Genomic DNA, 576716 nt, shown 5'->3' with positions numbered 1-576716 from the left:
GAGTGGGTAAATTCCAGATGTTCATTATCACTTATCCCCCATGTGCCTTGTTCCCAAGATGGATATTGCAAGGGTGGCAATAGAAAGAGGGAATAGAGCATGGACTGATCCATTTTCCATAAGATAGAGCTTCCTCACGGCTCCTTTTGCTCCTCTCTGAGGAGAATGGTGCTAGTTTCTCCCTCTTCTATCCTCCTGCCACCAAACCCAAACTCTTTTTGGCTTCTGGCAGGGGAGGGAAGGTGGGCAGGATGGGGGATAGGCCTGCCTCCATAGCATTTCTAATTTGGCTTTTCTCCCTGGGAGGTGGGACAGTAGTGAAAGCTTCCAGGTTTGAGGGCAGGAGGAAGGAGGACAGAGAAGGAAACCCCCTCTTTATGGGGCCAAAAATAGCATCAGAGATGAAGTTTCTCCTAGAATGGCACAACTGGCTCCAAAAAGTGCTAAAACTGTACGACAAACAAACTGTACGACTGCAAACATTGACAGTGTTGGAAATCCTTGCATAGTGGAGACTGGTAATCTGCTTTATAGTTCACTGTAAATTAGGGTGAAGTTACATGTTACACTTAGTCCATATTATATCTGTGAAATGTTAAGTAGTGTTAAAGTTTGAATGTGCAGTGAACAGTTTCAAATGAAAGGTTAATATTTATTCTCACCTGCACAACTCTGAATTGCCACTAGAGGGCTGGTAAACAGAGGAATAGCTAGGAGCCAAAACACCTGTTCTCTATTCCTGTTCTGTGGTGGAGGAAGCAGTGCATCCTGGGATGCTGGAGGACTTAAAATTGCTCATTTTATCCCAGTGGAGCAAACTGAAATTACCCTAACACAGCCTAGAGTTAACCCTCACCTGAAGTAATGCTCCAGGTAACTCTGAGATATTCAGAGGGTACTTAGCACAAGTTAATAAGCTTCAACATGCAGGTGTTCATATTTTAGTGTCCTTAGTATGGTCTAAGCATAATGTGTGACTTCACCCTTACAGGGTGCATATTCTTGGCCTGCAAGGGGTTAACAATTATTTATGAAGGGAGATCATGGATTACACCAGTCATTTCAAGAATGTGGGCTAGAGAACTATCCATCATATATGTGGGATGCTGCTGCTGCTAAAGCAGATTGAAGGCCAATTTGCAAGATGTTTGCATTGTTTGCTCAAGCAATTATTATAATCCACTTGCCTGCAAATGGGCTTTCTGTTGTTGTTATACCATTAACCTTAACAACGTCAACATGCTCCCAGTATGCAATTCAATTATATGACTGCACAGGGTAAGAGTGGAGAACATGTTTCAAGCAGAGGAAAGTGTTCACCGTTCATGCTTTATTGGTTCTGAGAAGAACAAATCCTGTAAATGCAGTCTGGATGCTTAGAGGTGACTGCTATGTCGTGATGAGAAACAGAACCACTTATTAATCTGTCACTGTCTAATTCTTTCAAGAATTCTGTCAGACTTGTGAATTCTGGCACAGTAAAAATGTGTATCTGTTTGCAGTGGCACATGCATAACATATGCAGTAGCACCAAGGAGTTGATTCATCACTCACTTCCATTGGTGTAATGCCATTAAGTTTATTGGGGATACTCCTGCTCTATATTAGTGAAAGTGAGAGAGAGAAATTGCCTTTGGGTTTGTAGGATCCTTGCTTTTCAAAATTCCATGAATGGTGAAATCGCTTTAGCGACCATACATCTTATTTTTTTCAGGCACTGAAATGCAAAGTAGAAGAAGATATAAAGAAAATACACTGGGCTCAATTCTCATTTATTTTAAAATCAATTTAAACCACACTGGCACTGCATAGGGTCTTTAAAATAAGCTTCAATGTAATACACTACAAGTGCTGGGTTAATGTACATAATGTAATTGTAATGTTTGTGTGTGGGGGTGTGTGTTATTTTCAGTGAGGTTATAGTCAGAAAAGTTTCTATGTTGAAATGACTATTATTTGAAACATTGTGATTTTTATTCATCATAAATGAGATGCTGAACTAGTTGGCTGCATCCAGACAAGTGAGCATGTGCCTGTTGTGGTGACTAAAAGCAGTTTAAGACACCACAAGAGGCACACTAAGAAAGAAAAAGTGTTCCCTGCATTGCATATTTGCCATGCGGGCTCTAAATTTGATACTGAGACATCCCAGTATCAAATAAACAAACAAAAAAAAAACCACGCACCAGAAAAAAGCAGCCCAGGGCATGCTCCTGGAGTATGCCCAGAAGCAATCAGCCACTGGGTCCTCCAAGGAGATGCTCTGGCACCCAGAGAGACTTCAGAGAGACTTTTTGAAAAAACGATTATTCTGGTAAACATTTTGCATAGTTAGAATTTGAAATCAGAACAATACATTTTTTATTTCCCCAAAGCAAATTATTTCAATTGAGCCAAAAAAATAAATATATTGGCTGTGGGGAGGGGGTGGAATTCTTTGTTTGCTATTGTTGTTTTTGTTTCATTTCAAAATGCAAATTCCCCAGAAAAAAAGAGAACCTGGTTCTCTCTCTCTCCTCTAATCATAGATTCATAGATTCTAGGGTTGGAAGAGACCTCAGCGGGCCATCTAGTTTGACCCCCTGCCCCTGGCAGGCAAAAAAAGGGTCACCAAACCTGGGATCCTGGGATCCCAGCCAGGTGCCTGTCCAGTTTCCTCTTGAAGACCCCCAGTACAGGGTGAGCACCACCTCCCTTGGAAGCCCATTCCAGATCCTGGTAACCCTGACCATGAAGAACTTTTTTCTAGTGTCCAGTCTAAACCTACTCTCCAAGAGCTTATGGCCATTGTTCCTTGTTGTTCCAGAGGGTGCACTGGTAAATAGATCATTGCCTACTTCATGTTGCTCTCCCCTTTATGAATTTGCACACCACCACAAGGTCTCTTCTCAGCCTTCTCTTGGAGAGGCTGAAGAGGTTAAGGTCCCTTAGCCTTTCCTCGTAGGACCTTCCCTGAAGGCCTCCAATCAGATAAGTGGCTCTTCTTTGGACCCTTTCCAGGTTGTCCGCATCCCACTTGAACTGTGGTGTCCAGAACTGGACACAGTACTCCAGCTGCAGCCTGACCAGTGCCGCGTAGAGAGGGAGAATTACCTCCCTGGACATGTTTGTGAAGCATCTGCAGATGCACGACAAGGTGTGATTGGCTCTGCTGACTACTTCATCACATTGACAACTCATGTTCATCCTGGAGTCAACAGTGATTCCAAGATCTCTTTCTGTCTCAGTGGTGCTGAGAAAGTCACCCCCCAGCCTATAGGTATGATGGCAGTTTTTTTCTCCCCAGATGCAGCACATTGCACTTGTCTTTATTGAATTGCATCCTGTTGCTCTCTGCTCACTTCCCCAACCTCCTGAGGTCAGCCTCAATCTGGTTCCTCCTCTCCACGGTGTTAACTCCACCCCATATTTTTGTGTCATCCGTGAATTTAGACAAGGTGCTTCCCACCCCCTTGTCCAGATCACTGTGAAGATGTTGAACAGCACCAGCCCCAGAACTGAGCCCCGAGGGACTCCACTGCACACATCTTTCCAGGCTGACACTGACCCCTCCACCATCCAATCAGGCAAAGCTGTTGTATAAGTGTTCCAGCTTATGGAGTTTCAGTTATGAATTGAGACATGCTGATTCTTATTTTTCCTAAGTGATCTGTTGAGCTAGTTGAGTTTAGCCACTAGCCCATACCTAATGTACACTCGTTAATCAGATCGAGCTAGCAAGTGGAATTATGGTACAGCAGCTCTTTATTTATTGGCTTTATCAATTTATGTGAAAATTAAAATCAATTGAACTTTAAACAAATGATTAAGGATGAAATTCTGTGCTGTGCTTGTAACAGCCTGGGGAAGGAGGGTGATAAAGATGACTTTAGACAGATTTTTGTTCTTTTCTGACTCTGGACCACTTTCAGAGGCAGAGAGGCATAATTTAGATATCCCAGGTTGAACTGCCTAATTTACAGTAGCCATCATGGGCTGTCCTATGAGAGGGACCACTGCTGGAATCTACACAGTAATATATGCTCCAAACTTGCCCTTTGCATGCCCCTATGTCATAGCTTGAGATGGGCTCCTTACATCTGTGTTTTGCATTGCCTGCAACAGGGGCACCCTCTCCCACTGGATTTAGGATTTCTGGACTATGTTATACCACCAACTTTTTTTATCTAATGTGGGCAACTAATATTTGAGGTGAGCTAAGGATTTTACCTTGACTTCCCTATGGCTGGATAGAGAGGCTTTCCAAATTTGAATCCATCACTTTACTCTCTCTAAAATATCCTAATAAAAATAGCTCTGAGAAGTATGAACTGCTCTCGCCCACATCAAATATCATATTAACCCTGAAGTCTAATGACAACAATTATAATGGTAACACTGCTGCTGGTCACCTTAACAGAAACATCCATGGACCTCTGAGGATGGTCTGAAGGCAAAGATCTGGGGTGGAATTTTGCCATGTTTCACCACGTTTTTGACATGTCTAATTTCCACATCCCTGTAAGTTTAAAAAAAAAAAGTTATATTTGGGAACATCAGATACAATGAACCCCACAGAAAAGTGTCACAGGAGGTCATGCATTCTGAAGAAACCTTTCCAAGAATAGTTAATTAAAAACAGATTCTTGTCCCACCTTCCATAAGGCTCCTGACAGAGGTTTACACGTGCCCTAAGCAAGTTGTCAGTGCCCAGCCATGTGAATAATAGATTTATTTTGTGGATGAGATTAGTTTTGAGATGAATACATTTAAAGGATTCAGCAAAGACAAAAGTTAATAGCATTCCCTCTCCTGTGGCAACTGGGCTGCGTATCAAGACAGTCTTCAGTGCTATTCATGCTTGATACAAAGATTTACCAAGCCCCCAGTTAGGTGAAGAATGAGTCTAACATCTCGACCTCCTGCACTGGTCTCAGAACTGGCGCAGGAATTAGTTCTGTCTCTTGCCTCTGTCTCGTCACTTTTTGTTTCTGTTTGCCCACTTCACTGTTTGTCCTTCAGTTCTTATTTATTATATGTTGCGCCACTGTTCTGGGCTTTGCTCCAGCTTATGTAAAAAAGCTAGACCCTGCTCAAAAGAACTTACAGCTGAAATAAAGACAAGATACTCCTGTTGGGCATGAAATACATGGAGATGAGGGAGCAAAGGTGGCAGCGAGAGAATCACAGGGTTTCACTGATTAGCGTCACAGGTTAACTACAGGGTTAATTTTCATGAATGTGTCATCAGGAATAAATGAGGAAGAGTTCTTAGTGCCCTTTTAACAGGCCCTGCACTCAGCACTATTTCCAGGCAATTGATCATGGGCCAGGGTAGGTCTTGAGAAAGTTGCTTCTCTATTTCTCATTTTACCTCCAAGAGACAGCATGATTGCTTTTGTGCTTCAGTGCTGTTGTTCTGTACAGCCCTGGTATGACTCAGCTGGATTTAACAACACCTGCAAAGCAAGTGAAACACTGCACCTGAGCTAAATGCCATGCTTCTTTGTCTTTAAATACAGCATGAGGACAGGTGGCTGGCCAGTCAGATTTGGATACAAATATGAAACTTTTAACTTTTTTTAGTGGTGTCAGGGGAATTAGTACAATGTCTGTCACCTAGCCCTACAATTCTTAATGATTTCAATAGGAACTGGGGAGCCAAACTCTCTGGTTGGCCCTGAAAGTCTCAGCCTGTAGTTAACAGCCAGGAGAGCCTGGCTGTAAGAAGGTATAAAATAGCTTGTTAGCAGTGGCTATGGTACTTGCAAAAGCCACAGGGCATTAGAAGAAACATTGTGCCAGAGTTTCCACAGCTGTAAATTAGCTTAGCTCTACCAAAGTCAAGGTTGCTATACTACTTTACACTAGCTAAAGACTTAGCTTTTCAGTTTGTAGCAAAGCAGTTTACTAGTTCCAGATGAAGGCAAGTGAAACCTTAATGAATATTGAACAAGATCCATAGCCAGAGGATTGTAATAAATGAAAATATGTGTTTAACAATCAATGCAGGCCTGTTAACCCTTGCCAGGACTAGTTTTTTTTTTTCTTCTTTGTTCAGTGTGATTACATCTGAATATGGTAACAAATGAATGATTATTAAATTTGCTAATCTCTGGTTGCAGCAATTTAAAGCAATTCCAACGATGTATCACACACACAGTCTGTCACATGGAAAAAAACTTTAATTCCTTGGTATTCTTATTTTAGGCTAAATTTGTTTACCTGTCTCTAAATGCAACACACAAGCTTTATTTAATGTGACGATAGCCACAAGCTAATCTGTAGGTGCAGATAAACACAGTTACTTTTTTTCATTTTTACTGTCAACACGTATCCGCTGACAGCTGACCCACCTGAAATGAATACCATACCATGTAAGTCCCAGTGAATTCCTGCAAAACTTTCAGAGCTCACTAGCTTATGCTCCTGCTGAAATTTCTGAAGAAAACTGGTGCTTTGTTTTAAACAATAATTAGCCTTAAAGTATTATTCTTGAGGGAGGAAGAAAGAAGCCTCATTGATCAGAATTGCATTCAGATTGTGGGCCACAACCACAAGCCATGTTTGATTTTTTTTTTCTTTCTTTCCAAGAAGTGATCCATGGCTAATGGAAAAGTCCAGGAGTGGTAAAATGTTCTTCTGTGGGCTGATGGAAACTGGTGGTAAAAGGAGATCAGCACCATATTATCTTCAGTATTTCTCTTGCATTATCATTTATTTTAGCCCTTTCTATGGCTGGACAGGAATTTGAAAACCCAAAGAACCCCAGACTAAGGTGAGTGCTTTGCTCATGGAGGCAACATTGCATACATGTATACATGCATGGTTTTCTTTCACCTCATAAAGGCAACAATGTTAAAAAATAGTTCTTCTATAGATCAATCTACCTGGGAATGTTTTAAATGTTTTTCCCCTGATATTTTTTTTAGAAGTTGCTGCTTTCTTTTCCCCTTGTATAGTTGCCTGAGGAAGAGGGGTTGGAATGGGAAAGGTGGCTCAGAAAAGCCCATGTGTTAAAACTCATGTATTCTTAGCTTCAGTAAGCTAAGATTGTGGATGACTGGTAAAGAAGTATCAACTTCTACCTCTTGGGTCCCGAGAGCCTCAGGAAGAGTCACCTTGACAAGAATATCCAGGAGGTTTGTGGTGCTCTGGAAGACTGCACAAGAATGCTATGTATCAAATGATGCCCTTAGACAACGCACAGCACATAGAGCTTGGGGGACTTGGCTGGGCACTGCTTTAAAAATGCCAAAAATATACCCAAGTGTTAACTTTTCTCTCCCTCCTCTTTTTTTCACTGTTCAGCTGCCATTTTGTGCCCAGCAAACTTAAAAATTCTGGATTGTGTGTAACTGTTATGCACAATTTTATTGTGAGTTGCATGTGAGGTACTTGCAATGACACAGTCCAGAATCAGAACTGTTTCTTCTTTGTTATTTTGCCCCCCCACCCCCCACTAGCTGCAGGGGTTGCTTAGATAAGGTAGTTGAGCTTTGTGCCTGTTCCATGTCTAAAACAGCAGGACCAATGCGTATTAAATCATGTCCCCCTGCTGACGTGTGTGCAGTGGTCCATATAGGGCACATCTACAAGTCACCATGCTTCAGTACTTCCTTTTGGAAGTACTACATCACAGTGCAATATGGGTGGTTACTGTGCAGTGCACAGTTAGATTTTGCCGCTATGTCGACATAGCAGCACACTATACCAGGGGAGTGCACCACTATGGCAGTGCAGCTGCCATCATGTGTAGACCCCCCAGATCAATACATTGCCATAGTGCACCATACAGCGATGTAGCGCATCACTATGTCACTGTAGGGTGATGTGTAGATGCTCCCATACTGAGTTTTATTACTGGTTACATGAAACAATAACTGGCTTTATGATGGCTCTGATTAGCCCATGATGAGGTGAAAATAGATTGCCATAACAAAAAGTTGATTAAGGCTAAAATCGGATCCAAATCCCCAAGGTCCATAAAACCCCGTTCTGGACAGTCTCAGCTCTCCTGTCTCTGGGTTCTTGTTTTTTTCCCCCACTCCTGCATTCCTACCCTTCCACCAGCGAGGCAGCATGGCTGTGGTAAGAGAATTAACAAACCGAACAGAGGCTTTTCCATTTCCTTCTACATGAGCTCCCTATCTCTTTTTGTCTGACTCATTGTTAAGACTGGGTCTTAGTTCTTGAATTCCAAGAAGCCTAACTTAATCCAGGCTTGTCTTGTAACACTTAAGGGCATGACCGTGTCCCAACCTTACCCTTAAGGAAATCACAGCACAAAGGGAAGTCTGAGGTCTTGACTGGGCATCGCTTTTAAAAACATAAGGACATTGCTCTCCCCACTTGCCTATTCTTAGCTACTACAGCTATCATTTTGAGGTATACAAACTTAAATTTGGGGTTGTTTTTAATCAGCATGCCTGATCTCGTTATGAGATAGGTGTAGGATTAACTTGTAATGATGCTGTCTGTACAGTACCAGTCATCTGACGTATTTTTGCTTGAGTGCTTTAAACACCGGGCTTTGGCTATTCTGGGACAGGCGATTTCCCAATATCTCCTTATGGTGTTCTTCCACTGTGTAAAAATAATGAAATAGTCATAGGAGCAGGAACTTTAAACCTCAGTCTTCCACATGCCAGATGAGTGCCCTAACCAGTGAACATGCACACTCTTTTTCTCCCCCCACCATTAATGTTTAATTATTTATGTAAATCTGAACAGCTACAACAGACACCCACCCCAGAAGCTAGTTAAACCCTAGTAAGAGCTGGTAACGGTCCTCATGACTAGGATGTTGGCCATTCAAGGATCTCTCTCAGGTTTTGACCAAAAATTCCACCATGAAGCTTGGGATTTTTTCCTGATGAAAGTTTTATCAAAAGTGGTAAATCCCCCTCAAAAGTTTTGTTTGCATAAATTTATATTTTCTGATGGAAAAACTATTTCATCCTAAAATTCCTGGTCACCTCTATGTATCTGTTTAATTATTTAGTAATATTCACTTTTGTAATCCTGAACTTAATGGATGAGGATTTGACAATACCTTGGATCACAAATTGACAGTCTTCTTAAATAATTTTCAAAGTAACTTTCCAGTTCAGTATATAAAGCTCAGCTGTGTCACATGAGTCTCTGAAAACTTCTTCTTGGTCTCTGTCCACTCTTACAGAGTAAATAACAAGTAGAATGGACAAGAAAATCTGCATTAAGATGAAATGTTGATTTTAAAAATAGGTGAAAACCTGTAAATCACTTCCATTCTGTGACCAGCTCTATTCAAGGGAAATTCAATGTAAAACACATGTGTGGTCCAGCATATGACTAAACTTGCAGTTTCTTGGTAACCTCATATGTGAGCAGAGCCATATTTTTTGTACTCTTGTGCTGGTACTGACATGTATACTTTAATAATTACGTAAGTGAAATATCTAAGAATAGCTTTTGTCATCTCTTCAGGACCTAAATGTTTAGTAAAGACCATTGAAATGTGTGAAAGGTACAGAACAAACGGGAAGTAAGAGGGAAGTTAATAGTGTTTAATTTGCCCAATGCTATTGGGATGTATAGTGATTGAAGCTATCATTTAAAGATGATCCCTAGCTAAGGAGACTGAGTTAGTAATTGGGAGACAGTCCCTCAGTTAAGTAGCTACTGAAGGCCTGCAGGGGTTTATCTACTGCTTAGGCATGAAGTGTATTAGTTCTTCTCATTGTTTATATGCCTGTATTAATTGAACCTGGTGATCACTACAGGATGTATTTAAACCATTAAAAATAAATGAAAATTAATGACTTGGCCTATATGGCCAGCTCATTAAAGCACTCTAATAACAGTTATAGCTACATAATAGCTCATAAGTACAGGTAATACTGTCTGGTGTGTAAGACATTACTAGCGAGAGGTGAACAATTGAAAGATTCAGAATTTGAGAGGGGAAAAATTATGTTTTTTGTTTGTTTGATGAAGGATTGAGAAGTTTGTTAAGCTTTGGGTTGGCTCACAAAGTTCTCCCAATATTTTACTGTTTCTTCTCCGCTTAAAATTTTTTTTTTTTTTTTTTTTTTTTACATTGTAGATGTATCAGTCTATTGTGAGTGTAAATACTGGGTTGTTCTTGAAATCAAAGCTCTGAAACAGAAAAAGAAGTCTGCAAGAAACCTGGCAATATATAATTGCCTTATGCCTCCTGTGTAATAGTCATAACAGAGGATGGACTGTGGTTTCTTGTCATGCTAACTGCTGTCAGAATCCCAAAGAATACAGAAGTATAGTCACATTGTAATGTATTTAGACACAGAGATGTGGCCTCGTATGTATCTTTGTGGGGACACTGATTTCCTTGTTTAGTGGATTCCTTGGTTCAAATTCAGAGCTATTGTGGTTGCAACTCCATTGAAAACATACCTACTTATACCAACATGGAATATCTTTTAGTGTCTACTGGCATTTTGGGGAAAGTGAACAAAAAAAAATTGTGTCAAAGTGATCTCTGATGTAACTCCACTTAAGAGAGTTGCCCCAGGAGAGAATATGGTCCATAAGGTATACTGTGTTTTGAGGAGAAATAAGATGACTGATGGTTGGAGAGCAGGTCATAGCTGATTGATAAGACAGGTTGATCTAGCCAAAGGACAGGCTTTTCCTCAGCACACCAGGAAGCCTAGGGCCTCCAATGGCAGGCTTAGTTGTCTGTACGCAAATGCCAGGAGCATGGGGAACAAGCAGGAGAAACTGGCCCTCCTGCTAACCAATAAGCAATGTGATCTCATAGGGATAACGGGGACCTGGTGGAACTCCACCTATGACTGGACCACAGGTATAGATGGCTATACCTTGCATAGGAGGGATCATGTTAGAGAGAAACTCCCCCACCCTTCTTCCCATCTGAAGGAACAGTACACCTTCCTAGAAGAGGAGATTGGCACTAAAGAAAGGTGACTTGAGACCCTCTGGGTCAAGACATGGGGAGAGCACGGAGAAGGGAATTTGACTCTAGGATTTTACTACAGACCTCTGAACCAAGAAACGGAGCTTGATCAGGAATTCTCTAGAGAACTGGCAGAGGCTGCATGCTCTTGGAACACGGTTGTCATGAGTGATTTCAACTACCCAGACATCTCGTGGGACGAGCATTCAGCAACATCTGATCATTTGCAAAGCTTCCTCACTTGCATCAAAGAGCTCTGTCTGACTGAAGAAGTCTAGAGGTTGACCAGGGTTAAGGCACTCTTGGATTGGGTTCTGGCCAAAGGGAACAATCTAGGGAGTAATCTGAGGATTAAAGGGAAACTAGGCAACAGTGACCATAAGATGATCACTTTCTCCATCCACCCTAAGTCAGGGAAATTGGTCAATAGGGTAGAAATCCTTGATTTTAGGAAAGCTGACTTCCACAAGCTTAGATTGGTTGGCAAGGCCCTGTGGGACCATGGTCTGATGAGGAAGGGGGTACAAGAAGAATGGTTGTTCCTCAGCAGTGATCCTAGGAGCACAAGGAAAGTCCATTCCCTTTCCTAAGAAAGGCAGTAAAAGGGCTGGGAGACCCCCTTGGCTCAATAGGGAAGCCATGGAGCTCCTGAAACTTAAAAAGAGAAACTTACAAGGGATGGAAGTCAGAAATAACCACCGAAGAGGAGTACTTAGCAATAGCCCACACCTGTAGGGAGTGGATCAGAAAAGCAAAGACAGAAACCAAATTCAAATTGGCAACCGGAATCAAGGACAATAAAAAGTCCTTCTTTAGAGATGTAGGAAGTACGAGAAAAAATAAGAGAAACATAGGGCCCCTGCTGAACAAAATGGGACAGCTGGTAACCAACACTCAGGAGAAAACCAAACTCCTAAACAAATACTTTGTATCAGTATTCCACCAGTCTAAGGGTTTTAGCCTGCTTGACAGGCTATAAGGTGATCAAGGTGGAGGTGATTGCCCTCTCGTACTTTGTGAAGATCTTGAGGGGGAACAACTAGAGAGGCTGGATATCTTCAAGTCGGCAGAACCGGATGAACTACTCCCAAGAGTGCTGAAAGAATTGAGCAACGTCATCGTGCGACCTATGGCAAAGCTATTTGAGGACTCATGGTGCTCAGGAGAATTCCCGGTAGACTGTAAGGGCATGTCCACACATGCACTTGCAGCAGATCAAATAGAAGCAGTGCAAATTTGAGCTGGGGCTTTTTGCCTCAGCACACGTGCTTGGACATGCGCTTAGTTGTGGAGCAAATTGTGCCACTTGGAGCAAAATAACCCTGCCTGGCTCCTCCCTGATTTGCAGCCAGGGGGAGCTAGAGCCCAGGGCCAGCACCTGTCCTGACTCCAGCAGTATAAAAAGCTGCCCTAGCAAGTAGCTCAGGGCTACTCTCAGGAGCTTCTGGGGCCCATCCAATTGGTACCTAGGGACACTACCCCTTGTGCCAGCTGGAAGGCTGAAGCAGCCCCAAGTTCCCTGCACCCTCTACAGCAGTCTGGCAGTGGGGCTGCTGCTTGGCTGTGACCTGCTGTGCACCCACCAGACGCAGATGGGGACTGCACAGCCAGTAGAGGCATCTGCCCCTCTGGGCCAGTTGCTAGTGGACTGTGGTTGTAGGGTTGGCCTCTGTGTGGCAACAGGGCAGGCCCTATGAAGAGAGGTTGCAGGACCTGAACCTGTTCAGTCTCCACAAGAGAAGGCTGAGAGGAGATCTGGTGGCCCTGTTCCCCCAAGCACTACCAGGAGTAACAAGGAATAACAGCCATAAGTTTGACGGAGCGTAGATTCAGGCTAGATATCAGGAGGCACTACTTCACAGTCAGGGCAGCCAGGAGCTGGAACCAACTTCCAAGGGAAGGGGTGCTCACTCCTACCCTGGGGGTCTTCAAAAGGAGGCTAGACAACCACTTAGCCAGGGTCATTTGACCCCAGTACTCTTTCCTGCAATGGCAGGGGTCGGACGTGATGATCTGCTCAGGTCCCTTCCGACCCTACCAACTATGAAACTACGTTCAGTCTGGAGAAAAGAAGATTTAGAGGGGCCTTGGTAACAGCCTGTAAGTACATAAGGGGCATACATCAGGGCCTGGGGGAGCATCTGTTTGCCAAGGCATCCCAGGGGAAGACAAGAAACAATGGATACAAACTACTTGAAGATTGCTTCAGATTGGACATAAGGAGAAACTTCTTTATGATTTGAGCGCCTAGGGTCTGGAACTGACTGCCCTCAGAGGTGGTACAATCACCTACCCTGGAGATCTTTAAAAAATTATTTGACTTGCACCTTGCTGGGGTCATCTTATCCCTGCAGTCTTTTCTGCCCAAGTGCAGGGGGGCTGGACCCAATGACCTCATGAAATCCCATCCAGCCCCTAAAATCTATGAATCTATGATGGGTGTTAAATCTACAGATAAAAATCATAGATTTTTAAGGCTAGTAGGGAAACTATTTTACCTGCTGTAACCTTCTGCATAACACAGACTTGAGAATTTCACCCAGTGACGTGCTAAGGAAAATGAGTTAGTTATTTGTTTCTTTATTATGAAGAAGACCCGGAAGGTGCATTTGTTAGCTTACTTAGGAAAGCTGTTTACTGACTGGTTTGGGGTTTTTTTTTGTTTTGTTTTGTTTTTTTACTTAGGGAAGACAAAACTGGACTTCCTTATCTTTGCAGAAGGTCTGCAAAGTACAAGATTTTTCAGTTCTTAATTGAAAGAGGAGTGCTGAATCTTTTAACAAATCTTTTCTCCCAACTGTTTGCCAGACTGAGAATACAAATCATTTCAGCCTTTCCATCCAAAGGGCTTTTACCCAAGATGAGTCTTGTCTCATCCACTAACAGCACTATCTGCTGATGTGACATTTTTATGTTGTCAGAGAATGGAACTTAACCCTTTCATGGTTGATTTGCTCTGTGATAGCCCAACATACCTAATTTGTAGTCCCTCCATCAATATACAGAAACCCTGTCAGCTAAAAAAGAGCCCCCTTCTTCTGTTTTGAAAAAAAGAGAGGGAAGCAAAAAGATTTTTTCATATTTTGGGAAGCTTTCAGAAACCACAGTATTGGGTCCCCTCTAAGGGTAGAAACAGATGTTGTGAAACCAAAGTGGGTCAGCTCTGGCAGCATGCGTCAACTGATTCACTTCATTGGGGAAAAAAATCACATCACCCATTGCCCCACACCAGGCAGGGGCCCAATGGGAAACACAGGGGAAAATGCTATCTATGCCTGGTTGGGGACCCATACTGATCTGCATGAAACACAGGCCCCAGTGTGGAGGCACAAGGCTCTGGGAATTCTTCAGTTCCTATGCCACCCTGTGCCTTCTTGCAAGGACCTGTGCCAACTTGTGCTTCATGTGGAAGCATGGGCCAGTGAGGGGTGGGGTGGAGGAACAGGTCAACACCAGAACCATGGAATTGCCACTGTCCCATGCCTTCATGCTGGGACCTGCACTGACCCATACCTCCATGGGAAGTGGAAACCCTGAATTTCCCCACTCCCACAGATACTTCCTTGGAGATCCAGGGGATGCATCTCGGTAAATGGGGAAAGCCAGGCAAGTGCCCAAGGGGTGTGAGAGGCCTGATTCTTCCTGGGGTGCCCCCTTATGCTCCCAGAGCAGGTGGCTAGAGAGCATAGGCAGCTCTGGGTTGCCCATGCTCTTGCCCTAAGCAAATAGACATCTGCCACAGTAAAGCAGAACAAATGCTTAGTAATTTCTGTCATGGCCACAAACTTTGGGCATTTGTAGTGCAACAAAACGTAGGGACATATGTTTGCTTTTACTTTGTGCCACCGTAAACATTTTTATAGTGGCACAAAAGCAACCAAAGAGGATGTCATTTTGCACCCTCAGATCCTTGGTAGAATACCAACAACAAGGAGCAGCCTAGCAAGAGCCAGGGCAGCAGGCAAGCTAAATTACCTCCAGCTGGTCCTGGTTACCTGAGTGGGCCTGGCTGCCCATATCCAAACTACCCCCAGGTAACGCCAGCTGCCTGAATGGACATGGCTCCTTAAGTACCCAAGCAGCTATTTAACAGAACAGATGATGAACTTTGGGCTTCTGATGCCATATTCTTAGTTTCCAGGTTCCTACTTCTTGATCCCTAGCTTCCTGGTTCTTGCCTGCTGATTCCTCGTTCCAGACCCCAACCTTGACCCCTTGTGCTCCAGACTCCAGTCTAGACCCCTGCTCTCTGACAGACAGCTTGTAGCTTAGCTTGACAGTTGTCTGCATCCCAGTCTCATCCAGCTAGGGAATCTGGTCTTGATTCTTGCCTCCTGTTTTCTACCCCTGCCTGACTCCCACCATCTCGTGGTTCTACCTAGGGTGACTGCTTCCTATATCCTGGTCACTTAAGGACCCTGACCTGATCTGCCTGTTCCTGATTCCTTGACTCGAATTGGTGCCCTTGACTGTGTCCAGATGAGCGTAGCCATGTGGTAGGTGGCACCGCAGACACATCTGTGGTGTCACATACCACATGTTCAGTTGTTTTCTGTGCTGCAAGGGAGCAGTCGGGGGAGGGGGGGGGAATTTTTTTGACCCCTGTGTATCCAGGGATCAAAAAAGCCCACACGAAGAGAAATGGACTGGCACATGCAGGGGAAACATGCACCCCTCAAAACTGGAGCCTGACTGGCTGGAGCCACGCTGCGGGTGCCAGGATCACTGCTGCTGCAGCCTGGGGAGGCACCCAGATCTTGGGGTGAGGCTGCTGGGGCCAGCCCAGTGCTGGCTCCAGCCTCCCGTATGCCACCTGGGGTAACCTGCTGCACTCTTGAGGGTGCGTGGCATAGACATTCCCCAGGGACAACTAGTGGTGGCACAAAGTGTGCCGTCACTAATTATCCCCATGGAACCAAATATCTACACTTGTATGGGCGCGGCCCTTGTGTCTGTGTCCTTGCCTGTTCCTGATCCCCTGGGCTGTAAGCCTGTAGAGTCAAAGCAGTGCCCACCTACATTCCAACTGTACCCCTCACATAGCGCAAGCCAAGGGGGTGGTAAACCATGCATCTGACAAGAGTCATCTTACAGCCTCTGCTCAGCTAGATGTTACCAAAGGGTTATCCTGTTGCTTGACCCAGTGGAGGGGTGTAGTGGAAGGGTGTTTCATCCACTTAGTGCTGATAGGTCAAAGGAAAAAACTCTGAGGACTAGCTTATGTTGGCTAAAGGGATTTCTTTGTTTTTCATCCTTCTTATGAGTTTTTGGTTTAACCTGTAAATTATAGCCTCTGGGGGCAGGGACCTGAAACCACCTCTGTGTGACATGAGTTCTTTCCTGAGCTGGTGAGAGAATCCACAGTTTATCATCCTAGTACACAAGGCTTATGAACAGGAGGGTAGAGTCAGCATTTTTGTGAAGGTTAGGAATTCTTACAATGTGAAAAAAGGCCTGTTCCTGTTATTGTGATACCTTAATGGGATCCATTTTACTCTCCAAGGTACCCAATACAAGGCAGGGTTGAGTTGCACCTTATAGATTAACTGAAGACTTATCCTTTGTGAGCACCCACAATATGACAGAACTAAATGCATGTTAGTGCAATTTCTCTCAGGAGTCACCTTGTTGTGACCTTTTACTTATAGAACAATATGGGGGGTCTCAAGTTAAAATTGCACTGAGGCAATGCTTTTGATTGAGCAAGACAATGAAGTATATCCACTAAGGCGCAAAATTATTTCTGCCCTGCACAATAAATAATAATCTAATACAGTGACAACCATAAATGGAGTGGAGCAGCATATCAGTGCAGCCCATAGCACAGTACTGCCCAGCCTCCCCTAGTAGCATTACTACAGCATTTTGCAACAGTCTGTACTTCCCAGTGGGCCTTTACTATTGTAAGATATCTATGTGGATTGTGAGTTTCCAAGAGGAAAATAGTGCTTTTGTTAAATTGTTGGCTGATTTGGTGTCTAATTTACATTAGGATATTCACTAGAACTTCAAGAGGAAACATCCTTGTTCTTGCTGGCTAGCTGTTGTAGATTTTGATGGATCATTCACTAGAAATGATCACATTTCTAATACAATATTTTTCTAGCTGCTAAGCCAAGTGCCAGTGAGGAACAGGATTTGTTCATAACCTTTTTGTGTCTCAGTTCCCCATTTGCAAAGCAAGAGGACATTGCCACTTTTCTTCCTCCCTCTGGTAAACTTGTATAAGCAAGGGTAGAATCAGGCCTGCTCTGTCTGCAAAGCCATGATACAATCCTGCAAACCTTGAGTTTTATGTTAGTCACTTGCATGCAGGGGTTGTAAGGTCCAGTCCTCAGCTTCAGTAATTTCATGCTTAACACAGCAGAGAGGGGATGGAGAAAAGGGGCTAGATCCTATTCCACCTAATAGGTGCTAAGGTGGAGTTAGGTCTTGAGGTGTGATCCTATTCCACTCTGCTAAATTCCCCAGAAAATAGTAAACCCAAAAAGTGGATGGGTCTTCCTCCTGCTCTTTGCTTTGTTTGGGCACATCTAAATGAAACATTTACTGCAGAGCTTCCTGATTCACAGCTGTTCCACAATAAAACATCACCATCTACACATACAACCTTATTAGGTTACAGTAGGCTAATAAATGCAGCCACAGGGTAGTCTTGCTAAACACAAGTACTATCTTGTAGTGGTGTTGTTTCATGTGCCCCATCACACGTGTAGACAGTGATGGGGCTGGCTGGGGCACGGGGGTGCTTCAGTGCAGGGTTAGTTAGCAGGCACTTGGGTGCACATTCAAATGGTGTGCCTGGGAGCAAAAAACTCCAGAGCATATTGATCCAGAGTTTATGTGTGAATTAATTGCATGTGTAGACATGCCCCATGACTCAGTCCAAAGAGTAAGATGATGGCATGCTACAAAAGGAGGTGTGCTAATGTTTTTTCAAGGGCATGAGGGGTGGAATAGGATCCCACACAAATGCCTAATAGATGGAATAAGATCTGACTCAAGGTGTCATCTTTCTGTTTCTCTGATTCCAAGTTGTCTGGGGGCCAGAAAGGACACGGATTTGACTTTTAACAGCTCCAGGTGGGGGGCTAGAAGCTGGGTGGTGGTGATCCCCTAGGCTGTGGTTGGCACTAGGTGTCCTTTCACACATTTTTTTAACCCTGGGTATGTCTCCTTTTTTGCCCCTGACACACCCTCTGTTCTGAGGGCACATCATCTTGGCACTTCTTCCTGAATGATCCCTTTTTGCTGATGATGTAGTTCAGTTGTTTCCCCTACTTTCACTTCTATCCACACAGAGAAAACCTTTCATCTGGAACTAATCGTGGTTTAAGGCCAGGCTAAATGGGTGTAGGCTTGAGCCTTGGTTTCACTCAGCCCAGACTAGCAGCTTATCTACTTTGCAGGGAGAACATGGGCTAATGAAGTCTGAATACTCTTAAGCTACGTCTATGGAGTAAATTTACAGTGCCTAGTCATGATACTTTCAAAGATGACCTGCTGCTGTGTGCATGTGGGCTACCAACTAAAATGAAAGCAGGGTAGCCATGTCCATTCTAATTAGCTTGGAGGTGTGTTAATTGGTGCTGCCAGGCAGCTGACTTAATTTGCCCAGTTGAAGCACTACACAAATGTAGCTACACTGATCCTGGTTTAGAAGGCAGCCTGTGTAGAGTAGCATTATGTGCTTGAGAGAATTGTTACATGCTGATTTCATCATGTAGGCATGGTTTCATATCTCCAATCCTATTCCATAATTCTACCTCGGGTATATGTTTAGGTCTAACTGCTCCCTTTAGCATGGCATTTGAACTCGGAGCTGCCTCCTCCATTTCTGTTGCACTTCCACAGCATTTGACTAGAGATCCATCCACTATGCAGGATGCCAGAATGACATAAGGTTGACACCAGTCTTCTGGTAAAATTGTGGCAATGGTAACCATAAGGCCCAAAGAGGAATGTACCAAAAATGACAGCTTTGTTTGAGGCAGAAATAGGGAAGCAAATAAGCCATTTGGGTGCCATGAATCATTTTGTGATGTGCAGACTGAATTCCTTAGTGTCTTTCTCACTAAAAGTCCATGCTGCCAAATGCTGTTTGCTTTTGCCTTCAGAGTGATCTGTATTAATAATGAATAACTCCACTTGGAAGTTATTTACATAAAGTATTGTCCTCATGTCACTGCCATAGGCAGCCGTTTCTTGCTAGGCAACAGATGGAGGACACGTGGTAAATTTAATTCAGTTTGGTCCAGTTTACTGCACTGCTAAGAACCATGGGATAACCCAGGATATGGGAGAGTACAGTCCCCTGTAAAGATAAAAATCATAGTTACTTAAATGACTCTGTAGACACTGAAGTGCAGGTAGGACCCTGTGCATTGTAACTACATGGAACATAGTTGGTATATGTTGGTGAGATCTAGGATATGCAGTTAGTCATGCAGCCTATATTAGCCAGGGGGTAAGGAGATGAAAGCATTTTAATGCAACATTATGCAGAAAAGAGAGAGCCCACTGCTCCTTGTTCTGTCATCTACCACCACTGAGAACACTCCAACCTCTTTGTAACCCCCCTTCAGGTAGTTGAAGGCTGCTATTAAGTTCCCCCCACCATCTTCTCTTCTGCAAACTAAATAAGCCCAGTTCCCCCAGCCTCTTTTTTCATAAATCACGTTCTCCAGTCCCCTAACCATTTTTGTTGCCCTCTGCTGGATTCTCTCCAGTTTGTAGTAGGGGGCCCAAAACTAGATGCAATACTCCAGATGTGGCCTCATCAGTGCTAAATAGAGGGGAAGAATCATTTCCCTTGGTCTGCTGGCAACAATCCTACTAGTGCAGCCCAGTATATTGTTAGCCTTCTTTACAACAAGGCCATACTTTTGGCGCATATTCAACTTATTGTCCATTGTAACCCCCAAGTCCTTTTTTGAAGAGCTGCTTCTTAGCTAGTCCCCAGCCTGTACTGGTGCATGGTATTTTTCTGTCTTAAGTGTAGGTCTTTGCACTTGTCTTGACTGAACTTCATGAGATTTCTTTCAGTCCAATTTTCTTTTGTTTAATTTGCTGTCTTAATTCTATACTTACCTATGTTTGCTAATGTTTATATCTGCTAAAAATGATCCAAATGCATATTTACAGAATTAAGGGTACTCCACGATTTCCTGGGGGACACTGGTAAAGTTTCTAATTTTTTGAAACATAGGTTGAAATGTAACTATAACTCTTTGATTCTTTAAATAGACTTGATGAAATGTTAACAGCCCTTCAGTATGATATCTATAACAAAGCTGAAGATAATAAGTGTAATTTGGCTGCAGCAAATCGCATTGTTGTGGAAATGTCTCTTAAATTAGTTCTGCTGTAGGCATGGTGCCCACAGTTTATTTAATCTTTTCAACCTTTTTTGGTAAATTAATATTTTGGACAATGATGAATATAAATAATTTATATCCCCAGCTTTCGTGTTGCACGCTCACTGCGCTGGATTTGCAAAGGCATCAAGCCAGGATCTAATTCCTGGCTTTATTAGGTTATGAAACAGAATCTGCACAGAAGATATAATGTCCTTAAGCTGTAACATCAGCAGCAACAGACAAACCTAATGCTGCTGGACCTAATGGAATTAGATCTCATGTATAGTTAATGAATGTAAATGTAACTTAATTTTTATAGCTACAGTCATAATACATTACATGTGACAAACATGCTACTGAAAATTATTCAAATATGTGATTCCTGCACCCTTTGTCCCATTTCAGCTCTGTAAAATGAATACTCCTAGGGGGGAAAAGATGGTAGAAACATGCCAGCAAGATTGCTGTATAATTTAAAGCCACCTGAGGTGCATCATTAAAATATGCACTAGGCAATTACAAAGATTGCATTTGTTTTTATTTTCCTCTGCTGATGTTCAACAAGAAGTAGTACAATAGTTAAGAGCCAGTGGCAGCCTTAGTAACAAGGAATTCCAGGTTTGGATTGGTACTGAGTTGCTTCTTGTAGAGAAACCACCAGTAATTCTACTTGGTGAAGTGTTGGATCTTCTGAAATATGTAAACAGCACTTCTAGTTTTGGTCCACCAGAGAGATAGGAGGGTCAAATTCAGCCCATGCATAAAAAGTGCAATTTATTTGGAGCTATTCCAGGGTTTGCCTTAGTAGTGGTTCAACAGTATTCCCTCTGCTCTCTTAATTAGCAGCTCATGGATTGTGAGAAGTCCCATTATTTTCATTTAGATGAAAGGAGGGAAAATGGCACTTCCTCCTTTCCATCAAGTAGACCTGAATAGGCCTTGAGTTAGTCTTGATCTAGTGAGTTGAGTGGAGAAGGCGCTTAATGATCCATTAACCACCCAAAGGTCCCAGAAAGTATAATTATTTATTTTAATTATTTTTTTTAAAGATATTCAAATGCTTAATTGTTAGACACTAGAAGGACATGAATAAGATGAACATGCAGAATGATTTCTATTAATAGCAGATGTCTTTTTCCGTGGAGATAGCTTTTTGCTGATTATAAATTAACCAATGGTTCATCTTGCATCTACTTAATGCCATGACCAAATACCTTTTGATAAGAAGAAATGCAATTTGTATAGCTACACTTCACATGAAGACAATAAGAAATCCTATTTTGGGCAGGGCAGTAAGAAAAACATCTAATACAATTTAATGGCCATGTAGATTAGCTTGAAGATTTATTAAAAGCAAGTGATGTTCAAGGTCAGTTTGTTTGTTTTTTTTTACAAGTTTATATTTGGGGTAAGTCTTGCCCTTCCCATTAATCAATGTAAGATGGATCTCCTCTATATACTGCCATAGAGTGTATTCACAAGATACCACCTGGCTAGACAGGCACTTATTCCAATAATGAGTTATTGCCCAGCTAAATCCCGCCATTCAGCAGAATTTCTCAATTTCTTTGTGTCCCAGCCATACCTGGAATGGGACGGAAGCCATGAATCACCTACTTATGGTATCAATTTGACCCATTATATAACCCTCTTCCAGAGGTTACTTCTTACAAGGTACTGCTAGCTTATTGTCAACTGCTTTCATAGATGCCAGGGTCAGAAGGGACCTCAACAGATCATCAGGTCTGACCCCCTGCCTAGGCAGGAAAGAGTGCTGGGGTCAGATGTCCCCAGCCAGATGCCTGTCTAGCCTTCTCTTAAAGAAGGCAGGGGAAAGCACCACCTCCCTTGGAAGCCCATTCCAAATTTTGGCCACACTTACCATGAAGTTTTTCCTGATATCTAGCCTAAATCTGCTCTGTCAGTTTGTGACCATTGTTCCTTGTTACCCCAAGAGTTTGTTACACCTGTTGAACAGAGCATCTCCGATCCCTTGCTGTGTCCCCCTAATGAATTTGTAGGTGGCCACAAGATCTCCACTCAGCCTTCTCTTGCAGAGGCTGAAGAGGTCCAGGTCCCTCCATCTCTCCTCACAGGGCTTGTCCTGTAAGCCCCTAACCATCCAAGTGGTCTTCCTCTGGACCCTCTCAAATCTGTCAACATCCTTCTTGAAGTACAGCACCCAAAACTGGGTGCAGTACTCCAACTGTAGCTTGACCAATGCCACATAGAGGGGAAGTATCACCTCTTTGGTTCTATTTGTCATGCATCTGCTGATGCATGATAAAGTAGTTAGCTTTGCTGATGCTTTCATCACACTGACAACTCATGTTCATCTTGGAGTCCACTATGACTATGGAGTCCCTTTCCGCTTCTGTGCTGCTGAGAGGGTCACTTCCCAGCCAGTAGGTGTGCTGGATATTTTTGCACCCTAGGTGCAGCACTCTAAACTTGTCCTTGTTGTACTGCATCCTATTGTGTACTGCTCACTTTTCTAACCTGTCCAGGTCTGCCTGCAATCATTCCCTATCCTCCGGAGTGTGCACTTCACCCCACAATTTAGTATTGTCCGCAAACTTGGACAGAGTACACTTCACACCCACATCCAAGTCACTAATGAAGATACTGAAGAGTACAAGTCCAAGGACCGAACCCTGCGGGACCCCACTACCTACATCTCTCCAGGCTGACACCGACCCGTCCACCACCACTCTCTGGGTGCGGCCACTAAGCCAACTTGCCACCCACCAGACTGTGTAAACATCCATGTCACAGCCTCTTAATTTATTTATGAGAATGGGATGAGATACCGTATCAAAGGCTTTGCTGAAATCCAAGAAAATGACATCCACCGCTACTTCTGTATCTAAGCATTTTGTGACCCTGTCATAAAATGAAACCATATTGGTCAGTCATAACCTACCTGCTACAAATCCATGCTGGTTTCCCTGCTGCCTTATTTTTCCTGCTGGACTCCCACAGATATGATCCTTCATACTCTTTTCAAAGACCTTTCCAAGGATGGAGGTGAGACTGACTGGCCTGTAATTACTCGGATCCTCCTTCCTCCCCTTCTTGAAAATAGGGACCACACTGGCCCTTTTCCAGTCCTCCAGGACCTGACCTAAACACTGCGAGCGCTCAAACAGCCATGCCAGTGGTTCTGCTATGACGCCAGCCAATTTCTTCAGTACTCTCAGATGAAGCTCATCCGGGCCTGCTGACTAGAACACATCCAGTCCATCCATTCATATGACTTTCCTGGAGGTACTGATAGTGTAGAAGTGTTCTGTGGGTAATCCAAAAGACTGTTAAGGCTGGTGCTGCATCCTGTGGCAAAAAGCAGGGACTTTCTCTAAGAAAGATGGATTCATAAGTGGTCAGGGCACTATATTCTTCCTATCAAGGAGAAGGTGGAAGTAAAAATTGGCCACCATAGTTAAAAATGTAATTCTTTACAAAATACCTAGGAAGGAGAGAAGTGCAAAATAAATTTGGGCTGTGCTATTTTTATTTTCTTTCAAACCACCATTTTATTGATGTAATGGAAAAAATAGCAAGGTGGCCAGTATTATTTAAACTTGAACAAGACTTCCAGGAAGCAACAAGTTTTCCAACAACTATGACTTGTAAAAGTACAATTAGTCTGTATAAGGTGCTTTCTTTCACTCAAATTTTATTTCTTTTTCTACTCATTTACAGAAAATCCAACATTGCTATGCAACTGCATAAATATTTGATACCTCTAACAGTATATGCAGCATACACTATACTTTTAACGCTTAGACAGAAGGTCCAAGCAAATTTATGTAACGCTTTTGTATATTATGTTGGAGAGTTCTGGTAATATGCTAAGGTCTCTTGAAACAGCAGTTTAAAGTAACAGTTCCACTTACACTGTTTCAAAAGGCAGAAATAAAATTTTACTGTTTAATAACTAAACAAAATAGGGACCCTGCTGCGTGATTCATGTTATTTGTTGAAATAGCATAAAAATCATCAACCTCTAACAGTCACTTTCATTATAAAATCCTATCCTTCAGGGAACTGCTCACATGAGAAGAAATCTTGTGTTTTGGAAATGTAATAAACTGAAGTAGTTCTGGGAATATTATAATCTAACCACCACTTGTGCTCTGAGCAAGAGCAGCATTCATCTTGGATTTAATTTATTTTGAGGAGAGCTGAACTATGATTATAGCTACTAGAAATACACACCACAGACATTCTGCCTTTTACATCTTTTCTTTAGTTTTCAGTGTTTTTTTGCTGTGAACTTTCACATTTTTTCATTAAAAAAAAAAAAATGTTGCTAGCCCTTCTGAATATGAAACAGTCAATGTCAGTATTTCCGAATCTGGGACAGATTAAATTGATTAAAATGGTAACTGTAAAGAACAAATTTTGCTGCCAAAATTGCATTCTAATTCTCATATCACTACTTTTTTTTATCACTAATCAGGATAAGTAGAGGTACTTATTTCTTTTGTAAAAAGGAAACTTTAATTTAAAAAAATCAGCCTGAAAATTTTTAGAAAATTGTTTCAACAGTACTGAACTATTTCATATGGGTTTGTCAAGCCTAAACATTCACTGAAATACTTCATTTTGACTTAGTCTGACATCAATGTGTGCTCATCTGACACATAACAGTGCCTCCAGGGACATGTATTGCCAGTCCTTCTGGCCCCCATTTTCCTCTTCAGGGAGAGTCTCCCTAAGTGGGCTGCATCTTCCATGTTGCACCACAGTGTAATGGGGCCTCTGCCCCATTACTGAGGGGGAGCCCAGGATCACTTGGCCAGCCCCAGGCTCTGGAACAGAGTTAGAATGGTGAAGGGACCTTAAATAAAATGCCCTGGGTGCAGGCAGTGATTGATAGGCCTGGGGTGGAAGTAGAGGGTCAGGCAACTCAGGGGGAGACTCATAAACCCAGGGCTTGACCCAGGGAAGGCAGTCTAGCCATCAGAGCTCCAGGAAGAGTTGGCTCCCCTGGGCTGCAAGCGAGCCAAAGGAAATCCTGCACCCTAAGCAGCAACAAATAAGTGCCTCAAGCCTTTGTGGCAGTGCTACTTCAGGTTGAGATTAACCCCAGAGGGGAACTTTTTGTTTTTGGGAGCAGACACTTAGGTCTTTAGTTTGTGTTTAAACTGGAGAACCAGCTGTGGCTGTAAGGGGAGGAGTGGAAGCCACAGGGGAGCTGCAGGGTATCCAACACAGGGCACTTCTAGGGTCTGAAGTCCGGTGGGCTGCGTGAAAGCAGAAGCCCAAACACTTCAGAAGGAGCACTGTTGCTTGTTGGAGGACTGAACACCTGGCAGCAAAGGCTGGCGGGGGGGGCAAGCCCAGAGCCCACAAAGGGCAATCTGGGTCTCAGGAGTCTGGGTCCTGGTACAGTAGACCTCAGATGGAAAAACCCAATTACAGTAAGGTGAGCCAAGGGCAGAAAGGCCTCAGTCCAGACAAGGACCTACCATCCCAAAACTCAATTCTGCCTTCTAGGCTAGGGACAGACATTATATATGAACCTGTTTAAGTGATCAGAAACTGGTTTCTGTAACAGAACAGATGTTCAGTGCACATAAACCAGTTTGAAAATGGCTGAAACCAGCTTGTGATGAACCTGGTTGAATGTAGTGTCAGACTTAACTGATTTGAGTCAAATTAGTTTATGCAATGTCTGTCCCAGACCCCTTTCTTGTTTAAGTTAAATCAGATTCTCCCAGCATGCTCTCTGGGTTTGGCAGGGCTCTCTGCTCCACAGCAGAGATGACCCCTCCCCTCTGCTCCCTGGCTGGAGCTCTGACAGAGACTTGCAGGCACAGCAGGGTCTACTGGCTTCCCTGTGCTCCCCTCCCCTGCAATCATCACTCACTGCTTAAGCAGAGATCCCTTCCTCCTCTCTCCCACAGCACAGACTGTAGCCAGCGTGTGGTATGCTAACCAATGCTGTGTAAGCGGACACTGTCCTATCTGCCTTAGGGCATTCTGGAGTTGATCAACAGCTCAGCTGGTAATGTCCCTACATTCCTTCCTTGGAAAAAATGGTTTAAGAAGAGCTTGAGAGCAAGGCTTTGCTTTCTTATGGGGTGTTAAATGCTGATAACAGGGCTGATAAATGCTCTGTTATAATGGGGGGGAGTCCCTAATCACAGTGTCCTGCTGGGGCCTGGCCACACCCCTCTCAGCTAAGCCCTGTGGAAGGGAAGGGAGGGCTGCTCTAGTGCACCCCCCCCCCCCCAGGTTTCTAGCCTGAGCCACTGCTGGCATGTGCCTGCATGTCTGGGATGTCTGTGCAGTTGCAAACTAATTTAGCCTAGCCAGGTTAGACTAACCTTCAAAGACTGAATCAATTCAGGCTTAGGCTTTTTGAATGTCTGTTCTTAGCCCTAGGGGCAGCCCCCCCTGTGAAATCATAATATCAAGGCATGGCAGAAGATGTAATAGAGTAGGCCAACCCTGAGAGGCCAGAGAAGGATAACAAGGTAAAGTCCGGGTAGCAGCCACAAGAGGAGATCTTGCTGGTCCAGCACTAAGCATGTTACACACAGCCACTGAATTGCCATAATGCAGTTCAACTAAAGAGGAAGCTGTGGTACATTTTGAAAAATACTATCTACTTGGTAAGCTTGTTCTGTAAAGGGGGTGGTGCTGCAGCAGAGTAGCTCATGTGGACACAGGTTTAATGTTGAACAGACCCAGAACAAATTTGGCTTGACAAACTCATATATCTGTTTGGGTCAATCTGACCTCAAAAAAAGGAAAGAAAAAAAAAGTCATTTAATTTTGCTTTTCAGAAGGAAGATTGAGAAAAAAGTTGACACAACTGATTTTTTTCACACAGGAAAGTACAATTTTTGTAGCTATGTAATTTTCCACTGGGGGGAAAAATTAATCAAAATTGCTGATCCGTTTTAACCACTACCTCTCTCTTAAGAGCAGTGACCACTTTAGAGGCAGAATATTATCTGTGTCAGTGAATGAATTCATTGGTACTTGAACTATTTATAGACCACGGTTTTACTCCATGTGAGTAATGGTGGCAGGAAATAGCCTATGTTTAGAAAAAATAATTGAGGTATTAATCTCAAAAAGAGCAAATATATTTAAATAATAAATATTTTGTAAACAAAAGTAAAATAAGGTCAGTCTGGCTTGTTGACCATCACAGCATTCTCTTTAAGCTAGTATAGTATACACAGCCATTTTGCAAAATAAGTATACTTATTTTTCTAGTTCTGTCATGTAAGGAATAAGTAAAGGTCTTTTTTTGTTTTGTGTATAATAGATTCAACAAATCTCACTAACTGACATTTTAAAGTAGTGTTTAATTGCTGCAAATGTCTCAATTTAACTTTCTGGTTTGCCTGCCAATTTTTATTTTTTTGTTATTCACAATTCCTGTTTTTTATTGTATGTTATGCTGAGACAAGTTGATGGCTTCCAGCAAGGGAGTTGTAGATGCAGTCACAAGGATCATTACATCCAGAAGTTGTACAAGGCTCAATAGAAAGACAAATCAGGTCCTTCATGAAGAAAAAAGAGCTGCAGTTATAGAGCTACCACCCAAGGCACTAGGCCACAAGCCAGATCCAAGCTAAATTGGGTGGGTTTCTCTAGATGAAAGGATATGGCTAAATAATTTGTTTACAGCCTTTGTATGAAAGAAGTAGCTAGCCAAGAGAAGGAGGTGAGTGTGACCTTGAAGGGAAACCAAGAGATATAGGTTTTTTTGAATACAGAGCTCACTGAAGTGGTAGACAGATTTCCAAACAAGGAAGCTGCCTACTGTTTATTTCTTCTCTGTTCAGCGAAATAGGAGTTTGTGTATCGTAGGATGTAAAACAGGCCAAAAGCAGTAAGAGTTAAAATCTGCAAGTCTACAGTTCTGTGGAAAGCAGCAGAGTGCATCAGAACATTTGGCATCTGGTAAAGAACATCCTGAGATCGACAGAATCAGTATGAGGTATGAGCTGCAATTGTAGATAAGAAAAGCATATAGGATGGTACAACCAAAATATGGTGCATATCTGGGAAGATATAGAGGAATTTAAATAAATGCATTAAATTTAGGGTGCGTGACATCCAACATGATAGATCATGTATGGGCAATGATGTGGGCTTGATATAAGCACTTCTAATGTATAAAAAGGGTACAACAGACATGCCCTTTGGATTTGTGTTTTTTAACTGTGCACTATTCCTTCCATCAGCCAGGTTATTAGCATGGCTGATAGTATGTATAAAGGCTATGTTAAATTTGTACTCACTGAATAGCTGCTGTGTGCTTATTCGAAACACACTGTAGTAGGACCTAACCAGTCCCTGGAAGCAACAACACACATATTTCTTTTAAATAAACAAGATTATACCCAGACTATAATTGATACACAAGTGACTTCTTATTCACATAGAAGTAACCTTGAATGTCCCTGAAATTTGACTAACTCACTTAGCCCAAAGGAGTATATTGTATTTACAGTGCAAGTTTTGAATATTTTATGTATTTATCTACTGTTTTTATACACACCCACACCTCCACACATGCATAACATATTTGCAAACATATGTATAAACAATGACTCCAAATACTTAGAGCAATGTATCCCAAATTTTTGATACCTGGGCCACATTTTTTTCTGGATGAAAATTGTCAGCTCTGCATGCTAGATGAACAGTGGAGGGTTTGTCTACAGGTTGGATCCAGCCCCTGATTCTAATCCCGGTGTAGTCAGGACCTGATCCTAGCTCTCGGGGACTGGAAATTCTGGACTTGTGGGGAGCTCTGTGGCCTGGATCCTGTACTGATAAAGTATCATTTTTGAAGCACACCCTTTGGAAATCACTGACTAAGGCTAAATACAGACAGTCAAAAAGCCCAAGGTTGAATCGATGCAGTCTTTGCAGGTTAGTCTGAAATGCAGAGATTAAACCAAGAAGCAAGTGAGAACAGACATTCACTTTTGATTCAGGAAATGCAGCCATATGCCTGCAGTGGCTCAGGTCAGAAGCTGGGGGGCGCCAGAGCATGTCTTCCAGCCTGCCAGCCACTGTCAAAGGAAAGGGACTGAAACTCCAAGGCTTTCAAGGCTTTTTCCCTCTCCTTGCTCCAGTGGAGGGGACATGGCCAAGCCCCTACCCTGGGCTAGCATGCTGGAGGGTGGGAGTTTAAATCTCCTCTCTGGCCCACAGTAGACTCCAGCCCAGGTCTGCCTGGGGTGAGGAGGATGTATAATGTCTGCCAGGCTTGTGCCCCCTTCCCTCTCTCCCTGCTCCCCACTTAAGGCTGCCAGGCTGAGGAGGGAGTAGCATTGAATTCATAAAAGCTTGAACAAGAAATCTTGAATCTTTCTCTGAAGTGGGCATGTATTGCACACAGAAATTTGGGACCTCAATCACACAACAAAGAACAACCAAAAATATTCACTGAAGCTAAAATACAGCCCAGTAGAGCGCACACAGCTTAGTTTAACTTAAAATAGAATGTAATAAAACAAGAGAAAGCCTTATGTAATCCTGAGGGTAAAGTGTTTACATATAGCCAAGTATTCAGAATGTCCTTCTTGGGGAATCAGGACGTGGTTTTATAGAATTCATACAGGTTAAAGCTAGAAGGGACCTTCCAAGATCATCAGGTCCAGCCCCCTGCCCAAGAAGCAAAGGAGATGTGCTCTAGGTGAGGCTTGACCTCATAACCTTGACATGGCTCTGCTGCATTTGGGGCTGCAATTACAACCAGCTATGCAACTGGAGCTCCTGTGTGGGTTTTAGGTGTTGGTGTGGAGATCCCACAGGCTGCATCTCTACTTGGGTTTTTTACAGGTGCACTTGCACCCCCTTCTCGCCCTTGGGTGCCTTGATGTTGTTAGTATGCTCATCACGTATAGGACCCTTGGCAGGACTCTCATTTATTCAGTGTCTTTTGTCTCTTAGGTATTCCAGTTTCCCACCTTTAACAGGTTCTGCTTTATAGTGTAAATGTAGTTCTCTGCTTTCTTTGGCCACACCAGCCCAAGCAGTTCCTCTCCTGTTCTCTTCACTCCATTTCCAGCACATATATTTGATGATTGTGGCAGGACTTTGCCCATAGGCAGAGGGAGAAAAAAAATTGGGGTGGGGGGGTGGGGGCTGAGTGCGTGTGTGCATGCATACACATACCCACCCTGCCTCAGGAAGAGTCCAGTGGCTCCTCCAGAGCCACGGCACTGTGGGTGGGCTGCAGCTGCACTCTGCCTGTTCCCCGCCTCCATGACTCACTGCAGCCTTTAAAAGTGGTGTGGCACCATGTGCATCCTGCCACTGAGTGGGCTGGGCAGTGAGGCACATGGCACCACTTTCAAAGGCTACAGCTAGGCGTGGAGGTGGGGAGCAGGCAGAATGCAACTATAGCCTGCCCTTACCCTGTGCAAAGATTGGGAGCCACGGCCACCCCCCACCCCACCTTGGCTACCCTGTGCCATGGCTCTGGAGAAGCCACCAGGCTTCAATTGTTCCACGACACAGCTGGGGCTGCATTCACCATGAATGGGGCCCCCACTGGGCCGGTTGTGGGACAATCTGAGCCCAGTGGCTCATCCAGGGGTGTGGTGTAGGAGAGCCAGGGGGAGGGGAATGTGTCCCCTTCCCTGGCTCCGACGCAGCAGTGGGAACTGCCCACCCACACCTTGGATGAGTCACCAGGCTCCCATTGGCCCATGACCTGTGAATGGGGCCCCAGCCAGGCTGGGTCATGGGGCAAACCCCACAGTGCAGCAGGGAGTGGAGCAGGGGTGAATAATTTGCCCCTGCCCCTACTCCACTCCCTCCTGCATTGTGGAGTCTTGATCTGCATCCCCCAAGACCAGGCAGTCAAAAGAAGCTTACCAGCATGCTGGGCCAGCTGTGATCCAGATGTACTCCTTCCCCCTGCTCCAGCAGCCTGCAGCTGGGCTGCCCTGGCATTTTGGGGGGGCAGAGGGGGGGCTGAGCCCTGTTAGCCCTTCCACCCTTTCTGTTGCCTATGCCTTTCTCAACACTTCCCAACTCTCAGTCTGGTCCTACAGTGCATGGCCCTGTGCTCACAGGTGGCAGGGGACCAGTCCCTCCAACCCCAGCTCCCCAGTCTCTTCCCCCTCCCCCATAGCCTGGGGGAGTTGAGGGGAATTACACCCTTTCCTTCTTCCCTTATCAACTGCTTGCCTGCCTCAGTCTCTGCCAGAGGTGGGAGGGGGTGAGGTCTGCTGGTCTCCTGTGGTTTTATAATATAAATGTAGTTCTCTGCTTTCTTTGGTCATACCAGCCCAAGCAGTCCCTCTCAGACTGTTGCCTGCCTGTGCCCTGCACCCTGCTCAAGCAGCACACTGAGCAGGGTAAGTTTGGATTAAAGCCTCTCCAAGACCCCAGACTCCAGCCAGGGTTTGTTTGGGGCGGGGGGGGTGGGGGGCAGTCCCTTTCAGGCTGTTGCCCCCCAAGCCCTGTCCCATGGCCCTGTTTCCTCCGCCCAGCAGGGAAAAGTCTGGCAGGGGCTGCTCTCCCCCTGCAGGCAGATCCAGCCCTCACTGCTCTGGCTAGGGAGTGGAGCAGCAGGGAAAACCCTGTTCTCTGGAGCAGACAGCCCAGCCCAGCCCAGCCCAGCCCAGAGCTGCAAAGCATGCTGTGATGCTGGGGGACTGATTAACTTGAACCAGGAAGGGGTTTGGGACAGAAGTTTCATAAACTGGTTTGTACTACATTCAACCCAGGCGTGGCTGGTAAATTCAGACTAGTGAGATGGTGGAGCACCCCACAAGAGCGGCAGTGGGGTTTGCAGCCAACTGGTGCGGGGTGAGGGGGAGGTTGCAGCCAGCTGGGAATGGCGGGGTGGGTTGCAGACTCCCCCTGGCTGCAAACTCCTCCCCCTTCCCCCCCATCCCTTGGCCAGCTGCAAACCGCACGCCCCCGCTCCCATGGGACGCTCCACTGCCCCACCAGTCTGAGTTCACCAGCCATGCTTGATTCAACCAGGTTTATCCTAAACCAGTTTCAGCCACTTTGAAACTGGTTTATGTGCACTGAACTTCTGTTACAGGTTTAAACCAGTTTCTGATCACTTAAACTGGTTTATGTGCAACTTCTGTCCCTAGAGTCCAAGTCTGAAAAAAATGTACAGACCAATTAATTCTGAATCAAGGTTTTGACTCTTCCCTTACTTATTATCATGTATTTTGTCATATGTTATATGAAGAATAGTATTGCTTGCAAATAAGAAACAGTCATTTCTACAAGGATAGAAATGTTTCTGAAATGAGAACAGACCTTCCTGTGACCCATGTTCCACAATTGGTTTTGTTCAGTTATGTTCCATATGGAGATGGATTTTAAAAGGAGTAGGTAAAACATTAAGGGACTGTCCATAAAGCACCTATTGTCATTGCATGGGTGCAGCATGAGGACAGGGTCATACCAGAGATATTACACAGCACAATATTCTATCTTGCAGAGCAAATAAAGCGGGGATAGGGCTTTTTGCAACAAATGTTTTCTGTTGTTCTCTAGATGTTGTAATTTGGATCACATGAAACTGATTTATGATTTTCTATGCTTCTATGAATCACATAAAATTAGGGCTGAAAGGCACCTCAGGAGGTCATCTATTCCAACCCTCTGCTCAAAGCAGGACCATCTGAACTACATAAACCCAGTTGAGGCTTTTCTAGCTGAGGCTTAAAAACCTCCAAGGATGGAGAGTCCACAACCTCTCTGGGGAACCTGTTCCAGTGTTTTACTGCCCTCCTAGTATGAAAATTCTTCCTAACATCTAACCTCAACTTCCCATACTGCAACTTGAGACCATTGCTTCTTGTTCTGCCATCTGCCACCACTGAGAACAGTCCAGCTCCATCCTCCTTTGAACCCCTGTTCAAGTAGTTGAAGGCTACTATTAAATCACCTCTCAGTCTTCTCTTCTCCAGGCTAAATACAGGCACTCCTCACTGAACGACCGAGTTCCATTCCTGCGACTAGGTCGTTAAGCGAATTGGTCGATAAGCGAGGAGCCACCCCTTGATACTGCGTGCCTTGGCTTGAGACGCCGCGCTGCCGTTTCCACAATACGTTTCGTACAATACCGACTGCTCGGAGAGCTGGTCGTAAGTCCGCGTGGTTGTTAAACAGGTAGGTCGTTAAGTGAGGAGTACCTGTAAAGCCCAGTTCCTTCAGTCTGTCCTCAGAACTCGTATGTAGAGTCAGCCTTAGAGAAAATGGTGCCTTGGGCTAACTTGTGTTTTGGCACTCTCTGTTGCCCCCCTCAGCACCACCCCAAGTCACTAGTGCTCTGTGTGTGGGATGTCTACGTGGGGTGTGTGCGAGAGGGGGTGAGGAGGCAGGGATGTGTGTGGGGGGGATGAGGTTTGTGGGTGTGGGGGGTGCATGCCTGAGTGTCACATGTGCCCCAGAAGCTATGGGTGGCAGGGAACCCCATGGGCCATCATGGAGCAGCGCGTATCAGCTCACCCAAGATGCTAGGTTGGTGCCAGGCTGCAGGGCTGACGAGTGGCAGAGGCTTGGCATGGGGTGGCAGGAAAGACAGGGCCACCCACACCAGAAGCTCAGCTCTAGCAGCAGGGCACTGCTGCTCAGACACCCATGCCCTTGCGCTCACCCTTGGCAGTGACAGTGGTGGTTCAGAGGGGCACAGCGGCTCAACCTCCAGCCCCAGGAGGTCAATGATGGCCAAGCCCTTGGCGTGCAAGCTGGGGCCTCCCAGTCATGCTGCCTTCTCACTGGGCAGTGCCATCTTGTCCTGGCCCTTGGTGCCTTCCTCGCTGCCTATAATAGAAATCTAGATGAACCCTCAATATGTATCACAGACACCAACAAGGGGAACATCAACCGACCAATGGTCAGCGTCGAAATGGTAAAAGAACACTTGGAGGGACTGGATGTGTTCAAATCAGCGGGACTGGAAGGACTCCACCCACAGGTAATGAAGGAATTAGTGAGTGTCATAGCTGAACCACTAGCAAGGATATATCAGCACTCATGGTGCTCGGGTCAGGTCCCAGCGGATTGGAAGAGGGCCAATGTGGTCCCAATCTTTAAGAAGGGGAGGAAGGAGGATCCAGGGAACTATAGACCAGTCAGCCATACCTCTATCCCAGGGAAAACCCTTGAAAAAATTATCAAGGGAAATATTTGTGGGAGCCCGCTGACTAATGTGATGTGGAGGGTAACCAACATGAGTTTATAGCAGGCAGGTCCTGCCTGACTAACCTAGTTTCTTTTTACGACAAGGCCACCAATTGTTTAGATGCAGGAGTCGAGGTGGATGTTATATATCTGGACTTCAAGAAGGCCTATGACATGGTATTCCATACCATCCTTATAAATAAACTGAGGAGATTTGCCTTGGATGATTATACAGTAGACTGGGTAGCAAACTGGCTCAGGGGTTGCACTCAGAGGGTGGTGGTGGATGGGTCAGTGTCAACTGGGAAAGAGATGTGCAGTGGAGTCCCTCAGGGCTCAGATCTGGGGCTGGTGCTGTTCAACATCTTCATCAGTGATCTGGACAACGGGGTGAGAAGCACCTTGTCTAAATTCATGGATGACACAAAAATATGGGGTGAAGCTAACACTGTGAAGAGGAGGAACCAGATCGAGGCTGACCTCAACAGTCTGGGGAAGTGAGCAGAGAGCAACAGGATGCAATTCAATAAGGACAAGTGCAAGGTGCTACATCAAGGGAGAAAAAACTGCCATCATACCTATAGGCTAGGGGATGACCTTCTCAGTAACCTTGAGGCAGAAAGAGATCTTGGAGTCACTGTTGACTCCAGGATGAACATGAGTCGTCAATGTGATGAAGTGGTCAGCAAAGCCTTGCACCTTGTCGTGCAACCATAGGTACTTCACAAACATGTCTATGGAGGTGATACTCCCTCTCTACGTAGCACTGATCAGGCCACAGCTGGAGTACTGTGTCCAGTTCTGGATGCCACAGTTCAAGTGGGATGCGAACAACCTGGAGTGGGTCCAAAGAAGAACCACTCATCTGATCGGAGGCCTGCAGGGAAGGCCCTACGAGGAAAGGCTAAGGGACCTTAACCTCTTCAGCTTCTCCAAGAGAAGGCTGAGAGGGGACCTTGTGGCAGCGTACAAATTCATAAGGGGAGAGCAGTATAAAGCAGGTGATGATCTGTTCACCACAGCACCCCCTGGAACAACTAGGAACAATGGCCATAAGCTGTTGGAGAGTAGGTTTAGACTGGACACTAGGAAAAAGTTCTTCACGGTCAGGGTTACCAGGATCTGGAATGGACTTCCAAGTGGTAGTGCTTGCCCCATCCTTGAGGGTCTTCATGAAGAGACTGGACAGGTACCTGGCTGGGATCACATGATCCCAGGTTTGGTGACCCTTTTCCTGCCTGTCATGGGCAGGGGGTTGGATTAGAAGGCCCACTGAGGTCCCTTCTGACCCTAGAATCTATGAATCTATGGATCATGCTCCCTGGCAGCACCCACCACTGCTGCTGCCTGGGGACTTTTTATCCTACTGCCCCAGCCGGCTAGCTCCAATTGTGTCTGGGAATGGCCAGGGCCCATTGGGATTAGTTGCCAGCAAAGTCTCCTGATGGCTTCTCACTGGCATGTGTGGTGTATATGTATGGTACCTGCCCAGCCACGGCACCCTGGGCAGTAATCGCCCATGCCTCCCACCCCTAAGGCCAGCTCTGGTCATGTGCCCCAGCCCACTAACCATTTTCATTGCCCTCTGCTGGACTCTCTCCAATTTGTCCACATCCTTTCTGTAGTGGGAGGCCCAAAACTGGACACAGTACTCCAGATGTGGCCTCACCGGTGCCTAATAGAAGGGAAGAATCACTTCCCTTGATCTGCTGGCAATGCTCCGACTGATGCAGCCAATTAGGCAGTTAGCCCTTTTTGCAGCAAGGGCACACGGTTGGCTGGTTGGTATTCAGCTCATTGTCTACTGTAACCCCCAGATTAACCTCAGTTGTTCCTCAGCACAATTTTGAATTGGAATGATTCAGTCTGTGCACAGATGATGAAATGTTAATAAATCAGGAATGTATATTACTGAGCTATTTTCTGTGAGATTAACTGATTATCTTTCTATCATTACTAGCTATATGCAAAAAAAGCTGATATCAGATAAACACTTACAGGAATGAAAGCTGTAAAGATAAGCAGCATAATACTAATATGTGCTAATCTACATGCTAAATCTGAATGTGTGGCCTTTTTCACAAGTAAGGCCAATGTTTTCAAACTGAGTACCCAATGTTATGTATTATTAATTCCTTATTAGTCAGCTATTTAAGTGCCTAACTTTAGGCCAAGACATTTCCAGAAGGCTGAGCTGGCAAAGTCTGAGTTATACTTTCCTGTATTTAGTACATTCTGTCCCTTCTCTCCAGCCATCTTGTCTCCCGATTGCTTACAAAACATGGGCTGCATAATGGAAACTGACTTATTAGCTGCTTTCCTACTTACCATGTGTGAAAATATTCTAATATCAGCAAAATTAGAGGGCAACTTGTAAGGGCATTCGGCAGTGTCAGTAATCTCTGTATCAGCTACTTGGGGTAGAGAGTTAAGAGAACAAATTGGGCAGGAAACTCTCCACATTAATCTTTTGTGGATCTAACACTGTTTTCCTATCCACCTACATGTGCCAAGCTAACTTGGGATTGGATGACCTTATAAACAGCTGTCATAAATAGTAGTAAAAAGCTGCTCCAACTTCTGCTGCCTAGGATACCAAGGTCAGGGTTTGTGTTTGTTTGCTGGATGATTTTTTGTTCTGTTCTTTTACACTAGTTTCTGTGCTTTTGCAGGAGGAATAAAAATCTGATTGCAATCTAATTTAGTCCAGGTCAGCAACATTCCTACTCATCCAGTCCAGGAATTTCCCTAGGAGTGTCTTCCAATGTTGCTGAATTTCTGGTGATTTAAATGCTGATAAATGACCACTCAAAATCAATTATGAACATGAAACAGCTGTTACTTGCAATATTATGCCGAATCTGTCTCTACTTTTGAAAGCAAAGGGCAAGTAGAATAAACCATTGTACCACTTAAGCCCTTTGAGAGAGAAAATGTCTACTCATCTTCTGAAAGATTAGACAGTAAACATGATTGTTTGTGACATCCTGCTCTGGTTTTATTCATCAGTTTGCATTCAGTAGCTCCATGTTGCAGTTTCAGGTTCACATACTTAAATACAAAATAAAATTCATTTAGATTTAATAATCTTTTAAATGGGGTTTGCAGCACCCACCTGCCATTTTATGTTTTATTGCAGGATTGAGTCGGTGCAGGATACAGATAGATGAACTGAGCTCTTCCTGCTATGTAAGAAATGTTCCCTGTTTTGAGGCAGGAAATGTTTTATTTCACGTGTAGCAGCATCTCATGGCATCATTACCAAGGAGTATGTAGCACAACCAGCCAACAGGACTTTGCCCTGTCAGTACAAAACAAGCACAAAGAGAGAATGTAAAAAATACCACCTATGTTAGAGAAGTCTTATTTGGAAGTGCTTATATCCATGAAATGCTGGTAAAAAAATGATTTGATAAAGATGCAAACCAATGGAGAACCAGCTCGTTAATGTTATATATTTCACAAGCTCTTTAAAATTGTCTCCAATTCTGTGCTCAGTTAAAAAATATTTTAGTGTATATTCCTAACTTCCTAAATCTGTCTCATTTGCCCATAAGTACAAGTTCTGAGCAGGTGACTAGTGATTTCTACAGATTGTGATTGCATTGACACAAAAGGTTGAATTCAGAATCCATTTACACCGCTGCTAATCAAGATTAACTCTAGTTAAAGTAATGAGATAACCCCTGTGTGAGAACAGGGTGAGTCGTAACATTGTTCACTGTTTATTAGATTTACTAATCCATCATAATTTTCTACATTTACCACTTTGCTTTCCATAGTAAAATAACTCCTCATTTCTGTAGAATGTCCTGTTTTGTGTGCATACACCATATTCATTTTTCCACTCAAAAAGTTTACATCTTTACATGGTGAATGTCAGCGTGTAATCTTGTCAGACTGTTTTCTCCAAAATAGGATGTATTTTCACCAGCACATTCAATACATTTTAAAGTAAAAATTAGAAAGAATATATAAAAAGTGGCAGTAATGGTTCTACTGAAATTCAAGGGGGGAAAGGAAGGAGATCTTAACCCACTTTTTTGCTGGAGGCTAACAAGTAAAAAAAAAATTTTGAGAATGGTAGCCCTTACTGTGATTGGCCTAATGACATCCACAAAATGTAACCAGACTCACACTTACAGAGCAGCTCCCATTGGAAACAAGGATGCCGTCTTTTTTTTCGTTGCACTGGTTGAAAGCTGGTGTAACTCTGAGTATGATGGACTTCTTCCTGATTAACACCAGTCTGAATAAAATCATGATCAAGCATAAATTGATCATCCTCTTAAGATCATCCTTTCCATTCTTCAATAAGCCAGCAGTCATTCATTTTGATGAAAGGCATCAGAGACTAGCCCCAGGTCCATTAAAAAAATACCCAAACAACCTTAAATTCTATTCTAGCAATGCTAAAATAGCAAACCATGTGATGAAGGAGATAGCAATTTTCAGTAAAGAACAAATTTTGGTTCCAATCAGTTTGTTAGTGTGCATGGGTAATACAATGCTAAAAAAAATGAGAAATATTTTTGCAATGCATTTTTTTTTCTAAATTATTGAGTCATGAAACAAATTTGAAGTAGGAAACCAACTGATATAATTTATGTTTGGGGTGTGAAGTTTCCACTCTTTTCTAATTGGTTAGTACCAAATGCTAACTTTTGGCTACCCTAGAGTGGGTTACAGACCCAAACATCGAATCAACTCTCTTGCTACTTCTTGCAGAGCACAGTCTGCTTCCAGCAGTAGCTAGATATTCCAAAGCATGGGAAATAATGTGACTGACCATAGGCCATAGGCTCTTCATACCCTTAAAGCAATGTATCAGAGACTCATGTTTGGCAAGATATTCACTTGATCTTTTCATAAATTTCACAAAGGTAGGGCCTCCTATTATGCAGATTCTGCCACACTGACCCTCTGCTGGTGGGACTGAAGGAACTAGTTTACTGTCTATTGTGGTTCAACCCTACCAGCCCAGATCCCTAACCTTTCCCATTTGACCTCCTACTGAAGCAGCACTTCTCTTTCTGCTATTTCATGACTGAAAAGTACTCCTTAACTATTTTATAATCCTGGCACTTCTCTTTGTCCTAGCTCCAATTGTCTTTACCCCCTCTGGAGTGCCAGTTCCTTCCAGTTTGGAGACAAGTCTGTTTTCAGATGGCTGAAATGGTATTCCTTCCCCTCAGACCATCTCCCTCATGCCAAATCCATCCATCCACATACTCCAATAGGCTTATCAAGTCTTATAGATCTTAAAATGTGCACATTGAGAGCTTTGAAATAGGAAGTATCAAGCCTGTTGTTATCAGACTCTATCTGTTGTCATTATTTGACCTTCCAGAACAGATTGTTCTGGATGACCTGCTGCAACACCTCTCTTATCTTCATGTTTGCCTTCATCATTGGATTTCAGGCATATCAGAATATCAACTTAAGTGGTATTTGGGAGCTTATGGACAATGCCTTAATAACCTAGGAGGTGGAATGAACCACAGAAGCACCTGAAGGAGTTGAAAAGAAGGTAGGAAATCAGCAGTTATCCTTGGGGAATTAAGAAAACCTTACAGGGCGAGAGTTGATCACTCTCCCATAGTCTCCCTGCCATCTTCCTCTTCAGCCTCCCAAAGGCATGTTGCATAAAAAGAACCACTTACTAAGTGAGGGAGGAGAAGACTTCATAAATAGAGAAGACTTCGTGGAAATTGTAAAAGTGGATGGGCAGTAGCAACCATGATATGATTGAATTCAGGATCCTGAGGAATGGAAGGATGGAGATCAGCAGAGTAAGGACCCTGGACTTCAGAAAAACAGACTTTGAGTTGATCAGGGAACTGATGGGCAGTATCACCAGGGAGGCCAGTCAGAGAGGGAAAGATGTCCAGGATAGCTGGTTGTATTTTAAAGAAACCTTCCTGAGGGTGCAGGAACGAAACATCCTGACGTGCAGGAAGAGTAGCAAGTATGGCAGAAGACCAGCTTGGCTTACTAGGGAACTCTTTAATGAGCTAAAACACAAAAAGGAAGCTTACAAAAGTGGAAACTTGGACAAATGATTAGGAAGGAGTATAAAAGCATTGCTCAGGCATGCAGGGATGAGATCAGAAAGGCCAAAGCGCAGAGTTGAGCTAGCAAGGAGCATGAAGGGTAACAAGAAGGGTTCTTACAAGTATATCAGCAGCAAAAGGAAGATCAAGGAAAGTGTGGGTTTCTTACTGAATGAGAGCGTCAACCTAGTGACAGATGGTGTGGACAAGGCTGAAGTGTTTATTGACTTTCTTACCTCAGTCTTCACAGGAAGGATCAGCTCTCAGACTACTGCACCGGGCAGCACAATTTGGGAAGAAGGTGAGCAGCCAACAGTGGTGAAAGAACAGGTTAGAGACTATTTAGAAAAGCTGGACATGGCTGTCCATGGGGTCCATGGATGTGATGCACTGGGAAGAGTGTTGAGGGAATTAGCTGATGTGATTGCAGAGCTGCTGGTCATTATCTTTTAAAACTTGTGGCAATTGAGAGAGGTCCTGGATGATTGGAGAAGGGAAAATATAGTGCCCATCTTTAAGAAAAGGAAGAAAGAGGATTCAGGGAACTACAGACCTCAGTCCCTGGAAAAATCATAGAGCAGGTCCTCAAGGAATACATTTCTAAGCACTTGGAGGAAAAGAAGATAATTAGGAGCAGTCAGCATGAATTCACCAAGGGCAAGTCCTACTTGACCAACCCAATTGCCTTCAATGAGATAACTTGCCTCTGTGGATGCAGGAAGAGCAGTGGATGTGATATATCTTGACTTTAGCAAGGCTTTTGATATGGTCTCCCACATTCTTTCAAGTAAGCTAAGGAAGTGAGGGTTAGATGAATGGACCATAAGGTAGATAGAAAACTGGCTGGATCATTGTGCTCAGAGGGTAGTAATCAATGGCTTGATGTCTAGTTGGCAGCTGGTATCAAGTGGAGTGTCCCAGGCCTTGGTCCAGGGCTGGTTTGGTACCATATCTTCATCAATGACCTGGAAGGTGGGATGGAGTGCACCACAGCAAGTCTGCAGATAACACCTAGCTGGTGGGAGGGAGCAGGGAGTAGTGGATAGGCTGGTGGGTTGGGCTAGGACTCAGAGACACCTTAAAAAATTAGAAGACTAGACTGAAAGCAATCTCATTAAGTTCAGTAAGGACAAGTACGAAGTCCTGCACTTAGGACACAACAATCGCCTACACCAGCATAAGCTGCTCTGCAGAAATGGACTTTGGGGTTACAGTTGGACAATGAGCCAACAGTGTGCCTTTGTTGCAAAGTAAGCTAATGGCATACAAGGCTGCATTAGTAGGAGTATTGCCAGCAGATCGAGAAAAGTGATTCTTCCCTTCTATTTGGTACTGGTGGGGCCACATCTGGGGCTACTGCTGTGTTCAGTTTTCAGCCCACCTCTCCCCCCCAACACAGAAAGGATGTAGACAAATTGGAGAGTTCAGTGGAAGTCAACAAAAATGGCTCAGGGGCTGGGGCACATGACTTCTGAGAAGAGGCTGAGGGGACTGGGGTTATTTAGTCTGGAGAAGAGGACCAAACTGACTAGCACCACAAATGAAAGGGACCTGGGGGTAACAATAGACCACAGTATGAATATGAGCTGGCAGTGCGATGCTGCAGCCAGTAGGGCAAATCAATCAGTGCATCTCCAGCAAACCAAGGAGGTGATTCTTCCGCTCTACTCAGCACTGGTGAGACCGCAGCTAGAGTACTGCGTCCTGTTCTGGGCACCACGCTTTAACAAGGACATGGACAAGCTTGAGAAAATCCACAGAAGAGCTACCCATATGATCAGAGACTTAAAAAGCAAGCCATATGGGGAAAGACTGAGGGACCTGGGACTCTTCAGCCTGAGGAAAAGAAGGCTGAGAGGGGACCTGGTAGCAGTTTACCACAACACTAGGGGAGAACATCAAGGGCTCAATGAGCAACTGTTCACCAGGACACCCAAGGGGAAAACCAGGACTATTGGCCACAAACTCCTGAAAGATCGATTCAGGCTCAACGTTAGGAAAAACTTCTTCATGGTCAAGGTGTCCAGACTGTGGAATAAGCTCCCTCCGGAGCTGGTGCAATCGCCTACCCTGGAAATCTGCAGGAGGAGACTGGACAGTCACCTAGCTGGGATCACCTAAGCCCAGTTATCTTTCCTGCTTGGTGTAGGGGGCTGGACCTGATGATCTTCCAAGGTCCCTTCTGGCCTTACGATCTATGAATCTATGAAGACTGAGGGGGGATTTAATAGCAGCCTTCAACTACCTGATGGGTGGTTCAAAAGAGGGTGGAGCTAGACTGTTTTCACTGGTGGCAGACGACAGAACAAGGAGCAGTGGTCTCAAGTTGCAGCAAGGGAAGTTTAGGTTACATATTAGGAAAAACTGTCTCATGAGGAGGGGAGTAAAGCACTGGAACAGGTTACCCAGAGATGTTAGAGAATTTCTATCCCTGAAGGTTTTAAGACCCATCTAAATAAAGCCTTGACTGGGAGGTTATAGCTGGGGGAAGGTCCTGCTTTGAGCAGAGGGTTGAACTATGTGACCTCCTGAGGCCCCATCCAACCTTCCTTTCTATGATTCCACAATTCTAAGATTGTATTCAAAGTATGTGGATAAAGTTCAGATACAGCCATTACTTTCTGAATGAAGCTATACCCTTCCCTAGCACTTGATTATGATGATAGCTTCCTCTGTTAGCACACAAATGCCTATCCATAGGTATATATTCTCCAGCTGTGATTTTTAACAATGTTAAAGACAGTTACATCCCCCAAGTTTTTCAGCCCACTGTTTTGAGTTTTGAGCAACCGGCTGTTGTTAACCAAAGACCAACTCTGATTGAATAGACTAGCATAAAACCAATGGACATCACACTGGCACATTTTTATTTGTCCTTTGTTTTGCAATGATATGCATTCTCAGCTGGGTGGGACTTCTTGTGCTCTTTCTATTTACTAGAAATATGCAATCAGATCTTTTCCCTACTGTTCTCAGTAGAAAGCACCTTGGAAATCCTGGGTATGCTGGGGAAGGAATGCCCCAATATATTATAAATGCTAGGGAATAGATCAAAGTTCTGGAGAAAACACAAGATCCAGCTCTATCACAGAGTTTGTGGAACATGGATCTTCTTCCACGTACCTGGGTTAAAATCAGGACCAAAAGTTGGTCTAGTGAGATCAAATCAAGATTTGTAAATAGCAAAATCTTCAAACAATCTAACCCACCTATTGTGTGGCTCAGCACTTGTCAAGTACTACCCTATTCTACAGGATACTAGTGTGTCATAATTTGTTTTAGGGCAAAGGAGTGGAAATGTTAAAAGAAAAATACATTAAGTAGCACTCAAAAATAATCTGATTTCAAAACAGCCTTAGTCAATATTACTTTGTCAACTATGTAAGGGTTCTTGTTACCTATGGGATATTAAACCATATGTTTCCCTCTGACAAGCCCAGGTCAGCTAAGGAAATCAAAGAGGAATTCAATAAGCTAAATTTTGGGAGGAAATGTCATGGCCATAAAAAAGAACTCACAGGAATACATTTCCTGCAAGGAACTCAGGCTGAGCTATAGGAAGAGACATTATTTATTAAGTGGACAGAAGGAGCAGTCAAAATGAGGCTGAAATGTAAAACCACAATACACTTTTATCTGCAGTATTGACGCAAAGCTTTCTATAGTAAACTGAAGGATTTAACAACTGTTTTATGCTAAATAAGAAAAAAACCTCACATTTTCTGATAAAAGGAAAATTTTCTTTAAAAAGTGAAAAAATTCATTTCATTTTTGGTATTCAAACAGAATAATATAAAGTGTTCACTATAATTCAATATTTTAATATAATGTAAGAATAAATAATAAAGTCAAAAAAATTTTTTTTTAAGTTTGGCATTATCAGAATTACATTTGACATGGATGGAACAAAACAAGTCAAAATTGTCTCAGCTTTCACCAATTGAAAATTTGGCTGAAATCATCACATTTTGACTAAGGGCAGAATCCCATTTCACTTTATGTGCCTAAATGGCAGTGCTAAGTGCCATTTTTGGCCATGTGTGAAAAGTTTGATTTTATCAGAGGTTGAAATCAAATCACCCTACACACCTGTGCACATACGTGCCAGCAGCAAAATGGAGAAGGAACAGGGAGGAAGACAAAGGATTGCCTGTTTTAGGTGAATAGCCTAGTCATGAGACCACTTGTCCAGGAAGCAAGAGACCCACAGTCTAGGCCCTGCTCTCCCAGAAGGGGTTTAAGCCTACATCTTCTGCTTCCCAGCACAGTGTTTTATTAACCAGACCACAGGTTAGGCATTACCCTGTCTCTTCAGCCATCCCCTTAAAGTTGAACCCGAGGCTCCTGCTCCCATGGTGACTGCCCTAACCAGTAGGGTACTAGGTAAAAACATAGCAGGATGCCCCTCCTCTTCCTCTGCCACCTAAAAGCCACTAGTCATGGAGTTTTGTGCAGGTACAGTTTGAGGATTACCAAAATTATGTGCATGCCTGGATGAGTGTATAGCGCCATATACCTGCCTGGCCAAAACACAACCCTACTGTTCATGTTTGTACGTTCAGAGGGTGGGACACTAGAGAGCTGAACAAGCTGGCTCTACAGAACCCATATTTATAGAACAGATAGCTTCTCGCTTTAGCTAAACTGAAATTAGTGTTTCAGTGTGATTCCTAGTGGATAAGTTGTTACCTGTGACACAGATCCACTATTATATTTGTAACCTTGCCAGAGAGTCTCTTTGAAGAGGCTGGGTGTTTGGGCATTGAAAAGGAGGTGGTTTCTAAGTCAGCGAGGTGGTCCATACAGAACAGAAGATCCATTGCTAGAATGGTATTCTGCAGATGGCAAGTGGAATTAATGGATTTAGGATAATTTAAGCCAGTTTACAGTCTTCTCCATATCTCTAGAGCTGTCAGTTTAGCACCTCTACCTGGCACTAAATTTGCTACGATAGACAACTGAAATCAGAATGCACATCATTATATATAAGATGGCCCTTTAGGGCTCTGTGGCAGGATGGCATTTGTCAGGCATCAGCAGAAACTCTGTCAGTGCTTAAAATCCCGAGTGACTGGCACTTTGGGAAAAACAAAACAAAAACATTGTCCAAGGCTTGGATGACGGAGTGCTCTGGCTATGCCATGGCCTTGGTATCTCATGTAGATAACCTAAACTTGTGCTTCTGCAAAATGGGACTAATGCCACTCACCTCTGTAAAAAGGACTTCAAGATCTTCAGATGAAAAATACTATTGGAATGAAAATTGTTATTAAGTTGATACAGGATGTTTGTTGCAACTTCTCAGCTAGCTGAACTGTGTCTTAGGTTAAAAACCTTTTAAAATTACTCTTTTTTAGGACTACGAGGAAACTGAAGACAGTGTCTTCTGGTAGTCAGTTTACAGTGTAACCCCATTGGAATGGTCTAATAATTGCTTATATTGCTGCCTAACCTTGCGATCCAGCCAGTGACAGAACTAAGGTTATGTTAGGGTAGAACAGAAGAAAATGATCTAATGGTTTTTCAGCCTTGACCGGACATCATGGGATTAGGAAATTTGATTTACACTGCACAACACAACAGTTCAAACTTCTCTGATCTCTGTGGTGAACTGGTATATAGCAACACTATGTCTTTTTTCCACTGAATCATTTCTGTCATAGGGTAACGTGTTTGGCTTCTTTGCTCTTCCATTATATCCCATTGTATTTTGTGATCAGAACTGGAAACATTTACCTACTCCCTCCACTAGCTGAGAATTAGATCAGTTTTAGCTAACCTTGTTATTCAGTAAAATATGACTAACTAGAGGACAATAAAAGTATGATCCATTCTTAGTCTTCATAGATGGGAATTACAGTGAAGCATCAACAGAGTTTGTACTTCCTTGCTTTGGCTTACAATTTACTGCTTTCCTTCAATGGTTACAATTAATAGAATGAAAACTGACAGTTTCTGTGACTTTAAATAGCAAACTTGATAGTTGCCTTTATATATCAGTGTCTCTTTCTGTATGCAAGGAAATCCTTAAGTGTGTAGAGCTACAAGTTTCCCTCTATTTATGCAGTAGATGCATTCCCAGGGAATGGCGCATAAATTGAATTCACATAAAGTGAACTCACTTTGCAATGAAACACATAGGAATGCATTCCCAGGGTAGTGAGAGAGGGAGGGAGTGAGGCTGGGGCTAGGGAAGGGGTGGGGAGAGGGGTGTGGCATAGCCCAGTGGCTGCAAGCAGGTGGCGTCTACCATTCCCAGGGCAGAAGCAGTGGCAGCACCAGGCTCTTCATGGTGCTTGGGGTAGGTGGCAATCCCACTCACCCCACTTCTCACCACTCTCCCCAATTCAGGGCCAGGCCCCACTCACCCACCCCTGAAGAGCCTGATGCCATTGCCAGCCTGAGGCTGCAGCAGCCAATGGCCCCAGCCTGCTCTTGTCTGGCTGCAGGCAGCTGCCCGCCCCTGCTGCAGCTGCTCTGGGAGTGGCCAATTCAAGCGGCCTGCAGCTGCTGGGCTGCACCATGCCCCAAACCCCCTGGGGCTCCACTTCCCCTGGAGCACCATGCCCCAAACCCCCTGGCATGGTGCAGCCCAGCAGCTGCAAGCAGGCAGCATCCACTGCTCCCAGGGCTGGGGCTGGTGGCCACTGCAGACTTGGGCCGGTGGTGGCACCAGGCTCTTCCCAGTGCTTGCGGTAGCCACAGAAATGGGAGAGGGGCTGCTGCCACCCCAAAATTCGCTGTAGTTCCCCGTGACCTGCCCTCCCAGTACTGCTGCTGAGCATCAGGTTTGAGCCTGCAGTGGCCACTGGCCCCACCCTGCTCTCATTTGGTTGCCTACCCATGCTGCAGCCCTGGGAGTGGCAGACGCTGCCTGCTTGTAGCTGCACCATGCTGGGGTGTTTGGGGCACAGCGCCTCAGGGGAAGCGGAGCCCTGGGAGATTTGATGCACGCAGCCCAGTGGCTGCAAGCAGGGCAGGCAGCAGCCTGCAGCTGGATGAGAGCAGGCTGGGGCCGGTGGTGGCACCAGGCTCTTCAGGGGTGGGTGAGTGGGGTCTGGCTCCACGGCCCTTTCCACTATCCTCACCCCTCCCCTCACCCCTTCCCTCTGCTCACAGACCTTTCCCCTCCCCTCACAAACTTATCTGCTTGGGGAAGGGCAGAGTGCACCTATGCAGATTGCGTAAGACTGTCCTATGCCGATCGCATATATGTGAATTTACCTTGCATATAATGAATTTCAGGTACAAAATGGTCATTGCATAAGACTAAATTCACATAAAACAAACCCGCATAAATTAAGGGAAACCTGTGTTCTTGTTTAATATACAGACCAAACTTAATTAGGAGACTGAACAATCTGACCATCAAAAATATTCCATAAAAGAATAAACAGAAAAGCATTTGTAAAACTCCCCTTGTCTCCAGTTGGACTGGTGATAGAAATTTATCTTTCTTTCTTGGGAAGAAATCCTTATGGGAAAGTCCTACAGAACGAATAGAGAAAAAGATAATGAAGTGTCTATAGAAATGGTAATATGGCTTTATAGAATATACTCCCCAAACCTATGGAACCTAATAGCATATGCTCTATGTCTCATTATTATTTTAACCCTCCTATGAAAGTCTACTCCAGGAATATCATTCTCTATTACATTTTATAAGAAGATTTAAAAATGATGGGAATTTTTTTTCTATGACAATTGCATAGTTTTTTGCTAGCCTCTTTTTGGCTCAGTTTCATCATCTGTAAGGTGGGGATAATGCTTCATAAAGCATTTTGTGAGCTGTGATGAAAAGAGCTATAGAAAAACTAGATAATATTATTGGTTTTGTTTTTGCTCTTTTTAACCTGACCGGGTAACTTATTTGGGAGTATTGTAGGTTGTTTCCATCAGGGGGAGAAATGTAGTCAGGCATTTCTTTGAATTCCTATTTATTTACAATGAATGTATGGAGCTTTGTTTCCCTGAATGTAGCATGACTTCAAAAATCACCATGCAACATCTCTGTGTACAGTTTCAAGACTTTTCCTGTTAGTATGCAAACCTTCTTTCTTTATCTTGGGGTCACTCTCCCAGTTTTTGCTCAGTCAGTGTTTGGTATTTCCTTGTTACCTTCTTTCTCAGCTTTCTCTGCTTCTTTCACAGACATGCACACCTTCATAAAGCCCAGAGTCAGTGAAACCCCTCTACCCACATGTATCTTATACATGCCTTTGTTTTGAAGGATGACCTGTATCTGTGTTTTGGGTGGAGGCTGGTATTGTTTTGTCCATAAAGTAGCTTACTTCTTTCTTAAAACATCTTAGATGCAGGGCATCAGATATGTCCAACCCATAACATTGTTTTAAGATGATAACTGTATTTATTGTACGAATTTCTACCATACTGCTGCTATAGTATCTGATCACTTAATTGCATATTTCATCTTCTATTAATATACACAGAAGCTATGAAGAAAGTATAATTAATATTTCCACAAAGAAAATGTTCCAATAGTTGTCATTCGAATAAGATAAATTGCTAACTATGAATAAATAATCTGGAGAATATTTTTTTTTCCCATTTGTGAATCAATCAGAATGTTTTTGCTATTCCTAAGTACTTACTGATTAACTTATGTCAGAAAATTTCAAGCTTGGTGTTGTTAAAACCTTATGCTTCATGAAGAGAGTGCTTCTCCAAGTTGCCTGGTATTGTTCCTCTCCCTATCTGGATGGCTGAACCTTGCTCAAGAGGAGAGTAAGGAAGATTAGGAGCATGATCCTTACGCTAGCATGTAAACTGTCAAGACAGAGGTTCTGGAGAGCTATGTTAATTTGCACCAGATGAGGGTCTGTTCCTTATCCTCTGTATTGACTAGGGACAGAAATTACACATAAACCAGTATAAGTGATTGGAAACTGGTTCAAATCTGTAACACAACACAAGTTCAGTATATGTAAACCGCTTTCAAAATGGCTGAAACTAGTTTAAGATAAACTTGGGTGGATGTAGGATCAGATATAACTAATTTAGGTTAAATCAGCTTATTGAACTTCTGTACAAGATCCCCTCCAGATTCAAGTTAACTCACAGTCCCCCAGCATCCCAAGATGCTTTGCACTGCCCTTGCAACCCCTCGGCCCTGGCAGGGTGGATAGGCTAGTCTTGGCTCAAGCTGTCTGCTCTAGCAAGCAGGGAGGCATACTCTAGCTCCCCCTAGCTTCTGGCCTGGGCCACTGCAGGCATGTGGCTGCCTTTCTGAAATCAAAGGCAAATGTCTATTCACTTGCTTATCAGTCAAATCTATGCAGCTTGAACTAACCTGCAAAAATTGAATCGATTCAGCCTTGGGCTTTTTGACTGTCTGTACTTAGCCACTGTGCATACCCTCATTTGCATGGGGCTCTCTGTTCTTGCATGGCCTATGGCAAATCCCTAAGCTTTCATGTTAACAAACTCTCATGTGAGCAAAAGCTTGTGAATTGCAGTTAACGAGGGGTACGAATATGGTCATGCCAAACAGCTGTTCAGAATTCAGATGAATGTTCATTAACACCATCGATGTGATTCTCTGTTGTTCCATGTTTTATGCAGTCAATTATGCCGAAGTAAAGTGGATGCATAACCCTAGCAAATCAGAATGCTTGTGTTTTACACCTACATTTCACTGATGTAAATGTCTTTGTAAGATATAGGCCAATGGAGTGTCAGGCACTGTGGCTGCAGTGTTTGAATAGCTGACACAGCTAATTTAGCTGATGTAGCTAATTCAGTCCTACCTGATCTAAACTTTTCTATTTAAAAATTCTATCAGGATTTCAAACACAACTAAAGCAAGTATGCTAATTTAGATTTATTTTTGTTGTCCAGCATAAAATTTCCTAGATCATAAACTATCTTCATTCAAGTGAAATGTATGGAAGAAGAAGAACACCCACATTTATTACAAAAAGTTGCTTAAGATGTCACTCTTATCTTGTTGTCATTGAAAACATTTATTTAATCATCATTCTGAAGGAGTGATTTTAAGTCAGCTGGAAAACAAGCAACATTTCACCTAAGAACGTTCATTCAGCCACAAGTCCTTCATTTTCCCTGTTTCTTACAGAGGTGAGTTTTCAGATGATCTGTACACAACATGGGCAAAAGAATAAGAGCACTTTGAAGGCTTCAGTGATGTAATTTGGGAGGGTTGGATTTAGTCGGCATGTCTTGAATCTCACTGTCATTAAGTGGTGATTGGTCCAGCGAGAGGCAGAAAGCTGGGAGCATATTACAGCATTCTGTTTAGTGTTGAAATTGCTGGTATGAATTCACTAACCCTCAAATTACTCACATCCAGGGACGAATAATTTACATGCTTTGTTTTCCACTCGGTACAGTTTCTTTCAGGCCCAAAGCATTGTGAGTTCTATCTATTCATGTGCCAATTCTAAAAGTGAGAAACTAACTGCAAATAATTCATCATATGTGGAAGAATTATATTGAGCCTTGAGCTGTCTAAGCTGAGTTTCTAATTTCTTCTGTATTTTGTCTTAGTCCTGTTTTTGGCAGAAGTGGTGATGCTTATGATCCACCTCGGTGACTTTGGAAGTATCCCAAGGTAGGTGGCTGAATTGCTCATCTTCATGAAAGTAGCTGAGTAGTCCTGATCCTCAAATTAAGCTGGCCATCTACTACGCTTCATGATGCTGTTAAGTAACAATAGAATGATAGCATTGTTTGTGAAAGAACAAAGCAAAACATTCATATGCCATGTGATAGACAACTATGTATGCTAGCTGGGTTGATCAAAAACATTTTAAAGGCGGAAGCCAATAGCAATCTCCCCTTTCCTTTCACTTGATACTAAATCCTTTCCTCCTTGATCTAAGCCACCTGCACCATTACAGAAAGAACATAGATTTAAATACTTACTGACTTTGACATGATTACAAGCAAGGAAATGGTCTAAGAAAGAAATAGTGTAAGAGAGATGTGGCCAACCTGCAGCACGGGTGTCACAAGGGGCAAGGGCAGCCTTTTTCACGTGGCATACAGCAGATTAAGGAAGGACAGGAAGCGCAGTATAAGATAGGGCAGAGAGCAGAAAGCAGAGCATCAGATCAGGCAGGGAGCACAGGGCAGGGAGTAGAAAGCTAAGCAGATTGAGTAATGGATCGGTTATATACTCAGGACTAATTGGGTAAGGGATCAGTTATAAACTTAGGATCAGTTATATACTCAGGTGCAGAGCTAATTTGTAGCATGCTTGCTAAAGAGGTTGGCCCCTGCTGGCCTAAGACATGACCTTCATTGAAAAGGCAATTGAGTCATTTTGGATGGTTCAGTGTATGAAAAGATCCATCATGTGCACAAAAGTGTTTGCTCTGCCCACTTTGGAATTCATAGTGTTGTCTACTCAATAAATCAAGTTAGAACAAAAATCAAGGCAAGGTGCACACTGGATCACTAGCATCATCTACATTTGTCATTGGTGTAATATCATTGGTATAATTAACACTTACATAAACATGCTTTTTTTGTTACATTTTAAATAGGTCACCTGAAAAATGACTGTGAGGCAGGTGGCAAACTGCACTGTGCTTTGTCATACCTTGTGTCTACCTTGTCATATATGGGATAGTGATAACTTGACATCCCACTCACCCTCCTTCGTTATTCTAGTCCATCTATAGGGTCTTAGCTCAAAACTGGAAGTTGTTTTGAGGAATGTATTTTGCTACAGGTTCATGCATCACCTATCACATTCAAGTCCTGATAGAGGCCTCTAGGTATTACCACAATATAAACATTAAATTTTAAATTTTAACTACTGTGGGCTGGATCCCATATCCTCTGTGTGAATTAAACTGTAATACATTTCAGTGGGAGGTTTGAGTACCCCAGAATCTAGCTTAGAGATCTAAATATTTTTCACTTTGTGTGTGTCTGATGGCTTAATTAAATGATGTTGTTAATTAGGTTCTAATAGCAGAGATTCTGTTGCAGATTCTTTTTTGTTGGTGGTCTTTGTAAGGCTTGCTTGTGCTGTGTGTAAAATAACATAGTTACAGGACTAGCTGTATCTCCCATCCCTGTAATGTCTCAGTAATGAGTGCACCTTCCTCAGGTTTCAGGCAATATGACTTGCCCTTTGCTGGACATTGTTTGCCATCCCTTAGCAGACATGCTATGCATGCTTCTCTTTACTGTCACAACAACTGCCCCAATATGCATTCTGATAAAGTGTCACTTTTTATTCCCTTGGACGTCCTTTGTCTGAGTTTCCAAGGTTTTCCATTTGTAAAGCCTGCAATTCCTTACCTCCTTTCCCAGTGAGTCAGTCCGGGATCTTCTGCAGTGATGGGAGGTAGGACCTCAAACCAAAATGGCTCCTGCAGTTGTTTATCATAGAGAAGTGGTTGTCTGAATCCTTTGTTCTCTTTCCTGCTTATGCACATTCCCCTGGTTTTGAATTCACACAACATTTTTCCATAAACCTCCTTACAACAATCAGAAAAACATAATATGTAAGAGGCAAGGATTTTGTGGGTGGTATCTTTTATTGAACCAACTTTATGGTTAGACAAGCTTTCAAACGCAATGTGTTGTGTTCCAAAGCTTGTCCTAAGTCTATGCCGAACACCCACAAAAAACATCTCACATATCTCTTGGATTACCATGGCTACATCTCTCCAGTGTTACCATGCACAACATGAAATAGTCAAAACTTGTTATAGAAGAGGATCCCTATATCTTCCCTAGCAGAGTTCGTTTTTCCATGTACTGGAGTCCCTGCTTTATTTCCATCTACCAAATGACACTGAAAGAAAGCTAAATCATATTGGTTATGGTTTTTCCACAGAAGCAATTTTTGTAGTTGCTCTAAGGATACGCTGTAGTCATGAATGGGAAGAGACAGTTTGTGCAACTGCTAAACAGAGGGGAGTCCTGTTCATTAGTATTAACTTAGCCAACACTATCTGGGCTTCTGCTGGAAACTAGTAATAGACTTCAGTGACGGTCGAATCAACTGGGGCGTAGGTATGGAGAGGCCAGAAGGCACAATTACTGCAGGCTGCCATTTCCTTGGGTTTCCATTTCCAAGCACAGCCTTGCCAAGTCATGGCCGTCACCACATGACACTGCCCCCTGCTGCCCTGAGCACTGTAGTGCTTCCCCCCATATCAGCATCCTCATCCTCATCCAGTGCATGAGTGCACTGACTTCACTGCAGCGGCACCCAGTCTCATCAGGAGGGGATCTGGCTCATTATGTCTGTGGGTAACTGAAGAGTGCGTATGAAGCAGGGGCACATAGATGCTTATACAGAGAGACCATGTGTTTCTCCCTATTCTATCCTGCCAGTGTTAGACCATCCAGAGTGGGCATTGCACCAGTGGAAAGACACACCAAACCCCTTATGCTCTGGGCATCCTGGCTGCAGCCTTCTGGCTGACAATGTGGTTTTGATGAAAAGAAGAGGTCCCAGCATGGCCAGCAATGGCAGGCACAATTTAACACAAAACATGAAGTCTACTTCACTTTCTTCTCTCTAAGAAACTTGTATTTTATTTAGAACTTCCTGTTTTTCTAAAGAAAATCTAGCTAGATAACCCAAAGTCCTGTCTTTGCACTCCCCCTGAACTGGAAAATTAGAAGAGGAGGATCTCTTGCTTGAAGAGGCACAGATCTACTAATATATCCTACACTTTATTCACAGCACGGTATGTTGTTACTTCATATTCAGTTGGAGAAGTTATTCTTCACTTCTCTTCTAAAGTGCCATTGTTTAGCAGTGCTGGTGCAGAATGGCTGTCACATTCCCCTGCAGAGGGGGCTGACCCATGCCTATATAATTAGATATAATCTGTCAGTGGAGCCTTCAGTATGAAAGGTACTCTGTAAAGGTAAATTATTATTATTATTATATGATTATTATTATATCATTACCTCATCCCTTTGAAATGAGCCTATTTTTCCCACTAAATATCAGAGTTTACTACCACACAAATGCCCTGGATTAGTCATTGCGTCTGCCATAATAGTATTGTATTCTATCTTCTGATAAGAAACCAATTACCAATGAAGTGTTCTCAGTCACCACTGACTCAGAAACAAGAATCCCAAGATAGGTTGTATTGTGTCATTGGGCTGCTTTAGTTTGTCCCTTTTTTATCGTTGGTTAAAAATTCTTATTTTTATGTGAGGCAAAGAGGGGTTGAAAGAGATGTACATTGCCAGAAGAACATCAAGAGTGTCCCCATGAGCAACTAAAATTGAAGGCAGAATTTCATGGAAACAGACTGATGACGAACAGCTCTTAGGGATATAAAGGTAGAGAACCTGTTCCCTCAGGATTCATACAGTCCTACTTTAAGGTCCTATTAAGTCCTACTGAGAAATGGCTCCAGATTTGAGGGGGGTAGGGGGGTGAAAGGTGTTGGAGGGGTGAGCAAAGGACAGAGGGCAAAGTGTCTCGAAGTAGCTGAACACACCTTCTCTTGAATTGCACTGAGCATGGTTTGGATATGGCTCTGTATTTTGGCCATTTTTTTCCTTAAATCTTTGTACTCTATGAGAGTCTAGTTATGCCTCTTAAGCTGAATGGGCAGACATACACAGGCATATATGGAGAAGAAGGTGAAAACGTTGAGTAGCATGGCAGAGGATGTGGGGCCACCATCCAGGGGCTCCCACAAAACTGGTGGGTGCTTGTTAGTTGCTGTATAGTGGTGTAACTGAGCACCTATGCTCTGTGACTTGCTAGAACTGCTTAACAATGTGACAATATGATTCAGTACTGGGGTGTTTGCGAGATTATAAATCAGTTCAGTCCAAGGAACTCAGTAAATGATAAATTTGCAAACCACCTCCTTATATCTTTTGGTATTTCTCTTGTTTTGGGGTATCCTCAAAGATCTCATCTCCACCTTTGTGCCCATATTTCAAGGCTGTGGCTAGTATTTGTAGCAGGACTACATTCATACTATGAGAGAACTTGCTCTTGTGAGGTCAGATCACTAACCTGATTTTTACAGACCAAAAAAGTTTGCTATTTGAGCTACTGAACATTTAGATCTTTACTCAAGAAGGACCTTGCACCGCTCTGATATCTGTGCGCCATTAGTAATTTGACTGTATTTTGCAGTTTGCTGTAGAAAGCAACAAATCTGAAACAAAAAGGGTCCGGCTTTGTTCTTTGGAGTAACTGGAGCAAAAGGGTTATCCATTTTTAACCACACTTCCAGTTGCATGCATGCATGCGCACACATTTGTGCGCGCATACACACATGCACGCCTTTCTCAAATTCCCCAAAGGTGAAAAAAGATAAATGCAGAGGAAAAGAAAGAGATGTTTTTTAAAGAGTGACATTAGGGAAAAAAAAAAAAACACTGAAGAAATAATTGCTTTTCCTACTGCTTTATCTGTGGATGCCCAGGGAAATTTATTCACATACTACTGAATATAACCATATCATCAGCCAAGAGAAACTAAAAGAGCTGTTGCTCATAACAGCTGGTTTTTTACAGCTGATCTTCTACCAATATACCCATGAGATTCTGCACTGACAGGTGGAAGCGGCATTTGCTAAACATTATTTTAAATGAAAACTCTAATGTATAACAGCTATTTTATTGCTTAATTGTTCATTGCTTTCCAGATCTCCCCTTGACTTAAAAAACAAGTATGCTTTTGAGGTCAATGCTTGCAAAACATCTGGTTGGACCATCTCTTGGTTTAACCATTATCAAGCCCTATAGTTTTTTTCTCCATCATTGATATTGATCCTGACCTACATTTGATCTGGTTAGAGTGCTGGCTTGTTCAGTGTTTTCATAAAGACCCAACATTCTTTTTATTAGCTCTGAAACAGATACTTGAATCTCATAAATAATCCTTTCATAACCTTTGGTTATTTCTTTTAGAATTTTCTCATGCATTAAACCTCTGAGATTCTGGCGCGCGCACACACACACAGAATTAAAAATTAAAACAACTAGTGCCAGAGATACAGTAGAGTGGTTAGTTGGTAGACTTGTTTTCATTAACTACTGTAATTCCAAAATGCAAATTAGATAGCCACAGAGGGGTCTATTAAAAGCACTGGTACATCTCCATTGATTAGTAATGCTTCTTACTTCCTTTTAAGAAACTACAAAGAAATTCCTTTAGAACTAATATATACAAAGAGCAGTGTGAAAGTAGGATCTATCCTGGGTTGACCCATGCTCAGAATCACAAAGGAAAGGTTAGGGCAAGGATAACTGCTGTCTCTGATCATGGGTGACTGGTGCCTCCCGAGTCTGGGGGGCACCAGAACACTGATGTGGTGGGGGGTGATCACTGACCGGAGGGAGGGGGGAGGAGCAGCCAATCTCTGACCAGGGTTCCCCCAGCAGCCAATCAACGGAAGTGCCGTTTTGCAGCTGGAGCTTCCAGGGGGTGCACAGCCAATCTCAGGGAGTGCACGTGCACCCGCATGCACCCCCTATGTGTCACCAGTGTCTCTGATCTTGGAGTTAAGCACAATCAATCTAGTGCCTAGCATAATTTAAAGCTACCTCAGGTTGCCTCTGTCCCCTGTGGATACTCCCAGTAGCTGGCCATGCTCAAAGCATAGGAAAACCCAAACTTTCTCTCTCATCCCCTAGTCACGTTCACTGCCTCAGCAACTTTGAGGGGTGATGCCACTGCAGCGAGGGGTTCTTCTGTGCAGGGGAAGTTTCCTACTGCAGAAGTTAAGCCAGTATTGAGCCACTAGAACAGTGATTCTCAACCACAGTGGTGCAGCACCCTGGGGTGCTTTAAGGTGCTTTCACAGGTGCCATGCAATGTTAGCACTGTTAGGGGTAGCACCATGATTCCTGAGATAAACCTGGAGATTTCATCTAGGAATCCCTTCAGGTTAAAAATGTTGTGACCTGTTGTACCATGTGAAGAACTGCTGCAGTACAGAAGAAAAACACCCACAAATCGCACACCGCTGGTTATGACGTATCGCCCCTCCCTTGAACCTGTACGGAAAATCCTCAAAAAATTGCAACCTATATTAGAAAGAGACCCTATTCTTAAAAAGATCTTCCCAGAGCCACTCATCCTAGCCTTCAGACAAGCACCAAACCTCGCCAACCTCATCACCAGAAGCAAACTTCCTCAACCCCAGAACACACCAAAAGGATCCAGACCGTGCCAGGACAAGAAATGCAAAACCTGCCAACACATCTCCACCACCCCCACAATTACTACACCCCACAACAGAGCCGTCAGCATCCCAGGATCTTACAGCTGCACCTCCAGAAATGTGATATACCTCATCCAATGCACCAAATGCCCTGATGGAAAATATGTAGGAGAGACCAAACAACAACTGCGCACCAGAATGAACGCACACCGGAAATCTATCAAAGACAGAAATACCCAATTACCGGTGGGGGCACATTTCTCACAGGAGGGCCACTCTCTCTCCAACCTCTCAGTCCTGATCCTCAAGGGAAACTTACACAACACTTCCCAGAGACGAGCCTATGAGCTCCATTTCATCAGCCTGCTGGATACTAGAGATCATGGACTAAACATAGACATTGGATTTTTGATACATTATAATCTGCCTGGCAACTGACTCCCCAGCCCAGCCCAGCCCAGCCCCTGGCTTGTTTACTTTTCATTCCATCCAGGAAGAGCACACACCAACTGCTGAAACTTCCTTAGCCTGACGAAGGGTTTTTGAACCCGAAAGCTTGCTTAATAACTATTCTCCAACCATTTAGGTTGGTCTAATAAAAGATATCAAATTCACCCAAGGAACCTTGCCTGCCTATGTCCTTAGACCAACACGGCTACAACCTAAACCCCTGTGACCTGTTGTAGGCTTTCTTAGTTCTCTGCAATGAAAGAATTGTTCTATTATTTTTCTGTAGTCAGAAAACGGAGTAAAAATGAAGAGCTGGCATTTTCCAAAGGGTGCCTTGAGTCTAATGATGGGTACCTTGGCCACGTCCACATGAGAGTGGATGTTTGGTTCCCCAGGGACAAGTAGACAAGTAGCAGCGGTGCAGCTCATACCACCACTACTTGTCCCCAGGGAACGCCTGTGTGAGGTGGGGTAGGAGAGGCTGGCCACAGCAACCTCACCTGGGATCCTGGAGGCCTCTCGGGGTGCAGCAGCATTGATTCTGCTGCACAGAGCCTGGTCAGCAGTTGCAGCATGACTCCAAGTGGCTCAGCAGCTGTTTTTGAGTGGTGTGCACTGCTTGTGCATGCACTACTCTGAATTTTTTTCATGCGGGTTTTTTTGACCCTTGGATATCCTGGATAACACAAATGACACATTTGTGTTAATATGACTTGACATAATTATTAAGCTTTATAGGTCTAATTTTTCCCCTCTCTATGCAGATATAACAGGTTTGGATAGTTTAAAGAAGCATCTGTAAACAAGGAGGCCTGTGTTACATAGGTGATAGCAATATCAAGCCTTTAGTACCAAATCCTGGCGCTGTTATTGCTGTTTTACTGTGTTCTAGTGCAGTGGTTCTCAAGCTTTTTAGACTCAAGTTACCCCTGCTAGACTCAAGGGCTGCATCCAGATGAGCAGGGCTGTGCATTATGTGGTGCCACAAACACATCTGCAGCACCACATACTGAACATTTAGATGTTTTCCGCACTGCGAGGGAGCGCTGCCCGTGCATGCGTTGCTCAGCTTTTTTTTCCACGGGATATTCAGGGGTAAAAAAAAACACAAAAAAAGGTGGAGCAGTGCATGAAATAACAGGGCCAGGATTTGGCACTAAAGGCTTGATATTGATATCACCTATGTAACATAGGCCTCCTTGATTATGGATGCTTTTTTAAATTATCCAAACCTGTTTGATGTATATAATGGAGAAGAAAATTGCATGATACCAAGCTGTCACATAAGATTCAAATGCTTTTTGCTTCTAGTTCTGCAAGAAAAACACATAGGGACAGCTTTTCCCAGAGTCCAGTTAATTCTGGTCTTACCTGGAGAAAGGCAGGTCCAAACTTATTTGAAAATGAAAATCAACAGTAAACCAAAAATCACCCAAGTGTTCACAAATTCAAAAGAAAAAGCTTGCTTTGAATTAGGGTTTAGATTAGTTCCTATTTCATTTCAATCATTTCACTCATCTCTTATGTTTTTCTCTGTTTTATTCTATCTGAGATGAAATACTACTATTTTTAATTCCTGTTGACCACCAGCAATGCACACAATGAATGAGTGAAGAAAAAGGCGGTCTTGTTTCTATTCTACATCAGAATGAAAACAAATGTCAAAACCTTACATTTTTTTCACAAAATGGTAATAGTGTGTCTTGGCTAGTTCTTCCTGACAGTCCCTTCTCCCTTTCTGTGTCTTTTAACAGGGAGAATAGTTTGAGAGCACAGAGAGTCATCCATCATATGACTCCCACTCTAATACACTTGGTATGTAGATGTGCCTGAAAGCACATAGATGTGCACTTTTGGCTGGCATAAACTTCTCTTATCCTTCTTATCTTCTTTATATTGTATGCCAGCATGCAAGATGATTCCTATGTTATTTTATCTGATGATGCCCACTCCCAGGACAAACTATAACCACTCAACCAGTCCTTCTAGTTTGACGTATTTTAAAGTGGACTCAAAATCCATGCTCAGGTCAATGGGAATTGAGAGTGCTTTGCACTTTGCAGGAGATACCAAATCCTACATTAGTGTGTGGGGCAGATGATTCTGCTAACTAGACACGTTCATCAAACTGCATTCATTCAAAGAGCTCCTAGTAACATCACTCTCAGCACAAAAGGGACATGGCATTTCCTGTTTTCTGCCCTGTTTTCCCCCTCCATATAGTAGGATGCAACATAGCATGAAATCATGCAAGACTTTGTACAGCTTGTGTCTAATATAGTCTCAAAGGAAAGTCATCGGACCCCATTGACCTCAGTTTTTTTAACAGTCCAGCAAAATCTGGTCCCATGCTGCCATACACTTGTGTGTTACCATGCATTTTATACATGATGCATCTGTTATGTCAGACATTTGCAACTTGATATATATGCATAGATAGGGGAAAATTAGACCTATAAAACTTAATAATTATGTAAAGTCATATTAACACAAATGTGTCATTTAAAGGTTTAGCTGCTGGTTGAAAGAGTCTTCATGCCACTGTATAAAGAAGTCAGGCAGTGCATTTAGAAGATTGAATTACATGTAGGTCTTAGAAATATAAAATTATTGGGGTGTTCCTCTTGAATTGTACCTATTTCTGTGAAAGAATATCACTCTTCAAGATCTGTTTTACTACCAAGTCCATTCCTGTATTCATATTAATCTGTTACAGTTAATTCTGTTTACTGGATCCTTATATTATTAATCATTGCATTTATTGATTTTATTTATACCTCTTTCAAGCCTCAAAGTACTTCATACAAACACAAGTGTGATCTTGCCAGCCACCAAAGAGAAGCTGCATCTGTGAAGATTTTTTACTTTTTTTGTCCCCTCAGCATTTTCAGTTTCCAGTAGCTTTTGACTAGTAAAATTAAGTCTGGCATATATGGCTTTTGAATAAAAAGTTGAGTTTTTCGATGGGCATTTTCATTAAAGATTCCCCCCCCTCCATTTTTGTCAAAAATGTTCAGGGGTTAGGGATGGGAGGGTAGCCATTTTCCAGTGAATTCTCTCAACAGGCAGCAAACACAAAGTAAAGAATAGGAATTTATCCAGTTACAGACAGCAGAGAATTTAGATAACTAGAATCTGTCAATAAAGCTCAGGCTAAGACTGAAAAAATCTTGTGGGGTTTCCAGTGGCACATAGCAAATCCTGGCCTTATGTCCATTCTAAAATGCACCATAGTAATGGGCTACTGAGCCCAAGCAGAAAAAGGAGTATAGAAGGGGATAATATTAGCAGTTTGAACTACAGACTCAGCTTCCTCTGCCATCATGATGTCTGTGGAGTTCCTCATCAAAGTAATAATTAAGTCAAATCTAGAACAACTAGATATAAACTATTGTGTGGGTGGCTACAGGAAGCTGGTGAAAAAAAATAATGCGACACATAAACATAGTTCATTATTGTCAGTCATTTATAATTGACTTCTTTATTTGTATTTACAATGAATTCATCTTAAACAATGGAAATACACTGGTTAGTAATTAGTCAATTTTATGTTCAGGCTTTCCTGAACTGAGACACTGCTGCACTGTTTCAGATGCAGATATTCTAGGAGTATCTCTCTCTTCCTTTCTTTAAAATATTTTCATTTGAATACAGAAGATCCCAAAAGCTTTCTACTGGTTTTTCTAAAAGTTTATTTTTGGAAAATCTAAATGTTGGGTCAGTGTCATTCTTTCAGTCTGAATGGCATTTTATACTTTATTACTTTTATGTTGTATTAGGGCATCTGCCATTACAGTAAAAAAAGATAAAATGAGTAAATGAGCATGTAAATATTTATCATGCTTATGCATAACCAAAATTAACTGCTCAGTTAAACCTGGGAATCTTTTATAGTAAAAAATGTAGCATCCTTTTTGCCATCCCCTCCATGATAAGGATATAAAGCAATTGACTTTAAATTTTACATAAAAACGGGTCCAGCAAAATTTGTCCCTCTTCCTTTTGTTGCCAAACTGAGGAAAAGGAACCCAGAGTAGGAATTACAAATCACACATGAATCCATTAATCAGCATGAAATAATTCTTTAATAAGAATAAACAGGGTAAATTATCCCTGTTTTAGAACTTGATCTTGCATAAGGCTCTAAGGAAGTTAGTCCTGTTCCATCAAAGCATTTAAACATATGGGACCAAAATGCCCAATACTTTGCCAGATTTAGCTTTTAGCTCCCAATTCCACCCCAGAAATTATGAATTGGTACTCTTCAGCATGCATTGTGAGTAATCCTACTGACTATGGTGGAGCTGGTCAGAGTATGTACATAGTTAAACCCCTGGGAAAACTTTGAAGGACAGGGGATTGTATTTGCATAGTGAGAAAAGTGTAACATAAATGCATGATTATGAAAAACAAAATCTTGGTTTCTAATTCCTTTCCAGCCACTGATTGATTGTGGTCTTGTGGAGAACATAACAGCTATAGTTCCAACTTCAGCCTCACCATTTTCTGTGTTTAGATACCACTGGTATAGGTTTTTCTAGGGTGCCTAAATTGGATGAATGGTTTAGACTGAAAACATTTTTAATTTCACTGAAGCTATGTCAGGGTATAGTGTAAATGTAATTGTTCTATTCCTTAGCTTCTTGAGAGTGTCTTCGGTTTCCCTTACAGCTCCTATAGTCTGCCTGTGTCTAATGTACTCTAGTCCCAGAATCTATCCCTCAGACTCAAGATGATGCAAGATGATGCAGAACTCAGGGGACAATTTTGATTGGCTCTTAAGTAATAGTCTTATGTTCTTTTTCTGATCCTCCTGCTGAATTTCTACAAGGTTTCCTCTACTGTCAAATTGCAAAGATGTTCCCAAGAGGCCCTAGTTAAGCAAGATACCAAATCAGGTATATAATTTAAAACTAATGAGATTATTCACAACCTGGAAATTAGGCATGTGCTTGAATACATTGCTGAATCAGAATCTAATCCACTGACAAATTGTACAAATGTACAGATGTATAAAGCACTCAAACCCAGAGACATTCTAGTTACCAAACACAGAAAAGTATTCTATCTGGACAGAATAACCTTAAAATGTTAAGGGATAAAACTGTTTTGTAGTGTTGCAGCTGATATTGGGAGATTTCCAGACATCCAAAGCCTTCCTGGTTGTTCTGTTGTGACATTCTTATTTTCACTGAAAATGAAAGTGGACATTATTATTGTTTTGTCAACCACTTTGGGAATTATTCAGCCACTTCAGGAATTAAGGCTAAAACAAAGACCCAGAAGATCATCCTCCTATTTTAATAGCCTTGATTTGTTTCTTTCTTTCCCCCTTAGTTTTATGTTTTTGTCTAAGTCCACAAATTCCATATGAGTGTATCATAAGGGGAGAAAAATCACTGTAGGAGTAAGAAAGTTAACATTTTTCCTCCTTACTGCTTTTTGCGTTCAATCTTTCCTGTTCTTAATGGTCTTGTTGTTCTCCCACAGTGTTATACATACTACATGGGCATATAATATCAAATACAGGAAAGTCAACTGCTCATTCAATGGCTTGATGAGCCTGAGCTGCAGAAATTGTCAGTAACTTGTATTCCTGAAAAGTGCATTAAAGAACAATTTGCTTTTCTGTGCCAAAAATATTATGTGCCATCTACATCCTAGAGCATCTTAGGGCTCTATATTACCATGGGAAACTGTGGGTGTATCTACATGTGCATTAATGCACACACAATTTAATCCTTCTGGGTGCCTATAGACATGCTACAGGGCTGCTCTGACACATTGTAATTACAGTGCATCAGAGCAGACTCAATTGAGTCTGCTGGAGTATGGTAATTACCACACTCCAGCCAGCCTCTGCATCTCATGTATTAGTGTCCCTGCACTTCAAAATGGTGGAGAGGGTGCTTGAACTAAAGCTCATTGAATGAACTTTAGTTTAAGTGCCCCCACTGCCATTTTGAAGTGTGGGGATGCTAATACAAGAGACGCTGCGGCACTTTAATTAAAGTAGCTCTGAGAGCCGTTCTAATTAAAGCACCCACGCCCAGAGCACATGTAAAAGTGCCCTCCAATGTGAGGTACTAAATTAATGCACATTAGGCCGTGCTAATGTACAGTAGTACATTTGCATGCCTTTTTAGTGATGCTTAGTTCACAGTAAACTATTTGACTGTGCATTAGCATAATGTCATGGTTTTTCATGTGACACTTTAATGCACAGTCAAATAGTCTACAGTACTTTAAAGCACACATGTAGATGTGCCCTGTGTGATTTAGTGGCTATGATATGGGACTCTGAATTATGAGACCTAGCTCTGACTGCCTAGCTGTAACACCCTAAGCAAAGTCACTTCATCTCTGTGACTGTTTCCTCTCCTACTCCTTGTCTATTTTAGATTCTGAGATCTTCTGGAATGGTGCTCTGCTTATGGAGGGCCTAGCATAACTGTGCGTTGATTTTGTTTGGGGGTCTCTGGGTGCTACCACAATATAAACAATAAAAATGATAAAGTAGCCAGAAAAAACTATAATACAAAGAAACACATTGTATAAATAAATGACTCTGTCATGGCATTGTCAAGAGCCTGAGATCATATCCATTCATTTGTTCCAGTTTCACTGTGCTTTCCCCTTTGCTCTGGCCCAGCTCTGTTAGTTGGCTTAGGGGGACAAGGAAGAGAGGAAATGGATCCAACATTCTGTCTACCCTCCTTTTTTGCATAATCAATAGGTAGGAGGGGAAATAGCACCCCCACAGACCAGCGATTCTCAGCCAAGGTGTCATGATACCCTGGGGTGCCACAAGAAGCTTTGAAGGGTACCACAGGAGGTGATAGAAGATAAGCAAAGTTTGAGGACATAAGTAGATGAGGACAGGCTCAGAATCTCCCTACTTGATCACTTCTCTGTCCCTACAGCCTGGTCTGTCTGAAAGGAAGAAAGTGCTATAATATAGTCATAGAAAATGAGGGTTGGAAGGGACCTCAAAAGGTCATCTAGTCTAACCCCCTGCTCAAAGCAGGACCAGCCCCCAGCTATATCATCCCAGCCAAGGCTTTGTCTAGTCAGATCTTAAAAACTTCCAAGGATGGAAATTCCACAACCTCTCTGGGTAACCTGTTCCAGTGATTTACTACCTTCCTGATAAGAAAGTTCTTCCTAATAGGTAACCTAAACTTCCCTTGCTGCAACTTGAAACCATTGCTCCTTGTTCTGTCTTCTGCTACCACTGAGAACAGTTTAGCTTCATCCTCTTTAATGGTTGAAGGCTGCTATTAATTCCCCCCAGTCTTCTCTTCTCCAAACTAAATAAGCCCAGTTCCCTCAGCCTGTTCTCAGAAGTTATGTGCCGCAGCCCCATAACTATTTTTGTTGACCTCTGCTGGACTCTCTCCAATTTTTCTGCATCCTTTCTGTAGTGGAGGACTGAAAACTAGAGACAGTACTCCAGATGTGGCCTCACCAGTGCTGAATAGAGGGGAAAAATCACTTCCCTTGATCTGCTGGCAGCACTCCTACTAATGCAGCTCAGTATGTCATTGACCTTCTTCACAACAGTGGCATACTGTTGGCTTGTATTCAGCTTGTTGTCCATCGTAATCCCTAGGTCCTTTTTACAGAGCTGCTGCTTAGCCAGTTGGTCTCCAACCTGTACAGGTACATGAGATTGTTCTGCCCTAAGTGCAGGAGTTTGTACATGTTTTTATTGAAATCATGAGATTTCTTTTGATCCAGTCCTCCAATTTGTCTAGGTCTCTCTGAGTCATAGCCCTATCCTCCAGTGTATTTACTATTCTCCACCACCACCTTGATGTCATCAACAAACTTGCTGAGTGTGCACTCCATCCCATCTTCCAGGTTGTTGATGAAGATATTGTACAAAAATCCTGGGGTACTTCACTTGATACTGACTGCCAACTAGACATTGAGCCTTGATTAGCACCCTTTGAGCCTGACAATCCAGCCAGTTTTCTATCCACCTTACAATAATTCATCCAACCTATACTTCCTTAGCTTGCTTGTGAGACTGTTGTTGGAGACTGTATCAAAAGCCTTGCTAAAGTCAAAGTATATCATGTTCACTGCTCTCCCCACATCTAGAGAGCCACTCGTGTTTTTTCCCTCCACAAAAATGTTTATGGCAGGATAATGGCAACGTCTGCTTGCAGCACCAGGATGTCATCCATTCACCTTTTCCATTGTGTGAACACATGGCCTGTGTGATGACTACAAAGAGAAAGCTAGGCCTTTCACCATAGTAAGCAATATGTCATGTTGCTGAATATGAATTTTTAGTAACTAAGTAGAAATCACACAATGAATCAAAAAATGATTGCCAAATGTCCTCATGTGAGCTGATGTCCTTGTTTTTAAGTCAGAAGGTAGGGTAGATACCCACTCTTATAGACTAACTAAATAAGAGAGAGAGAGAGAGCACAAGCTTTCCAGAACATAAATATATATCTATTAGGGTTGTGTGAAACAGCACCATTTTGTTTTGACTTCCATTTTGCCATTTTGATGGGACAGAGTTTCATTTCGAGTTCCATTTCGTTTTGTCTAAACTGTTTTGCTGTTTCAACACATTTCAATGTTTCACCCACAGGCTATAATGGGGAATCATGAAAATGCCTATAACTTTGTCATTCCTTGCTTGATTCAAATGAAAACAGCAGGGAGGGTAGCTCGTGATGTGGCCACAAAGCCTGTCAGGTTTCAAGGAGATAGGTGCAAGGGGTTCTGGGAAACTGCACCTCAAGCTGCTGACAAGCAAAACTCATGTCGTGTGTGTTAAGGAATAGCAGGGTGAAAACTGCTGGCATGGTAATCCCTGCTGAGGCCATGAAGTCTGCCAAATTTCAAAGAGATAGGTGCAGGGGTTTCTGGGAAACTGCACCTTGAACTGTTCAGAGCAAAATTTATGTCACTTCTAAGTGTGAAGGCACTCTCTCTCTCTCTCTCTCTCTTTCTCTGTGTATGTATACATATATATATACGTGTGTGTGTGTGTATGTTATTTAGTTAGGCCGTTAGGCCAAGTATAGACGCTATACTTTTACCAGTATAAGTGATACAAAACCAGTCTATACCCATAACAGAACAGCAGTTCAGCATACAAAGACTGGTACAAAAATGGCAGAACTCAGTCTAATGTTTGCCCCCACCAACAAAGGGCAAACTTGTGTTTTGTTTGCTACCGATCTAAACTATTCCACTTACATAAAACTGAATAACTTGAATTGATTCCATCTTGGTCCTTTTGAATGTCTGTACGCAGCCTAAAGGTGCATATCTACCTTGCCTTCTGACTGACTTCAGAGCAACATGGCTAACTACCTCTCCTTGCCTTTAAAAATAATGATTCTTATTTACAGCTACATCAATAATGAAGGTATATTTCCTGAAATTACATTATCATTATTTTATTATTTAAAAGAAGCTGAAGGGACAATTCTGGAGAGAAGTTATTTTCCTAAAGTGTTTTACTCAATCCACTGAGTGGAAAGTAAGAGTTGTTTTGCTAAAAGAATGCAAGTAATTGTCTAAAAGAGCAGGCAGAGTTCCTTGTCTCCTCTCCACTTCATCAAGTAGAATAATGTTTTGAACTTCAGATAAACATCTGGATTACTTCCCAGTTTCCTCATTAGGGTGAGTCTGATGACTTCTCATAATCAAATTAGATCATGAGCTTTTCATAACACATCCCCACTCCTTGCATTGATGATGGCACCAAACACACAAAGGATTCATTCCGCTATTAGATAAAAGCACCAAAAAAGCCCCCCTACAGTGCCTGATCTATACAGATGTTGCATGAGTGAGGTCCAACTAACAAGATGCCTCTTCTGGGCATGTGCTGGGCTTGGTGTGGGAACGTACTGAGTTTAAAGTAAAGCGCCATTTTTATGTATTTTTTTAACATCTGCAATCAGTCCAAATGTCAGGTAGGAACAGCATTTACTATGCTGACTAGCCCGGCATAGTAGTGTGTCAAAAGATAGAACCATATTTCAAATGGTGTAGCTCCACTGGGGCCAATGAAGATAGACTGGTTTAAAGAAAAATGTTTCACTTGGTTACCCAGTAGAGTCAGGCCATATTGTCAACCATTAATGTCTCTCTAATGAATGTCCATTTGGAATGGATAAACTGGCCAAAGATTTTTTGGTCCATTATCTGTTCTAAAAATCTTTAAGGAAACCAAAGATTCCTTTCAGAAGGAAAGATGGGTTGTAAACATGCAAGGTCATGGAAAGCCAAAATCCTAATTTGGGAAGGGAAAGATGTGGATGCTGGGAGCAACTATAAAGCCAAGATTTGGGTTCAGGTTTGGGACAATCTAATCCAGTGGGGATTGTGAGTGCATCTTTTTCCAGTCTTTCATATGAGGAAAGCAACACATAACTGTTCACCTTGGTGCAATTTACTTGCATATTTTATGAGTAGAAATCTTGATAGGGTATTCAAAGTGTTATGGAGCATATAATTGTGTTCAAATGATTTTCAAGAAAATTATGCTATTTTGGATTGTTATGCCAAACTGCCATTGCTTGCAATCTCCTTGGAAAACATACCGGCATTGTAAATTTTACAACAGATGGCATTGATCAGTTCTGCAATCTTTATTTTTAAAAAGCTCTTCCAGTAAGTTCTGAATGTAGATTGTGCACTTCTTTGTCTCTAATACTGAAATTTCTTATTCATAGAATAGACTTGGCACAGTGAACAGCAGGACTAACATTCACACCCTACCCTGACCAGTATTCCTCAAACTTGAGGTAACTGCTTTACGTGTGTGCAGAAAATTCATTCTCCTTGTCTGCTCAGTCTACAGCCTGTTTTGTCAGCCTGCCATCTGTGGATGGTAGCTTTTCCACTGTGGACTCTTATCTCCCTGGTGTTTCACTAGACCTAATGATTCATTCCATACAGTTTTTAAATGGCCATTGGATCAGTCATTATCATTACTGATAAGCATGGGTGACACTGAGGTGAAAAGTTCATTAGCCTGTAAACAAGTCACTAAGCCACCCACTCCTTTATATTTCTTCTTCTCTCATATACTTCATTTCCCCCTCTAAACATCACTAATGTGATGGAGCTACACAAGTGCTTTATCAGTAAGGCTTGCCAGGTCCTCATCCTGGGTCCACGGGTGTGCTGCACGCATGAGTCAGTGGTCTGTGGTGAATCACCACACTCACGTATTGGACTGTCCTTTAAGTCAATCTTATCAGTGTGGCATTCAAGCACTCAGCTCCAGAGCGAATCCTGTTTACTTTAATCTATAAATTGCAGGGGAGCTTATACCCAGGTGGATAGGGTGTTAGGTTGCTTATGAAGCACTTGAGACAAGAATCAGTCTCATCCCATTTTTTGTGGTGTTGCTCAAGTGTCCATAGGGTGCTGCTCTTGCCTCCACACTGTTGCAAATATACCCATGCCTCCTGTCTAAATGGGTTTCTCGACTTTAGTTGCTTATGGACTGGTTGCTCTAAAACTTCATGAAGCAGGTGCTTCTGGTTTTGTTGGGTGCACTGAGCAAGGCCAAGAGTTGCCTTCTCTTTTCTTAGCCTTAGCTGGGGAGGTAGTGTCTCTGGTAGTACTGACAGCATGTTGACAGGAGTATGTTACACACCCATTACTATACTCATTGCTGAGTTCAGGGCAACATCAACTTTGCTGATATGCTACTGCACTTCTATGCTTGACAGGAATATTCAGCAGGCGTGTATACTAGTGCAAGTGTTGATGTCCTTAGAGTGGTGAAATTGGCTCCCCAAGTTGTTCCTGCCAGTTGTCCTATAGCACCGATGTGAGAGTTGACCTTAGGTGTTTTCAGTAGGTTCTCTGTAAGTAAGGCTCCTATCCAGAGTTACTCCCAGGCACACTGGGTTATCTGAGAAAGGAAGTTCATTACCATTCAGGTCAGTCTTGATCTTCTTATGTGCCATAGGATTACAGAGGTGGAACTGTGATGCAATTGTTTTTGTTTGACTAAGCTTGAATGTCTATGGATGCAGGTAAGACGCTACTGTATTCACATCCTGAGACAAGTCAAAGGTGGACAGGGCCAAGTCATCTGCATAGGTGTACTTTTAGCTGTGGTGGGTGGAATGCCAGTTATATAGATGGTAAAAAGGGTGGGTGCTAGCACCTTGTGGTACCCCATTAGGCAGATGCTTGTATCTGGTTCTCTCGCCTCCACTGGTGGAGAGGATAAAGGATCTGTTTGATATTATATTAGTAATAAAGGCCACAATTCTCCTATCTGGAACCATCTTGAGTAGCTTGTACTCTAGTCCTTTCAGCCAGATGGTATCATATGCAGCTGTTACCTCTACCAACACAGTGCCTGCTTTTTCCCTTCTTTGAAAAGCATCTTCAATGTCTTGGGTAAGCCTTACTACTTGGTCATTGGTGCATCTATTTTTTTGGAACCCTGCCTGTTCTGGTGGTAACTGTGGATAAGTGTTGATCCACAGTTACCACCAAAACAGGCAGGGTTCTGCAAAGATAGATGCACCACTGACCAGGTAGTAAGGCTTCTGTACTTTGTCTGCCAGATACCTGACTGACTGAAGTGTGATGAGACACCTATTTAGTGTGTTGCCCTACTGGTTGTTTTCTGTTGTGGTGAAGGCATTGGACTGGGATTCAGGAGATATGAATTAATCCTTAGCTCTGCCATTGCCTTCCTGCCCCACCTAGACAAATCATTTACTTTCTCTGCATTTCGGCTCCTCACATTTCCTTACCTCACCATGGATGTTGTGAAGCTGAATTCATTAAGGCCTGTGAGATACTCAGATATGACCAAAGCCAGAGAAAATCCCATAAATGAACATGCCGACTAAGCACAATATGGACTTTCACCTTTATGCAAATCTGTTTTTTTTTATCTGAACTTAATACTTTGGCCAATTTGTCTTTATCTATGCAATTATGCTATGCAATATTCAAACCAGAATGAAAAAAGATAAATTCAAATAAGCCCCAGAATTAGATACTTGGCAATAAGAAAAGCCTAACTGAAACCTAATCTCCTTGGAAGGTAATGTATTGGCCATTTCCACTTTGGGAAGACATTGGGGAAGAGAAAGCTTTGAATGGAAATTTGTTCTAATATACATTCAAATGCAAAAGCAGCTTCTTAGTTTAGATTTATCTCAGATGAAATCCTACCTCCCCCCTGCAATGCAGAACCAGCTCTAGAGGCAACAAGTTACTCTCATATTGTATCCCTGAATTTCTTCATTTGTACCTTTTAAAGGTGCCACCGTCACAAAAAAATTCAACTCCTCCACAATGCAAAGGCCAAAATGTCCCTAGTACTTGCAGAACTTAGCATATTTCTCATGCTATTCTATTTCTGCACTTATAAAAGTTCATTCATGTTTTTAATTGCCCACTTAAGATTCATTGGCATGATTTGGTTTCAGATTTAACTAAATTGTAGTTAAAAAAAATATCTCCTGGATTTCTTTAAAAGCTTGGCTCCCATATAAGCACCCAGGTAAAATGTCCAGGATTACAGCTAGCTGTTAGAAGTCTTTTTGTTGTAGAATTTTCCCCAGGCTATGGCTACATTGCAAAAAAATAAACAAAGCATGAAACTCCCAAACTTGATATGAAAATCTTTTCAGTCTTCGTAGCTGACACATTTGATGGGTGCTGATTTGCATTTGAAACTGCATTTTTTTTCTCAGTGCCATTAAATTTGGTTGGCTGGATTGAGAGACCAAAGACTCTGGCAGCTCATATGATATTCCTAAAGGAAATTCTATTTTATTAAGCCTACTCAGATTGACTCACACCACTGGGAGTTAAACAATGGCACTTTTGGTCTGCCTTGCTCCTTGAACTTTATGGTCCCTCAGCTGAACTTGTCAGTAGAGGAAAGTTGAAAGAATGATGGAATTCACGGGAATTGCCACCAGGGATATAGAATGAATATTCGTAGCAGATGTCACTAAGGAAAAGGCTATCTAAATAGTGCCCAATAAAGGGCTGCATTGTCATGCTGCTGAAACCCAAATACTTACTGCATGTGTAAAGGAACTGTATTCATTTTTACTATGGAAGCATGATCCATGGAAACTAGCATAGTTGGTCAATCTGAGCTGAACAGGCCTCTTTTTCTTTTTCTCTTCCCTTTCATGCTTGTCCCGATGCCTGTCCCTCGCACAGCTTCTCTGGCTCTTCTTCCCTTGCTCAATGTAATCTGTTGTGCCATGTGCACAATGAAGAGCAACATGAAACATATTACATTTAATCTCTTTTCAGTAGAGCCAGAAATACATGAGGCACAGGAAAACTGCCCTGTACAATTTTTCCATACTGTGAACCTCCCCTGCCTGCAAAAAAACAGCAATAAGGGGGAAGGGAGAAGAGTGAGCATGAAATTTAACAGGTCACATGTGGGCAGGCACAAGGAAGCATATGTTGGAAATTGGAAAATAATAGGAAAATAATCTGTTAATAAATATAGGGCATTACAAAATTAATGAATCCTAGCACTGTTAAGAAGCTAAATGAATATAGGATCATAAGATTAATAAATGACTTGAGACATTTTGTCCTTCCCTCTGCTCAGGGAATGATCATCCTTGTCTAAACCATCTCAGAAAAGTTTGTCTAGCCTGCTCTTAAACGTTTTCATGACAGAGATCAGTGGTACTCTTGAGAACAGTGTACTCAACCTCCAGCCTACAGGCTGAACGCAGCCTGTAGGGCTGTGCCATCTGGCCCATGGGACTCCCCACAGATCTGGACATTTGGTGGTGGAGCAGGGGTGGCAGCATTAGTTGCTGCAGCCTCCAGAGCTGTAGAAATTTCATAGATTTCATAGAGTTCTAGGGTCGGAAGGGACCTTGTAGATCATCAAGTCCAACCCTATGCTCTAGGCAGGAAAGAGTGCTGGGGTCAAATAACCCCAGCTAGGTTAATGCTGCCACTCCTGCCCCGATGCCGAATTTCCATACCTGTGGGGAGCCCTGCAGACGAGATGACCGGGCCCTATGTTTTGGATTGTGTGAAGTTGCTCTGCAACCTGTTCTGGTGCATGGAGCCTGACTAGCATGCCAGATCACACCCATGAATGAACCCTGTGCTGGTTATTGCCTGTGGACTGACCCTGCCCATGGGATTTGGCCTGGGCCAGTTAGGCAGCCTGTAGGGCCACAAGGTTGGTCACGACTGTTCTAATGTTTCAGTGCTTAACCACCCTCATAGTTTGAAAATTCTTTCTAAAATCTAACTTAATATCCAACCGTGGATGTAATTTAAGCCCATGACTTATTGTTCTGTTCCTTTTGACACAACACAATTGATCACCACACCCTTTCTAATAAATCTTTGTGAATTTAAACACCGTTTGCAAATCCCCTAGAGTTCCTCCATTCTTTCCTTATATATCCTGTTTCATAGTACTTTAATTGTTCTTTTCTTTTACTCTCCTTCATATTCTTTCTAATTTCTCAACACTTTTCTTGACATGTGGTGTCCAAAATTGGACACAACACTCCCGCAGAAGTCTCACCAGTGCTGAAGAGAATAGAAGAATCACTACAGCTTATCCAGTTTTCTGTTTGTATTTGATTGTTCTTTCCAATGTTGAATTTCCAAGTCTAGAGAGAATTTGTGGATTTAGCTGGACAGGTCCTCGGCAGGGTGTGGTCAGGACCACCAGGGCTGAGATAGCACGTTGTAGTATAGACAAGCCCTAAATGTACACTTAAGTCTATCTTCCCAATCATTAACGAAGCTATTGAACAGTTCAAGACTCAAGATCCTCCTCCCAATTTGATACTGAGCCACTGATGATGACTCTTTGAGCACAGTTATCCAACCTGTTATGCCCACCCTCTCTCTAGCAATTTCATTTAGAACGTATGAATTTAGCTTACTTATAAGAGTTTTGTGGAAGACAGAATCAAAAATCTTACTTAAATCAAGGTATATTGCATATATTGTTCTGTCCCCACCCCCAATTCACAGGCCCATGCACTTGTCATAGAACAAAATAAGATTGATTAGGTATGATTTGCTTTTGACAAATCCATGTTGACTGTTCCCTATCACCTTGTTATCATTTCAGTGCTTACAAATTAATTGTTTGGTGATATGATCAAATATATTTCCAAATATCAAAATTAGACTGACTGGTCTGTAATTCCCTCTGTATTCCTTTCCCCCTTTTTTAAAGAGGAGCACTCTTTGCCCTTTTTCATTCTTCTGGAACCTTATCTTACCTTTATGAGTTCTCAGACGTGACAGTCAATGGCTCTGAAAGTGATTAAGCTAATTTGTTGTGTACTGTAGGATGAATCTCATTAGGTCCTGATGATTTGATAATATATTGCTTATTTTAGGCCTCTGGCAGACAGTCAAGTAAAAGCATGATGGGATCTGGTGCACAATGCCAACAACAGTGCCTCTTGCCATGAACTCCAAGCAGTTGATGCCTGACCCCACATTCAATTTAAGGCATGATGGGAACCAGCCACAAAGTTATTATACAAAAAATGTTATTCCTTGTTTTATTGCACCATTAATTGCATTAACGTGTAGAGAGGTTACTATTTAAGATGTGATTAAGAGGTCAATCCTGTCTTAAGTGCGACATCTGCCAAGGGCCTAAGTAATCACTACCTTGTTCTTTCTGTACTATAGGGTTAGTATCTATGCTTCATGTCCTTGATGCTACTGCACTTGTCATCCAACATATGATTTTTTATGTTAAGATGGAAATAAAGGTGAAAAATACTTCAGCTTTTTCTGCATTCAGCAAGTACCTACATTTTCTTTGGTTGTCTTCTTACTTCTAAACTTTTTATATAATGGGCTTTTGTTCTTTTATGTCTCTTGCTAGCTGTTTCTCAGTTTGTTCCTTGGATTTTTTGTTTTTGTCCCTGAATGCTAAAACCTGCATCCAAGTATCTCTTACCAACTTACAACTTCCTACCAATGCAGTTGCCGTGTGCAGGGTCCTCGATCTTCTTGTTAAGAACTTGTTTTCTTTTTCCCCCTTTACCCTGGGCCAAGATAGGCTGCATGACTATCTGCTTATCTTCAATTATGCCAACATATTCCAAGTATGTTCTATGAAGCCATCATGTGCAGGGTCCCATATCCTCTTTAATCCCTACAGACTCATGTAACTAACTACATTTTTTAAAATATTCACAAATAAAGTTTTAATACCTTGTGCTTATCCTTAGTAACATGGTCAAGTTTTCAGTTTAGGGTTCTTTCTTACAATGTAATCTTTATTAGGTTTCTTTTTCCAGAATCAATGGGTACAGACAGAAGTGCAGCTCCCCACTGTAACTGAGAGCACTTTGTATGAAGTGTTCTGGGTTACAATGATCCTCCAATCCCCCGGACCAAACAGAAGTTCATTGTTCCAGGGGGGAAGGGAATCTAGCTGCTGGCTGCTAGCCGGCAGCTGGTTTCCACCTAGCAACAGCCCCTCCTCTTTCCCAGCCTGTCCCTGTTTCAGAATAGGAGTGGGGAAAGGGAGCAAAGGGAGCTAGCTCATTCTAGGGGTTCCACAGCCAGCTCTGGAGGGTGGGGGCTCCAATTCACCTGCCTTACCCTTCAGCAGAGGTTGAAAACCCCCCAGACCTAAATCCCTCCACTCCCTTTTCCTGCTCCCATTCTGAAAACAGCGACAGGCTGACAGGAAGCACAGACCAAAGTTACAGAAGATGCTCTGTTTTGAAACATCTTCATCTGACCCCTCATAGATTCATAGATTGTAAGGGGCCAGAAGGGACCTCAGAAGATCATTGAGTCCAGCCCCCTGCGCCAACCTGGAAAGACAACTGGGTTCAGGTGACCACAGAAAGGTGATTGTCCAGTCTCCTCTTGAAGATTTCCAGGGCAGGCCATTGCATCACCTCTTGAAGGAGTTTATTCCACAGTCTGGACACCCTAGCTGTGAAGAAATTTTTCCTAATGTTGAGCCTGAAACAGTCTTCTAGGAGTTTGTGACCATTGCTCCTGGTTTTCCCCAAGGGTGCCATGGTGAACAGTTGTTCACCAAGCCCTTGATGTGCACCCCTGATGTAGCTGTAATCTGCTACCAAGTCCCCTCTCAGCCTTCTCTTTTTCAGGCTGAAGAGTCCCTGATCCCTCAGCCTTTCCTCATGTGGCTTGCCGCAGAAGTCTCTGATCATATGGGTGGCCCTTCTCTGGACTCTCTCAAGCTTTACCACGTCCTTGTTAAAGTGCAGCACCCAGAACTGGATGCAGTACTCCAGCTGTGGTCTCACCAATGCCAAGTAGAGTGGAAGAATCACTTCCTTGGTTTTGCTGGAGATGCATTGATTGATGCATGCCAGAGTACTACTATTTGCCCTGCTGGCTACAGTGTCACACTGCTGGCTCATATTCATGCTGTGGTCTATTATTACCCCCAGGTCCCTTTCATTTGCAGTGCTGGTCAGATTGGCATTGACAAGCCTGTAGGTGTGTAAAGTGCTCCACCTTATCCCCAGGTGGAGCACTTTACATTTCAGGACTCAGATTTTCACTCAATCAGCCATTTTTAATGCTGTCTGCAGCTGTGCACTTGTGCTTGGTCATGGCTATAAATTGCTTTCTGTGGGCAATTAAGTGAAAACTGTCACTTCTGTCTATGCCCAATAAGCTCACTAGTGATGTGATATACACTGTATGAAAGGATACCCCTGCATCAGAGCAATGTGTGTATTTTCCAGAATAAAGAATGCACACCTCAGCCTAAAATTTTTTCAACAAGGGACAAACCCATCTCCTCCTGCAGTGCAACTGAATCTAAGGCTCAGTTTGGCTGGTTGTAAAAAGAGGGAAGGGAGAGTTGAGATTCCTGGAACCTAATCTGACCCCAGAACATCTATGTAAACAAGGAGCAACTAGAAATCTAAGCACAGACCTTCAGGACATGATGTTTCTCCCACTCTAATTGGTGCGAATCAAAAGCAAATCAACAGTGTTACACTGCTATAGACCCAGTATGTCAGGAGAATGAACCCCTCTGTCAATAATTTTCCAATTTCCTCTCATAAGTCCCTTCAGCCAGCCTTTTCCAGTATTTTAGCAATATTCTCTACATTTCCTAGTGCCTCTTCTGTCCTATCTGGTAACAGGAGGTCGCTAGTTCTCCCTGGGCATATCCCCACATATAGGGGCATGTGGCTGCCATGGCAAAAATAGCAGTGAAACAAATTTGTGCCACTGCTTTTTGCTGCTGTGCATGCCACTGCACATGGGGTTGGTGTGGAGCAAATTGTTCGGAGTGAGGTAAGGGAGGCTGGGGCTGGCACCTATGTGGCTCTGGCTGGCCAGGTCCCATTTTTGTCTGTGCACGTTGCTTCTGTGTGGATCGTGCCACTTTTTTCAGTGGTGGTTTTTTTTTACACCAGGATCTCCCAGTGTCAAAAAACCCACCACACTGCAAATTACCAGCACAGTGTGCAGGTGCACATGTGCTGCGTGTGGTTTGCCACACCTCAAACTGCTTTGAGGCACCACAAACTGGGCATGCATGCTCATCTGGATGCGCCCCCAGTGCCTACCAAGACTCTTAACATTCTTTGTATGGCATTATTTGAAGAGCCTTCTGTGCCTTTCTGTGCTTCCAGCAGCCTTAGTGCCCCTTTCCCCTGTGCACTCAGGGAGAAGAGACTGTCAAATTCTGGCTTATAAGGAGAGGATTTCTTACATTCACTTACCCACTCTAAATTACTCTCAAGCAAGAGACTCTTTAAGTATTTTTATCCAAGTTGTCCTTTTGAACCTTGGTCTACTGGTTTGGAGCTTTCCTTTATAACCTGTTAATTGGCTGTTCTCCTGCTGGAATTTCCAAAACAAACAAGAAACAAAACATACACCCACCCATATATTCAGCCCTACCTAGTCACTACCGGCAATACACCTATGGGCACATCCAGACAAGCCCACATGTGCTTCTTGCGGCATCTCACACCCCTTTGATATGCTGCAAGAGGCAAGTGCAGGAATGAGAAAATGTTCCCCACACTGCAAGTTGGCAGCACAGGGGCAAAATTAGACCCCTGGATATCCAGGGCTAAAGAAACCCCACAGAAAAAAAAAGTGGGGCAGGGCCTGAGGCAACCAGAGGCTGGGTCCTTCATAGAGAAACTCTGGCTGCCAGAGTGTCTCTATGGTTAGCCCTCACCCTGGTGCTGAAGTATGCTGCCTGCCTGTACAGGGCAGGCAGCGTGCCAGCAGCAGGGCTCCAGTACCGGTAAGTAAGGGATCGGAGGGCTGGAGGAGGGGACCATGGGGTGACAGTAAACAGTATATTCATGTATTAGTGAATTCATGAAACCTGTATTTAGAGTTCACTTTAGTATTATGATAGCAACACAGGTAGTTTTCCAAATTGCTTTAACGCTGTAGATATATCAATAAAACATTGCCCAACTGATCGCTGTCTCTCTCTCTCTCACTCTCTCTTTCATTCTCCTACTTTATAGTGGTCTTTTGTTTTACTTGTGGAGGAAACATGGATTTAGAGATATTTTACAGTGACTTTGGGATTCTTTTATCAGGGATTTATCAGTTTTCCAATAGGGAACACCAGAATTCCTGCTAGGGAGGCCAGTAGCAGGACCCTGCCTGCTCAGAGCTGGCACCTTGGACCCAGCTGGCTATGGCTGACCTCCTGGCTAATTGGGGCCAGGAGGGCATACTTTGATAGTTCAAAGCAGGCCACCACGCCCGGAACATCTTCCGAGTGTTAGCTGCCCAGACATGGGGCACACATAGGAGTAGTGACACACAAAGGCCAACTCTTGCAGCCACAGCCCACTGGCAGTTGGCCCAGAGGGGCAGATGCCTCATCTGGGTCTGGCAGGTGTGTAGCAGGTCATAGCCAGGCAACAGCCCCCACTGCCAGACTGCTGCAGTGGGTAGAGGGTGCAGGGAACTCTCAGGGCTGCTTCAGCAGTCCAGCTGGCACAAGGGGTAGTGTCCCCAGGTACCAATTGGCTGGCTGGGCCGCAGAAGCTCCTGACAGTGAGTAGCCCTGAGCTACTTAGCATGGCAGATTTTTGTATGGCTGGGGCAAGGACAGGGCAGCTTTTTATATTGCTGGGGACAGCACAGGTGCTGGCCCTGGGCTCTAGCTCCCCTGGCTGCAGATCCAGGAGGAGCCAGGCAGGGTTATTTTGCCCCAAGTGGCACAATTTGCCCAACACCAAAGTGCATGTTTGGGCACGTGCGCTGAAGGAAAAAGCCGCGGCTCAAATTTGCACCGCTTCTATTTGAGCTGCTGCAAGTGCATGCGCTTGCATGTGTGGACGTCCCCATTGAGAACATATTGGATACCGAGTAGAACTGAGTTCGTAAATTATATTGCATAAGATAAAAAACAAAGTTACAAGTTCTTGTATGGGTTTTATTGAAGGAAATTATGTTCTTTAATTAAAGCTGCTGAAGTGACTTTTTTCAGAATATTTCATTCTTGATTTTTTTTTTCTTTTCCCAAGTGTTAGTTATATGGGTACTTTTAAATGCATGTGCCTCTGTCAACTTCAGGACAAAAGAGTCAATGTTCCCTGTCAAAAACTCAGAGGCACACGATAGAGAAGCTGAAGGATTTGACTCAGCTTTTAAGAGTTCAGTGAACAAGGATTGTTTAAACTAAAGGAACTACCAGACAGGAGGTACCAGATGTCCAGGCACCTGTGTCATCCCATGCCTTGCCTCAGCAGGTTTGCAGACTAAATACAGTTTCTACTAGTTGTTTTAACCTTTCTTTTCTTCTGAGCAATGCTCAAAATGCTCTTGTACCATCTATATTTTCTTTTCTCCCTGGTCTTCCCATTCATTTCAGTCTCTTCTGACTCATTCTATAATTTTTGCCATCCTTGATGAGAGCACCTACTCTGCTACAGACTCTGTCAGCCTGAACAGGCATCCTATATTTCTAGTTTAACTGATCTAGCATCTAAGTTTAGACCATTGTCTGTGGAGTGAATACTCCAGCACCAACATCCCCTTTTTAGACACAATGATCAGTCTCCAGAAGGGTAAAATACAGACCACAGTATACAAGAAACCCACAGACCAACATACATATCTGCACAGAACCAGCAATCACCCGAAACACACCAAAAAAGCTGTGATATACAGCCAAGCCCTCAGATACCACCGCATTTGTACTGAAGAGAACACCCGGGATTGCCACCTCACCAATCTTAAAAAGGCTTTCACCCAGCAAGGACACTCCTCCAGAGAGGTAGATCGCACATTTGAAAGAGCCACCTGGATACCACGTGAAGAACTGCTGCAGTACAGAAGAAAAACACCCACAAATCGCACACGGCTGGTTATGACGTATCGCCCCTCCCATGAACCTGTACGGAAAATCCTCAAAAAATTGCAACCTATATTAGAAAGAGACCCTATTCTTAAAAAGATCTTCCCAGAGCCACCCATCCTAGAAGCACCGAACCTCGCCAACCTCATCACCAGAAGCAAACTTCCTCAACCCCAGAACACACCAAAAGGATCCAGACCATGCCATAACAAGAAATGCAAAGCCTGCCAACACATCTCCACCACCCCCACAATTACTACACCCCACAACAGAGCCATCAGCATCCCAGGATCTTACAGCTGCACCTCCAGAAATGTGATATACCTCATCCAATGCACCAAATGCCCTGATGGAAGATATGTAGGAGAGACCAAACAACAACTGCGCACCAGAATGAACGCACACCGGAAGTCCATCAAAGACAGAAATACCTAATTACCGGTGGGGGCACATTTCTCACAGGAGGGCCACTCTCTCTCCAATCTCTCAGTCCTGATCCTCAAGGGAAACTTACACAACACTTCCCAGAAACGAGCCTATGAGCTCCATTTCATCAACCTCCTGGATACTAGAGATCATGGACTAAACATAGACATTGGATTTTTGATACATTACAATCTGCCTGGCAACTGACTCCCCAGCCCAGCCCAGCCCAGCCCCTGGCTTCTTTACTTTTCATCCCATCCAGGAAGAGCACACACCAACTGCTGAAACTTCCTTAGCCTGACGAAGGGTTTTTGAACCCAAAAGCTTGCTTAATAACTATTAACCATTTAGGTTGGTCTAATAAAAGATATCAAATTCACCCAAGGAACCTTGTCTGGAATAATCAAAGCACCTGACAGGATGTTGTAACTTATACCTGGCTACTCATGGTCCAGGTTGATTTTTGCCTCAGCCAGGGATCACCCAGCATAGAAGTATCCTAAGCACGCTTCCTTCTCTCCAATGATAACCCATATGGTGATGGCTGGGAATTGAGTGACATTAAATGCTACAGTGGTGGTCATACAGCTTGTGAGGATTCCTCTGCTCAGGATGAAGTCTCCAGTCTCCAGATTATCCAGGTTTATGGCCACTTTCTGCTGACAGCCAGCACAAAGTGGCCACTGAATCTCTAGCATGGGTCAATATTTCCTACATTTTTCTTTCCGTGTGGGGAACACAGCATTAAAATATGGCCTTTATTATGTGAGGCTTCTTTTGCTGGTGCTGCTTAATGACTATGCTGTGAAATTAGCCAAACCTATGAATTCCCTCTTTCTATACAACACTGAATTGTGAGAGAGGAAATAGATGGAGACACACGGGACCTGGGTTCAAGTCTAGTTCAGCCACAGAATTCCTGTGTGACTTTAGGTAAGTCACTTAATTTCCATGTCCTCCTGTTCTCCAGGTATAAAATAGAGATCATATCCATCTTCCTCACAGGGAAATTGTAAAGATACTCCAATACTATATAATAGTTGAGTATTTAACTTAGTGCTAATTACATGGCTTCTTAAGTGGGTTTTTTTGCAAGTTCCCTTCTCAACAAACTATATAGCTTAGTTTGGGTCCTTCCATAGTGTACTTTATCAGCGTTCCTGATTTCAAAATTAAGAAATGGAAGCATTTTTCTCAGAGAGAAAGCTTTCTTCCACTGCAAACTCATTTAAACTTAACTTCAGAGTCTGGACAGCTCATGTGTAAAGTCTGTTGGTCACAGCATCTCTTGGGGTTTGACTTAAGGCAAAATGTGCATGCAGGCTTTTAAGAGGCAAGTGTGCTGTTTAAATAAAAAGTGGCATTTTGGTGCCATTGGAGACTTAAAAAAATTATCCTAGTCTGAGTTTGACTGGGAGTAGATATCTTGCTGATGATTTCAGAAGAAGGAGGCCTACAAGCTCACTTTGAAGAGCAGCAGTGCCAGACAAAAAATAGCTTCTATAATGCCAAGGAAGGAACATTAATTTTGCAGCTCTCACATAGAAAGCAGTAGAACCCCGCTACTCCTCATGCCTGGGTGTAAAGTATATGGAAGTTCAATTGAGCCCTACTTTTGCTGTAGGAGGATGAGGAAACAGATGTTCTGCAGAGAAGAGATCCACACACACCACACCAGAGAAGTAGTTTGTATATGTTCCTCTTTCCACTACTCAGGGCCAGACTTTCCTGTGAACAAAATGGCCAGTTGTCCCAGGGAGCAGAACTGGAGGGGGTGTCTTTTCTATAGCTGATTAATGAGCAGCAGCTTCTGATTGGTCAGTGCAATTAGCTGTGCAAACATGGGGAAAAGGCTGGTAAAATCTATTTGGCTCAGGGTGGTAAAACAGCCTGCTTCCTCTTGCTTTCCATCTTTGCTCATGACTGCAGGACAGAACAGAGCAATATCCCTCTTCATCAATGTGTCCCTTCTGGGATGCCTTGTACGGCAAACGCCACTGTCAAGGACTGTATTTGTGGCTAGTTTTTTTCAGTGCAAGTTGGAAAGCCTCCTTGAAACCTCCTGTCCTTTTACACCAGGTCTTGATCCTGCAAAGTATTGGGCACTTGGCCTTTGACTTCAATGAGATAGTTTATGAACAGTCAAGTTTGTACTGCAGTGATTTACTGGAATGAGGCCAGCATTTCAGGACCAGGACAAACACAGTCCAGTCCACAGATTAAAGCCAGAGACTATGCAGGAATCAGGACCCAGGAAAACATAGACTACAGTTCAGGTAGAAGCTGGAGAGAAGGCAAGACCCTAGTGAGATCACTCAGAGCATGAAGGATACTCTTTGTAATACCCTTAAGTGGCCGAACCATTTCCTTTATGAAATAGATCAATCAGGGTCCTGCCAAACATTCAAAAATAAAGCTAGATAGAAGCCAGCTATCTTTAAGCACTAACTTTGTAGCTGGGTGGCTCTTTTTATAGCTATAGAGTCATTTTTATGGTGTAATAATTATTTTGTACATGTGACTGGTCTAAATTTATTGTGCGATTAACCAGGTAGTTGTGTGATAATTACTTTGCACTTGTGGTGGGTCTAAATTTATTGTGTATTTAACCAGTTACTTGCATAATATATGTAACATGTAACAGGGGCCTCAGAAGCAAGGGTCTGACAGCAAATAGACATGAGAGGCTGAGTTATCTTACCTGTGTGGGGGGAGGGGGAGAAGCCGTCACATGTTGTGCATCATCTCTTGCAGGATCAAGTCTCTTTTCTGCAATTTGCAGTAACTAAAGCTAGGTATTCTTTCCTCTTTGTTCAGTACAGATTTAATGATAAGTGTAGCAACACGTTTTCATATCACTACATCTTCATTATTTCAAGTGACTAAATCATAGCACTTCACCAAGAGCTAGAAACAACTCAAATTAACCTGTGAGAGCCAACATAAATAACTCAAGTAGATGCAGTTTCCTCTTCATTTTAAAATGTCATTGTAGCTTTGCTAATTGTCATCATTATGTCAATCATAATTGGTTTCCCAAGTGTTACCAATTTTGTACCAAGTGTCCTTTTGAAATACAAGTAGCTTGACCACTTCCACAGAGGAAATCTAGGTCTCAATTCATTCACAGTGTGTACAAAGAGGAAGGAGGAGTTGGTGTGTGGAGAAAAGTGAAAGGCATTGTGCAGAAACAAAAGTTATTTACAGTTTTACAATACATATGATGGTGTGACATTATTTGGACAGGTAAGAGACAGAAAGTCACACTGTAATGAGACAGAAACTTCCACATAGCCAGAATTTTACTTTAAAATGTACATTAGAAATAACGTAAGACAGAGGAAGCCATACTGTCAACAAAATTTGGGAGGCGTTGGCTATTGAAATATTAACCTTTCAAAAGCCTTAGAGAAGAGCAGATGGCTCTGATGTTTGCTGACCTATTTGTTGAATTTAAAGAAACCTTTCTGGCAGCCTGAGCCACACCACAACTCAGTTATTTGTTGTCCCTATTAGCCAAGAGATGATTACATGATTTTCAACCACTCAATAATACGAATAAAGGCTATGATGAATCATAATGTCTGTTGGTCAATATAGTGAGCACATCATGTTTTTTTATTTATCTAGCATTTGGCCTCCCAAATGTGGAAGGCAATACTCAATAAATGTAAATTAAAAATAAAAAAGGAAACTAAGCTGAGAACTGCTGTGGTAGTTTTGATGCAGCAAAAAATAGAGGGGGAACAGGAAATTAATGTTCTGTTGTGTTTAAAAATTTGAGAACTTGCTTCCCTTAACTTCCTCTCTCTGTCATTGTAATCAAATTCTATTACAAAGTTTTAAACCAATGCCCATTCAAGTTTATCGAAAGACTTGCTATGACTTAAAATTAATTTTTGATCAGGCTGTAAGAGTTTAGGGGACTGGGCCAGATGTCTGTTAGCACTTGGGTGGGTTTTTAATTCCAGATAAACAAAATTAAATAATATAATCAAACTAATAAAGAAATTAAATGAAAAATGGAGAGACAGAAAAAGGAGAACAGGAGAAAAAGAAAATGAACTTATGATAGCTGAAGTTTCCCAGATACACAACGGGCTAAATAGGATGAATATTTTCATCTGTGGTCTTACAAAGAATTCTTTGCAAAACCTGTAATTGAAACCAGTAAGGTCAGTTCAACCCAGGCTGTGCCCCCCAGCTAAGATGGCCAAATGTCTTGGAAAACCAGAAATGTCCGTGTTTTCAAATCCTGTCACTGTGAGTTTTCCACAAAGCAGCATTTTCTCCTAGTTACTTTATCCCTTTGCAGACTCTGCCACTTGAGTAGCTGCTGTTTAGTGAGCTGTTCAAATTGACATCAGCTGGCTGAGCACATACAACCTTCTACTGAAATGGCTCCTCCTGTGTCTGTTACTCCAGGTTTTTATCTTACGTCACATCTCCAGCAGAAGAAAGTGTATGTGGACTGGGGATACAGAAGGGAAAGCTGTCAATAGCTCTTGCTGTCCACTGGTTGGGGCCCAGATGTAGCTCCCAGAGTGATATAAAGGGACCTTAGTATAGTATAAGTAAGAATCAGATCAGAGGACTTCAAGATTTGACTCAAATCATTTCTATGTTAAACATTAACAAAATTAGAGTAACTAGGGGCACTTTTATAGCTAGCTAATTTCTGAAGCTGAACACTGACTAAATGTATGGCTTTTTATTGGAGTGTCAGACAGGAGCATCACAATACTAATCAGGGTGCTGGGCAAACAAGTCTCAGCAGAAAAACAAAACCTACTAAGCTGTTAGATGTCTCATGATAGATGAGTCAGAAACCCTGTTTCCATCAATATTGATACCAATTTAGCATAATGTGCAAAAAAGAAAACAGTGCTGTGGATTAGACAATGACATAGACAAGATAATTTGTGAAAAGACACCCATGACTGGTGGCATGGATAAAAGGCAAGCTACAGCAATTACAAAGCACCAGCAAGCCAAACATAGGGATAAAGGATATATATGGATCTCACAAACAACAGAGAATTCAACTTCCGGGTTATCCTCATTTCCAAAGGTTTTCATCATGCAGAAGCAAATGCTTCCTCCAAAAAGCTGCAGTTGATGGATCAGGGTACATTTTTTCTTGGTATCAACATAGCAGATAAATTTTTGGCTTTGGTAATCCTATATAGCATCACTACTTTGAATATCAAGGAGAAATAAATGTTTCATAGTAAAGCTTGGAAAGCAATGCTGTGCAGAAGTATGCAGCTATAGAAAGCAATAGAATTGGGATTCAGTGACAAGGCTATAGTGGGGAACTAGAGGAGAGGTGCATTTATTAAAGGGGGTTTCAAATTCAAAGCAATCCAACATAGTTATATTAATGTACTGCAAACTGCATCCTGACAGAGTAAAACTCACTCCAAGTGTAGTTGATTTATTTCAGGTCCCAACTAAAACTTAGGGTACATCTGCACCCTCGTGGCAATGTATGTCCTGGCCGTCTCCTCACCCACCTGCTCCCACACCTATGCTTTAAACCGAGAAATGTACAAGTGAAACTTTTCCAGACCTGCCCTCAGGACACCTATACACGAGCAGCAAGGCTGCTCGGATGCACTGCAATTGTAGTGCTTCAGAGCAGACTCGATTAATTGAGTCTGTTGCAATGTGGTAATTATCGTGCTCCAGCAGACTCCAGCATCTCATGTATCAGCATTCCTGCACTGAAAAATGGCAGTGGGGGCACTTTAACTAAAGCAGTGTACAACAAGCTTCAGTTAAAGCAACCCCACCGCCATTTTTCAGCATGGGGATGCCGATACACAAGATGCTTTGGGCACTTTAATTAGAGCGGCTCTTGGAGGCAATTTAATTAAAGCACCCCACCACCACTCTGAGAGCATGTGTATAAATTCCCAGTGCCTACTTGTAAGCACTAAAAAAGGATCTATAATTTTTGTCACTGAACTGTGTGCTTCCTCGTTTCAAGAGAAGTATTGGTGAGAGGGTTAAAAGAGGATCCAGTTCAGAGAAAAGCTGTAAGAATTATTAAGAAATTGGAAAATATGCTTTATCATGATAAACTTGAAGAATACAATCTATTTAGCTTATAAAAAAGGGATGACTTAATTATAACATGAAAGTGCCTGTGTTGAGAACAATGTTTGAAAATGGGCTCTAAAATACAATGTAATTCAGTGACTGCAAATGAAAACTAGAGAAAATTAATAGTAGAAACAAGGCAGAAATAGCCACTGAAATGTCTTACTAAGGACTGTGATGGATTCTCCATCAATGAGAATTTATACATCAAGATCCAGAGTTTTCCTAAAAGATATATTCTAGCTCTAGGGCAAGCAAAATACAGCCTGGAGGCTGGATATAGCATGCCAGATGATTGAATCTGGCTCATGAGTGCCCACTAATTAATTGTACTCTATCCAGCCTGCATGCTTTGCTCCCACCCTTGTGCATGGGAGGCCCCAGACCCAGCCCCAGCCCCAGCCAGCATGTACAGCTTCCAGGTGGGGCCACTGCTGCAACTGCTGAGGGACCTCATCAGCTTGCCTGGCCTCTAGTGGCTTCTCTTTGTGTCTCTAATGCAGCGCTCACTTTGGGCAGTAGGTAGGGTGCAGTAGGCAAGGGAAAGCTGTAGCTGGGCATGAGCCTGGAGTGTGGGGCTGGGGCTGGCAGAAGTGCAGAGCCTGGACCCTTTGTGGTGGCAGGAGCATGGAGCTTGGGTGGGCAGGGTGTGGGTGTGGGGTTGTGGGGTTTGAGGGAGGGTGGGGAGGTATGGGAAACACACCCCACCCCCACATGCTTTCTCCATGGTGCACAGCCCACACTGCTGGCATCAGCAGCAGCAGGTGGCAAGTCCCTGGGGGTACTCCTGGCCTGTGCAACCGCCTAGTGGTGTGCATCTCCATCTGGTTCTGGGAGCTGCATGTGACAGCAAGGAATGGAGACAGGCCAACTCATCTCTATTGCATGGGGCTCCCCGTATTTCGCTTGCAGGTCCTGGGACTTGTATGCCACAGGGCGATAGCCCCATGCAATGGAGCCGGCTGCCTTCTCCACTCCTTGCCACCATGTGCAGCTCCTCAGATGTTGCTGGGAAGCAGGCAGCAGGGCTCCATGCCACTTCCAGTGGAGTCTTGGGAACTGAATATGGCGGCGAGTAGTGGGGAAAGCAGCTGGCTTCTTCATGTGGGGCTTCCCCCGCATGGCATGCGAATCCTGGGAGCTGCACGTGAGCCAGGGGAAGCCCTGTGCAATAGAGGTGGGCTGGCCTGGCTCTGCTCCTTGTTGCCACCTGCAGCTCCTGGAATGGGCTGGAGCAGTGAGTCGCCGGGCAGCTGCACCTGCATGGCCCACGAACATCTCATGGGCCCATTGCCTGCACCATGGGGGCGGGCATGTGGGAGGATCCACACCCTCCCTCACACCCCACAAAGTCCACCCCCCCACATATACACACATCCACACACCCCAACATATCCTACGCTCCCCCCACACAGCTACACCCCCTCACAAACCGCACACACAGACCCACCCACACATCCACATGCCACCATACACACAAACATGCTCATCCCCAACCACATGCCACACAATATACAAGAATAAGACTCTATTTTTGAGCTATTATGCAATCACATCTATATACACTACATAAACACACAAATCAGGACATTTAAAAAAAATAAAATTAAAGTACATTATAGTAGATGCTTGATTTTCAGTATATAATTTGGATTTTTTCTGGTTCCAAGACAGCAATCCCTGCCCCAAAAGGAGTACTTCTGGGAGCAAGCGGATGGACTTTCAGTGTCAAAGGGCAGGGGTTAGGGGCAGGACTTCTGTCCCAAGATGGTGACCAGGGGGCAGGGCACCTGCCAGGGGGTGGGGCTACCTTTGCAGCCCTGGACAGCTCACCAAAACTCATTAAGTCGTCCTCCACCCAAAATAATTGCCCATCCTTGTTCTAGTTTAAACCAGAATTATTTCAGGAAAGTCCTGTGATATATGTCACAAAAAATGACAGACTAGCCCCTTCAGTGCATTACAGATACCATGCAAGTAATTGGTTAATTGTGCAATTACCTTGAGACCAGCTACGGGTCCAAAGTACTTGGAGCATGCCATAAAAAACTCTACCCAGCTATAAAGTTAGACTGAAATGTGTACTAACTTTATAGTTGGTTGCTATTTTGCTTTAATTTGCACATGTAGCATGTTCTTCCCTGTGACTGGGAGCCCCAGCAGCTGACAGGGATCCCTGCTATGAGAGTGCACCATGCCCAGCCAGGGCTGGGAGTCCTGCAACTGAGGGGACTCTTAACCCCAGCATCTGCTGACCCACAGTTGTGGGCTCTTGGCCCCAAGCAGCACAGCTCCTTGTGCCAGGACCTGGGTTGCTGCAGTGTGGGGCACTGCAACTGTCACAATCTCTCAGCCCTGGTGGTTTCACACACCCTCAAGGCTGGCAGACTGCAGCAGCTGTGATCTCCCAGGCCTGGGGTTGCATGGGCACCCCTGCAGGTGAGAGCCACTCAGCTGAGAGGTGTTCCTGCATGGGACTTGCTTCTTGTCTGGGCTCCCCCTGCACTGGCAATAAGGTGGGATGGGATCTAAATCACGATCCCATAATCAAGCCCCTTGCTATGTATATGTGGCATGGCAGGAAGCACCATTGTTGTTTACCTGCATGTGTAGAGAGGCCCTAGATGATCCTAGTGAGTCTGGCTTTTTGTAATCTAAGAATCCACGAAGAGTTTTCAAAATAAATCTTAAATTAAGGAGTCCTGAATAAAGATCTGTCTGTCTGTCCATTCTATTTATTGGGTTTTTTCCAGGTGGACTAGATTAGCATAGTTAACTTTCTGGAGTCTTTTCTTTTTCCTACACCAATAGTTCTCTGCCTATTATTTCTCATGCATTACTGAAAGATTTGACTCCTTCCTCTGACTGGCCCATGGTGCAAGCCTCCATTTCCTAAATGTTGCATTTTCAGACAAGGATTTCAGAGTATTTTCATTTGCTGCCTTTTGCTTTTAGGAGAAGCTCTCTAAAAACACCTGCCCTGCTATTATATTATTGTCTTACTGCAAAAGCTTTTGTTAATCTTTCTTTTGCTGTCGTGCCTAAAAAACCCAGACTTGACAACAGTTAGGTTGCTATCAGACCACTGATCAGTACTGATTTTATTGTTTCTTCTTGCTCCCCTGTCCATTGTCTGTTGTCTGATATGTAGGCTAAAAGATCTTTGGGGAAGGGACCATCTTTTTACCTGCATTTGTACAGCACTTAGTACAGTTGAGTCCTGGTCCATGACTAGAGGTCCTAGGTGCTACAGACAAACAATAGCAGTACAACATACTGTGCTCTTCAACAGTACCTTTCAACTTACAATGCCTTAAAAAGCATGGGGCTTGATTCATCCCATGGATTCAGTGTGTAAAACTTGCAATTCTCAGCTTGCCTGGTTGTAGTTGTACCCAAGAGGGATTCCCAAGGGGAGGCCCTGTGGTAGCACAGTTGTGCCCCTCCTATGGATAGCAGGATGGAAGCATGGGAGGTGGAAACTGCTTTATATTCTAGCTGGAGCTCACTAAAAGCCCTGCCAGTGGAGGTTGCCTGGGAGATGTTCTACATCAGTCCCTCTCCTGGATACTGTGGCATTATTCTCTCCTTGACTGACCCAGTCACTTTTTGGGCAGCACCAGCTTGCTCCAAGTTCCCTGACAGAGCAGGATGTTGCACTCCAGTTGCATTGCTGAGTTCTCTCTGTGGGTGAACTTTCTGCCATAGTGGTGCCCACTGCCAAGTTTCTGTCAGCAGAACTCATGAGGAGAATTGGGCCCATTAATTAAATCTCACTATCTGTGAGGTACATAAGGGATTAGAAGTTTCATTTCAACAGCCATTGAAATGCAGCCATTCAAGTGCACATTGTCACTAAACAACAGTTCAGGACAGGAAGTTCAGAAGCGTATTGAACCAGACTGAGACCATGGGGGATTTTTGGCAGATAAAATGTAATTTTCTGTGTTAGAATTTGGCTATTACGAACCCACCTCTTTCCAAAAAAATGCCATGACATGTAGCAACTGCAAGGCTTAAGCAGCTGGAGGCCTGATTTTCCATTGATTTGTACCTTGCATAGCCCTATCAGTGCAGAGGGAACTCAGGCAGTACCGGTGTTGTGATGGAGTGCAGTACTACCAATGATGTAAAGATGTGACAAATTCTGATTTCGTAGCACTGTACACTCACTGTATGACAAAATTAGCTGTATTCTAGAGGAATTCACCCTGGTGAGAGTAAAAGGCATTTGCTTCTGCTACCTTCTTTTGAGGGTGGTCCAATAAAAGATATCATGCTAAGAATTCCTTCCCTCTCAATTTCTGGACCACCATGGCTACAATGTCACTCTTACACTGCCTTGAGGTTTTTGTCAGAAGGTGACTTTTTTGTCCACTGGGAGCCCCAGAGGAAGGTAGCAAATGGAGGGTGCAGTGTATTGAATCAGAGCTCACCACTGTTGATCTAGACGGATTCTGCAGTCTTCACACCCTTTTCAGGCTCTATGGGAACCTTATTGACCCACTGTAGAGGGGAAGTTGCAGCTTTCTTCCAGTGCCAGAATTTCCCCTTCAGAAACCTTTCCTCTGTCAGGAGATCTGTGTCCTGAATTATGTCAGCATAATCTGGGGTGAATCCAGCATATTATCTGACATGCATGTCAGTCAAGAAACCCTATCATTACTTGTCAATAATAATGTATCAACGGGGAATGGTGCGGAACCAAAAAAAGGCTGTCTTCTTCCCCACACGAATTGAAGCCAAAATGGCTGTGAATGCTCACAGAAAGAGCATACCAGCATGGTTAGAGTAAAGATGATAATTGTATGTTGTCTAATCTTATCTGGATATGTCCCCTCTAGTGGTTTCCTGCTGGTAAACCGCAGAAAAGTGAGCCAGTAGTAAGTGAGCTAGAGGAAATGAGATGAAACATTGTATGCCCCTTTGGTTAATAGGAGGTTTGTTTCAAGGATATTGCTAATTAAAACAAACAGTGTTTTCCTCCATCTGGGTTTTCAAAATCAGTTTCAGGGGATGTGGGGGAAAAGCTGGTTGCACTGAGAGTTATTTGTAGTGTAAGAAAGCCATTTACATGAAATATTAGCGTTGCGGTAACCTTCATTTTTTATAGACTTTAATAGTGAAGTGTAAAGTAGATTGTTTTACAAATTATGATGAAAGTGGTTTCACTTGCACACAGTCCAAATAAAAAAAAAAACTTTAGACTGTTGGAATTGATCCTTCAGCCCTGACCTGGGGCACAAAACCTTCCATTCCCCAAGTTCACTTGAATATCGGCTACAGCCTTTTCATGCCAGTTGCATTCAAACCTAGGGCTACTGAACTTGCAGAATTACCATGTTTACCCAAATCCAAAATGACTTCAAATTCAAGACAACCCCTCAATAATTAGATTCTATACATTGAAAATTATAAATGTGTTATAATTTTCCATATTTAGAATCTAATTAGTGGAAGGTCATCTTAAATTCATCCCCCCACTGCTGTGGAGAAAGCAGTGGCAAGGAGCAAGGGGTCAGAACTCACCTCTTGCTCCCCTGTCACCTGCTGCCCTCCCCATGCCTATCCTCCCTTGCTCCCTGTCCCCTCTACCCCCTCCACTTTCCTTCTGCTACTGAGGCCTTGCCCCACCAGGGAGAAGTGGAAGCAGCACTTTGTTGGGCCAGGTCAGGGTTAAAGGTACTGGAGTCAGAGCAGAAGGTAAGGGTGGGAAGGGGAGTTGGTGGGGACAGGCTGGATGTTCTCCCATGTGATCCCTCACAGCCACACATATGGGTCTCCTCCATTGCCTCATCCCCATCCTGCGATCTTCCCCATGCTCTCCCAGCTGCATGCCGCCTCTGCTACCAATCCCAGTTTGAGGCAGGCAGCATCTCAGCTCTGGTTGAGACCAAAGATGAGCTGTCGCCTGCCTCAGGCCAATACTCAAATCCAAGGTGAGAGGCTTCCTTGCCCCTTCCCCCCATGCTGATTGAGGGAAAAAACTTGGTATTGGATTCTAGCAAAGACAGTTTTGATTCCTGTGGCTCCTCTCCTCGATCTCTGTCAATGTTACCTTGTACATTGGGTTGTGTTGGAGTGGCCCAAAGAGAGAATGACTGGTGGTGTATAGGAGATGTGAAAGCCACTGTGTTTGCATCTTCTCTGCCCAGAAGTCCCTCCACCCCACAATGGAGAGGTTCAGATTATGCATAGGGCCTTCTATGAGTCTTCTGTACTTTGGTGGATTTCACTTTCATTGAATGCATAAGAAAATATGGACCAATATTAGAGGAAATATATGTTGGGGTGTGACCTCTCTAAATAGTTCTGTAATCTTGTGGTTGATATTTATTTATTTAGCCATTTCACTTGGATACCCGTAGCATGGGGGGTCATTCTGACATCCACAGGCCTGATCATATGGCTTCACAGGCCAGATCTGATCCGCGGGCCATATGTTAGACACTCCTGCTTTAAATCAACCTGTATGGACTTTTTGAACCACCAGTAGGTTAGCAGTTTCTGAATCTGAGCTCCATATGTGAGTACTTGGGGAAGCATGTTGTGTTGGTGCTGATTTGAAAGTGAGGTGGGAGTGGAGATTTGAAGAGATGATACTACTTGGTTTTTATATATCCCAAGTGTTATGACAGGAGAGGCACCCTTCCTGGCAAAATTCTAGTAAAATGGATCCCATTGGGGTTGATTTGGAAGTCAAAGGAAACTCAACCCCCTCCCATTTAATTTTGTCCTTTTCCAGTTACACTTTCCATTTTTAGGTTTTTGCTAGGACAGGGCATTTTCACCCTCTTTCTCTTCCTCCTCCTTGAATGGATCCTTGTTAATGCAAGCAGCTCCTGTTTACTTCTTCTCACTCCTTTCCTTTGTTGTTGTTCTCTTGACTCCCTGAGGGCATACAGATGGTAGCCTGGCAGACAAATGAGGTGATACTACATGAGAGAGGGAGAGGGAGAGAAAAAAAGGGTTTCCAGCAAGAGTCCAGATCTCAGATTGTTGTGACACCACAGCATTTACTGTATGACAACAGCTGTTTATTGGACCTTGACAAGTTGCAGGTAATGTGTAATTTTAGGAAAACAGCCTAAGCACAGCCAGTATACTGTATGCATCTTGTCATACCTGCTAATATACCATGCTCCTGCCATTTATCACATTCAGTCAGCTAACAAATATTTTTACCTGGTTGCACTGCTATATTAGGTATGCTTTTTAAAGGCGAAACTTCCCTCACTTTCACAGTACTAGCACAAGGCCCAGGGACCTCTCAAATCAAATTAAAGCCTTATTAAATAGACTTGAAATGGCATATTGACCTTGTACTTCTTCTCTGCAGAGCTTGAAGGTGGGTGAGGGGGGAAGGATTCACTTAACTTTAAGTGCAGGAAGGAGTTAATAGTAAGGCCATAAGGTGCATACTTGCAAGGATTTCATAACATGGCTATGAGGGATATAGGAATGCCCCTGAACTTATAGGAAACCTAGAACTTTCAACCAATTTTCCTTAGCATATTGTTCCTTTGAGAAGATAGGTGAAACAGTAAATATTGTGGGAAAAATTGTTCCGTATCCAATAAGCTTTATGAAATACATCTTATAAAAAGAACCCACCAAGCAGATGTCAAATGCTGTTTTTAGCTTAGAGGATGTAACGGTGCTGTTTGTTATGATATGTCAGCATATCGCTATATCAGATCCAAAATATTTCACATGTAAAATAGCCAAGCTTGTAAAACAACAGTTCAGCAACACTGGGATGTAGTAGGCAGGGGGAAAAAAATAAAACCAGTCACAGTAGGATGAGTCATTTAGCTAGACCAGTTAAGCAAAACAAAGCTAGAGAAAACTTAAAATCCTATAGGGAGATTGCCTGAATACAGTACTGTATTTCTAATACAGCTCAGCAATTGGTAGAGGACACCTAGTGGAGGTTTGTAGAAACAGCACATTCTTGGTCAAGGCTTGTCTAAATAGAGCTGCTCTTAACTTTCCTTGCTCCACGCAGCAGTCAATATATATATATATATATATGTGTGTGTGTGTGTGTGTGTGTGAGAGAGAGACAAAGACAGAGACAGAGACAGATAAGGTTAGACATCCAATGAAACACATTGCACCAGCCCTAGTGGAGAATGCAACTCTGAGACCTTTTAGCCTCTTGTTCTCAGCCTGGCAAGATCGTGGGAAACAAATTCTTGGTCAAATTGTGCTGTAGCTTGAGAACAAAATTTGCCAGAGAGCATTTTTCATGACTTAGTATTAATGTACATTTGTCAACCTGGGAGCAGTAATGACGGGATGTCGAGAGCTTTCAGTCCTGAGACAAAACGACCAACAAGTGGTAAATCTGAGTGGGGGAGGGGGACGGGGAAGGGGAGCAAATAAGAGAAGGAAAGCTGGAAAGGGATTGAGGGAACTCCTTGAGGGGATATTAAGACGGACTGAAAAAAAGTCTTTTTTTGGTGCCATAACTTCCCCTTCGATCAGGAAACTGAGTGACAGCAAGAGCCACAAGGAACAAGAACTGAATAACTGTTATAAAGAGCTTAAAGTCTAGAGAGGCACTTGGTTTCCAGAGTGAGACTCAGAGGTATAAGTAGCCAAAACACTACAGTAATGAGACTATGGGCTAGAATGAAATTACAGCAAATGCTGCAGACTGAGCTTTGTCTTTCATTTAAATCTATCTTAATTCTCTGGGTTGAGAATTGTTTCTCTTGATGTGAGATTTCCTGGGTTAGCCAGGGTTTTAGAGGAATTATACTTCCAAGAAAGACAATGTTTATCAAATGGTCATAATGGAAAACCTTGTTGTTTCACTTGCTGGTTTTTTTATCTGAGTTTCTTTGTTCCTTTTTCTTGTTTTGATAGACAAACCTTCCGTTGCTTAAGCCGCAATAGTCACTTTGGCTAAAAATAATAATATTAAAAAAGGAATCCAAATACTAAGTAATTTATATACCATTTGTCAGTGCTTGGGAGTAAATCGTGCATGTGTGTTTTTCCCCTCTGTTCACATGCTTTCTGTGTTCAATCTACTGAATGAGAGGCTAGGGATATATTTCTGATATTAAAATAATCTAAAAGGGATGATGAAGGCTAGCAAACTGCAATATGAGCTACCATGTGTCTTTTGAATGATGGGAGTATGTGTGTTATTTTTTCTTCACTATTCCCTTTTGCTCTGTTCCTATAGGAAGGGTAGACAGTAAAGTGAACTTTACAAGACAGCAGGATACTTGTAAATGTTAACATGCTGCCTTCTTGCAAGGCCTGAGACTGGTACAACCAGAAAGTTACATACACGGAGACAGGAAAAAAGGTAGCACAGTGGGTTTGCTTTTGTGTGTTGGGGATTTTTTTGGTTGGTTGGTTGGTTGTTTTTTGTTTAAAAGATGTTGCAAGCCTCCTTGTTGTTTCAAGTGGCTGATGAGAAAATATCTTAGCAAGGATCTTGATGAAAGTTAACCTCATACTTATTTTGGAACCTCATCTTGGGAAGGTTGGCCTCATGATGGCATGTTTGGCATTTTGTCTTAACTGATCCTGATAATAAAAGTGGGGAAATTCAGGGTGGTGACCTTGTCAAAGCGAAAAACAGATGTTGATTGAATCAGCTATTACACCTGACTGATGCTTGTGGAGGTGGATGAAGTTTGGATGCATGGTAGTATTCGTGAAGCAAAAACACTTTCCTCTGCGCTCTTCAAAACAGAGGATAAAGACCATTTCAGGCCCCAACCAGGTGACAGTGTAAGAGTGACACATTCTGCACTTTGGGAGAACAGTTTTGCATGCATTTGTTATACTAGAAATAGCTTTATTGTTCTGAAAAAAAGGGTGCAAATCTAATATATGACATGGACTACAGACCAGCACCAAAAAGCAAAACATTTTCCAACAACACAGTCTGGGGTTGTCACAGCTCCTTACTCCCCACAAATGTCACTTCCACTTGCATATGCATGTCATTCATGGGTGCTTTTTTTTTTTAACTGAGTCTTTGAAGTACCACCAGTTCTTATTCCTGGCTATCTATAATTGCTGCTCTCCTGTGGGGCTCACAGAAGAAATGGGACTTTCCAAGGTATCTGAATGAGACCAGGGTGGGTATCTGGGACTGGAAGGTCATTCAGTGCCTTATGGCACAGAAAACTGGAATAGGAGGCCATGGCATGGATATGGGAGGAGGGTGGAAGGGACAAGAAGCAGCCACATAGGAGACCCGAGAGGTGGGCTTGGGCAGAGTTGTCCGGGGTCTTTAAGGAGAGGCCAATTGAGATTGCAGCATCAAGTGCCCAACAGATTCCCTTTGGCTTCTGGTGCAGGTACAAATCCTTGAAAATTAGGGTTAGAAAGGACCGCAGGAGCTCATCTAGTCCAACCCCCTGCTCAAAGCAGGACCATCCCCAGGTAGCTCACCCCAGCCAAGGCTTTGTCTAGCTGGGTCTTAAAAACCTCCAAGGATGGAGAGTCCACAACATCTCTGGGTAACCTGTTCCAGTGTTTTACTGCCCTCCTAGTGAGAAAATTTTTCCTAACATCTAACCTAAACTCCCCTTGCCACAACTGGAGACCATTGCTCCCTGTTCTGCCATCCACCACCACTGAGAACAGCCCAGCTCCATCCTCTTTCAAACCCCTCTTCATGGATTTGAAGGCTACTATTAAATTCCCCCCTCAGTCTCCTCTTTGGCAGACTAAATAAGCCCAGTTCCCTCAGCCTCTCCTCAGAAGCCCTGCCCCCAGCCCCCTCAACATATTCACTGCTCCCCCCCCCCCGGAGTCCTCCTGGGCCTTGCCCATCTACATCCCAGCACCCTCCTGCCTAGGTCCCCCCAACAAGACCCCCCCCCCCACATCATGCCACAAGGGCGGGGCCAGGGGCAGGTGGGCGTGGTTTCGCCGCTGGGAAGTGGCAGCGCTGGCGTCCAATGGCGAGTGAGGAAATTGCCGAGGGCGGGGAGAGAGTGTGGGGGCGGGGCCAGAGGGAGGGGCTGGAGCGCGCGTGTTGGGGAGACAGGCAGAGAGTGCGAGACAGAGGGCGAGTAAACGCGCGGCGGCAGGTCCCGCTGCCCCCTCCCTCCTGGCGCCGGGCAGCAGCGGGAGCAGCAGCGGGAGACGCGGGCCGGGGTGATGGGCGGCGCGCGGCAGGTAAAGTCCGCGGCGGCTCCGGCTGCGCCAGTGCGTGGGGAGCGGGTTGCACGGGTGGACCCCAGTGCATGGGGACTTGCAAAGGGAGAGCCGAGTGCATTGGGGAGGGGAGGAGTTGTAAGGGACGACCTTAGTGCGTGGGGGTTGCAGCGTCCCGGGCCGGGGGAACCTGTCTCGGCGGCGGGGGGCAGGTGGCAGCCGGCGCCCTGCGCGGGGATGCTTCTCTCGGCACGGCGGCGGGTGGGAGCCGGCGCGGGGTAGCACCTCCAGGTGCGCGGGCCGCTGGCGCCGCTCCGCCAACTTTCTGTCCTTCCCCGAGCAGGGCCGGGGCGGGGGTGCCGGGGGCTTCCCCGCGCCGCGGGGCTGGGGCCGGGGCTGCGAGGGGGCAGCGCGGTGCGGGAGCCCGGCAAAGTTGGGAGGAGGAGGAGGAGGAGGGGGATGGCTTATGTAAACCCCCCGCCCGCCTCTTTCTTCCCTCTTTTGTGTGCGCCTTCACTTCTGCAGCTCGTCGCTAGATGGCCGGCTTGGCCCAGGCATGGGCGCTGCCCGCGGGCTGCACGTCCTTGCCCGCCTCTGCCCCTCTCTTCTCCCCTCGCCGAGCTCCAGCTGCCTCCGCACGGGCCCGGCAGGACTTCCCAGCCGGCTCGGGAAGTCCTTTTTTTCACTTGTTGCTTGCCGCTTCCCGCTGCTTCTCTCTCTCCATCCTGGTGTCCTGCCTGCTCTGGCCAGTCTAGGGAGCCTGGCTTTTTTTCCTTTTTTTTTTTGAGTCTGCATCTCCAATTGCCGGGCAGCGTTTGGATAGAGAAACGTCTGTGGAGATCTGTGCAGACTCTAGAAATCCAAGGATGCCCTTCATGGCGAGCATTGTGGCAGTAAGGGAAGTTTGAGGTTGGATCTGAGGGGAAAAAAACTTTCTCATGAGGAGGGTGGTGAAGCACTGGAGCAGGTCACCTGGAGCAGCAGCTCTCAACCTTTTGTTTTTTCCCCCTGCCCACTTGTAAACATTGAGGGCCGGTCTCCCCCCAGTGCCCCTCACTCATGAAGGTCCCAGCCTGCCCTCCCCCCCAAGTAGCCCCTCTCAGGCTGGGACTCTTGCAGCATGCAAGGGCAGTGCTTCAGTTTCCCAAATATTTTTGTCCTCTAAAGGAGAATCCATTTTTTAAGTTTGTTCATGGCCCTTTCATATATTCTTAGAACCCATTTTTGGCTTGCACGGGTTGAGAAACTGACCCAGAGAGGCTGTGGAATCTCCATCCTTGGAGGTTTTTAAGACCAGGTAGACAAAGCCTTGGCTGGGATGATCTAGCTGGGAATGGTCCTGCTTGGAGCAGGGGTTGGGCTTAGATGACCTCAGAGGTCCCCTCCAACCCTCATTTTCTATGATTTTATGGTATAAGGACAGGTATCTTCCACTTGGAAACAATGCCATCGAAGTTACCCCTTTGTCTGATAGTTTGATGGTGTTTTTAAAAAAATCATGCTGTTTATTCATTTAACCTTTTTCTACAGCAGGGCATTGGCAGCTGTGGCTCCCTTGAGTTACCTGTGGCAGGTTAGGGCGTTGTTAGGTCTGTGTTGTGTCCAGGGTGATGGGAGTCTTATGCAGAGTTCAGATGATAGATGTTTTGGATAGGGATGATCCTGCCTCAGGCAGGGGGTTGGACTAGGTGCCATCTGGAGGTCCCTTCCAGCCCAACTTCTCTCTGATTCTGTCCTGAATTTCTGTTCCCCCCCAATCTTTTTTTTTATTAAGTGGTAGGGTGGGTTAAGAAACTGCTGTCATTATGCAGTTCAATATTAAAACCTGGTTTTGGTCAAAGGAAGATCATCCTCAGTTTTGTTTGGAATGAACAAGTGCGACATGATGTTTTCTCCAAAGACTGCTGGGTAGACAGATTTCAGCTTCAGATTCTTCTAACCGGGACCTCCTGAGCATATATTGATGACATTTCATAAAGGCTGGACATTGGGACCTTTGTCTGTGGCAGGTTAGGACATTGGGTCTGTTTTGTGTTGACAGTAGTCTTTTGTAGAGTTTATATTATGCATTGTATGTTCTTTAGCAATCCCTCATAGTCAGGGATGATGGTCTTCCATGATCGTTTTATCTCTGTGGTCGAAGATGGCTGATGGAGTTCATCCAGGATTGACAGACTAATGCAGCTCGTATATGTGTTTCCATGTGGGGTGGGTGGTACTGGATTTTTTTATTTGTCCATGACACATTGTTTCTGTTGGTCCTACTTTTCCGTTTCCTGTTGTCATGCAATTTCAAAGTACTGCGATCCCTGCAGCAGACTCATCCTCCATTTGGGGCAGTTCTGGGTGATTAGTCTCCCAGGAGTTGATGTTGATATTACATGGATTGTAGAGGATGGTTTAGATAGAGATGATCCTGCCTCAGGCAGGGGGTTGAACTAGATGCCCTCTGGCGGTCCCTTTTAGCCTAACTTAGCTCTGATTCTAAATTCTGCAGTTATTAGATTCGCGTTATACTTTTAGTTCTGTCATGACACTTTTCTGATTGAATTTAAGGCACAGAGCATCAGACTTGCTAGGCTGATCCTAGGCCCAGTCTTACTTTTTGTTTAATGTGCTCAAAACTTAGTGGCACGCAGGAATAGACCCCATATTTGCAGACTGTCTTTAGAAGATTTGGCTTTTAGAATCCCGCTTTGAAATGGGTTTTATTATTTATGCAAAAGATGTTTAAGTTGTCGAGGATTGTAATGCATTATGGATATTTGAACATCACTGAGGTTCCACAACAGTTGATTCATAATGTATGTAGTGTTCATATAAAACAAGATCACAGAAAGGTCTCTGAATCCATTGTCTTGGTTTTGCACAATCAGTACATTGTCTTTACAGTTCATGAGGCTCTTGGATATAATATGAAGGAATATCTACTTGTTAGGGTGGAACACCATTTAATCAGTGACATTTTGATCAATGATGGAGCACAGCATTCTCTTATACCCGAAGTATAACATAAAACCTAGAATTAAGCTTAAACAGAAACAGAATCCCTCATAACTGGTATTCACATACCACACCTATGTTAGGGTGTTTTTAAAATGTTTCTATCCAAGGAGAATCAGTATTTCAGTTTTGAGTCTGACAGCAAATAGGATGCAGATTCTTTTTTTGGCAGACATTAATTATTGATGTGTGCCATTCCCCAAGTGCATGAAGAAACACAGTTTTGAACGAGCAGAGCCAAAAGAGGAACTAAGCAGAACAATGGTCAAAACAGGCAAAATCATTTCTCTTTCCCTTATGGCTTGACATTTACAAGTGAGCTGAAGCAAGCCAGTTTTCAGTTTCAGCTTTGTAGTGGACACAGCAGTCAGTTATTGAACCCAGAATTTTAACGTGTAGAGTATCAGTTTGTTCTGCACAGGCAGTAAGTAAATCATTTTCATTTGTCCAGATCACCCTATATTGTTGTTTTTTGGTTTGTTTGTTTGTTTTTTGAGCTTGAAGCGTCTCACAGATGAACTGGTTTGGTAACAATGGGCAAGAGCTGCTGTGTAATTATTAGGGAGATACAAGATTCAACTTACAGATATTGCGGTTGTGGAAGGAGGGGTGGGGTTTTGGATTATCTGGTTTCTCACATTAGTCATCCATGACTCCCAACAGTAGCAATATCGACAGCTTGAATTGAAATCTTGCTTTGATGAATGCCGCTCTGAGTGCAATTTTTGCTTTGCAGTTTAAAATGCTTTACTATTCCTCTGTTGTTTATGCCTAGACCTGACAGGTGATTGGACAAATTAGATTGTGAATCTGGGAAGTAAAGAATATATGACTATCTTTGCATTGCATAGATTATAGTATTGGATTTATAGTCACAATCTGTAATATGATGGGTAGTTTAATATGTATTTGATTATTTAAAACTATGAATATTTGTAAGCTGAAGACAACTAAAATCTTATGTAAAATGGCTTTTTATTTTTTGCATAGAACCTTATCCTCTCACAATCTGAGTTGGCTGGGTAGTTGAAAGTTTAGGGATACCTGGTCTTTCTCCAACCTATTTATTCTGCCTGAATTTGTGGAAGGTACTAGGAGCCTTGTTATCTCAGGCTGTTCAAATGACTGCATGATGACACCTACTTTGTAGCTCTGATAAACAGAATAATTGTTCTGGTACTTGAAAAGGATGACTGAAATACTTACTGGTGTAAAAAAATCACATACATTATAAGTGTGATGATATCTACAGAGACCTGATGCATAATAACTATTTACACTCTAAAGAAATTATAGGAATTTAAAAGAAGTACCAGTCCCTCTCTTTTTTACTTGGTTTAATTTTATTGCAGTAATGTTAAAGAGTTGACCTGTCCTGACAAAAGTAAAATTGGTGAAAACTGGAGATATTGTTTTTGTTGCCTGTACTATAAAGGCCTCCGGTCAGTGCTTTTATAAAGCTATATGTAGGAAGAACTAAAAGAAGAGTTGGATGTTTCCAACTTGCAGGTCTTGGCTTCAGCTCAAAAAACTAGACCAGAATGTTGTAAGTTTTTAGTGTTGTGCTAAATTATTTATTAGAACCTAAGTAGAAATTTGGGCTTGGATCATGAAGATGTAATTATGTTCTACAAGTGGGTTGCTCTAGTTTCCCTAGTGTTTTGAAGTAAGCAGTTGACTTTTACAGAATTGAGGATTTCTTTTTTAAAATAAAGTTTCTAATACAGGTTTTAATTTTTCAAATTTGTAATGAATGTGAATATATGCTCTTATCTTCCTGAAGCTGTGGGCAGACTTCTTGGTGCTGCTTATACATGTTAAAAAGGAGTAACTGCAGTTTGAGAACAAGGCCATTTTTTTAATTTTACTGCTGATGTTGATGATTTTGTGGGCTTGTCAGATAATGAAACTGATATGAACTATGCTAACTTCACTTGAGCTGTTGGTAAAGGCTAGAAGAAGTACTGTGGGAAGGTCCTGTAGCTGTTCCTGAGAAGAATAAATAAAAGATGCTGAAAGAGACAGAGTGACTAAGGGGCAGGCCAAATGGAGGTGATTAAGTTGAGATACTTCTCCGTTGCCATCATAGGAGAGACTCTTGAGATTTCTGCCATATAGATTGACACTTTGGCTAAACTCTCAGAATTCTGAGTCAGTGATTTCTGTGGGGTTAGAATTTTGCTTTCATGCATCCTGAAGCTGATATGAAAGATTGAAGGGACCCTTATGTAGGCTTCAGGGCATCATCCTGGCAGGAATCCTCACTGTACTTTTCTTCCTCCTTAGCTTCCCCTAGGGAAACTGAGTTTTTAAACTGGGCAATGGTTGCAGACTTCATTTGTGTTGTATTGCTGCTCTGTCTTCTTTACTATCCTGGAGCCAAGGAAGATAGTAGGTGTCTGGTTTAAAATAAAAAATCCTAAATTACATGGGAAGGATTTGATGGGGTTTATAGTAGAGCACTCCCAATCCAGTTACAGCGACTAGAGGCATAAGTGTAAATTCATATTTCCATTTTCCAAATTACCTTCATTCCCTCAATCTTTCTTTATTTTACACTTCATCAAGTCTTTGATAAAGGTATGGAATTGATGTAATCTATTAATACAACTAACATCTAGACTTTACATTAATATTACAATAAAAGCCACTCTGAACATATGTCAAGGGATGGAATAACAGTATTAGATAAAAATCAGAATGTTTCTTTTGCCCAGTAAATGCTCTCAAGTTGTTCAGTTAATGTATTACTAGGCTGCTTGTTTCTGAGCAAGCATTGAGCCACTGTGGAACAGACTGCAGGGCCAAAGCTGACCTATCTCTGGAATTCCTTAATGATGGATTTACTTCATAGAAGATTTGCATTCAGCACAGTCAGGTCTCCAGATAAATTGTTACAGGATACGAAAGAAGAGTGGCAGAATAGAAACAAGGACAATATACAGCTCTTAATAGTCAGTAAAGATGCATGTTAAAATATTTATGGCATGTTTTTCCTCTCATAAGAATGAGTTAAAAGGGAGCTCTGCAATTAATACATAGAGTAGCTGGCAAAATTCTGTTACTGGAAAAGCAATGCGGCCTTTTCATTTTATATTCTATGGAGAGCCTTTGTGCAAGTGACAAGAGAGAAGTTAAATCTTTTTGTTTCTGAGCTCCAGAAGTTATGCCCCCTTTGGTTGTATTAATTTGTGGTTTCTAGTTAAGAGACCTAAAACTAGGAAATAGTTCATTCTGAAGTCGCCTTCAAGAGCAACTCTTTCCTCAGGCATGTTCATACATTCTGGGTACTGGAAGCAAATATTTAAAATGTTCTTAATTTGAAATGCTGTTTCAATACTAGCATGTCCCAGAGTAAATGAAAAACGTACATGTTTGGATACATGCATCTTGTTACGATTATTTTGCTTATTGCTGTGGCCAGCTGCTCTTGAAGAATTAGGAACACTTTAAGGTGAAGAGGTTATCCTTGCTGTTCTGGTGGAATAAAGTAGACCCAGTCATTGCTTTGTCAGGTTGTCAGGACAACAGCTTATTATTGTTCTGTCTGTTTTTTTTCCCCCTGCATCAGTGGAGGGAGCTGTTCGAAAGAGTGACTGGCTACCCTGCCACGTTGGGGCTGCAAAGATTGACATTTGTGATTTGGCTTACGTATATTGCTCTGGATTTGTCAAGTAAAAATTCCCGTTGATGATGAATACAAACCCACTCTGAGAATAATTGTTAGTTGAACAAATGCAGAATATCCTGTTATGTTTACGCATCTTTGCCCTATTTTTCTCAGTGGCACTTTCATTACATCTCTGTTTTCGTCCATTTTGAGGCTCAAAGCAAAATGTTTGAAATTTGACAGCGTGGAACTTGTGATATGGGTAGAGACAAGGCAGGAATTGGTTTAGGGGCTACATTGTGTCAGTTTGCGTAGTCTGACATTGGAGAGCTAACAAGTAAAACCACTAGGGATCCCCGCTCTCACTAGATTTATTTGGTCATGTCTGCCATGAAAAACATTTCATGGAGTGATTTGATGGAGTGTCTAGTGATAAGCTATTTGCTAATCTTATTAGTTTTGCCAGATGGAAATTGGATACTCTGTACTTCTAAAAGTCTGTATTCTCTGTAACATACTAAAAAGATAAGGAATGCCCATTATTATACCAGTCACTTGTGCACGAGAAACAAAATTTCTAAGAATGTAGCTATCTAATTGTGGTAAAAAATGTTAAATAATTATAACTATATTTATTTTAGTTTGTTGACATGCTCAGGAGAAGTCTGGAGGGGGAAGAGACTTTTTTTAAAAAAAGAAACAACATACGGGACTTGTTTTTATGGATATCAGTGCATCAAGAAACTGTCTTCTTTCTTGGTTTAGGAATTGCTTAGATTTATGTGTTGGGTGTATTTGTCAATTAGCAGTTGTTCAGGTACTAAAAATCTGTCCATGAGAACAATGCCCTACCGTTTCCAACTTCTTGCCAGACCAGCAATTTTTCACTCCTGCTTGCTTTCTACCTTGGGGTTTGTAATGTGTGCCTACTGCAGTTTTTCTCTTCTTGTATCTTTATTTAGCATTTGGCTGCTATTTTATATATTTTGGCATATCACAGTTTTGTAAATACTGCAAATGTCAGGCATTGTTTCAAAGTTGTGGATATACAGATATTAATTTGCACGCCCAAATGACCAGCTAGGTATCAAAGTCACCATTTGCTTGTGAAAATACTGTGGCTTTGTGTAAAATGCGTATTTGAATATACGATCTCCGTGTATCTTTGAAAAACATGCAGACTGACACTCCTCACAAATTCTTTCTTTTCTCTTTCCTTTGTAGACTGAATTCAACAATGTCAGCATTCCAGTTGATTCATTTCACTACATTCAGTGTCCCCGTAGGTCAGAAGTTGTCAAAATTTTTCACTGAGAGGACAAAGTTTAATAGAGATTCTCATGGATTGTTTCTTCCTCCTTATACAATTCTGTGAAACATGCAACTCTTGAGCCATGCAACTGCAGAACATTTCTTTTTGTGGTGGTGGGGTGGGGGGGGGGCAGCGATACTAGTCCCTTACGTGTACAAATAATATTAGTTTAAATGTGTTAAATCCTTTCCTATTTTTATATGCAATTTAGCAAGTAGTAGACTGCAGTATCTGTTTTGCATAGTAGCCAGTTCTCCCTAGACTACCACCATGTGGTTCACAGATTGGCATTGGTGACTGGAGCAGTCTGAGAACCTCTGCTAATCAGAAAAAAATATTAACAGGTCTCATAAGCAGAGCTTATTGTATCCATATAGTGTTTCAATCCTAATAATAATTTTAAGTTGGTGTTCAGTCTGTCTGTCTGTCTGTCTTTCAGAGCGCTCCATCAACATCTAATTTAAGCAAAGCTACATTGTTTGCAGTTAGCAGACTCTTACATTGAGGCATTAATGTTTCAAGATGGATCATTTCTTTCCAGGTTGACATTGATTAAAAAATACAATTTTTCATCTTGGGATTGTATAGATGATGAAAGTCGAATCTTCTTATTTTGTATACACTCTCCCCTTTTTCCTTCTTCTCAGAAAAGAAAAGCAATCTGGAGCCTTTGTAGTTTTGTGTAAAACTTGAATGTAGAAATGTCTTGCAGTTTGTGAGAATGATGGGCTTGGTATAGAATTGAGCAAGAATTTCAGTTGTTATTCAACTGTAGTATGCTTTTACTTCTTATCCATAGTAAAAAGATTTTTTTTTTGTTTTTGTTATGATGTTGACAAGAGTGATGAAATGTCTAAGATGATATTAATATAATATACTCTTCTTGTGTGCTGGGGTAGGTGGCAGGGCATTGAAGAGGTACTGGAGCCTATGCAGGGGAAAAAGAGCACAGCTATGTTGAGCCCCCAAGATTGGGGATGGGGAGCAAAAGCAAGTCACTTTTTTTCTGTTTCTAAAATGGGAGGTGACGGAGACATGAGTGTTATGGACTTGTGCTAAAGTTTGCCCCCAGTTGATTCTGGTATAAATGTTTACTTGTTCATTTTAGATTGGGGAGTCAAAAGCAGCCAGATTTGGTGCTAGCACATTATTCCCTTTTTGCCATTGACTAGAAATTGGTGTTCCTTATCTATACTGGGCTGATCGTGGAATTGGGAGGACTTTTGATTTTACATGTGCCTTGCTTAAATAAAACGATAGTATTCCACTAAAGGAATGCAGATACTTACAAGTTTAAAACTATAATTTGGGATTCAACAAAAGAATAAGCACTTAAAGAAAATAGCATCCTTTTAGGTTTTGTCCCAGATATAACTTACTCACCTTGTCACTGAATTTTAAAACATGAATAGCAATGTTCATGTTTGAGCATGTGAACATGCACTAAACTACTCAACTGGCTGTCTTCCAAAAGATTGTTTCAGTGTTAGAGTGAGCAGGACAATTTGAGTTTGAAGCTGGCTCTCAGCCAATCAAAGCAAGTGATGTAACTACTGATTCAGCTTCTTTGCCCTGACTACTAAATTTAGTACAATGAAGCCTTGGTAATCTATGCTTGATTTATCCATGTGGCTAGATAGATGAAATATTTTGGAGGCATTTGACAATCTATTTTGGAATCCAAATGTAAAGTCCTCGGGTCTGATTATCTAAAAATGATCGGTCTTCTATGTGTAGTCCAGGCGCGGATCCAGAAGGCTACAGAATAGGGATGTAAATATCATTAAAAAATTACCTGTTTAACCTCCTCAAATTATATTGGTTAGACAGTCCCACTGCAGAGGGGCAGGGTGGTGTGGGGAGCTGGAACCAAGGGTGATGTATGGGACTGCAGTGAGTTCTGCTGTCAGCTGGAACAAGTCTGTGGTCACAGTGGGCTTTGTGCGGTGAGTGTGCGGGAGTGGGCATGCAGCAGTGCCTGCAGCGACTGTGGGGCAGCGGGGTCCCCAGCTCCATGCTGCCCACTGTTGGGGAATGACTCTGGCAGGGGCTTCCTGGGAGGTGGTGTGATCCAGGCTGTAGCATTGTGTGATTTCTGCAGCAGGGAGAAAACTAGCTGTTAGCTGGGGGAGTGGGGTCGGGCAGAGCTGTGGCGGAGCCAACAGGGCTTAAATAGGAGTGAGCTCAGTGGCAGGGCTGCCATCACGTGCTTTAGGGGTGGGTTGCATGGAGCCAGGCACCCCCCATCACTCCCCATAGCATCCACAAGGTCTTCCATCTGCTGGGACAACTGTGTTATGTTATGCCCAGGTGTCTCCAGCCTGTGGGCACCCACAGCCTGAGGCAGCACTTCTGCCTGCTCACCCACCCCTGGACTTCCGCTTGGGAAGGACCCGTGGTGGCTCTCCCAGCCTGGGGGCATGTGGTGGATGGATGTGTAACACAGGATTGCACTTGAGGCATCCATCTGTGGGCTGAGTGCCCTTTGCATGGAGCCATGGCACTGGGGCAAGCCCTCAGCTCAGCGGGAGAAGTGCTGTATCTGCTGCTGGCTCTGTCTGCACGGGGAAGGGATCATGCTGCTCCCTTTCTGATCTGGGAGGTAAATGTTAAACAGTGTAAGTGTAATTACTGTTTAACCTTTTACATCCCTAGCATGGATGCACCCCACTTCCTGAACACTTGGCAGGGGCAGCAGTAAGGGACTTCTTTAAGCCCTCAAAGCAATTAAAATTCACTCTTCACTACTTCTTTCCTTTCCATGGTCAGAAGCCTGTCCCATTTCCATCCTCTTCCCCTCTCCTGCCCCTGCCACAGCAACCTGTCCCTGCTGTTTTGTGGGTGAGGGCAGCTCCAGAGCTGCTCCTGTTGGGCTGCCCAGGAGATGGGCTCAGCCCAGTCCAGCAGCAACAGAAGCAGCAGCAGGCGAGTTTCCCCTCCCTGCCTGGTCCCCCTGCGTATTCTCTGCCAACCCAGGAGCAGGTGTGGGGAAGGGAGAACCCACCCACCTGCTGTTGTATTCATGCTGTCCCCAAGGACACAACAGCGCCAGACCAGAGTAGGGGGGAGGGGGTGTACTTTTAAACAGGAAGGGGAAGGGGGGATTCTTACCTGCTTTGGCGACTTAAAAAATCCCCAGCTGTTGTTCCTGTGACTTGGTCTGCTTGCCTTTTGACGTGTGCGGATTGGGATTGTGGGTCAAAGTACAGTGTTTGTTTGGGAGGTTTTTGATAGCTGGTTCTATAAAGATCCTGAAAAACCCTCTAGCTTTAAAAGATAACTTTTAAAAGTACATTTTAAAATCTATGCAAATAGTGGTTGAACCTAAGTGAAAGGTGTGAGTATGCGCTTAGCATAGCATAACAAACACTTGGTTTGAGCCAGATGTGTATTAGATAAATGCACTTTTATCTCATAGAAGCAGGACAGAGAATGGGGAGAATTTTGTCTTTTAAGGTCATTTTAATCCTAGTGCTTCTCAACTGGTAGAGGAGGCTGGCTTATTGCTTCTTGAAGATTTATGCTTGCTGCAGGGAGTGGGAACCTTCTCTTTCCACCATTTGCCTGATGTTGTCTGAGATTTGGAGAATCTCAGGACCTGTCTACATGTTCATAAATATTATCATATTAAAGGCTGCAAATATGGATTTTTATTGCAAACCTGTCTCTTTGGGGTGCTGATGATATCAAGTTCTGGATTGGCAGCCTTAGGCCGAAATCCTGTTTAGTCCTAAATCAAGGACAGTACAGGAAACAATAATACATATAACGCTTGAGGAACTTGGGTCATTGAATCTTGCGCTCCCTGCCCCCCCCCCCCCCCTCCAAGCTATCACATTCAGGTCATTAATGCTTTTCATAAACTGCTTAAGCATTATCTTGAAACTAAGTTTTTTGTTGCTATTGCTCCTAGTGGAAGGCTTTCCAAGGACCTCCTTACTTTAATGAGTAGGAACATTATTTTAATTTCCAGCTTGAATTTGTTCTTGGTCAGTTTATACCTGTTTTTTTTGGTGCCAGAATTGACCATCACTTTAAATAGCAATTCTCCATCCAATGCTGATAAAAAGCAGTCCTATCCATCTTGCTCCTTATTTGCTAAGCCAAACAAGCCAAGCTGTCTCCTAACCATCCTCCTAGTCTGTCTCTACACCTTGAACCTTTCTCAAACATGGGTGACCAGACGTGCACATAGTATTCTAGGTAACACCTCACCAGTGACTAGTGCAATGGCATTAATATTCTCCTGTCACTTGGAAATGCCTTTCCTGAAACACCCTGGGACACGCTGTATTTTCCTTTTTCAGTGCTACATCACAATGTGGCTCACTGGCATCGTGCAATTTGAAAACTATACTTGTGTCTTTTTTTTTTTTTCTTTTGTCATTTCTGACCAGTAGGGTATAGTGAAAATTTGTACTAGTCCTTAGGTGTATGATATTTCACTTCATACTGTTATATTTCATTCTGCTTCTGTTACCCAAGTTTTTTAAGGTCTTCTGGTTCTTCCTTGGTATTGTAATGCTCCTCTGTATTGGTTATATCTCCCAACTTTGTGAATTCTGCATATGTCATTAGTGCACTCTTTCTAATGCCATGGTCATTAATGATCCTGGAAAAGTTCCACCACTAACCTCCTTCCATCCTGATTGTTCTACCCTTCAGCTAGTTCTTGGACTGATTCCTGTCTTCCCTAGGTAATTAATGAAAATATTAATAACTGTTAGTCCAAAGCCTGATCCTTGAGGAACTCCATTAGTAAATACCCTCCATCCCAGAAATTCCCCTCTTCTCTTTCACTGCAGTCCATTATCACCATATCCTTTTTAGTCAGTTCCTTTACAGTTTGTATTCTTTTACAGGTCACTTTACAATTCATATCTCTTCCTATTTAACTAACAGTTTCCAGTGTGGCATCATATCAAATGCTTTATTGCAATCTAGATTGGATCCTACTGCATTTTCTCTCTCTGTAGAGTCAATTATCTTGACAAAGCATCAGATTTGTCCAGTGTGATCCTCCTATGATAAATCTATCTTGCGTTCTTATACCATTTTTCATTTTTTTCTGATTTCTTTTTGTTGCCTTACTAATGTGTCTCAGTGTTGACTCAGATCATTTTAAAGGACAGAGGGCACTTTAGGACATAATGACTAGAGTCCTTTGGTACTTCTACCAAAGTGCCCCCACTGCAACAACATCCCAAAACTACCACAGATATTGTGATGTGTATGCATGTGTTGTTTTTTTGAGGGGGGCAGTGTTTATATAATAGGCAATTGAGATGTATATAAATTTAAATACAGACGAAGAATATAACTGCTTTTGCCCAGCGGTTCAAGTCTAGGCTAAACTACATCATTTAGAGGCAAAAACATTTCACTTCTTGCTCTGACAGTGTGATTACTTGTACATACATAAACTTAGAGTGTGAGAGAGTCTCCTTAATAGTGTGGTTCCCTAGATTTTGAATTTTGTTCTTAGGATGAAGCAGGTTACCCCTTAAGTAAATATCTAAAGGTAATAGGATGTTTATTTAGAGGCAGTTACTATAGTAAATAAAATAGGTTAACCTGAATTTATCTTATTTTACTATAAGAAGATTTCAGTTTGTGAACTGATTTGATTGTACCAACTCTTATGAGACACCATGAGAAGGAAAGTAAGTAATTGCATGGGAAAATGTTTATCTTCCAAAAAAAAAAAAAAAAGCTTAAATAATCCTTGATGTAGAATTGAATCCTTAACTGTTCTAGGGGAATGACCCAGTAATTCATGAGCAACTGCCTTTCTCTAGCTAATGTGGGACTTCCATATTTTTGTGAAAAGTCAAGTCAGTTGCTTGTTAAAACATTCCTTAAACATGCATGTATTAAATTTAGGATGTTGGAAAAATGAGTTAGGAAGTGAGAGCATTTATTTTGAAAGGACTTTTTATAAATGATAGAACAAGAAGATATGTCTTTGACTTTTTAATGGTCAGTCAGGTGGCATCATTCAAATTGTAATGTGATAGTTGATTCATGTACATTAAACATGATATTGTTAAACGTATATAGTTCTTTTCTTAAAAAAGACAAAATCAAAATAAAGCATTCACTACAAATGTGCCTTTTCTGGTCCAAGATGAATGGACCCCCCCCCCCCACCTTATTTTTCAGATGACTACAGTCAGATATCCTAATAATGAGACTTTGTTTGCAAAAAACTGATCTTTTTGTAAAATAGGGGGTACTCTGTTCTGAACATTAAGGCAGTGGGGATTAAGTGCTCTACGCTTCATGGATAGCAAGTTGCTAGCCATGCAAAATACAATGCAATCCTTCAGCCTGCTTGCTCACATTGACACTTTTCAGGAATTCAGTGGTTTATCTAAGATGAGGCTCTACAACCTGTGACTCATGGGCCAAATCTGCCTATGGAACCTTTGGATCCAGCCCATGGCGGTAGGCTATCGGCAGCATTCGGCAGAGAGGGACGCTGGTTCTGGGTGCTCTCTCCATACTGTTGTCGGAATGAACGCCAGCTGTGACAGGGTCCTAGCACCTGCCCATCTCATTCCTCTATCTGTAGGTAGAAAAGGTGGCCTATCCCTGGTCTAAGGTATCTTTTCTAAAAACACAAGGCTCAAGTCTCCACCCAAAAACCTTGGTCTTTAATGGGTGTTGGGAACTTTAAAGATCTAAAGCCCTTGACATCTTTCCACATGTTTCTTGCCCACTTGCAAGAGTATGAGAGTCTTGTGGATGGGGAACAGAATGCCTCTTATATGGTAGTAAACCTTTTGATCCTGGTCACTAAACTAAATATCGGTAGCAGTAGTCCCATGATATGAGGATGTCAGTCTTCCAGTAGATAGGGAAGTCCTTGGTGAATCTGGAGGTGATGGCAGAGGCCAATCTGAGATCTGTATGTTTGACTGCATATATGACAGTTCCAGAAAGAAGGAATCGGATCTCTTGGTAGAGATATGATAGCTTTTCTTAGACCAACTAGACAGTTGCAAAAAAATTCCTTTATTTGCAAGTTTTCAGGCACACGTACCCTTTCTCAGGCATGGGAGAGTACAAAGATTGTAAAATTTCTTCTGGGTGGAAATGACAATTCATATTTCACAGGAGACCTGAAGGAAGAAGTTTGTTGATGTAACCCTGTTCCCCACTAGTTCATCTGCAAATCCAGATGGTCTCAATGATGATCTAATAAGCAATAGTAAGAGCTTCCACTTTTTTCATGCTATCTACTTCCATCCACTTTATTAGGTCTTTGACTTCTGAAGGGCTCCAATCAATCTGGCTGTGTGTGGTTGGCTTCTCTGCTTTGCTGGTCCAGATTGGTGGTAACAAATGCCTCTGTTTTTCAAGTCCTTTTTACAAAGCTGGATCTGGGGTTCAGAATCAGAATTACAGTAGTGGAAAATACAGAGCAGAACCTTTTGGAACATCTTACCAGACTATAATCCAACAACTGTCTGGTCAAAGTGAGCTCCTTTCCCCAGGATGCCCCTGTCACACTTACATCCCCCCCCTTGGTGTAAATGCATGTAAATGTGTTTTATGATAGCTTTTCCCCACATTAAATAAAGCCCACATCACAAATACCACAGCAAACCAGTACTGGAATCTTTGGTGAATCGTGTAGGATAATTTTAATTTATATAAAATAGACAAAGTGACAAACTTAGCTGATTTTTGCCTACAGAGGGAGTAGGGATTTTACTTTCCTTTTGAGCCTTCTAGCTCTGAGACTTGCTTTTAATTATTTGCACTTTTCTATCATTAGTGAGAATTAATGTGGATGAGGAGGAGAGAATAGTTGATGCTTTTTTGTGGACATCTTAACTACCCCTTGCTAACACTACCCTACGATTGCATTAAACCCTTTCTTTTGGATCTGGGATATTACAGATAAAATGAATCAGAAACCTTAAGGGTCAGCAGGATGTTTTCTGTATCTTTCTGAATATATGTAATGATAATCTCTTTCTTTTTTTGGTGACTGGAAACATAAAGGGAAAGCTACACACAAATGTGTGTGTTGCTCACAAGTTTACCTTTTAAAATAAAATAATACAACCCTGAGCAGAGCAACTGATGCAACAATTTCAGTAGTTTTCTTTTTTAACTTAGGAGGCATATTGCTCTTAATTCATACCAGTCATTTAAAAAAAACAAATCCTGAGCACTGTACAATATGTAATTCACTTAATGAAAAATGAAAGTTGAAAACAGCATGGCTGTAGGTGAAAAGCTTTTCAGAAACCTCTGACTGCATGTCAGATGGAAGTGGGTAGCCACAGGTGGCAAACTTCCTGAAATAAGTCCTTTTAAAATATTTTATAAGTAAAATGTATCTAATTCTCTCCTAATCTGAATAGAATTGTTGAATGTTCCCCCCCACTGCTTATTATTTGTAGTCAGGTTACCTGTTTGTCTATTCTTGGTTTTTTGTTTTTTGTTTTGTTTTTTAAGCTTTCACGCTTCCAGGTCTCAACCATCTTTCCCTCGGGCCCTGGTTGTCTCCTTTTAAAAAACCTTATTAAGCTGAAGAAACAAAAATGTTTTTCTTTTGAGTCAGTTAACTCAGTCTGATAAAATTCAGTGTTCAACAGTGTAATTTGGACTTTTCAAATCATGACTGAAAGAATATTTTTTCCCTTCTTTCTTCCCTTCTGGATATAACTCTGAATTCCAGGCATGCTACAAAGCAGTCCAGCAGCACCTTGGATCAAGGCTATATTTGCTCTGCCTGGCCAAACTGTACTAGTCAAAGGGAACGGAGAACAAGGAAAAAAAACACATCAAGAATATGAGAATAGCTTTATCATATTGCTAGTAGCATGGGGAGGGAAAGGAATGAAGTTGGTAGTGGTTCAGAAACGAAAGAGAGAATTCTTTCTTAGCATAACTGATCTCTCTTCATTAATGACATACATACCCACTTGATGCAGCATCAGCATTGCATACGATTGCTTTATAACTAGTGCTTAGAATTCATTAATATGGGCATTTTGTCTGACTTACACAGTTCTGTGGGTGATCATGAAGTCTTGAAGCTTTTTCATTTGCTAGAAGCTTGTCTGATCCCTGAAACCTCTCCCGAGAAGGGGATATCTCAATTGAAATGGGGATTTTGAAAATGATGGTCTTCAGAGATTGCAGACTACTGTCATAATCCCCAGTCTCCTATTATTGCTGTGCCTCGCTTTTTTTTTTTAATAGCTTTTGCTAGCTGTAATAAGTTGATATCTGTTCAGGTCAGTGTTTTGTTTGCAACTTCCAAAAGAAGAAATGTTTTCCGTGTTTGTTTAGGGCTAGGTGATTACATTGTTTGCTGTGTTGAGATTTTTGTGATGAAACAAGGGGTGACTGGTGCCTCCTGAGTCTGGGGGGGGCACAGTTTGGGCAGGTCTGGTGGTGGGCCAGAAGTCCCATATCCACTCCTATACTTTTGTACTGCATCTTAGTGCCGCCTCCCTCCCCTCCCCACCCAAACATGCTGGTGGCCCGCGCGGCAAAAAAACTGCTCTGTGCTGAGTTGGGAGCCAATCTTAGGGGAGACACGTGCCCCCCTGTGTCCCCCCCTAACAGTCGCCTGTGGATGAAACCATTCTTATTTAAGAAAAAGTCTGTTTAGTTCCAGTGAAATTAACACACGATGTGAATCAACTTGAGTGACATGAAACAACATTGGTCATTAGCATTATAAGGACATGGTTTGAACTTGTGATGGTAATTATTTTAAATGTAGTAATAAATCTTGAAGAGGATTTATATGTGAATTAAAGGCAACATAGCGTAAAGGATGTGGCATTGTCATAAACCTTTTCTTTTCTTGTGAGCCTCCATAAGTTTCCCCATCAGCTACAAAGTGTCAGTCTGAATAAACCTTTGTAATATGCCAGTTAAACCTATTTACTCTCTTCTAGATTTGCTGGTACTTAAAGGATCAGAGCAAGCTCTGGGGGGAAAACACTCACCCCTTTTATTATGGTATAAAGTTCTTTATTATTAATTATTATTATTTTTTAAATTGTATTCACAGGTTTATCAATAACAAGTCTTTTATAAAGACCCCAGGCTATACATGTGTTTGGAGACAAAAGGACTGATGGACAACCATACAAATAAACTGGTAGAGGCACCACACTATCTTGCTTTAAGTAGAATGGGAAAACTTCCTGATTCAGGCCAGTCCAAGTTTTTGCTGCCAAACTGTTAAGTCTTATGTACCTTTTTGATTTCCTCTTAGAAAACTGATGTCATTGCATTTTCTCAGTACTCACGGTAAACAAACCAATCTAATACAGCCCCAAGACCCAGTCTGAGGCAGATTTCTTAGTGGGGAGCTTTCTTCTTCCACTTGCATTTCTTACCCACATTCAGAAGGAGTGGCCTTCTCTTTTTCTTTGCTCTGGGACTTATGCAAAGAGAAACGGATGAGAGTAGAGTTATCGAAGGCATTCCGTCTTCACACTTGCTCAGGCATGGAGAAATTAAATACAAATGAGGGGATCTGAGTATAGAAAAATACTGAATTACTGAGCCTATCAGAGTAATTAATCCCTTATGCTAAGGATGGCTTATACACCAGCAATGGATATCCTGATGGAGTACCTCAAGCAGTCAGATTTTCCTGGGAATACATTACTGTAAGCTTCATAGCTTAGTTGGTAGGGTGACTGGCAGTGAATTGGACGAATTTACGTTTGATCCCAAGGGAGGGAAGTAGGTTTCTACTTCTATTTAACCTCCTATCCAGTGGATATCAGGAGCTACTTGAGGCTAAAAAGTGGCCGAAGTGCCACATCACCTCCTCGTGCCAACGGTAAAGAGATAGTGGAGCCCTGCCTCTGTTGCCTCAGTGGGCCTGTAAACAGGGCACCTTTTTTTACATTGCCCTAAAGATTTACTGCTAGGCTTTATGATAAAAATACTAGTATGGAGTCTTTGGCCAGACCCAGACATGCAGGCATATGTGGTTTGTGGCACTGCAGACCACTTTGCAGTACCACAAACCACATCCCTTGCACATTAAACCATGTGCGGTGCTGCTAATTTGCAGTGCTGGGGCAAAATTTGATGCCGGGATTTTGCAGTAATAAAAAAATAGAAAAGGAAAAAAAAAAACAACGCATGCCAAAGTTGGGGACAGCGTGCATTGAGTTGGGGGAGTGGGCAGCCCTGGGCTCTGCTGTTTGCTGCTTCCCAGTGTCCATGTGCCTGAGCATGGGGGCTCTTCCTCACCTGTCTCGAGTCACACTGAACCCCAGCCAGCTGCTCTGTGGCTGACTGGGGCATAGAGTGCCTCAGTGTAGGGACCCCACAGTAGACCCCCTGTGCTGAGGCACATGGAGACGAGGGAACATCCAGCTCAGGGCTGCCTGCTCCCCTGTCTTGAGGCACACTGTGCTGGCCAGCTGGGGTGCAGGTTGCCTCAAATGCAGGGGCTCTGCAATATGTAGAGAAGGGAGCAGACACCTCTGGGATGCCTGTTCCCCTGTCTCCATGTGTTACTCCCCAGCTGGCTGGGGCATAGGGTGCCTCAGCACAGAGGCTTTCTGCTGACTAGTCCCTGCGGTGAGGCACCCTGTGGGCAGCGTGTGCACTGTGGCACAAAGTAGTGGCATAAATTTGTGCCGCTACTATTTGTGCTGGTGCAAACGCACGCCCCTGCTTGTGTAGATGCAGCCTTTGTCTGCTTCCAGGTGAGCGTGGGTGTGTGGTATGTGGCACAGCAGACCCATCTATGGCACCATACACTGCATAGTCAGGCATTCCCTGTTCTGCTACCTTGCAGCACAAGGGGTTTTTTGACTGGGAAATCCTAGGGTCAAAAAAACCCATGTGGATAAAAAGCAGGGTGGTGCATTTGGTGTAGTGCACACTACCCAAAACTGAAGCCTGGCTGGCTGGAGCCATACTTCAGCTGCTGGCCAGGCTCTCAGCTGCAGGTGTGCTGTGGCTGCAGCTTTCCCAGCCCCCAGGACTTGAGGTAAGGTTTGCTGGAGCCAGCACAGTTGCTCATCCCAGCCTTCCCTACCCCACCTGGGGTAACTTACTGCATGCCAGAGCACGTGTGGCACAGGCATTACCTGGGGACAAGTAGCAGCGGCACAAGATATGCCACTACTACTTGTCCCCAGGGAACCAAACGTCCGTGCTTGTCTGTATGTGGTCTTTGAGTTTTGTCAGTCAAACATTCCAGTTTGCTGCTACAGGAAAGTCGGTGTCAAATCTATCCTCAGCATGTAAGAGGGTGATAATTTTGAGTAGTAAAAAATCTAATCACGTGAGATATGGTAATTCAGATATAATTTTCAGCTCGTGCTCCGAGATACATGCTAGGTCAGGATAAAGTTCTTTCACCTACGCAACATTGTGGGCATGTTGAAGTATGGTCCTTTACTTGCTTTCTGATTCATTGGATATGGGTCATTGCTAGAAACAAACTGATGGATTCATGGTCTCGTATAATAAATCCTGTATAGTGATACTTGTCATGTAGCTGGTAAAAAAGGTAAATAAGTTTTACATTTTCAGTGTCAAGTGGAACCATATCCTTTGCACCATCTGTTATAAAGTACAACCTCTACAACTTTAAATAATTATAGACAAGTTGCTATTATGATACTGAAAGAAAAGTAAATGATGTTTCATCAGGATTTGTTCTTGTCTTTGACTTGCTTGTATTGCCTTGTGCTTTTGACTGCGGGGCTTTGAACAGGCTGTCTTATAGTGCTTTGAGAATGACATTTTGTAGTGTGAGGAAAATGAAGCTACAATTAATTAAAAATAAAAACCCAACAATTTATGGACAGTGTTAATCTGTCACAGGTTATTTTTAAGTAGAGCTGCATTTGTTTGATGTGCATAATGGATACTGTTCAAAATTAGAATGCAAGACTGTTAATGAATCATTCTTCCCCATGAACTGTGTCTCTCTATGGGATGCAGGCAAGGTCATATTTTGATATAACAGATTTTTCTCCAACTAGCTTAAATCTAAATATGACAAAGTCAGCGTGGTCGAAACACTCCTAACTTTTGAAATCAGTGGGACCTTTGAAGATCAGGCATGTCTGCACGTGTAGTATCAGATTGACTGATATATGTGTACACAACTTTTTTGTTTCAGAAAATAACCTGCTGTGTATGGTTACCAATGAATTTATGGCATTTTTTAATTAGCTGTTGAAAGGGCAGTTATAAGTATAGTAACGTTTTGCATAAGAAAATTGCATGGTTACATCTCGGCTTCAGCCTCCTAAAGGCAAAAACATCTTTTCCCCTTTCTGTACTTTGTTTAGGGCTGTTGCAGCTTGTCATTTTGTCATTTAGAAGTTACAGTTGCTAGCCTTCAAGCGTCATCTTGATACAGGATGTGTTACAGATGGGATGGGTTGATGCTGTTCATTTTCTGCCAATAACTGAAGGATTCATGAAACTTTCCCAGTGATAAGGACACAGCTGTTTGTGATAACTTCTCTGAGGAAGAGAGTATCTTTGGAGCTGTGATTTCGATTTGGGGCAGCACTAGCAGCTAAAGCAGCTGCAGATTTTCAGCTCCGTGCTGTGGCAGTTTGAGAGGGTTTTTTGCATTTCTTTTGTTGGCATGTAACAAAAGAGTAGCGTAGTGCTTGACCAGCTAGATCAAGAGCATTTACAGTCTAAAAACTTTTTACAATACAGATTTTTTTTCCTCTGCTAAAATTAAAATACAGCACTTCTGTTTTTCAGAACAGAGGCGCAGCTATTCCAGGAATGTAGAGAGTCTGTACTTCATGATTCACATACACTTTCAAATAATCCTTTCCTGCCTGTTTTTGTGCCACTAAGTTTCAACAGACTGAGAAAAATAAGTCAGCTCTAGGTCATGTGGCACAATTTTTTTTTCTTTTTTAAGCACTGTGCTCCCCACTGAGTATTTAGTGCATCACAAGCCTGGTAAATACAAAGAGAAACTTACCAAGACTGCTTTCTCTGCTTGGAGATGAATAGAAGCCCGATGGATTACAAATCCTTTTCTAACTTCTTCGTTAACTTTCTTCCAAATGAGAACTACAACATATAATAAACCTTAGTCCCAGTCCCCAGGTTTTGTGTCCATGTAGCTGACTTGTAGGCCAGTCTGGCTAATTTGTATGATTATTCCAAATACATTTCTGGCATACTGGAAGTGTAATACACTTGAGACTTGACCTTTGTTTGTCATCGTTTTCTCTTGGCACCTTCAGGCACAATTTACAGTCTTCTGATCAGAAGGTGGAGTCAAACAGACAGACATTTTTGTCATTGTCTACAAATGGAAACTGCAAAATTATCACTAGAGCTATTCTGCTTTCACCCAGTCCCAGATTCAAGCAGTGGCAAGTAATAAGAATCTCTTTGTCATATTTCACAGATCAGGGTGTCAAACTCATTCACCCCAGATCAGGTCCATGATCCCCTCTCATCCTCCCTGTCCCAGCATACAGAATCCAGCAGTTGTTCCACATTCATGAAGTGCAGATTCTGGAGCAGCTGGAATAGGCACCATGTGTGGTACAGTCCAGCCGGGGACACCTAGCATGGTGTCCACCCCAGCTGGACTGTATCACATGTGGCACCCACTCTGGGAATTATGCTGCACTTCCCGCCACATTCTCTGCTCTAGTCCATCTGGGACCCTTGCTGCACGTGGTGCTCAGAGGTGCAATATACAGCACAGGTCCTGGACTGGTTGGAGCGGGTGTCTTGTCTTGTTCAGTCCTGGAGTTGTTGAGGGTGGGCACTATGAACAGAGTGGGTCCTGCAGTGGATGCTGCGTGTGGCACAGTCCAGCTGTGGCAGACATCACGTGCAGTGTGACATCTACCCTGGAAGGTCTGGGATCTGTGCTACATGCCCATGGCTTCCCCGTGCTGCATGCAGCACTTGTTTCAGCTGCTCTGGTCCCCAAGGATTGCACCACATGCTTGCCTGTGGAGCGCAGTTGCGGAGTGACTGAAGTGGGTGTGGCGTGGGTCCCAGGCTCTGCCAATAGGACTGGTTTGGCATGTGCCGTGTCTCATGTGGGTCTTGTCTGATCCAGGGGCAGAATCTTGGGTCAGGTGGTGGGCTCCATATCTGTCCAGCCCAGCCCAGCCATGTGGGCCATATGTTTGACACCCTGTCATAGACTCTCTATGGCCAGGTACAGACATTCATTTTCTCCTGGGAGAGTTGCTACTGGATTCCCCCATCCCCGTGGCCTCTCTTGCTGGCCCTGGGCACGTGGAAGGAGTGGAGGGGGATGAGCTGGATTGCAAGGTGCTGGGCACACTGCTGAGAGCATGAAGGGCTGGCATAGGGGTTGCCTGGGGGTGAGGAAGGGCAGAGGAAGGCAGCAGCAGTGGCAGCCCCAGAGGAGCAGCCTCAGGTGCCACTGGAGTATCTGAGGCAGACTCAGAGTGCTGGACTAGGGAGGAGAGCATTTATCTCCTCCCATGGGGAATCTCACAGCACATTTCTGTTTCTTGTTTTGTGACATACATACCCTTTTGGAATCACTGCTTTAAACTGTATCTGGAATAATAATTAGATGTTCTCAGTACATTGAGAGAAACCCATGCCACTGTGCATCATTATAAAGGGCCTTGCCTCTTTTGGATAGCAAAAACTTCTTGGGAATGTCTGGGATAATTACTTACCGAGGGTGACATTTTCATTAGCAGTACCTTCATATATCACTCAAACACTGTAACAAACAGCCTGTACTTAAGTGGTGGTCCTGCACGAGTCAGTTGCAAACTATAGCCCAGTTTTGTATTGCCAGCCCTTTCTCTGTATGTACATGTGTGTTATTGCCCACGTGAAGGGAACAAAGGGACACTTTCTGTTGAAAAATGAGGTCATAGAGACAGACAGAAGAGTAGAAGAGTTATTTACAGAACTGAGCAGCCACCAGCTGAGGCTGCATATGCACATTCAAATAATCTGGGAGAATTCTCTGGGTAGAGACACTTACCCAGAGCCATGAGTACAGACATTTGAATGCTGAAGCCCTGAAGAACAGAGAGCTTGTACTTCTGACACTGTACGGCCAGAGGAGTACCCTATGCACTAGAGGTGTGTCATTACATTGACCCAATATTGGATTGGCACAGATATGAAGAAAATTGATTGCATCGGAAATTGGCCTGATTTAGCCGATAAATGCCCATGTGTGCATGCAGCCACAGCACAGCCTGCAGGCAGCAAGGAGCACAGCCTGGCAACTTGAACATCTGTGTGCAGCTGGTAAGTCTGTTGTGGTGGACAGGGATGGGGGAGGGAAGGGGTGCGGGGAGGGCAGATCAATGCCCCCTGCAGTGAGGGAGGGAGGGAGGGAGTGGGGCAGGTTGTCTTGGAGGTGGTGGGGAGGGGCATCTCCTGACAATGCGCGCACCCTGGGAGGGCACAAGGGGGGTGGTGTGTGACCCAGATCTGCTGGGGGAGGTGGGGGCTGCAGCTGCGGGTTGGGGCCAGGGCTGTGCTTAGCTCTTTCTGGCACATTGCAGGTAGGAGTTGGGCTGGGGCTGTGCTGGGGGGTGGGCAGCGGCGGTGGTGCTAGGAGGCGGGGCTATGGCAAAATTTGGTGTGGCTGCAGCCGCTCCCTGTAGCCCCCTTCCAGTGCTGCTGTTGCTTGCCCCGAGTGCAGCCTGGCGCAGCCCCTGCCGGGAAGAGCCTGGCACTGCCCCACCCTGCGCAGATTTGGGGGCACATGTCTGCCCCATGCCTTTCCAGGGTGTGTACAGGGGCAGGAGTTGCCTGCTATCCATCGCCCCCCGTATGAGCTGTGGCTCCGTCCTGTGCCGTGCCCCATCCCCACTCCCTTCCTTTCCACCACAACAGACTTACCAGCTGCACGCAGCTTTATCGGAAATCGGATCGGTATTGACTGATTATGTCTCCTTAAAAACCAGCTATCGGTATCAGCCTCCAAAATCTCTATTGGTGCACCCCTACTGTGCACATATCTCAGTGTGTTCTATGGTCTTCCTTTGTTGGCCTAGTGACAGTAGGCAGCAGTGATTGGATGACCCAGATTGTCCATGGTCAGTCTATATTTCCCTGTAGCGCACTATGGGGATTGGGAAGGAGGAGTGTTCTGGAGCAGCAGAGTCCAGTGAGTAACATAGTCTTCCTCGGGGGATGCGGGAGAAGCTGGAAGATTGTTCTCTTGTGTGAGAAGGCTTGACATGTATAGACATTTACTGTCTCAGGAGAAGCAGTGCCGGGAGTGATTTAACCCTGGTTGTTCCCAGGTTATTTTTGTCCTGGAGTGGCTATTTTTACTCTAGGAGAAAAAGCTTGATTTCTGTTTCTTTACCTTTTTTAATACGAATTTTGCTACTCCATGTGCCTCAGCATCAAAGGCTCCTACTACTGGGAAGTCTTCAGATGGTCATTGAATGTACACTCATTGTTTCTCTAGAGAGAGCAGTGACTCTCCCAGGAGAAACTGAATGTCTGCATGTGGCTTGAGTGAAAGATAAGAGAAACTTCATAAAGCAGAGAATCACATTATAGCCTGTTAGACATTAATAAATTATGGAGAGTGGGTGAAAAACCCAAATTGTTTGTATGGACATTTTTTACTAGAAACGAACTTGGAAAACCTTAAGCGAAGTGTAATTTGTGTTGGGGGTACTGACATGTGTAGATAAAATGGAGAAATGCCATCTGAATTCTTGCTGTGGGAGTTAGGTGACTGTTGCAGAGGTTATTGTGGTCAGACCACAAGATAGAGAAAACATCTGCATCAAAGCTTATTTTCCTTTTTCATTAGTTTTTTACTTTATTTTGGCAGCATCATCACATGGAGTCTTTCAGTGAAGATATGAGTGAGAAAGTGAAGCTAATTCTGTTTTTGCACCTTTTAATAAGAATGTTGCTACTCAGTGTGCCTCAGTACCAAAAGCTCCTACTACTGAGAAGTCTTCATATGGTCATTGAATTTAGTGATGGGGTGTTTTTTAATCAAATGTCTGATGCTTAAGAAAATTACTAAATTTTCTTAGCAAAACACATGGCCATTTCAGCAGTATGCCATAACATGTAGCTGAAAGTTCTTGCGCTACACTGTTTTCATAAATTCATGTCCAGTTTATGAAGTTCATAGTAGGAAATGGCTTGCAGGAAGTTTAATGATTTCAGAATCAGAAGATGTGGGAAATAGTTGACTTTTATTTCAGAGACTCCTCATGTGCCTCTTGTATCTGGATGGAATAATCATTACAAAGGGCTTACCAACTTCCTGGTAAAAACTCCCCCCCCTGCCAAGTGTCACTTATTCTAGTACATTAGTGAGTATCACCAGGCAGCTGACTGGTGACTAATGTAATCAATGATTTGGGTCTGTTGAAAGCTATTTGGATTGTGACTGACAGTATAGATGATAGGAAAGCTACTTGGATTTATTTAAACAAATATCTGTAACTTCTTATGTTATGGAGATACTGTTCCTTTGCTGTTGCTCTTTTGTGTTATTGAAGATCTGAAACCTTTCTCATGTGTCAAAAGCGAAAAGCATTGTCAAGACTTAGAAAACCCCCCCAAGTACCAGTTCTAGCATCATTTTGTGTAGCACTCAATTACATCCACACTAAATAAGTGTTGTCATGTTTAGAGGTATAATAAAAATGTAAGATCTTAATATATGCAAGTAAGCATTTCAGTCAGGTGCTGTTGCAGGGGTGTCTGAGTATCTTCTTCAGTAGATCCTCTCTGACACTGTAGATGACCTGTCTTTTGGATGTGGAACTCAAAATTCATTTCAGTGCTTGAATCTGTAGCTCAGTCTGTTCCCAGTATGAAAAATAGTACATCTACATATGCCTGATGGCAAGAATAATTTCCTGCATATTTAAAAAAAACCAAAAACTTATTTTGTAAGAATATTAAATAAAGTCCACTTACAAAATCTGAAGCAAAAAAGATAATAGACTGAATAACACCATGGGAAAGTCACGTGATTGCTCCCAAAAATAGTGCTGTTACCATTTTGATTCATGTTGTTAGGGTTAAGACTTTTCTGATGGCAACTTATGATCTTTGTAGTTGGTGTTGCGAATTTTAAAGAGCATGAAAACAAATTAATTTTGGCAGAATTTAAAAGGAAAAAGCATATTCATTTTTTTTTTTTTTTTAAACCAAACTATGTGGAGTGCAGTCATAGTAGTTGAATGAAAAGAGCTTTCAGTTTTATCATGGTGGAAAGGATTGAGTTCTCCTTGCACAGTAAAATAATGAGGTTATAGAATAAATTAAAAAAACAAACAAAAACCTCTTTCCTGTGACGGATACCATAGATTACTGAGAATTTAAAAAAAAAAAAAAGTACAAAGTAGACTTGTCTTTGCTTGAACAATGAAGGTAAATCAATCAGTTTTACTTTGCCAGTATTTAATCACTCTTGTTTTCATTCTCATGCATTTGCTTTATGCTGTGTTGTTGGCTTTGTAAGTAATACAGATGGATATTCAAATTTCCATTTGAATTAGGTAAACAGAAGCTGGTAATTTCGTTTGGTCTTTGGTTAATCTGTAGCCTAGTAAAGGTGTGATTTCTTTTTTTCGTGTGTGTGTGTGTGTGTGTGTGTGTGTGCATCTGCACCGCCTTAATTCAGGGAGTGGGGGTATGAAGTAGTAGACTTGTATAACCTGCATGGAAACTAATGCTAACAAGTTTTCCAGGGACCTGAGGTATGCATTTATGTTGCTGGCCATATATCAGTGCAGGCCTGTGTTGCTGGCCTGCGCTGATATATGCTGCCATTTCTTCAACTTTTTGTTACTCTTGCTAAAAGCACATTGGCTGTAATGAACATGTACTGTTAGTTTCAAAAGTGTTCTTTTGACTCTGCCTCTTGATACCATAATACGGGGTATCAAAAATATAGCCTTCAGGCTGGTTAGGGCCTGTGAAATGTAATTATTCAGCCCCTGGTGCTGCCCTGGGTCTGGAGTTGACCCCTACACTGCATGTGGCACCTCTTTCTGCTGGTCTGGGACCACCCAGTCTGGGGTGGGTGCCATGAGCAGCGTGGGTCTCAGACTGCCTGGAGAGAGTGCCATATGTGCTTAATCCATCATAGAAGCAGGGGGATGTGGCTCTGTAGCCCTTGTACTCTGTAGTCTGGTCCACAGGGCTGGCCATGTGCCATTTACCAGCCTACAGTGCCAGATGTTTGACACCCCTGCCATAATAGAGCGAAACTGTGCCTTGTAGCCAGTCTCTTAACACCTGCATGACAAGTGAATTACTCCCTAAACAAAAGCAAGAGACTATCCTTGTCTCCATACCATCTCCATGGTATAGGTCAGATTACCATGTATTAGACGACATCATATTCTCACTGGAATCAGTACCAATACTTGTATTGCCTTCTAATATGGGGCCAGGCTTTCTCCCCTGTTCTCTTTCTCTTCTGTGGGATGAAAAGTTATCATCCGTTTTTATCTATCGGACCACTCTGGGATAGTGGGACTCATCTGTCTTAGTTAGGCTAGGTATACTTAAGTGGGATACTGCCTGCACAAGTAATCTCTTACAAGCGTCTACCCTCCAGGTATAAAACAGATTAGTATCTTTACCTTGTCTGCTCAACACATCTTGGCTTCTGTCCCAGAATAACTGAAAACACCAGAGTTACAGCTTCACGTCCTATCCTTCTCATGGATAGGAAAAGTTGGGAACTCACTCAAGCAGCATCAAATTGTCTGAACTCACATGATTTAATAGATTGAAACATATAATATATGCAGAGGGTGTGTAGGGCTCACTGCACTAGATAATCTTTTCCAAGCACTTCCTACCTTTGTTGACCCTACTTTACCTCAGCAGTGCTAACATTGTTCAAACGCCATTGTGGCCACATTTACACATGCCCTTGAATGCAAATTAGCCTATTTTAATGTGCATTAAAACATGGCTGAAAAAAACCTGGGGCATTTATTTATACATATACTGTTTTTTAGTGATGCGCTGGAGATCCGCTGCTTTGGAGCAGACTCAATTAATTGAATCTGCTCTGCACGTGAGCTGAGGTGACCTGCACTATGCTGTGTGCAGTTGTATAAGTAGTGAAATGCATGTCAGCGTGCAGAAAATGGCGGTGGTGTGCTTTTGATTTAAAGCACCTCTGAGGGGTTTCTAGTTCTGAAGCGTGCCACTGCCATTTTTTTCAGTGCTGATGCTCCTTTCACCGCTTGTATAACTGCATGTCTCGCAGTGCCGGGAGACTTTTCAAAGCACCCTGTGCTTCAACGCATACATGTGTAAAAATGCCCAGGCTATTTAGTTAATGCACATTAAAATAGGCTAATGCACATTAAACGTCACTTTAAAACTGTGCTTTTTAGCTAATGTGCATTAAGACAAGCTGCTGTGCATTTTCCTAGTACCTGACAATGGAGGTATTAGATTTAATGCACTTTAACTACATTAATGCACATGTAGATGTGCCCTGTTAAACATGTTCTGAGGTTAGAAAAAGTGATACTTCAAAATGGTGATGGTAGCCAGAAGGTCTTCACCAGAGATGCCTGCCTGTATGACTAACTGCTTGTAGAGCTCAACCACTGCTAAGAATGGCTGGATGTTTTTTCAGAAGTTGCTAAAGCAAGATTTTGTTCTGTATGCGTTCTGTGTCTTGTTTCTCGATTGTGTCTTCTAGATCCCACTGGCAGCAGGCAGCTGAGATTTAATTGGCCATCTGACAGAGTTGAAGTAAATACTAGGATGGATATCCCAAGGAGTCAAACTTTTTCTTTTCTCTGATGCTCTTCTAATACCTAGAGTACTTCTCCCTGACCTCTACTGAATGTGTTCTGGGACGACTGGGGTGGGGGTTTAATAGTCAAGTAAAAGAAGACAATACTTTTGGAATACTTGGGTTTGTTTGCTGACTGGTAAGGTTTCTCACCCTCCAGTTGGAAGGTGCATAAGCTTATGGGGTCAGAAAATTTTTAATACTTCTCTTTATGTAAAGAGAACTGGAAAACTTCCTAGATGCCTGAGGAAGTATACTATATCTTCTTTGCACTTAAAACTGAAAGGGGTGGGGGGGGTAGCAGGTGTTTAATTTAATTTATCTCAAAACATTTGTGCTTGGAGTTCAAGTAGGTGTTAAAAAACAGAATTTTCAACAGTCTGACTTAAGTAACACAGAGAGAAAAATTTTGAATTTTTCCTTTTTAACAATGTCATGATTCTTGACTTCATGTATCTTAATGTCTTCAAGACTGTCAGACTGAATTTTTGAAAGAAAATAATTATTTTACTTAAAAGAATTTATGCCTTTACTATACATGAAAAAAGAAGCAAAACAAACAGGTACTATTATTTTTATTTCCTTTGCCTGTTACCATCTTAATTAGCCTTCATTTTGAATACCTTGTACTCTTGTTTAAATACATATTTTTTTAGTAGGTTATATTTCAGTTTTGAAGGTGTTTGAGCTTGGATTTTTTTTGTCAGGGACTCAAGTGGGAAAATTTTAGCACTAGCAATACATTTTAAAATTAGTTATAATATCATTAAATTTGAGAATTCGGGTGGGATGTAGTAGTCTTTTTCGGAGGTGTAGTACTGTGATATCATTCTTGGTGACCGTGTCTATGTGAGGCACTTTACAGCGCAGTAAACTAAGCTATCCACATATGCAGGTAGTAAATTTACTGCGCAGTAAAGCCAAATAGCATTAATTGCATGTGTAGATGCACCCACTGACTATCAGCTGGAAGCACTGAAGAGCTGCTGAGAAAGCACTTTAAATTAAGCTCCTGATAGAAAAGAAACACATTTCTGTTAGCAACATTTTTTTGGTACCTTAGAGGTATAAGGAAAAAAAAATAGGAAAATTTTGAAGTTCAAGGAAGAAGGTGCAAACTAAGATTGGCTTCTACTCTCAAAACTTTCCACTCGACTCTAAAGGACTTGCAGTGAAGATTCTAGGACATGCTATTACGTATCTGGTTGAGTGGGGCCTGGTTGTTGTAGAGAGTAATATTGGAACCCAACAGATGTGTCGGGGTTTCAGATTTTTAAGGCATAGATATCTTGATGGGATTATTAAGGGCAGTGATGAGAGGCTGAAACACCTTCATAGAGAGCAAAGGTATACATGGTCTGGAGAGTGAGTGATTTGAATAACTATCTGTTTAGTCAGTAGTGACTCTCTGGAATGACTGATGTTATCCTGATCTTCATTCTTCTCCATGAAGTCCTCTGTAGGTTACAGAAGACCGTTTTGGTGCCTTAATTCTGTTTTGTGACTTCTGAACATTATTTGTTAACAGTATTTTAACTCTTCCCTCCCACCCCCAATTAACTGAAGTTCATTTACAATCAGCTCAAAACTTAATGAGGCAATTTGTCTGGGAATAAAATAAACTATTGTTCTGAGAACTTGAGTCATAGACTGAAACATGGCAACACAATTGACTTGTAAAGTTAATCATTAGATTTTTTGACAGCAGTTCAGTTGATTTTACAACAGTATAAATATTCTCATGTTTAGGCTGACCATACAACCTCCTGCAGTTTGAGATTAGTCACAAAACTTCATGTAATGAAGTCCCTGTTGCCCTCAGCTGCATCAGTATTATTTGCCGTTGCTGTAATAAAGCAGAAAAAGTCAGTTTTCAGTAATTTGTTTGTCTGATAACATGTGTAATTATATTGAGGAGAATCACTTATTCAGGCCAATTCATTTAAAATAGTAATTGGTACCAATTAATGTATAAAAGTTCACTGTGATTTTTTTTTTTTTACTTCCAATTCGCATGGTGGAATAAACCCTTATTAAAGGACTAAAAAGTATTGTTAAATAGTCTTGCTAGTTTTAAAAGGGGGAATGCGTCAGTGATTTGTGTACCAGCATTGGGCTTGGGAGATGTGTTAAGAGTCCTGTTCCATAATGGACTTCCTGTGAGAACCTGTTTTGGTTCTTGGCTCCCACAGGTTTCTGTGGGAGTTTGGCACCTAAATAAATGTTTGATGCCTTTTGAGGCATGTTAACCTGCTGTGGGCACATCTACACATGCACTTTAACGCACAGTAGCTTATTTTCCTGTGGATTCAAGCAACATGGAAAATACTATGCTATTATGCTAATGCGCAATAAAATAGGCTACTGTGCAATTGTCACCTAAAAACTGTGCACATTTGTCATTGTGCATTAAGGTAGCCTCAATCACATTTGTTTGTTTAGTACCTCACATGGGAGGTACTAAATTTAACATGCGTTAGGAAAAGTACCTTAATGCACATGTAGATGTGCCCAGTGTTTCCATTTCCATTCACTAAGATGGGAATAATGGTACTCCCTATTATGCAGGGGCTTTGTGCAGATGGATAATGAAATGCTCAAGGTGTTACAGTCAGGGGAGCTAAGAAATTACTTGAGAGAGAGAATCTGTATTATGAATAATTGGATCTAAGGCTTTTGTCTCATCAAACACATTTTGTGTGTGTGTGTAATGTGTATATAATATATGTATATATTGTGTGTGTATATCGATATAGATATCGCTATAGATATGGTTTTTGCATGTGTAGCAATTTAGTAATCAGGCAAGTTTGTTTATTTTTATTTATTTATTTTTAAAATGCGAATAAGATTACAAAGCTTTTTACAAAGGAGTTTAGTATTATTATCGCCCAGATCTCCTATATGCAAAATTGAGGCATATAGGAGAAATGACTTGGCTGAGGTTCACTCAGATAGCCAACAGTAGTGTAGGGAATGGAACATAAGTCTCTTTTGAGTCCCAGGCAGTGAACAAGCTAGATAGCTATGCTACCCTCTTTTACATTTAAACCCTCTCTCTTATATCTCCTCTGTAATGCATTGGTCTGTATTGTTCTAACATGGTTTTAGGTAGTATGTATCCATATATTAAAACAAGTTAATATCAATGTCATATCTGTTGTAATGGTTGCAAGCGCTTAAACTTCAAATACAAGAATGTATGGATATTTTCTTGTGCAAATGAGTAAAGGTGTATACAAAGGAATAATTGGTTTTCTTTAATTCTGTTACCAATATAAAAAATAGGTACATAACTTCTTTCATGATAAGATGGAACAAGTTAAGAATATACTAAATGGCTGCTGTGAGTGTCTGTTTTTAAAGAAGGACAGGGTGAACGAAAGGTCTGATTTATAGTTTCCTCCTTAAACTCTGTGAATGACATAAAATTGAGAATTCATCAGTTTTATAGAGAGAAAATATGAGAAACAAGATATTTGATACTGGATGATAGGAGGCTTTCTCTCTCATAAAGATCAGACACTAGATGTATATACACTTCCTGAGTTTTCAAGGAAATGGGCATGTCAAGTTTTAAAGGATATTTTTAAAACTTATCAGATATTTTAAAGGCTATTTTAAAAGGTCATCAGATTTGGGGAAGGTCCTTAATTATTTAAAAAGTGAATAAACTCCATTGTTTGAAAATGGAGTGAAGGGTGAAATAAAAACTGAAATCTCCTGAGTTCAATTTTGAAACTTACCACTGTCTTCAGACACTTGGTGGAAGAGCATTTAGAAAAACAGTTTAAGGATGGCCACATATGAATGTTGCCAGGGAAGGCATTTAATGGTTGGTTAACCTGCAGCATTCTTTTGAAAAATTTGCACTGAGGAAGAAATAAGTAGGTAGCCCTGCTAGAAGGCAGGGTAGATTTGCGGCAGGGGGACCACATGTGTAGCAGTGGGCTCCGGACTAGGAGCAGTGGCCTCAAGCTTCAGCAGGGGAAATTTAAGTTGGAGATTAGGAGGAACGTTTGAGTCTGTGTGTGGTCAAGCATTGGAGCAGGATACCAAGAAATGTTGTGGAATCTCTATTCTGGAAACTTTTGGATAGATGCTTGACTGGGATGTTTTAGTTGGGGATAATCCTGCTCTGAGCAGGGGGGCAGGACTGGAAGACCCCCTGAGGTCCCTTCTAGTCCTAGTTTCCTATGATCCTGTATCAGTGATTCTTAGCCAGAGTACCATGGCATCCTGGGGTGATGGAGATCCTTTCAAAGGTGCCACAGGGTGTTACCCAATGTTAGCACCGTTAGGTGTACAACCAGGAATTAACAAGAGAAAACCAGAGATTTTCAAATAAGAATTCACAATGTAAAACCATTCTGACCTGTTGTTTTTTTCCCTGAGTTCTTTGCAACAGTAGAATTGCTCTTTTATCTTTTTGTAGTAAAAAATGGAGTGAAAACTAAGAGATGCTATTTTTCCAAGGAGTTCCTTCAGTCTATCAAGGGGTGCCCCAAGCTTAACGAGGGCTGCCTTGAGTTTATCATGGTGTGCCTTCAGTTTGCAAAGGTCGAGAACCACTGTCCTATATTGACAAAGAACATGTACATGGTACTGAAATATAAGACAAAAGAAATAATGGATAGCATGATTTCTATCTTCCCATCCTGAAACAAATGTTGGGCTTGTATAATAGGATTATGGACTATATTAGGCAATCATAACTATAGATGTCAGCTCTGCTGGAAATGCTTGCAAACTTACTGTTACAGTAGGGTCATCATGTATATGAACATTGCTGCCACTGTTCCTCCAACATCTAGGCCTTGTCCAAAATGTGCCATGTTTTCCTTTATGGCATTTTGTAAATCAAGTTCTTGCTTTCTGTCTTGGTATTTTAGACTCAGTTTCTAATAAATTGATATTTTGAGTATTATAATCATCTTCTCTTATCTGTTGTATTCACCCCTACTTCCTCTAATCCATACAGAATACAACTGTTAAAATAAGCTGTATTTTAATTTGATTGCTTTGGGTCACTTCAAACCAACTCTAAATCACTTCTGACTCCTGTTTTTATGGCTTGTGAAGATAAACTCCTTTGTTTTTGTTTGTCTCTGCAACCTACACATCAAGCTTATCATTGGTTGTCTCAGTGCTGTTTTTCCACTTCTCTTTCAGCTATATTCAGAGCTGATTTTGCTTCTCAGTCTTCTGAAGTAAATAGATCAATGTGTTTTCATGGAAGACTTAGAGGGGTTGTCAACTGGGGTTACTTGAGAAGGCCCTAGATGATGTGTACAGGCACTACCGCACACCATCCTGCGCTGCTGCCCGGTCAGATGCAGGAGATAGGGGGAAGCTCGCTTGGCGGCTGTGCCATACCGTGTCTGGCTGCTGGTGGTACACTGCTCCATGTCCAGCTGCCAGGGATACACTGATTGAAAAAGGTTGAAAACCCCTGACTTAAAAAATTTTAAGACCTTCTCTACTACTTGCCCTGTATTGGGTTGCAGCCTTACCTTGGCATTTATTTATAAGCATTGGGACGTTAACCTTAGTGCTGCTGTCCAAAATTTTTGTTTCTTTCCTTTTTTCCCTCTGGTAGTCAGCCTTTGTTAAAGAATGCTATGTTTGGTGTTAAATTAATACAACTTGCAGTCACCTTTTGAGATTTTTTTAAGATTAGGTACTAGATACAAGTCATAAATTACTTGCATGTGGAGAGAAGATAACACAGCTTTTAAATGACTTGTAATCTCATCAGGTCATTCAAAAATAAACACTTAAAGCTTTCTGTCACTTAAATGGTTGCATTTAATGAAAAACAGATGCATATCAACAGCATTCTGTCACACTCTGGGGAAGTAGCTGTCTATATAATAGGATCCATGGAACCACATTGTGTATATTTTAGGGAAGTAAACCAAAGCTCTTGGATCAGAGGCAATATCTTTTACTAGACCCTCTGAATTAGTAGCAAAAAAATTTCTTTTCTTTGCAAGCTTTCAGGCACCCTTCTTATACACTCTTCTTCAGGCTGAAGAGAATTCAAAGATTGTAAAAGTCCTCCTAGGTAAAAAAAAAATAAACTCCATTTTGCACTGGGGAGGTAGAGGCTGGAAGTGTATTCCTGCAGGTATCTGAGAGTCCTTTTGTGACAGTGTTGCTCTGTGATGGGCTTATTAGGCTGTCTTCTTCCCTAGATGTGTCCAATGTCAAAGACAGGCAGGGAGGTAAAAAAATAAAAAAAAATCCTCCTTTCTTGTTTAGCAAGGAAGTTTACTTTTCCAAACAGCTAAAATATGACATCTTCTATGTTTCAGGGATCTGTTTTGTAGCTGGGTTGATCTTTGAATTCTCTTCAACCTGAAGAAGGGTGTTTGTGTGCCCCAACGCTTGCAAAGAAAGGATTTTTTTTGCTACTGTTGGTTGGTCTAATAAAAGATAATACCTCTGACTCAAGAGCTTTGTACATCTCTCTTTCTCAGACCAACACGGCTACAAAATAGATCCTTCAAATGTACGCATGCATTTTACAAGAGTTGGAGTATCTGACACTTTCTAGATGCACCTAGACAGAGTCATTTTAGAGGCAGAATGGAGTGGAAGGAGAGGAAAAGGAGCAGAGAGAATGACAAATCTTAAAAAAGCATCTTCTTGCAGAATTATGATCAGTTGGAAAATTGTGAATACTGTTTATTCGATTAAAGGGCTGTCAATCAATAATAAGCCTATACAAATAACTGCCTTTCATGTTTTAATTTTTAGACTGAAATAAGAAGCAACTATTTCAGATGTGCTTAAATCAAACATGTCTCCATTGAAATTAAACAATCACCTCATGAAATTCCTGATTGCCTTCAAACTATCACAGTGAATGCTGCAGATCTGTGTAGACTGCCACAATTTCAGCTTGAACTTTAAAACATTTACAGTTTATATTATGCAAATTTCAAATCAAGTCAGCATGAATTCCCACAAACCATTTTTTCTTCAAGTCTGTGTCATTTTATAAAGAGCAGGGTATGACAAAATAGAAAAGTATGTTTATAAGAATTCACAATCAAGTAAGTAGGTCTGAATATCCTTGCAATTTCAACTGAACAATAAAGATCTGTCAGAAAACTTAACGTTATATAGCATGATGGGGTGATGTCTGCAGATAAGCAAAAATTTGTGAACTGAGCTTCTCTTTGTGTGGAGCTGTCACTGCTGCCACATAGCTGATAAAGATTCTTTTCAGCTGTCACTTTCAATACAAAAAAAAGAAGCAGCAGGGTTTGGACATTTTACTCCCAGTGTACTAATCTGATCTTACCTCACTAAAACTAAGTTTATGGTCTCCAAGGTCATCTATTGTTTTCTCTGGCACAATAGCAGGGTCTGGAATCCTGGCTTTTCTGTACACCACATAATCACGGCCACAAATAGGGATAGACTTTTAAGGCATCTCTTTGCATCCAGAGCAGAATGGTCTCGAATATTGGTTACTATCTTGGGGCACAAAGTTTGAGCAGTGCAATATACGCATAAAATTATTTTATCCTCGCAAAAGTCTGAAGTGTATTAAGTGGATAAATGTGTTTCTTATAATTTGTAGTTATCTCTATTTGTAGTTGTATATATTTGTAGTCACTTGTATATATTTGTAGTATAATTTGTTGTAGCGGTCTCCTGGAACCCTTTAAATATTATAAAACTAGAATGTCAGCAAGCATTTTAATTCTTTTGCTCTCAGTAGCTGGCATCACTGTAGGTATTCCAGTTTTAGATGCAGGGGTTTAGGGGCTTTTAAAAAAAAAAATTCCAGAAGTCTTATGACTGTCAGTCTTCTCTGAAATCATGCATGTTAAAGTAATACCAACTAGAAAACAAAGAAAATGGGCAATAGAATGTTTAGGACACCTGACTGTCAGCATTCGATATTCCTCAAACAGCTATAATGCAGTCTTCTCCCACACAGGGTTTTGTTTTGTTTTTTCAATAGAACACAATCCAAACCTGGTATTTCCTTGACAAGTCCATCTTGACACTTCTGCTGTTTTAAATGTTTAAGCTGTCTGAAGTAGAACTTCCCCATAGATTGTAAAAAAACAAATCTGGCTTGGATCAAAATCTTTTGATGTGGAGTCAAGGTGTGTATTTTGGGTTTGTGTACATGACTAAAATGTAGACTGAAAATTAGAAGGGTATAACTTCACACCAGACCACAACTAATTTCTGTTTTAAGGAGCCAACTTAAATTTTATGTGCAGAAAATTTCTTCTTCCTCTTTTTTTTTTTTTTTTTTAAAGCCTCTTTCAGTCTGCGTTGGAGAACTGTTTCTTTCAACTATTTCCTCCTTACTACATCCTCTTGTGCAACATATAGGGAAGTTTCTCTGTGGTCCCTGTGATCAGGTTTCTGAGGCCTGTTCAAAGTTTAAACTTTCTGTTGGTCTTTGGACTTTCAGGATGCAGGAAAATATGCTATATTCGAATATTGCATGCCCTAGAACGTGATGCAAATGTTTTTGAAAGGCAGAAAGGGGAAAAAAAATAGATCCTTTAGTAAATAACTGAGTAAAAGTAGCTAAGGAGAAGAGCCTACTCATTGTTTGCTCTCCGTGAGCTGCATTCAGATTTTACCTTTTGCTTCTAACTGGCAGAAACTATTCATGTAATGTGCATTACAATTTGCAGTAGCTGTTTGTTTTGGGGGCAAAAGTGCTTCTTCCTCTTTCTTCATCTTGTAAATGATGCTTAAGGATATGGATATGCTGCATAATTAGAAGAGAGCCAGGCCTCCTCTACAGAGGAAGGCAGAAACCCCCCGTATCTGTACCAGTCTGACCATGCGGTACAATTCCTTCCTGATCCCAAACATGGTGATTGGTCTGACCCTGAGGAGTGGGGTGAGAACCTCTAACAAGGAATCTCCAGGTTTTAGTCCCAGCAGGAGCACTGGCACTAGCCTTGGTTGTGGCTAATGACCAGTGCTTTGGAGTAAGATGATAACTTCTGAAACTGTACCAGCAGGAGGGGAAAAATCCTTCCTGTCCCCATGTGGCAACCAGCGAAGTCCAGAATCATAGGAGAAAAAAGACAAATACCCTCTATTCTGTTCTGCAACCTAGGAACAGCAAACATAACTGCACACATCACACCCTCTTACTGGAGAGTGTCTCCTTTCTGTATCCCCTCCATGAACTTATCCCAGCTGCTTTAAATCTTCTTTGGTAACTAAGCTGATTGTAGAACTCTGCTTCTTTCTGCTGCTGCTGAGTATATCCAGTATCTTTTGCTGGTCTCAAATATCCACCTGCTCTAGGCTGCATAATCTGTTGGGGAGGGAGGGGGAAGGAAGAGGTGCTCCTAAACTTCTAACTGTTGTTCTTTACAGAGCACTTCAAGCATAGCTATTCCTAAAGCATCCCAACCCAATTCTTATCCAACTTCTCCTTTGAAGGCCTCCAAGGATGTAGACTTGACAACTTCCTTGGACAGTCTATTCCACTGCCCAACGGTTCTAACAGTCAGGGTTTTTTTTTTTTCCTGGTATCTAATCTAAACCTACTTTTCTGCAACTTCAAGTTGTCGATCCATGTCCAGAAAAACAGAAAAAAGGTGTCCTCCTCTTTTTATAACAGTTCTTCAGATACTTGAAGCTATCATGTATTCTCTTATGTTTGGATTCAGCTGTGTACAGCTGGGGGTGCCAACATATTTTCCTCCTTAATTTGGGGGTTTTGTTCAAGCCCCCTTGTGAATGTCTCCTAAACTTGTCCCTATATGAGAGAATCTCAGACCAGATACATGGCACTTTGTATATACTTTTCAATGCGTTTTCCTTGGATTTGATATGTCAGAATGAATGCAGATTCAATGTACTTTACAGACTGGTTTAATGATATCATCTATTAAACCACCTTTAGAGCTGGCAGAGATATTAGATATTAGACAAGCTTTCAGGCACAATACTCTCTTTGTTAGGTTTGGGAAAGAAACAGATCCAGCCTAAGTTAAATACCAGTAAAAACTATTACTACTGGGGCTGTGCGAAGCTTCAGGTGGTGATTCGATTTGGAGGAGATTTGGCTCAATTTTTCAGTGGCCGAATCTCCAAATCGAATCGGGACCAATTTAAAAGGTCCAAATCAATTCAAAGCTTTCCATATCTTCGGAAAAATTTGGACAGCTTTGATTTGGGCAGTCCCCGGTGGTTGTAGTAGGGAGCTGCAGCCGACTCCAAGCTGTTAAGTACTAGGGGCAGGGGAAGGGGGGAGGGGACCATGGGGGACCCTGCCAGCCTGCCTGCCCCAACTCCTGACCCTTTAAAGAAAAGCGGTGCTCACTGGGTGCTGCCAGGCAGAGGGGCGATCTCTGCTGCCCCCCACTGTCCCATGCTGCATGGAGTGCTCTGAATGGGTGCCCCACCTGGGCCAGCTCTGGCTCTTTAAGAAAAAAAAAATGGGGAAAAGCCCCGGGACTCGCCACTCCTGGTGCAGCCTGGGGGCTCGTGCAGAGGCTCCCATGTGGTGTGGGGCAGCGGGGATCTCTCCCCTGTAGGAGCGGTGAATGCGGGGCTTTTCTCAGGTTTTTTTTCTTAAAGGGCCAGAACTGGCCTGGAGGGACAGGGGGCTTGTGCAGAGCCCCCCACGCAGCGTTGGGCAGTGGGGGGGCAGCGGGGATTGTCCCCCCACCCAGCAGCACCCAGTAAGCCAGGACTTTTTTTCTTTTTCCCAAAAAACTGGGGCAGACGTTACCGGACTGGGAGATTGGGCGGGGGATGGGCCTGGCTGATTTGGAGATTGGGCCGAATTGATTTGGGACAGTGATTCGAATCCCCGAATTGAATCGCTGTCCCCTGAATTGGCAGAATCTGAAGCGAATACTAGCCGCTTCGCACAGGCCTAATCACTGTTGTTTAACCACATAATTAAACTACAGTAAAAGATCTGTTATCCGGCATCCCCCAGGAACAGGGGATGCCGGATAACAAAATATGCTGGTTAATTGAGTGGCTGTGGCCACCGCTTTTCATGCTGCGTCTGGGGCGCCCCTCTGCCCCTCCCACTGTATTCCTGGGATAGGGAGGCGGGTCCCACACAGCCTCTCACAGCCTGTTATTCCCCAGGCTGTGTGGGCTCAGCAGCACAGGCTGCTTTGCCCCGAGCCATGGGGCCTTGGAGAAACTGGAAGTGCCACGGTGGGCACTTCTAGTTTCCCTTTATCTTACAAGCCGGCATGCCGGTTAGTGGAGCATGCCGACTTGTAAGATGCCAGAAAACAGAACTTTTACTGTAGTTTACTTGGTATGAGTACTCCTGTAAGTAACTTCTTTGTTTCACAGGTTTACTTCTTACTTCCCTTTCTAAGTGATCAATTTCATTTACCAAAATAGGTTTAAACAGTTAAACTTTTAGCTTCAGCTGTATCTGCTTTTTTTTCCTAGATGTGAGGAAGGGCATTTTATGCCTGAAAGCTTGTCCAACATATAAGAACTTTTTCAATGATAAAGGTTGGTCCAATTCAAGATACTATTTTAATTTTTAGAAAATCCTTCCTATTCCCAGATGGAGAGGTGGTTAGCCATGTTAATCTGAAGTCAGACAGAGAACACCAACTGAAAACCAGAGATCTATTGCAACACTGGAAAAAAATATAGAGAATACTATATGTTGGTGTATTTCTGTTGAGCATAACTTAACAAACAAAACATTGAGAAAAGAAGTTGCCAATTTTTTTTTCACTCTAACCTCATTAACCAACATAATGTTGATTTTATTTATTTATTTATTTATTTATTTCTTGAAGGACAGCTTTGAGTAAAGAGAGAATTTTGTATGTGAATGTATTCTTTCTAGTGTTAATTTAAAATTTTATTTTCAAGCTCAAAACAAGTTCAGAGCTGATTGGTATAATTTGTCTGATATGGTTAAGGTGATATGTGAATAGGTTTGTGAAATCCACCAGATCTTTAATAATTAGTGAGGTTGTATATTCAGATGATAAACTCCTCAGGGAAAGGGACCTTTTGTCTGAATCCATGCCCACTTCTGTGGCACAGTATTATTTCTAAATAGGTTACATACTGAAGTATGAGTGGTTTGCCTTCTGATAAACATGCATTTTTTTTCGTCTTGTGGGTGACCATTTTTTCCTATTTAGACATGTTGGATAACCATAAGTGTCTCAATTTAGGGACATCTGTTAAAATTGGCAGCAGGTGGTCTCTTCAAATACACAAGTCCAGATAATATCTCTTCTAAAGATGGAAAGAAAGTAATTGTATATGGCACATTGCAAAGTAAAATTGTCATCACTGCTAATTATTCACTGATTTAAATATGTGCTGTATCTATTTTATTTCAGACAGTAACCGTCTGTAAATGCCTGTGCTAAATACTCCTTTTGTATGTTATAAGTACACCAAACTAATCTTAGTAGTAGTAGTAGGAATTTTTGTTTTACAGTAGAATGTAAAATGCCTGTATATTTTTCCATTAATAGTTCACTTTCCCTGCCATGTTCAGCCATAGCATGCGCTTTCCGGGATACTTAGTTTAGTTGTTTAACTTAGAACTGTACTACAGGAATTTCCATCTTGTCATATGAAAATACACAAGCTATATAATGTTGAAGTATCTAATGGAAATCTTTGAGATAAAGTTGGATTTAAGAATTTGAAGCTGATATCAGACTACCAGGGACCTTTGTAAAAAAGAGCACATATGTAGCATTTGTTCATTAAGAAGAAAGAAGTTGAGGATGATTTTCCTTGGACAAAAAGCTGGGTTTAATTTCGAACTGTCCTATGACAGCAGTTTTTCTTAACCCATCCTGCCACTCAGTTTAAAAAAAAAAAAAAAGGAATGGGGGAATAGAAATTTAGGTCATAAAATCAGAGATGTAAGGCTGGGAGGGACTTCTAGAGGTCTAGTCCAGCCCCAACTGGAGGCAGGATATTCCTATCCAAACCAACCTATAGAATCCATAATCTAAGATTACTGTCAACGCTGACACAACACGGACCTAATGCTCTACCCTACAATGGACGAAGCAGGAAACCATGGCACCTTGATGAAATGTTGATAATATATGCTCAAGAAATCCTAGTATAGGGCCATGTGCCCCTGCTACAGAGGAAGACAAACCCCCCAACCATAGTCCATACCAATGTGACCATGGGGAAAATTCCTTCCTGACCCCAAATATGGAGATTGGGCTGACCCTGAGCAGAGGGGCAAGACCCTCTGGCCAGGAACCTCCAGCTTTAGTGCCAGCAGGAGCGTTGGGACCCCAGTCAAATATCCCAACCTTGCCTGTAGCAAATGCCCAGTGCCTTTGAGGAAGGCTTAAAAATACCATCCCATGTAGCAGGAAAGGTGGGGTGGGGGGCTGGACAACCAGCGAAGCCCTTAAGCATGGAAAATCTCCATAGAAGAACATAGGCATAGTCATAGGCGGTGGAAAGCTGGTGCTAATGGGGCTTGGTACACCCAAACATGGGCCAGCAGTGGCAGTGCAGAGGGCCACAGGGCAGCTGGGTTGTGAACTCTGAGTGGCTGCAGCAGGGAACATGCACAGGCAGGCATGCATCCTGCGCGCAACCAGGATCACAGCCTGGTGGCATGAGGAGCACTGACTGCCCACCGCAGCAGGCAAGTCTGTGAAGGGTGGGGGGCAAGGGGGAGTTGAGGTCCCCAGAGAGGGAGGGAGTGGGGCAGAGGCAGGGCCTGGGGTGAATGGGGGGACAGTTGGAGCCTAGGTAACTCATCCAGGGGTGTGGGGGTGCTTCCGCTGCTGCATGCACCCTGGGAGAGGCACAGGCGGCACATATCCCCCCGGATTTGTGCATGGGGTGGAGGCGGGCTGCTGTTGTGGGCTGCAGCTTGGCACCCTGCTGCCTTGGGAGCTATGCGACACCATGTGCCTGCCACTGCTGCGCTGTGCTGCGTCCCCTGCCTGCCTGCCCAGTGGTGGCAGACAGATGGCATTGCTCAGCTCCTATGACAGTGGCAACAGCAGGGTGCAAAGCTCTAGCCTGCAGTAGCAGCCCTCCTACGCCCCACGTACAACTCTGGGGGGGCATGTGCCTTCCCCCCCCCCCCCCCCCCCCCCCCCCGTGCTTCCCCCAAGTTGTGTGTGCAGCAGCAGGAGCTCCTTCATGCCCCTGGGCTCCAACTGTCCCATTACTTGCCCTGGGGCCTCATTCACCCCAGCCCCTGTCCCTGCCTTTCTGCCTCTGTCCCACTCCCTCCTGCATTGTGGGGGGCCTCAATTTGCCCCTTCCCTTCCACAGACTTACCTGCTGGGCAGTGTGTGTGTGTGTGTACACACAGCTCCCCCAAATAATACTTTCTCCCTCTGCTTATGGCCTTAGTTATGCCTAGATCATCCTTGATCAGTGACCATCTTGAACACCTCCATTGATGGAGAGTCCACAACTTGTCTAGGAGGTCTGTTCCACTGCCTCACTATTCTAACAGTGAAGAAGTTTTTCCAGATATCCAATCTAAACTTCCTTTTCTCCAACTTCAAGCCACTGGTCCATATTCTTCTCTCTGGAGCAAGAGAGAAAAGGTGTTTTCCCTCTTCTTTATGGCAGCCCTTCAAGTATTTGAAGACTTGTCATATTCTGTCTTAAGTATCTTTTTCAGCAGCTAAGCATGCCTAGCTCCTTCAAGTTCTCATCATATGACTTGCTTTCCAAACACTTGTTCATCTTTTGGACCCTCTATAACTTCTCCATATCCCTTTTAAAGTGAGGACCCCAGAACTCCACACACTACTCCAAATGAGGCTTGACCAGTACTGAGTAGAGAAGCACTATTGCCTCCTGTATCTTGCATCTAATGCTTCTGTTGATGCAGCCCAAAACTGCATTCATCACTTGTGCAGCTGCATCACACTGTAGATTCATATTGAGACTGTCATCTAGCAAGACTACCAGGTCCTTTTCTGTAAAGCTGCCATCCAGTCAGGTGTCGCCCATTTCATAATTGTTTTTGATTATTCATCCCAAGGTGTGTAGCATCTTGCATTTGTCTGCTTTGAACTTCATCCTGTTAGCTCTAGTCCAACTTCCCAGTCTGCTGAGATCCTTCTGAATTGCTCTGGCATCCTTTGCATTCTTCAACATCCTCCTTTGCATCCTTACAGTATTTCCCAGTTTCAGGTCCTCTGCAAACTTGCTCAAGAAGCTTTCTATGCCAGCATCCAAATCATTAATAAACACATTGGAAGCACTGGGCTGAGGTCAGACCCCTGAGGGACTCCACTGTAAACCTCCTGCCATTCTGAAATGGACTTGTTAATAATTACCTTTTGCTTGTGGCTGTTGAGCCAGTTATTTAACCACCTTGTAGTAGTTTTATGTAGCCCATATTTCTCCAATTTGTTTATGAGGGGGTCATGCATGCTCTTGTCAAAAGTATATCTGGACTTCAGAAAGACTGTAACTACAGCGTTCTCTTCATCCAGTCAAGTAGTTATTTTGTCAAAGAGGGAGATGAAGTTTGTTTGACACAATTTGTTTTTCATAAATCCATATTAGCTGCTTGTGATCAGCCGTTCCTCCTCCAGGTGCCTGCAAATATCCTTCTTTAGGATATGCTTCAGTAACTTCCCAGGTATTGAGGTGAGGCTAACCAGTTCATAGTTTCCCTGGTCCTCCTTTTTTTTTTTTTTTTTAAAGAGGGACACTAGATTGGCCCTTTTCCAGTCCTCTAGTACCTGGTTGTAATTATCAGTGGGGGAAAGGCCGACGTATCTGGAGACTGTGGAGGACCTAACATGTTGCACAGCATTTTGACTGCATTTTCATAAAAAATAGTGCCACATCATGCCTTTCTGCATATGCTCCATCATATCTGCTTGTTTCAATGACAAGAACCAGTTTTTACTACTAGTTGGTCCTACCAAGTACAAATTTGGGAGAGTAGATTACATTCTTATATTCCATAAGTATTTAAGAGAACTGTTAAGTAAGTGCAAATGGAACAGATTTGTTGTCATCCTCCTTCCCCTCTCCCCAAGTATTGCATACGTGCAACTTGACTGAAGAGCAGAATTTGAAGTTACTTATGCAGACATGCAGCAGGTCAAGAGTGAGACATTTCTGCAGGTCTGGTGGTGAAAGGAGTGTTGAAAAACACATGCAAAATATAATAACCATTCCCTTGGTATCCAGTAGGAAAAAATAATGCATAGATGAAGTATGCTAAGGAGCAAATGGCAATATCAAAATGTATATTGAACTGGATCTCACTGAAAGTTGCTTGTAGTATATAAATAGATATATGGATCCATCTATCTAATTTTGAATACAACCCAGAAATTGTGGCTAAGCAGTGGAGCTAAGTAAATGCAGCAACATTTGACTTTGGGTGTTTATGATAGTGTTTTCTCTGATTAAACATTTCTAAACTGGATGAAAAAGGAAGTGGCTTTTGAATTTAGTCAAGATAGTTCAGGATTAACCTTTTCATAGTTGCATGGAAAAGTAAGAAAGACAGACATGTACTTTCTGGTCTTAGCAAGTGGGAACACAATGTTTATTCTATCAAAACAAAATGGTTGTTGGTGGTCACACTCTTTTGCACCAGACTACTCCCATTTTTTTCATAAAACTGCCTGCCCATGCCTCCCCCAGGGGGTGAATGCAATGGTGGGGAGTCGCCCCCCTTTCCCCACTCCCTATTTCTCCTAGATGTGGCTTCATTCCAATTCTTGCCCTGGGTGGGCAGTGCCCCCAGCCGCTGCCCCAGCCACTGCTCTTGCCCCTACCCCACTCCCTCCCTTGCCATGGGGGGCCTCAATCTGCCCCCACCCCTACCCCTCCACAGTCTTACCTTCATGTAGCTGCTCTGCTTGCTGCCTGGCTGCGTTCCTGGACATGTACGCATGTGTGGCTGTGTGCATGTGCACGGCATCTGGGGGCCCCAGCCAGAAAGCATATTGTATTTATTGGTGACATTATTGGTTATATCAGCCATTAAAAGTTGATGGCCGATAATGTTAATTTTCCTTTTATCGGTGCCGATCCGATGTGGCACCAATATATCGGTGTACCTCTAACACATATGAAATGAGATATGGGAAACTTTTCTGCTTATCTCCATAGGTTAGCTCAGAGGTAGGGAATTATTTGGGCTGGAGGGCCACTTAAGGAGTTTTGGTGAGCTGTTGCAGGCTGGGTCAGCATCTCTCCCTCTCTGACCCTGGCCTGCAACAGCTCACCAAAACTCCTTAAGTGGCTTTGCCCCAGGCCACAGCCCCGTGCTGTCACTGCCTGGCAGTCCAGTCTCCCACACATCCCTGCAAGGTGCTTTGGTTCTGTGGGCAGGGATGTGTGGGGAGAAGCTTGTGGCTCTGCCCTGTGTCTCAGCTCTGCTCTGTCACCAGGCCGTGATCTCAGCACCAGTCCTGCCCACCCTTCCTGCTTCCAGACGCTGCTCCCTACCTGGCCCCATCCCATCTGCCTTGGCCATGTGGGTCCCAGGCTGATCTCCATGGCGACCCTGCCTGCTCCATCCGGTGCCCCCAGTGGTGGGTGCAGGGTGAATGGGCTGGGGTGCCGAGGCTGGCAGCAGCAATACTGCCAGCAGTAGCTGCAAGGAGCTGCTGCTGCCAGGGCTGTCAGGAAGTGGACTCCAGCCGCCATGCTGCCTCTGCCTAACAGTGCACCCAGGGACGCAGACTGGCTGCACATGCCACAGCCTGGGCTGCCCCTGCACCTGGGCTGGGTGGGGCCGAATGAAATCTCTCGGCGGGCTGGATCTGGCCCACAATGCTGTATTTCGCCCACCTCTGGGTTAGCTCTATAACTGCTGAATGAAGAAAGGGTTCATCAGTTGGTTATTTAGGCACACTGAAATGTTGAGTTATCCCTCCTCCTAAACTGAAACTATCAGGTTGGGAATAGGAATGTAGGAAAAAAAAGACAAAGTTTTTTTTGAAGAGGCTATTTTCATAAATTTAATTGCCAAATACAGAAAATGTCTCTTCTGTTCTTAAAGGATTTACAGAATAATGTACTATGAGTACATGGTCTTTCTTGTTCAACCTGTGTCCCTTTTTTTCAATTAAACTTCTCTAAACTTGCTGTGACTAGTAACTATATTTGGCAAACAGATATCAGAAGCAAATCCTACTTGCTAAGATATTCTCCAAAAATTTGGAGTACTTTTAAAATAAGTGTAAATACTTATTTCTCTGAAACCTAATCAAGGATCATTTCTATCAATAAGCTCAGGTCAATAAAATGCCTTGTGCCCCTCCCTTCCCCTAAAAAAAAAAAAGGCCATCTTTTGGGGGAGGAGGAAAAAACCCAAAATTTTCATGGCAAAAAAAAAAAAAAAAGCTGATAAAAGTTATAGTATTCATAGAGAACAGTTTTTTGCTATTGTATTCTAGTCTGTGTGTAGATAACTAGAATGCAGCACTATGAAGGTTGTTTTAAATGCACATTTAGTTCATAATTTGTGAATAACTTATTAACTCATCAGGATGAGGAAAGAATTTAGTATGACTTTCTATTTGGTATCTGGGGAAAAATAATACTAAAGAGAAGGTCACATGTAGGCATAGGATCATAGGAAAGAGGGGCTGGAAGGAACCACATGAGGTCACCTAGTCCAATCCTCTATCAAGCCAGGATCATCTCTGACTAAACCACCCCAGCCAAGTGTCTGTCCAACAAACTCTTGAAAATTTTCAATGGTTTACCACCCTCAGCCTGAACGTTCTCCTAACCTTCAACCTAAATTTCTTCTCCTGCAGTTTGAGAACATTGCTTCTGCCTGTGTGCTGCCCTGTGTCTCCCAAGAGAATATATACACATCCCTATGTTGCTAGGGGCAAATGATTTCTTGTTTAGATTAATAGAATTTATGCATGCATAAACTTATAATTAATGGAATAATCCCCTTCCCCCTCCTTTCTGTTTCCTTTCAGGATGCAGTAGCTACTTAGGATAGTATATTAAAGGTTGTTGATGAGTTGGTTACATTTTTTACACATTTCTATTTTAAATATGTAAAGTTAAGAGGGCCCTCTCTTGAGAGGAGGTCATGTTGGGAGCAGATATTGTTGTCCATTCCGATAACGGTTACTTGTTTTGACTGCATGGCTAAAATGTGTTGGTTTACCGGTTTTAGTAAGTAACGCATTTTTAATACAAAAATATTGGTAAACTTCTCTTGTTTAAGGCATAATTCATCAAAGCGTTTCTGGGGGTAAAAGGAACTTTTATATCAAGTTCTGATGCAACATTGGTGCGTGTTAAATTCTGTGTTTTATGTTAATATGCTCATGAGGATAAAATTTTTGAAGAGGAAAAAATATGATTGTGGTACAGAAATAACCTCCATGACAAAATACAGAATTGTAGGAAGCCTAAACTAGATGGTGGAAACTATTGCAACTGTCTTAATACTTCCTATGCTGACTTCTCTGAGTTGACTCTTGAGCAGTACTAAGAATTATTTTCTGTTGGTGTCAGCGTGCTGTTTGTAAGTGTTTGTTCCCTGTGTCAACTGCTTGCACTCATTCATTTTTAATTGGAAATATCAGGTACCACCTCTTCCTTTTGCTCTTTGTTCTTGCCACTAGCATCGCATTTTTTCACTCTCTTTGCTGTGAATACCATATGAAATTCTGCCTCATTTAGTAACTTTGATTCAAGATCTTCAATGCTATCTCGAAGACATTTATTAACATTTTCAGCAAACATACACCTTTACACCCTCACACATTTTTTTTCTCACTGCATTTAATTGATATTGGAAACACTGCAAGTCTTGCACTGCTCTGCATTTAGGTGTAGGTTGATTAGGAGCCCTCCCTTTTTTTTCCCTGAAGTGTGTTCCACTTTGCTTTTGATATTTCAGAGTTCATAATATTAGTCAGCTTCATTTCTGTTCCCCTTAAGCATTCTGCTCTTTCCTTTGTCTGCTGCTGTAGAGCACCATCAGACAGACAGGAGGTGGGAAGAATGCAGACACCCAGGACAGAAAATGTACATTTATTTGCCTTGGTGGAAGGCCCATGGATGAATTATGGTATCTCTCCATGCCTGGTCTGTGCAAGCCCTGATCTTTACGTCAGGGTATTTTGCTCCAGCTCTAAAGATATCTCTTGTATCCTTTACAAATGAGAGGTGCAGCAGTCAGGTAAAGGTGTGAGAGAGAGTTCTCTTATTTGAGTTTGTCAAATGTCCACTTACTGAAAATCCCAAACTTTATGCCCAACGGAACAAAACAGAACAGCTTATCATTATGGCATGAGCCAGGAATTGAACGCAAGTCTCTGGAGTTGCAGGTCGATGTTCTGTCTACTGGGACATCATTTCAGTCTTGACACTCGCGTTGGAGTGGAGGTCTCAGAAAAACAGGAAGCAGAAAAATTTTAGGTGGGGCTCGAGGGGGAGGACAAGAATCTGGATGACTTGGGTTGTGGGTGGGGGAGGGCAGGAGATATGATGCCTTATATTCAAGGAGCAGAGGGAAAATGACTTAGAGTCTGGCAGACAATCGCATTGTAGTGATTTAAAAAGGGGACAGGGACTTGCCATAGAGCACCAGATATACTAACCATCTGTCTCCCTGCTCTAGCCTAAGCTAAACCAGTTTACACCGGAGTGAAAGCTGCCCTAGTATAGCTATGGCTTTTTTCACAGGAAAAGAGCAGGCAGGTGGATGGGTGTTACTATGTATCATTGGTTTCCCTTTCCCCTTCCTTACTCAATTCGAGGGGTGGGAAGAGGGGGGTGAAGGCCTTGTTTGTTGGGGCCAGAGAGGAAATAATTTCAGGCTTTCTTTGCATTTGATTACTGTCTGGTTTGGAATGAAAACAGTAGATCGTAGAAGTGCTATAAAGGAAGAAAAAAATGACAGAATTTGGATGTGGTCCATATGTGAGATACAAGGAAGGAGGAAGAAATGAAAATAACTCGGGTTGTGTTTATGAATGGAGGTGGTGTGCTGTCCAGTTCCAGAAGATTTAGTAGTGAGGATTTTGGAGGAGGAGAGAAATTTTAGACCTAAATGATCAAAGTTTCCAGCAGTATGGTAAAGATGACCCATGTTGCTGTCATAGAAAAGTCTTGTCCAATAACTCTTTACTTTCCAAAGGTGACTTTAGTATGATGCATAGTTCTGAGGATAAAATTGCATATAACCTCTGGATCCAACTCTAATTCAGCTCAAGAAAATGGGTAACAAGCAAAAAGGTTATTTCTAGTTGAAATGTGCTAACGTTTTCCCAATAATGTAGGGCCATAGATTTTTATATCCATGACATAGGCAAGGACAAATATATCTGACTACGCACAAATAAGTTTACTGTTTGGATGAGAGGCAGCTTGTTCACATTGCTACTATTAGTGTTCACAAGATAGCTTTCCTGTCAGTAGAAATCCCACTCTCTATCAGTTTTACTATTTAGCAAGAGAACTTCATTTTCGGACACGCATAAAGGACTAAAGAATAATAGATAATTCAGCAGGTTATATAATGAACTGTATTCAGCAATCAGTTTGAGACTAGACTAAACAAAAGCTGAAAGGTTGTCAGTTTTTTCAGTGTATAACTACATGTATGCCATATAACTAATAATTTTTAATTAGCAAATTCTTGTTTTTATAGATAAGCAGGCCACAGTGATATGATTTGCTTGCCCCAGTCACTTGTCATGTAACATGTCAGTTCAGCTTTGCATGCATTTGTGTACTGGATTTATGTATTCTACTGGGGAAATGGCCATGGCAAATCAAGATCTGGTAACTCAGTTTGAATAGCAATAGGGGTTGATTTAAGTTGAGGAGACTGCTGTATGCAAGATGCATGCATTTGTATGTTGCATACATACATTAGGTCAAGTATGTTAGTAGGAAGTGAAATATGTACAGATGTATTGAAAATTCAAGGGAGAGATCACCTTACATGTTCAAAAGAAACTAATTTAGATTTTGGTATATAATATGCTTAAATATTAAGGGTGCACTGATACAGATTTTTTTTGGCTGATACCAATAGCCAGTTATTCACCAGGCACATTGCCCAATTCCAATCTGATAATTGATATACAGGAGCTCAGCCAGTGTGGCGAGCGGCTCCCAGGAGGCAAGTCTGTGGTGGAGGGAAGGGGTGTGGGTGGGACAAATCGAGGCCCCCATGGTGAGGGAGGGAGTGGGGCAGGGGCTAGAGCTGGGGATGGGGGCACTGCCCATCCAGGGCGGTGAATGGGCTCCTGGGGCAGGGAGCAGGATGGGGCTGTGGGTGGTTTGACCAGGGGATCTGCATCCCAGCACTTAAATGGTGGCAGGGGTGCTTGAATTAAAGCTCGTCAGGTGAGCTTTAGTTCAAGCACCGCTGCCACCATTTTTAAGCGCAGGGATATTTTTGGGAGCTGAGCCAAGCAGGGTGAGGACAGATGCAGATTGCCTGCTGTGGGCTTTCTGCCCTACTGTCTTTGCTGCTGGGAACCCATCTGGTGGCAGGATGCACAACTCACTGCCCCCAGAGCTGTAGGACAGGCAGGGGATGTGCACCCATCACACAGCTCCCAGGGCAAAGGCAGCAGAGTGGAAAGTCCTGAACCCACAGGAGGCAGGGTGCCTCTGCCCCGCACACACACATCTGGGGGGACAGATCCCCCCCCCCATGTCTCCCTTGGGAGTGTGTGCAGCGGCAGGAGGTGTCCCCTGCCTCAGCTCTGGGGTCCTATTCACTGTCCTGGCTGGGCAGCATCCCCTGACCCCAACTCCAGATCCAGCCCCTGCCCCGTTCCCTCCCACACCATGGGGGGCCTTGATCTGCCCCTTTTCATGCCCCTTCCCACCCTCATGCTCCTTTGCTTCCACAGACTTGCCTGCCTGGCTGTGCTTCTGGCCATGTGCATGCTGTGGCTATGCACATGCACGCAGTGTCTGGGGGCCCCAGTCAGAAGGTATATTTTATTTATCGGTACATTACTGGCTATACTGGCCAAAAAAGCTGATAGCCAATCATGTTAATTTTCCTTTTATCGGTGCCAATCTGATATGGCACCGATATATCGGTGTACTTCTATTAAATGATTATCTTGTTAAATGTTTTTTTGTAGTAGTGTTAACTTTCAAGGCATCTTTTTTAACATAAACTTAATAGATTTCATCATACAGTAGTTACTTTTGCCTTTTTCATTTTTTTTTTTTTTTTACGAACTTATGGAAATGTATTTTTCTTTTAATGATGGGCAGTAAAGAAATATGAGGCAACAATGGTGGTGATCTTAGATTTATGTTGTCTCTCTTACTGTGGTGTGGAGCTCAGTATATTTCAAACTCATAAACAAGTATACAGATGATGAGATGCGATGGGTAGTACTAACTTTTGAGGATGAGAGGCATCTGTTCCCTTCAGTGGTGCAAGGCAGGAAATAGAGAACAACCTCCACAAGAAAATTCTGACAGGAGTTTTAAATAGACATTGGAACTTTACAGATTGAAATTTAACTTAATTTTCTCCACTTCTCCCCCCTCCCCTGCTAGTTGCTTTGCCTTTTGAGTCTCAGTATCTCTCCCATTGGGCAAATAAAACTTTGACGTTAGTCATCTTGAACATAGTATGTTTGCTGTATATATACATTTGCTGTAAGTATGTGTGTTGCTAAACACCAAAGTATATCACTACTTCCTTAATTCTGTTCTGTTTCCATCTGTTCTTTGAAAAGAAAAGCAGCATGTTTTTTCTCCTGCAAAAAATAAAGAATTTAAAATACATGTCTTGTATACAACACCTGCACAGTTGGAAATGAAACTCAACTTTCTAGCTCTTACTGTTGTACCATGAGCCTCCTGTTGCCTTTCCTGCCTGTAAACAAAAGCAATCAGTTAAGAGAATGGGAAATAGATTGTTTACAGGATGTTTTCTGTATGAAAGGAAGGAAAAGTGCTTTTTACAGAGATCAGCCCATTGTGTCGGGGATGTTGCAAGTTGAAATGGAGTCTAGCTTTCCGAGGGGAAGTAAGCAACAAAATACATACAGTCATTTCAGCCATGACCTTGAGAGGTGCTGAGCTGCTCTCATCAGTTGCTGAAATCAGAGGCGTCATTGGATGTCAGTGTTTTTCAAGGGCAGTCCCCGAGTAATGCATTTTAAGTAACGTGATTAACAAACTTGATCAGAGGTAGACAGTACACCTTTAATTAAAGTTTCAAGGGTTTGCAGAATGTAAAAATATTAATCATACTTCATATGAAAGGAATATAATCTTGAAAATATGAAACTTAATTATTACTCCATAATGTTTTGCCAGGGCCAATTCCAGCTGGCAACCTTTGAATTTCAATCTTTTCTACACAAAAAAGTCCCCTCATCAGGTATTCCTGAAATAATGCTTTCAAATGTACGAAGTAAGCTTTCCTTAGGTTGGCATAATTTTTAAGATGTGATGCTTGTTAAAAATGAAAATGAAGTGGTTATTCCTTCATCAGTGAGTTTGTTGATGATGAGTAAATCCATGGGAGCCAGCCTTTCTGACAGGCTTGCCACATATTAGCCCCACATTCTTCCTGAGGGCCACTCTGATCCCTATCACTTACCCAATCTGCTGCTCAGCTTTCTGCTCCTGCATTCTGCTTCCTGCCTGAGCTGATGCTTTGCTTCCTGCTCTCTGCTCTACCTGCCAGTGTGTTGCCTTTCCCCTCCCCAGTCTGCTTCATGCCATGCATAGTGGCTGCCTATGCCATTTGTGGTGCCCATACCCCAGGTTGGCCACTCCCAAATTAAATCACGGTGCTTTATTTCCTGCACCCCCCCACCCTCACCTGTCAGGCATATCAAATTAATGCTTGTGATTTTTTCTTTCTCTCCCCTAATGTGTATAATTTTTCCTTCTCTCTCCTATGGCATCATCAATGCCATCAGCCATCATCAGTGGCAAAAGTTATTTTTCAGTTTCAAACCAAGATGCAGAATAGAATAACCTGGTTTTCTTGAACCTATCATGCTAGCTGGTGGTACAGATAACAGTATAGTATTTTCTTAATAAACTAAGAAGTTATGAGACAGTTGCAAGGAGTTGTTATACTGTGTAATATGCTAACATTTTTATTTAGATTTTTTTCCCCACAATAATTATGCTTGGCAGTAGAATCTTACTGTACCAGTTCTAGATGTATGCCCATTCTCCTACTTCATGTTTAAGGCATTTAATAGTTGTATATTAGTAAAAACATCAAAATATATAGTTTGAACCATAGCAAAGGAGGCACTAAGAATCAGCTTGTTTAAAATGCATTTAAAAGCCAGACATATTTTTTGTGTAAGGTTTCTGATGTATAAATTGGAGTATATTTTAAGAAACAATGTGTTCTGGTAAGGATGAGTATTTTTCTCCCACATGATGATTCTAGTACATTAGATGGAAATTCTAACTTCTGGGTGTTTATCCAATCTGCTGGCTGAGGAGTGAGTAGTAGGGGTTGTTGGAACCTGGAATTAAAGTGCTTTTGTTTCCTGGCCTCTTTGAAGCGACTCTGTTCTTTGCTGGTATGAAGAAGAGATGTTTCTTCACCTGATATTCATAAACTTTTCTGCTAACAATATGTTTTTTGGGGACAGAAATCTCCCTTCCTTTTCTCTTTGCTCTCTGTCTTGGTTCACCGTTAGACTGCCTTTACATTTAGAATCATGTTTACAGGGATATAGCAGAGACATGGAAACTAATCCTGAAGATTCTTTAGCGTCTGTCAGGGTGTCAGACTTGCCTGGGGCCCCAGGCTGATGCGGACCACAGGACTCCTTGTGAGCCAGATCTAGCCTGGGGTGTGAAGGTTGTCACAGTGGTCACTGTGGTGGTGTTGGCAAGGGGTCTGGCAGCAGCAAGGGATCCTTTAGGGCAAGTCTGTGAGCAGCAGCAGAGAGCTGTGCTTGCTGCCCATGGCCACACACCTCAACTTTCAGTACCCACTGGTAGCCTGTGGGCCATATGTTTGACAGCCCTGGAGTCTACCAACCAAACCATTTCCTTAGTAAGTTTTGCTCATTTTTCTTGGTCTTTGGAAACTTACCAGATTCTGCTCCCCTTCTGGATATATAGAAACGGTAGCATAACTATCACGGGCAGGGGTGAGTGGGGGAGAGGTGGAAAAATAACTCCCACTGCACCAGTGGCACAGGGGCAGCTGGAAGTTGCCACTGCCTCCATGTATCTTGGTTGTTCTGGGTACCCAGCTGCCTTACTCTGTTTCTGTATAGAAGCATGAAATAGTGTTTGCTTGTAGTTTGCTTTAGGTTCACCTAGTCCTTTTGTTGATCGGATGATGCTCACTGTGACTTTCCACTTTTTCAGAAGGGCCTCTAAGATTTCTTCAAAATACAAGCAGCTTTCCTGGACTCCTTCCCTCCTCAGACTGCTCTCCCAGTGATCCTGCCCATCAGTTCCCTGAGGGAGTCGAAGTCTGCTTTTCTTAAGTCCAAGGTCTTTACTCTGTTGCTTCCTTCCTTTCCTCAGGATCCTGAACTCTTATCATTTTGTGGTCACTGCTGCCCAAGTTGCCACCCACTACTACGTTCCCCACCAATTCTTTCCTGTTTGTGAGCAGCAGGTCAAGAAGAGCATGGTCCCTAATTGATCTCTCCAACACTTGCACAAGGAAGTTTTTCCCAATACTCTCCAAAAACTTCCTGGATTGCCTGTGTACTGCTGTATTGCCCCCCACTCCTGATATTCGGGTGATTGAAGAGAACCAAAACCTGTGATTGGGAAAATTCCACTAGCTATTTGAAGAAAGCCTTGTCCACCTTTTCCTTCTGGTCTGGTGGTCTGTAGCAGACACCCACCATGTTATCACCCTTGCTTCATAGATTTCATAGACATTAGGGCTGGAAGGGACTTTGTAAGATCATCCGGTCCAGCCCCCTGCCCAAGGGGCAGGAAGTCAGCTAGGGTCACAGGATTCCAGCAAGATAGAAATCCAAATGTGTCTTAAAGGTGGCCAGAATAGGTTCTTGCACCACCTCTGAGGGGAGTCAGTAAAGGAGTTTTTCCTTATGTCCAGCTCTCCCCTCTGACCCTAACCCAATGACTTTCAGCAGGCTTGTCTCCAATTTCATATTGGAGCTCTGAAAATCATACAGTTCTTTTACATACAGTGCAACCCCTCCTCTTTTTTTTTTTTTTCTGGAACAGTTTATATACCCATCCATGACAGTAATTGAGTCATGCAAGCTATCCTAACATGTCTCTCTTATTTCAGTCATGCCATAGTTCTGTGACTGTGCAAGGACTTGCAATTCTTCCTGCTTGTTTCCCAGGCTCTGCATCTGTGTACAGCACCTGAAGTAACTAGTTGATTGTTCTCCTTACTGAGGAAGAAGGAGAGGACCTCTCCTGTTGCCTGCTCCTGCTTGTGCTTCCCCCAGGTCATATACTTTCCTACTTACCTCAGGGCTTTGGTCTCTCTCTCCTGGTTTATCTAGTTTTAAATCCCTCCTCACTAGGTTAGGAAGGCTGCCTGTGAAGATCCTCTTCCATCTCTTCTTTAGGTGGGTCCCGTCTCCTCTTAGCAGCGCTTCTTGAAACAACATCCCGTAGTTGAAGAAGCCAAAGCCATTCTGGCGACACCATCTGCACAGCCATGCATTGATCTGCAGGCTGTGTCCACTCTTCTCCGGGCCCTTCCTTTTGACCAGAATGATTAAGAACACCACCTAAGCCCCTGTCTCCTTCAGTCTTGGACCCAGAGCTCTGTAGTCACTCTAGATCTGCTCAGGGTTACCCCTGGTGGTATCATTGGTGCCCACATGGGTGAGCAGCATGGGGTAGTAGTTAGAGGGCCAGATAATTCTTAGTAATCCTTCTGTGACATCTCGGTTCTGGGCAAGGATCCTGAGACAGCAGGTCTGGCCAGCAGATAAATGTCTCTACCCACTCCGTGGAAAGGAGTCTCCAAACATCACCACCCATTGCTTCATTTTGATGGCAGTGGTCTTGATCCTCCCAACCCTTGGGATGCTTGGCCTGGTCTCTTCCACCCATGGAACGTGCTCCTTCCCCTCTGTTGCTAGGGCTCCATATCTTTTCTCTAGGTGCAAACTGCAGCAGGTGGAGATGAGGACTTCCTCTTGCCCTGAAATGTTTCATGGTGTTTCTTTTAAGTTTAGATTGGTAACTTTAATGTGCGCAACCACATCTATTCCTGTTATTTTTTTTCCCCTTCATCTGCATTGATACAAACCTGCATATAAAACTTAATTTTTATGTTGGGAGCATAAAAAAGTGTCAGTTCTGCAGTGTAAGTCTGTTGACAAAGATATAAATTAGAATCCTGTAACTTTCTTGGAAGTATAGACTTTTGTAGTATGTATTCCTGTGTGGTGATGAACTACTTCGTAGGACTTCCTCATTTTAGTTCCTTTTTTTACAAAAAGATTCATTCTTGATTCTGTGGCCTAGTAATCTGTAGATTTGGTATTTCTACTTCAGTGTTTTAACAAGTCCCATTTTCTCTTTAGGAATTAGAGTTAAATGTTTAGGCGTTTTGTAGGCAGGAATAATTGACATGTTATATTAATTGTACCTAGGTATGTGCAGCCCTAAAATCATAAAGGGTTCAACACACCGATAGTACATGCAGACATAACACTTGATTGACCTAACTAGGATTAGGTCACTCTAAGTGCCAAATTGTACACACATTCAGGGTCTTTGGATAGGGTGAAAAATGTCCGGCCCAAACTAAATTAGTTCACCTGAGGAGGTGTGCTACATAGATTAGGCTAATCCGTGCCTGAATGTGTGCACATATTTGGAGCTTAGCCCCAGGGCTGGGAAAGCCCAGCTGCTTGCCCCAGCCCTGGGTCTCTGCTTTTTTTTACTTCCTCACCCTGACCAGGATATCTTTTAGGTCTCCAAGTTCTCTCCACCCCCAGCTGGATGACCCTCCCCACCTTGCAGACCAGCTAGCCCCTCCCTTGATCCTGCTGTCCATCCCCCAAACCCCGACTTAATCATATTTCTGGCATAGCTCCCAGCACCAGTGAATGTGTGCACAACTGGGGACCCAACCGACAGTCATGTTGCTTGAAGTAAGATGTGTGATCCTAGATCGGGTCCTGGGAACATCTGCATGTGAATGATTGGTCCTTAAGTAGTGCATAGTTTGAGTGCATAGCTTTTTGTTCTATATTGAAATAGTAATTTAAGGTTAATTTGTTTATGCCAGCTACTGATATAAATGATCTGGGCACCTTCATATAAAAAATAAAGGTTTCTCATTTTGACTTTCAGGCTTCTGTTCATTTTACCAGTATCAGAAAGCAGTGAGGTGAAAAGGCATCCTTTGGGAGCCCAGATAACCAAAGGTAAGCATGGATGTTACTGTGACGTACATAGATAAATGCTGTTGGATACTCTGGTTTAATTTTCAGATTGCTTTGAAAACTTTTCCACCACATCTGCCTGTGGTATTACTGTTCCCAGCAGTGACACCCTCAGACATTTCTTGGTTCTCCATGTGGGCTGCCCCAGGAAGCAGCAACAGTACTGTGAGAAGGGTAATTAGTGTGAGGATTGGCTAATTGGCATGGTCATGCAGCAATGCCTGCAGTACCACATAGAGGTGCCTGCACTGCTTCCAACACAGGAGGTAGCATGAAACAGCATGGCATGTTTGGCGGTGCTGCTGCCAGGTTCATTTAGTTTGTGGTCTAGACATGGCCTTTTTAATAATGATTTAATCTATATACAAAAACTGTAGGCACATGCAGAGCTCTGTTTGACTGTAGCAACAGTCAGTTGTGCTGACAAAAACCTTGAATGTACATATGGATATTTTTTTCAACTTGTGGCTTTAGTCTGCTAGTTTTGGAGAGGCTTGACCATTGGTCTAACTTTGATTTCCTAAGCAATAAATAGACATCTGCTTTGGGTTATAACATTTCCTGGTAAAAAATTCTGATTATTTTGTTATTCTGTCTAATAAATTGGACAACCGCAAAATTAAAATGATTGATTAATAGGTATGTTGTCACTAAAGTAAGTTAGGGAGAAATGGTTTTATCTTTGATTTGATTAGGAAAGGTCTAGTATACAGGCCTTTATCATACTCAGCACCAGGACTGTTTACAAACAAAAATGATTTTTTTTTGACGTCCCCAAATTATTACTTACTTATTGCCATTACAAAATCGAGCATGTGATAATGATTTTTCTAAAAGCCAGCCCTGCACTAGGATTTTGAAGATCAAGCTGGGTTGTTTTCTCTGAGGTATCACAGCTAGCAATGGCCTGGCTGATAGCCCTTGTGGTCATTGCTTTCTACAGGTGAATGAGAACTTGGTAAACAATCATGTTTGTGTTTGGGAAGTCCAAATCTTGTATTCATGTCAGTGTTGGTGGTATGTTACGAATAGGCCTAATAGCAGTGTTTAATTAAAAAAAACAAAAAACCCCCGCATTGTTCATTATTTAAATTAGGTAATAGAATATGAAAAATGCACAGGTTTTTGTAGAATAACTTGTGATATTGTTAATGTTTTTCTAACTGGCTCCTTTTTAAAGAACTTGTTTTTGTGTCCTGAATCATATGTATTCTTACAGGGGGAACAGGGACTGATAAATCTCTGCAATAACTCTCTTACATAGTTAAAGAAAGAGGCAACACTAAAGGACAACTTACGTTAAGCAACACTTCCTAGAAAAGTTTCTGAAAACTATACTCGGTCTTACTCATAGTTTAGCTCTGAGTTATTTTTCTGTGACTTAGTCCACCCCCTCCTGCAAGCTTATGTAAAAACAGGACATTTTGTGCGTTGTGGTTGATTCCTAAGGGAAAATGCCAAATATATTTTTGAGTCGCAGGAATAAATTATCACCCATAGGAATGATTTAACAGTAACAAGGGGTGAACACCTCAAATGTGGAAAATTTTTTCCAATCTTTCATTTATACTTGATGGTAGCATTGTAAGCAAAAGTTCCTGAGAGTCATATTTTCAGTGCACCACTAGTGCCATGGACTGAAAGCACACTATAAGGAATCAAAATACCAAGACCTTGCAACATCTGACCTGTCTGTCCTCATTCTCCTGCTACCTTTAAAGTTGGAAGCCTTCAATTTCTGATTAAAGGCATGTGGGATTAACTGAATTCAGTGAAATGCCGCAGCTGCCTTCCTGGACCTGCTTCTGGATATACAGGATGAAAAGGAGGATGTGTGATGGTGGCAGAAACCTCACCGTGCATGTACAACGAGCTCCCTGCCCTTGTCTGGCAGCCAAGACCAGAGTTCTTAGTGGCACACTGGCAGTGAAGTGGGGTGTGCACCCACCCTGGATCTTCTGTATCTGCCCAGTGTTTCTTTCATAGGAGCTCTTGATGTTTTCCTGATATGAGAAATCGAGTGTTTGCAAGGAAATGTTTCTTTGCTAAATTTAAAGGAACAAAAGTGGTAAAGAGCACATTTCATTTCCAAGCTTCGTTGAGAATGTGGCATTACAGACAAGAGGAGATAATAGATTTGGGGAAATAGAGCTATTCTGATGCTGTCCTTTTTACTTCTTAATTAGAATTTCTCATTTATTTTAAACTTCCTCCTTTTTCTTCCTTTTTTGCCTTTCATAGGATGTTGCTTAAAATATACATACGCTAAAGATGCAATAGCATTACAGTCTGACACCATTCCTAAATACTGTTTCCTTAAAACTGAACGTTACGCAAACTGAATTTTGGACGGTCTGTTTTTGTGGTTAGACACAAAAGAGCTAGCATCCCCAAGTAGAGTTATTTGGTGATTATAACCTAGGGTACAGGTAAAGCTTAGTGTGTATTGAAATCCACAGTTTGGCAATTTGCCTTCACTGAAGATTGTAAATGTGAGGTACAGGTATTCAAAGAGCCTGAGGCAGAATTGATCTAAGTTGTGCAGTTTTCTGTAAGCAACGTAGTTCAGATAGGTAGTGAACAGAACAGACATTCACCCTTTTATGGGTGGCAAATCTTAGACTGGGTTCTGCCATTTTTTAAACCAGTCTGTGCTTCTGTTTTGTTATAGGTCTAGACTGGTTTTGTGTGCCGAACTTCTGTTCAGTTGTAGGTCTGGACCAATTTCTGATCACTTATACCGGTAAAAGTATAATGTCTATACCTGGCCTGGATGATTATGGTACTGTTATGAGGCATGGTTGCCAAATCTCATAGTGCTGAGGAATGATGCATTCCTACTGTGCTGGCTAAGTCAAAAATCAAATAATATTTTTTGGTGACTTGGCAAACATTTAGGTTGGTTAAGAGACTGTTTCCTGGAAAAGACAGAACTGAAAATTGAAAGCAGGACCAATACTCTGAAAAACGGTGTTCTTTGTAAAGTTAATTAGGCTGCTTATGGAAATTTGTAGGGGCCTAGGGTTGCCAAAAAAAAAAAAAAGTCCCAGTATGTGCTGGAAAAGAAATGTAATGGTGATACAGTAACTTTCCTTTTGTGGCTCCTCACTGTGTATACTCCTTGATTTGGTCCAAAACCAGTGTAATGGATTGTTTTATAGCTTTAGCACAAAGCCCAAGTTAGGAAGTACTTCATGCTGGCTGAACACAGCATCTGATTACCATCTGGTCATCAAATGCTCCCTGCAGCACAATACAGAAATGACTGCTTTGTTAGGGAATGAACTCCCACTGTGTATATGTGTATGTGTGGGGTGGGATGGGATGGGAGGGTGGCAGTGGGGAAGAGATTAATTGGAAAAGATTTCTTTCTGGGAACGCATGGAGAACTTTAGACTTCAGTAGTATCCAAAGATTCAGGAAATATTTAATGGGATTTTAGATCATTTGCCTAAATTTTGTCCCTTTTCAAGCCCTTTAGATTCCTGAAGGTTTTGGTACAGTGCAGCAGAAAATAAATTACTTTGGTTTTTTTCTTCTATAGTTTCTTCTTTATTAAGATGATACATTTACAACCAAATTTTGGATTGTAACATCATTTCTGTTTGTCAGTTAAGACTGGATTTTTTGGGGATTTGGAGCGTTATTTCGGTAATAAAAAGTAGGGAGATGTTAAACTTCTATGTTTGTATAGAACTCACTTGAACAGCAACTGCATAAATGTTTTGAGTCCTCTGTAGATGAATGAAATCTGTAATGTGTGTAAACTTGAGGGGATGCCCACACTCTGTGTTGTATATACTTTGTTATATACAACTGGGTAGCTTTAGGACCTTAAATTTACAGGAAAAGTAATTTGAGAAAACAAAATAATAATAATTTTTGTAGGCCTTTTTATTTGGGTCAGTCTCTCAGGGTTTCCCTGTCTTTTCCTTAATACTGAAATATCTCAAAAGTCAAGTTTCTGTTATGGTTCTTCCTTATTTCCTTCATTTAGTTTTTGAAGTAACAGTCTGAGTTCCTCCTCTCATCCTTCTTTTGTGTGTATATTTTGTATTAAGGGGATACTTTTGACATGAAATCTAGTTAGGTAAAAAACAGAAATAGATCATGTCTAGATCAGGGATTCTAAAAGTTTTTATGCCCTGTCCCGGCAAACCGCATCCCAGGAGTCACAGCTGACTGTGGCTGGAATTTCCAGCCGAAAGGCAGGTAACCCTGCGCTGCTGTGGGTCCTGCAAAAAGAGCTGAGGCCTCTCTGCCTGGCTCTGGCAGGCTGCGGTTTGCCAGTCCGCGGCCACTTCTGGACCAGCAGCCCACTCCCTGTGGCCCAGCACTGGGCTGCAGCCTAGGGATTGAGAACCCCTGTTCTAGATGATGTACCTGCATATGTGTCATTCTGCCAGGTTTTGTATTGGTGCAATCATGTTTGCCTGAGTTTTATCCACATTTGCTTCTCATTGTTCTTCTGTAAATGCTTCCTCCTTTTTGGAGGCATGCACAAAGGAAATCGGAGTTCCCTCTGACTACACAATCTGAGGAAGAGGCTCTGTTAATTATTTTCTCTTTTTTGTCATAATATTACTTCGTATAATAATAACAGCTAAAAAAATGTGTTAGTCAAGTGCATATTTTTTAATCCACTTAACTCCTTGTGATCTTTTAAAATAGGCACACATTCCTCTCCCCTTTCGAACTGGGCTCTCTTCTACATACCCTTGACAATATAATCAAAGTTTTGCATTATTATATTTTCTAATCTCTCAGATATTCATAACAATTATGACTTTTCTCTTGGTAAGTGAATCTTATCCAACAGATTCACTTATCTGTTGGTGGTAAGTGAGAAATTACCACAGATGATTAGAATTTATTTTTGAAAGAAAAATTTAAGAAAGAAAATTAACTTTTTGTAAAATCAGAACTTTCTTTGTGTCCATGTATTATTTTTTTTTTCTGAATTATTTAAAGTTTTGTAAGGGCAATGAAAACTGAAGTATTTCCACTGGGGGAAATGGAGATGGTGAAATAATTATTGCAACTAAGCAGTATTAACTTACAAGTAGAAATATATTCTATCAAGCAATAGCCACATTAGTCATTTTATAACTATTGAATAAGTGAATAGGTTCCAGGCTGCAGAGCTCCAGACAGCTCAGTTAGGTAATAGATTCAGTAGAGTTGAGTGAGCTACAGCAGAGCTGAGGACGCTGCTAAAGGTAGCAATGAACAACACCTATGCCTGGTTGACAGCATCGCAGATCATGTGACTGGAAGGATGTGAGGCCTAGCTCCTAGGCTGTAGAGCTAATTTCTGGTCCAGATCCTGCAGGGGAGAGGAGTTCCCTGGAGGGCAAGACTAAGCTGCTGACTAGGAACCAGGCATTAAGGCAACCATGAGGGGGTCACTGGGAGAGCCAGCCAGTAGTAGCAGCAGTTTTGTTTGGGTTGTGCAAGTCTCCTAGATGGGGAGGGCTAGTTCTTTCATTTTGTAATGAAATACCTTGGTTTGGTAGCTAGTAAGGGAGTATGAAGGCTACTAAGGGTGTCCAGTGGGGCAGGTACTATGTAATGATCCTGGTCCCAGCTAGTCTCAATCAGGGCAAGTCATCCCCTGAACAATATCCCCCTGCAGCAATCCCAGAGCAGTGTCCTAGTGCCAGCTGGGCTGCATGGGGCAATTAGGGAAGCCCATCTCCTGAAGTCGCATGCAATAGGCCCCACATGCTTCAGCCCTTAAAAGCCAGGTCCAGAATCTTTGTCCAGTCAAACTGTTAGGCACTGGAGCATGGGTGGTCTTTCCTAATGGCTAGACACTTGAATCCTGGGTGCAGCCCATGTCAGTTCTAGAGGTCCAGAGGGATCTAGAGTCTGAGCTGGATTTGGAAGGCGTAGCCAAAATCAAGATAGGCTGGGGTCAGAAGCCAAGGCTGGAAAAGGGTTAAATGAGGGTTCACTGGGATCAGAAGCCAAAAGCAAGTGCCAAAGACTGAGTACAGGCCTGTGAAAGAGAGGCCTGAGTGCAAGGCTGGTGACTAAGAGCCCTAGCTAAAGTTGACAAACTAGGGTAGAGGTGGAGCATCAGATAAAGACTGCTAGAACTGAGGGAACAGGTGGGCAAAGGCCAATTTAAAATAGAGATGCTTTGCTCAAAAGTTGAGAGGGAGGATTGGGGCAGATAGGCCTCCTGATGATGAGCAGGGCAGAGGAAATTGTTTAAAGTGACTGAAGGCAGCCTCCCAAATCATAACAATAGCCACTGGGTAAAATGGTGCCCTGGGTGAACTTGTATTTTGGCATTATTTCTTTTGAGTTTAAGTATGTGGTAGTATTAGGAAAAGTTTCAGAACTAAAACCCTGTGGGGAGCTGCTTGGCTGGATTGGGAGACCTGCTTCCCTATGGTTTCACCCAGTGATGGCCAACTAGGGTAGGGGGAGAAGGATGGGGAGGTTTGTCTTTTACCAGCCCTGAGGTGAAGAAGATCGTGAGCAGCACCAGGTAGGCACCCATGATGATGAGCATCAGGAACACGAGGAGTGGGTGCAGTTGGCACGTGCAGTAGGAGGACTCACAGAGCTAGTCTCAGGCATGGGTTGGCAGGCATTGCTCACAACCTGCTTGTTCCACCCTGTCCAGCAGGTAGTGGTGCCTCCTTATCACTGAGCCCCACAGTTGACCAATTTCCATCCACCCTCTCCCCACCCCAAGTCAGTAGTGCTGCTAGAGGCAGGTGGGCAGGGGCAGTTCAGTGGGAAGGTAGAGGTAGGGTGAGTGGGTGTGTGGTGCCCTGGGCGGTCGTCCTTATCACCCACCTCTAAGACTGGCCCTAATGAGCCAACATCAATGGCAGCATGCTAGATGGGGGAAATGGAGATCTAGCTAAGAGGCTGGAGGGGGTAGAAGGTGGGGACTGACTGCCAGGGGACATTAGACGTGCCATTGTAGTGCTAACCCTGTTACAATGAGGTGTTAGAGTTAATAGGGGGTGAGCAGTAAGCTATCTTCATACCTAGCTAGGTACAAAGACCTGATCCTGTTAACTGTTAGTAAACAAGATTTTTAGAGAAGCTTACCAATATGTTTAGAGATCCTTGGAGGATGTGTGCGAATGGATACTAAGGGGTTCATAGTAGTACTATAAAATACTCATTTCCCCAAACAAATACCAAGGAAGCTATATTTATGTTGTATGTAGCCTACTTTCCTTTCTTGAGGGGCTGTTTCCATTAGTTTTGTGTTCAGTAGTTGTCCTGGCACTTATAGCAGCACCGAGAAGTCCACTGAAGTACAGTCATCACTGCAGAGAGGTAGTTTAGATGTAGAAATCGTTGGAAGAAACTATTCAAGACCAAATAAATGCAGCAGAAGGTAAGGAATAGGGGAATAAATTTACAAGAACCAGTGCAAATAATAATTGTAGAGTAGTATAGTAGCAGAGCAAAAAATTCATGTTCTTTTCAGCCTTTTGTTTTGTTTGGTTTTAAAGTACTTTTCCTGGTAGCCAAGTATCCGTAGTGCCTTCCTTGTAGATGTCAACAATTAGTCATTTTGTCTTTGAGGAGGAAGATGAGTTAAAATATAACTTGTATCAGTAGCAGCCTTGAGAATTGCCTGGAGATGAATGGCATGTAAACAAGTGGTTTTCAACAGGGTTGCCACAAGCTTCCCCCTCTTCCCCCCAGTCACTGCTGCAGGCGCTTCTTGGTGCAGCCCCAGACATGCCTCTCAGAAAATGGGGCGCTGCTAGTTTCTGAAAAGTTAGAGGGTGCTGTAAACCAAAGAAAAAGTTGCAACCCAGAGGTGCAGACTATGATTAACAAGAAAAAATGGAGGCAGGTACCAAGAAAAAAAATAGACAAAATCAGGCTGGACAAGTGGATCCAGTTTGTCTGTGATTTAAAAAAAAAAAGAAAAAAAATGTAATGTATTGCACGTCACATGAATGGCAACTATCACAATTAGTTACCTTAATGGAAGAAGACTTTCTGTTTTATGATGCTTCATTTAAGAACCAGTATCATCATCAGTAAAATATTTGGACTAAGAAATCTTTTATATCCTCCCATATCTAATTGAGAACTGGAGCATCAGTGCCTCATTGGAAGTTGCTTCTATTTGTCATGAGAAGAGTGGATGGGATATATATACTAGGAAAGAGAAGAATGCTATTAAATGGGAGAAACTTCTGGAAGAAAGTTGGAGAAACCGAAAAAAGTGCATAAAGCAGGTTGAAAATGAGGTGTAAGTGAGCAAAGACCACTTGAAAACAGTGCTGTAAAAGATTGTTGGTAGGAAAGAAAAATGGAACTGGATAGTAGCTGGAACAGGAAAGAATGTGGGGTATGGGGGAAACGAGACACCTGTTTCATATTGAAAAAAAATGCTGGCTTAAAAAACTTTCAATATACATTTCAATATAAGAACATCATCAATTTCAAGTACATCATCTTGATGTTTGTTAACTTGGAAGGAGCTATAGGTTTTCACACGTGGTCCAAGTATTTTTATTCTGGTTAGAAAATGTTTTTATCAGGTTAGTGGACAGGTAATTTTTTTGGATTTTTGGCTCATCTTAAACACCCTCGATTACAATTTTTCTCTGATTATCATGCTTAGAATAAATCAACTAACTGCACCAGAAGGCTCTGGAACACTTTAATTTTGCCTACAGAAACATCTGAGTGTTTGTCTTCAGTTTTATAGTCCTAAAATATTGATAATATGATACAGATGACCTTTTGTTATATTTGGTCTTTTCCTGGGAAGCCTGTTGCATACACTCCCTATCTAAAAAATGCAGACAGTTTAAAATAATCTCTTGGTGACTGACCTGGTCTGATTATTAACCCAGTGTACTCTGAGCCATATCTGTTTGCAACGGGGGGAGGATAAAGGGTGTCTGATTGCAGAAATAAGTCTTACAAGTACGTATCTATCCTTGTTCAGAGCTCTCTGGGACTAAGTACAGACATTCAAAAAGCTCAAGGTGGCATCTAAGTTATTCAGTTTTCTGTAAGTGGTGTAGTTTAGATTGGTAGTGAATGGAACACACATTTGTCCTTTTTTTTGGTGGGGGGGGGGGAAGGCAAATCTTAGACCAGGTTCTACCATTTTAAAATCAGTCTGTGTGTCAAACCTCTGTTTGGTTATGGGTATAGACTCATTTCCAATCACTTATATCAGTAAAAGTGTAATGTCTGTACCTGGCCGGAGTCAGTGCAGTGTGTATGTTACTTTCCAATGACTGGCTACCTGTACATGTGCTGGGGTGCATTTTAATTAGAGTGGTTCCCAAACAGCCACTCTAATTAAAATGGCTTGCTGCTACGTGTATTAAGCCCCCACACATTTCAAAATGGATGTTTGATGCTTTATATAAAGCTCATTCAACGAGGCTTAGATAAAGCACCCCCGCCGCCATTTTGAAATGTGTGGAGTCTTGATACATGTGACGATGAGGCAATGCTGGACCGTTTTAATTAAAGCGATTAATCAAGTCTGCTCTGCGCTGTTTTAATTAGAATGTGAGCAAGCATGTCTGTAGGCACCCAATAATGCTAAAAGCTTTATATCTGTTACAGGGGTATAAGATGTAGCTGTGTTGGTCTAAGGACGTAGGCAGACAAGGTTCCTTGGGTGAGTCTATCTTTTATTAGACCAACCCAAATAGTTGGAGAATAGTTATTAAGCAAGCTTTCGGGTTCAAAAACCCTTCGTCAGGCTAAGGAAGTTTCAGCAGTTGGTGTGTGCTCTTCTTGGATGGAATTATATCTGTTAGTTTCTTCTTTAACTAAAAAGCTTTTCTTTAACCCAAAAGCTTGCTTAACATTTTTTTTTCCAACTATTTAAGTTGGTCTAATATAAGATATAAGATTCACCCAATGAACCTTGTCTTTAACCAAAGGAATTCAGGATTATTTCTTTGTCATTTAAGTGTTGCCACTTAAACGTAGTAAAGTGATCTGCAGTCCACTTCACTTTAATTCTTCTGAGTGGATTGCAATTGCGTACTCTGAGATTTGGGGGTTTTTTTTAGGATGCTGGGTCACGCAGTCTTTCAGCTGGCTTGACCGTATATACAGTTGTTTCAAAACTGATGGGAGCAAAAGGCAAAAGAAGACTCGCACTTAAATTCTTCTGTTCCTTTTCTCTTACAATTCCTTTGCTATTTTTAAAGCAAGCAAGATTAACCACTTTGGATACCTTCAAAGGGGGCTGAAGGACACCACTTGGGGTCAAAGATGAGATCTAGCCACTTCACCCTTGCAATAGAACCTAAGTTCAATTTGTGAATATTTCTGAGAGGGAGTCTTTGTAGTAAAAGGAAGTTTGAGAAGATGTTACCATTTTGTGCCATTTCTTGTAAAGTATATCAAATAACTAGCAACGTTTTTAAAGAAATGGAGGACTCGTAGCTCCCTTTCCTTGTAAAATCTTGCCCTTTGTCAGTCTCCTGCTGAAGCTCTGAGGAAAGGGACCTTCATTATCACTAATAATGGTAGTTGCAAATTAAGTTTGGTTGATTGACAGTTCAGCTATCTAAATCTGCTTTGGCTTGTCTTTATTTTTTTAATTGACCTCAGAGCACAGTTTTATGGAAGTTTACTTCATTTTTTCTGATTGATAGCTTAATTACGTTTTCCTGCATCGTATCATAGTTAAGATGATATAGGGAGAGTTGGATCCTGACTTGACTTGTTTCAGGTTTTTTTGTATTCTGCCCCTCAAGAAGAGTTTTGTGGAAGCAAATGTTTTTTATTTAGAGATACTTCCATCTCATTTTAGGATTCAGAATTTGCAAGTGAATTCCTACATCCCCTGCTGTTTGTTCCTCTTCAGCAGGCATTTATTTGGAATTTCTGAGGTCATAATGGGCTATAGGTTTGTTTCAAAACAATTGATTTCCTATGAAGCAGATAAGCTGATGTCATGGTCTGGTCCTTTTGGCTTACATATGCTAATTATTAGATTGCACTGGGCAGTTGGTAGCTTTGTCTGAGGAAGAGGAAAAGTGTAGGTTATATGACAGCTGTGTGCATTTCAGTTAACTTGGGCTTGAGGGCTGCCAGAATTTATGGTACTTTAGATTTAGCAAGGTAAGTGTCTCATTTTTATTTTATGTTTGATATAGTTTTCACTTAAGACTGTGTTCTTATACAGTAGTATACAGTAGACATGAGTTTAGGGATGTTTTCTTTTAATTCTGGTAGAAACAAGTTGGTTTATGTAATTTTATGTCAAACTTAGCTACCTAAGATTTATAAGCGGTGCCACCGGATTAGAGTCCTTTTCTGTCATGTTCCCTTGTGTTCTTAAATGGGATTATCACTGCACTGGGTGAATTGTTGGAATTTAATCTATATACTAAGGTAATGAGAATGGAGTAAAAAGTGAAAACAAGCTTTTACTTTATTAACTTTTTAATATTTTATTGATATTTTGCATTCCTGAATTAAGAAATAACTCTTCAAAACAGTCTGTTGTAATTTTGTTGAAAATATAAAGGTCATACCAACTTCTGCAGATTGAATTTACCTTATGAATAACAACTTTTTAAGAAAGATTATTAATATAGTTTTGCTCTTGAACATCCCAACTTTATTTTCCGTAAACTTTATTTTCTGCACGTTCATAGAAACAAGAAAGCAAAATATTTCATTGTGTATAGGAGTGTGTTATACTATGAGTAGTGTTTTGCAGATCATATGAGCGGATAACTTTTAGGTGTTAATTCATTATTGGAGACTTCTATTTTTGATTAAAAGCTTACTTGGGCATGGTTAAGCAAATGCACTTGTGACATGCAGGATTACACATGACAGTGTAGCAGCTGTAATTTAGAGAGAAGGCAAGAAATGTAAATTAAGAGTGATCACATATCTGAAATAAATTATGTGAATTTGAGTACGTAGTTATATTGTTATGATTCTGTGTGCACGTATAGTGATTTATGTATAAAGAACATTTAAAAATAAATATTTCTTATACATTTCCTCTTGGTCTGAGGACATTTGGTTTTAAGTAGGAGCTGTAACCCGAGAATGAACAAAGGTAACTATTTTAGGAAGACACTAGGCATATTTCCCATAAGTAAAATTCCATCAAATATTCTGGACAGAGAGCGTGCTATTCCCCACCCCCCCCCAGGTCATGAAGTGTTTAAATTTGTGTGTGTAGCAAGAAACTTGTGGTATCTTAGGGTTTTGAGGGGAAGAGGCTTTACCCTATTTATATCCTTGCAGCCTGTCACTTCATGTTTCTGTCAGAAGCTGCAACCAATTTGGTCAACCAATTTAATAAGGCTTTGCTGACTGGTTAATTTTAAAATGTCTACATCAGGGGCTGGAAACGGTTTTAGGCAGAGTGCCAAAAACACCCACAGCCTTGACTTGTAAGATGTTGGCGTGCCAGGGGGAACAGCAGGGGAGCTGTGAGGGGCCTGATCCTTGTTGTGGCAGTGCAGCCCTGGCCCCTTCACCTCTGTCTGCCCCAAGGAGCATGTGCCAAGCAAAATGCCTTTGCCTGACGCACTCTGGCACCCATGCTGGGGGTTGCTTACCTCTGGTTTCCATCTTTTGAGCCACCCTTTTGATGCTGAACAATGAATTAATGGTATTTAATTGAACTAAAGGCCTGTTATCATTGATAGCGGTTAAGCTTCTCTTTTTGGTTTTGTCTCACAAACTTAATATGTTTTCACTTTTTGCCTTGAGACTTTTGCTAATGAAGTACTCTCAGCTAGCTTCACTTTAATGGTTTGTATGCAAAATAGAGCTGTTATCCCTTGGGGTATAAGTTGTAAGGTAAGTTGCATCTGTGGTGTGCAGGAGGAAGAAAAGTGGGTGTTATTCTGGACAGTCCTTTATATGTTCGTATTTATATAAGATTGCAGGGGATGGGGCATGATCATGATACCCTGAGAGGTTCCTTCCAGTCCTGTGCTCCTTTGGATACAGAGGTTTTTAATTTCTGAAACTAAAAAACAGAAAAACCTGCACATAACCCTATCATCCCTCCGAAGCGTAACAAGGCAGCTCCAAATCCTGGACAGCCGTGCACAGTCCAGTTTCAGCAGCATTAGATTTCTGTTGAATATTGTTACCATCTTAGTAACCATATGGATTGACTCTTGTCTTTATCATGACCTTCATGCAAGTTGTTCTGTTCTTAGTCCTCATAGCTAGTTTGTTTCTTCAAACCACCCATCCCAACAACTGCTCCTGCTATGCCGGGTATGCTTTTCGATGAAGCTAAACTCCAAATACATTTTTTTTTGTTTCACTTTTAAATGTTCTTCCTCAGTTTACGATGTAAAGTTAGAAGTTAAGTATGTTCAACCTAGTTGAATACCAAGGAAAAAATGGATAAATGCCAGTATAGCTTTAGGTTACAAAGTATTGTAAGATAGCTGGAAGAAGTATGTTTGTGTTTTGTCCCCTCTGCACTCCTGGTATCTGTATGCTTTGAGCCGTATGTCTTCTTCAAAGATATTCCACCACTTGCATCTATTCCCCTCTGAAAGGGCAAGTATACATATTACATATGTGTCTTTTCATGTTTTTCGGTCCATTCTGCAATGGATGATCCTTTCATATGGGCATGTGTGCCTTTTGTTACTTAACTGATTCATCCACCCCATAATGGTCCATAGGTTGGTAGTTATGGCACTCATCTGGGATGTGGGAGACTGAGTTTCAAGTTGCTCATCTGAATTGGGAAAAGTTGAGACTGCAGGCTGTTTCCTACATCCCAAATGAGCCCCCTGACATGGACAGATGCAGGAAAGGGGTGAGGGTCCACATCCCCCACTGTCTCTACAGCTCATGCACAGTAAACTCTGAGCTCATTGGGTGGGCAGTGTGGGGTCTTGATGGAGAAAACCTGTTGAACATCCTGTCCCTGACCTGGCGGTGCTGTGTGCCAAAACTGCTGCTAACCCGTTTGCCTGCTGAGCTCAATAAATGCTATTGATGCCTTTCTGTGAGTGCTTTGTGGGGAGGGGGAGCTGTTTGCACTCAGATACTTGAGGTATCTGTGCTTAGGCTTGAATCTCCCATGGAGCACAGCATGACCAAGACACACATGACAAGGAATTGTCCATTACAATTAAAAATAGAAAAATGTACGTATAACCCTATCATCCCTCAGAGGTGGAATGGGGCAGCTCCAAATCCTGGACAGATTTTTGATCCCATCGAAAGGTACATACTCTCTTAAACACCCAAGAGCGGGGTGGGGGGCAGATGAGGATGGGACAGGACCTGGTGCCTTGGCTGGGCTCCATGTTTCAGCTGGGGTGGGGGGGTGGGAAGTAGGCAATTCACCATCCCTTTATGCCCCAGCATTCCCAGTTCCTTTGTGGGCTTCTTGGCCATAATGGCCTAAAAGAGGGCTATGACTGCAGGGGTTGGCCTATGGTGACCTTGGCTCCCCATCTCCTTCCTTCCCCTTCCTCCCCCTGCTGGGGCCTCTCTGTTTCCCCCAGAACCTGAGTTTTCATCACAGTTGCGTGGAGCTGGGGTAAACTGTACCGTCATTGGCTGCTTGACATCCTCACGCACAGCCTGAGTTTTCAGGAGAAGTGTTGGGAGACCTGGCCTTGGGTCCTTCAAGTTGTGCCAGCTTTGCTGATGCTGGGGCAGGGGAGCTCTGGTAAGTGCTCTGTTCCTCTGGGGGAGGGCACAGAGATGTGTGATAGGACTTGGTCTGGAACAGCTGCAGCTCGTGTGTGGGAAATGGTGTCACAGGGCTTTCTTTTGCCTCCTCCGGTGGGGTCCCTGTGTGTGATTCCTCCAGCTGGTGGCAGTGGATGGGGGGCAGGTTTATCCATGTTCTGCGATGGTACTTGTGGGGTTGCTGCCCACAGGTGGGTGATGGTCTGGCTGCGAAGGGGTGTATGGAAGTGTGGGTGGGTGGGTGGATGGATGGAAGCTGTGGCAGATGCATGAGGGTGCAATTCCCAGTGTTGTTCTAGCTCCCACTTCAGAGGCTTAAGGCCCCTGCTTCTGTGTTTCCTGTCCTCTGCTGCTCAGGTCCCATCCATAATGTCAAAATGTCCAGGGACTTTCAGCTGACAGCCTGTGATTCTGGCAACACCATGCACCCAGCCAGGGCTGTTAAATTCAAGGGTGTGCTGCCATGTATTACCTTAGGATCATGGGCAGTCTCTGCTCGCCCTGCCTTGAAGGTTCAGTGCCCCTTCCCAACCACATGCCCTCCACACACCTAGTTGATAATCTAGCTATCTGATTAGTGATCAAGTAGAAGGGGAGTCAGTCTGCATTGAATGAGAATGAAGGACATGGCAGGAGCCTTCTCTCTGAAAGAAAAAGAAAGGAGTGGGGAATGGCCTATATTCTGGTGGCTTCCAAAATTCTGGAGTTTTTAGTGAATCTGCTGGGCTCAGAAGGGAAAATCAAATCTGTTGCTTTTGCAGGGAGCAGATTGGGAAGGGAAGGAAAGTTTCCTCTCCTCCCACTGAAGAATCTGAGGTGTTTTCTAAAGGGGACATCATAGACACTGTGTCCTGGAGGGTTTTGGGGGTTTTTTGACTGCTGAGTGGGTCTAAGAAAAAAAACACTACATTAAGGCTAGCAAGATGATTAGATATTATTAGTAATATAGCCAGGAAAAGAGAGAACTGTAAAATGGTACCTTATAAAACAAACAATATAGGAGCTTGACAAAAAAAGCTAGCTGCCCTATATATGCATCTGTGGGACTCACCTGAAGCAGCATACCTGAAGCTCTGTAACACATCTGGAGCAGCTTTCTATCGTGTGCAGATGGTTCCAAATCATGACTCAAGTGACCAGAATTATTAGAAATTGGCTTGAAGACATGAGAGCAAAGAAACACTTGCTGCTACTTTGTGGGCTATTGAATGCATCCAAGATTTCTGGGACTTCATATCAGTGAGCTGGACTCATGTCCCGCATCCTATATTGAGCACAGGGAATGTAAGTTCTTCTCTCAACCTACATTTTACATGAGCATTTGATTTCCAAAGAAAAGTTGGCAAGTAGTGGTGCTACATATTAGCATGCACAGGTGTGCTGATGTACATTTTGGGCATGTTTGAGTATATTTTTTTACTTCCATTAGGGAACTTGCCCATTGCCAGAAATCAGTGCAGATGAATCACTTATTTAGATAGGTTAACTGTGAGCAAAAGCGAAATAGCAGCAGACCCGCATTCAGCACTTGCTCATTTGTACCCTTGATAATATTATGCAATAAGAGAAATTCAGCAATAAGCAGTTTCCTTTGTGTGGTTGGATCTATGCTACCTGGAGGGAGGACATAGGTGGTACTAGGGACAGAGGCTTCATTGACTTTCGTCAGTAATGGTGCGGGGGTGGTGCCAGTCCAGTGCTTGGGCAGAGGTGATGAGCTTGCCCACTTCCCTGTGAGGTGAGTAGGGTGCCATAGTGCCCCATGGCATATTGATGTAATGCAACCTACCGTGATTCATGACGGGATGTGGTACAGATGTGTGTTACGGTGCTCTAACCTACAGCACTGAAGTCTGATACTCCATCCATCCAGGGTTATCTTAAAGTGGGATCTGCCATTTTTACAATACTGTCTCTGCCCTGACCATCTGTTCAGTTATGGCTGTAGAGCGTTTTGTGCGTGCTTACTCAACAATATGTATAAATTCTGTACATGACCAGGAAATCTGTCTTGGAGCTGTGACAAAGATTGTAAGTATGTTCTTGCTAAAAGTCTGTTTGGCTGATTTGGTGTTTATTGATGGAGAAATGTTTTTGTCAGAAAATTCACAGTTGTATCTCTTGGTAGCAGGTTTACTTTTCAATAATTTTGACCCATCAGATCACACAGTAACAAAGGCATAGAACAGGGGCAGGGAATTATTTTGGGTGGAGGGCCACTTACTAAGCTTTTCAGAAAACTGTTGGGGGCCACATGGGTAGCCTCACCCCTTGACAGGTGCCCCGCCCTCTGCTCGCCATCTTGGTATTGGAAGTCCCACACTCTAACCTTTGACCTTTTGCCTCCAGAAGTCCCTCCCCTTGCCAATGGAAGTATTCCTTTAGGAAAGAGGGTTCCCCATGTTAGGGGGAAAAAGCCCCAAAGTATATATTAAAAATCAAATGCCCATAATAATATATTTTAATTTAATTACAAAAAAAATTGTCCTGATGTTTGTGCTGTATATGTAGAAGTAATTGCATAACAGCTGCAAAATGCAATCTTACTTGTACATTGTGTGGGGTGTGCAGGGGTGTTGTGGGGGGGTATGGGTGGGTGGGTGTGGGGTTTGTGTGGAGCTGTGGGTGGGTAGGAATGGGGGTTTGGGGATGTGTGGGTGTGGTATTGTGGGTATGGGAGCCATGTGGTGCAGAGCGGCCGGCAGGTGGGCAGGAAAGTGGGGAAAGTGGCGGCGGGGAGCAGGGGGAATGGCGGGAGCAGGGAGATGAGCAGAGTGCAGGGCCTGCGCCCATGTCCCGGGGCCTGCACCAGTAGGGCCCGGAGTGGGCCTGAAGAAGCATGGGACGTGGGCTGGCAAGGGTCCATGGAGCCATGCTGGGCTGCCAGCAGGGAGAGAAGGGACCTGGCTGATGGCTTGGTGGCTTTGGGTTGGCAGTGGTGCGCCTTGGCTTCCTGCTCCTTCCTGCCGGGCAAGGTGAAGTGACCCTTGTGGCACCCCTCGGCGTGGAAGAGGAGGATGAGGCGGACTCGCCTGCCGCCACCCTCTGTACCATTCATGGGAGTGGCCACTGCTGCTGCAGTGCTCCTGCCAGTGGCCCAGTTGCTGCACTCCGCCTCCCCACTTGGACTCATCACACAAGCAGCCGCAGGGCTACGGCAGAAGAGAAGGACAAGGCAGGCTTGGCCACCGCTGCCTTCTACTTGTTGCCATGCTCGTGACGCCGCTCCTGGGACTGACTGCTGCCGCAGTGGTACTCCCGTTGCACCCAGCTGCCGCCGCTGGCCTTGCACCCGCCACTTACGCAACTGCCATCACTACTGTTCCTTGCCACCATGGACTCCTTGGCTTGCTGCGGGGACAGCACCAAGTGCAACTGGCCGCTGGGCAAGTGGTGCTTGGGCTCATGGCAGGGATGTGGCAGTGGTGGTGGAAGCAGTGGGGGCAGCCCAGCTATGTTGCCCGGTGGCAGCTGACCACTGCCTCAGGAGTGAGGCGGAGCAGCCCCTGTGGTGTACCTTGGCACCACCAGCATGGTTGTGGTAGATGAGGCAGGCTCGGCTGCCTTCACCTTGCACTTATTGCCATGCTCATGGCGCCATGTGAAGCAGCCACTGCTGCTGCGATTCATCTGCCACACCTGTCTGCCATGCTCTGCCTCCCTGCATGACTGCTGCCACAGCAGTGGGTGGCTGCTGCTGGGCAATGACACCAGGCAGCCCCTGCTGCTGCCACCACAGCTGCATCCCTGCTGCGAGCCCAAGCACCTCTTGCCCCGTGGCCACTTGCACTCAGTGCCAACCCTGCATCAGGCCAAGGCGCCCTTGGCCACCAGGAATAGTGGCGGGTATGGGGCCAGTGGTGGCAGCTGTGTGGGGAGGCAGAGCATGGCAACCAGGCATGGCAGCAGCAGCAGCTGCTCCCACAAGCAGCACCAGGACCACCGCCGTGAGCATGATGACAAGATGAAGGTGGTGGCAGCTGAGCCCACCTCGTTGTCCTCCTTCATGCTGAGGGGTGCTGCGAGGGTCGCTCCGCCTTGCCTGGTGGGAAGGAGCAAGAGGCTAATGCGCACCACAGCTGGTCCAAAGCTGCCAAGCTGTTGGCCTGGTCCCCTCTTTTCCCTGCTGGCAGCCCAGTCCAGTTCCATGGACACCTGCCAGCCCACGCTCTGCACTGCTGCTGGTCGTGGGACAACGGCGTAGGCCCTGCACTCCACTCACCTCCTCTCCCTGCTCAGCTATACAGCTGGGAGATGGCGGGGGACTGTGGAAGTCAGCAGGAGCTGGCCTGGCCCCAAGGACTGGGGCAGTCTCCTGCGGTGCTCCCCTGCCTCCCTCCCTCTTACTTGAATTTTCCACTCCGACGCTGGCACGTACATCCCCATGGTCCCAAGCCAGAAGCCTCTGCTAGCCTCCTGTCATCTTTAACAGGAGCCAGGGGCAGATACATTTTTTAGGGGCCCCGCAGGCTGGATAGCATAGCCTGGTGGGTCAGTCCACGGCTCATATTTTGCCCACCCTGGCGTAGAACCATGTGACCTTTTTTCAATTAGTTTTTTTTCCCTCTTTTCCCTTTGTCACACTTCTGTCTTGGTGAACTGCAATGAAAGTTCTGCAGGATAGGGAAGGAAATCTACTTTTTGTCTATTTTTACATTATACAATAATGAGATCCTAATTTGAATCCGTGGGCTGATACCACAACACAGATAAAGGAAAGTGCACACTTTTTGATTTAGTCAGTTTATAAAGCAAGCAAGCTGTACATCTAAATGTGCACCCTGCTTTTTTTCCCCTTAATAAAATCCTAAAATTTATTCATGAAAAGAGAGAACTTCAAAATAATAGAAAACTTGTATCCCTGTAGTTGATAGTTTCTCTGACTCAGCCTTTTGTGAGAATGTCTCGGGCTTGGAAGATGCTTCTGCTTTGTATTTTCTTTCTGCTCTGGATAATCTTTTCTGCACTGCTACTTTAGTTCTCCTATTTTCCACAAAGCTGCTTTTCTCTAAAAGACTCCGAATTTTGATGTTAATGGGTAGCATTTCCCTATTCACAGAGCTGTCAGTAGGGGTTGTATAATGTTCAGTGGAAATAATGCTAGTCTTGTTGAGCTTAAGCACAGTCTGTTAACTATTTTTTGTTCTATCTAACTTTGTTACCTGCCTGTCATCTCACATGGTGTATTTACCTGGCATATTTATGATTTTCAGCACTATTGATTGCATATCAAAGAAATTTCATTTCATCTGTTGTATGAAAGGTATCTGGTTTTCTAGGCTGCCTGGGAGGTATATATTGACACTGATGTTTGTTTATTTAATTGAAACTATTAATAAAGAAAGTATTGATCAGTTTAAAGAACTATCTTTCATTAAAGTAAAACATGAATGCTAAACGTGAACAGAGCTGCTTAGCAATCTTTCTAATAAACAGATGACAGCCGTTTTTCTTCAGGCTGGAATTATTCTTGTCTAATCGGAAAGAGAATTTTAATTCAGTTCTAGTACCTCTGGTAACCTTAAACTATACATTAAATTAAAAACGTACTTAACTGAACTTCTTTCTGGCTTAGAAAGTTGGGTAGGCAGTGAACAAAGGCTTGGCTGTATCACCTAATGATTTAAAAAGTGTAACTAAATTAACATAGGGCAACAGGGTAGCAACATCCTGCTAGAAGAAGCTATTAGGCAATTTTTGTCCTGGAGCAGAAAAGATCTTCAAGGCGCTGCTCCTGAGGTGGCATACCAATTTGCTACCACTAATATTAAGTTTGTGGTAAAATTTATTTTCCAGAATTTAGCTGTTCTGTCATTTGTGTGTGGTTTGTTGAATCCAGTTCTTTGCAATCACAGGCGACCATATAATTGATGTTGGAGCCACAATGACATCTATTTTGGCTCCCTCAGCTTACTACAAACCACTAAGTGTCACTCAGGTGCCATATAACATGGTTAAGACTTTTACTGCAAGATGATGAGCTTCAAAAATTGCCCTGTGCTCCAGGAAAAGAGCAGGAGGAGCTAAAGTACTGTCAATGAGCCCTGCAAGAGCAAGTGATTTAAGTGAAATATGCCCAGAGGAACTGAAGAAGCAAATTCTTCTTCATGCTACAGAGGAAGACAACCTCTGTCCGACACCTCTTTGTGGTATGTGGGAACATTCCTAGCTTCCTTGTTTGTCTGCTTGTGTATCAGAAGAACTTTTTGTTTTAACATTCTTTATAAGATCTAGCTCAACTAGACTACTCTTGGCCATTCTGATTTTTGTTTCTGCACTTCCTACCTTTTTTGAAACAGCTCTCCTTTCTGATCAGTCCCTTTTCTGTTCTTTGTTGATTGTCTTTCATGCTCTTAATATATTGTTTGAGATGCTTGCTCATCCCAGTAGCTCTGTAACCCTCCCTTTCCTGTTTTTACTCCTGGTTGGTACACAAAATCTTAGTTTATAGACCTAGTTTGTCTGTTCTCTTCAAAATGATTTCATAGATGTTAGGGCTGGAAGGGACCTTGGGCAATTTGAGTCCAGCCCCCTGCCCCAATGAAATATATCATGCCATGTTTGGTTGATCAGATTATTTCTATGCAAGTCTTCTATATCATCCTTGCTACTTGTTGAATCGAATTCTTTGCAATCACAGGCGACTATAATTTATTTTTCAGTCTATACATGTCACAATTGCAGTCACTGTACAGTTATACTTAGAAATGTACTGTATTTAAAATCACTCATTGGGAGTGTCTACACATGCAATTAATAATTAATGCAAAACAACAAACTCTGGAGCTTATTGCTCCCAGGGTGCACCATTTGAACATGTGCTTGGGACCACAGCATGTTGTGCCGGGTCAGAGCAGCCCCTAACTGGCAGGGGTTAACCTGCCAGCCTGGGGCTGCTCCCCTTGGCTAAATGAGCTACAGAGGGGCTGGCTGGGGCACAAAGATGCTTCAGTGTGGGACTAGCTGGCAGGGCCCGCACTGAAGCACCTTAATGGTTTAGCCAGCTGGGGCACTGTACATGTGCGCTGCTGTGGAGTAAAAACAACTCAGGCATTTACGGCTGTGAGGTAAATTAGTTTACTTTAGCCTAATAGGAGCACATGTGTAGATGCACAATATTTACTGCAGAGCTAATTAGTCTATTCCACTGTAAATGTCTCATGTAGCCGTGCCTACTAATTACTCATTCTTGCTTTTTCTCCCATAAACTTAAAGATCATGCCACTACGTATATCACTAGTACTTGCTGGCACTCTCCTAGCTTTAATATTTTGTTACTAGACTTATTTTCATCCAAATAGGTTCTTTTCTGTCTCCCACTGTGCTTTTTTTTACATTTAACAAGTTCGTTGCTGCACAGTGCTACCATGCTGCCTCTTATTTTTGTCCCTTCCTCCTTAACCACTTATACACCTTATCTCTTGTATTCCAGGCTTGGCTGTGTACTGTTTTGCCATGTGTCTGTTTTTCCTATAATATCAGCTTTCATGTCTTGCACCAGGGGTTCTGTCATCTCTATTTTATTTGTTTATTTGGGCCTTACTTTTTTAATCTGACATTCTCCAAAGGAGATCAGAGATTTGGAATCAGGTCTGTTGTCCCTTGTTATTATTTGTACAGTTCGCGCCATCACCCGTTCTGTGGTTACAAGAAATACTTAGCCTTAGACTTGAAATATTTTGGGAGTTCTGAAATGATGATTATTAAAGTAGTGAAATGGGTTGAATTGCTAGCTGATAGGCTTTTCTTTTTCTGTATCTTTCTTTCACTAAGAGTGTTAGTGAAAGAAAGTGTGGAGACAGCTGTGCTTTACTTTGATCAGTGGAGGACTTGTCTTCAGTAGAAAAAGAGAACTATTGTGTATTGTTCAAAGCTATTGTCAAGTGGCTCAGCCAGGAAAAGAGAACTCCAGCTAGCAGATCACTTCCTTATAAAAACTTAGTTTTCCAGAAAGAGGTGCTAATGTAGTATGGCATTTGCATATGATCTTTAAGGTGAGCCTTTTGTATTCATTAGCTACTTCTGTCAAGAGTAGTTAACTTTTTTCCCCTATTGATATGGATTTTATCACTTTTGCCTCAATTGTATGTCATAGACATGAAAAGAATGGCTGGAAGGGGTTAGAGAAGGTAGAGGTGCACCGATATATTGGTCACATCTGATCAGCACAGATAAAATGAAAAATAACATTGTCCAGGAATGCAGCCTAACAGCTTGGAGAGCAGCATCCTGCCAGTAATTCTGTAGGGGGGAAGGCACATGGGAAAGGGGTGTGGGGGTTGGCAGATTGAGGCCCTCACAGTGAGGGAGGGAGTGGGGCAGGGCAGATGCTGTCCACCCGGGGTGATGAATGTGACTCTGGGACCGGGAGCAGGACGGAGCCACAGGTGGCTTGTCTGGAGACATGGGGGATGGGTTGGGGAGGGCAGGAACAGCTCCCTGCTGTCACACATGGCTCTGAGAGAGGCATGGGAGGGGCATGTGATCTCTGGATTTCTGCACAGGGTGAGGGTGGGCTGCCCACTGTGTGCTTGGGGCCAGGGGCAGCTCCAGCCTCTTCCTGGTGTGGAGGGGGGAGGGAGGGTTGGGCCAAGGCTTTCCTTTCAGCTACTGGGTGCTGAGTGGCCTCTCTGTGGGGTGGGCAGTGGCGGTGGTTCTGGGAGGGGTGGCTATGGGATATTTTTGAGTGTCTATAGCTCCCCAACTCCACCCTAGCAGCACCCCTGCTCTGCTGCCTTTCCCTGGGGAGCCCTGCACTGGCCACACATCCTTGGGGTAGGCAGGGGATGCGTGGCCAGTGCAGGGCTCCCAAGGGAAAGGCAGCAGAATGGAATGCCCTGAATAGGGGCAGTGCTGGAGGGGCTAGGGAATAGGGGCAGTGCTGGGGGGGCCAGGGGGACTATAACCACCAGAAAATTGTCCATAACCCCCCTGTAGCTGCACCTCCCAGTGCTGCTGCCACCTGCCCCGTGCAGCTGAGCCTGCCCTGCCCCTGCCATCTCCGAGCACAGCCCCGGCCCAGCCCCCCTGCTGAGAAGAGCCAGGCACTGCTTCTGGCCCCAAGCCTGCTGTGAACAGCCCGTGCTCACCCTGTGCACAAATCTGGAGGGATGAGGGGCACATGTTCCCCATGCCTCCCCCAGGGGTGCACTCAGCAATAGGGAGTCTCCCCACCTCCCCCTGAATCCTGTGGACAAGCCACCCACAGCTCCATCCTGCTCCTGGCCCTATCATATTCACTGCCCTGGTTGGGCAGGCCCTGCCCTTGCTCACTGTGGGAGCCTTGATCTGCACCCACATGCCCCTTTCCTTCTCCATGCTGCTGCTGCCGTTCCCCCCCCTCCCCCCCCCGTCTTACCAGTAGGGTGCTTCTCTTCAAGCTGCCTGGCTGCATTCCTGTAAATCGGCTATTGGATCAGTATTGGTCAATATGACTGGTTAATAATTGGCTACTGGTATCGGCCAAGAATATCTTTATTGGTGCATCCCTAGCAAAAGGTCATCTAGTCTACCATTCCTGCTCAAGACAGGATCCTGCCCCTTTTTCCCTCCATCCTAACCATCTCATAAATTGCTTGTCTAACCCATTTCCAAAAATACAGAACAATCCTGTTGCATAACTACAAGCACATTGCTGCAAAACACCAAGAGCACCCTAACTTGTCACAGGTAAGGAAAGAGGAAAGATGAAGGTATTGTTTAGTGCCCTTTTGCTTCAAGGGTTGGTAAAATACATGTGACAGTTCCAAGGTAGAAGACCATGTCCCTATATTACAGAGGAAGGCAAAGTTTTCCATAGTTACTCTGATCTCACTGTGGGGTAAAATTTCTTGCTGATCCCAGATGCACTAAACCAGAGGTTTTCAACCTTTTTTAATAAGTGTACCCCTGGCGGCTGGACGTGGGGGGAGGGGTGTGTGGCTGGATGCATAGCGGCAGCAGCACAGGGTGATGAGTGGCAGTGATAGCTGCCGTGTGCAAGCTACCCTGCCCCCTCCTTGCATCCGGCTGGCTGGGCAGTGGCTGTGTGGCCTGCAGAGGGCCGCTGCTGCCTTTACTTGCTCCCCTTCCTGGCTCTGTTCCTGGAAGGCGGTGGCACAGGGTGGTGGGTGACAGCGCTCCATCCCTGCCCACCCATGTGTACTGCCTCGGGGTACCCCCAGGGGTATATCTACCCCCAGTTGACAACTCCTGTGCTAAACAGTTTGACCCCTAGGGGCAATATCTTCTAGATATGACCCTCCCTCCAGGTTTTAATTCCAGCTGGATTGGCACACCTTGGCCAAACTCCCCACTGGCGGATACAGCCAATACCTGATGTTTCCAAAGAAAATGGAAGGCTGGGGGGGAGGGAGAAAAGGGACACCTAGGAACAGTAGTGGAAAAAATTCTTCTTTGCCTCATGTTTCTGGGCTTTTTTGGTTGCAAGGTGGGAAAAAGCAGTCTGGGTACAGTTAACTCGACATATCACACACCACTGGAGAGCCAGAATGGCACTTCCTTTCGTCCTTCCCTTCCATACATTTATCCCAGTCCCTTTAATCTTCTTTGGTTGGTAAACCACTTGTGGAGCTCTGCTTCATTATCGTGCTGCTGAGCATTGCCCTTGCCATATCTCCCTGCTCTAGGTTGCAGAGCTGTTCTCATGATCTTTTAGTGATCTGTGTTTAAGATGACTTTGACATGCATTTCTAGGTGTTTCCGTAGTGCTTTCAGTGCCTAAACTTCAAGATGATTCAGGCAGTTTTGTTACCCTAATAATTATTCAGGAACTCCGTGAAATGCTTAAAACTACCACTATGCATTGGCAACTCCTATTTTGGAGTAGAAAGAAGATTACAAATCAAATTTATTTTGATAATTCCTAATAAAAAAAAAAAGTACTGAAACTGGCAGGACTATCATATGCTCCATGTTTCTGATGTTAATAGTTTGGTTGGCTGCAGTTTAACATGTAACCTGGAAATAACATTTGAAGTTGCCTCATTTATACTAACAATCTGCTTCAGTTCTAGTATAGGATAAGTAGTAGTAAAAATAGTATATGTTGATATCCAGGCTTATTATGTAATAGGGAGAAAACAGCTGGCCAGCTGCTCTCTATAAAGGTCTTCAGGTTTTGGACTGTCCTTCTGGCTGTTGTTTGGAATAGCCAAAATTTGTCAACTTTCAGGAAACATCCTAGGCCCCAGGTTTTTTTTTTCCGGCATTTGGGGAGAGGCGATGTGCTAAAGTATGCATATGTTTAGTTGCTAGACTTTTGTGGGGCCATTTCTTTTAATTCTAAATGAAAGAAAGTGAATAAAATATGTAACTTGCATAACATTAAATGATATATAACTATACATATAACTTGGCATACATCCTTTAAAAACAAAATTGCACAACTTCATTTCCATTCCCTGCTGGGGGGAGGGGCAGTGGAAGGAAGAGCTACATATGATGGATGCTAACTGTTTGGTTTAATCACTGCTGAGTAGTGCTTGAATGCCAAAGTAATGAACCTGAATAGAACAAAGAAAGCTAATGGGAGATACCATAAGATAATCCTGGAGAAAAAAAGAGGAGAAATCAAGATATAGAAGGAAACAGTGTAGGAAAGGTAGAGGGCACACATAGGAAAACACACTGAAAGGGGAAAATAGGGCAAAGCTGAAGAGTGAAGCAGAATAAAAAACAAGCATATTAGATAAAAGGTTAGGAGGACGAGTGCCTGCAAAATAAAACTCAATTCAGATGTTAAAACATTAAAAGTTAGGCTAAGGGAAAACCGCGTAAAGAACTATGTGTACTTTTTCCTCAATAAATAAGAACAAGTGAGCTAGCTTAAAAGGAACAGAAATAACAAAACAAAAGGAATGACCTGATAAAAAGATGCTATATGGAGCCAGAACAGATTGTGGGGATTGGCGAAGTGCTTATTTCTGCAATAAAGGCTTGACATTCTGAATAGGAAATGCAACTGGGTCCACAAATTTAAAGACAGTGATAAATGGTATGACCTTCTTTTAAGCTGGCTGTCCTGGTTTTGAGTCCTTTATAGTTTTAGTTCATTTTCTTCATCCTCAAAATAGTCAGCTACAGTTATATAAATCCTAAGCTGGTAGCCTCCACCAGCCATTAGTATAGTCTAGGTGAAGCAAATAGAAAACCTTTTATTTTGAGAATAAGGCTATAAATCAGGGTCAGGCAAACTCCGGCCCACAGGCTGGATCAGGTCAGCACTGGACTCCATTTCCTGGAAGCCCCTGTCCATGTTGCTGCGGCTGGTTTCCATGGAGACTCCAGGAGTGGTGGTGCTGTGAGCCTGGGGCCACGGTTTCCATGGAGATCAGCCCCAGCCGCACTGGCAGGGTCTGCAACTGGGCGGGGAGCTGCTCCAGGGCTGGGATCTTGTGGTTGTGACGGCATGGTCCAGAGCAGGGGCAGAGCTGCCCACACGCCCTGGGCAGAGGTGTGCCAGCAACGGATCATGATTCGGCCTCCAGCTCCTGACCACGCTATCTATCACCCCTTCAAGATCTCACTCCCAACATTGGAGCAGCTCCCTGCCCAGCTGCATCTTTTGTCAGTGCTGCTGGGGCTGGTCTCCATGGAAACCCTGGCCCTGTGCTGTCACAGTGCTGCCGCTCCTGGGGTCTCCATGGAAACTGGCCACAGCACTGCAGGCATGGGTTGCTGGGAAATGGAATCCAGCTGTTGGCTGGATCCACCATTTTGCCTACCTCTGCTTTTAATGGTCAACTAGCGAGTCTACATTTATCAATTCTGTTTTGGAGAGTTGTGGAGTTGTTTTAACATATACTTCAGAGGAAAAGAAGAAGTGTACCTTCTTTGCATACATTCAAATTTTGTAATGTTGACTGAAAATTTAGGCTGCATCTTTAGACCTTTACCTTTTAAAGAGGAAACTCTTCTTCTTCAGAATACAACACTGGGTAGCAAGGAGATCTGTTCATTTAAACCTAAGCCTATGCAACACCAGAACCATCAAAGAATATGGTGAGCAAGTGAGAAGTTACCAACAAATCTTACTGTTTAAAGATTACATTCAACATGGGTACTGAAATTGTGCATGCACTAATTGCTTGTGTAAAACTAGCATCAACATGTGCCAGTGGGCAGACGGGTAATTATAACTCTAGATACCCATTTGTTTATGCAAATATGGTATGTGTATGCCTAATTGATGTACATGTACCTTATGCCAGTGCAGCTTAAGCACCTGTTTTTGGGAATGTGGTGCTGAATGTGTGCAGCAGTTTTGTTTGCATTGGCCTTGGCCTGAAAGAAGCTGACATTTCTGGAGCTTGAAGCAACACATTGCACATTCCAGTGGAAACATGCATATTTCAGATTTATGAATACTTCTTCAGATGAAGTTATCTGCATGCAAAAGACCAATTTTACTCATGACAATTATGTTCAGTGACCTTCTGAATATTTCACCCTGTGCCCTTTTTCTTAGAAAAGACTGTCATCTGTGCTGTAATTTTAGCATTTTCCAGCAAATAGAAATTCCAGTAGTCTTTATGTATGGCTGACTGCCTTTAAACTTCCCTAATTGTCCCACTTATTCAGCTTGTTTATTTCATTTCTCGTCTAAAAATGGAATTAAAATGATTAAGTGAATGATTCGCATGTAAGTTTACCTGCCTTGGAAACATGCTTAGAAGCCAAGAGAAAACAAATCTGCCGATTTAAACTTCTGAGATTTGTGGCAGTTTTCAAAATATAAACTGACTTGGCATTTTCATTCAAAAGGTATTTGAAGAGTGTTTCTTGGAAAAGCAGTGTTGTCATTCTCATTCGACTGAGGTAGATCCCAGGATTTAATGAGTATATAGTGCAGTTGGGCCCAAGAGCCCAGATATTTAAGATGTGAATTGTCCTGGACAAACTAGAATGGGAGGAAAAAAGAAACGTTATATACTTTTACTCAAACCTTAAATGTGTTGGTCCTCATGTTTTTATATAGTAATAAAAAGCTCCAATACCAATTGTCCTTTTCTCAGATTTGTTTCTGAAGAAATATCTCTGTAATAGGAGTATGCTGCACTAAAGGGGAGACGCTGTCACCAAGTTAGAACAGCTCCAGAAACGTACAGTCTTTCTGAATGATGAACCATTTGTCTACCTCTGGCTAACTGAAAATATTGTGCTAAATCAAACCCAAGCATTAGATTCAGAAATAGATTTCCTTTGCAGAGCTCATAACTCAGTATAGTGCATAATTATTGTAGTATATGAAATATTTGGGTCTGGTCATCATGCTGTCTCGTTTGAAGTAATTTATGTAAGGATCAAAGCTTCATAAGTCAAGTGTAACATCCTGTATGAGATAGATAGAAAGCTATATTAATTAAGAGCATGTTGTCCCAAGAGGAGAGCAAGCCAGCAACTTCTAGATAAACCTGCATTTGTATTAATGTTGGCACCAGGTGATACCAAGCCTAATTCATACTTCCTATCACTTGACCATGTCCCAGATTATTTGGGCCCACGGGCCACACAAGATGTTCTGCTGAGCTGTTGCAGGCTGTGTCAGCAACCCCTCACCTTGCAAAACAATGTGCAGGAACTCCCTATGTGGGAAGGGGCTGCAGGTGCACGGGGAGTGGTGTTCAGGAGTGGGACGGGCAGGTGAGGCTGGGGTCACAGGGCAGGGTGGTAGGGTAGTAACCGAGTAGGGCCAGGGCCTAAGGCAGAGCCATGATCCACTGCCTGTATGCCCCTGCCCATGGAACCTGTGTGCCTTGCCCAAGTGGGTCCTGCCCCTGGCAGTGGGTGCGGGATGGACAGGCTGGGGTACCTGGGCAGTGGGACTAGGTCCAGCAGCAGTAGCCAGAAGGAACCATTGCTGCTGAGCCTGCCAGGGAAATAGCATCCTGCTGCCACCCTACCCCAGTCCTGCTACATGCCTGGGCATAGCAGAACTGGCTGCATGTACCACAGCCTCTTGCGTCTATGCCGGACTGGGCGGAGGGACCTTCTGTGGGCCAGGCAAAATTTCTTTGTGGGCCAGAGCCGGCTCTCAGGTTGTATTTTGCCCGCCCTATCCTATCAGTATTATTTCATATCACCTGTGGATGTTGTTTACCAAAAATGCAAATTCTTATTTTGTCTGTTTTGATAACTTACTTCCTTTTTCACTTGATGGTGTGTCTTCAAGCTTGGCTATTCTTCCTCACAGTTTCACAAAGCAGGCAATTTACTTAAATACTTTTAATAAATTTTGTGGTTTGAACAAAACTTCCACATCTTTTGCCTGTTCACAATAACAGAATTGGTTGGAGAGATGATGATATATACATGTGATAACCTGCAGTAGCAACCAAAAAAATCACTGAGGGCTTTTTTGGGTTGAGAAGGGGCAGATGTACCTGCGGGGGGGGGGAGTGGTAGGTGTAAGAAGCCCAACTGATTTAAAGAGAATTGTTCATAAGTTGCAGTTCAGTGTACTCCATCACCACTACTGCCTATGATCAAGGAAGGCCAATGTAAGTTTTTTGTTTTCTTCACTCCTTTTGGAGTGAAGAAATATAGATTTCATGGACATTAGGGCTGGAAGGGACCTCAGAAGATCATCGAGTCCAGCCTCCTGCCCTAGGGGCAGGAAGTCAGCTGGGGTCATAGGATCCCAGCAAGATAAGCATCCAAATTTTTCTTGAAGGTGTTCAATGTGGGTGCTTGAACCACCTCTGGTGGCAGGCTATTCCAGACCTTGGGGGCTCGGGCAGTAAAGAAATTCTTCCTTATGTCCAGCCTGAAATGGTTTTGCTGAAGTTTATAACTGTTTGACCTTGTCATCCCTTGGGGTGCTCTGGTGAACAATCGTTCCCCCAGATCTTGGTGGTCACCCCAATAAATTTATAGGTGGCCATCAGTTTATCCCTGAGCCTGTGCTTCTCCAGGCTAAAGAGCCCCATAGCTTTCAGCCTGTTGTCATAAGGTCTGTTTTCCTGACCTCTGATCATGCGCGTGGCTCTTCTCTGGACTCTCTCAAGCTTCTCCACATCCTTTTTGAATTGTGGAGCCCAAAACTGGATGCAATACTCTAGCTATGGCCTTACCAAGGCCGAGTACAACAGGAGAATGACATCCCGGGATTTGCTGGAGTAGCATCTATGGATGCAAGCCAGCGTTTTGCTTGCTTTACTAGCCGCAGCATCACATTGAAGACTCATGTTCATCTTGTGGTCAATCATGACCCCCAGGTCCTTTTCATCCGTAGTGTTAGTCAGTGTAGCACTGCCGAGCCTATAAGGATGCTGCAGGTTTTTGCTCCCAAGGTGGAGAACCTTGCATTTTTCAGTGTTAAACACCATCAGGTTCTCATCTGCCCCTGTCAAGCTCAGCCTGGATGACCCTCCTGTCCTCAGGTGTGGATGCTTTACCCCCAAAGTTTGGTATTGTCAGTGAATTTGGCCAGTCCACTCCTGATGCCAATGTCCACATCATTAATGAAGATGTTGAACAGTACAGGTCCAAGGATAAAGCCTTGAGGGACCCCACTGGTCACAGGGCACCATGATGATTGACTTCCATCAACCACCACCCTCTGGGTCCAACCACAGAGCCAATTCCACAGCCAGCGGATCGTGGTGGGCCCGAGGCCGCAGTTGGCCAGTTTTGCCAAGAGGTGATCATGGGATACCAGATCGAAGGCTTTTTTTAAAGTCAAGATATATGACATCAATCTCCTCTCCCTTGTCCAGGTGACAGGTCACCTGGTCGTAGAAGGAAATCATTGGTCAAGCAAGATCTACCCGCAACAAACCCATGCTGGGTATCTCTCAGGATATTGCCATCAGCTAGTCTGTTAAGGATGGCCTCCTTGATAATCTTTTCCAAGATGTTGCCAAGGATACAGGTCAGGCTGATGCGCCTGTAGTTTGCTGGATTCACTTTCCTCCCTTTCTTGAAGATAGGCACCACATTGGCCTTGTTCCAATCTTCGGGCACTTCACCAGAGCACCAGGAGTTCTTGAAGATCCATGCCAGGGGCTGGGCTATAATGCAGGCCAGCTCCTTGAGTACCCTGGGGTTCAGATTGTCAGGGCCAGCTGACTTGAAGGTGTCCAACCTCTCAAGGTGTTCCTTCGCGAGGTCAGCATTGATGGAGGGCAGGGAATCTCCTTCACCCAGGACTCCCTGTCCTGACATGTCCCTGTCCTGATATGACACTGAGGGCAAGTCTACACAAGACGCTTCAAGCGCAGTAGACCAATTTTACTGCACATTAGCGCAGCAAGCAAAAACTGTGCTAATGCGCAGTGGAATTAGTCTACCATGCATTAGCATCACCAAAAAGCATGTGCCAGCTCTAATGCACAATTCACAGTAGTACTGATTATGGAGCATTAAGTTAGTACCTATAACCTAGGTTAACTATGTAGGCTGCGTCCATATGTGGTGTGGACATTTTTGTTTCCCGGGGACAACTAGTGGTGGCTTACCTTGAACCACTGTTAGTTGTCCCTGGAAAACGCCTGTGCTACACGCGCTCTGGCACACAGCAATTTCCCCATGGGTGGTAGGGCCTCCCCTGTGCTGGCCCTAGCATCCTTATCTTGGGTCCTGGGAGCCTCCCAGTGCTGCAGCAGTGGTGATTCTGCTGCTCAGAGCCTGGCTGGCAACCACAGTGTGGCTCCAACTGGCCTCGTTCTGGTTTTGAGTGGCACTGCCCCGTGTGTGCTGCTCTCACTCTGTGGGTTTTTTTTCTCCTTGCAGTGCAGAGAGCAACTGCGCATGTGGTATATGGCACTGCAGATGTGTCTGCGGTGCAATATACCACATGGCCACACTCATCTGGACGTGGCTGTAGATGTGCCCTGAATGTGTTTTTATTCCTGTTCATCACAGTGATCAAATTTTTGATTGAAAATGCATGTTTATATATACAGTTAACTTGTGTTCAATTTAGAAAGGTTGCTAAACCAACAGGGAGGTTCTTTAAAAAAAAAAAAAAAAAAAAAAAAAATTGGGTTATTTCTACACTGTAATTTTGAAGATGGTTCTTGCCTCTTATTTTAAGTGAAAATGTGTAGAATACGTTCTCAGCAGGATGTTTCAAAGGTGATCTGTGACCTACAATTTGCTGTGGCATGTTGCAGCTCTCCAGAACAAGAGCCACAAAAAGGAAGATAACATTTGTTAAGAAAAAAAGGTTGCTATAAAGACTTTTTATTTTACTCTTTGCTCTTGTATATGTTAAAAATTATTTAAGGTTACATAATAACTGAATCCTTGTTGTTCTACATCTAACCTTGCTGAATGGTATAATAAATAGGAAGAAAGCTAGTACAGTTCATATTATTTGGGGGTGATGTTACCTAGTCTACGCGGTAGGTATGAGCAGGGTTGAGTTCTAATTTACTTAAAAATCTACGCATGGTGCTGAATTGTTTTTGTGACTTGCATAGTGCAGCGTGTATGCGTGGGCTAGGTGTATTTTGTTGCGTTTATTCTAGTAGACCTAAGGTGCAGGGCAAAAGGGAAGGAGATGAATTTGTGTTCAGAATAGAGCTCATTTAAAAGCAGTGTGTAATAACATGTTTTTAAGCTCACTCAGCATTATCAAAATCTTTTATAATAGAGTAATACCTTTCTCTAAATTGAAGGAAAATTACGTGAGAGAGTACTTGCTGGCATCTGAAACCACAGGACCTCCAGTCATTTTGCAGGCTACAGAAAACTGGTCAGTGATATTTCAGTTTATGCTACCTCACAGTTCCTACCAGTCAATAAGGAGCCAAGGTCAAACTAAAGCGGTTTCCATAAAGGACAATCAAAATGAAATGTAAGGTTTCCTCTTTCCCTTTCTTAAAGCGTTTTTACTTTGACCAACCACTGCCATTACTACCTATAACAATTTTAAACTATGACTTCAGAGGCGTTCTTATTGCCAAGTGAAAAGTCAGAAACCCTATTTGCTGTCCAGTTGCATTTCAGTCAGGGCAAATAACAGAAGCACAATGAGTGTTTGTTTTCTCCTCTCTTTTCCTTTGTGTATGGGTTAACTCCTTTTAATTCGCACATAAAACCGGAGAGGGGAATAGGGAACCCAGTTATGAAAATGTATACAACTTTGGTTCATCTCCAGGAAGAGTGGTTGTGAGGTCCAGGAAGAGAAGTTGTTCCTCAAGGGAGCAATCCTGTGGGCAAAGGAGACGATCGCAAGTCTATAAAGAAATATATGCCACTTCACCCAAAGCCCAGAGCCCACAGTAATGCTTTACTCAATCTTGGTGCGGCCACAGCTAGAGTATTGCATCCAGTTCTGGGCGCTGCACTTCAACAAGGACATGGTAAAGCTTGAGAGGGTCCAGAGAATGGCCACTCTTATGATCAGGGATTTGCATGGCAAGCCATACAAGGAGAGGCTGAGGGATCTCAGACTCTTCAGCCTAAAGCAAAGAAGACTGAGAGGGAACCTGACTGTGGCTTACTGCTATATCAAAGGCATACATCAGGGGCTCAGTGAACAACTCTTCACGAGGTTGCTCTGGAGGAAAACTAGAAACAACGGTCACAAACTCCCAGAAGATAGCTTCAGGCTGAACATTAGGAAAAAACTTATTTACAACTAGGGTGTCCAGACTATGGAACAAGCTCCCCACAGAGGTGGTGCAATCATCTATTCTAAAGGTCTCCAAGAGAAGACTGGATGGTCACTTGGCTGGGGTCGTTTGACCCCAGATGTCTTTCCTGCTCATGCAGTGGGCTGGACCCGATGATCCTTTGGGGTCCCTTCCAGCCCTACGATTCTATGTTTTTATTCTAGAGTGAGCTTTAGGTATACATTCTGATAGCAAAAGGGGATTCAGAAACCTACTTATTTTTAACATAGAATTTGATCAGTGGATGAAAGGACGTGGCTGCCTGTGATAGCAGGGGCCTCAGCTTGATCATCAGGCTATCCCATCCAGTTGTATTTTAACATGTTCCTTTTAAGATGTGTTGTATACAGTGCCTAATGATGGAATAAGCATGCAGCCCTTTGCCTGCAAATTTTCTGGTTATGACTTCAAGGCTTTTGTTTTTGTTTCAACATTAATGTGAAAGCAACAAGAGCTAAAAAGATAATGTATTGAGAAGAGAGACTGTGGGGGCCAAGCTGGTTCTGGGGAGCTATTGAGGCATACTGCTTAACATTTTATGGATCTGAGGTACTCTAGGATACTCATGACAGTGATGGATTATATTCAGATCCTGTATTGTGTATTTTGGATAACGGAGATAGTCTGACATTTCCAAGTCCAGTGTGGATGGCTTCATTTTTCCTGATGGAGCCCAAAGTAGCATCTTATTGTGAAATACAGAGTGATAATGGAAGAATACAAGATAACTTTTCACTTTATCATTAAAAGTATGGATTTCAACAATTCTGGTATGCTGTAACTCAGAATCTGAAACTTGCTTCTTTCAATAGGTTGCTTCAGTAGTCAAATAGGTTTGTTGTTTTACCTTTTTGCTGAGTGGATTAAAAAGCTTTAGTTTGAGCTTCATTGTAGTTCCATTAAAAACGGAATCGCCTTTTGTGAATTCTTGTGGGTTGTTGCTTCAAAATAGATTTAAAAAAAAACAGTGATAGTGTAAGAAATTTTGCCCTTATAACACATTAGAAATTGCTGTAGGCCTACTGATGCAAGTAAAAACCTGTCAGATATTAAAATACTATTGCTTATTAGGGCTGTGCGAAGCTTCAGTCCCTGATTTCGATTTAGTGGCGCTTCAGCCCGATTTGGTGGCCAAATCGTTGAATCGAATCAGAGGACACTTTAATCTCTAAATCAAATCGGAACCCTCCAAATTGATGTGGAAAGATTTGGAGATTTGGATGTAGACACAGCTTTAAATGTTTTTTCTATATACCTCTAGGTAGCAGGCGGCTCATGAATGGTGCAATGCTGGGGCGTATGGAGTGTCCCATAGGAGTGCAGGGGGGTCCCCAGTGCAATTGGCAGCAGACCCAGAAGTGGACCAGAAGCACTGGGTCTGCTGGGGAGTGTGCTGCCCTCCCCTCCCCCCCCAGCTCGGCACTGGGGTGGGGGGTCCACTTCTGGGTTCGCCGCCAAGCACGTGGAGGGCCCCCCTGCACTCCTGTGGGACAGTCCATCTGTCCCAGCATCGCAGCGTTCATGAACCACACTGGTACCTTGAGGTATGTAGACAAAACTTTTAAAGCTGTGTCTGTCAGAATCGCTGATTCTCCAAATCTGCATCAAATCTTCAGATTCGGATTTGGGCTGAATCTGAAGCAAATAGGGCCTGCCTCACGCACCCCTATTGATTAACCAAAGGTAAATAAAACCATTCTGTGAAAGTGGCTTCATCATTTGTTGGGGTAAGTATTATCTCTCTTACAGGTTTTTTTTCAAAATTGAAGTGTTTCTGAACTAAATGTTTACCTTTGAAGTATAAAGGCATTCCTTAAATAACAAATGTATCTATGACCTGGATGATCTCATTGAAGTGCTAGAAAAAATGAAGAAGCTGTTGCAGCAGGGGCTGCTGGAGGAGAGGGAAGAGGTTTGTACTTCTTACTTTTAGCTGGTTGAAACCTGGAAAGGCTTTTATGGGCTATTAACAAGTATTCTGTATTTCTCTGATCATGTTTTGAGACCTCCTTTATCTGAATAAAAACCCTAGGTCAAGTCCTTTTTCTTGAATTAATGTTCTCACCTGGTATACCTCTCTGCAGTTTCTACCACAAGGTAAACCTGCATAGTCTTTGACCAGCTGCTAGGGAATTTTTTTCCTCCAAAGTCTGAGATTTGAAGGACAGGTGGGCATGAGGAAGGCTGGATAGACTTCTATTGTGTCCACCAAAGTATCCCTTTATTAGATGCAGAGGCATAGCTAACTATTTTGGTGCCCTGGGCTAAGTGAAGCAGGGCAGGGTTGGGGATATTGTACCGAGTATTGGAGAGCAGTGTGAGAGAAGAATTCTACCTGTTATGGCAAGGGATCATGGTATTCTGGCTACTGATGCTGCTGTGGTCCAGGCCCAGGCTGCTATGGCTTTGGGTGGGCTCCCCATACGCTGGCGGGAATGGATAGGGGAGGGAGAGGTTCAACTTGCAATAATCAAATACCATGAAGAGAAAAAGCAGTAGGTATTGTATCTTTAGGAAGGCTTTTGTTACACAATTGAGTCTGACCAGTCAGTAATGTAAGGAATATCGTAGAGTTTTAAAAGGTTGAACAGTCATTGTTGGGAGAGTTTTAGCTCTTTCCTATTTCTTAAGCCAATTCTGTTAGTGCCTGCAATGTGTAAAGTGACAGTGTATATGTCTGTACAAACAGACAATCCAGTTTTTAACTTTGATATTAGGGGAGGGTGACAAATCTCCCTCCATTCAAAATACCAAACATTTATTTGGGTCCAGTGTACTGCCAAATGATCGCTTTTTGTGCTTGCCCCTCTACTTCTCCCTTTCACTTGTTTTAATTCACCTTTCAGTCTTTACCCAATGCCTGCTACAAGGAATGAGGGAGCACGTGAAGGATACCTTAAGTCTTTCCAGACCAAGGTATCTCCTTTTTCCAAGGTAATAGGGTCAGCCCATAGGGTCCTCCCAAGTCCTGTTTTTCTTTGAGTCCCTCCCTACACTGGCCAGTGACTACAAGTTGTAATAAAGTTACTAACTTGCTTTTATAAAGGTATAACTTGTCAAATGCCTGTATTTACTCTCATTAATCTAAAAGCTCTCTCTCCAGGATTCTGAAAGTAAAGTGAAAAATCCCACATATGCATTATCAGTCTTGTCTTGAGAGAGAAATTCCCACCTGATTCCAAAAATTTAGCAATGTTGTCCAGTCTAATCAATGACATCAAGGAGAAGCTAAAAACTATCTTGCTCTTTTGTTTTTCCTCCCCCTAACCAGGCATAATTCTCATATGTGTTCTGAATGGGAGCAAGGCCATGAGCAGCCTGCCAAGATCCCTAGGTCTTTCCTTTTGATTTGATCAAATCCCCTCCCCTTACCCCATGTGTAATAATTAGCATTTCAGGCATCCTTTAAGATTATGATCCTGTGTTTGGAAATACTGATGAAAGGCGACATTTGATATTATAAATGAACAATCTTGAAATTACATTTTCAAATTATATATAAAAGTATCTGATGATGCAGAGAAATTTTAGGTTTTGTGAGACAATATGAATCATCTCAAATGTTCTGTGCTCCGTTAAGTTTTCTCCATGCCTGCTGTTGGACAGATTGTTCTCACTCTGTTTGAATTTCAAAACTATCTTGTGCATTGACCTAGAAATGCAACTAAAATAATGACTTCTGATGTGACTCGCTTTGGGAGAAGCTAGAATGTGTTCTTTCATATGTTTTTATGAAAAGAAATGTGCTTCATTTTGTTGCACATTTCAGGATGATTTTTTAGTCTACAGATACTGTAGAACAGCTGTGTTATGCTGTGAATATGCTGCTGGTTAAAAAATAATATGTTTAAATTTGCATGCATCTCCATTTGAAAGTGAGCAATGTGATTTTAGTATTTGTTCAGTGAGTTTCTATCTCAGTGTATTGGGGGGAATTAAATATTGTGGACATGAGCACATCCAGTAGGTATTGATTAACTGAAGATGGTGAAGACACTGCAGTTTTATTTTGAATGATCCTGTCTTCTAAATTAATAAAGATTCACCATCAGGCCAATCAGTAATTTAGGCCGTGATGACTTTGCTTTTCCCTTTCCCCCTCAAGTCTTCTTGCTGTCCTTGCATTACCCAAATAGACTGGTGTAGTGTAGCTTGAACGTGGTATAGTATGATCCCATTTCTCATTCAGTTTCCAAAGGAGACAGATATGTTGTTTTTTATTGTATGAAAGTCCCCTATTTATCTTAATATTCTTTGACTGTTGATTTGACTTTGTAGAAAAAGAATTTAAATATTCTATGGAAAAACCATTTCCTGTCTGATCTTGCAGTTCTCTTGCTGAAGGAAAATTTATAAAACACCTTCAAGAGATGAATTTGAATAGGCTAATGAATTTCAAAACAAAAATTCATTAGCCTATTGGACACTAAGAACCAGGGATTTAACACGGACAATAATGTCTTGTTCTTGGTCCATTATAAATCTGAGTGATACTTGGTAATCTCTGCACTTTACAGGTGATAGCAACCCTCCTGAGCAGTTTTGCTCTTCCACTTACCAAGTTTCTACTGCATCTCTCTTGTCTGTTGGTGACCTGATTAATTAAAACAGGGTATAAAGGAAATTACCTACAGAGTTTTGCACAAGCCCTTGTTCCATCTGCTATTTAGCTTTGTGGTGTCTTGTTTTCTTCTAGAGACCTGAGGGAAGTGTAGGTACTGTGGCACTCAAAAGTTTGTCTATGTCCATCCCAACTATATTGTTTGCCCAGCAGAAGATATCATTCTCAAAAATACTTGCCTCACATTTTTTTCTGGATGATCATGGCTACATCACCCCAACACTACTACATATTACTCTTGTGCATAGAAACTCCAGTAGTTGATAAGGATCTTATTGCACTAGGTGCTGTACCCATAGATCAAAGAGATATTTCTTTCCCAAAGCCAAGAGATGACAGACACAGGTAAGAAGTAGGGCTGTGTGTAACAGCACCGTTTCATTTAGACTTCTGTTTTGCGTTTTCAAAAGGATAGTGTTTCATTTCATCATTTTGTTTTGTTTCGAAGCACTGTTCCATTTCGTTTTGTCAAGGCTGTTTCGACATTTTGCCCGTAGGCTATAATGGGGAATCATGAAAATGCCTGTAACTTTGTCATTTATCACCTGATTCAAATGAAACAGAGGTGATTGCACAATAGCTTAAAATGAAGTCTTATTTTCGTATATTGTGGGGGGTGGGGACATGGGTATAGGTTTGTGGGGGTCTGTTAGTGTGGTGGTATGTGGGGTGTGGCCAAGGGTGTGGGCTTGTGAGTGTGGGGTGAAGGAGCGTGTGGGTGTGTATGTGGATATATGGAGTGTGGGTGCGTATGCAGTTTGTGGGAAGCTGTGTGTGGGGGGAGGGTTGCTGGGATGTGTGAAGGAGTGTGGGTGTGGGGGTCTGTGTGTATGGCAGTGTGAGGGCGGGGTGTGGGTGCATGTGTGGTGGGATGTGCGTGTGGGACTTTCCCTATGAATTCTTGCTTTCATTTGCTCTTGCTTGCACTCTCTTGCTCTCGCTCCTGGCCCTGGCATACCAGCGCGAGACCTGTGGTTCAGTGATGCAGCCGGGGCCCATGTGGTGCTGGAGCAGCCCAAAAACTGTCAGGCAGAGAGTTCCAGCTGGGGGGTGGGGCAGGGCCTGGCTGGCCTTGTTGCTGGCTCCTGCCAGCTTCCCCTGGGTCCTACTGACTCTGGCTCCTGTCATCTTTGACAGGCAGCCAGGAGCAGAGAAGTATACATTTTCTAAATTTGTTAGGTGCTCATGGGCTAGATAGAATGCCCTGGTGGGCCGAATGCAGCCTGCAGGCTGTATTTTGTCCACCCCTCGTTAGGGAAATGTATGCGATATAATATTTTATTCTATAAGATGCTTTGGAGAGGTACCTACTCCTGTAAAACTCTTTAATACACTCACAAGCTCACTTTTGACTGACAACATGCGTTTCTTTTGGTCTGAGTAATCTCGCCTATCATAGCAGAATGGGTTTTAATTGTTGTTGTGGTGTACAAGGTAATATTTCTGTTAGACTGTTCTTAGTGGTGGCAGATGACAGAACAAAGAGCAATGGTCTCAAGTTGCAGCAAGGGAAGTTCATGTTAGATGAAAGGAAAAACTTTTTCACTAGGAGGGTAGTAAAGCACTGGAACAAGTTACCCAGAGAGGTCATGGAATCTCCATCCTTGGAGGTTTTCAAGACCTGGCTAGACAAAGCCTTGATTGGGATGATATAGTTGGGGATGGTCCTGCTTTGAGCAGGGGATTGGACTAGGTGATCATCTGAGGTCCCTTGTAACCCTAACTTTCTATGATTTAGGACATTTGGTTTGCTACATTTTGCAGCACACTGTCAGCTTTTGACACTGCTTTAGAAAGCTCTTGAAATACCCTGAATACTTCAAAAGCTATATAAAATTGATTTTCTGCTGATCTGTTGATTGACATGGATATGTCATTATTTGATATGTAATGGCAACATTTATTGGTATTGTTGTTAGTATGCTTTGTTTCCTGATTAAAGCTAAACTGGAGTTAAAGTTGAACATATTTTGTTTAACTTAAGGGTAATAGCATTTGTGGGGATGCTGTAGCTATCGTCCAAATAGATGTTGCAGATGGAGGAAATTCAGAGATAAGATGAAACTTTAAAGTAATCCACCATATTAAGGAAAATACATGATTAAAGCATCTAGCCAACCTCTGCCCTGAAGTGATGCCACATAACTATGTAATTATCCTAAGTACTTAAGTGTTTGTATAATAATATTAGAGTCATCTAATTCCTTTTCCTATTCCTTTTTTTTTAAATGCTATCTTAGGCTGCTTATAAATGTCAACCCCTCCTCCCCCCCAAACGGCGCTTTCCTTTAAACTCGGTGTGCACAGTGCATGCCCAGAAAAGGCATTTCATTAGTTTGACCTGGGTAGCGCAATGTCTGTATAGACCTGGTGCTTCAGCAGGCCTTTAAGACACTTATCTAATAGTTGATTGAATCAGCTTTATTAGATAAGTGTCAAAAAAGCCTGCTGAAGCACCAGATCTATACAGGCATTGGGCAAGCCAGGTCAAACTAAAGCGCTTCCTCTTCCGGTAAGGCGCCATTTTTTTTCTCATGTATGTCAGTACCCTTAGACTGCTTTTGTTCCCTTATCATACCGTTACATAGCAAAGTTGAGACCTGTTTCTGTGTGCAAGGCAGTCAGCAAGCTATGCTCTTTTTGCGATGTCTGGTTTCTACCAGAAGAGTTGTCCCCAGGAGAAACCACGAGTGTTCATACTGTTTATTCTGAACCAAAAATAGTGGTTCTGGGAAAAAAAAAATAAGCTAAATGCAACCAGTTAAGTCACTCCCAGGAGATTTTTCTCCCAGGAGAATGAACATTTGTACACTTTCCCACTGTTTTAACTCCTTCCTGGAACCATAGAGCTCTTTCTGGTCTCTGCTTCTCCCATATACCAGAGAGAGGAAGTCAGTTGCCAGCTGTTCTCCATCTGGTTGCTTACATACCAGGGTCCCCACTGTGAGAAGTAGGCAGGGGGTTTTGCCCTGCTGCTTCATCTGCTTTGGTCCTGGGCACCAGGAGCTGAGTGGAGGCAGTGGTGCTGCAAGCCCCCTGCTCGCTTCTTGCACCAGAGTCCCTGGAGTGAGAAGTGGACTGGGGCTTTGCCATGCTATTCCCCTCCCCTCCTCAAGCAGCCTCCACTTCCTACCTGTTTCCCAAATTGGACAGTCCTTGGATACAGAAAGATATTGGGGTTTTGCTACTTCCTCTGGCTCCCCCCCCTCCACCCCCCACTGATCAGCTGGGCATCAGGGGCTGGAAACTGGGCCAAGAAGAGCTTCCCCAGCTCAGTTCTTGCCCCCTGAGCTTTTTAAATGCTGTTCCTGCTGCCCAGATAAATGGCAGGGGCAGGATAGCTCAGACCATACACCAGGAATCAGTCTAGGGGAAAGCGTCTCCAAGCTTGGCTCCTTGCCCTGCCATAATCCCTTTACCTCCCGAATCTCTGGGCACTGGGAGCAGGCCAAAGGGTGCAGAGCTGAAAAACTGTCTCTTTTCACACTGCAATCCCTGGTCTGAGAAGTGGACAGGAGGAAGCTTTGCCCCACTACGCCAGTCCCATCTCCAGAAATTGGAGGATTGGAGCAGCCCATGCTTTCTCTAGACTGGGACCATCCCAGTCTTGGGAAGGAGCAGGAGAGAGGAGGTGGTTGCAAATTAAATGTTTGTACTACTTCCTTTCCCTTAATCATTTCTAGCAGTGGAAACTCCGCTGCTAGAAATAAATGTTTGCATGCAGCCTTTGTCTTCCCACCGTCAAAACATTTAGGCTCAAGAGAAGGGAGGCAGTATACCATAGAATGACATGAGTAGTCCCATAGGTACTGCTACTTAGTTCACTGTCTCAGGCTGTACTGTCCTCATACCTTAAACTCTAAGCTACAGACGAGTAACCTTCGTTTGCCAGGATTCAGAGGCTTAATTTCTGAAGAAAACTGTATTGGTTAATAATAATCTAGAAGAAATGGGTATTTTCCCCCTCCTTTTCTTGCCTTAAAAGGAAATATTCAGTGCTCGAATCTTTTTGGTTTCCAGGAAAAAGTTCCAGAAAATAAATGAATTTCATTTTAGACTGTTTTCCTTTTTCTTTCAATCTCTGTATATTGTACGTTTTTCTTAACTTCTGTAAGTGTGCCTAGCTGAATTGCAGTTCTTTAGGTGAACGAGTGACCTAACTGAAGGTGGGACTTCTACCAATCCATGTTGTCCAACTTGATTTGTGCCATAATCTCAACTCCAATTGTTTAATCAATCTTTACATTGATAACATAACCATACTGCTTTTTGACAGAGCTGTAAGAACAGTAGGATGTCTAGTTTTATTCTGGAAATCCAATCAGTCTTGAAATACCCAAATGCCAAAGCTTGTACCAATCAAAATCAAGAATTGGTGTCAGCATTTTAAGAAAAAAGTACTAGCAAGCTCATATTTTCAGATTTCAAAATAATCTTCTTTTTTACTGTTTATTATCGATATTCAGCATCAGGGTCATGCCAGCTGCGTGATTTTTAAAAAGTGATTGGTATCGAGCTACAGGATTTAAGATTATTCAGGGATAACGATGGTATAGGGGGGAAAAAAAAAAGTCTCCATCAATAAGTGCCAAGAGTAAGATGGGGGTACCCTTTTGTTATCTTTGCAAAGCATAACAAATGAGATAGTTTTGAACTGTATTCTTGTGTCCCTTTCATATTTATTTATAATGAATCTTTGAATAATAGGGATGATCATAATACTTGGCAGGTGGGACTTGCTAATCAGTTTCTTGTCTGGGTTCTTCAGCAGTCAAGGAATCTAGTATATAAGTGCCTTTTTAAGAAGGAAATCTAAGTGTTTTTTGTGTTTTGTTTTTTAATTTTAGGTCTTTAGTGACAGTCCTGTCTCTTTCAAAAGTGCAAACTTTCTCATTTTTTTCTGCTCGTTTACATCTGCTTTGTATTAACGTAACTGCACTGACATGAAAGGAATTGATACTGATTTACACCAGTGTGATGAATCCTGCCTGTAGTGTATAATCATAGTTGCTTAATTAAAACTCTTTCAAATCATTTAAGCTTTGGTTTAATGTATTTACTGGAATAATAAACTAACTTGTAAATATTTTCTAGTAATGTTATGATTTCAGCAAGCTTTTTTCATTTTCTGCCTTACAGTTCACTTGCAACCAAAGACCGTAAACATGAAGAAATAGAGCACAGATGAGTAAGTGTACAGCAAATATTCAATATACCGAAACTCATGCAACTCATTCCTTTTAATCAAAATGAGGGTTTTATCCCATTTTTATCTGCTACCTGCCAAAATTTGCATATTAATTATGAATCTGAAGGATTGGTATGAAAAGTAACCATTTTTACTGTAGTTACAGTTTTATTGTAAATCTGATGTATAATTTAAGCCATTTTTTCATAAACTGGACTTGTAATTTGTACATTGTACTATTTCCCATCTATTTCTCTGCAGCTGCGGTCTGGGTAAGTGGTTCAGTTATAGTTTGTGTTAGCCTTAAAGATTCACTGACATCTCATGGAAAACTTTGCAAAACATTTTGTTTAAAGAGAATTACTCTTAAATGTTGTATTTTCTAGGGATATTTGTATGAAAATAAGCTCCTTGCAATGTTTTACATGCTCCACACTTTGGGTAGTAATTTCCTGTGACATCACAATCCACTGCTATAGAGAGGTGTGTGATTTCATAGTCAATTATGGTCAGAATTACAAAGCCAAGTTGGAAGAGTTAGACGCCTAAATCCTTAGGTTTGGATACCTAAATAAGTGTCCTGGTTTTCAGAAGCACTGAGCACTTGCAATCTAATCTACAATTTGCTTCTGAAAAATCAGACAATTTGGATTTAGGAAGTTCCCAACATAGAAACTTCTGGCCTCTGGTTTTAATGACTAGGCAGTAGAAATAGATGAATTCCAGCAACAAGTTATTTCCATGTACATTTTCCTAGTATCGGTTATTAAAAAAAAATAGCAGAAGCAACAAATGGAAATAATTTAATTTAGACTTTGCCTATAAAATTATCAAGTTATTGGTGTTTTTTATTTTCCATGTAACAGGAGCATCTGTTCAAAAAATATCTTATTTTAGAAGGTTAAATATGGTAGCCTGAGCTTCAGTGGAAGAATTAGTGTTGTTCTTTGTATCATCGCTATAGAGTTTCTGAAAGGAAAGGTAGCCTATGACCATCTTGCTGATTTCCTTTACACACCCCTGCTTCCATTGGGCTTGGAAGCATGGGTCACAAACTATAGTTACTTCCAAATTTGAATTTCCCATGAAGCAGCTGATGCACTACAACACTGGAAAATTGCACTATAAATATATTACTTTAAATATTATTCCTTGCAGACTAGAAATAAACTAAAACTCCTGTTACTCTTTTGACTGATACACATACATATCACTGTGTAAAATCAGTCACATGCAAATCAAATGTCTGTTATCAGTTTTGGCTTGTTATTCTTGCTTATATTGTTTCCTATTTTTTGAGATTAACAGAGGCTGAGACCTGTGGTTTACAGAATTTTAATCTTGATAAGTAGTGCAAAGATTAATGCTTTTATCAAAATTATGCATTCCTTTAAGATGCTAAAATTACATAGTAATACGGGCAGATTTCCATTTTCTTGATCAACAGAATGATCACAGAAAAGCCCCTTGGATAATTCATTTCTGTCCATCGAGGCTGACATGAGGCAGGGTTACTAAACAGCCTCCTTTTGACAGGATAGACCAATAGTACAGTTTTTATTCATTGCTGTGTTACTGGCACGGGACCATTGTGGGCATATATCCAGGTCCCTAGGAAACTTGGAAACGTTCCACTTTAAAGAACTGAAACTGTGGCTAACAAACCAGCTGCTGTATTGAGCTCAGAAGGAAGTCTTTGTAGTTCTGTGGAAGGAACTTAAGTTATTTGCATAACATCCAGCAGTCCTAATGGGAAGGATTGGCAGAGCACAGCAGATGGGTAGGCATTTAGTTTTTATCTTTTGACTGTTTGGCAGGGGCTCTAAAACTTAGTCAAAGGTGAGAAGAAGGGAAAATCAAGGAAACTACTCAGAAGATGATGTGTGTATGAGGAAGAGAGATGATTAGGTCTGAGGAAAGAGACATTATACATGTTGATTTGTATCGGCAGTATTCTTTGGAGGACATACGGTTTGTTCAATTTAATGTCTATTAGTTCAAATAAAAGCAGTCAGTAGTAGGTAGATCAGTGTTTTTTAGGCATCCCGCACCCCTCTATAACTCTTGTGAATTGAACCACCCCAATTTAGTATCTGATTTGTTCCAACCTTAACTCCTGGCAGATTGGGGCAAGCAGGGGAAGGAGGAACAAGCACTTAGTGCCTTCCCACTGCTGCCGCCGCCCCCGCCCCCCCAGTGAGCAGGGGAAACCATGACATTTACATTTATCTTTTTGGACATAGACACGCATATGCTTAGCTCCTTGTATAACAGGAGAGGAGTGAGCACTTAACTCCATACATGGGGACTAGCAGAGACAAATGTGAGTTGAGATGAGTTTATCTCCTTGCACCCTGCAGCATCCCCAAGAGAAGTTCATGGCACACTTGTTGAGAACAACTGAGTAAGGTAGTGCCACAATCGCAGTAGGTGAGGTGTATGCATGCAAGCAATTTTTTTAAGCTTCTTCTTTTTATGGGAGATGAACACAACAAAGGAGAGTATGAACAGTATGTGTAAAGAAAAGGAACAGTAACATACTAGGAGGTTAACTTACTCATCTGACCCACTTCCAAAACAAAGCATTCTTGGTGTTCCTGTATCATGAATTTATGGAATAACTAATATTTAAGCACAAGCAACCAGTAGTAAAACCACAAGGATTATGTAAAATAATTAGGAGAACTCAGCCACCCAAAGGAATTTTGAGATTAAAAAAAAAAAAGGTGGTGGCCAGGTTTTCTCTGTTTAAAAACTAGCAGGGTCTCTGATAAAATCCCAAATTCTCTGATTAACTCCCCCCCAAATCCATGTTTTTCCATGATTTAAAATGAAATGCCACTATAGGTGTGTGTCTGTATTGTGTTCAACTGATACCTAGATACAGATATTGACATCTATATATATGTGTATAGGTATCAGTTGAACACAATGTTTTATGTATAATCTTTAAGCAATTCAGAAGCCTACCAGTGCCTCAATTATTATCATACAATAAATTCTAAATACCTTTATGTTTTGGCATTTTGATGGGTATTTTTGGTCATAGAAAATCAGAGCTGTCCCTGCCCCCTTTGCTCACCAGGATGCAGGTCCAGCAGCAGCTGTTCCACACCCCGCCCCACCCCACCCCGCCTCCCACTTCATGGTGTTGAGCAGCCCTGATATGCTGGTGCCCTGCCCCACTGTTGCCCCTCACTCCCAAGCCACAGCCTCCCATCCTCCCAGGTCTACTAGTACCCCTTGCTCCTGACCTGTAGCCCCCATCCCTGTTGGTGTCTCTCACTCCTAACCCATAGCCCTCCACTCTCTCCCCCACCAGGTGCCCCTCATTCCCAGCCCGCAACCCTCCCCAGCCTTGTTGGTGCCCCTCACTCATGACCTGCAGCCTCCTGCTGAAGAGAAGCCCCCAGCTGCCAGGGCTAGGGCCACGGCCCCCCATCCCTCCCTCCCTGGGATTGTGCGCAGTGGGGGAGCTTCCCCCCAGCCCCTTCTGCTGCCTTCTGGATGAGCTGCCTGTGGTTTGCTTCCATTTCCCCAGGTGGACCCCCGTAGCCATACATTCCCACCCAGGCTGCACATACCACCTTGGCTGGGCAGCTCTCCCAGCCCTGGCCCACTCCTTTTCTCACTGTGGGGGCTTCATTCTGCCCCCCCCCCCCCAATATTTACCTGTGGGGAGCTGCAGAAACTGCTCTCCAGGATGCTTGGCTGCCATGTGCAAGTGTGTACATGCACATGGCACCCACTTCCTGATTGCTCTCCTTCCTCTTCTCCCAGCCTGAAGCAGTTCCAGCCTGCAAGGGGAAACCTGCTGTTTCCTGCATTTTTTTCCTTCTAAAGGAGAAAATCACAGGTTTTTCTACTTTAAAGGAGAAAATCTTAACTTTTTCATGGCCAGTAGAAAATCTGTATCCTTGGTGATGGCTCTGAAATGCCTCTTAATAGAGGTGAGGCCGCACTTGAAGTATTGCATCCAATTCTGGGCTCCACAATTCAGAAAGGATGTGGAGAAGCTTGGAAGCTTGAAAGAGTCCAGAGGAGAGCCACAGGCATGATCAGAGGACAAGAGAACAGGCCTTATGAAGAGAGGGTGAGACTCTTCAGCCCGTAGGAACTGAAGAGGTTGACTTGATGGCAACCTATAAGTATATAAGTGGTGTGCACCAGGAACTGGAAGAATATTGGACCTTGTTTTCCTTTGGGGTGCCCTGATGAACAGATGGTCACAAATTCCTGGAAGACCGTTTTAGGCTGGACATATGGGAGGACTATACTTCGGTTGCTCAGGGCTGCAGGGGGGTGGTCAGGAAGGCCAAGGCAGAGATGGAACTGGGACTAGCTACCCAGATCAAGGAAAAAAGAATTCCTTTTTAAATACATATGGGGCAAAAAGAAGGTACTGGGTAACGTGGGGCCTCTGCAAGACATGCTAGGAAATCTGGTTGTCGCATCTGTCAACAAGTCTAACCTATTTAACGATTTCTTTGCCTCCGTTTTCCTGAGCAGGGACCAGATCAGCCCATCTGCCGGGACCCCCTCAGGTCCCGGGGGAGGCGCACCCAGGCTTAGGGTAAGTGAGGATCTAGTCAGGGAACTTCTGGAGGGACTGGACGTATTTAAATTCATAGATTCGTAGATGTTAGGGTCGGAAGGGACCTCAATAGATCATCGAGTCCGACCCCCTGCATAGGCAGGAAAGAGTGCTGGGTCTAGATGACCCCAGCTAGATACTCATCTAACCTCCTCTTGAAGACCCCCAGGGTAGGGGAGAGCACCACCTCCCTTGGGAGCCCATTCCAGACCTTGGCCACTCGAACTGTGAAGAAGGTCTTCCTAATGTCCAGTCTAAATCTGCTCTCTGCTAGCTTGTGGCCATTGTTTCTTGTGACCCCCGGGGGCGCCTTGGTGAATAAATACTCACCAATTCCCTTCTGTGCCCCCGTGATGAACTTATAGGCAGCCACAAGGTTGCCTCTCAACCTTCTCTTGCGGAGGCTGCAAAGGTCTAGTTTCTCTAGTCTCTCCTCGTAGGGCTTGGTCTGCAGGCCCTTGACCATACGAGTTGCCCTTCTCTGTACCCTCTCCAGGTTATCCGCATCCTTCTTGAAGTGCGGCGTCCAGAATTGCATGCAGTACTCCAACTGCGGTCTGACCAGCGCCCTATAGAGGGGAAGTATCACCTCCTTGGGACCTATTCGTCATGCATCTGCTGATGCACGATAAAGTGCCATTGGCTTTTCTGATGGCTTCGTCACACTGCCGGCTCATGTTCATCTTGGAGTCCACTAGGACTCCAAGATCCCTTTCCACCTCTGTGCCACCCAGCAGGTCATTCCCTAGGCTGTAGGTGTGCTGGACATTTTTCCTCCCTAGGTGCAGCACTTTGCATTTCTCCTTGTTGAACTGCATCCTGTTGTTTTCTGCCCACTTGTGCAACCTATCCAGGTCTGCCTGCAGCTGTTCCCTGCCCTCCGGCGTGTCCACTTCTCCCCATAGCTTTGTGTCATCTGCAAACTTGGACAGAGTACATTTGACTCCCTCGTCCAAGTCACTGATGAAGACATTAAAGAGTATTGGTCCAAGGACCGAGCCCTGCGGGACCCCACTGCCCACACCCTTCCAGGACCGACCCATCCACCACGACTCTCTGGGTGCGACCCTCTAGCCAATTCGCCACCCACCGGACTGTGTAGTCATCCAAGTCACAGCCTCTTAACTTATTCACCAGTATGGGGTGGGATACCGTATCGAAGGCCTTCCTGAAGTCTAAGTATACAACATCCACCCCTCCTCCTGTGTCCAGGCGTTTCGTAACCTGGTCATAGAAAGAGACTAGATTGGTCAGGCACGATCTGCCCGCCACAAACCCATGCTGGTTTCCCCTCAGCATAATTTGCCCTGCAGGGCTCTCACAAATGTGAGCCTTGATAATTTTTTCAAAGACTTTACCAAGGATGGAGGTGAGACTGACTGGCCTATAGTTGCCTGGGTCCTCCTTCCTCCCCTTTTTGAAAATGGGGACCACGTTAGCCCTTTTCCAGTCCTCCGGGACTTGGCCCGTGCACCACGAGCGTTCGAATATTCCCGCCAGTGGCTCTGCAACGATATCGGCCAGTGCCTTCAGCACCCTCGGATGGAGCTCATCCGGGCCTGCCGACTTAAAGGCATCCAGTTCTTCCAAGTGACTCAGCACCACCTCAGGATCTACGTATGGAAGTCTGGCGCCTTGCTGCTGCCTCTCTACAACCCCAGTGAGAGACTTGTCGTGCCCCTCACTTAGGAACACTGAGGCAAAGAACCCGTTGAGGAGTTCGGCCTTGTCCCCCCTGTCTGTCACCAATTGTTTCTGCCCATTTAGCAGGGGTCCTATTTCTCCCTGGGCCTTCCTTTTACTCCCAATACATCTAAAAAAACAATTTCTTGTTGTCTTTTACTTGGGTTGCCATCCTCAGCTCCATGGTAGCTTTGGCCCGCCTAACTGCCTCCCTACAAGCATGAGCAGAGGAGGTGTATTCATCTTTAGTGATCTCACCCTGTTTCTACTTTTTATGTGCTCCCCTTTTGGCCCTTAGGCTGCCCTGGATTTCTCTGGTCAGCCATGGAAGCCTCCTGGCCCCTTTCCCTTTTTTGCCTCGTTCGGGGATCGTCTTGCTTTGGTCCTGACGATCAGCACCCCAGAGTGCTGAGGGAATTAGCAGAGGTCATTGCGGGACCCCTGGCACGGCTTTACGAGCACTCGTGGTGATCTGGTGTGGTGCCAGAGGACTGGAAAAGGGCTAATGTGGTTCCCATTTTCAAAAAAGGGAGGAAGGAGGACCCAGAAAACTATAGGCCAATTAGTCTTACCTCGATCCTGGGTAAGCTTTTTGAGAGAATTATCCTGGCGCATGTCCACGAGGGGCCAGCAGGGGAGGTTATGCTTAGGGGCAACCAACATGGGTTCATTAGAGGCAGGTCCTGTCAGACCAACCTGGTGGCCTTCTATGACCAGGTCACAAAAGCCTTAGACGCAGGTGTAGCAGTGGACGTAGTCTTTCTGGACTTCAGGAAGGCCTTCGACACTGTCTCCCTCCCCATTCTCATTAAAAAACTAGGGGACTGTGGCATTGACACCTACACAGTCAAAAGGGTCACTAACTGGCTGGAGGGCTGCACCCAGAGAGTGGTGGTGGATGGGTCTTATTCGACCTGGAGGGATGTGGGCAGTGGGGTCCCCCAGGGCTTGGTCCTCAGACCCGCGCTGTTCAACATCTTCATCAGTGACTTGAACGAGGGGGTAAAAAGCACCCTATTCAAATTTGCTGATGACACTATGATGTGGGGGGATGTGGGCAACATGGAGAGGGTCCAGAAGAGGGCCACCCGCATGATCAGGGGACAGCAGGGCGGGCCCTACGAGGAGAGGCTAAGGGACCTGAACCTGTTCAGCCTCCACAAGGGAAGGCTGAGAGGGCATCTAGTGGCCTGTTACAAACTAGTCAGAGAGAACCAGCAGGCAATGGGGGAGTCTCTGTTCCCCTGAGAACTACCAGGAGTGACTAGAAATAATGGTCACAAGCTGGCAGAGGGTAGATTCAGGCTAGATATCAGGAGGCGCTACTTCACAGTCAGGGCGGCTAGGACCTGGAACCAACTTCCAAGAGAAGTGGTGTTGGCTTCTACCCTGGGGGTCTTTAAGAGGAGGTTAGGTGAACACCTTGCTGGGGTTGTTTGGCCCCAGTACTTTTTCCTGCCATGGCAGGGGGTCGGACTTGATGATCTGCTCAGGTCCCTTCTGACCTTACCAACTATGAAACTGTAAGGAAGAACTTATTTACTGTCCAAGTCCCCCAGGCCTGGAATAGATTTACCCCAGAGTTGGTGCAAGCACCTACTCAGGCATCCAAATGTTTCTTGAAAGGGTCCAGTCTTGCTGCGTTCCTTTGACCCTAGCTGACTTCTTGCGCCTTGGCCAGGGAGCTGGACCCAATGATATTGCGAGGTCTCTTCCAGCCCCAATGTCTATGAATCTATAAATAGGATCTTTTTAAGAAAGCTTATGTTAAAACATCCTTGAATAGAGAGTAGCAAATTTGCATATAGTCCAATTTAATTAGAATAGTCAAGACTAGAGAGGATTAAGGAAGATCAGTATGTAACAGTACCTGAAATTATGTGGGGTTAAATGCAAGGTGTTCCATTCTGGATGCAAGAATTTGGACTACAATATACATCGCTAGATATTAAATGTTTTGAGATATCCAGTCAGGAGAAATCCTGAAATTGCTGTGGGTGGCTCAGTGAAAATATTTTGATTGTTGTTCACTGTGAGTAAAAAAGAGAACAATGTTTGGGTATGTAAAGAATACAGTGGAAACTGTTGAAGAGATTATAATTCTGTTTTATAAAAACGAACAGTAGACCCTCCGTCCAAGTAGTGTGCCCTGTTCTGGTAAGCACCTTTAAAAAGTTCTTGCAAGTTTAGATGTTAAAATTGGGAAACGGAGGATGATCATGATGATTTGTATTACAGAAACATCTAGAGACTGCCTCCCAACAACTTTTTATGCAAAATCACCACGCTACCAGCAAAAAAGGCTGTCCTCCTCCCCCTTCCGCACCTCCTTCAGAGACCTTATATTTTAAGTAGGGAGGTAGAATTCAGAAGAGTGGAGGAATGGGATATGTTGTTACAGAGGACATAAATAAAAAGGACAGGATAATATGTCAAAAAAGGGTAAATGGGAACAGCCAGTTCATTTTATTGAAATAGACCAAAGAATGGAATTTGAACATAAAAATATGAAATGATACATTAAAAGAATTCCTTTTTTTTTTTTTTTTTTTTTTTTTTTTTTTTTTTTTTACATGGTACATAATTACTATGTAGAAGTTGGGTAGAAAAGACTAAACAGGCTTTTTAAAATTATTTGTTTCTGTATATCATGACAACATACCTAGTTATGTTTAGGATGATAGCCATTAGTAGTGTTTTAATAGACAGGTAAACCCTTATGTTTGAGGACATAAACTGACCAATAACCCAACATGGTATAGGAAAAATTCTAGACTTTTGTGGACATCTTCCACACAGGTATTTTATTACAAAACTAGCATTGGGATGGAAAACTGTACCATTCTATTGGATATGCACTGGCCACTGTCTGACAGGATTCTGAATGAAATGGCCTATTGATCCTATATGGTATAGCTGTTTATGCTCCCCTATCTTTATTTGGGTGAGGGGAAATATTGAATTATTACAAGGTATCTTTTTCTGGCTTAATATAAATGTTCTAAAATACTTGAGAGACCCTTCATAAGAATAGGTTGTGTAGACTAGTGGTCTTTAAGTAGTCTGCAGTTTCTTTCTGTGGATGGATATGCCACATCCATATTGTGTGAAGAAGCATAGGTTAACATCATTTCAAAGGAAATATAATTAATCTTCATGGCAAAAGTACAGTGCAATATCTTTCCAGATATGCAAAAATTGATCCTTCTTTGTTCTGAATACTGTGCAAATGGTTACAAAATCCATAATAGGTAGAGGGATATGATAAACCTGGCTTCCTCTTATTTCATTGCTTTTATCTCAAAAGATCCTCTACCATTATTCATATCAATATCTGAAGAATACTCTTTGAATATTATGAAGGATCATTTAAGATGCTCATTTTAGTTGTTTATATTACTCTAATTCATATGAAGTTCTTTTTGTATGTTGATTCTCTATAACAGTATTTTGTTCCTGAAATTTTTAGATATACATCCATTATATTTTTAGCAAGCAAAATAAAATGTTTTTTCAGAGAGATGTTAAACAGCTTCAGCTCAAAGCATTATTCAGATACTTTAGCTGGCCATTGTGGGGCAAGCAGGGGAAGGACGAACAAGCACTTAGCTCCCCCGTGAGCAGGGGAAACCATGACACTTACCTTTTTGGACATGGACACGCCTATCCGTAGCTCCTTGTGCAACAGGAGAGGAGTGAGCACTTAACTCCACATACAGGGACCAGCAGGGACAAATTCCTCCTTCCTCTTTTCTTTCAACTATCAAATACTGTATGTACCTATGTTTGTTTAGGGAATTCATAAGTAATTTAATAGCAGGCTTGTAAAGTGGGTTTTTTTACTGCTCCCCCCCCCCCCCCCACACACACACATTATACAGCCAGATTAAAACAGTTTTTATAATAACATGATTTTAACTCTAAGTGTTGTTAATTAATTTAGGTCTATATAATGGGTTTTACTCTTGCTGTATCAAGACAGGCAGGAAACCCTTTAAAGTCTCTCTTAAGGCTTAAATTAAATCTCACTTCTGTAGATGTGTTCTTATTACAATAAATGTGGGGGGAAAAGACACTTCCACTCTGTCATCCTTTTACCTCTCCCCAACTTCACTGAACTATGGGAAAATGTCATATGTTCAGTTCAATTTACCCTTGCTGTGCTAAACTGCTGTAACTGCATATTATCTGTATTTTCAGCATCTCAAAAGAGCATTATGTTGCCTCCTTTTTTTTTCTCAAGTAAGAAAAGCTACTGTGGGAGCAAATAACAGGTAGTCTTGCTTCATCCTTAATCTTGTCTTTCACAGTGGGGGGAAAAGCATAGGATATGGCTCCAAATGGATGAGCATACCCCAAGACTCCAGTCTCTACAGAGTCATCGTTAAACCATTAAGAAGAACTGAAGGATGTTCTAACATCCTGGTGGCTCAAATTTTATGACCGAATTAACACTTACCAGCTGAGCTACCGTTCTTTGGTTGTGGTAGACAAGCCAGCAAATGGTGCTGTAGTATAGTACTTGATATTCTCTTTGGCTAGCAAGCAAAGGAATATCAAAGCAAATAAGTTCTAGTTGTTTTGCACGGTTAGAATAAACAGGAGTGACAATAATTTAAATCTTCCAGTTAGGAAAATTGAAGGAAATTTTGCAGGGCCTTTACTGCCACTTTCTAGATTTGTTACAGTGAAGGAATTTGCCATTCTTAAAAATATTCCTTTTAAGATTTATCCTTCTTTTTTTGCCTAGACACCCTTTCTAATGTTTTTGGCAGCTTCTGTCTCTGTAGCTTACAGTACCACTTATATCATTGCTTACATCAAAATCCTTGCAATTCACTTTCAGAGATTAATCTGCATTATGCCATATTCCCTTTGAATTTAAAACACCGTATTTAAAAGTAAATATTTCTTCTAAAAACAGATAAATGGTTTGTGTCTTAAATACAACTTTAAATAAACTGTAAATTAGTATATGTTATTTACTATAAAGTTTTACTAAATACTGTAAAATAAATGTGGTGCCCTATTAAAAGCATCAACAAAAGACTTGAGTGCAAGAGGATACGTGAACAGAAGCATGACTGAGTATTATTTTTCATCAATACTGTAGCTCTTACATGCTCCATTTAAGGTTGCACCCTTGTAGATGCACCTTTTTATTTGATTTTTTTTTTCTCTTAAATTGAGTCAGAAAATGTGGGCGTGTCTTTAATTCCTGGGCTCCTTTAATTAAAAGGAATATAGCAGTTTAGAGTAAATGCAACTGAAATGCTACTATATAAAGTTAAATAGTAGAGATGGGCCTGGAAATAGTTTCTAAAGTTTTCTTGTTTAACTGTTCTGAGTGCAAGATGGTTCCCTACTATACAGTTTTTAGTATTCTTCTCCAGTTTTTTTAAAAAAATTATATTTATGGGAGGTTATTCCACAGGCCACTAAACATTACCAGGAGAGGTGACTGGAGGATGAGAAGCTCATTTTGGAGTAAATGTTCATGTTTCAACATTTGTTTTTATTTTACATTAGCATATAAACTGAAACCATTGTATGCATGTTTTGTCCAAATAATGATATCAGTATCTATGTTCAGACAAACACGAGTTTTTTCAATCCAGCAAGGTGTGTGTCAGTTTGTACAGACCTTATTTAGTAACTGGCCTTGGGAGTTCTGGGTACAGGTCCTTCTCTTGCCTGATTTTGAAACAGACTTCTTTTTTTAAATCTCAAGTCACTAATTTGGACAGGAGCTGAAATGAGCATGTCCTATTAATGATATTTTTCTGAGTGAATGTTTTCTTCTAATGAGACTAAATTTGGTTTCTTTCCATCTCCCCTAGTACCATGTAGCCAGTGAGACCCATACTTAGATTGCTTCTGCTTCATTTTCTTAACAAATGAAGTATTAAATTTTTTAGCAGCTACATTTATAGAGATTGTGACATTGGTTGAAGATAGCCCCTGTCCCAAAGTGCTTCATTCTTGGATATGGACACAGAAGTACAGAATGTGTTTGGATACATCCAGGAACAAATAGGTTGGAGGGTCTGGCTTCTGATTCCCACCCCCTGCCACCCATATTCTCTCTGTTATTGAATGGCACAGAAATGAGTTTTCAGATGTCTGAAGGAAGAGACAAGCACCCCAGTGAACTGGGATTGGGAAGGCATTGCATGCATTGGGACAGAATAGAAGTCACAAATGAGGTTAAGAATAGAGGACTAATGTAATGGTGGTGTATTTGTTACAAATTTAAACTCACTGGGCAGGTGTATATGCATCCTCGATTTAAACTAACTGTAGTGATATTTTGTTATAATCTGTAAAACTTTAATATTCACTACTTGTAAGATGGGTAATTAAAAATACTATAACTAGGAATGATGTCATTATTGCTGAGAAGTTTGAATCAAGACAGTTTTATTTACCTTTCCATTTCTGTAATGGGGTATAATGTGGTCAGCATTTGATCGATTGTTTTTGAGAATATATAGCTCACTAATGGTATTTAGGGTGTTTTAATATTTACAAATAACACTGAGGATTTATGGTTCTTTGATATAAACCATTTAAAAATGCTTCTGCTTCCTCCCCCCTTACAGGTAAAAGCAATACTTCCAGATTCACATAGAAGTGGCCAGTTCAGAACTAAAGAAGATGTTATAAGGACCCATTATACTGGTAGAAATTTAAAAAATATGCTACTCTGACAGGTCCAACTGTACTCTGCTAAGACTATAACTGTATTTTACTCTTCAGTTCTCTGTTTCATAAAAGACAATGTAATAACAGCAGTACCAGTCTTTCAGGTAAGACTAGGTGCTCCCTTACCCTTGAGTAGACATGAGCGATCAAAGGTCTTTGCAAGAAGATAAGCACAAACCCAGCAGAACCTCCTTAAAGTTCAAGGAGACTTCAAGAATTATGGAGACTGATGACTACTTTGCTAGAAAACTTAAAGTTTTGAATGGTAACATGGGTCCTACTTCTTTAAATATCTCTGGCAAACATGAAAGTAATCAAAATAATGGTACACCTGCTATGCCTAAAATGGGTGTTCGTGCTAGGGTATCTGAGTGGCCTCCTAAAAAAGATTGCTCTAAGGAGTTAGGTAAAGCTACTTGGGAAAGTAGACCTCAAACCAGTTACGAGAGTGTTGGATCAATACTTCCAAATGGACAAAATGACCAAAGTGATGGACAACAAGAACAATTAGATTTGGAATTTGCAGAGGCCAAGTATACCATAGGAGATCTTTTTGTCCATTCTCCCCAAAGGGGACTTCACCCTATAAGGCAAAGAAGCAACAGTGATGTCACCATAAGTGATATTGATACTGAGGATGTATTGGACCAGAATGCTGTTAATCCAAATACGGGAGCAGCTCTTCATAGGGAATATGGAAGTACTTCTTCAATTGATAGACAAGGTTTGTCTGGTGAGAATTTTTTTGCAATGCTCCGAGGATATCGAGTGGAAAACTTTGACCACAAAACTCTTGCTCCATTTGGATTTCCTGAATTTTTCCACTGTGACTCTACAATTTCTCCAAGTCTTCATGCAGCTGCACAGATTTCCAGAGGAGAATTTGTCAGGATTTCTGGATTGGATTATATGGATAGTGGCCTGCTTATTGGTAGGGACAGGGATAAATCTTTCAAAAGGAGATTAAAATCAGAAGCAGTAGAAACATCTCTATTTAGAAAACTGCGGACTGTTAAAAGTGAGCATGAAACTTTCAAATTTTCATCTGAACTGGATGATGGAAGACTTGAGAGAAACATTCGTTCTTGGAACTGTCAGAAGTGTTTTGCCCATTATGATGTTCAGAGCATTTTATTTAACATAAATGAAGCAATGGCTACCAGAGTTAATGTGGGCAAAAGAAAAAATATAACCACTGGGGCTTCAGCTGCATCCCAAACTCAAATGCCAGCAGGCCAGACAGGAAATTGTGAATCTCCTTTGGGAAGTAAAGAAGACCTTAATTCAAAAGAGAATCTAGATGCTGATGAGGGTGATGGGAAAAGCAATGACCTAGTGTTGAGTTGCCCTTACTTCAGGAATGAAACTGGTGGGGAAGGAGATAGAAGAATTGCACTTTCTAGGGCAAACTCAGCATCATTTTCTTCAGGTGAAAGCTGTTCCTTTGAGTCCTCTCTAAGTTCCCATTGCACGAATGCTGGTGTTTCAGTACTGGAGGTGCCAAGAGAAAATCAGCCAATTCACAGGGAGAAAGTGAAGCGATATATCATCGAACACATTGATCTTGGAGCATATTACTACCGAAAGTTCTTCTATGGAAAAGGTAAAGTCTCCCTTTGTATTTTCTTTCTCCCCAGTTGTGTACATAGTGGGTTTAATTGATGTTGATATTTAACTCTTTATAAAAGGATCTTTCCTTTAAGGTAGGAGAGTCAAAGATCCAGCCAGATTCAGTGCATGGAGCTTTATCATCCAGCCCTCAGTGCTGCTTGCTGCAATGCAGCATGTCCTGGAACTGGCCTACATGCTGCATACCGAGTGCAGAGCCAATCTGGTATGGACTGCACATGGTGCATGGTTGGACTAGGGTATGCACTGCATACGGTGTGAATATTGGATCTGAGTCAGTCCAGATTGGGTCTCTAGATGGGTTGCCTGTGCTGGATTCAGCACACAGGGCCAGTCTGGTATGGGTGCCACTCTCAGTGCATACTCTGGACCAGCCCTGTTCACATACTGGAGGCAGTGCATGCTGCACACAGCACATGAGGCTGATCCAGGGCATGAAGTGTATGTGTTGTATACATTGTATTGACCAGCTCTGTATGCTGGATCCATTGCACAGGGCTGGTCTGGGATGGGTGCTCCATGCAGCGTGTGCTCCTGATGGGCCCTATGTGCTATGTGTGGGCCCAAGGCAGGAGCATGCTGCATGCATGGAGCTAGAACTGGCCTGCAGACTGGTTCCATGCCCTTACTCTGTCCTGTGGGGCTGATGAGTTTGACACCCCTGCCTTAAGGTTTTAAAAACGTCTTACAAAAATCGAATCTCTCAAGAGCCCTGTGAGAGTTGCAAGTATTATCAACTGTGCTTGCAACTGGAGCATCTTTTGATAATGAAGCCTAGCAAAATTATATGCTTTCCTAAAGTCGCTAAGTAATATGTAGTGATATAGTGTAAAGCAGTTTCTTATTTCGGGCTTAATGGGGAAAACATTGTGTATATATTTTTTTCATCAGACTTGCTTACGAATGAAGTCTAAAACCTTAGAGGAGATCTTATTTTTTTGAGGATTTTCAATCCAGTTAACTAGTACTTGGCTAATAGCTCAGATCCCTCCCCTAGACTCCAAAGTACTTTAACAACATCTTCTACTGCTAGTTTTATTTGCTTCTGTCCCTTATTGTTTCTTAGCATTTTTTTTTTCAATCATACTTGCCTCAATGCTTTCTGTTTTCCTTGCTAAACTCCTCCCTCTCTTTTCTTCATGCATCTCACATACTCTTATCTGTACATTCCTTTCTCTGTCACCATGCTCAAAAGCTCTACATTGTAATAGCCAGTCTTCTAGTTAGGAGTAATTGGCCCTTTTCTTTCAGGGTTGTTCAGTACTGCACAGTGCAGTGCTTGGTAGAGACACCTAACCTAGAATATCCTCAGTAGAGGGAAAAAATACCTACTTTCCAGCACTATAGAAAGTATAGCTCTGGGTTTTTTTGTTCTTTTTTGTTTGTTTTGTTTTTTATTTTTTATCACTGTCATCAGTTGCTGTTTCTCTCCATAAAAAGGCTGTCTGATATGTAGGAGCCTTTCTAATATTGCATATCCTGTGACTTCCTAAATGCATCTGAACAGCAGGAAGCTCTTTACTGAATGATTTGCTACTTCTTCCTCTGACCATGTGCAAAGGATTCAAAGGGGATTTCACTACAGTTCTTGCTTTTCACATGCTTTGGACAGCTGAGAGTAGAGACTTGTGGGGTAAATAATCAGTGAGGGCTGAGAGTCTGTTCAGTAGTGGGAAGGAAGCAAAAATATGGAGACCTCTTATGGGAGGAGGTAAAGAATTAAAAAATAAAGGCTCCTTGTGTACAAAGAAGGACTAAGATTCAAGTATACTGATTGCTCTTAAGCTTTGTGAGATGTTGAGGAGAAGGAGCTGCTGGGGGCCAAGGGTTGAGGAGGTATAAAAGGACACTGACACTAGAGGGCTGACATGATTGAAGAGACTTAGAGGAGAGAAACTCATCTATAGGGAAATGGGGGACAGGGATGATTGAGGGAAGAGTCAGTATGAATAAAAGGTAAGTGTGGGGAAGAATAAAGGGAAAACTGTTAAATGGTTTTCAAATTCAATAATTACTGTAATGATCTGAATCCAAAATGATTTCAAATTTAAGATATCCCTCCAGAATAACCATATTTACCTGAATCTGAGACCACCCTGAATTTAAGATCACACCCCAAATAATTAGATTCTATACATGGAAAATGTATAAATGTTGTTATAATTTTCCATGTGTAGAATCTAATTATTGGGGGTTTGTATTTTAAATGCATTCCCACACTGCAGGGGTGAGGGGCCAGACCTCCACCCCTTGCCCTCGCTGCTCAGCCCCCTTCCCCTTGCCTCCACTTTGTGTGCCTGTCCCCCTGCCACTTGCCCCATCACAACCCTGCCACCTGTCCCTCATGCCTTTGCCTGTCCCCTGCTGCTTTCCTCCCCTCACTGTTTGCCCCTCCATGCCTGTGCCTGACCCTGGTCCCCTTCTGTTACAAAACATGATTGGTCAGAAGGAAATAAAACACAGTCTGGCAAGGCAAGTTGCTCAGGACCACTTCAGAGAATATAGTTTACGGATTCCTGATTGTTATTCTGAAAAGTTCCCTAGTTGGTAGGGTTGGAAGGGACCTAAGCAGATCATCAAGTCCGACTCCTTGCTGTGGGCAGGAAGGAATGCTAGGGTCAAACAACCCCGGCTAGGTGATTATTTAGCCTCCTTTTGAAGCCCCCCAGAGTAGGAGCGAGCACCACTTCCCTTGGAAGTTGGCTCCAGTTCCTAGCCACCCTGACTGTGAAGTAGTGCCTCCTGATGTCTAGCCTGAATCTATTCTCAGTCAACTTATGGCCATTATTCCTTGTTACTCTTGGTAGTACTTGGGGGAACAGGGACTTTGCCATTGCCTGCTGGTTCCCCTCGGCAAGTTTATAGGCAGCCACCAGATCCCCTCTCAGCCTTCTTTTGTGGAGGCTGAACAGGTTCAGGTCCCGTATCTTCTCCTCGTAGGGCCTGCCCTGCTGCCCCGATCATGCAAGTAGCCCCTCTGGACCCTCTCGATGCTGTCCACATCCCTCCTGAAGTGCGGTGCCCAGAACTGGATGCAGTACTCCAACTGCGGCCTAACCAGTGTTGCATAGAGGGGCAGGATCACCTCCTTGGACCTGCTCGTGATGCATCTGTGGATGCATGACAAGGTGTGGTTAGCCTTCCTGACTCTGTCCCCACATTGGCGACCCATGTTCATCTTGGAATCAATAGTGAATCCAAGATCCTTTTCTGCCTCTGTGCTGACAAGAAGGGAGTTCCCCAGCCTGTAGGTATGCTGCTGGTTCTTCCTCCCTAGGTGCAATACCTTGCACTTGTCAGTATTGAAACCCATCCTATTCTCATCCGCCCACCTCTGTAAGCTGTCCAGATCTAGTTGTAGACTGTCCCTCTCTTCTAGAGTGCCCACTTCTCCCCACATCTTAGTATCATCTGCAAATTTGAACAAGGTGCTTTTCATCCCCTCGTCCAAGTCGCTGATGAAGATGTTGAACAGTACGGCCCGAAGATCGAGCCCTGGGGAACCCCACTGCCCACATCCCTCCAGGTCGAAAATGACCTGTCCACCACTACTCTCTGGTTGCAGCCCTCCTGTCAATTTGTCACCCATCTGACTGTGTAGGCATTGACACCACAGTTGCCTAATTTTTTTTAATGAGGATGGGGTGAGAGACCGTGTCGAAGGCCTTCCTACAGTCCAGGAAGACTACGTCCACCGCAACACCTACGTTCAAGGATTTTGTAACCTGACATGAATGAAATTTATTTTAGTTAAGGTTTGTTCTGATGCCTGTGGAAACACATTTACAAGATGTCTACTAGAAACAGCATGTTTTTATTGAATATACTGAACAAAATCTAAAATATGAAATGAAGTTAACTATATGATAGCAGTTTAAAGATAATTTGGTAGTCTTGGTCTTATTTCCAGGGGGCAGGTCTTAGTGCTGTACAATCATAGTTGTCAATAATTGGTCCCTAGGTTATCCTTCTCAGTCTGTGTTGTGTAACTTGCTTAGTGAAGTGTTAGGTAACGTGTACCATTACTTATCGTGTTGTCTAGTTGTTCTTTAGGTTCACTAGTTCTAGAATGTGCTCTTTATAGACTACTGAAATCGGAGATGCATAAGTTGTCATGAGCAAGAGCTCACTATATTGCATGCTGTGAAAAGAAATGCAAAGAGCGGACTATTAAATGGAACGTGACTTGAAGGCAAGTGGAAGGAGGGAGCTCCAGATCCTTCATCTAAGCATCTCAGTCAGATAAGGGTATAACCTAGAGCTTGGTTGTAGATCAGGCTTGGCAAAATGCAGCCTGACAAGGGATTCTCTCTGGCCCTTGGCAGGTCCTTTGGCCTTACTTAGTCCAGGCATGGATGGGGGAAGGGGAGCCTGGGCCATGGCATATGCATCCCTAGATGTGCAGCAGGGTGGGGGTGGCACTGAAGCTAGATTTGGCTTTCTGGCAGCCCCCACAGAGGTGGCTCAGTCTGCCGGCTACTGCTGCTAGCGTCTCTGCTGCTACCGCCAGACCCAGTCCTGCTGCCCAGGCACCCCGACCTGTCTGCCCTGCGCCAAGCGCTGGGGATGCCAGAGGGAGCGTGCATGTGAGTGGGGTCTCCATAGAGACTCCCAGGACCCTGCAGGCAGGGTGTGTTTGGCTGGGCAGATAGCATAGGGCTGTGGGCTGACAGGGAGCGGTGTCTTGGAGTGGGATGGGCAGGCAGGGCTTGGGCTGGGGCTGGGATCTCAGGGTAGTGACAGCATGGGGCTTGGGCTCGGGGCAGAGCCGTGGCACCCATCCTTGTACCCAGCTGGATGCTGTGCCTTCTGTTGCACCTGCTGCAGTAGCTGCCGCTGCTGCTGCTTGTGATGCCTGTGTGTACCCCCTGGCCAGACCTATGGCAGATGCAGAGCCTGGCAGGGGCAAGGTAGAGGGGGTGTGGGGCAGCTCTCCCAAGCCTGCAACTCAGCTCCACAGCGTGCCCCACCTGTCCACCCCATCCATGCCTGAGCCAGGTCATGGACAGGACTCACCTACCCTCCTGGCTTGTCATGAGGCATGGCTCTGGGGGACCTGCTGTGTCCCTGCTGCACACTGCAGGGGGCTAGAAGTGGCTCACTAGTGCTGAGCTGGACAAAGGCACCCCACAAGCCAAGCTGGAGCACACCCATGTGGGCCATCTGGGGGTTGTCATACTGATTAATCATTTTACATTTGTCATTACAACAGGCTAAATGGATATTTTTAAATCGGTGTTTACATCCCTAATCTCTACCATGTCTTCTGCCTGACTTCAGACTAGCATAGCTAATTACTGTACCTCTCAGTTCAAGAACTGATATGCTTTTTTTGTATCCATTTTATAATCACTGATTTGCTCAGTGTTTTGAGTTATTGAGAACAGACTCTGACTTGGTGCAATTCAAGCTGATGACATTTCTCAAGGTCCATAATTATTTCAGTCTCTTACTGCTGGGGGTGCACTGATAGAGATGTTTTGAGTTGATATCGATGGCTGATTTTTTTTTTGACAGCCAATTGATAGCCAATATGCAGCCAGGCAGCATGGGGAGTGACATCCAGCTGGTAAGTCTGTGGTGGTGGAAGGCGAGGGGGGAGGGAAGGAGCACGTAAGGTGCAGATTGAGGCCCCTGTGGTGAGGGAGGGAGTGGGGATGGGGCTGGGGCAAGCGCTGCACAGCTGGGGTGGGGCACGGGATAGAGCCACAGCTTTTCCAGGGGGCGAAAGATGGGTGGCTGCTGCCACTGCATGTAATCCGGTAGGGCACGGGGAGGGGGTGTGCCCCCGTATCTGCGTGCAGGGTGAGGGCTGACTGCTACTGTGGGCTAGGACTGGGGTGGTTCTGGGCTCTTCCCAGTGAGGGGCCTGGGTCAGGCTGCACTTGGAGTGGGCAGCGGCTCTGGGAGGAGGGCTGCAGGCACCCTAGCATTCGCTGTAGCTCCCTGAACCGTGCCTCCCAGCACCATTACCACCTGCCCCAAGTACAGCCCGGCCCAGCCCAGCCCCTTGCCGGGAAGAGGCTGGCACTGCCCTGGCTCCAGCCTGCAGCAGCAGTCCGCAGTAGCATTCCGCCCTTGCCCCGCTTGCAAATCCATGGGCACGTGCTCCCCCCCTCCCCTCCCCCCAAGCTCTCCCAGTGTGTGTGCGCAGCGGTGGGAACTGCCCCACCCCCCACACTCCCTAGATGAGCTGCAGTTCTGTCCTGCGCTCTGTCCCAGCCCCAACCTGATTCCCTCCCTCGTCACTGGGGCCTTGATCTGCCCTCCCCCATGCCCCTTCCCTCGCAACAGACTTACTAGCTGGACCTGGCTGTTCTCTTGGCTGCCTGCATACTGCGCTGGGCTGCATGCCAATAAATACCCTGTGCATTGCCATATTATTGGCCACATCAGCCAAATAAAGCCGATTACTGGTACAGTCAATTTTCCTTATCTATGCCCATCCGATATTGGTGCACCTCTACTTAACTGCAGTTTATATTTGGCATGGCACCCTGACTGCAGATGTGGTCATATGCACCACTGAGATACACTTCTGAGGTATTGTCACACTTACAGGGGCACTCTTCAGCTCCAAACCCCTCTTTGCCATATGCTTCTTGACCACTGAGAACAGGCTGAAAATGTCCAAATGTCACCTGACGGTGCATCAGCTTTACTTGCCCTCATCTAGGTCACGATAGCTTCTAGCAGAGGGAATTTTGCCAGCTAGAAGATTCACACCCTTGTCCAGTCATGTGCTCAGAAATTTTAGGATCCCCCCCCGCTTGCATAAAAGGACTCTGCTTGTGTGGTCAGATATTCCAGAATCACAGTTGTCATTAAAATAAGTGTGTTATAAAAGGTAACAAAAGGATTTATCATGAAAACAAGAACATAAGATATCCGTAGCCATACATTTAAATTCAGAGATACAAGAATAAATGAAAGGAAATATAAAAAAAAAAAAATCTGATCTTACCCAACATCTTAAACCTAAGAATGCAACTTCCACTCAGCTCAGATTAGAAAGTAGCTCTTATCTCTGATCTTTCCGTCAGGGCTCCCTGCAACTTTTTCTGTAAGCAGAAATTCCCTAAGTCACTGGCTGAGCGTCTAAAGCCATTCCCTATATCTGGAAAACTAGTAATAAACACTTGCTCTCATGGCAGTGCTTAAGTATGGCTTCTTTTTTGGCTATTAACATACGTTATCCATTGGATCCTTGGGGAATTTATTCTGTGCGTGTAATTTCCTGTCTTTGGGAAAGACTTCTGCTCTGGTAAACAATCTAATTATGACCAGGAGAATAGTTACATGCTTTTTCAGACATATCCCAAGAATACCATCTCTCACTTAATTTCCCTACTGTGAAAAATGTCCTTCACTGAATAGCTTGAATAGCTGTGTTGTTCTCCCTACAGGTCTCTCCCTCACCCTCTTCCTTTCTTATTTGTTTTATTGTCAATTTGCCATTGTCTGGAAGAACCTGGCTAAGTATATCAGACTTTGTCCGCAAGAGACTATTTGACTGGCTATTAAATGTTCATATCCAATACTAATTCTCAGCAATTACTGATCTCGAGTGTGAATGCGTGTGGAAAGTGTAAATTAATCATTGCCCTACTAATCAGTTTTGGCTTAAGATATGAAACAAAAAAAATTATGTTCAAAATGAATATCAGAATTCATACAGACATAGTAACGATAAGTCTAGATACAGCTTGATGCCATCAAGGCATAGAGGCTACTCGTGCTGTAACAGTAAAACAAACTCAAAAAAATATGCATGACATTCCACAGACACCTCCAAATGTTTGTGAGTTTGTGATTCTTGGTAACGAGTGGTCTCCGAAGCTTTTGGCTCATTGAGATTTATTTCATGGACATCTCTGAGTTTTCCACTGCTGTGAATGCCACAAATGATGGCTATGTTTCACATTTAAAGTCCATTGTAATTGTTATTGTTATTACTGTCACAACCCAAAGTTGTGATTTTTTTGTTTGTGTGTGTGCTTCGGCACCGCTAAATTATTTCCCGCCAAATTTGTTACTTTCTTTGCACGGTAGAGTTCTCTGCTGCTAGAGAACTCTGGTGCAGCGGGGGATTTCCCGCCGCATTGCAGCTTCTTTGCAGTGTGCATCTCTTTCTTGCATCGTAGTGATACACGTTGCAAAGAAGTTCCCGCCATTTGTATTAGGATCTGCGCCATGTTATTGGCTGATACCTAATTTAGGCACACGTGGCGGCTAGCAATTGGCTTGCTAGCCGTACAAAAGGCTTGGGTAGTTTCTGCCCAAGCCGGAGGAGGGAGGAAAAGAGAGAGAGATTCTGTGTGAAGATCTCTAAGCGCTGTGGACCCTCGCGGACCCGACGCGCCTCCCCTAAGCAGGCAATAGAGCCGAGCCTACGGAGCTTTCGCTTCTCACCTCTCCCCGTCGCCGAGCGCAATCCTAGACGTATCCCTTTCCTGTAATTTCGGACCCCGCGGAGCCTAGCAAACTCCGGGGAAGACTTATCGGACCCGCGGAGCCTGAATAACTCTGGGGAAACTTTTCGAACCCAACTTAACCGGACCCGCGGAGCCTAGCAAACTCCGTGGGAGCAATCGTTTTTGTCAGAATCCTCCAACGAGGGTTCAAGCGGGAGCTGTGCCTGGAAACTTGTCCAGCCTACACCAATACCATCTTTGGGTGTAAGTAAACAATCTTTTCAATCAACCATTACGCCTCCGTGACTAATTCTAACTCGCGTGCGCTAAACCGCTTCGCGGCTCTCTCCCACCCCGCGTGTCCGGGTTGCCAGCCACAGCCCGCATGCACCGGAGATGGGTCCGGTACGACCCCGGTTCGCCCCCGGCTTGCCCATGGCAGCCAGAATGGGATCGGAATCACCGCTGCGCATGGCGACGAGGGCGGGCTGGGGGCCCGGCCTGCACAATTACAACAAGTAGAGTACTGTTATTATTATTAAGAGACCTAAGGAGCTAATTTAGTCCAAACCCATGTTCGAGACAGGATCACCTCTACCTAAACCAGCACTCGGCAACCTTTTGGAGCCTTAAGCCGAAACAACCTGGGTTGGATCTGAGATTAGTTAGCTGCATGGGCACTGCTCTCAGCTTCCTCTCCCCATTATATTACCCTTCTGTTCCTGGACTGGCACAAGCAATGCCACCAAAGCCCCTTGGGTCTACAAGTCAGTCCAATGGCTCCATGCCAGCTTGCAAGCTGTATGTTGCCATCCCCTTATGTAAAACAGGTGTTTTTTTAAACTTGATCTTAAACCTTAATCTTCCTTGTTAAGAGAGTCCACAATGAATTGAATAAAGCATTTATCAAACAATATGTGTCTGCCTATAAAGAAAGGCATGGCCACCCTGAATGTATTTTTGCTTGTAAGGAGGTACCAATGAAAAATAAATACCGTCTTTACCCAAATCCAAGATGAGTGTGAATTTAAAATGACCCCGCTAGTAATTAGAATTTAGAGATGGCAAATTTATACATTTGTTAAAAATTCCATATCTAGAATCTAATTTTGGGTGAGTCTGCTTAAATTCATCCCCCCATCACTGCAGCAGGGCAGGTAGCAGCTATGGGGCAGTATGTGGTGGAGCCAAATGGCCTGACCTCTTCCCCTTGTTTCCTGTCCTTTTCCCCTACCACTTGCCTTTCTGAGGTGCCTGTACCCACTGTTGCCTGCCCCCCCACAGTGCCTTTGCCTCCCTTACACCATGCTACCTGAATCCTTGAATTTGTTCCACGCCCGCTTGCTGTCCTAGCACCCGTCCTCCCTGCTTGGCTCCTCATGTTGCCTGTTCCCACCCTCCCTGTGCTGCCTGTGTATCCTGGCATCTGTCCCTACGTGCCATTTGCCTGCCTTCCTGCTCTTCTGTGCCTGCCTCCCCAGGTGCCTGCCCCCCACTTAGTCCTCCCTGCTGCCTTCCCTCCCATTGCTTCCCATTCCGTCCCCTTCGCTGCTTATCTGTCTTCCTGATGCAGCTCTGACTCTGGCTGGGGCCCCACTCTGCCCCAGGGTAGGGAGCTCATGCTGCCTTCTACTCTGGCCCAGCCATGCATTAGTAGCAGCTTTAGCTCTGACCCCAGAGTCAAGACCAGAGCTGCCACCATTGCCTGTTGCAGTTGCAGACCCTTTCCACTGTCTTGTATTTGAATCCAAGATGAAGGGCTCTTTCATTTTGATTGGCGGGGGGGCACACCTTATCTTAGATTTGAGTAAATACGGTAACATTCTGCATAACTCATGTTTTTAGTTCACGATGTCAAGATAAATCTTTTATTTTTATCATACAACAGGATAGGAGAATGCTTCAGTATATACAGCACTAACTATTTGCTTTCCCCTCAGCAAATTATAGATCAGGAATTTGGTCTGTTCTCTGCAAGAAATCATGATTTAATACTGCATATTCTTGAAATCTTTAGCTATTGTAACAACAAGCTCCCATGTGACATGGATGGAAAATATTTTAACATTAATTATAGAAAATATTTAGCAGCCGTGAATGATGATTTACAACAAGCAGACTGCTTTACTTCATATTGTAGCTGGCTTATTAATGGTGTCCTTTCATGGACCTCATTTTAGTGAGACCCGAGGGGAGTAAGGACAAGGAGATGTGTATGTGTTCATTTTTAAAGGATAATTGAAAGGTGTTTTTACTATCATAGAATTTGTTCATTTTATAGCCCTTTTTCCCTAAGGCAGTTCTCTTCATTGCAACCGAAAAGGTTCACTGCTATACTTCTGGGCTTGTGGGATGTATGTGACCAGTTCTTAATATGTTACTGAGGCTATTTATGAGGAGCAAATAAAAGAAATGTCTGTGTCTAGTAAAGAACAGTTTGAACATTTTAAGGGTAGGTTGAGTTGAAAGTCTGATAAGACTTTCAATATCAGATGCCAGTTTTGTACTCTACAGCTTTGAAACAGCCTCTTTTCTTTACGAATGGAATTTATGAATATAAGATTTGTTCAGTATAAATAGGACCTTTGTATTAGAAGGAAAATTGACTGCTCTATCTTCCAAAATGTCTAAAACTTCATATTTTACTTTTTTTTCATTTTGGCTGTAGGGCCTTTTTAGGTATTAAGAAAGGCGTAGGCAACTGGTAGGGGGTGCACGTGCCCCCCTGATGGGGCTGGTGCCCCCCAATGGCCAACACTGATGCTGTTGGTAGGGCTGGTGCCCCCCCCACAAGGCTGCCGTCATTGGCAGCTTCTGCAGTTGCCCCCCTAGATTCAGGAGGCACCAGTCACTCATGAAGAAATGGTGGGGGGGGCAGGGGGGGGAGAGTGTTTAGCTACTTCTTTTCAGTAGGGGGGGAAAACTTTGTATTTAATGCTTTGTATTTTAAAACACTTTGATTAGTTATCTTCCATTAGATACTGCTTTCCCAAAAGGTAGGAGAGAAGCAGTATCAGTTTAATTTTTTGGATACATTCCTTACTCCTGGGATTTCTTTTTTTGAAATCATCTTCCCCTACTACCTTTTGATTCAACTAAAATTAAGGTATTTATTTGAATTTTAGGTTTGTTTCTCCAGCCCCTGATGCTTTTTCTTCTAATGGCATGATGGAATCTGTTCCCTGATCCCAACAATCATGCTGCCTCCTATGCCACACATGCATGACCTGCAGGATGTGTAATTTTTGGGATTGGGGATCAGGTCCCAAATGTGCCATAGTTGCATAATCCCAGGCTACCCCTGCACTGGTAACTTGAAAGCTGGGTGCCTGATGAACTGGTGCAGTCCTGGGGCTGGGACCAACAGTAGGCTGATTGTTGGCCTTGGATCGTACCAATCTCCAGCTGGCTTTGAGAGGCTTGTGCACTGAGCTGCACTTTTTGTTTTGTTTTTTAAGGTCCTGGTGCACAGGGACCCCAGGGTCAGGTAACCTCTCCCCATCCTAGGTTCCTTGTGGCCAGGATGTGTTGAGTTACTTTGACTGCCTTGCCCTGAAGCTGCAGAGCAACCTGCCAAGTCATGAGGAGCCCTATAGTTTCCTGCAGCCTGGTACCCCTAGCTCAGCTGATTTACCTTGAAAACAGGCTGAAGGCCCTGCACCAAAGGGCTGTCAACCTGTTGATCTGTGAGGAGCTGTCAGCTAAGCTCCAGCATGCAGCTGGCATCAGTCTTCATGGTGGGGATCCAGCCACACATTCAATTTAAGGTGCAGTGGAAACTAGCTACAAAATTATTACACACGCTTTGTGGAATAATTTTGTGGTTTGTTTCCTGTTTTATCGCACCATTAATTAAACAGTAATCCAGCCAAACATTCGTTCAAGATGCAGTTAACTGGTTAATTATGACTTAAGTGTAATGTCTGCCAGGGCCCTTTGTCTCCTACCTTGGAGAAAACACGTGCTACATTGGAATTAGATTGAGGAAGTTGATCAATACTTGCTGGCATCTTTTCTTAATGCAGAAATTTTTAAATGATAGGCTGCTTATTTCTAACAAAATGACAGAAGCCAACATAAAGTTGGCACCTTTTCCTCACTCTCTCCTGTTGTGATTTATCTTTTCCCCAGTGTTTCATCTGTTCTAACAGAAGTAACTTATTCTGTCTTATTTCTCTGTTTTTCCAACCTAACTTTTTTTGTTCACATCTCCAAAATTATATGCTTTAGAAACTTCACATTGGTTCTGGGATTAGGTTTTTTGTTTGCTTGTTTGTTTGTTTGTTTGTTTGTTTTCCTGAAAAGTGTCTTTCTGGCCAAGATTTTCAAAAGGAAATGCCTAAATTTAGCTCCATAAATCTTTGTTTAAGTACCTTAAAAAAAAGGAAAAAGTCAGCTAACTTTTTATAAGTGCCCATCAATTCCATTTTTGTTTTACGAGAGCTGCTGAGTATGCAACACTTATGCAAATTAGTTCACTTTGGAAGTTAAAAATAGACTTTAGACTCTAAAATTAATCTCCTGGTTTTTGATAATTGTAGCTTATATAAGATAATGTGGGTGGAAAATATCCTTTTAAAGACCTTGACCAGACTATGATCCAGCAGTATGTCCTTGTTGCCAAGAAGGCTAATGGCATACTGGGCTGCATTGGTAGGTGTGTTGCCAGCAGGTCAAGGGAAGTGATTATTTCCCCTCTATTCAGCACTAGTGAGGCCACATCTGCAGTACTGTTTGAGCCCCCCTCTACAGCAAGGATTCAGACAAATTGGAGAGGGTCCAGCAGAGGGCAACAAAAATGGTTTGGGAGCTGGGACACATGACTTACGAGGAACTGGGCATACCTAGTCTGGAGAAAAGAGAACTGAGTAGATTTAATAGCAGCCTTCAACTATCTGAAGGAGGGTTTGAAATAGGATGGAGCTATACTGTTCTCAGTGGTGGCAGATGACAGAACAAGGAGTAATGATCTCAAGTTGCAGAAAGGGAAGTCTAGGTTTGATATTAGGAAGAATTTTCTCACTTTTTTTTGTTCACATCTCCAAAATGATATGCTTTAGAAACTTCACATTGGTTCTGGGATGAGGTTTTTTGTTTGCTTGTTGTTTGTTTGTTTGCTTGCTTTCCTGAAAAGTGTCTTTCTGGCCAAGGAAGGGTAGTAAAACACTGGAACAGGTTACCCAGAGAGGTGGTGGAAGCTCCATCCTTGGAGGTTTTTAAGACCAGGATGAAGAAAACTTTGGCTGGGATGATTTAGTTGGGGCTAATCTTGCTTTGAGCAGATGCCCTCCTGAGGTCCCTTCCAACCCTGATTTTCTATGATGCTACAATACAAGAGTAAGACTTTTTTTTTTTTTGAGCTGTTATGCAATCACCTCTGTAGACACTACGCAAATGCACAGAAATCAGGACAAAATAATTTTTTAAATAAAATACATTTATAGTAGATGTTTGACTTTTAGTATACGATTTGGATTTTTCCCATTCTAGGATGGTCAACCCCCACCAGGGGCAAGGGGAGGGGCTTCTGCTGGCAAATGTAATGGGTACAGGGGTGGGCCTTCCAGTCCTGAGATGGAAACCAGGGTGCAGGATACCTGTCAAGGGGAGAAGCTACTGTTGCAGCCCTCGACAGCTCACCAAAACTCATTAAGCTGTCTTCCATCTAAAATACTTGCCTACCTCTCTCTTTGGGTGATCACTTTTATTGGACAAACTCTGTAGTTGGGGTAGTTAGACAAACTTTCACGTGTAAGACATTCTTCATCAGGTCTGGTGAGAACAAAGCAGGTGTAGCTTGTACTGTATTTAAACTTTTCACCTGGAGGTAAAAGGTTCTGACTCCATTTCCATCCCATCCTATCAGCTTGTCTGCACATTCCTGTCATGCAGCTTCTACCTGTAATTGTTTCAGTTCTGGAAAATAAAGTGAATTTTACACAGTAATATAAATCTGAAGAAAATTCAAGGAACTGGCTATAACCTCTGTTAACAAAACCAAACAATGTATTCATTTCAGTTCGTAGATGGGATGGTAGGACAGGGAATTCTATTTGCCAGGGCCATACCAATGGCCAAATTTGGGGTCAGGAAGGACTTTTCCCTTAGTTAAACTGGCTTGGATCATTGTGGGGTTTTGCCTGCCTCTGTAGCATGGAGCATGATCTTTTTCCTAGGATTTTTTAAGTATATGTTAAATAACTGTTTCCTCCTTGCAATAACATGGATTTGGTAATGCCCTTGTTCACTCTGCCCAGGGAAATATTAGAAGGTGTTCTGGATGTTTTGGCTGTTATGCCTGATAATGGTAGGTAAGGATTTGAAGTGGTGATTTTGGGTTTTCTTTGGGTTAACAACTGCCTGCGGACATAGGGGACTAGGTTCAAAGCCCCAGGAGACCGCTTCCAATCCTATACTTGGGTTTGTATGGTGGTGTCAACAATGAGTCATACACTACATATTAATAGATAAGATGAATAAGACTAACTTAAATAGAACTTAAGCATATCTCATTTGTTTGAAGTCATTTAAATAATTTGGCTTAATTCTTTTTCCAAATTAGTATCCCATCATAATAAATGCAGGAGAAATATAATTGTTGAACAAAAGTAACCTTCAGCCAGTTGTGATTAAAAGTTATCATCATGTACATATTGGCTTGCATTGAAATCATATTGTAAAAATGGCACAAATTCAGATCACTCCTCAGAATCATAACAATATTCTTAGCAAGCAGTCCGTATATGAGATCAAAAAGTAGTTGTTTGTAGACCAAAAGGAATCCCACCAGATTTCTTGTTTTAAAAGCCATGTAGACCTAATGCAATCATTATAATGCATCATAAACGTCGTAATATGATCTGTGAGAGAGGGCCTTCAGATAATGACTGTACTGTACTGAAGCAGCATCTTTGTTTCAAGATTCTTATATGCTTTGCGAACATTTTATAGATAAAGCCTGAGACCATCCTGTTGGGGTGAGTATTGTCTGTGTTTACAAGATGGGAAAACCATAAGACAGAGATATTGTGACTGAGGGTGAGTTGTTGAGGAAGCCTGAGACAGAGAATAAAATCTGACTCCTGTTGAATAATTGCGGGATCATCGAAATCTTTTCCATCTGCTTGTCTTCATACAAAAAAAACGAGTGTTTTGTAAATTAGCCTGGAAATAAGAATACGTTCTTTTCAAAAAGTACAAAATTTTCAGTTTGCACATGTCATTCATTAGTTTGATCTAGATTAACTTATTACATCATTTCCAATAATAATAATAAAAATAATAAAAACAATCTGGCACTATTATAGTAATTATAGCTTGGCAAAATGAGACTTATTTTACAAATGCTGCTGTAGAATAATGTCAGTTTTGTTTGCACTTACTGCAGTGAATTCTCCATGTTAATTTTTGTTACACTGTTTCAAGCATAAAATGTGACTCAGTGGCAAACCATGTTACCACATTTTTAAAATGGTTTAAAATGCTAAAGGCAGCATAGTGCGGTAATTGAGAGACCTGTGATGTTTGGCTACTCATAGAACAGGGGTATGATTTGGTTGTCTGTAGGGAATTTGCACTGTCACATTTTGATGCTTGCATATCTCTAATATCAACTAGAAAATTCGATTTCGTGTGGCACATAATACCACAGTGGTTGTCTCTGTTTATTGCTGCGGACTTTCTTTTATGAGACTTGGTGAATAAGTCTTCAGTTAACTATTTACTGTTTCATCATGGTCTTCATTTCTTTCATTCATTCATTTTTTTTTCCTGCTACAGAGCATCAAAACTACTTTGGAATAGATGAAAGTTTAGGACCTGTAGCAGTCAGCATCCGGAGAGAGAAGGTTGAAGATCCTAAGGAGAAAGAAGGTTCTCAATTCAACTATCGCGTAGTTTTCAGGACAAGCGAGGTACTGTCTTTTGAGTCCTGAGGGGAGAGGGAAAAGTGTTATGAAACTTTAAAACCTGGCCATTTCTCATTCATAGCCCTCTGAAAATTGACTTTTTAAAAGGTGTTCAACTTTTAGATTTAATCCACTAGTGAGGGAGGGGCTTCTGATATTATTAACACACATTAGTGCTGAGGCCTATAGAAAAATGTCCTTGCTTTCCTGCTTTAGGATGTCTTTTCCTTTTTTTGTTGGGAGAGGTGAAGGCAGAGTTATATTCATTTGAGTTATATTTCCACATAAACCAGGAAGGGCATGTGACTGACTTCCTTCAAAGGAGTACTTGCTTGAGACCTCTGGCCTTGTCCAGTCTCTCTAAGTACCCGTGAAACCAGTCCATGTGTGACCTCTGGAGCAGGGGTCATTCCCGACTCCTTCCAACTCTGAGAGCCTAGCCTTTCAGCCTACCCCTGGATATCTGTGGCCATTCTCCAGACAGCTGCCTTCCACTTCAGCTCCTGAGATGGGTACTTCATTGGTCCCAGAGTGGAAAGAGTACACCCCAAGTTCCAAGCATCAAAGCAGACAATGCTTCTGCAATAAAGATGGCTTTTGAGGCAAAGGTCACCCATCAAGAAGATCCTGCCCCCTCCAAAGGGTTGAGCAGTTCTCTGTCTGCTGTTCAGCCTGCACAGCTGTGAGCAGCCCGAAGTTATAATACTCAGATATTCTCTCTCCAGTCTGCAGAGATGGAGTATCTCAGTGTAACCCAACTGTTTATTTGCTTCAGACTCTCCAACTCCCAGGCTGACACCTTACTTCATAGACTGCTGCTGTGTTGTGATGCTTATCTCCCTCTCTTCCCTGGATGCTTCCTGGGTGTCGCTTCCAATCTTGCTTTTTTTCAAGTGTCAACAAGGTTCTTCTGTCCCTTGCTGGCTGGATGTTTCTTCTGTCATATAGGCCAGGCAACTCTAACTTGTGTCTCAGCCCTTTTTTTTTCCCCTGTACAAGTTAAGGAGATGGAGGCATGCAACATTAACAGAACCCAAATTCATTTAAAACAAAAATAGCACAATAAAACCATAGTTTTTTGGGGGAGCAAATGGGAAGCACGTATAGGGTATGTAGTAGGCATGGGATGTTAAGTTTGGATTCTTAAGAACAGGTTTCTTGTGGCAGGAAGAGAGACTTGGGGTGTGCCCACACATACAGGCACGAGCACTTGCAGTAGCTCAAATAGAAGCAGTGCAAATTTGAGCCGGGGCTTTCTGCCTTAGTGCACGTGCCTGGACATGCATTTTGATGTGGGGCAAATTGTGCCACTTGAGGCAAAATAAGCCTGCCTGGCTTCTCCCGCATCTGCAGTCAGGGGGAGCTAGAGCCTGGCAATATAAAAAGCTGCCCTGGCAAGCAGCTCAGGACTACTTGCTCTCAGGAGCTTCTGGGGTCCTGGTAAACCTCCTCCTGGCCCTGGCCAAGTGGACCCTGTACTTGGCCAGGAAGGAGGCTCTTGGCTGGCAAGGTGCCCAGAGACTGCGGGGCTGCTTTCTTTTCACTTGTCCATGCCTGTTTCTGGGCAGAGCACCAGTGGGTGGTGTCCACCAGCTCCTTGGATGCCTTTGAGGACTGGTGGGTGCAGCCCAGGAGACTGCTCAGTGTCTGCCTCAGAGGCACGCTTATTTTCACATTTTGACCCTTTGACCCACACGACAGTCCTATCCTGTTTTTTCATTAGTTGTACCAAGAATTTAGTTATACCACTCACTCACTCAGCCCTACAAGGTATTAGCCCACGGTATGAGTGTTAGAAATAGACAGGAGCTTCTGGGGCCTAGCCAGTTGGTATCTGGGGACACTACCGCTTATGCCAGCTGGACTGCTGCAGGAGCATCCCAGATCCATTTTTTAAAATACACCAAAATCCATGGTCTTCCACAATTAGAACAAGAGAAAGGGAGGGAGGCAGGCTTCACTGCCAGCTGTGCCTGTAGCAGAGCCTCAGCCATGCTGCCTGCTGCCACAGGGGCAGGCGTGTGGCAGCTTCCACTCAAGCCCCTTCACAACCCCCACCCACATACGGGACATCCCCCCCACCACTCGCCATAGCCTCCAACATCTCCCTGCTACTCCTCACACCTACTCACGCCCACCCACACCAATGAACCCCACCACGCTCCTAACTTACCCTTGACAGTGCCAGGGGTAGCAGGAGCACAACAGAGATGCTCTGGCAAGAAACCAGAGCATCTCTCCTGGAGGACCGACTCTTGGGTTGCCTCTGGGCATGGTCTTGAACCGTGCATTGCCCTGCTGTTTCATGGCACGTTTTTTTAGATACCTGGATATCCAGGTGTCAAACTTTGCCCCTGTGCTGCAAACGTGTAGTGCGAAGAATGTTTTCTTGTTCCCCCACGCGCATCTTGCAGTGTCTCAAAGGGGCTTGAGATGCTGCAAGAGGCATGCGTGTGCTCATGTGGATGCTCCCTTAGGGGGAAAAGGCAGGGATGAACATAATTTACATCTGTGTGCCTTCAAAATGATTGATAAAATTCTTTCTTCAAAAGTGGTATACTATAATTTCTGTCTGGAGTAACTTTTCCAACTGCTAAACCTCTGCTTCTATGTATTCGTAGAAGAAACGAATATTAATACTGTTGTAAAGGAGAAATGGCAATCCTGTCTGGAGTAGAAGTGACCTTTTTACTGTATCAGAAGAACACCTATCACACCTGATCAAAACTTTCATATTCATGCTAGTTTGTGTCTTCTCCAAGTTGGTGTCTTCATTCCTTTGTTACAGTCATTAGCTATGTGAATCTTACTTTTACTGCTGACTTGAAAGAAAACATAAGGCATTACCTTTGCCCTTTGTGATAAGGAATTGCAAACTTTTCCCCAATTCCTGAAACCTGTATTCTTCATCATGGTTAAAACACGTGTAGTCTTATTGGCCAGAGCTCCTGATTGATGCAATTGCATTCCCATTGAATATAGGTAGTTGTGTGCCTTTCTCACACCCATTCATTGGCATTTATGTGAAGTGCTTTTTTTTTCTTGCCCCTACTAGATAATTTAGATATGTGATTTTTATAGCTGTAAAATCCTAGTGGAGACAAAGTACCATAGTTTCTACCATGAAAATTAAATTATTTGAATCAAAACTATTACCCTTTGCTCCTAGTTGGTGCCTCACACTAAAAATATAAGGCCTTGTCTCCACTAAGATTTTACTGTGACATAATGATCAGAACCATTAACATAGAGATAACAGAACCATTAGAAAAAAAAATGGAGAAAATATATAGCCATGGGTGCTAAAGAATGGAGGACTGGCTATGAACATATATTTTCTATTTTTCTGTACTTCTGCATACTTCTGTTTTACTTTGTGTTGAATGCTTTTGTTTAAAAAACTGCAACAGTCTGTTTCATCTTCAGCTTTTAAGTTACTTTACTAACTTTTACACTTTCCATAGTAAGCTAAGGATAGGCATGCATTCTCTCCCTTCAGAACCTGAAGGCTGTATTTTTGGTTGTCAGCATAATATTAGAATGATAAATATTTACTGTAGTTTTTCATTCCTGCTGCAGCTTACTACCTTAAGAGGGGCAATTTTAGAAGATGCTATACCATCCACTGCCAGACATGGCACAGCACGAGGCCTGCCTCTTAAAGAGGTACTAGAATATGTAATACCAGAGCTGAGTATTCAGTGCCTGAGGCAGGCTTCCAACTCACCGAAAGTCCCTGAACAACTGCTTAAACTGGATGAGCAAGGGGTATGTAACATATATGATTTCTCTAAAGGCTCTTCGCTTGGGGGAAAAAAAAAAAAGATTGCATTTTTGTTGCTGGTATAAATTAAATACAAAACTAACATGTAAAGTATCTTCTGCTGAACAGTCGTTTGCCCTGTTTTCAATAAGAGTTGACTCAACAGCTGAGTGTTTTCAATGACAGATCAGGTTGGATTCAAGAAAGGGTGATAGGTGGTGGTTCGCTGGCTCTAGAAAACACATCTTATTGCAGAGTTATAAATATTCTGACAACTTTTCTTCCCCTATGCCAGGGCTGTCCAATTTCTGAATGATCAGAAGCCACATGCCATGCAGTATGGCCATTCCTCATCCTTCCTTCCTCCCCCACCCCCACACACACTGTGTCATGAGCCCCCCCATGCTGTGCTATTCTGCAAAGGCGCACTGGGCCCCTAAGTCCCAGGGCTGCACTGCCTTGCTTCTTGGGGTGGGGACAGGAAGCTGAAGCTGTAAGATGGAGGGATGCCTGGGGGCTCCAGCAACAGCAGGAGAAAAGTGATAGTTCTAGGCTGGAAGCTTCAGGGCAGTGCTTTAGCCCCTTCTTGGTTGGCAGCTGGACACCTACATGCAGCTCCTGGGCTGGGAATTGGACAGCACCAACCTAAGCAATTGGCCTTTACATATCACTAGAGAATATTTCAAAGGAAGAGAGGGATAAAACGTAATTGAAGTCTGAATTTTAAAATTTCTATCAAAAATTATTTTTGCAGATGAAATTCAACCTTTTTGATATGCAGATATTGGGCGTAAATATAAAGGTATCTACTGTGCTATGTATATGAGTTAGAATATAAAAGGTCCTGTTGAGCTTGTTTCTAAAATTGAAAATCAGTGGCATTGAACTTAAAGACAAGGAATTACTTATTATTTCAAAGTCCCCTAAATCCCAAGTTATAATTTTTTAATACTTTTTTACTTAAAATTAATACTCATCAATTTTTCAGAAGAGCCTTATTAAAGTGGAATTCTTGTTGGTTTGAACAGCTGGAATTTTAAGTGGAACTATCTAAAAAGTTAGCACTACATCAGGAATGGAGTAGAAACATGTATTTTATATTCAGAGTGAACAATAGCGTGTTTTGTTTTTTTTTAATTGGTTTCAGTAAGGTGAATCTGCTTCATTGAAAGACTAAGCAAACATTTTTACAGCTTCAGAATAATTTGTGGAAGGATGGCTTATGAATGCCTTCTGGTTCACTTTACAAAACATTTCTTTAAGATGTTCATTTTAAAGAAGTGAACATGTTGTATATGCAAATATCGGTGACTATTTTTTGAATGTGCTGACTTCCTAATACTAACTGTCTGCCATTTTGATATATACAAAATGGTCTTCTATCTTTTCATCTAGTATTAAAGGTTGATCATAACTGAGTAGATATAGCTGGAAACAGGATTTACAAGCTATAAGAATGTTAGTTTAATTTTGCGGTCCAAATTAACTTTTCCTCTGCTAAAAGGAAAAGAATCTTTTGATAAATTTCCATAAAATAATCCTATTTAAACTTACTGTTGTGCTAAGTTTGTTTGTTTTTTTACTTTCTTTTTTGGATTATAAGAAGTTTATGCAAAATAGCAGTACAAATCGGAAGGATTCAGCCAGTCTTTACTGTCAGAGCTCTTAAGGTCTTATATCCTTCATAGGAGTCCTTCAAAATGAGTGTTCTGCTGTCACAAAGGAACATTACTCTGTGGTCATAGGTGAATTACATTTTGACCAATGTACTTGTTTATTTTACCTGAATGGTATGCTCATAGCACTGGTCACCATTGTCCACATTCAGCAATCGGGATTCCCCATTGTGAGAGCAAGAAAGCAGTTGAGCTGGCCAAAGTCATATATGATATCAGCTGTTAGTGGCATTGAGAGAAAGCAGTACAGAACTCTTCTTTTTTTCACTTTTGCATGCTTGGTCTGTAGCATTGAGAATTTAAATTCTGGTATAAAATAGGCTATAATCTGGCAGAATATATGATTCTTCAATATATCTTATGTGCTAGTTACTATAAGATAATTCCTGGGGAGTATGGAAAGATATACATAACAGTAGCGTGACATCCATTTATGCTGTTTAATTCTTTTATGTGCTTAATGCATTGAATTTATCAGTCAAACAACAAAAGAAAACATGATAATGGAAGGTAATGACTAGCTGAATTGCCATGCATTTTTTAAAAATGTGGATTTAGTCTAGAAGACTATTCATTTTTGAGAACGTTGGTACGATACGTTTGTTATACCTATCACATTTGAAGAAATGTTTTGCTAAAAACCAGAGAAAATAAGTACATGCAAAGTTTGCTTATGTCCATTGAAATCTAGTATTAGTTATGGAGGAAAGCAATTCTTGTAGCTAAAAAAGTTGGCAACAGCAAAATAGATATGAATGGAATGATTAACTTTATGCAAGAAAGTAAATAAAGAATCAGTATTTTCTTAATTGCTGAGTAAAACAAATTAGATGATCAGAATCAGCTTTCACCATTGTTTTGGTGGCAAAAATCAACTCTTCTTCTGAAGGTCAGGTCACAACATTTTGACTAATAATAACTCTCTTCTCCTTCCTTAAGTGGGGGAGTATGTTATGTTTCACTGGAATGTTTTTACCAGGGCTGTGCAAAATTTCGGCAGCTGTTTCATTTCAGAGGTGTTTCAGCCCATTTTAGCACCCAAAACATTGAATCAGAAACTAAACGAAACCATCCGAGATGTTTTGTATGTTTTGGAGCCAGGCTTGTGGGGAAACGGAAACTAAGAAGAGGGAGGGGGAAGAGGGGTGGAAGAACTGCTCTGATATTGACATCTGTAGCTGGCCAGTGTCTGCAAGCTGTCCCTGAGGTCCCTTCCAATCCCAGTGGTCTGGGGGAGGGACAGCAGCCTGCTGTCATCCTGTGCACAGATCCAGGGGCCCACGCCTCCTGGGTGGAGTCTGGCATAGCCTCGCAGCCCTCCCAGGTGGCGAAGGCCACCGTATCTGCGTGAGGGATAACAGTATGCTGCCGCTGCTGGCTAGGGCCAGTTCCAGCACCTGAGTGTACTCGGCACAGTGCATGCTGAGCACAGCCAGAGGAGCTGCAGGAGAACCACCATGGCTGCCCTGCCCAGCTCCAGCCACCTCCTGGCATTTGAAAAACAAAAACCCCTGCACTCACCGGCTATAGCAGGGTGTTCTGGGACCTCCTTGTAGAGCTCCCCGCACAGCCCCCGCTCCTCGATTTGCCCCCCTCGCGCAGCCCCTGCTCCCTGATTTCCCTCCTTCCCCCCCCCACCCCGACCCCAGCATCTGAGCACTTGAGAAAAAGCAAACCCCCCCCCCCCCAAAACAAAGCCCTGCACTCACTGGTTGCATGAGTAGCCATTAGAGCCTCTGGACACTCATGGCAGAGTCCCCTTCCCCCCCCCCCCCAAGTAGCGCAGGGCAGTGGGGATTGCCCCCCGCCTCTCCTGGCACCTGTGCAGCAGCAATGCGCTGTCTGGGAGCTGGGCAGCTCCACCTGTCAGCCGGAGCCTGGCAGTGCTCGGCCGCAGTGGCCCCAGCTCCCAGACAGTGTGTGGTGCCCTACTGAGCCATGTTGTGCCCGCACCATGGGGCAGCTGCCACGCAGGTGCCAAGTGGGGCAGGTGATCCTCACTGCCCTGCACTGCATGGGGGTGCTCTGCCATGAGCACTCAGAGACCCCAATCACTACTCTTGCAGCTGGTGAGTGCGGGGCTTTTTTTTTTAAGTTTGGGAACTAGGCTGGGGCTGGGCAGGGCCTGGGGCCGGGATGGCAGCCATGGGGGCTGCTCCCATGGCTGCCTCTCCCCAACTGATCCGAATCTCCGAAACAGCTTTGAAACTCCACAACAGATTTGGCCGAATCAAAACAGAGCAGTGATTGAAAACACCAAAACAAATCACAGTCCTCCAAAATGGCCGAATCTGAAATTGAAATAAGACAGCTGTATCCCCACAGCCCTAGTTTTTACCTTCCACTTCAGAGTTTACAAAGAAGCACAAAGGAATTAGATGCTCAAATGGCATTGAAACTCAGTGGATTATGAACCTAACTTCCTTAAGCTTTTTGCAAATTCACAGCCAAAAAGTTTAACAATATAGGATAGAGGTATTGAAGTTCTCTTCAAAGCAATCTCAATAAAAACTTGAGTCATCTTTTGCCCAATTGGTATTACTTATTTGGTAGTTTGAGCATATGACTAACAGCTAGCTCTCCTTCCTGACTCAAGATTGTTCATTCTACAAAATTTTAGATAAAGTGTGAACACAAGGCCATCTAGTTTATACTCTTAAATATAAGTGCAGTTAACTCTTAAAGACGTTCAGAGGAACATTTTGGATTTGAAAAGGACAGTAATCATGGAACAATATACCAAAGACCTCATCCTATAACCGTACGCAACTAAACGTTTCCCATGGAAACGTAAGATGAGTCCCCAAAGATTTTTTGCAGTTTTTCAACTTTTTGTTTGTTACATATCTGTATGCTCTTTATGGATAATGTAAAGTACAAATATCAGTACTGCATAATGGTATTAGGAGTTTTTTTACCATTAGAAGGATGATCTCAATCCCAAAGAAGAAACTTGAGTTACTTTACATGAAGCTGTTTAGGTGTTAAGGTATTTATATAAACACCTAAACACATGGATATAGATGAGCTAGGTTTTGTTGCCCAAATCCAAATTTGTAATCCCCAAACCCTGTTCAGCTTCCGCTTCACCCCTTAAGGTACCTACTGAGTTTGGAGTCATCATTGGAGTTGACTTACGTTCTTTAGAGACCAACCCAGAGCATCCGCAACCAGAGCAGGTTGGTATCAGGCTTGCACGCGAGCCTTATCAGGCTTCAGAAACTAGGCATCTCTTTTCCTACATTCTTTGAGGAGCCTAATCCAGAGCAAACCTAGCATACACTGGCTGCGTCTCCACAAGCAGCAAACTGTGCAGTTGTTACTGTGCATTTGTTTAGTACTTGCATAATCAAGTGAGTTGAGCATGGAGATTCCTAGAGCTAGTCAATAGGAAGTGCTATACACAGGGAAGAAAATAAAATTTGGGGCCTGCCTGGTATCTATGCATCTGATCCAGAGCTGCATGGAGAGTTCCTCCTTCTGCTCAGGGTCCCAGTGCTGAATTCTCTTTTGAGGCATGCCTTTTAAGTGCCTAAGTCTTCTCATGGACCCAGAGGAACAGACTTCCACCTTCAGCTGCCTTTGTGCAAAAATGAAGTTTGTTTTCTAACTACGGGGACGCTTTACCATCTTTAATTTTCCCTGAGACTGAGGAAGAGTGCGTACCTGAAAGCTTGCAGAAAAAAGATACTTTTTTGCGATTTCTTAGTTGGTCTAATAAAAGGTATCATCTCTGAACCTAGAGCTCTAGAGTTTTGTATTTCTTTTTGTCTCAGACCAATATGGATACCAAATACATCCTTCAGTCCTCTACTAGTTCTCAACAAAAACTATGTTTTATATAACAAATGCTCTCAAGTGCCAGCTCCCATTTAATGTGACCTTTAACCCTTCTCATTCCTCCTGCTATTATTCTGTCATCCTTTTCCTACTGTTCCAGTTTTCTTCTTCCAATTCCATTTTGCCCCTTACTACAAGAATAGCACTTGCTTTGCATTTAGATATTGTCCTTTTCCTTGTCATGAGCAATTCACATCCTGCTGCATGTACTTTTTTGTGTGTGCGCCAGTAGACCGAATTCTGCTTTGTTAGATCACTGCGAGTCTGACCTAACTTCACTGAAGTTATGGATTTAGGTCAGACTTACACCAGTGAAACTGAGCAGAAATTGTCCCAGTGAAGAGGTATAATTTTATAACTAAGCATGACATCCTGGCCCCATTAAGACCACTGGAATTTTGACTCTTGATTTCAGTAGGACCAAAAATCCCCTTTGACTGCATTTTGTAATGACTGGGTTCTGTGATTCTTTCCATCAGTTTAAAAAAAAAATATCTGTGGCTTTTGACATTTGAAGATATTTAAAGTGATGGGTGCCTGTGATGGTAAACTGTTAAGCCAATTTCACTGAGAACCTTGAGTGCTGCCAAGTTAAACCCTGAGCTGCATGGGAGACAGAACAGGAGGTTAGTAAGGCAGCAGCATCATGATGGTACAAAAGGCCAGTCCAGTAAACTGACAGTGAGAGCTTTTATTCCACCAGGGGTGTTGGGGAGGGTCCCCCTTTTTTTCTTTTTTTAATTAAAAAAAACAAAAAACTTTTTGAAACTGCCATTCATGCAACTGTCTACTTTCATGGTTCAGGAGCAGGTACTACCTAAATGAGAAGGTAAAGATTATTTCAGGCTTAAAGCCATGCTCTTGACACTTAACTCTCCGTGACACATTTTCATGATTTGCCCTTTTTCACCGTTCAACCTTTTCCTCAAATATTGTCATGATAAAACATCATTACAATATCACACCTATGAGTTAACATGATCTACAGTATGTTTAACACAGCAGTTCATGTATAATATATGTGTAATGTGAAGTAGATTTTTTTTGTCGCCTTTGTGTTTTTTTTTTAATTGGGACAGACATGTAATTATTCTTACATACACACGTGCACGCGCACACACATGCACACACATGTCCTGAATTTTGATTAAAGGAATACTTTACAGCTGGTGTGTAGATATGAGCAGTGGTTTATGGATAAATGTCTTAAGGGAATCTGGTGTGACAAATGTTTTCTGTCAGTTTGTGAAGCTCTAATAGCTGGTAGAAAGGCTAATAGGACTAATCCACTCACGTGGGGGAGAGGTCCCTGTATACTGTCATCTTAAGTTTTTAAGGCACAGAAAATAAGTCAATACTGTTCTGGCGAGAATAATTACCATCTCTTCTAATAACATCTTGGTGGTGATACTTTAACAAATCTATTGCTATCTATTTGGCAAAATTATTCAATTGCTCTCTGATTTCTAGTTCATAATACACTGTACATATAAAACACCTTTACATGTTATCATTCATAGAAAACTGAGAGACTACTTTTGCAAAAGGTGGTTTTATGGATGAATGATATTTATCGATGGATGTTAAAAAACAAATAAATAAATAAATAAAATCTAATGAAAACATATTTATATCTCCTCATTTGAAACCTGTCTTCTGAATGGCTATTCTCATATAATGAGAAGGGTGGAGGGAAAGTACTTGACACAAGCACACATGGCCAACTTGTAAAGTCTTAAATGCTGGAAAAGATAAACATTGACTATGCAGTATCTTCCCAGCCTATGACAAAAGACTAATTAGAGATTAGAGGTTCTCTTTTTGTATTAATACCTGATTGGCCAAGTCAAAAGTTGTTATTACTTGATTTCTTTTATCTGTGTTTGAATATTGACTGTCCACTTATAATTACATTATTGTTTTCTTTATCTTTGGCATTTCAACTTTCCCTTATTTTTTGACACATGTAATAGTTTTCATCTGCTATTATAATAAATATGTTTAACATTTACTATTTGCCATCTATTTCCAATACTAATTTTGTGTGTGTGGTTTGTTTGTTTGTTTTTTTTTTACCTCAGCTGAGTTTTCAGCACAAGATTGGGATCCTTTATTGCAAAGCAGGCCAGAGCACAGAGGAAGAGATGTATAATAATGAAACTGCAGGGCCTGCTTTTGAAGAGTTCCTTGATCTTCTGGGCCAGAGAGTACGGCTAAAAGGGTTTAGTAAATACAGAGCTCAGCTAGACAATAAAAGTAAGTTTTGTTTTTTCAAGTATGGGAGTATCTGTAATTCTCCAAAGGTAAGCATCTTCTGTAAATACTAGTTCTGTTCTCATGTAGCTGACCCTGGGAGTTAACTAGTAAGCTAATATTATACCTTAGATTCTCATAGATAAGAAAGTTGAAATACATTCCTCAAGAGCCTGAAAGATGTCATATTGTATATGTCAAAGAGAGCATCTTAAGAGAAGCTCCTGAGTGCTTCATTCTTCTCCTGCCTTGTAGTGTCATGTTTTACTAAGTTTGCACCCTTTTTATATTTTCCTCTTTAAAGGAAACAACTTTATTTTTACCAATACATATTTTATCATCTTAGTTCTTAGTCTGAAAATATAAAGTAAAAGGTTATACAGTTTTTGAAGTGATGAACAAACTGTCGTTCTGATATTATCTGGAACATTGTGGATGCACTTGGCCAGCAGAAGTCAATGTTTATACGTAAGCAAAGAACATGGGCTGCTTGTGGACATTAAAAGCAAAAAAGTCTCTCCCCCCCCCCCAAAAAAAAAAACAACCCCAAAACTGGCACTTTAAACTTGGCACGTTCCCACACCAAGCCCAACACACACCCAGAAGAGGTGGTGCTGTAGTTGGACCCGGGTTGTCGAACGTCTATATAGATAGGGCACTTTAGTTTTGGCTTTTTTGGCGCTTTTATCTAATAGCTGATTGAATCGGCTTTAGCTAAAAGCACCAAAAAGCCCTGCTGAAGCAGTTGATGTATACAGATGATACAGAGCTGGGTTGAAGTAATGCACTGCTTCTTCTGGTAAAGCATGGGGGGGGGGCGGTGTTTGGCTTCATTTGATTGTTTTAACATCTGCAAGCAACCAAGATGTTGCCAGCAACACAAACAACATGTTGTTTGTGAAGTACTCAGAAGGGTACCCTACTTCCATGGTTTTCCTGGAGCTGAGGATTTGTTTCTGGCCCTTAAATCCTAAGCAATATAGTCCAACAATGCAAAAGGACAAGAGGTTCATCCTGTATATTAGGGTTTTGGGTTTTTTAAATTTAGATTCTCATATTGCTTTTGAAGCATCTGAAGTATGGATAATATAACTTATTTGGCTTACAACTGACATGGCCATTCACTTGTAAGCTCACATAGTTGGTGAGTTGCTCCTGACAAGCTCTGAGCTTATAATCATGGATGTTTTATTTTGAGTTAGCCAGGTTGATGCATTGTCAACAAAATTCATCTTTTTTAGTTTAATATTGTTTTAAAAGTTTTGACAGCAGGTCACTATGATCGGGTGGAATGCAGTCTAGTTATCTCTACTGCACAGGCTTATTCATTTTGTTGTGATCTACAAACCATGAATTCTTTGCTTATATTTGCTACATTTCCATCTGTACAATATGAACAGTGTGTTTTAGGATGCTTTAAGCCTGTGACTAGCTGCCTTTTTGGAGTTGCAAAAGATTTTTTTCTTCTTGAGGCCACATTGTCTTGGAAGCTGATATTAGTAATCTGTAGAAATGTTTAGTTTTTGCAGCCTGTGACTCGAGTCCAGTGCAGACAAGCCAAAAGGCCAGCTCCCAGAATTAGAATCTCAGATCTGGGATTTCTGTAGTGGACCTTGCATCTGTGGAAAGAAGGGGAGGTTCCAAAGTCTGTGCAGATCAAAGTCCCCTTTGTCCTTATCCTATTCTTAGCATGGGAACAGAAAGTGAGGGTGTAAAAGCTCAAACTGAATCCTGTAGACAGGCTGAGTCTACCCTGAGTTTTAAAGGTTGTATGGTAGGAATCCTGCAGTTCCTATACAGAACCCACTTAAAATATGTTAAATAATAATTAAAAAAAAGCTGTAGCTTGTAGTGCAAATCTTGGCAATTATGTAGTTAGTATATTCCATTTAAGTGTTTCACATTGCTAATTTAAAGAGAGAAACTGATGTCTAGAAATATTATTGATACATACTGTTTATCAGTACACTAGGTTTGACTCGAGACTTCTGGGCTCCGGCCATGCGTTAACAAAAAAGATATATCACCAGTGACCTTCTGGCATAGTCCTCTGATGCAATTAAAGAGTGACTGAAAATCGTTTGGCAGGTTCCGCATATGAAAATATATTCTGATCTGATGTGAACAAATTCAGTGCCTGCAGCATGCTCAGCACACACTTGTCATGATTGGCTATAAACATGCATTGCTGATTTGTTTTTCCCCCATATAGCTGAGCAGTATACTTTTGGTATTCTGTGAATTATGTTGTGAGTATGATGGCACAAAAGGTTGCTGTAATGCGTTACGTTGCTGCTACAAAGGGAGTAGAATAAAAATGGGTGACAAGTAGTCTTGGTTTCATGATGAGCGTATACAGCACTGGCTCAATTGACACTATTTATTTGCATAACAATGTTCTTTTTGTGTGCGTGAGAAAGCAGAGTGAAAATTATAGGAGTGCCATGTTCTACAATTGGAGAAAGAACTAGTCTTGCCTTATCTGACAGACTACTCATATTTTTTCTTTATTAGCTATTTTTTCAGTCCTTCTGTTCCAGGCATAATAATGCCATAATGTGTGGGTGGTTTTTTTTTGTTTTAATACTCTCCACCTTAAAGCATTTCACACTGAATTACTTAATTAAATGGAGTTTTAAAAATTTATTTCTATCAATTCCTAAAGTTTATGAATCAATGGGCTTTGCACTTGAGATGCATTTATTTTTCAGTTAGTCTGTATACTGCCATCAGTGACTGGATATGTCTGGGGTTATTCCATATTGATCTGCTGTATATGTTAAATGCAAAAAACTCATAATGCTGAGGTAAAGTCACCCAATTCCAAAGTTGAAAATGAAGAAATTGAAAGAATTAGACTGTATTGCTAGTTGTGTCATATCACATACTGTGCATGTTTTATAAAATTATTTTAAAATTATTTTTAAAATAATTCATGCGTGCCACGTATTAAACCCAGTCAACCATTAAAACATGACTGAATACCATATTTACTGGAATCCAAGATGAGGTTTTCTCCTCATTTAACTTTGGGGGAGGGGGGAAATCTCCTCCTCTTGGATTTGAATACAAGGTGGCAGGGGGGCAGGTGGCTGCAGCTCTGGCCTTAACCCTGAACCAGGGTTGGGGCTGGAGTTACAGCTGGTGCCCACCTCCCCAATGCCATTGCCCCATCTGCCCCTCCCTTTCCTTCCAGCCCTGGCATGGCTCCAGCTGTGCTCCACCCCAGCTGCCCCTGGCTAGCCCGGTAACACTTGTTGTGTTGGCACTGACTCTAACTGGGCTCCAGAGCCCAGGCCAGAGCTGCTGCTGCCACCACCACTGCAGATACTGGGCTGGGAAAGAAGCAACCAAGCTAGAATGGGGTTGTTGTCATGCTAGATCTGGAGAGTAAGTGGCAGGGGAGGCAGGCAGTAGCGGGGACCATGCAGTGGGGCAGGCACCAGGGAGGTGGGGAGGGCAAGTGCTAGTGGGTACAGGAATGGGGGTGTGGAAAGGTAAAGGACAGGGGTCAGACTCTTATCGCCTGGCTTACCACTTCCTGCCCCCTACTGGTTTCCTCACTGTGCCTTCCCACCACCTGCCTCCCTGCCACTGCTTTCCCCTCTGTAGTGGTGTAGGGAGACAACAAATTTGACAACCCTCCAATAATTAAATTCTGTATGTGGACAATTAACAAATTTAGTCTAATTATTGGGGGTCACCTTGATTCTGATAAATTTAGTAAATATGTAGCAGAGAGGAGTTAATGTTATCAGAATTTAGCCTTTTCATTTCTTGACTTCTCAATGTTTAACTGTATCATCTAAATTTTGATATAATGGGATGGGGTTGGGAGGAAACTGGTTTTTATTTCTTTGTATTTCCTAAGAAGGATATAAAGGTGAAGAAATTTCTGTAGCAAGAATATGTGGCTTACTGTGGTCTCACTTGCTGCTGCCAATGATTGGTTGAAGGCACGTTTCTAAGTTTGGGGAGTTAGTGGGTTTGTCTTACACTCCATAACTCCAAAAAATGGCTGAAGGTTTTTTCCTCAAGCTTTCTGAAACAAAATTCATTTCCAGGTAGAAATGAAGCACAAATGTCAGTTGAAAGGAGAATGGTTTAGAAAAATGTATAAGCAAAAAAATATTCATAAAAGCAAACATCTTAATCACAATTGGTGCTACCAGCTGCTTGTTGGAATAACTGCGAAGTCAGAGGATTTCAACTTTGCTCATCTAAGGGGACCTAAATTTTACAATGTAGATTTACTAGTTCACTTCCAAGGTCAAGGTACTAAATCAAAAGCATTAAACTACATAGGATGCTACCTTAAGAGAACAGCAGTTAAAGGTAAGAGACTGTCTCTTCAGTAACAGTAATTAAAAGGAGAATGACTTTTTATTTTTGTTTCATCGTACAACGTCTGTTCGACTGCTTGCAAAGCACTTTGTAAATAGAGTTACCAACAGTAATCTAGTTTATACATATATTTAAATTGCACACATGGTGAATTATTCCTTCTTCACAACACTTATTTCCTCCATTTTACTTTTGAGGTCGTAAATAGTATCCCAAGGTTTTAACCAGATTACATTTTTCAAAGAAGATTCTGAAATAGAGGAAAGTTTTGTTTTTTTTTTTTTTAAGTGTGCACACGTGTGTACGTATGTACACACACACACTATTTTGTATTCAAACTATTCATATAAGAAATTTCATTGGGAATTGTATTCTGAATCCTGAAAATGCTAGTAGTCCATTTCAGTTTTAAGTACGTACATGCATACCTCTGTAGCTAGTGGTAACAGAAAAGTGCTTAAATTTAAACATGTATGACACTGTGTTCAAAACTGAGGGCCTAGATACAGCAGTTTCTTCCAAATAATAAGTGATTGTATCGAGTATAAAATTTTAAATGAAATAAGATAAAACTTTTTTTTTAACCTGAAGCCTTCATTTTACGTTTTCAGGAGACAACATGACTATTTTCAGTCGTGGCCAAAATGTCTCCTACAGGCTGAGAGCCATTAATGACCGCATTTCAATGAAAATATTTTTAAGTGTGCTGAATCAGGCCCCAAAGCAGTGGAGCATGTTATTATAAAGATGCAGGTATTACATGCTCTGATCCTTCTCCAACCTATGCTTTAGGTATGTTGGAGGGGAGAGAATATAAGTACTTACACATTAATGAGGGAGTGTGAAGAAAGGAAGGATGTAATAAAGCAACTTCATACAAGAAAGCACTTGGGCTCCTGTTTCAAGTTAAGCACATACCTAGGTTTAGGTTACTTTCCTGAAGAGGCATGAATCCAAACTGGTAGGGACATTATTTATAACAGAACAATTGTTTGAAATCTGGGATGCTTTTTAGGATGCTGTTGCAAGTTGCCTTTAAACCATGCCAAACCAGTGGAATGTTAGGCAGTGTTGAAGTTAGAGCAGTTTCAGTGCAGCCACAGGTTAAGGCTTAATACTGTCTCTGGCCTGCACAACTGGGACTCGCCACTAGTGGGCCTGGCAAGTAGACGCATGGCCAGGAGCCAGGATGCTATCCCTCCTTGGGGAGCAGAGCAGCTGGGGGTTAGCCCCAGCGAGAGCACAGCCTGGAGAAGCATGCCTCTCAGCATGGAGCCACCAAGATTTACTGTGGTTCCAGCTGTTCCATTTCACCTGTTAGACAAGAGTAGAGGAAACTCCTGATTCATGCAAACTATCCTAACAGGTCTTTCTTAGTCCTATCATCTAGACTTCCATGAAGGTACCAACATTTTTTTGTTAATCATATTCCCAAAGTTCACTCCAAGGCAGTGCCACAGTAGACAAATAAAACTGGTTAATTTGCTATCACAGAAGAGCCTCACTTACTTGCAGCAATTATTCTATTTTTGATGTCTATAACTAAATCTTGCACATTAAAAATTAACACAATTATAAAGCTGCTATTATACATAACACAGTGCAGTTTGATATTTTGTATTTTGACAAGTCTGATTAGTTTTGATGTTAGTTTTTGTAATGTATTAAAAATGTAGTGTAATGTCTTTTTATGGGTTTTTTTAAACAGCCTCTGTTGCACCATCTGTTAAACAAGAGGTGGGGAAACGCTTGTTGATATTTAGTATGGATTAACGTATGCTTTAACGATGAGTAGATTGGAGAGATTCTATACCATAATCGGAAAATTGTGAAGTATTTGTGTGATTATTAACTATTTTGATTTGTTTGTGTGTTTTGAAAAACAAAATATTTGGCAAAGCTTAAAAAAAATAAGCCTTTGTTAAAGCCCGAAAGCTAGCCAGCTAATTTTTTATAGTTTGGTAGCAAAAAAAAAAAAAAAAAAAAAAAAAAAAAAAAAGTCTGATTTTTATTTTATTTCATTTTTACAAGGTGCTAAGGACCTGCAGCACCTCTTCAAAATGAGGTAACTCCAGGACCCAATCTTGCAAGGACCTCAATATGGACAGTTTCTTTCAGGGACCAGGAGCCTATTTTATTTATTTTATAAATAAAAATTTGAGATTAAGGGATAGATCTTTTGGCTCTCGTACATTATCGTATTACTAACTAAATTTTAGCCTACATTTCGTAAATAAAATCTGAATTTTTAGTCACACAATACAAAGGATGGTGTCCTAAAAACAGTATAAATGTTCAGTTTCACTGACCATCTTCTTGCAATGAAATCTGTTTTCAGCGGATTCAACAGGAACTCATTCCCTCTATACTACCTATAAAGATTATGAATTAATGTTTCATGTATCAACTATGCTTCCATACATGCCCAATAATAGGCAACAGGTATGTTTTCTTAACTCTCACTTTTTCATAGTAACGTATTGTGTAAGATTTAAGGGCTGAATAAGTTTTTCATTTTGCATTAATTTGAGTCCTTTGTAAAACAATATTGATAGTCTCTGTAAATTGTGAATGTTAAGAATTGGCTTTACAGGTATTACTGACACATTAGAATGCTTATAGAATTTATTTAATTAGTCTTTATAATTTGGGAACTTCTCCCACTTTTCCATCGTATGATTGTATTAAACAACCGTTATCCTTTATTGATAGCTGTGGAGAATAAAAGTTTTCTAAAACTTTAAACTTGACTTAGATCCCTCATATGATTAAAGTATATAATAAGGTTTTGAAATGGTTCTGAATAATTTTAATTTTTTATTGCAGTTTTCAAACTTTTTATGCATCTGTTGTTTTAATAATAAATACCTCACCTTTATCTTTTAAGGCATTTGATGGTAGAGACAGAAATTTGTGCAACAAACTTATTTTGTCTGAAAAATGCTCAGTGTTTACATTACAGTTCAGAATTATCTTAAAGCATTAAGGATGGCTAAAAACAACACAGCATCCAAAGTGTGTGGTACCCTGAGTAAGGTTATTTCTGTCTTTGCCTGTACTGACTCATAAAATCATTAGGCATGAATATTCTTTTGCAACTGAGTTGAAAAAGAAAAGCACATTTGGTACAGCACATCAGACACTTAAGAAAAACTAACAAAAGAGCTATTCATAGATCAGGTTGTTGTTGAGCCTACAACTTTTTCCTCTAGTATTCTGCATCTGCCTCTGCAGGAGTAGAACATCTGAAGTGCTTTTGGATGACATGCTCAGCAATCACATAATTTTTAGTTGTGCCAATAGCCAGTAGCCAAATACCAACCCACACTCACTGTTTGGTGACACCTTCACTTTTTGAACCTTCGTACATTTCTTACTGTGATGTTGGAGTCTTTTATTTAGTAAGCGCTGTGTAGTAAACACTTTGCCTAGAGATTCATCATACTTCATTCTCTGTTAGATTAAAATTTGATTTGTTTAACCTGGCCTTACTTGTGGAAATAACCAGGTTTTCATGATTTAAAAACATACAGTGCATTTTCCATAGATCCTTTGTAAATTTAAAAAAGAAGAAATTGGAGAGTGAGGCGATGAATTTCTATGAGAAACAGTGTTTCAAAGATCTCACCCTACTTTACCTGATATATTTTGTAAAATGCAGGTGCAGAATATATCTGAAGGTTGATCTTTGAGAAGAGGCTAAAGGCATATGTGAATAGGAGATGTTGCACTGCAGCAAGATATAATATACTGGATGAGCTTGGTTTTAAAAAATCAATATTTTCATAGGTCACCACAGGCACTGACAGGAGACAGAACCTTACTTGAAGTGTGTCATTTTATTGTCATTGTGTCTTTCTTCAGTTGCCCTCATATGTGAGCATAGAAAATCCTTTAACCTTGATCCACTAATTTTTATTATTGTTTGCTGCTTGTCACCAGCACTGCTGCATTGCTTAACCCATCCCTACCACTGTCCTATTACTTCTTCCTTCATCTCCCTTTCATCCTTTCCTTGACACTCCCTTACGTGTCTTCCTTTCTAGGTAGATGCCCAATCTTGATATAATTCCAAGATCTTCTAGTTTTAATTTCATGATTTTTCCCCAGCAACAAACACTCCCTTTCACAATGTTTTAGCAAACACCCATCAGTCTTTGTACCTCTTAAAGTCTTGGTACTTAGCAGCAGTATCACATTGTGATCCATGGTTTTCTTGGGATCAGAATAATGTGGCCGTTTTCTAAGTTGAAACAATATGCGTTCCTGAAGACCCACCACATTATTTTTTCTAAATGCTGGAATCCAGCAATACTTGCACAGCATGGACACTTTCTCCATAAGGTGTGCCAGATGCACCCAAATACCCAGAATTTAGCCAGCCTTAATGTGTAAAAGGGATCATTAATAAATGTTTATCTTGTGCTCTTTCTCTGTGTAAATACCAAAATATGTATTGAAATGTGCAGTGTATCTACAGTGGTATGTCTCATAAGTTAGGAAGAAACCTGATTAGAATAAAGAGCCTTTCCCTTGAGACATCTAGGAGTCTCAAGGCCACTGTTACAATTTATTTCATCTTCAGCACAGAGAGGCTTACAAGCCCTGTGGCGTATAAGTACTTCTTTCTCAGCAGGGCTTGGCTCATTATATCTACATACACAAGTAGGGAGAGAACAGGAAGCATAGCAACCTCTGTTTTTAGGTACTAACAGCAACAGAGGAGTCCAAACCATGTACATGTTGCACCAACCTATGGGGCACATACTGATGCTGAAGTGATTGTGCCCTCACCCTTCTGAGTTCAGCCTCTTGTGTTCACTGGTTGAGATGTTGAGGCATTCTTCAACGTTTTGGAAAAATACCTCCACTGAGCAGGCATCGAGCTTTTGTTAGATTTCAAATACCTGTGAGCCAGAAATAGGCCACACCAGAATTGTCTGTTGCTTCTTCCAGGACTTAACTACGCCCTGCTTGGTCACTGATCAGGACATCCCTCTAGTTTTAGAGCCAGCAGGAGATCCAAAGAGCAAGGTAATTTTCATTTTGGCTGCAACATAGGCTGGGGCCTTCAATTCAGCTGCTCCTTCCATAGGAGAGAGAGGATTACCAGCCCTGGTGTGGCCAGTTCCTTCTCCTTTTATTGGCCTTCTCTTCAACTTGTAGTTCGAGGCTTTCCCTTTAAACCTTACCCTTACAAAAGTCCCTTTCCAGACCATACCCTTGCAAGTTTCCTCTCCTCATATTTGCAGGCTGCTTCCGTATATATCGTCAGACCTGATTAATTCAAATCATTTTACACACTACATTTCAATCTTAATAAACAAAACTTAAAACTCAGATAAATGTGTGATTTCATTTGAACATAAGATTAGTCACTGGTGGAACCAGACGCATACAGATATATCCGACTCAGTTTAACCAGGTCTGATTTGAAAAATCATTTAGCATTTGTTTTCATTGTGTTGAAACATAATTCAAATTGGAATTTTTCAGCCACTTATTTTAGATATGTACTAAAATAAGTTTGAAGGTTTCCTTATCTGTACTGTCTCCACATTTCATCACTGAATTGAATGAAGAATGATATTTTTAAGCCAATGATCACAACAAGAATCCCTTGTTGTTTCCTAGTTTCAACCAGTAGTCGAAATTCCACAGACAGGGATTGGTTGGTATGGCTCATAAGAGCACTACATTTTAAGATGGCCAATATTTTTCCTTCAGATACATTTTTACTTCTGAAAGCTAGAGTTAACTGTTGTGTTTATGATCTCCTATTCAGTACAGTAACTAATATCTTTTTTAATTTAACAAACTGTGCTTGTCTAACGTTCTCCTGACTAGATTACCTTTTGTTTTCTCAAATTCTTGTGTACAACTGATTTCTTACTGACTGCTTATTACATTTTACTGGTTCATTTTTACATTGTACCATACCAAGCTAGATTTGATACTAGAGTGATGTCAGATTGTCTGGTGTCTCCTCTTTTGTGACTTGAAATACACTCTTGAGAAATGCCTAGTGTACTCTAGTATTTGGTATGAGTATCTCCATAATATGTTAGAAAGGCAAATGAATAAATAGAGCAGACATGGAAATGGAAGAGGAAACTGAACTTGAAAGTGGCTAGGGGAAGAAAGCTGGAAAGAGAGAGTAGGTGGAAGGGGCAAAGGTAGATGGGTGAACTTTTCAACTTAGTTTAGTTTCTATCAATTCCTCTTTCATTTTCAGTCTACTCTCATTATTTATACTTTCCAGATAAAATTTTCAACTTTTTTTTCTCCATTCAATAACTGCTCCTTCTGTTCTGAGCACTTCCCCCACCCATGTTCCAGTTTACCCACAACTTATTTCTCCCCTGCCCCTTTCTGGTTCTTTGCATTCTGACCCCTTGTACACAGACATCACTCTCTCTTGCCTTCACTCATATTGTGTTGCACTTCACTGACTGTGTATGCATGGTAGACATTTTATAATGGTAGCGTTACATTTAACTTTGTTTCAAAATGCCGAAGAAGTCACTCAGATCTCAACAAGCTTGGTAAGGTTTTAAGAATGTTGACTGACTTTTAAATTCATATTTAATGTCTTTTGAGATGTCTAGAGGTTTAAGAACTTAATGTCAAACAGCTTCCCTGTAAAGGACTGCTATTCCCAATACAGAGCTTTTGTTTCAAAGACTCCTTAGACTTTTCTCTCAGTAAGTGACTCCCATTTTTGCTGATGCCCTACAATTATTTTCAGTTTAACTAGCACCTCCAAAAATATTTTATCATGTTTACAAAGAACAAGAATATGCTTAAGAGACAATGGTTACCTTGGTAACATGCTAAATCCAATCTTACAAGTATGTTGCTTCTTTAACTTGCAGTTTAAATGCCCCCATGGAGAGGGATAGAAATAGGCCCAAGTGCTGCCCTAACAAAAAGGAATAATTGGCTAGAACCAGCTACACAGTAACAGTAATATACACACTAAAATGTTGGTGTCCTTACAGTATCTGTTAATTGGGAGGTCTGACACAAATTCAGCTACCATGTAACTTTGGACCTGTAAGGTAGCGATAACCTCTAAATATGAATTCGCGCTTGAGCATTTGGATATAGCTGCAGTGTTCAGCAGTTAAACAAATTACATTTTTCCTGACATAGCTAATATAATAGAAATTCATAATCAAGAATTTATTATTAATATAATTTATATGCAGTGAATGTACATCTTAAGTTGCTTAAGCAGTCATTTATCATGGGTTTACTCTCTGATAAATTGGAAACATTACATTACTTATTAGACTGGAAATTAATATTTGGCAAATCTTTTTCTGGGTATTATCACTGGTCAGTCTTTTCCTTTATAGCTGTACTGATATTTTGAATGCTTTTAAAAGTTATACATTTTTTTTAATTGAGTGCTTCCAAACATCATTATTCAGACCTTTCCCTTGGCTTCTGAGTAACCGCTGTATTGATAGGCACAATGAAACCTATAAATGCATCTCTGCTATTAATATTTAGCCTATTTTTGGCAAACGGAGTTATATTATTGTTTGCTATTGATATGTAAATAATAGTATAACTCTGCTTGTTTTTTTTAGATGGCTGAAGTATTAGTTTTGACATAACTAAGCAAGACAAGTGATTTAGAGCAGCAGTGCTCAACCCCAGTCCACAGGCTGGATCCAGCCTGCAGAGCCATGTCATCTGGTCCGTGGGGCTTCCCACGGGTCCGGAAATTTGGCAGCATTTGGCAGTTAACACTATCACTACGGTGCTCCCAAATTTTCAAGCCCCATGCAACTGCATTGGGCCCCAGCACAGGCTAGGCCAGGCTGGCCCCCGACAGTGCACCAGATCAAGCTGATGAACTGCATTCAGTCTGCAGACAGACTTGGTACCAGTCATCCAGTCGATGAGGCAAAAAGGTTTGGGTGCGGCCAGTTTAGTGCAAAGGTCAGCAAGCTATGGTCTGTGGGCTCGATCTGGTCTGTGAATAGGTTGGATCCCTCCTGGGAAAGCACAGAGGATTGTGCATCACATAGTTATGCCAAACCTCATGTCCCCTTCAGCAGCACCTTGCTCCACAGCCTTCCCTGCTGCTCTTGCACTTGCTGATAAGGGTGTAGGTATCTTCAGTGAGGGTAAATTTATCAGTTTAGCCCAGCTTTTGTCGTCGCCCCCCCAGCCTCTTTCCTACCCAGTTTCCTATGGCTATAACTTGGGTAGAGTATGTCTATACTGTACTACAGTGCAGTGCATATAGCTAAATAAGCTAGTTCAAGTACTAGAAGTAGCATACTATAGTTAGCACAGAACACTATACAGGCCAACTTTTTTAGCTTTGATGTCAAGGGAGTATGTAATATTAGGGTGGATTAGAAGAGAACTTTTATAGAGCTAATGCAGCTCTACTGTTTCTGGTATTTAAGTTAGTTCATTTAGAGCTAATCTGAGTATTTCTGTACTGTACTGCATTGCAGTGTAGACACCCACAGTGGACATGAGCATTAAAATAATCTCTCTGAAATGACATTTTTTTAAAATTAAGTTGTCAGTTGTTTTTGCTGCTATGAACTAAAATATTGTTTTATAACTAACTCATTTAATGCCTGTTTCTCATCTGTAGCTTCTAAGGAAAAGGCATATAGGAAATGATATTGTTACCATTGTCTTCCAAGAGCCTGGAGCACTTCCTTTTACTCCAAAAAATATTCGTTCTCACTTTCAACATGTGTTTGTTATAGTCAAAGTGCATAATCCTTGCACTGAGAATGTGTGCTATAGGTGAGTAGATATTTATTAAGTTCTAAACTTGCTCATTTGACTCCAGTGGAACATCTAGCAATTTTGTATATCCTTGAGAAAGTTAAATTCATTTTTTTCTACATTGCTTCAATTTTAGAAATAATTTTTAAAACCTAGCTGCCTCTTCTGTACCTACAGTAAATTTTAGTTAGTTTGCTTTTTTTATGGGATTTCACATACTGAATTATCCAGTAGTAGGGGTGCACTCATGGAGAATTTGGGGGCTGAAACTGATAGCCAATACTTAAGAAGGTACATTGGCCAATACTGATCTGATTTCCCATACAGTTGCATGCAGCTGGTAAGTCTGTTGTAGTGGAAGGGGAATGGGGGGAGGGAAGGGTCATGTGGGAAGAAAATCAATGCCCCCTGAAGCGAGAGAGGGAGGGCGCAGGGGCAGGTACTGCCTAGCCAGAGTGGGGCAGGTGTGGTTTGGAGTCGCAGCTCATCTGGGTGGGGCAGCAGTTTCCGCCACTGTGCGCACCCTGGGAGGGCATGGTGGGGAGGAGGGATATGTGCCCCTGGATTGGGGCAGGCGGGCTGCAGCTGTGGGCTGGAGCTGGGGCTGAGCTGGGCTCTTTTCAGTGGGGCCTGGGCTTCTGTAACCCTGCCCTAGCTCAACCCTCACCTCCCTTCACATGCCAGGAAGAGCCAGGGCTGCACTGGGCGGGCAGTGGCGGCGCTGGTAGCGGGGCTACCATGAAATTTGGAGTGGCTGCAGCCCCCTCCGTAGCCTTACTCCCAGTGCTGCTGCTGCCCACCCAGAGCCCAGCCACTGCCGAGAAGAGTGCAACATAGCCCCGGCTCCAGCCCGCAGCTGCAGCCCACCTGCCCTGATCCAGGGGCACATGCCCTCCCCTCCCCCTGTGTCCTCCCAGGGTGCGCGCAGTGGTGGGAGCCGGCCCCGCATCCAATGAGCCTTGGCTCCATCCCATGCCGGCCTCACCCTGGCTAGGCAGCACTTACCCATGCCCTGTCCCTCCCTCACCACAGGGGGGCATTAATCTGCACCCCCCCATGACCCTTTCATCCCCCCTCCCCTTCTACCACAACAGACTTACCAGCTATGCGCTGCTGGGCTCTGCTTCTTGCTGCCTGTGTGCTGCACTGCAGTTGCACGCACACGCGGATATTTATCGGCCACTTCAGGGCGATTTCCGATGCAGCCAACTTTCTTTATATCGGTACTGATCCAATGTCAAACCGATGTAACGGTGCGTGTCTATCCAGTAGCAAGCAGATATTAGGACTTGGTAATTACAGGGGAAGAGGAGAGGTAGCAATGGTGTTGGGGAATCATAATATCAGTTAAATAAATTATGCTTGTGAATTAATTACAGTTGTCATATATGTTTTAATGGGCACAATTTTGTAGACATACCTTGTAGAATGTGTAGATCTGTTTAGGTGATTTATGGGTGTAGAAAAAGGAAGCCAGGCTGTCAAAATAAGAGTTAAAAGCATAACAATGGAGATTATTATTTTTTTCTTTTTTAACTTCCTTTTTTAAGGAAAGCAGTGTCCTTTAGTCAAGTCATTTTATAAGATGCTTAATATCTATACTTAGCATCATACAAGAAACAAGACTGATAAAAGTCTCTCCTCTGAAGAGGCACTGGCATTAGGTTCCAAATTTGACAATGTGCCAACTCTTGCTGCCACATTAATTTGTGCCGCAAGTTCTAGGAAACTAAGCAGGATGAAGCCAGTTGATGATTTACCTAGGAGTACTTCAAGAAGCACCTCAGTGTTTCAGGAAAGAATTGTTGATTTAGTAGGTAGACCTGTTCCTTTTTTTTTTTTTAATTACTTGGTATTAAGTTAATGATTTAGCAAATTGTTGGGGCACACCATATCACTTGGGGTGTTCTCTTTTGATGGGTCATAAAATCAAGTTGTTTGTCTGAACTAATTAATCCAGATCATATTTAATAAGCAATATTTTTTTCTTTCATGGGTGTTTGCTAATGCTTATAATGTGCGATCTTGTATGTGACTGTTTCAGTCACAGTATAAGTAGGCTCTCTGCTTAGTTTGTAGAGTATATTTAAGCCCTTTCAGTTAAAACAGCTTATAAAAATGTCAGTTGTGGTTATGATCATGTATTAAAGATGTTTTTGTTTGCCTTGGAATATCGCTCCCTAAGTTTTGTTTTTAGTGCTCTAGAATGAAGATTGAAGTTATCTTACAATTCCGTCGTTTAGGCTAGACAGCCCCAAAAAACTTAATCAAATGCTCCTATCATACACATGTACCTGTCACCAGTGGCCTCTCCCTCAATGCCAGATTCATACTTAAAACCTGGCTGAGGATTGAAAGAACTGGAAGACTGGATATTTATTAGCTTTAGGGCCTCGGGGAATGTCTTTGAAATGGATGAAAAGCCTCTAAACTTAAACCACAAATGATCATGGCTTAGTAACTGAACCCTTCTCTAAAGCTGATCCTTTGCTGCTGTCCAGATATCCTAGGTTTTACATTCTGAGTATCCTTAAAGCTGCGTTTCTGAAAAATTATGATATTACACTTATTAGTTAGTAGAGCTGAGTTGGAAACTATTTTCTTACCCCATGAAAGAGGAATTTCAAAACCTCTCCTAATCTTTAGGACAAACCTGAGACGTTTCAATTTTTTCTGTGAAAAAGCAGTAATATAATTGGCAACTGGGACTTGAAGTATGTTTCAGGTGAGTGTTCTGACTACCAGGCTATTGCCTGTTCTGGGGAATGTGTCTATCTGGTTTTTACCCCAAATTTTTATCCTGGAGGTGCAAAATGTTGATGGAAGTTTTATGAAAATGGAGCATCCCCATGAAAAGTTTGTTTCGCCAAATAACTGTAGTCAAATATAATATATTTAGGAAATTTAGGACGCTCTCTAATTATTTTTACTTTTTATTGTTAAAGCTATGAGAGACTTAAAGATATAAAAAAGTAATCTGCATTGTTCTTGCAATAGCAGATTTGATGTATATAATGATTGATTATTATTTGCTTCCACAACTAGTCCAGGAGGTGAGGATGACATCCTCAAACCAGAAATCTAAGAGTACATGACTTTGCAACTAACCTAGAACATGGCATCTTTCTCATTTACAGTGTTGGAGTTTCAAGATCAAAAGACGTGCCAGCATTTGGTCCGCCCATCCCCAAAGGAGTAACTTTCCCCAAATCGGCAGTCTTTAGGGACTTTCTTTTAGCCAAAGTTATTAATGCTGAAAATGCAGCCCACAAATCTGAAAAATTCCGAGCTATGGCCACCAGGACACGTCAAGAATACCTAAAAGATCTGGCTGAAAATTTTGTTACGACAGCTACAGTGGATACTTCAGCAAAGTTCAGTTTTATTACCCTCGGGGCAAAGAAGAAAGAAAAAGTGAAACCAAGAAAGGATGCACATTTATTTAGTGTTGGTGCAATTATGTGGAATGTGATTGCTCGAGACTTTGGCCAGTCTGCAGACATAGAATGTCTCCTTGGAATCTCGAATGAATTTATTATGTTGATTGAAAAGGAGTCAAAAAATGTTGTGTTTAACTGCTCCTGCAGAGATGTGATTGGATGGACATCTGGATTAATGAGTATCAAAATCTTTTATGAAAGAGGAGAATGTATTCTTCTTTCTGCAGTGGATAATTGTACTGAGGACATCAGAGAAGTTGTTCAAAGGCTAGAAGTAAGTATATTTTCCAAGAAGATGTGACAGAGTTTTTCTGCAAAATTATTTGTCTACTATCCTTTGAGAGAGAACCGAACCCCCCCCCTTATTTTTATATGTTTATAGTGTTTCCTTTTTTCAAAGAGCTTCACAAACATTAAACCTCACAACACCATGCAGAATAAATAGCTATAATCAGCCCATTTTTATGGGTGAAGAATATGATGCAGAGAATTTAACTGAATTGTACAAGACTGCAGAGGGTTTTGGTGTCAAACCTAGTATTAAAACTTGTATTCTTAGCTCCCAGCCCTGTGGTCCTGTGGTCAGAGCCCACCCCTCAAAACAGTACTATGTTTTGCTTTAATAAAATAAAAATGCAATTTTGAAACATTGTTTCCTACAATGGGAAATCCCTTTATATGTACACTTACTTTAATTATCCCTGTACATTAAAAATCTCTTTACATTAATAATTTTGCCTTGGATAATAACTTGCATAGAACCCTGAACTGTACTGGAGAGCTGTCAATCTACCTAACTGACTGGAGGAAAATGAAGGCAGTTAAATCAATTAAAACAAGATATCAGAACCAATAGGTGGAGTTATTCACATCCTCTGTGCCCCCATCATCAAAATGTTTTGACCCATAGCTGTTATAAATGGGTTTTGAAGGACTGTAGGGTATAAAACGCTGATGTACCCACACTCCTATTTCAGTTAGACTTTGACCTTTTAGCCATTGTTTTAATGAGTTTAGTGGTCAGATTTTTTTATTGAATTGAAGTGTCCGTGGGGGGGAAAAAAAATCACTAGACCTAATTTTATACAGATCGATGGATCTGAAGCAGACCCCATGAACTGGCTAGCATTAAGTTAATGTGACATCAGCTAATGCAGATACTGCAAACTCAGGAGTTTATGCTTAGCACTGCAAAGGATCAGGTCCCAAATGATCACCTATCATGTCTGATGGATTCTTTCTTCCAAAACAGATTGAAATCTTGGATAATATTTGTATGCTTGTGTTGTACAAATATTTTTGTTCTGAAAATTAGAAGAATATTATGTTTTGCTCCTTGATTCATTGGTCTAAACTGACTTACTTAGGGGAAAAAAAATCTATAAATTGGCTCAGCTCTGAAGAAAATAAGGTCAACAGATGAATGGTAGTTTCTGATGTCATTGCCACATCATGTAACAGAATTTGTTGCGTTATTGATCATTCTTTGAATTGCCTAATACAAGTAAATTCATTGAGGAAAAAATTGAGGACTAAGCGAGCTCGAAAGCTATATGTATTGATCCTCTAAGGGAAGATATTCTATTATATACACTATGTGGAAAACATTTCAATTTTCAGAACATTAATTTAAGGCCTATTTGTAAAAACTGGATTTTGAGACTAAATGTTACAACAAAACTAATTTGATTTGAATTACCTTCAATTTCAGTTAATCTGTATAGTACAAGACTTATTTCTGTCTAACTTGAGAGTGCTTTAAGGTAAAAACCATATTCTGGGCTAAATAGCCTCTTGGCCTTAAGCCTCCAATTTAAGGACAATAACAATTAAGGAACGGTTATCACTAACATCATTTTTATAACCCCTAATTACTTCATATTTTTGTTCCATTGAACCATGTCCTCCCCTTTCTTTCTCTTACCCCAAACCTTCGAACCCTACATTTATTATAAAAGCTCCCTTTCTCCTCCTCCTTTCTCTTCTCTCCTCTTCTGTTTTTCTCCTCTTTTTTTTACTGTGTGCATATTTTTCCTTCGAAGTTAACTTGAAAGCTGCAGCACTACTGGTATTTAAAAGCCATCTTCTAAAGACAAATGCATTAACCACTCAGTCACCACATATGTATACATACATGTATCTATATCTATCTAGATATAGATATATATAAGATGGATATCTATATCTGTCTGGACAGAAAGCATGTGCAGGGGCATGCGCTGTGATGCAAAGTAGTGGCACAAATTTGTGCCGCTACTATTTGTGCCATTGCAGGTGCCACACCCCTGCACATCTGGATGTGGCATCTGTGATTTATCTACATCAGCATTACGTGAGTGCAGCACTCATGTAACAAAGTCATATCTATATCTAGATATAGATATCTATATATCGATAGATAGATAGATATAACTGTTTGTGACATGAGTGCTACACTCACGTAATGCTGAAGAAAGGACCTCTGGCTGGATTTCTGTGTGTGCTTAGGATGCTCTGATGCTACTGATGAACTCTTTAAAAAATGAAGCATAACAAAAATGCATCTGAGGTGCAAAAGTCATCTTTAATACAGTGCCAGTGGTCACATTTCTCATCTCATTAGCATATTATAAATGAATCTGTTCAATATTTTCTTAGGGCAGTGGTGCCCAACCTTCTGGTCCTGTAGACTAGAGGAGTGGTGTGGAGTTGGTCCATGGGCTGGATCCTGTATGGAGTTGGCACATGAAGTTAGTCCGCAAGTGAAATCCAGTGTGCTAGTGACACTGAATGCCTAACTGGCAGTGTGTTAGAGAAACCCTACATAGGCACAGTCTAGCATGTAGGGCCACATTATCTAGTATGTGGTGCTTCCCAGGGGTCCAGAAGTTTGGAAGTATGGGAGTGGCAATGCAGACGCCTCCCTCACTCCCAAATTTCCAAACCTGTTGGAAGTCCTGTGCATTAGATGATATGGCTTTGTGGGTCAGATCTGGCCCATAGCCCATAGGTTGAGCACCAGTATCTTGTAATAATAATTGTAATAAAGAACAATTAGCCTTCTCTAATTCTTTGTGCTTTCAGCTCAAAGCTTTCAGTTCATAACATATGATTAAGGACCTACAGAATTTGAGGGGGCTGCCCACTGATTTTTTCAGGCAGAACGTGGAGCCCATCAGACATTTTGTGGGTGTAGTGCAGTGGGCCCCCTATGCCTCCCATTGGCCGAGGGGCCCCAGTGGCTCCACCCCTCACCACTGATTGACTATGAGGGCTGTCCATCATGTGACCCCCCCCACCTCTAGCTGCTGATTGATGGAAAGGAGCAGTACCACATGACCAGTAGCCCTCATAGCCCATGAACAACGAGGGGAGGGGCAGCAGCCAGCTTGCCAGTAGCCCTTCCAGTGGGCAGCCCTCTTCTCCCTGCACCCCCCTCTCCCTCCACTGAGGACTGTTGGCTCCCTCTGGGAGCCAGCATTTTATTTTAAGTAAGTTTTCTTGTTTTATTTTTTTTTCCCATAGATTTCACAGTCAATGCTGGATTTAACAAAATCCATGAAATTGTGCTTTCAGTAGGTTCCCTACATAGGATTGCTGAAATACGTGTAAGAACAGTAATTACAGGAGCAATAGATACTGTGCTATTAAATCAAAAGCCCCTCTTATGTTGTGTCAAGTAGCAATCATAGGCTTTACATATTAATGCATGGAAAGCACGTTCCATGAAAATCACCACGTAAACTAAAACTTCACAGTGCTGGAAAAACGTGATGGTCTCTGTTCTCACGTTTGTATAGTATGCATATTACTAGAATATTGGTATAACAAGTTTTCTAAAAGTTACAGATAATCAAAATCTAAATAATAAAAGATGAAATGGAGGAGTCTTGATAGTAATGGGTTCTTTAAAAGGGCATCAAAGCACAAACTGCCAGGCTAATGTTTGGTACCCTATTGCCTCAATTTTCAAAACTGATTAGTCATTCCTGGAACCCCAACTTAAAACATCTTTTAAAGCAGTTTGAAATAGCTGAGCTGGGTCCCTCTGAAAAATGATTTTTTGTAAGATATCTTGCTAGCCACTTTTGAAAACTTAGGTTTGAGTATTTAAACCATCTATACCATTTAAATATTTTTATGGATAATTTCCCATTCAATATCATTCTTCATATAATTTGTTTTGATTTAACATCTTGTTCCCGTCATCTCCCCTCCCATTATTATAGATGCAAAAAGCATTTATGGGCTTAAGTTATGTAAATGTAAGTTTTTCAGCAAAATGTTGACAGTGAAATGAATTCTGATAGTCGTTATGAGTTTCTACCTAACTCATTTTCTGAGAGAAGTTCCATTAATTAGTGACTCGTGGCTTAAAAATTTATAATTTTAGCATCTGTGTGGGAAATTTAACCAGGTTTTTATTGTAACAGGGGAAATTAAAGCTAGCTAATATTCTTGTGGTATTTACTGCATATGTTAGGTGACCTGAGAAATCTGCTTACAAATTTTATTTTGTGATAAGAAGTACTGAATGTCCGTCCCTACTTTCAGGTAGTAAGAGTGACTAACATAACTATATAAAATTTGTCTGTTTTTTCCTTTGGGTCTCTCAATGCTTGCTCTTGCTCTGATTACCTGTTCCAGTGTGACTTCTGAAGGTGTCTTTCGCTACTCCTATCGCATCAAGCAAGGAAGCTTGCTGAGAGATGAACTAAAATTTATATGGACTTAGCTCTGTAGAATATTAAGGACAGCTTCAGTCTTAAGTACAGCTTTATTATATGATTTGAAATAATAAATATTAACTATGGAAAAGCTGCATCATTAAAAATCAAATTTTTTCTCCCATCTTTATAAGCCTATTAAGCACTTAACTGGGCCCATGAGCAGCGTCTTTGAGCTTGTCACAGGCCATGCATAAGTTGTGCAGAGCAAAACCTTTTCAGTCAGCCATTTAATGGTTAGAATTAGGGGCTATGAAGTAGATTATTACCTTCTTTTCCTGGTTCTTGGGTGGACAGCTCTAGGATTTGGTATAGACAAACCTGAAATGTAATATTTCACAGTGGTCCAATTATGGTCTTCTTTTAAGCAAAACAATTTTTTGATGTGGGCAAAAGAACAAAAAATTGGCCAGCAAACTCATTTTAACTTGCATCGTAAGTTAAACTTGCATTTCTACTTTGGTCTCCAAAGTAAAAGGTTAGTGTGGTAGCATTGCACAAATTCCTGTACTGCCTCTAGATTTTCTTTAGCATTTGCAAAACAGTTGAGGACTTTTATATAGTAAGAGGGAAGTAAAAACATATATATAGATATATATCTATATCTCATTAGCAAAAGCTAAAATTGGAAGTATTTGATTATTCCATATAATGCCAGACTACCTTCCAGTTAAGTGTGAAGGATCTTAATTCCCCATTACTAAAATTCCTAGTGACATAAAGGGCACATCCCCATGAGTAGGGACATGTATTCCCTGGGGGCAACTAGCATGCACACTCTGGGGTGTGGCAAGTTGCCCCAGGTAGGGTTGGGGCTCCAGCAGTAGCAATTTGGGTAAGTGGAGCCTGGTCGGTGGCTCTGGCTCGGCAAGCTTTGGTTTTGGGTGGCACGTGCTGCCACCATGTGCATTGCCCTGCTTTTTTTCTGACTCAAAAAAACCCGTCATGCTTCAAATTAGCAGCACAGCAAATGCCTACATGTGTGGTGCATGCAGTTTGCAACACCACAAATCACACGTGCATGCTCATGGGGATGCGCCCAAACAGTCTTAACCTATTTCTAATTATACCTATATCTGAAGATGTTGTGTGTCTCTGGTTCAGAATCTGATTGTATACCCAGAGAAACGCATACGATCTTGGCTAAGACAGAAAGGGAGACAACCTTCTAGAATTGAAATGTTTCTTTTGGTTTGTCTCATCTTAAATCTCAAGGTTAATATTGTCTTGGGGAAAAAAACATCCACACACCTGCAGTCAGTCAGCCAACAATGGACAAAGTAAATGGCATGTTTACATTTTGCTTGCCTTGTATTTTGAAGCTAGGGCAACTGCTAAGTATTGAATGAAATATAAACCTCCTCATGTTGAAGAAAAGATAGAAATTTGACACAGGACATCTGGTTTCTCCAGGGTAGTCAAATTTTAAGGCTCTAAAGAGCTTCATGTATTGTGCTGTACACACAAGCCTCTAGTCCAACATAAATGACTATGCTATTGTCATACCATTACAAAGCTTTATATTACCTGAAAACTGATTCTTTTGTGTTTCCAAGTAAATGAGTCTACAGAGACAATAGCATAACAATCTGATGCTCCTTTAGATAGTGACCAGAGGATGTGAAACAACGGAAATGACCCTGCGGAGGAATGGGTTGGGCCAGCTTGGATTCCATGTTAACTTCGAAGGGATAGTAGCAGATGTGGAGCCATTTGGTTTTGCATGGAAAGCTGGCTTAAGGCAAGGGAGCCGTCTAGTTGAGATCTGCAAAGTGGCGGTGGCAACCTTGACTCATGAACAGATGATTGACCTTTTACGCACATCGGTGACAGTAAAGGTGGTGATTATTCAGCCGCATGATGATGGATCGCCAAGAAGGTAACAAACAACAATCCTAAATGTAACATCTGCAACTCTCTCTTCTTTCCTGCTGCTTATTATTTGCATCCTTAGCAGGTGGCTTACTTTGGTCTAGGCTCTCAGGAAATGGATATCATGTCTCCTATTTGGGGATAATAGAATTGTGGCCGTTAAAGCAATTTCCTCCCTACTGAACACACCTCTCCCCCACCTCCCCAAAAAGCTATTACTTCCTAATAAAAGATAAAATATGATCCTCTAAGCAATTTAATGGGGAATTCACTTTATAAAGCTTGAAAGGATAAGATGTAAACTAAAGCACAGCATGGCTAAACTATTATAAAAATTGCTTGTGACTTCTCTTCTTCCACAGGAGACAGTTTTATTATCTTTTAGAAATTGGGAATCATTGCCTGAAAACTATATACCTTCATATCCTTTGAGGTTTCTTTGACTCCTAACTACTAAGATGCAAGATACCTTTATCTTAAACTGTAATTTTGAGAAAGGAATAGTGAAATATTGGGGATGTTGGCCTTTACACTGTATTTAATCACATACCACACAAACCCTTTTTCCAAATATTAGCATTCCAAAATTGGGGTGCGAGTCTGAAGTGGGGAAGATGATTTTTCTGCCCAGATCAGAAGCCTGGAGATGCTGTAAGATAGCTGCTGTTTATTTACCTTCTCGTCTCTCCAGTAGAAGGCCAGGGAAGGCTGGAGTCCAGCAGATGCAGGTCCAGCATTAGTGTGGTCACACACTCCCTGGATTTCTGTTCCACTTAATGTTTTAAAACCAGCTGCCTAGCAGCAGCAGTTAGCATTTCTAGTCAGGTGACACTGAGGAAGTCAGTTAACTTCATTGTTCATTACAATGTACCTGATTCTTCCTAATCTCTCTTCAATCCACAGTTGTTAATGGCCCCCCTCCTGTTTAATAGTTTTGAAGTTCCACTAATCAAAATACCCTTTCTTCAGCATTTTTTCTGTGTGTTAGCTATTCCTGGTCTCTCTCCTCCTATTTCACAGCTTTGCAGACTGTTTTTAGCTCTCTTCAAAATCCTGTCCATGGAGTTGTCTTCAGAAGCTAGTTTCAGCTTTTGGCTGAACAGTCGACTGTCTGACAGTACAGCTGTGAGAGGGTTGAAGCTATAGCTTTTGCTAGTGTAGGAAAGGGAGGGTGAATGAGTTGAAGTTTAGGCTCTGTCCCTGCTCTGGAAAAATCTTTTTCTCTCCATTTTGCCTTCCCCGCCCTCCCCCCCCCCCCCAAAAAGATACATGTATTGGGGGGGGAGCGAAGGGGGGGAACGGGACGGGACAGGGGTGTAGTATGTGAGAGAATCTAGGATCCATTCATGGCTTCTTTCCCATTTTTTGCAAATATGTTTCAGTCGCACTCGCATTAAATGTTGAGTCACAAGACTGAAATACTTGGTTAAAACTGTCGTCTTGCTGTAACATGAAATAAGTAAGTCCATACTTGGGAAAAGAGCACAATAACAATGACTGTACCATTCTTTTCAGGGGTGGGGTGCAGTGTTCTACCCTTGCCAGTGCTTCTCTCTGATTTTACTGCTGTTCACTACCAGATTTTACCTCTCTGGTCCTTTGAATAAACGCATATCAGCTGTCACCTACATTGGATTCAAAACTTCATAGAAATCAGATTTTTGTTTTCTTATCCTTTATTTAAACCAAATGAGGGTTTTTTTTGTGAATAATTAGAAGTTCTCTAGAGTTGACTCATTTTTGAAGGTATTCTTAAATCTTGTAATGATTTTTAATGTAACTGAAAAAACAGGAAATGTGTCTTGCTCTTGGCATGTAAACATGCCATAACGTTTTACATGGCCTACAACACTGTGAAGTCAATGCCTACAAAGGCTGGTATGTTCACATTCAGTCAATGGCAATTCTCCAACAATCATTTCTCTGATGAATGACAAGTGTTCTTCCTTGCCCCAACCTGCACTTTCAACATCTGGGTTTCTTTTGAAAGAAAATATCTGGATACATAACAGCATTATATTTCCTGCTTACATAGATTTTGCAATTAAGTCTTTCTGCTTAGCTTGGATTTTCTCACCATCCGTTTCCAAGTATGCATTTTCTCTGTCTTGTTAGGTATACATTCCCAAGCTTTTTTCAAAGTTTGGGCCAAATAAACTGATCTCATTATGTATAAGGTCAGATGTATATTCTTATAGTGTTTGTGGAAAAAGGTATTGCTTATGTGCAGTTTTTTCTGTATTATTTCTTCTGTATTATTTTATATGCAGTTTTAATTAAAATGATAACACAATTAAAATGATATACAAAAATCCAAATGTTTGTATAAGACAAGACATTAAGACACTTGACACCTACTCAGTCTGTAAGGTAAAGTTCTGTTAGGATAGTGACTTGGAAAGGAGGCTTCTTTGGAAACTAAATATGTTCTTCACATTTTTGGGACCTGGGTAACTTATCACTAAAGAAAATCTGCAAATTATTTTAAAAAATAACTCACTTTTTAGAAATGTAGAAAGCACTGGTACTTATTTTGTGTCTGATGATGAAAAACGTGTACAAAGGTGCAGGAGAGCCAGAAATCTTCACTCTTGCCTCCTCTCCTAAAGAGTCCCTTTTTGATCCCACTGAAGCCAAGTCCAAGATTTTCAGAAGTCTGAATAGTGACTTTGACTACTTGAAAGGGATCTGATTTTCAGAAAGTATGAAGCCCACCATTCCCCAAAGCTTATGATCTAAATGGGGCAGCTGGAAGTTGGAGGAAAGCAACAGCATACATGTAAATGGTTAGAATAATATATTTTCAAATACCAAGTTCATAGACATTAGGGCTGGAAGGGACCTTGGGAGATTATAGAGTCAGCTGGGGTCAAAAGATCCCAGCAAGATAAGCATCCAAATGTTTCTTAAGAGTCCAGAGTAGGTGCTAGCACCACCTATGGAGGGAGTCTGTTCCAAGCTGTGGGGACTCAAACAAACAGTAAAGAAGTTTTTCCTTATGTCCAGCCAAAAACGACCTTGGAGGAGTTTATGACCATTGGACCTTGTGATCCCTTGGGGTGCTTTGGTGAACAGGTGTTCCCCCAAATCCTGATGCACACCCCTTATAGGCTGTACTTATAGGCTACCACCAGGTCACCCCTGAGCATTTTTCCAGGCTGAAGAGTCCCATGGCTGTCCCTCTTGCCCTCCCATATCAGGTGTCCCAGATATACCCTGGGTGGTTGCTGAGACATCCTTATGAGAGCTATCATTTTGTTTCTGTAGGTGGGTTCCCTGACCGACTGGCAATTAAATAAACCTACTCTGCATAGAGGAAACATCTCCAATGTGTAGACACTGCATATAATGCTCAAATAACCTGTTCCACATCACACTGAAGCCATTCCTTTTAGGAAATGTTCAGAAAAGTTTTATTTAAGGAACAAAGTGTGTATGAAAATATGTAGAAAAATATCAACATACTTTTAGAGGTATAGATTGTAGCCATGTTGGTCCAAGGACACAGGCAGACAAGGTTCCCTGAGTAAACCTGATATCTTTTATTAGACCAACTAAAATAATTGGAAAAGTTCTTCTTTGCAAGCTTGTGGGTACAAATACCCTTCATTAGGTTGCAGTTGGTCTGCGCTCTTCCTGGATGGAATAGAAAAGGAGCCAGAGGCCAATAGGCACGTGAGAGAGAATGAAAAAGCAAATTCAGGCAGTCAATGGGTGAGACGCAGGTGCGGGGGGGAAGAGGAATGTAGACCTGGTGATAGAATATAGCTGGTAAATAGTAGAGAGGTTACCTGGGGTGTCATATGTTAGGCATGTTATAATGTGTCATAAATCCAGTGTCTGTATTTAATCCATAGTTTTTTGTTTAATCTAGTAGGCTGATGAACTGGAGTTCATAGGTTCGTCTGTAAAAAGGCGTTTTGTAAGTTGTACATCTAATGATGATGGTTGGATAAAAGCATGTTAAATGGATTGAAGAAGGAAATGGAGAAGGGTACAAATTACTGAGGGGGTGGGGAAGAAAGAAGAGATGGTTATTTGGAGACCAGTGATCACTGCTACTGATTGGCTAAGATTTGTGCCCGTGTTGTTATATTAATCTTGCCCTCCCCACTCCAGCCTGCCTGTTATCTACTTGCTGCATTTTGCCTTTTAGACTGTAAGCTATGGCTAAGTGTTGTAAGTTTATATTATTGCACCAGGCACAATGGAACCCAATCCAGTAGTGGCCTTTATTTGCTAGTGCTATATAAATGCTAACTATTATCATAACAAACCATTCCCTTTGTTGTTTGTTTGTGCAGAGCCCATCAGAATAGGACCCCTGAATTTGTAAGAAAGTGTACTTTATTTATTGGGTAGCTACAGGAAAGTACTGCTGAAGTTGGATGCTTGAAAGAAACCTTTTGTCAAGGCTGCAGTCCTTTAATGATCCTTTTTCCTGCATATATCTGAACAACAAATTGTTGAAGTCTTGCCATTCTCCAAACTATTGAATACTGGAAAATTTAAATGCAAAAGAACAATTGCATGAATGATCTAAGAGAGAGACTTGACATTTTATAGGTAGCATTTTATAGAAAAAGGTTTCCTTAAAACCTAGGAATCTTTTCTTAATTATTTTGAAGTCTTTCCTTTAGTAAGCCTCTATATCTAAATATTATGCTCACTCTTAAATGTTTGGCTGAAGAATAACATGTACTTGTCTTATATTGGATCCATATGCACGTTTCTCTTCAGAAATCCTATTTCATGGGTATTTCAAAGCCATTTGAATGGGTACACTTTTGTTTTTGAAATGAGAGCTAGTATGTTTTCAGAACAAATCATGCATGTCCTCAGCTTCTCTGCAGCCACAGAGAGGAGCAAATGTTTCTTTGATTGTCTGTGGGAACCTTTCACAAAGGATTCCTTTCCCCCCAAAAGTTCAATTTTCCTTCCCTACTCCCACCCCCAACCAAGGATTTTTTAGAAAATGCAGCATTTGAGGCATATTGCCTTATCAAATGTTTTCCTAGCATTTGCAGCCCACCAAGTGTTCAGCAGCTGTTCACCAGCTTCTGCAGTCAGGAGTTTAGCTGTCTTCCCTCTTTGCTTTACAATGAATTTAAATGCACAGTTTTCAAGGACACTCTGAAGCATTAACTGATATGGTGTTATCTTAAGAGCCTGGCTGGAGACCTGGCGTGTTTACAGGTTTACAAACTGGCTGTTTTACAGAAATCCTCCTGTGAGTAGAACCCTGGAAGCAACCTTTGCTGCAAATTCCTAGAGAATACACCATGTCAGTGTTACATGATAGACTGGTTGTTGTAGTGGGGACCAGAGGGAAAAGTTAAGAATAAATGCTCCTAGAAATCATTGGAATCAATTTGCTACAACCCATGTATCTAGTTCTTTCTTTCCTTACCAGGCAAGTCAGCTACATATAAGAACCTTAATATTATCTAGCCACCTGAATTTTGTCTTTTCCAGTCTCTCCAAGTGCAGTTTTTTTTAAAGTTTCCTCAGTTTTTTTTGCTAACTTCTATTATAAAATGAACAGAAATAAGATGGTTATCTTTCCCATGCTGGGTGGGGGAAGAATCTGCAAGAATGCAGCAATCGCTTCTATTTTCATTTATTGTTATTTCTGCTGTGACTCCAGAGTATGTAAGAGTGGCCTCTGGTTTTAGATCACCAGACTCATATGTAAGAGTGGCCTCTGCTTTTAGATCAAAGTCCTGCTATGGGCCCACACGGTCTCAGGAATAGATATACAATGAAGCAGAGCCTCTTGTGAGAATTAATGAATCTTGGGAGACCCTGGATATAAAAAAGCTTCTAGCTTAGTCTCAGAGGGAAGTATTATAAATTGGTGAGAGTAATTCAGGACACTTATAGGGTGAAGTTACACAATAAGTTTAGACCATAGTAGACCTGTGGAATGTTAAGCGGTGTTAAAGTTAGAATATTCTGTGAGCAGTCTCACATTAAAGATTAATACCATTTCTTGCCTGCCCAGCTCTGACGTGCCATAGAGAGCTGGTGAGCACAGGTCTGGCATCTGGCTTGGGTGGGGGAGAAGCAGTGCATCCTGGGATGTTGAAGGACTGCAAAATCCTTGTTTTATCTTTATGGAGCAGACAGAAGTTACCCTAACACGTTAGGTAGCATGGCCCAGAGTTAACCCTCACTGGAAACGGTGTTACTTTGACTCTTGAGACATGTACAGATGAGCGTGGACATGTGGTATGCAGTGCCACAGACCCATCTGTCGTGCCACATGCCACGCGTGTGCATGTGCAGGCATTCCCTGCATGGTTACTTTGCAGCCCCAAGGGGCAAAAAAACCCCATGCCTAAAAAAGCAGGGCAGCGCATGTGGTGGCAGCGTGCACTGCCCAGAATCGGAGCTTGGTTGGTCAGAGCCACACTCGTGCTGCCAGCCAGGCTCCATGCTGCAGGAGTGCCGTGGCTTCGGCTTCCCAAGCCCCCAGGATCCCAGGTAAGGCTGCTGGGGCCAGCAGAGTTGCTGACTCCAGCCTCTCTTACTCCACCCAGGTCAATGTGCCATGCACCAAGGTGTGCCACTGCTACTTGTCCCTGGGGAAAACGCGTGTTTCCTGCTGGTGGGGACATGCCCTGAGAGAGCACTTAGCATGAGTTAATGAGCTTTAACGTGTAGATACTCTTGTTTTAAGCCCCCTTCCTATATAACCTGTAACATACTTTAAGTGCCTTTAATATGTAACAGGTACCTTCACCCTTAATTGACCTCATGGTAACAGCAAGTTCATGTAGACCGTTAGAGGTCCAGTGCCTCACCTGAGTATAACTGGATTCAGAAGACCAATAGAATTGTGGGAAGTTTTGAATTGACTGACTGACGTTGGTGGGTACTATACTACCTCTTTGGAAGTCTGTATCTAGAGGGCACATAGGAATTAAGATCTCAATTTACTGTAATTCAGGTTCCTCAGAGTGTCATTGTGAAGCTATTGTATATTACTTTTGCTGGCAGTCGTGCCCCTTCATGACTGCATACCAGCTTTCCTGGAGGTTTCATACAAATGTTGCTTTTTAATCACAGTGAGGGGTGCCCTTTAACTTGGACAGTGAAATAGATCTGAATCTTCTTTAAAAATTATTGACTATTTAGAGGTTGACTGGATATTGGTGATTGACCAGATAGATAGGCCACTTTTCTAACGCAGTTTGGGAAATTATATTTTTCTTGTAGATCTTCAATCATTTAGGAAACTACTTTTTAAATATTTTTTCTGTTCCTCCATCCAATCCAAAAGGGGTTTTTCAGTACTGTGCATTTTTCAGATATTGCCTGTGTGGGCTGGGAGCAGTCCGAGGCTTTTGGGGGCGCGCGGCGGGCTGTGGCCAGGAGCCCGCAACGGTAGGGCGGGTACTTTTGCACGACGGACTAGAATTAGGCACGGACTCGTAGCGGTTAATTAAAGATTGTTTTACTTACACCGTAGGTGGTCGCGGTGCAGGCAGGAAAAACTTTTTTGAGTTGCAGTTACAGACAAACACAAGTGGAGTTTGCTAGGCTCCACCGAAGACACGCACGGAGTTTGCTAGGCTCTGCAAAAACAAACGCAACAGAGCTCTGGATACCCTCGACGAGTGCGCAAAACCGTAGATACGTCTTAAGAATTTAACGAACGAGACGGGAAGAGGTTGGTGGTTGATCAGGCCGCTGAACTCTGAGACGCACACAAAGTTTCTGTTACTCTGCCGCGTGCTCAGAGTCCCCACGAGATGGTTGTGGAGTCCTCTACCACTTGGGCGGAAACTGCTCAAACCTCTTACACGGCTAGCAAGCCAATCGCTAGCCGCCATGTGGGAATAATTTAGAAACAGCCAATAGTGGGAAACAAATTTACATACGGGTGGTGGGAACTCCTTTGCACCGGGGTTTTCTCTCTGCAGCTGAGAATTGCACCGTGCAAAGAAAGCTCCATGTGGCGGGAAATAATTCTGCAGTGCCGAAGCTCACACACAATCATTGGGTCATGACATTGCCAACAAAATTCCAATTTGAGTCGCCTAATTTCTTGCTAGCAGTCAAGGTCAAAACTCGAAAACAAGTCATTTGTAGGCCAGGGACTTCTATTCCCTATTACTTTCTCTCATGGGCAGCACTAAAGGAAGCTGTCATTCCCCTTCCCTACCCTTGATTTCATTTAGACAGAGAATTTCATTTTATCATAATAGATAAGTGAGTTGTTAGTGTTTTAACCATAGTATTTTGATTGTAGGTCTCTCGAGTTTTTGGATTAATAGTTGTTTTCCCTACCCTCTTTCCCCTAACTGCCAAAAGCAAAAAGGATTACCTCCTTCTTGTATACCTTTTTAACAGACCTGATGTCACAGTGATATTTCGTAAGTCTCATCTAGTCCTGATTTCCAGGAGACTTATCATTTTCAAAAAAAGTAAAAAGGCACAAAATTGGCACTGGAAGTAAACTGGTTAAACCAGTTCATAGGGTGCCAGAAGTTCAGGATCGAAGCTGTTTGCAGTTTCTTGTGGCACTGTTCCATGCAGACTACCTAGCATTAAATTACAAGCAAGATGCATAGATAGCTACGAATACTGACTGCAGGCTCCGGAGTTAGAATGGCAATAACACCTTAGGAGGTCAAAAGTCATTTTGGTCTCTGGACTAATAGTGAAAGCTAGTGGGGAGGAAGGGGAGAGAATGTTGAAAGGCTACCCCTTGTTTCTTTGCAGTAGAAATCATTGATGAGAACAAGAACTAGTCTTGGACTTAACAATTTTTATTTTTGTTCCTGTAAATAATGTCCTAGATGGCACTGTTCCTTTGTTTCTTCAGCACATCTGGATGCAGGAGTCCTCTTGTCATTCCTGCAGCAAAGGGCAACTTGATCTCGGATGTAGATTATAGGAAACTAGAGCAGTTTCGGTTGAATCCAGCATAGGTCTTTAAATGGGATGAAAAGCAGCACTCCAACCCTGCCCCCAGCTGTATAAAGAACATCTAGAAAGCTACAGCCCAGGTGGATTCAGTTCCTTTTCAGCTTATAAGCTTCTAGTATCTTGACCTGGATAACCTGCACAGGCCCTGGAATAGAATTAGCTCTTTGTGTAGAGGTTTCTGATTCATGTCTCTTAAGGAAGGTGTTCTCCTCATCTTAAAAAAACATTCTTTTATTGTCAAATAGCTCCCATGACTGGGAAAATACATCTGCCATTGGTGACACGTCCTTCTATTTCACTGGCATAATCAAACCTCTGTCTTACTCAAGCTTTATCATATGTCTACACAATGTTTTTCCCTCATCCTCTGCAGGGAAGGGGGAGGTTTGGGATGCTCTTGAGCATACTCCCTAACCCACTTCCCCTTACTAGACTTGGAAATGGATCAGAAAGCTGCTGCAAAGGCACCTCCTGTGGTCTTGAGAACATCCACGAGTAAAGGGAACTGGCCCTTATTTGTGTTCATTTTGTGTGTTTGGTGGGGATTTGGCATGTGCAAGCAGGAGCTGTTGAAAGGGTCATAATAAAGAACATATCTCCATGAGAGGGCTGTGGCAGGCTATACACCCCATACATCTCTAGCAAGGCAGGATATAGAAGCAAAGAGGTTTCATGTGTAGGTGGTTTGCATTAGTTCATTTTACGTACTAATCTTTGATTTTGCTCACTGCTGAGGATTTATTTTCCAGCTCATTTAAGGAAAAAAAAGGAACAAAGGAGAAAAATAATCTAGTGTTTGGCAGAATGTGTGCGCCAAGTGTGTATGCGTTCATGTGTGTAATATACGTGTGTGTGTATTGTATATATGTGCTGCATTTCTTCTAGGGCAGGGTCTTTTAAGGGGGGGATTTACACCTGCAGTTACACCATTTTATAAAACCATGTTCTAATAATAATTGATCTATTTTATTTTCTTGTACTTCACTTTTATTTTTACGAGAATATTTTAGTTTGAAATTAAATACAAGATGCATGTGCAATTACTTAAATACAAAGAAAATCTAGGGTTTCAAATACTACCATTAATAAAGGTATCTCCTCATCAAACAGTAAAATATGCAACAAATGGAAGAAATGCTTGGACCAAAAACATGGTACTGGATAAAAAGGATTCAAGTCTGTCTTTAGCTGAGGAAAAACATGCAGTTTTCATTTAGATCTGTAAGAAGAGACAAAGGAAATGAACAAGAGAGAGAACAGGCGAGCTAAAGGCTGCTCAGAGTACATTTAGTGGTTTTATGCCAGTTACAGCCTTGTTACACCTTACAGTGTGAGCTGTACAAATGTTGATGGGTGGTAGTGTTTGCTCAAGTTTGGAGCAGTCACACTTCAGGTCATCAGGGGCCTGGAGGACTGAAAGGTAAGAACCGCCCCCCCCCCCCCCCCCCTCCAAATCCCCCACTATTCTGGCCTTTCCCTTGTCTCCTGGTCCCATTCCTGCCACCTCTCCCTACTTGTAGCTGTCCAGCTCCATCGCAGGGGAGCAGGCAGAAAAGGGTTAACCTCTCTGCTCAACCACCACTGCCAGGCTACAGCTCTTCATGAGGCTTTGCCTGCTTCCCCAGGACAGACAGCACAGACAGCCACAAGTAAGAAGGTGGGGCAGGGGTGGGGACAGTGGGCGCAATGTGGGCCAGCAGGGGAGGTTGGGCCAGAGGGTGTTTATATTAAGTGGTCACCTAGAGTGGCTACACCTTAATGTAACACAAACTGGATAACACAGATCAGAGAAAATCCTGCCTTGGAGTAGTATAACTTTGAGCCACATAACAAGTGCTTAAAACTAGGTGTAGGTGTTAATGCGCGGGCAATCCAGGTGTTAAGAGCTCCAGGAGCTGCCCAAAATTACTGTGCAACAAGGCCATTGGATATGGTTTAGGACAAGATACAACTTAAATGGGGGATACAATAAGCATGTGGGTATTAATTAGAATGGAGTTTATTAGGAACATTTTTTTAAATGTTGGTCTTATTGAGAGAACTTTTTTATGCTGAGCCGGACAACAGAGTACAAATATCTGGCATCATCTTTGCTATTTAGCCTTGAACTATAGTTATGGATGAACAGTCTAACTGCAGATGAACCAAGAGAAGTGCTCTTATAAAACTTAAATTAAAACCTAAATGAAAAGTCCTTAACAGATTGCCTACCTCTTAAATTGTTTTTTAAGGCTTTAAGATTTAGAGAAATTAATTTAAATTTTTAAAAACTATACATAACATTTCTCTTTAGATGAATGCCCATTTTACAAATTTTAATGTGTTTGTTTGATTTGCCTTAAATATTTGCTTGCTATGCCTCTGCTATTAAAATGTATCTACATTTATGTTTTTGAGTATTTAAATTTGGTTTCCAGAATACTTCTAGAGGTCAGCAAGGTTTGGGGATGCTTTTTAGCACTGGCTTTTTGCTAGGATCAGATTCTGAAGTGAGTTTACACAGGTTGGATCAGAGTTCTCTGGAACAGTTTGGGAATTAGACCTTTCAAATGAAAATGAGTTTAAAAAGTGCAAGGGGGTTTCCAAGGTATTGATTTCTAGGGAAAATATGAATAGAAGTTGTGGCTTAATCATTTACTTGAGCTGTTTTTTAAATAAAGGTTATAGCTGCATGCGAGATATAGCCTTCAGTCCTAAATCCTAGTAGGTTTTTAAATTCATCTTACATATGACCATATCAAGGATATTAACAAGAAATTTTTAACAGTGAGTTTATTTTTTTTAAAAGAAGAGGTTTTCCAGCCTAAGTCTTTCCAGCAGTGGCAGAAATTATTTATTTAATTATTGCATGTATTCAAATATGGTGAGGAGGGAGTGATAAAGTTTAGTATATAACATTACAACCTACCCAGTAGGTGTTTTCTATCCTGTTCTTATTCTGACCACAATTTGACATAGAGAACATTGCAGGTGGACTTGGTGCTCCTGATCTGTGCAGGATCAGTCAAGAGAATGGAGCCCTAGCTTAATTACCAAAATATCAATGCACTACTTGTAAGATCTAGTGGACAGGGCACGCCCTGTCTTCATTCTGTTTAAGAAATGAGATCACCATACACAAATTTGGGACATCATAATTATTTCTATGGTTACTGCCTGATATTCAGACAGACAGGGGAAACTGCTTTTTAAAGTACTAGAATATGAGACCAATGTTTTGTTCGATTTTTTTTTTTTTTTAACAATTTTTTTTTATGTATGTATAAAAATAGCTTTTTAAAATGCATGTTCTCCTTTCTAATTTGTATGTGTAAGTCTTGTTTTAAAAGGAATCGGGCCCACTGCCTGTGCTGTTTGTAGTGGGGGAGCCAGCAGAGCCCCACAAAGAGCAGTAGCCTGGCTGTGGTGGTTGGGTAGGCAGGTTAACCCTTGCCTGCCTGCTCCTCTGTGACTGACAGCTAGGCAAATACAGGTAGGCAGGGGTGGGAGGAATCCCAAGGGGCATAAGGGGTAGGGGCAAAGGCCAAAGATGATACCACATATTATGGTCAGTCAAGCTGAGCTTGATTGCATATAGTTTTACGTTGGTTCTAAATCATGTGCTGTTATAACCACCAACACCCTGGCTTAAAGGCTTTAAGAACAAATTTTCTCCAAATCAGCCTTCTAGCTGAAGTTAAATCAAGCTGGATAGATAACCTTCCATGAGAGTGCACTTGAGAGAACACTCAATTTAGGTTACAAACAAATGAATGAAGTGAAAGCAGTGGGATGGACCAGGAGAAGAAACATAAGAGTGGCCTCTGTCAGAGGTTGCAGCAGCAGTAATTTCCAATGAATATTGAATATTTAGCATCCTGGAATGATTTCTGGCCTTCACAGCTGCTGCCATTACCGCACTCGGTTACAACTGATTTTGATGCATTTCTTGGTTTATATTTTATGAACTTTATTGAAGCTATTATTGAGCACCACTGAAACTTCTTTTTTGTGAGGCTGTTCCTCCAGGAACTTTGCTAAAGCTCCTTGTCAATTACATTTAAAAATTGTGTGATGGTTTTCTGCATCTTTTCAGTCCTGAAGTTTGTCCCTTTTGAATGACTGTGATCTAGGTACACTATATCCATTTATTTTTAAGTTCTGTTATATGACAAATAACCAGAAGTGTGCTGGAAAAAAAAAATTCTTCAGTTGAAGAAGTGGAGGAGATTTTCTAATTTTGGGGGACTCTAGCTCTTCTTTTCACACTTATTCATTACAATTCCTGTAATTCTCCAGAGCCCGTCTGTTGGTTCTTGAGCTAAAGATCGAGCAGAATTCTTCCTTGAGATCCACTCTTTAAGTGAGGTATGGGTTGCAGGCCTCAATGACCCACCCCAAGTCAGGTGGGCAGGCATTAGGACCCTGTTGCCACTTTCACCATCTCCTCAGCCACATATCTGCAGCTGATCCTCAGCCTACTGCCAAATGTAGAAGCCCTACATGCACAGGCCGGATGCAGCCTGCAGGCTGTAAATTGCTGTCCCCTGCTTTAAGCTGTTAGGAATTTGTAATATAAAACTGACTCTGGTGATGCTTGAAGTTGTGAAGTTAAGGCAAAAAAAAAATGAAACCATTCCTGACTTTTGGTTACACAGATTGAAAGTACCAAAGATATAAATGCAGCTTTAATTAGAGTCAGTAGTGCAAGACTGAAATGGTTCAAGAAATCAGAGAACTGTAATTCGAGAGTACTAGACTTTTTGAGGCAAATGAAAGAACTAGCCCTAAGGTAACAACGTTGCTTCTTTTAATCTATATTGGTGGGGAGTTAAGTTTGTACCAAAATCCATTATAAACTGAGCTTGTGGAAAGAAGAAGGGGAGGAAGTAAGTTTTTTTTGGTTTTTTTGTTAAGTCTTTAGAAAAATTCATTTTTGCTGAAGGTTTCTCAGGCCCAGAATATGAGAGAGACTTTTGCCATCTGTATCCTAGCATGGTATACCCCAAATCATTCCTTTTCAGCAGATTTGTCCCTTTGTCTCACCTCATAAGCTGTAGACTATATTTGTCTCTTGTACCCACGCATCTTTTTGAAATAATTCAGAAGTTTACTTCTCTTCAGAATAAAAACTGCAGATGGAAGCAAAACTGCTGTTTAAGTTAATGGGAGCTTTGCTCATGTTAAAATTATGCTCTTAGCAGGGGTCACTTGTAACCACTAACATTAATGACTTGCGTAGTATCGCTACAGACACAAAGAAACAAAAGAACTGCTAGGCAGAGATGTAATTTACTCCATGGAGAGATGCAAATTAGAGTTGTTTAGGTTTTTTTTCCCCTGAAGCGCAAGAAAAATAAGCATTTTTTAAAGCAAAGTCAGAAGAGTCTCAGCACAAAAACATGACTTACATACAGGAGTTTATTACATAGCTTCCTCATTTTACATCTGGAGAAAAATTCTTTATTATAAATATATTTTAGATGCATGTAGAAACATACTCTATGTATAAAGTCATGTGGCTCTGGAGTGACTTCTTAACAGAATTTATAGCTGAATATTATTTTTGCACCTTAGAGTCCAAAGTTTTCTGGGCTTTAGGCATATCATCTTTTAATTAAAAGGTTACTTAAATCAATGTCTGCATACTAATCTTTCTACCTTTCCATGCCTAAGAGGGTAAGGAACAGTCCCATTCTTCCTAAAAAAAAAAAAATGAAAAAAAGGCTTCACTGTACTGTGCATTTCAGTGAATGCCAAGTAATATTATCTCAGCAATTTTCTAAGAAGCTGTTTTTCAGTATCTTTAGCTAGAATTCATTTTCTTTCCAATTATCTTTAAAATTAATCAAGTTTTTAAAATGAATATCAGACAGCCTAGCTATGTCAAGCAAGAGTTTGGTTGGTTTTTTTTTTTAATTATACACATTAAAATAGTGTGCCTATATATTATGTTTTGATCATTGTATGTAATTAAGGTTTCCATTTTTTTCAAAAGATTCTGTAAACCAAAAGAAGAAATGTATACTGCTAGTTTCTTCTAATTTCTCCTTCCACCTACTCTGCCTTCTCCAAATTCTAGGGGAAAATTTGAGAGTTCTCTAGTAAAAATTGTTGTTCAAACTGAGCAGAATTCCAGATTGTGTAATACAGAAGTGTCTCTCGTCCACAAGATGTTCATGTGCTAATAGCCAGTACTTTAACAAGGATAAAAGGAACTAATTTCACTTTTTTTTTTTTTTAATAAGCCTTTATTTCAGACAACTTACTTTAGTAAGTGACCATCTCATGTTTATATAGTGGAATGATTACTAAACTCAAATGACCCCTATTTTTACTTAGTGCTGTGAGAAGAGTGTGAATTACAGGAGCTGCACTGTACAGAAGTGCATCAATAAGATAATGAACACCTTTTCGACCACTGATTGAATGGTATTTTCAGCATGATTCTTGTGGAACAAAACATTTTTGTTCCTTTTTGAGGTAATGGTAATAATAATAATGGTGAAGAGGGAGAATTGTATGTGTCAGTATAGTTTGTTCCATTATGTTATTACCCATATAATGGAGCCTGTAAATGGCAACAGCTTACTCTGTACTGACAAAACTTTGATAGCTGTGTTTAGCATGGTCAGCAGATGATGTATAGGCTAGAGGAAAGGGTGTAAACAACAAAACAAAACCAAAACACACAAAAAAGTGCCCATCTTTTATTTTATTGCATCTTGCAAGTTTGATTAAAGGACTAAGTACAGACAGTCAATAAGCCTGAGGCTGAATCAATTCAATCTTCACATGTTAGTCCAAGCTGCATAAATTGAACTGATAAGCAAGTAAACAGACATTCACTTTTGATTCCAGAAATGCGGCCATGTGCCTGCAGTGGCCAAGCCAGAAGCCAGGGAGTGCTAGACCACACCTCCCTGCTCAGCTGGAGCAGACAGCTTGGGCCAAAGCTAGCCCACCCACCCTGTGAGGAGGGGGTTGTAGGGGAGGTGCAAAGCATCCTGGGATGCTGAGGGACTGAGTTAACTTAAATCGGGAAGGGATCTGGGACAGAAGTTCAATAAACTGATTTAACCTAAATCAGTCAAGTCTGATAGTACATCCATTCATGTTTATCTGAAACCAGTTTTGGCTGTTTTGAAAGTGGTTTATGTGTACTGAAGTTCTGTTATGTTACAGATTTGACCTAGTTTCCAATCCCTTATACCGGTTTGTGTAATATCTATCCCTGGCCAAGGTCTTTGCCCCCTGCATGATGATGAGATGCACATCCTTTTCTCACCAAGCAAACAGAAGGTCTTGGGTCAGTGAAATGTTTCAATTCACTAATACAAGTAAATTTTCAAGTAAATTGGGCACATTTTCAAAACATCATTAAAGCGATCTGATGAAATGCATCTTCTATCCGCGGAAGTTATCTTGCAGGATCCTTGTGAAAGATTTGAAAACTAAGAATGTTATTGTATTTTTTACACTTTTGTTTAAAAAAAATAAATAAAAGTATCTTCCTACTTTTAGTTAAATGTATGATATTTAAAGATCTCTTTTTTTCAATAAGAGAATCTACATTTACGTACACCTAAGCAAAGTTCTTGTTCTATGTACTTTATATAGCAAAGCATAATGGAAGTTTCATGTAAATCATTTCATGCACATCAAAACAAAATAATGGAAGTTTCATGCACACCATGTAGAAATTTCCATAATTGTGTGAATGTTGAGAATTTCTTGTTTTTGTAGCTTGGTAAATGTACCTGTTTTGGTGAGTATATAAGGGCAGGAAAGAAGTGATTTATTACAGATAGTCAGTATCTTCTGAACTGATTCTTATATTCACTTTTTGTGATAGGTTTCCCTCCATTTTTACTTCTGACATTTTATTAGCAGCAAGAACAATTTTCTATATATCCTAAATGGTTTACAAATACCCCTTTAGAAAACATTGCTTCTATTGATTTTTCTCTCTAAAATTAGCACTTCTATTTTACTCATTACTTTTTCTGGAAGAGTTAATGGACTTTGTCTACCTCTACATACCATAATTGAAAATCTCTAAGAGAACCTTTTATATATTAGATTTGATGTGTCCTTCTTTCCAAAAGAGGACTACTTTTCATATTGACTTTGAAACATGATGTTGTCCTGAACCTCGCTTGTCAGTTGTGTGGTCAGTGTTTCGGATATTTTAAATAGTATTGAGATAATTCATACTTAGCATTTAGAGGCATAAAGGTGTTTTTCCTTGCAAATAATTCAGTTTGAGTCTACTTAACTGTTGATGTACCTGAACAGACTCAAACTTTCGTTTAATACAATATTGTTTTTTCTCAAGGATTTTTTTGCAGCCAGTAATGTATTAAATTCTGCAACAGATAGAGCTGCTTCCTGGGTAGCTTGACAGGGTATGGTTTATAGATGTATCATACTAGATGCCTCATAAGCAGGGATCTGGGTTTTCTGTTTCCCATGAAAAAATGAGGAAAAAAAAGATGAATTCTGTTTTTTAAGTGAGAAAAACATGGATTTTTCATTTTAACAGAGAAACGCATGGCTTTTCCCCTTTTGCAAAGAGCTCTCTGCAGGCTGCCAGAGTTCTAGCCTGCAAGGGGCTTGGGGGAGGGCAGTCAGGCTGGGGGTGCCATGTGCACGTGCACATGTAAGTGTGCACATGGCCACCAGGCAGCCTGGAGAGCAGGTCCTGCAGCTAAGTCAGTTGTGGGACAAGAGGGGATTGAGGCTCCCACAGGGACAGAAGGAGAGAGTTGGGCAGGGCTGGGGCTCCTGCCCAGCTGGAGCGGTGCATGGGGCTTGGGGTCCGGGGCTGAAATGTGCAGGGCCCTGGAAGGGAGCAGATCAGATCTGCAGGCATCTTGTCTGGGGAAGGAAGGATTGGAGGGGGGGATTCGGGGGGGAGGGGGGGAAGGGGGACTAGGTACCTACCACTGTGTGCACTCCCAGTGGGGGCAGAGGGAGCACATACTCCCCCATATCTGTGCTCTGGGAAGGGATGGACTGTGGGCTCATACTTCCAGCCTTGCTGCCTTGCTCCCAGGGCCTCCACAGCCCAGTGAGTGAGACCCAGCACGGCAGAGCAGGGTGGGGCTGAGTGGGGAAGCTCCTTGCTGCTGCAAGCCCCACATTACCCTAGCAAAGTGCCTCCTGCCTACCTGGCAGCAGTGGGGGTCACGGTGCAGAGTTGTGCCCCTTGCTTCTGCCAGGCAGGTGGGGGAGCTTCACCAGGGCAGCGCAGAGCTCCCAGTGAGCTCCCAACGAGCTTCCCTGCCTGGCTCCGCTCTACCCTGCTGTGCCAGGTCTCACTGCCTGCAGTGGGTAGGGGGTTGTATAAGAGAATGTGATAGGCAGGGCCTCCTTCTCTGGAGGAGAAAATGAAGAGTTTTAAGGGCCACTCTGGTATGGAAAGAGCTGCCTTCAGTACGAGATCAGTGGATAATCTGTTTGTTTTTGTGCCTGCCTGCTCCATCAGCAAACCTTTTCTTTCCTTATCTTGCCTTAATCTCAGTCAGGTTATAGGAATCTGCCATTTTTGACCTAGAAAGATATTTTTAGTACATTTAATGTGGCATTTAGCGTTTGCTGTCATGGAGGCAGTCCACACTTTTTTTTTTTTTTTAATCCAAAGGAAGAATTATCCATCCATTAAAGATGATATGCTTGGGAAATAAATGATTATTGTACAGCCACTAACCTTGCTATTTGTCAAATCTCAGACTTGTTTGTTTTAGAAAACTCTCTGCTAATGTAGTTTCTTTTCTTTCTAAGTTTTTGTTTTAATTGTTATAGACTTAATTCATCAATGTAATGTGCTTCTTCCCAAAATTTGCTATTCCTAGCATTTCAGGGTCATTCTCAGGAGAGAATTAAAAAAAAACTCCAGTAAAATTCATGTTTATAAATAGCATGAATATTGATAGTTTCCATTTCATTCAAAAGCCAAAGGTGTTATAACTTTTTCTTGCCTTATCTACCACAATAATTGAAGGCTGCATGAGTGCTTAAGTACATTCATTTCATTAAGCAAAGAGAAGAATACTTTAGTTATTTTGGATGTGGAAGCGGCAGAGGGACATAGTTAGCTGTGTTGGTCTGAAGTCAAGAAGAAGGCAGGGTAGATTTGCACCTTGTAGACCAGTGATTCTCAACCAGGGTGCTGCATATGATTCACAAGATATACCCCAGGGATTTCAAGTAAGAATCCAAAGTGTTAAAAACTTTCTGACCTGTTATTTGCAACAGAAAATTGCTCTATTATCTTTCTTTAGTAAATAATCAAGGTGTGCTTCTAGTCTATCAGGGGATTGCCTGTAGTCTTAAAGGTTGAGAAGCCACTGTTATAGAGTAACCTAAGTTACTCACGCATGTGTAGTACAAGCTTTCATGAGCTGCAGCTCATGTCATCGGATCCCGTGAAAGGACATGCAGAAGGGAGAGCGCGAGAGAGAAATTAGAATACAAAAAACAAGTGAGGTTGGGAGAGTGAGGAGGAGTTAGTGCTGGGAGAGACTAGCAAAAACAAGCAATAAACCCATGGGAGCAAAGGAGTCACCAAAGCTAACCCAGGTAATGGGGTAAGAATAAGAATCCATAGTCTCTGTTTAAACCATACTTAATGCAGTCTAGTCTGTGGATGATTTCTTCTGCAGCAGTTTCCTATACAAGTTGGTTTTTAAAAGTTTGTTGTCTGAGAACATCTACTTTCAGGTCAGCAGTGGAGTGTCCAGGGAGATTAAAGTTTTTTTCCATAGGCTTGTATGTCTTTCTGCAGCTGATGTCAGAACAATGTTAGTTCATTTTGTCACATAGGGATTGCCCAATCTGTCTAATGTAGACAGCAGGGGGGCACTGTAAGCAGGTGATGGTGTATATAGCATTGCTGGAAAGGGAAGTGAATGAACTTTGCATGCTGCAGCAAAGGCATGCAGACTTGATGCTGGCAACACCGTTGTCTTCCATGCTTTTGGCTAAAAAAACAGGTGTACATTAACCAGTCTGGTCCATCCGGCTTGGACAGACTTTTTAAAAGTTGTAAATATTTTGTTCATTTATCAGCCTTGCCTAAATTTTTCTAGGTATTTCCTTTTGGCACATCAGCTACTGATCTTGAAAGGGTGCCAGCCCTTGGAGTTCAATGCACATCACTTAAATTGATCTGGTATGTCATCAGAAGTAAAATGCAGTTGATGATGATATTTTAATTGCAATGTAAATGACAGAAGATATGTATAGTTGTCTTTGTATTTTGCATTTGATTGAGATCAAATAAGGTATAAAATGACTTTAGTCCTTACTTCCATATGAAGGATTCCTAAATCTCGTCTTTTTTTTTTTTCCAGCCAGTCTTGCATCTTCTGGTGTCTTTTAGATGTCACTTGAAATCCCATCACAAATTTTTCAATTCAGTCCATCTGGAATCAGCTTGATGTCTTCCTTATACCTTTCCTTCACTTTACTCCTTCCTGTCATTATTTACAACTTCATTATATCATTTCTGTTTCTCAGGTCTGCAGTCTTGTGTAACTTCTCACTCCTTCCCTGCCTACTCTCTGCTTGCTTTTCCTGCTTTCCTCTGTGTCTGTGTTCTCTGTCTAAATTCTGGTTAGAATTTTTATTCCTTAATGGCAGCAAAATCTATCCTCACATTTTGTTTTCTCTACTGCCTGTAAGTTTTTCTCTGCCTTGATTATCTCTCTTGCTGCGACTGTCATCACCATTTTCTGCCTGAATTTTTTCCTCATGCTAATGCATCCAGTATTCCTTCTAAATTCCTTTTCTACTGCTCTAACCAGGGCATCTCTTTCCTTGAATCTGTTCACCTACCCCTGTTTCGCCACATCAGATTCATACTCATTCCAGTCCCTATAGTCATGTCCTTCCATGCGTTTACAGTCTTTTTTTTCAACTTTCTCATTTGCTTATTATGCTGTTCTTTTTACTTGTTCCCTTAATGTTTACTTAATCTTTTTGCTGCCTTTTATCTTTCTCTTTCCTATGTTTCAGAAGCAGAGGGATTAAGGTGTTGTGCTATGGTTCCAGGGACATGACTTCAAGCCTTGATCTGGGTTCATGCCAAAGTTTGTCCCCAGTGGACCCATCTGTAAATACGTACCTGGTCATTCAGGTTGGGAAATCAAAGGCACCCAGATGTGATGTTGGTCGCATCACTCCCTTGTGTGATATTGGCTGACACTGGTGGGCCTTAACCACATAGCCTAGTGAAGTGTTAGGCTCACATGGGCTTTCCATCCTATTCCTATCTTCCAAGTCTTCCTTTTTCCTCTGCCAAATCTGTCTTTAACACTCTAGTTCATATAGGGATTTTTCCTTCCTTCTCATTAGTAATCTATAAGTCTGTTAGAAGGGGGAAAAAATGTCTTGTATCAGTTTCTGGGAAGTTGTCTTCTCTTTCTATTCTTTGGGACTGGAGAATGTCTCTTACTCTCTATGCCATGGTTCCCATCAGCAGAGACTGCAGGGTTTGGTACCGCCTCATTGAGCATGCAAGGAGGACAATCTTACCTGTATGTTTTATTATGATTTTTGTTAATTTCCCAGTCAGCTGTTTCATCTGGGAACCTGCAACCATATGTATACCCAGTCTTCATGCATCTCTCACAGAGCAACTCTTATGGCTGCAGGAGGCTTCTAACTTGGCTGTGGGTTCAGAAGTGTAAAGTTTTTTCTTTCTCTCTCTCCCTCTCTCTCTCTCTCTCTCTCTCTCTCTCTCTCTCTCTCTCTCTCTCCCCCGCCATTTAAAAATAAAGTGGATGTTAGCAAACATGCAAGTACAGGTTGCACTGTTTTATCAAGGGACATTGTCAATTTCAAATCTCACAGTTGAGTACTTCCCTACAACTAATAGGGGTTGACAGCAGCTTTTATCAGTGGTTGCCAGAAACAGCAGGTGTTGGAGTATGGTGCTTTCAAATTGCAAAGTATTATTTTTTTATTTTTGACAGCATGGGTTTAATATTAATATGCTTCTGAAGAAACATAAGGGCTAAGATCATGGACAAATGAGCACATACCCTGGTGTAACGTACATTGGTTTTCTAGACCAATGTAAATTGGAGCAGAAACAGCAGGAGGCAGGCCTGCAGCTATTGTACATCTTGTCAGTTAGGTGGTGGAAGAGCACATAATAACCTATTTACCATTTGTAAATGCTGCCCAGAGCCAAGTACAGACAGACAACACCCAAACTAGGGTATCTTAAGTCACTGGAGTTTCACACCTGATTTTTTTTTTTTTAAGAGAAACTTCTCTGGATTGAGTGGAATTCCCCTGCTTTAGGGATTATTATTATCTATCTGTTTTCATAACTGTGTCATACTGATTTGCACTGGTGGAAACTTTTGGGCATTTGACCGCATCCTAAATTATAGTAACTTGGAAGAGATTGGAATTTCCTTTTTTTGGTCAGGATTGCCTTTGCAAAAATCTCCAAAACCCAGTGAAATCAGTGGGAATATTTTAAATGGGTTTTGACTACATATTCTCTAAGAAATATTTTGAAAGGCCCACCTAGAATCAAATGAAATCTTCAGATTTGTCAGTAATACTTGGATGCTTTTCCTGACATTCCTTTGCCTGCTGGCCATTTGCTTTATCTTTTTTGGAAGTCTGACCAAACACAAGAGCTTTACTGAAAAGTAGTCCCATGTTTAATACACTTGAGTAGGACTCGGAAGATATGGATTTAATCCCAGTTCTTTCACAATATGCCTGGTAATTGGTCTCTCTCTCTCTACCTTGTTTCTCATCTAGAAAATTGGTATAATGTTTGCTTTTTCCCCCTTTGTCTTGTCCACTTACATTTTAAGATCTTCTGTTTGCTCAATACTTGTGCTGTGGCATGTTAATTTAATTGGCATCTGTAGGTGCTGTGTCATATAAAGAGAAATACATAACGTAACAAAGATGAATAATTCTAAATTGTTAGCTAGGGAAGGTCTATAATGGTTGTTGTGCATGTTATGACTGTATGGATTATAAATTAGAAATTGTGTCTTCTGAGCAAAGATTGTCGATTTTCAAGACTTTACACGGAGTTAGTAATTGGGACACAAACCTTTTATCACAAAATGAGTTAAGATCACCTGAGGTTCTAGAAAAAAAATGATTTTGAAAGAGTATGCATGACAAGGCTGTTGATGTTCCCTCACACTTAATGCAATTGTTCAGAGCTCTAAAGCCCTGAACTTGAAGTTGAGTGGTGACTAACAATCCAATCCTGCTACCACGATGATTTCCTAGTGATGTACAAGAAGAAGCTGCTGCTTTTGCCAGCTCTTAGCTCCTTAACACTATCAAAAATTAAGCAGGTTAAAGAAAGTTCTATCCTTCCTCCAACAAAAAAGGCTGCTCTTCAAGTGTATTAAAACAGCTTTTTATTAGGTCAAGCCATACCTTTTGTATCCACTGTTTTTTTGAGAGTTTTGGAGAGTTGGAAGTTGAGCACTTTTGAACATGATGTAACTTTTGTATTGGTATAAGGTTTAGCTGTGGAGCTCGGTATAATTGGGATTCAAAATACAGCCATGCTGAGAAAGTCTTATTGTGATGGAGGAATGCAACTGAAAAGACAAAGCTTCCATATAGTTATCAAGGCAGTGGACTCTAAATCATAATGTATAAAAGCCTCTCTTTTCTCTAGAGTTTACTTTCACCTTGTTAACTAGCACATTAGCCTAACGTATGTCCTTCAGAGACCACCTTAAAACATCATTTTGTAGCAGCTTGAATGAAAATCAAAAGGTTTCCGAGTTTAAAGCTTGATAATCTATTGTTATACGCTGCTTGATGAACAAGTTAAACTAAAATGTTGTTTACCATAATATTTTGGTATTGCAGATCACCATAGCTGCCTCTTTTAAACACTAAAATTCAGTAATCAACACTGGGCGCATCTACACGAGACGCTTTACTGTGCAGCAGACTAATTTGCTGCCCAGTAAAGTGTCATAGTCTACACATGAATGGCAGTTGGGATGTAGTAGACTAATTTACTGCACTGCTGGATAGTCCTGTCAGATGCAAGTGGTATCTGGCAGTGCAGTAAATTACTGTGCTTAAATGAACATTATAGATAGTAAAATCATGATTAGTTTATTCCAACTCATATTGAGCTTGAGTGTATTCAGTTGCATTAATTTTATGTGTAGATGCACCTACTGCCAGGCACCACACACAGTGGCAACATCTGCACAAGACACTGACTGTGCAGTGGCTCATTTCTACTGTGCAGTAGCATCATGCATCACAAAGTGCGCAGTAGTAACAAGCTACTATGCAATCAGCATCATGTAAAAGCCATTTGGTGACGCTGCTGTGCAATAATGACTGCGCAGGCAGTATCTCGCATAGATGTGGCTAGTTTTAACTATACCAGCTACATTCATAAGTTGTACCTATATTACAGTTTATCAACAGATTTAAAATTGAGTGTTATCTAACACAGTTTTTAGAGAAGGTACTTGTGTTTGAATATTTGAGTTCATTCAACTCCGAGAATTCAACATGAAATTACAGACCCATATGAAATGGAAAGAAGCTCTTAGGAACTGCTCAGACATCTCTGTTTTTCCTTCTAGTCCCTTTACTATAGCACTAAGTTTAAATCAGGTTTGTTTTATTCAGTCTTTTTGTCAAAATAATATATTGAATGATTGAGAAAACAGTCTAACCGTTCCCTGGTTCTATTTTATATCACTTAAAATACCTTCGTAAACCCAACAGACTTTTCCTCTACATTTTAAAAATGCACTGTTTTGTTAAATATAAATGTTCACTTGGACTCTTCAGTCAGTGACTAAAAAGTAGCTTTATAAACAAATTTAATTATTTAGGAATCCAAATAAACGTTTACCAATAAATGGTATTTTGTTTCAGATCTTAATGTTTGATTTTTACTTCCAAGATAAGTTGTTGTGTTATTTTTTCCAAAATAACAATGGAAACATAATAATAAATTATTTAATGTGTTCTAAATAAAGGAAAGAAATGTGATTTTGGGTTCATTTGCTTCTGTACTGCACTACATGTTCCTTATGTAATGATGGTAAAGTAACAAAGCAAGCATTTCAGTGTCAATGCCTAACTGTTCTGTTTGGCACTTTATTGCATACCAGCATATTTTTCTACCTGTGATTTAAATAAGGGTGCTATATAAAATAATTTGATATATGCTACATGTACAATATATCTGTTTTTGCAAGTAGCCATGGTGATGTTGGATAACACTGTGTATTAGAGCTTATGTTTTTGAATGTGAAAGTCCAGCATGTCTTTAACTTGTAAAAGTTGCTTTATTGGACCCGACAGCAGTTTGAAATAGGGTTGTTTACAAACCACTATTTACAGGAACAGTGTCTTGAATCATTTAGTCATTTGTCAGCTAGAGACATACTTTAGTTGAAGCAAATAGCTACAAATCTGAACACAATTTGAAATTATTACTCTTAGCTGGGAAAGCAGTAATTTGGTGGTGTAACATGCTTTTAGATATGCCGTCAACAAACTAGGTCAGACTAGATGATCGTAATGGGTCCCTTCTGGCCTTAAAAATCTGTGAATGTAGCTGTAGGGCCCAAATTTAAAATATTTTTTGTGGGGAGAAAAGTGGGTTAAGAATACAGAGAATGACAAGTATTATACTGAAGATGGACCTTGCTCTAAATACCCAAGTAGGTTGTAAAATCAATGTCTGGGAAAACCTCGATATATAACTGGTGTTATCAACGTAGTAGGAAGGTGTGTAACACTTAGGATATGTGAGAGTGAGAAAAGATAACAGGAGCAGACTATGAGGGGATCAAAGGAGGGATAGTGGGGATAGAAGCCACATAACTAATCAAATAATGACAAACTATTAAGGTTGCAGAGTCAAACTGTGTGAACTCAAACCCCTTGTACAGTCTTTCATTACCTGATTGTGTTACTTTTTTCATGGGAATTTGTGTCATTTAGTACATAGAAGGAAAGTGTTTTGGGAATGAATCAAAGCAATGCACTTAGAGGCTATGGTCTGTTTGCAGAAGTTGTAATACATGTGAGGAATGAGGCAGAAAGCGAAGGATGAACTTAAGGTTTCGGCAGTTAAATGTTGCCGAGGAAAACAGGATTGTATCCCTGTCTGGCACAGAAGTTCTTGTGGGCTTCTGAGGAAATGGCTAAAGCCAGTCTTTCACAATTGACTGTTAATTTCATGTTCCTCATTTTTGATTGCCCAGGATATGAGATTTGTGCTATGCAGAAGTATGAAGCACTCACAAATATGCTGAAGGCAATATGAGTCAATACTGTGACCATGTAAACTGGTACAAGATGCTGTGTTCTCTCTCAAAAAAAAAAAAAAAGTCCTAGATGTCTCAGATGGAAGTCCTGGAATTAGTAGGTTGGTGGGGAAGAGGGGGTTGTCATTGATTTTTCTAGGCCTCAGTTTCCCCATCTGTTAAACAAGTATAATAATTTTTTCTTCCCTCAAAGGGAAGTTGAAAGTCATTGTGAATTGCTTTGATTTTTCAGTGAGGAGGGAAGGGATTTTCCATATGTCAAAACAGCTTTCCTGTCCCAAGCCAGGGCAAACTCAATGTTGCATATCAAAAATCTAACCATTTGAAGCACTTAAAGACTTAACTGGGAAAAAAAATGGTCAAAAGTAACCCTTTCCCATGAATAGTTCTGGTCACAACAAATGGCCATTTTCTGATGGAAAAAATTGTTTGTCAAAAAATTCCCAGCCGGATGTAGTATTAAGAACTGTAGGAAAAACCCGCAAGGAAAGAAATATATCTGTAAGCAGAGCTGCTTCCACTGGTGTGCAGCAAGGTAAGCACTGGCCACATTTTGAACAATGAAGATAAAAAAACAAACAAATAAAAAATATAGCTGAGCTAAAAATGATTCCTGAAGTAAAGGAAATGATTCCAGTTTGACTTCATTTTGGAAGTTATGAGGACACCATAGAAAATAACCTCAGTCATGAGTTGATTCACTAGTCTGTAGTTGAGGGGTTGTTTTTATTTCCAAAGAATACATTTTGACAGAGTCGGTAGTGAAGGCATGTGGAAAGAGGAGCTCAGGGAAATGAATACAGAGAAGACCTAGAATCTCTGCCCATGAGTTCGTGGTCGGTGGTGGCCCTGTGTTCTGTAGTTCGGTGACTTGCATTCACCTCACAAAGGTCCCCAGTTCAAAACTGGGCAGGAACAGACCCCTGCTTGGTGCCCTCACTCCAGCCTAGTTTTTCCTTGGGCAGGAAGGACTTTTATCTTGTCCACAAAAAAAGACAAAACTGACCAGTGCAACTGTATGACATGACCTGGCTTCATCTCCCTGTAGAGTTTGGGATGCCAGACAGATTCTCTGCCTGCCTCCATACAAGCAGGGGCGTGCGTTTACTGCAGCACAAATTTTGCCACTACATTGTGCTGAAATGCACGCCCCTGCTCTTGCAGTTTGCAGCAGGACACATTGTCCCACTGCGTTGTGCTGCAGGGGGGACTGGTTGGGGCACAGAGTGTAGGGGACCCTGTGCCCCAGCCAGCCAACTCCCTGGCTGGCTGGGGTGCAGGGTGCCTCAAGATGGGGGAGGAGACAGCCCTGGGCAGGCTGCTCCCCTGTCTCCGTGTGTCTCAGCACAAGGGCTCCTCTATGGAGCCCCTGCACTGAGGTCCATGAAGTCCCTGTCTCAAGGCACCCTGCACCCCAGCTAGCCATGGAGCAGCTGGCTGGGGACAGTGTGCCTCAAGACAGGGGAGCAGGCAGCCCAGCAACCAGCCCAGGGCTGTCTGTTCCCCCATCTTGAGGCACCTTGCACCCCAGCCAGCTGGGGAGTGCCTGGCTGGGGCTCAGGGTCCATCAGCACAGAGACCCCATGTGCTGTAGCTCAGAGGCTCTGCATTGGAGCCCTCACACTGAAGCCTGTGGAGACAAGGGAGCAGCCAGCCAAGGGCTGCCTGCTCTCCCATCTCCACATGCTGCTTCTTGGCTGGCTGGGGCACAGGGTGTCTCAGTGTCGGGGCTCCACATCTCTGGTCTGCATGTTTGTCCCAGCACACAGCACTTTGGCATGCTTTGCACTACTTTTTCCCAGGGATGTTTTTTTTTTTTCCTACTGGGAATTTTGCCCCACTACCGCAAATTAGTGCAGGGCACAATTTAACATGCAGCGTGTGCAGTTTGTGGTGCCACAATCCACATGTAGCTGCACATCTGGATCTGGCCGCTGAAGTCACGGAGGGAGAGGAACAAGGAGCACAGCCTCCTGAGATCATGGAGGACAGAGGCATGCCCTGTGGCACTGCCCAGAACTGGACAGGGGTTACATGTGGCACCAGTAATCATCATGCTGCTGAAAAGTTTGTATTAAAGACCTAATATTTCTTCCACAAAAAGCACTTAAATGCTTATATACTTGCTTTTTTGCAGGGTTACAAGGGCATATTTCTTGCTAAAAATGTGAATGTCCAAGACCTAAGATTGTGTGGACAACCTCAGTGCTGACACTTCCTTAATTGGGCACTTTTAATGTTCTGACATGTAGGATGTGTGCATCTGGCAGAGAGGGAGAATTTTACTGTGTGAAGCTGTGATTCATCGGCACAGTTTGGAACTGAAACATGAGTGGATTCTAGAGTTACTTTGATGACAGCAGAGAAATGGTAAAACTCAGGAATCCTGGCTCCAGTGGTTCCAGTCCAGGGGTGCTCAAAGTACGCCCTGCAGAGCTGTCATCCAGCCTGTGGGGCTTCTCACAGGTCTGGAAATTTGGCGGTGGGGGAGTGGTAGTAGCTTTAATTGCTGCAGCTCTGCAACACGTGCAAACATTAATGTTGCTACCACTCCCTCACTGCTAAACTTTTGGACGCATAGGGAGTCGCACGGGTTGTATGGCATGGCCCTGCACAGGAGAGGAGGACAGCACACAGCTGTGGCCCTGGGGAATCAGTTTTTCAATAATCTTGTAAACCTATTGTACCATTTTCAGTTTTTGTATATTTCCTGGTACATTTTAAATGAAAATGCATTCATCTTTGATTCTATAATCGCTTCACGACATAAGTCAACACAAATGGCTAGTCCATGTAGTGTAACAGGGTGTCTGCCTTCTGTAAAGTTACTTATGCACTTCAGTGTTTGCCAAACACATTATTGAAGTTCTTTTACATTTCTCTAAAAATATATTTTCGATCAGAAGTGATAGGCATACATTTTCTTTGCAGTGAAGACCTTGCTTAGGATCAGTTTATTGAATAAGGCAGTGAGCAGGTGTTACTATCTACAGATTTCTGAAGTGTGTGCGAGTCTGTGTACTTGTGTGTTTGTAACCACATTTTCACTATTTCTTTGTTTATAGTTAATCTGTAATATGTTGTATTAGAATGACTGTGTGCATTTTTCATAGAGGTGGTTTTAGTAAGCTCTGGCATACACTGACAAGTAACTGATACTGCATACTCGCAATCTAAGGGTATTGGGTAAATTGTCTGTTTTTAATCATATATAGTATTATATGTGTTGAAAATGTGTGTGGCTATGTAACCTGACTTCTAGGATCTATATACGTAAAGGTAGTGTGAGAAAATGGCTTAAAAACAAGTAGCATTTCCTGACTTCTGAATGCTTAACTATGTAATCTCATTTTTTTATTATTATTATTTTGTAATATGTGAACTTTCTAAGGCACAGATCAACTTTCAACAGCTTATAACTTTATCATTCTGAAAGACGGTTTAAACATGTTTCCCGCATAGCAGCAATATGTTTAGTTTAAATTATTTTTTTTAAACCAGTGCTTTCTTATCTCCCCTTCCTCCCCACCCCAAAAGTATGCAAGAACCATGTGATGCTATATGGGCCTGTTAAGGAAAAAATATACACATACTTTTAATGGGGGAGAGATTTTCCTCCCCTCTAATTTAGGTTTATCAGCATTTTTATTTGTCCTGCAGGGGTTGTTCAGAACTGTGCCGAATCCCCATGGTAGAGTATAAACTTGACAGCGAAGGCACCCCATGTGAGTATAAAACCCCCTTCAGGAGGAATACCACTTGGCATCGGGTGCCGACTCCTGCTGGGCAGCCTCTCTCTCGTGCCTCTCCAATCCTAGGAACATCTGACAGACTGCAATGCCAGCAGCTTCTCCAGCAGGCTCAGACAGCCATTCCTCGCAGCACTTCCTTTGATAGAAAACTACCAGATGGTGCTAGGTAATACATCCACCCTTTAATTCCAGTCATTTTCTTAAATCCCTTACTTAAAAACCTCCGTTTCTAGCTTTGGTATGAAGTTACTTTTTAAGGTCCTCAGCAGGTTTTCATACATTTGTTTTTTGGGGGGGGGGGTTAACAGTCATTTGCATTTTAAGATTAGGCTCCCAAGTGATCACCCATGGCTTTATTTTGGCAGAAACAAGTGATGTTCAGTGTTAGTAATGACAGTGAAAAGCGTGTGTAGTATTCATGACTCTACCCAGGAGCATAAACAACCATCCCCCTCAGTCTCTTATTAATTGAAACAGAGACTGACTGACTACTACAACTCTAAAACAAGGTACATGCAAGGACATTATGGAAACCTCTTTAAATAAATAACACGCCTAAAGAGAACAAATCCATCCGTCACAAAATGAGTGATTTAATCTCATTGCATTATGGTGCAATTTCAGAAGGTTCTGTTACTCATTACCAGGCTTTATACTTTTGTTAAACAAAGCAAAACTTGTGATTTGAAAATATATAATCTTTTAAAATATGGGGAATTAATTTTTAAGTTAAAACAATGCTGGTTTAATCATACTTTCTGAAAAGAGACAAAAAAAAAAAAAGCTTGGTATTTAAATGCATTTGACCCTTAAATTAGTAATAACTAAATGTTTCTTGAACAGCAGTCTTCCAATTAATTTCTTCTTTATTGTTTGTAATTATATCTCCCTTATGCCCTTTCCCCCTAAGCATTGTAGTTCCTAATCTCCAGGCAAAACAGATTGCAGGACTGAAAGCTCAAATTAGTATAAAAATCTACAATGTGTTTTTTACGTTTTCAGTTCTGAGAAATTCCACTGAAAATCATAAAGTTTTTATAGCAGCTACATCAATTTTCCATTTTTAAGAATAAATAGTCTTTCTTCTGTGTTTTCAATGATACAAAACACACCATTAGTAATAGAAATACACATTTGAACACTTGTGCTTAAGAATTCATGTTGTGGAGAAGGCAGGTTCAAAGTTAATAGTTCACATATTTTACATCTTGTGTCAAAAAAAGCATTTCTGTAACCACACTTAATATTAGATGACTTAAACTCTCCCTGCTGACTCATTCTTGTAATCTTTGTTAAAGTCCAATGTAAATAGGGCAGTTGTATTGAATAACTGTAATTTTGTGAATCTGTGAAGCTCTGTTAGGATACAGTACTTAATTATTTTATTAAACCTTCATTAATGCTGTTCATTTCCACAGCACTTTGCCAGCCAAAGCCTCACTCCTGGAAACGTATGTTCAAAAGTTGAAGTGAAGCACATACAAACCTGTTTGTAGGACTGAGGCCTCAAATACCATAAGCCATTCCCTGTTCTGAAGAGCTTACAGTGTAATTTAAATAGGACAAGCCCATTAAAGATGAGACAGTGCAGGAGTTCAGATGTGACAATATGTGAAGTTTTAATAAAAAGAAAAAGGGAAAATGGTTGAGGAGACATGTTTTTAAGAGGGATTTAGAGGAGAGGGATAGTATGTAATGGATGAGGGTTTTGTAGAGTGGCAAGGTAGAAGGCTTGAAGTGGACAAATGGAATAAAGCAAATGATCTGGGCTTAGTTTAGGGTTCTGGAGTCTGGCACAAAAGAAGAGTAAGTAGTATTCTTAGATAGTCTTGTGGGAAAAGATAAAATATGTAAATAGTCAGACCAGGAAACTGGAGGAGAGATTTCAGGAGGCCTGAAACAAATGCAGTGTTGTTTCAGACAGACTGGGAAGAAGTGTGGGCTGGGAAAGTCATTGAGATGGGGCAGGAAGGGTACAGCAAACAACCTAGCACCTAATAAAATAGGTGGTTGCCTACAAAAGCTCGTGCTTCTCTGAACTAGTCAGTCTCTGAGGTGTGCCACCCTGACCTACCTTCTGTCTTCCTTAAACGATCTTAACTAGCTCACTTTGTCAGCAAGTAACCCGAGTGATGTCTACGTTTCAAATGAAGATGGTAGCACTAGGGATTAGTAAGAAAGGGTTGAATTTCACAAATTAAAAAGAAGGAACAGGACTTAGAAGGTAGATACGAAGGGAGAAGAAAGAGTTGAAAGTCAAGATATTAGGCCTGAGGGAGAGAGAAATGCAAGATAGTGGAGTTATAAATTGACACACAGAACAGAGGTGAAAAGTAAAGAATTAAGGAAGAATTTGGAGGCTATATTTCAGATGGCAGCAAATCCAGGAATTGTTGATAAAGCAGTTAAGTGAGAGACCCCAGTCTTGCATACACACACCTATAGAAAATGCCCTATGAAAAAACCTTCAATGTTATCCAATTAATGTATATGAAGGCTGACCTAATTCTTAGTTGGCTGAAGGTACTGGTATTCTTCATTGCAGACTAGTTGAAGCCCTCGACGTTTACTGAATATCCATAAGAATTGTTAACTATTATTTCTAGTTAGAGGAGCTTTTGTTTTTTCACAGGGGTTTCCCATGCACAAGATGGAAGCCTCCTGTTAGCTCTGCTGTTTCATGCAAGTAGTCCTGTTTGCTCAGAAGCAGAGCAAAGCATAAGGAGAGTGCAATTTAGCCATTCATTTAGTTTCTCCTCCTTGTTTCTGTTTATCCCTTACAAATGTAAATATCCTGTCAATAATATAATGGGGAATGTGAGTGTTGTAAAATTCTGGCTGTGAATTATCAACAACTAATTAATAGTTCTTAATTATTAATAATTCAGGTTTTTAAATTAGTTAACTAATTTTTAAAAACTAAAGTCCTATTAGGACTATATTTAAGTATTCACACTACAATCAGTCTTTGGCCATGTTCATTGTAAAAATGAATTTATTTGTAAAAGAAATAAATGACAGGCCAGTTCAAGATGTTGAAACTCCACAAATATCTCAGTGCATTGTTAATGATTCCAATCAACATTACAGAAGTTCACCGAGCAACCAGTCATCCTCCAGTGACCCAGGACCTAGCGGGAGTAGCCAGTGGAGGCAGCAAGTGGGATATGACGGGTACTGGTGATTTTCTATCTTGTTGCAGCTCCTGTTGATAACACTTTTATGACAGAAGATGTATAAAAAATAAATGTCCAATAGCCCTATTTGCTGTGTGGATGTAGTCTGTTAGTGGAGGGCCAGGACCATATTCTGTTCTCAGAAACTTCATCATACCATATTTGCTTGCATACCACATGTACCTTTCCCCAAAAAATTAACCTTTCAAAATTGAGACGTGTATGAAACAGAGAAACTAATTTTCTGCCCAGAATAGCAGCATTGGGATCCCTATTCAAGCAGTGCTGCTGGAGTTGATTAACTTCATGGTTCATTATTATCCTTTTGATTCTTGGTAATTGCTCTTAATTCAACAGGTGTTAATGACCCACTGTCCTTTTAATATTCTTGATGTCCTGCTAATCAAACTATCCATGCTTTTTCAGTTTGGCTGCAGAATTTGCAATTTAGCTTCTCCTGGTCTCTCTCCTATTTTAGTTCTTTCCAAAATCCTAGATCCATGCATGGAGTCCAGTTTTCAGCAGCAGCTGCAGTTTCAGCAATGATGCTAAAAGCAGCTGACAGTTCATCTTTGAAAGGGTTAAAACTGTTGCCAGAAAGAGAGGGTGAATGAGCTGAAGATTAGGCTCTGTCCTTCCTCTATGCATCCATAACTCTAGAAAAAAAATCTCTTCATTCTGCCTTCCCAGAAATAAGGTGTGTGTCTTATTGGTGGCATGTGGTATGTGAGAAAATACAGTATATCTATTGTGTTACTGCTGACCATACTAGTTAATTCGTTAGGGCTCAATGGTTACTTCACAATCCGTTCTAAATAAAGCTTGCTGCTTAGCTTCACTGCCCTGGGAATAGTATGGGAACCAGACTGTGACTTCTGTTGTAATCTGGTTCCTGCTTCTCCTTTGCTTTGGTGGAGGAATAACTGGTGTCATCTCTTTGCTATTTTAAATCAGTTTTCCCTGTTCTCCTCCTGCATCCACTCTGGATCCACTTGCCTATGGAGGGGAATAGAACATCAGCAGACCTGATCTCTTCCCCCGTGCAGGTGCTTTCAAGATGGATTGTCCTTTCACACTGATATAATGGAACTCATTACATCCCCTGCTACCTCCCTGCCCAGCAGAATTTACAATTTAGTTATGGATGGAAAGGAACCCTATCCTGATATATTGTGCATGTTGAATTCCACCAGAAGGTTAAGAAATGAAGATTTGTCAGATATTTTCTGTATGAAATTTGTTTTTCATTACTGAAAATATAGCTCTTGAGTTTCATGAATCTAGTGTTTGGTAACACTTGCTGATAAATACAGAGATACACAAATACCAAAGCTACTTGATTTAAGAACACTTCAAATATGCTACTTCTAGTTGATGAAGCTATTTTCAATGTTCAGGTTTCATCACAAAACATCATCTTGCTGCCTTATCTGTCAGCAGTATATTGCCTTGACATATTTGTTTGTGTGAAATATCCCATGTATCAGATATTAGGGCTGTGCAAAGCTTCAGTTCCTGATTCAAGTCAGCTCGATTCAGTGACCCTCTGAATCGATTCAGAGAGATTTGGAAAGATTTGTCGATTTGGATCTAGACACAGCTTTAAATGTTTTTTCTACGTACCTCAAGGTAGCAGGTGGCTCATGAATGCTGTGATGGTGGGGCAGATGGAGTGTCCCACATGAGCATGGGAGGCTCCCCAGCGCACTCAGCAGCAGACCCGAAAGTAGACCAGAAGGGTCCACTGGGGAGTGTGCAGGTGGGTCCCCCACGCCCTCCTGGCTCAGCAACTGGTGCCTCCTGGATCTGGGGGGGCGCCCAGGGCCCCCCCGCAGCAGATTGCTGAGCTGGGGGAACGTGGGGGGGGGGCCCTCCAGCATGTTCAGCAGCGGACCCAGAAGTGGACCGGAAGAAGTGCTTCCAGTCCACTTCACGGTTCACCACCGTGCATGTGAGGGGCCCTTCTGCACTCCTGTGGGACACTCCATTCATCCCAGCATCACAGCTTTCACGAGCCATGCCTGATACCTCCAGGTATGTAGAAAAAACATTTAAAGCTGTGTCTATGGCCAAATCACTGATTCTCTGAATCAGCATCAAATCTTAAGATTTGACTTTGGCCAAATTGAATTAGAGACAGTGATTCGAATCAACGAATCAAATAACTGTCCCCAATTTGGGCCAAATCCAAATCAAATACGGCCCATTTCACACACTCCTAGCAGATATGCATTCAATTTTGGAGTCTGCATGAGGAGTTGTAGACTATTCATTGAAATCTCTGACAACTGGATAGATGTTAAAATTTTTAAAGTTATAACAGATTTCAGTGGGAGAAAAGCACATGAAAACTTATCTAGTCATTTCAGATTAGTAATTACTGTTAGCAGCATACTGTTTGAATACATTTCTTTGGAAGAGAATTTTAATTTCTGCAGTTTTATGAGTTGTTCCTGGAAATGTAGAGTTTGAGTGGGTGGAAGAGGATTTCAAGAAGCAGATATAACACTGAACTATATGAGGCATGTGTTTTAATTCTGAGGGAAATTGGCAGAGATTTGAAGCAATAGATACAAAATATATATACATGTTTCGTGAAAAGAATCTTGCACTTGCTCATGAAATCCAAACAGATTGCATACAGATATAGGAATTAGTCCATGCAGTAATTAATCATGCATTTTCCTGATTTATCAGTTGTATGGCTTTGAATATTTGGCACCAAAACAATACATATTTTTTTAATTGTGCTTTTAGTTATGTTTACAATTAATCCTTAGCAGTACAATGGCAAGAAGACTAGGCATAAATGTTTTTACCTGGAATTTGGCAACATATTTGCTTGTTTGGTAATGATGAATGCTTACGGTAATGGCCTGCCAAAATTTTGCCTTGGAGAATAAAGAGCAAATAATACTGTTTCTCATGGCATAGTCAGTTTTCTGATTAAAGAGACAGTTTGATTCTCCTTATGTTACAAGGTGCCAGTCCCCTTTGCTCCATGAACATCAAGGTTCGGGTCCACTGGAATGTGAAGGAACTCGAGAACGAGAGGAAGCTTTGGAAGGAACCAGGCATGCTGGTAATGATGAATATAATGAATTAAAAAAAACCCAAAACTTCCTAGAATTTGCATATAAAGTTAACTACCACATCTGCTAATACTTCTATTTTCCATTTTTATATAGTGTCTTTCATCTGAAGGGACCCTAAAAGCATTTTACGTAATATATGAATGCAGATCCCATTTAAATGCAGGTATCCCTGAATTGGAGAGTAGATACTGAAATTTCCACTGAAAGAGAGTTTTGTCAATGCACGCATGTTTAACTATTCTACTGAAGTTTTTTTTAAAGTACAATTAAGATAAACACCACCTTGATTCTGAGTACCTTATTCAAAACCCAGAATAAACTGTGTAGAATTCCATTTAATAATGCTGAAAGAGTCAAAGACTTAAGAAACCCTGCAACATTATGAGCCTATAATTCCAAATAGTTGACTGGCTTCAAACCTAATGCTTAAAGAATTGCATTATGTACTTTTCTTTCCTTTGTGCACAGTATATTCAACTTTTCACCAGAAATTAAAACATAATTTTTTGTGGCAGAAACCAAGTGGCATGCACCATCAACCAAAGTCTTGAGTTCCTACAAAGACCGAGCTTTACAAAAAGAAGGCACAGGAAAAGACTCTCCAAGCAAACTTTCACACGTAAGTCTCACCTTCATGCCAATCTGCCTACAAAAGAAATGTGGCCTTGAAAAAACAACTGTAGGCACCTTAAATGATTAATATACCTTCTATTCATTTACAAATACAGTTGTGGTGCTCAACGTTCTGGCCCCGTGGGTCAGATGGGTGACATAGGGCCAGTCTGTAGTCTAGATCCTGCAGGTACGGTTGGCACACAGCTCAGTACAATCCTTGTGCACCAGCCCAGCCCTGCAAGCCAGATCCAGCTGTGCACTGACCCCCACATGCTGGTGCGTTGTAGCCCATGGGGCCTTGTTATCCAACCCACAGGGCTCCCCACAGGCCTGGAAATTTGGCAATGGGGGAGTGTTGCTGGCATTAAGCGCTGCAACTCTGGAAGCCACAGTAATTTGCTGCCACTGCTCCCCTAATGTGAAATTTACAGACTTGTGGGTTGGAAGTTGGGCTCCACTGAAATGTAACATGCATTTTCAGAAGTATTTTATAGCTGTGCAAGAATTTGATGGACTTGGAACCTTCATCCTGTGCCCTCAGAGTAAGTGCATTGGGGCACAGCACTGAAGAGAGCTCTTAGTTCATGTAAATACCACTCTACTGTCTGTTTAGAGCTTCATTTACATTGGCTTGCTTAGTCTTAGGAGCATGTCTCATAGTAGACAAATTAAATTCATGCATACATACCATTTCTTGCCATGTGTGGGTTACTCATTTACTATAATTATCAGTAATCATTTTCTTGTTATTTAGGCAAAAGTTCTGCCTTTGAAGAATGTATCTAGTTAAATGTTTCTGTTATCTTTGTGCCTTTTAACTGTGGGGTGAGAAACTGATGACCTGACTATTTATTTATTTGTTTGTTTGTTTGTTTGTTTGTTTGCCTAAAATGCCTGCCAGATGGATTAAATGGTGTGCACAGAGAATTGTGAAATATAAGAACTACAAATTAGGCTGCTTAGCAATACTGTGCTAACCTCATTAGGATTAGAAGTTAAGCATAATGAACAGATTAATTTCCCAAGTCTGCTAAAAATGCTGTGCCTGTCTCAGGAAAATATACAGGGGAGTTAAAGTTATGAATCAGATTGTTCACTAGTTTGGCCACTGTTTAAACAAGCTACTATGTCTTAAGGTGTAGAGAAAGGAAAAAAGAGCTGCTGAAGTGCATTTTTTTTTTCCGTATCGTTCCTTTAAGTGTTACTAGATGTAGTAGCAATTTCATGGTACTAATAATCTGCACAATCTCCTTTCATTTAGTTTATGGGCCAAATTCACACTTGACGTGAGTCAGCCTACTTATACTTGTTGAGAATCTGGCCAACAGTGTTTGGGAAAAAAAAAGATCCTCTAAATACTATTGTAGAAAATGCTATTGTGTATAGTGCAGTTGGGACCTGTTAGTAGCAGCACTTTGGTGCCTGTCATTCTGTGTTGTTCCTGAGTGGCTTTTGCTATTATAGGGAGTATCATCAGAATGTTCCCAGGGGAAAATCTTGCTGATGAAAGGTTGCTGCTCCTGGCAGGTGGTAGAGCAAGTGAGCATTCACTGTACTATAAATTCCTGTACGTAATAGAAGCAGTACTTCCCAATAAATTTAGTTAAGCACAGGTTGAACAGAAGTTTGAGGTTTGAATAGATATGTATAATAAATAACATTAAACACAATATCAGAGACCCTAATTTTCTCATTTCAGTCACAACTTATGACTTGGTTATACATATCTGAATGTAGGACATCACTTGGTCTTTCAGTTACTCTAGTGATCAGTTAACTCAAAAGGTCTATCCAAACCACAGTTCCTAGTATTATCCTGTGCTGCAGATGAATACCACACAAAAAAATTCTGAAGCCTTTAGGAACAGATGTTGTTATTTAAGATTCAGTGCATAACCATATCAGCATTTTGCTCTGTTGTTCTCCTGAGCTCTTTGAATCCCTAGTAGTCTTAGTGATTTTTCTCTGTTTTGATTTACTCTTCTCTTTCAAGAGGGATAAGGTACTGCTGACTGTTTACCACAGATTATCTGATAAACTGAAACGTCCTGTTTGCAGTTATTTGTGTGCCTTTGTACTTGCATGCTTCATGACATCATTTTTAGAGATTTAAAGGCCATGTTGAGGTTCTCTGCAAAGAATGGCTGTGGCACAGGGAAATAAACTAAGGCCCCAGCTACCCATTACATATATTACAGAATTGCCTGGTTAATCGCACAATAAATTTAGACTGGCCGCAAGTGTAAGGTAATTATCACACCATAAGAATCATTGTCCAGCTATGAAAAGAGCCTACTAGCTACAAAGTTAGTGCTTAAAAATGTCTAACAATGTGATACCTGATTTCCATCTTGCTTTAATATGAACATGTAGCAGGACCCTTTCTTGATCTTGAGCAGTGGCCAAGATGTACTCCATACAGTTCAAGAGGCTTGGATGCATAAGTACTGTTTGCATGTTCACTACCCTACCCCCATCCTCTCCAGGTTCCAGCACTAGGCACGTATCTTAGCGTAGACTTACAGCAGCATGAAGGACTCCTGATCGAGTCTTGTATCAATATCACCGTTTTGTAAGTCATCTTTACTTCTTGGGGACTCCCTAATCATTTCCTTGTTCTTTGATTCTACATTGACTCTACAGGCCAAACTAAAGCACCCATCCCTAAACAAATCCTAGTTTATTCACATTTTCCAGCAGTCTAATTTCTGTTGTGATTTAAGTGGGGGGGGGGGTGTGAGGAAATCTTCCAAAGGTTCAAGATGATTGTAAGCCATTTCTTTTTGTAGAAACTTCTGAAACAGGTGCTGAGAATCAATCATTCCGTGTGTGTCATAAAAGTAGCATTTCTGAAAAAACTGCCTCTTCCTACAGATTGGCATATGAGAAATGTCTATCTTTATCTACATCTCCTGGTAGGTAGATCTAATTAAAAGAGCTAGTCTCCCCTATCACTTCCCTTCTTACTGGTGGGGCTCCATCTGTCCTCATTTTGGCTGCCTTTTCAACATTGGTAAATAAATCTAGTTCTATGTAAAATCTCCTTTAAAAGTCTGTTTAAACAACTAACTGTATGACACAGTTCTTCCAGTTCACTAGACATACTCATTTTGTTACATATGGTACACACACATAGCACTTGGCTTCATTTCAAGTAGTCGCACATGTTGGACCTAATCCAATAAACTGGATATTTTGCCCACGCTGAGAGAAGACCAAGAACAATTCATTCCTCATGGTTCTCCAGACCCACATGCTTCTCCTCTACCGGCTTTTTAGAATATTGATTTTAACTATCCGCAAACATTAATCTAGGTGTACAAAGAAGTTATAATCAAGACGTTTTAAAAGGAATGTACAGTTTGCCAAACAAGATCAGACCAATGGTCTAGCAGTGGCTTCTGCCTAATATTTGGAAGAGAAGAATAAAGCTACCTAGTCAGTAATACAGTTCACATCAAAAATAAATACCGTATTTAGCTTCTTTCTACGTAATGTTTGTATTAAACTGTGTTGCAACAAGAATTAAATTTTGGCCAAATGACATTTGAAATACTAAGAATTAAGTGAATTTATATAGAAGAAATATTTTCTTTTTAAACTTTTTGTTTCTTTTAAGATTGGAGACAAAAATTGTTCCAGTCATTCCAGCAGCAATACCCTGTCCAGTAATACATCCAGCAATAGTGATGAGAAGCACTTTGGCTCCGGAGACCTTATGGACCCTGAATTGCTTGGATTAACATATATTAAGGGGGCTTCTACTGACAGTGGAATTGATACAGCTCCCTGTATGTCAGCTCCTCTTATGACTCCTTTACACCTTGCTGGCAGCAGGTCTGGGGTCCATAGTCGGGCTGAGCAGTGGACTGAATCATCTGAAACTCCTGGGCCAGATGATGAGGCTGCTAAAATCTATGCTGTTCATAGCTATGCCTCTGCCATTTCCAGCAGTCATACAGCTGAAGGCAGTATTGGAGACCTCAGTGAAATATCCTCTCATTCCAGGTATGTGGTTCTGTACAAGTTATGTGATTAAATTGTCGATTGGGGGAAGTGGCTTTTGTTTGTTGCATTTTTCTTTCCTTGAAAAGGTACTTGTTAAGTTTAATTTTATATTTTCAAAACATGCGAGGAAGCTAAGAGAGATCTTCCTCCCCCTCTGTGCATCTCTTGCAGAAAATCATCAATATAGGGTCCATGTGGCAATGATTGTGGGGAGCTTTTTAAAAATCTAATCCAAGTATCTTTTAATTTGGTATAAATAATATATTGAAGCACATTTAGCATCTTTTGGAGAACACACAGTATTCATGCTGTTATGTCATCCCTATTGAAACTAATGGGCAACTGTAGAAAGCATAGTAATCTACCCAATGCTCATTTCCAGTGTGAAATGAAGGTGCTTCTTGTAGCACCCAGCTAGAACAGACAAATGTTTAGGATGGCTAGTTAGTTGGATAATAGTCGAATTGGTTTTGAAATAGTGTTTCAGGTTTTTAGGTAATAAAGTGTTGAGCCTTTGGTTCAGTTAAGGCCAGTGTGGGCAGCAGTGTCAGAGCTGCATCAGAGGATTTTTTTTTAGAAAGAAGACACCCTCCAGTGTAGCCAAAATAAAATGATACTGTCATACTGGTATAATGAAAGATGTATAGTTCAAGTGTGTTCATTACATCCTAGATGGAGATAAAGCAAGCATCTTTGGTAATTTGAGGTCTTCCTTTTCATTGTAGTTCTAGGTGAGGGCACATGGTAGAATCTCCTTCCTCTTACTTGACAGGAAATAGTCATTCAATTTTTTCCAGTGTTATGTCCACAAGGAAAATATTTATAGTCATACTGGTATAATTAAACTACTATAATTAAACTGCTCCCTGTGTAGACGCATTTATGCTAGAAAAAAGATGACATTTCTATTATTTTGATTGAACTGCTTCCAAATTAACCTAAAATGAACTTGGTGAACCAGGAGTTATGCTAGTGTAACTACAGCAGTTAAAATTCACCTCTTAAGGTTTCATCACTATAATATTTTGTTAGGGAGGCAAGCCCCAACTCCTTTCAAAGTCTCACACCCCAATTCAGATATATCTTTAAAACCGCAAAATCCTTGGATGCTCAGGCTCTCAAGGAGACCACACTTATCAATGAATCATGGTTGTGGTTACTAAAATGGCTCTTTTGAGTGGTTTTGAGATTCATTTGAATTGAATCAGCCCAGGATAGATTTTTTTTTTGGACCAGTAGGTTGAATGCCAGCTAATCATCACCATTTCTTACCAAGTGTTTGAAGGCTTCCCATAACTTTGCTGAGATGATCAGTCTGTGCATTGTTTGTGAGGCCTGACAAGGTCACGGCACAGAGGCAAGACTGCTTGTCCACAAGTGTTGATTATAACTCCCTGTGTAGGGAGTTAATAAAGTTTGTAGATAAAGTACCCATAGAATTAAGTAGATAACGTATTTATTATTTATATATTATGTGGTACATTTTTAAATATTGGAATACATACAGTCTTCCTTCACTGCAGAAGAAAACTGAATTAGTAATCATCAACACAGTGTATTTACATTAATACTGTTGCATTTTTCATGTCAGTGCTTCCATTATTTCAAGTAATAGAAACAATGGTAACCATTTCCCCCCACCAAAAAAAAAGTTAGTGTGCCATTCCTCAGTCTGATTAACTTTTTTCCCATTAGCACTTGGTGTGCATACCTCTTTTGTACAATACAACTGACAACACACAGAGTTAAGGCTATAGCAATGAGATTGACTTATATTGGAAACTTCTCTGCCTGTTACTTACACATAGTGAAGCTGCATTGCCTACTGTGTTGCTTAAATGAAATTGATGTGTTAGATTCCTGGCAAGTGTGTGCATTTGAGGTTTTGAATTTGATAGGTCTTGTTCTCTTCCTTTTTACTATAAATGGAATGCATGTACGCTACGTTTGCTGTACAGCAAGTTGTGAGAGTGGACTCATACAGCTGGTTACCTTGGTCTCATAATTCCCATTTTATGGGGACTTTGAAGTTGCTGCTTTTGAGTGTGTGTTGAAAGGTTTTACTTGGTAATGTGTTGAACTATGAAGAGAGAATCGTTTGCACTTTTTCCTCTGATTTTTATCATTTTCAATGCAAACCAGTAGAGGAAAAAAAGCAATAGGAACATTCCACATCCTTTCCCCCCATTTCTTTGTGCTGTGTATTGAATTAATTAGCCTCTTGAGGTTTTATAAGCATTCTCTTAAGTTGTAAAAGTTTAGTTTCTGTATCTCTACCTGCTATACAAAATAAGTTGTGCACAATTTTACTCCTGAGAAAGATGCTTGCTCTATATACACTAGAACAGTACTTTCCCAAAAAAAGATGAGAAGAAACCCCACTTGGATCTCAGTTCACAACAGAGATGTTGCTTCCATAAAATTCTAGTCTTTTTTTTAAAACCCTCACATGCAGGTAACAAGAGGCAAGTGGTATTCTGATCAGCAAGACAGTTGTGGTGGCAGACCCCTCAATATAATTCTCTATAACTGTTCAGACTTTGCCTATGGTATGTGTTCAGTGTCTCACATAGTGGGGCTCTGAACTGGTTTGAGATGTTTGAGTATTACTAGTTTGAGCATTACTGTATGTTACAAATTAAATAATAAAAGTGTATTGTAAGTATCCAAACAAGGTAAAATTTAAGATGCAAATCTGCAGGTGAATAGAAAGCTATTTTCTGTATAACCATATGTCCCATATTAAAGCTGTGTTGTGTATGCTCAATAAATGAAATTCAACACGAGAGGATGGTTAAGTGCTCAGTTGGACACATTTGGCCTGATTCTGCTACCCTTTGCACACATTGAGGAATCCACCTGAGAAAAGTCAGTGCTACGCTCTGGTAGTAAGCACTGCACAATCCACCCTGTTGTATGTAACAGCATCACAAGCTACCAAACCCATATGACACCTGCATTGCTTTGTCTTTTACAGCTGTGGTGTTGTCAGTCTTGCTCTCCTTTTTATACTCATTGCACCCTTTGATTTACCAAATACAGTCATAGAATAATAGAAAATGAGGGTTGGAAGGGACCTCAGGAGCTCAAAGGGACCCCCTGCTCAAAGCAGGACCATGTCCAACTAGATCATCCCAAAGGGGTGGGTAGGCCACAGGGGGATCAAACCCATGGCCTCAGCATTATTAGCAATCAGGTTTACTGTAGCTGAAACAGTTTCCTCTGACCCTCAGTAGCTTTGTTGCCTTACCTTCCTGGGGAGTTGGTACCCTTAAGGTACTGACTGACATACCAGGGAGGAGGCAAGGTCCATTGACCAGAGATAGAAAGGTCTTTATATACTTTAGGTTTAATGCTATAACACATATATGGCAAAGCGTTCTCTTGTTTAAACTTTTAGGCTGAGTCGGACGCACACATTGTGAATTTTGATGCTTGGTTCCTATCAGTTTTAGTGGGAAATCAGCTTTGAAATTTCTTCAGTATTTTAAATCTCAACTGTAAGTGTATTCCACATTGTCCCACATTAGCTTGCTTCATCTTTAGGCCTGGAGGTTAGATAACAGAGGAGCCTAAATTGCATTAGTTTCCTCCCATCTAACCTACAGAATCTCTTCTGTGTGAATTCATTGCTGGTGAGTTTCTGCATATTTTGTGAGGAGAGTAGCCAAGGGAGCAGCTATTTACATAGCAAATCTGTCAGACTTCATGCTGTCACTTTTCAGTATCAACAGGCTGTTTGTATTCTTTTTATCCATTATGAAACTTTAAAAAAAATTGTTTAACATCCCCAAAAGCTCCATAATCCTGTTATTTTTTTACTATTGCAGGGGAAGCCAAACTATTTTATTCTTCCCTTCTTGCTTCCAGTTGCCTAGAAGTAATCCCTGCTTTCTTGTCTGCACTGCCTAGCCACAGGGCATCAGCCCCTGTTTTGTGGCAGTGACCAGCTGTAGTTGGTGTTAATCGGACACTGCTATTCCAGAAATGGATCCAGATCTAACAAGATGGGAGCTGCAGGTGCTGGATACTGCTTCTAAAGCTAATGACCCAAATACCATCACCATGCTTCATTAGGCTGAAGCAAGAAAGTAGGGGGCAACTAAGCAAAAAAGGAGTGGAAGGAGTATAACTTTATTGTTCCATTTGTCTTTGAGGTCAGAAAAGTAATCTCCAATAGAACATAATATCTCCAGTGTCCAACTTAACACACTATATCTCGGTGTTGATCATTTTAAACCAGGGGCGGGCAATTATTTTGGGCAAAGGGCTACTTACTGAGTTTTGGCAAGCCAGTGAGGGCCGCATGACGGGCAACCCAGGGCAGATTAATATTAATTTTCTAAATTTTTTTAGGCACCCCGTGGGTCAGATTTTGCCCGCCCCTGTTTTAAACTGAACTATATGACCTATAACATCGATATAATTTACAAACAAATTTACAAACACTCTTAGATTTTTTTTTACAGTGGGCATTTTTATTTTTAAAGAAATATGTATTGAACAAATTACATCCATACCATTGTACAGCCTCCTTTCATTCAATCTGGAAAATAACCCTAGACTGCCATTTTTGCTTCTATATTTGGTATTACTTTCTGGTTCTAGTGAACGAGCATAGTATTATATTTAGACTTACAAGAAGCATTGTATATGATAGATTACAACACTTGAGAACAGGAATTCTGGTTTCCCAGTTTTGCAACCTATAAAGTATATATCTTTAGGTAGGCCATTTAGTTTGCCACTACCTCAGTTGCTTCATTTCCAAGGTAAAGATGAGGTCCTCCTCATAAGAGATGCTTGCTTTAATTGAGTGTAAAGCATGTAAGAGCTTTCAGAGAAAAGCATCATTAATGTCTGGCAAACCTATTGTTAATAATTTTAAAAAATATTCAAATCTAGAAAACTGTTTTCACTGAGTTGGAAGTTACTTCTATCTGTGTTATATTTTTGAGCACTGTCAGGACATCAGCCTATCTTTAGCTGACGTGCCCTGACAGGAGTAGTAAGAAGAGAACCATAGAAGCTTTCAGCAGTACGGCAGTCATATTGGGCCATATTAATTCCTGATGTGATTCTCAACACCAGTGGAATTATATGAGGAATTAAATTATGTTCTGATTAGTGAGGAGCATTGTCCTTAATTCATCCTGGTTTGCCGTGGCATTTTGACAAGTTGACATTTACAAAAATTGTTCAACTTGTGAAGTCTTTCTGACGTGTTTGAGTATGCACGTGTGTTCAGGCAGCAGAGAAGTGATTTAGCTATATATGAACGTTTGTATTTGTGAAAATTTTGTGTTGATAGTGCCGACTTCATTTTTGACTTGACAGAAAAATTAAAAGTAAATGACTCATCACTTATCTGGACCTAGTCATGTTTTTGTTTTTTGTTTTTTACCTTTTTAGTGGGTCCCACCATTCAGGAAGCCCTTCAGCACATTGCTCTAAAAAGAGTGGCTCTCTAGATACCTCCAAAGTCTACATTGTGCCGCAGAATAGTAGCCATCAGATTTCTGGGTCCATGTCCAAACCGTACCACAGACAAGGAGCAGTGAGCAAATATGTCATTGGTTGGAAAAAGTCAGAAGGTAGCCCTACACCTGAAGAATCTGAAGTTGCTGAATGCCATGAGTAAGACTCTTATTTCTTCTTATTTTGGGCAGAAGAATAAGGACAGATATCCAGAGTGGGTGGATAAAATTTGAGCTGGGTCATTTGAGCCCAGTTTTCTTTCCTGCCCAGGGCAGGGGGTCGGACTAGAAGATCTGCAAGGTCCCTTCTGACCCTACATCTATGAATCTATGACAATCCGAATTACTTGGAAAATGATAGTGAAGGCTGTTTCCTGTTTTCATTTTTGTTTGAAACGTTTGACCTTCTCCACACTCCTCCCCTTTCCCTCATGTACCAAATCTTTCTGCAGGTAAAAGAAAATGTTTGGTTATTGAAGGTCATTTAGCCTCGACTTTGCCTTCCTTTCCTTCTTTTTTTGCTCCTATCAACTTTTCCTTAGTGCCACAAAATAGAGGGAAAGATGTAACATGGTGAGTTTTTTGCCAGAAGTTATAGTTCTGTCAAACAAAATGAAAACAAAAAACCTCATGTCCTTCCTAGAAGAGAATGAGTTAGACATTGATTATTCAGGCCTAGAGAATCTGTAAGTACTTTCCCAGGTAAGCATATTGACAGACTCATAATGTTGCCCTTCGATATCTTTGTTGCCCTAAAGAATGCATTGCATCTATTAATATGCTGGAAAGGAGAGATCTGGCCAAGAATTTAGGGATGTTTAAGGCTACATAATAGAGAAAGAAACACTTCCTGTTGGATAGATTTAGTTGCTTCTTAGAATTCTTCTCTAGGCTCCTGCTTTTCTTTGGGCAGGTGGGGCTTCCTGGTTAGCAATCTGATCTGCAGTGTGGGACATCCAGGGTTCAAGGCCAACTTGGTCTGTCCATTTCTGAGCAGATAATCCCAGGCAGACTCAGGACTTGAACCTGGGTCTCCCACCTTCAATCAAACAAACAAACCCAGCATGTTTCAGCGCAATGAATATTTGACAAAAAGTTCTGTGCCTTTATAATGGACAGCTGTGTTTTTCCTGCCTGGCACAGGGATTGCTCTTCCTCTTAAAGGCAAAAACCCAGGTTCCAGATGTGGTGTAGTTCCTCAACTGTTATGGCAGGTTCATTCATCCCATAAGCCCCTGCATTATCAACTTCTGAGATTTATTTTTCCCACTGTTTAGGATTGAAAATATAATGAAACAGAATTGCCTAATTAAGCATTGCCTTTGGACCAAAAAGACAGCAACTTTGAAGACAGTCTACAATGACGAGTTCCATCTAAAGAGAGTGACCAAAGATGGCAATGCTGCGCATATCAAACCAGTCTCATACAATAGGGCATTCCTCACTGCCTTCTTTTTAGGAAAGCTCTTTCTGTATTGCAGGGTGGGGGTGGTAGTTAAGCAGAACTAATTATTTTGAAATGAAATCACATCTCCAGTTAACAATGGAGATAAAAATCGGGTCTTTTGCTGAAGGTTGTGCTACTATAGGACATAGTTCACTGAGAATTACAACTTGCCATAGCAAAGCCTGTTTCCTCTCAGCTGAGGATACAATCACTGATTATGCTGCACTTGGCAGCAAGTAATTGGCTTCAAATGCATGCACTGTGTTTTGGGGAATCTTTACTTCCTCAGATTGCATTTTCAGAGTAAACCTTTTAAGATCATCTTCCTCCTTTCTTGCTGGAAGAATATTGAAAGACAGTAATTCAGTTTGACAGTCTTTTGTTGAATGTAAATACATTTTTGTATGGTGATAATTAAAGAAGACAGCTGTTTTATTTATCCAAACAGCTTTGTGAAATTGCTTATAATAAAACACACTTGGCACATGGCAGAATTGATTACAAATAAACTTCAGGCATTACCAATGATGACCGTGATAATTTTGTCAGATTGTGATGCTGGGTACAGCTTCACACCACAGGATATTGATTTTCTTATTTGCTTGGGAAGTACAAGTTAAAATAGTTTGATCTGTGATGAATTATTGAATGTGTTGATCCAAGTATAAACAAAACAATAGGAAAGAGTAGTGTGCAAAAAAAGAGCAAGAGAGAAATGCAGGTTTTTTGAGAAACATGCTATATCTTTGTTGGGAATTCAGGTATTTTTGAATAATTTAAGAATCTCATCTTGAAATTATAACTGCTTCATAAATTTAAAATGATTTGGGGAGATGGTAACAGTGCACTTGGCAAAGAAATAGTTATATACGTGTTCAGTTTATATTGATGGGTCTTGCAAATCCTGGCCCAATATTGCATTATCATTCTAATATACCCATTGTTTCAGCAGAGTGTATGCAGATGTTGATGCTGTGGTTGCCTCAAGTCAGCTTCAGACTTCTGTGAGGAGTACAGTTCCTGAAAGCCAGCAAGTCTTGTCCAAAGAAGATTTTCTGAAGTTGATGCTGCCAGACATCGTCTCTGTGGAAGAGGGTAGAAGAAAGGTTAGCTACTCTTTCTGGTTCTGCACCTATCAGAGGCAGTTACCTAAAAGTCTTGTACTTGTGTGTTTTAAATGGATTTAGATTAGAAAAAAATCATTCTGTATAAACCAAACATATTAGATTAGGAATTATGAGTGTTTGTAGTAATTCCCATAATTCATATTCTCTAGAACTGAAATGATATCTAAGTTTGGTGAATTTGCATTAAATTCAGTGTTTATTTAAACAAGCATGTACACACATTTTAAAGTTGAGCTAGCTAATTGCAAGTTCAAAGAATGATGGGAACATGTTCAAAACCAGGTGCCTCAAGTAGGCTCCCAACCCCAAATAAAAGTATTCTGTTCCCACCCACTCCCCTTTCTTCCCCCCCCCCGCAACCCCTCCCAGTGATGCTCAGCACAGTAATTTCCATTTGAAGCCTGGATCACAGTTCCTATACAGAGATCATTTGTAAGTGATTAGTAGGAAAGACCTCTGTTTCTCCTTCTGATGAATAATACTGAACTGATTTTTCTCATGCAGAGACAGAGTTCTGTACATTAAAAAGTCTATTAAAGTACTGGTACCAAACTTGTATTGTCAGCAATCCCTCAAGTCAAGGATGATCACTCTCGCGAGTCAAGTAAAGAGTTTTAAATGAGTCCATTGATGGCTAAGAAGGCTGATCATAGAGCCACAAGCTCTCTGGAAGACACCACAGGTGGTGGTCTTCTTTCCTGTTTCTTCCATTTCTGCCTCCAGGGCAAAATGTTTTTTCTCAAAGTAAGATGTACATTCTCACTCAAGTTATCACCATGTAGCCCTGTCCCAGGCTACTTTTTTCCCCAATTTGTGGTGACAACGCCACACTTTCTAATGTTCGCTTTGAGGATGTCTTTTCTCTGGCCCCTGCATGTCCTTTGTCCTTAGCTGAGTTGGGAGTATAGCAATTGTTTTGGTAAATGTGCATCAGGCATGTGCGCACAGTGTCCTGTCCACCACAGCTGATATTGAATAATCAATGAATGCTTACATACTGGTGGTGTTGGTGTCAATAAGGACACTGGCATTTACGTGATAATTCTCCCATTTTATGCCAGGGATCTTGCGGAGGTAGCAGCAGTGAAGGCATTCCAGGTTTTTCAGGTCATCTGTGTAGGTCACCCAAATTTCACAACTGTAGACAGTAGTTGGGAATACCACAGCCTTATAAAATAGGAGCCTTATTCATGTCCTGATGTGATCATTGAACACACAATGATTCAGTCTTCTGAAGGTAGAGCTGGCACATTGGATCCTGTACTGTATCTCCTCATCTCTGTTGGTCACCTTTGAAAGATGGCTGTCAAGGTATGAAAAATGTTCAGCATTGTCTAGCTCCGGTCCATCAATGAGGATCTTTGCCCAGGGAATTTATTGGCCTGGAGCAGGCTGGTGAAGCACCTTGTTTTTTTCCAATGTTAAGGGTCAGTCCCAGGCACTGGTATGCTTGAGAGAAGCAGTTAAGAGCTGTTTGTAGATCCTCCTCCTTGTGTGCAATGACAGCATGATCATTGGCATACTGAAGTTCCACAATCAAAGCTGAAGTAACTTTGGTTTTGGCACAGAGGCGGGAGAGATCGAAAAGGTTCCTGTCTATCCTGTACTCAATGCCCATGTCATGTGGTAAACAGTCACAGATGAGTGTCTTAATGACTGCAAGAAAGTGAAAAACAAAATTGGTGCAATCACACAACCCTGCTTGATGTCAGTTCGAATAGCAAAGGCCTTCGTAAGCAGAGCTACCGCATAGGATGGAGGTAGTCATGTGGTCATGAAGGAGTCTTAGGATAGTGATAAATTTCCCTGGGCAGCCAGACTTCCATAAGATCTTCCATAGAGCCTCATGGTTAACAGCTGAAGGCTTTGGTCAAATCAGTAAAGGCTATATACAATTCCTGGTATGGTACTGTTCTTGGTATTTTTACTGGATCTGCTGGGCTGCAAAAATCATGTCTTTGGTGTCTCTTGATGGTCTGAAGCTGCATTGAGACTCAGGAGGGAATTTCTCAGCAAGAGGGAGCAGTCAATTCAGCAGAATTCAAACGAGGATCTTCCCAGCAATGGAGAGGAGGGTGGTACCTTGATAGTTTCTACAGACAGACATATATTGCTTTTTTTTTTTAAATGGTAACAATACTGGCATTCCTTAGGTCAGTGGGAATTTCCTTAGAGTTTCAGATTTTGATAAACAGTGTATGGAACTTGTTGGTCATGGTTTCCCCACAAACTTTGAAGACTTCAGTTGGAATGCCATCAGAGCCAGATGCTTTGTTGTTTTTCATTTTATTGCCTGGTGGACTTCTTCAGAGGTTGCCGAACTGGAAAGTACTTCCCTTACTGGATGCTGCAGGATGGATTCAGTGGTTTTGTTAGTCGCCATTGACTCTCAGTTCAGGAGCTTTTGGTAATGCTCCTTCCAGTGGTTTTTGATGGACTTATCTTTGAGGAGTGTACTGCCATCTTCAGTTCTAAGTGAAGTGAGTGTGCAAGAGTTTTGCCCAGCCTTGCAACAGCCTTGATTGCACTGAAGAAGCTCTGTATGTCATGATTATCAACAAATTATTGGATTTCTTTTGTCATCTCTTCCCACCATTTGTTTTTGATTTTTCTCAAATCTTCCTCTGGCCTTCAGCTTTAAGCCATCGAAAAGTTTCCTGTTTCTGACTGGACATTAGGATGGTTTTGCCAGTCACCAAAAGCTTTTCTCTTCTGATTGAGAAGGGCTTTGATTTCAGCATTGTTTTCGTCAAACCAGTCTTGATGGCATTGTGTGATTAAAGGCAGTTGATTTTGTGGAAGCCTCACGGATGGTCTCCTTTAGCTCTTGCCAACCTTCCTAAACACAAGTATTATTATTTTCAATCCTAAATTTGGTGAGTTTCTTGCTGAGATGTGTTTGGAGGGCGTTGCGGTGTCTAGGGGTCTGAAGGCATGTGATGTTGTACTGTCTTTTTGTTGCTTTGTCTCGCTAAGTGAAGATCGGTCCAGCAGTAATTGGCTCCTCTCATAACACACATGAAAGTTGTTTAGATCATGCCCTCTTATGATGATGTAGTTGAGGAGATGCCAATGTATTGAGCGGGGGTTTTGCCATTTTGTTTTGTACCTGTTGTTTTGTCCAAAGAAAGTGTGAATAACGACAAGGTCATGCTCTGCACATTTACTGAGTAAGAGGATGCTGTTTGAATTGACCTTACCCACTCCTTTCTTCTCAGTGGTGTTCCTCTGCATGTTAAACTCCCGGCCGACTCTCGCATTGAAATCTTCAAGGAGGATGATAATCTCTTTTGGGATGATAGTCAGAATTTCATCAATGTCAGCATAAAATGGCTCTTTCTGTTCTTCCTTGGCATTGAATGTTGGGGCATATGCACTGATGACGGTAGCAAAGGAAATGTTTGTCAGTTGGAGGCAGAGTCATGAAGCACTCGCTAATGCCAACAGGGAATTTGATCATTCGCCTGACAATCTGGGTCCTACTGGCAAAAAAACGAGTGCTGTGTATTTGCCTGTTGTTTGCAGGTTTCCCTTTCCAGAAGAACATATAGCTACCCCCCTCATCCCTCAGATGGCCTTCGATTGCATGTCTGGTCTCTCTGAGAGCAGTGATATCGATGTTGTATTGTGAAATGTCTCAGGCATTCAGGTCTGTTACTGCTTTGGGTCATCTAGTAGGGTTCATACATTCCAGAATACAAAGGACATTTTTGTGTTTTGACCACAATTTGAATGATCCCTCTGGAAGCGGCTATCCAGTTGGGTAAGATAAGGTGGGAAAGCCTGTTTTTGGGGCACCTTTTCTAGCCCCCTCCCTATGTGGGGTAAGCAGATAAAATCCTAAAATTAATTGCTCTGTCACAATCCCAGCTGCTGAATCATCCTCCTGTCCCATTCCAAGGGGCAAGCGACCAACATGTGACCACTGCCTGCGTGTGGATCTGTGACTAGGGACTCCTGGCTTGCACTGTCTGTCTGTCCGCATCACCACTCATCCATCACTGCAGGACTTTGTAGAGGTTATAGGTGTTGGTGATTGGTTGTTGTGGTAGATGTTGGATCCAGTGGGAAAAGCCTGCATGAGACTTGTTCTACATGAGGAGGTTGTTGTGGATCAGCAACCACACGGATCTTGGCAGAGGAGAAACCTCTACCTAGTAGCAAAGAGATCCAAGGTGACTGGGGTTAATCTTCAACTGCAGCTTTCATCCACCTTTGCAGCTGTTGAGAAGTATGCTTTCTTCATCTGCCTGCCCCACCATTGAGGTCTTTGTTGTGTTGTTATATTGTGTTGTCTTCATCTACCTCTCCTTTGACCTTACCACCATGGGTGAACCTACCAGGAGTACAAGACTCTTGCTGATGTTGCTATTAGAATCATCAGTACATGCACGCCTCTCCACCCAGCAAAGTGGCAGTCCATGAAGAGGAGCAAACTTATACAGTACATTGCTCAAACAAGTACGAGTCATACTGCGTTCTTTGCCCAATACAAAATAACACAGGAGCCTATTTCCAATCAAATGCATAGAGAATCCGTAAATCACTATATTATTTTGCTATATACGTCCTGATTCAGGAAACATTTAAGCATCTGCTTAAATCCATCCCTCCTTAGGACAGCACTTAAACATATTCACAGCTAAGCACATGTTCAATGCTGTCCTCAAGACGGATGTTTTCCTGAATTGGGGCCTTAATGTATATTAAACTAGTTTGTATAAAGGATATTTCCCTTTGTGTGATTGAATGTTTCCATTTATTCCTTTTACAAGTATCCATCTGTTGTAGGACTTGTCAGAAACATAACAATGTGGATATTTTTAACTCTTGTCCTGCACTTGTGGTTTTGAAAAGCCACAGCTTCCATACATACTTGACATTCATCCAGCAGTGGAAGTGTGCAGACTACAGCTATTTCTAAGGAAAGTAGATCAGGATGTTGAACTGCTATGTGTAAGGAATAGCCCAACAAAATAATTTACACAAATAACTTACTTTAAGACTTGAACAGTAACTATTTTTGTAGCTGAGAGAAATGAATCGTGAAGCACACTGGGCCAGTTTGATCCAGCTTGGATAATTACATCTAATTTTACTTTACAGTGTTTTAACCAATGTTATAAAATAGATAAACTGTTATCACTGTACTCTATCTTTTCCTTTAAGCCTACCATATTTCTTGGTATCTAGAGAGGTGTATTGTACTAAATCTGCTTTATTGTTATATGAATTAGATAGCTCCTCACATAGAGTTGATCAGTTCAGAATGGATTGGTATTAAAACATAGTCATTTCAAATTAAAATCAAGCAGTGCCATGTATGGTCTTGAATAAATGTTGCCAGAGACTGCAGCCTTATAAATATTTCTGGAAGCCATTACTGTCATAGGGTTATAGAGGTTTCATTTAACATTGTGGAATTAATAAAATGTTACAGTATCTAATTAATTCATGGTGAAACATTCCAAAATATCAAGAGGAAATATAGAAGTCCAATTCAATAACTTCACTGACTCTCCAGTAGAAGTGATGTGAGGGACCTAATATCTGATCTTCCATTACTAGTTGAAAAATTCAAAAATGATACGCTGTTTGCCTAGAGAAATACTAGTAAGAGCTATCATGATGGCATCTGAAATGGGAAAAAACATTTAATATTTTCATTCCTTTACTTATTTACCTCTCTCAAATATTTTAATATTTAGTTTTCATTTTACGGGAATCTGTCTCCAAGGAGAACACTTTATCGCACCCTTTCTGATGAGAGCATCTGTAGTAATCGGAGAGGATCATCTTATGCTAGTTCACGGAGTTCAATGCTAGATCAAGCCTTGCCAAATGACATTTTGTTCAGCACCACCCCACCATATCACAGCACACTGCCTCCCAGAATGAGTCTGACTCCTGGAATGGGAAATCTAAGAAGTAAGTAATGGGTTGTGCTATGCAAATTTTGGGTGGCTGTTTCTGAATTCAAATTAATTTCTTGAATGTTCCATTAAATGTTACTTTTAATGGCAAGTTGTAAAGTGCCAAAAGGATTGTGTGTTAAAGAGTCCAGTAAATATCAAATTTAGCCAAAAATACATTTTTATACTTTAATTAAAGAATTACAATTAACATTTTTTTTATCACCTTTGAAGGGGTGTTTCTATATATTTTACCAGATATGTTCTTTCTGAAAAATCTAAGACTTGAGACGGCTTCCTTCACATTTCTGATTTACTTCATTGACTGGCCTCATTAAAGAAACACTGACTTGTTTTGTTTCATAAGATATTCTTTTATTTCCCTATTTTTTATTTTTTTTAAACTACTAAATTATATCTATTAAGTGACTGTAATCAATTTCATTTTTAAATTTGTGATGAAGCTGACCCACTTACCTTTGTGGTAATATCTTAAAACTTACAGTGCAATCATGACCCTTACCTGTCTTTCAAGATTGAAACTAGTAACATTTCTTTACATGACTGTAAATGATTTACTAAGTGGTTATCATTTCTAGCAGCAAGAAATAGTGATGATAAATTAAATTAAGTTTCCTTTCTATATTGAATGAGATCTTATTGTTCAGTTATATCCCATCAATAAAGATGGAAGATCGGGACTTCATGAGATCCTTTAGTCCAGCCCCATGCTTAAGGCAAGATCATCCCTGACTAGACTACCCTAGCCCAAGTGTTTGTCTAACCTGATTTTGAAAACTCCCAAAGATGGCGATTCCACAGTTTTACTAAGTAGCATGTTTTGGTGCTTGACCACAGAAAGTTCCTTCTAAATCTCCAAACTAAATTTCCCTTGCTGGAGCTTGAGGCCATTTCTCCATAGTCCTGTTACCTTTAGCCACATGGGAAAGGCCATCTCTATACTCTGTGTGCCTTTCATTGTTTGAAGACTGTTATCAAATCCCCTCTCAGTCTTCCCTTCTCCAGACTAAATCACTCCAGTTCTTTCAGCCTTTCCTCATGAGTCATATCCCTGAGGCCTTGAATCATTTTTGTTGCTCTGTGCTGGACTTTTTCCAAACTGTCCACATACTTCTTGAAGTTTGGGGTCCAAAACTGGACACTGTACTGGCAACAGTACTCCCAAGATCTCACCAGTACCTGAGAGAGAGGAAGAATCACTTCCCTTGATTTGTGAGACTCCTGTTAATACAGCCTGGTATACGGTTGGCATTTTTTGCAACAAGAGCATACTGCTAGCTCATATTTGGCTTAGGTCTGCTGTAACTCCCAGGGCTTTCTTTGCAGTACTTCAACCTAACTAGTCATTTCCCCAGTCCATATTTGCGCATGCTGTTATTCCATCCCAAGTGCAGGACTTTGCACTTATCCTTGTTGAATCTCACATGATTGATTGCAGACCACTTCTCCAGTCTATCCAGGTCATTCTGGATCCTATCCCTGTCCTCTGAAGTGTGTGCAACTCTACCCAACTTGTTGTTCACAGGTTTGCTAAGCATGCACTCAATCCCATCATCCAAGTCATTAATGAAGAGATTAATGAATACCAGACCCCTGGGGAACCCCACTTGATACCTAGACTAGATATTGACCCATTGATGACTACTCATTGAGTATAATGATGCACCTTGTTATGTATCCACCTCACTGTACTTTCATACTTCAAAATAATAAAATTATTTCAAAATAATAAAGTAAATATTCACCTTGAAAACAAATATGATTGCACAATATGGCCAGAATTTTTAGACTTGGAACCTACAGAAAGGTTCCTAAATCTCTCCTCAGATAAATAATGAGAGTAAATTGATTTTTGATGATGATAAATATCTGAGATCCCAACAACTTCAACTGAATTACAGGAATAACTTTACTGAAAAGCAAGCTATTTTGGTGTGGGTACCAATAATTAATCATGAATAGCATTTTTCAAAAAACACTGATTTGGCTTAAGAGCACAGTCCCCATTGAAGAAGATTTCATAGACATTAGGGCTGGAAGGAACCTTGAAAGTTCATCAAGTCCAGCCCCCTGCCCCAGGGGCAGGAAGTCAGCTGGGGTCAAAGGATCCCAGCAAGATAAGGGTCAAAATGTTTCTTAAGAGTCCAGAGCAGGTGCCTGCACCACCTCTAGAGGGAGTTTATTCCAGGCCTCGGGGGCTCAGACAGTAAACAAGCTTTTCCTTACGTCCAGCCTGAAATGGTCTTGGAAAAGTTTGTGTCTTTGTCATCCCTTGGGGCACTGGTGAACAGCCATTCCCCCAGATCCTGATGCACACCCCTTATGTACTTATAGGTTGCCCCCAGGTCACTCCTGAACCTGCGCTTTTCCAGGTTGAAGTCTCATGGCTTTCAGCCTCTCTTCATAAGGCCTATTCTCTAGCCCTCTGATCATATGCATGGGTCTCCTCTGGACTCTCTCAAGCTTCTCCACATCCTTCTTGAATTGTGGAGCCCAGAATTGGATGCAGTACTCCAGCTGCGGCCCCACCAAGGCTGAGTACAGTGGGAGGTTGACCTCCTGAGATTTACTTGAGAAGCATCTATGGATGCAAGCCAGAGTTTTTTTGTTTGCTTTACCAGCTGCAACATCGCATTAGTGGCTCATGTTCATCTTGTGGTCAGTCACGACCCCCAAGTCTTTTTCGGCTGTGGTGCTAGCGAGCGTAGCACTGCCGAGCCTATAAATGTGATGCAGGTTCTCCGCGCCCCCCGCTTCCCCCCCCCCAAGGTGGAGTACCTTACCTTACATTTTTTGGTAGGCCAGTAACTTTTATTTAAGTAAAAAAAGAAGTCAAACTACTGTTGTTTGATCATTCCCTTCAGTAGGTCTAACTATTGTATCATTAGTGTCATGGTAGATTGTGAAAGACTCAGCTTTGGGATTTGTTTACCATATTCCTCTCAATAATCACAGACAATCCCCTGGCTTTTCCCATGTCTTTTTTAAGGCTAATATGAAATTGGCACAGAAGTCCTGGCTTTGAATGAACCAATTAAGTGTCCCGGTTCCAACAGTTGCCCAACAAGTTAGGCCTGAAAGTCCTTCCTGACTCCTGTTAGGCAGTCAGCATGACCTGATGCACATGTGCCACCAGGTCATCATGCATCATTTTGATGCTTGGGTATTTTCTGTGTACCTTCCTATGCTCTTCTCGCTGTGTTCAAAATAATTTTTTGAGGCAGGCATTTCACCTTTGCCAATGCCAAGAACATCCTACTGAATTCCCAGGCTTGGTGCCCTCCACTTCTGTCCAAGGCTTCCAGGTATCTTAATTTCATTTCTGTTGTAGACTGCTAAACCAGCTATTTGACCCATAGACCCTTAAGAGTATTAATTAGCATTATGATTTCATTCAAGCAGACCATGTCAGGGTATGTCTGTTACTGCTCAATGTGATCCAGTCTAGAGATATATGCATCAGCTGTAAGTGAGCCAGCCCAGGTACCAGAAACATTATATCTGCACCAGCATGTAGCCCTGCATAAGACTAATTTCCCAGGCTTCTCAGCAGGGTAAAACACCCTGTGAAGAGCTCAGTGTTCCCATAAATGAGCTCGCTCAGGTCCCTAAAGCAGTCTAAGTAGCTTGTGTGGAGTATAGACATACCCTGTTCTGTCAAATTTATGTATTGAAATGAGAGCTTAGGACTGAAGTGAACTTTTGTGGTAGTTCATATTAAGGTCTTTTGTTGGGGGTTGGTGGAAAGGGGGATCTGTTTTCAGCTACTACAGCTTTATATGGAGTGTGCTTTGGACCTGATGAATCCATCCACCAGCTCATGCAATCATTCATACACACAAGGATTGGATCAGTTGCAAGTATTTATAGGCTGACAACTTGCTATCTTCCACCATGCTGCATTTAAAGGCCCTGAGTGTTTTGCGCTAAGATTGGATCCTTTTGGAAGGGATGGATCTGTTGGTTCCTTCACCCCTGCTCCATGGACCTAATAAGCAAAATCCTACTCACCCCATGTAAATCAAGCCTTGCACATAAGAAATGTAGTCTGTGCAGGATAAGGAAGGCACTGGAATCTTCACTTATTCTCCCTTAGGACCATGAAGGCTTTGTCATGCGTTAGGGACAGCAAGGACCTCTGAGCTCTGGGGTTTGGGACAACACAGCAGCTGCAACTCTGAGCATTGCAAAGCTAGTCAACCTGGTAATACCATATTTTGTTTTATACTATATGTCCCCATATAAGACATGCACCTTGTTTTTTGAGAGACAGAATATGCGTAGAAGGAAGGGAGATACTTCCAGGGTCATGGCCTAGTGTTTGCTTTTTCATGGAGAGGCTGTCTCGCAAGATGACTGCTAGCTTGTCTCTCTGCCAAGAGACTGAGAATAACCGTTTCACAACCAACACTGGATTCTGCTCCTTCTGCTTGTTTGCTAAGAGGAAAACTGGTAGCCATTTTGCAACATGGCATCTTTATGCTTCTATTCTGGTGAAGTAAATACACTTCCCTACTTACAACACACACACCCATTGTAGAGGACTGATTTTGGGGGGAAAGGTGCATGTGAGTAAATACGGTATGCCCACGTAACTGCATTTCTTAGAGGAAGTTCTGCTCCTGCCTCGGATTTGAAATGTTGGAAGGCTTTGAAATGAAGTTTATTAAAGCTTGAAGCTGTCCCAATGGACCTCATTGCTTTCATGGGTAAATCTGGAATTGTAAAAGCAGGTGGTAGCTTCTCATGTAGGAACCAGTGGAGTTTCACAACACTTCTGAAAGGTACATGAAGGAAAATACACTGGCAGGAGATGTATCTTTTTATTTATTTATTTTTTTGGGGTGGGGGGGGTTACGTAAGTCTTAAAGGGCCTTGAGGAAGCATGAGAGAGTGTTCAATGATACTTATAGTCCTTAGTCCAGTTAGGTAATCCACTGATTCCTCAGGACTACCAAGTGAAGGATAATAGTCAGTTTTTAAACTAGAAAAATCCTTGTGGGTGGTTTTGCTAATATAGTTTTATCTGAGCTGATGAAAGCTACTCTCTAGTCACTTTCTTACCTTTGCTAATACAAATTTCTATCTGGAAAGCCACGTTTCAAGTTGCAGTGATTTCCTCTTTCATACTGATGAGCTTCACATTCTTTTAACAGTTAATTTTAAACTAACCCCTCCAAAGAGAAAGAGGGTAGAAAGGAAGGTAAAGATGATGATTGGTGATTGAGTAGAACTCCAGTCATTCTGCCAGCATTCTTTTCCACTTACCCCTCTGGTGAAATTCTTCTTTATAAACTTAGTATTAAAAAACTCTTGGGCTTTTATGGAGACAACTAGAGCACATAGAAAATCTACCCACAGGCTGTTTCATTTGAAACTAACTCAAAAGACTTTGTTGCTTGCAAGGAAATGGTCTAGCATGGCTGTCTTACTGTGTTTCTGTTGTGTCAGGCATATAGCTTGTAGGTTTTGTTAAGGTCTATTTTTGGTGTAAAGGTATGTCTGCAATGGCACTAAACCTCTAATGTATTATCTTGGAGATTTGTAAGGCAAACTGAGTATGCTGAGAATGTACATAGTTGTTCATATTTAGCCTGTTATAAGATTTAGTTTGTTATAGAACCACTTTCTAGGATACCCTTCCTTTCCCCTTCTCCCCCCCCCCCTCCCCCTCGGTCTTTTTTTGCTTTAAGTATGGGAAGGGACCTGTAAGTGTGAGGGTGAAAGGAGCATGTTTAACATCAGGGGAGAAAGGCATGTCTGAGACCACACTAGGAACTTATCTACTGATTAGTGTTAAATGCCAGATTGAAAGCACAAATGGAATAGTGCTAGTATGAGTATAGTGACTATCCACAGAAGATGTTAAAACCTCATGAAATCCTTAACCAGCTCTGGAAAAAGGTCAAAATTTACTGTAATGAGGTGCATGGCTCAGGTACAGAAGCCCAACTGCAGGTGGTTAGAGAAGGGAGTCTGTCTACCTAGGACCCTGGGGTCAGATGACAAGGCTGATTGACTGGCCCTAGGGGGGAGTTAAAAGCTCCTTGGGAAGGTATCAAGGGAGAAAGGAGGCTGGTATGCTGAGGAACCAGGACCAAGCCTGGATTGCTTCTCTGGAGGTCCTAGGAAAGACTAGAGGGTTTGCTTTTTGTTTACTATTTGCCCATTGCTTATGTGATTGCTTACATTATTTGTTGTGGGGAGAAGTATTCCGTGGTGGAATAAATAGCCTAAAACTGAAAGCTGACTGGACTTTGAGGAAACTTGCTGTGGACTTGGTCTAATGGAAGGACTACCTGCTATATTCACTCTTAGTAACAAGAATTGTATTTAGAGGTAATTAACCATATTAATCTGAAGTCAAGCAGAAGGCAGGGACGAGATGCACTTAATAGATTAATTGAATCAAAGATACGTAAGCTTTTGTGAGCAAGAGCTGTCTTGCTACAGTAGATTATTACTCCAGTTTCTGGTGGACTCTGTGAGAGACATTGAGGCCAGAACCATGATCCAGGAAATTAAGTTGCATTTTGCAAGGTCTAGCTCATTTGTCACATTATGCTCAGACATTGTACACCAGTATACCACTGCAGATTTCAAGTGATTCAGCACCATATGGAAATTTGGGCATAAAGGGGTGTTTATAGACTTGCTTCGGGAGCGAAGGGGGGTGGAGGGAATGTGCTTTAATTAAGGCTACTCCAAGAGCCACTCTATTTCAAGTGCCTAGAGTGTCACATGTGTCAGTATTCCTGTGCTGAAAAATGGCGGTGGTTAACTAAAGCTCATTGAACGCTGATTCATGTGATGCTGGAGCATGGTACTTATCATGTTCGAGCAGAGTCAATCAATCGAATCTGCTCAGATGTGCTGTAATTACAGTGCATTAGAGCAACCTCGCTGCATGTCTATAGGCGCCCAAGGTGTTTTCCCTGAGATGCACAGAGAAACAGTACATCAGTAAAGCCATCCAGGAGACCGATGGCAAAAGCAAAATAGAAAAGAAAGGATTCCTACTTTGCACTGATGGAAAATAGCAGTAGGCCATCTCAGAGGATAAACAGCAGACTATAGCACTGGGCCAGATAGGCTGGAACCTTCTGCTTCTCATAGAACTATAGAGTTGGAAGGCCTTCAAGGGTCAAATGTTCCAAACCGAACAAGGTATAATAGTTTATGAGCACACCTGGGTTTTATAAAACCATGATACTGTTTTTTACTAACAAATCAAATGTTTACAACCAGACCAGAAACAATACCTGTGTAATAGGGCTTTCTACCTTCTCAGTGGCCGGGGCTAGACACCACACAAGGGCTACAGGCCAGAGACTGGGGAGGCTACAGTCTCAGCAGCCCAGCTACCTCCCTTGCCACACGTTCATCATAAGTAGCCTGGACCTCTCAGCTGCTGCACTCACAGCATGGGAATGCTGGCTTTCCTTCTGTACACTCTGCACAGTCCGTTCTCCTCTCTGCTGCTGTGTGCAGCACTGGTAGCCCAGCTCCAGCACACCTCCCACCAAACGTTCAGTACAATTAACCCAGCCCCCTCCATGGCAACACATGCAAAATCAGCACCCCATTCCCCTTCTATTGTGCTGTCCCGTTCCCAGGAGTGGGGCTGGAAGCGAAAGCTAGGGAGGGAAGTGGAGTTCAGAGACTCCAGCCATCATGGCATCAAAAGCAATGAGGAGAGCAGCAGCCAAGCTGGAGCCCATTGGCCACAGGTTGATCCCTTGTAGGTTGTGGGCCCTGCAGGCAACCAGTTGGACAGCCCTGATGTATAATAATCCCATTGCCAGCATGTTTACTTACAAAGGTGATGGTGCTCTATGTGCAAAGCCAAACTTAAGAGTAAAGAGGGAAATGCTGCTCTGATTAAGCAAATCCATCTGTTTGGACTGTATTTAAAATCCTAAATTTTAAGGGTGGCTGTTGTTGTTGCTATTTTTATTATAATTATTTCTTTTCTTATTCAAGTAATGCATTGTCCAAATTCATTGTTACTCAATGAGAAATGTCCATTGCATCCTTGTACTTCTTTCCTACACTGTTACACACATACAAACGCAAGCACTAGCACCAGCTCTTCTACCTACAGCTACTTCTCATTTCTAAAGTATTTTCATCCCAAAGTGCTTAAACTGGCACAAGCTTATGAAGACTTGAGCTGATGCACAAACATGGAGAATCTTTTCCCCACCAGGGAAATGCTGTCATTTTTTGGGTGGGAAACAATATTAAGGCTAGTCTGCCACACCCAGTAGAGGAATGACTGGGATACAGGGCAGTTAAAAAAAATGGCAAGCTAGGTTGGCAGTTTACAAGCAAGAGGATCCGTGTCCAACCATTAACCAGCTACACAAAACAATAGCAAAAGATAAGGCAGTCCAAGCTGCTATGGAACACGAATCGGAAGAGATTCAACTCCAGACGGTGGTGTAAAAAAACAGTGAAGATGAGAGATTAGCAGGAGAGTGACAATACAAAAATATGAGTGATGTAAAGACTAGGATACTTGAAAGTCTTTGAATTCTAAGAGAATGCAGTGGCTGGCTATAACGGTTCAGTCCCAGTGGAGGCTAATCTCTGGCTCCAAGAGGTGAGCCTTGGAGAAGAGACAACAGTTGTTAAAAAGAAATATGTAGCAACTCTGGGGAACTAAGAGGAAACCGACATCACCCTTGTGCCACCATAAACACTTCTGTGGTGGCACAAAGCAAATAGACGTCTGTACCTTTTATGCCCGTACAGCATTATTGCAGCAGACATCTATTTGATTTATGATGGGAAAATACCCACACTTTCCAAGCACCCGAGGCAGGCATGCTCAGGGCTTGAGGGGCTCGATCCTGTGTGCTCTGGGAATTTCTGTGTAGGGTCATTCCTCTCAAGCCTTAAAAGTCCCTGCCCAGCTTTCCCTGCTTCCAGAGACACCCTGGAGATTGCCAGGGGCGCATCCCCTGTCCCACAAGATCAAAAGCCAGTACAATGGGTGCCATGTTTCTTTTAGCGAAGCAGATCAGCTGTGCCAGGACACATCCCAGCACAGCTGATCCACTTCACTTGGTGATGTCTATTTCTAACCTTAGAGGTAGGGTTACAGGGTGCAGTAAAGCAGTTGGAAGGAGTCACCAGGAATTCAGTTTATACTTGTGTTGAATGCTGGCTGTATTGTGGCTGGCTGTGCCTCAGTGAATAGTTCTTTTAATCAAAAAACATTTTAATTTAGATATATAGGGTCTTCTCATGTTGCACACCTTGTTGTAGTTAATGAAGTGTGCGATAACTTTTTTTTATCTGAGTTCATAGCCTCCTCATGAAAAGAGCCCTCCCACTGACTGAAACAATTTTGTTGCCTAGACCATGGAATAGGCTAGGTAAGATGAACCTTTTCCCTTGCAAGCAACCTAAATAGGAGTTTTTCTGGCACCAATATCAGTCAATTTCAGGCAGTCTGGCCCAGGGGTTATGAGGTCTAAATATAACTTTGCAAGAACTTAATGCTATTAAAGTTACTTTACATCATTTCTGTGTAATAATGAGAGGGAAATGAAAAATTAATAAAGATGGACAGTGTGGGCATGATCCTTTGTATAAAGGAAACTGGAAGTCACTGGATCAATGACTATGCATCTTGTAACACAAATGCAATTTCCTTTAAAACTTTAGCCTATCTCCCTGTCTTGTTGCCCAAAAAGACATAGCTTTCTCTCCCTAACCCTCAAAACACAAATAGCATGAAAAGATCACTCCCTGAACTCAAGGATGCAGGAAATTTTGCATACAATTATTTGGGACTTAAAAAAAAAAAAATCCTCTGTGTTGCATGCAGATGCCTGGGCATTGTTACACCTTCTTGTAATTTTAGCCATCCTCATGAATACTTGAAGCTCCAGAGTTATCATTAACTGTACCTTCTTTCTTTTAACAAGCTTTCTATTTCTGAGGCCCTTTGTCAGAACATATGCAAGATAAAGTAGCATAGACTGAAGGGGAATTGAGGTCTGCACAAAGATGGTGTATAATAAGAGATGACTACTAGTGAAATCACTCCTCTGCTCTATTTGGAAAGCTAGCTGAATCTTATTGGAAGTAGACACTTTCCTGACAGATTTCACATTTGTCTTCTGTTGACTGATCAAAGACAAGTCCAGGAGCTCTCCCTAGGGGAATGCCTACTGGTCTAGAGTCAAGTGCTAGATCATTAGCTTTCAAACAAGATACTGTATCTGTTAAAGTTTCCATATTTGTGCAGTACCAGGACACACAAGTATTTGTACTATCTGTGCAGGGCTTTTACAGATACCAAGCCACATACACAGGAAAAGATCTTATGCATGACTTTATCCAAATGTGATTTCACCACTTCTTAAGGCATTTAGAAATGTTTAATATTGCAAATGTTGGAAAGAGCATATTAGTAGGAAGTGGGAGAAAAATATATGTGTATGCTGGAATTTGCATTTGATGTATATTTTTTTTCACTTCTGAGATTTGGGTCATGTACACAGATACTGCAACATGATTCTCTCAAACAACTTCCAGATAGAATTGTTGTTAGTTTCTTTATCAAAACCTATGCAAGTTTCAGGATGGGAAAATCCCATGGTACCTGGAACATCTTGGTCTCCTATGCAACTTTGGGGATGCAAGACCCTATATGATTTTGTTTAGAAAATTACTTACCTCTTCTGGTATACCTGTCATCATCTTTTGTCCTTAAGATGATTATACTCTTAGCTGCAGCTGTATGCAGTAGAATGTAATGTGACAGGTTATGCTTCTTGTGTGTGTGTGTGTGTGTGTGTGTGTGTGTGTGTGTGTGTGTGTGTGTAACTGTAATTATACTTTTCAATTAACATCAAGAGAAATGGCACTTCCATAGAAGTGGAAGGCACTCTATGCTATGGCTGTGCATGTTGTGGCCTTCATTGCCAAAAATACTTTTGATATTTTGGTGGTTCAGTAGTGGAAATAAACAGTCCTAACGTGTTACAACCTGGATATGGGAAAGAAATAGGGGAGTAAAAAAAAAAATCATTTCCTTTCTATTTATGAACTTCTTATTTAACCAGTCTTATTTAACTTCTTGTTTGGCCAGTTTTTCTTTCTTTTTCTTCCATGAAAATATTAAAGAAAATTACTTTTTACTGAATGCAGCACACAACTAAATATGATTATAAACTAATTTCACCTTATTAATGTGATTTTAACTAAACTGTTTTATGTCTTTGTTCATGGCTGCACATATTCCTAATTACAGTCTTCATTTGCATATGTGTGCATGTGTGTGTGCACAGATAGATATCATTTTACAGTTAAGTATGGCTTGAAAATGTGAAATATATCCTGAAATGGAATATGAAAATAATGGTCTGTTCTGCTGAGGTGCTAATACCTAGTCTGCTTGTAAATCTACACATAACTGAGACAGAATATGTTATTCATTAATGATAATTGAGATAACTGACCATTGTGCCCTAATAACATTTTTTGCCATATCCATGGTATGGTAATAGTTGCAGTATTGTTTTGGAAATTGAGTTACAGTCCAATAAAATATCACTTTCTTACAAACACATTACCATTCTAAAACTGAAAGATCATTGTCTTTAAACCCTATTTCTAGCAGAGACTAGAACTAATGCATAAACTTAAAAAAAAAGCTTCAGAAGGTATAATGGACACATGCACTAGGCAGAGTTTTTTCAAAATAGCGTCTGACTGCAACCACAAATTGCATGCATGCAAATTTTTCATGTGTAGTTTTCTGGAGTGCTAGTAAATAGGCATTATCATATCTAGCAACTTCCTCTTTTTCAAGGATGTGCAAGTTGAGATTTAGTAATATACTGCAATTGATCAACGTGGCTGTATACTCATAGTCTCTGTAGTTGTTCATCTGGAAAGTGGAAGATTAGTAAACCTCTTCTCATTTCCTGAGTGCAGTAACCCTTAAAATTATTACACCCAAAACTGAACTAGTATAGAGGGGTGGGGAAGGGGGGGAGCAGAAATTGAGGATTAACACCTTTTGGCTATTTTTTTGGCATTTTAGTCAGCATATCCTGAGACAGTTATATGCCATTGTCATAAAAGGACTAATCTTTGTGTTTGTTGTTTAGATGAATTCTGGTTCTCAGATGGCTCCTTATCTGATAAAGCCAAATTCAATGATCCTGGCCTGATGCCCCTTCCAGACACTGCCACAGGGCTAGACTGGTCGAACCTGGTAGATGCTGCACGAGCATTTGAAGGTAACAGGAAAACCAGTGAATTAGATGCCTGTTTTAAAGACAAGCAAGCATTTTATTTTCTTTATTTTGTATATGCACATTATGAATAATAAAAATCCTACTTTAGCAGTGTTAGCTTCCCTGTCCTCTTGGCAGTATTTCTTATGTTCAAATAAGAAAATTTGGGCACAAGGTTGTATATTGTTGCTGTCAACTTTGTGTGTCCAAAGGATGCCCCCTTAACTTTTCCTTCAGCTTGTACAATAAGCTGACATCAATATAACACAGAGATGCTACTGATATTTCTCCAGTAAGGTGCTGTTAGGAAATAAAGCATTATTTCAGCATTGGACTATATATAGGTCCACATTTTCCTGGAGAAAAGGGCGTAATTATCACTTTTCTAATTAAAAGTACATGCAAAGATGTACACATTTAGCCTTTTTTCCCCACATGCTTTGTCAAATTTTTTTTGTGCTGTCCCAGATCTTGAGTTCCATTGGTTAAGTGGTACTGCTCAGAAATTGATTGAAGTATGAGAATACTTTGTGAAAAAGTGTAGACATTACCACCACAATGATAATTTACATTTGGAGAATACACATATACAGAAAACTGAAAGCTGAGTCATCAATTGTAATATTCTTAAACTGAATGACACCATGGATATTTTGCTGATCACATGTTCAGTACTAATTTTATCCCTAAGAATGTAATGGCAAAAGAGATTTAAATTGGTTGGAAGATATTCAGAACTATTGCACTATTATTCTGAATGGCATTATTACCATTTCAAAGAGAGTCATGAACGGTGATGATTAGCAGTCTAAAATACTGGCTAGATTGCTTTCTAACTTGATTAAGCTTGCATCCCTTCATTTCTATCCATTACTTCTCAAACAAGTGCACCCTAACTAGTAAGAAAGTATTGTAACACTAGAAGATATCTGGGGGAGAAAACATTCTCATTATATTGGTACACTTGGATGCTCCTAGTGGGCAGGAGGTGTATTTTGTTACTGATATCTTCATGAAGCAACTGGAAAATTTGATTCTTGTCAGAACAAAAAAGGCTTGGCATTAAGCTGCTAAGCTCATGCTAAACTATTTGTTAATGCTTCATAGGGAAGATTTTTGTGTGAGCTCACCTGATTAAAAACACTTGTTCTACGTGGGTACTGTCCTAAATTCAGCTGTTATGAGGTCTTTAATAACCTAAATCTTAATGTTTATAATCTTTTTAAAGTCTTTTTTATTTTCAGTGTTATAGCCTCCCTATACAATCAAATAAGAATAATAGTAGGCTGTGTGGTATCCTATGCTTTGCTTAATCAGTTAGAAAAACTTTCTTAGATTCATTTTTAGAAATTTCATTTCTTATACTGTACCATTCAAACCTAAAGGAAATCTAGGCAGAACAACTTATACGCATTGATAACTGCGTTGTTCTGTTTCCTGTTGTTTGTTCTGTTCAAAAAGGGGGAGGGAATTTTTAGTCTTGTTTTTAGTTGTGAGTATTTCAAATTTCTATGCATCAATTTTGTACTCCCTTACCAATTCAGTATTCATAGTTTGAAGTGTAGAAGTATATATAGTCTGGATCACTAGGTGCCTGTTTTGATGATTGATTTATGAATTTATTGGGAGAAAATGAACTGTGTGCTAAGATGCATATAAAAAAAATACTATTGTGTTTCTATATTTGAAAAGTGCAAGTTCTGTTTTGTTAGTATGTGAATGCCCAGGACGCAGAGTGGAGTTAAAGATATCTGTGCAAGTGCTGTATAGTCCCTTAGAAGAATTTTACTGTTACTTTTTTTAACATATTTGATTGGAGAAATTAGTTTTTTAAAAAGTAGTCAGCTTTCCATGTCTTCTGTCTCTTATTCAGAAAGTCATGTCAAGACAGTTTTGCTTATTTTAATATCTTGAAAAGCTCACTGAGAGGGAGTACATTATAACAGATCATTTGTTCTTAAAATAGTTGGATTTAAATGGGAAGAAGCAGGTGCTAGTTGTCCTTTTGTTATTGAAGAATTGCTTCAAGATTGGTGTTAAGATTTTAGCTGGGAGTTAGCATCCTTGACTCTAATGTAAAACATGGATGTCAAAGATGACATAAACTGATGACAAAAACATCAAAGAAAGAGACTGCAAATGTTCGGAAAGGATCTCGAATGGCAGTCAGTATTCCTAAAGTAAAAGTATATATTATAGAAGAAGTTGTGTTTTCATGATCATTTACTTGACTGTATGGCTATAAAATGTCCTACTTGTATTTTTGTGCACAAGAATGTAATCAAAACTTTTTAAAGGAAAGACTAGAGAAAGTCTAATGAATGAAGACTAAAACTTTAATAAAGGAACTGTTTGCTACTGAAGAATTAAGAAATAGCTATGATTTAGTATCTGGTTTGTTTGTTTTTTAAATATATATCACTGGTTAATCATTGTGCAATTTACAGTAATTGGATACAAAAACTTTAACAGTTTTTCAACAAGGCTGCTTCTCTGTATAACCTCTAAACATACTTATGAATTTGATTCAAAGGTCAGTTCTTTCTTGGTTCTCTCCTATATATTGACAACTCATATTTTGTTATCTCAATGTTTAGATGAACACAAATAACATTTTTCCATTCTTGAAATTCAGTTGTTTCATAAATTGGAACTAGGTAGAGCTTGTTAGCAGTTTTAATTTTGGGTGTGAGGTGTGATTTGGCTTGACATGACACTTTTTGGCTCCACAAACAGAAGTCAAAATTCTTTGTCAGATCCTTAAGAGCATTATTTTTGTCATTTTAAATCTAAATGAAAAGAACTTAATTGGATGGTCTTTTAAAATGTCTTTGTCAAGGATTCTGTTAAAGACATTTTTAATGGATTCAGTGAGACTTTTTTTTAACTATACTGCTCTTGCCCTTGCTTGCTAATGAGTCCTATGAATTGAGTGCTGCTGTTTTTAGGTAGAGATCTGGGCTTCTCATCAGAGACTTCATGACATCCGGATACTGATGATTTCTTTAGTGACAGCCAACATATGATGGCCACACTGTTACTTGTTCCATGAAGCTCCTATGATATTTATAATTCTCACATATGTTCAATCAGAGGTGGAGCATCAAGAGAAATGTTTTCCATGATTCCTGAGGTATAGCCAATCTACTCATTCCAAAGGAAATTAGAACTACCTAGGCTGCTACTGATGCTGTTAGAACCTCCCAACCTCCCTGCAGTCAGGTTCTTGCAGTTAGGCAGTCCTCAGGAAATTTGTCAGAAATTTCACAATTCTCTGGCTCCTAGACTAGATACAGACAGTCAAAATGCCTGAGGCTGAATCGATTCAGTCTTTGCAGGTTAGTCTAAACTGCACAGATTAAATTGAAACAGAAGTAAACCAACATTACCTTTGATTCAGTAAATGCAGCCGCATGCCTGCAGTGGCTCAGGCCAGAAGCCAGGGCATGGTAGAGTACGGCTCTCTAGCTGTGTGTTCACTTTCTCTTCCTGCTGCCTCTGAGGTCTTGGGGATTTGCAGTCCAAAATGACACCAGCAGGACTCTCCAGGGTTGCTCATCGCTTCTTCTTCCTGCTTCCAGGTGCCTCTGGGATTTGTAGTCCACAGTCACAGCCAGCACTAAGTTTGAGCACGGGAAGGGGTGTTGAAACCCCTCCCTGGCCCCAAACCCCAGCCAGGGTTTGCCTGGAGGGGCAGACCCCTCCCCTCCCCCCCCCTTGTAGACAGGGCTGCGTCCCCAGTTGGGCTTGCTCCACACCCCCCCCACCCCCCCCATCAGCCAGCTAGGGAGCACAAGGTTGGAGCCAGCCCTGCTCTCGGAGCAGACAACACAGCCCAGCCTAGGGCTGGAAAGCATGCTGGGATGCTGGGGGACTGTGATTTTAACTTGAACCAGGAAGGGGTCTGGAACAGAAGTTTCATAAACCAATTTGATCCAAATCAGTTAAGTCTGAAACCAGTTTCAGCCATTTTGAAATTAGTTTATGCGCACTTAGGTTCTATTCTTTTGCAGGCTTAAACCAGTTTCAATGTAGAATGAAATAGGAGGGGATATAAATACATATCAGAAAAGAATAAGCAAAAGTGACAGTTTTTTAAAAATTGTTGTATGTTTATTGTTTTACTATACTTCTCTAAAGTCCTCCTAGATCCTGAAGTCTGAGTTAGAAAAATGTGGTTTCCAGTACTTGCTGGAAAAAATTCTGAAAATTTCCCCTCTCATATCAATAAATGGACTATAGCCATAAATGTTGAGTATAACATAGAGACTAGTAATATTTCTGGCATTGTGGATTGGTTGTTCCTTAATTTTAAAAAAAAAAAAACCTTTAGTGCTTTACAAATAACATTTTGGGGCTTAAGCAAACCACCAGAGCCTCTCTACAATACTGCTATGGTTTGATTCAGCTGTTGGTTTTGTACCAGGTTATTGCTGTGATTCAAAGCTACTTACCCCAATCAGAATGTAACATTTGTTAATGCGATTTTTAGCTCTGTGGCACCATCTGTGCTACTATAATTAATATTGTTTTAACATTCCCATTTTTAATCTTTATGGTTTAATAAAAGTAATGCTACACATAACATAATGAGAGAGGGGTAAAATATTCATCATAAAAGATAATTATCCTAACCAAATTAGCTTGTTTAAGTGTTAGAAAAATAAAGATTGAAAGCACTGAGGCAAACTGTTGTCAGTTAACGAGCGTGCAACTTCTGTCAACCTCAGTAGGATTTTGTGTGCATAACTGTGGACTGAATTTGAACTTCAACTGAAAATGTATCAGTAAGAGCACCACTTTATACATTGTTTTACATTTAGGCTAAGTACGGACCGTTAAAAATGCCTGAGGCTGAATCGATTCAGTCGTTGCAGGTTAGTCTAATCTGCAGAGATTAAACTGAGAAACAACTGGACACAGATTCAGTCTTTGATTGAGGAAATGCAGCAACATGCCTGCAATAGTTCAGGCCAGAAGAGGGGGGTGGGTGCTAGAGCCCAGCTCTCTGGCGTGTAGCTAGCATGGGCTGTATGTTCACTTCCTCTTCCTGCTGCCCCTGAGGTCTGTGGGATTTGCAGTCCAGAATCACAGAATCAGGACTTTGCAGAGTTGCTCATCACTTCCTCTTCCTGCTTCCAGGTGCCTCTGGGATTTATAGTCCATGGTTGCAGCAAGTAGTAAGTTTCAGTAACTTTAGCAGGGCAGAGCAGGACCCAGACCCTAAGCAGGGTTTGCCTGAGAGGGCAGGCCCTGTCTTCCCTCCCCTCCTATTCTCCCCCGCCCCCCAAACCCTTTTCTGCTGGAGCAGACAGCACAGCCCAAACCAGGGCTGGGAAAGTATGCTTGAGATGCTGGGGGACTGTGATTTAACTTGAACCAAGAAGGAGTCTAGAACAGAAGTTTCATAAACTGGTTTGACCCAAATCAGTTAAGTCTGATGATACTACATTCAACCAGGTTTATCGTAAATGAGTTTCAGCCATTTTGAAACTGGTCTATGTGTACTTAGCTTTTATTCTGTTACAGGTTTAAACTAGTTTCTGATGACTTAAACTGGTTTATGTGTCACTTCTGTCACTAGCCCCAATATGTTCTCTGGTCCCATGCATTGCCTTCCTTAATTACTTTGAATTTTTTCTACAAGTTATAGCAGGGGTTGGCTGTGGCCCCCAATCCCCTCCTACTATCCCAGATAGCCCTGTTCTAGGGAGAGAGGGCTGCTCTCATCTCTCTAATGCAGCCTCCACTGAAAAATATGGTGCTGAAAAGCATGACATTACAGTTTGGAGTGGCTAATTCAGCAGTGATGGTAAGTGGAGGCTGCAGTGGTGGAACAGCCCACCATAGGGCAGGGATAGCTATGGTGGCAGTAGGGGGTTGGCATGCCATTAGCAAAACATGGGCCAGATCCAATCCCTTCATGGGCCAGATTTGGCCCATGGGCCCCAGGTTGCTGACCCCTAACATGGGGTTGTCTGGTGAGGGTCCTGATGAGGCTGGGGCAAGCACAGGCACACTCTGAGTCAGAGGGACACTCCAGACCCAGAAGTTTGCCTATCAAGCTGCCACAGTAGCTACTTATTAGCTCTTGGTTTCTGTTGGAGCTGAGAACAGCTGCTGAGGATAACCTCAGAGCAGCCTCTCCAGCAAGTTTCCAGTTCTAGAGTCTGCCTGTCTGCAGACTTGAGGGGAGTGGGGTGTCTTCTGCCGCATCTTCACCAGGACACACTAGGTAAAGAAGTATAGATGAGGCCTAAGGTTGCACACGCCATGGGGGTTTAATTTGGTTTAGTTTTCCCTTAATTGAAACAGTGGGTTTTTAAAAACACCACTTCAATTTAATCAGAATTAAACCGAACTAAACCCCCATCGGATGTACAGAATGGTGGGGGCCTGATCCTAGCAGCTGCGGAGGGAAGCACCGCCCCCACACAGCTCAGGCAGGCAGGCTCCAGGGAGAAAAAAAACAAGATCAGTCTTGGTGTTTTGTTCAGTGTAGCTTATCTGCTTGGGCTGCTGCCGAGTCCCACAGACCGTGAGCTGTGTCGGGCCAGCTAAGCCACCAGCACATCATCTTCCAGCACCCCGTGCACTGTTGCACTTTGTTAGGTAGCAAACTAAAACACCTCAGAGGTGTTTTATCTTGCTACGTACCAAAGTCATTTAAAGTAGAATACCCCGCCAAATGTGCAAACAGCAGTGCCATTAAAGCAGAATACGCCACCGAGCATGCAAGCAGCAGCCCCATTAAAGCGGTGCAAAAGGGCATTTAAGCCACTTGAAAGGCCAATTTTGTGGTGTGTACCCTAAGATTTGTGGTGCCCTAAGATTCTGCAAACCCCAGTTCAAAGTCGTCTTTGTTACAAAAGATTACATAAATTGGCTTACTTTGTACATTTGCCTGAGATTTAGATATAAATCTCAGTATATCTTCTCAAATAATTTAATTATGTACACGCAGTCATATATATTATGAGATTCGCATCACAACAACACATAAGGCAGATAGCAGAAAGAAGAGCAACAGCTTGGGCAGAGGCCACAAGGCAGGGAGCAGAAAGCAGAGCAGTAGTTTAGTCAGAAAAAGTGGATGGGAGTGACACTCAGGGTAAAAGGTTAATTTGTGGCACAGTTTCCAAAGGCTGGTCACCATTGAGGTACACACATTGCATAATTTTTAATATTTTTTTCTAGAAGTAGTACTCTATTTTAAAATGTCATGCTCTAATTTTTGTGACTGCTACACACATTGTTAGCACATCCTCTGACTAAGGTAAAGATGGAGGTTTGTTTCAAAGAGACTGGGTCCTCAACGGTAGTCATTGTTCTTCAATAGAAAATTTCTGAATTTCACTCATCTCAATAATGTTTACCCAACACTGGGAGAAAAATACAGGAGCATTTCTATTGAAAAAGTTGCTTCAGTGATGCAAAATACCACACATTGCACTTAATTGGCCACTAAGTCATAACATGGGAAAGTTTTCAGGAGCAATGCAGACAGGAAAGCAAAGGCAGGAAAGACAAAGTAAAAATGAAATGGATAATTAGATGGGTACCTGGAAATTACTTTTATCCAATTTCTTTTATCAGCTCGATTGGAACAATCTTGATTCTAACACAGGTACTTTGCATAATCTGAGTAAGGAAACTAATTTTGCCCTTTCCCTGATGCTTAATTTAATCAAGCTATTGTGCTTCCATAGTGTGAATGGTGTACTAGTGATAGTCATGGCATCTGAAATCACACCCTTGTCCTACTCTAGATGTGTAAGGAAAACTTGTGATCCAAAAACTTGCTGAAACATATCACAGATTGCAAATAATGATAAAACTTGGGGAAATTATGTCTATAGAAAACTGCTCTCAAAATCAGATATTAAAGAAATGCAACTTTGCTTTGAAGCCTTTTTATGTCTGGAAAAGACTTGTCAATCTTTGCCATGTTCTTCAAAAGTGTTCATTTTATAAGTGCTTAAAATAACTTCTAATTGCTGATTCCCTTTTTTAATCTATATAGAACGTCTAAAACAGGTCACTGAAATTTCTTACTATTTAAAACAGTCTGGATATGTTTACTCTTCAGTGTTGTTTATTTAGTTATTTTTATGTGGAGCCATGTCTCCATGCTGTGTGTGACAATCCTGTGCATTTGTATTGGAGCTACTTAGCATGAAATGCCATGGTAGCTGGCATTACATAAATATTGGTTTTGAAAGGCTTAATGCTTCTTGGAGTAAGAGCCAGCATGACTTACATTGGCAGCATGTAGATCTTACATAAGGGCCACAGCTGCTTTAGTGGCAAGATAGTTGGATGGACTCCCTTGTTTATAGGAACATTCTAAATCTTATTCCAGGTTTTGACTCAGATGAAGATCTTGGGCCGATCTGTCACCACGCGTCATTTCTAGGTGATGGTCTGGGGTTGATGACTTTTATCTTATGTAAACCTTCCTTATTTCTGTGTTTGCACGTTTGCATGATAATGCAAGCTTGGGGGGAGGATGGAGCAAAGAGCAGAGAAGGCATGTTATAGTCAGAGTCAATAGAAATCTGCAGGCATGGAATTTGTATGGCAGTCTATTCAACCAGTCTCCACAGAATATGGATTTTCCATAGAAATTCATTTAAATCAAAATTAGTGCATCATTTACTCTCATTCTATGTAGTGATAGTCTGCGTGGCATAGTCTTCTTATCTGATGCTTGGTGTATCTTGACAGCTGTTGTATGCTGCATGTCCTTTGATAATGATGTTGGTCTTTGGAGACATGCTAAGTCCAAACAAATCAAGATCTACATGACAGCGGCTCTAGTGTTGTTGATAATTGAAGGCACTTTCACCAAAAATGGTACTGAAAAATGATGAAACTGAGTCAATAATAACACTCATATACTGCTTTTCAAATACGCAGATACCAAGTAGCTTATGCAAGAGCTTGAAATAATATGATGATAAAACCTGGACAGTTCAGATTTCTGTGGAATCTAATGACTTAGCTTCATGGAAAATATCAGCATTTTCCATGAACTTTTATTTTCATTGGTCATAGCCCTTGTTCCTCAGAAGGGTTTCACAGGTTTTCTGTGGACCTCAGCAGGACCAGTTTACTGTTTAAATTAGTTTTTTCTAGTCGAAACAAATAATTCTTGCTCTGTTGACACATGCAAAACAGTAGACTCTAGTGGCTTTTAGATACAGATTTTTGAAAGCCAACTGGCTGGAATAAATTTTTTTTCTGATTGTCCTTGAAGCTGTGATTAAAAAAAAAACAAAACAAAACCTGGTTCTCTGGCTCTAATCAGATCCAAATCAATTCATTGTACATTAGCCTTTGATTTTTGTATATAAAACCATCTTTACAAACTTTTTTTATCAACTTTGTTTCCTCCCACCCCTATAGATCAGAGAGTGGCATCTTTTTGCACCCTGAATGATATGCAGCAAGCACAGGGTTTGGCAGGTACTCGAGATATACCTTTGGGTGAGAGTCCAACAGACGGAAAAGATTTCCTTGATGCTACTGGGTATGTAATATTTGAAGTGCTTTTATAATGAAACAGGTAACACTTGGTTCCATTTAATAACCTATGCAGATGCATGTATCTTCACAAGTTTTGAAATAAGCTGAACTCCTCAACAAAGCCATATATTTCATTTACGTTTTCATATCAAGAAAATAAATGGTACTGACTGGAGGAAGCACTTAGATTTGCAATGACCAAATTATCCAGATTGACTCAACTGTAAATATAGTGAAAATGACTTTTCAGACTGCTAAATTGTATAGGACAATGGCTTCTAAACCTGTTGGATCAATGGGCACTCTCCCCTTTCAGTATCCTTGAATGACCAGGTACCAATATCATCAGTACTTGAAAGGGAGGGAGGAACCATGCCAGCAGTTAGACGATCTATACTGGCTATCTGGACCACTGTAGTCTGAGAACCATTGATATATAGCACAGTGTCTTTCTCTCTAATGTATAGGAGTTCAACTGAGATCACTTATAACTGACATAAGATAACTTTGGGTAACTGTCAGAGCAATGAGATATTAGAAGGAATTATTTTGGTCTACCTGCTGCTTTCTGGAAAATTATAACAATTTTTTTGTAGCTCATCAACTTGTGAGTACTACCCACAGTGAAATAACAAGTTTTTAGATTGTTGTTTGTAACAGTTTCCCTAAGGGATATAAAAGTCCAGGAGAAACTTGCAGGCAGTGCTCATTTAGCTCATCAAGTCACTGGACAAAATTTCCTTCCTGGCATCCTGGTCTGCCATAACTGCACATTTCTGTAAAATGGTAGGGAGCCCTCAAGGAGACTTGTCACGGATTAACTGCAGTGGCCAGCAAAGCATACCTTATTTAAAAAAAGTAAATTACTGTAACAAAGTCAGAATATCAAATACAGTATGTACGCAGTACCAAGAATATGGCATATTTGAGGTCAACGGCAAGCTGCTGAATGCACAGCATCCTCAAAAATCAAGGGTTTACTTTTGAAAAAAAGTTGTTACTCACATTTTCCAAAATAATTGGTGCTAAAGTTAAGTTACTGAAGTTAGAGTCCAACAGATGGGCTATCACCATCAACAGATGATAATGTGATGCCATTTGTAGCTGTGGAATTTAATCCTTTGCCCCCAAAGTCATAACAAGTATGGTTTGCTGCTTACTGGAAGATTGTAAGATGTAGTCCAGTCTTAGCCCCATAAGGCCTACTTCTCTGTTGGTTTTTCCTCAAGTGTTTAAACCTTTTCAGGACAAAAGCATAATCTAGCAGAGTGCTGAGGAGGAAGGAGACGGCAAGAAGAACTCATGCATGCAAAGAACATGAGAAGCTGTGAGAAACTGGCTTTTCAAGGCTGATGCAATGGTGTCTGGAATTGTTTTGTGGCACTTAGATACACTGCAATAGGTGCCTTTAAAAAACAAGATACATGTATGGAAGAACACATGTGCCAGTACATCTGCCTCTTCAAAATTCTCTATGCAAATATCAGTGTTTAGCCTTGGGATATCAATTGGGAAGATAATCTGGAAAATTTTAGAGTAATTAATCTCATGCTATGAGTATGAGCTGGATCTAGTTTTGTCCTTTTATATTTCATTCTAATTTAAATGAGTAAAACTCCCCATTTTTCTCAGGCTGGCAAATAGGTGTTTCAGTAGATAAGAAATCTATCAGCGTGAATACATAAAGTATTTTATATGTTGGCATTTTTTTCACCATTAAAATTGCATATTTCTAGGAGGAGCAAAACATGTTCAGTGTAAGGCAAACAAAACAAGGGGAAAAAATACTCCATCCTAAAAAGAGATCGCAGTAGGTTTCATTACGTTGCATGTTTGTCCATGAACAAATGCCTTATTTTGGCTGTTGCAAAGATAAACATTGAAGAGCTCATCAGCACTCCAGTGAACTTCCTAAGAAACATCGGTGGCTCTGAGAGTTTGCCAGGTCCAACTGGCCTTTTTAGAATGATAAATCATTAAATAAGATTCTGCATGCTCTTAAATATTTCAGTATGGCCCCATGCACTGCAGCCCACCAACGTCTTTCAAATTAGTGTCAATTGAAGCATATCTAGTAGGTGATGACAAAAAACATCTTAAGGGTAGGGAGTAGTGTCGGTTAATTGAACTACTCTAGGAAAATTGTGCATTTGGCTCTATGCAAAGATGCCTACTGCCTTGGGAGACCAGTCAGTGTAACCCTGTAATTGCCAGTCTTTGCAGTATTGGGACTATCTAAGCAACCCTGAAGATCAAATCTGCAGAAACCTTATCTTCTAGGGAGGAGGAAGTCGAAGTGAATTGGTGATTGAAGATATCAGTCAGCAGACACTGTATTAGCATTTGCAATCGGAAACCTTTTACTATACATAAAGATCAGTGTGATCTTTTCACTGTGTGAAGTCAGAGAACAGGTCGGCACATCAGGCCGGAGCAGTCTAGCTTCACAGATCTGGAATTCTGACCTACACAACTCCAGGAGGCGGCTAGCTGATTTTGGAGTCAGGTCACGGGGCCTGCTGCTACTTTCAAGGGCTTATCATCACTGCCACCCCCCCCCCCTCCACACACACACACTCACACTCTTCTGATTGGCTGAGGGGCCCCAGTTGCCCTGCCCCCTACTGCTGATTGGTGAAGAGGACTGTTCATCATACGGCCCCATCCCTTTGCTACCTCCATCTTGTCTGCTCACTTTTGTGCTGGCAGCCCCCTTCTCTGCTTTCCCCCAGCAAGCTGCATGACTAGGAGAACTGCTGGCTCCCACATGGGAGCCAACATTTTATTTTTAGTAAGGTGTTTTTTTTCTTCTTTCTCCCTGTGGATTTCTCCGAGATTGTGCGATTTCTAATATATCCTTGTAATCGTGATTTGGGTAGGTCCCTATTCACAGAACCAGCTTTGGGAAGAAAAGCGCTGTCATGGAATAACCATTTTCCATTAAAAGAAGCTAATTTGAGCACATCTTCAGGATTCGAGTAGGCATTGTGGTTGGATTCTAAACTATGTTGGTGTCAAGACTATTTATGCAGTATGTGCTTTGGATCCCAACCTCCATCCACTGCTGTTTTAAGCATTCCATAGCAACAGGACGTGGATGATGAACAAAGTGCACTTCAGCAAGACTGAAACTATATTCTAGCCACAAAAGATCCATAAGCAGCCATGAAGTTTTGAGGCAGCATGATAGGAATACCTGCTGTGCTTAAGTAAATGGAGGCTTTGCACCTAAGAACCTTAGGATAGTCGGTAGCTGGGTTGGGAACCTGTCTTGCACAGGACTTCTAATATCCACCAGGGAAAAGGCTGTGCTCTAAAGAAGCTGAGGAGCTTCACTAGACAATGCCTTCAGAGAAAGGGCAGCTTCTGCAACCAACCTCAGATCTAAGATATTTGCTGCATGAAATTGCCCTCTAATTCAAGGCAGAATATGACCCATGTAATTTCAACAGAACACCACTCACTAACCCACCTCCCCCCAGCACTGGGTTCTGTAAAACGTGTGGTACCCATACAATTGTGTTTTGGTACTTTACAGCTGAAGAGAACTGATGAGCATCAGCTCAGACTGAAGCATGCAGCATCCTCACCTGCAAAAGGGCTCATATTATCAGAGGCACAAGAGTTCCCTTGTGACTTGCTTTGAATGAAGACCCATTTTTGTAACATTTTCAGAAAGCTGTCTCCAGAAAATGATTAGTTACAAAATATTATACTCCACTTACAGATGGAGATGCTAAACTAGAACCACAGTTCTGTTTTCAAGGCTGCAGGAGCAATGAGTATCAGTTGTCCTACTACCTCCTGCTGAGTTCAGTATTCAGAACTCAAGGCTACACTTCCCTGCTGTCTTGTTTGCGTTTGGTGTTTTTTTAAATAGCAGGCTATAACAATAGAAGTTGTTCTTCATTTTTTTTCAAATTAATTTGTTTTGCTTTTCAGCTTCTGGAATGGAAGGGGCAGTGAAAGGAGGAGGAAAAGAAATCTTTTAGTTTTTTTGCTTGTTAGGGTGTCACTCCAGTTAGAACCAGTTTTATATAAATTTGCTTAACTTGTTTGCTGAAGCATATTGCTGCTTAATGACTTTAAATTCACATTTCCCATGATGTCTAACATGCACTGAAAATAGCAAAAGGACATTCAATTTTTGTATTGTCAGACCCATCACAGTTGCAAAGACGCACAAAGCAGCTGATTCAGCTTTCTGCATTTCCGCAGCTTCTCTCTTCCAGATGAAGTAATTCACATCTAACTTCTCCTGTAAATCTATATGTTACTGTCTCCCACAGTACTCACTGTCATACACAGAACAGCAGCTCTTTCCAGCACTTTCTCTTGGTTGTGCATTTGATTCATCAGTGCCTATGTTATAAGCATGTTTGACCTTTTAAAGACAAAATATTTGTCATCTTGAAGTTTATCTTTTACTGGAAATTGCATACCTACTGCTCAGACAAAGAAGGCTCCTCACCAGAAAACTTCTTGTTTAACAAACACACTCATCAGATTACCCAACAGAAAGCTTCATTTGCACTGTGACTACATGTGCAAGTAACACCTCAAGCATTTCCTTTTTGAAGTCATTTTTCATTTCAGCTTCATTAGCAAGAAATTCAGTGTCACATTCCAGACATCACAGCAATGCGTCTGTCCCTCAGTAACAATCCACTGTTGCTTTTTCCAGCTAATATTAGCTAGTTCCAGCTAATTGGCCCTGGGTTGATTTTTGTTTCTTGTGACATGTCACTCTATGAACAGCTTCTGCAGTTGGCAGGGGAAGTCTTTTGAACAAACTCTGGAATGAAGTCAATTGTTTACATTTCAGGGAGCACACTCCAACTACTCTGACTGGAAAAGTAAACCAGCTGGAAGTGATCCTCCGGCAACTACAAACTGACCTTCGGAAGGTAAAACTCTCTTCTTTTTTTTTTTTTTTAATGTTAAAAAAATGTTTCTATCAGACTCCAGTGAAAATGACTATTGCTTGTATAGTGCTTTTTGTCCAACAGTTTCAAAGAGTGCTACATCCAACGGACTGCATACGAAAAATACTACACTCAGTTTACAGATGAGTAAACTGAGGCACAAAGTGACTTGACTCTCAGTGACTCGTTGTTTGATCCTAGAGGTGGAAACAAGACCCTGGCTGCCAGGCCTGCTAACCAATGGCCATATACTGCTTCTGATGATGAAAGAAGCTAGGAAAGGGAAATGATTGAAACCAGACATTTTTCTTTCTCCCTGGATTGTTGATTTCAAATTCTTATGGCTTGAGGTCTCTCTTATCTTTTGGTAATCAGTCCCCGATCCTGACTACTTTCATTGGGGAAAATAAATTGAGAAGGTTGCACAATTTGTCTTGCACACTGATTTTTAAAGATGGAGTCAAATCTGAATTGTAGAATTACATTTTAGAGCTCCAAAGTTTGTTATGAAGAGGTCATAATCCCCACAAAGAAGATACTTTTAGTTTTCTTTTTAGCCTGGAAGATTTTCTTCTTCAGAACAGGACTGCAGCAAACATTGACATTCAATTTATAGTTCAGTAGCTGCTTACAATGGATTAGGGAGGTCAGGACTGTGACTTGCTTAGAAATAATAGCAACAAAAAATACTGTAATTCTGACTAGTTTATTCAACTTATTTTTATTATTATTATTAACCAGGAAAAACAAGACAAAGCAGTTCTCCAAGCTGAAGTCCAGCATTTGAGGCAAGATAATATGAGACTTCAGGAGGAGTCTCAAACAGCAGCTGCTCAACTGAGGAAATTTACAGAATGGTTTTTCAATACTATAGACAAGAAATCTTAATGTCAAGGCCTCTGAGAAGCACTCTTGGAACTGTGTAATAACTGTATTTTTGAATTAGCCGGATATAATTTCACTGTTCACAATTCATTTTAGATGTTTCTGCTATATCCTCTGTCTAGCTTTATTCATTTGAACGAGACTGAGGGCCATGGGGGCGTATCTTTGTATTCATCCGAAGAAAGCAGAGAATAGCAGACATTTGTTTGTGTAAAGATGAATGTAAAATTTCTCGGTGTCATTTTAGACATTTTTAGAAGACGCTCTGGCTTGAGCTTGCCTGAAGAGGAACATATTTGGGGGTTGATTTCCTGTATTTTCAGGTGCTCTGGTGAAGATGTTTAAAGCAATTTACATTAGCTTGGGCTTCAGTATTGTAAGATAAAAAAAAAAATAACCAGACATATACTTTAATGTTTAAAAGGTGCTCTATTTTTTGTATGTACAGTAGTTTATTTCCACAGTCCACATTGTCATAGCAATAAGAATGGAGGTATAGTGAATAGTCACAAAGCTGTGTTTATAAAGAGTTAGCACTGACGTGTTTAACACTAGTTTGGATGCAGATACATTAGAGATTTATTTATTTGCAGGAGCAAATGGTGCCTGAATATAAACAGTGTTCTGATTTTCTAAAGATACACATGCCTTGTAAATGGCTCACTGGGTTAGGCCACTCCAATTTCAGTTACTTTTGTATAGTTGATGTTCAGCTAAAACAGTTATACTGCTTAACTATTAAAGTCATGGATGGTGTGAGCCAACCAATCACTTGTAAAATGCCAAATTTATCTTTGTACAGAAGCTTTGATCAGCTGTCTTGTATTTAACACCTTTATTTAAGCTTATTTAACCTTAAATTGTTAATTTTATAAAGTTTGTTTTATCTGCACTATGGTGAGGTCAGTTGGTTGCAAGCTGTATTATTTTAGCTTGCCAAGACTATACTGAGGAGTTCTAGAAAATTCTAACAATTGGATGCTGCTAGTACACAATTTATTTGTTTGTATGCTTTAACATTTTTAACTGTTTCATTTGAGATGAACATACATTTTGCTTTTTTAATAAATGTTAAAAAATATAAACCTTAAAAAGTTGTTATTCAATTTTTCATCCTACAGTATCCAACAAAAGTACTATTGTCAGTTGTTTAGATTCTGCTCAGTTCAGCATGAATGTCATGTGCAGATAGATTGATCTGGATTCTTATTTAGGTTCTTGATCCTGACAAGCTCTAAGTTGCCACAGCCCCCATTCTCCTTTCAGGGTCCAGCCATTAATTCATGTTGACAATGTTGCTTTTATCTTTGGTGTGACATATAGTGTATAACCACAAAAATATGATAGGATCATATGAAAGTAGGGTTGGAAGGAGGTCATCTAGTCCAGCCCCCTGCTCAAGGCAGGATCATCCCCAACTGAAACATCCTAGCCAAGTAGCTAACTTGCTCTTGAAATTTTCCAGGGATAGAAACTTCTCTAATTAGCCTGTTTCAGTGTTTGACCACCCTCATAGTCAGAAACTTCTACCTAATCTCCAACTTAAATTTCCCCTGCTGTAGTTTGAGACCATTCATTGATTCATAGATGTGCGGGTCAGAAGTAGTTCATCGAGTCCGACCCCCTACCCTGGGCAGGAAAGAGCGCTGGGTTCAGACAACCCCAGGTAGGTGCTTGTCCAGTCTCCTCTTGAAGACCCCCAGAATAGGGGACAGCACTACTTCCCTTGGAAGCCCATTCCAGATTCTGGCAACCCTTACTGTGAAGAAGCTCTTTCTAGTGTCCAACCTAAATGTGCTCTCCGTCAATTTGTGGACATTGTTTCTAGTTACTCCAGGGGGTGCCCTAGTAAATAGAGCATCTCCTATTCCCTGCTGCCCTCCCCTGATTAATTTATAGGCAGCCACAAGATCACCTCAGCCTTCTTTTGCGAAGGCTGAAGAGATCTACGTCCCTCAGTCTCCTTGTAGGGCCTTGCCTGAAGGCCTCTGACCATACGAGTGGCCCTCCTCTGAACCCTCTCAAGATTCTCCACATCCCTCTTGAAGTGCAGCGCCCGAAACTGGACGCAGTACTTCAACTGCAGCCTAACCAGTGCCGCATAGAGGGGATGCATCACCACCCTGGACCTGTTCATCATGCATCTGCTAATGCATGATAAAGTGCGGTTAGCCTTGTTGATCACTTCGTCACATTGACGACTCATGTTCATCTTGGAGTCAACTATGACTCCAAGATCCCTTTCTGCTGCTGTGCTGCTGAGAGGGTCATCCCCCAGCCTGTGTGTCATTGGTTCTTTTTGCCCAGGTGCAGCACTTTGCACTTGTCTTTGTTGAACTGCATCCTACACTGGCCCTTTTCCAGTACTCTGGGACTTGACTGGAGCACCATGAGTGCTCAAACAGCCATGCCAGCAGCTCTGCTATGACACTGGCCAATTCCTTCAGCACCCTTGGATGAAGTTCATCCAGGCCCACTGATTTGAACACGTCCAGCCCCTCCAGGTGCCTCTTCACTAACTCTGCATGTCCCTCCTGTGTCTGTCTATGATCCAATTAGGAGATTTGTCTTGGCCTGTGTCTAGGAATACAGATGCAAAAAACTCATTGAAGAACTCAGCTTTGTCTCCCCTCCATTACCAGTTGCCCTAGTTTGTCCTGTAGAGGTCCTATGCTGCATTGTTTCTAGTTTTGTTACCTGTAGCTCCAAAACTTGACATAGGATTCCAGGTGAGGCCTCACCAGTTCCAAATAGAGCAGAGGACTCGCTTTGCCAACAGTATGCTGTTGACTACTTTTGCAACTATCTGTTTAGGCCAAGAAACAACCTGACAATATTTGTAGGTATCAGTTAATGACTTAAAAGAACAATTTTTATACCAAGAATATGCATCCTCGAAGGGAGGAAAACCCTCTCAAAAACACCAGGATTTTTTAAAAATTTATCAAGGGTCTGAATATCTTGCCATTCTTCTTAATGTGTTCTGTGAAATAACTGATTGCGCTCTTCTCTTCAGAAAAGCAGACTTTGACTCGTTCAGGGAACTCATGGGCAGAATCCCCTGGGAATCCAGTCTGAGAGGGAGAGGAGTCCAGGAGAGCTGGTTGTACTTTAAAGAAACCTTACTGAGGGTGCAGGAACAAACCATCCCAATGTGCAGGAAGACTAGCAACTATGGCACAAGACAAGCCTGGCTTAGCAGGGAGCTCTTCAGTAAACTAAAACAAAAAGGAAGCTTACAAGAAGTGGAAGCTTGGTCAAGTGACTAGGGAGTAGTATAAGAATTGTTCAAGCATGAAGGGATGAAATCAAGAAGGCCAAAGTGCAATTGGAGTTGCAGCTAGCAAGGGACATGAAGGGTAATGAGAAGGGCTTTTTCTACAAGTATATCAGCAACAAGACAAAGATTAGGAAAAGTGTTGGGTCCCCTAAACTGAATGGAGGAAGCAACCTAGTGACAGACGATGTGGTAAGACTGTGGGGAGACCAGTGGATGTGGTATACTTTAATTTTTAGCAAGTCTTTTGATATGGTCTCCCACATCATTCTTGCAGGCAAGCTAAAGAAGTATGGGCTAGATAAATGGACTGTAAGGTGGATCGAAAACTGACTGGAGCATCAGGCTCAAAGAGTAGTAATCAATGGCTCGATGTCTAGTTGGCAGCTGGTATCAAGTGGAATGCCCCAGGGGTTGGTCCTGGGGCCGGTTTTGTTCGATGTCTTCAGTGACCTGAAAGATGGCATAGTGCACACCCTCAGCAAATTTGCCAATGATACCAGGCTGGGGGGAGTAGTAGATATGCTGGAGGGTAGGGCTAGGATTCAGAGTGACCTAGACAAATTGGAGGATTGGGCCAAAAGAAATCTTATGAGGTTCAACAAGGGCAAGTACAAATTCCTGCACTTAGGACAGAACAATCCCATGCACCAGCACAAGCTGGGGGCTGACTGGCTGGGCAGCAGCTCTTCAGAAAAGGACCTATGGGTTACAGTTGGCAGTAAGCTGAATATTAGCCAGCAGTGTGCCCTTGTTGCCAAGAAGGCTAACGGTGTACTGGGTTGCATTGGTAGGTATGTTGTCAGCTGGTAAAAGGACGTGATTATTTCCCTCTATTCAGCACTGGTAAGGCTGTATCTGGAGTACTGTGTCCAGTTTTGCCTCCCCCCCCCACCTTCCCCCTCCCCCCCCCCCCCCCACTACAGAAAGGATGCGGAGAAATTGAAGAGTGTCCAGCCAAAGGGCAACAACACTGTTGAGGGGGCTGGGGGACATGACTTCTGAGGGAACTGGGCTGATTTAGTCTAGAGAAGAGGAGACTGAAAGGGGACTTAGTAGCAGCCTTCAACTACCTGAAAGGGGTCAAAAGAGGATGGAACTAGACTGTTCTCAGTGGTGGCAAATGACAAAACAGGGAGCAATGGTCTCAAGTTGTAGCAAGGGAAGTTTAGGTTAGATATTAGGAAGAATTTTCTCAGTAGGAAGGTAGTAAACACGGGAACAGGTCACCCAGAGAGGTGGTGGAAACTCCATCCTTGGAGGTTCTTAAGCCCTAGCTAGAAAAAGCTTAGGCTGGGATGATCTAGTTGGGGATGGTTCTGCTTGGAGCAGGGGCTTGGACTAGATGACCTCCTGAGGTCCCTTCCAACCCTAACTTTCTATGATTCTGTGGGGAAAAGGCTGAAGTGCTCAATGCCTTTTTTACCATAGTCTTCACAGGCAGGGTCAGCTCCCAGACTGCTGCACCTAGCAGCACAGTTTGGGATGGAGATGAGCAGCTAACCTTGGCAAAAAGAACAGGTTAGGGAGTATTTAGAAAAGCTGGATGTATACAAGTCCATGGAGGAGGATGCAATGCACCCAAGGGTGTGACCCCCTAAGCCAATTTGGCACCCACCTGACTCTGTAATCATCTACATCACAGCCTGTCAGTTTATTTATGAGAACAGAATGAGATACTGTATTGAAGATCTTCTAAAAGTCTAGGTAGATGAGGGGGTTGACTGATGTGATTGCAGAGCCACCGGCCATTATCTTTGAAAACTTGTGGTCAGGAGGGGTACTAGATGATTGGAAAAGGGCATATACAGTGCCCATCTTTAAGTGAGGGAAGCAGGAGGATCTAGGGAACTATAGACTGTTTAGCCTCACCTCATTCCCTGGAAAAATCGTGGAGCAGATCCTCAAGGGATCCATTTCTAAGCACTTGGAGGAGAAGGTGATTAGGAACAGTCAGCATGGATTTACCAAAGGCAAGTCATACCTGATCAACCTAATTGCCTTCTATGACAAGATGACTGGCTCTGTGGATGCGGGGAGAGCAGTAGATGTGATATACTTGGACTCTAGTAACGCTTTTGATATAGTTTCCCACTACATTCTTGCAAGTAGGCTAAGGAATTCCAGGTTCACTGAATGGACTGCAAGGTGATTAGAAAGTTGGCTGGATCATTGGACTGAAAGGATAGTGATCAATGGCTCAATGTCTAGTTAGCAGCTGGTATCAAGTGGAGAGCCCCAGGGGTTAGTCCTGGGGCCAGTTTTGTTCAATATCTTCATCAACAACCTGGAAGATGGGATACAGTGCACCCTCAGCAAGTTTGCAAATGACACCAAGCTGGGGAGAGTAATAGATATGCTAGAGGGTAGGGGTAGGATTCAGAGACCTTGACAAATTGGATGATTAGACCAAACAAAATCTCATGATGTTCAAAAAGTACAAAGTCCTGCACTTAGGATGGAATAATCCCATGCATGGGCTAGGGACCAACTGGCTAAGCAGTAGCTCTGCAGAAAAGGGTCTGGGGATTACAGCTGACACAAAGCTGAATATGGGGCAACAGTGTGTCTTTGTTGTGAAGAAGGCAAACAGCATACTGGCTGCATTTAGTCTGTAGATCAAGGGAAATGATTATTCCCCTCTATTTGGCACTGGTGAGGCCACATCTGAAATACTGTGTTCAGTTTTGGGCCCCCGCTACCAAAAGGATGTGGACAAATTGGAGAGAGTCCAGTGGAGGGCAACAAAAATAGGGAGTTGGGGCACATGACTTCTGCGGAGGGGCTGAGGGACCTGGACTTATTTATTCTGGAGGAGAGAACACTGAGGGTGAATTTAATAGCAGCCTTTAACTACCTAAAGGATGGTTTCAAAGAGGATGGAACTAGACTATTTTCAGTGGTGGCAGATGACAGAACAAGAAACAATGGGCTCCATTTGTAGCAAGAGAAGTTTAGATTAGATTTAGGGAAAACTCTCATGTGGAGGGTAGTGAAGAACTGGAACAGGCTATACAGAGAGGTGGTGGAATCTCCATTCTTGAAGGTTTTTAAGGCCTGACTAGACAAAGCCTTGCCTGGGATAATATAGTTGGGGATGGTCCTGCTTTGAGCAAATTGTTGGACTATATGACCTCCTGAGGTACCTTCCAACCCTCATTTTCTATAATTCTTTGATTGGGTGAGATATGAAAGTAGGCAGATAATAGCTTTGCCTATTTTATGTTCTTCCTCACTTGCTACAATCCAACATATAGTATTATGCTTAAAATTACTTCAGAAAGGCAGTTTTCTGAAAAGAAAAGAAGTGAAGCTAACGAGCAGCTTTGAGATTATGCTGCCAAAAAGAAACCCACTTGAGCTATGTAGTTAGAAGCCAGTCTTTGGGCCAGAACTTCCAATAGCTACATTTACAGAGTCAGGAAATTCTTATAGCCAAATTTAAAAGCATTCAAATATTTGTATCAACTCAGCTTATATAATTCTCTGCATTCAGTATTATGTACTTACATTGGCCAAGAAGTATTTTCTGAAGTTGAACAAATATCTGCCTCTAAGATAATTGCTTTGGAAGAACCATTTAGGGGAAAAAAAACATGTATGGGCAGAGGGAGTAGAAATTTTGGCCAAGATTTCAATAACATAATTTACTAATGAAACTGACTTTATTAGGGCAGCATGTATGTAGGGAGAGAGAGGGGGAGGAGGAAAGGACTGCATTTTTTATGCCTGTACCTTTTTTTTTACCTTGGCTCTCACTGTAAGCATATACTAGGCAATGGCTGACAAAAAACTTCATTAACTTAGAGTAATTAAACATGGCAGTCATGCATTCCACTAGAATCTGATTTAAACACCTTGCAAAAGTCATTAGCAAACCCATCTGGGCTGGAGACTTTGCCAAATGGCAAACTTTATACAACCTCAGCAATTTCTGTCTGTAAATGTGTCTTCAAGAAGAAAGGCTTATCCTTTTTGGAAAGCTGTGCGAACTTAAGTGAACTCAGAGGAGTCTTTTGCTGAAGGGATGATACTGAGTCTTGTCTAACCATTATTGAACTTTGCACATAACATGTGTACACTAATTCCTGCTGCAGTAATTGAATGATAACTGTGAAAAAGAAAATTGTCAAGAAACTTTTCTCTCTCCTTCCATTTGCATTTCTGTGCTTAAATACTAGAAGACTTTCTCCTTACCAGTAATGGAGATCTCTGAGACAGTGACTCTTTTACACTGACTGCTGAGCAGCCATCTACTTGTGTAGATCCACTGAAGCAAATGGTCTTCTCAAGTAGCTGCTTACCACACAAAAGAAAGGGCTTTGCATTCTGGGCCTACATGTTTAATGTCATCAAACTACAGTAAAAGCTGCCTTAACTGGCACCTTACAAGCTGGCATTCTCTATTAACTGGCATGCCGGCTTGTAAGGTAAAAGCAAAACCGGAACTGCCCACCATGGCACTTCTGGTTTTGTTGAACCCCCATGGCCCGGGGCATAGCATGCTCCACGGGGCCTTCTTCCCTGTCCCTTGGGGCCTACAGGAGGGTCGGCGATGTCCTCGACACAGCAGGAGAAGCGGTGGCCCAAACAGGCCCGTTCAGGCCTCTCGATTAACCAGCATATCTTGTTATCTGGCACACCCCCCCATTCCCCAGGGGTCCTGGATAACAAAGCTTTTGCTGTACCTTGTAGTATATTCTAGGTTTGAGTTAGAGGTCAGGCACATTGAATTTGATCTTTTAAATAACCCTTTTCAAGAACCTTGGTGCTCAGAAAAAATTACAAAATTCTTGTAAGAGGAAGGCAAAAGAAGCAACACTCTTCCTGGCATAGTTGGGCAATGCCTAATTGAACAGAAATCTGTCATCTAGACCAAATTGCATGGTACTTTTCTGTAATATGGACAACTCTGTAGCATGGACCATGTTGAAATAACAAGGCTTGTTTTTGTGATTTAAAAGTGAGGTTCCTGTTTGCACAATAGATCTTTATTTCAGCCATTTTCAAATATTTTTCCATTATATAGATCATATATTCACATGTTAGTATGATTTCTAGCCCTGAGGATATTGCAGTTCATCACTCTGCCCTCAGTATTATTTAGTGTAGGGGTGTCAAACATATGGCCTGCAGGCCCAATCCAGATCTCAGAGCCCTAATATCTGGCCTATGGTGCTTCTTGTGGGTCTCTGACTGGATGCATGTGCAGTGTGCCCTGAGCTTGCCTACATGCCATAGCACCAGCCTCAGCTCCTCATGCTTCACACAGTGTGTGGGGCTGACCTGGCACCTGCTGCATGCAGTGCTGGGAGCTGGTCTGGGGCTGGTCTGGGGCATAGGCTACACACCGGTCCAATCTGGGATGCATGCAGCCAGTCTAGACCATGCACTGCATGTGGCCCACACCACAGACTGTCCCATGCTTCAGATCCAGCATGCAGGGCTGGTCTGTGGTCCCAAAGCAGCCCTTGAACTGCCTTGCACCATTCATTAGTCCCATGAGTTTGACATCCCTGATTTAGTGGTTAGACTATGGCTTCTTATAATCCTAACTTCTAGCTAGGGTGACTTTGAGAGCAGTTTTTTATGTTGTGTACCCTAAATCTAGCTGTTTGGAGAAGCAGTTGTGTTTGAAAACTGCTTCTCTAAGCCTTGTCCTGTTGGGACATTTGACCAGTTTATGTGTACATATCTACCATCTATAAAGAACATAACCATTACTGTGCTCTTTCCAATAATTATTTTAGCTCTAGCATCTGAAAAGCTTAATGAAACTCAAGAATTGTGTAATTTGAAAGCATTAGAATCAGAGAAAATGAGGGTTGGAAGGGACCTCAGGAGCTCATCTAGTCCAACCCCCTGCTCGAAGCAGGACCATCGCCAACTATATCATCCCAGCCATGGTTTGTCTAGCTGGGTCTTAAAACCTCCAAGGATAGAGAGTCCACGAACTTCTGGGTAACCTGTTCCAGTGTTTTACCACCCTCCTACTGCCAAAGTTTTTTCTAATTTCTAACCTAAACTTCCCTTGCTGAAAGTGGAACCCATTGCTCCTTGTTCTGTCATCTGCCACCACTGACAACAGTCTAGCTTCATCCACTTTGGGACCACAATACAGATAGTTGAAGGCTGCTATCAAATCCCCTCTCAATCTTCACTTTTCCAGACTAAGAAACATTAAATTATCTCTAATCAAAGTATTTATTTTCTCTCTCTCTCTTGGCATGGCCTTCCAGCACAAAGCTCCCAGTGGTGGGGATGGAACCCAAAGACAAAAATTCTGATTGCACAGTAGAAAGGTGGCTTATGCTTATTTGTAAGTTTTGCAAAATAAAGGAGACCCTTGGCAAGCCATATCTTTTAGACCCAGAATCTAATTTATCTGCAGGAAGATCTTAATCACATAATCCTTTCTTCATGCAAAGGTAAGAATAATGATTTTATAAAGTTACAGAGTGCAAGTGAAAAATCTGATATATAACTTTAAAGGACAACCTAAAGGATGAGTCATATTTCTTCCCCCATCCATTTCCCCCTGTAAAATGAGAAAAGAAAATATAGCTAAGCAGCGCCCATCAAGTGATCATCTCTCTTAATTAGTCTGCAGAATGCTTATGAACTAGAATATTGTCTTCAAAGACAGCTACACTATAGTTTTTGTGGTTTCATTCTGACCTTGCAAAACCTTAATCTCATCTTCTAATGTTTTGGAGATGTGCATGCCATTCACCATTTTTTCCAAAGTATGAACCCAGTGAATCAAGTTGTGATTCATGAGTCCAAGTGCAAGTCCAGGATATGAATCTCCAAAGTATTTCATCAAGCAAGTTTCTGAATTCTTTTTAAAGAGAGCTGATGAATGGGGGCAAAGTGTGCTTCTTTTCAGAAGATGGATGAACAGAATTGCAAGCTGTTGAAGCAGCTAATGGGGATTGAGGAGCGCTGGGAGGGTGGAATGAATTGAACAAATCCCTCTGATCCTTTCTTTTGAGAAATCATCCAAAGACATCATACTCCCCCAGGCCTGAATCCTGTTTGCTTTATTGACTTCTCTTAGGAAGCAGGTTTTTTTTTTTAAATGGAAAAAGGCATAAAATATAAACTCTGCTTCCCCCTCCACACAGCAACAATTCCAGTCCATAGATATGGCTGGTGTGCGGTATTACAACATTAATCCAGAAATAATTGCAAAGACCTTGCCCAAATTGGAACAAGGTGAAGCTAACAAAAATAATAAATGTGTTTTGTTTTTCTAAAATGCTCTAAATCTAGTTCCTAAATGCTTCCAAGTTCCTTGCCACACAAGATAGAATCATTAAATTTCAAGAGCTGAAAAGAAACAGACAGTCTGTTTCCTAACCAGTGTAATAAAAAATGGTGCATTATCAAATTAGTGGTATCTATTCAGGTGTCCTTGAATCTAGACAAATCAGGAATAAAAAAAATCTGGAAAAAGATTATTTAAGAAGGAAACGCACATATTGTTGCCAATACATGTGAAAGTAGGGCACCTGGAATATACCATTGGTGATACTGGGCAATATGTTGGTTTGCACCTTTCATTTATAATGTATAAATCTAAGCCCAAACCACTTTTTGGAGTTTGAAATGTTCATTTAACATTTAAAAAATTCTGCTTTTGTTGTGTTCCTTTTTGGGTTCAAAAAAGATGAGTTGTTGAAATACCCCAAGAAAGTCTAGTTCCTTGGGCTCAAGCCTGCTTAGAAATCTGGTGAAATGCTGAGCATAGCTTTCCAGGTACTTGAGCTGTTCAAAGAGTTTGGATTAGACTGTCTGAGCAGTGGGTGCCCAACAAAACTGGATCAAAATTTTGAAGCTTAAGAAGTTCACTGCTGGTCAACTTTGTTTTCATTTGGAATCACTTAGCACAGTGGTCACCAACTGGTGGGATGTGATCAACCAGTGGATCTTGGAGCCTCTTGAAGTTGAACCTGGGCTGGGGGACTGAGTGCATGTGCACGTGCTGCCCCGCCCCCCCCAGCCCAGCATGTCTGTCAGTGGGGGAGGGAAGGGGCAGAGGCCTGGGTGGCATGTGCGGCGGGGCTCGGGGCACAAAGCCCAGCCACATTGGCAACTGCCTCCACTGCATAAAGATCAGGGGGCATGTGCCCCCAATGCAGGGCAGCACCAGCAGCTGTAGGTAGGGAGTGGGGACAGGCCCTGCACAGCTGGGGTGGGGTGGGGTGGGGCATGGCAGGGGACAGAGCCACGAGCGGCTCATCTTGTGGCATGGGGGGGCACGCAGCCCAGGAGGGCATGGGGGGAGTGTTTCTCTGGATCTGCACACAGGTCAGGGCAGGCTGGGGCCGGGGCAGTGCCAGGTTCTTCCTTGCCAAGCAGCGGTAGCAGCAGTGTTGGGAGTGGGGCCACAGGGGGGAGGGGGCCATAGCCCCCTGTCAACCCTCACTCCTAGCACCGTTGCCAAACGCAGTGCGGGCCAGGCCCAGCAGGAACAGCTCAGTGTTCCTTCCCTTTTCCCCAAGGACATGGGGGCTGGGAGCTGGCAGGGAAGGGGGAGGGCAAGCTGAAGTTGTGGGCTGGAAGGCTGAGCCAGGCTGTTCCCACTGGGCCTGGTCTATGCTGCACTTGGTGCGGAAGGCAACAGTGCTGGAAGCGGGGACACCCTCCTCCCTGGTCCTGCTCTCAGCACTGCCGCCACAGCCTCCTGGCCTGAGTGCAGTCCAGCTGGGAAGAGCCTAGCGTTGCCTCAGCCCCAGCCCACCCCACCCCATCCCATCCCATGTCCAGGGACATGTGCTGCCCCCATGCCCTCACGGGCCATTTGTCCCCCTCCCTGCACCCCCTGGACAAGCCGCTCGCAGCTCTGTTCCACGCCCTGCCCTGGCTGTGCAGGGTTTGCCCCTCCCTTACTGCCATGTGAGTGGCAGGCAATCGAGGCCCCAGCACTGAGGGAGAGAGTGGGGCTAGTGCAGCCCTTTTCCCCTCCCTTCCCCACAGATTTACCTGCTGGGCCCAGGTGGGTGGAGGGAGTAGATCTTCGGTTCCTCTTAAATTCCAAAAGTGATCTCCAACCTAAAAAGGTTGGAGACCACTGATTTAGTAAGATCCCATGACTATTTGATGGGCTAGGGTTAATCACTAATGGAACAAAAATAATTTTATAGCCATTAAGAGTAAAATACAAATAATGAAAAGGGTTCCGCTGAGATTATACATTAGAGTTAGCAGGTGCTAATTCTAAGGAATGTCAGTCTGTGTTAAGATTATTAACTAACCCCACACATGTGGGGTTAATACCCTCCCTAATATTCATTGCTCAGACCTACTGTGAGAGGGCTAGTGAGCAGGGGTGTGGTTAGGGTCTGCCAGTCTTTTCTGTCTGCCTCACTCACTGAAGCTCTAGCTTTGGAGGAGTGGGGGAAGGGGCCCCCCACACCACTTGGATCACCCCCTCTGTCCCCTATAAACCACTCCACCTGGAATGCTGCCTTGCCTTCCCAAAATCAGCCCAAGACCAGTGATGGTAGCAGGGGGGAGTTTCCTCCTTCCTGCCTGTTCCTAGGTTCCATAGAGCCCATGCCACCCCATGTACCTAGATTCAGTCCTCACTGGGCCCCACAGCTGCCTTGGTCCCACACCCACTGCCTTCCTTTAGTTGCAGGGCCCAGCAGGGGCTAGATTTGTGTGCAGGGTCAGCATGGAATGCAGGGATCCCAGAAGTAGTCGGGGAGAAGACACTCCCTTTTCCCCCCTTCAATCCTACCCCCACTTCCCTTAGCTGCCCTTCATGCCTTTTCCCTCCCACTCTACTCACCCCATCCCCACTCACCTGTTGCCTGACTGTTCCCAGCTGTCATTCTAGGGCTGTAGAGTTCTGGATGATAATTAATCCACCTGGGAGCAGTGCCTCCTGTGATACTGGAGGACTACAAATTTATTGTTTTATCTCAGATAAACACCCAGAAGGTAACTCAGGCTAGGTAGCATTGCTAAAAGATAATCCTCACCCAAAGTAACATAACTTTAGGATGCCTAGAGCAGGCATTTAACACTTGTTAGCAAGGCTTAATGTGCGATCATTCACGTTTTAAGTGCTCTTAACATGGTCTAATTGTAATATATAAATTCAACCTTCCTTGCTGCTCCTAATACCAGAGTCTCCTTTAAGTTCAAAATTAACTTTGATAATTGGTATTTTTCCCTCAAAAGAAATGATAGCTTTTTTCATGAAAGTAGATATTCCTGTGCCAGCCCAATATACAATACTGTCTTCAACAGCACTTGCTGCTTTTCTGCTTCAGGGCAAAGCACCCCCAAATATTCCATTAAGTGCTGGGTTGCAGCTTCAAACCGCTTGTATTTAAGAGAATTTGCCTGCTGCTTGGTTGTCCTATGATCACATTGTTCTGAGGTGCTGTACTTTAATTCAGTGCATTTTAACAAACTAAAAATCCAGGGGGTCAAGGTAATCCTTCTGTTTCCTGGTTCTGGAAGATCACAAAACTCCCTTCAGTTTGACAACATAGAAGGGCTGGGCAGAGAAAGGATACTCTTAATGGGGTTTTCAGTATAAGTGCATGACCAAATTAACTTCCTCATTCTACTCATGGTTCTGAAATACCTTAATTTGTAAAAACACCAAAAGAAAGTACTAATGTATTTTTCTGGTCTCTCCTATGTATTATATCTTTTGTTACAGGACTTCAGTAGCAGTTGCTGGGTACTCAGCAAGTTTGCAAATTGGTCTACCAATTGAGGTGCTTAAGTAGGATTTAGGAGTCTAATTTTAGGTTGACAAGGTTGTTTGGATAAATGTGATATCTTTTATTAGTCCAACTAAATAGTTAGAAAATTTGTTCTTTGCAAGTTGTCAGGCACAAACACCTTTCTTTAGGCATATTGACCACCATTCTTTTGGTCTTATTCAGAGCAGAAGTCTGTGTCTTCAGTCAGTGAAATGCCATTCCACTAATTCCTGTCTTTTTTTTTTTTAGACATTGAAGAATGAAGCATCTGCCACTCAAAAGGCAGGCAGACACTGAGCCACTTTTACACACGTTAATATGGCATTACAGTGGTATCAGTCATCATTGAAGGGTAGACCATTTAACCAGAATGCTCCAAAAGCACTGTTGAGTGAGTCCAGTTTTGTGATGCTCGACTGATTCAGCTTCTCTATGAGTGATCTTTTTTTTTCTTTTAAAAACATGTATTGGGATCAGATTCCTCACTAACACAAGTAGCACCACTGAAAATCAATGAAGGATGTAAACCTGGTTCAAGTAAGAAGAGACTCAGGTGCTTTATATGTAGAATGGTGACTTATAATCTGAGGCTGTCTTAAAATTGAGGTCAAATGATTAGACCAAGAATGAGGGGAGGGGGGAAAAAAGCCCTGAAGTGTTTCCTTATTAGCCATGACCTCAGTAGTCCACTGTTTGTTGCCTCGTTGATTTCTAATGTTAATGTAGTTTAAACCTCTTACTAAGCTCTGAAGAATGTTCTTTCAAGAGGGCCATATCTATTAAATGAGTCATTTGCTCTTTAAAACTAGATAGCTCTACAGCACAGCATGCAGTAAGCCTCCCAAAGTCTCTCCAATTGTCCAGTAAGATTGTTGATATTTATATAGAGAAACTTTAAAGGAACTCTGACAAGATATTTCCATCATCTCTGAATAGCCTTATTAACAGTCATGCATAAAATCCTTTTGGAAACCTGAAATGTAGTCTTAATAAAACTCCATGCTTCCTTTCCTTGCACATATTAGCTTATTATTGCAGACTTACCATGCAATGCCAGGCTCCTTTGTCTTACAAAACAAACATGAAAGATGATTGGCTTTTGCAAAGAAATCTATACAATTTGAAATCTAACATCAATGTGCATCCTCTTACTTATTCATTTAAGGAATAAAGTAATGAAGACGATGTTTCAATAACTATCATATTCCTCCTTAGAAAGAGAGAAACATGCATCTTTTGCAGACCGAGGTACAATTCCTGAACGTGCTGCACCTTTTATGCCGCATGATGTTTAATAAGTGAAACACATAAAGTGAATTAACAATGATACAGTGCTGTTGAAATGTTACAGATTTCCTTCATAAAGTCACTCCTTCTCCTATGGGATAACATTTTCAAAACTGCCTAAATCCCAGTTTTTTAAAGGGACTTAGAAACTGAGACACTCAAGTCTCACTACCAGTCAGAAGGTCTAGGGCACGTAAATCTCTGTCCAATTTAATATCCTAAAATAGTGGTGACAAACATCTAGCTCATGAGCTGGATCTGGCTCAGATAGCTGCTTCATTGGCCCTTTGGGATACCAGATGCCTAGCAGAAGGGTGGGGGTGGCACCTGCTATAGAATCTGGGGCCCACACAAGGGGGTGGACATGGCCATTGGCAGCAGGAGGGTGAATGAGGGCTGCACCAACACGGCCTCGTAGACACTGGTCCCTCTGCTGCTTGCCTTACTGCCACCATGCTTGCTGCAACCACACCTGCTCCCACTGTAGCCACTGCCCTGTACTCTGACCCAAAAAGGAGCCCCACAGTTTGGATCTGGCTCCAGGGCAGCAAGTTAGTTTGACACCCCTGTCCTAAGATACATAAGTCTTTTAATCTTTTACTCTTGACCACGGTATGACAACACTAAAATGTCTCAGTGTTATTGTTCTTAAGTACAAACATTGGGTTAGAGCTATAAATCTAGGAAGAAAAGCAGAACTGAAAACTATGAGTAGTGTGATCCCAGGAAACACTCTCTTCAGCTAGTTAGGCTCTGCTGGCTAAGTATATTTTTTATGGCATAACAAGAACCTTTAGTTTGAGAAACTAAGCAAGCATGTCAAAGATGAGTTCAAAGCCCTGGTTCTAGAAGGCTGCCAATGGGTGAAGACTAGAGTGACCATATGTCCAGGTTTGTCTGGGACACTCCCAGATTCCATAGGCTGGTCCTGGCCAGTTGGTGTAAAGTCCAGGGCTGGAGTCTGGCAGAGAGGTGGAGTGGCATGCTGTGCTGGGCAGGCACCACTGCTGTTCTGTGGGAGCAAGGACATGCCACATGTGGGTGTGATAGTGCCTGCTCCAGTCCATCCACCTTGCTCCCTGCAGAGCAGCAGCAGTGACTGGCCAGCCACCTGCTGGTACACCATTACACTCTGCCTCCCCCCTGGACTTCAGTCCTGGACTTTTGACCAACCAACCGGGACCGGCCTATGGAATCTGGGAGTGTCCTGGCCAAACTGGGACGTATAGTCACCCTAGTGAAGACGGTGTTTCTAGGCTTCTTTGTGTGCTTCAGACATGGACACAAGATCAGAGCTCACTGCACAGAAAGCATTTCTAGATTTGGTTTTCTGGCATTTCAGAAGAAGGTTTCACCCTAAAGTGAGGTTTTAGCTTTTGAGACCTCTTTAACTTAAAACCTGATAAGGCTTTGGTATCTTCAAAAGATTCCAAAGTGGCCAACAGAATGTGGAGCTTTATATATCAGCCCAGAGGAGGAAAAGTGGGGAACATCTTGACCCTTCTTCAGTTTTACTCATACAATGTAAGGCTCCAGACACTTTGGAGAGAAAATCACCTTTCTAGAAGGGAAGAAGCTCTCCATGTCCTGTACATGAATGTTTTTCATTGACCAACTGGTTGCAGTGCCCCAGCCCAGAATCAACTTTCTGGGCCAGTTTTCATCAGTCTGTATACTCTTTCTCTCTCCTTTCTTTGACAATAAACTTTGTTTTTTTACAGAAATTACTACCTGCTACTAAGCCTTAATAGTTAACCAAAAGGAATTTGCAATCCAATTTTTGTCTTCCAACTCAAATCTCTCTCCATCCTGACCCTTTTCAGGGACACATCCCACCATGGGCAACGTGTAAGTGCTGAGAGTAGGGGGTCACAACTCCGCACTGCTGCAGCCCCCTCTGCTGCTGGGCATTGGGTCTGGCCAGAATGCAGTCCCACACCCTGCCATTGGCACAGAAATTGCACTGCCACCTTCACTGCTGCCGGGCCCTGGCTCAAGCCAGGCTGCAGCCCTATGCCCAGTGCCCCACTGTCAATTTAGAAATCTAGGGGCCCATGCCTCCCCAACCCATCACCAATGGCCTGCCACATACTGGAGATAAACTCTTCTTCAGGGAAGCAGAGTGAATATGGGGTCTGCAGAATTTCAAGGCTGAGTTAGATACCTAACTCGTCCCTCATTCCAAAGGGAAGCCAATATCAACTATTAAATGTTAGATATCTCAGCAAATTTATCCATCATTGAAAAGTATTAATTTCTTATATAACTCCCCTCCTAGATCCAGAAATAGTTTTGTGACTCCTCTTACATGATGCTTTTTTTCAATGTGTTATTTATTTATTTATTCATACATGCACCCAACTCGAATGAAATATTTGTTTTTCATGCTCAAGTATATTGCTGTTTTGTTCAGACTGCTGAAAAGATAAGGTCTCCTAGCCTCAATTTTTAGTTGATTGGGGGAAATTCAGCACACTAAGTCACAAAAGATGTTCAGTCAGTGTTTAATAATAATAAATAGAATAAAAGAATGCTGAATTTCCAGCTTCTTTGTCATATAGTGGGACATTTATCGCTGAATAGTAATAACAAACAGGTTTAGCTGGCTATAAACAATTTTCAGAAATTTGTAATGAAAATGAATGTTTTATGGTCAGTCACCAATAAATTAATTATACTGGTAACATAAAATAAGCAGCAAAACAAAACTTCTGCATGAAGAAACAGAGTATAACAGGGATCAACTCTACAACCTTTCTTGTTCTCAAAGCTGAAGAAAAACAGGAAAAATAGTTGATGAGATTGAAGTGCTACAAGTCATTAGTGCCCTATGGATATTAACATAAAACCATATAAACACTTCTGTACCTGTCTTTGAGAAGGGGAAATAAATATTCACATATGAGAAATAAGGAGATACATGTTTTGTAATGATTCTTCCTCACTTTCTGGGAGAATAAGGCAAAAGCAGCTGGTGTAGCTAGTCAGCTAGTCAGTGGGGATCTGGTGGCCTAAAAGTGATAGAGAATGTTTTTGCCATCCGCTTCCTGCACTTAGCATATGGGAACACGATTGGGCTTTCCCTATGCCCCACTGTTCCCAGCTGCTATAACCACCCTGAGGAGATACTGGCATCTGGAGTACTTTAGATCAGCCTTCAGGCTCCTGTAAATTATATTTGGGAAGCAAGACAAGGAGCCAAAGATGAAGAAGTAGGAAAGCCGACTTAGCTCACCACTTCCCATTGACACACTGCATTCCTTGCTATAGGCTTCAAACCGAGGGAAGTCTAAGTGATATGTACCACCTGCTCTTAGAGAGGATGAAGGTGACTGATAGCTCCTCTGCCTTTTTAATTTAAAAAGGGTGTTACAATAACCAGAGATTGTGGAGTCTGGTTAGGAATATGATCTTCCTGGAGTTCTGAAAGCAACACTATCTTTGTGTACGCATAGCTATGTTTTGGCAAATCTTGCTCATAGTAATCATTAGATCCTGACTCCATGCAGTGCCTAACAACTAGGGAGATGACGGTCCAGTTGCTCATGAATCCTGGTACTCATTAGCCAGAGCAAGCAGAGAGCAAACACCAGCACACATTGCTTGCAACAGCTTTATTCAGAATGGATTCAGCTTTGGGCGAACTCACTCACAGACACACAGCCCGTGAAACCAGGGGAGCAGTGTTAGTTCTTTTCATATTTTATACACCTTCGTTCATACATATTAACATTCACTCTACCCTCATCCCTCCTTTGGTTCCACCCATTTCTCCTCCCATCTCAAACTCCACCTCTGTTTACCGTTTGCTTTATTAGCATGGTATTGTGTGTGCATTTCATTCATTTACATGCCTCTCTGCTAAGAGCACATGCATAAGACTTTAACCCCCATCTTCTTTCAGTCACTTGCAGTTTCTTGCTGGTTCTTTCTGGTTTTCTTGCTGACTTCAGCACCATCTCCAAGGCCGTACTTCTGCTTTATCTCCTGACACTAGCTGGTGGGCTGCATTCTATTCTTACTCAACACATCATGCACTTTGCATCCTACCCTTTTGTTAAGAATCTTCTTACTTAAGCATTAGCCAAGTTAGTTGCTTTTAATATATATCCAGCCTTGAGACTAACAGCTTTTGCTGAGGTTACTTTTAATATATCATCCAGCCTTGTGACCAGCAGCTTCTGCTGAGACACAGGAAAAACTTTTATTCAGCTGCACACCCAGCACTCCCCAGAGTCCATATTGTTACCCCAACACCCAAAATCCATATCGTTAACCTAACAGTAATAATGAGGGCAAAGTGTGCCTTACAATTAAAAAAATAATAATAAATCTGGGAGAGAGTAGCCTGAGCCCTTTTCTGCTTCCCTGCTTCCCAGAACAGCGGGAGTCCATTTCAGCAGACAGAATCTCAGCTGTGTGTTACTCCAGTGACACCAGCAGGTTTCCAGGAAGTTTCAGTTCTGAATCCAAAAGCTTCTTGGCTTCTCCAGAATGATGTGGTCACTATGAAATATCCTTGACAGGATTGGATTATGCCACCTTCTGCATGCATCTCCAGCAGAGTATCATGGAGCAGCTTTTGAAAAAAATACACTGTTCTGCAGCCTGGCTAGAGATCATATACCAAGCACTGCAGCAAGAGTACTGTAAGATATTCCAGGACATTAAGCCTTCACACTGAGGGGTCTACAAAAATAAGGTTGAAGATTGATATATGCCCCTTTGACAGAAAATTCTCAGGTCACAGATCAAATTATCAGTGTAAAGAAGACAGACTAAAGCTAGATTAATTTCACAAAAAAATCATATTTAGTTGTATGCCCCAGAGCCCAACAGGCTTTTCAAAGTCTAAGTAACAATGAAGCTTACTGCTTTCCTGGAGACAGAGGCAGGTGTTTAAAAAAGTGTGCTCTGGAGACTCTTTGTTTACCTCTTTTGCTTGGTGCTCCATAGAAAAACCTTCACCTTTTGTCCTTACCCCAGACACAAAGTCCCAGTGTGCTTGGACACGTGATCTTGTGTGATGCAGTTGCAGAGGTAAATCAATAATCTCATTTGAAAAACTTGCTGAAAGCAAGGAATATCCTTATATTGGGTGTGCTATCGGAGTGGAATCTGCCACTATAGATGCAACCTGACCTCTGTCCTGCAAGGGAAAGTCACTTGAGGAAGTCTGATGAATTTAGTAGCAAAATCAAATGATGGTTGGAGAACAGGCTGTAACAAGAACAGTATAAGGTTACCAAAGAGTTGTAAGGGTTACAGTACTTCAATTTTTCAGTCAAGTACTTTTTCTATAGCTCTTTAACTGTGCCTGGGTCATTTTATAGCATATGGAACAGGGTACTGGTATACAGAACAAGGGTCTTGGATTGAACCTTAAAGTAATCGAATTTCGTCATGTGTCTTGCTGTGAATCTGCCCATCATCATCCACAGATGACAACTAAAGCAATAGTCTCTAGGCTCAGAATGCATTTGTTCAATTATTTTATATAATATTTCCACTCCCTTTTATACAGTGTTTGAAATTTGTCATTTTCATATTGTATTCAAACTTTCCAAAGTTTGTGTGTGTCCTTTACAGGCAGGGGCATGTGAACAAGCTACCATGAGGTAAAGGCAGGCTTGTGAGCTACCATGTGGTAGCCATCTGGATGTGTGTTAACACCCTGTAGTAAATTATAGCTACATCTTTATGTTCCCAGAAAGCAGAGTTTTCTGTAAAATCTAAATACACAACACCTGCCTTCCTCAGGAATGGGCCCAGTTTTAGAAAGTGAAACCAATACACTTGTCCTTGGGTGCTTTTTGGAGTGTTTCATTGTTTCCTAGAAAGAGAGCATGATGAACTGAGAACAAAATGGATTTTGATGGTCATTTGCAGGGATCCAGATTTTCTGTTTGCCTTGGAAAAATGTGGAATTTCTACTTTAAAAGAGAAAAGCCCAGGAAACGATGGGTTTCCTCCTGCAGGTTAGCAGAGTTCCGGCCTGCAAGGGGCTGCTTGGGGCTGGGGGGAGTGGGAGACAGAGGGTGCGGGGTGTCACATGCATGTACACACACACATGCACGCAGCAGCCAGGCAGGGTGGTGGAGAGCAGCTCCTGCGACTCCCTCCAGGTAAGTCGATGTGGCTGTAAGGGTGTGCAAGTAATGTGCTGGGAGGGTGGGGGCACAGGCAATGTGGTGGGTGGGTGGGGGGGCACATGTCCCCCCAGATTTCTGCATTCACTGTGGGGTGCAGGCCTTCAGCCTGGGCAGACCAGTTCTGGGCAGAAGCCACCTCCATGGCCTAGCAAGTGGGACCCAGTGCAAGGGAGTGCTGTGCTGCCAAGGTGAAGTGCCCATGGGAAGCACAACTCTGCGGCCACCACACCTCGCCATGGTGACACAGCACTCCCTCCTGCACCAGTTCCTGCCCATTGGGCTACAGAGGCAGCTGCTGCCTGTACAGCTCTGTGCCCCATGCCCTCCTGTGAGCACCAAAATCTGGGGGGGGCCATGTGCACCCCCAATCACATCGCTTCTGTTTCCCTGCCCTCCCACTGCATTACCTGTGCCCACACCCACCTCCTTCTTCACACACTGGGGGGCTGAGGCCTGGGCTTATGGGGCAACGGGTTGGAAGTGAGGGGCATCTGCAGGGAGGGAGGGTTGTGAATTGGGAGGGAGGGGCACTGGCAGGGCCAAGTGGCTGTGGGTTAAGAGTGAGGGGCTGGGGCAAGGCATGCAAGAACTGCTCAGCATCAGAAAGCAGTGGGGTGGAGTGGGGAAGCCATAGCTGGACCTGCATCCTGGTGAGAGAAGGGGACAGGGTGAGCTCTGATTTTTCCATGATAAAAAAAAAAAAAAAATCAAATGCCAAAATGTATTGGTATTTAGAATTTATTTTATTATAATGATTGAGTCTGTTAGGTTTCCAGATTGCTTTAAAATTGTAAATATAGCAATAAAATATTGTGTTCAACTGATACCTAATATATATATATATATATATATATATGGTGGCATTTCATTTTAATCATAGAAAAACATGGATTGGGGGTTTTTATCTGAGAATTTGGGATTTTTAAGCAGAGAAAATCACGATCCCTGGTCATTTGTAAATTAAACTAATTTCAAGTTTCCTTGTACAGATAAATATGAAAGATTTGGTGGAACCATTCTACCCCTCCAAGTTTAACAAAATACTTTATTTTTAGTCTTGGAGTCATAGGTACTATCAGTGAAGAAGATGGAAAATTCAAGAATCAGAGGAAAATGATTTTCAATAGCCGATACTGTTATACCTATTTTAACAGGGCAGTCTGTTCTTTTAAGAGGGAACAATTAGCCCTGTTGAGAGAGCTGTAGGGTATTTGCATAAGCAGAGAGATTCCTGCTAGAGCTTAAAAAGCTCCCAGAAGAGAGGGGGAAGGAAGCTCTGAATGCAACTGCTTGCTACAGGAAGGGGATAATGCTGCTGTGCTGGGAGCCAAAACCTGGCTGGGACTCCGCAGAAGGTTTTTTTGTGTTGTTTGTGTATTTGTTGGCCTGTTGATGCACTTGATACTAGCTGGTGGTTTAATTTAGCCCTCCAGACCTAGGTAAAATGAGCTGCACTGCTCCAGCCTGGAGATGCTAAGGGACTGGATCACCATGGTTGCGTCCATATCTAGGCAGAAAATGGTTCACAATTTCCAAAACTAAAGGCAAAAAATATGTGACATTCTGAATCAGATTTTTAAAATGCATGCTCAGTTTGAAAATGAATTCATTTGTAATGTTTGGCTTCTTTAAAAATGATATGCCTGTATCCCAGAGAGAGAAGTTCTACTAGCATAAACGCAAGTAATCGAGTCACTGTCTGACATCAGGCCAGTGATATTTTATAAGAATCAGAGTGGCTAAAATGCTAAATTTAAACCCTTTGATTTATTTGCCTTCCACAGTGATCTAAAAAAAAAATACAGGCTCTTTCTCCCTCTCGTGTAGGTAGCTAACATTAAGGTCAATTTCATCTGAGTAGAGTTAAGAAAAAAAGATTTGAATTTTTCTTTTAAAGCTAGGTATTAAACATATAAATAAACTATATAATTAGAGTGTGTGATTACTACTCTAATCATGCATGGAGACCATAGATAGAATGTAAGAGGAAAAATCAATTTTCTTCTGTTACTTGATTTCATGTTGTGCAAGACAACTCATTCCTGTTTATTATGTGGAAAATGTTCAGCCACTTGAATTTTCTCCATGACTGAATCCACTTAAATTTTACAGTAAACAGTATACCTTATGATTTACAGTGTTGCCAGAAACCCTGTGTCAAATAACTTTCATATGGAGCTTCTAGCCTATTATTCTGTTATAAATAGTTTCTTGATATCCTTCTAAACAGGTTGGTACTTTTTGCTAATGCTTTGAATAACTGAAATCAATCTATGCTGTTCTCATGTCATATCCTGTCTTTCTTTCCTTTCAGAGGAGTGTACCTCCTCTCTTACCACCTCTCCTGCTTCCCTAACTCTCCCTACCATCTCCTGAAAAGCCCCTTAATCCCTCCCTTATAACTACAAACCTAGCTGTAGTGAAAGAAATCATAATTTAAGGACAGTGTTTAGAGTATCAAAGTTGGTAATTGGGAACAGCCAGTTAGGAATCAAGGGCACCTATACACATGCATGAAGGCTGCTCCGACGCACTGTAATTACAGTGCTGGATTGTCATAATTACCATGCTCCAGCCGACTCCAGCATCACATGTATTAATATCCCTGTGCTGAAAAATTGTGGCAGGGGTGCTTTAATTAAAACTCATTGAACAAGCTTTAATTAAAGTGCCCCTCACTGCCATTTTACAGTGTGGGAACACTGATGCACGTGGTTCTGGGAGCCGCTCTAATTAAAGCTCCTGTCCCCCGCCACCTCCAAGAGCATGTATAGAAATGCCCCAACTAGTCAGGCCTCAACTACATGTTATACTGAATCTGTGATTAACCATTTAATTATCTGGCCACATGTTCATACTAATGGTGTAATGAAAAGAGGAATAAACTACAAAGTTATTCTGCAAAATTTGTGTGGCTGGGAGCCTGTCAGCCAATCAGAACTCCCAGCTCGGGGGGGGAGGGGGGTCCAAATCCACCCAGCTGGGAGGTCCTGGCTGTAAGGATGCCCCATACACTCCTGTGGGAGACTGCAGCTGTGGCAGTGTCCCAGCCAAGGGATGTTCCAGGCACCCCCATGGCTGGAAGACCACAGCTGAGGCAGGATGCAGCTGAGGCATTCCAGGCATCTCTGGAGCTAGGACAGCACCTCAGCTGCAGTCTCCCAGGTGCAGGGATGCTGGAACATCCTTGTGACTGCATCCGATGACGTCTCCCAGCCACAGGAGTGCCTGAGGTGCCCCCACAGCTGGGAAACTGTATGAGCTGATGAGGCTCCCAGTCACAGGAGAACATGGTGCAACCCCACAGGTGAGAGCCCCATTAGCTGAGGGGGCTCCCAGCTGCAGACATTTGCTTCTTGCCAGTATAGAGGAGGCCAAGATTGTGATCCTGGGCTCCTGGCAATAAGGCATGATGGGATCTGACTTACAATCCCATGGTCATGCCTCCTGCCCTGTATGTGTGGCATGGCAGAAGGTGTGATCCTATGGTGCCTTTACCTGCATGTGTAGAGGGACCCTCAGAGACAGACATAGGGCCTGCAGGCAGTGCTTATTGCTCCACATATTACAGTGGATTGTTCTCATTCACATATGCTGGTGTTTATTGAACCCAGCGATCACTATATGGTGTCAAGGGTGGCGAATGAGGGAGAATTTGAAAACCAAGCTAAAACAGAAGTTGGAAACTGAGAGCAAGTGGAGCAACATATCCACGTGGAAGGACACTGGCCACTTACAGTTTGTGTCCTTAAATTACACTGAACACTTACAGTCTATGTAAATGGACAGTTAGTCATGGAAGTTTTACAACCTCTACCTGCCCTTCTGTTGTCAGGCAGTATAGCAGGGAACTGGAGGGCATTCACACAGCTGTTTGAGCGGTATCTAGCAGCTATAGGGGCCAAAGAGAAAAATGATAAAAGCCAAATCCTCAATCTTTTTCATATTGTGTAGGAGAAGGCCCTGGCTGTTTACAATACTTTTAATTTAAAAAACAATCAAAATATGATAGAAAGTGTAATACTATCCAAATTTGAGTACTGATTACCAAAAAAAGAATGAGAATCTTGAAAGACACATTTCTTATGTGCAAATGAAAAACAGAACAAAGTGGACATCAGTATGTTAGTGAACTAAAGGCACTGAGTAAGAACTGTGCTTTTGGGAACTTGACAAAATCTCTGATTAGAGAGAGGATTATCTGTGGTATTGCAGACACTGCTTTATAAGAAAGGCAATTGAATGAGGGAGACTTGTCCCTGGAAAAGAGTGTCCAAATGTGCAGGGCAGCAGAAATTGTGAAGGCCTAGGCTGCAGAGCTGAATGCATTAAAAGGCATTGTCCATTGAAGAGGCATGAAACCAGGCGGCCAGAAACCACTTCACAGAGTACAATTTTCCATTGGCAAAAAGCATACTACAGCAAAGAGAGCAAAAGAGCGGACGTGCACCACGTGTGAAAGACAACATGGGCCCAAACATGGTGCTGGATTTAACTATTACAGCTATTAACCATTTTGCCAGATGCTGCAGATCCCAAACACAAAAACCTCAAGTGCATACATCTGAGGGCATGCCAAAAGAATTTTTTATAGATATGGTAGACTCAAGCACATTCAATGAGAAGGGCTGGATTTTGCCAGTGGAAGTTGAGGAATGGTTTCATTTAAATTGGCCACTGGAGCTAAGGTTAATATTTTACCAGAATATGCATACAGGAAATTAAAACTGAGACCAAAAGTGAGTCCAATAAACATCAAAATAGCTGTTTCTATTCAGGAACAGATATACCAGTGCAAGGGAGATACATTGCTAACATACAATATAAAAGTAAAGTATATCAACTCCAATTCATTTGGGTCTGGCAGCTTGTGAGAAACTGAACCTAGTTAAGAGTCTGCTTCTATACAAGAAGTCACAAAATTCATGCCTCTTGATGATCCTCTGGGGCATCGTGGCCCAGTCTTCTTAGGAAGAAGCCAGTTGCTCCAGAACACAAGAAACAATCATGCCCTTATGGGAAGAAATATACCAATGGGCACAATGCAAATACCATTATGCAGAAAGTGGAAATCAGCCACAGCTCTCTGTAACTAATGAACTAGGGCATGTGCAGATGAATCGAAATTTCCCATTTACGTCGACACACCTGCATTTGTGTTTGCACGACCCGGGATTTCCTGCCACTTTAAAGTCCATTTAGCGCCTTAAACTAATACTACTAAGAGATGTGTGCCAGGTGCAGAAGCACAGTTGCTATAAGTGCAAGTCAGTCAGATCCCAGTAAATGGATTTGAGTCTATCCAGAATTGGAAGAAAAGCTTCCTACCAGAAACAAATCAGAAACTGGACCTGATGCTTCTTTGCTCAGAGAAGACAGTGAAACCTCCTGAAAAAAACGACTCACACAGACTTGTTAAAAGAGATGCAGGTAAGGGGGAATAGAAAAGTGTGTGGAAAGACTCACTACAGAGTAAAAGTCTAGTAATCTCTCCTCTGTACAGTTTAATTGATTTTTGTGTTAATTGATTTTGTGTTAATTTCTTTTTGTAGTTTTTATTAAGAGGGAAGGGTAGTGCTGGAAGTTGTAATTTAGAGACTACAGAGGTTGGTAATTGGGAGAGAGTCCCTCAGGGAGTAGCTAATTAGGAATTAAATCAGAGGCAGACACATGGTCTTTAGGGTTGCCTACTGCTCCACAGATTAAATTGGGTTCTTCTTCTTATTTGTTGAACCTGGTGATCACTTCACTAGCCACCACAGAAACTTTTTCATTCCTACTAGGCAAATGTCCACTACTCACAGGCGTTATGAAGGCCTCCCTTTACCCTTCTGATCTAGCTTTCTTCTGCACTTCCCCTCAGAGAGAAGAGTCAAAACCTGGCAACAAAAAGGAGGAGAGAAGAAATGGCTTTCTTGATATGATGGAGGCAGAACTAATCAGACCTTATGCTATCACAAGTTCTAATTTGGCCTCATGTCCCATCAGGCTGTCCCAGCCCTTCCTCCAGTAGTATCTGTGGGTCACACAAAATGCAAATTTCACCCGAGTCTAGTGGCTTACTGAGCTAGTGTGATTAAGACACTAACAATCTATGGCATGCAGAAAAATGATATTGGTGGCATTCCTTCATCCTGCTTTGACTCCCCAGCCCAAATGACCAAGTACACATTTACATTTGGGACACCTCAGGGTGACTGAGGGAATGAGTCTGCAGCGAGACTTCTACATGCACCTCTGGAGCTGCGGCAACGTGCCTTACCTGCTGTGGAGTTCTGCCTCTCCCATAACCCATTTGGCTCCCTCACACGCTAGGAACATGGCCAGTCATAGGGATGTCCTAACACTTAATCTGGAATAGTTGGTTTTACATTTACACTATGGAAGTTTGTCTGTACCGAAATAATTTTGTGGCTCAGAGCCTTGTGGGAGTGTTAGGCTCAAAGGTGAAATTTTGCAATTGCAGTGTCCAAGCTAACAGCGCCACTTCACTGAGGTACTGGGCTTACACAGGACTTACACTGGTATTAGAGGAAAGTCACCACCCTAATAGCTAGAAGTCCATGACCTGCAAAGCATTGAGAAATATTTCTTAACATTACCAGATGGAACTTATATTTTATACTTTAGGGCTAGGGACAGGCATTACACATAAACAGGTTTAAGTGATCAGAAACTGGTTTAAACCTGTAACAGAACAGATGTTCACATCTGTGCACATAAACCAGTTTGAAAATGGCTGAAACTGCTTTGAGATAAACCTGGTTGAATGTAGTGTTAAACGTAACTGATTTGGGTCAAACCGGTTTATGCAATGTCTGTCCCAGACCCCTTGCTGGTTTAATTTAACCAGACTCCCCCAGCATCCTGCCATGCTGTCTGGGCTGGGCAGGGCTTTCTGCTCCTCAGCAGAGCTTGCCCCTCCCCTCTGCTCCCTGGTTGGAGCTCCAGCAGAGACTGAAGGCTGCTCCCCACTACTCCCTCACCACTCCCTACTAAACAGCAATTCCCCTCTCCCCTCTGCCTTGCTGAGAGGTGTGTATGTATTAGCTAGCAAACCATATGCTGGCTACAGTCCCTGCTGTGGCAGATGGGACAAAGGCAGAATCAACAGGTAGCTGGTAATGTCCCTCTGTTGTTTTGTTAATGGAGTGATAAACACTGAGTTAGGGACGATAAACAGTGTTATCAATTCCCTGCTGGGCTGGTCAGGAGGGGTGGGGAACCCCTCCCTAACCAGAGCATCCTGCCAGGGTCTGGCCACACACCCCACAGCTCAGTATTGTAGAAGGGAAGGGAGGGCTGCTTTAGCGCCCCCCTGGCTTCTAGCCTGAGCCACTGCAGGCATATGCCTGCATGTCTGGGATGTCTGTACAGTTACAAACTGATTTAGCCTAGCCAGGTTAAATTAACCTTCAGTCCAAAGACTGCAGTCAGAGCTCCAAGCATGGGGCAGAAGCTGCTGGGCTGAAGCTCCCCCCCTGCATTGCCTCCCAGAGTGGCTCAGGAGCACCAGGAATGGGAGGGAGAGTAACCGCTGCAGACAAGGGGGACTTGGCTTGGCCCAGCAGGGCTTTTTCTCCCCTCACTTCCAGCTGCAGCTCCTGTCACACTGTGCAGTGTGGTTCAGGGCTGGGGCCACACTGCAAATCACAAATCAGGGATGTAGGAGCTTCCTTCAGCCCACCAGCTTCAACCTGCACTGGGCTGAAGCAGCTGGGAACAAGGAAGGAACCCCAGCCCTGAGCACCTCTGCATGGTGTGGCAGGAGCCACAACTGAAGGCAAGGGGAGAAAAACAACCTTGCTGGGCCAAACCAGCTTCCCCTTACCTGCAGCGGTTACTCCCCATCCCATTCCTGTGACTCTGGGAGGTAGTAGGGGGAAAGGGTGGGGGAACTTCAGCCCAGCATCTTCTGCCCTGCGTGTGGAGCTCCACCTGCAGCCCCCAGACTGAAGCCTTCTATCTGGGCACCTTCCACCTTCCAAGGCATCTGGGAGCAGGAGCTGAAGCTGCATGCATGGGGTAGAAGCTTCCCACACCCAGAGTGGTGGGTCCATGGCACTGGCAACTGGGGACAGAACAGCCCCCTACCCCAGCTAGCCCATAGCTGCTTATGCAGCTGCAGCCCTGGGTGCTACACAGGGCAGGGGCGCAGCAGTGGCAGCTGCCAGGCTTGAGGCCTGCCGGCACCTTCAAGCCCATTTCCCAGCCAGCCCCCACCTGGAGGGGCCAAATACCAGCCTGCAGGGCCCCTTAGGGGGGCATGGATGGGGTTATTCCCCCTCCCTGCAGTGTCCATCAGAGGGGACAGGAGGGGGCTTATTTCGCAGCTCAGCAGTAGTCAGGGCAGGCAGACCTAGCTGCGGTCCCGCAGGGTCAGTGGGGGTAAAGGGGAGAATAATCCTTCTCCCTGCCTCCTCTGCCTCTGGGGCCATGCTGGCCTGCCATTGCAGCAGCAAGGAGGGAGTGTTCAGCAGATCTGGCTTGGATCCCTGCCAGTGGGACAGCGGGGGGGAATTAAACCCCTCTCTGGCCAGTTCAGCCCAGATTGGCCACACACCACCAGCACAGCTTCCCAGCAGCCAAGGGCACACTCTAGTGCCCCCAGCTCCTGGCCTGAGTAACTGCAGGCATGTGCCCGCATGTCTGTACTGCTTCAACCTAGGTAGGTTAGACTAACCTGCAATGGTTGAATCAATTTAGGCTCAGGCTTTTTTAATGTCTTTCCCTAGCCTAGTAGATAATGGCTCCAAATGATCATCAGTCCAAATATCATCACCTTAAATGTGTAATTAGGCAAGCACAGATGCCTTCAGAGATCTAATATTGAGCTCAGAAATATAGTAGCTATTTTTGGCTTAAGACTAAAATCAAGAACAGGAAGACAGGGGGCACATCTACAGGAGATGCTATTGAGTGTATTAGTAAGTGCTAAATAAATACACACTAACTAGAATTACTGCATAATAGCATAGTAGCATTGGTGAATGCCTAATAATGCTGTGCAGTAGCATATTAGTGCTGTCTGTGCTGTGACGCACTACTGTGCACTATTATTTGGCTACAGTGCAATCAGCATCTTGTGTAGATGCACCCGGGAGGTTCAAAGGATTGGAAGTGGACTCTTGTGTCTAGGTCCCTGGTCCAAATCCACTCCAATCTGTTACAGACTGAAAATGTTTGTCACGTGAGGGCAGTCTGGTGGCAGTTCAGTCCCTAATAGAAAAGTTTTAATGTAACAAAGCCACTATCACACTTGTCAATTAAGTGTTCTGCTGTTGGTACAGGAAAGAGGCTGAGTAGGACATTGGAGATTCACTCTAGAAGTCCTTTCATCAGGTAAGGGATGAAGGAAATTTGAACCACTGCTGCTGCTTTTGCCTGTGCTGAATGGCTGCGCAGAAGCTTTCAATTTCTAGGGCTGCCAGTATGGCAACATTCACAAGTGCTAGGTTCGTTTAAACCCCCTAGAAATAAAACTAAATATTACTTTTATATCTACGTAGCTGGAGCAACATGAAACTCTGATCAGAAGAATCTGATGGGAGGTCTCTGAGTTTAGTTTCTTATTGTGTACACATTATTCTACTCAAAATAAAGTCATCAGTCAGCTTCTCTTAATGAAACAGATAGGCAATCGAGTTTTTGAGTTTATTGTAAGGTTTGCTGTTGATGCAGAATTCAGTGACTACTTGTGAGTGGCAGTGCCCAAATCAGTTTTGTTGTCTGGACTGTGCATTCCAGCCTCTTGGATGCTAACTCTTGGGGCCAGACAGTTTGGCTCTCAATACCTCCCACTTGTATGGCATATTCTCCAACTTGCCTGCCACATATTGATCTTTTAAGAAAGAGAGAGGGTCTTTGGTTATTTGTAGTTGTTCCCACAAGCATCTTGAGTTTCTGGTCCTCGGGGCTCCTCCTTCCCTTTGTACCTGTCCACACACCAACTGGTTCTTACAGTAGCCAGACCACAGTCCTTCTCTTGGGAGGAATGTGAAAAAGTAATGCAGCCAGCGGTCAGCTTATCTCTCTTCAGTCAGTCACGCCTTGCAAAGCCGGCAGGCTAAAGAGTCCATCTGGATCTGACTTAAATGAACAAATAGGGCCACACAGTCTTGCACTCATCCTGTGTGAAGGCACTCCTCTCCAGTGGTGGCTCCTCAACTGCCCCTCACCCCACTTTATCTCTGGGTCCCAATAACTATGCAGTTCATATCAGAGCTGAGTAATGGGTGCCAGAGGTCCTCTCCCCTTGCTCTAGCTGCTATCATCAAGCTCTTTCGCTGCTCCTGGGGCCATCTGGTAAGTCATATCTGTTTAACACAAGTTAAAACAGTTACAGCTTCTGTGCTCCTCTTGGCAAGGCAATGCTCTCTGGGACTTCTCTGCTTCGAGCCACTCTTGCTCTCCCATGAAGTTAGGGCCTCTAGGGCTGGAGACTCCTTTAAGCCTCCAGTCTGGTGGACAGACTTCCACCTTATTCACTTTGCCCCTGCTGGGGCTTGGCTGGTGCTGGACTCTGCACTCCATCCTCTAGGCCAGGGGTTGTCAACCGGGGGTATGTGTACCCCTGGGGGTACTTTAAAAGGTCCCAGGGGTACATGGGGGTGGGTGGAGATGGAGCACCGCCACCCCGTGCTGCTGCTTCACAGGAGCAGGGCTGGGGAGGGGCGGGACGGAGTGAGAGCAGAGCTGCACAGACTCTGCACTACTGCCGCTTCACTGCTCGCCATGCCTCTGCTCTGCATCTGGCCACTCGCCACCCCCCATGCCACATCCAACGGCTCGCCCCCCCCCCCGGGTGCTCCATGTCCTGCCACTTTGCCACCCTCCACCCTGGGGGTATACTTATTAAAAAAGGGGATGCTGGGGGTATACTTATTTAAAAAGTTTTTAAAAAATCCTGCTCTAGACTCCTGCGGCTCTCCCTCACTGCCAGTACAGGGTGCGCTCCTATAATGTCCGCCACACTGTGCCAGTTAATCTGCAGATGGCACAAACTGGTGAATTGGGGCCTGCCTACCTGGGGTGCTTAATCCTTTGCCCACGGGCCTGATCTGGCTTGTGTTGCTGTGTTATCAGTCCCATGGTGCTCCCTACTAGTCCAGAAATTTCATGGCGGGAGAGCAGTGGTACTGCTGTTGCCAAATTTGTGAACCCTTGGAGAGCCCTGGACCCTGTATGCTGGATCCAGAACCCAGTCCTAGTGTACAGGGCTGGTTGGGTGCAGGGGGGAGAGTGAGGATGGTACCCAGCCCCAGGGTCCAATCGTGGAATCATAGAAAATCATAGGATTGAAAGGGACCTCAGGAAGTCATCTAGTCATCTATCGTTTCATAGTTTGTAGGGTCGGAAGAGACCTTGACAGATCATCAAGTCTGACCCCCTGCCATGGCAGGAAAGAGCACTGGGGTCAAATGACCCCAGCAAGTTGTTCATCTAGCCTCCTCTTAAAGACCCCCAGGGTAGGAGCCAGCACCACTTCTCTTGGAAGTTGGTTCCAGATCCTAGCTGCCTTGACTGTGAAGTAGCGCCTCCTGATGTCTAGTCTGAATCTACCCTCTGCCAGCTTGTGACCATTATTTCTAGTCACTCCTGGTAGCACTCGGGGGAACAGGGACTCCCCCAGTGCCTGCTGGTCCCCTCTGACTAGTTTTTAACAGGCCAGTAGATCCCCCCTCAACCTTCTCTTGTGGAGGCTGAACTGGTTCAGGTCCTGTAGTCTCTCCTCATAGGGCCTGCCTTGCTGCCCCCTGATCATGCGAGTGGCCCTCCTCTGGAACCCTCTCAATGCTGTCCACGCCCCTCCTGAAGTGCAGTGCCCAGAACTGGATGCAGTACTCCAGCTGCAGCCTGACCAGTGCCTCATAGAGGGGGAGGATCATCTCCTTGAACCTGCTCGTGATGTATCTGTGGATGCATGACAAGGTGTAGTTGGCCTTCCTGACTACGTCCCCACACTGCCGGCCCATGTTCATTTTGGCATCAATAATGACTCCAAGATCCTTTTCTGCCTCTACACTGACAAGAAGGGAATTCCCCAGCCTGTAGGTATGCTGCTGGTTCTTCCTTCCCAGGTGCAGTACCCTGCACTTGTCAGTGTTGAAACCCATCCTGTTCTCATCTGTTTACCCCTGTAACTTGTCTAGGTCCAATTGCAGCTTATTCCTCCCTTCTAGCATGCCCACTTCCCCGTACATCTTAGTGTCATCGGCAAATTTGAAGAGGGTGCTTTTTACCCCCTCGTCCAAGTCACTGATGAAGATGTTGAACAGCGCGGGTCCAAGGACCGAGCCCTGGGGGACCCCACTGCCCACATCCCTCCAGGTCGAATAAGACCCGTCCACCACCACTCTCTGGGTGCGGCCCTCCAGCCAGTTAGCGACCCATTTGACTGTGTAGGTGTCGACGCCACAGTCCCCTAGTTTTTTAATGAGAATGGGGTGAGAGAGAGTGTCGAAGGCCTTCCTGAAGTCCAGGAAGACTAGGTTCAATGCTACCCCTGCGTCTAAGGCTTTTGTGACCTGGTCATAGAAGGCCACCAGGTTGGTCTGACAGGACCTGCCTCTAATGATCCCATGTTGGTTGCCCCTAAGCATTACCTCCCCTGCTGGCCCCTCATGGACATGCGCAAGCATAATTCTCTCAAAAAGCTTACCCAGGATCGAGGTAAGACTGACTGGCCTATAGTTTCCTGGGTCCCCCTTCCTCCCTTTTTTGAAAATTGGAACCACATTAGCCCTTTTCCAGTCCTCTGGCACCACACCAGAGCACCACGAGTGCTCGTAAAGCGGTGCCAGGGGTCCCGCAATGACCTCTGCTAATTCCCTCGGCACTCTGGGGTGGAGATCGTCAGGACCTGCTGATTTAAATACGTCCAGTGCCTCCAAAAGTTCCCTGACTAGATCCTCACGGACCCTAGGCCTGGGTGTACCTCCCCCAGGGCCTGAGGGGATCCCGGTGGATGGGCTGATCTGGTCCCTGCTCAGGAAAATGGAGGCAAAGGAATCGTTAGATAGGTTAGCCTTGTCATCTGGTGCAAAAACCAGACTTCCTAGCGTGTCTTGCAGAGGCCCCACGTTACTGGGTACCTTCTTTTTGCCCCCCATGTATTTAAAAAAGGACTTCTTGTTGTCTTTAATCCAGGTAGTAAGTCCCAGTTCCATCTCCGCCTTGACCTTCCTGACTGCCCCCCTGCAGCCCCAAGCAACCGAGGTATAGTCCTCCCTGGTGATGACCCCTCCCTTCCATTGGGTGTACGCCTCCCTTTTAGCTAGGAGAAGTTCCTGTATGCCTTTGGTGAGCCATGGGGGCTTTTGCACTGCCTTGCCCCCATTGGCCCTTGTTGGGATTACCTCCCTTTGGGCATGGAGGATCGTCTCCTTAAGGAACGACCACTCTTCTTGGATACCCAACTCCCCTCCCCTCTGGGACCTCAGTACGTCCCCAACTATTCTTACCTCATTGAAATCCACCTCCTGAAGTCCAGGGCTGCTGCCTTGCTGCAGGCTTTTGCCACCTTGCACTGGATGGTGAATTCCAGCAGGCGATGATTGCTGTCGCCCAGGTGGTCAAGCACCCGCAGCCTCTTCACGAGGTCATTGCCCGCGGCCAGCACCAGATCCAACAAGGCGTTGCCCCTGGTGGGGCTGTACACCTCCTGAGTTAGATGGAGGTCCTGTATCTCGGCTTGGAACCTATGTGAGTGGTCAGAGCTGGCTGACTGCTTTTTCCAGCAGATGTCTTCTCAAAACAGGGCCATATCATCCCAACCAAGGCTTTGTCTAGTCAGGTCTTAAAAACCTCCAAGGATGGAGATTCTACAACCTCTCTGAGTAACCTGTTCCAGTGTTTTACTATCTTCCTCATGAGAAATGTTTTCCTAATATCTAACCTAAACTTCCCTTCCTGCAACCTGGGACATTTGCTCCCTGTTTTGTCATCTATCACCACTGCCACCAATCCCAGTTGGGGAGGGAGGGGGGAGCTGGGAGGGAGCAGTGCAAGACCCTCAGGACACAATCCTGGCACATGGAACAGGAGGGGGAAATGCTGGGCCCCAGGACCCAAGCAGACCCATAGAAACTCCCTGTGTCACTCATCTGGCCCATGGGGCCAAAAAGTCAAGCACCACTGATCTAAACCATTACTATCACAAAAAGTATGTTGCTTATATAAATTGTCTTGGTACTCCTTTGGATAACCCCAATAAAAGTACATAAGTAAAGAACTTGCTGTAATCTTGAATGCAACTGGACAACTAAACAGAAACATTGCAAACTGATAAACTTCTTAAAGTGTAGTTCTGTTCAGAAAAACAAATTAGTACAAATACCTTGTAGGAATCCCTTGTCAAAGTATATTATGGAGCCCTCAGTGACATGTCATTAGTTGCTTTTCCTTGCTACCCTCCCTATTGTTTGCAGGCTCAAACTGGATTTTGTCCTGGCACATAATCCCTCATAAGGAAGGTTTTGCAGACCAATTTCTGTCTTCACTGACACTTATGAGCTTTGTATTGCCTACACTGAGATTACATGGGTGCAACCAATTGGAATTTAGTATACAACTCTGTGGACAATTCACAACAAAGTCCTGAAAAAAGAGTCACTGTGCTGCAATTAAAGGATTTAAATTCACATGACAGTAAATCGAAATCCTGGTATTTGCTGCAAAGACAATTCTTTCACAACAGCTGTACTGGTATCTCTATTTCTTAAAAAAATATTTAGGTAACGTTTTTCATTTAAATTTCTCTCTGTGCCATTGCATTATCTTCAGTGGAACTGTAAGGAAATACCAACATAATGCAAGCATTGCCCGGGGTTCCTTTCAGTCTCAATCTCAAGGTTATTTTATTTTAATTCTATTTTTTAAAGTAGTAAACATCATAAGGGAAGTTTATAATACTGGCAGCTAACTTCAGATTTAGGTTGCTTAATGTTTTCCTGTATAAAAAAATCCTTTTGATTTGTTTAGGTGCGCTAGTGCTTTCACAGTTTACAACAGATTTATGACATTTGGAAAGATTTGGGGCTAGAAAAATATATATTTTTTTGTCCCATGAAGCCCTATTTTTAGGATCAGCTAATGTATAAGCAACTAAAAATATCACAGTCTTCTTTTGTATTCCTCTGGATAATTTTGGCTGCCTGCTAGAAAAACATCTGAATGCAAGCATTCTTACCAGCAGGGATCACAATGACACTGCAGCAGCCCTGGAAGTGCCTGGGAGTTTTTGTAGCCATTCTGGGGTGAGTTAAGGGTTGGGTTGGACTGTTTTTCTAAGACTATGTGGTCTCTAACCTGACACAGAGGACGCTGACAGATGTGTAGCTCCCCACTCTAACTCATGGCGCTTCACAGAAAGAGCCTTGAGTTAGAGCAACTCCCTACACCAGGAGATGTTTGCTGTTGGGTTGGGGGGCGGGGAGGGGGGCGTGGAAGGGATCAAGCTCCACTTTGGAGCCAATCCAGGAAGAGCTGCCTGCCTGCAGCCTTTCTCCCCTAGCCTTTCCCCACCTCTCCCCTCCTCCCCCTCCCTCCTGAGCTCTGGTACTATATGCAGGATGGGAGTGGGGAGAAGGGAGTGGAGGTAGCTGGGCTGGGGTCTGCCCAGCCTGAACTGGAAGGGGGCATGTGGATTGGAGTCCCACGAGGGTTAATTAAATGAGGGTTAATTTGTCACACAATTGGGCACTTTTAAAGTGCTGTGCAGCTGTACACTTCTGTCAGGACACGACTGTAGAGTGCGTTCAAAAGGCTGATCATACAGCAAATGTTACTTCTGTCAGTGCCCAGAGTTCCAGCATCTCACTCTTGACCCTTTTTGATACAAGAAGAAAGAGGAAGAGGAAGCTGAGCTGGTCTGTGTTTACTACAATCACTACTTTGACCTCAACATGGGGCAAATAGCCCATTCCTCTCTGACAGTAACAGTTTTTTTCTGTAGCCAAGTAATATAGTGAATGGTGTAGCTCAAATATCAGCAGTCTGTTCTGCAATGCAGATTATTCAGGTTTTGAATCCAGCCAGGGATATGTGACCGGAGGATTGTTGCAGTTTTACATAATAAAAATCAGTCCGTTTCTGTTTAAAAATACCAGGGTTTGTAGCCATGATAGAGCAGAAAATATGTGAGAAGCAAGGGTCTTTTGGTGACATCATTCATTAAATCAACTCTATAGTTGGGAGGGATGTTAGCTTCTGCCCAAAAAGAAGGGCATTTTGTGCTTGAAAGCTTATCTAACATCTTTCCCAACTATACATTTGGCCCAGTGAAAGATATGGGACCCCCCTCCCCAAGATAAACACCCATCCCCCAATAAAAAAAAAATGTTCCTCTAAAATTCTAGGAAATTGCATACCAAAAATTTTTAACATCTTTAAGATTGCTATTGAAGAACTCAAAATACAAGAAATGTAAGAAGTATGCTTGATTATGTATATGCATCCTTAATTGATGCCCCTTGCTCATATATTGTGTGCTATGCTTTAATTATATGTCACATCACATACTTTTATTTCACAGGACCCCTGCCTGCCTCAGTGTGCAGATAGAGATGGAGAGGTCAAAAATAAGGGTGGGTAGGCAATTGGACAGATAATCTTTCAAGTGCTCTACTTTGTAACCCATCTTTTAAATTAAAAGTAATATTTAAATCTAGGCTATGCAATGAACCAGAAAATATTAGAGATATAATAATCTACTCATGTTGCATCCTATCTAATATCTATAATGATGCCAGCAAGATACTATGATTATACTCGGAGAACCCCTTATAGGCACAATTACTCATGCACTTTGAAAATTCAAGTTTGTCTTCTCTTCTTTCATTTACTTGGAATGTTGTTTTCTCCTTATTAGTCAAGTTAATCAAGCTTGTATATTGTGCCTGAAAGCTTGTCTGTCATCTCTCCCAACTATACAGTTCAGTTCTCACTCTTCCCAATTCCTAAGAGCAAGATCATACCCTATGCAGGAAAATCTCACACAAGACAAGAGAAACACAGTAAATTTCAGTTTGTAGAAAGTTCTCTGAGTCATCCTATTGGGAAGAAAGAGTAGGGTTGTTATGTGATGGAGCTTCATCCATCTAAACTTTAGGTTCTTTAAGTATTCATGGTCAGAGGCTGAAGTATATCAAAATAGGAAGGTATGCTCAGTGTTGGCAGTTGTGTGCTCTGATGGCTACAGATATGTTGTGAAGAGGCAGGTGGAGGTAGAATTCTTTCAGAGCTGGGCTGTTCCAAGATCAGGAGCTAGAGGAAGTGAGGAAAAAAAGCCCTGCTTCATATTTTAACATTGGCTGAATATCTTCAGTTTGTTGGACTGATGAGCAGTCAGGTCTTCAGATAACACTCAGTTACATTCCAGTCACATTTTCAGTGGTTCCTTCATATCAATGCAGGGTTAGCTAAAAAAATTATTTCTTTGCAAATAGAATTTGCAATTCTAAAGTACCTATGTAATGCCAAGATCTGAAGCCATAAGTATGGGCAGATGCTGCCCTGGATGCAGCTGCTTGAAACAGCATGGATGTGTCAGAAGAAAGGTTTGCTTGGTAATATTTTTTACTAAACCAACTATACAGTTAGGAATGATATTAGATGAGCTTTTGGGCACCCTTTATCAAGTGCAAGGGGAATGAAAGTAACCAGGATGCAATTGCCCAAATTAGAGTATTGGATGAAATTCCACAAACCATTCCTACTCTTGCAGAAAATACTACACAACAAGCTTAGTTTTAGTCTCATTGAAAGGCTACAGTGCTAATGCCATACTCAGACAGTTGCTTACCACTGACTCAGACCATAAAGTTTGAGTAAGATAACATATTAGGCAGAGGTGCAATGATATATTGGTCTGATATTGGATCAGCACCAATATAAAGAAAATTGAGTGTATTAGAAATAAGCCTGATGTGCCCGATAATTTGGCCAATAAATGCCTGTGCATGCATTTGGGCTATATTAAGAAAAGTGTCATTTGCAAGGCAAGGGAGATGATCCTTCTGCTCTATTCAGCATGAATAAGGCCTCACCTTACTGAAGCACTGTGTCCAGTTTTAGGTATGCTTTGGAAACATGACACACAAGGAAAGGCTAAATAACCTGGGATTACTTACTTCGGGGAAGATAAAACTGAGGGGAGAGTTAGATAAGAGTCTCCAAATACACGATCATACAAAGGATGATGATAGATGATACTTTGTAGTCTCAGGGTTCAGGACATGGAGCAATGATCTTAAATTTCAGCAAAGGAATTTAGGTTAGATATAAAGACATTTCTCATTGTTCAGTAGGGCTGTGCAAAGCTTCAGTCAGTGGTTCGATTCAGCGGCCAAAACTCTGAATCTGAATCAAATCAGGAGACCCATTTATCTCTCTGAATCAATTCAGAGAGATTCAGACAGATTCGATGATTCGGCCATAGACACAGCTTTATGTGTTTTTTCTATGTACCTTGACGTACCAGGCATAGCTTTATGTATGGCTGAATTGCTGATTCTCCGAATCAGAATCAAATCTTCAGAATCAGATTCAGCCAAATCAAATTGCGATAGTGATCCAAATCAGCGAATCGAATCACTGTTCCCTGAATTGGGCGAAATCTGAATCCAAATCGAATACTGCTGGCTTTGCACATCCCTACTGTGTAGGTCATTAAGTACTGGAACAGGCTATCTAGAGAGCTTCTAGAATCTCCATTTTTGGATGTTTTTTAAGAGCAGATTAGACAGATATTTGTATAGGATGGTTTAAACAGGGATGATTCTACCATGAGCAGGGAGTGGGACTGAGGTCCCTTCTAGCCTTACTTTCCTATGATTCTATAAATTCACTGCTTTATAGAGACCCTGCATTTCTCTTGGGGGAGCAGAAGGTTTCCGTCCATTGTCAGGTTTGTTTTTCCTTGGATAATAATCTCTGATTCATAGTTTGCCTGGATAGAAGGCTATGGCAACTATCTAATTTGACCTTTGGCATAACTCAGTCATAGTATTTCAAGCACTAATTTTTGTACAAGGCCTAGTAACTTGCAGCATCTGCCATGATAGGAGACTGAGAAGATAAAACTACCTGCTATCTGTTCTGGAAATCTTTTCAGACACCATTCTTTTTTTATCTGTGGCAAAACAAGACAAACGTGTGACAGATTACATATGAAGAGGCTGGCTAAGGGCGCAAAACTAGTGCAAGCCATTAAGTTTTAAGTCATGCCCCATTCACAGCAATTACTCAGTCATTAAGGGAATTGTGTGACCTCATCCATATAACACACATTTAGAACTCTGGTTGGATTTGAACCATAAATAATTCGATCAACTTCATTTGACGAGGCAGAAACAAAATCATGGAAAATCAAGTGCTCTGTTAAAAATGATACCTTGGGCCTAATAAACCCATTAGAAAATGATGAGCATAGTCCATAATAATTGTTTTGGAAGAAGTCAACCCATTCCAGTACAGTTAGGGCTTTGATAAATGGGACGCTAAAGTACAGGGCCAAATTCTCTGCTATTTAAATTAGCAGAGCTCTACTGACTGTTATTTGGCCCTTACTGCATTTAATTAAGATCTGTCTCTAATTCCTATATTAGGAAACTGAAATTAAATTTAAATTCTCCTGCATGAAAAAGGTCTGATTTTGGTTTACACATGGCTATTATTACTCAGCTTCCTGATTATTAAGGTTTAGTAAAACATTAAATTGCAGTAAGAACCAGCTTGAACATCAGCATATAGTTCCTATCAAATCTGAGTCTTAACTTAGAATATTACAAAAGCTCCTTAAGCAAGAAGAAATAGGAGAGTTCAATGAGTATAATTATTATGGGCTCAGGCATGAGCCAATTGCTCACCGGTGTATAGGGACTTCTGGGCTGGCTACCACATCATCAAACCTTTTCGGGGAAAGAGTGGAACCTCAAAAAACCCCTTTTCCTCCCCTTCTTATACAGGTGAATGGAGTAGCCCAATTGTACTGGGGCCAAAGCCTGATTGCACCATTTGGTTCTGTATTGACTTTTGCAAAGTTAATGCAGTTTCAAAATGTGACATTTACCCTCTGCCCAAAATAGCTGAAATGGTGTAAGGGATAGGCAACGCAAAGTGTATAACCACCCTGGACTTGACCAAAGGTACTGGACACAGTGCCCTGGGAAATCACCACCTTTGCAATGCTCTGGGGACTCTAATATTTCTGGACTCTACTTTTTGGTCTCCATGGAGCTCTGGTGACCTTTCAATGTCCAATAGACAAAGTACTCTGTTCACACTGGGCATATGCAGCCAACTATCTGGGCAACATGGTGATATTTGCCAACATGTGAGCAGACCACTTCCAATGGACGAGGGAGGTATTATGGTCAATACATGTGGCTGGTCTTACAGCCAACCCTGCTAAATGCCACTTAGGGTATACAGAGACCAGGTATCTGGGATGTATACTGGGCAATGGCAAAGCGAGGGCCCTAATAGACAAAGTAAAGGCCCTGGTGGAATCGCCAGTGCCCACGACAAAAAAGCAGGTAACGTATTTTTTGGGCTTAGCCAGTTATTATAGGTGATTTATCCCATAATTCGCTGTCATCACAGCACCACCACTAACCAACCTGCTGTGGAAAAGAGCCCTGCAACAGGTCCAGTGGTCACCTGAGTGTGAGGGAGTGTGTGGGATGGTAAAATGGCTACTTTGCAGTGTGCTGGTCCTGCACAGCCTGGACTTAGCAAAGAGATTTATATTACAGACAGGTGCCTCAAAGCAGGACCTGGGGGCTGTTCTCTTATAAGAGTTTGAGGATGGAGAACACCCCATCCTGTATCTTAACAGGAAACTCCTTACCTGGGAGCAGGAGTATGCTGTAACAGAAAAGGAGTGTCTGGCGATTAAGTGGGCAGTGGCGACCTTCCACTGCTACCTCTTTAGGGGCCCATTTCCAGTTGGTTATAGACCATGACCCATTAACATGGCTCAATGCAGTAAGGGAGGCCAAGTCCTAGTTGACAAGGTGGTACCTGTCCTTGCAGCCTTTTGATTATACCACCACCCTGGGTCTGCACATGCAAATGCAGGTGGGGGGGAGATTAAGGAAATGGAAGAGTGTACCCCAGACTCTACTCTTGGGAGGAAGGATGTGTAACAAGATGATGCATGGGTCAGGGGCTGGAGCCCAGCTGCATGGGGTTAGAGGATACCAGCCTACCTGCTTAGGAACACTGGGCCAGCTGACATAGATGATTAGCTGGGCTCAGAGAAAGTTGAAAGTTCCCAAGAAGGGAAGCTGGGAGAGAGAGAGGAGGTTGGCACACTGAGGGAGAAACATAGAGCCTGGGTTGTCTCTCCAGGTCTGAAGAAAGACCCTAAGATTTAATTATGTGTTTGTTCTTTGCCCATTTGCTTGCTTGATTTGCTGTGGTGAGAAGCTTTGTGCATGGGTGATAAATGGACTGGAACTAAGAGCTGATGCTTTTATGAGGAAGCTGGCTTCTGGGTCTGCCTAAGGGAGTGTCAACCCACTACAGTAATCAAGGGGACTTCATCAAAGATGTTAGGCCCGAAATAGACAAGAAGATAACTGAGCCTATTCAATGCTGAGCCAGTGTCCTTTCTCCCTAGAAAAGGATCCACTGCTTGCACACCACGATGCCAAGATTTTTATGTTTATTAGAAATGCTAATAAACTGGGAAAGGGCGGGATGGTGGAAAAGAGTAAGGGGATGACAACTCAGGTAGTTAGAATAATGGTTAAGCAGCCTTTTATCCCAGTTCCAATCAGTGTGAACTGAAAGCTATTGCCTCTAGTGAATGCCTATTTTAATTTTAGGCTTGCACACATTAGGAGTAACACCAGTGACCTCAGTACTGGAATTCGACAAGCACAGTGGTTTTCATCCTGTGTTCCGCAGGCCCTTGGAGGTCCTCACACTATGTCTAAGGGGTAAAAGATGACTATGGTCAATCAAAAGTGTCTGGATACCTACACTTAAATTCAAAGGGGTCCACACCTCCATTTGATTTTTTTAAGGGGGCCACAAATGAAAAAAGGTTGAAAACCACTGTACTAGCACATAGCTGGTATGGCTAGAATCAGCCCTATATGTTTATTTCTTTACAAACATGAAGACAGTAACAATCTTTATGTTGTCATCCCTCTACAGAAATATAAAAATCCATCAGTAAATGATGGAATTTCTTATCTCCATTAATTCTCTGGAATTTCCCATTAACATGCCCTTGCCACTTTACACTGACAGAAGGAGTCAGAGATACAGCATGATAGCCATCGGTTCAGGCTGTAGCTGTATGACTGACAGTAGGAAACTCAGATAGTCATCAGTTCCATTAGTGTGCTCAGCAGGACACAAGCTTTATGTAGGAATTGGAAAAGTCAGATTTTTAAATAGACAAGTTGAAATGAAGTCTCAGTCTACATCACATTGGACAGGTGTTCACATCACAACTGGCACTAATTGGCACCTTTACTCTCTCTGTCTTTCTCTTTTTATATGACTCCCATCCCTGTATTATCCAAACACCTATTAGCAGTCTCAGTGGGGATGTGCAAGATTGAATGGAGAGACTGAACTGATTTCTTTTGGCTGTTCCTCAATGTCAGTGTTGACATTTGTTGGGAAGGAGTTTTACATTGCTCTTGTCCACGTTGGATCTTTTCTGTCACTAAAAAGGCATTGCCATTTTTGGGGTCTGTCAATCTGAATGTTTCTCATGCATTTAAACAGAAATCAGAGGAAAGTAATACACTGTGTATTAGTAGCTCTAGCCTTATAAATATGTGCATTGGTGGTAGCTGTCTTTGCCTTCTAAGGTGATTATTACATTTTTATAATATATATCATGTGCTTTTGCAAAATTTTCCAACATGTGCAATGTTATTTTTTTCACTATTCATAAATCGCAGGACAATTATAAGATGACCATTGCCAAGAGTAAAGGTAGAGGCTGCCACCTTCAAAGAAAAGTATGCCATGTTTTGCTGATTGTACGCATTCCTAAATCTCAGTCATAGGGCCAAGAAAAAAGTATTGCACAGGGAGGAAAACATAAAGAAGTAGGAAGGTGGGGAGGGGGGGAGGTGAGAGAAATGAGGACACCCTATCAGAAAAAAACTACATTTGATTCTTAATGAAAAGGTCCAATTGGGGCCTCAATGCCTTTAAAGTTTCCTGTGATGTGGCTATATATTCTAGCTCATTGGCCATTGTGGGTATCGCTATAAGGCTAATACCTACCAGGGGTATGTCTGACAGCACAGACTTCAGTCAACACCAGGAAATTGCTAGTGGGTGGCCTGCCCAGTTCTCAGAGTCCTTTAAAGAAATAAACTGCTGAGAGTCATAAAATCCAATTGATTTCAATCCCTCAGTCACTTAGAAGGCATCAACTGCTGTTCTCAAAGCCCCAGATTCTCATTTCAGTTTGATTAATACGCTTTTCTGTCATCTTCAAGATAACATCGATAAAATAGCATCTTGCCATTCTGGCAGAAAAGATAACAAACATTTCTACTGTTGTTCCAAATGAAATGCCAACTGCTGTTCAAATTGTTATTGTTCTTTTCAGATTGCTGTTCCCTTTCCTTGTTCAGTTAATTTTGTTCACCCTTTCTCAGTGGATGTTAAAACTCAGACCCTTTGCCCCTTCAACCACTGCCTCTCACCCTTTCTTTCTCTTACTGGAAGCATTTTTTATTGCGCATGCTGAGATAGATACCATCATTTTTGGTACGTTTGTTCAGTGCCTGGCATGATGGCACTCTGACCATATTTGCAATGCTGACTCTATGTGAATATTGCTAATAATGGCAATTTTGATCATAAAATAAATTCAAAATGTTATTAATTCTTCCTCATAGAAACTAAAGATAGCGATGACAAAGAGCTCTTTGTCTTTGCTATTTGGTGGGACAACATACAGAAGTTCACTGGCCCTGATTCTCACTTGGGGTTCTGGAAACAGCCATGCAGCAATGCCTTTAAGTTACTTTTGGGCTCTTGCATCCTGGGTTGGTTGCACCCACAGTCCACTAGTTCAATGACAACTTGATAGCTGTAGTAATTTATGCTGGCTGCTAATGGCCCTGAGATCAGCTGGGGATCATAAAGATGCAAGAAAATCCTGACTATGATCCCTATTAATCTATCTTTGCAGTCCTCATTCCTATAGTATGAAAGCATCTCACTAAACTTGATGGATTTTACGTTCGCAGTCCTCTGGTAAAATAGAGTATTATCTGTTTTATAGACAGAATTGAAGCTCAGAATTGGGTAAGTGATTTTTCCAAATTTACACAAAAGTGTGTCTGAAGCTATAATTGAACATAGGTCTTCTGAGTTTCCTGCCAATGCTCTAACCAACAGACCATTCTTCTTTTCCCAATATCAATCACTGAGCAGCAGGGAGGAGTTTCACTAAGGTGATCTCTAAGGTGATCTCCCACTAGCTACTTACTCTGCTTTTAGGACTCTTTGGGCATGTCTACATGTGATACTACAACACCATAGCAATGTGCTACAATGACATAGCATCCATGGGCATCTGCACATGGCCAGCAGCTCCTTTGCTGTAGCAATGTGCTCCCCGGTATAGTGCACCACTACAACAAAGTGGCTGCTAAAAATAACTGTGCTGCATGTACGGTGCAGTACAGGCTGTTACTGTGCCATGATTTAGTACTTCCGAAAGGAAATAGTAAATCATGGTGCAGTAACAATGTCATCATAGCAGCACATGTAGATGTGCCCTTTGAGTAGTCGTGCAACATAAAAAGGACAGTGTGTGTGGAAAAATATGGCCCTTCATTTTGGTATGACATGTTCTGCAGCAATCCATATTCATACTAATGACTAGGACTATTCCTAACAATGATGCAGTGCTTAGCAGGGGGCACTGGGAATTAGGATCTCTGGCTTCTATTCCCACTGATTCCACCTTTTAGCTGTGTTGAAACTGAGGATTCCTTTGGCCTCGACCCAGTGTACGTCAGGGTTCGACATACATTCCAGCTCTTGGTAGTGGCAGCCAGAAGCCGGAAGGACTGCTGCCATTGCCTGAGGCACGGGGTGGGCTGAAGGAGCTCTTGTCTCTTATTGGGGGGGCTCAGCCCGCCCTTTGAGCTCTCCTGTAATTCAAAACTTGGTGTACATGGAAATCAATGGAGCTCTTTTGTGATTTAGGACCTTTTTATCTTAATTTATAATCCAAAAATAATACTTGTTGCTAATATAAGTGTTTTGGAAGCTTGCTTCTTTTTGTAAAGAGCTCTGAGCATTTTGCATTAAATGTGCTATGGACATGTAGTGTTATTTTAAAGAACTTATGCAAAAGAGTGCCACATCTTCTCAAACCACTTTGACCTGTTTTCCATTGCTGCATCTATGATGGTACGTGATGTCTTCAGGTCATTTTTGTCACTCTGCCTTCATATTTTCAGTGGATCTCTTTGAACAAAGTTCTACAGAAACCTCTCCTTCCTTGGGTTCAACAGCCAGAATGCCATTCTTATTTTCCTGCCTGTTACTTTCCCTTGAGAAACACCAGACACTATTTATGCTCAACCCCCAAAATACATACCAGGCACTAAAGCTAAACAAATTTGACTTTCAACACCAACCAAGAGAATGTGCAGAAAATAAACAACGTGGAACATTAATCCTCTAATACTAAGGGTCCTGCAAAGAGTCTCTATGCATAAGTCCTGACCCTGCAGTCAGATACCTGCATTGAAGCCTCTGGCTTCAATAATCTACTACATGGGTTAGACATACAAGGCCAGACTCTCAGCTGGGGTGAAGCACCAGAGCTACAATGGAGCTACACCAGTGTGTACGAGTTAAGAATCCAAGTGAAAGATTCTTGTATTCCATGAATGCAGGAAAATGTATTGATTTACCAGATTATTTTCTCTTGGTCTTTGATCACGTTGCTGGTAACTGGATATTCTGCCCCAGAAACTGTTTGGTAGGCCTGTTTTGTCATGCAGGAAACAGAAGGAGATTGGAACATAATAGATGTTTAAAAGTCAGTACTCTTTCCTCTTGAAGTGGCACAGCCGTTGCTGCTTCCCCCTGGGGTTAGCAAAGAAATCCTGCATCTGTCACTGGATACACTACACTGACTTCTGCTCTCTTTTCCTCTGCTGAAATTCCCATTCCTACAACGAGTCTGGGTTGTGTTGTGGTGAACTGTCCCTTCATTTCTGCTGTTAATAGCTTTCTAAAACTGGTTCTTCTGTGTCATCTTGCTTAAGGTGAATACTTCACCTCCAGACTGAGTCATGTCTGCTTCCATCACTTGTGCTGACATATTGGAGTAAGCATATGGCAAGTATCTTTCTCCCTCTCTGTCTATTGATCCTCTACTGTCATCCACCACCAGAGGATCTGAGAACCAATCAAGTGACACAACATCCAAGAGTTTACAAGCTGTGCTGTATTTTGTATAGAACATGATAGTTAAAAAAGAAAGGTTTGTTTTTTTTTCCCTTTAATAATAAGATTCTATGAAGGGATACAGGGTTGCTGAACCCATCCCCGACCCCATCTCTCATGCATCACCCTCCATCATTAGTGATCCTGCAGCTGTTTATATGCCACTTCTATAAGGCAAGCCTACAGTTGTCACACCGGAAAGTGCAGGGGGAATGTAACACTCCTTTCCCCACCCTTTTTCATGTGCTTGGCAAAGGGGACGTAAGTGGGCTGTCCTTGCTCACCTAAAATCATCAGTCAATACATCTGCCCTTGGAGTCCATCCACAGGTGATGTAAATTAGATCAGCTTTCACGTTGCTCCATTTTACACCAAGCGATGGCTGTGTATCTGGGGAAACTCAAGATCATGATAGCACTTGTGGCATCTTTGCCCTGATGCTTTTTGTCTACATCCAAGAATCAGACTTTTTATATTTATTCACCTTATTGAAGACTAATCCTTTGAATTTAGAGAGAGTGTGCAGCTGCCCAGTCTTATCTACCCACCTCTTGGCCCTTCCTCAGTTGTCCCATTTTAAGAATGGCTTTCTTAACTTTATGCAATGCATTCAAAACAAAACTATGACCATGCTGTATCTTGGGATGACATGGAGGAGATATGAAGGGTAAGATGAGAGAACAGCCACCCAATATGGCAGATGGTCATTTAGAGCAATCAACCACAGAGAGTGAAACCGATACCCAGTACACAAGCACTTTTTAACCAGCTAATAAGAGAAAGCTATTTCTGGTCTCATGTTGATGCCACCTGCCAAGTAGTATCTTCCCAGATGCAGAGGAAGCAGTATCACTGAGGCAGGATATGGCACAGAGGAAAAGAGATGGGGTCACAACTGGGATAACCAAAGGGTTTGTCCTGTCCTGCAGCAGCACCTGCTTAGCCCAACCAAGAGTAAAATTTAAAGTGGCTAAACTGAGCATACTGAGGAAGAGTTGTCCTTGTGCTTCTACTTGCCAGGTGACAAGAATTCCTTCCTCTTTGCAAGCATTACACTAAAGCTTTGATGCTGCTTCTTCCATTTTCTGAACCAGCCCTTTTTCAGCATCATGCCCTGCTTGCCTAGGTACTGTGCACGTCAGGAGCTTTTTCATGCAGTGCTTAATGTCTTCCTGATGACCCACAATTCTCAGCAGACATGTCTACACAAGATGCTACTGCGCCGTAGTAACGCCCTATGGCACCATAGCATCCGTTGGCAAAAACCATGACACCGCTGCTACGTCACTGTAGCAGTGCACTCCCTCATTATAGCACATTGCTATTGTGGTGTACAGGCCTAAAATAACCATGCACAGCCAGCACCATGTGCTGCTTCAGTTGTCTCCATCCTATAGCATTTTCTCTAACATCATCTATTTTTTCTTAGCTGCTGAATTGTATCTTACATTCCTTTAAAAGCTAATTTGTCTGAATTTTCTGTTTCCCCTTCTGACTAGTCTTATTCATGGTTCTCCTCTCCCACCTGTACTGGTATAAGTGAGATGCTTAATTGAGTAATTTTGCTCTATTAAATTATGTTGCCATCTGATACTGTTTCTCAGAAGTGAATGGAAGGCATCTTAATCTGTCACTAATGTGGCAGGCATCCCAAAAGGCTTCTAGGAAGTGGAATGTCCTGAAATCTTGGTTTTATTGTTGTTTGTTTGCTTGCTTAAATGTTAGAGCTGGCTTCACTGTCATTTGATGATTGCAGCTAATTTTAGAAGAGGGAAAAAGGAAGACTGGGCAATATGTAGGCACTGACGGGTGTCTCAACTCTGGGTTACTGCCAACGGTGTAAACAAAATAGTTCAATAGAGCCCCAAGTACCATAGGCAACATTTTTCTTCTCAGCAAAATCCTTCCTGTTAATTTTGACATGTTTACTAAAATGCCTGGGCCAGAAATAGAGAGATATATTGGGCAGTTTAATATTCAGGATTATCTATGTAATATTAATAACTAAACAAGGATTTCTGCTGAGTGCCCTGTTTTTTCTACATTTCTGCCTCCCAACTGGAGTCTAAAAATATACATTAAAAGCCTTTCTTAACCACAGCTCTGCATCTTACCTTTAAGAGTAGTGTTCAGTGCAATGGGAAAATTCTGTCCCATGGAAAAATCCAACAGACCCACATTTCTTTTTGTCCCAAATTAGGCTAAAAGGTTAAAGTTTTAAAATGGTTTCACTAAATGACAGTTTTGAAAAATTTAGATCTGGAGATTTGTAAAGAGATTTGCTGCAATTTCTTGGAATGACCTAAAATATTTCCTTTTATGTCATTTCAGTGTCAAACTGCCTTTTGACATTGAAACATTGCCTCAAGAGAGCTGTTCTTCAGAAGCCTGATGTTTCCATTCTCGTGTGTGTGGCAGGCTCCCCGGCTGCACTTCATTTCTCTGATGTATCCAGAGTCATGCAACTCCCATGCTGTGCCACACTGAACTTGGTCGGAGTGCAATTCACATTGCAATGTGGGGAACGTCGTCCTCTGGGACACTTGACCCTTAATAGAGGAATGCCAGCTCAGACTGCAACTCTCATAAGACAACAGGCTGATAAGAAAATACACTTTAATGTTTAACTGAAGGGATTCAAAACAGAAAGTTTCAGGTTAGCTCAGCAAACTCAAATATTGGTCCAACCAATCCCAAACAAAAGATTTCATTTCAGTTCTCTTAAAAATTGCAATTTTTCAGCAAAACTATGATTACCCCACAGAAAATTTCAATTCCGTGGATACCATATTTTCTAATGGAAGAGATCATTTTTTAATGAGACCAGAATCAGGCACTCAACTCTTACTTGGGTAAAACTCTCATTGAATTCAATATGACTTTAGCCTGAGTAAAAACAGAATTAAAATCTCATGATTTGGGGTTGTGGGTGTTGAATCTCTCTCAAGATCTGGCCCCAACTGATCTAAAGCATCTGAAAGCATCTCTTCTAAAAGCAACCTGTCCTTACACAGAGTAAAAAGTGAATGCAGTACCATTTTTATGCTCCCCCCCTGGAAATTTTCTTTTGTAATTTAGCTTTTATTATAGTAGCATCTTGCACATTGCCTTGAACATTGTCTTGAATACTTGTTTTAGTTAGGAATGGGACAAAATGAGCCAGCTCCCAGGATGTAGTACTATTATATCCCTCCATACTTCAGGGACCTTGTAGTCATTTCTAGTCAGCCACATATTTTCAGGAAGCAGATAAAGGGAAATTTGATAAGACTCTGGTGGACAGTGCTAGTCCATTAGGAAGAGTAGAGTAGATGTATTATAGGGGAGATTGTGCATAATATGCAGTTCATTACTCAAAATGGAAGTTGAGAAAATCTAGACAGTAATTTTATTCTGCTGGACTTCAGTGCATATCGTCTGATACCATAAGGAGGAGTTGCCATTATCTAAACAGCAGTTTTATAGCTCTTTCCCTGAGTCAGACATGGTATGTAGTTCCTGAGTTGTTATTGTATCTCTTATTCAGTCTGCTCCTCAGCTCTCCCTAGCCTTCTCTCATTGACTCAGTTCTCATGACCCCAGTGACTCTGCCGAGTTCTGTGAACTCAGATTGTTAGTAATGCTTCTGAGAAGTCGAAAGAATGATCTTGAGACTTGAGGAGGCTGATGATGGCATTTGAAAGTGTGTGGGCATGACTAATATGTAAATGTGTGCTCAGAGCCAACTTACTGCTGCAGGAAGAATCAAGGTGTACAACACAATGCTTAAAGGAGAAGCCACCGTATGAAGCTGATTTTATTCAGCTGCCTTCTTCCTACTCCCCTGTGTAATACTTTAGTTCTTTTGCCCTCCTTGCAACCAAGGTAGCAAAGAATACATATTTAAATGCAGGTGGCCAGGGTTGAATGGCCATGAAATTTGTATGTGCATTGTTTTGTCTCCAGCTGCAGAATTCATGGTGCTGAGCACTTGATAGAATCATAGAAAATGAGGGCTGGAAGGGACCTCAGGAGGTCATCTAGTCCAACCCCCTGCTCAAATCAGGACCATCCACAACTAAATCATCCCAGCCAAGGCTTCGTCTAGCCAGGGTTTAAAAACCTCCAAGGATGGAGATTCCACCACTTCTCTGGGTAACCTGTTCCAGTGTTTTACTACCCTCCTGGTGAGAAAATTCTTCCCAATATCTAACCTAAACTTCTGCAACTTGAGACCATTGCTCCTTGTTCTGTCTCTAAGTGAATTTATTAAAAAAAATCCCACTTAGATATACTGTCCAGAAACAGGTTACTGAAGCAGGAATTGTTGTATATGTTTGTCCCATATCTGACATTACAGATTATGGAAATTTGACATTAATATGCTTCTGTCCAAAAAAGAAAGAAAAATAAAAGCAAAATTATTCTTTGAATTAAGTCTTATAACATTTCTGTGCTTCACCCCCTAGGCCATTTTACTGACACAGGAATGAGAGATCCTTGCTGAGCCAGTGATTTCACAATGGTCTTGGCTTCATTCCATCAGGTTTTTGATGCTGAGCTACAGACTTCACAGACATCTGCACCTTGAAATCAGCCCTGCAGGCCAGAGGTGATGACCACTGACCTCATCACAGCCTGTCACTTGGCATCATCCCAGCAAGAGAGGCATGATAAATCAGTGTGGTCACAGATAGCAGCCAGACGTGCTAAAGATTCATCATCCTGTCCCTTGACCTCAGAGATACTGAGCCAGAAACCTTAGAATTGCTGACATTTTCTGAGTGAGGCTGGCATTTTTAGCCAGTTACCTCACAAAGGACTGCCTAGGTAAGGTGTGGAATCTCCTTTATTGGAGGTTTTCAAGAGGCTGGATGGGCCTCCAGCATGGTTTAGTAATAGCTCAGCCCATATCTGTAAAGGGGGTTCAACTAGTTGACCCTTCAGAGCCATTCCAATGCTCTGATTCAAGGGACAGTGCCTTATCTTCATCCAAAGAAGTGGGAGGTGCTGATCCAAGCAGCTCATGGGAGACTTCTAATCCCAATCCAACCATTCAGAGATGCTGAGGCAGCAACTTCACAGAGGGAAAGATGATGAGTCATTGATTACACCCATGGTTTCATCTAATGTCAGCAAAGTAAAGGTGCTTGTGACCTCACTGAGCCCTAAATTTTGACTTTGTACCAATGAAAAAGGGAACCAGAACAGTGATTAAAGCACATAGAAGAGGAACTGCAAATTTTCTGTCTCATCCCATGTTCCATCATACAAGGTCTTTGACACTGCTACAAGTGACACTTTACATGACATCAGTATCTATTACAACATGCAAACCCAAGCAACTGTGAGCTGTCCTGCACTGGGCCAGCTTTATAAGTGGGATAGCTGGTGCTCTTAGTAGGGAGGGCTAAAAACACACGTTCAAATACCAAACTTTATTATTCTCTGAGAAAACAGACAAACCCTATTGTTGTAGAACTTGCAGACAATAGGTGGTACTCTTTATAAATGCATCATCTTGTATTTGGTCTATTAGGCATTCCAACATTAATCCTATTTCTATATGCACATAGTCAGCAACTGGTCTTCACTAGCTGTGTAAATTGTCCTGGTTGAAAATGAAATTGATAGTCACAATCTTTTTATAAGAATAAAAACATTTGCCTGGAGCTGCATATTGCACATTTTTTTAAAGGAAAAAAAGGAAATAACTGAAAGAATTTGGGTTCTGTAATTTGGAAGAAATTAAAGCATTTGGATACTTCAGAATCTATTCATTGTGCGTGTTAATCCACCCAAAGTGGCAGCAAAGTAGCTGTCTGAATTAAGGCTTTGCTGCTTCTGATTATTCTGATAAATCTGAAGGAGAACAAGAAAAAAACATTACCAGTGAGACGGCTCTGTTTGTGCAGGAGGCTATGTCTTTGAGTAAAAATAATTTGGTGCAATAGCAGTTAATCAAAGAATAGAGAAGAATCTACAGAGATTGAAACTGGTTATCAAAGCTGAATGGCCAGTTATCAATGACAGTTTGCCTTTTGTCAGTGAATACATATGGTCATGGATAGTAACAGAAAGAAATTGTCAGCTTTCCATTTTTCACACCAGCTTTCAAATGGAGAATGCGTAAAATAAGATTAGCTTCTCTTTGACTTTTTCTCTAATTCGTTTTGACTCCAGAGAATTTACTTTGGTCAGGAGGGGTGTTTGAGATTTGAAAAACATATCAAGTATCTGAGCGAAACATGGGAAATCAGAAGATCAAGTGAAGAGCTACCATATGTGGAGGGACTTCAACTGAAACTAGATCATACAATTGCTAAAGAGACCAATGCCAAATTATTTCTCTAATAGAAACGGGCAAGCTGTTTGGGATAGGCTTTCTGATTTGATTAGGATGCATAGAATAGAAAACATTCCTAAAGAGGTGCACTGGACAAGCTCTATTCCCTTCCACAAAGGGAAATGTTTGAAATTTGTGGAGACTCTGGGAGAAATATGACCTTGCGGTGAAAGGCCCTCCCTGCTCAGCTACCTCAAAAGTAATTCATGACCTTTGCCTTAGCAAAAATATTCAGAATATCACTATTCAAATTATTGGGAATATGATCAAGATGGAAACTATTTCCACCTTGAAGGCTGTAAAATTGTATTCTGTTATACTTTACTCCACCAAGACAGTAGAGCAGGAACAGATGATGATGACTGTTAGATTGCCGTTTCTGCAGTAAAAACAACCAAGGCAAGAGAAGACAGCATGATGATCAAAAAAATATTTTTCTGGAAATGTGAACATGACAGATGACATTGCTAATGGAATGATAGAATCTCTCCTTGGACAGTTAAGAGAAACAGGAATCATATTCTGATTTGAGAGGTCAAAGCTAAGGCAATGATATAAATATGAAAGGCAAGCACAGTACCATTCTGAAGAAAATCTGAGACCTTAACAAGAGAGCACTATAGCACACATTCCTGGAAACTAGTACTTAATGATGTCAAGAGCTGTTGCACTGAAAATGTAGTCTTTGTTTAAGTGGTTCAAAGCATTTAGAGGGGTTTTTTTTCATCCTTCTTATGGTGCTAGCATACCGTGCTCCAACATGGGATCAGAAACCTTAGCTGAAATGAGATGGGAAAGCTGAATTGATGCTGTCCATGAATAATGCCAAGTTTCAGAAATCTATGACACTATAGTTTGAATGGCTTGTGATTCAAATCTTAAGTGACTTGCAGGAACTAAGCTTAAAGCAATGTAGAATTGCTCTCTCACAAAATCTACAACTATACATTTGGGTGAAATGTAAGACTTTGGCATGATATCTTTTGAAAGAAAAAGAAGTGATATTGAACATAACTGTGAATCAGCAAAAATCGTCAATGTTTGTTTTGTAAATGCCATTCTGATAAGGGATTCACAAGCGTTCTGAGTGATGCTAAAGAACTGGCCAATGAGCTGGAAATCAAAGGTAGTTTTCCCAAAAGAGTATCAGACAAAAAGAGTATGTTAAATTACAAGGCCAGAGATGAACCCTTAACTAATCCTGAAAAAAGTTTAAACGATAAAAGCATTTTTTATTGTATTTTGGATAGTGCTAACATTTGACGTACAGTTTTTTTACAACTTGAGGATAAACATAACCTGGTAAGTTTTTTGTATAATATCCCCCAAACAGTAAAGGTATTCCCCAATGCATTATTTTAAGCAAAACATTATAAGGTGGACCACATGGCAGACAAACACGCATGTGGAGTTTGTGGTGCTGCAGACCTATCTGTGGCGCTGCAAACCACTCGCACCACACATGCAGGCATTTGCCATGCTGCTAATTTGCAGCAGGGTGGGCTTTTTGACACTGGAAGATTCTGGTGTCCAAACTAAACTAGGTTTGCCAGGGGATGAAGGCCAACCACTGAGGTAAGTGGGGAAGCAGGAGACCAGGAGGAAGAGCAAGTAGGAGGGGGCAACAGGGGAAGTGCTCTCATACTTCCTGAGAAATCAGGGCAATCAACTAGTTACCTCAGGTGCTGTACACAAATGCACATAGCCTGGGAAACAAGCAGGAAGAATCAGAAGTCCTTGCACAGTCCTGGAACTATGACGTGACTGGAATAACAGAGACTTGGTGGGAGCTTGCATGACTGGAGCACCGTCATGGACAGGTACAAACTGTTCAGGAAAGACAGGCAGGGGAGAAGAGGAGGAGGAGTTGCACTTCATGGAAAAGAGTCGTATGATTGCTCAGAGCTCCAGCATGAAACTGGATTTAGGCCTGTTGATAGTCTCTGGGTTAGGGTCAGAGGGGAGAGCAACAATGGTGATATCATGGTGGGGAGGAAGTGGTGGATGAGGCTTTCTTCAGACATGTAGTGGAAGATTCCTGATAACAGACCCTGGTTTTCATGGGGCACTTCAATCACCCTGACATCTGCTGGGAGAGCAATACAGCAGTGCACAGACAATCCAGGAAGTTTTTGGAAACTATTGGGGACAATACTGCAAGTGTCAGAGCAGCCAACTAGGGGCTGTGCTCATCTTGATCTGCTGCTCCCAAACAGGAAGAATTGGTGGGGGAACATTTACTGGATGGCAACTTGGGCAGCAGTGACCAGAAGATGATTCAGTTCAGGATCCTGAGGAAAGGAAGGAGAGCAGCAAAGGACCCTGGACTTTAGAAAAGCAGACTTTGACTCACTCAGGGAACTCATGGGGAGGATCCCCTGGGAATCCAGTCTGAGATGGAGAGGAGTCCAGGAGAGCTGGCTGTACTTTAAAGAAACCTTACTAAGAGCACAGGAATAAACCATCCCCGTGTGCAGGAAAACTAGCAAGTATGGCAGAAAAGCAGCTTGACTTAACAAGGATCTCTTCAGTAAACTAAATCACAAAAAGAAAGCTTATAAGAAGTGGAAACTTGGACAAACAACTAGGAAGGGGTATATGAGCATTACTCAGGCATGCAGGAATGAAGTCAGGAAGGCCAAAGCGCAACTGGAGTTGCAGCTAGCAAGGGATGTGAAGGGTAACAAGAAGGGTTTGTACAAGTATGTCAGTAGCAAGAGGAGGATCAGGAAAAGTGTGGGTCTCTTACTGAATGGGGGAGACAACCTTGTGACAGAGGATGTAGAAAAGGCTGAAATGCTCAATACCTTTTTTGCCTCTGCCTTCACAGGCAAGGGTAGCTCCCAGATTACTGCACCGGGCAGCACAGCTTGGAGAGGAGGTGAGCACCCCTCAGTGATGAAAGAGCAAGTTAGGGACTACTTAGAAAAGCTGGACATATACAAGTCCATGGGGCTGGATGGGATGCACCTGAGGGTGCTGATGTGATTGCAGAGCCATTGAACATCATCTTTGAAAACTCATGGCGATCAGGAGAGGTCCCAGATGACTGGAAAAGGGCAAAGATAGTATCCATATTGAAGAAAGGGAAAAATGAGGATCTCGGGAAGTACAGACCAGTCAGCCTCACCTCAGTTCCTGGAAAGATCACAGAGCAGATCCTCAAGGAATCCATTTCTAAGCACTTGGAGAAGAAGGTGATTAGGAACAGTCAATATGGCTTCACAAAGGGCAAGTGATGCCTGACCAACCCAATTGCCTTCTGTGATGAGATGACTGACTCTGTGGATGTGGGGAGACCAGTAGATGTGGTGTACCTTGATTTTAGCATGGCTTTTGATACTGTCTCCTGCAGCATTCTCGCATGCAAGCTAAGGAAGTATTGTCTGGATGAATGGACTGTTATGTGGACAGAAAACTGGCTGGAGCTTTTGACTTAGAGGGTAGTAATCGATGGTTCAATGTCTTGTTGGTAGTCAGTATCAAGTGGAGTGCTGTAGGGGTCAGTTCTGCAGTCAGTTTTGTTCAATGTTTTCATCAATGACCTGGAAGATGGCATAGAGTGCACCATCAGCAAGTTTGCAAATGACATCAAGCTGGCAGGGAGTAGTAGATACTCTGAAGGGCAGGACTAGGATTCAGTGACCTAGACAAATTGAAGGATTGGGTCAAAAGACATCTCTTGAGGTTCAACAAGGACAAGTGCAAAGTCTTGCACTTAGGATGAAAAAATCCCATGCACTGGTACAGGCTGGGGGCTGACTGGCTGGGCAGAAGCTCTGCAGAAAAGGACCTGAGGGTTACACTGGAAAATAAGTTGAATATGAGCCAACAGTGTGCCCTTGTTGCCAAGAAGGCTAATGGCATACTGGGCTGCATTGGTAGGTGTGTTGCCAGTAGGTTAAGGGAAGTTATTATTCCCCTCTATTCAGCACTTGTGAGGATACATCTGAACTGTGTTCAGTTTGGGGGCCCCCACTACAGAAAGAATGTGGACAAATTGGAAAGAGTCCAGTGGAGGGTAACAAAAATGGTGAGGGGGCTGGGGACATGACTTATGAGGAAAGACTGAGGAAACTGGGCTTATTTAGTCTAGAGAAGAGGAGACTGAGAGGGGACTTAATAGCAGCCTTCACCTACCTGAAGGCGGTTCAAAAGGGGATGGAGCTAGATTGTTCTCAGTGGTGGCAGATGACAGAAAAAGGAGCAATGGTCTTAATCTGCAGCCAGGGAAACTTAGCTTAGCTATTAGGAAGAATTTTCTCACTTAGGAGGGTAGTAAAACACTGAAACAGGTTACCCAGAGACGTGGTGGACTCTTCATCCTTGGAGGTTTTCAAAACCTGGCTAGACAAAGCTTTGGCTGGGATGATGTAGTTGGGTCTGGTCCTGCTTTGAGCAGGGGTTGAATTAGATGACCTCCTCAGGTCTGTTCCAGCCCTAAATTTCTATGATTCTATGATATATACATGCTAGATTGCTAAGACTCAGTTTCTGGGTCTGACTTTGATTTTACTCAAAAGCCAAATTGCAGAGTGTTGATCTTGAAGTCATACATGAATTTGCATGCATTAAACCAGTGGTTCCCAACCTATTCTTGCTGTGACCCACCGCTGGGAGTGGAGTGTGGTGGTGGCGCCTTGGGGGCAGGGGTGCGGGAGCTCCTGGCATATGGCGTGGCTTGTCCTTCATGTGTGGCATTGCCGGCATTGCCCTCGCAACCCTCATTTGGGTCGCGACCCGAGGTTGGGAACTGCTGCATTCAACCAAGAGTTAGATTTGTTGAAGATGCTAACTGCTAGCCCCACATCTCCATGAAAAAGGATAGGTTTTGTGATTGACCTTTAAATTCTTTACATTGTTTCATATTTTTATTACCATGGAGAAATAAGTGATAAAACTAATTCATATTTTTGTTGAGAATTAGGAAGTAAATGGGTTGAGGTAGCAAAAATATTCAGGCCTACCCTAGAAAATAAGCTAATGCTAGCATTGTATCTAATTATTCTGAATGACTTCAACCACTGCAAGTTTTTTCTTTTTTTTAAGGATTTGGGCACCAAATGATGTTATGTTTTGTATGAAATATGGAATCCATATGATATTTTTATCCTGTGACTTAAAAGACTAATTATTTCTATGTTTGCAAATGTTGCAAACTGCAGTTGCTGTGATTTGCTCTTTTCCTATTGCCTAAGATGACACAAAAGAATGTACATAGCCACAGCAAATGTTTTCAGCTGTATGTTAGTCAGCTAAAAAATCAGGAGCTGAAACAATACAGACATGCGGTCTGAGAGCCGTTGAGGAGAGTGACATCTTGAAGTATGGAAGCTGGTCTTTTTAATATCTATGAGCCAGATTTTCAAAAGTAATTTAGGTGCCTAAAGCTCCAGGTGATATCTGGTCAGATTTTCAAAAGCATCAACTTGTTTAGGTGCATCTAAAAATTTGATTAAGTACTAACTGCATCTTTAGGCACCTAAATACCTTTGCAAAGATGGTCCTAATTTTTTGTCAGCATTTTTAAATAAAACAAAACTTGAGTAATCATAATGGAAATCCAAGAGACTTCTTTGTGATACTTAACTACACGGCAACATGATAAACAGAAATGAAATTGTTTTTCTATGGATTAAAAAGTTTGAGTTAAAATTAAAGCATATTTTGAAGAGAGACTGTGAAGTGCTGATCTAGGAGAAATGGAAACAGACTATGATTCAAGGGGTGTTAGATGGCAAGTAGGTGCAGGAAAACAGTTTAAAATAAAATAAGACCTGTCATAAGCCTGGAACAGAAAATAGCCTAAATATTCTGTGTGGGAAGAAAAAACATCATTGACTCTTACAATACAAGAAATAAAAAAGTTAAATACATTTCATCATTATTATCTCATCTGTAGAGGTGGCTTCTTGACAAGAGCACTGAAATCCTTAGAAGTAGAAGCCAGTGCTGCTGTTGCTGATCTATGGATATATAGCACAATTTGGTTTCATTGTCTGTTAGTCCATCGGTTTCATGCATTCCTTCCCCAGAGCAGCGGCCATAATCTGGTGTACTCTGCTCAGTATTTCCTTCTGGTTCTTTCATATTATGTCTGTGATATTCACCTCCAACTCCTTTTACCCTTGAATTGTCCCTGGTATGTAGTGGAATACTGAGCTCTGGGTCCTAGCCTTCATTTCAGTTTGAGATGTGAGCTTTTGTTTTCATATGGTCATGCCCATTTTAGGATTGAAATATGCCAGCCGGAATATACCTAAAATGTAGTCCATTAAAACCTAAGAAAGAAAACGTAAATCTGCCATTGATTGATACTTATATGCCAGGATTTTAATGGTTAGACATACCTATCTTTCTCTTTCTCCTTCTCCCCTCCTACACTATCCTTGTATTCTTCAGGCTATATACTGGTATTTATCTGACTAAGCTTTTCATATAAATCCATTCTCACCTGCCATGTCCCTGCTGGATTTTGTCTCCCAGTAATGTTTTTTCTTTCTTTCTTTCTTTTTTTTTTTTTTTAGCTAGCAGAATCTTGTTTGCCCAAGTAACTCACTCTCTTCTATAATGTTAAAACTCCCACACTGCTATCCCCTTAGGAATTACAGACAAAATGTAATTTCCACTTCAATGCACACACAAGTCTTGAAAAGCCTCACTGCTTATTTGTCTGAGTTTTTGTTTTGAGGGAGCTCTTGGGATGTTAGGAAACATGCGAGGAATAAGGCAGGAAATAATGACCTAAGGTGTTATGTGAGAAACCCTTAGCCTAGCTGTACACTCATGATGCGCTCTGCAAAATGGAAAATAATTGGGAACTGATTAGCATTCCCAAAGGCCAAACTGCTGGACTTATTGCAGCTGAGCAGCAGCTGAGCTGTGCACTGAGGGACTCCTTCATGGCTGAGGGGGAAGGAATCCTGCTACTAAGTGGCAGAGAAATCAGCCTACCACAACCTGCCAGGCTAGGGGAGAAGACCAGGTGCCATATATCAAGTACTGCAAGACGTTAAATTACGAAAGATGAAAAACCTTGATGGTTTAGGTCTTTGCGCAACATTCCTCTTCATTCCAGGTCTTCTTACAGGGATCTCCATGTTCTCTCAGTCAAGGCCACATTTGACATTTACATGTCATGAGCTTTTCACTCATGGCAAGACATATCCAGGCCTTTTCTGTAGTGGAAGAAATGGGCAGCCAGACACCTAAGAAATGTATCAAATGATGGAATTGTGGAAAAGGGAATACCATTTGTAGCATTTTCATCAATGAAGTGGATTAAAAGCCATCATAACTCCCAAACATCCTGCTCAGCTGGTCCCTCTGATGATGTGAACAATGCTAAGGAGGCAGAGGATACTTTTATGACTCAGTGGGCACATCTACCCATGCAAATAATCTGGAAGCAGCTTACTCTGGAGGAAAATACTCGAGAGTAAACTCTCCCAGGCATAGATCTACACATGCAGGGACATGGGAGCAGATTTGCTGTTCCTAGGAATAGACTGATCCTGCTCCCTGAGGCCCTGCAATGGGCCCCTGCGGTAGCCAAGGTGAGCTTTAGACTCCCCCTGGGTGCTAGCCCAGGGGCCAGGAGCTAACTGTCTGCTGGCAGGGTCTGGAATATTACTCCCTGCCCCCGGGGGCTGCCTGCTGCCGGAGCGAGCTCCACCACTGGAGCCCAAGTGGGAACTATGTCCCCCTGCCCCGGCATCAGGGAGCTCTCAGCCCCTGCGCCACAGTCGTGGGGTGCAGGCTGGGAGGGTGTGGGGCTGGCACTGGCAGATTCTTCTTTCCCAGCCCAAGCCCCTCAGTCATGGGACCTGGGCTGGGAGATCCTTATGTCCCCATGCCAGCTCTGTGGTTGCAGCGCTGGTGCTGGGAGATTCTTTTCTTGCAGCACCAACTCCACGGTGGCCTTTTATCTAAAGGGAGTTCAGTCATGTCACATCTGAGTGGTGGTTAGAGTGAACTTAATTGCAGAAGCCCTCATCCAATGTTGAGAATCACTACTGGTGCATCATACATTTATAGCTGAGACTTGCACTACATCCTGAAGATCTAAAGGCAGCAGTTTTTTTCAAGGAGATTGAAATGGAAGCTTCTCTTTAGCCAAACCAGCAGGAGCTGTACTAAGTTGGACTCAGCTGGAAGTTACTCTTTACATTTTTTAAAGTTATATGAAATGAGCTTTCAGTAAGAAATATGAAGAAAGTGACAAGCCTTCCTGCCAGAATGATAGTCCTGAAGGAATTAAAAGCAAAAAAACAAAAACAAAAAAAAAGTCTGCCCTGTGCTATTATTGCACTATAAGCAAAGTCCTTTCTGTAACTATTATAAACCAGGGTCATCTGCAGCCCGATTTGGCTGGCTGGGATGTTGATGGATATTTGGGAATTTTCTATGAGAAATATGGTAAAGTACATTTTCTGGCAAAAGCATGGGAAATATAGGAGGGGGGAACAAAAAAAATCTGAGGCGGGTAAATAGATTTGTAAGGATACTATACATGCAGTACAGAGACAATGTGGAAAAAGATAACTATAAGAAGACACAAGAACAAATCTAAGTATGTTAGCAGAGGGGCAAAATAAAAAACCCAAAACCAATAACTTAAAAGATAATGTGAGAAACCTTCCAGCTAAGATCAAACATATTATCAATTTAGTGTACCTAGTACATCTTCAGTGAGGGAGACATATCCAGCTCTGGCAGAGAAATGTCTCTATTTACTGTGTTCCTATGAGTTGTGCTTTTTTTTTCCCCATAACTAACTTACAGGCCTTTGGAGCTCTATTTTTCTTACTGTAGTGTATGGGAACACTAGACCTATAGGCAGAGGTGCGAACTGGAATATTTACACTGTCCTAAATGTTAACAAGAGAGCCAATGACAGTAGGAAACAACAAGAGATGAAAATGGAATCAAAGTTGTAGGGACTGCTCTGCAAGAGATGCATGAAGTGAATGTTGTTTGGTTCAAATTGCAGGCATTGCAATGGAAATGATCCCCTGCTCACTAGATGGTGTGTCTACACATGCGTTTAATGTGGAGCAGTTTACTTGCATGTAAGCTACTTGCAAGTAAAAGCTTCTGGGCAGGAGTCTATCCATGTAGGGAAGCAGGACCAGATTTGCCACTAATGGCCCCAAAATGCTTCTGCATTCTGGGGCCCTGCAGTAGGCCACTGCTGCTACCTGGGGGAGCCCTAGGCTCCCCCTGCGTGCTAGCTCAGGGGCTGGTAGGGAGCACTGGGCCAGAAGATAGCTGTCTCCTGGCCAGGGCTGAGACATTGTGCCATGCCCCAGCAGCAGGGAGCTCCTGGCCCTGACTCCCTGATCTGGGGCTGGGGACTTGGAAAGGGCTGCAAGGGACGGGCAGATCCCAGCCCCCTGCCCTAATTTGCCAATCTGCAAGCCAGCTGCTAGCTGCCCTATTGGCAGATTGGGGCAGGGGTCTGGGACCTACCCCACCCCTGCAGCTCTTTCCAAGCCCTATGCCTCAGTCACTCAATTGGGGCACAGGGCTGGGGCCTGCCCCTGACTGGGACAGTTCCCAGGCCCTGCTCCATGATTGCAGGGCAGTGGCTGGAGAACCTGCTCCCTGCTCAGCTCTAGGATCACGGAGCTGGGTGGGGAACAGGATCCCCATCCCATTCCTCACCCAGGACCATGATCATGGAGCTGATCAGGGAACAGTCTCCCCAGCCCCCACCAGCAGGGAGCTCCCAGAGTTAGCTTCATGACTGTGGGGCCGGCACTGGGAGATCCGATTTCCCAGCACCAGTTCAGCAACTGCAGGGCCAGCACCAGGAGATTCTTATCTCCAAGTGCCAGCTCCATGACAGCGGGACTGGCACCGGGAGATCCTTATCTCCCACTGCCAGCTCCATGATTGTGGGGCAAGTGCTGGGAGGTCCAATTGCAATGGTGAAGCAGGGTTTGGGAGATAAGGATCTCTCAGCTTCCACCCCCTGAAAGCGATCTCAGAGTTGGGGGCTTGGAGCTCCCTGTTGCCAGGGCAGGGGGACATAGTCCCCAACCAGGGTCCTATGGCAGAGCCTGCCCTGGCAGCAGGCAGAAAGCAATCTCCAACTCCCTGCTAACCAGCTGACTGGGAGCACATTTGCTCCTGGTCAGGCATCTACATAAGCACGACTGCACAGTAAGAAATTGCAAGTAAATTTGCTACTTGCATTTGCAGGTAGCAAATTTACTTATGATTAGCGAGGTTTACTGCACAGTAAGAATGTGCACATGCTTACTATGTGGTAAACTATGCTACTGTGCAGGAAAGCATCTTGTGTTGATGCACCCAGACTGTGGGAACAACTTCCCTCATTCCTAACCGTACAATGGTATTCAGAGGGCCCTGCTTCCCAGGTTCTGCAGGGGATGCCAGATGGACATGCCCCTCAATCTTCCACCTTGACAGGTGGAGTAGGAGAGCCCACATTGCTAATGTTGGATGGAAATAACCGGAGCTTGTCTGGGGTGGAAGGACTTAAAAAAAGGTTCTGATTTTGCTGACAGTACTGCTGTACTTGAAGCTGGACTAGAAGGCACTGCAACAATACCTATTGCTACATATTTATCTGGGCATTCCCTAGCAATCATATGCTAGGAACTATAGAGTGGTTTCCTAGTGACAATACTAGGGGCCATAAGACATGTTCTGCTCCAGCTCCTTGACATTCTGACAATGAGAGCTCAAGCATTTTCCAATTTTTGTTGCCTTGTCAACTGATCAGTGAGAAAGGTAAGGGAGCAGGGGCCTTAGGCTGTGTGGACAGCAATAGCATACCTGGATGGATGTTTACAAAAGGCCCAGTGGCTATTTTTTCCCATCATGTTATGCTCCAGTAAACTGTGAGTAACAATTAGGTTCTGCTTTGTTGGTGAAATGTTTTTGTGCATGGTAGAATGGAAACCTTTGGAAGGGGAAACATGAGACAAAGGTCAGCATGCACATTTTTTCACACCACAGCAGCTTTTAAGTGTCAGTGTCTTACCTGCACAATGGGACTCAAAACAAGGGGGAGCTGAGTGAGTCCAGAGCCTTTGGGGATGGAAAAGCTGGTAGCTGTCCTGGGAACTGGAAAAGATTGCACAGAAAAGTAGCAATCCCCCTCCACCCAACCCTCCCCCCCCCCCCCCCCCCCGGGCTCCCAAAAACCATTGTGACTAAGGACATCTCCTCCTTTTTGAGACATCTAAACTAGAAACACCCCTGCCCCGTAATACTCAACACATTTATTTTTATAGGAATTTCCCCTGCAGAGATAGGCAGCACAGGGGCCTGGGTACAGGCCTAAACCCAAGGACACTTGTGTTCTCTTCTCCGTTCAGCCTGAGCTCCACAGTTTTGAGTTGGATACTGAGTTAACTCTAACCCCAGTGGTGCAGGCTGAACAATTTTCAACATCTGTTCCTAACTGGTTTTCTGATCTTTGGCAAGTCATTTAAACTCTCAGACTCACATGCCCAGCCCACAGGCCTAAGGATTACTTAGCTAACATTTATGAAGTGCTGAGAAGATGTAAAAAGCCATACAGAAGTTGAGTTTTGCTGCATCAACTTTTGAAGTCCATGCTCAGTTCTACTGAATTATTTCTCAGAGAAAAATCTCAGTGAGATAAAGAGAGAATATATTAAGCAAAGGGGGACTACGTAAGAAAGACAGAGAAGTTGTCTTTTTTAAAAGGACCTACACAAGTTTAAATTACCGTGATTATTTTTCTATTATTATTTTTTTTTTACATTGGGTAGTGCCCTAGAGCCCCAGTCATCCACTGAGATGCCATTGTGTTGCATGCTGGACAAATACAGGACAAAAATGAATTCTGGGCACATAGAGGTTACAATCCAAGTATAAATTTAAGTGAAAATAGGTGATAACCGGGAGACCAAGGATGTCCATGGAAGCTAACAGTACTGGTCAGCATGACAGGCTATGGTCCCAGCACATCAGCTGCCTAATTGCTCTCATTTTTTGTAGGCATCATGGGCAAAGCAAGTTTTGAATTTCAAGGACACTACTTGTCTCAAAGCTTGGACTGTGCTCACCTAATTCAGAGCCCTTCCAACTTTTGTTTCCACATTGTCACAGGGCCTCATGCCTTCTGTAAAGAATGTCCCACATTTGTGAGGAACTAAACTTAAGTAGAAATTCCCTCATGTCATTTCAGATTGACATCTTCACGGGTCATCAACAGGGTTGAAACCTTTAGTTCCATCACATGGAATTCTACCATTTGCACTAACAGGGTAACTGATAGCAGTATTTCATTGCCATCCTCTAGCTGGATGGACACAGGAAAGATTGAAGCACTTTGTCAATGTTTTTTGTAGATAACTGGCTTTGTAGGAGAGTGCTCTAGCGGCACTATTTTGCCCATCCCCAGGCTTGACCTTTTTTTGCAGGCTTAAGTGTTTTTTGCAACCTGGCCTCAGACATAATCTTAAAAACAGCAGAGTAGACAGTGGTGAGCCTATAAACTACTATGTTCCCAGCATCTTCCCTTCACTCTTATCCATCCTCTTGTTTCCTATTCCTGCACTCCTGGTATTCATGCCTGGCTTCTGACCCCAGCTTGCTCCTAACTACAACGGTGAGCTTCTGACCCTGTCATAATCTTTGGCTTCCTTGCCCTCATTTGATCTGTCTCCAGTTTCTGGCTTCCCAACTTTAACTCCTTGACCTTACTTTGTTTCTGACCACCACTCCAACCTCCTGACACTAGCCTGTTCCTGAACGTGTCTTTGACATCTGGAACCCAGGAGGTTGAGCTCAAGTCCTTAGCTCCTGGCTCCAAACTCAGGTTCCTGATGCTTGGCCTCACAATCAGGCCTAGCTGCCTATGTCCCAGTAATGATACATTGGCTGACAATCTAAGCTTCTCTCCCTGGGCTTCATGTTGTCTCATTGCCTGCCCTCCCTTTCTGCTACTAGTCCCAGTCTCTTTGCACAGCTAATCCCACTTTATCCTTCATCCCCTCACTCCAGGTCCCACTTTTCTTCTTTCTTCCCACCAGCTAATAATCCCAGGTTCCTTGTCCCAGTTTACTCCCTTCATCCCTCCCAGATTCACCAGTTTTCCTCTTTGTATTTGAGTTACACAGCTTCTTCCTCTGCTTTTCATGAGCTCAGCAGGAGAATCAGGCTTCATGTATTCAGTTTGGAGGCCCAGTCTTGAAGCTGACATGGCCTGCAGCATACCAGAGCTGCAATTGCACGGAGTGTCTTGCTTAGCTTCAAGCATGGAGCATGTTTATTGTGGAGGGAATCTTTCTCAAAAGCTTGCTCAAATTTGGACAGATTTTCCTGGGGATAGCAAAAGACATTTTTCTAACACAGTCATCTCTTCAGTCAAATTCCAAGTTTCTGGTTCAAGGTATAGTGATGCTACAGCATTTCAGGGAAAAAAAAGGTCAACATAACTTTTAACACTGGTGTTGTGAAGCGGGTGCATGCGGGTGCACGTGCATCCCCTGAGCATGGTGGTGCATCCCCTACAAAAAGGGGGTTGCTGCTCTCCACTCCTGCCACCAACACCACTGGCAGTGTCTATGGGTGGTTGTCACCCCCTGGTCGGCACCTTCCCACTTACTCGCCCTGCCCCTCTGCTGCCAACGGCACCGGTGGCATCTGCAGGAGCTCCCAGTTTACCACCACCGCCACGCTCCCACCACTACCATGCCCCTCCAGCCGCCGGGGGCATTCATCGTTCATGACTTTTAATATAGGCAGAACAACTATTTTTTCCCTTCTCTTGTTTTTTTGGAAACAGATGAAGTATTAGGTTGTAATTTTCTCCTTAAAAATAAACCTGAGGCAGACAGCAGGCATGGAAAATTTCAGTGTAAGTATTAGAGTTTGGAAAAGTTTATACACACCTGAAAACAAGATTGTATACCTAGGAGTGTTAGGCAATTTTAATAATAAACGGTGCTACAAAATCCATCTATGGTTCCTTATAAATTATGTATTTCAAAGGCATTATATACTTTTAAATAGACTGATTTCACAGTCCTCATGTAGTTTTCCTCTAAGGGAATCCTGCGCTTTTCTGGCAGGAAAGGGAACAAGAAACAGGAAGAGATCATTTGAAAGAAAGACTAAAAGGTTCCTTTCATTTCAGTCAAGAAAACTCTCTCTGGTCCCTGCAGGTGCCAAGAACTTTTATAATACAATAGTTCTAACACAAAAAATAGTTATATATAAATTCAACTGAATTTAAATCGAGGAGGAGATTCAGTGGTAATCAAGGTTTGCTTGATGTGTTTCAAATATGGCATTGCTCTTAATTATTAGGCTCTGTGCACCTGCAGCAGACAGATTTTAAAATAAGTTTTATAGAATACTGTGGCATGGTAGGTGAAATAAAGCCTCCACAAGCTGGTAGGGTTTTGCATGAACAAGATCAACATAGTGTGACAACATCAACACATGTACAAGTTCCAACTATTTTTGTCTGACCTCATTTCAGTCACTGATCCTTTGCATCATTCTTCAAAGAAGGCATGAGAGGGAGAGGCACAGTTGTTTATTTGTGTGTTCCAGATTCTGATGCTGCCATCTAAATAGTAGAGGGTTGAGGGATCATGGCTGGTGACATAAAAGTTGAAAACAGGTACTGAGGAGAGCTTAGAAGAGCCAATTGTCAGGTTTGTTTTATTAAATAATAACCATAAAGGCTAGGTACAGGCAGCCAAAAAGCTAAGACTGAATCGATCCAGTCTTTGCAGATTAGTTTAAACTGTACAGATTAAATTGAAACAAGTGAACCAACATTTACCTTTGATTCAGGAAATGCAGCCACATGCCTACAGTGGCTCAGGCCAGAAGTTTGGGGGCACTAGAACATGACTCTCTGGCTGTGTGTTTATTTCCTCTTCCTGCTGCCCCCAAGGTCTCTAGGATTTGTCTTCCAGAATTATAGCAGCAGGACTCTGCAGGGTTGATCATCACTTCCTCTTCCTGCTTCCAGGTGCCTCTGGAATTTGTAGTCTACAGTTACAGCACTAAGTATGTGTGAGGGAAGGGGTGTTTAATACCCACCCCCCCCAGCCTCAGACCCCAGGGGCAGTTTGCCTGGGAGGGGGGTAGTCCCCACCCATCTCATAGACTGGACTGCATTCCCAGCCTGGCTTGAATCCCCACCCCACTTTGTCAGCCAGACCTCACTGCTCCAGCTAGGGAGAAGAGAGGCAGGGCCAGCAGACAGCCCAGCCCAAGGTTGCAAAATGCTGGGATGCTGGGGGACTGTAATTTAACTTGAACAAGGAAGGGGTCTGGGGCAGAAGTTTGATAAACCAGTTTGACCTAAATCAGTTAAGTCTGGTACTACATTCAACCAGGTTTATCTTAAACCAGTTTCAGCCATTTTGAAACTAGTTTATGTGCCCTGAGCTTCTGTTCTGTTACAGGTTTAAACCAGTTTCTGATCACTTAAACTGGTTTGTGTGTCACTTCTGTCCCTAGCCAAACAATACTTAATACTTTTTATTTTCAGAGGTTGCTGCACACATTAAGGACTCTCCTAACTCTTACCTATGTGTTTAACTCCCATCCTTTCAATAGGATTTTTATTTTGTTTAATTTCAGGGACTAAATTCCTTTGAGGATCTTGCCAAGATCATACAAACAAATCTGACAGAGGTAGGAATTGATCTGAGATATTCTGAATCTAGTGACTGAATAATGATATTCAATTACAAGGCTTTATCATTTACCATATTATATATTGCACTGCCTTCTTGAAATATGATCTCTCTCTCTGCTATACTGTCATGGAAAGAATCAGCAGAGGCCTTGGCCTGGATGGTTGAGCTGTTGGCTAAGTGTTCTTTGTAACAGCCACTTTCCTTGGGAATACTTGGCCCCAAGAGTCAAAAATAGTCTGAGTCTGTGGATATTCTAGGAATGTTGCTAAGCCCATCTGCTTGAGCATGCTTTGGTGGAGAATTGGGACCACTGAGGGTACTACTTAAGTCTAGTGGAAGAGCATGTTGTATGGTTTAAACCATATTCGCTACAGGAATGCTGACTACAAGTTATTTGATGGGAGAAAGGAGTGCTTTAATTTTTGGTAGAGTTTCTCTTTGTATCACCTTAGTCCTTGTGTTTTTAAATGTAAGACACAGGCAACAAGACTTTTGGATGTGCTGTGGAATTTGCAGAAGACTGAAACCTAAATCACTAGATATGTGTTTAAGTGTGTTTAAGTGTGTGTGTCTGAGGACAGGGCTGCTGTGGACTACATGAAAGGTCCACAGATATCCTCTTATGTACCTCTTAAGTCATGGACTAGGAGCAATGATCTGTAGTGATTTTCCATTGAAGAGGATGTGGAGCTTTATAGGAATGTTGAGAAGGCTTGAGGAACAAATGGGCTTCTTCATTGCTGTCTTGCAGACCCTACTACAAGGTAGTTTAGTACCTAAGGTGTCATATGATATGTATGAATTTCTGGAGGACACATCCATCTGTCTGTCTGTCTGTCTATCTGTGTATATATACCTTCCCTCCTGACCTTGGAACCATTGTGACAAAATAAACCCTGCCCATTCACCCCCACTCAGGTGCCTTGCTCATGCCCTCCCCTCAGTTGTGCTACTGCATACTCTTATTTTTAAAGCAACCTGCCAATATATATTCATAAAAATGAATATAGAACTAAATGTTCCTAATAACTAGGTTTTAAACAAAGAGACACTCTTTAAGAGGCCCCCAAAATAGCCATAGATAACATGACAGGCATATGAGCTAGCAGCTACATGATTTCATCTACCAGCTACAGTTTGCTTTCAAGGGGTTTCTTTAACACTGCTTCTGCCATTACCACACTTGTCACTCCCTATATTGCTAGCCTTATTATGTGGAGTGAAAAAAGAGAGAGCCTAAAAAATAAATAAAAGCAGCAATACTCCAAGCAAGACTCATAAGTGTGTACAGTGAGAGCTGAAACAGCATTTAAATGCTTGGTTTGCTTCACAATATGATGTTGGACAGGCAAGGTTGTTTGCTGTTGTTGATATTATTATTGCAAAAGCATTCATGGACTCATACTAGCACTTACATAGACTATGAACATTGCTTTATCTTAATTGTATGAACCAGTATTTTCTTCAAAAGTGACTATTAATCTGTAAGAGAGACAGAAAGTGGTGCCCATTTTAGCTGCTGGACAAAATGTTGAGTAAGATTGTTAACTGTATAGATTCCCCACATAAAGAAGGGAGTGGGGTATATGGCATGGGATAAGAGAACAAGAGCTATAACAACCCTCTCACACCCACCACCCCTGCCCCTGTCCCTAGATATCAGCCCCCCAATAAGGATGGTATATGCAGTCAGAGGCAAATGATTTCATGGTGTCCTGATTTTGTCCCTCATCAAACTCGCAGATCTGAGTAGGTGCAGAGGCAGAAATCATCTCTTCTGGCCAAGTGCAGTAATACATTTCTTCTACCAGGGAATGAGGTTTTAAGTGATCCTCAGGTTCAATAAACACAGGCATATGCAAATGAGAAGAACTACATGACTAGTTTTATTCTGGAGCAGTAAGCAATCCCTGCAGACCCTATGTATGTCTCTGACTAACTGGGCATGTCTACACAAGATGCTGGCTGTGCAGTAGCTCTTTACTATTGTGCAGTAGTATTGTGTGGCAGGAATCATGACGTGATGCTACTGTGCAGTAGTAAAGCTACTGCACAGTCAGTGTCACCTAAAAGCCATTTGCTAACACTACCACGCAGTAATCCTAGTTATTGCACAGTCATTGTCATTCAGTAAACAAGTCTTTCAATGTATAAACAAGTACTCAATGACTACAAGTACTAAATGACTGCGCAGTAGCGACTGCGCAGTCAGTGTCTCATGTAGATGTGGCCACTAACTCCTAACTCCCTCCCCCTATTTCCTGTTAGGGAATATCTATAACTTCTATCACTACATAAGGGGGACTAGATAATGAATTGTGACTCCCAGATGACACTCCAATTGGTGCCCCTTACCCAGTTCAGTCTGTTAGTTGGCAGTAAAGCCTATCTTCTGGTGCCATGGCATAAGCTATACAGAAACTTGCTCCACAAGGAGTCCCAGTGAAATCAACAGTGCTGTACATAGAATAAAGTGCTATTGAGTGGATACACTTACACAAGATGTTTACTGTGCCGTTGACTAATTAACTGGGCAGTAAATGTCTCAGAGTCCATATGTGTGCCCCTATTAGGCAACACAAAACTAATAAACTCTGCAGCAGAGTAGTATTTGTAAATACAAGCAATACCCTCAGAGGCAACCCAATCAGGGTGCTGGGCCCAGGACAAATTAGCCTGTGCGGCGCCCTGTCCCCAGAGACAAGGAAGCTGGCAGCAGATTCGGAGGTGGGAGGGGGTGGTGGTGAGTGGCCAGATGTGAAGCCGGCAGCACATCAAGCCCAGTCAGAACAGTCCTGGGCTGGCAGGCTGACCCTCCACAGATGCCTTGCCAGCTAGGGCTGCTGCAACCCAGCTCAGTGTGCTGTGGTATGGGTGCACATGTAACTGGTGAACCTGGGAGCTCCTCCTTGAAGCAATAAACTGCGGAGCAATAACCTCCACAGTTTATTGCTGCTCCGTAATGGCACACGTAGACATACCCAGTGGAAGTAAGGATATGTGGTGGGGGCAAGAGAAATGCTGAGCCACGGGGATCCAACGGCAATCGCGAAAGCCCCACACCACCGAAATTGCCAGCAGTACCGCTGGATGCTGAGCTGTGGGAGCATGGTGGTGGTGGCGGGATCACTGCACCACCAGCAATGCCAGCAATCCTGCAGCATGCGGAGCCATGGGAAGGAGGTGGTAGAAGCAGAATGGCTGTGCTGGCAACAGCCCAGCCACCTGGGAGCAGGACGGCAGCAGCAGATTTGCTGTACCGCAAAACTCACCGACAACCTGGCAGTGTCCCGTGCCACAGCCAGCAGGAGCCTGGAGACGAGATGAAGAAAAAAAGCCAGCGTTGGTGTGGATGCACTTAGTAAGCACACGCCGCACCAATTTGCTGACCAGGGCAGCGAGGCATCGATAAAAGCCCCGTGTGCCAGTCCAATAATGGGACTGCAAGGAGTCCCTGGCAGCCTAGGGCAGGCTGCAGGATGAGTGGAGAGGCTGAGAAAGACCAGTGGTGGTGACCCCTGTGTGGGGAGTTGCCCCCTCACACTGACTCAGTGGAGTCAATCGATGTATCAAAGGAGGAAACGTGGGAGCTCGACTGTGGAAAGGCCTGAGGACAACGATAGACCTACAAGGAAGAATGAGGATGATGGCTGACAACAGCACTGCATCTGTGCAACACCAAAGTTACAACAGGTTGGTGCTAGGTGGGGTGTAGGGGAGGTGGAGCCCCAAGATCCTCATGCTAGCAAGTGACCATAGCTAGGCACCACTGAACTGGGAGTAACAGCAGTCCCCAAGATAAAAATTTCCATCAAAGAAGTGGCAGGAAAGAAGCTTCAGTGGCTTAGGTAACTGATGCCAGGGCAAAATGTCAGCCCACAGGACCGTGGTTGGCTCAGGGCAACTAGAAAAAACCTAAGCAGGGAGCTCCAGACAGGTACGGCAAGTTACAGGATATCAGAACCTGGCTCCAGATCTGTCTCAGTTAAGGTGTCCCAGCATAGCAGCTCATCTAGGTTGCATGGGCAAGACAGAAAACCTACCTGCACTTGCTTCTTCTTGTTTTAGATCTTTATCAGTGTTATAAAAACTCTTTTGGGGATTATATGCTCGCTCTAATTGGGCTCTAGTCCATGACAGGTTTTCCTAGGCAGACTAAAATACAAATAATGAATAACAGTAAAAATAATCTTAGTATAACATGGCCAACAGTATTGGGAAGGGTGAGGTTTAAGATTCTGCCAAATGACACTAAAGTGCTGTGGAACAATGTTATATTTTTAAATAAGTTATGATTGACATCCAAGACACTGGGGCTGGAACCACAATGGCTAACCCATCCCAGCATGGCTACTGAAAGGAAATCTAGGGGCTGGAGATAAAAACATCCACCACTGCATCTGTAAATTCAGGAACTATGTGAACACTTTTCTAGAGTTGGCCATATGCGTTCCCAGCAACCAGTTTTATATTGGCCATTACATACATAAAATCCTGCTTGACGTCACACATCAGCCTCTATCAGAGGTAGCACTAATTTATGCAGATGCAAATTAGAGGATCATTCACACCAGTCAAAGAGGAGTGAGGGTGGTTATATTGCCATTATTAACAATAAACATATTAGTGGAATCCATTAAAAAAGAGCACTAGGAAAGGAGGAAGGTATTTACACATGAGGGTTTATTTATTGCTACTTTAATTGAATGTTAAGTGAAATAGCATTAGATATAATGGGACAAATTCATTCCTGGTACAGTGCCACTGAAGTCTTTGGCATTATGCCAGAGATATTTGGCCCAAAGAGCAGGTCTTTCAGCACTCTGAGCACACATGCAGAGCAGGGAAGAAGGTCATTCAAACTGAATCTCTGTGCTTCTTTCATCCTTACTCTCCCCATGAAACAGTTTCTTTTCTGTGCTGTAGAATGGTTTAAGCTTTTCTGAGCACTGGAGATTAGAAGTGAAATTTTAAGACAATTTGAGCAAGGCTTTAAAAACATAGCAGTCAAATTAAGTGATTCTTTCATTTTATGACCACGTTTTCCATATCAAAACCCAGAGAATGCTGTGCTTGCTTCAATTCTCTTATGTAGTCTAGATCTAGCCATGCCCCTTGTCTTACTTAGGAATGTGGGAGTGACAGAATGGTAATCATTAGTATTGAAACTAATTATTTGGGAAATAGTGGTAGAGGTTAATGAATGAATAACATGGTTCATTAGTACTATCAGACCAAGTGCTTTAAAATACCTTGTCCAAACACATGCTCACAGGAAAATTCTACATCCTAGGGCTAAAATAAATACACCTTAAAATTATCTGATAACTGGGGAACCTCTCTAAATGAGCACGGTTTGTCTGACTTGCAGATTTCTCCAAGGCACAGCATGATGCCAAGCTCACCAAATGGCCACAGTCGCTCCTTTTGGTTTGTTCCATCTGAAAGGTCAGAGATATACAAGGACTCTGGAACCATTATCATACTGGCATTTTATTTTATGCAACAAATCAAAACGATTTTTTCCCTGCTTTCCCCATTTAAAATCATGGCTTTGTGATTCCAAATGGAAAAGATTCTTAACCCTTTAAACTGAAGACAGTAATGCTGAATAGCTTAATACAGTTATTAAATCACTGTTCCATTCATCATTGTCAGAAATGTGAAGGCAGAAATATTAATCAAAATTAAATCTGAGTGTGGATGTTTTGCATCTACTGTTAGTGATAGTGGCAGACAGCTGAGGTTTCTGGCCCCAACGTTGTTTGGTTGCCTGGGAAGCAGGGCTTAGATCCTCAAGGCTACATGAGCATCTGTCTGCTTTTTTAGATGCTTGAGCACCACTGACATTCTCAAGACTGCTGCTCAGCTTCTCTCTAACCACATCCTAGCCTGTTTCCACCAGTCAGCACTCTTGATGTTGCCCCACAGCTAAAATGCTGCTTGGAAACCTACTTCAAACCAAACCCCAGGGGCTTCAAAGTGGGATTCTCAGTGAGGTGAGCAAATGCCCATCTCAATGGTGACCCTAATCCTGGAGTCATGCACTAAATATGCAAATGACCTGAAACCAATTAAACTGCACAAGTGAATACAGGTCATCAGTTGGTGGAACAGTAGCACAGCACATGTACAAAAGACAGCTGGGCTCCTTTCCTCCCCCAGCCCCCGAATAGCCAGGAATCTGGTAGTTATGGAACTCATCTGAGATATGTGAATGCAACTCTGTGCTCCAAATCTGGTGGAGCAGTAACTTGAATTCATGCCTCTTAGGCAAGAAACATGTTGCCAAATGAAGAGTATCAGCTGTCCTGGGATGTGTCCCACCACAGCGGATTTGCTTCATTAGGTGAAACAGATGTTGCCCACTGTCCTGCAGAGTCATGCCCCTGCTATTGCCAGAGTTCAGGGGCATGATTCTTTAGGACAACATTCAGGGTATGCCCAGGGACCCATTCCCCCACAGTATGCCCAGGGTTTCCCCATTACTGCAGAGGCATGCCCTGAGTTAGAATCACACAAAGCCTCTTAGGGACCTAAGCCCTAAAGGGGAATTCCAAGAGAGTGCAAGATTGGTCCCCTGAAGTCTTGGAAGCACCTGCCTGGGATGGCTGGAGAGTGTGGGCACTTCACAACATGCAGATGCCCGCTGCAGGAGAGCTGAAAAAAATTACTTTACCTTTTGTCATGACCACTAAGATTCCAAATGAAGAGCATCACTGGCCCCTACCAAGGGGTAACAGCTAACCATTTGGGCACTTCAGCCCTGTGTTGTGCCTCAGGTGGCTTCATGCTGTGCTTGCTAGCTTCTGGAGACCCTTTCCTTTGGCACCTAACTGTCCCCATGCAGAATGTAGGGAAGCTGAGTGCCTAAGCACTGCAGCGTTGAGCAGGGTGATGCCTAAGTGCATTGTGATGATTTACGATGGTAGGCCAGATGGTCAGTTGGTGGCTGGACAGCCATGGTATAATGGAACCAGGGCAGAGAGGGAGTCTTCTCCTAGCTGGTGGGAATCTTAACTTTTGCAGCAGCAGGATGTTAGCTCCCCCTGCTGCAAATTAGGGTATTATGTCCTGTGGTGTTTTTGGGTTGACTGTAATTTTGCAAGGAGATTAGATTTGAATGGGATGGTTTGGATACAGAAAATCCCATCTCTGGCAGGGGCTTGGACTAGATAACCTTTCTAAAGGTCTCTTCCAGCCCTATTTCTCTATGGTTCTATGAAACAGGTTGAAGAGGAAGCAAGCAAAATGAATGGATCAGTGACAGTGGCATTAGAGCACCTCATTTTGGAGCTGGGCAGGCTGGTTCTGGCTGGCAGCAAAGGTTCTAGGACTTCCATTTAGTACAGAAACAAATGGGCTTCATTTCCTTCTGTGAAGAGCTCCCTCATGTATGAAGGAGGGAACCATGGGGGCATCTCCTCTGTGTGTGCTTCTAATGCTACAAACGCAGGGTGAGCTTGAGTGGGGCAGCAGCAGCAATGAAGCTCCCATCCCACCCCTGGGTCAGCCATAGACAGCAGCAGTGGGAGAGGGGGAACAGGAAGGGAGTAGAAGTGCTCTGGGTCACTGAGAGTGGGAAGGGAAGGGGATTTTTACCCACTTCCAGGACTTAAAGTCCATGGCTGCTGCTCTTGTGATCCAAAAGGGATCACCAGGATCTGAAAGTAGGGTGTGCCACTACACATCCTCTTGATCAGTGCCTGAGTGGGATATTTCTTTAGGATACATCCAAAACTTCAGTTCCTCTTTCTCCATAAAAGTTAAATATATGTGTCTAATGTAAAGTAGGTGGGAAGGATACTTTTGACAGCCTCCTGATGTGTAAGTGGAGATTAATTCTGCCCTTGTTTCTGTTCCACAGGATAGTCCATAATCTAGGGAAACAATTCTGTTTTAGAATGAACAACACAGATATAAACCATTTTAAATGAAATTGAGCCTTCAAACCCAAGCTGTAAAGTTCCAAGATTAGTGCATATTCTCAGGGCTTCTCAGTCTTGATGACTGGTATATCCCAGAGCCATGTACTTGGGAACCCTACGGTGTCCAGTAGCCAACAAGGTGAGCTGGCTGCAAGGTAGGCAGGTTGATAATGTAATCCTGTCTGGATCTGATCAGAAGTTCATGACCACTTATATGTTTCTGACAAACATTTGATTTGGATTAATCAGGTTGTTCTGACAGAACTTACTTTAATGGAGAATTTTTGATCAACTTCCATTTGGTTTGCTGGTACAAAATGGTTAAGATCTTTTGATGTTCTCACAGGCTTTTCTGCAGGGAAAAATGATCTGAACTTACTTTTTTAATTAAATCTGAGATTCTTCTTTCTGGGACACAACCATGAGCTGTCTTAAAAAGAATTTCAGCTGCCCTCCTCCACTCATAAATTTAAACAGGTGGGGGGGCAACACAGCCCAGCACAGCTCAGCACAAACTGGAGGAGAAACAGCACTATTATTATGCAGGCTGTATTCCTCCTTGCATAACCACTGGCTTCACTGCACTGTTGCATTGCTCCATTCCTATTTTGAATATTATCTTCTTTGACCAACCACAGCTCAAACCAGCACCCCTTATGAGGGCAAAAACCAACTTCACTCAGGCACCTCCGCAAACAGTTGCACACAAAATTCTAGCTCCACAGTGCCAATTAACAAGTGAGCACTGCATGGGTTTTGATAAAGAATGTAGTGCTTACGGTGGCACAAAATACCAAATGTAATTATTTAAGGAGAAAAGATGAGTTCTGATAGCTGATCTGAACTTAGACAGTGAGTCAGACTTCAGTGTCACTAAGGAAAGAGGGCACCATATGACCAAAATCGATGTGCTGGACTTTCTGGTGTAGTTATTGGGATTATTAAGATGACTGGATTTGCCCAGCGGAGTGTACAGATAGCAACATATGGTATTAACAAGCTAGCAATGCAGGCATGGGGCTACAGGATGAAGGGATTTTTATGTAAATATAGTAAGGTAACACAAAAACTGTGCTCCTGTAAGTTAATTTAGCTGTGTTAGCTGTAATGACAATGTAATTATAGTACTGCAATTCAGGAGATTTATCTTTTTAATTAGTAAACTCCTATGTCCTTCAAAAATCCCTTTTCACAGCTACACTGCCACCTGCTTCACAGAGCAGCCGGGGAGCTCCAGCTTACTCATGACTTCTGTGCTAAGACTCACCCCATGCTGCAGAACTGCCACAGCTCAGAGCAGATGGTAGTGGATCAAATGTTTTCTTAAGGTGTCATTTACCATTAATTAATTGGAATATTGTTAGTGCACATCATCATTTTCTTAGACATCTCCCTAGTGTTGGTATACATCCTTTCAGTGGTACCTTAAAGAAAAATGAACCCAGCTAGGCCGGCCATATAGACTCTCCAATTAAAATTTCCTCTTCCACTTCTTGCCCAGAGAAAATGGAGCTTATTAGCAGTGCTTCCAGCAGTGCAGGCATAGGCCCTGAAGGTGTATTTATTGCATTCAGGAAGGGTACATCAAGTAATTCACTAACGAAAACAGCCAAAACCCTGCTTCCGTAAGGAAGAAATACTATGATGCACAAATCCTCATCCCAAGAGGTAGAATTGTCTGGTGGGCTGCGCATCGGGCACAAGACTTTCTATAGGTGCCAACAGAAACAACTCCTCGGGGATAATGCCATAGCTAAAATATCCGAGAGGTAGGCACTGGTACTTAGTCAGTTCCCTGGACTATACATGCACAAACATTTACAAGCTGTAAAAGCTCTGCATTAGCTAGAATAAAAATCACTAGGGTAAATCCTGTTTCAGGCAAAACACCAAGGCTAAAAACATATAAATAATGACACAAAAAAACGCAAATGGAAATCAGCACCAAAAGTAACCTTTTCCTTTCACAGCATTTAGCTTATTGATGTGATGTCCTAGACAAATTGGGCAAACAAAAATATTTTTTGTTTTGTTTTTTTGTTTTGGTTTTTTTATTTTATTTTTATGCAATATCCTTATTGTAAGATTCTGCAAAATTACTACAAATAAAAAAAATGGGGTATAGACTACTGGTTTACGCTAAAGATACCCATAAATGGACCACAATACAAAAATTGCATCATACATACACAGCATCTTCCTTACAGGGATCCCAAGAAATTCACCAATATTAATGAATTAATTAAGCCTTGCCTCCTCTTTGTGTGGTAGATACAGTCAGTAACTAGACAGATGAGGAAATTAAACCAAGAAGTCAGACAGCAAGGATTTGATTCAGTGGTCATCAGAATTTTGGGGAATGTTTCTATTGGCTTTGGATCAGGCCAAAGTCAACAGCAGAGCTAGGAAGGCACCCAGATCTGCAAATAGGTCTTCTTACATGTCTGCCAACAATTATTATTTCTATAAAGTGCTCCCGTAGCGTGTTTGGGGAGCTGTACAAACAACCTATAGCATATATATAGGTAAACCTGCTCTAGGCTGACTAGTATCTTCCAGTCAGAAGCCACAATGGCTGATTAACAAGGAAGCCATTGTCTAGCTCTGTGGGCCAACCTTTTTGGCTGGTGTGCCACAAATTAGCCCTGCAACTTTGCCAAATGCCACTCCAATCCCCCTCCCCTGCCTGATCTACTATTTTGTTTTCTGCTCCTTTCCCTGTGCTCCTTGCCCAGTTTGCTTGCTGCTTTGCTTTCTACTCCCTGCCCTACCTGCTATGGTGCTGCCTGTCCCATCCCCGATCTCCTGCATACCAAACATAGATGCTGTCCAAGCTACTTGGCCACCCCAGTCTAACTGGTGACTATGGCAGAATTTGTGATAGCTTTCATGCTGTGAGCTGCATCCTAACTGATATCCCAGCCCTGAAGTATACTAATCTCCTGAAACATGCATTTTTAGAACAATTTCCCTAGGGATGGCATGCATTCTTCATCACTTTAAATCAAGATAATGTCTCTTTTTAAAGGCTTTGATATAGCTCACAAAGAAGTTATAGATTTGATGCAGGAAAGACTTGGTAACATTCTAGGCCCCATGTTACGCAGGATGTTGGGTTGACTGATCATTCAGCTTTCTTCTGGTCTCAAAACTTATGAATTGACTTCTGATAAGGTAAACAGGTTAAACAAATACGGAAAAAAAAATCAGATGCATTTCTTAATCAGCACTCTTTTTAACTTAGTTGCATTTCAATAATTATTTCAAAATGTCTTCCTAATGTTATGAATATTCATTCAACCAGATACATAATTGGATCACGTGTAATATGACACTTAATACACAATCATCTTTGGAACTTTTATGGGATGTGCACATTTTGAAATAGTGTATTCATGGAAGGGCCTCTTTGCTAGGGTTGTTTGCCCACATAATGTACATATTAAATAAGGACCATACCAGAATTTTAAGATGGTTATCATTGAATTAGAGACAGACATTATCCAAAGCCCTGGATCTGAACAGGTATTGAATGGGTATTTAAGAATCTAAATTTGGAACCAAATCTGAATTTTGGAACTGGCACCATTCTTTAATTGGCTTTTCTAAAAGAAACCATTACCTCCAAATATCCATGAACATTTGGGATACTTGATCTGGATCCAGAATATGCATGTCTCTAATATGATCTTTTTAAAGTGCTTATTATAAGTTATTTCATATCACTAATGAACTAATGTGTTGTGAGGAATGCATAGGAAAATACCTCTTCTTATGTTTGTCTTTAGTCAAGTTTCAATGGGTAATTTTTATTGTAGATGACAAATTACTGAGTTTGTTACTCTTCTAGCACTTACAAAGATTTGCAATGTACTGGACTATTCCACTGCAGTAAGAAAACCCATTAGTCATCCCTTTGGAAAGGGCTATTAAAAATGCCCCATAAGACAATAAGTTGCTTAATAGGTATCTGTGTAGCAGAAGATTAAACATATCACAGTCAGATAATGTGTCATGGTTAGACCAATCAGACACCACTTCTTGTTTCCATAAACCTTACTCTACTATATCATTTCTTTTCTAATGTAGTTTACCTGGTTTCATGCTGAAGATGATATATATGCCTTCTGTTGGAAGAAACTAATATTATTCTGGTAAGGGAAGGAAGGAGATTGAACTTCTGACATTTAACCAGGTAATAGAGGTCCACCTCAGGATTTCACTCATCAGTCTTAACCTGCAGTTCTTGCTGAATTGCTCACCAGCACATATACCCTGTTAGCACTTCTTTAAAAACTTAGTTTCTGAGCTGTAGGTAATAATTCCTTTCCCATAACAGGCGGGCCACCTCCTGGAGGCTTGTCTATGACTTTAGGACTTAAAAATGTTAAGATTAATTTATTTAAATATGAATAAGGTTAATATTTCTTTGGATAAATGTGCATTTTATAAATTATAATCATTTGCTTGATGTGCCATACTTGTACTGTTACAGTCACATATATCTTATCTGTACTTCATTATTAAATTTGCTATTAAAATATCTCTACATTTATGCTTGTATTTAATTTTGGTGAGACTGGCTCTTCAAACCTTTCTTGGTTCCCAGAATACCTCTGGGGGTCAACACTTCCACATGTCCCTGCTGTTACTTGCATCCAGAATCTCATCTCCGTGCTCTTAAGGAATTGAAGTATCTGGGATATAGACTAAAGAAATGATGGCTGGGGATGCCTAGCATCTAGGCTTCTTGAATGACGTTATTTTATGTGAAAACAGAGAATAGTAGGCCTGCGCGAAGCTGCTAGTATTTGCTTCAGATTTGGATTTGGCCAATTCGGGGGACAGTGATTTGATTTGGTGATTCGAATCACTATCCCAAATCAATTTGGCCTAATCTGATTTGTGGATTCAGCCACTGCCTAATAGGCCAAATCTCTGAATCAGACAGGCCCCATCCCCTACCTGCTCTCCCAGTCCCGGCAATGGCTGTCCTGCCCACCCCACCTCCCTGTTCTTTAAAAAAAATACAGAAAGAAAAGCCCTGAACTCACCGGCTCCTACCAGGCAGGGGGGCAATCCCCACTACCCCCCACTGCTCCCCACCATGTGGGGGCTCTGCCACAAGCCCCCAGGAGCCCCAACGGCTGCTGCAGCAGATGGTAAGTGGAGGCTTTTTTTTTTTTTAAAGAACCAGGAGCTGGGGCCAGGCAGGGCAGTCATGGGGGTGGGGGGAGGGCTCGTGGCAGAGCCCCACCCATGCAGCGTGGGACAGTGGGGGGCAGCAGGGATTGTCCCCACACCTGGCAGCCCCAGTGAGCGGGGGCTTTTATTTATTTTATTTTTTTTTAAGAGCCGGGAGCTGGAACAGGCGGGGCAGCCATGGAGGGGCTGGGAGAGTGGGGGAAGGGGGTGGTTGGGGGTGCTCAAGGGAGCTGGGGGAGCAGGCAGGGGATGAAGCCTGGCCGGGGGTCCCCCCAAGGTTCCCTCCACCCTCCTCTAGCGCCCCTCCCACCCCCTACTTACCAGCATGGAGTCCAGGTCCAGCTCCCTGTGGCAGCCAGTGGGGACTACCTGAATCACCAAAGCTCGCTGAATCTTTCCAGATTGATTCAGAGACCTTTGAACTGATTTGGACCTTTTTATTGGTCTCATGATTGGAATCGGATTCAGAGATTCAGCTGCTGAATTGGGCCAAATCTCCTCCAAATCGAATCAGCACCTGAAGCTTTGCACAGCCCTAGGAAATAGCTATGAGGATAGACCAGGAAACATTCCTTATCTTTATCACAAACCAGGTACAGGTACTATCCAACTGAACTCTTCTGAGTAGCGTTCTGTCTGATTCAACTCTTCCTCCATGACAATGTACACAGGCTTTTGGCTGGTAGAGGCATGTTTTGGTTTCTACTTGATTTGAGTTCAGTTTAATTTCTAATCATTTGAGATTGCTGGGACTTTTGATTTTAATACTTGTTCCTCTTCTATGTGTGAAGCAAGTGGTAGTGCTACAGCTCCATGATCAGCTTTATTAACATCGACATCAATGGGAGTTGAGTGCCAGCCACTCATAAACATGCATTAAACTATTTCCTTCCTAAAAAACCAGATGTTGGACTGCTTGTTAACTAATGATCAATCTCTAACCACTTTCGAGTGATAAAAAAGCGGTTGTTAAACTTGGATAACAATGTCCTCCTGTGTCAGTTCCACTTCAAGTTCTACCTTCCTACTGGTTTTAGGAGGGGTCACCAAGATATTTTGGTCCTACTAGATTTCTCTGTTTTTTTTGATACAACTGAACAGGGACTGTTGTATTAGTAATTCAGGGTAGTGTCACAGGGCCTCTTTACACATTCATTTGCACCAGCTGTAAGTCATTGCAATGTAGTGACATATTACAGTTAGTATGTGTTAGGAGACAACCCCCGCACAAGGAAATATCTCTGAAACACAAAAAGGGTACTTAATACATGCTCAATTGCTTGAATGTGTGTCTGCTTGTGTTTCAACTGTGTTTAGTAATACTGTTTAGTAAAACTGCCACTGGGGCAGTTGCACTGCAGCTGCGAGCCACCCATGGATTCTCCTTTCCATGGGTGGCAAATGTTAAGTTGCACTAGTAAGACACCACTCTGGGCTGTGCTCCAGCTGGGATTAAAATCCTAATGTTCATGGGTAGAAGGTCTTGTCCCTCCACTTAGGGTCAGACCGATCACTACAATTGGGATTAGGAAGGAATTTTACCTCATAGTTAGATTGTGGGGGGTTTTGCCTTCCTCTGTAGCAGGGCCTGGGGGTAGATGGCCCTCTTGGATCTCTTGGCTGGATCCAGGCATGCAGACATATGTGGTTTGTGGTGCCACAAACCTCCTGCAGTGTGGGAACAAAATTTGCTACTGGGAAATCCTGGTAGCAAAAAAAACTGCATTAAAAAAAGCGATATGGCACATGCTTCAGGAGCATGTGCTGACAGGCACGGAGGCTCAGTCTTCCCAGGAGATGCTCTGGTTGCCAGCCAGAGCATCTCCCCTCCTCTAGTTGTCCCCTGGCTCCTGCAACACACTGGGAGCCAGGAAGTGCAGGGAAACAGCAGTTTTCCTGGAGTGGGGCATTTTGCCCCAGACCAAAACCCACATGCAGGGGTGTGCACAGTGGCAAAAAGTAGCAGCACAAATTTGTGCCACTACATTTTTCCCCACTGCAAGCACACACCCCTGCACGTGGGGATGCGCCCCTTGGCTGCATCCACATGAGTGTGGATGTTTGTTACCCTGGGGACAAGAAGCAGAGGCACACCTTATGCCACTGCTACCTGTCCCCAGAGAATGCCTGTGCCACACGCCCTCTGGTGCATGGCAGGTTACCCTGGGTCAGGTAGGAGAGGCTAGGGACACCATTGGGCTGGCTCCAGCAGACTTACCTGGGATCATGGGGACCTTCTGGGGCTGCAGCAGCAGCGATCCTGCCAAGTGGAGCCTGGCTGGCAGCTGGAGTATGGCTCTGGCCGGCCAGGCTCCAGTTTGGGTGGTGCACGCTGGCCCTGCATCCACCACCCTCCCACACTGCTACCTTGCAGTGCAGAGAGCACCTGAATGTGCAGTATGTGCTGCCACAGACATGTCTGCAGTACCACATACCACACAGCCACACTCATCTGGACGTGGCCCTTGAGTGCTTTTTAACAATGCTTACATAGGCAGGACACTGACTGTCATTGTCCCCCCGCGTAACCTCTGCCAGCATCACACATTCAACTTAACTTACTGAGTGCAGTTAAAATGCAAGCAGATATACATTGATGCAGTTTAGCACAAGTTAGGTGCTCTCCTGGTGTTGCAAAGTTGTTCTCTTTCAGATGAGGGTTATCTCCTAACACATACTAACTTTAATAGGTCACTGCCCTCCAAAGATTTGGAATTGTTGCAAGTGAATGTGTGACAAACCTGAGATATTTCACTGCCAGCCATGCACCTGCATTTTCACAGACCTGTATTTTGCATGTTGGCTTCTATTCCATCCAGGAGAACACAAAACAACAACAGTCTTTCCCTATGCCTGAAGAAGGGTGTTTGTGACTGAAAGCTTGCAAAGAACAATTTTTCCAGTTAGTCAGTTGGTCTAATGAAAGATATCACATTTACCTGAAAAACCTTGTCTGACAAACCCGAGGCATTTTTTGTGTTTTTAGAACTACCATTATTGCTTTTCATGTAAATAGGTAGCTATCTGTCTCTTATTATTATTTTTATTATCTTTTCACCAAGATAATAATAATTTCAAGACCATGCAGCAGAAAAACACTATTTTTTACCATTGTGTTTAAGGCCTGTACACTGACTTCTTTGGTCATGTCACATGTTGGTTGTCACCTGCAATTGCTGGTTTTGCAAGGCTGGTTTTGGAGGCATTCCACAGAAAATCAGTGGGTATGTTGTGTTCCCCTTTTCAGTTGCTGGCTTTAGTCTGGTTCTCCTTCATCGCTATTCTCCAATGAACAATCAGAACCCAATTGTAAAAAAGTGCATTCAGACAGAATTCACCAGTATCATCTAGAGTTCATTTTTCAACAAACAGTTGCTTTAAAAAAAAAAAGACAATGATGATGAAGGAAAGAAAATGATAGGCAGCCAATAGATAAGGAAACCACTGAAGTGGAAATGAAAGCTTCCATATCACTGCAATCTGATAAATTCATGCATTGCTCTAGGATGCCATTGAGTGTAATAATAAAAAAAATCAAAGAAATATAATAGCACCATTACTGGGAAATATGATGAAGACCTGAGTGATAATATATCATCAAAACACTCTTTGTTGGAATATTTTGCCTTCACTTTGTGCAAAGAAAGCCAGGAAACTGTTTTCTCTGCCCTCTTGTAAGCCAGTTATGGCCCCTTAGCAGCTATTCTCTAGTTTAAAATACAAGGAAAAGTAGTCACTGAAATAGGATTGTGTGACAAATGAATTAATAAAATTCCAAACTGATGAAACTATATTGAAAGAACATTCGAGTTTGCAAAGTAACAACACTCCATATTAGAAAAATGAGAAAGTTAAGATTGTCCGTGCAATTTTAACTCTGCCCCTTGTGCTATACAGTATAATGCAGGTATTCATTACTTCAATGTATGCTGTTTTTTTGCAGAACCTTTGTCCCCTCTGGTGCACCACATGAACAGAGTACAGTGAATGCTTAATATTCCTTTTTACCCTTATTATTCAATGTTTAGCCTCATATCTTATCTAGAGCCTGATACACAGCCCATTGCTGTCATAATAAGTCTTCCTATGCATGTTACTATATATTATCCAACTCCTGACTTGAACAAGAATTGTTTTTTTTTCTCTGTTTTGCACCTGCACCTTTTTCATAGAAGTATGTAGTATTATTTAATCCATGTTAGGTCTTCAGAACTGAGATAGAGTGATGAAGTAACTTGCTCAAATCTGCCAAATTCCAGCTGGAAAGTTAAGAGATAGAGTTAATTATAACCAACCAAAATGACATCTTAGGCCCCCTCTACATATTGCACTTAAGGTGTGATTAACCACTTAATCACACATTAAGTTGTGACCTAGCTACACGTTCAGTCTCCTCTCCATGGACTGCCACCTTGATGGGATGGAGAGGCTTTTGAGTACTGATGACCTTAAGAGCAACACTGTCAGGAGCCTTGTACTCCTGGTAGGGTCCCCCATGGTGGTAAGGTCAAAGATAAAGTATTAGATGAAGACCAGTCCAGCACAGCACAAAGACATCAGTCATGGTATAGGTGGATGCAGAAGGCATACTATTCAATAGCTGTGAAGGCAGATGTAGGCTCCAGTGGAAGAGTAACCCCAGTTGTCTTGGATCTCTTTGCCAGTAGACACAGGTTTCATCTCTGCCAAGATCCATGCAGTTGTCAATGCACAGCATCAAGCAAATCATGCTCAGGCTTCTCCCACTAGTCCAACTTCCAGTACAATAACCAATACCAATACCCATAACTTCAATGGACAAATGATAATGAGGACAAATGAAGTGATTGCTGGGAGCCTGTAGTCATGGACCTGCACATGGGCAGCAGTCGCATGATGGCCACTTCACCCTTGATATGGGACAAGTGGGTGATCTGGCAGCTGTGACAATTTGTGATCATCCTCAACCATAAGTGATCACCACTGCCACTGACACATTCAACCAGTTAAAATGATATGATAAAACAAGCAATAAGCTACAAAGGCCGAGTGTAGACAAAACAAGGGCCATGTGCGCACAACACTTTAAAGTGGGTTAAATGCTTTTGCACTGCTTTAATGGTGTTGGTGTTTGCACACTTTGGCAGCATATTGCGCATTAATTCCAGCTGCTATAGGAAATTCGGTGGCGAAATGCACCTTAAATGACTTGGGGCACAGCAAACTAAAACTCCTCCGAGGAGTTTTAGTTTGCTGCCCCTACAGCCATGGAGCGAAGCACTGGGCTCAGTGCAGCTCAGGGGCTCTGCAGGCAGCCTGGCAACAGCCCAGGAAATCAGGCTCTGCACAAGAAAAGTGGCAAGCCTGATCTTCACCCCCCCCGCCCCCCCCCAGAGCCTGCCTGCCTGAGCTGCATGGGGACCCGGTGCTTCCCTCTGTGGCTGTGGTGCTTCCTGGGACTGCCTGAGCTGGGTGCCTGCGGGTGGGTGCCACCTGGGTGGGGGAGGCCACCGCTGCCATGGACAGAAGTACCAGCCCCACCCTTCCCTCCCCCACCGCAGCCCAGGGATCGCTATGCCCGTTGGCAGCTTGCCCTCCCCTCCCCACCAGAGAGGCAGGTAAATCAGCAGGGGGTGCACTACATGGGGGGTTAATCGGCCCTAAATTGAAGTGGTGTTTTTTAAAACCCACCACTTCAATTTAGGGCCCCCATTTCATCTACACATGCTACAAGCTTGTTCTAATCATGCCACTGAACATTTGGCCAGGTGTTCCCCTGTGGCTAGGAGCTCCATCATCTGAGCAGCTCCCAGCCACAGGGGCGTACCACCAGCTCCCAGCTCCACAGCTGACAGGACTCATATTAGTTACAGCATTCTTGGCGCAGCCCCTACTGTGAATCTTGTCAGCTGTGGGGCTTTCAGTGGGGAGAATGCTGCCCCCCCCTCCCACCCCCGATCCTTGTCAGCTTTAGGTCTCACAGCAGAGGCAGCGTTGTCAACTGTGGGGCTCGCAGCAGGGGAAGAGGGGAGAACTCTGCCACCACCATGAGCCTCATGAAGTGCAGAGCTTGTAGCAGCAGCGATGGAATGAGGCTTAGGAGGCTCACAGTGGGGGCAATGTTTTCCAGCTGCCACTGCTGTGAGCCCCACACGTCGTGAGGTTAGCAGCTATGGGATCCAGTGCAGGGGCAGCCTGGGACTCTGATCCCAAGCTGTCCCTGAACCCATGTTATGGTGCTATGGGATCTAATGTGAGATCCTACAATCCCAACTCCTGCCATGTACATGTGTCATGACAGGAGGCATGACTGTGTCGATTGTGCATTAGATTCCATTGTGCCTTTACCTACATGTGCAGAAGGACCCTTAGAATAAAAATGCTTGTGCAACATTTGCTATAAACAATGGACTACAACTTCCACATATAATATACTGAGCAATGCCAACCAAGATTCAGGAGCATAAGATAATTTCTAATAAATACAAACCACTAACAACTTGGAGGGAGTGCCTGCATGTTTAATCACCCTAGCTGTAGTAAGTATATATGCCCATATTGAGTGGAGCTACTTGTACACAGCAATAAACTTTTTACAGTATTGGCAGATAAGTAAATTAGGTTCTACTGGAGAGTTATTAAAAATGTCTGACTGATTTACTACCTCCGGGGCTTCCTAGTAGATGGACATAAATACCAAATGGAAGTCCACAATATGAATCTTTATTAATTCATGCCTTTCCAAGAAATAAAACTTTAAAGCAACTTGGCCTGTAAGATAAAATGCATATTTTTCCTGGATAAAATTTAAGCACACAGAGACTAATGGCTTTACATTCATATAGTCATAAAATGCTTAAATAATGCTTGGCCAATATCACCTTCCTTTTCACACCAATAATCCAGAGTCCCTTCTTGGCTTTAAATTGTGTTCCTTGAAAAGAGACTAACAGTGTGATAAGGGAACTTGGTGGTCTGCTTCTCCTCCTCTCTCCTGCTCTTTCTCAGTCCTGGAAAGGCCAAGATGATTCCTCAGATGAGGAACAATGGATGGGCTGTCTCTTCTTCACAGTACACAATTCATCCCTTAAGACAACAGGGTGGGGAAGGAAGAAAGCAGGACAGTTCACACTGCACAGCCATCGAATTCATCAAAGAATTTGAGGGTCTATTGAATAATGCAGTTTAGTATTCAGGGGCCATGTCTACATGTGCGCTTAACTAGACTAATTAGCTGTGGAGTAAAGCACCATCATCTACACATGCAACAGTATTAGGCCATAGTAAACTAATTAACTCTGCTATAAGATAGTACTGTTGGGGATAACACTATCTTACGGTAGAGTAATTAACCATGTTTAAATGTATGTGTAGATGCTGACCATGGCATACATTTCTCTTAGTCAGCCCAGCCAGCAGGGGGCCAGACTCCTGCCTGATGCCTAACCACATGATTCCAAACTTTCAGCACCCTTGTGCCCCAGCCAGCCCCTCCACTGCCTGATGCCACCACCCAGAGCCTGGGGCTAAGCAGCCCCGATGTAAACTGTTCTGCCCTGGCTCAAATTCCTAGATTCATAGATTCTTAGGGGCTGGAAAGAAACGTGCAGATCATTGGATCCAGTCCCCCCGCTCTAGGCAGGAAGACAACTGGGGTTAGGCAACCCCAGCAAGGTGACTGTCTAGTCTCCTCTTGAAAGCCTCCAGGGTAGGTGACTGCACCACCTCTGGAGGGAGTTTATTCCACAGTCTGCACACCCTGACTGTGAAGGAGTTTTTCCTGGTATTAAACCTGAAGCAGCCTTCCAGGAGTTTGTTTCCATTGGTCCTGGTCTTCCCCAGGGGTGCCCTAGTGAGCAGTTGTACAACAAGCTCCTGATGCACTCCTCTGATATAGTGGTAAGCCGCTATCAAGTCCTCTCTCAACCTTCTCTTCTTTAGGTTATAGAGGCCCAGGTCCCTCAGCCTTTCTTCGTATGGCTTGCCTTGGAAGTCTCTGATCATATGGGTGGCTATTTTCTGGACCCTCTCAAGTTTTTCCATGTCCTTATTGAAGTGTGTTGCCCAGGACTGGACTCAGTACTCCAACTGTGGTTTCACCAGTGCCGAGTACAGCAGGAGTATCACTTCCTTAATTTTACATGAGATGCATCGGTTGATGCATGCCAGCATGTTGTTTGCCCTGCTGACCATCACCTCTCACTGACGTTTCATATTCATATGATGGTCAATCATTACCTCTAGGTCCCTTTCGGCTGTGATGCAGGTCAAACTGTCACCACCGAGCCTGCATGTATGTTGAGGGTTGTTTGCCCCCAGATGGAGCACCTTACACTTGGAAGTGTTAAACTTCAACTGGTTCTGGTCCACCCAACTCTCAAGCCTGTCCAGATCTGCCTGTATCTGCAACCTATCTTCTGACGGGACCACTTTGCCCCAAAACAAGGTGTCATCTGCAAACTTGGCCAGTGAGCTTTTCACTCCCCCATCCAAATAATTGATAAAGATGTTGAAAAGCACCAGTCCAAGCATGGACCCCTGAGGGACACCACTGGCCACTTTGCACCAGGATGACACAGATCCATTCATGAGGACTCTCTGGGTCCTACCCTGTAGCCAGTTTCCCACTCACTGAATCATCGAGCAGCTGTGCCCACAATCTTCCAGTTTTCCCACAAAGATATTGTGGGATACTAGATCAAAAGCCTTTTGGAAATCTAGGTATATAATGTCTACCTTGTCTCCCATGTCCAGGTAGCAAGACATCTGGTCATAGAAGGAGATGAAATTGGTAAGACAAGACCTACCTGCGATGAAGCCATGCTGGCTGTTATTCAGAATCATACCCTCAACGAGTGTATCACACACAGATTCTTTAATGAGTTTTTCCAGGATTTTCCCTGGGATGGAGATTAAGCTGATTGCCTATAGTTGTCCAGGTTCTCCCACTTCCCCTTCTTGAAGATGGGCACAATGTTGGCCCTCTTCCAATCCTCAGGGATCTCCCGTGTGCACCACAAGTTCTGAAAGAGCTCTGCCAGGGGTTCTGCGATGACCTCAGCCAGCTCCTTCAGCAGTCTCAGATGGAGTCCATCCAGCCCTGCTGACTTATAAATGTCTAGCTTTTCTAATTGGTATTGGGGAGGCTGTCAGTCCTGCCATGTCCCCTATGAGCCTTATCTCACTTGACTTTCCCCTTGGTCCAGTGAAATACCAAACCAAAGTGGGCATTCAGGAGTTCAGTTTTTTCCTGAATGTCAGTTACTGGCTGTCCCGAGGTGTTAAGCAGGGATCCCACACTTCCATTTGTTTTCCTGATGAAAAGAAATTGATGCTGTCCTTGGCACACATGCAGACTCTGTACCTGGGAGTAGTTTTACTCTGGCTCAAAATGCTCTGGAGTTTATTGCTTTGAATTAATTGCGCATGTAGATGCACCCATATGAAGTCCATGAGACAATGAGTAGCCCTCAATATTGACTAAATTGTATCCAGCTTTTGAGGTGCAAGGGGAACACAGCTGAGGGAGGTATGACTGCAACCCATAAACATTTCATCTCCATTAAATGTTTCACACTGCTGCATGAGGTACAAGAAGTATTAAACATATCATCGCTCCAGTATTACTTGCACCCCAGTGTTCCACTGTGTTTTCTATGAACTTCTGGGATAGCGAATGAACTGCTACAGCAAAAATGTTGTACCAGGAGATTGGCAAGAGAGCAGCTAGAACACAGGGAAGAAACATCAGGGTTTTTGAAACGGGGTAGCAAAGATGGCAGAGGAAGGACACTTAGGGCTAAATCTTATTTCACTTTGTGGGCCTAAATGGCAGTTATGCAGCCATGTAACCACAGGTTTGGGGACATATGCAGTTTCAGATTTTAGTGGAGAACTGTAGAAGGGGTTGAATAATACCTGATGTGTGGCTTGCTGGTGACATCACTATACTGGGAAACAAGAGAAGCAGTCTTAATCCTGTCTGGGTGAGGTAGGTTAGAAACTGTGCCTTCTGCTCCTTGAAGAAGTTCTCTAAACACTAAGCTGTTGGATTAAAAGATGGGAGGGCTGCCCTCCTCCTGCAACTAATACCTGCAAATCATGGGTTTCTGTCTGGTTAACATTTCTTGACTTACCTGGTCTTATACGCATACTTGGATGCCATATACCTACCCAACCAAAGCACAGCCTTTCAGGGCACACTCAGTAGGCATGTGGCTGCTTGCACACCCAGAGCTGAATTGTAAACTGTGAATAAATGTCTAAAACTATGGTAATATGGCTGTCTAATTGCCAGTTAGGCTTATGGAATAGGTTTTAGCCCTTAATATAGGCTTTCTAACAATGACAATACAAGACTCCATATTAAGAAAACAAATTTACTTGACAACCTGTTATTACAGTGAGAGAGTTTACTCTTCAATTCATACCCAAATATTTTCCAAAGGAGTAAAGACTAAAATGATATGATACATCATACAATGTTTTACAATAAGGCATTGTCCTGTGTGCCAAAAAAAGAATGCAACCCACTTGTGAAGCATTACAGAGTTTTGAATTAGCTTGTTATGAAGACACAGAAAACATGTGCCTGCTTCTGGAAGTGATGCTGGTGATCTTCTGAAAGTGATGTTGGTGATTCAAATTGTTCATGCCTTCATCTACAGTGCTAAAACAAGACATGTAACAAGGTGCCAAGGGAGAGTAGTACTGCTGGCACTTTAATATTGAACATAAATGGTCCATAGTACTCTTCATGAAGGTATATCACTTGCTTGTAAAGATCCAACTGGATCCAGTGATATTCACTGCTTGCCTTACACTCATTTTTGGTGCAGTTGCTTTTATATTAAACCATTGTAATGTTCTGCCCCATAGATGGCTGTATTTCAGCACTGCATGAAGTGATACCTTTTGTAGTAGATTTGGAATATTGTTGTATCTGAGAAATGGACCAGGAAAACCTGAGGTCACCTGAGGAAGGGCACTTGATGCCCAAAAGCTTGCCCAACAGTTCTTCCAACTATACAATTGGTCCAATAAAAGATATTACAAAAAAAGCTTTGCCCCCATTCTACTTTTTCCAATTTATCTCAAAAGGCTATTTGGGATTTTAGCTAATTAGTCTTCTCAAAGCTCTTTGAGATACTCACAAGAAAAATGCATTAGAGGCACCAAGTATTATTATTTAGGTTTCTTTGTAGATGCTGAAAAATAGAGGAGGAGGGACAGGTATTCAAGCCAAAATATGGATTTCTGTAAACTCTTGTTCTCTTTCACCTTCATCCTTTTATTTTCTACTGTTTTGGCATCAAGCCTATCCTTTAAAGACCTGAAGCATGACATAAAATAGTATGAGTGAAATTAAGAGAGACTAGCCTTCTGCATTATTGCAGCATTCTGTGCCCTTCTTCACAATGTAGCAAATGGCATCTGTAATTTCCTGCTGAAAGCATAGCAATCACTTTACTTAAAATCCCAGCCCCTTATGTATATAACCACCTGCTCTTATGATCTCCTATCATCTCCATTTTGTTGGGTTTTTACTGTACAAGTATTACATGTGGAGGACTCTGTTCAGAACTCTGCTTTTAGGCACAATTCCCATTTACCCACTTCAGAAGAAACTTTGCTTGAATGCAAAGTGCTGAATAGGGGTTGTCCAGAGACTTTACTGATCGCAATTACATATCCCTCTAGCTGTAATCTGCACATGAAAAGATAGAAAATGATGCCTTTGACAGCAAACTGCCTTCTCTTTCTCTAGGTGTTATATTCAGACTAAAAGACTTTGCACATGCACTTAAATGCAGCCGTAAGACCTGCCAGCATCACTATACTTAAGGTTGTGTCAGCAACACTTCTGTTATGAAAACCCTTTTCCCCCAAGGACTTTATAACTTAGCTGTGAAATTTGCTCGAGGCTCAATTTTTACCTCAAGCATTACCTAAGACTTTGTATTATTTTAGTTGGTGGTGATTAATGGAAATGGAAAGGTAAGTGTACATCAAGTATATATAAAGGCAAAAAATAAAAGGGGTTATTATTTTAGTTCATCATTTTATTCCTACTTTCTTTTAACTAGGGAAATGTTGTTTTAAAATATGATATAAAGGCATTAGATAGATTATACAAGCTCTTCTGGCTTTATACATTTGGGTAAAATGGAAGTTACATAAATATTCTGAGATCATTTATACCTGTTTGACTTCAGTGGAGTTATTCTTGATTTATATTGGTGTAACTGAAATCAGAATCAGACCTATTGTCTATTTTAAAGCAGCTTACTATTGTTTACATCAAGTATTTAATGTGCAGGCTCCAGGTGGTTCTGTATTTAAGAAGTACTTTGTTTAGGCCTTCAACTTCCATTGACAAAACACGAAGAGATGTATAGTGAGACCCAGGCCAAAGGGCCACACCGAGGTGGGGCCCCAGGTGCCATACTCCCAATGGGTGTTTTGCCTCCTTATATTTATATCCTTTCTGCTATGACTTGATGTTAATGAAAAGGATATCAGGAGGTAGTATCTGACTGGAGGGGGGTATGTTGAGATGGGCTCGGGTCTCAGTACCTGGGCATCTGCTGTGGGGCTCTGCCTTCCTTATACCTCACTCCTTTCCACTCAGGTATTCCTGTGATGGTATCAGGGTAGGTGCCTGGTCCCCTAGGTGCCTGCCTTCATGTAATAGAAGAAAAGGTCCAACTTGGAAGGAAAAACAGAATGATCTAGGACCAATGTGGGCTGGTCAAGCCCTGTTATTTTGGTGAATGTTTACCACCAACGATGTCCATACCTCCTCGGAATGAATAAAATAATACCACATAAATAAGCATGTCCATCATCTGTTTGTGGGCCTAGCTTTGGCCTTGCAGTATATGTCCACCTTCTCCTCAGGCAACTAAGTCTCTTTGAGATTCACCCGCCAGTCATAAGCCAGATTCATACGGTGGGCCTGTATTGAGCCAACACCTATGGGTAATTTGGGGCCACAGGCACTAAGAACCCCCATGAGGTCCTTGTGTATACCTGACATCTAGCATCCACAGGGTGGCAAGTTCCTGTCATGCAAGCCAGATTCAGGCTGGTCTCTAATGAGATATCCTTGGCTTTGTTGGAGAGTGGCAGCATGGCCCAATGCCTACACTGGTTAGTTCCTCCCCCTCTCCTGTGGCTGGTGCTGCCCTATAAGGGAAATCTGGTTGTCGCACCAGATGACAAGGCTAACCTATTTAACAATTTCTTTGCCTCCATTTTCCTGAGCAGGGACCAGATCAGCCCGCCCGCCGGGACCCCCTCGGACCCTGGGGGAGATGCACCCAGGTCTAGGGTCAGTGAGGACCTACTCAGGGAACTTCTGGAGGAACTGCATGTATTTAAATCAGCTGGTCCTGACCTCTACCCCAGAGTGCTGAGGGAATTAGCAGAGGTCATTGTGGGACCCCTGGCACCGCTTTACGAGCACTCGTGCTGCTCTGGTATGGTGCCAGAGGACTGGAAAAGGGCCAATGTGGTTCCCATTTTCAAAAAAGGGAGGAAGAGGGACCCAGGAAACTATAGGCCAGTTAGTCTTACCCTGATCCTGGGTAAGATTTTTGAGAGAATTATCCTGGCGCATGTCCACAAGGGGAGGTTATGCTTAGGGGCAACCAACATGGGTTCATTAGAGGCAGGTCCTGTCAGACCAACCTGGTGGCCTTCTATGACCAAGTCACAAAATCCTTAGACATAGGGGTAGCAGTGGACATAGTCTTTCTGGACTTCAGGAAGGCCTTCGACACTATCTCTCACCCCATTCTCATTAAAAAACTAGAGGACTGTGGCATTGACACCTACACAGTCAAATAGGTCACTAACTGGCTGGAGGGCCACACCCAGAGAGTGGTGGTGGATGGGTCATTTTCAACCTGGAGGCATGTGGGCAGTGGGGTCCCCCAGGGCTCGGTCCTCAGACCCGTGCTATTCAACATTTTCATCAGTGACTTGGACGAGGGGTAAAAAGCACCCTCTTCAAATTTGCTGATGACACTAAGATGTGGGGGGATGAGGACATGCTAGAAAGGAAGAATAGACTGCAATTGGACCTGTACAAGTTACAGGGGTGGGCAGATGAGAACAGGATGGGTTTCAACACTGACAAGTGCAAGGTACTGCACCTGGGGAGGAAGAACCAGCAGCATACCTACAGGCTGGGGAACTCCCTTCTCCTCAGTGCAGAAAAGGATCTTGGAGTCATTATTGATGCCAAAATGAACATGGGCCGACAGTGTGGGGACGTGGTCAGTGTCAAGAAGGCCAACCGTACCTTGTCATGCATCCACAGATGCATCTCAAGCAGGTCCAAGGAGGTGATCCTCCCCCTCTATGTGACACTGGTCAGGCTGCAGCTGGAGTACTGCGTCCAGTTCTGGGTGCCGCACTTCAGGAGGGCTGTGACCAATATGGAGAGGCTCCAGAGGAGGACCACTGGCATGATCAGGGGTCAGTAGGGCAAGCCCTACAAGAAGAGGCTAAGGGACCTGAACCTGTTCAGCCTTCACAAGAGAAGGCTGAGAGGGGATCTGGTGGCAGTCTACAAACTAGTCAAGGGGGACCAGCAGGCATTGGGAGAGTCCCTGTTCCCCCAAGAAATCCCGGGAGTTACAAGAAACAACAGACACAAGCTAGCGGAGAGTAGTTTCAGGCTAGACATTAGGAAGCACTATTTCACTGTCAAGGCGGCTACGACCTGGAACCAACTTCTAAAAGAAGTGGTGCTGGCTCCTACCCTGGGGGTCTTTAAAAGGAGGCTGGACGAACATCTGGCCAGGGTCATTTGACCCCAGTACTCTTTCCTGCCCATGGCAGGGGTCAGATTAGATGATCTCCTCAGGTCCCTTCTGACCCTACCAACTATGAAACTATGAAACGATCACCTGAGCTGACCCAGACCCCCTGCATGCCCCCACGTGCCTTGCAGGCACTGCCAGGTGCTGAGTGCCCCTGCAGGGCCCATCATTGGCTGCAGCTATGGCCTCATGGCTCTAGGTGGTGCCGGGCATGCTAGCTGCTTGCTCTTGGTCCTGTCCAAGCTCCAGGTTCAAGTGGAGTATGGCTTCCTGCTTTCTGCCCCACCTAGGTGATGGGCATGCAGGGAGTGTGTCTCCTGCTGCTTCCCTGCCTTGCCCGGAGGGTGAGCATATGGGGGATGTACTGCCTGCCTGTGGGCTTGGTGCCTGCTGCCAGGATAGCGGGGGTCCTGTGGACCATGAAACACCATGGCGATCATTACCCTGGTAACTGTGGGGACAGGCCAGGTCCCTACTAAAATATGTTATAGGTTTCGTATCAGGAACTTACTGGTTAGTGGTCTGCTATTAAGCTACATCAGCATGTATGAGTTATAACCTATTTGACTAACATACCATGGTTTATAGAAGTGTATGTAACTTTAAAAATAATTTTTCCTTCCTTCTTTCCCCCTTGTTCTTTCTCCTTCCCACAAACTGCATCTTGTTATCAAAATAAGTGTTGACTTGTGTCAAAAAGGATCCTTTGTACAGCACTACCTTAAACAAGTAGCCAAGCACTCTCAGGGTGCAAGGAAATTCTTAATTTTCCTAGGAGTGTGTATCTGGTTTTACGTAGCCCCATCATGACACTCTAGTGTAGGGGTAATAGGGGTATTTTGGAAGCTAAATGTAGTGTTGCCAGCATTCATTAAATACTAACCCTAGCTTCGGTAAATATATAATAACATCAGCTACCAGAGTCTCTAGGAGCCTTGTTACACATTAATTTTAGGTAGCTCCTGGAGCTCCTAACCTCTGAACTGTCCACGCATTAACACCTGAAACTAGTTTTATGCACACTCTAGGTGGCTTAAAGTTACACCACTCCAGGACAGGTTTATCTCTGATCTGTATTACTCAGCTCGTGTTCCATTAATGTGTGACCACTCCCCACAGATGAGCTGCCCAAGTTGCAGTTCTCGGCATCACAGGATGCAGCTTCATCCCACACCCTCCTGTTCTGTATGGATAAACTTTCCACCCCTGAACTCTACTGCTATGTGGCATTTCTGGCACCAAGCCAACTAGCCCTCCTGCCCCCAGGGGTGTGGCCTTTCCAATCCCAGGGGTGCAACCCCATGTAAACAGCCTACAGACCACGTGCCAGCTAGCCAGGTTGCAGGGCATGGACAGGTCCAGGATTGCGGTTTAGGGAATTTGTTCGAGGAACAAGGTAGATGGCTAGATCAGGTTCCCATGAACTGGGACTTCCTTGCTGGGCAAGGGGCTTTAGCTCCCCCCAAAACATCTTCCCTCACTGCTCCCACCTTCTAGCTGCTCCAAGGAGTGCAACCAGCACCCCTCACACCCCAATCCCAAATCCCAATTTATTAAAACATAAGACCTTCTTTAATTTACTTCCCCCTTATTTCTTTTTACATGTTTTTACTTATTTTTATTTTATCCTTCAGGGGCTGACTTCCTTTATTTCACTGCCCTTCTCCCATCCCCATTTCCTTGCTGTCTCCCATTTCATTACCCACCTCCATCCCATTAACTCTCTGCCTCCCACCTACATGTTCCCACCACCACCGCATCTCTCGCACCCCCACCTAGAGCACCAGCCCTGTAGTGGCAACTCGCAGCTGTAGCTCCTAGTCAGGTCCCTGCTTGCCAGCCCTCTAGTGGCAAGTCACGGCTGTGCAGGTGGGGGACAGTCAGAGAAAGTTTTTAGCCTTAAGATGTGACTGCTCCCAACTCAATTTAGCACCAGCACCAATCAACATTTGAGCAGCTCAAAGTGCAATGTATGCTGCTGAAGAAGCCATTAGCAATTTAGACTATTCTAATTTTTGCAAATGCTTCATTAGGCTCAGGTCATCCCAGGACTAGGGCATATTGAGGGAGAAGGAGAGCTATCTTTGCCTTTCCCACCAAGCTGCAGTGGAAGTCTTACTATTGACTTAAATGGACTCCAGATCACCTCAATGAAGTGTAACCTCACACACTGAAGGCTGCAGTAGTGAAGCCAAGAGGTAGCACTTGTTGAGTCATGTAATTGCAAACACTTTGGTATCATATATGTCCTAATTCGGCAAGTGCAGACTTCATTCCTTTTTTGTGGAAGTCACCACTTGGAGAAAAAAAAGAGGTTAAAATGGAACAACAAGGCCAAAAAGCTTCTATAGTTTTAGATTTCTATTGTCTAAAGATAAAAGATCTTTCTGACATATCAAGATATTTTTCTTTAGAACAAGACCCTTTGGCAACAACTTTACATGTCCCTGGCAGTATAAAGAGATATTAGAGTCTGGGCATGTACATGTGTGTCTGTATATGTGTGCATGTGTGTGTACGTGTGTGTGTAACTTCCCTTCTCAGGGTTTGGCAGGTAAAATTTTCTGAAACACCTAAGTCTCATTTTCAACGTGATTTAGTCTATGTCTACATGGCAAGTTTACCATGCAAGGCCAATGGTCACGAGCTTCAGGCCGTGTGTATATATAGTGAACCAGTGATTCACAAGCAGGGTAACAAGGTGTGCTGAATTTAGCAGATAAACTAAGTAGATAAGGGTTATCCTTGGCCAATCCCCCATTGCCACTGCTCAGTCCCCCTGCAAGGAGGTAAACACTATATTATATAAATCAGATTTTGAAAATTGGTGCCACTCGCCTCAAGACTAACAAGGAGTGCTACAAGTCCAAAAAGGTTGAGAACCACTGTGGTAAATATAACGTGTCTGGAACTAGTGCCCTCAAACACATTGTGCTGCTCTGGGCAGGTTGCCTTTTACACCAAAAACCAGACCCTGTGTAGTTGCATTTGCATGGGAGTTCAGGTAGGATAATTAGCAATTCTGAGTTCTGGGCCCAATTAGCCTGCTCCCGTGCCAAGCAGCTTGCTTATAGTGCTACATGAACACAGTGACGCTGCTGTTGCATCCCTATGATGCTATAATGGGTTTTATACCAGGCAAGGTGACTAAGACATGGTTATCCTAAATTAAAAGCAAGTTTATTAAACCCTAACAGATACAATTCTAATTAAAACTGAAGTACCATTAGCAGGTAAAAATGTGAGGTTTTTAGCTAGTTAAAGCAGATGCTCACTACCCCATAATGTTACGAACACAACTTCACTGGGTGATCAGGCTGTGAAGTCTTGTCCAGGGCTCCTGGCTCCCACATCTGATGTTGAGACAGGATCTTAGATCAGTGACAGGAACTCTTCAGGAGTGGTTTGAAGGGTACACTCTCTCACCTTTCTAACTGGAATTTTCTACTCTGAGGTAAACGTTTCACTCTTAGGCAGGGGTAGGCTTTGCTTTGACTGTTCCTCTTTTGCCCAGGTTACATTTATTCAATTTAGTTAGATGACTTCTTGCTTCATTTTAAGTCAGGGACAGTCTTTTTCCACCTGCTTCTTTCACTGGGTGCATGTCTCGCTTACAATTCAAGCTAAGGAAGCAGCTTGAGCTGAGTACAAAGGTCAAACCCAAGTCTTGAAGGCCTCTGGGTCCCATCACTGCTTCTAGTTTAAAAAGGAGCCTGTCCAACACAGCACTGCATTTCCGAAAGCACAGCTGCCAGGGATGTAGGTTTGCCTCAGTCCTGGGTGGACCTGGGGGAGAGGTGCAGTTGTGCAGTTGCACCCTTCTTGGATTCCTGCTCCTCTTAAACTCAACTGCCTGGGAGGGGCAGTGGCATTTCTATTCAGGCAGTGCTTAGAAAGTCCATTGATTTCATGACTCAGTATCTTCTCCCTGATTCCTGCTTATTTCTCTCCACTCCACAGGTGCTAATAACCCTCTCCATTTTTAATGGTCTTGAAACTACAGACAGTAGAAATGACTGACACTGAAATATTGGAGGCACTATCAAAGTGCTCAAGGAGGCTAGATTTTTTTTTTATGAATCTGAAGAAGAGGTGTGCATTTCACTATAATGACTACAGGATTAATGCCAAAATATCTTTTGACCATTTTTGTCTAGTTTTTTAAAACCTTATCAGTACCTCCTTTGTAAGGTACTAGAAAAAGGTGCATTAGCCTGTTTTAATGCACATTAGAGAAAGCTGATGGGTTTTTTGTGATGCTTTACTGCACATTAAAGTGCACATGTAGATGGACCCACTGACTTTCAACAATGTTTTGCTTGTTCAGCTCTTAGGGCATTTGTAGATGACACTTTAAACAGGGTTGAAAGTGAGTTAAATGCCTCTTGCATCACTTTAATGGCATTGCTGTTTTTACATTTGGTGGTGTATTGTGCGTTAATTCCAGCCAGTGTAGCACATTCAGTGGTGTAATGTGTCTTAAATGACTTTGGGATGCAGCAAGTAACTTTGGAGCACTGCAATGTAAAATACCTCTGAGGAGTTTTAGTTTCCTACCCTACAGCCATGGAGAGAAGCACCAGGCTCTATGCGACTCAGGGGTTGGCCAGGCAGCCCAGCACCAGCCCAGGAAGGCAGGCTCCACAGCAAGGGAAAAAAAAAGCGGCAAGCCTGATCTCCCCTGCCCCCACTGGAGCCTCCCTGCCTGAGCTGCGCAGGGCCTGGTGCTTCCCTCTGCGGCTGCGGTGCCCCCTGGGATTGCCCGAGCCGGGTGCCTGTAGGTGGGTATTGCCTGTGGGAGGGGTGCCGCTACCATGGAGGGAACCACCAATCCCCCCTGCCCCCCACAGCTCAGGGACTGCTCTGCCTGCCTGCAGCTCGCTCTCCCCTCCCTGCTGCTGGAGAGGCAGGTAAGGATCGGGCGGACACAGGTATACACAACACAGGGGTTTACTTCTCCCTAAATTGAAGCAGTGTTTTTAAAAAACCACCACTTCAATTTAGGGAGAATTAAATCCCCATGTCATGTACAAATGCCTTTAGGTCACTTCTGAAATTGGGATTTAGGATTGTAAATCATTTAGGAGGTAATATTTGACCCAGAATCTGCAGTATCTCTATGATGACTTAAGCAAATTTAAGCATCATTTATTTAACCAACCAGAAATGATTTAGAAAGCAGTTGCAGAACAGATGCACCAGTCTGTCTGTACTTTCTGTCACCATCTCTGCAGCTGGTTCCTGCTGGTGTGTGGTGTACAGCATTCTTCAGGGTATGTGGCAATGCTAAAATACCTGCTGGGGTTTTCCCCTTTAAAATACACTAGCCCTTTTAATACATTTTTATAAATTCCCTAACTGAACACATTGTAACAAACATACTTCTATAAAATTGAACATCATGTAGTATTAATGCCTATCAGCCTTCTGGGTATTTCCAAAGTCCCTCAGAAATCCTGTAAAACAAAATGTCTGCAGGTCAGCCCTGATTTTTAACAAGCTATTTAGCTCTCTTTCTGCAGTCAGAAACAAGAATGGTCCATAACATCTTGTGGTGCTCTGGAGTATCTGTTCATACTTCATTCTTTGCTACTGGATAATCACTTTCTTTCTTAGTTACATTGTCAGGAACCTTCAGCAGATGTCTAAAGATTCTTTCATAAAATCTGGATTACAAGAGAATTGTATTAATTCACTGTAAATCACTGGATGTTGCAAATTAGGGAATTAACAAACATCATCTAGAAGCCAAGGAGCATACATTGTATATGCATTTTTTAATTCATTTGGGCAATCATAGTTTAGTTTTTAATTGCTTAGGGTAATATTCCAAAACATACAGAAATGTAGTTAGTAAAGATGATGTCTCAGTAATACACAGGAAAATTGCAGCACTCTGCTGTAGATCCTGGCTGAGAGGTAGAGAAGACTGCAACATTTTGTGCAGATTAATGAAGCATAGATTGACAAGGTTTCTTTGCAATTAATAGTTGCCTATCTTATTTGGTATTGAGGATACATTAATTTCTCATCCATTGCTTCCATTGCCTTGGAAGCCACTGCCTGATAACAGCTAATTAAAAATCCACCTCAGAGATGAGTAAGAATATTTGATACAGGGAAAAGGGGTATGAGGCCTTGATCTAGCTCCCATTTAAGACAGTGGAAATTTGACTTAACTGGTGGCTGGATGGGACCATTCAAAGATTCTGTGACTTTTCACTGATGCTGTTTAGACATGGCAAGAATCATAGATCAGAAAAATTGCACCCAGAGCAGCTTTACCTCTAATTGTGAAGGGTGGTACAATGTACAAGGGTTTCCTCACTTCAGTGCATGTCGGATGAAGAGAGAGCCATTCAGAACTTTTCCTACAAAGGTTGCCGCAGTTCTAGTTACAAAGACAGCTCCTGTATCATGTTACAGAAACATCTGAGAGGCCACCAATTTTGCTATGGATAGCACAAACCAAAGATTTCCTATTGTGTGAGTTTTTTCAGATACTGCCAACTTAAGCTTTGAGTCTCTCTTCTTTATGGAATTTTGTCTGTTTATCTTTTATGCTCTTATTTCCCTTGTCTGATAATTCGCCAGCAATTTCTCTTACTGGAAACAGCTTGTATGGGGTCAATACAACAAATTAATATTTAAAAATATGATTGCCAAAATCTCCTGCTGATTTACATTACTGGTATGCCTAGCCCTTTAACTTACTTATTCATTTGGTTGTCTGTAAATGAATCCTTAATTTAGGAAATGTTCATAAAAAGCAAAGATGTCACAGATATCAACATGAGTTCACATTTCTGAAAATCTGTGCACTGGAAATGCACTTTGGATCATTGTAAAAAGTTCTTATAATTCATAGAATCATAGAACTGTAGAACCAGAAGGGACCTATAAGATCATCAAGTCCAGTCCCCTGCCATATGAAGGAAATTATTGGTCTCAGACAAGTTCAACAAGGTGCCTGTCCAGCCTCCTCTTGAACATCTGCAAGGATGGTGACTGCACCACCTCTGCTAGGAGTGTGTTGCAAATTCTGGTGACCCTTACAAAGAAGTTCTTCCTTATATCTAGCCTGAATTTACCCTCTATAAGCTTATGTCCATTGGTCCTCATCTTCCCTTGAGGTGCCTTCCTGAAGAGTTGCTCACCTAAATCTTGGTGTTCACTCCTGATGTACTTGTAGGCAGCTATCAAGTCACCCCTCAGCCTTCTCTTACTCAAAGTGAACCGGCCCAATTCCCCGAGTCTCTCCTCGTAGGGCCTATCCTTCATGCCTTTGACCATGCAGGTGGCTCTTCCTTGTACCCTCTTGAGCTTATCCATGTCCTTCTTGAAGTGCAGTGCCCAGAACTGGACACACTACTCCAGATGAGGCCTCACCAATGCTGAAAAGAGAGGGAGGAGTACCTCCCTGGATCTATTGGACGCACATCAGCTGATGCACACTGGAGTTCTATTTGCTTTCCTGGTGACCTCATTGCACTGCTGGCTCATATTCATTTTCTGGTTGATTGTAACCCCCAGGTTTCACTCAGATGCTGTTCCAGCCAGTGGGCTGCCACCCATCGTGTAGTTGCGGTGAGGGTTCTTCCTACCCGGATGAAGGACTTTGCACTGATCCTTGTTAAACCTCATCTGATTCCATTTTGCCCATGAGTCCAGCCTGTCAAGGTCATCCTCGATCTTGACCCTACCTTCCAGTGTGCCCATGTTTCCTCACAGCTCGGTATCATCCACAAACTTAATAAATGAGCTTTCCCCCCCCCCCGTGTTCAAGTCGTTAATTAATATATTAAAGACCATGGGTCCGAGCACCTATCCCTGGGGGATACCACTGGAGACGGCCTTCCAGAATGAGGCCATGCCATCAATTACCACCCTCTGGGAGCAGCCTCTAAGCCATTTGTCCACCCACCTCACTGTAGACTGGTCAAGTCCAGAGCCCTCCAGCTTGTTTGAGAGAATCCTGTGGGAAACAGAATCAAAGGCTTTACTGAAGTCTAAGTAAATCATGTCCACTACTTGTCCCTCATCCAGATGGCTAGTTACCTGGTCGCAGAAGGACACAAAGTTTGTCAGGCATGATCTACCCTCAACAAAGTTGTGCTGATTACTTCTTGACACCTCACCCTGTCCATTCCCAGCTTGCAAATGATGGCCTCCTTAATACATTTCTCAGATTTATGTGGACCAAGGTCAGACTGACCAGCCTGTAATTTGCAGGGTTATCCCTCTTCCCTTTCTTGAAAATGGGCACCACACTGGCTCTCTTCCAGTTATCCGGGACCACTCCCAGGTTCTACGACTCTTCAAACAGTTTGGCCAGTGGTGCTGTTATTAGCTCAGCTAGTTCTTTCAGGACTCTTGCAGGTTGTCAGGCCCAGCAGACTTGAAGACATCCAAGTGTTGCAGGAGATCCCTCACCTGTTCAGGACTGATTTTGTGTAGCTTGTTTTCTTCCCCATGTTCCCTGGGCCTCTGGTCAGGTGAACAGCCCCTGTTTGATTTCAGGAATACCAACATGACAGATACATTTAGGAGCTCAGCTTTTTCATGGGCATTAACTGTGGGTTGCCCCTGAGCGTTCAGTAGGGGTCCCACAGTGAAGCCTGACTTTTTCTTGCTCCCTATGTATCTGTAGAAGTACTTTTTGTTGTCTTTTATTCCAGTTGCCAGCTTGATTTCCATTCTTGCCTTGGCTTTCCTTGTCTCGTATCTGTAGAGGCCCTGGTGATACAGGTGTTTTACTGTCTGATAGCCAAGTTATTCGTCCATTGTTTATATGCTTCTTTTTTCTTTTTCAGAAGTCCTCTAATATTCCTGTTGAGCCAAGTGGGTCTATTTACTTCTTTCCCATTTTTGCCCACATGGGGATGACCTGTTTTTAGGCCATGAGAATTGCTTCCTTAAAGAAGCTCTACCACTCCTGAACTCCCAAGTCATCCAGTTGCTGGTTGCAGAGGGCTTTTCCAGTTAGTCTCTTGAGTCTAGTAAAATGTGCCTTCTTGAAGTCCAGGAATTCTGTTCTGCTGTTTGATTTCCCAGTCCTACTGTCTCCTAGAGTATCACCAATCCTTAGGTCACCTGTGATGTCGTCACTTTTGACCAGCACTAGATCCAGAGTGGCCTGACCCTTGGTAGGCCCTTCCATGCATTAACTTTGCTGAATGGATCAAATGTTCCTGGATAATTTGTGAATGGGAAGGTCATACTAGCACTGCTTGAAATTAGACATGTGTCATCTCATCAGAAAAGTGAAAGAAAGAATACTGGCTTGGTCATCTCCTGTACAATCTGAATAATAAATAGCAAATGCTTATTGCAAACTATTCAAGAAGAAAGCAACGTATTGCCATATAGAACAAATTCATAAAAGTAATTTTCTTATGGCGGATATTTCACGAGTGGGGAAAAAAGCTGAATTCATTGGATAAATTAGTAGCAATAGATAATTCAGTCAACTCTAATCTTGGGATTTGTCAGCTGATTTGAAGAGTAACCAAACTCTGACCTTTGCTGAGGTGTGGACAGAAGTGATAAGTGGCACTCTGGCTTAAAGGCATAGGGGATTGCGATCTCTTTCCTGACACTGAAACAAAAAGGCTGACAAGGGCTAGTATGAGCAAAAGGACAGACAAACAATGTGAAAGGTATGTTTTGCAAGTCTAGGTGCCATTATACGTTTATAGATTATAGGGCGTTTATTGTTAATAGGAGCTTTTCAGCTGTAGATTGCTGTTTCAGATAGAGCTCCTGTTCATCAGAGATATACGGTCTAATTCTCTACAAGCTTAATTCCTAATGGGGCTATGCAAGGACCAATTCTCTGGCAGTCTAACATCTTTTCAGTGTCTTATATAAAATGAGTCAGTGGCTTCAGTCCAGTTCCCAGTTAGATGGGTTTGTACAGTAAAACAAACTGCTCTCCTGACATTGGCAATAATGGCTGGCAGTCTCTATCGGCAGACCAAGGGCTGAATGGGAATTAAACAGAAATGTTTGTTGCAAAGCAATTTTTAAAATAATTCTGGAGCCAAAATATCCAGCAAGGAAGGGGATTCTGTATGAAATCAAGTACCAATTGTTGAATTAAATATGTTAATTATTCATACCCAGCTGGTGTCTTCATAATGTTTTCCTGTGCTGTGCATGTATTATGAATGACTTTTTCTATACATAGGAGCCCCTTGGAGACCACTGCTAGGATAACCCACTGTAAGTTTTCTATCCAAGGGCTCTGAAAGTGATTGCTAACATTGAGCACGTAGAAGAATCATTTGGGTACTGTGACTCAAGAGCCTGTTAAAATGTAAACATGTTTAAAGACAGTACTGTTCAGAAATTAAAACAAGCTTATGTGTAAAGGTTGCATATGGCCTTTATGCTCTGAAGAACCTCTGCAAAGCAAACAAGTCCACATAATACAGCTGCAGGCTCTGGCCCCATGCTGGGTTCCATACACTTGTGAGGAACATATGTTTGGAAGGAGCAAACCTTTACAGAATTAAAAAAACCTCAGGCAATCTACATAGACCACTTCCAAGCTTCCCTCTAGAGAATAAGAAAATTAAAGGACTGTTCAATTGGTTCAACAATAAGGGTACAGCACTCATGGAAACATGGGACTCAGCTGTGCCTGATACAACCACAGTCCTGGTCCAGAATGGACGAGTGGAAAAAGGAACAGTCTCTTCTCTATGGAACCAAAGGAAAAGAGTGTAACAAAGGCACCATTATGCCCATATATATGTGAGTGAAACCACAATGGAAAGTGGATGAGTGCAGTGTTGCCAAGTCTTGTGGATTTTATCATGAGCCTTGCAATGGTTTGTGTAACTTAAAGCCCCAGCTCCCATCATAATGTGAGAATCTCACCTTCCTCCTTACTATCCTTCATGTTTTATAAGGTAAATTTATAATCCTCATGACTGGGGAGAAAATCTTGAAAAGCTAGTGTACTCTGAAGACTCAAAACATCAGCATGAAAGTAAAAAGATCCACTAATTTTCATCTTTGACTTCATGAGTTATAATCTGAACTGATGATTTGGGTGGTATAATGCTTAGCTTTGGCGATACTGTGATGATGTCTAAACTTGGCTTCTAGGAATGGTCAGAGGTAGTTACCCATGCTACTCTGAAGTCAGGAAAAAGACAAGAGTAGATTTGTACCTTTAGGCTAAGTACAGACAGTCAAAAAGCCCAAGGCTGAATTGATTCAACCTTCAAAGGTTAGTCTAAACTGTGTAGATTGAACCAATAAGCAAGTTCACAGACATTCACTTTTGATTCTGGAAATGCAGTCACATGCCTGCAGTGGCCCAGACCAGAAGCATTAGAGCACACTTCCTTGCTCAGCTGGAGCAGACAGCTTGGGCCAAGGTTAGCCCACCCACTCCACAAGGGGTGGTTGGAGGAGAGGTGCAAATCACCCTGGAATGCTGGGGGACTGTGAGCTAACTTGAACCTGGGGGTGCTCTGGAACAGAAGGTCAATAAACCTATTTAACCTAAATCAGTTAAGTCTGCTACCACATCCATCCGGGTTTATATTAAACTGGTTTCAGCCATATTAAAGTGGTTTATGCGCACTGAACTTCTGTTGTGTTACAGATTTAAACCAGTTTCCAATCACTTATATTGGTTTATGAGTAATTTCTGTTCCTAGCCTTATAGACTAACTCAATCAGAGATGTATAGCATAAGCTTTTGTAAGTAGAGGCTTACTTCATCAGATGCTGATGAAGATGATCAGACAGCATCTGATGAAACTCTCTGATTATGAAAGCTTATGCTATACACCTCTGATTTAGTCTATAAGTCTGTATCCACATGAGCATGGACATTTAGTTCCCTGGGGACAGCTAGCAGTGGTACACTTGTGCCGCTGTTAATTGTCACTGAGGAACGCCTGTGCCACGTGTCCTCTGGCATGCAGCAGGTTACCCCAGGTGGGGTAGGGGAGGCTGGGGCCAGCACCTAGGCTGGCTCCAGCTGCCTTACCTGGGGCCCTGGGCACCTCTTTGGGCTGCAGCAGTCACAATCCTGCTGCTTAGATCCTGGCCAGCAGCTAGAGTATGGCTTCGGCAGGCCAGGGTCTGTTTTTGAGCAGCACGCACTACTCCCACATGTGCCACTCCACTTTTCTTTTTGTATAGGTTTTTTTTGACCCCTGGATATCTGTGGTACATGACACCGCAGGCATGTTTGCGGTGCTACATACTGCATGGCTGTGCTTCTCTGGATGTGGCCTAGAGGTGCACATTTACCTTGCCTTCTTCCAGGAACAGTGTCATGTACAAAATGGCTCCTCTCTCTTGGGGTTAGTGCCAGGTTAAAAATCTATTTTAAAATACCTCTTCAGCACTATCATGCATCAGAGTTTAGCTAAGGATTTGTAGCATGGTCTTTAGTAATTGTATATTCTATTATATCCTGACCTTTATTCAGGTTTTACTAACTCTTCACATAGATAAAATTCCCAGTAACTTAGGAGGAAGGGTGAAGTAAAACAGGAGTTAGAATTTTGGGATTTAGATCAGCATGTCTATATCCTTGTGATTTATGTGGCATTTTTAAAAAGGTGTTTAACTGAAAAGGTGGACAAGGCTTATGAGAAACTGGCTCTAACTCTAATCATATGCCTTTTCTGCACCAATAATATTCAGTTTGCCTCTGGAGAGTCAATCCAGATGCTTATCTGTGTGAAAACAGAATCAGGTCCTATACAAATTAGATATACAAAAAGAACCATCCGTTGTAATAGTCGTTGCTAGAGCTGAATTTGCTGTGAAAGCCATTCTGGTGTCTGCAGTTCCAAATGAGAGGAGTTCTGGGAAACATTTGGCTGGAATTTATTTGGGAAGAGACGCAATTATAAAATAAGATTTCTTCCCCCATCATTACCTCCGTATCAACCTCATTTGCAGGATGTTCTTTGTGACTTCTGTTACTAGTGCTTAGGCTCTAATTCATCATCCTTGCTGCAGATGGTGTCATCCACTGGGATTTCAGTTGGTTCATAATTAGTGCCAGCATTCTCACTGGGGGATGGGGTGGGGAAACACTCCAGTTGATATGGACCCTGGGTGTAATATCCTTCCACCACCAAATTTCATCCTCTCATTACCTTTCCTTTACAGAATCCAATGCTGCAGCAAATTTTCAGCCACTATCATCACCACTGACAAAAAAAATCACTGCTGTCAGACTTAAAAAGAAAGCTAACTTTTACCTAGGAGATGGTAAGCTAGGTTAAAAGCAAGGAGATGATATGGGGGCCAAGCCAGTGGGGTGGCTGCTTCTCTTTTGCTAATGTCTTCCCCCTCCTATAGTAGCCATGGCAGCAGCCGTAATGTAGTGTAGCTATGGCAGAGCACACTGCACAATCTTAATTAAATGGAAAAGCTGTGGGAGAGGAGTTTGCTGTATGTGACTTTGGTTTGTGTGGCTGCTAGTGAAGAAGCACCCTCCAGGCGACACACCCCTTTATGAAAAAGGAAAGCTCACCCTTGCTTTGCCTCTTACCACCACGACCTGGGTTGGCACAGCCAGCTGAACCTTCAGTCTCAGACACAACTCGCTGATCTGTTTGGTGCACAGATGCTAACTCCTGCATCCTCCTGGGTTTTTATAAATGAAGGGTTTTACACGTAAGGATGAAAAAAACCAATAACAAAAACATTTAACATTGCAGCATGCCATGGAGGTTTCCATGGGACTTGTGCAGCTGGCGGGTACTATGGCGTAACGGAATGCATGGGACCAACTGGAAGGATAAGCTCTTTCTACAAGCGTACAAGTCCTCAGGGGGCTATTCTTCTCTCAGGAACACGTACACACAGTGCCTGCTAATACTAATAGGAGCCATGTGCATGTATTGAGAGGGGAACACAGCCTTCAGTTTGTATCTTCGTGCCACTCTCCTGGCACGTACATCATGAAACGGAGAAAGTTTCAGCCAAAGCATTTAAAAAAAATCCTTGCAAGAGTATTTCCAAAAATATTTCCTTACAGGACTAAGACATTAATTTTCCTTTCTTTCTCTCTCTTAAAAACCCCCACAAAATTAATGTCTCAGTCTTGTAAGGAAATATTTCTTCCTACTCCTCTTCCCCACCCTGAACAACACCCCCCGTCCCCCTCCCAGCTATTGAAAAGTACCTTCTTTTCTTAAAGGACAATGAGCATTTTGATTAAAAAGAGCTTTTAAGTATTTATATGATTATCTCTTTTGTCACCCTGGCAGCATCTGTTTTGCCGAATGCTCAGCATCTGGTGTGTGATGCCTCATGTCAAGAAGGCCCTGATTTCTCATTCAGACAGAGGATGGGTAAGGGAACAAGCACATATGTGGAGAGGCATTTGCCAGGAGGATAAGGCCATTTCTCTGTCTGCTATGACTGCTGGTAGTTTGGTCACAGAGCTCATGGAAACCAATACTTTCATTCTTAGTAAAGTACTGCCCATGTACCATATGCTGCGTGTCCCCTGGCTTTTTCAGTCCCTTTCAGTGCCCTTTCAGTAAATGTATGTGTGCAAAATGGCTGGAAGGCATTTCTTTGACAGGCATGGCTGAAGCCTCATCAGATCCAGTCTAGCGGCACTTTTCTCATCCTTATAAGCTCTTTGGTTTTTACAGGAGTTGTAAAGCATTGTACTTTGAAGTGGTTCTGACTTTTACTTTGTTGCCTTCCAAGAGTGACAGTTTTCAAGAGCCCTCAGCACGGGCTCAGGTCTTCTCTGTCCTAAGTCAATGACAGAATTGGCCTACCTGTCCTGCCACGGAGCGCTTGTGATAATCTCACCTTACTGTTTCACGCATATATTCTAAACATGGAATTATTCTTCGGTTTCTGTGGGAAAAAGCTTACCATTTTTCTTACATAAATATGTACATCCTTTCCCCGCAAAAGCAGCCACCCCAAAATTGGGATGTGTGTTTTAAGTAGCGAAGCTGGTTGTTTTCTTCACTGAAAAAGCAAGTCAGGAGATGCTGTGCATGCCATGCAGCTGCCAAGATGTCTGCCAAGATGGCAGGATCTTGTGTTAACCCTCTCAAAGCTGTAGCTATAGGCTGAGCACTGTAGCTTGTGGCCAAGGCAGCAAGGAGCTGCTGGTAGTATCTTGATGGGGCTTGATTTACAGGAATTTATATAAAGAATTGCTTACAGTAAAGCACTAATAGTCCTGGTACTGCCTTGCAAGGGTCTGGCGCCTAACCTGGTGCTATGGAAATACAGAGTGCCCAAGAAGTGTGGCATTTCAGGATATAGTCTGGGTGAGAAACTTCCTGGTGCCACGCTTCCTGGATACTCAGTGATACAGCTGGTCATCACTGACACAATTTTTTTTCTACATTTTGGCTTCCAAAAACAAGGTGCATGTTTTATTTGGGGATGTATGTATGTGAGAAAATATGGTACTTTCTAGCCATCAGTCTCTCTACAACTATGTTTTGCAGTATCATTTCTGGAAAAAAAATTACTCCTATACTCTAGCATATACAATTCCTAGCATGTGAGTATTTCAAAGTGGTTTTGATCGATATAATAAATTAAAATGTCCACTGTCCAGGTGTAAGGTAGGGCAGAGTATACTCATTTAAAATATATGTAAATCAGGTTACACCCTATCCTGTTTAAAAGCACTTCTTTGGGACTGAAAGGTGACGCCTTAGGTGATACTGGTTAATGAAGATAAACAATGTTAAGCTTAGATATTTGAGTACTGAACTCTCAGTACTATGATGGTAGCAGCTCTGCTGACATGAACTAGGTTTCTAATTGTTAGTATCAGGACTAGCTAGCTTCAGACTGTGTTTATGTGTATAGTTTAACACCAGTATTGCCAAATCCAAGTGCTCAAAAATTAGGAGGCTGGGTTAAAAATCAGGATTTTTTAAAAAGAAATATATTCTCAATTTTTATTTTCCTTGGATTTCTAAACTTTTAAGATTCAGTCACTTCCCATTTTCAAACTTTTCTCTGCAGCCATTATTATAAAAAATGGAAGGAAGGGAAGAAAGAGAGCTGAAATTCTTATTTTATTCCAACTCCCTCAGGCTTTGAGAAATACAACTGTTATTATGAAACAGGCATAATAAAAATACAATAATTGGTAATAATGTAGCAGTCATCTGGATGCCCCCTCTCCTCCTACCTGCTATAGTCTACAGTGTAGAATAAAAGCTGCACACTAGATAGGGGTGCAACTTGACAACATGGATTACTCAGCACATAAAATTGCACTGCCATTTCAAATAGCATGCATCCTCAGCCTTGCCTCATAATAATGCAACATTATGTAGCAAAATGATGCCTCAAATTTTCACATAGATTACATTAGGCTCTTAAATGAAAAGCAATACACTAATGGTCATAAGTGATTCACAGAGGGAGTATAGGCTACAAAGGAAACGAAAAGAAATAAGAGCCCACAGGCTGGGAGGTATAGTGTTACCATTTAGCAAATGCAGCCATTCTGTGGGTAGTTCAGATTCCTGAAACTCCTTTGACACTGGAGGACAAGGCAATACATAACCACTTGGTTTCAAGCATAATATAGTTGTTATTTCTAGCTTTGAGATTTTAGTCTAAATGAAGAATAGAATGTTGATTCCTTCTACACCCTGCTCTTTTCCTGGTTGCTAGTTTTGCTCTGTAGAGGTAACTGATAGGGCTGTGCAAAGCTTCGGATCATGATTCGGATTTGGAGATGATTCAGACGATTAGGAGGCTGAAACTATGAATCTGAATTGAATTGCTGGAAGCTTTAGGCTTTCCGAATCAATTTGGAAAAGATTAGGAAAAGATTTGGAGATTTGGCCATAGAGTATAATGGGGAATCAATTAAATAGCTATAACTTTGTTGTCTTGTGGTTGATTCAGATGAAACTTGCAGGAACGGTATCCTCTGCTGGGTGCATGACATGTACCAAGTTTCAAAGAGATCAGTGCAGGTATTTGGGGGAAACTGCACCTCAAGCTGCAGACAAGCAAAACTCGTGACATGGGGGACACTGTGTGTGTTCAGGAGCAGCACGGTGAAAGCTGCAGGCCTGCTAGCCCCTGCTGAGGCCATGAAGCCTGCCATCTCTCAAGGAGATAGGTGCAGGGGCTTCTGGGTAATGGGGTCCTGCACCTCTGGTTGCTGACAGGCAAAATTTGTGACATGGGTGCTTGTGCAACTGTGTCTGTCTTGGGGCACGTGTGTGTGTGGGGAGGAACTACTGCAGGCTTGGCTGCTAGGCTACTGTGTTATGCAATCAATCATGATTCACTCGGGGGCCAGCTCAATACACAGGACCTAGCTACTACATAACAAGTTAATGAGCAAGGATTAACACCTACAACACCACAAACTAAGGAGAGGAAAGAATCAATACAGAGCCGGGAACTGCTTCTGCTCCAAGACAGACAGTCAGTCCGACAAGCACCCATATCACGAGTTTTGCCTGTTATCAGCTAGGAGTGCAGGGCCCCAGAACCCCCCCGTACCAATCTTCTTAACAGCTGGCAGGCTTTGTGGCCACAGCAGGACCTAGCAGCCAGGCCTGCAGTAGTTTCCCCACCCCCATGCCCCAAGACAGACACAGCTGCACAAGCACCCATGACACAAGTTTTGCCTGCCTGGGGCCAGAGGTGCAGGGCCCCATTACCCAGAAGCCCCTGCACCTATTTCTTTGACAGCTGGCAGGCTTTGTGGCCACAGCAGGGGCTAGCAGGCCTGCAGCTTTCACCCTGCTGCACCTTAACACACACAGTGTCACCCATGTCACGAGTTTTGCTTGTCCGCACCTTGAGGTAGTTTCCCCCAAAGCCCGGCACCTATCTCCTTGAAACTTGGCAGGCTTTGTGGCCTCAGCAAGAGCTACCAGCCCTGCAGTTTCCACCCCACTGTGGCTTAACACACACACATGACATGAGTTTTGCTTTCAGGATTTGAGGTGCAATTTCCCAGAAATCCCCACAAGTTTTATCTGAACCAGCCAAAAGACAGCAAAGTTATAGATATTTAATTGATTCCTCATTATACTCTATGGCCGAATCCTCGAATTGGTTCTGAATCTTCCGAAGCTATTTGGCCCAATTGAATCAGAAAAATTATTCGGATCTCCGAATCGAATCTCTGGCATCCAAATCGGCTCAATCTGAATTGGATAGTTCCCTATTCGCACAGGCCTAGTAACTGAACTCTTTTCTAGGAACATTTATATTAAGCAAACATAGTAATTTTTGTTTGCTTGTTCAAAAATGTTTTTTATGAATAGTTTTGTTCACAACACACATGGGCTCTAAATTACATGGAAACTGCTTCTAGTAAGTGATCAGTTGATTTTGTGCCTAGGTTTCTGCCTTTCTCTCACTTCTCCTGGCAGCTCTGTGGCTCAGCATGTGCTGCCTCCCATCCAGAAGAAGTGTAACCACATTCATGTGATTCTGAGTGACGGTTAATTAGTTCTGCTGAGAGGACTGCCTCTAAGTTTGGGCCATATTGCTCCTAGGGCCATGTGCTGTGTTTTAGGACACCACTGCCTGGCATTCTAAGTGAGCAATAGAACCAGGCCCTTTGACATTCAGTAGTCACTATTTGAGTTAGGCAACCTGTTGCAAAAATTAGAGTCACATGGTGTTACTTGTGAATTGAGATTAGATGACCTAACTTTTGAAACTAGGTCCACTTTCTTTACAGAGAAACCATTGGATCATTCAGTCTTCAGAGGGAAGAAGGTGAGGGTGTGTGTTTTTGTTATGGCTTATTTTAGTTATGAAAAAAGACCAATGCCTCAAAAGGGGTAAATTCCGACTAATAATTGTTTACAGAGGTAAATGAAGATGGACAAGGATATCTTTCACAGGCAAACTATACTGTACTGTACTAAGGCTTTGAGTGGGCCCATTGAAGGGGTTACAGAGTTCCCCTAATGTAACTTGGGCTCTCTTCAGCCTACGCGTAGTCTTCAGCTCAGTCTTTGGAATTTTTTCTTCCCCTCCTTCACTCATGTATGATGAAAGAAGAGGATACCATAGGGAACCTTGGTTTATAAAGACTTCTCTTAGGCCTGCATGGTCTGCCAGAGAAACCCTGAGTCCCCTCTAGCTCTTGGAGCAGGCTTTGGCTTTCTAACTGCACAATGATCAAATATTTCTACAGATTACTAATATTGAATTATATGTCCTATCCCTGTTCATGCCTCTTAAATGTACTTTCACAGTGTTGTGAGGAAAGCATAAAATCTCACTGAGCTTCTGCCAATTCTTCCCAGACCTGTTCAGACATACAACACAGTTCTTGTAGTTCAACTCAAAGACGGGAGGGAGAGGAGGGCAGGAATTCTACAGCCACAAAAGGGTTAGGTTAGTGAATTGGAGTGTGAGGACCCATAAGCCTCCCTTTCCCTCCAGCTAGCCTGTGGGAGACAGAGACCCCTTGCAGGAAGAAGGCCCCTTCTTTGCAGCTAGTATTCACTTGGAATTCAGGTTCAGCTGATTTGGGGGACAATGATTTGATTCGGTGATTCGAATCACTGTTTGAAATCAATTCACCCGAATCTGATTCAGAGATTCGGCTGCTGCCAAATCAGCTGAATCTCCAAATCACACAGGCCTCATCCCCTACCCTCTCTCAATGCCTGCCCCACCCGGCCCCAGCTCCAGGCTCTTTGGGAAAAAAAGCCCTGCACTCACTGGCTGCTGCCTGGCAGGGGGCCAATCCCCACTGCCCTATGCCACATGGGGGGCTCTGCCATGAGCCTCCCAACCCTGGCCTGCTTTCCCAACCCACCCCATGGCTGTCTTGCCCGCCCCAGCTCCTGGCCCTTTAAAAAAAACAAAACCAAACCCCTGGGCTCACCAGCTCCTGACCGGTGGGGGGCGATCCCTGCTGCCCCTTACTGCATGGGGGGGCTCTTCCATGAGGCCACTGCGGCAGCTGGTGAGTCTGGGGGTTTTGGTTTGGGTTTTTTTTTAAAGGGCCAAGAGCTGGGGCAGGCAGGGCAGCCATGGGGGGGCTGGGAGAGTGGGTGGGAGTTAGGGGGCTCTTTGTAGAGCCCCCCATGCAGCATGGGGCAGTGGAGGGGGCAGCAGGGATCGCCTCTGTGCCTGGCAGCACCTGCTGAGTGGGGCTTTTTTTTAAACAATTGGGAGCTGGGGCCAGGCGGGGCAGCCATGGTCGGGGGGCTGGGGGAGTTGGGAGAACAGGCAGGGGATGAGGCCTGGCAGGGGCCCCCCCATGGTCCCCTCTCCCCTCCTCCAGCCCCGCCTCCCTTGCCCCTTACTTACCAGCATAGAGTCTGGGTCCAGCTCCCTGCAGTGGTGAGCTGGGACTGCCCAAATTGCTGAAGCTCTCCGAATCTTTTCCGGATTGATTCAGAGAGCTTTGAATCAATTCAGACCTTTTATTTGGTCCCCTGATTCAATTCAGATTTGGAGACTTGGCCACCGAATAGGGCTGAATCTCCTCTGAATTGAATCAGCACCTGAAACTTCGCACAAGTCCGCTGAAGGGTCATCACCTACAGTCGACATAGGGGTCCTAGCTGGTGAAACAAATGTTCTGACTGTTCTGTTTAGACCATAAACTCCACCTCTTCCAAATCACAAAAGATGATGAAGGTTAAAAAAAAAGAATGAACTTCTTCTTTTGATAATGCAGTCTCAAGCTGTCTTTACTTTATTACCTGAAAAGAATATGCCCATTGCCTACGTAGTCTTCAACATTCACTGCAGCAAATACCAAGCCATATGGAGCCCAAAACAGGGGAAACTGAAGACTGGGTTTTATTTGGAATTGGTTTAAAACTGTTCTTTCATACAATTTGGCCAGCTTTGCTCATAGACTTCAGAGCAAAAATATGCAGCCTTTTGGGATGTGAATGCTCAAGAGATGCAAATCCTTCAGAAACACATCTGCTAACAGACTGAATTCTTTGGAGTGTGGCTTTGGTTTCACTTTGGTGCCCTTTTAAGCGATCATTGACACTTCTTTAATGAAGAAGAGCTTTTTAATATATTTCAATGGCATATTTTAATTTGCGTTTATAATGATTTCAAATATGACTCATTCGTTGGCTCAGAAAGTTGGAAGCCCAGTTCAGTGACTTTTGCCTAACTAAAATGTGAAGCACCCCTCAGAAAGAGACAAGAACTCAGACAGCTGTGAACAGGCCTTTCATTTCCATAAGACCGGTTTAGGAATGGGGGAGGGAAATATTGCTGGGAATGAATTTCTATTTTAAAAGCATAAATCTGCATTATGGAAGGTGACTTTTTGAAGGGTAAAAAACAAACAGACAATGAAGGTTTCAAATGGATGAAGAAAGAAAAGAAAGCACAAAGGAAAATTAGAAACCACAACTGACATAGTTAAGTGTGACATACTGACCATGTCCTTTCCAATAGTATTAGAGTATCTAAGGCAGAAACCCAAACACTAGGTTCTAAGACATTAATCTGCATTATGAACTATATTCAGTGGATGCAAAGGTAACTTAGATATGGAATAATGTCATGTGTCTTCACCCTTGGAGGACAATATTCACCATCATGCAGGGACCGTGAATTAGGCCTTTTGCTGGCTTTCTGCATATTACCTGATAAAAAGAATGATACCTGAGTAGAGCATAAACTGGATCAAAATGCTATTCAGCTCTGGAAAATTCAAATTCAGGACCTAGATACAGGCCTATATTTTGGATTATTTCTCATAGTGATACTTAGTGAGTGCATCTACACCTGCAATTAATGCAATTGAATAAATGCTGCTGCAATTTGAGCTGAAGTAAACTAATCCTGATGTCACCATCTACATGTGCATTTAAGCACAGTACTTTACCTTGCTCTTGGATAGTACCTAGGTCCGTCCACACGTGCACTTTAATGTGCAGTAGCCTATTTTACTGCACATTAGTGTGTCATGGCAAAAACATGCTCATAGGCTAATGTGCAGCAAAATTAGGCTACTGCACATTACCAGTCACTAAAAAAGAATGCACTTCACTACCCATGCATTAGGGCAGCCTAACATGCATTTAGTTATTTAGTTATAGTGCACTTAGTACCTCACTAAATTTAATGTGCAGTAGGAAAAGTGCATTGATGAATGTGTAGATGCCCTGTGTCTGACAGGACTATCTGACAACATTGTAAATTAGTTTATGCTGGCCCAATTGTCATGCATGTGAAGACAGTGATACTTTACTGTGCAGTAAATTAGTCTACTGCACAGTAAAGTGCATATCTAGACACGCCCCATGTTACTAACATGGAACCTGTTTCTACAGTTCTTCTTCATCCAGAAGCCTCCACTAAGAGAACCCATGTAAACTGCTAGGCAACATGCGTAAAGGAGGCTGAATTGGATGTGCAATGAATGATTGACTACAAGATGCAAATGACTAACATTTTTAGCAATCGCACTATATTTTTAAGCCCTAGTATCACATAACTATCTGGAGTAGGAATCAGCAATACACAAGCCATCTGACCTGCTGACTCCTGGTTCTGCCTTCTATGCTTCAAAATACTGGTTTGTTTCTGAACAGATGCTTAATGATGAGCGAACTTTAAAAGAGTTTGGACAAAGCAGAAAAACATTTCTATTATTTTTGTAGTGAAGCCAGGTTAGAAAAGTGTCTTGAAAAGAAGTAACCCCCTTGTCACGCCTTAGCCCCAAGTTAAACTTGGAAACAAGCCCATCCTTTCCATATCACAAAGAAAGAAGGTAAGGAAGGTATTATATATTCTGCCCATGTTTCTTCCTTTCTTCACCCTTTGTCCTTTGTGTTAACGTGTGGAGGATGTTGATTCCTGAAATGACAAAGACAAGGTAAGTCAAAGCTCTGTTTTGTTTCTCTGCAGATAGGAGGCAACCCTTGTTTTAAATTTAATGTCCCTGTTGCTCTTCTCTTCTTATCCTGCTGTCTGTTCAAGTCAAAAAGTTAGCTGAGGGTTGCATTTACACTAATGAATGTTTCGCCTCAGCTTACTAAGCCCTTTCTTTCAGCATGACCAATAAAGCATGAATAGAAATAAACCTGAGATTTTTTTTTCCCCTTCATTTTTATTTCCCCATTTTAGAATATAGTGAAAAAAATGGTGTCATTCTGTTCCAGGAAAGCTTTTATACTGAGCTGACACTGTACATTTAAATATGTATTGCTTCCTCTATCATTTGCATTTTAATGTTCCAAACCAATAATCATGAAGCCTTGTGTGAAAATGTAAAATAATAAGGACTGGAAGAAATTTGGATCTGATTCTAAACCTCACTGAATTATATCTAGAGGTGGCAGCTCACTGAGCAGATCCCTTTAAGAAATTATTTAAATACATTTTGTGCTTGCGAGGGATAGTATGTTGAATCATCCTGGAGACTGCAGCCCTTGCATTATCCACAGAGTAGGCACAATGTGGTGGACATTTTCCTACACAGCTGATGCCTGATGTTTTTTTACCATTCCTAAAAATGGTTTAATTCCTAAAAACTACTTTTAGAAATAAAAAAAGTAGCTCACACACAATGTTTGTTCATTCATTAGTTGTCCTATTAGCACCATGTATTAGAGCAGTACTGCTGTATAGATGTAGTACTTGTGATTTGAATACCATTCATGAGCAGGAATGAGACCAAAACATCTGATTCAGCTCATAACACCAAAATGCCATCAAAAGAGCTATCCAAAACGGTTTGGTCAAAATATAATAACGCAAAACTTGTACTGAAGAAAGGGCAAAGTTTTCTTCTCAGATGCACATGAGCAACCTTGATTCAGATATTCTACTGTCTCTCCATGAGCAGAACTCCCTTTAGAGAGCATCAAGGTGATAGAAATATTGAGTAACCCTTGCATTCATGAACGAGCCATCCATCATATTGGATAATGTACCAAGAGGTCAACTTCCTCCTATATGCCTGTTGTCATTTTGAAGGACTTTGGCTTAAAGGAAATATCTCCTAGCTTCCCAGTTTATTGAAAACATTTTTCTCAGTATTTTTTATTCTTTTCTTTAAAAATAATCCTTTTTAAGAAACAAAATAATACTGCTTGAACTGTTGTCTTAGGCCAAAATCTCTTCTGAGAACTGCACTACACACACTATATGTTCCTTCTACTCCAATATTCCTTTCTTCTTTTATATGTACAAACCTCCTGTGATTTAGAAGAACAAAATATTGAAGTACAGATGAAAGGATAATTTTGCTCAGAGCTGCAGCAGGGAATCACCAAAGGGACAATAGGTTGAGCCAATTGAAATAAAACAAAACCCTAGTGTGAACTACTGTTTAAAGTTTGAACTGAACTCAAAAATCTTTTTAGGCTTAGAAAATAATTATTGTGAGGATGGCTGGTGTAGGTTTCGTCCCTCTCTACCTCCCTAGTCAGGAACAGAGCAACTATAAGACTATTATTCTTTGCAAAATTTCTACCTGGATAAAGCCAAAAAGTTCTAAGAAAGGTGGGGAAGGGTCTGTTTACCTTATCTTTGCACCCACAAGATGGTTTGAGAGTGAGAGAGAAAGAGAGAGAGAAATATATATGTAAATGTCCCAGGGACACAGGATCAGGCAAGGGGGAAGCCTTGTCCAAAGGCAGACCCCAGATGAAAATAAAAGAAGAAAAAAACTTACCTGTTGCAGGGGTCCGGAGAAGTGAGGAGGCATGCCAGGGAAAACTGCCCAAGCAGTTTATCAGCCACACCCATCTCCACCAGGAGCCGGGTGACATCACAAGGAGGCATTACCCAGTGAAGATAAAAATCGACCCTGAGAGCGCGGGAAGAGGGACGCTGAGTGCTGGAGGAGTGGCGGGGAACCGCCGGATGGAACATGTCCAGCCACTGCAGTTGGCAGCGGCGGTGGCAGCAGGAGCTGCAGGAGATCCCCACTCTGGGGAAGACCAGTGGGGATCAAAGGGGCTGGCAGTGAGGCCAGCAGCGACAGCAGCAATGGCAAGAGCCAGCGAGGGAGCTCCTGCTGGAGGCGGCGGGTGCTGCGACCTCAGGGCGGAGGTGGATCCCGGAGGGGATGAGAGAAAACCCAGCTGGGGTGAAGGCATGGGTCCCAGCACAGGGGATGCACTAGTCTAGGGGCATTAGGAGCGAGGGGAGCACGGGACTTTCCCCGTGGTTGCTCCTCTTCTCTTTTCTTTTTTCTCTTTATCTTGTTTCTCTTGCAGTCTTGTCCTTTGTTCCTTTTTTTCTTTCACTTTGGGTTGTTCCCGGGGCATGAGGTTTTCTGGTGGTGAGTGTACCGTTTGTGTTTTTCTTTCTTGGTCTGATCCATTTTAGTTCCCTGCCTAGACCAAGTTAGCTTAGCATGCCTTACTAGGTTGGGGGAATTAGAGATCACATTGGAAGACGAAAGACCATGTTAGCACACGGTGATGACCGACAGCATCTGTCGTAGAACACGCAGGGCATCCAAAGGGACAACCCCAAAGGCAGAGTGTCACCAGACCCTCTGGGTCTGACTGGAGCCTGAGGCGCCCATCTGTGAGAGAGGACATGCAGAAACTGAGGACGACATCAACAGGGGATATCCGCAAAAGATCCTGAGGCTCGTCTCGAAGGTTGGTGTATGGCCGGGGTGTAGGGGAGGTTGGAGCCCTATGGACATCTGCCAGGACACATGACAACTCTGAAGGTGTCCTCAAAGGGGACCCCCTTCACTGAAGGCCATCCGAAGTTGTGGCAGGTAAGTTTGGGGGATACCCTGAAGGTAATAGAGGAATCCTCTGGGGTCTACATGAGGTTCCTTGGCGAGCAAGACCAGCTGCCTGGGCAAAGGCTGCATGGGAGCGAATCATCGAGTGGAGACGGGCACAGTAAACAATCTAGAGAGATAGATAGATCTATCTATCTTTTCTTTTATATATATGAGATTGTCTACATATATATTTCTCTCGCTTCTTTGCTATATATATCAACAGCAATTAACAACCGTTCCTTTTCTTATGTTTCTATTTCCATGTTTCACCCAAACAATGTAGCCTTAGTTCAGTGTTAAGTCTACACTCTGAATCTAAGCCTAAACCTGACAAGGTTTCGAATATACCTTGCTTGGCTTTTCTGTAAATATGAATGATCTGTGTATTTTTAATTCTCTCCGTTCCCCCTTCCTTTCATCTTAATAATGACTCAATCAAGTCAGAATAAGGTATAGGTAGCTATCTGACATTTCACCTCTTTTTATTCTTAGGAGCAATAAGTTTTTTTTCCACAAAATCTTCTCAGATATTTTGAAATGTGGCTAAATAAACATGAAGTCTGTATATTTGCTCCTGATAAGATGTTATTGTCACCATACCTAAACAATAATGTTTGATTGTGGGTTGTGGATTTGCCATTGGCACATTCTTTCTCCAGGAACAAATATTGCTACAGCTTCCCACTTCTTGGTAGGATGTCACAGACTGCTCAAATCCTTAACATTACATAATGGCATTAAATGTTGAAGGAAATCAGACAGTTTCTGTTTGGATTCACCACCATCTCTGATTAAGGTGAGGTATAGATTCCCAGGAAAAGTTAAGCTCAGTAGGTATGTCTACACAAGATGTTCAAGACATCTACTGCACAGGTGACTAATTAACTGCTCAGTAAACATCTTGGCATCTACATGTGCGCCCCTATTAGGGTACATGAAACTAATAGACTGCACAGCAGGGTAGGACTTGTAAAATACAAGTCTTACTCTGCTATGGAGTTTTTTCACCCTGATGTGGAGTTTTTTATTGTCAGACCCTGCTCTCCCTGAGTATATGGAAGTGAGGATCAAATTTTAAAATGTTGACCTGAAATAAACATAGTTTACCATATAGACAAATCGCTACAGGTACCCATAGACTTAATTTATCCAGAATTGATGCATTTTACCTTTTCTGAAACTTCTGCAAGGTTTGACACAGGCAATCAATAAACACAATTTGAAGCAGCAGTGTTGTACCTACTTATGTATCAGGGGTGGGCAAAATACAGCCCACAGGCTGGATTCAACACATGGAGGGACTTTTTCCGGCCCATAGCAGGTTCCTTAGTCCCACCTAGTCCAGGCGCTGTCTGGCTTTGGTGCATCCTGCCACCCCCTGGGCACATAGCTGGACTGCTTTTCTAGGCAGACCAGGTGGCAGCAGCTTCTTCCATCTGCTGCCACCACTGGCCCCAGCCCTGTGGTACTGGTGGGAACCCATGCCACAGCCCTGACCTGGCCCTCCCTGCTCCTGCTCTGGACTCACCCACTCATGCTAAATAGCAGCAGCAGTGCTGGCTGGGCAGAAACTGTTGCTCAGTGCAGGGGAAAAGTGACCCCTTCTCCTCACTGCTGCCAGGCGCTTCCTGTTACAGTTGCCCAGAGCCTATGCCTGGACTGCCCTGAGTCATAGACATTAGACACTAGGACTAGAAGGGACTTTGGAAGATCATTGAGTCCAGCCCCCAGAGTCTTCTCTGCACTGTCACCACTGCCTGCGGGGCAGCCTAGAGGTGGCAGTGATGGTGGCAGAGCCACAGAGCAGCACAGGTATGGGCTCCAGGTGGCTGTAGCAGGAAGCACCTGGCAGTGACGAGGGGGAGGGTTTGCTTTTTCCCCACACTGAGCAGCAGTTTCTTCCTGGCTGGCTCTGCTGCTGATGCTGTTTAGCGTGAGCAAGCAAGTCCAGAACAGGTGTGGGGTGGGCCAGATCAGGGCTGTGGCATGAGTCCCCACTGGTACCATGGGGTTTGTCCTAGTGGAGGTGGCAGATGGAAGAAGCTGCCACCACCTGATCTGTCTAGAAAGGCAGTCCATCCGCGGAACCACCCCAGCTCCACTATGTGCCCAGGGAGGGTCAGGACTCACCACTGGCAGGAAGTGTGGAGCAGTTGCAGGGCAGGCTGAGGTCAGGGCTGTGGCATGGGTTCTGATCCTGCTGGGGTGAGTCTGGAGGGAGCATGGGATGGGGCTAGGACTGCACACTGTTTAAGCTGGGGGGAAGGCACTGCAGCATACATGGGCTCTGAGCTGTTGTGGGGTGGGGGCAGGTCCTGACCAGCTTGGGGTGTGTGTGTGAGGGGCTCCCATGTACACCCACCATACCCACAAACCCTGCCCCACAAATCCCACAACCTCACACAGAATCACATACTCCACAAACACTGCACCCACCCATGCCATCCCCCACAAACCTCACACCCCTCCCCACATGCAATCACCCAAACACACACACACGTGCACCTCTGCAAGGAGCCCTGCTCACTGCTATGCACACACACCCCACCACACACGTACACCCCACACCCACCCCCCCACACACAACCAGCCACCCTCCCTCTCTACACACCCAACAAAACCCATGCCCACCCACATACATCCAAACATACCCACACATCCCCACAAAGACCCCCCACAACCCCCCATACCCACCCACCCACATCCACACCCCTCACACCCTCCCACATACACACGCATACACACATACACCCACAGCCCCCACAAACCCCATACTCACCCACCCATGCCCCTCACACCCCTCCACATACCCCTGTAATATATAAAAGTAAGACTTCATTTTGAGCTATTATGCAATCACCTCTATATAGATGACACAAACACACACAAATCGGGACAAAAATTCAGAAGTACTGGTCAAAGAGAACTGAATAAGAGGGTGGAAGAGCTAGAAGAACTAGAGGCAAGAAAGCAGGAATTATTAAAGGAGGCAGTAAGAGGAGTATGAATGAAAGATGAACTGGAAGACATAAGGTGATGGACTGAAGAATGGTTCAAAAGGAAAAAGTATGAGAAATTCTTTCTGACTAGAGCACCTTGGGTGGAGAAGTGGGAAGGATAGTGTAAGTACTTTTTGGCAAAATTGAGGAAAAAAAAGGAAGGAACTGAAAACAGTGAGAACTGAAAAAGGAATCTGAGTGGAAGAGAGGGTGAAGGTGGTGAACATGGCAGCAGAATTTTATAAAAAGTAGTATAAAAGAAGAGGATTGGATGAAAGGAAAATGAAGATGTTCCTTGAGGGGATAGAGGAAGGAATAGAGGATAGAAAGAAACAGAAGTTGGAGAAGTTAAGTATGTGAGAGGGAGGACTGCTTAAAAGCCTGTAAGAGAGGGAAAGCACCAGGAAGAGATGGACTCCTAATGTAATTCTATGAAAAATGTTGGCAGTGGTTGGGGACAGCTAAAGTAGAGACATACAGGGAAATAATGGAGCATGGGGAGATAGGGAGGATGTTGCAGAAGGTGTGGTAATTTTGATATTCAAGAAGGGAAAGCAAGATGTGTTAGGCAACTGGAGGCCAATAACTCTTTTAAGTATAGACTACAAATTGATGGTAAAAGTATTGGCCAAAATAATGCAGAACTGTTTAACAGATGTGATACAAGAAGAACAAATGTGTGCTGTTTCTGAGAGAAGGATATCAAAGACCCTATGGTTAATGAGAAATGTCATATTGGATGTAGGAGAGAAGAAAAGACACATGATCATAATGAATTTATACCTGGAAAAAATTTATGATAGGGTTGAACATGATTTCATGTTTGAAGTATTGTGGAGGAAGGACTTTCCTGCAAAGGTGATCGGATGAGTCAAAGTCTTATACAGTAAAGTGGAAAGTTGAGTACTGGTGAATGGTTACTTGAGCAAAGCAGTCCCCATACAAAAAGGGGTAAGACAGGGGTAAGACAGTTTCAGTTGAGCATTAGGAAAAACTTCTTTACAACTAGGGTGTCCAGACTATGGAACAAGTTTCCCCCAGAGGTGGTGCAATCATCTACCCTACAGATCTTCAAGAGAAGACTAGTGGTCACCTGGCTGGGGGTTGTCTGATCCCAGATGTCTTTCCTGCTCATGCAGGGGGCTGGACCCAATGATCCTTTGGGGTCTCTTCCAGCCCTATGATTCTATGATTCTAGGGATGTCTACTATTCCCCTATCTTTTTCTGTGTGTGATGGAGCCATTGGCACAGAGAATTCGTGATGATAAGCTTATAAGTGGTGTGAAGATACCAGGAGGAGAAGTTAAATGTACATTATATATAGATGATGTCAACATAGTGGCTCAGGACAATGTATCAATCAAGCGGGTATTGAAGCATATTGAAGACTGTGGTGAAGTGTCAGGAGCGAAATTAAATAAGATGAAAAGTACATTGATGGAAGTGGGAAATTGGGAGAATTTACAGAAGTTTGGACTGCGGGTTGTAAAGGGTATAATCAAGATCTTGGGAATCTCAATGGATGCCAAAGGGAAAGGAACAAAGACATGGGAGAAGTTAGAGGTAAGAAGGGGGAAGATCTTGGGATTGTGGAATGGTAGAATGTTATCTTTCAAGAATAAAGTGGCTGCCATGAAAACAGTATTCTTGTTGATCATCCTTTACATGGGAGTGGTGTATCCACCATCATGGCAGCAGATAAGGAGGATACAGAGGCAGATATGCTTTGAGGATGGAGTAAAGGAGAAAGGGTAGCCAGAACAAAACTTTACAAAACCAGGAAATTAGGAGGTTGGGGAATGCCAGATTTGAAAAGCTTTGTATATACTTACTTTATAAATACGTCCTGTCAAGAGGAACAGAGAAGATGAGGCATATACACAGGAGATCGGAAAAAAACATGGGAGTGGCAGCCACCAGCCCTCTATGCAAAAACGGAAAATTTCTTAAGGATAAATAAACTAGAGGAAGTGGGATTAGAGTGTTTAAAAGACTATAAGAAGGGGATTAATATGATCAGAATGAAAGACATGATAACAATAGCTGGGGGTCTCGTGGAAGGACAGATGGCAAATGTGTGTAAAGAAGTGACAGATAATAGATTGAAAGGAGAACATATGGTATCATATGGATGATTATATGGAATATTTTTTCTGTGAAGGGCAATCAGCATAAATGGGGTTTGGTAATTTGGGCAGTGTTCCAAAGAGTGGGATGTGGGGCTGAAGAATCTGTATTGCATTTATTTTGGGACTACCCTTTTTGTGCAAAGGGCATGGGATGGGGTGCCTTATTTTTTAAGGGCAATCAATATGAACTGTTACTTAACGTATGAAATGGTGTTGCATGGGTTAATGCCCAAAGGACTGGAGACACAGAGACTGACAACCATAGTACTTTGTGTGACACTAGTGATATGGAAGGTAAGAAATCTACTGTTGGTCAAATGAGTGGCTTTCATCAGAAGATAATGCTTGGAGTTGGCAATATATGAATTGAAAAATTATGTGGACTAGATGTGGATGAGATGGAAAAGGAGAAGGCAGAGATGGAGGAAAGAAGAATGGCAGTGTTTCTTTCAAAAGGACAAAGGGATGGAGTGAAATTTGTTGTTTCCTCCTGGGCTGGGGGTGGTTTGTGAAAGGTTAGTGTGTTAATGATGGAAAGGCATATAATAAGAACAAGGTATTGTTTTGTAATTAAAAAAAAGGTTGGTTCCCACCAGCATTTTTGGCACCAGGGGAGGGTGTTGGAGCTTGCTCTGATCCCTCTGAGTGCTGGCCTGGTATTGCAATACCTTCTGACCCAGTGCTTGTTCCTTCCTGGGGGAGCAGCTGCCCATTTTTTTAGGGACACACACACACACACACACACACACACACACACACACACACACACACACACAAAAAGACTCCCATCAGTACGTTTGTCCCATATGGGCCATGAGTTTTATAGTAATGCTCCATGTTGACTGCATTTAATCAATTTTATAGTTGGTTTCCATTACTGAGCACTTGCTGGTTTTTGGCAGCAGTTTAATGATAGACAATATATTTAATGAGGTTTCCTTGTATGCAATTATTAGATGAGTGGGTTATACCCCCATGCAAATTGGGGGCAAAACCCCCTCATTTTATATTCTAGCAAATACAATATTTTTTTTTCCCCTTGGTAAACTGAGAATTATTGGAGGATTGAGAGCTCTATCATCCCTTTTAAAACACCGTTGAATCAGTGGATTAAAGTACCAGACAACTGAGGCACAGAGTAGTGACTTGCTCAAAATTGTGTAGCAAAAGCAGCACTAAAGCTAGGAATAAAACTATAGAGTCCAGATTCCCAATATCCTGGCCTAATAACCAAGTCATATTTCCTTTGGATTCAAAATGTCCCATTGGCCAGGGACAGAAATTACACTTAAACTAATAAAAGTGATCAGAAGCTAGTTGAAATCTGTAACACAACAGAAGTTCAGTGCACATAAACCACTTTCAAAATGGCCAAAACTGGTTTAAGGATAAACCTGGATGGATGTAGTATCAGGCTTAATTGGTTTATGTTAAATCGGTTTATTGAAATTTTGCCCCACATCCCTTCCATATTCAAGTTAACTCACAGTCCCCCTGCATCCAGGATGCTTTGCAACTCCTCTGCAAACCCCTCCTCACAGGGTGGATGGGCTAGCCTTGCTCAAGTCACCTGTTCCAACTGAGCAGGGAGGTGTGCTCTAGCATCCCCTGGCTTCTGGCCTGGACCACTACCGGCATATGGCTGCATTTCTGGAATCAAAAGTGAATCAAAAGTTCACTTGCTTATCAGTTCAGTCCAGACTGAACTGCAAAGTCTGAATCCATTCAGCGTAAGGCTTTTTGACTGTCTGTACTTAGCCGTTATGTTCTCATCTCTATTTCATACTAAAAGAAAACAGGAAGACCAAGCTGCCCATTCATTGAAAATAAATAGAAACACAGTATTTAGGTGCCTGCCCACTGAGTTAGCCTTGACTTCTAATATCCACTTAGGAGTCTATTGCAAGTGTCTTTCTCAAAAAAGAACTCTTCCCAGATGCTTATACTTTTGTTTCTATGGTGATTGGGGGTCAGATGCTATGTGAAATAACAACGGGGGTAACTTCAATGAGATTCCCCATGTAGTGATCACTGGGTTCAGTAAATACAGGCATACAATTAATGGGAAGAACTGAACAGTGAATTTTTCAGTAGGCAATCTCTGCAGACCCTTGGCCTCTCTAAGAAACTAGCTAGCTTCTACCTAACTGAGGAACTGTCCCCCCACTTCCCGACTCTTCTTAATTGGGGAGCATCTGTAAAATACAACTTTTACTGCTACACCTGAGAGCTGGAACCTGATGCCAGAGTGTGATTTGCTGGATTTTTGTGTTAGATCAAGGTTTAGGCAAGACAGAGAATATTAAAAGCTAGTGAATAGTTTTAACCTGAGAGATTGCCAAGATTGCAGAACCTGAAAGAAGGACTAGTTCCCTGATGTGAATAGCTTGAAAGTGGTTGCTTCCCCAGCAGAAAGGGGTACATTTTCTAAAAGGGAAGCCAAACAGGGGCAGGAGGGGGTAGCATCAGGTAGTCAGCAGGTGGCTTGAACAGCAGGTAGACAGCATCAGGGAATCAGCAGGTGGAGAGGACAAGAGGTGGGCAGCAGCACGTGGACAGAACAGCAGGAGCTCATAATGCTTGAGTTACTAGAACTCACTTTTCCTTCAAATGTCACATATTTTGTATTATTACCAGCAGCAGGAAGCCTGTTTCAACACAACCAATTTTTTTTTCTAGTTGCTTCTTTATTTTTCTGCCTTCTTACAGGCAGCACAGGTTATGGCTAGAGAGTTCTAGCTTTGCTAATACATTTCTGAGGCTGGGGATCCTTTTAAGCTGCTTTCCCTGTGTAGGCTTAAGCAACAGAGCATTTAGCATCTTTGCCCATGGGCTCTAGAGAAAGAGACTGCGGTATCATGCAGGGCAACATTTCTGTAGTTCAGAGGATTGATCCAGGTATAGTACATTCAAGGTCAGGCTTGTTCGTCTTCCCATTCCTGACAGTTTTTAAGTGGGAAGGAAAGCCAACTGAGGTCAAACGAAGCACTAATATATCCCCTGAACACACATGACAGTACTGTTTAGTTCATTGTTACAGCTGACCAGCTTTCATTACCATTTACTGTTTGTAACATCAGGAGGTCAGCACAAAAAATATGGGTTTATTAGACCTGCATAGTCATAAGCTGCAGCTTATGCCTGTCACATCTGACATATTCCACGGGACAATTAGCATAATATATTTGTACATTAGTATATTTTCAGATGTGGGACTGATGTTTCTTCTGCTTAAGCTAAGGTAAACCTAGAGTACCTCCATTGAAGTAAATGTGATGTTATCAGTAAAAATGGAAGAGAGAAGAGAATCATGCTTCAGCTCTGATGAATTTTCTGTAATGGGAATTGTTGAACATTGCAAGTTGAACTTTCCAGTGCTCTAAAATGATTTGTTCTTCATTTGGCTCAGTGACTAGCTTTAAGAAGAAGAAACAAAGTATCAAGTTATAGGGGTCATGTGAATATCTGGCTACTCACAATCACTGAATTGGTCATTTTGCAGTAAAATGGAAACCCAAACAAGCTTTACCTACTTCCAGACTTCCTACATACATGCAGCTGTCCTTTTGACTGAACCTACAAAATACCCTTAAAGCCTTCATTTTTAGTTATATTAAGTTTAAACTGTCATTTTAGGTTCAGGCTTGTAAAGAGACTAGGCTGACAATATTAGAGATGGGTCCTTCATCCACAGAACTATAGTACCTGGTTTTGCTACTCTAATTTATGTCAAGCCTCATGGAAACACTTCTTAACCTAAGCAAGGATCACACAAAAACAGCTTGTAGCAAAGATAATGAACGGTAAGATATGATTTTCACACTGTTTTGGCAAAAAGCTTCAATCTTAGTTTGACTATTCCTAGAACTTCCAGGCCTTGGCTGGTTCCTGGTAGGGGTCAGGAAGAATATTTTTCCCTGTAGGTGCATTTGGGATGGAGTGGGAGTTGGTGTCTTTCTGAACTGTTGGGTATTGCTCATAAACAGGAGTTGGAGTTTGGTTGGGGTGCAGTGGTGCTCCTAACAGTACTTAGAAAACTCTGAGGTGTCTGCAATCCCAGGGGCCTGGACTCAATGGCCCACAGTTCCTAAAATAATGTAATCCAGTCTCAACTTGGTCTTCATTGCAATTCTTGGCCTCTATTGACATCATCAACACATACACTGCCTACTATCAATTACATTGGTTGGTAGTTTCTGTGACATGGGCACCTTAGCCAAGTGGATCTGGACTGAAACCACAAACTTGTTTCATATGGGCCAGTTAAAATCCTTACTTTCTCTTATGAACACATAAAACATGACCCCTGAAACATAAACATGTCAAACTGATGACTACCTGAGCTCTCTGCTGTTATTGCTACAGCTACAGCTTGAACTGACAGCTGTGGTGCTGTATGTATGACACCAATCAGCAACTACAGACACACGCCAAAGGTAAATTTTAAGGAATAATGCCCAACAGTTATTGCTCATTGTATATTATTACAACTGCAGTATAAGTATGGCACCGTATTTCCCTGCACAGTTCCCTTCTTCTTTCTGGGGCAAGTCACAAACATATAGATGCTGGTCAAATTCACCAAGCTTGTGTGGCTTCCTGGCTCATTAGGAGAGGGAACTGTTCTTGTTCTACTTTGCAACCATTGTTGTTGAACTTTTGGTGGATATGTGAATATTGGTTTACAGAAATGTAGGTGAACTAGTTCTGTAAGAGCTCTGTCCCATTTCTTGTAGTCATCAATACTGCGGCACAGATTTCACTTCTAGAAAAAAAAGTGTGTGTTAAACTTGCTTGCGAAAAAGTAGTAGCAGTATTAGGCTGTATTTGTATAGCAGTTTCTGAATAGCACTGAAGTCTCAGATGGCTTTTTGTGATAATCCTTTGCAGGCAGAATAAAGTTTGCTGGTGAACATACAGGTACAATATGTGCAGGAACATTATATATAAATTGTGTGTAGTCAGTTAGATGTATTTTTCTAAAACAAAAACTGTTTTGATTACTTTTTTCCTTGACTATCATGGAGTGTTGTTTTTTTCTAGCTTGGTTCATATATGCTCAGTACTGCATAATGCTTCCAGAAAATGTAAATCCTTTTGCAGGCTGTTTTTGCTGGGCAGTTATTTGACTAGATCACCAATATGCTATATGGTAGACATTTTCTCTTAGTGGGAATTCTGGATTTGGAGATACTTCTCTTTGTAGGTATTTAGATTCTCACTTATCTCCAAAGTACTTCAGTATGTCATTAAGTAATAATTAATTTAGCCTTATGACACACCCAGTAAAAAGGATATATTATTATTTCTATTTTATAGATGGGGCATTGAGGTACAGAAGTCACACAGGCCCCAGTTCCTGGCTGTGGTCTACCAGTCTACAGTTTTAATGACAAAAGATCATTCTTCCTCTGTTCCAGCACACACAAAGAAAGGAAGAGAGTACAACATTATGGATTTAAGCACTGATTGCTGCCTATGTTGACCAGAATTTTTGGTGAAAGGGGTCATCAGTTTGACAGGTTCCTGCTGTACAAATCCCACAACAGTACAGAGGCAAGAAGCAGCTGATTTCCATCAGCTTCTTATAATTGTAAGTGAAAGACAATGAGAAACATCAGGGAGTCACATTTCACAAGAGCATAAAGACAGTGGGGGGCATAATTAACTTTGGAATCGCATCTGCGTCAAATTGAAAATTAGTAAAAATAAAGAAAACTCTTAGCTTTGCCACTCTTAGATGAAAGGCAGCAATTCTTCAGTGCATATTCTTTATTAAAAGTCCTTTCTTACTACTAGGAATATTTAAATGAAGGATCTATAAAACTAGACAATCCATTTATTCAGTCGTCTGAGGATATGTTCCCACCATGTGCTCTTCACTCCATAACAAAGAAGAGTGTCTAGATTCTTAATTGTGACTGAATGATCCTCTTTCAGCAGTAGTCAGATCAACTTTTTACTATTTTCTAAGAGGTTATGATCTCTTTTAGAAGCCTGATTACCAGGGGAGCCTCACCTGCAGGCGATGAGAACGAGAGGAGGGATTTTTTACAACTGCCATTTCAAACATTGACTTCATGCCTGCAGTCTAACTGGATAGAGTAAAGGTTGCTAGGATGTATCTAACTGGCTTTGTGGCTTCCTGCATAGAGTATGGGGCAGGGACTCAAGAAACTTGGCTTCTGGTTCTGCTGCTGTTTGTGGTATAATCTTGGAAAATCACTGTGCCTATGTTTCCCCACCTGCAATATAGGGATGATACTACTGACCTCCTTTTAAAGTGTTTTAGATTTATGGATGCAAAGGGCAATAAAGATATAGAGTCCTGAATATAATCATGATCATTTTTTCCATTCTTTGGGGCAGGTGTAAATGAAAGAATAATGCATATCTGGATTCAGATCTGAATCTGAACTTGCTCATAGCGTGTGTTTTGATTCAGACCTCCAGTTCGATCTGTTTCAGAGTTAACCCACATCAACGTCATGATTGGGTGGCTGTTTCAATCTGGTATTCCAGTCAGGCAGTATATCTTAATGAGAAAAATAAAAGTTTTAGGACACATTTTTAAAAGTGACCCCTATAATAGTGTGGCCAGGTTGTGGGCTGAGTGATCAAAACATAGGAATGTGTGAACCAACATGTTTTTTAAATCCATTATTTAAGTTTCTAATTCAGTACTATTTGCCAGCACAGCCCAAAGTTTGGGAGCAGACCTGTGAAAGATTGCTGTTTCCTTTTCTATTACAGCCTCTAAACCTACTTGCATGATTTTGGTTCTCCCTCTGAACCAAATTAAGTAAATGCCTAATCCCTAGTTGTGGTTTATGTGTCTCGGAAATCTCACAAGAGAACCATTCTTGCAAGATTCCAGCCCCCAATGGAAATCCTTTCACAGCAACTTGTCAGATGATAGCACAACCCAATGTAAACTCAAAAGCTCAAATAAACTAATAAAGATCTGAACACTGGGCCAAATTAAGAGGAGCTGTCTGGTGTAACAGATACGTTGGTAAGAAGATACTTAAAACCAAATAAATCACAAAGAGCTTTGATGAAGGCAAAATTAGTGTAATCTGCACTTTGAAAAAGCCAGAGTATAGCACAAGTTACACCAACCTAGACTTGTTCAGAAAAGGAAATTCACCCTTCATTAAAATCTCTTATTAACCTCCTGAATCCAGTGTCATTTAGACAGGTTCACACCGCTGTCACCCCACTGAATTCAGTGGAGCTGCTGCTGATTTACACCTATGTGACAGTCAAATTAAGGGCACAGACTTGCCGCTGAATTTGACCCACAAGATCATCAGTTTATCCTTAGAAATGTTGTGCTTACATGTGTGAAACTGTGCCAATCTATGCATAAACTGTCTGAAGTTGGAAGTCATTTAGCAGTTTCTCATAGGGTTGATATGAGATAGTTTATGTTCCTTCCTGCACCATCTGATTAACAAAACTGTACATTGCCTCTGACAAAGTTGGGTTTTTTTAAGTGGATTAGAAATTGTTACAAAAATTATGGCTATGACTAATGGTGAATGGCTGATAGCAAAATACAAAAGTACTTGAGGATATTAGCACACAAATAAATCATTAGGAGAAATAATTAAGCCTTCCAGTGTGGAATACATTCTAAATCTCTGAGGTATTGAAAAAAAAAGTGTAATTTAACATATTTTTCTTGTTTCAGAGCATATTATTGCTTGCTTCCCCAAATATTATGTAAAAAAGCAATCATTTGGAATCTGTAAGTGAACGACGAATCACAACTCAAATGAGATGGAAAAACAATCTGCTGCCACCAAGACTGTTTTCTCCAAATATTACTTTTTATTTTTAAAAGGGAAATGTCTCTGAATCCAATAACAACATGTTTTGCAGCTATATAGATTGATTTGCATTCTGCATCATGACAAAATAAAACAATCTCATTTTCCTTACCTGAAAGATTATTTCAGGGCTGGATTCCTTGGCAATATCTTTTTGTCTTTGCTTGTGCTTTCTCTTTGTAGGTCCTTTTCTCCTTTCTTCTATCCTGCTAGGGGCAAAAAATTCTCTTGTGTTTTCAGGAGCCAATGTTTGTCCTTCAGTGTCATGTTCATCTCAGTACGTTGACGGATATATTTGCTAGAGATAAAAAGGATTGTTGAGGTTTTCTGTAATGCTTGAGTACCTGAGGAGCACAAGTTTTGGTTCTGTCCAGCCCCGGCCTGGATGCTCAGAAGTACAGCATAACTTCCCCAAATAGTAGGCTACCAAAAAACAGGATTAGCAACCGTTTGGTACATAGCCTCATCCTTTTGTCCATCACCCTGAAAGCTCCTGCTTAGGACAGGAGAGACTCAGGTGCTACGTCTACTGTCTCCTGCAGGAATTTGAAATCTAGCCTTGAACATCCTAAGGCAGCAACCTAAGTACAAGGTCACATCGAGATGCCTCTTATTGTAGCTAGGTCACTGAGCAGCCAAAATAGAAAGTATGTTAGGGATAGAAGAAGAAAAGGTAAGAGGAAGCCTGACTGGCTTGGGGAGGTGCTTGCTGCCTTGTCACAGGGAGAGTGAATTATTGCTTCTACTCCCTGAACATTTGGCTTGACAGAGTCATTAGGAAACAGCATAAGCAACATTGGAGACAGAAAGTAGGCTTCTTCTTGCATGGCGCTCCACCTGCTTGAAACACCCTCTCAGTGGAGCTGGAATAGATGTCCGGACTGCGCTGTTGGGAAAGCCTTCCAGGAACAGTCCTCATTACACTATTTCTTCATGAAAGGGACACTTCTTGGAAAACAGGACCCAGAATTCTTAACAGGAAAGAGCGTGCACCTGTGTTTGGAGAGAGGAAAAGAAAGCCTAGGGACCGGTAGTAGGAAACCTCAAAATTTCAGATTTCCCTTTCAGGAAAAAAAGTTCATGCACATGCAATGCTTAGCATTCTCCATCTCTGTCACTAGTCAACAGTGCCTAACTTCTCTGCTGTCAAGACTCTCCTGAAATCATATTTCTTTTGTGGTACGTCCTGCTGTACATGCAGTTTACAGAGGAGGGTGAAGTGGGCATGCTAATGATTAGTGAAAATGTTTTCAGTTTCCTCTGTGCACTGAAACTTGTGCTGATGCATCTCCCTTGGGCCAGATCCTGCCCTTGTTTCTAAAATGTAATCCAGGATGGTTCTCTTCCTTACAACAGCAAAACTCCAAATATATATTGGTGTGAATAATGCATTCGGCACTGAAAAACATTGGGTAAAATGCAGTATTGGGAGTAGGAATCCAAACCCATGACTCTCTCCGTGGGCTTAGCCAGGCCCACTCCACAAAGTCAGGTTCTCTGGCCTGCACTTCTTTTGGCTCCAGGACTGTTTCCCTTTGGTGTGCCCAGTGGACAAGGTGCGACACAAGGGGGGATGAAAAGTATTCGCAGCCATGTTTGCCCCATGGCTTGGGGTTAGGTCACTGTCCTGGCACATAGGACAGTATGCATTCAAGTCCTCTGAAGCTCAGGGGAGGGTTTAAGAGTTCACATCTCTGGGCAGGTGCACTAATCACTAGGTTGTTTATGGAGGACAAGCCTTATGTTACCTGCATAGACATCCAGCTGCCAGGACAAAAAACACCTTGCTAAAATCTGTGTGCCTTATTGTGTGGGGGGAACCACCCATCCCTAATCGAGTGGGACAGTCCCAAAATGTAGACATCAAGTCCCAGTCCTGGGCTGAATGACTCCAGGATAGCATTTGTCCCAGATTCCCCTCGACATACTCAACTATCATCTCAGTATTATGCCAGGGATCTGGGTTTTCCATTTGCCATGGAAAAATGCAGATGATCTCCTTTAAAGGAGAAAAACATGGGAAGCTACGCATTTTCCCTTGCAGGCTTGGGGCTGGGGGGGAGCAGGAGACAGTGGGCACTACATGCATGTGTGTGGGCGCACACATGCACATTGCCAGCAATACAGCCAGGCAGCAGTGGAGAGAAGTTCCCCCAGGTGCCTGCAGGTAAATCTATGAGGGGGGGCATAGGGGGGCAGACTGAAGCCCCCATGGTGAGGGAGGGAGTGGGGCAGGGTTGGTAGCTGGGGCTGGGGGCACTGCTCAGCCAGGGTGGTGCCCAGGTGGGAATGCGTGGGCTGCGAGGCCCAGCCAGGGAGTGGGACAGAGCCACAGGCAGCTCATCTGGCTCATCCCTGCCATCTTGCACTGGGACCTACCCACTGGGCTGCAGAGGCCCCTGGAAGGAAGGCAGCAGGATGGGGAGCCCCAAGCCTCCCAGCGGGCAGCTCACATCCTCCCCTGCCCCACACAGGCTCCACTCGACTCTGCTCTGGCCGTGCCGCCCATGGGGGATGGGGGAGGATAGGGCTGGCATGTGTCCCACCTTTGGATTTTGAAAAGGTGGTCACCCTATTATGGTGCCAGAAAGACATAGGAATTTAATCAGCTAGACATGTCTTAGCACAAGTCAGAATACTCCAGTGGAGTGAATGAAGGGCAAGGTACCACCTGCGTAATGGAGGATCCATCTCCAGAGGTACTGAAATGTTGCCCACAGAAGTAAATGGGAGAACTGTGAGCCCCTGCAGGGAAATATAAGATTCACCTCCTGGACAGGATGATCTGTGCACCTACTGAAAGTAGAGGGGCACTGAGAGCCTTCATAGGTGAAGTAGTCCTGGTTCTCGCCCTGTATCTCAGGACCTTGCCTGCAGCTACACTTTAAATGCCTAGTGCATGAAACAGAACATAGCCCTGAGTCTTCATCTGCTAAATGACTGACTAGGTCTCAGGATAATACATCATGCCTAGGCACAATGCTCATGCTCATTGAATTTCTTTAAAATGAAAAGATATATTTAAATATCTCACATTACATGCTGCATGCGGCTGTACGAGTGCGAGTCATATAATCAATCATCCCACATCAACTTTATTAGGCACAGTATGTGGTATTTGAGGGCAAGCAAGTTATCATGCTTTGGAGTCAATAAAAAGGTTGCTGGTATATCACAGATGCCTAATAAGCATTTCTATGCCTATGGATTTAGGTCTCACATTTTTTCTTCTTGAAAAATTTCTCCATTCAAAGAGCACATCCTGCATGACCATAACAAAGCCAGGGCTGGAGGGTTAGTTAGGCATATTTATAGGCTCTGGTGCTTGTGCTCATAGCTATAGGTCATGTCACATATTACACTTAGGATGTATTAACTGCACTTAAAATGCGAGTGTTCACACATTCAAGCAACAAAACACATGCTAAGTGTGATTGTATCATAGCAAAGTTATGACTTTTCATGGGAGGGGTATCTCCAGACAGCATTACATAGTGTGCTGCTCCACAGAGATAATATGTGTTCAAGGCGCCAGTGCAGCAGAGTGGGGGACAAGGAGCCTCAGACCAGCCTCAGCATCACATCTGAGTCGGTTCAAGACTGCCCATGACAGAGACATGGCTTGCTCCGCCAGTCCAGCAGGATGAGTGACACCCTCTTTCAGACTTAGTTCCCCATCCCTCCCTCTGCCCACTGCTAGCTACAGAGACCTGGCTTGCCACGGGGCAAGTGCCCCTAGGCTGGACAATGCTTGGCATATGGTTGGGAGGGTGGAAGCTTCAGGCATGGAAGTTGCACCTCTGCAGAGGCAGATATGCAAGCTGCACCACCTGGTGCAGGGGTTAGTGTCTGAGGGGAGGAAAGGCAGATGAAGCACAGCTGGCTCCAGAGCAGGCTGAGATCATAGTAAGCATCCCCATGTAACTGCTCAGGACATGTTCTAACTGTTAGGCTAGGGACAGAAGTTACATATAAACTGGTTAAATGATCAGAAACTAGTTTAAATTTGTAACAGAAAAGTGCACATGCTCAGTGCACATAAACCAGTTTCAAAATGGTTGAAATTGGTTTAAGATAACCCTGGTTGAATGTTGAATCAGACTTAACTGATTTGGGTCAAACTGATTTATGAAACTTCTGTACCAGACCCCTTCCTGGTTCAAGTTAAATCACAGCCACCCAGCATGCTTTCCAGCCCTAGGTTGGGCTGTGCTGTCTGCTCCAGGGACTGTCCCCACCCAGGCAAACCCCAGCTGTGGTCTGGGGCCAGGAAGGGGAGTTAAACCCACCTTTCCCCAAGTACAGAGCTGCCCTGCTGCTAAACTTACTGAAATTTAGTGCTCGTTACAACTGTGCACTACAAATCCCAGAGGCACCTGGAAGCAGGAAGAGCAAGTAATGAGAAACCCTGGAGAGTCCTGCTGCTATGCTTCTGGACTGCAAATCCCAGAGACCTCAGGGGCACCAGGAAGCAGAAGCAAACACACAGCTCATGCTGGCTCAGTGCCAGAGAGGTATGCTCTAGTGCCCTGGCTGCTGGCCTGGGCCACTACAGGCATGTGGCTGCATTTCCTGACTGAAAAGTAAATGCATATCTAATTGTTTCTCAGATTAATTTCTGCAGTTTAGATTAATCTGCAAAGATTGAATTGATTCAGCCTTGGGCATGTGGACTGTCTGTACTTAGCCTTAATGCAAACTCTTACTATGATCCAAGAAAAAACATGCAAAGCGTCCCATGCAACAAGGCCCTAAGTCTGTACAGGAAACTTACTGTGCTTCAGAGCACCATGCTCAAGCACTTTGTGCTACTCCGTGTGGGCTGCCTACTACCTGGAAGCAGTGTAACCACATCTATGTAGCACTTTGGGCAGACCAATCAGCACTGCTAAGTGGCAGTCCCTGTGTTAATTAATCCAACTGGGCTGTAACTATACTGCTTCTGGGCAAAGAAGCAGGCTGCCTACAACAGTTCTGTGTTCTTGAGGACTCTGTTCTGGAGCTTGGTAAGTTTCCTGAGCTGATACGGCTTGTCATTTTTGAGGGGCGGTCAGACTTAAAGGTTAAGGAGGCTATTTAATGGGGCTAAAATAACACACGATCTGATCTTCTCCTGGCATTGTGTCACAACCCAAAGTTGTGATTTTTTGTTTGTGTGCGCGCTTCGGCACCGCTAAATTATTTTCCCGACAATTTGTCGCTTTCTTTGCACGGTAGAGTTCTCTGCTGCTAGAGAGAACTCTGGTGCAACGGGGGATTTCCCGCCAGATTACAGCTTCTTTGCAGTGTGCATCTCTTTTTTGCATTGTAGTGATGCACGCTGTAAAGAAGTTCCCGCCATTTGTATTAGGATTTGCGCCACGTTATTGGCCCATTCCTAATGTAGGCACACGTGGCGGCTAGTGATTGGCTTGCTAGCCGTACAAAAGGCTTGGGTAGTTTCCACCCAAGTTGGAGGAGGGAGGATGAGAGAGATTCTGTGTGAAGATCTCCAAGCGCTGCGGACCCGACACGCCTCCCCTAAGCAGGCAGAGAGAGGCAATAGAACCGAGCCTACGGAGCTTTCGCTTCTCGCCTCTCCCCATCGCCGAGTGCAATCCTAGACGTATCCCTTTCCTGTAACTTCGGAGCCTAAATAACTCTGGGGAAACTTTTTGAACCCAACCGAACTGGACCCGCGGAGCCTAGCAAACTCTGTGGGAGCAATCGATTTGTTAGAATCCTCCAACGAGGATTCAAGCGGGAGCTGTGCCTGGAAACCTGTCCAGCCTACACCAATACCATCTTTGGGTGTAAGTAAACAATCTTTTCAATCAACCATTACGCCTCCGTAACTAATTCTAACTCACGTGCGCTAAACCGCCTCGCGGTTCTCTCCAGCCCCACGTGCCTGGGCTGCTGGCCACAGCCCGTGTGCACTGAAGACGGGTCCGATATGACCCCGGTTTTCCCCCGGCTCGCCCATGGTGGCCAGAATGGGATCGGAATCACCGCCGCACATGGCGACAAGGGCGGGATCAGGGCCCAGCCCGCACACATTGCACTTTCTGTTTGCTGGAAATAGTAGGTTTTGCACTATAAACAATAAAATGTGTTCGTGAGCCTGGGAGGAAACTACTAGTGACAACCGTGCCCCTATAGAGATATTGGTATTTATCTGGGTGTCTACAGAATTCTAATTCTTGTTTGTCTTCATGATTTACAGTTGAAAGAAAGAACAAGCTGGATGAGTTATGACTTATTCTGTGTTGAAAAAAATGTGGACAAAAGTAAATAATGAGAAAGCAAGGTTTGTTTCCTCTATAACAGGCTGCTGTAGCTCTGAGAGCAAAATGGCTGATTTCTATGCCATGAAGTAGAGAGCTTATGAACATTAAGATCCAGTATACAGAAAACAAAGCATTGCCATCTGAAATGATGAATAACCTCAACATCACAGAAAAGGCTTTATGTATGGTAGAGGTCTGATCGCAGGCATAATTGTGCATCTAATTATGTGTGCAGAAAAACCAAAACCTGCAAAAATTGTTTTACAATTATTATGTTCTTTGAACGGTAGACTTTCTTTTCTTCACCTGGGCACAGTTCTTCCAGGTACCTTCTGCATACATTCAACATATTTCCATCAAGCCAAATGGCCTGCCTGTGATGTTTGTTTGAAAATTCTAGCTGTATAGTTTCCCTTCTAAATTACTCTGCAGAGGGCGTGACTGAAGAGAGAGCAATGAATGTAATTCATCTCAAAGTGAGATGAAGCAAAAATCTAGCTATTGACCATGTGGCTTGTTATTCAATACACACTTCTGGCTGCAAGATAGCAAGGAAATATATAATCACTAGTCTCTCTACCCAGTCCAGAGTTTTTAAAGTAAGATTTTTAACATTAAATGATTTTTCCTGCAGTTGTCTCCCTTAATGCACGCCTAAGAGTTCATGCAGTGACCCTCTTCTACTGGTAGTGATGAACAAAGTCCAATTGAGGGAGACAAGTGAAAGTGGAGTATCTTGTGGGCATAAGAAAATCACAGCATTAATGAGGAACAGCAGTAGCTCATCTCTGTAGAGATGCAGTCTGAAACCCTCTTTTGTTTTATACCATAGTCACTTATGTAATGGTCTTGCTAGCAAAAGTTCACTTTCACTACCACCAGATGCATCGGATCCTGTTTTATTTCTGGGGACTGGATGCATAATTACAGTTCTGCTGTTATAGCTCTATGTCAACTGTGCCTTTAGTAAAATCCACTGATAGCAATGAGAGTGTGCACTGCTGTACCAGGGAGAAGCATGCCAGGACTGGCTGTTACTTCAATACGTATGTCGGTTTAACAATCCAAGGCTGTTCCCTCCAGGGTGCCACTTATCTGAAGTGACCCACTTGCTTCCTGCTTTGACTAATTGTATCAGATTTCACTGGAGAATTTTTGGTTTGATTCCTGGCCCTGCCAGGGAACTTTGTGAATGAATCTTTTTCTTTCTTTCTTTTTTTTCTTTCTTTTTTTGGTTTGAAGATGAAGTGTAGTGTGTGTGTAAAGGGCTAGGAGGCAGGAAAAGATCAGGCATCTTGAAAATGAATTAGACAAATGCTGTATGTTATATAAATGATAATAGGAATGGAAAGACTTAATCCAACAGAGATTGAGAAATTGCATGTTAAGGCCTATTGCTCAGTGCTGAAACCACATCATTTTGCCACGTTGGGACTGCAGTGTATAGGAAAGCTAGACTTCCCAGGGATATTGAAAGCTAGCCTTACCAGACATTACGCCTGCTTTAACAAAAAACACTGCTAGCAAGACGTTTAAGATCCTCTTGTGTAAGAGACTGTGGGCTTTATCTTATCCCCTGTGCTGCCCCTCATATTTGGGAGAGGCTTCCTGTAAAATATTTGCAAAGATACCTCATTACCTCCCTTCAAGCCTCTCCTTTAATTCCCCTTCCCTGTCACGCCTACAAGAATTTGACATTAGGCTACTGGTATGCTGAGACCACCTACTATGCTGATTGGACCTGTCCTTCCTTCCTATCATAAGGCTTTAGGAGCAAGAGCTATCGTCACAGTTTTAATTCCAAATTCCCCAACCAGACCAGTGCCCTGTTGGAAAGCAAGTGTAACTCCAGGATGTTACCTTCAAACTTGTATTTGGGGCAGGGTGTTATTATGTGGTCTAAGGTTTGGTTCAGGTTTCCACAGTCGCAGACAGGAGAGGTTTTTAGGTGCCACTTGTACTTCAGGTGGCCACACTAGCCATGTCCAATGCATATCCTATTGAGGGTTGTCCACATGCTCCGTGGAAGGTTGAAACCCAGTTGTTGCACTGTTGGGTCAGAAACAAGGTGTTTATTTGGGAAAGTGTTTTCTGCTCAGGCTTTACTCCAAGATTCTTCACTGTTGTGATACAGGAAGTGCTTGGTTTATGTCCAAAAAGGTTTTCATAAAATCATGTGACGAGTTGGGAGATCTTGAAGATCTCTGTGGATAGGAAGGTCTGGATTACTATTGGTATGCACTATTTCTCTGCATGTTGCTGCATCCTGTCAAATAGAGGGAGGAGTAATGTTTGAAAGTACTGGTAGCCACTACACTGAAGCTAATATCAGAGTTCCAGAGATAGTCCTCATTACTGAGTAGAGTTGTGTGTCAATGAGTTTGGTATGTTGGCTTGAGGCCCAGACAGGTGCATAGTACTCAGCTGTTGAGAAGACCAGGCCTATGGCAGAAGAGCTGAAGATGGTAGGTTTTGCACCGCAGTTTTTGCTGGTGAGATTTCAGATTACGTTCACTCATGCCTTTGTTTTCACGGCAGTCTTTTGGAGATGATAATGGTAGGTTAGGGAGCAGTCGAGAGTCACTCCAAGGTAGATAGGAGTTGGGTCATGACACACTTTTTCTGCACAAAAGGTGACATTGAGGGTGCTCTGTGCCTTGCAATTGTCAAGATGGAATGTGGACATGATGGACTTGGTTGGATTTGGTTGTAGTCTCCACTTACGAAAGAATTCAGCCATTACTGATAAGTCAGAGTTCAATATGACTTCAATATCCTGAAAAGATTTTTGCTTGTGTGGTCAAAGCAATATCATCGGTGTAGATAAATTTCCATGATGATGTGTAGGACATATCGCTTACGTAGATGTTAAAAACTGTTGGTGCCACTACCCTGTGGGAGGCCGTTGTTGAGTATTCTTGGAGTGCTGACCTTATCTTGTAGGTAGACCTTCATCCTTCTGTTGCTCATCAAAATCCACAGCAGCTGAAGTAATTTGGCACATGAGAGCAGCAGGGACAGTTTGAGCACCAGTCTGTGTTTCCACACAGTATCATAGCTCAAGGAAAGATCTATGAAGGTGGTCCTGGTCTTGAGCTTGCAGTGAAAATCAGCCTTGATGTTTGTAGTGATGGCAAGGACTTTTGTTCGCAGAAGCTGTGATGGGGTCTAAAGTCAGCCTGTTCTTGGGAGAGTAATAGGTTGATGACAGGGCTAATTCTTAGAAGGATGAGCCTCTCCAGGAGCTTATAAGTTGTGCACAGTAAAGAACTGTAGCTCCCAGGGTCATGTACTGGTTTTGGCAGGGCTATCACCATTGCCTTATGCCAGATTTGCGGAATATGGCCGTTATCCATTATGGTTGAAAAGAGAGCCAGAAGTTATTGTTTTGCCAATGGGCCAAGATGGTGGAGGAATTCTGGTGGAATACCATCTTTCCCACCAGCTTTGCCATTTTTTGTGGATGTTAGGCCAACATCCAGTTCCACAAGAGTGAAATGATCTGACAGTTGAGAGGACTGGGGACAATTTGCCATTATCTCTCTGAGCTTTTTCTTAACCTTCGTTTGTGTTGTTTTATCAAGGGATCCCTTTGAGTTGCCCTCCAAGTTGACAGCAAGAGTATTTGCATTGACTCGTGGGTCAGTGGCCTCTGCTGGGTTTGACGCTCCAAATTTCCTCAGGAGGCTTCATGCCCAATGGCTTGTGCATGTAAGGTCTATGGATTCCATGCAGTCCAGCCAGCTTAGTTGTCTACAGGTATCCAAAGATTCAAGTAAACGTGTGGGTGTTGCTTGGTCTCCAGATTATTGATATTGTTGGAAAAGTTCTTTGCAGTCACAGATCCTACAAGGGATGTATCACTCTCTGAAACCTCAAGGGATGTACTTCTTAGCTGCAGCAAGAAGCAAGGCCATGAAACGACTGTACTGTTTTGGCACCAGGGGGATGCAGTGGATGGTTTTCTCCACGTTGGCAGTAAATCCAGACCAGTCTGCCTTATGGATGTTCCATCTTGACACTTGTTTTGTTGGCCTAACAGGCATTTCAACCCCTACGTGGCTGATAGTTGGCATATGTTGGCTGTATGGGAAGTCTGAGTGATTGTTTTGGGACAAGTGTATAGGGACACCTTTGCTATCTGATGAGACGAGTAGGTCAGGGTTGTATTCCCTCACCATCTTGCTGATTGAAAAGTTGCATGATTTTTGGCATGATGCACAAGGTGAACATCCTAAGCTGACATCCAATCTATCAGAGCCTCTCCATTGTTGTCATTTATATCATTATCCCATTCATTATGGTGACTGTTAAAGTCTCCCACATATATAGTTAGATGTTGGGGGGATGGGAGAGTTGTATTCGGCCATTCTTCTTTGGGGAGTTTGTAGATGCTGATAACTCTCAGCTCGCCAATCTTAATAGCTGTTGTAGCAGTGCCTCTGTGTTCCGTGTTTAGGACTGTGATTATAGTCAGTAATCTCATCTCTCACATAGATCACCAGGCCATATTTTACATGGTATAGGGTTGTGGCAAGCATAGGTGGCAGAAGGGCAGGGAGGGTGGGGGCTACCGGAGCTCACCCCCTCCAAACACAGGGCAGCAGGTATGGCCACAGGACATCCCAGCCGCAGGCTCTGGGCTGCTGCAAGCGGGGCGGAGGAAGGTGGGCTATGTACACTCTGATACGCAACTGGGATTGCAGCCAGCCAGGATTGCAGCCCCGGTGTGCGACTGCCCAGCATGGAAGGCAAGTTTTAGTCTACTTTCTTTGTGAAGGGGAGCGGGCTTGGGGGAGCAGATTGAGATCCCCGCAGTGCAGGAGGGAGAGGGGCAGGGGTGAATGGGGCCCTGGGTTGGGCTGGGTTGTGGGATTATGGGAGCCTGGTGGTGCATACAGGGTGGGGAGGAGGGGGGCTGCTGCTGCTACGTGCATTGCAGGGGAGCCAAGGGGAATGCATGTGCCCACCCAGTCTGTGCACAGGGTGAGGGCGGGCTGCCACTGTGAGCTGGGCTCTGCTCTGCCTCGCTGCTGCTGGTTGGAGAGTGGTGCAACGCCATGTTTGTCCCATCACTGGGCAGCCAGCCACCAAGCTCCTGCCCGCCCAGCGGCAGGACGCACATGGCATCACACACCTTTCAGGGTAGCAGTGGGTGCAGCAGGGAGCAAAGTGCAGTGCTCAGTGGCAGCCACCTCTGTCACAGATTTGGGGGGGGGAGGAGCGTGTGCCCCCTGGGCCTCCACTGGGGTGTGCGTAGTGGTGGGAGCCTCCCGTGTCACTAGATGAGCCACCTGGGCTCTGATTTTCCTACCACCGGGGCCCCGTTCCCCCCTGCCCCGACTCTGTTTCTGCCCCACTCCCTCTCTCACTGCTGTGGCCCTGATCTGCCCCTTCCCTTTCCCCAACAGACTTACCTGCTTGGGGGGTATGTTATTGTATTCCCCACCTGGTAAGGCTCCTAGACATCAGGCCTCCTTAAGGTACCCCTTCCAAACCATTATTACTGAAAGATTACAGTAAAGATCATCCAGATAACTGGTCCTTTTGAAAGAAAAGGATAATACAAGCTAGAGATTGGCAGATCAGGCCAGTTGGATATTTCTCCTAGACTGTGGAATGGATACACAAAGGAGTGCCAAGGGACACTCACTACTTCAGTTATTTACTGCTGAACTGAACAGACTGGAAAAAAAAAGACAGGGGTCAGTAAAGCTCAGCCCCTCCAAATCATTTTTTCTCCCTCTGCCTATGGTGGCAAGCTTATAGCTGTAAATCGGGGGTGGGCAAAATATGGCCTACAGGCGAGATCCGGCCTGTGGTGGGTCTGCTGCTCAGTGCCTCTCACTGCTGACAGGTCCCTGCTGCAGCCACCTGGAGTCCACGCTGGGCTGCCCTGCGTCTGCTCTGCGCTGCCACTGCTGCCCTGGAATAAAACAGAAAAACTCCTGATAAGCTTCTCTTTGTACTACCTGCACATGAATATAACCTGCACTGCTTTGGATTCAAAGATATTTGACAGCTAACTGACAGGTGATGTATACTACATCCTCACACACATCAATAACAAGTGAAGTCCCTGCTTAGAATGAGAAGTACTCTACATGGATATTTACGTTTGGATGGTATTTGTGCTTAGTGCTCGCCAGAGCTGGAAGAACAGTGGAACTCTGAATATTCATCTCGCCCAGGCTAAGTGTTTTTTTTTCAAGGAAGCATCTTTCCCTCTTGTGCTAGTTCCTCCCACTCATTCAACCTTGGTCCGAAGTCTGCTGACATTAATGGAAGGAGTCGCATGATTTTAGTGAGTTTTGAATTGGTTTCCTGGTTCCCAAAGTGGACCATCAAAGATAGGCTCTGGTAATACTGTGGCTAGAGCACCGTCTTTTTCTTGTGCTGGTTGCCACTCCCAATTACAGAGGTGAAAGTATCTAGCAAGGTTTGGTTAACATTGCCAGGCCAAGCGTTTGAAGTCTGAGAGTCTACTCATGGGATTTGGCACAGAGCCACTCCCTGCAGATTTACTTGGAGGTTGAACATCTGAAAGTCTCTGAAATGCTTGCATTGGAAATGGGATCAGCTCCTGAGGAGCTGCTGAAGTCTTGGTGCAGTATACACTGTTTACTACATCTATGGTATGGTGAGGAGAGAAGGCTGTTTGTGGTTGAGCTGAATCCAACAGTCCACTCTAGTTTCAGAACTTATTGTCAGGCACAAAAAATAGTCCTATGCATATTAGTGTGTACATGTCCTCTAAAGGGGTTTCTAAAACTCTCTTACCTCTGTTCAATACAACTGCATCACTCTGGCTGAGGCAGGACTCCTGCAGTCAGAGCAGAGAGCAGTATTTGCACTGAATTCCTGTTCCAAATAACAGGAATTGATCATAATAAAACTGAGAGGTCATCTTGCTCAGGCTGATTCAGGATTCCCCCTTCCACCCCCATCTTTTTTTCAGTTTGTTCAGTTCAGCAGTAAATAACTAAAGCAGCAGGACTTCCTAGTACATCAATTCCATGGTTTGGCAGATCAGGCCAGTTGAATTCCTCCTTCCACCTGGGAAGGAGGAACCCCCAGCACACCTATAGGTTGGGGACTGTCCTTCTCAGCAGCTCGGAGGCAGAGAGGGATCTTGGAGTCATAATTGACTCCAAGATGAACATGAGCTGGCAGTGTAACGAGGCCATCAGCAAGGCCAATTGCACCTTGTCATGCATTAGCAGGTGCATGACTAATAGGAGGTGATGCTCCCCCTCTATGCGGCACTGGTCAGGCCACAGTTGGAGTACTGTGTCCAGTTTGGGGCACCACACTTCAAGAGGGACGCGGGGAATCTGGAGAGGGTCCAGAGGAGGGCTACTCACATGATTAGTGGCCTTCATGATAGACCCTACGGGGAGAGGTTGAGACAGCTGAATCTCTTCAGCCTTCACAAGAGACAGCTGAGGGGAGATCTTGTGGCTGCCTATAAATTTATTAGGGGAGGTCAACAGGAGATAGGGGACATGCTGTTTACTAAGGTGCCCCAGGGAGTGACTAGGAACAACGGGTGTAAACTAGTTGAGAGTGGATTTAGGTTAGATATTAGGAAGAATTTTTTCACAGTAAGGGTGGCCAGGATCTGGAATGGGCTTCCAAGAGAGGTGGTGCTATCACCTAGCTTGGAAGTCTTCAAGAGGAGGCTAGATAGTCACCTGGCTGGGGTCATCTGACCTCGGTCCTCTTTCCTCCCAGGGGCAGGGGGTTGGACACGATGATCCGTTGTGGTCCCTTCTGACTCTACAATCTATGAATCTATAAATATTTTTTTTAGATCTCTAGCCTGCATTATTCTTTCCCTTCAAAACAACCAGTTTTCTGGCTGAGCTTTACTGTAATCTTTCAGTAATAATGGTTTTTAATGGGTACTTTAAGGCGGCCTGATGTCTAGGAGCCTTACCAGGTGCGGAACACAACAACTATGTCTTGAGGATGAACATGTATTGTCAGGTCGTGTTCTCAGCTGGTGTATGTTAGCATGACTCCCCTGAAACTGGTGACACCTATCTTGATTTATACCACCTGAGAATCTGTCCCAGTGTCCTAGGTTCACTTGCACATCATCCTTCTATTCTGTGCTGCAGCCACTGTAGTGAGCTTTAAGTTCTCTGAAATTCAGGTAATTCTCAAATCTTTGAACCATACATACTGACAACTGAATTAATCAACAAAGGAGCTTGCATAGACTCTTTCTATATGTGATATTATTTTTTTCAGGTGTGCTTTGGTCTCCAGCCCTTCATTTGCTGTTGTGCCTTGGTGCTTCCTTTATGCTTATTATCTGAAAAAAAATGTAGAAACAAGATGTTTCTTAGATATTTATTTTGGCCCCATTAGCTAGTAATGTACCTACAGTAATAACCTTGCTAAGATATACTGCCGTCAGCATCACCAGCTACTTTCACAGATTGCTCTACTTTCCAAACATTACTAAGAAGAGTTGGAGACAGTGATATATGATGCTGGGTAGAAAGCTGTCACTACAATGGCTTGTCTTCCTAGGGAATTGTACCAGGGATCACAAAAATGATAGAATGAAGGATTTACTTTAAAACTTTATATAAAGAGAAGAAGGATAGGCTGAGATTCATTTTCTGAATCTTACATTTTCTCCAAATCTTGAACACTAAATATAAACATAATTGAAATGCAAATATCAATCTAAGGTGTTAATCAGAATAGATTATGTATTTATTTGGTATTAATGTATAGTCCAGTCTAACCAACATCAAATGATATCTGCAAAGGTAATATCCTAGTGGTGGAAGTTAGCTAGTTTAGCACTGCTCTTAACCTTACCTTTAGGTAAGGATATTCTTTCCTCAAAGCAAAAGGTATTTGTGTCCCATACTTCCTACAGAGACACCATGTCTGTACACCATATATCAACAGATACCAACACATGTATACAGAGAGAGAGTTCTGATGTTTGCTGATTCTTTTACTAGGGCAGCAGGCAAATGTATGATCTTCATTCCCTTTGATTGACTTTTATGCCTGTTAGTAAGGACCTGGTTAATTTAACTGTAGACTAGCTGTCCCAGTTAAATGAAATCAGAAAACCTGCTCCATGGCTATAGCATGAGATTGTCTCTTTTGAGGCCAACAAAGTTAAAGATTTTTTTTCCAATTTCCTTTCTAAAATCAAATAGTCAAAGGGCATAATTCCAGCAAGGCTCCTGACCCTTTCTTGATTTATTTCTGGTCTCCCGGTGAGAACTTGCTTGCAGGAAAACCTGAAGAAATCCCCAAAAATCTGTGTCTAGGCTGACAACATCTTTTGGGACCTGATGTTTTTCTTCTGGGCTTTCTTTGTCTTCTAAGTTCCTTTTGTCTGTGTTTTATCTTCTTTCTTTGTTGAGTAAAGCATAATGGCAATAGAACAAAGGTTAAGATAATTACCTTAATGGCTTCTTCTGTACTTCCATCAGACCTGATAATATTGGTTCTCTGCAAATGCTGAATAGGCCTGTGCGAATAGGCAACTATTTGATTCAGTTTTTTGCCAATTTCAATTCAGAAATCTGAATTGCTTTTCTGATTCGATTCGGCCAGAAAAGGGCCAAATAATGGGGAATCAATGAAATATCTATAACTTTGTTGTTTTTTGGCTCATTTGGATAACACTTGCAGGGGTGGTAGCCCCTGCTGAGGCCACGAAGCCTGCTAGGTCTCAAGGAGATAGGTGCAGGGGGAGTCTGGGTTCTGGGGCCCCGCACCTCTGGCCGCAGGCAGGCAAAACTCATGACGTGGGTGCTTGTGGGACTGTGTGTGTGCTGGTGTGCCTTTCCTGGCACTGGGGCCTCTGCACAACACAGCAGTGTGCCCCCGTGAGGCCTCCTTCTCTCCTACAGCTGTGGACCAATCACTGTAAACGACGGTAGGTCAAAATAACTTAGCTGGCTCAGCATCAATAGCGCCAGCAGCATCAAAGGTACCCAAATGGAACTGTCACGGAGCCTTTCTTTTTAAAAAGGAATTGACAGCAAGAATTAAAGATTTTGTGTTGGATATATGTTATCTGTGGTGTGTGTGATGGCTTATCTTGTGTTTTTATGTTTATACGTTTATTATGAAAAAAACCCGGAATAGTTAGAAAAATATATCTGAGGAAGCTTTTGGGTTGAAAAACCCTTTGTCAGGCTGAGGAAGTACCTGCAGTTGGTGTGGCTCCTGGTCCTGGATGGAAGGAATAGTAAAGAAGCCAGAGGCTGGCCTGGTATGCAATGCAGGCAAGAAAGCCAGTCAGTGAAAATGGAAATGGAGGTGTCATGGGGTGAGGGACAGGCTGGGGTGCGGTGAGGTGGGCGGGGGGGGAAGGGGGATATAGCAGCGCAGGTAAAAGCACAGGGGTGCCTGGGGTGTCACATGTCTGTCCGGTTGCAGTGTGGCAGAACTCCACTGTCTATATTGAGTCCATAAGTTTCTGTACCTACTACCTAGGAGGCTGCTGAAGTGCAGCTCATAGGCCCAGCTCTGAAAAGTGGTTTGTACATTCAAACAAGCACCTAACCTCATCACCAGAACTGAAACCAACTTCCTACAGCTCAAAACACAAAACTTGCCAACTATGTCCAGTACCCCCCCAAACTGCACACCAGAATCTATCAAAGACAACAAAACCCAACTACCTGTGGGGGCACATTCCTCACCAAAAAACACTCTGCCTCCAGTCTCTCAGGCCTGATCCTGAGAAGGAACAAATTACCATGTAAGCCACTTTTCAGAGCTGGGCCTATGAACTTCACTTCATTAGCCTCCTAGGTACAGAAACTCATGGACACAATATAGATTAGACAGTGGAAATCTGACACATGGCAACCTGCTGGACATCTGACACCCCAGGCACCTCTGCACTTTTAACTGTGCTGCTACATTTCCTTTTCCCCCCACTCCACGCCTCAGCCTGTCCCTCACCTCCTGACGCCTCCATTTTCACTTTCACTGACTGGCTTTCTTGGCTGGAGTGTGCCAGGCCAGCCTCTGGCTTCTTTACTATTCCTTCCATCCCGGATCAGGAGATGCACCAACTGCAGGCACTTCGTTTCCTAAGATATTTTTCTAACTATTCCAGCTTTTTTATAATAAACATAAAAACACAAGATAAGCCATCACATACCACGAGTAACATATATCCATCCAACACAACATCTTTATTTCTTGCTGTCAATTCCTTTATAAAAAGAAAGGCTTTGTGACAATTCCGTTTGGGTACCTTTGCTATTGGTGTTGAGCCAGCTAAGTTATTTTGACCTGCCATCTTACAGTTGTGGACTGGGCCAAGGCTGCAGGAGAGGAGGAGACCTCACGGGTACACACTGACATGTTGTGCAGAGGCCCCAGCACCAGGAAGGGCACACCTGAAAAAACACACATGCTCACACACCCCACATGTCATGAATTTTGTCTTCCTGTGGCCAGAGGTGCAGGGCCGCAGAACCCAGACTCCCCTTGCACCCATCTCCTGGCAGGCTTTGTGGCCTCAGAAGGGGCTACCACCCCTGCAGTTATCAACCCCCTGTGCCTTAGGTGACACTGTGTGCATGTGTTATGTCATGAGGTTTTTTTGCTTGTCAGCAGCTTGAGGTGCAGTTTCCCAGAAACCCCTGCACCGATCATCTTGAAAATGGCAGGCTTCATGCCCTCAGCAGAGGCTACCACCCCTGCAAGTTTCATCCAAATCAGCCAAAAAACTAAAAAGTTATAAATATTTCATTGATTTTTTCCCCCCCACCCCTACCCCATTATACTGTATCGCCAAATCTTTCCTGAATCGATTCAGAAAGCCTAAAGCTTCTAGCAATTCTGTTCAGATTCGTACATTCGGCCTCCAAATCATCTGAATCATCTGCGAATCTGAATCATGATTCGAAGCTTTGCACAGCCCTAATGCTGAAGTGTAGGACAGCACTCGCCACTTCCCTTAAATTACCTGTGTTAAGGAAGGGTGATCTAATGACTAGGAGTCACGCTATCTGGGTTGTGTTCTTTCACAAATTTCCTGTGCAGTTTTGCACATCCCTCCCTCTATATAGTTCTGCAGACTCTCAGCAGCAATAGACATTCGTCGGGAGGCGCATTTACACTAGTCAGGTCCTCCAAACAGTTTGGAGCAACCATGCCCATGCCCCCTTCCTTGTTAGCTGGTTCTAGATATAGACCCTGGGTTTGGCTGAAATAGTTTTCCTCATGCCTTGGGAATCTTAAGGAAGTTGACATAATAGCATTCTCACTGCAAGGGCTGAGGATCTATTCCATAGCTATGGAAAGAGTACAATAATACTCTACTGACTGCATAAATATATTATGATACTAAACTAATTCAGGTTTGCTAAGCTGCATGTGACCAGAGCATCTTCCACTGCTTAGAAATCTACAGGAGGGAGTTAGTCAGACAGGAAAACTCCTTGAGATTCCCCTCCCTGGGTTCCCTACGCAGCATTCCTTCAAGGAAAGAGGCTTGGTGCTTTGTGGAAACTGCAAGGAGACAGTACTCCCAGCCCCACACATCCCTGGATTATTTAAAGTCCATGGAAGGTAGACATAGGCCTCATATTAAGGAACCTGTGAAATGGCTCTTGTTAAAGCCACTTTGTTTGCTGTTTCCCTCCTTTATGGAGATTGTAAGTTTTTTTGCAAACTCCCAGTCCTGACAGCAATTGCAAAGCTGTCCTTAACTCAGGCCCCCCTTGACTGACCTTTTATGCTTCTTTATATTATAGAGCTGTCACCAGTGCAAGCTCCTATGTTGATTAAGAAGTATCTCCTTAATCCTGGCCCGTGGAGCTTCCAGACCCCATAAATGGAAAAGTGTCTTTCACTACAACCTCTTTAATAAAATCACCTTGAAAATAGGGTTGGGTTTTTTGTTTTTGGTTTTGTTTTGTTTTTTTACAGGCACAGAATCTTCTAACATGCCTACGCACAGTTGCATGTTTTAAAGTACCCATCAGTTCAAGACTACTGATCTAGTGCCCTCCAAACCATCCTCAAAGTTTACTTTTCAGTGAAATCAAGAAACAAAAAATGAAACAAAATCAATTCTGAGGCTTTTAGCAACATTTGTTACTGAGTTCTATGGATCCAAGATTTCTGATCAGCGCACGTAAGGGAAGGGAATTTTCCCCTATGCTTGCATAGCTCCAGTACAATTAACTGATTTGGCCTGAAATTTCCAAAAGTAGTCATCTTGATGTAGAAAATGTCACTCCCAAATAGTTAGTTTGAAAAAAGATAACCTAGCTGAAAATGAAAAGAATAGCTCATACTTTGAGGATAACACTAACAGGCTGCAGCAGTGACCACTAAATCATTGATTTCATCAGCTAGCAAGAGACTGGGTTCAACTTGAAGTAGTTCTTGGATTCCAAGAAACAAAAGGTAGCCACATTTTCCAGGATTTTTCCAGGGGTTTCCAGAGCAGGAGACACCAGAGTGTCAAATCTGCCTCAATTAGAAAGGATGCTTCCTTCACCTGGGCCAACTACAGTGGCCGGGATGAATGAGTCTGACTTCAATGGGATTGCAGCAATATGACTTTACCACTGATGTGGCTTTTGATGCCACATCTGAGGAGATTGCTGCATGTCAATTATTCCACCTTGGGGGTAGAATACATTTTGAATATGAAATAGGCTCAATTTTGTCTGGTGTCAAACTAAAAACACCCCATTGTTATTAAATGGCAGACCCTTTTTATTTGCCTCAGAGGAATGGTAATGAGCCCAAAGTGTAGCACTACTTGGAATCTAGACATATCCTGGAAATAAGCACTGCAGCCAAGAACATCCTTCATTTCTGTCACTTATATAAGATCCGCCCCATGAATCTGATGCTAAAACATCACCTTAAGAAATGAAGCCAGGTGAACAAATGTGAAATGAAGGATTAGCCTCATTTGATATTTTATATCAGCAGAAATATATGAAAAGTAATTTGGAGATAATCCTTTTTTTCCTTCCCCTGTCCTATTTCTACATAAGAAAATTTAATATATTCTGTCCAGACTTGAGGTCATTTTTAAAAATAAGCATGTCATAATGCAGTTTGGACTAACAATATGGAAGGCAGAAAAAGTCTATATAGATAGAATACAGCTTTGTTAAAAAGAATTAATTTAATTCTTGATGGCAACAATATGTTTAATATCTGTATAACTGTAAGGCTGTTTATAGTCATCCAAAATTTGGTAAATATGAAACAGAAGCTAAGCTTCGCTATTTCAATAATGTAAAGTAATCCATCTCTCAAACATTTCGAGTTACCCCAGACTTCATATTACAATTTAATTTATGTAGGCCTGGACTACATGGTTTTAAGTTTCATGAGGGGCAATAAGGAATACTCTATATACTATATACTAACAAAGCCTTCCCACATCTACATCCCAGGCACAGGTGAAATTCAAGACTGTGATTTTTGACACATTATAATCTGCCTGATAACTGACTCCCCAGCCCAGCCCAGCTGCTGGCTTCTTTACTTTTCATCCCATCCAGGAAGAGCACACACCAACTGCTGAAACTTCCTTAGCCTGACGAAGGGTTTTTGAACCCGAAAGTTTGCTTAATGACTATTCTCCAACCATTTGGGTTGGTCTAATAAAAGATATCAAATTCACCCAAGGAACCTTGTCAGACTGTGTTTAGTATTTTCTGTCCCTGTCATCTAGGAAGTAGACAGAAAGGTATGTGGATGGGTTCTGTCTCCACCCTGTAAAAACCTGGCCAGCATAGGTGAGACTGCAGACCAGTATCCTTCATACTAGTATGATGGGTGAGTTTCAGTTAATATCACAGCAGAGCAAGGGATGAACTGTTCCCATGCTGATCCCAGGACAGCACAGCTACATACTCTTCTTCCCAAAAGGCAAGCTCAGCGGTTCTCCCAACCTTTTTAGCCTCAAGAACCCTGGAAAATGGCAGCTCTTTGCTTTCTCTTGGCTTTTTTTGACAACAGAAAAATAATACAGCAATTCTATTGCAAAGAATTCAGAAGGGCGGTAACAGGTCAGAACTGCTTTGGACACTATGGATTCCTATTTGAAATCTCCAAGTTTATCTTGTGAAGCATGTGTAGGTGTTTGCACACTTGACAGTGATTATATTGTACAGCACCCTGTGATACCCTTGAAAGGATTTTGCGGCACTCTGGTTGAGAATCACTGAGCTAGAGATAAAAGCGTAATCTTGCCCTGTGTTCACAGTGTCCTAAAGCAGGTCAGGCATGTTAGAACCCCACAAGATCCATCTTTCAGAAAGCTGATCTGGTAGCTTTAGATGTGGTTTTAAGAATGTAAATTGACTATAGCAAGGAATAAGGGAAGGAAGAAGATTATAGATACAAGGTCATGTGGTTACACAGTTTTAACATGCCCACAGAAAGCTCTGGCTTTTAGAAATCTCTTCAGTAAATAAAAAAGTTCCTGAGTCAGTGGGGTTCGTGCTCTTAAATTCCTTAACTGTTTTTTAAAGTCTCTACCTAAAAGTAAAGATTATCCAAGATAAAAACACCCTATTCACAGAATGACCAGGGTTGCCAGTAGTTAAGACTGAACTGTTCACTCTGGGTGTATCTACATGTGCATTTACTGTGCATTGAAGTTATCACGCAGTAACTTACTGCACAGTAAGAAGGAATAGGGCTAGCATCTACACATGCAGTCGACCTAGGACTAGATTTGGTCCTAGGTCAGAGCAGCCTGCCATGTGCCCCTATGGCCACTGCAGGGAACTCCAGCTTCCAGTCACATGGCTGCCAGCACTAGAGTCCATGTGTGCAGGGCTGAGGGGTGGGACTGCCCAGGGCAGAGAGCCCAGCACAGCACCCTTGAGGCAGACAGTTTGTCTGTGGGTCTGGGGGCTGCAGTAGACCCTGGGAATGCCTGTGGCTGGCATATACTGCAGCATCTGCTCTAGCATGCTGCCTGGGGCCTGCTGCAGGGTGGCATGCAGGACCTAGGGGCCCTGTGGGGTAGGGGTGGGAGGCTGGCCAGCCCTGGTTGTTGCTCCAGGGGCGCCAGCTCTTTCTAGTGGGCCCAAAATGCCTGCATCTGCACATCTTCCCTGGTGAAGTCCTCCATCTGCCAAGCATGGTGGTCCACCACCCAGTCCTCCATGGTCATCATTGGCCACTGGGGTAGGCAGGTCCTATCGAGACTGCGCTGCTGGTGCTGCCAGCATCTCTGGGCAGTTAAAGTGGTGAGTGGCAGCGAGGCTATGGTGGGGGTTTTCTGGGCCCCTGTGTCATCTCCCCCACGTCCAGATGTTGGCCCTGAAGAGGTATGAGATAAAAGGCTTTTGTGAGACTTTGCAACATTTGAGAGACAAGATGCTGTGCTCCAGAGGCCCTGTGCTGCCTGGCCCCAGATTTGGAGGTTGGTCATGTGTGGGTGCAGGGACCCTGGTAAGTTGGCCGGGCAGGCCCTGCCCCAGTGTGTGCTGCCTGAGTCCCCCATCTCTACTTGTTCCCCGGGGGCTGGTTGCAGACTGCCTGTTTCCCCTGACCCTTTCCCAGGGTGGGCCAGGCCAGGATGCTGGCAGCACCTGCTGCCATGGCTCCAGCCCCTGCTGACTTCCCCCGCTCTGCCTCTGCAGGCCTACTGATCTGGTTTGCTACCTCCCAGTACCCAGGCTCGGGGCACATGGGGCTTCCAGGCAATTGGGATGAGAGGCTGACCATGTTCCTGCCTTCCCTGCTGGGGGCCTCTCTAAGGAGGCACCCCAAGGCAAGCCCCTGTCATGCTGATGCTGTGCCCCAAGTGTGTCCCTGCTGCGCATGCACTATGGGCTATTTGTGCAGACAGAGGGCTGCCTGGACCACTGTGCTGCTGCTGCTGATTCTGCTGGTGCCCCAGGCATACCTGTGCTCCTGGATTGGGATCCTGAGCTATGATGGTGCAGAGGGCAAGCCTGGCCTGCCCCAGAACCTCTGCCACTGCCCAGAGGGTAATCTGTCACAGAACTACATGTTCCTGCCCCCAGGTGTGGAGAAGGAGATCACTGCTGGTATCAGTACTTTCCTTGGCATGTGAGAGGCCTGTGCCCACCCAGCTGTGGGGACACAGACTGTTCAATAAAGATCTGACCTGTGTCCTGCCTCTCTGCATGCTGTGGGGGGGAACCTGGTGCCACAAGAGTGAGGGCAAGCTTGGCAAGGAGGAGAGGCTGGGGCCAGGACCAGGGGCAGGGGCGGAGGGTAGGGACTGGGGCTGGGATGGCCCACTCCTACCCACATCCCCAGTGCTGGATTTACCATGGGTCCGGGGCTGGCGAAGCTGGTGGCTCAGCATGGGGCTCCCTATGCCAGGCTCTGCCCAGTGTCTGTGGCCTCCAGTGGGCTGGGGGCCAGCACCCAGCCAGGGCCCCCCCACCACCACCCCAGAAGGAGCTGGTACTACTGGTTGCTGGCGGTGGCATGACTGGCCACCAGCTGCTCCTTGTGGGTGGGTATGGGGCAGGGCCAAGGCTGAGGCAGCTGCTGGTCAGGGCTCCCCAGGCTGCCAAGTGGACACAACAGCTGAGGAGGAGTACAAGATAGGGTGCTGAGGGCCTGAGGTCCCCTCCTCCAGTGATGTGTCACGGAAGGTGTCAAGTTGGGGCACCAGAATGGCCATGGTCCTGGGGGCCCCACTGGACTGACAATTGTGGCTGGTCACAGCCACCCACTGGGCCCAAAGGCCCATAATCTTAATGCGGTACTGCCATGCTGATCGCAAGTGGCCTTGTGCATGCATCTCAGCTGCCAGGGCCTTATAAATGTGGGTGATCAAGTGACCATCCTGGGCGAACTGTCTCGGGATACCCTCCTTGCCCACCAGTGCCACAAGGGTGCATACCTCCTCCCAGGTCCACTTGGTACCCCTGGGGTTCTGCATGGGCAGGTGCACTTAGATGGATCCAGGGCTGTATATGGGGGAGGAGGATGATAACATGCCCCATGACGGCTGCCTATGCTCCTGTGCATCTGGCCACGTGATCCCCCTCCATAGGGGCATGGCCAAAGAGTCACAGCCACACGGTGGAGGTGCTTCGCCACAGTCCTGCAAAGAAAGAAAGGTGGGGGGTGAGCAGGAGTGAGAACAGGGCTGGGCAAGGGGTGCAGCAAACCTGCAGCCTTTTGCAGCACTCATCTGTGGCTAGGCAGCAGCTCAGGAGGAGGTCAGCCAGGGCAAACATAGCCTGCAGGCTGTCCAGGGGGCACATGGGGCCTGCTGAGGTATAGGAGGGACAAGCAGCTCCTTCAGGCTCCCTGTGGTGGGTGCCCCAAGGGACAAAATGGTTGCAAGCTTTTATACTCTGCAGTTAGAGGCTGCCAGACAGCAGCCCAGGCCAGCAGCAGGAGAGGGAGCCAAGCAGGAGCCCTGACGCTGGGCTCTGGCCGGTCCACTAGTGGCTGGGCAGACCCAGGCCAGAAGCATCTGTGTTACTGAGCAGTAAGGCGTCTACACATGCGTTGCTGCACAGTAACTAATCGGGCTTAAATTTGCTATCTGCATCATGCAGGTAGCAAATTTACACCCAAGTCGGGATAAGCCACCATAGGTAATGCACAGTATGGGAGTGTGTGTCTAGACGCGCCCCTGTACTGCTCTGTAATTTTTGGTTACTGTTACTGCGTAGTAAATGTTAACGTGTAGATGCGTCCTGTTTTCACATAATGTAGTGGATCAAGTTCTTAGTCCAAATTTTCTGGTTGGCCAATAACCTAGACCCAGATATCGAAAAGATCCACTAAAACTCCACAGTGCGCTTAGAGACTACACCAAAGAGCTATGTTCCTGTGGTTCAGTGCGATTCATGATGCTCCTCTATCCAGGAGGCTAAGCTTTCTTGGGGCTAGATCCCAACTGTGATGATAAACTATCCCACAGGAACTAGACCACCATAAATTTCACCTCCTTGAGCTCTAATGTGAGGGACATTTCTTTAACCCTATCTCCTCTAATATAAATATGCAATAGCATGCGTATGTATATATATTATTTTAAAAGACCCAAAACCAAACATTCTCCCGTGCACACTTCAATGATGTGGAGAAGAGAGAACAAATGGATGACAGATGTTAGCTGTGTTGCTCAGTACAGTGCTCCATGGCCCTCAAATACTATGGCACTGACTGCAGCACGTGAACCTATGTTGAAAAGAATATGGTGGGAATGTAAAGTCCTTCAGACAAAAGGGAGAGTTGGATACTGAAGAAGGGCAGCTCTGAGATTTGGGGATTTGATTTGTGAGGGAGAGCACTAGATAGGTGAGGTGTGGAGGTGGTTTAGAAGCTCAGGGTGGATTGCAGAGCATGTTCATGAGGATAGTGGGGGAATGGAATAGGGCCATCAAAGAGGACTATGTGGATGTTGGGGAACAGAGGGCTGGGAAGTGGGTATTTCATGTTGGAAGAAGCTTTTCATGAGTAAAAAATGGAAGAGGTAGGATGGCAATTTATGTTATGGAACCTATTTAGGAATAGCACTCATAACCACGAATCACTACACTTTTATTCATGTTTCAACTGTATCAATTATATTGTATTTGCTATTGAAAGAAGGTAGCAGCCCTAGCTGGCTTTCCAAAAACCTTCTGTCACCTCCCAAGATCTCCCAGTTGCTTCACTACGCCCCTAAACTCAGGGTTCTTTCATAGCACTGAAACTGGGCAGAACCTTTTACTACACAAATGATTTTGGCTGTAGCCAGTGGAAGTTGAGGTTTTATATGGAACAGCACAGCTTTTTTCTTGGAGATACTTTAAATGTTTATTAGCCGCCAAATGGTTAAGAGAGAATTCAGTAAATATCACAGCATGTGGCATATGCCTTCACATTTGGAGTTCTATACGTGAATCTCAGATGAACAATTAAGTCACAGATGGCCAGAGATGTTGATTGGGGATAAAATTTATCCAGAAAAAAAATTCTTTGGATTTTCTTATTGATGGAGTTACCTGAACTACCAGTTATCAGAATATATGAAGTTCAGCTCCAAAGGTGCCATCAGAAACACCAAGAACTGGATACATTTCTTAAAGATGATCTTAATATTTGCTCTCAGTCGTGCTGTAGCTTCGTGTGAATTTTACTTTGGTGGTGGGATGTGTAAAATAGCATGTTTTGCTATTCATCACTACTAGGAGGATGCTACTTACCTTAAAAGGGTCCTTATTTATTTTAGAGACCCTGACTAAAATAATTGCCAGAGTCAGCTGCAGAGATCCTTTTCCTAGCCCTCATAAGCATTGGTCTACCTGTGATAGTGTTGAGCACAATTCCCATCAACAAGATTTACATGCATGCATATCAAAGGGAGAAAAGAACCCATTGTTTGTTTTCAGCTTCTTACATGGTTAAGCTGGTGGCAGTCTTCCTCAGTGATGATAAAAAGGGGGAAAATATGATGATAACAGAAGCTTTGGGGACCATACTAGGACCAGTGAAGTCTACGAAATGTGACTCTGAGTGCAACATTAATTATGTCAAAATGCTGGCAGGGATAAGCAGTGACTGTAACAGTGATGCTGTGGTGCTCTGTAGTTGCTTCTCTCTCTTTCAGCTATCACTTTCTTGTTAAATACAGTAGCAAATCAAAAAGTTATTTCATACCTAATTGCTAGCCCTGAAACTGTCATTAGGATCTGTAAGCCAATCATCCCCAGTAATACATGGTGAAATGCTAACTCTTTTGAAATCAACAGGAGGTTTGTCATGGATTTCAGTAAGCCTGGGATTTCACCAAAAGATTCTGAAAAGATGTACATTTATACGTTTGTCAGAAAAGTGAGTAGATGATGCCATTTGTATCACACTGGTGGTAAGAGACCCCCATTGCAATCAGAGTCCCACGTATGAAGTATTGCTCATAAACATACCGCAACAACTCAGAAATTTAAAAGTATAAAACTGACAGAAGGTGGAGTGTTACCATTATTACTGCCATTGTCCAGATAGGGAACAGAGATGCAGAAAGAGAGGAACGTATGTCTCTGCCACTTCCATGGAAGCCCTTTAGTGGGACACTCAAGTATGCCCTGCCTGCTCACTCTGATTTGCACATGCCAAACCCAGAAATACGTCAGTGATACCATTATGGAGGCTTCCCTACTGGCAGTGTTTATGGTCTCCATCTTGGGCATGCTTGAGAAAGGCTGGACAAGGCACCCCCAAAGGGCCACTGTTGCTGCATTTCTCAGTTTGGCAAATGCAAGCCAGAGGTGGGTGAGTAAGTGGGCTGACCTTCCACAAGAGCACTGCCAATGTCATGCAGGCAGACCCTAGAGACTCTCCTAAAGTCACACAGAATCTATGTTGCAAAGCTGGGATTTACACCCATACTCCCCAGGTGCTAGATTAGTGCCTTAACCATTAGGCTGTCCATCCTCTCTGAATATAAGTGTATAATGCACAGAGGAGAGATCTCAGTCACCAAGGCATATTTCATAGAGTCACTTTCTGCGAGTGGCTACAAGTCACACTGATGAGACAATATTATTTTTATTCTTTTACCTTATTTGGTCCCAACACAGTGTCCCCCAAAGTATACTATTGTTCCCAGCACACTTGCAAATTCTCTCAGTTCCAGGCTTCAGGAAACCTCAGTTTACTGCACCAATGTGTTAAAAGGGAAATATGTTGTCCCTATACATCTAATCCAAAAAATAAAAGATCTCACCATCAGTACAGATCACATTGCTTTACTGTAAAGTTACAAAACATCTTTCAACAATGCCCCATTCCTGTGTGTAACATTATAAATATTTATACTTTTATTTAGACTTTATGATTTATTTATTATATTTATAGAGAGATAATGAATTACACATCTGCGCACAGCAAAGCTGGGTTTCACTGAGGCTTTTCTATTGACAGTACAAATCCCTAAGAGTGAATTCTTCTGCTTTCTTTCAAAAATCTTGTATTTGGGTTTGGGGTTTTTTTAAAGCTCCCTTTTCTATTAAATTAAATGGATAGGTATGCAAGGAATAGAAAAGCATTGAAGAAGCAAATAAATGCAAAAAATCTCTTCAGGTCAAGAGACCAATATTATATATTGGCCAGTGGCCATGCCTTTTTCAGCCTGGTTTGTCTTCTGCAGGTTATGAGACAATCGTGCAAAACAGGAACAAATTAGTTAAAAATAGTTGTTAATAATAATGTAAACCTTTGTCCATGGTAAATACTTTGCACATCAGACAAATTTAGCACTAATACTACTCAAAAGGTTTTTTGTCAATTTTAGCCATAAATAATGTTTTTGATTGAAAATTTCCACATGAAAACTAAAAATAAAATAATAAGGGTTTATTTTTTCCCCCCAAATTAAAGTTGGAGCTTATTTAGAAAGTTAGTGTTTGGTAAGAAATTAACTGAAAATTTACTAGATTTCTGTCTTTTTTGAAAAGACAAAAAAATGTTTATAGGAAATCCATGTTTCCTTAAAAAAAAGCAAGAAATATATTAGCAGCTCTTTTCAGCCCATATGTAAGAATTTGAAGTATTGGAGTCGAAGTGTACGTTTAAGTCTTTTAACAAATATACAATAATCAAACTTGCATAATTGTGTGTGTATAGAAAATGTCTTAATTTCTCTCTCTCTTTCTCTCTTGTATTTGTTTGGGAGATTGGGGGGAAGACCTTGAAAAGTATTTCAGCAGATCTTGTAGCTTCTATGAATGCAACATCGGATAACATACCATTTTCAATGGCAGCACTGTAAGGGCCTTGTTACATGGTAATTGTGGGTGGCTCCTGGAGCTCTTAACACCTGGATTGTCTACATGTTAATACCTGAAATTAGTTTTAAACGCTCATTAGGCAGCTCAAAGTTATACCCATCTAGGACAGGTTTAGCTCTAATCCATGTTACCCAGCTCACATTACACTAATATGTAGCCACTTTAAACTACACGTTAGTGTGAACACACCACCCACTCCCCTTCCCTCACTGGCCCATATCAAGCTCACTTCCTACCCCCCTCCCCAGGACCCTTGCTCACTGCTCCCTGTCCTGCCCCTCCTCCCTTTACTTCTGGCTGCCTATGCTGTCTGCCCCAGGCAGGGAAGGCTGGCCTGCCTGGCTGCTACTTCTGTTTTCTGACCAGGCTCAGCCCAGAGATGGGCTACAGCCCAGTTGCAGCAGCTGAACAGGTAAATGAACTACCCTGCCTGCTCCTCCAGGACACGTGGCATCAGCAGTCACAAATAAACAGTGGAGTGTGGGAGGGAGTGGGAACTAGGGAAGCCCCAGGGACAGGGGAGAAACCCAGAATGATGGGGTAGATTCTTACCCTTCAATCCTCCAGGCCATTGCTGGCCTGAAAGTAGAACTGCCCCAAACTTGAGCTAGCATTAATACCAATCGGCATGTGAGCAGCTCACAGTATAACCCAGGGGCGGGCAAAATGCAGCCCGTGGGCCAGATCCGGCCCACCAGGTCATTCTGTCCAGCCTGCAAGGCCCCTAAAAAATGTGGAAAATTTACTAAGGCTATGTGAAATTCCGCCGGCTGTTTTGTTTCGATGCTGTTTCGACTCGTTTGAGCCCAAAACAGTGAAATCAAAATGAAATTAAGGGCTTCGAAACAGCCTCGAAATAATAAAATGAGGACAGTAAATGTTTTGAAAGTTTTGAAACATTTCAAGTTTCAAAGCTGAAGCTGGGCTTGCCTGCAGAGAAACGGAAAGTAAGGAGGGGGAGGAGGAAGAGGGGAGAAGGACTGCTCTGATATCGACTGTATAGGTGGCCAGTGACTGTGATCCTTCCTTGAGGTCCCTTTGAATCCCAGTGCTCTGGGGGAGGGATGGAAAAGCAGCACAAAAGGCAGCATTGTTTGAACTGAGCTGCTTTCTGGCTTAGGGTCCATTACTGAGCTATCTTTCAGAAGCTCAGGAGCGTTAGACAACAAAGGCTACTACTACCATTGATTTGATTTCCTACTTGCTAACCTAGTAAGTAGGATTCTGCAATACCCTTTGCTTTCTTTCTAGATCCTTTTATTATATTCATTTATTTATTCTTTTCCATTTCATAATTATATTGGATATTATACTATAGAATTTATATAGGAAGGCATATATACATTTATATATTTTTATAAAGAAAAGACACTATGAAACGCACCATGTAGTATGCTGGAAAGGCAGCTGGCAAGCCTTCAAGGAGGGGTAGAAGAGGGGGTAGAAGGAGAGGTGGAAGTTCCTCTCCCTCCTGCCCCCCCGCAAATTGAGATGCAGTCTCTTTGCTACAACAAGCAGGCATGAGGCTTCCACTAGTACAGGCAGCAAGGAGAGGAGAACAGTGCCAGTGCCACTGCCTATGTCTGAGTCTGCATCCCCTTCAAGAGCACCAGCCATAACCCCACCACCATTATGACAACAAACAGCAGCACCAGCACAACGGTCTCTTCCACCCCCATTTCACTTCCCTTGATGAGCCTTCCAGTGCCAGAGGAAGAGCTGGAGCTGGAGCTGGTTCTGGATCTGAGTGCCCTAGCTAGGGAAATTCTGGGGAAGGAGGGGGAATCATCTGAGTTTGTGCTCCATGCCCCTCAAGTTTCCCCTAGAGCCAGGTCTCCTTGCCCAGAAGGCACTTCAGAGGAGGCTGATGTAGAGGTTGCGGAGGCAGGTGGCTCAGCTGAGTCTGCTTCTCCTGTTGCTGTGCCTCTGCCTGCTGAGGAGGAGGAAATTGCAGCATCCACACATGCACCTGCATCCCAGAAGTGGGTGGGTAGCGTGGTCTGGGATCATTTTGAGCTGGTGGATGATCCCACATACCCTATCTGCCTGCACTGCTGAGCCAAAACCAGCCAGAGCAAGTGAACAAAACACATGAGCACCCCGGGAATGCTGATTCATCTCCACAGGCATCATCCCTTTGCCCTTGCTTCTCCTCAGCCTAGCACCAGTGGGAGCATGCCAACAGGGAAGTCCCCCTCTTGCTCCAAAGCCCCATCCCCCCAAAGCAGAGACAGGCCATCCTGGAACTGTGGTAGAAAGGCAGACAGAAAGTGTGGCACGTTGCAAGGGCAAGTGAGATCACCCAGAGCACTGGGGAGATGCTTGCTGAATGGCGGAAGTGGGGGGATGTGAAAGAGGGGGATCCGTTGTCCCATGCTAGCACACCATCCACCAGCCAGTCTCCTCCTCCACCACAGGTGCTGGCAATGTGGGCCAAGGGCATGACTTCCATGGTGGGGTCCTGAGGCATCAGACCCTACCATCAGACAGGTAGGACTCAGGCCTTGGTGGCTGCCTATCTCACCAAGGACGTGGAGCCATTGCTATGTGACCCCTTGGCCTACTGGGCAAGCCACTGGCAGATGTGGCTGGATCTGGCAACAGTTGCCTACAAACACCTGTCCTGTCCACCAACCAGTGTTCTGAGTAAGAGGGATGTAGTGACATTGCAATGCACCTCCTTGGATCCTGGTTTGGTAGAGCAGCTGGTGTTCCTCAAGATGAACCTCCCACTTCTGGGGTTCTCCAAGCTCCAGGTGCAGAAGGAATGAATGCCCCCCTCCTCAGCCCATCCATACCTATTTCCTTTTTTCATTTTTAAAAAGCCAGTTAATGCCCTGCTCTCAGCTGGAGGGGGCACTAACTGCATCACCAGCAAGCAGGGGAAGAACATGTCCCTGCTGATCTTCCATGCCAGGACAAACTTGGAGGCATGGGCTGGGTAAGGGGAAGGAGAAGGCCCCAGGTCCTGGGCATGACCACTAAAACTGAACTCTGCCGGGGTTGGGAGGCTCGGTGGGACTGCTGGCAGTGTGGCAGCCCCAGGAAATGCCAGGACTGAGGATCTCCCTGGTGAAAGGTGGGTAGGAGGCACCATAACCTCCAGCCACCACATGCACACACACAGCCCTGGCTGGGGAAAGCCCAGACCTGTCACATCTTTGACAGGCCTGAGGCTTGCTGGTTGCAGTGGAGTTGTGAGGCTTCAGGTGAGTTCAGCTTAGTTATCTGGGATGTCAGCTTTCGGGTTGAAAAACCCTTTGTCAGGCTGAGGAAGCACCTGTAGTTGGTATGTGCTGTTCCTGGATGGAAGGAATAGTAAAGAAGTCAGAGACTGGCAAGAAAGCTAGTCAGTGAAAATGGAAATGGAGGTATCAGGGGGTGAGGGACAGGCTGGGGTGGGGGAAAAGGGGGATTTAGGCAGATGGTGTTCTGTTCTTGTCCTTGATAGATTTTTGGTGTGCGCTCATTCTGGTGTGCAGTTGTTTCTTGGTGTCTCCACGTATTTTCCATCACAGCACTTGGTGCCTTGATGGAGATATGTATTGTATTGTGAAGATATGTCCATAGTGGGGATATTGTTGGCAGGTTTTCTGTGTCTTGTCTTGGCATGGCCTGGATCCATTCTGTGTGTTTTGGGCTGTAGGAAATTAACTTCTGGTGATGAGGTTAGTGAGGTTTGGTGCTTGCTTGAATTTCTAAACCACATTTCACAGACGAGCCACTTCATCAACCTCCTAGATAGTAGGTACAGAAACTGATGGACTCAATATAGATATTGGAATTCTGACACACTACCAGACATCTGACTCCTCAAGTACCTCTTCACTTTTACCTGTGCTGCTATATCCCCCTCCCCCACTCTACCCCAGCATGTTACTCACCCCCTGATGCCTCCATTTCCATTTTCACTGACTGGCTTTCTTGCCTGCATTGTATGCCAGTTTCTGGCTTCTTTACTATTCCTTCCATCCAGGAAGAGCACACACACCAACTGCAAGTGCTTCTTCATCCTGACTGTGGTAGGACACCTTTGGTGCCTGCCACTTTAAGGGCAGAAAACAGGCAGCAGCCCGGTTCCTGATGAGGGCAGCCATTTTGGACCCAGGGATATAAGCTGGGCTGCAGTTTGCTGCAGGAGGAAGGAGAAACATCAGGCTGAGAAGCTGCTCAGGACATAGTCTGGCAGTATGGACAGGGACTATGGGTTGGAGGTGACCCCTTGCCCTGGGTAAGATGTAAAACTGCACCCTGCCAGGGAACGGTAGTCTGGTGTGGCTCCTAGTGGTGAGGGAGCCCCCAGGAAATGCCAGGCCAGTTACCTCCCCAGTGAAAGGCGGTTTGAGGCGCCTTATAACCCCAGCCCCACATCCCTGGTGGTGTTCTAATGAGCAGGGGGAGCCCAGGGCTCCTTAAGGAGCCCTGAGGCAGAGCTGAGGCCAAAGGAGGGACCTGGGGCCACACCCAGGCAGCAGAGTAAAGCATGGGGGTGTGGGAGTGACCCTGAGTGAGAGGGGGGACAAGCAGAGGTACCCTGAGAAAGGGGCAATGAACAGAGCAACCCCGTGAGTGGGGGTGAGTGAGGAAACCCAGTGGGGACATAGTGGCCCAGTGAGGGGTTAGGAGTGAAATAGGTCTACAGTCATAGAATTGCTTAGTCAACGCTCAGGTGAGGGTAGCAGGAGACACACAACAGACTCCGCCGGTGTTGGCCAAGGAGAGGAGAGCTAAGCCTGAAGCCAGGTGAGGCTGGGCAGGATTAATGTGGCCCCTGAGAGAGGGCAATATGAAAGAGGCTGGGTGAAAGCCAGTGAAGTGGGTGGGATCCCAGTGAGAGGGGTAGCATGCAATCGGCTCTCTGGGGCTGTAGAAGAGAGCTACAACTGTGTGCCCAGTTTGCTTTGGCCATAGGCTGCAGCAGTAACACCAGTGTAACATCTGCCAGGCATGGGGCCCCTGGAGGGGAGGTTAGAGTGGGTATTAGGCCCCTGTCAGCAGGGCAAGTAATGGGTAGCCTCCTGCCTTAGTAACAACTTTCATATTTTTCCATCAAGGCATGGCAGAAGAGTGAAGTGGATGGTTACCCCAGCAGCAGGGTGGCTGGTGAAGACCTGACGAGGAGGCCACCCTGTTACACTGATGAAGGGTTTTTCAACCCAAAACCTTGCTAAGATATATTTCTGTAACTATTCAGTTGATCTGCTAAAAGATACCAGATTAGATTGACCCAAAGGACCATGTCTGCCAGTGCCATGTCCATGAGCAACACCCCTCACACCTCACCAGAAGGATGCAGGGCCATGGGCACATCTAAGCCCCAGGGCTGGGGCTGGGGCTGGGGCTGGCAGGGAGAGTTCTCTGGCAGCTGCTGGAGAAGAAGCTCCTGCAAGAGAGGAAAGAGGCTCTGTCACAGTTTGGCTGCCTGAGATGCTGCTAATGCTATTGTGCTGCTGCTCACTATGTTATTATTTTACCTGTTGTTATTTAAAGTGGTGGACAGAGCTGAGGCTGTAGGGGAGGAGGAGCCCTGATTGGGGCACACTGTATGTGTGTTAAGGTGCACCCTTACTGGCACTAGGGCCTGTACACAACACGGTAGCCGCACGTCATGAGTTTTGCTCGTCAGCAACTTGAGGTGCAGTTTCCTAGAAACCCCTGCATCTATCTCCTTGAAACTTGGCAGGCTCTGTGGCCTTAGCAAGGGCTACCACCCTGCTGTTTTCACCCCCCTGTGCCTTCACACTGACAAGTGACAAGTCTTTGCTTTCAGGAATTTGAGGTGCAGTTTCCCAGAAGCCCCTGCAACAAGCTCCTTGAAACTTGACAGACTTCATGCCCTCAGAAAGTGCTACCATCCCTGCTGTTTTCATCCAAATCTGCCAAAAAATGATAAAATTATAGGCAGTTTCATTCTTCAACGTTCTAGCCTATAGGAGAAACATCAAAACAGAGTCAAAACAGCAAAATGGTTTTGGCCAAACAAAACAGAACAGTGCTTTTGAAACAAAATGAAACACTGTCCCATCAAAATGGTAAAACGGAAGTCAAAGCAAAATGGTGCTGTTTCGCACAGCCCTAAAATTGGCAGGTAGCCAGGAGCAGATAAATGTAAAAGATGACAGGAGCCAGGGGCAGTAGGACCCAGGGGGAGCCAGCAGGACTCGGTAGCAAGGCCAGCCCTGCCTTCCCTCTGCAGTCCACTCCCACCCCCCCCCCCAACTGGAAGCCTCTGGCTTCCATAGCTTTCTCTGCTTCCCTGCCTGCCTGCCAGATGCTCTAGCACCATGTGGCCCCCAGCTGCATTGCCAGACTGTGGGAGCATGGGACCCAGGCCGGTACCCCAGGGCCAGGAGCTGGAGGGTGTGTATGTGTGCACGTGTGTGCACACGTGTGTCCCTGCAATGAGATGTGGGGGAGAGACTCTGTGTGTGTGTGTGTGTGTGTGTGTGTGTGTGTGTGTGTGTGTGTGTGTGTGTAAAATGAGGGAGGGTGAGAGAGAGAGTGTGTGTGTGTGTGCGCGTGTGTGTGCGCACACGCGCACACGTGAGTGAATGACACTTGGCCCCGGAGGCTGGAGGGGCACGGTGACCACCTGCAAATGGTGGTGGAGGCAGGGGTGTGGCGGTGGTGAGCTGGGAGCTCCCGCAGGTGGCCTCAGCAGTGTCAGCAGCAAGGGGGGTGGCTAGTGCCAACCGGCAATCAGTGACAGTCCACAGATGCTGCTGGTGGTGTCAGCAGTGAAGTGGTGAGTGGCAACCACCTGCAGGTGCCGTCAGCAGTGTCAGCACTGCTTTTCTCTGGGGGAGCACCACCAATCGCAGGGGGTATATTTGCACACATGTGCACCCCCTACACATTCCCAATATGTTCATGCACAATGAGGAAGGGAGAGACTCTGTGTGTGCATGCGTGCGCGCACAGTTAGGGAGGGAGAGAGAGTGTATGTTCATAGGGCAAGTCCCACCATACACATACACCCTTCCTTGCACTGCCATACACACAGGCCCCCAGATCCACACCCCCTCTCATACTCCAGCCACTCTCCTCCCCACACCCCACATATTCACACACGAACAGCCCCCCACAAACCTATACCCACCTCTCCATGCCCTCCACCTCTCCCCCCCACAATATACAATAGTAAGATTTTATTTTAAGCTATTGTGCAATTACCTCTATGTACACTACACACACACACACACACACACACACACACGTAAGTCAGGAGAAAAATATTTTTTTGAAATCAAGTTAATGTATGTTGTAGATGTTTGATTTTTAGAATATAATTTGGTATTTTTTCTGGTTCTGAGATGGCAAAACCCCTTGCTGAAAGGAGTATTTCCAGGAGCAAAGGGAGGGTCTTCTGGTGGCAAAGGTCAGGGGTTAGGGGGCGGGACTTCCGATCACAAGATGGTGACCAGAGGGCAGGGCACCTGTCAAGGGGCAGGGCTACTCATGCAGCCCTTGACATCTTGCCTAAATTTGGTACACGGCCCTCTGCCCAAAATAATTGCCTGCTCCTAGTGTAACCTCTAACAAGGCCCTAATACATTATAAACACTGCTCCATATGCCAGTGGATGCTGTAACTTTCATGAGGCCACTGAACACAACGATGGGGGTTTAACTTTAAAAATGTCTGTGTACCCAAATCTCATTACACAAACTGAAATGTAAGCAAAACTTATTTGGTTTCCATGACTTGGATTAAGCATATGCAATACTCTTTCCCTAGAATACAGTAGGGCCATCTTTCCCTTAGAAACCTATACTCCATTTACGTTTTTGTAATTTAGCTGTACTTTCTACATAAAGTTGTAAATGTGCAGCTTACTATGGGCATTTATTTGGCGAGTTGGATTAATGCCTGGAATCTTGTAGTCTGTGTAGCTAAAATAGCGTGTAAGGCGTGTTTTAGGAAAGAATTATTTTTTAATTATGCACAGGACACTCTTGCCATGTTAAACTTAATTCTGTAGGCTAACATTCCAATATGCAGTGAGGCAAAGCAGGCAGGTCCCATGACATGCATCAGGTAGTTTTCTCACTGGGCTTGCTGATGATGAGGCCTGAAATATGTATTCTAAATAATCTTGTTATCACCTAATTTGCAGCTGTCCAACTGGCATATTTGGCCCACAAGTAGTTAAATTGTGGCCCATGGGCTCCTGGAGCTCTGGCTGAAACAGCGGCTAGAGTTTAAGAGCTCCTGCTCCTTCAAGTTGCCACTTTCTGCCTGTATGCCAGGGGATGGGGCAGTGTGGTGCACTGTCTAGGAAGCAGAGCACAAGCATGAGGTTATGTGACAGAGGGGGTGGAGCCATGCATGGGAGATCATGCTCATGTGGTACACCAATGGAGAGAAGTGCCCAGTGCCCCAGTGTTGGTGGGTACCTGGGACAGCATGTGTTTCAGTGTGGGGGAGGACCATGGTTGTGTGCCTGCACATTGCAGCAGGGTGTGTGTGGTGGGGAATTGTACTTATGCATCCTTGCTTTGCAGTGAAGGGGCAGGATCATGCTCATATGCCCATGCTGTGCAGTGGGGGATGAGCCCGTTACAGAAGTGGAGGAGGGGAGCACCTGCTAATGGCTAGAAAATGATATTTAGAGATTTGCTTTTGGGAATTGGCTTGTAGGTAAAATAGATATGCATTAGAATAATGGTCCAGGGGAATGGCAAGGGTTAATTGATTTCAAAAAGCCTGTTTGTGACAAAATTTCCTTCAAGGCCCAGTATGTCTGAAGCCAGCAGACAGCCAGGCTGGGAAATTGAAGACATGTACCACACTGTTCCCTGAAGCTGCATAACATGAACAGGGTACCCAAAACAGAGATAAGGGACTTGGTAGTGTTGCACCCAGGTCACAGTGCCCAACTGCAGAGCACTTGGGATTTCCAGTTTTGGTGGATAGACCAAATTAGAAGACTGGTAAATGCCCCAATTAAGATTTGTGCATGTGATTTTTTTTTGGAACAAAGGAATATGCTGACAGAACAGAATTCAGACAGTATGACGACAATGGTCCAGCAAAGGGTCCCTGAAGGGGGGACCCAAGGTCACTATGAACAGAAAGCACACCACCAGCCAATCTCACCCACCCCACAGAGGGTTGGTGGACTTTGGCCCTCAACCTCCAGGCTGCTGACATCTGACATTCAAGAGGGTGAAGTTTGCATACTGGCTAGATGTACCTTCCCTGTGTAACAAACCTAGGACTGGTAGATATAGAATTGGGGAGAAGGGGAAAGGGTTATTTTTTTTGATTTGCCTGCATTATTCTTATATAATATCACTGTGTATCAAAAAAATTAGCCTATGGAGAAGTTGTAGTCAGAGCAGCAGGGGAGTGGAGGGGAGTGTCCATGTGGTCTAGTAGCTTGGGCTTGATTGGTATGGCCTATGTGGTGTGTAGTCCCTGGGGGTTTACAAACTGGTTAGCCTTGAGCTAATTCAGCTGGAAGGAAAATGGTTTATATAGGCCCAGTAATCTTGGATCACTATTGCAAGTGGAAAGAATGGAAAGCATAGGCAACGTGTAGCAGGGGCACAAGGGGGCACATGCCCCCCCTGATATTGACCACCACTGGCTTCTGCAGGAGGTCACTGCTGATATGGCTGCCGGCAGTCCTTGCTGCCTGCCACTTGCCATGCTCCCCGATGCCAACACTGCCATGGCCGCCTGCGGCCAATGCCCATTCAACTTGCCCTTGCTGCCGACATCCCCGCTCAGTCCACCCTCGCCACCAACGTCACTACGGCTGCCTGTGGGCGGTCCCTGCTTGCTGCCACCATGCCCCTGTTGCTGACACCACTGAGACCACTGCCTGCGGGTAGTCGCCATGCCTCCCCAGCCTGAGGAGGCATGCATCGTTCATGGGGGAAAGAGTCCATGATGAAGTTCAGAGTGGAATCAAATTGTACTCCCTCACTGTCAGTGGTAGCTCTTTGTGAGGTTGTAAAAATGGGGCCCATTCCCCTAGCTGGAAGACTGAAAGTTTAGCATGCGACTGTGGCAGGGCACTGTTGGTGCCTGCCACTTTAAGGGCAGTCAGGCAACTACCAGGTGCCTGATGGCAGCAGCCAATTTGAGAACCTGGTATATAAAGACTTCAGTTTGCTGCTGCCAGGCCAGGCAGAAACATCGCCTAACTGAGCTGCAGCAGGAACAACTCAGGAGGTAAGGGCAAGAGCTGATGTGGATGGCTAGGAGGCTCTTGACCCTAGGCATGACCTAAAACTGCCAGGAGTGGGTGACCTGGTGGGGCTCCCAGTGGTGCGGGAGCCCCCAGGAAATACCAGGTCAGTTACCACCCTGGTGAAAGGCGGATCAGGGCTCCTTAATAACTCTAGCTTCTACTCCCCTGGTGGGTGAGATCAAGCAAGGGGGGCCCAGGCTCACTGTGGAGCACTGAGGCAGGGCCAAGGTTGGTGGAGGGACCTGTGGCGGTGCCCAGACTCTGCGGTGGAGGTCTGAGGCTTCATGTAGGAGCTAACCCAGGGAGGGCTTGGGAACAGGGCTTGGAGCCCTGATCCCAGAGAAGGGGCTGGAGCCCTGATAGTGTATGTGTGGGGTTGGAGCCCAGTGTGTGGGTATGGGACCTGGTGTATGTTGCTTTGTGTGTGTACTGAGGAAACCCAGTGTGAGGATGCTGGGACCAGGAGCTCCAGTGAGAAGTGAGAGTCCTGGTGGGACTCTGGAGCTTGGGGCCCAGTGCTAGCTAGTTAGAGGGAACACCCATGAGGCTTGGACTAAAGTGTAGGGGAGGAATGGAGCTGCAGATAGCACTCCCTGATATTGGGGCTGGAAAATGGGCAGCCTCCTGCCTAATTAACACCATAGTTATGTACCAACAAGGCATGGCAGCAAGAGAGGCAGGTGGTTAGCCCAGAGACAGGTGGGTTAGCCAATGCCTGGCCAAGGCTGGCCCCATAAATGCAGGAATCTGGGTCATCTCATTGCATTCAGCGGCAGTCCTGGCCTGCTTTAGCGCTCAACTGTTTCCTGCTCGGAAGAGGCTGCGGGGGGACTCAGACGTCTTCCCTGCGTGTCGGCAAACGCAGCTGCGAAGGCAACCTCGGGGCTGGCAAGGGCTGAATTGAGGGTAGCAGCGGGGACGGAGCAAACACGCTGACCAACTGCAAAGGCAAGGGGAGGTGGAAGCAGGCGCGGGGCTGCCCGTGGAGAAAGCCGGCCAAGCCGGGGTTGTGAGTGGCCTTGGCTCTCCAGGCAATTGGAAGAGCAGGAGGGACCATCTGCACCGCAGCGCCGCATCCCAGCTGCTGAGCCGGGAGGAGGCGTCGCGTGTCGAGTTTCCAAGGGAGTCGGTTCCCTGCTCTCCCAGCCAAAAGGGAAAAGGCCCCGACAGCAGCTGCTCGATGAGGCAGGGTAGAGCCTTTGCAAACGGGTGAATAAGCCAGAGACTTGCTCTCGCTTCGGGGCCCAGAAGTGAGCAGTGCCGGCTGCGCATTTGCCAGCCTGCTCTCGGGCGCACAATGCCAGAGAAATAATGGCTCCTTGGAGGAAAATAATACACGTGTCCTGCAAAGAGAGTCATGTTTCCCCGCTCCGAACGCCGCGCCATGAAGCTATTGTAGGGAGCGGATCATGTGAGGAATTCGCCTCCACCTTTAAAACATCACACTGATAAGCGATGTTATCCTATGCCCTAGAAGCTGGAAAAGCATTCCATAGGCTAATACCACAAACTGAGAGGGGGGAGCATTCTAACACTGCTGTATGTGTTATGGGAGGGTTAAAGAAATATGGAAGAGTGGTTTCCCTATCCAAAAAAAAAAGGTCAGCCACCTTGCAATCTGCCCTAACCCGGACCAAGATTAAAAGGTAGCATATCCAAATCACTTAAGGCTCAAATTAAGACAGAAGTGTTCTGAGTCTACACAAAGCATCTTGTTGCCTCATACTACACAGCAGTAGAGCATAGACAGTACACAACACTAGCATTTAAAGCTCCCTGTTGGAAGACGGTTGCCTCAAGAGCTGGAGCTTTGCTATGACTGTTGACTTGACATGCACCAGATCAACACTCAGGATCTCAATATCGCACTGTTAGGCAGGAGGGCATGACACGAAACTGACACAAAACCAGGAGATAAAGCTGGGATGGCAGAGAAAGCTGGGAGGTCGAGGCAGCTAGCAGAGAGATCCGGCCAGGGAGAGAAAGCGGAAGTGGCGGGGCGGATATACAGAGAAGGGCAGGAGAGAGAAAGCCAGGAGTTGGAGATGGGGGCAGGGGGTAGAGGAGAACAGCTGAAGTGAGTGGTAGTGGAACAAGCCAGAAGGGAAGGAAGGATCAGAGGGTCAGCCAGGGGAGGCAGCTAGAAGATGGAGGCAGAAAGAAATTGGGAAAGCAGCGAGATCAAATGAATAGAAGCCAGGAGGCAGAGAGGCAGTGGAGCAGAAGTGAGGGGTGGTGAAAGTTGGGATTTGGAGGTGGCAGAGAGGGAGCTGAGATGAGAGAGAGGGACAGAACGAAGGTCAGAGAGCAGAGATTGGAGCAGGGCCAGGAGGTCAATAAGACAAAAAAACCCCTCAGGGTTCCAAAATAACAGTTTTATTAAACTGGCAACACACTCTACAGCCCCACAAAGTTATTGGTTCCCATGCACGCACATAGACACTCCCTCACACACATACAATGGTAGCAGTAGAGGAAAGGCTTAATGGAGGGATTTGAGGTCCAGGTGTACAGAGACAGAGTTCAGGTCCCTTGATTGGGGGAACAAGGTAGGTGATAGCTACCTATCCCAGGCTGAGAGTTGATGCTTGATGGCCAGTCGGGGTCTTCTCCAGCAAGGTGTTGTCCAGAGTGGGTCACTGGCAGGGCCTGTGGGTGGATAGGTGGCATAGCATGGTGCTGGTCCAGATGGGGAGGGCATCCCAAGGAGGTCATACTCTACCACCCTTTTTATAGGGGTGGGGTACCTGTGACTCCAATGGGCAGGACATGCCCAGGCAAGGGCCAGTCTTGTTCAGATGAGGTCATGCAGTTCCAGGTGTCCTCATTGTCCGGTGGGATACAATGGTGAAGTTTCTGGTTTCTATTCTGTTCTTTGTTTCTATGCCGCTGGTTTCTTGGAGGGTCTTTATCTTTCAAATATTAGGTCCTGGGAGTAGTTCTGTGGTTTGAGGGAGAGTCAATGTAAGGTGGCATTGCAGTCATTGAGTTGATGGTCCAGTTGCTCAGTTGATGGTCCGGTCATTGAGCAGGAGCTATTTTTAAGCCTGCTACCATTATGTCTCAAGCACCCTCATTCATCCTCATTCACCCAGGAACCAATTGACATAGGAGAGGTAGGTATGAGTCATAGTTGCAACAGATCCAATAGGGTATGCCTGGGCAGGGGACACAAAATGGAGACTTGACATTACAAGATGGAAACTTAACATTACAACATGAACGTTTGACATTACTTTGGTTAACTTACAGGAACAGGCCTAAATCATACAATATCCATATAAAACAGTAAAGATTAATACAAACATAACAGGAATATAATATAAAACAGTAGACCTGTGTGAGTCGGCAGTGATCCGACCCAGCTTCAGATCCAGCTGCTTCAGATGGCCGCAATCCAATCCAGAGCTCCAGACCGGGTTTCCGCCTCTATCTGGCCATAAGGTATAATGGGGAATCAATGAACTTGCTAAGTTTGAAGAAGATCGGTCCAGGGGGTTGGGGGGAAACTGTACCCCAAATTCTTGAAGGCCAAATTCACGTCATGTCTGTGTGTTACAACGCAGGGGGGTCAAAACTGCAGGAGTGGTAGCCCTTACTGAGGCTACAAATTCTGCCAAGTTTCAAGGAGAGATAGGTGCAGGGGTTTGGGGGGAACTGCCCCTCAAACTGTGGACAAACAAAACTCGTGCCATAGATGACACTGCATGTGTTAAGGCACAGCAGGGTGACAGCTGCAGAGATGGTGGCCTCTGCTGAGGCCATGACACCTGCCAGCTGTTAAGGAGATGGTGCAGGGGGGTTCTGGGGCCCTGCACCCCTAGCTGCTGATGGGCAAAACTCATGCCAAGACTGTCTCTGTCTTGGGGCAGTTGATTGTCTGTACTGCTTCTTTCCTCTCGTTAGCCTGGTTTTGTGGGTGCTAATTGATGCTCATTAAGTCATTATGGAGTAGCTAGGTCCTGTGTATTGAGCTGGTCCTTGAGTGAATCATGATGGATTAATTGGTAACTGGTAACACAGTAGCTTAGCAGCCAGGCCTGCAGTAGTGTGTCTGATGCTCCAAGACAGACACGGTCAGTCCCACAAGCACCCATGGCATGAGTTTTGCTTGTCCACAGCTTGAGGGGCTGTCCCGCACCCCACTCCCAAACCCCTGCACCAATCTTTTTGAAACTTGGCAGGCTTTGTGGCCTCAGTAAGAGCCGCCACTCCTGCAGTTTTCAGCCCCCAGTGGTGTAATACACAGCCATGACATGAGTTTTTGGCTTTCAAGAATTTGGGGTGTTGTTCCCCCCAAACCCCTATACCGATCTTCTTGAAACTTGGCAGGCCTCATCTTCTCTGTAGAGTCTACCAGCCCTGAAGATTTCATCCAAATCAGACAAAAAACAACAAGGTTATAGATATTGTATTGTTTCCCCATTATACCCTATGGCCAGATCTCCGAAGCATCTCCCGAAGCGGTTTGGAGATCCCGAAGAGCTTCGGAAGCCTAACGAGGCCAGCGCTTTGACCCAGACGTGCTGCTTCAGACCCCAAAGCATCCAAAGCTCAGTCCGAAGCCTCACAGAGCCCAATAAAACAATAAAAATCAATACAAAAATACCAGAACACTACAATATAAAAAGAGACTTGTCACAATAATGGCACACAAGAACTTACCTTAGCTTATCTATGACTACTTATAAGGGAGAGAGAGAGCAGAGAGAAAGTCAAAAATGGTTGGAAGTGGAGGGAATATATTTTCAAATAATAAATAAAAAGAAAAACTGGGGGTTTTGCTACATGACTAGGTTGGACAGCATTGTCTGACTGATCTCAGCCAATCATCTACATTGTTTCTTTCACATTTAGTTCTTCAGTCACTGAGGGAGGGTATCCGGTCTTGGAAACCCTTTTATGGGTTTTCCCATTGAAGACAACAGGAACCATACCTAGAATTTGACCCCTAACGTGTTTGGCTCCCTTGCCTTCTGCCCCTCCATTTATGATGTCAGCCTGCTTTCTGTAAGGGCTATGGCCAAAATCCACTGAACTTCACAGGGAGTGGGATAAAGTCTTAAATCACCTTGCTTCTTTCACAAAGGTTCTCATCTTGTAACCTTTCCCACTTCTGCTTCTGTGGTAATTCTTATACGTGGGGATTGTGTGAAGGAACAGATGCTGTTCCTGTTCCTTTCCTGTTATCATCTCACTCCCAGAGATGCTCCCTGTAATCGTTTCATTGTTACATTGCATTTTCTGTAAAGCTGAACAATGAATAATGGATGCAAAAACTAAGTGGCATTTCAAGTTCATTAGTATGCACATTGTTATAAATTCATTTCAGGAGGTGCTGTGAAGCCACTCTCCCTCCTTTTGTATTTCTAGGTGTCTTCGCTTCAGGCTCCACTAATGTTCATTTTGTATTCATTCATTTGCGTCTGTAGTTTTACCTGTATTGTAGGCTATTGTTCTTATTCGCAGAGCCTGGGTTTAATTTCCTTTAGGAACATTTCTTTTGTCTCTAGGGCTTTTTCTCCAATTATCAACCTCTTAGAAACTATTAAAGCTGTCCTGCTGGTGCAGTCTAATTCTTTTTGTTGTTGTTGCTGTTGTTTTGGGGGCCTCTTTTTTTTTTTTTTTTTAAGAAAATGTTATGATTCGTGTCCTCAAGAGTTCCGTCTTTGAAAAAAAAAAACAACAACTCATATTTTCCTCTCTCTGCTGGCATCCAGGGCTTCTTATCCTTTTTTCATTTTTATACTCGTGTGCTTAATAGTATATGAGTTCCCCACCCATAACTATGTGAATTCTTTTTATTTGTGGCCTAGATTCAGCTGTATCAAAAGTTCTTCTGGTTATATCTTATTCTTGATAAGAAATCATGATGTTTGTGTAAATAGCAAGCTTTACGATTTTTAGTTTCTATAAAAAGCTGAACAGAAGCTATTTTCCAATGGACTTCATTCTTGTCCTGTTGTCAGTATCTCTTACGGTTATCCCTTTCTCCTATGTGACATGCATATTTTATTTTTCCTCATTAGACTGCTGAATAAAAATCCATTATCCTTCAACAGATTCATAGCAGATAAAACGTTTATATTATTGGCCCTATTTTTATCTTTGCTTTATAATTCTTTTATCTCTGTTTTATAATTCTCCCTCTCTGACATACACTATGCTTGCAAGTGTTTCTGAATTGTTAGACCTTGCCTCCAGCCATATGTACTAATGAAAATGGATGGGATGTTTACAGAAAGTATAGTTCATTCCAGATCTTCTCCCTTTGACTCATCAAGAGCTTCACACAAGACCCACTTTGGACCAGTAATCACACCTTGCTACCAGCAGCAGTAGTGGAAAGTGTCATTACCAAACTGATGGGTTCTCCTCTCAAGTCCTAAGATGTTTTTTCACAAGAAAACAATTGCCCATAGCACTTTAACCAAAATATAATTTGTAGAGGATAATATTCAGTGTATGCACAGTGCATTTAAAGAGATACTGTGGGAACTGATGAGGACTTTCTTTGTACGCTATATACGTATTTTACTGAAAATTTTCTTATCTTCACTGCTGAAGGCAGGAATCCAGGAAGAGCACACAACAACTGCTGAAACTTCCTTAGCCTGATGAAGGGTTTTTGAACCGGAAAGCTTGCTTAATAACTATTCTCCAACCATTTGGGTTGGTCTAATAAAAGATATCAAATTCACCCAAGGAACCTTGTCTGCTGAAGGCTAAGCATTCACTTAGATGTTGGTATATATTAATGTCAAAATAACTGGCCTATATGTAACAGCCCTGGTAGGGTTTTACTGGCTTTTCTCTACCTTGTCCCCTCATACTGTTAGAAACTGAATGATCAATGTTTTCTCATACTTTTCTCATTTTCCTGAGAAAAAAAGATCCTTAAGAAAATTCTACCCAAACTCTGCTGTGTACAGTGTGTGAACTTGTTGTCCTTGTTAGAATGCCTTGCTACCTAAAGAGAATATGAACTATTTATAATAAAAAAATAATAATAGAGCAAAAGGAGTGAACATACTGTTATGCACATGCTCTCTCTCTCTTAACCTTGTATGACAAATTCCTCTTTCCCTTTTGGAGCCTGACGGCACATCTCTTCCATATCATGTCCTGTACTTGACATATATTGTAATATCCTCCAGAAAGGGACTCTACAGTTAAATCACCACTGTTTAGACCTCAGGTAGTTGCATTTCTTTTGCACCCCGCTGAGACTGGGGACCTTACTGCAGTAGGTGCTGTCAGTAGCCTAACAATGGTTGGGCAAGTGAGGCAAGAGCTTCAGGTGCTGCCTGAGGGGAGGGCGCTGGAACTGAGTTAAGGGAGCACCTCACCCTCTTGTCCCTTTTCCAACACCCTGCTCCTTCCATGAAGTGACTCCAGTGATGGTAGTGGGGAGCAATGATGGGGCTCGCAGTAGCGCACAGTGCAGGGAGAGGAAGGTGTCATAGAGGGTTAATTCTCTTGCCTCCTTTTTTGTGCTGCCAAATACTGGTTTTCAAATGCCCACTTTAAACTTATGTCAGCAGCAAAACAAAAAAGGACAGCAGTGAACCTATGGCTGCTGCCTCTGCACCATGCTCTGCCACTACCCAGGGCACAGAACTGGCCAATTATACCTCTGGATGGTGTACCCATACACAGCAAAAGGCAGGCCCTGGCCTTAACATCTTGCATTTTAACTATGCAATACAAACAGGAAATTGGAGCAGGGAAGGCAAGCCATGTGAAGTGACTTGCCTGATGATACACAGCAGGTCAGGGCCAGAGCCAGGAATAGAGCTTAAGCTCTTTCAAAGCCCAGTCTAGTGGCTTACCTTGACATTTACTGAAGATGAAGGAAAACAATAGAGAAGAAACATAGTGGCTTACTGTAACCTTCTCCTTCCAAACTGAAGCAAAATGGCTGATGCCTCCAAATTTGAGATGGATTAGATATAAGGATAGGTCTGATGGTCTGGTAAGGAATGGCCCTAGCTTTCTATCTGGGTTCAGTTCCTCCCCCTGCCACAGCTGTTTTAGGTTATTGGGCAGATTTCAGTAGGATCAGGGGGCACCTGTACATGTGCATTGAGGCTGCTCTGACGCACTGTGATTATCACACTCCAGCAGACTCCAGTGTCACATGCATCAGTGCCCCCACACTGAAAAATGGCGGTGGGGGGCACTTTAACTATAGCTTTCTCTATGAGAGCTCATTCTACATAGAATGAGCTTTAGTTAAACGCCCCAACCGCCATTTTTCATCATGGGGACACTGATGCACACATGACACTCTGGGCACTTTAATTGCAGTGGTAACTAAAGAACTCCTCCCATTCCCTGCCTCCCAGAGCATGTATATAAACACTCAGGGTGCCTAGTTGACTGAGGACTTGGGTTCAGTTGTTGTGAGTCTCAGTTTTCCAACTGTAAAAGGTAAAAGGAGATAATAGTTTTTCCCTTGCCTTGCAGGGATGTTATATGGACAGCCATGTTAAAGACTACAAGGTGATCATATGTTATGGTAATGAGGTCCACATAAGCATCACAGCTAAAGAAGATGACATCAGTTTTCAGGTACATAGCTACATATCTTGATGACTGGAGTTAACACTACAAAGTGACTTTCAGCCACATACTTTATCCTTTTTGGCAAATATTTCTTCATTCTTTCAGTCTGTCTGATTGTAGGGATTTTTGCTGCTGCTGTTATTCTAGTGAAGTATTTTTAAAAGTATGTGACAGCCCAGAAATCCTGGTGCAATTAAAGTGCTGGTATTTAGCTCCTATGAGCTTTCCTCTATTAGGAAGTCATGTCCATTGATTCCTAAATTGTAAACTAATGAAACCATCAATTCATCACAGCACTTCTATAACTCTACTGCTGTTGTGGGATATTTTGTGTTGCAGGGTTTGGTGTCATTAGGACCAATACTGCCATTTCTGGCCTTACTCCTGTTTAAAAAGTAAAGTAGTCAAAATTTGAATAGAGTTCAACTTTGTGGCACTTTTGTGGCAGGTAGGCTTTCCCTACATAACAGTAGGACCCACTAATTTAAAAAAAAAGAGTCTATTTCAATGACTGTTCCTGTTCAATGTAATGGATCCTGAGTGGCACTGGAGGGGGATAAGGATTTGACATTTGCTTTGAAACAGTGGGAGATGGAAGAAATTTTGCTTATAGAAATTGTTTGTAGTGGGACATCAATAGTGCTAGATAAAAAAAAGGAAAAGCAATTGAAACAGCAAGAAATAGTTTCAACAGCAATAGTAACAGCAGCAATTATGCTTTTTTTTTTTTCCCCCTCAGACACTGGTAATAAATTAAAAAAAAAAAAAATCAAGACTGAGATTATATGTGGCAGATTTATCCATCATTCCACTCATGAGTGTATCTAGGATTTTGAAAAGAGGGGGTGCAGGTGGTGTGGTGCCTCATCATATAAATACAACACAATTTTCTGGAGGATATTAAAAATGAGAAGCTTTACTAATCAGCTAGTGGCCCAGGGCTATTACTCAGTTTAAGACTGAAGCAAAAATAAATATGACTTTATTGGAATGTGATCATATGCTATGTATAAAAACACAACAAACTGAGCAAAAAATAATCAATATGTTATTTCATTAGTCCCGTAGTCATTAGAATCAAATGTACATATCTTTTTTCAAATTCATAAAACAAAATCTAACCATCTTGAGCCTCATGGCAGTGCATCCAGTCAGTGCTTTATGGAAAGTTATTTCCAAACCTGAAAATGTACATCTAAGTTAATATTTCCATACCTGAGTTAATGTTTTTAGCTAGAATCAAAAACAGTCTTCAGGGCTGTGAAATAGGAGCTACATTACCAGGAACAGCTGCAGACAGCAGAACTGCAGAAGAAAGGATAGCTTGACCAGTTTTGTTCATCAAGACAATTAGAAAGGAGAAGGGCATTAATACCAGGGGAATGAAGAGTTTAGGAGGCATCAGGTAGATTATAATGAGACATTAAGTCAATTGACTCCCTTACTGTTGCCTTAATTGGAATGTTACTGCCATTGCCAACCAGTTGGTTTTAAATTGTGTGTGAACCTGGAAACAAAGCGGGGTGCAACTGCACCAGTATACCATCCCACTGGGTCTGCCCCTGATTTCATCTATGTTGGTTTCTTGGTTCAGATTGCTCTGCATTGTACTGATTTACTACCAAAATGCATAATAAGCCAGCTGTTCAATCTAACTCAATTTACTGAGGACAGTTTTGAAAGGCCAAATCACTGGAACTACGTCAACCTACCAGCCACCTACAATACAGTTAACCACCAATGACTCCCCCATAAGACCCTGGAAGTGACAAAAAATCTACACCTTACAGAGCTGACATTAACCCTGCTTGATAATGGACTTTTTTTTGTAAAACTGGGTGGGAAGCAAAGCAGATGGAGGCAACAGATTAATGGCCTTCCTCAAGGAAACATACTTGCACCAGCACTATACAACATGTATATGAATGACCAACCAATCAATTTGGGAACAAAACGTTTCATCTATGCAGACAACTTGTGCATAAATGCCCAAAACACTGGCTTTGACCATATTGAAAAATCCCTAAACGAGGCAGTAATTGGCCTAACCTCATACTACATTGAAAACCAATGACGTGCCAACCCAACGAACACACAAGTGAGGTCAACTGCCACCTCAACATTACATGGTCTGAGACCCCAGTATCCCACTGTCCAAATCCAGTTTACCTTGAAGTCACACTGCACAAATGTCTGAAGTCACACCAGCACCCAATCTCTCAATACCATACTCAAGGAGACATGACTACAGATGTGGAACTGTGACTATGGTACAGTGCCTCGAACTATGCAATACCTTCTTTGATGCCTGCTGCTTGAAGGCACATATGCAATGAATGACTTCACAATGTACAATAAACACAAGCATATGTAAAAAATGGTCAAATGTGGTGTAGAGACATGAGAAGAAGATGACTAAAATGCAGCAGTGGAAAAAAAGGAAATAGGGATGAATGTAAAATCACCATAAGAACAAAAGCTGCCTTTAAAGTTTAAGTCATTAGATGCAAAATATCAACCAAAATGAAAATCCATTTCTGGCAGTTCTCACATCTTCCTTAGGAAGATATTTTGCTGTTTGTTTGGCTGTTATAAACAAACAGAGGCAACATAATGAAATGGAGACCAGACTGTTCTTTGTAAGCATGACATAGAAAATACAATGTTTATTTAAAAGCACATTCAGAAAGATGTTTATAATGTCTCCAGAGTGGAAAAGTGAAAGCAGGAGAGAAATGGAGAGCGTGAGAGAGGTGTTTTGAAAAGTCAGGATCCCTAAAGATAAAGCTATCTGAAACACAACTATAAATAAAACCTTTTGAAATGTATTCCCTCCTGAAACCTATCAAGCATGTCTTCCAACTCTAGCACATTTCAGCTAAAGCAAAGAGAGAGATTTATCTTAATGCAAACCAGATCCATGGAAAACTAACTTGTAGTTTCCAAAAAACAGCACACTTTTTCTAGGCAACATGGACTGGGTTTGAATCTGATTACCAAGTGATTCACTTGACTGTATTTTTAATCAATTCTATAACCACATTGATTATCCATAGTCTGAGTCTAGATAGTGCCTCTAATCCAGTGCCCCCAGGGTAAAGCTGGGTTTGGGGTCAACCTAGGCAGTTTAATGCCACACAACTGCTGTGGAGTCCATAGTATAGGGTTCTTTTGGAGGTGGGAACTTGAGCTTATATACTCCATAATTAACTTGCCTTAACTTTAAAACTGAAGCTATGCATTTTCTACTGAACAGAAATGGTCTGAGTTTAATTAGCTGATGTTTGCAAAGTCTTTCAAGAGTCCCCAGATAGATAATTTTGCAGAAGTACAAAATATTATTAGTAAGACACATTGATATTTTACTCATAAGTTGTTATAGGAGGACAGCCTTGCTGTAGATATCGCTTATTCTCATAAGTCTTCTATTGTGGTGAGCACTAAAACAAACATTTGATTACAAAATAGCTTCAGGGTGGGTCTTTGTACCTACATGGCCCATCAGGCTAGCACAATTAAGGCACACCATTTTCATAGCCAGCAGTACACAAGGAAGTGATGTTACTAGCCTCACATCTGGCAGCCTTTGACTCTCCAGCATGGATAATCAGGGACCTATTAAAAGTTGAATTCCCTGCTGGCAGACTTTGGTGGAACAAGGCAGAAACACACACATCTAGATCTGTAGTCTGCCACCACACTTCACAAGAAAGCTACACAAGTTAATTAAAAACAATAGTTTGGCCAATGAATATTCTAGGCTGGATAGTGGTTTTGTTGGGCTGAAAGACATGTGGAGAACTTCACAAAACTAGCAGCCACCCCAGAGATTGACACAGAGTATTTCAAATGCTTCTTGAGGAACAGATGCTACAAGAACAAAGCTAGGCATTTCACTCATTGCAATTTCACTCAGGCAATTTCCCTAACAGAAATGCTCATGTGGGGTCAGTGTCTTGACCCCTTGCAGCTGGTTAATATAAAAGAGGTCCTAGCAATATTGTTCCTGGCAATAGTTTGTGCATTGTCTTTTAAGAGGGGCTACATTCTTTACTTAGTTCAGTCCCAAGCAAGAATATTCTGGGAGATATACCCAAGAGAGAATGATGGGAGGCTGCCCTTCAAACCTGTGGGGTGCCCTGCGTTGAGGATTGCTCTGTGAAGAGATGAAGGTTGAATGGCAGCTTGCTGCCTTTCTATGAATGGGAAGTGCAGATGGAAAATCTCTGTACTTCTGTGCCCAGGCCTGAAATGGTATTAAGTGGTGTAACAGCTTCAGGGTGGGTAACTTTGGTTTCACATGAGATGAAGAAAGAAGGGTGGAGACTCAGTGTTAGAAGTTGATCCAACGTCACTTGAGTCATACAGAATGTCTAGAAACCAGTTCTCACAACAAATACACTTCCCAATATTACACTGGAATAAATCTTTTTTTTTTTATTTGAATAGTACATTCCTCTAGAGCTAATTCTCTCCCAGTGGGAGGTACGAAATAAGATGCTGTAAAATGATGTCTTTGCATAACAATAGTTGTGTGGCTGGTGACACACCTTTCATCCTTGTCTCTAACAGTGGTTTAACTCTTGCATGCTGCTCTTGCATCATAATTTATTGCATGTCACATTGGATTGTTCAATCACTGTAGTTACCACAAACATGAATGAATTACACACCCATTAAAATCAAGATCTGATAAGACCCATTAATTCAAGCAACTCAACACTAAGATTTGTGGGAAAGTTTGCAGACAATCATGAAAGCATCACTAAAACTAAATGCAAGTTGTGTACATTTTTACACCTGAGTGCAGACTTTTTTTGGTAACGCCCACAACTTTTCCAGCAGCATGTTTACAGTGGATACCTCGTAGCTTTGACGACAAGAATTAAGCTGAATTAGTGGTCGTGGAATCAAAAGGTCCCTTCCAAACCTATGACTCTAAGGGTTACCTTGTCAAACCAGCAGCTTAGATGCAGGATTTGCTCTTCCTAAGCCATCCTAGACAAACTCTTAACCAACTTCTTTTTGAACACATCCCTGAGGAAGATTCCACAGCATTGCTAGGCAGCATAGAATCACAAGGCTGTTGAGAGATGCCAATAGTGAATAATCAATGCACAAGTTCCTTTAGATACATGAAAGTAAAACTTATATGGTGTAGTAGCATATAGAGATTTATAAATTGGGATCTGAAGTGACTGGATTACTCAAGACCAATAACATAATTCCATTATCCCGTCAGCTATTATGTGCATGTCTTATATTTGGTAAGTAAACAATGTTACAGGACTATAAAGTTATATACTCCTCCTTCACCTCCCAAAGGGACGGTAATTAAACCTTTAGCTTCAGGCTAAAGTGATGGCTGCAGAGTTTTATATATCCTATGAACCAGAAGAGATGAGTGTGGGTGTGAGGAACTAATTTGTACAGGTTTCTACCTTCCACATGCCTCTACAGCAGTTGGCCACTCTCCTAGGCCATTTTCTTTCTTTGAACCGAAATGGCAAGCCTATCTCTCCTCTGACCTGATCATCCAGTTGCAGGTTCAGGATACCTGGGCTTCTAGGGTTTGTATGGCTCAGAAGATGGTTTGAGATACTTTCTGCCACTTCCAACCTTTCACATTCCTCTATCTCAATTCTTGCCTTGATTGGAAACTTTATTATTGATCGTTGTGAGGCACTCTGTCACTTATGCTTTTTTTCCTGTTTCTTTTGCTTATAGTTGCCAGGGTAAGCTAACATTAACTTGTAACATATTTTGAGGAGACAGTCTTCTAAAGTGAAAATAAAGTATTTTATCATAATCATGGTAACAAAATAGTATGGGAAGAAGGAAGGTGATGGAGTTTTGCATGACATGCCAAGTTCAGTAACTGCTCTACATTTTTTTTTTTTTTTTAATCTTTAAAGACTTCAAACCTTTTAGCCCTCTAGTTCTGGGCATACCCTCCCCCTCCTTCCTTCCCCTCACCTGTATGGATCCATCTCTCCACTTTGTTGTGGGTTTTTGGTATGTGGCTTGTTCGATTTGAGAACCTCTTTTTGAGCAATGGTGCATTTTGATTTTTCCCTCATGCTGGCTTTACAAGTGGCACTGTGCCATCCATGTCAGTGGAATTGCCCTTGATTTACACTAACAGAAGTGAAAACGGAAAGTCCCACCTGTTACCAATTAAGGATTAATTAACAAGGGAAGCCCAGTATCATTTCAATCTCTTCCATTCATCTGCTTATACACCCGGGATTCTCAGCACTCTTTGTGATGTGTGTAGCCTTCCTATTCTTTTCGAAAAAGACAATAAAAATTGGTTGCTGTCACCATGAGACACTCTATCTTCAAACTGAGCACATCTGCTCCCCTTCCTGTCCATCATCCTCACACATCATCTGCACTTAACACCTTGATGTTACAAGCAACACATTTTTCAGGCTTTTCAGGAATACACAGTGAGCTCATGGGGGCTGTATGGCCCCTGTGGAGCCTGGTGTTTCAGTTTGAAAAGAACAGCTGGGTCCCCGTAACCTGTGTGCACACAGTCTTGGGAACATTGCGAAATGAAACAACTTGTTCCATTAAAAATAATAAGTGGTGGAACATCTAGAAAAGTAATTACAATGGTTCCACTGATGCTAGAAGAAGTAAAACTGTTCCTGTCACTAGTCATCAGGCTGCTAATTGTCTGTTTTGATGGAGATCAAATACCTTTCAGGTTCTTTTTATACTTCCCTTCACAGGAAAAGCCTACAAGTGGGGCTAGAACCACTATAAGGAACCCCTTGTAATATTTCCCTCCTCAGAGATAAAGTACATGTAGTGTCTGTGCCCAAAGAGGCAGGATAGTACATTACTAACTAACCGAAGTAAGTAGATATGTATAGCACAAGCTTTCTTGGGCTGGGAGTAAGCTGCAGCCCATGAAAGCTTGTAATAGATAGACAGATATCTATATATAGTGTGCGTGTGCATTCATGTGTTTACATACGTGTGTGTGTGTGTGTGTGTGTGTGTGTGTGTGTAATGCTTTCATGGGCTGTGAGATATAATGTGTATGTGTACTTATTTTAGTTAGTCTATGGTCCCATCTACATGTTATACTTAAGTGGTCACCCAGCCACATGTTCAATCAATTAATGGCATGATGAAAAGAGGAATAAACTACAAAATTATTCTACAAAATACACGTAATAACTTTGTAGCTGCTATCACTGCCAATTATTGAAAGTGTGGCCATGGCCCCTTGTAGCTGGGAGCCCTGCCAGCTCCAGCTGCAGGGCCCCATGTTTGCCCCTGAGCCTACGAGTTCCCAGCTGACAGGGCTTTCAGCTGCAGGGGTGTCCCATGCACCCCTGTGACTGGGAGACAAGGTGCTGCAGTCTCCCAGCCATGGGGGTGCATAGAGTGCCCTCACAGCTGGGAGATCACAGCAGCAGCTGGTCTCCTAGCCGCAGGGGCCATATGATGCAGCCCTGCAGCTGGGAGATCATAGAAGCTGGTCTACCCGTGCGGGGCGCCCCCATGGCTGGGAGCCCCATCAACTGAGGGGCTTCTCCTGCACTGGCAATAAGGTATGATGGGATCTGATCTGTGATCACACAGTCATGCCTCTTGCATGCACATGTGGCATGGCAGAAGGCACAATGTGTGGATCATGCATTAAATCCCACCTCGCCTTCACCTGCATGTATAGAGGGGACCTATAAAGCACCCTGTCTTCTATTTGATTTCAGACTGACACACCTAGCTATGTCTCTGTGCCCATAGATTTACATGTGGATTCTTCAGCAGTCATGAGAACTGGCAGCCATGTAGCAGGGAGAGGAGTGGAGACCTATATCTTTGCATTTCCTCCTCTCACTCACAAGCTTCCTTGTAGAGCCTGGGGAGCATAGATTCATGGAATCCACTCTACCTGCTACTTCCTCTTGTAAAATAAATGGGACTCTTTGTGCCAATGTTTATACCTGCTGAATGACTCTTGCAAAATTAACATATTCTCTTGCAGTTAAGAACCATATTTGTAGCAAGCATTTTAACTTTTAAAATACAGGACAAAATAGTATAAGGAAGAGTAAACTTGTGTTCTGTGAGCTAAGAGGGCAGGTGGAGCTCTAATTTTCCATGACGAAAACCCCAAAATCAAATACCAAAATTTATAGATATTTTGAATTTCACTGGTAGGCTTCCAAACTGCTTTAAAATCGTAAATATCAATAAAACATTGCGTTCACTTGATACCAATATTTATAGTGGTGTTGCATTTTAATTGCAGATTTGGGGTTTTTAATCAGAGAATTTGTGCATTTTTATCAGAGAATTTATGATTTTTTAATCAGAGAAAACCAGGATCCCTGATGATCACCTTAGACTTTCTTGCTGGCTTTTCATCATTATGGCTAGGGATAGACCTTCAAAAAGCCTGAGCCTGAATTGATTAAATCTTTTCAGGTTAGTCTAACCTGGCTAGGCTGAACTGGTTTGAAACCAGACAGACATGCTCTCTGGACTGAGAAAATTCAGGCACATGCCTGCAGAAGCTCAGGCTAGGAGCTGGGGGCCACTAGAGCAGCCCTCCCTTCCCTTTTGCAGGGAGCTAAACTAAGGAGGTGTGGCCGGGCCCGAGCAGGACTATCTCATGAGGGAGATCTGCCTGCACATTTGCAGGCTTTTTCCCACTGGCTGCTCAAGGGGCATGAGTGTTGCCAGCCCCCAGCCCTGGGCTAGCACACTGAGACAAGGGGAAGGAGATGCAGTGCATGCATCTGTTGATGATATGGAGCTTTTAAATCTCCCTCCCTGCTTCATCATGCTGTCTGCAGCAAGGTGACAAGCAAGCAAGCCAGCTGGGGGCTGATAGTGAGAACAGTCTTTATCACATGATTAGCAAAACAATGGCCTCTCTCCATTACTTCAAACTACTTAAACAGCTTACCAGCTGACCTTTTGATTAGCTCCAAACAGCCCTAAGCAGTCACTGGTCTGTCTGCCTGTCCCAGGGAAACTGGAGAGAGACACGCACACAAACACCTCTCGGTATTAGCTAGCATACCACATACTAGGGTCCATGGAGCTGGGGTCTGTGCTGTGGGAGATGGGAGGGAGGGGGGCATTTCCTGCTTGAGCAGTGAGGGGAGGGGGTGGGGCAGGGAGAAGCCAGGCAGACCCCATGTCTACAGTCTCTGCTGGAGCCTTACACAGCATTAGCTAGCATACCACATGCTGGCTATGGTCTATACTGTGGCAGAGAGAAGGAATTACTGCTTAAGCAGCGAGTAGTGGGGGTGGGGGAAAGGGGGCATAGGGAAGCCAGCAGACCCTGCTGTGCTTGCAAGTCTCTGCCAGAGCTCTGGCCAGGAAGCAGAGGGGAGGGGCCAGCCCAGCCCTGAGAGCATGCCAGGATGCTGGGGGACTCTAATTTAACTTAAACTAGCAATGGGGTGTGGGACAGACATTGCATAAACTGGTTTGACCTGAGTCAGTTAAGTCTGATATGACATTCAACCAGGTTTCTCAAACCGGTTTCAGCCATTTTCAAACTGGTTTATATGCACTGAACATTTGTTCTGTTACAGGTTTAAACCAGTTTCTGATCACCTAAACTGGTTTATGTGTAATGTCTGTCCCTAGCCTATAATAAATAGAGATGGGCCAAAACAATGAACTGCAAATCCAAACACTTTTTAAATTTCAGTTGATGGTTGGGATTTGATCTCTTGAGTTTGAACCCACCCTTCCAGTACTGGATGTTCCAGATGAGATCCAGAAGTGATGGTGGAGAAGAGACCTGGAGTTTATTTCAGGTCAGTCCTGGATGTGGCTGAAATCTCCAAGACACAGATGTTTATATAAGATTCCTACCCAAGGTGATGGAAATCTCATTAAATTGGCTATTTTTGTAATAAAAAAAAAGAAAAAAAAAAAAAGGAAAAATGTCTTGACTCTTATAACCTCCAAGTAACCAGGCTGATGTGACAAAAACATGAGTGATGTTGTTTACTAACAAAAAAACAGCTCACCAGTTCCTACCCAGCCAAAGCCATTAATTACTGGAAATCACTCTGAAGGTTATGTGGTAGGCTATGTGAAACAAGTTTGTGGTCTCCATCCAAGCCCTAGACAGGGGTGTAACTGAAATTGATTAATTTAAGCAAGACACTCTAAACAGGGATTTAACATTATTTCCCAGGAGGAAAGTATTAACCCAGGAGAAGGTAAGAGAAGAGCCACTGGGATTAACAGGGGAATGGACAGACTATTTTTGAAAAATAAGAGAGTCTGGCTTATTTATATGCCTAAAAGACAGTATGATTTATGCCTATAAATTCAGCTGGGAGGTAGCAGCAAGGAGTTAGGAGAGCTATAGAAACTAAAGAAATGTAGTAGCACAAGAACACACATGTAAATTGGCCATAAAATTTAGGCTGGAAATTAGAAGAACATTTCTAGCCACCAATGGAGTGGGGTTTTGGAATAGGGCTGTGCGAAGTTTTGCTGGATGTTTTGTTTTGACACTGTTCCGACCAGTTTTGAGGTCAAAACAGCAAAATCGGAACAAAGCAAAGGCCCTTGAAATAGCCTTGAAACAAAACAAGGCTGGTTGAAACGTTTTGAGCGTAGACTGGGGATGGGAAGTCAGTCCAGCTGGGCTGACTTCCCATCCCCAGTGCAAGATCTGGCAGGGGGCAGCGAGGCAGCCCAGCTGGACTGCTTCCCTGTCCCCCATGCTACATCACCTCCCACCCCCAGTGCGATGTAGCATGGGGGACAGGAAGGCAGCCCAGCTGGGCTGCCTTCTGCCCCGGCATGATCTTGCTCTGGGGATGGGAAGTCAGCCCAGCTGGGCTGACTTGCCATCCCCAGTGAAACTCGAAACAGCGTCAAAACAGTCTTTCTGTTTCAACGGAACAGAACAGCTGTTTTGACACTAAATGAAATTTGATACAAAACACTGTTCCGTCGAACCAGAACAGTGCTGTTTTGCACAGCCCTATTCTGGAACAGCCTTCCAAAAGAAACCGTGAAAGGGAGGGAACCAACTTGTATTAAAATGAGTTTGTTCTGTTTATGAAAAGGATTAGATATATGAAATAGCTGTCTAGAGCATCAGAAGACAGTATGTCTGAGGAAGTTCCTGACAGTCCAGTGCCCCTACTTTCCTGTATTCCTACATAATAGTGTTGAAACTACTGTTGGTGAGAATTCAGCCTACTCATTACTTGGGAGTGATTCACTGGTGATTATTTTTCACCTGTTGCAAACACAGATAAATTCTGGGCCAGAATGTTGTGTACACTCCCACTCCCATGGTGGGGCAGTATCAGGGAGTGTCAGCCCTATTATTGTCTTTGTAGAATAAATTTCACTCTGAAACCTTTCATGTTTGTCTGTCAGGCTTCAGCATGAGGTGGTATGGAAAGGGAGAAGACCCCAAACAAGGATATATAATGAGAATGCAAATCAAGGCTGATCATGAAGGGCCCCAGAAATTCTGCTGATAAGAGAATACTTAGCACAAGGTGGGACACCAGAGTCCCAGGTAAACTTAGCTACATGCACAGTGAAGGAAACTAATATGGGTAGGCAGGCTTCTGCACATGCTGATAGATAAGATAGAAACCTGTTTCAGCCATAGTTAGAAAAGTTTAATTAATATTGTACAAGCCAGACTAGGGAACTAAATGCATGTATACAACGTATAAGGATCTAGTCATAGACAACCTAGTAAGACTACATAAAATTCTCTCTCTCTCTCGCTATAGAAAATGAGAGATAGAGAATAAAGTACAAAATATTGTTTATGTGCTGCTCTCTAATTTTGTGGGTACAGATATCACTATGCAGAGGAAGGCAATGGGCAAGTTAATTGAATGGAAGAACAAGTGAAAGGCAAGAGGTGAGCAATGGAGGAAGAGTAAATGACAATGAAGCACTAGTAGAAGACCATTAGAAACAACTATTGCTTGTAGACTAGGCAGCTGAAAAGGATATGGAAGACTGTAAAAGATATACAAATTAACATGTTCTATGTACCAGTATTTGTACTTAGCCATTGAGTTGTTCCCATGACCTATAAATGCAAAGCTGGTAAATGTGCTGTACAGGATTTGCCATCACAATTACATACTGACTCAGGCAAAAACTTGTTTGCAGAGGGTGCAGTTCAGTCACAAATTCAGTTTTTCAAAGCATGTTTGCACCTGCAGTCACGTATTCCTCATCTGCAAAGCGTTGCAATGTGATTGTAAGAATGCCAGCTACTTGCCAACAGACAAAGGTTTTGCCCGTCTCTCACAGACACTTGAAGCTGGCAGACAAACAACAACATCAGATTCTAGCTGTGTGTGTCACACACCTATCATGAGACAAAGGGCAGGGCAAGAGACTAACTAGAGACTAACTTGTTCAGAAAGGCATGGGGTTTTGTAAATGACAGCTTGCTTCATCGAGTTCTATGAGTGAATTTGTAATCATCCATTGAATTGTGTGAAATACGGTTTCAGTAGAAACTCTGGATTCTTATCCCAGTACATGGACTAGCTTTTATAACCCCTATGTTCCTCAGTGGGTTAACTGATTTGTTTATCTCCCTTGATTTCTTCAACGCACCTTTGCTTCTCTCAGCCCTGCCCTTTCCCCCCATCCTTTCTTCCCTCTTTCCCTAGTCTTTGTTTTTAAATGACTTTATTCCTTTCTGTTTAGTACCCCTGCTTCTGCAAGTCCGTTCAAACTGTAACCTGTCACCTGGAATAGCTTATGCCTTTCTGAGGGCACCTATACATGCGCAGCAAGTCTGCTCCAACACACTGTCATTACAGCATGTCAGAGCAGGCTCAGTTAATTGAATCTGCTGGAGCATGGTAATTACTGCGCCCCAGCAGACTCCCACATCTTGTGTATCAATGTCCCCACGCTTAAAAATGGTGACAGGGGCAGTTTATCCAAAGCTCTTTTAACAAGCTCTAGATAAACTGCCCCCGCTGCCATTTATAAGCACAGGGACACTGATACATGAGATGCTTCAGGCACTCTCTGAGCCACTCTAATGAAAGCACTCCCCACTCCCTCCTGCACTCCCAGAGCATGTGTCTAAATGCCCTGAGGGTACATCTACACGTGCTTTAGTGAATGTGCATTAAATCTAGTACCTCAATTGTGAGGTATTAGGAAAATGCTCATTAGCCTGTCTTAATGTGCATTAACTAAATAGCACTATTTTTAGTGACACTAACATGCATTAAAATAAGCTAATACTCTTTAAAGCGCATGTGTACATACATTCATATTAAGGGTGACACCCTGCCCTGACTACTGCCTGACTTTAGGCTAACAGAGCTAACTACCTCTCTCATTTCATATTGTGTGCTCTCTCAAAGTGGAAACATTAATTGTGGTCCCATTACTTTGGGAACAGCTAATACATTTGCAGCGTGTCAAGTCTTGGAAGGTTTCACTCGGACTGCCAAGTGACTCCATGCTCCTTAGCCCATGCAGACTGAGTCACGAGAGGGCTAAGAAACATGGAGTCACTTGGCAGCTCACCTGCAGTGTCCTTCTAGTGTTGCCAGGTAGTAACACAACAACCACAACCTGAAATCCAAAGGTAAGAATAGGTCATATTTGACACACAGGGTAGGGACAACCAAGATGTTAGCGTAACCACATGGAAAGTGATCAAAGATCTACCTGTAATTGAGATGTAACTGCACACGCACAGATAATGGAAAACATTATGATTGATCATTGGCCCCATGGCATCATCATCATCATCATTACAGTTGCACTTAGTAGCCTGTGTCACATCCCAGGACATTGTTAAGCAAGGTCCTGTATAGACTCACAACAAAAAGATGATCCCTGATCCAAAAAAGCTAACAAACTAACTGCCTGATGTTATTTCATAGCCCATAGTTAGCTGTCTCCATCACAATGTGTTCTTTGTAGATGAATTCTATAAGGCAATACTGAGAAACTTTAGTCTCCCAGTTTTCCAGTGCATATGGATGGTTCAAGCAGCTATAGGCACTTCTCTTCCCAACACCTGTGCAGCTCAGATTTTTAAAGTCCATTGGATATTAAAATATTTATCAAATTTGTTTCTATGAATCTTTAGATGCTATATTAGGGCAGCAGCTGCAAGAATTCTACAAGAGAAGAGGGGCGTGGGAAATATTTTCCACTATTATGAAATGGTGATGGCAGCTTTACACTACACTCTAACCACTAAAGATAAATAAGTACTTTTAAGCTAAAACATTTAGTAGGAGGTTGGTTAATTATATAGCTTGTGTGACTAAACAGCAAGTTAAAATTTACATCGATCCCTTTATTTTAACTTACACTGAGATGTGTATTGCAGCTTGCAGTGGAAGTCTGACTATAGAACTCTGTCTCCCTTAACTTTATTTTCATAACATCCTAACCATTTGAGAAGGAAGGAAAATAAGGCCTTTTGACTATGTGTGACCTCAGTGAATGAATTGAGGAATTGGTGTGTTTCAGCATTTCAAAATGAAAAGGCTGGTTTACATCACTGGATAACGGGTAGGGGTGGGATGAGAACCAATGGGGTGGTGTGAGGGTATAGGGAAAGAACCAATCCAATCTGCAAGCCTAGTCCACAGCTTATCAGACCCAGCCCCAACTTTTATGCAGGCTCTCCTTTTCCTTCTCTCTCACTCTCATCTTTTTCTATCTGGCCCTTTTTATCCTTCTAGTAAGTCTTTTAACCAGTCCAACATCCAGTAGTCCCTGTGATGCTTCCCCTTCCACACTGACAGCCACTCTCTCCCAGCCAGCAGAACTAAGATATTACTGTAAAATAAAAGAGGTCTCACAGTAAAGTTACTGTGTCTGGCAGCAGCATGTTCATCCCTGCCACACAGCTCCATGCTGTCTGAGTTATACAAGGGCTAAGTAGCATGGAGTCACATGGCAGCTCACCTGCAGAATCACAGAAATGAGGCTGTATCACTGGTGGTTTAGGAGGCCTGCAGAGCACAGCTAGATGCCTCGGGGCATGCTTGTGACCCAATATATTTGCTGGGCCACAGGATCTCAAGATAAATAGGACCCAGCATAGAGCATTTCCAAATTTGAGGAACCAGATACAAGGAGCAAAAGCAGGAGCAAGAGAGATGGTTGAGGTCCTGCCTGCTGGAGTGAAGATGGAGAGTGAGAAGACAAGCCACCAGGGTTCTGTTGTCAGTCACGAGACAAAAGGACCCAAGGGAAAGAAGCGACTACTAGGATCATTTCATCTGGCCTGTGTTGCAACTGCTGTCAGATTATGCTAGCACAGATCCTGACATTGATGAAGAATCTGACTGGCCTCATTGTGACTCAGCATAAATGTAAGAGGTTACCTGTGTAAATCAGGCGGAGGAAATGGGGTTTAGTTTTGCTTATGATGCAACATGAGTTGTCCAGAACATGGGGTAGAAAGACAGGAACTGCAACCATACAAACTATGCAGCTACCAAAGGAAGGCATGTACCCAGATTGGCTGGAAAAAATTGTACAGAATAATATAAGAACATGTATAATATAAAATAAAACCATGGATTAATAGTTCATACCAGCTCCCCAGCATAAGAAGCTAGCAAAATTCAGCAAAGGATTTTTCCTCCATTTTTCATTGGCAAGCAGGATTTTTCTTGTCTATATTTTTCCTACTCTGACCAGATTTCTAATTTACCATTCCTACTGTACCAAAGGTAACATTGTTAAGTTAACTAGAGATGAGTGCACTCGGCATAGCCACCGTAGAAGATACACGTCAGCAGGGTGAACAGTGCTCCAAGGCTTGTGAGGAGGACTTAAACTCCCCTACAGTTTAATTTAGGGATGGATTCTGACAACTTTCTTTGGGCTGAATAATACTATACTGAAGAAGTAATCATTTCAACCAGTGTTCCTGTTCACAGACTAAAGGCCTACATTTATCTTAAGCACAGCAGCCTAATAAGAATAATAAAGTCAATTATTTGCTAATGTAAATGGAACAAATGCCACTGAAGCAAGTGGTTACACCCCTGTGTAACCAGTTGGGGTCTGTCTACACATTCATTAATGCACACTAGTTATGGTGCATTAAGTTTAGTTCTTGGATAACCAAGTACTAAATCAATGCACTGTAAGGGCACGTCCACACATGCAAGCACGTGCGCTTGCAGCAGCTCAAATAGAAGTGGTACAAATTTGAGCCAGGGCTTTTTGCCTCAGCGCACATGCTTGGACATGCACTTTGTTGAGGAGCAAATTGTGCCACTTGGGGCAAAGTAACCCTGCCTGGCTCTTCCCAGATCTGCAGCCAGAGGAAGCTAGAGCTCGGAACCAGTACTTGTGCTGTCCCCAGCAGTACAAAAAGCTGCCCTGGCAGGTAGCCAGGGGTCTAATTTTCTGGATATCCAGGGGTCTAATTTTCTCCCCGCGTTGTAAACATTTTTTCATTCCCGCATGTGCCTCTTGTCCCGTCTCAAAGGGGTTTGGGACAGGGCAAGAGGCACATGCGCGTTTGTCTGGACGCGCCCTAACCAGCACAACTGCACAGTAGAGCCAGCACATGGGTTTTTACACATGCTAACTGAGCAGTAGCTTAATACTACTTTGAGGTAGCATATTAGCATGGGTTTTGCCTGTCACACTGTGCAGCAGTCTAATAACACTGCACAGTTACCCTCTTGTGTAGACACACCCTGTATGTATATACAGCATGCATAGAAGCACATATGTGAAACCAAAATGTTGTTTAAAATACAGGTTTACCCTTCAGTTCTTTTACCATTCATCCCTTGGTTATGTGCCTAGACACATATTGAACAGCTGGATCTCCAGCTGCAGTAACCAGGGTCAGCATTTGTATTACCAAATGGCTCTGAAAGCTGCAGTTGCTGAAGCACTGAAACAGCAATATATACATTATCCAAATCCATACAACAAAAGTATTGCATTTCATCCCATGCCTCATACTGCAGCTTCAGCAGTTGTATATTTTTCTATCAGTATGCACACTTTCAGTAAGAATAGAGTTGCTTTTCAGCACAGAAAATAGTTTAACTGATAGGAGGTAGAAATTTATTTTCATATGTTATTATGAAAATGGCATGAAGGAATTCTTTCTTTGGTGGACTGGAAAAAAATGTTAGTGTTCAGCTTACATTTATTTCCACCTCCCTTTCCCCAAAGAGACAGGGATTCAAGCCTGATCTTAGTGTGTCATTTTGAGATAATGTTGGGTCAGGTGACTGTTCTAGCAAATAAAAATTCAGGACCTGTAATTGATATTATATAATTAAAGACCAAACCAAAAAGGAATAATAAGTAGTAGAGAAAACACATGATGAACAGATAAGAGACAAATGTAGCTGTGCGATTTTCTTCAGGCTAAGAAAACAAATTACTATAAAGATTTGTTAGCATAAAATCACAGCTACTTTTTCTTTAGTAGCTTTTGAAAACGGTGTACGCACACTGTACCACTTAAAACTCAAGTCATCATTAAAGGGATAATGATCATTGGTAGAGGAGAGGAATATTTTATCCTCTTTTCATTGTAGTGTTCCTGAATTACTTAATAAGGAACATCCTAATTGCACCTCCTAATGCTTGGTTTTGCATCAAAACTAAAAAGCAATTCTGGTCATAGGGAGTTTACAATATTTTCTGATGTCCAGGAACATTTTGTATTGGCAACAGGACATACTGCATGACCTAATAAATGCTTCTCATCTCTAATTTCAATGGTGATACCCCCCACTCCCTTGTAAAGACAGCTTGTAAAAAGAAAGGCCATTCTCAAAATATCATAGTGTTGATACCATAGAATATTACCATCATAGTGTTGATATACTTGTGGGATGATGGTAGAATGACTAGGACTATATAATGTTAAGGTTGGAAGGAACTCCAAAGGTTCAAGTCTCTGCATGAACAAAGGATGCAGTATCCCAATACCATCCCACATAAATACCTATCTAGCCTCTTCTTGAAAAAAAAAAAGGACAGGATGTGCTGCTCACAGCACTGTGTCAGGAGTGATGTGGGCATGGTCTTGCAGATGGGAATATACTTAAATCAGTGGATCCCAGGCAGTGTGCATATTAGGTTTCTGTCCATTGATGTAGGACAAGCTTGGGAAACAGTTTTAGTAGCAATAGCTTCCCATCTGTGAGAGTAGTCATAAGAAGCCCTCTACCAGGAGGCACACATGTCAGAAAGCATTTAAAAGATTCAGACAGCATTCATCAGTGCCTCTTTCAGTTTGCCATGGACAGAGGTGCCAAGTACATGGGTGCCCCAGAGCCCTGGCCCCCCTTGGGAAGAGGGCTGTCACCTGAAATGTGCAAAACTTTCCACATGTCCATCAGTTTAGCCCCTCCCCCACCACAGCAAAAATAAAAGTTGGTGCCTATGACCATGGGATTGCATCCTACAGAGCAGATGTTCTCTGTTTCTATGCCGTTTCCTAGGCCATTTTATGCCACATGCTGGTTCTAGAGAAGCTGTGGAAATACTATTGGCTGCTATGTGATGCTATGCAAAAATGTAATTTTCACTTTGTGAAGCTTCTTACATATTTTGTGGTGTCATTTATACCCACCTATTTTACTGTATGCAATATGACAAAGGAAGTATATAGCTCAATGGTCCTCTAAAGAAGACTGCCCATATAAAATGGTATATTTTAAGTCTTCTTTTAAGATTATTATTTAAAATCATACAGAACAGTAACAGAAAGATAGAGACATCTTAAAAAAAACATAATTTAATAAAAATATTACCCAAAATATATTTAAAAACTATTACAGATGCCCCTCCCTACATTTCCCAGTCAGTTTAGATCTCACATGTTTAAATAAAGAAGAGTCTGACCATGGACTTCTTTGGAGCCAGGATCTCAGCCCATATGAATCTTGTTCTATATGTCTAAATTACAATAGCAATAGCAATTTGTTTTGATGTTTTAGCCAATACATCACTGCAATATTACTTTTGTATTTTGGAAATGCTGACACTCCCACAAGACAGCAAATATAAATATAGCATTAGATGGTATTAAATGGTTTCCCATCATGGGTTTAAACCACCCTTAGCTGTTTCCTTCCTTCATTTGTGGCTGGACTCTTGCGTGTCCCTGAGAACCATCCCATCATTGTTCACGCAAGAGCCTTCTCTTTAGCTCCTGCTGTATGGCACAGCCATCTTCTATTTCTCTACTTCAGCAGCTCTCCGTATCTTTTCAAATCTCAGATGAAAACATACATTTTTTCCTTCCCTTCCTAAATCTTCCTCCTCTTGCTATTATTTCATAACTGTTTGACTGCATTATTTAATTCTTTGAAATAGCCATAGCAACTCCTATAATTTTATTCCTAATGGATGAATGGCTCATTTAGTCCAGCATTTTGTCATTGACAGTGGTCAATCCAAGTTGTGCAAAAGAGATGTGGAAGAAATTCTGTAGTGTATGACTGTGGCATAATTTCCCCAGGAAAGAAATATCTTCTTAGCCTCTATCAGATTAATTGCTGGCTTATTCCCTGAAAAAGTGGTTTATAGCATTTCTAACTTCTTTATTTTACCTAATATTAAATGTGGATGCTTTCATTATCCATTTACAGGTCTAATACTTTTTTGGATCTTATGAGGCTCTTGCCCCACGTTATGTATCAAGACAGTCAGTCCTATAAGTAAGATGTGCATTTTATTTAAAGAATAAAACACCTTTTGGCAGTCTTAAAATTGCTACCTTTCAGTTTCATCGAATGCCTTTGACCTGATATTATGAGGCCCCCCCCATTTATCTTATGCATGCCATTTATTACATTGTATACATCTTATCATGTGTTCTCATTCATCTCCCTTCCAAATCAAACAGATCAATCTTCTCAGACAGAAGTCTCTATCCCTCTAATCATTTTTGTTACTTGTCTCTGAACATCTTCAATTTCTGCCACACTTCCTTTTGAGATAAGGTGACCAGAACTGAACACAGTGCTGTAGGTGAGAGTGTGCCTCATTTATGTAGGAACTTTATAATATTTAAATATTATTTTCTATACCTGCCTTTATACAGCTGAACATTTTACTTGCTTTTGACTACAACTGCACAGTGAGTGGAAGTTTCCAGTGGACTGGACACTACAATGCTCAGGGGCTATTTTCTTGAATTAGGAATGTAAGAATATCATTATGTAGTACTGGCAGAAACCTCAAGCATAGACTCCAGCTGCCAGTTATCACAGTTAATCACATCATACGATCCCTTTTATATGCTTATAAATGTATATACCGATTTACTGGGGATTTTTTATTCTCCCCACAACTCCAGTTGGAAGGCTGTATCAGAGCCTCAGTGACCTGATGACTAAAATGGCAATCTAATTTCCAGTTTAAACCAAATTGTTCCTGCACCAACATTGTCCTTTTTATCTTTAATAGCTCTTCTTCCTTCTTTGTGTTTACGCCCATGCTGTTCTTGTGCCAATATCACCATCCAGGTTCCACATCCATGTTTTCTCATTTCTTGTTGTTCCCAGCTGAAGAGCTCTCAAAATAGTTTATACCAGAGGGTACCAATCTACCGCCTGCAGCCATTTGATGCAGCCCATGGATGTGGGGCTTTGGCTGTGGTTGCTCTCCTGCACCACCATGAGGAGAAGTGCTGAATGCAGGAGCTCTCCCTCTGCCACCTTTGGAAGGTGTTGGCCATGGGTACACTCCCCATGCAACTGTGAGGGGAAGCAGCAGCCACTGCAGAGAAAAGAAATGGCAACCAGGTCCTAGTGTCCGCTTTCCCACTTCTGACCCAAGCATAGACATTCCAGCCTGCAACTTAAAAAACCCCCTAAAATTGCTGCCTACGGGTTTATACTATTAAATTCCTTCCTGTTACTATTACTCCATACTCAGGTGGTTATTCTCTCATACACTGGTCATTTTCAGCAGTGGTGAAGCCCCTCAACTTTGTGTAATGAGTAAAATCCATTAGCATTCTCTTACTTTGTGTGTCCAGGTTGTTATAGAAAATATCAAACAAAATTGGTCCTAAGACTGACCCTTGATGAGTTCCACCAGCAGCCAGCCATGCTCCACCCTAAGGTTTCCACTTTCAGTACAGTCCATCATCATCTCCTCTTTGTCAAGTTCCTTACCAACAGTATCATCATTCTTTTATTAGTCACTGTCACGGTGGGGTCCTCCAGGAGGGCCGTGATCTCCTCGAGGTCCCTCGCTCCGTGTCAAGGCCGGCCCAAGGCACCCTCTTATTGTCGCCCGCCACATCTTTGATGTTTGTCTATAGTTGGGAGGCTGCCTATGACTCCCTGGGCACGGCTACTCGGGACTTCTGTCCCCGTGTGTTCCTGGACCCCCTGGGGGTCTCCCGGTGTAATGGGTGCTCCCCAGGAACCCTAGCCTTATGGGCTGCGTGTGGCTCCTACCACCCCTAATACCACGCCCCAAGCCTCGCTGATATGAAAGACGTTGTTAGGTCAGACTACACACCCGCTTCCCGGGCCCTTCTTCTATAATACGCTAGTCCCCTCTGGGACGTCCCCTCGAGCCGCTGGTCTTTTAGGCCCACCGCACCACTACCCTCTCTAGTACGGGCTCACCGTGCTGCTACTCCCCGTCCTCTCGGGGGCAACCGCAGCACCTTGCCCCTCTCTGGGACGCTGTACTGCTAACCCTTTCTGTCTGGGTCCACCGCAGCACCCTTCCCCTGTCCTGGGCTTTCCGCGGTGCTAGCCTGTTACTGGGCTCACTCCTCCTGTCTGGGGTTTCTCAATCGGGCCCCTCTTGGGCCTCCCAAACATTGCCCCTCTAGGGCTCCTCAGTATGGCCCTGCTCTAGGGCTCCTCAGTAATCACCCCTCCCTGGGGCTGGGGTCTATGCACCCCGCAAGTGACGCCCTTGATGGCGTCTGCTGCGCCCGTCCTGGGCTTCCTAGTATGGCGCTCCCCGTGCCCACCTTGGGCTCCTCAATAGACCAATATGGCACTCCCCCTCTTTGGGGCTCGCCGTGCCCACCTCGGGCTCCCTAATAAAATCACCCCTCTCTCTGGGGCTGGGGTCTACGTACCCTGCACACACCCGGGGTCTGTGCTCCCTGTCCGCAACCCACTGGTTGCACCCACAACCCACTGGTTGCGCTCCTCACTGTGAGCTGCGCCTGCACTGGCGCTGCACCCTCAGTGGCGCTGAGGTCCCCATACCACTGGGGTCCCCATGAGGCTCAGCTGCTCCTCTCTGAGGTTAACTGACCTCACGACTCTGCCCTGTAACTCTCAGGGCCTAGCGCGCCCTCACTGGCGCCGGGGCCTCACACTCCCTTGTGAGTCCCCGATGAGGCCTCCTCCAACCCCTACAGCCTCACCCAAGCTTCTGGTTGTAATACCAACACTAACCAAACCAAACACAAGCCTCCTGGCTGTAACTTAACTCAAGGCTGCCTGGCGGCAACAACATGGCTCTGTGGTGCAGGAGCTACCACCCTTCAGCCTGCTCAAGCAGTCCTCACATCTTAGCCCCGAGCTCCTGCCTCTCTGGCTGCTGGCAGGGAACTGCTAGCCTGGCTCCAGCCCTGGGCTTTATAAAGGCCAGGCCCTGCCCCCTTCTGGCCAGCTGATTCTTATCAGTTGCCCTGGCAACCTGCAGCTGTGCCCATTATCTCCACTGGGGCTCCTTATGTGCTGTCAGAGCTTCTCCTCTGGCAGCTTTCCCCTCTCTAGGAGCAGGCGCACTGAGGTGCCCTGCAACAGTCACCATCTTTTCATTATGAACTAATAATTTATTATATTGCACTATAGCAAATGCTTTACTGAAGTCCACATGGATTAAATCTATCAAAAGAAAGAGATTAGGTTCATCTGACAGGATCAACCTTTAGTAAAGTCATACTACATTTTATGCAGCTGTAAAGATTTTGTGCATCATGGATAGTCTGGTCCCTCAACTTGGACGTGGTGATTTCCATTTCCGTACTCTAATTTCCATTATCCACCCTGCCTCTGCCTCCGCCTCCATGTTCATCATTATTATTCTTATTGAAATCTGATGGAATATATACATTTAATTTTGGTGATTGTCATGGGACAGGGTCCTACAGGATGGCCATGATCTCCCCAAGGCCCCCTTACCATGTCAAGTTGGCCCAATGGGTACCCTTGGTTCTCGCCCACCAAGTCTTTGATGGAAAATGTATATAATATATACTTCACTGGTGCTCAGGCTCTCTGCGGCCCTATCTCGCACTGCACCTTCACTGGTGCTTGGGCTCTCCATGGCCCTGTCTTGCACTGCGCCCTCACACTGCATCGGTGCACCCCCAAATGCTGCACCCTCTCTGGCACTGGGGTCCCCACATTGCCATGGGGCCCCTATGAGGCCCCCTCCTTCCCCTAATAGCCTCACCCAAACCACCAGTCTTAAATAGCAAACAAAACAGCCCCTGGGCTATAACATAAATTCCAGCCATCTGGCTATAACCTCATTCAAGGAGCACCAGGGGTGCTCCATCTCTCACCAGTATCAGAGAGTGTACCTGCAGTCAAACCTCTCCCCTTTGCTTGTTCTGGAAGAGCTCCTTCCCCCTTAGCTGCTAGCAGGGAACTGCCACCCTGGCCTCAGCCCCGGGGTTTATATGTGAGCCAGGCCCTGCCCCTTCTGGTCAGTTGACTGCTGGCAGGTGTGAGCCACTAGCTCACTCTGGTTGCCCTGGTAACCATCAGCTGGGGTCCTCACTCACTGCTAGGGCTCTTTCCCTAGCAGTTTCCCTTCTTTAAAGGAGCAGAGCACCTAAGTGCTCTGTGACAATGATATTTAGATTAACCTTAATTTGCCCCATCCTCTCTGCATAGCAACCCACTTTTTCTTTCCTTTTTCTATAGACATTCAAAGAAGCTTTAACTTTCAATTTCCTTTGCAAAGTCCAAGTCAGCTTAATGTCAAGAAATGGATTGCTTTTCCTTACAGATCCTAATAACAACATATACTTTTCTTTGTGATCAGACCATTTGTGTATTCCTTGCACACAGCCTGCTTACTCCTTATGTCTCTCTATAAGCTTTTCTCCTTGCTTGGAATACAAGCTCCAGGCACTTTTTGCACCTCTGATTTAAAGAAATTATGAACCTCCCCTAAATTCAAGTCCTTGAGCTGTTCCATGCAGTTGACTTAATTAACTAGTTCCCTTCATTTCTCAAAGTTTCCCTCTTATTGCTCCAATGGCTGCTTGGTGAAAAAATCTGTCAGTTACCACATCTAGAAATGTGTGCCATCCATTATTAATAGCATCTATTATTCAATCTATATCTGGGAAATTAAAGCCTTCCCAATCTATTTCTGGAAAATTAAAGTCTTCCATTATGGCACAATTCCTGGTCATATCTGTCTTCCTAAGGCTGCTGTCAGATGTTCATTTAAAGGCAGATAGGATCTGATCCTGGATCCCAGCAATCTCATCACATGACTTTTGGATCAGGGATCAGATTACAATTATGCCCTGCATTCCAGTTCAAGGGAAGCCTGGTTTTATCATAGAATCATAGAGAAGTTGGGCTGGACGGGACCTCTAGAGGTCATCTAGTCCAAACCCCTGCCTGCAGCAGGATTCTCCCTATCCGAATGATCCTATACAATCCATAATCTAAACTCTATGTAGGACTCCCATCAACCCTGACACAACACAGACCTAGCAGCCTGACCTGCCACAGGTAAAGCAGGAGAACCATAGCATCCAACATCCTGCTTCTATGAAATGTTGTAAATATATGCTCAAGATTTCCTAGGTAGAAGACTACAGTCCCTGCTACAGAGGAAGGCAAAAAAAAAAAATGGGGGGTGATCTAAACAGCGACCCAATGATCAAAGGGAAGCTGGGAGACAGTGACCATGAGCTGATCACCTTCACTATCCACCATAAAGCTAGCAAGTCAGTCAGCCATGCAGAAGTCCTCGACTTCAGGAATGCTGACTTTGACAAGCTCAGGAGGCTTGTTGGCCAGGTCCTAAGGGACCACGACCTGAAGGGGAGGGAGTTCAGGATGAGTGGTTGCTCCTCAACAGAGTGATCCTGAAAGCACAAGCAATGTCTATCCCATCTTGGAGGAAAGGCAACAAAAGGGCACAGCAGCCCCCTTGCTTCTGCAGGGGACTTGTGGACCTCCTGCATCTAAAAAGAAAGACCTATAAAGGATGGAAGACTGGATCCACCCCAGAGGAGGAGTATTCTGCACTGGTCCGGACCCGTAGGGAGTGAACCAGGAAAGCCAAGGCTGCGACTGAACTCCAACTGGCTACATGTATCAAAGACAATAAAAAGTTCTTTTTTAAATATGTGGGGAGCTGAAGGAAAAACAAGGGTAACATTGTACCCTTGCTAAACCATATGGGATAACTGACACCCATGAAAAAGCCAACCTACTTAATGGGTATTTTGCGTGGGTTTTTCACCAGCTCCAAAGGACAGCTCTGCTCCATACAGTTCAGGACGGCCAGTGTGAGGGAGAATTGTTACCCTTCATCAATGTAGACCATGTGAAGGAACACCTTGAGAGGCTGGACACCTTTAAGTCAGCTGGCTCAGACAGTTTATACCCCAGGGTACTTAAGTAGCTGGCAAGCATCATAGCTCAGCCACTGGCACGGATCTTTGAGAACTCCTGGCGCTCTGGTGAAGTGCCCAAAGATTGGAAGAAGGCCAATGTGGTGCCTATCTTCAAGAAAGGGAGGAAAGTACATCTGGGGAACTACAGGCCCATTAGCCTGATCTCTATCCCAGAGAAGGTCTTGGAAAAATTATCAAAGAGACCGTTCTTGACAAACTGGCTGATGGCAACATCCTGAGGGATAACCAGCATGGGTTTGTTGCACGTAGGTCTGGTCTGACCAATCTCATCTCCTTCTATGTCCAGGTGACATTATCACCTGGTCAAGGGAGAAGAGATTGATGTCATATATCTTGATTTAAAAAAAAGTCTTTCATCTGGTGTCCCATGATCCCCTCATGGAAAAATTGGCCAACTGCAGCCTCGGCTGCATCACAGTCCAATGACTGGGGAATTGGCTCCGAGGTAAGGCCCAGAGAGTGGTAGTCAACAGAAGTAAATCATCGTGATACACTGTGACCAGTGGGGTCCCCCAAAGCTCCGTCCTTGAGCCTATACTTTTTAACATCTTTATTAATGATGTGGACATTGATATCAGAAGCGGACAGGCTAAGATCGCCGATGACACCAAACTTTGGGGTAAAGTGTCCTCAGGACTAGATGGTGATCCACACCTGAGGACCAGATGGTGATCCAGGCCAACCTGGACAGACGCAGAAAATGGACAGATGAAAACCTGATGGCATTCAACACTGAAAAATGCAAAGTATTCCACCTTGGTGAAAAAAACCCCCGCAGCATGCTTATGGGCTCAGCACAGCTACGCTTGCTAGCACCATGGCCGAAAGGGACTTAGGGGTCATGATTGACTACAAGATGAATATGAGCCACCAATGCAATGTCACAGCTGGTAAAGCAAGCAAAACGCTGGATTGCATCTATAGATGCTTCTCAAGCAAATCCCAGGATGTCATCCCCCTCTGTACTCAGCCTTAGTGAGGCCACAGCTGGAGTACTGCATCCAATTCTGGACTCTGCGATTTCAAAAGTATGTGGAGAGGCTTGAGAGAGTCCAGAGGAGAGCCACGTGCACGATCAGAGGGCAGGAGAACAGGCCCTATGATGAGAGGGACTCCAGCCTGGAAAAGTGCAGGCTCAGGGGGGACCTGGTGGCTGCCTATAAGTATATAAGGGATGTACATCAGGATCTGGGGGAATGCCTGTTCACCAGAGTGCCCCAAGGGATGACAAGGTCAAATGGTCACAAACTCCTCCAAGACTGTTTCAAGCTGGACATAAGGAAGAACTTCTTTACTGTCCGAGCCCCCAAGGCCTGCAAGCACCTACTCTGGACTCCATTAAGAGACATTTGGATGTTTATCTTGCTGGGATCCTTTGACCCCAGCTGACTTCCTGCCCCTGGGGCAGGGGGCTGGACTCAATAATCTTCTGAGGTCCCTTCCAGCCCTAATGTCTATGAAATCTAGATAATCTATTTGACTGCCTCACTCTTCTCACAACGAGGAAGCTTTTTCAGATATCTGATCTAAACTTACTTGGCTGCAACTTCCAGCTTTTGGTCCACATCCTCCTCTGCAGCAAGAGAGAAAAGGTGCTTTCCCTCTTCTTTATAGCAGCCTTTCAAGAATTTGAAGGCTGCTATCATGTCCTCTCTTAAGTGCTTTTTTTCACAAGCTGAACATGCCTATCTTCTTCAGCTTCTCTTCATACGACTTATCTTTCAAACCCTTGATCATCTGTGCCTACCTCTAGACCCTCTCTAACTTTTTCATATCCTTAAAATGTGGAGCCCAAAACTGCATACACTACCCCAGATGAGTCCTAACCTGTGCCAGATAGAGAGGTACTATCATCTCCCATGTCTTTTACCTAATGCTGCTATTGCATCCCAAAACTCTATTCACCTTTTGTGTGGCTGCATCACACTGCAGACTCATTTGAGTCTGTGATCTACCAAGCCTCCCAAGTCGCTTTCCATGGAGCTGCCATCCAGCCAGGTGTCACCCATTTTATATTTGTGTTTTTTATTATTGCTTCCAAGGTGTAGCACGTTGCATTTGCCTGCATTATACTTCATTCTGTCAGTTCTAGCCCAACTTCCTAATCTATCATAATCCTTCTGAATTGTGTTTGTATCTTCCAGTGCATTTGCAATCCCTACAAGTTTGGGGCTGTTTGCAGACTTGCCCAAAATGTTTTCTATACTAGTATCCAAATCATCAATAAACACATTGAACAGCACCAGGCCCAGAACAGACCCCTGTGGGATTCCACTTGAAACCTTCTGCCATTCTGACATGGACCCATTAATAATTGCCCTTTGCTTACAACTATAGAGTCAGTTATATATCCACCTTGTAGTAGTTTTATCTAGTCCACATTTCTCCAATTTGTTTATAAGAAGGCTGTGCAGGACCTTGTCAAAAGCCTTGCTGAAATCCAGGGACACTATCTCCACAGCATTCCCTTCATCCACTGAAGCAGTTACTTTGTCAAAGAAGGAGAGCAAGTTTGACACAATTTCTTCTTCATAAATCCATACTGGCTGCTTATGATCAGCTTTTTCTCTTCCAGATGCTTACAAATGGTCTTCCTTAGGATATGATCCAGTAACTTCCCAGGCAGTGAAGTCAGGCTAACTGGTCTATAGTTCCCTGGGTCCTGCTTTTTCCCTTTTAGAAGAGGGGGATTACATTGCCCCTTTTCCAGTCCTCTGGTACTCGGCATGTCTCCCATGACTTCATGAAGATCATTGCCAAAGGCTCTGAGAGCAACTCTGCCAGTTCCTTCAGGACCCTGGGATGAAGTTCATCTGGTCCTGCTGGCTTGAATTCATTCAGGTCCAACAAAAGCTCTCTGTCTCTTTTGTTATCCCCTCCCTCAGCTTGCCCTGTTCCTTACTCGGATAAGCCTTAGTAGGAGTCTGGCTGCAGCTTCATTTTCTTGTGAAGACTGAGGTACAGTAGTTGTTGAGTAGCTCCACTTTCTTTGTATCTTCAGTTAATTCCCCCTAGCTTGTTTACAGGGGACCTACGTTTCCTTAGTTTTTCTTTTCTGGCCAACCTACCTACAGAACCTCTTCTTGTTGCTGTTAACCAGCATTGCTAGGTGTAGCTCATTCTTTATCTTTGCCTCTCTGATTTTGTCCCTGTAGGTTCTTGCTATTTCCTGGTATGCTTTTGATACTGGGCTTCCCTTGCACTGTCAAACTGAAAGACAGGTGCTCAACATTCAGTTGATTTTTGCCTGGCTCTGGAACTACATTGGGACTCAAACCAGCCCTGGAGCAATACACCTGGAGTCAGTAGATGATTAATCATCGACTGGATTGGAACCATAGGTGATGTGTAGACGCCCCCCTGAGCTGTGGGCAGTTTTTGCTTGCTGCTTGCTGGCGGTCACCAACAGTGGTGTGGATGGTGGCTGCAGGCAGTCCTCACTCGCTGCGTGCTACTTGTCATCCCCCCCTCCACTGCATCTGCCTGTCGGCAGTCCCCACTCACCACCACCATGCCCCTACTGCCGCTGCTGCCTGTGGGTGGTCACCATGCCGCCCCAGCCTCAGAAGGCACACATCATTCGTGATTGGGACAGCACTGGGGATCCATTCAGCCCTGGTACAAGCCCCAATGCAGTCCCTGGAGCCAGCAGATGATCAGTTGATTATTGGCTGAATCCAGAGAGGTGGATCAGGACAGCATCAAGGCTCCAACCAGCCCCAGTGCAGTCCCTGGAGCAAGGAAGCAGTCAGCTGATTGTCAGCTTGATTGGGACTGCACCAGGCCTCCAACCAGCCTAGAACTTGCCTATGATCAGTTGATTATCACCTGGCATGGACTGTAATGCTGATGGTTCAAGCCCTGGGGTGGTTCTGGAGACAGTCAACTATCAGCTGATTGTTGGCCAGCTGGGACCACACTGCCAAATTCCCAGGTACAGAGCCTTATTGGAGATACATTTGGGCAGCATGGGGGTAAGTGATGGCAGTATTAACACCTGAGATTTTGTCACAACTGCTCAACCTGTTACCACTCACTCTGTCACTGGGTCCAAAGTTGACCCAAAAGTCTCCTAAATGGTCTAGATCCAATGAGTCCCATGTCCCAGGTCAGTCCTGGGGTGCCAGTTACATTTGACACACCTGCAATAATAATTTTGGCAAGAGTTCAGTCACCCAAATCATCTGTAGAAACAGCAGCAGAAAAATGCTGCACTGTGCAACAGCTGATGTTATACAAATAAAACAAACCTACACAAACATTAAAAAAGGGAGGTGGGGGGAGAGGTCCACATCCGAGTTTTGCCAGACATATGGCACTATACAACCATCAATAAACATGCATAGAAAGCACAGTCTTTAGTTGGCCTCTGTTTTTATTAAACATCATTTGTCATCTGTTATTCCTCTGTTTTAAAAGAATCTGTCATCTAATCAAGGAACAGAAATAGTACCATGTTACCATTTGCACACCACAGCTAATGAGTAGTGAATGATTTAAATGAATGAGTCAAAAGCATGCCTCAAACTCACTCTGTACATAAACTATTGGGTGAAAATCTGGGAAAAAAAAAATCTAAGTTTGTTAGCTATTGGCATCAGACTGAAATATTTGAGAAGATAAAAACAACAACAAAAAAAATCTTGAATACTTGAGTAATTCATTTGCAATGAATAATTTTACCAGGTCTCCTAATGAAATTCTACAAAAGTGTTATCAGGGTTCATTAGCAAATCAAAAGGCAAGGCAATGGAAATATATGTTTACCCCAAACACTATTGAAAGGAGGAATATTCATGAGTGCCAAGACGTTTATTCAGCTAGTACAAGAAAAAAAATGGAAGAAATATTCAAAGGAGTCATATGTCAGCACGCATCTAATATCAGCAAAGGGAATTGTAAGTAGGCGTATTGATCAGGACTTCAAAGAACAGTAGTTTTAATCAAAAGCTAATATATATTTTTGACATCACCCCAGGGGGAAAAATCTTCTCTGTAAATACTGGCATCAACACATCAGAAATTATATGAACTGGGTAAATGGCCTAGTATTGAGGCACTAATGGCTATACTTTTAAAAATACCTGATTTTCACTGTAACTCTACTGAAGTCAGTGTAAAATGATATAACTAAGAAGAGGATAAATTTCATAAGGGCCAGATTTTTAATTTGATTTTAATTGATTTTAGTGGGAGTTAGTCTGCTAACTACTTCTAAAAATCTGGCCCTAAGGGCTATATCCAGCCCTCAATTACATCATTTTACATTGAATTCAGTGGAATAAATTTTGATTTACATTAATGGGTAATTCAGAATTGGAGCCAAAGGGCATATTTATGCTGTACACATTTCTGATGGGCAGGAAAACAAAGCCTACAAGACCCTTTTTAACTACAAGGGCTCTTAACTTGGATTTTCCAGGGACTTTCTTCCTGCATAACTTAAAGGCCAGTATGAAAATTCATTTAATAGTACATGCTCAGGCATATAAAGAATGATATTAGTAACCATCTAAAGCAATGGTGTCATACTGGGTGCTTGCAACTCAACTGCATCACAAGCCAGCACTCCTTCCCTCCCATCCCACGCCTCTATGCCCGAGTGAGGGGAGTTGCTGCCAGTGTCAGAAGGAGGGGAGGGAAAGAACAGGGCAAAGGGAAAGGATCAGGGAGAGCCCCAGCCTGTGGAGTGGTTCGAAGGCATGGTACAGGGCAGGCAAGGGGACATGCTGGTCTCCCCCCACCATGCTCCAGGTCAGGTCTAGTCACTTCAGAGGCAGGATCTAGGCCACAGGCCATAGGTTGAACACCACTAATGTAAAGCATATAATTTATTAATTCTTTTTCTTTTCTGTAAAAAAGTGTAATTACTCTTTGGTTTGATCTAAGGGATTTTTTTTTTTTTTTGTTTGTACCTATGGAAATTACAGACTGAAAGAAAGAAATGGAAATCACTCCTGAAGAGAGGTAAATGTGCAGACAGAAGTGCGGTTCCCCACTGTAACTGAGAATGCTTTGCAGGAAGCATTCTGAGTTACAAGGTTCCCCTGGACCAAACAGAAGTTCACTGTTGGTTCCAAGGGGGAAGGGAATCTAGCTGCTGGCTGCCAGCCTGTAGCCAGTTTCCTCTAGCAATGACCCCTCCTCCCACACAGCCTGTCCCTGTTTTCAGAATGGGAGGGGGAAAGGGAGCAGTGGTACGCTTGTTCCAGCCAGAAGTAGAGGAGGGGAGGACTCTAATTCACCTACCCCACTTTCTGTGGCCAAATCAGGTAAAAATTGTCACTTCTGTCTGCACCTAAAGAAAGGTGAACATGAGGATTTAGGTAGCATCAGTAGAAACAGTGAAGCAGTAGGATTCTTTCTAAGCATAATCTAGAAGAATCTGTCATGCCCAGTAAAACAACCATTTATTCAAAGGTACTCTTTTGTTTATGTTTATTTTCACATAATATCTTTCATTATTTCTCGGGGGGGGGGCTTTCTAATGATACAGTAGTTTGTTTTGCAGAATTCTTGACCAGCAATATGTCAGCTATATCACCTGCCCCCCTCACTTTAGGAACTGAAGTAGCTTTTGTAAAACTAAGGTAAATTGTCTAGAGTTTCTTATTTGGATTCATTCAATTGTTGCTGCTTAACTCAGAGTTAAAAATGTCTCTGTATGGAAAGTCTACAAAGATTTCTTAGGCTACATACAAAAAATAATTTTCCTGAAAGTTGGCCCAATAACTGTATAGCTAGCATGAAATATAATACTTTGGATCAGTCTTCAAAATAAATTTTTTGTTGTTTGGTTTTGCTTGGTGCCTTCTTTTATTTAGGTGTTTTAGGTTTGCTTTATTTTCTGGTGCTCTCAGTAATTTTTTCATTCATCTTTAGGAATGTTTGATAACAAGCAAAACAACAGATGTTGTATTAAATGTATTAAAGTGCTGTTTTATTCTGCAATGTCAATGTGCTATAATGGTATCATGCCAGATCCACATGCAGTGGCCAGCTTCTGTCTTTTATTCTTAGTTACTAGGGCTGTGCGAAACAGCACTGTTCCATTTTGACTTGAGTTTCGAGGTTTTGACGGAACAGTGTTTCAACACTGTTTTGATATTTCACCCATATGCTATCAAGGGGAAGCTCGAAACAGCCTCTCTCATCCGGCAGGGAGATCGGGGGCCCGCAGCCTGGGAGGGCTGCAGGGGCTGTGCCAGTCTTCCTGGGGTTGTGGGCCCCTGTCTGCCTGCCAGATGGGGGAGGGAAGCTGGATGCTGCTGCCTGGGACCAGGGAGCTGGGGAAGGGAACTGAGCCCCATCGTTCAGTTCCCCTCCCCAGCACTGGGATTGATCGAGCTGGGGAAAGGTACCCAGCCCAGCTGGGCTTTCCCCAGCCTGATGGTAGTGCTGAGGATGGGAACTCAGCTCAGCTGGAATTAGTTCCTTTCCCCAGCCCAATCTAGCACTGGGGATGAGAATTCAGCCCAGCTGGAATGAGTTCCTTTCCCCAGCCTGACTGTAGTGCTAGGGAGAGGAACTGAGCAATCGGGCTCAGTTCCATTCCCCAGCCCGATCGCAGCACTGGAGATGGAAACTGAGCCCAGGCTCAGTTCCTTTCCCCAGCGCTGTGATTGGCTTCTCGCAGCCTGGCCATGGGAGGTAAGGAGAGCCAGGGCTGGGCTCCCGGCTGAGCCACATGGGGACACAGTGGTCCTTTAATTAAAGTGGCTCTTGGAGCTGCTCTAATTAATGCTTTGCCCCTCCCACCCACAGAGCACCCGTAAAACTTTCCTCCAGTGTGAGGTACTAAATTAAGGTGAGTTAGCCTGCCCTAATGGCAGTAGTGTCAGTGCATGCTTTTTTGGTGACATTTAATGAGCGGTAGCCAATATCACTGCACATTAATGTATTTGCACTGTTTTTACATGCTACTTTAATGCACAGTAAAATAGGCACATTAAAGCACATATATATACATGCCCATCATGTTCTAACTTCATCACCACTTAAATTCAATATGCTTTAACTATAATGTGTGATTTCACCCTAAGTTTTGATGATAGCAAGTTTTCACAGGCCTACTTGTAACTGGTGCTCCATTGAGTTCCACCGATGATACTCAGTTTCTGAGAGGTGACATGATTCTACAGGACTAAGAAAAAAAGTAGGGAAAGTTAATTTGAACATACACTGAGGTGCAACTTACTGGGTAAACAGCAGCTATTTTTCCATAATCATTTTCAGTACTGAACTGTTCTTTAAGTTGTTTCTTATCCATGCATAATTTTATGCACACAGATAAAGCTTGCCTTAGCTCTACATGTGTAACCGTTGACAATTACGAGACTCTTTAGTGTACATGTATGTCTCTGAAGGCAATTGTAAATTTGATTTTATAATTTACAATCTGACTTGACATTTCTGAAACCTGACAGGGGATTCCTCTTGCTGTAGCAAGGATAGTGTAATATTGTGTAGCTTGACAGGATAAGCAGTTTATCTATTCAGAAGAAACCTGTATTTCACTTGCTTCCTCAAATGATTTCTATCTTCTCTTTGGCAAGGAGATTCTACAGACTACTTACAAGCTTTTCAAACTCTTGGCATTTTTTTACTTTTTATCTGGTAATCTTGCTTTTCCATTTTAGTAAACCACAGACTTATGATTCTGTGGTCTCTCTAACAGAGAAACTCCTATTAAATTATCATAATTGTTCTTTCTGGTCTTCAAATCTGTTACTTCTGAAAAAAAAAAGGAGATGATGAAAGGCCATCATTTTCTTTGCCTCTCTATCTAGATTCAAGTGCTTCCTGTCTGAACTACACTTCATATACAAAACTCTTATAATTATTTTTAGAAATCCATTTGAAAAAAATTGATATTTTCTTCATCTGACACCAAATAAATAGGTCCTAGCTATATGGTGCATTCTTACCAGGCAGTGCCAATTTGGCTGTGATCCAGAAATCTCATTCATGGAGGCCTGAGTTGCTCTGCTCTACCTACCCTGCTCACCATTTTATCTTGTACTTATATATGCTGCACTGTGCACAGAGGAAGATCAACCTCTGTATGGCTATTCCACTAAAAGAAGAGACCTTTAAAAGAGAGAGAGAAAGAGAGAAACAATCTGAAAAGACTTTAAATGTACTGAACAAAAGAACACTAATAAAATAGTATTGATTGTATCAGGTTCATTCATTTGATTCACTACTGTGTTAGTTTGAGTTTTATATTACTCTAGTTTTATGCCTGTGTAAATCTATTGATTTCAATGGAACTAGGCTTGTGTAAAATTAGAGGAATACAGTGGTGAATCAGACCCTTCATTTATCAACCCCCATGTTTAAAATCTTAGAGCTTAGAATTTCATATTTTCTAGGCCCGTCTACATGAGATGCTGACTGTGCAGTAACCAAAAAATCCTGTGCAGTAGTGTCTCACAGCATGGACAGTGCTAATACACTACTGCACAGTATTTTTAGGCTACTGAGCAGTCACTTAAAAGATGTACGCTGGTGCTACTGAGCAGTAACTCCGGTTACTGTGCATTTATTTTGTACTTGCTAATACAAGTACTAAATAAATGCGCAGTAACAACTGCACAGTAGCATCTTGTGTAGGCGCTCCATCTGTGACCCCATTTTGCTAATCTTGTACTGTTGATATAAAGAGCAGCATTTACTAGTCATTATTATTAGGCTAAGAGAACTATCTCAAGTAAGCTGATTTCTGAATTAAACACATCCTGAAGAAATAGACCCTTGTATCATGCAGTTTAAACAGCAGAAATAAAGAAGCTCAAATTAAATTGGCAATTTTAATTTCTTTAGCTATTCTGCCTGTCTCTTTTGTATTTGCTACCTTTATACTGTGCTCTTTATTGCTTTTCATAGAAATCTCTCTAGTAGTAATGCTATCAAGGCAACTTGGGACTTCATTGAGATAATTTCAGATCATTTTGAGTGAAAAAGGAAAGCAGTGTCCCAAAATGACAAGGAAAACAGATTGAATGTCATCCCCTACCATATTTTATATTATATAAAATTGCATGCATCACATCCTTATGGTTGAGGAAAACATAATTTGAAAAATGACTCCATGATGGATAGCAAAGCTTTTCATCACTGCCTCTGAGTAAGTGCACTTAGCAATCCTCCTGTATGAGCCCAGAGCAGCTGGAAGACTTATGAATTCCTTGGATGAGGAAACACGACGCATTTTGCTAACATTTTGGCAAGAAATTATGTATTTGTATGTAAGCAAGTCAATAGCAAAGTCTAACAGGATAGATACAAGAGGCACCAATAAAACACAGATATTCTATAGGGCTATGCGAGTCGGCAGCGATCCAATCCGGCTTCGGGTCTGGCCACTTCAGATGGCCAAGATCCGATCTGGAGCTCCGAACCGGGTTTCTGCCTTGATCCGGCCAAAGCGGCTCCAAAGCGTCAGATCCACCTCGGAGATCTGGCCATAGGGTATAATGGGGAATCAATGGAAGATCTGTAACTTTGTTGCTTTTTGTATGGTTTGGATTAAACTTGCAGGGATGGTAGCCTCTGCTAAGAGCATGAAGCCTGCCAAGCTTCAAGAAGATCAGTGCAGGGGTTTGTGGGGAACTATACCCCAAATTCTTGAAAGCTAAACTCATGTCACGGCTGTGTGTTACACCACTGGGGGCTGAAAACTGCAGGGGTGGTGGCTCTTACTGAGGCCACAAAGCCTGCCACCAGTGTGTGTCCTAGAGCAGGCCTGAGTGAGTGCTGGGCCCTGCCAGGCCATGAAGCCTGCCTGCCAGCTGTGAGTGTCTCTCTGGGGGAGTCTGTCATTTGGGGCCCTGCACCCCAAGCTGCTGACAGGCAAAACTCGTGATGTGGGTGGGTGACACTGTGTGTGTGTTAAGGTGCACCCTTCCTGGAGCTGGGGCCTCTGCACAACACAGCTGTGTGACCCACTGAGGCCTCCTCCTCCCCTACAGTCTCATGTCCAGTCCTCTGCTTTACGTGACAACAGGTACAATAACTTAGCTGGCTCAACACCAGTAGCTTCAGCAGCAGCATCACAGGTACCCACACAGAACTGTCACAGAGCCTGTTGTTTTAAGGAATTGACAGCAAGAAGTAAAGATGTTGTGTTGTGTTGGACATATGATGTTATTCATGGTGTGTGATGGCTTATCTTGTGTTTTTATGTCTATGTGTGTATTATGAAAAAAAAGGAGTACTTAAAAATAATACATCTTTGGAAGCTTTGGGGTTGAAAACCCCTTTGTCAGGCTTAGGAAGTACCTGCAGTTGGTCCTGGATGGAAGGAATAGTAAAGAAGCCAGAGGCTGGCCTGGCCCGCAATGCAGGCAAGGAAGCCAGTCAGTGAAAATGGAAATGGACAGGCTGGGTGGGGGGTAGGGGGGAAAGGGGGATGTGGCAGCGCAGGTAAAAGTGCAGAGGTGCCTGGGGTGTCAGATGTCTGTCCGGTCGCAGTGTGCCAGAACTCCACTGTGTATATTGAGTCCATGAGTGACTGTACCTACTACCTAGGAGGCTGCTGAAGTGCAGCTCATAGGCCCAGCTCTGAAAAGTGGTTTGTACATTCAAACAAGCACCTAACCTCATCACCAGAACTGAAACCAACTTCCTACAGCTCAAAACACAAAACCTGCCAACTATGTCCAGTACCCCCCCCAAACTGCACACCAGAATCTATCAAAGACAACAAAACCCAACTACCTGTGGGGGCACATTCCTCACCAAAAAACACTCTGCCTCCAGTCTCTCAGGCCTGATCCTTAGAGGGAATAAATTACAATTTAAACCACTTCTCAGAGCTGGGCCTATGAACTGCACTTCATCAGTCTCCTAGGTACAGAAACTCATGGACACAATATAGACAGTGCAGTTCTGGCACACTGCGACCTGCCAGACATCTGACACCCCAGGCACTTCTGCACTTTCACCTGAGCTGCTACATTCCCCCTACATTCTCCCCCACCCCCACCTCAGCCAGTCCCTCCCCCCTGCCCTGACACCTCCATTTCCATTTTAACTGACTGGCTTTCTTGTCTGCATTGCATACCAGGCCAGCCTCTGGCTTCTTTACTATTCCTATCCTCCAGGACCAACTGCAGGTACTTCCTCAACCTCACAAAGGGGTTTTCAAACCTAAAGCTGTCATCCCCCTGTACTCAGCCTTAGTGAGGCCGCAGCTGGAGTACCGCGTCCAGTTTTGGGCTCCACAATTCAAAAAGGATGTGGAGAAGCTTGAGAGAGTCCAGAGAAGAGCCACGTGCATGATCAGGGGTCAGGGAAGCAGACCCTACGATGACAGGCTGAGAGCCCTGGGGCTCTTTAGCCTGAAAAAGCTCAGGCTCAGGGTTGATCTGATGGCCACCTACAAGTTTATCAGGGGTGACCACCAGTATCTAGGGGAACGTTTGTTCACCAGAGCGCCCCAAGGGATGACGAGGACGAATGGTCACAAACTACTACAAGATCGTTTCAGGCTGGACATAAGGAAGAATTTCTTTACTGTCCGAGCCCCCAAGGTCTGGAACAGCCTGCCACCGGAGGTTGTTCAAGCGCCTACATTGAACACCTTCAAGATGAAACTGGATTCTTATCTTGCTGGGATCCTATGACCCCAGCTGACGTCCTGCCCTTTGGGCGGGGGGCTGGACTCTATGATCTTCCGAGGTCCCTTCCAGCCCTAATGTCTATGAAATCTATGAAATCTATGAAATCTATGAAATCCCGGGCAGCTATGCTGAGCTCACCGGGAGACTCACAACTGCACTGCAACCATCAAGCTTCAGGCCTGTCAAAGACGTGATAGGTCTGGGCGTTCCCCAGCCCGGACTTTGTGTGTGCGTGCGTTAGCTGGAGGTTATGCTGCCTCCTCCCCACCTTTCACCAGAGGATTGTTGGTCCTGGCATTTACAGGGCTGCTGTGCCACCAGCAGTCCCACCAGGCCTCCCTACCCTGGCAGGGTGCAGTTTTAGTGGTCATGCCCATGACCTGGGGCCTAATCCTGCCCCATAACCCCAATCCCATACCTCCAAGTTCGTCCTGGCAGGGGAACGAGCTCAGCAGGGACCTGTTCTGCCCCTGCTGGCTGGTGATGCAGTTAGTGCCCCCTCCAGCTGAGAGCAGGGCATTACTTGGCTTTTCAAAACCTCCAAAAAGGAAATTGGTGCCGATGGAGTGAGGAGGGTGGCACTCAGTCTGTCTGCAGGTGAAGCTTGGGGAACCCCAGCAGCAGGAGGTTCACCTTTAGGAACACCAGCTGCTCCACCAACGTAGGATCCAAGCAGGCGCGGCAGGGTGTGACAACATCCCCAGCAATGCTGAACACCCTCTCACTTGGAACACTAGTCGGTGGACAGGAAATGTGTTGCCAGGCAACCGTGGCCAGATCCTGCCACATCTACCTGTGGTTTGCCCAGTAGGCCAAGGGGTCACATTCCAGTGGCTCCACATCCTAAGCAAGATAAGTAGCTACCAAAGCCTCGGCGCTACATGCCTGAGGCTGAGGTCTGGTGCGTTGGGACCCCAGCATTGAAGCCATGCCCATGGCCCACATTGGCAGTGGCTAGCATGGAGGAGACTGGCTGGTGCTGGCACTGGTGCTGGGAGTGCTGGCACGGGAAAGTGGATCCCCCTCTTCCACATCCCCTCGCCTCTGCACTTTGGACTCCCTGACTTTGTTCACCAGCACCTGCATCCTGTGATCAAGGGTTTTGGGGCTGCCAGTGCACATGCTCCCTTTCAACCATGGGTCGCATATGCCTGCCGTCATGTGGACCGTACTGGACTGCAAGGGGTCCAGCCATCTCCTGATGCCCTCCTTTAGCCGCCTCACCAGTGCCTGCACGTCTGGTGACAGCGGCCTGCCCCAGCCATGAAAATTGATCCCCTGGAACTTCTTCATTTGGTTCTCCAGTTCCCTCACTAGGGGGATCACCTGGCTGAGGAGGGCATCGCCAGCACTAAAGGTCTCAGTGGCCTCAAGGAAGGGCTTGAGAACCACCACCACCAGCGAGATGGTACCCCACTCAACTCTGTTTAGGGGGGCACTGATCCCTATCTCCCCAAACAAGGCCATCTCATGGATGGCCTTCTGTTGTTCAACCCACTTCTAGAGCATCAGGTATGTGCAGTTCCACCGAGTCTCCACATCCTGTATGATTCTGTGCTGCGGGAGGCTCAGCTCTGCCTGTTTCTCCCGCAACATCTTGCCCCCCTTGATGCTGCGGTAAAAGTAACCCGCCACCTTCCTGCATTTCAAAATCAGCTGGCTTGTAGCAGTACTGGTGGCAGTGCTGTCACAGCCAGCCCAGTACCCCTCCAAGGCATCCCTCACTATTAGGTGCAGCCTGTGTGCCACACAGCAGATGCCAACTTTGTTCACCAGACAAATATTGTCCATATTGGCCCCATTGTCAGTGACCATGAACCTGTGGGTGAGCTGGGCCTGCCCAAGCCACCCCTTCACCATGCGGTTCATGGTCCCCATGATCTCCCTTGCTGTATGGGACTCATCCAGCATGTCAGCTTGCTGTAGAGCCCACCAACGGCCTGACTGATTGCACCAGTGCCCCATGAGGGAGAGGTAGGCGCAATCGCCACCCCGGCTGCTCCAGATGTCAGAGGTGAAGTGCAAGGCTACCTGTGGCCCTGTCTTGTGCAGCTCCTCTCTCAAGTACTCCCTTCATGCCTGATACAAGGGGGGCACCACCACCCTGCTAAAGGTGGTGCGTGTGGGCACTTTGTAAAATGGGGCCAGAAGTGCTACGAACCACCTGAACCCTGGTCACTTAACTAGGGAGAAGGGCTGGCCATCCAGGGCAAGAATCTCTTCAATGCTCTGAGTGATCTCGCTTGCCTTGGGAACACACCCCGCATTCTGTCCACCTTTCCCCCACTGGTCCAGGGTGGCCTGCCTCTGCTTAGGGGGTAAGGGAGCTTTGGAACAAGTGGGGACTTCCCTTTTGGCGCACACACACTGGTGCCAGGCTGAGCAGGAGGAAGAAGGGCAAGGGGGTGGTGCCTCCTCAGATGCAGCAGCATCGCCACGGTGGAAAAGTGTCTCATGTCCTTGCCACAGCTCATGTGCCTTCGGCAGTGCTGGCAGATGGCAAACCTGGGATCATCTGCCACCTCAAAATGATCCCACACTACACTACTCCCCTGCTTCTGGGTTGAGGGCGAGAATCCTGCCTTTTCCCCCTTCTCAGCAGGCTGAGGCTGAACAGCAGGAGGAGCTGCCTCAGCTGAGCCACTTGCCTCCACAACCTCAGCCTCCTCCGAGGTGCTGCTTTCCAGAGGAGACCTGGGTCTAGGTGAAACATGAGGGGTGTGGAGCACTAACTCTGATTCCCTCTCGGTCCCCAGAATTACCTGAGCCAGAGCGCTCACCAACCCTGGTTCCAGCTCCAGCTCCTCCTCTGGCAGTGGGAGACTCGTGCTGAGAGCTGAAATTGGGGTGGAGGCAGCAGCGATTCCACTGCTGGTGCCCACTTCTGGACTGAGCAGAGGTGGTGCAGTGCAGGGACATCAGGTGCAGACACTGCTCCCACCGCCTGGCTTCCACTGGCAGCACTGATATCATGGCTGCTCGGGAATAGAATGTGTCTGTGTTTGGGACGGGGGGCTTGCAGCTCTAGATCTCCCCCTGCCCCCTCTCCCTCCCCTGCCAGAAGACCTGGCACCTGCCTTTCCAGCACGCTTCATATTAATCTTTCTTGTGCTGCAAAAGGTCTGTGTGTGTATGTGAATCCTTTTGTATATCTGTCTGTCTTCTCCTGTGAATATCTGTGTCTATCTTGTGCTGTGAATGAAATTATTTTTGTGTCTTCTTTCTGGCTCTCACGATATTGTCTTTCTTGTGTTGTGAATGAAATTATTTGCGTGTGTTTCTGTGTCTCAATATATTATCTGTCTTGCTCTTCTGTAGATATCTGTCTGTCTTCTTCCACTGTGATTTTTTTTTCTATATTCTGGGTCTCTGTATGTGCATATGTGTGTGCGTGTGTGTGTGCATCCATGCAAGCAAGCAATCTGTGCCTCCCTGCACAGTGATTGATAACACTGGCTGGGAAAACACAACTGTCTTTCTGCAAAGTTTCCAAAACAAGTTCCCAAAAAAATAATTCAAAGAAATAAATTGAATTGTATTACTACTAATAATTGAATTGAATAGCTAAGCTAAACTAAGCTAAGTTAAGCTAAATCCTAACCACTCCTTTATAACACGAAAAAGCAGCAGGCAGGTCTCAGTCTCAGCGTTCCTCTCACACAACTGCTGACAGGTAACAAGCTGCAAAAGGCACAGGAGGCCTGGAAACAGGGGCTTTTATGCTTTTTTTAGTCCCACCCCACAGACGCTGCCATTGGAAGGAAGCCAGGGAGAAATCCTTCTCACTGGCTACCTACAGATGTCAGTCTTCCCCCCCTCCCACTCCTCCTCCTTCCTCCGCTTCCACTCTCCATCCCTCCCCTGCTCCTCCTCCCTCTTCTAATTGCCTCAAAATGGCCGAAGCGGGACTGAAGTGCTTCAGATGCCCCCACCCCACTCCAGACACCATTTCACCATTGAAGCACTGCTTCAGACGGTGAAGCATCCAAAGCGGGTCCGGATCTGAAACAGGATCCGAAGACTCACACAGCCCTAATATTCTAGTCTGGAAACATAGGGAAGTTTTGGGCCCTGAGAAGGCAAATTATGAGATGAAAGCTTCATCATCATTTTATTGTGGAAGGAAAAAAAAAAGGTTGTATTGTCTTTTCCATTTTGCCAATCTTCAGGCTTCTCTTGGAAGTAATGAGTACCCCAAAAGACACATGAGAAGATCATTTTCTATTCTCTGACACTGAGCTTCTCTACTGTTTACTCTGTTTCTTAAAACTCTTAGGGCTAAAACTAGTAAGTAAAGGTACATTTTACCTGAACTAGGGTTCAGGTGAAATGTAGGTACTCAAAATCATAGTTTTGATTCCCCAAACTTTCATTCAGCTGCTACATGCCACAAAGCAAGCTTTGCCCCTCCCTAAGTAAGCCCTCTCTAAGGGCCACCCCAATCCTCTTCCCCTGCCTGATCCCTTCTTCTACGTTCTCCCTCCTTCCTGATCCATTGCTCTGTTGTCTCTTTCCTGTCTGATCTAATGCTCTGCTGTCTCCTCCTTGCCTGATCCATTGTGCTGCTCCCCTGTTCCCTGTCAGATCTGCCATGTGCCAAACAAAGCAGTGGCATGTGCCACTTGTGGTGCATACCATGGGTTAGCCACCCCACTGTAAGCACTTCATTTATTTACTTTTAAGTCCTCCAGCTTTCCAGATCTGTTCTTCTGCACAGGGCCACAACTGCCTCAGTTTTGAACAGCTCACTGCTATGTCTAAGCCAGAACAGGATCCAGAACTAGGCATTTCCCCTGCTTAGTCTGTATGAGGGGCCCAATGTGGTGGGCATTCCCAGAGAGACTGGATGCTG

At 43.0% G+C, this 576716-nt stretch overlaps 1 protein-coding gene across 9 annotated transcripts; it reads left to right on the top strand.

Moving 5' to 3' along the window:
- Nucleotides 1-97967: 97967 nt before the first annotated feature.
- SIPA1L2 (signal induced proliferation associated 1 like 2) lies at nt 97968-350384 on the top strand. 9 transcript variants are annotated; one of them, XM_059715435.1, is made up of 25 exons: nt 97972-98108; nt 157041-157114; nt 201191-201239; nt 214119-215824; nt 232044-232177; nt 235751-235939; nt 243532-243706; nt 250386-250489; nt 253004-253081; nt 256674-256831; nt 259951-260527; nt 266564-266838; nt 296723-296980; nt 299905-299988; nt 302972-303072; nt 303601-303704; nt 307320-307708; nt 313121-313345; nt 315585-315738; nt 321468-321687; nt 333824-333955; nt 342315-342368; nt 343361-343484; nt 348306-348387; nt 349147-350384. In XM_059715435.1, exons 4-25 carry the CDS (start codon nt 214360-214362, stop codon nt 349291-349293), a joined length of 5229 nt encoding a protein of 1742 aa, XP_059571418.1. In that variant the 5' UTR covers nt 97972-98108; nt 157041-157114; nt 201191-201239; nt 214119-214359; the 3' UTR covers nt 349294-350384. The 9 variants fall into 9 exon arrangements, with proteins under 9 accessions (XP_059571440.1, XP_059571418.1, XP_059571414.1 ...); XM_059715431.1 differs by having other exon boundaries at nt 315582-315738; XM_019479764.2 differs by lacking the exon at nt 253004-253081 and having other exon boundaries at nt 97973-98108.
- The last annotated feature ends 226332 nt before the right edge of the window (nt 350385-576716 follow it).

The sequence above is a fragment of the Alligator mississippiensis genome, chromosome 1 (assembly GCF_030867095.1).
Source record: "Alligator mississippiensis isolate rAllMis1 chromosome 1, rAllMis1, whole genome shotgun sequence".
NCBI lineage: Eukaryota > Metazoa > Chordata > Crocodylia > Alligatoridae > Alligator > Alligator mississippiensis.
The sequence above is the reverse complement of the archived record's forward strand: the minus strand, read 5'-3'. Positions and strand labels throughout refer to the sequence as shown.

Excerpts from the sequence above, each read along its gene's own strand:
- SIPA1L2 (XM_059715431.1), top strand. The coding sequence starts at position 214,360 with ATGAGCGATCAAAGGTCTTTGCAAGAAGATAAGCACAAACCCAGCAGA. Across the intron at positions 260,528-266,563 it reads AAGTTGTTCAAAGGCTAGAA|ATAGTGACCAGAGGATGTGA; the intron begins GTAAGTATATTT and ends ATGCTCCTTTAG. Across the intron at positions 315,739-321,467 it reads TGGAAGAGGGTAGAAGAAAG|TTTTCATTTTACGGGAATCT; the intron begins GTTAGCTACTCT and ends TTTAATATTTAG.